The 576,716-nt window shown below is 39.0% G+C and overlaps 4 protein-coding genes across 22 annotated transcripts; 2 read left to right on the top strand and 2 right to left on the bottom strand.

Annotated features, from left to right (window-relative positions):
- Window positions 1-211,682: 211,682 nt before the first annotated feature.
- On the top strand, window positions 211,683-453,735 carry GRIA4 (glutamate ionotropic receptor AMPA type subunit 4). Of its 9 annotated transcripts, none has more exons than XM_074860161.1 (17): window positions 211,683-212,091; window positions 213,220-213,378; window positions 291,135-291,374; window positions 356,712-356,896; window positions 373,504-373,557; window positions 375,532-375,690; window positions 377,483-377,650; window positions 379,276-379,380; window positions 387,894-388,004; window positions 396,508-396,714; window positions 403,331-403,701; window positions 405,010-405,208; window positions 410,925-411,172; window positions 443,598-443,712; window positions 445,974-446,108; window positions 447,443-447,625; window positions 452,605-452,738. In XM_074860161.1, exons 1-16 carry the CDS (start codon window positions 212,004-212,006, stop codon window positions 447,575-447,577), a joined length of 2,679 nt encoding a protein of 892 aa, XP_074716262.1. In that variant the 5' UTR covers window positions 211,683-212,003; the 3' UTR covers window positions 447,578-447,625; window positions 452,605-452,738. The 9 variants fall into 9 exon arrangements, with proteins under 9 accessions (XP_074716262.1, XP_074716261.1, XP_074716260.1 ...); XM_074860160.1 differs by lacking the exon at window positions 443,598-443,712 and adding an exon at window positions 436,368-436,482; XM_074860159.1 differs by lacking the exon at window positions 447,443-447,625 and having other exon boundaries at window positions 452,605-453,735.
- Window positions 453,736-482,900: 29,165 nt separating this feature from the next.
- On the bottom strand, window positions 482,901-493,435 carry MSANTD4 (Myb/SANT DNA binding domain containing 4 with coiled-coils). Of its 3 annotated transcripts, none has more exons than XM_074860172.1 (3): window positions 493,299-493,435; window positions 486,840-487,469; window positions 482,901-484,797 (listed from the first exon to the last, which is right to left on the bottom strand). In XM_074860172.1, exons 2-3 carry the CDS (start codon window positions 487,299-487,301, stop codon window positions 484,222-484,224), a joined length of 1,038 nt encoding a protein of 345 aa, XP_074716273.1. In that variant the 5' UTR covers window positions 487,302-487,469; window positions 493,299-493,435; the 3' UTR covers window positions 482,901-484,221. The 3 variants fall into 3 exon arrangements, with proteins under 3 accessions (XP_074716273.1, XP_074716275.1, XP_074716274.1); XM_074860174.1 differs by lacking the exon at window positions 493,299-493,435 and adding an exon at window positions 489,850-489,931; XM_074860173.1 differs by lacking the exon at window positions 493,299-493,435 and having other exon boundaries at window positions 486,840-489,952.
- Window positions 493,436-496,040: 2,605 nt separating this feature from the next.
- KBTBD3 (kelch repeat and BTB domain containing 3) lies at window positions 496,041-513,330 on the bottom strand. 4 transcript variants are annotated; one of them, XM_074860171.1, is made up of 4 exons: window positions 513,109-513,330; window positions 504,997-506,230; window positions 504,484-504,724; window positions 496,041-501,654 (listed from the first exon to the last, which is right to left on the bottom strand). In XM_074860171.1, the coding sequence occupies exons 3-4, from the start codon at window positions 504,705-504,707 to the stop codon at window positions 500,034-500,036; spliced, it is 1,845 nt and encodes a 614-aa protein (XP_074716272.1). In that variant the 5' UTR covers window positions 504,708-504,724; window positions 504,997-506,230; window positions 513,109-513,330; the 3' UTR covers window positions 496,041-500,033. The 4 variants fall into 4 exon arrangements, with proteins under 4 accessions (XP_074716272.1, XP_074716271.1, XP_074716270.1 ...); XM_074860170.1 differs by lacking the exon at window positions 513,109-513,330 and adding an exon at window positions 512,245-512,794; XM_074860169.1 differs by lacking the exon at window positions 504,997-506,230.
- Window positions 513,331-513,478: 148 nt separating this feature from the next.
- On the top strand, window positions 513,479-557,370 carry AASDHPPT (aminoadipate-semialdehyde dehydrogenase-phosphopantetheinyl transferase). 6 transcript variants are annotated; one of them, XR_012627721.1, is made up of 7 exons: window positions 513,479-513,661; window positions 514,752-514,977; window positions 533,392-533,513; window positions 533,995-534,156; window positions 540,818-540,895; window positions 548,035-550,112; window positions 550,983-554,530. XR_012627721.1 is itself a non-coding variant. In XM_074860179.1 (7 exons), the coding sequence occupies exons 1-6, from the start codon at window positions 513,518-513,520 to the stop codon at window positions 555,742-555,744; spliced, it is 777 nt and encodes a 258-aa protein (XP_074716280.1). In that variant the 5' UTR covers window positions 513,479-513,517; the 3' UTR covers window positions 555,745-555,772; window positions 556,304-557,370. The 6 variants fall into 6 exon arrangements, 5 of the variants coding, with proteins under 5 accessions (XP_074716280.1, XP_074716279.1, XP_074716276.1 ...); XM_074860179.1 differs by lacking the exons at window positions 548,035-550,112; window positions 550,983-554,530 and adding exons at window positions 555,700-555,772; window positions 556,304-557,370; XM_074860178.1 differs by lacking the exons at window positions 548,035-550,112; window positions 550,983-554,530 and adding an exon at window positions 555,700-557,370.
- The last annotated feature ends 19,346 nt before the right edge of the window (window positions 557,371-576,716 follow it).

Genomic DNA, 576,716 nt, shown 5'->3' with positions numbered 1-576,716 from the left:
ATTTATGTCCGTTTCTACTGCCCTACTCATCCATTTTCCTCTTCCATTCAGAAGTTTAAAAAAAAGAGTAAAATCTAAGGCATGGATACTTCAGCAACTGGGCATGCATATCGACAGTTCAATAAGCCTGATCTAGAAACAGTTAATCATATCTCCCTTTAGTCCAAATAGAAATCTTACATAGAGAAATAGGTATGCTCTGAAAGTTTTGAAAGTTTAAAAATTCTGATTATCTACTCTAGAAACTTTTAGAAACAGGAATGTACTGACCCATTAAGTATGGTTTAAGGAAAGATATCTAGCTACTGACTGTAGCACTAGTCCAGGAAAGAAACCTGTCTAGTATTTCCAGTTGTAAAGTCAGTCAGTTGTACAGACAATATTTTTAAATCCAGATATGTGCAAAAAGGAGATACTTATATTTTGTATGAGAAAATGAGTGAAGGAGCAAAAATAAGCTGTGAGAAGCAAACAAGGGGAATAAAGGAAACATGGTAGGTGTAAGCAATATTAATATGTAAAATTCAGGTTTTATGCTTAATGCTGAGAAAATAAACTAAACCTCAGTAAAGAATGGGACAGATGTTCAGGGAACATATGGTAGTGCCTTTTCAGTATGAAATCCACAAATTTGACCCTATCAGCAATTATCAAAGGTACCAATCTGGAAGCTGCAAGATGCAGAAACATTTTTCCTTTCTAACACAAAAGGAAAATCTATTGAAGTGAGTCACTGTAGCCTGTTTCATCTGTGGGCAAATGTTGATTTTTTAATGGGAACCACTTCAGATGAAAAAAGAAGGGGCTTCTAGACTGTGTAATATATGACTAATATCCTGCAGAAGTAATCTAAAGTATTAAATATGTTTTCTCTATGTCATATGGTGTGTTTGTTTTACAGATTTTTTTGCCCACTTTAGTAACCTTTTCCAGTGTAAGTAATTACAATAGGTGCAGAGACGTTTGGTTAGCTCCACTGTTATTCAGTCTGTATGCTTTGAGCTTACTACATTTCAACTTTTTAGACGTAACTTGCTGAAAACATACTTAAAAACTATGGTTTATTGTCTCAGAGAAAGATTGCCAGTACTCACTTGAAACCATCTTTGAAAACATTATCAGGCATCACTTTTCTTGATACTCTGGGAAGTCTTTGTAGGTGTCAATTCTGGCCCTGCTTGCTGCCTGTTGATAAGCCAGATGCCATATATACCTTGTCACAATGCCAGTATTTGCCACAAGCAAACCGAAGCTCATCCTCTGGCTCTTATGGATTGTAATGTGAAGTGCAGAGCAGAGATAATAGTGGAAGGCGTTTTACAAAGTGTTAAGGTCATGGAGTCTGAATAAATATTAGCTCAGGCCCACTGGAATTAAATTTAATGTTTTTCTAATCTCTTTTCTTTCTTTTGGGATTTCAGATGTTCACACACATGTGAATTATGAAATGTCAACTGAAAATAGCTTACATTCTTACACATTGCAGATACAGAATGACAAATGAACTAGAAATATAAGTGAAGGATTAAAAGATATAAATTACCAGGTTCTATCAATTTATTTTGAGGCATCATACTTAATATTATAGCTCTGCTGATACTGAGAGATATCTTGAACAACTTTGCCTTCCTTCCCCAAGTCCTCTGGAGAACAGCCTTTTCAGCAGAAGGTCAAGAAGGAAAGTGTGGCCTTTAGCTTCCTGCTGGTTTTAAATGAAGTGGAAATGGCATCTGCCCTAAATCTGAAGTATGCTCCAAAAGATATTCTTAATAAAGTAAAGGGACAAGTCTAGCTTCTTTTTCCTTTAAGCTAAAAGAAGGATCTGGTGATTAAATAAAGTGTTGCAGACTGAAGCTGGCAGACAGAAATAAGAAATGAAAACTCAGAAGCAAATGAGGGTACAAGCATGACTTTGAAGTTGTGTTTTGTTCTCTGAGGTCTGATTTAAAGAGCTTTTTCCTGCACTTTATCCTACATTTCTCATCACAGAAAAGCCTGGAACAAGGTAGGAAAAGATAATAGATAATATTGTGCTTGGGCCTTTTAAGGCCAGGGTTGTGGCTGGACACATTCTCTCTCCCCACTAATCCATTCCCAGCCTAGGTGGTCATCCTACTTTTAAGTGTCTGACCCATGAGAAGAAAAGCCAGGAAGATATGGATACAGACAGCTACGGAGAATTGATGCCAGCATCAGTAGTGACACCATTTCCCCAAAGATCCCTTCTGTCTTTGTTTTACAGGCCCACTGATGAGAAGCAGCAGAGGTGATTCCAGGATATCATGTTTTTAACTTGGGCTCTCAAAAGTTCAGAGAGGTATACATATAAAATCATGAAACAAATAGATATTTATGGGAATGAAAGCTAGCCCAGTGAAAAGTTCAGTGGATAAATCAGAGCACTATAATGACATGCTAGTTTCAGGGATGTGAGTTACTATAAGACACTGAGATTTATAGCAAAAAGAATCAAGTAACAGCTATAATTCCTTAAAAATATAGTAGTGAAGCCTTAACAATATTACCTGTCCTGCAAACATAAAAATGTTTTTAAAAGAAAGAGAAAAAACTTTGGTTTTCTTCACCCAGCTAAAGGAAATACTCAACAAAATAAAAAAAGTGTTCAACTGGGAAGAAAGTCAGTGACCATATAATCTCATTTTCTCCTGCATGACTGCTCATTGGGAGAGTCCTTTGAGAGCCATAAGGAGCACATATAGTCAAGAGTAGTTTCAGCCTGACATTGCTTCTTTCTTACTGTTCTCTTAAAAAGTCCTGCTTAGGGATGGAAAGTGCTGTGGCTTTGGTCCTCATCCAAAATAAAATCCTCTTTCCAGGAAGAATAAAAATCCAAAGTAACAACCTGAACATAGTAAACCGCCCTCTACAGGACAAATTTCCACCCAGTGTACTGCAGTGTGGGGCAGGTAGTGAGTGGTTCCAGAAACCATTGTAACAGCTTTCCATGTGTTTTCAGGAGGAGACAGGGAGATCTTGTGTATCAGATAGGATCCATTATAAATATATATGCAACTGAAGGAAGGGTGGGAGTAGGGAAGGAGGCAAACCTGCTCCTGAGCACAAGACATTGAATTTTCTGTTTCTGCTGTACCTTTCAATTGCCAGTGCTGACATAGGTGATCCCTCCTTCCCTGGCTGATTTAAGATGATCTTTTCCTCCTTAGTCTCCAGGTTATTGTGGCAGGTGCACCCACCCAATGAAAATAGGGCTTCTTGGCTGTTGAAAAGTAGTGGCTATTGATTTCCCTTTTCTGTGCCCTTGTTTTCAGAGCTTTATGGTACTTGGGGCCTTTGGCCAATGGGAGCCACTATTGACCACAGATCAGGTTTGGCTTGGGTATAAATGGATTCCCTTGGGGGACCCTTTTTGAGCTTGTCCCACCCCTGGAGCTGTATGCTGTGGTTGAGGACTCTCCCTTTGGGTCAGGACGCTGCCCAAGGAAATTCCTTGAGGCTCCTATGGGTTGGGATGCTGCCCTGAGAAGTTCCTCGAGGTTGAGAGCCCTCACTTGTTAGGTGAGTGACAGAGTGTTTTGGGTTGTCATTAAACCCTAGGAAGAGGTGATAGTTTTGTTCTCCTCTCATGGGCATTTGAATCTGCCATTGAATGTTTGTGGAGTGCTAGTTAATTGTGCTGATAATAAATTTCTAATTTTTTGTGGTTTTTTGTTTTTTTGAGAGCCTCTACAACAGTTATTCAGACCTTTCCATCATATATATGTATCTGTCCATAGCGGAGGTAGAGGGAAGTCTTTATCATAGCTCACAAAGTATGAGCTTCAGAGCATCCTTTTTGGGGCTGCTTCATGTGTCAGGCTTTCCAGCTTCTCTAAATCTATGTTCTTGGCAACTGCAGAAACCCTTCTCTCCCCTACCCCACATCTCTTGCATACACATAACCCAGAAACTTTGCTAGTCTTTACTTGCTCTGAAAGGAGAGAGCTCTTAAATTTCCCCCAGCCAACCTTCCATCCATTTGACTGTGGATGCTTAGAGCATACCTGGCATGCACACTAGTGATGGGACCTGAAACACTCCTGCCCAGGAGAAGGAACTCTTATGCCCTACCAGAAATACATCACCTAAGGCAGAATCCAGTCCATAATGTTATAGATATATAGTGCATCCCCAATGTGAGAAGTTCCACTGGAATTAATAAGAGATAGTGTGGAAGCAAATGACAAAATCTGAACATTTTCAAAAGAAAGAATGAACATATAATTGAGAAGAAAAGATTACTCTTTAAAAATCCCCAGATATGGATCTTATTTAGTAGGAGTTTTATATTTACAGCTATGAAACTTGTTTCTAGAGGCTGGCAAAATAAAGCACTGTTTCACAGACTTCTTTGTGTCTCACATTAAGAGGACTGGAACCCAAAAAAACATTTGCTGTGACAGAGAGAGATATTTCTCTGTCTTTACCACAACTTTCTCTGTAGTTATAGTCTCCCAAGTATATGCAAACTGAGGCAAGAGGCCTGGTCCAGAGTCCAAAGGGGAAAATATTTAAGGGCGAGCTTTTGCATGCAATTTCACAAATAACTATTTCTAACAGGCAGTATTGTTAAAATGCAGATAGCACTGGCCAGAACATGGCAGTGCCTGTGTGCCAAAAGCACACAGGTTTTTTTGTGTTTTGCAAATACGTGAAATTTCAATTTTACACAGAAGAATATAGGTTATTTGGGGGAAAAGATTAAACTGGTAATAAGAAACTGTTCACTTTATTTGCAAATCCATAAATATGTGATCTCTTCTCCCTTCCAACCATAATCCAAATGGCAAGATGGAATAACGTTATACCCTTTGGAACCTTTCCTCACTCAAGTACATATAATCATTACTGTCAGCCCATCAAGCTCCAGGTGAAAATAGATTCTACATAAACTCTTTTAAGTCACATTTGATTAGACCTTTTTCTGTATGAGTTTGACATGGTTTATTATTGCTTATCACTGTTTCTGTGGTGGACTTCCCCAGAATAACTTCTGTACCATAACCAACAAATGAAATCTGACTGTACTACAGTGAACGTAATGCTGGAAGTATCCTGCCAAATATGGTAAAAGGACAGCATACACACTTCATTGAGCAAAAGCTCTATTTTGAGGAAAAACAAGCAAAACCATGTAACTTTTACCAGGCAGGAAAAGATAGGAAGAAACCTGTATCCTGGGTGTGGGTGCCAGAGAATCTATGTGAAGATAAAGGAATGTGACCGTGGAAAGGAACAGAACCACCAATAAATAAGAAGAAATGCTTGTAAATTTCACCAGCTGTATGGTGCAGACTGTAATTAAAAGAAATAATTAATTATTAAAAATAAAACTAACAATAAAACCACGGCTGAAACTTGTAAATATTTACTTTAAGTATGTCAATAATAACAAAGATTAAAAGACACAGCTGGAAGCTTTATGTGCCTTTCCTACAAGAGTGGCTTTTGGAAAATGAATACTATAACAGATTTTGCCTATTTCAGTGACTTTTTGCTATCTTTCCCTTTCCTCTCAAAATACATAAATACAGAGAGGTAAAAGTCCTCCTATAATGCATGACTGAGGCACTCTTTTTGAACCAGGACCGTCTTTATATGTTTATAGTAAAATGACAAAACAAGTGTATTTTTATTCTATTCATCTCCTTCACTGGGGAGTTCTGAATTAAAATAATCTGGATTTTTCTACCAATAAAAAAGTCAAAGTCAGACTCTGCTGGCATGTGATCAAACACTGCTTTTCCTCATTGCCACACAGAAAGAAATTGTTCATCAGGGATTTTAAAAGTTCTTCCTGTTCATATTCATTTTCCAAAATTTCAATAAAATGCTATTTAAAATCTATAAAGCAACTTCCAGTTGGTGTGGGGAATAATACAAGGAAAATGAAGAATTAGTGCCCTTCCCTGAGCCACATGCAGGAGACAGGAGATGAAGTTCAAGATCGGAATTACTCCAAAATCTCCCACAAGTTATGAACGTTTCTTGCCTTTGGAACTACTTCAAGCTCACCAGTATTTCTATGTGACAATGTAACAACCACAACTGCGTCTCATTACTCTGCACTGGTAAGCCTCTGCATTTGATAAGCTCCTTCAAAAATTCAGCATTCATACCACCACCTTTGTATATACTGACCTGGTCACACCACTGAGAGCTTACAAAGATGACTTTCAACTGGACCAAGGAGGAATTCTGTAGTACCCTCTTTCTCTGGAAGCATTGCACATGCAGGCATGAATCTATCCAGAAGATTTGAAAATAATATTTGCCAGGATGACTCAACAGAGTTGCAAATGTGCCTTGAAGCAATGTCCCATGCTTATTACTGTTAGGCACTCTTGTCTTGGAAAATTCAACTTTCAGAAACCCCTTTGAAGAGAGTTCATGGATGAGCCTGTAATCATACATGACATGTCTCCTCAGGTATGTTGAATAGCTCATCACCAACCAGAAAGCAATCAGTCTTTCAACAACACGGATCTGACTGATAAGACTGGAAGAACAGCAAGGAGGCTTTCTCAATAAGTCATTCCACTGTTCATAAACCAAACATTTCTGAGACAATTTATGGGACTGGGAAAAAAAAGGAAGATTGGGTACGAAGAACAGAGTGCCAAGGAGAAGTGAGGGCCAACTGTTCATGAAGGGACATGGAGCCGGGAGCCAAGTACAATACCATGTCCAACAGGGCAGGGTCTGGGGAGCAGCAATTGGGGTCAGCCTGGAGACTGGATCATCAGCCAAGCCCATAGTGGTCTTGCAGGTCTGAGGGCAAGCCATGAAGTCAGGCCAGAAGGTCAGGTTCAGGATCAGGTCTGGTGATAGTAACTAGGGTCAGACACAGCTCAGCAGTAACTAGGCAAATCCATGGTGACAAGGCAGGTCTGGGCTGCAGCTGGGTAGTCAGTCTGTGGATCGGGGTCAGGCCCTGCATCAGCAAGTGCATGGCCCAGAACAGTCATGGCTGTAAGACAACCCAAACTTTATTTCTGGCAGGGTCCAAAGGTTAGACTCTCAGCTTAAAAGCAGCTCCTGTGGGTAGGAGGATCAGCCCACACTACGGTTTCTAGCTTTCTTCACACAACAATTTCACATATAAAGCCACCTGCTGTGCTTTCACTAGTTGTCTTTGAGCTCTAGAAGCCAAATGCCAGGAGGGTGGATGCACCCAGGGCTCTGAAGGAGAAACTGACTGTCTCTGGAGCAGAAGCAACAAGTTGCAGGATACCTTTCTGTGCATGGGTCTACATATGAATGTGCTATCTGTTGCTGTCTCCACAGAGACACAGGATCCTGCTCTTGCTGCTCCCACCACTCTCCCTTAAAGACAAGGTAATGTGTCCAATGGCACTTATTTTAAGCAATAACTTCCCCACTCTTTTCTGGGCTCTCTAACACCCTCTCCAGAAGAAGTTTCACTTCCTCATCTTCTTTCCCACCTCAGCAAAAACATAGAGCTACTGAGAGCTGAGCTCAGATTCTACCCTTTCTCTCTGTGCATGGGAAGTGATCTGTCAGTAAAGCACTAGGTAGCAAGAGGGGAATTCACTGAGCATGCCTAGCCTCTCAGACAGCTTGGGCTGGTCTCAAGGCATATGGCAAGTTAGGCATGGTGGAAGCCTTATACTTGTATTGAGGATTTCACTACTGCAAACCAAGGTTTGGGAAAACTATCCTCCGTGTAATCTACTTAGTCCACAGCAGAATTTGGAACAGACTGTTGCGTGCATCCAGGTGTTTATTTATACCTGAAGAGTAGCACTCATGCAGCAGACATATCTATTAGTCCTTAAGGTTCAGAGGTAGACAAGAGTGATGTTTGAAAATGTTAAAAGACACATGGCCCTTCCAGAGCTTGGCACCTTTGGCTGTAACAGCTTCACTGACATTCTGACACCTGAAAGCTTAAAATATCCAGCACAGCATTTGATAACTTGATAGAAAACACATTGACCAGGGATCATAAGCAGGAAAAGCAAATTCATGACTACAATCTAGACCCATGCTTTCTTCATCCATAGTCTAAGGCCTCTTCTTTCTCATATCTGACTTTTAAAGAACATATTGTTTGTGTGCAGAAGTTATTGTTTCTAATCCCAGGACATGTTGGGGGCAGCATTTTTTGTACAGTCTTACTCCCCAGGGTACTCCTCTACTATCCACAGCTTCTATTTTGAGTATTATAAGAGAGTCTTCTAAAAGTTTCAAAGTTCACCACTGCCTAAGAGAAAAGTTTGCTGGACATCTAGCTATGACTATAGTTAACATGTACAGAGAACTCAAAGCTGTCAGAAATTAAGAACTTGATTTTGCCCTATTTTCTCCATAGAGTTCTCTCTGACTGATGGCACCCTGAAGTGTGAATTGATGTACATATCTTGGTATCTGAAGTAAAGGGGCAGGCATGAAAACCTGGGAGGTAGAAAACCTCTCAGCACTTGCAGAAAGGGCACAGGAACTGTGACAGGTGCCTGATGCACGGTCTTTACCTGAGGATGCCAAATTATGTCTTCATGTACTACCAGAAATGATACAAAAGTTAAAAGGAGATCTCAACACTGGAATCAACAGTGTAAGATTCTAACAGGAGAGTCACAGGAATGAGAGATGGCTTGACTCCTGAAGACATATGTAAATTACAGAACAGATATAGTCCACAATCCTGGTGGTTTTGGTTGCTCACCATGCACTCTTGGCCAGCTTTTCTCCCAGTGAAAATCATAGTGCAGGGAAATCGAATGTGAGAAAGTGATGGTGAAGCAACATTCAGGTCTCATTCCAGAAATCAGAATGTACTTCTCAAGCCAGTGGGCTGGAGTAAGTTCCTCATTTAACCTTCTCCTCTCCTGCCTGTTCTTCCAGATAATCATCATAAAGTCTAATCAGTAAGAGCAATAACAACAATGAGGGATTAAAGCAGGCATTGCATATCTTATACAGGACAGTGTGGAGGTTCATGTGATTGTGGTGAAGACACCTTCAGCGTAAAATTTTTGCTAGACACCCATTTAGATTCACAACAGGAGTTTATGGAATAGGCACCATTAGTGGGTGTCCCAGAGTGTGAGCAACCTTGACTCATCGATGCCATACAGATAGTGTGCAGCTGTTATGCAGATGAGGTCTGACCTTGAAACAGCCTTGTGACTTTTAATTCTATGAGTGGCTTTGTGGTTCAAAGTCAGTGGAACTTTGTCAATTGACTTCAGAAGAAAGAGGGTTTCATCTTCCATCCCAAGGTCTGAGTCTTTCCAATTGCATGTTGAGTATTTTTCACTTGAAAGTTCAGTCAACATTTCCAATAGGAAGTGTCCAGAGTTGGGGAGTAAATCCCCACCTATCACTGTCAGTAACTACCTTCTTGTCAGAGAAGTGTGTTTTAATCCTGTTTCAAGACTTAGATGCTGAACATCCACCTTTAGGCTTAGGCTTAAACTTTCTAACCTTTTCCGGGGGGTCATAAGGCTGAAAAACTCAGAAATATCATGCAGAAGTAACATTCCACCTTTGATAAATCAGGGATTCTCTGGATATTTCACAACTTACTTATGCCAATGTTAAATTGATGAGGTGATGCTAACCTATATACCTAAGAACATTGTCTACTGTCAATATTTCTTCACAGTAACGCACGTGTATATAGCACACAAGTTCAATGCTGTAAAACGTGTTCAGATGGGCATATTTTAGCTAACAGAGCAGTCTGTCTCATGATTATAAAAAGCTATCCTTGTACTGAACTATATAGCTACATAAGTTAGGTTTTCTATTTTATGGTTCTATACAATTATTTCCACTAAACATGCATTCAGACAGGAGTTAGAGATATTTTAGAGATATGACTATATGCTTTGCAGCTAATTGATCAATTTGTTTCTGTGTTAGATCAAGCTAATCTTTTATTCTTTACACCTACGAGTCAGTTTTCTATAAAATTTCATAGCAGTGCACACATTATACCAGTTGTCATATATTTAGAGCTTTGCATCTGTAGCCCTTAATAAAATGATTAGTCCCATTGGCTGATATTTTGAGTCAGGTATGACAAGGGGAAAGTCAGATAATAAAAATAAAAATAAAAACAAACAAATAAACAAGAAAATAAACCAGTTTGTTTTGTTTTGTTTTGTTTTTTAATAGTAGTGATAAAAAGAATGGGAGAACAGAAACATCATCTCTATAATTTTGTTCACATTTCAATGTTGTGAAGACTTTCTCAAAACTGGAGAAAGTCAGCAAAATTACTCAGTAAGTTAAGGGTTTAAATATTCTCTAATTACTCTGCAACTACTGTTAATGCAATGTTGTTTATAAAATTGCAAGAGAAGATTCCTGTCATATATTTCATATATTCATTATTCATCTGATTTCTGGGGCTAGGTATGGTCACTGTAATAATTTAGTCAAATTCGTGACTAAAACCCCTTTTGCCAGCAAAAGAACACCACAGAATTTTGCCTTTGAGCTGAATAATGTGCAGTTCAGATGAAACATATCTCTGACAAAAATGTGCAAGATCAAAAGGGATCACAGGGCTTTACAAATTTGGGGCGTTTATTGAACAGTCGCCACAGGCTAAGTTCCTGTGTCAGGGCTGGAATAAGAACTTGGGCCATTCCGCAGATTTATAAGAAATGGTGTTTTTACACAATGAATCCCTTTTCCCCCACATGGGTCAGGCAGACTCCTCCACCAGATTCAGTGAATATATGTTATTGGGGGATTTTTCACAGACATTATAGCCTGCTTGGATTTCCAAAAGGAAACAATCAGTCATCAAAGTCTTCTAAAGTACCTAAGCAGACATGGGATAAGGGGAAGGAACAGGCATGGAGAACTTTCTGCCAAAAGTACGGTGAACAAGTGGGGGTGCAGCACTTCTTGCATTGGGAGGTCACTGGAGAGTTTCACAGAAATGCTGGAATCCATGCTGTTCCTAAATTGCTTGGGAAAAGCAGTAAGCAATGGACAATATTTGCAGCTCATATGAAGTTGCAGATCTCATGAAGATAGAAAGAACAAAGGCTAAATACAGAGAACTACAAAAAGGATTTACATGACTGAGTGACTGAGTAATAACATGGCAGATTAATTTCAATGTAGGTAAATGCAAACTGACGCAGATAAGATAAAAGAAATGAGCTATAAGCCGACCATTGTCACTTAGGAGTGAGATCTTTGGGTTGTGACAGACACGTCTACAAAAATGTTAGCTCAGTGCTTACCATCTGTCCAGAAAGAAAAAGAACTGAGTCAAATGTTAGGAATTATTAAAAGAGAGTTTGAGAACAAGAGCAAAACCAATTATTTTATTGTATAAACCCACTGTTCACCCTCACATTGAAGCCTTTGCATGGCTTTGCTTTCTCGTCTTGAGCAGGGAATGACAGAACCTGAAGAGACTCACAGGGAGGCAGCAAGGATGACCAAAGGCTGCCTTTGTAAGAGAAATGACTGAGCAGGTTGTGGGAGCATCAGGAGGGGGCTGCTCCACAGTAATTGGTGAGTAAAAGCCAGAGAGGGACGGAATGGGACAGTGTTCTCTCCAACAGGGTGTAGTCCAAGAAGAGCTAAGCAGGTTTGGTGACTGGAACCAGGGGCAGTCACAGTCCAATGATCATCAGGCAAGCATGTAGTGATAAAGAAAGTCCAAGGTCAAACCAGGAAATCAAGCCAGCAAGGCAAAGTCAGGACCATCACAGTACATGGCTGGGCTCAGACACCCCTACTATGTAGCCTGTGACAGTTCTAAAGGCAAGGGTCTGACCTTATACTCAGCTTTCTAGCAAAGGAAGGAAGCCCTGATGAGTCCTCTCATGGCTCTTTCTCCCCTTGGTCTATACACAGCTGCCTGATCTCAGGTTATAGCTGTACCTGTGCTGGGTTTGTGTGGTAGGGGTTTGGTAGCAGGGGAGAGGGCTAGAGTGGTGGCCCCTGTGAGAAGCTTCTCAAAAGCTCCCATGTCTCCAAGTTGGACCCACCTCTGGCCAAGGCCAAGACAATTAGCAATGGTGGCCATGCCTCTTCAATAACATATTTAAGAAGGGAAGCCTGAGAGGGGGTTAGGGAGGACTTGTGAGGAGGCGTTATGAGGACACCTCTGTGAACACTGAGGTTGGTGGAAGGAAGAAGGAGGAAGGCAGGGGGAGGTGCACTGGAGCAGAGAGCCCCCTTGTATCCTGTGGTCAGACAGCATGGTCACCCCCCCTGCCACCCATGGAGGTCAGCAGAGGAGCAGAGATTCGTCTGCAGCCTATGGACAATCCCTGGGGACTCTGTGGGAAGAAGCAGCCCCCGCTGTTGTAGTTTGGCACTGGGAGGACTGCAGTGGAGGTGATCCATGCCAGAGCATCTTGAGAAGAATGCATCCCATGGGGAGGACTCATGATAAAGAAAGTTTGTGAAGGACTGTCTCCTGTGAGAAGGACATCATGTGGAGCAGGGGGAAGAATGCAGAAGAGTGTTTCCCTCCCCTTTGTAGGAAGAAGCACTGCACTGACCGCATCGCCCATCCCCCGTCCCTGCACCCCTGGTAGAGGAGGTAGAGATATTGGGAAAAAAACTGAGCTTGGGAAGAAAGGAGAAGTGGAGGGAGGTGTTTTTAAGATATGGTAATGCTTCTCACTGTCCCATTCTGTCTGTTAAGTGTTGTTGTCGTTAGTGTTTTTAATTAAAGTGATGTCCTTTTTCTTCCCCTAATGAGCCTGTCTTTTTGCCTGTGACCATAATGGGTGAGCTACCCAGCTCTGTTCTTATCTCCATTCCTGAGCCTTTAGATTCATTTTTCTCCTTCCCAGCACTGGGGTAGAAGGAGTGAGTGAATGGCTGTGTGGCACTCAGTTGCTCTCTGGGCTCAAACCAGAACAGTATTGACAGTATCATGTTGAAGTTGGCCAGCTGTGCAGGCAGGCAAGAGTCTGGGATAAGGGGAAGGAGGTTGCAGGTGTACACAAGGTCCAGAGAGCCAGAGATTCCTTCTTCATCCTGGAGAACAGAGGATATGATAGACAGTTACACAGTCCTGAAAGTATGGAGAGAAAGGATCAATTCTTTGTGGTCTCCTCCACCAAATGATACGATGGGCAGCCAAGTTAAAAAAAAACAAAAACAAAAACAAAGGAGGTGGTTCTTCATGCAGCAGGTTACAGACCTGCTGATTCCTCTTCAAAGGCATTGAGGATGCAGTAAGTTTCAGGTGTTCAATGGGCAACTGGATAAGCATTTCAAGGATAAATCTGTTATGAGTCACTAGAAAGATGAATCACTACAGGCTTAGGAAGTCCTCTGGGAGGGTAGAGTGGGGGGGAAATACAGTATATGCTTTTTCTATTTCCATTAACTTTTGGACGGCATTTGTCAATTCTTTTTATTGAGAGAGCATTAACACAGTGCCCCTTTGCCACAGATAATGCAGCTGAGTTTCCTACATTTGACAAAGTCAGAAGAGGCAGCACACCCAGAGCATAGGAGTTGAGCCTCACTCTGGAGAAATCACCTTCCTGGCAATGGTGTCTCACCCACCGAGAAAGCCAGAGAGAAAACACTGGCTTGGTGAACCTTTGACTTGAAGCTCTATGGTTGTTGCTATATTCCTCTGTTCTCAACTGAATTGTTTTACATATGTTATTTAAGATGAGGTAAATTCCTTTCTCCTTATCTAGAGAAGGCACTCAGGGTGACTAGTTTAGATGTACTTGTCTACTTTTCATCAAATTTGCGTTTGCTCAAATATCCTTTTCAAGAACTGATTATGATTTCCAGATGTGGCACTAAGAAACACCTTCCACTAGTTCGTATCCTCCACAAAGACTCCTGTCCCTTCCCCTCTTCGTCATAACAAAAATTAAGCTGGGAAGAGTACCCTCATTCATCTCCTACTCCACTGCCAATCAAAGGTCTAAACTGATTGTAATGCAGTTTTTGTATCTATACATTTTCTAAATATTTACTGTACATTTTTATCCATCTTAACCAAAACACCATATACAGCCAGTTTCACTGAAGCAGATATGAAGTGCATCTTTATCCTAAACTGATTTTCTAGGTTGTTCACCAGTACCTGAGTAATGGAATACTGAATCCCATGTACATAATAAATGTATTCTTAAATTATTTGCTTTGAAATATTTTTTTCCCTAGGAATTATTATTTTCATTATGATTAAAGAAAAAAATCATCATGACACAAAACAACTGGAAACACTCATGCACCTTCAGTGATGCAGTGATGCAGATGGTGTGAATTGGAATAATTAGCCCAAGGAGACTTGATGGCATGTGATAAGACAGTAAAGTCACGTTACATGACATCACTGGCCTGAGGTGAAGAAATGACAGACTATTACATTTCAGACCAACTGACTAGTGATGATTTAGTGCCAGATCATTATTCTAAACAAGATATATGATGCGTATAGAACATTGTAAAGGCTCAGCAGGAACATAATGCACTCAGATATCACCAGCCTCAAAAGGCATGAACTATGATTTTCAGTGCACAGGGAAGAGGAATGAGGGGTCGGAGCAATAACCTATATAAAATGAGTAATGCATTTTTACATCATTAGCAAAAGCAAAAAGAATATTCTATTTGTATAAGCCTACAAATAGTGAAAGAAATGGTGATCATGTCATATCTATCAGACTTAAACTGAGCTGAATCATTCTATCTGATCTGAGAACTGTCTGAACTGGATTTCCTGTTGCTAAAGCAACAGCTAAATTAGCAGTAAAACGAATGGACAAAATAATCCATAAGGGACTTTAAAATATTGTGTGCATTTTTGTCCTTACTGTATGCCATACACACAAACATATATTTGAGTATGCTTTGCCAAACTAACATCAAATTCTTATGCTATGAACGTATATGTATGGTGCTTGTGACTCTGAAATATGTTTTTGCAAAATATTTCTTAAGTAGTTCAATTTGTAGAATTAGAAGTTATTATGAAACAGCTGCGCTAACCAAAGATAATTTATATAGATGTGATCCTGAGGAATAATCAGGGCTTGAGTAATCCTATTTGGTATCTTTAGAATGTTTTCCAGTCTAGGCAAAATATGTATGTTTTATCCCCACAAAACAGTTCCAGCTTAGATAACAGACATATTGTGATAGATGTTTTACATCCCGAGCAGGACACAGTTCCTCCCCAAAGACCGTGTAGTCCAACTAGACAAGACAGGTGAGATTTGGGAGGAAGACTGGAAATGCCCATCCAGTAAAGTAACATATCAGTGAGAGAAACAGAAAAGAATACTGAATTAGTGGATGCCAGAAGTGTTTTTACTAGACTGAAACACTACAGACCCTTTCACAACCTAGAAGAACAGCTGTCACTGTGAATGAAAATGGCATTTAAGGTGCTGAGAATCAGCTCACCTTGTGGATTTAAATAGATTTCCAGCCCTAAAGAAGGACAGGGATTAGACACGGAAAGGGAGTGTGGCAGCAGAGTGAACAATCAGAGTTGGAAGCAAAACAGGTTGACCAAGTAGAGGGAACAAAGTTCTTAGGAGGGCTGAAAAGTGCTGCTTCTGTAGTCTAAAAAAAAGCAGTTTTCTGTTGCTCTTTTGGGATTCGCTGCTTGGTTGGAATTGCCTTGATCTTCTCTTGGACTGCAAATAAGTCGGAGAGATTCTGCATGACAGTGACGCTAGTACTCACTGTCCTAAATAACAGGAGGTAAGAGCAATCTAATGCTAGTTCTGCTGCCCTCATACGCTTCCTAGTGTCCCATGTTTTGTCAGTGAAATTTATTTTCATTCTAACTTTTCATTTACAGATAGTAAAGGCAGGAAAATTTTTGTCTTCCTACTGAAGAGTTAATAGTGCTATGTAACAATCTGGTTTATGATTTCCAGTTTTTTCAGATGATCATTTAATTCTATTATTAAATACTTACAAATTACTATCATTGATGAGCCAATGTCAGTGCAGATGCATATACAGCCAATTATAATTTACAAATTGCATACTATTCATATATTTATATACCATTTATAAACTGTGCAAAATAAAATACATACAGATATGTAAAATACAACACATACTGAAACAAGCAGATAGAAAGTGACTTGAGCTAATTAAAAATTGCCCATGTTACCTTCCTTTTGGTTCCTAATGTATACAGTCTGTTAGAATCTCTTTCACCTTTCAGGCCTGCTGAAGCAAAGGAAAGAAAATGAATTAGGATTATTTTATCCTTTTTAGTCTATGTATGTGGACTTTTTTCCTTTAAAAAAATAACGCTTAATAGAAATAAACTAGGACACTTCTCAGTTTCTTCATGAATTGTTATCCATGTTGCAATAGCAAATCTCTAGAATTTGCTGATGTTATTTAATTTACCAGACTATCGATGTTAGCCTGCAACAGCAGCCAGAATTTTATCAGTGAATGGCAAAAGGTTTTTTATATTCTTGAAATAGTTGGGAAATAATTTATGCAGTGTTCACACTATTTCAATTTTTTAACTTAAATTTGAATCAAATCAATTCATAACAGTGCCATTTTCTCTCCACAATCAGCAAAGACACCTTAGACTGACTAACATTGATTAATCCCTTCTTGCCTGCCTGTGTCCTTCCTATCCTCTCATCAGGAGGCTGGGATATGGAAATACTTCTTCCCAATGTGATACCACCAAAGAGAAGAACAGGAGGAAGCATTATGTGCAGAATGTGGCAGGAGCAAGTTTTTCAATTCTGCTGTTTCCTGCTTCAGCAATTCATAATGATGGTATCTGGCATGGTTTTATGCCATTCTCTTAGACTGCAAGTCTAGTCTTTTGGGATGTTCATTTTCATTGATATTTTGGCAGCCTACAAAATATTTCTAGAGAAACTTAGACAGGAAAAGGTAATTTTAAAAGTAATTTATAACTCAACCTGAAAAAAGAGGCAAAGAAAAGTTTTTCTTTACGCTGGCAGCTTTCTTTCTAAGGTCTCATCTATACTATAGAGACCAATGAATGGTATTTCTGTGAGACAGACATATACGTCCTTGCCAAATTTCTACTTAACATGACACTTGAGAAGGCAATTTGAGGACTGTTAGAAAAACATGAAAAAATTTTTTTTAATTATCACAAAGGTATTATCCTTTCTCTTTCTAATTTGAAGCATATTGCTTATTAAACAAACCAAACCAAACCAAACCAAACCAAACCAAACCAAACCAAACAAACACATAAAAACAGAAAAAAAAAGGTAAAGAAACCCATCAAAAATCCCCCAGCAATGACAAAACACTGCTGGGTTGAACACAAATGTGCCACAGTTCATCCTTAAAGGCAAAATCATGGTCTGTCAATAAAAAAGAAAGAAGGGTACAAATTAATTTAAGACTGAATATAGGTTGGTATTCTATATAAATAAGGTAGTTATTTATCATAAACATAATTTGTATGGAGTCATTGTGATTTGTGCTATCTTGCCTCTACAAAAAAAAAAAAAAAAAAAAAAGCAAACAAATAATCATATTTAAATTGAACATGTATTTAAGAAAATTAATGATCGCTAACACTAGTATTATAATAGAGCCCAGAGCCCAGAAGAAATCAAGATTGTACTATATTAAGCACTCAGTAATATTTTAGGGAAAAGTCAGTATCTGGAAGAGTTTCCAACCAGAGCTGAAAGCACAGACTCTCGTGCAGAAGTGAACAGATACGATATGCAACCAGAGTGTGGGAGACTCACAGGAATACGGAACAGCTGAGCTGGGAAGGCACGTCTGGAGATCATCCAGTCCAACCCCCTGCTCCAAGCAGGGTCACCGACATCAGGTACCCCAAGACCATGTCCAGTCAGACATTGAATATCTCCAAAGATATTCTCTACCTGCCTCTAGTGTTTGAGCAGCCTCACCGTAAAAAAGTTTTTTTCTTATATTCAAATGGAGTTTCTTACATTTTAACTTGAGCCTGAAGAACAGCCTACAGATCTGCTCTAGCAACTTCATTCCATTTTCTAACTTGGTGAGGGAAGAAAGTCGGCTTTTGTTGTCAGGCAGTTCACTAAATAGAAACAAAAATATCAAAAAGGGGATGGTAGTGTCATGAAGTTGTATTTAAAAGACCTCTGAAGATGAAGAAAATGGCAGTGAGCGACATTGTCCTTTATGACTTCAGTTAAAAGCTGGCAGGTGGCTGCTATACCTGTTGGCACTCAGATAGGTCTTCTTTCCTCTCTAGCCATTTCTCAGAGGAAAGTGAGATGGCAATGACTATGAAACCCTTAGAAGGGAGAAATCAGCTCTGCATAGTCTTGGTACTAGACAAGGAAGTAGAGCTAAAAGGACTCTTATTATTTCCTGAGAGGCCATTTACTTGTATTTTTTGAGGACTGGACTTGTGGAGAGATATACAGAAGGGGACATGCCTTCTTTGAGTTACAAGTGTATCTGCTTCAGCAGCTAACAGCAAAGTCTGTAGCAGGCTCTCCCACCTGATCATTTCTGTAATCATCTATCTATTATTTCATGATTTATATTTGCCACTATCTATTTTTGCAAAGAAAAAATGTCTCTCTTCTTTCAAAATGCAAATGAGAAACATAAAGTAGATGAGGGAGAAAACTCTGAACATCAGGAAACAATTTTTTAATGTGAGGGTGACCAAACACTGACACAGGTTGCCCAGAGAGGTGGTGGACACTTCGTCCTTGGAGATCTTCAAAAGCCATCTGGATATGGTGTGAGAGACTGAAATGTCAAATGACTGTCTCAAAGCTTGCTTGTGTCTGTGCAAACCTCAAAGACAAGCTGTGGCCTTTGGACTAGTCTAAGGAATTCCAGGAGCAAACCCAAGGAAGCAGGAGTGTATCAAAGGATGCACCCCCCACTCCCTTGCAGTTGCATTGTCAAACTCCTTAGATAAACCTCAAAGGGGGAGACATGGACTGAGCAAAACCAAATGTTTATCAGTGGCTCCATCGTGTAGCCATTTGTGGCTCTGTTGTGTAAGCCAGACACCATGCATGCATTGCTAATGAACTGATAAGAGGTGAGCATTTCTTCCCCAGAAGCCGGATGATTAAGAAGCATGAAGTCAGCAAAAACCTGTGGGAACAGAGGAAAAACTAAATGTGGGCAGCTATGCTAATCAGCTGATACGATGAACTTAAAAGGCAACAGAAAACTTTACTGTGTGTGCACCCACCATCGAAGCTAGATCTGTGTACACCCACCACCAAAGAACTGAAGACTGAGGACCAACGGGACACCGCTGGATCCATGGTGGTGACTATGCTTGCAACTCTATTCCAGATGCTTGTTTGATTTCTGTCTTTTCCTTCCATTCTGTCCTATTGTTACCACTCTTCACTTTTAATAATAAAAACTGTTTTGGGTGTACTGCATTTGGCTTCGTTTGTGTCTTAATCTTACCCTTGGGATCATATTGAAACCTCCCTTGACATTGGATCAGGACACATGGTCCTGAGCAGTCTGCTCTAGGTGGCCTTGCTTGAGCAGGGGGGGTGGACCAGATGACCTCTAGAGGTCCCTTCCAACCTCAACCATTCTGTGATTTTATTTTTTTATGAAAACATATCTCTAGAGGAGAATACCAAAGGCATTACATTCACCCTCTTTCAGGGGTTTCTCATCTTACTTAAGAATGTGTTTCAGGGAAGTCTGGAGTTTGCAGTCAACACTTTGAGGAGAAAAGGCTCAATCCATGCCTTGAAAGCTAACATTTTGTTGGAAGTCTGGAGGCTTTCTTTTGCTGTGTCCAATAGCCCATGGCTTGAATGAGACCACGCCCAAGGGGTACACCAGTCCCTGTGTTGTGCCGGTGTCATCAGCAGTCACCAGAACTTGTTTCTTCCCCTGGATGTCTGCAAACACATGCTGGCTGAGAGGGATTTTTTTTTGTTCTCTGCAGAGAGAATTGCAACCTTCTCCTCTTTAGATACTGTTATTTTAACTCACATTTTTCACTGCTCAATGCATTTACAGATCTGAGGGTTGCTCTGGAAAGTCAAGGCCCACACACTATACGTAAGCTGTAGCGGGGGAGAGAAGGAGGCAGTTAGTGATGTTTGCTGCTTTTAGAGACTGTACAGTAAAGCATCTTTAATTTCAAGGGCTCCAGTTCCCTGTCCCTGTACAACATTGAGTGGCTATGGTTACAGAGAAGTGCTTTGCAGGGGAAACACAATAAATAGGATAGCAAGTCAGACTGGGCTCAGATGACCATAATGGCATCAGAAAGTAGTAGAAGATATCAAAATAGTTCCAGGACTGGGGAAACATGAAGAAAAACTTTTAAGAAAAGCGTTGTATGGTCACAACCACCCACTTCCAAAGACAAATAGCATCCATTCCAGTTGGTGGAAATTCTACCATTCATTTGAATTGCCATCACCGAGTGGCAGAATCTGAGGGTGTCCCTTAGCAGGCTGGTCACTGGGCTGCATCTCACTAGGCTGCAGACAGCCCTGTGCACTTGAAGAAGAAACTGATAAAGTCTGAAGAATGATAGAACCTCTAAGATATTATGAGTAATTTAAGTAATTTAGCACAAAAATAGCACTAGTAATTTAAGATGGACCTTGTTCTCATCAATTTCTCAATGGTTTCCAATAAAGGAATTATTTAGATTGTTTCCCTATAATTATTAGTAAACATCTTATTTGCTATGTCTCTTATTAGAAGCACAGCATAAACACCTCAGTCTAATTATGAGTGACTCATTCACAAATGCCCGCTTCATTGTTCTAAATGAAAACACACTCTTAGGTAATAAAATTAGCATCAAAATCTATTCAGAAACAAATTGAACAGTGGATGTTCATAGCAGTGAACACAAGTCAGCTAGAGCATGTATGAGTATGAAAGAACTGTTACATACTGTTGCGTACATACTATTTAATTGTTGCTGTTGTATTTGACATAGGAAAAAGACTTTTCAATTTGATTGGATTTGAACTTGCAAAGCTTGTCCTCAGCTGGTTAAATTTCACAGATTCATAGACAGCAGAGAGTCAGATCAGTGCCAGATCAGGATCTCAAACCTAAGCTGTATTTCAGCTAAGTAGCACCAAGAAGAAACATAACATTAAGACACAATCACTATGCTTAGACACAAAGTCACTATCCATCATGCAGACAAACTCCATTTCTCATAGCAAAGCATTTAGTAGCAGTCTGTCTAAGAAGAGAATTGCACTGTACATTTCAAAACAGTTTTCCTAAAATGCATCAAATGAGTAATATCCAAAATAGGCTTTTAAAGGATAAAGACTCAAAATAGCATCAACATCACCAAAATTAAATACAATTCTTTTGAGTATTCATTTCCCTTCACTCTACTTATAGCCCATACTTTTAATGAATAAATATATTGCTAACCTATTAGCTGGCAAAATAATCCATAATGAATTTAACCAAGATAATATTGTCCTAGATTTATGACTTTGCACATAAGAAGCAATGTTTCATTGTATATGGAAGACCGACAGAGCTGAGTATGAAAAACCCAACAGGGCTGCTAAGACAGACAGATGCAAGTTCTGCTCTACCTATTCAGCACTCAATCGGGAGCCACTGTAGTGAACGGAGGATAGATTGTGCTTACTGTTGTACAGAGATGTGTAACTGTAGTCTCTCCTAACAGCAATTTCCTCCATTCTGATGGATTCATGCCACTACAGAGTTCATCGCTCCAGTTCTCTGTACGTTAACCAGGAATGCAAGTCCACAGTTCAAAGACAGAAAGGTCCATCAGTTTCAAGTCTCTTATCAGCTGGAAGACATGACTCAAAGAACACTGGGAAAAAAGTAATCTGAGGTAAAGCTAGTCTTGTCAAAATCTTGTGTGGAAACATCAAAAATATATTTATTTCATATAGACAAATGTCCATATGCAATATGGATACAACTTCTGATTAATGGTGTTATGGACTATAATGGACTTAGATTTTTTTTCCTTCACATCAAAACAATAATGATACTGCTATCATTAAGAGTTGTTTTTTGCTCAGTTCCTCGATTGGCTGAATTATTCCACTCTTCTGACATACTATCTGGATGTACTGACCTGACCAAAGAATAGGGATAGGATTTTTTTTCCCTTAGACAAGTAGATCATGGCAGCTGCTCGGCATTATACAAAAATACTTGTGTCAAACCCAGGGTTGATGCAAAACAATCACTCTTCAATGTGTGCAACCCCCAAATCACAGTTGAGGAACAGTCAGCATGATATCCTGCTTTGAATCCTCTATGGCATGCAATTCCATTACTCTCTAGCCATACTTGACATACATAGCATAATGCTGCTTACATTTTAAAATATTAACACTATGGTAACATATTTTTAATATGTACTAACAAAATATAAACACATTTGGAACATGCAAGAAACCTTTATGTTTTAAATGAGCTTTATAGTACAATTTGCATCTCAGATCACGATTATCTCAGACTTTATTGTGTACACTGAAGGTAATTTGAGTGTAGCTGATCTCTGCTGGAAGAGTGTATCCTTTAAAAATAAGGATAGGTTAATCTTAGAAAGATATTATTGATTTAATGTATTAAATACTTTTATGTATCCTGGTAGATCTCATCTCATTTTAACAAACAATTTAAAAGGTAGTGTGCTTTCTGTGTTGTAATGCACTAGCTTGTCTCCCCCTGGAACAGAGGATTTGTTACAGACTACTGACCTGAAACTTAATTCACAAAAGGAAGGAGAGCATGCTAAGTGAATCCTACATATCCTTAAGTATATGTTTTCACTCTTAGCTGCATCTTCATTTTCTGCCTTGGATTTTGAGGAAAAAAAATCACAATAATATTCCTTTCAAGTGACACATCTTTGATACTTCCAAGGCTTAATACCAGTAGTATAACGCATCCAGGTAATATTGTTTTTTATATGCCAGTACAATTAAGGCCCTAAGGCATGTCTTGGCCTTTTCCACTGTTGACTACACAATGACTTCAAGTTTTGATCTGCCAATTGCTAATCTTAGTTGACTAAAACCACAGCCAAATTCTGAGAAAGTTAGATTGCATTACTCAGTACATTACTCATAGGTTATGAAGCATTCACTCACTACACTGAACTGCAGTTAAACATTACACTGATTTTTTTTAAGGGAATTAAATGACACTAGTTGGCAGTCATGTAACTTCATCAGCTGTGGCACAGCTGCTACACACCTTTATGACCTCTTGGTACTTTATATCTTTTAATGTGTCCAGAGCTAGTGGATAAAAATCCAGTAATGACCTAATGCCATCTACAGGCTCTAAACTGTCCAGTTTCTTTCTGTGACCCTGTCTTCCATTTTCCGCTAAAGAACTAAAAGAAAGGGTCAGTAGAAAAACAAACCACAACAAACTCTTTCAACTGAAAGTCAAATCCTAAGTAATTCAAACAAAGCTCTACACTGTGACTCTCCATAATGAGTTTTCTCAACAGCTTTCTAGTAATATCTGCCAGAAACAATGTGAAGATAGCTTTTCATGTAGTATTTATCAGCTCAACAATGGTCTCAAGTTAAGAAGTAAGATAGTGTAAAAACAAGATTTAAATAAGTAATCCTGAATAATACATTAAAGTTGCATTATGTTCAGGTCTAAAAATATGTGGTAAGTTGTTGGACTACAGTGATTGGTACTCCTATAACACAGATGTGTCCAACCTTCCTGATCCCAACAGCCACTTCAAATGCCCAAGAGCCACAGGATAGACATTACATGTTCTGAGAGCTGACTGGAGAAAGGAGCTGAAACTGTGGTTCATAAAAGAAGACAATAAATCCCAAGGGGTCTCACTGCTCCTCTGACCTGAGGGTTGTCAGTCTCATCATATTCTGCTGATTTGCTTCCCCAAAGCCAGAGATTCAGATTACCCAGAAGTCCTCATGCTAGCTTACCTTCACTGTTAGTCACATGACACAATCTGACATATGACTTGAACTTCTGATGGTCCACACACAGTTTAAAGACCCATTTTTGTTATCCTGTTAGACTTGTCAATGAGCATGGCTCTGAGCAGCCTCAGACCTTGTTAAAGCTGGCTGATGTGCTTGCCACTTTTCTGTCAGGTTGCCAGGTTAAATGGGAAACAAACCAAAAAAACCCACCAAAACATCACACCCCCCCGCAGGAAAAAAAAAAAAAAAAAAAGGCTGAAAAACAGAAGCCACAGCCCAAGGGGCTGGGTCATCTAGCATGGGCTAACCAATAACACAAGGGGAAAATGCCTGTTCTTGCAAAGTGTTACTCTTTTCATGTTTCAGAGGCAGAGAGTCAGAAATAGAGAGGAAACTTCTCGCAATGTCTACATTTTAGCTACTCGTGTTTCCTTTCTTTTGGAATCTGTGAACAGCAAATCCAACAGCATTCCTAATGCAAAATACTAGAGGAAAACAAGACTAAAAAAGCAAACAAACAGCTCATTCACATACTGAGTCTAACATACTTTTCACTGCCTTGCTTCTTCTCTTACAAGAATAGTAAAAAAACCTGTTACACATTCTCCTGGCAAGCAGATATTCATCTCAGTCTATGGGTCCCTCCCACCGGCTTCCTTTTGTCTGCTCAGAATTACTTCAGTGTTCCTCCGAGAGGCCAAGAGTCAATGAAATTACTCACACAAGTGTTATATTTAGGGCATACGCACACGGGAGCTTTTGGAACAACATCTGAAAAAGCTTCCTTCCTAAGTGAGTCCCAACACAGAAGGTGAAATGGCTGGTTTAATATTTGTACAGAACCATCACACTGAAGAGAGATCTACATACAGATAATAATATTTTAAAGAAAGTACTCTAAGATTTGCATCAGCCATTAACTAACACAATCAGAATTGTTAACTCTCTTCTAATTCAATCCTATGAACTACAGGAAGAAAGAAGACCTACATCCATATGAAAAGGAAGTGTTTCAAGCTTTTAAAAGGCATAATATTTTTTCAGTTAATATTTTTAATTATAGGGCCTTCTGTGCTGTTTGAATAAAAACACTTTTATTTAAAATGCATATTTGAAATGCTTTCATATAAAAAAATAAATATCTCAGAAGAAGAGGCAGAGTAACAGCTCGACAATAGACATCACAGCAGATTGCATTTATGCATGTATTCTTACTGCAACCCTTCTCAGCCAAAGAAAAAAGATATATTATCTTAAGCTCTTGTACCTCACATTTGTTGTATGCAACTATTATTTTACTTGGCTTTGATGTTTCACACAACTTTCTGAAGCAAAGAATCTGCTATGACAACATGACATTTCCCATATGCTCCCTTAGCTGTATGAATGAGAAAACCTTGGCTAACCCTAATTAGCATTGGCACTGTTGTTTGTAATCCTTGCACTGTTTTATATACAACATTGATTTAGTAACTTATTAGAGTTTATGAAAGGTTCTCTTTATTGTGCAGAGGACCAAAAGCACCATGTTACTGAGGATACTTGACTTTAAATTGCTGGGGACAGGTAGCAGTCAGTTTCCCACACCTTGACTAACCTTCCACTTCGTAACTAGGTGGAGGTTATGGCAGGTTATGATCTGGGTCCAGGCAGACGGGGATTGCCTCCAGGTAAATTTCTCAACTCCACCTGCTTTCTTAAATGGGGTGAAGGAAGTCTTCAGGAAATCTGGTCGGTCAACAGATGGAGGAAAAAAGGCTTATATGAATCGGTTCACATTTTGCTTCCAGTCATAAGAAGCTGTTTTTCTCTTTTGGACAAAAAGCCATTGCCAGCAGACAAAATGGAACTTAATCTCCTACAGCTTCAATGCAGTTAGTCTTAGCTTTTTTAAATGTTACCTCTCCCAGTGAATGTGCAAACATCTGATTTCTGCATGTAATCATGCCAATGAGCTGACATGCTGGGTGGGAGCTAGCCAGAGATGAGTGCTGCACAGAGTACCGCTTGTCACCTCAGGTGCCTTCAGCTCCCTGAGGTTCAGGGTTCAGTATGATTTCAGAAAGCAGGCCTCTGTTTTAGTTACTGGGAGAAATGATACATCAGAGGGTCATGCTGCCACCCTAAGGGACCTTGACAGTCTGGAGAAATGGGCTGACAGGAACCTCATGAAGTTCAACAAGGGAAGTGCAAAGCCCTGCCCCTGGGGAGGAAGAATCCCAGGCATCAGAACATGCGGGGGGCAGGATACCACTTGCCTTCTTTGCAGCAATGGCACATTGCTGGATCATGCTTGACTTGTTGTGCACCAGGACTCCCAGGTCCTTCCCCGCAGAGCTCCTTTCCAGTCAGCTGCCCCCAGCCTGTCCTGGTGCCTGGGGTTATTCCTCCCCAGGGGCAGGACTTGTCATTTCCCTGTATTGAACTTCATGGGGTTCCTGCTGGCCCATTTATCCAGCTTCTTGAGGTCCCTTTGAATGGCATGACACCCATCTGGTGCATTAGCCAAACACATAACCCTCTTCTGATAATACTCTCTTTTACTTTCCAACTTCTTTTATTTCTGTTTTTTTTTTGGGGGGGAAAAAAAAAAAAACCAAACCCAGTCTTTCCTGATTTAACAATTTTCAAGTCAAATTAAAACTTCCATGTTCTGGCATACACTTTTTTTTTTTTTTTTTTTTTCATTTTAACCTGGGGATAAGATATGCACTGGTTCCAAAGATGTTAAGGTTTGAAATTCTCAGAGATCCTGGACAAGTACTGAATAACTAAGCCTATTATTTCATGTTGGGTTTAAGCCAAGTGTTTTATCATTAAAATTCAGAACTGCTTCAGTAATACAAAAACAAACCCACAAAATATATGGAGAGAAAGATAAAAGGAGAACAGCAATAGAAAGAGCTCTTCCTGGGATTTTTTTTCCCTCTCTTTTCCTTATTTTTCAAATTTAACTGTAAAGAAATAATAAGTGGCTGAATTGCTAAAATAAAAATCCAAGTATGAACAATAAAGGCCAAAAATTTGGGCAAAAACATTTCTTAACAGAATTGGCTACTGCTATCTTCTCAACTTCCAATCCTTTTTTTTCCTCTTATCCACTGTTTGACTACTTGTTCACACATCTCTCCTCATTTGAACATAGCTTTCTTCAACTTCTTTTGGATCATATATTACTTTTCTAAACATTGTGTTAGCAAGTTGAGAAATAGCTTTTCCTTGATCAAAAAAGAATTCAGGTAGAGCAAGGTCAGTGTTATAAATTTGTTCCTTCTTTCCCTGGGTGTAAAGAAGCTTCTGCAACAAAGAACTCTCTTTTCACTCCATATTTGTATCAAGCAGATATAACAGATTCGGAACATAGCATTCACTTCTAATCAGTGATACAATATTTTTATTAGAATGGGAGATTCGTAACTCCCTGTGAACATTGTTTTTTCTGTCAACCAGTGATTTGGTCATCTGTTCCTGTTCTTTTATATATTCTTGTTGTTTTCTTGTGTACAAGAAAATGTGCTTCTCTGTTTTGATACACCTGCATCATAATCACAGCAACCGTAGATAGGTTTCAAAGGACGTTTGGAAACCACCTAGCTCTGACAGTGAAAGTTTAGTACAAGTTAATATCTCTGATCAAAGTTGATAAATATCCTTTGGTTGATTACTCCTTATTCACTAAGGGTAATTCATCAAGGTATCTGTGCTACTAGGATCCATATAGGCATTTCAAGAGATCGTTCTCATCTCTGGATTTTTTTGACCAATTTGTGAATCACTTGTAATCAATTAGTCCCTTCCAATTATTCTTCTCTGAGATTAAAGAAGTCCTCCTCTGGACTCTCTTTCAAGTGAGTATTTAACGCTTCTATCTTCTCTTCTTTTTAAAAGTTATCTTTCACTTACGTTCAGCTAAGAAACTCTCCCTATTCTTTCATGTGTATATGCTACATAGGCAGAGTACGTGAGAGCTTTTCAAATCTGAAACACATCCTTCAACCAAATTGAACTTACTTGGTAAAGGCTTGAAATTGTATTCATGCCCTCTAACTTTAAGTATAAAAGTAAAGTTAGTCTCCTTCAGGCAGCAGTTCTTTATTTTCACCCATTTCTTATGTTCCTAAAAAAGGTTTGAATAGCATAGAGCACCTGTGTGCCGTTTAAAGGAAAGAGAAGCCAACATTTTTGCAATTAAAATTGTATCCTTCTGAAGAAGTGATCATTTTGGAATTCAATTTTTCCACCATTTTTGCTATTATACCTTGTGCAAACAATTCAAGATATGGTCCCATTCCACTATAAACAGAGTTTGACATTTATTTGGTTATATCGGGAAATAAATGAATCAGAAATTAAATATTCTGTTGAAAATAGAAAAAATCATAAGGAGTGATATTTTTAAAAGCCATATACTGCACAGCTTGTTTTAGGACCCTTACATATGCTGTATTCTGGTAAGAGTGTGTGCTACTATTTGTCTTCCTCCAAGTCTTCAACATACATTTGTTTTAGAACATTGTTCCCATCTTGCTACTTAGACTTCCAACTTTCATGTAAAAAATTGCATGATGAATCCTTACATTTCCTTCCATCCCTGTTTCTATATGGCACTCCATTTGTTCCATCTATTCACCATCTCCTTTTATCATTGCAGTCTTTATTTGTCTAATTTTTCTTTAGGAATGTAGAATTTTAGTGACTTTATCCGCAGTGGATGGGTACTAGACAACTATATGTTATTCTACACTTCTTGACTTTCCTGCACTTTAAAAGTTCACTCTTGACTTTGATTTACCAGCAGCTCAGTCCTCTTCCAGCAATGTCAAAGAGGCAGTGGTCTGGAGGAGATTATTAGAAACTGGATGCTCAGTCTCTCTTTGGGCACATGAGCTAAAATACATCAGACAGGATAAAAGAAAAAAAAAAAACAACGATAAAAAAAGATGTAACATGTAGATATGGTGAATGCCTTGTCACCATATATTACTGCTATTAAGACTTTACCTGATCTTAGGAAGAGTCCAGACAAATTATCGAAATATTAATCTGTTGAAGTTTATGATACGCACAGAAAATGTGTCCAGCTCAGGAAGCTTCTGAGTTACAAATATCTGGGGCTAGTATCATATATATGGTGCTGGTGATAACGTAATAGGAAGTAAACATTTTTATAAGCAGTTGGAGAACTTCTTCAGAAAATGAGAGACTGCTTTATATGCCACTCTTAGCCTAAAGGACAAATCTGAAGTCATCACTCTCAACATGTTATAGGTAACACCTAAAGTGGGGAAGCAAGGAATGTCACCTTCATACATCCACAAGAAAAAAGGGCAAAAGGAATGAAATTCTGTGGTTTAATTACAGGTGTGTGAACTGGAAAAAAGCACTCAAAGTTATGTACTCAATGATAACTCATCATTACTGGAGATCTTTTTCCACCAGTACACAGGGTGAGAGGATCCTCTTGACGTCTCTTCCTCTGTATTCATGATTTTTCAATTCCTTTGCACATTGGTGCATCTTACCTAGTGAGGATGCAGGAGACAACAATGTCTGTGGGCTAGTGGCTTTAACACCACACTGCAGAAAAAAAAAGGAGAAAGGCTGCTATCAAGGTTTATATAACCTCCGATACACGAAGTTGTTCATTCTGTCTCAGGACAGACCTCAGCTATATTTGATTCAAGACATTGCCCTCCAGGATGGTCCAGAGAAAAGCAATAAGTCTGACCACAGGGCTACAGAACATGACCTCAGTATAGCATGAAAGAACTGAATTTCTTCAGTCTAGGGGAGAAATAACTACCTTCAAATATGTAAAAAGCTGGCACAAAGAGGAACAAAATCTGTTCTCTATAATCACCACAGGACATGAAAAAGTGTATTTATACTGCCATGAAGCACTTTTGGTTAAGAAAATCCTTTTAAGTCTAAAGGCAGTTAAACACTTGAATCAATTACATAGGAGCGATGAGGAAGCTCCATCACTGAAACTTTTAAGACAAATCTGTCAGAAATAACATAGATATAGTGGATCCAGTCTTCATAATGAGGTAGTCTAAGTGACCTCTTAAGGCCTCTTCTAAACCTTTTTCTTTTTATTATTCTACTATATGCTGAAAATTGTGAGGTATTCAGATACAATAATACGAATCTTATGAGTTAAACAGATGAGTGGAGACCACTTTTGAGAATTTCACAACAATCTCACAACTGTATCACAATCGTTATACTGAAAGATTTATTGGAAACCTAAAGTACTGATTTACCTAGTGTTTTGAATGAACATCAAGACAATGGACTAATTAATCTTAGGTTATTCACATTCTGAATGCTTGAAAAAATCATAAATTACTCTCTCATCTTGAATAATGATAAATTACTGTCTCATCTTGAATTTCACAGAAATGTAGTCTGTTGATTTAAAAGCAGTTTGGATGATATAATACTGGCATTGTGTTTTGTAAGATGTCCACTCTGTGCACTTGAACTAAAACTTCATGATACCAATATTCCAACCCAAACAATGGCAGCTCAGTTCTTTCTCAATTTATACTAGAGCATAATAATCAATGATAATAATAATAATCAATGAGTTTCCTTTTCATATTGGAGCATACTCTGACAGAAATTATTACCAGGCCTAAAAATGGCTTTGTTATTTTAGTCTTGTTATTTCTCCAACATTTGTTTTTGCATTACTAAAATATGTTCCTTAGTTACTGCATCACCTTCCTACAGTATCTTTTGTGATAAAATTACTGTACAGTTTCTTCTTTGCAGGAGATATGACTAGATCTGAAACTCACTGCTTCCAGAAAGCAATACAATGCTCATCTCCTGTATTGATTTTTCACTGAATACAAAATTTGAAAATTTTAACTGCAAATGACTAGACAAGAATTTTTTTTCTTTCTCTGGGTCCCTTTTCTGAAAAGGTTCTTCCCATAGTTATAGCCATGTAAATTAGAAATTAATATTTAAAATATAAAATAGCTTAACCAGGAATAGTGTCATTAAAACTGAAATATACATGGTCTCTGTGTTTTGTTCTAGGAAAATGCTAATGCTTCTGACTTTAACTTACATGCCACTAGAGCTCTGTTTATTCACAAAGCAAGTAACTATGAATAAATAAACTTAAAATATTGCAGCTGTTCCAGGTAGCAACAATTTCATCAGAATCTCTTTAGAAAATATATATTTTGCATGTGGCTGAATAGTTTATATCTCTTCATTTGTTCTGTGTGTATAAGAAACAGAGACAGAGGAAAAAACAAGGATCTTCATTTTGCTTGAATTAAAGATGTTGAACAAACCCATGCAATCAGTAAACAATTATGACTATGTCAAGAAGTGGAAGAAAATTCTACTTTATCTTACACACCTTGTCCTTTCCTGGAACTAAAGCACTTGTCCTTTACAAAGGGGGAAGCTTCTTCAGCAGCTATTTAGTTCTCTTTCAATAATATTCATTCTTCTTTAAGAAAGACTGATCCTATATCAGTAGTATTAACAATACAGTATGGAAGAGGAAGTAAAACTTTCTTCAGTATCAGAGATGAAGGAAACATCTATGAAACCTAAAACCTTTCAGTAAATGTGATATATAAAATGTTTTTTAGCAATAGGAAGGAGTGAAGACATGAATTCTAGCATATCATGTCTTGTCAGACTCCACTGTGCGTCACACTGTCAGTGGAAGAATACATGCTGGGAGCTGATCGTTCTTCAACAGACTTAGGGAGTTGAGTTATTTTACTCTTTTAATTATCTAAATTTTATGGATAAAGGTAGCCTTTGGGTCTGTCCTTCACTGGAATATCTTGGGATATATTACTGTGTCTGAGCATGATTATGAAGGCTGAGTTTAGCTGATTGACATTAATGCCTTGCTCTGTGCCCTCCATTACTTGTGATCAACTTGTTGGATCAATGTGATTAGGGTTTAGTTTATTTCATGTCTAGCTGTCATGATGCCAAAACCAGTTGTATTCAGTCAGAGATACCTGAGCACACAGCATCTGCAGTCAGCTCTCTGAAATGAGTTAAAGCTGTAATTGACTTGGGTGTTATAGCAGATATATTCATGGGCTTTTAAAATCACTCTGACTCTGTGCAAACCAGCAGCGAAGCCATTGACATAAAGCCCTTATCACAAAAATCCACAGTGGCCATTTATTCCTCCTCAGGCATATCTGCTGGGGTAGAGATTTTCAGTTCTTCATCATTCTGAAGGTAGTCAATCGCTTAATTTTTCTTGGCTTTATCTTCCTGAAGTATGCCCTTGGCTCAGGAGGCAGGAGCACAAGGTGAGTCATGTGTCCTCATGCTTCTTCTATCGAGTGATGACACATTCATTGCTTGGTCCTGTTCCACCCCACCTTATGGTGGTGGGTCTGCACCATCATTCGGAGGCAGGCACAGGCTTACCTTTTCACTTCAAGCTGATAACAAGATGTGTTCATAATTAACATGGCAATAAGTTTGGTGTGAAGTACAGCAAAATAATTTCTGACCTTCTCAGAGTGTAAGCAGGTTGGGGACGTATTTGTAAACAAATTCTGAGAGGGGACAGCTATAGATCTATAGACTTGTATCTGTTAATACTTCTTTGAGAATTATACTTATTTGAGGACAGTACAACCACCCAGGTAATCACAGCAAGGTGTTTAGCTCCTCTTTTCTGTGTGCAGTACATTATTGTCTGTAACTTTATACTCTGAAGAAAGTGAAGTGAGTAAAAATACAACAGTTATCTGCTTTAATGCAAGAGGGATTGAAACCCAGGAGAGATTTTAACTGCATGACTATAGTTTCTGTTTGGCTGCCTCTCATTTCAAGTGCAGCACATCAGAAGGATTCTGGGTTTTTATTGATTATTGTCTTAATTAATCACTGTAATGGAATTAAGTGGGACCACATCTTGCTTGGACTTGTACATAGAGAAAATATAAGAAAAAAGCCAACCAAACAAACGCATGGTCAAAGGATGTTAGAGGATTTTTGCTTCTTTTGCATCCTTTGGGAGGGAGGGAGGGAGGGGAGCAAATGCAGAAATTACATTATTGCAATGATGAGTTGGTATCCTTGAACATATGGAAAAAGTGCATTGCTGTGGATGGCTTTAGTTATTACCTAGTATAAGTGTTTATGATTGCATTCTCAGGAGAGTGCGTCTATATGATAAAATGTTAAATGAAACTGTAGTATAATTTAAATGGCTGGATCAAAACCAACAGAAATAAGGTTAAACATTCAGTCTCATGAAAATGTGCACTGTAAGTCTTACACAGTTGTTAAAATCTTTCATCACTGTAAGTAACAGAGGATCTGTGATCATGTGAAAGCCATGTGCATTTCTAGTCAAGTACCTTGCCATTGACAGCCGGCATTTTTGAACATTTAGAGTGTGATCATTAAGAATATTCTTAATATGAACCTCAAAGCAAACTAAAGATTAATTAACTGGGATTGTCCTCTTATTTTTCATAATTAGCAGGGGGGAATTGTTAGGCAGTGTATGATTAAGGGGTTCCATCACATCTCCTGTTATTTCAATATAGGGAGGTGAAGAATGTAACTACAAATATTACCTTTAAAGATACCTAAAGATTTTTTTTGACAATTTGTATAAAATTTGTTTCCATTAAAAACATTAATAGTCTGACAGGTCCCATGGAAATTTCTGCCCTCTTTTTCTTTTGTTCTTTAGGTTACCTAGATGATACCTCTTTGTTTGCATCATAAAAGCACCTTTCAAGCACTTACACCTTAAAGAATGCTGAACTTCAATGACATTGATTAATGTGGGCAAATTTTGATTAAAAAAAGTAAGATTCTTTTTATCATGGGAATTTACCTGTCTTCTATTTTTCCTTTCCTTCTTTCTCAGGCACCAGGTACTATAAGCTTCAATAATGCATTTTATTCAAAAGGAATTCAAGGGAGAATGAACTGTTGACATAGCTCTTGTTTACTGGAAGGATGGGCTGATTGAATTTAAAGCTACAGTTTATCAACATAGAGAATAGCAGATACTCATATTCATTTTATTTCTGTAAAAGTAAATTAGCTGTAGAAAGTGTTTGTGGTTTTTTCCTTTCCTTTGCCATAAATCTAGCAAAGTATTCCACCTTTTCTTGCCAGGAGTAGTCATAAAAAAAAAATGGTTGATGTAAGGGATATACTCATTCAAACCCTGTGAAAATAACCCATACCTGCCTCAGAAGCTTGAAAGAGCAATAATGGCTTATCTACACAGTGGATGCCTTCCTACACTTCCAATCTTGGCAAATATTAAAAGCACGGATAGCATACATGGGATAGCATACATGTGTGGGAATGTGTGTGCATGAAGACATGCATGTCCATGTGTGCTGCTACAGCCCTCCATTTTTTAAGAAGCTGGCAAAAATAAGTGTCATAGTTCTACAAATGCCTCAGAGAAAGCCACTTTTATAAGATTTGCTGTGACTCACTGCCTCTGCCCCACATACAGAGGGGCAGCATTTGAGCAAAGGAGAAACATAAATAACATTGTTTTCCAGGTTTTATTTTTGTATGCTTAAATGTATTCAAATGATCCTTTTTTTTTTCTTTTTTTTTTTTCTAGCAGTTACCTAGGTACTCTGAAAGAGGACAGACAACAATGTCATTCAGAGAAAATGAGAGAATGGGAAAGCAACTGCAGAAATGCTAAAAAAGTAGCTGTTGTAAAAAATCAGTGGTGGGCCCAGAAAACAAGCAGTGTTCCACTAGTATCCTATGAAAGGAGATATTTGGGGGAAATTATGTTTTTTCCCACTCACCCACTACATATCACCATGTGTTTTGGAAAACAAGCAATAGTTTTGTGCCTTAGTCTTGGTGCTCTGTCTGGATACAGGCACACAACAACCAATTTTACAATCATTTCTGAACGTGTGATACTTAGTCACTCATTTCTAAGCCTGCTCATTAATTTTAATGATGCTGATTTCCTTTCTAAAGAAATGTGACATGTAGGGTTGAAAAAAGCACCATATAAGACTCAGATATCGTATTATTTTATTAAAGGCCATAATTTCTCTTTAAAACTCATTGGCATGAAGAAAACTAATGATTTAAGTCTGGCACTTCATCTGTAAGGTAGCTGAAATGGAGTGAATATTTCTATCTAATATTTGAAGGTTTTGCATTTAAGATATGTATTTATTTAATGCTAATGAATTAGGCAATTTTTCAGTATAATGGAGAATTTCAAGAGACATCTAAAAATTTCTAAAATAAAATAATTATGCACAGTTTGTTTAAATCTCATACTGTATTGTTCAACTCACATCATTGGCATCACATAGTAGTGCATGCTACTAGGTCCTGGATCTGGACCATCCAGCCTTAGGAAGTCAGAAAACTTAGGGAAAACTTTTTTTTTTTTTTACATAAGTTGTGTTTGTGCCAGTTGTAAAAACCACCCCCAAATATATTCTCTTCTTTACGGAGACATAAAGAGAACAAAGTTCCACTTATTTTGTTCCTCTGGATCCTTGGGTCATGACATTTCTATTTCATTAGTGTCTCTATTAAAGCTGCTTTATCTTGCTTCCTGAAGTGTTGTTAGCAGACCATGACATTATTATAAGGAATATAAACCCTCAGTCTTCCATGTGCCTCATTCCCCAGGAAAGCAATCTTTCTCTTCATGTTTCAGCTGTGTTTGTATAAGACTCTCTTGTTGTCAACCTTGGGTTTTGGTTGGCTTTAAAGGCATGTATGTGAAATACACACCAGGCTAAAGCAGCAGCTGAGGAATAACTGCAAAAGGAACAGGGATGTCTATTGAAGCATGAAGGAAGAGGCTGTGCCAAAAAGCTCGCTCTTCTTACCAGGTGTTCTCACCAAAGCAAGTAACTTCTTATTGTTGTGCATCTCAGACAGCAGCTGTTGGAAAGTTGATACTCCAGCTATAGAAATTGCTTGGAAGAAACCAAGAGCAGGCTGAGGAGCAGCACTGACATGAGCCAGGAGCTACGGCCAAATCAATACACAGGAAGAAAGAGACTGCTGAGATGAATCTGGAATGAGGGGAATATCCTTGCTGTACTACACCAGCTCTTGATGATGAATCTCCACAGTAGAAAGCTGAGAAGCATGTGACCACATATCCCTTTCTTCTTTTTTCCCACCTTGCCATGAAACATTTCTAAGATGGCCTGCTCCCCTCCAAGATGATCAGTCTCTGAAAGAAGATTGAAGAAATCTTGACCAGTTTTGGGGGATCAATTTTGACACCACCAAGAAGTCAGCACATCTCAGACAGTTTTACAGTCAGAAGGTGCCAAAAAATGGGTAAAATGAAAGAACTGGCAGCTTGCATGAAATTCTTCAGAAAACATAAATCAGCCCCGTCTGTTCACTGTGAGCAGTCAAATCCATTTCACTACAGCAAGAAAGATGAAGTGATTTTCTGGTGGGCAAATTAAAAAATCTGTTGCATAGACACATTGCCTCCACCTCCATTTATTCAGAAACTGCTTTTGCTGCTCTCCAGAATGGTCTCTTCTTCCATGAGCTAGCACCATATTCACCTACAGCTCTTGAAGTACCCCAAAGTCACATTACTTTCAAATCCCATCTGATTCTTGCTCCCACAGTTCAAGTCAGAGCTTTAGTTCCAGACCACCAGTGCAAGAACAAATTAAAGGCAGTCAGCTGAAGCCTGTTTGAAGGGGACCTGTCCCTGCTGCAAACATGCACATACAGACCACACCATGTGGCTGAAGTTTTCATCGCTCTGAGTCAGCCCATGTGCTTTCCTGACAACCATCAGAGTGGGGCCATCAGCAAATCTGAGTTTGAACTCAGCTGCTCATAGTGCGGATACAACAGTCCAGCAGGCAGACCTGAGGAGAACTGCTTTGCAATTTTTCTATCCAAGAAGTCGTCTATTTTGGTGCAGAACTAGTGCTGCTGGGCTAGTCCTAAGCTGTTATTCTTTCAGAGTCGTATGTTAAGTCAAATTTAGTTAGGCACAAAATCTATTTTCAAGCTTGTTTGTTAACCAGAAGGTGGTAAAGTGACCAAAGCAGAGCTAAGAACTTAGCCACAAATGTTCTTATTTGGGGGCAAAACCCCAGGTAAATATACTTGACAAAAATTAGATGGAAGGTTGTCAGAGCATCAGTACATTTATGAGGGTTTTCATGAAGGATGAAAATACAAAGTCATGTGACACTCTTTAAAGGTTTCATAGCATTTGTCTTTTCATGATTCAGGATCAGAATCCAGCTCTGTGGAATCAGAACTGTCTTGCAAAAGCTCTTCTTTCTTCAAAATTTTTGTGAGTTGTTATACAATGTCAACACAGGAATAAAAAAAAAAAAAAAAAAAGAGCCCAATTTTTAATAGATTAGTGCTTAATCCAGATTGTTACCTGAAGACATATCATCCAGGTGAAGCATTGCCAGCTGCAATGATGTGTCCATATGAAATAGCAGTCAGTGCCTTTTGTGAGTGAGTCAGATGCTCTGTTTGCTCAGGCACACTTTGGAAAAAAAAAAAAAAGCAGATCATTAAACCATTATTTTGAAAAATTCCTTAATTACATTTAGTGATGGAGAGAAGATGATTTTGTAAAACAGATAGTGAGACTGAATAACAACAAAAAGAAAAAAGGTGACTCTCTGTTCTGAGGCAGGAACTTCTGAATGCCCTACATTCACTGGGAAGTTAATATATAATGTAATAATCCATTCATTTTGCTCATCTGTATCATTTTATGGCATGCAAGATACAGGTCTATTTCCAGCATCTTTCTAAACAAATCCTGGAAGTGTAAGTCTGCAGATGAATATGCCAAATGAAGATTTCACAGGCACAAAACCAGCAGATGCTCAGTTCTTAATATTTTTTCCTTTAAATTTTAAAATTAATTCCTTTAGCAGGATCAGTATTTACAAGTAGATCATTTTATTTTTATGGAAGTTTGTTAAGCAGATGTAAATGCAATAGTTGTAAAAGTGGTGAAACACTGTAACGGGTTGTCCAGAGAGGTGGTAGATGCCCCATCCCTGGAAACATTCAAGGTCAGGTTGGACAGGGCTCTGAGCAACCTAGTGGAAGGTGTCCCTGCTCACTGCAGGGGGGTTGGACTAGATGACCTTTAAACGTCTCTTCCAACCCAAACTATTCTATGATTCTATGAAGTGCCTGAGGACTTTGCAGGTAGAATGAATGATAGGCAAGTTGATTTACACATTTTATATATTATCATGGCTATTTTTAGACAAGACTTTTAGTCTAACACCACTGGGAACAAAGATATATGCTGAGAACCATAAGGAAAAAACCTATAAAAAGTTTCAAACTTTGAAGCATGTAAACTTATTCAGGTAGGCAAATTCTTATTACCAAATTAACTTGTATGCAAGATAGCAATATGTTTCCTAGGACATGATTTTTATTTATGTAATTTTAAAGATTAATATATCCAAAACATTCTTGCTAATGCATCTGCTTATAAACTTCCAGAAAAAATGGTTGTCCAAAAATTCCTCCTGAAATAGAGGGCATGTTCCACATGAAGCATTATGTCAGGTAGCCTGAAATATCAGTGTTGAAATGAGGTCTATATAAACCAAGATGGAAGAACATTAAGTGTTTTATGTTTTCTGGGTGACAGTACCACAGTTTTTAACTGCAGTTTCCTGACAGAAAAGAGTCACAGGAGCTGCATGCGCCTGTGTGCCACTTCTGTTCTCACAGCGGGTGGTGATGGCTCTGCTGTATTACAGCATGGTGTCCAAAATGTATCTGAGCCTAATAAGAGCTGATAATTAAACATGATTAATCAGACACATAATTCTCCGCTGTGGCCTCTGTGAAGCTATAAACATACTGATGTTCTGTGTTATAACAGGGTCCTCATGAAAATTCAGGTCTCAGTGTTGTTCAGGTTTTGTTGGCGTGACAGGTCAAAAAATTTTTGTTAGGGTGACACTGTCAACAGGTCAGCATGTGGCATGTGCCTATCTGCTGTCTCTCCATGCTGCCCAGCTATCAAGGCACCCCAGGCAAACCCCAAAAGAGGAAACCTCACAGATTTCAAATAATTTAGACTTCAGCCACACAGAAACCTGCAGATGTACCAAATTTAATTACAATATACATAGCATAGCCTATCCTTGACAGGCAAAATATGATTTCATGTCCTGGCTTGAGTGAATGACAGGGGTTTTCTGGTAGCAGGGGAGGGGGCTACAACAGTGGCCACCTGTGAGAAGCTTCTCGAAGCTCCCCTGGCTCCAAGTCGGACCCACCTTTGTGCCAGGGCCAGGCCAATTAGCTGCATCTCTGAGATAACATATTTAAGAAGGGGAACCTGAACGGGAGAGTAGGAGTTGTGAGGAGAAGTTGCAAGGAGTTGTGTTGAACACTAAGGTCAGTGGAAGAAAGAAGAAGAAGGGGGGGAGGTGACTCAGAGCAGAGACTCCCCTGTACCCCGTGGTGAGATGGCAGGGCCACCCCTCTCCGCTGCCACCCATGGGGGTCACCGGTGAAGCAGATACAGATTTGTGGCCTGTGGGGGGCCCCATGCTGACCCAGATAACTGCACCTGAAGAAGGCTGGGACCCTGTGGGAAGAAGGCCCCGCTGTTGTAGTTCGGCGCTGGGAAGATTGCAACATATGGGGGTGACCCACACGCCTGTGGGAGTGACTCATGGTGGAGAGAGTTTGTGGAGGACTGTCTTCTGTGAGAGGGGAACCATGTTGGAACAGAGGAGGAATGCCAGAAGTTCCCTCCTCCCCGAGGTGGAAGAAGCAACAGGACTGACTGCACCCCCCATTCCCTGACCCCTGCGCTGCTGGGGTGGAGGAGGTAGAGATATTGGAGCAAAGCTGAGCCTGGGGGGAAGGAAGGGATGGAAGAAGGTGTTTTCAGGATGTGGTAATGTTTCTCATGATCCTACTCTGTCTGTTACATGTTGTTGTTAGTGTCTGTATTAAATTTTATGTTCTTAAACCCTAACGAGTCTTGTTTTTTCCTGAGTCTTAAAGGATGACATCATCCCTCTCTGTCCTTACCTCAAGTTCCTGGGTCTTTTACTTGCCTCCTTCTCAATGCTGGGGGGAAGAGGGGAGTGAACGGTGCCTTTGCTTATTTTGCCCTTCTCAGCAATGGGGGGAAGGAGGGAGTGAGCAGCTGTGTGGTGTTTGGCTGCTGTCTGAGTTCAAACCACGACATTTCACTTGACATGTAATAGGGTAATTGAGGTGCCTAGAACTTCAAAGTAGCCTGAACAGTGTTATTTATTTTGAGGTTAAACTGCTTCCAGTACTTTAACTACTGAGGTAGCACAGATCTCTATGAATATGTTAGGAGTATGTTGTATAGATATAACCTGAGTACTGGAAAGCAAAGCTGGGACTTGAATAGCCAAAGGAGGAAACACTGAGAACAGATAAATGGAGTTAGAGTCCACCGGGACTGGTCAAACCTCTGAGAGATTTCAGGAGAACGAAGCTGTGAATCTCTGACAAGAGAAAAATCTTGTCACAGTGACTCATAAAATGATTAGCACTGCCACAGTGTAGGAAAAAGACTTCATTAGAGCTAAGCCTCACAAAGAATGTTCCCTGCAGCTATATAGTATTGCTTTTATTAAAGTAAATCACTTGTTACAAGACTTTATTTTTTTCTGTGTGGAACACCATTATACTACACTACAAATATATATATAAAAAATATAAAGAAATATATTTTATTTCCTCAAGAGGACTGTTGTCTTGAAATCTGCTGCCTGAAGTCTTGTAAATCAGATACTCAAGCTTCATGGTGAACTGCAGGTGTCAATTCTAAAAATTCGTGTCATGGTCATCACTGTTTAACATCATGGAAGTCATTTCTGCATCATGTTTCTCTGTGGAGGATTGGGTTAAATATTCCAATAGTATTTGTCCTATATCTTTACTATTTTCAAGCTTACACTCCTCAACCCCACACACTCTTACCTGAAAAGGTCCCACCTCAGTATGTTGAGAGTGGGACCTGAAAGTACTCTTGCAATTAAATAATGTATGTATGTTTTGACAGCTCTGCTCAGAAGTTGACTTGGGGGCTACTCCTGCATCCCAGTTGCTACAGTTAATGAAATAAGACCTACTGAGCCACTGGCCTCTTATTTATCAAGATCTGAAAGGGCAGGAAACCTGACAGATCTGTCACAGCAAAGGAGGTAATAGTAAATAAAGGCAAAAAATGGAGAAAAAAGAATCCTGGTGTGCAGTCAAAAGGATTATGGAGGGAAATTTGGCACAGGAGTTATGGGTCAAATTCAGTTCTGCCACATATATTTGGTAATATTTATATTATATTAATATATGTGTGGCAGGTGCACCTGCCCAGTGAAAATAGGGTTTCTTCATTGCTGAAGTGTAGCAGCTATTGTCTGCCCCTGTTCTCAGGGCTTCACAGTAGTTGGGGTCTTTGGCCAATAGGAGGCGGTATTAACCACAGATCAGATTCGGCCTGGGTATAAATGGAGTCCCTTGGGGGAGCCATTCTGAGCTTTTCCCCTGGAGCAGTGCGCTATGGTTGAGGACTGTCCCCTTGGGTCAGGATGTCTCCCAAGGAAACTCCTTGAGGTGAATTGGGTCAGGATGGTGTCCTGAGAAGGTCTTCGAGGTTGAGAGCCCTCACTTGTTAGGTGAGTGATAGAGTGTTTTGGGTTGTTGTTAAACCCTAGAAAGTGATGCTTTGTTCTGTGTTTTGTGTTGTTGCTAAACCCTAGGAAGTTGGTTTGTTCTCCTCTCACAGACATTCGAACCTGTAATTGAATGGTTGCAGAGGGCTAGTTAATTGTGTTGATAATAAATTTTTAATCCTTCGTTGTTGCTTGTTTACTTGAGAGCCTTTGTAACAATAAGATATGTGTTAGATATTAAACCAGCAATCATTTCACAAGAAAATTTTGTCTTACTGTATTTGAATTAATTTTCCCTAAGAGATATACTGGGAGAGGAAGTGGGGGGATTTTGGTGGGTGGAGAGAAGGAAAGGAGAGCAATTTTTCTGTTGCATGAGGAAATTTTTCAGAAATTTTGCAGCTTATGTTATACTGCTATGCATAAGACTGTTGCAGACTAGGAGAAAGTTTTAACTTTTTATATGTATAAATACCTACATCTTTATCTATATGGATATAGCTTTGTATATATAAAAAGCTGTAAAGGTTAGAGAGATATTTATTAATACACAATTTTTATAGATATATAAATAACATAATCTACCTATAGATCTATATTGAGATACAGATATAGATGATATATATAGATATACAAATACATATACATATACATATACATATTTGTCTTGTTTAAAATTCCATACTCATAGTCTTTAAAATACATTGTAACATTAAGGCAGGTTGCCTTTACAAGGATAGCTACAGGACCAATGTATATACAAAAGCAACACTTTCATTCTGCCTGAAGCTTTTCAGAACTCACCTTCAAAACACCTTGCACTGATCACATTTAGAAGAAAAACTTAACATGTATCAAGAAAAAAATTAACTAAAACAGTTTATATTCAAGGGTCTTGTTTTCTAGAAACAGTGTGCCTTCAAGCCAAAAGACTTGCACTAGCATAAGCCAGAAGGTATTCTTTGATCCTCAGTCCGGGTTTTTCACAGTACTCAGGGCTCTGACATGGTACTCTGCGTTGTCAATGGAACTGTAGCTATATTTCTCTGAAGGGATTGATAATATTAATATAATCCAGAAGCTCTATTTACTTTCCTTAAAATGACAATGCTTTCAAGTGAAAACCTTTAGCATGTGTAGAACCAATTTATTTTGTTATTTTCTCTGAAAGCTATGCATGCTTATTTTCAGAAGGGAAAAATCCAACAGGAAACAACTGTTAATTAATTTGACTATGGATATGAGTTTTCCACTTTCAAAGTAGCCACAGATAATAACACCTAATCATGGGTTTGGGTATTTTTCAGCCCTCTTTTCCCCCTCTGCACATTTGTAAGACAGGTTTAAGTCTTCTCAAATTTCCCAAAAAGCACTAGGAAAACTTGAAATAGGAAAACACCAATAGGAAACACTCCACGTTTTGTGAATGTTGTTCTTTATATTAAAACGTTATGTACATATTCACTGGGTTTTTAACCAATCCTGAAGGACCCTTAAAGAAAGGCTTTGGTGTATAGTCCGATTGTTTAGCTGTTTCATCAGTTGTGTCACTACTGGTCAGCTTCTGGGTAGTATGATTTGAATGAGCTGACAAGTTAAACGTGTCAGCTTTTGATGTCATGGGTCTTCAGGTTTTATAAGACTCAGAATGGTGTCTGATGTTGCAGGCATAATTTAAGTAATTGCAGATGCTTCTGTGCTGCTTTTAAAGAGACAGGTAGAGATGTTCATTAAATAATTATGCATTATCTAAGAAAAGAATTGGCTGTTGCACCACATAAGGCTCAAGAAATTGCAGTCCATTAGCAACCAAGGAGGATGCTAGATGACATGTATTAGATGTATTTTGAAATCAGGTCATGGATAACTAATGTCAACAGATTCCTGAAAGTGTTGACTGAGGAGATTCCTGCTCTGGAATTAATTTTTTTTTTAACAATTTTGTAATCATGAGAGAAAGTAAAAAAGCCTGGATGTGTGCTAATAGTGTGTCAGAAAACAAAAAGGGAAAGGAAAGGTCATTGAGGAACCAATAAGTGAAGAATAAAAGAAAGAAGGAAAATGAATTCTCGACAGCATGGATTGCCACAGCTTGTAGGCAAAATCGGTCCTACCATCAGAAATTTGTATGCATTCTCAGGGGAGATCTTGTGGGTGAAGCTAATCATATTACACCTTGTGCCACAGCCACAACTGCTATATATTCAAGAGGCACCCACGTGAAAATAAAGACAGGAGGCTGGAAAGAAAACCAGCCATAAAAACAGGAAGCTGGAAAATTCCACAGCTGTTTATAAGTTCAAGCCCCCAGTCACCTGTCAGGGAAGGGCCTTCTCACCAGCAAGGAAGTCCATGAGCAGTAACACCGTCAAAGGTTTCATTCCTAAACTCACCCCATGCATGCAACCTGTGCACTTCTTATCTTTGCTCTCATTAAAGAACATAGAGGATGTTTCTTTCTTATCTAGTTGCCTATTCTGATAAAACTTGGAGAAACATGCTCAGGACTCTACCTTCCTCTTCAATTTGGTTGAAACTTGCTAGGGTTTCGAAAAGATTACACAATTATTGAGACAGAGTAATTGAATAAACTTTACTTTCTCAGGAAAAAAAGAGAGATAAAAGAAGAGAATCCCCACCAGCTGGTACCAGTGGATCACATACTAAAGGGTTAACAACTAATTGACAAATGTCTAAAGGAGCAGCTGCTGGGACATGGAGACTTGAAGGATGCACTTTTAGTGCACGCAGCATGCCATCAATGTAGTGTGCATAAATATAAAACAAGTGCTGTGCAAATCTGTGCACGGTGAAAGCATTGGCACAGCTGTAAACAAGGGAGGAACAATCACTGAGCACAGTCTGTATCATTTGACTCGTTGGACACATTCCTATAAAATGCTTTTTAATACAGTTGCAGCAAAGAATGGGGGTCCTATCAACCAAAAGGAGGACTGTCTTCTGGAAAATAATAACTCTAAAAAGGAGTTATTATGAGCAGCATAATGCAGTGGTAAAATGGGTAAATGTAATCCTCGGATTTATAAACTCAAACACATTATTCTATAGAACATGAGAACAAAGAATGACAGAAAACAATTGCTATAAATTGGAATACAACTAGATAAAGTCAAAGCAGAAATTAGGAGTATATTTTTAATACTGAGAATGATTAGCAGCTGGAATAAAATAGTTGAGTCTTAAGTTGGAAAAACTTCTATAGCTTCAGGGAGATCTTTGTCTTGGATTAATACAGAATTCAATTAAAATTAATTATTAGATGGGATTGGTAGTAAGTACATTTTGCAATGGCTGCATGTCTGTGTGAGCTGTAAAGATGATCCCACATTTGTTGCGGCTACTTTCAAGCTGTTTTCATGATCTGCTGAATAGGAATGCCATTCTTCTGCTTCCCTCAGCAAAGTAAATCACTGATGTGAAGAACAGAGTGACAGACCTCTGGTCTTATTAAATAAACACAGAAATCAGGAAAGGGGTTTGCCCTGGTTCAGCTAGGATAGGGTTCAGTTTCCCCAGCAGTGGGGGGAAGCTCTAGCCGGGTTATTCAATACCATGCTGACGTCACCTCCGGGCGATATAGCGTGGGAAGATTCGGTGAGCGTGGTTTTTTGAACAGCTGGTCCTCTCACTGCTGTATTGGTACATACCTTGCTCTGTTCATTGTTATTACTGTTATTGTTATTGTTATTGTTGTTGTTTGTTGTGTTGCTGTTGCACTGTTGTATTAAACCTCTCCTTATCTCAGTCCCGGGGCTTTGTATTTCATTCCCTTTGTGGGGGAGAGGCAGCGGCCACATGGTCCCAGACCCCAGCAGGGACTAAACCACCACAGTGTTTCTGAAATGATACCAAAGAAAAATGGAATTCTTAATGCACTCAGAAATGTTGAGAGCTGTCATAAAGGAGGGAATTATTGCTGAAAAAGTAGAAACAACAACAGATTACTGTGTGTGAAATAAACTGAACTCAGGGTATGAGCCAGAACTCTCCTGTTTCTGACATGTCAAGAGGGTGTCCTCAGGATTAAGAGGGATGACGTACAGCATCACTTCTGCACACAAAATGGGATCATTCACTGAATTCCAGAGAATGAAAAGAAAATGACATTGTGATTTTGAGAATGTCTGTGTATGGGTGTTGGTGCCGGAGTGTTGGTGCCAAGGTGTTGGGAGCGGGTGTCTGCAGGGACAGCGTCTGCACAGAGAGGTCAGAGCTGCAAACATTCCCCTATGTCTTTGCCTGTGGAAGAGCCCACGCTGGAGCAGGGGAAGGAGCAGCAGAGAGTAGCTGTTATGGACTAACCACATCCCCCATCCCCCTGCCCACTGGGATGGGAGGTAGAGGAGTTAGGAATGAAGGAGTGGTTGAGCCTCGGTGGGGGTGATGGTGAGGGAAAGGTGCTGCGGTTTTTTTTCCTTTGTTTCTCACTAACCAAATATAGTTTAATTGGTAATAAATTAAATTCCTTTTCCCCAAGTCTAGTCTGGTTTGTCATGATGATAATTGGTAAGTGATCTCCCTCTCTTTATCTTGACCCGTTTTCTCCCTGTCCTGTTGACAAGGAGTAAGTGGACAGCTGGCTTGGAATTTGACCCTTAGCCAAGGTTAACCATCACAGCTATTCTTTTTAAATAAAATAAGAATTCACATCTTTACAGTTCTGTCTGAAAGAGATCTCTCATGCTGAAGTAGGAGTTTAATGATTTCTACAAGTAAGCAAGCTTGGAATGTGAGCAGAAGCTGGAAAAGAAATACTTTTTTTCTTTTTTCCATTTTTTCTTAGAAGTGTACAGAATCTTTGTTGATTAAAATTCTCCATCTGAAATTCCCAAAATAAAGAGATATTTTGGATGATCAGAAATGTATGGAAAAGGGTTACAATACAAAATCTTAGAATTAGTTATACACATAAGAAATACCATATCACATTTGCATTGCATTACAAGTCCAATTAAGTTTTTCTTAGTTTCATTGACATAGTGAGGGTAAAAAAAAATAGTAGTAGAGAGTGACAGCAAACATTTTGCATTTTTAATATATCTAGAAATTCATAGGGTCTGATTGTTGCTACCACTGACACCAATGGCTGTCATAACTAACCTCACTGTTCTTCATGAACAAGCACAATTTGGCATTTAAAAGTACGGACATCACAGCAATATGTTCATTTTACCTGGGTCACAGGAGTGATGTTATTATGGGTGACCTCTTTCTTTTAATATAGATGAACTAACTAGATTTTGAAAACATGTTCATTGCAGCTATAATGCACTGGGGGTGGGTGTGATTTCAAAAACATGACAAGCCACTTCTATATTTTATTTTCTGTAACTACTAATTATTTTCAGTTTTCAAAAGTGTCTGGAGATTACACCTTTACCAACAATCAAACAATACAGGTTGCCAAAAAATTATAATAGCAAAACTGGGGAGAGGTGGAGGTTTCGCAGACTGCCTAAACACAAACTGTGCATGCATCATTAGAATTTGTCAAACGTGACAGTTTAAAAAAAAAAAAAAGTGTCTGTGTTGTATGCATTGAACTATATCTTACACTGTTCACCATCATCTAAGGAACAAATACGTTTGGTACTTGGCAGACAGGAGAGATGAAAAGCATGAAAATAGAGAAAATTATTATTGGTAATGTGCTAAGAATGTACTCTACTAAAGTGCATCAAAGTGCACTCAGAAAACCAAACCTAAGCAGTCCTTAAACTAAAGAGTTGTAATCCTACAGGTATCTTCTCATTGCATAGTCTACACTGATGTGTGTATACATGTGTGCTAACACTTAATCTCATTCTTTGAAATCTTTCTCATAAATGTTTTCCTTTTTATGAAATACAACATCTTTCTCTGCTTTAACAAAAAAATTCTTTTTTAGCATTCATCTTTTTTTTTTCAACTTGTGAAAACACTAAGTCCTCATAAAGACCAATATTTTAAGACATTCCCTTATGTATTTTTTCCTTTGACTTCTGTTTTCTTTCTTCTTGTTTTTTGAAGGAAGATGATGAAAACAACTTTTTTTTTTCATGTCTTTCCTGCCCCATTTTGGTAGAGCTAGAAAAGAACATCAAGCCATTAATAATCTAGTAATAACATTAAATATCTGTGAGGTTATAATTATTTAATCACCCATTTTATTTCATTAGCCCACATATAAAATGTAGATAGTACTCAGAAAAGTCTAACTTTTTCTTCTTGCTTATACCATCTTGTTTCACTAAATTAATTATTAGATGCTCACATTTCACATTTCTTTTTCAAGGACTACTTGTGGCTCTCCTCTCCTCCTCAGACTATTGCTGGACTCACTGTGCATTCCAGATTGAGACATGAGCTAAAGTAGTTTAAGAAACAAGATCAAATACCCACAGAAGGAATCTATGGGTACTAGTTCTACAACATTAAACAATATTTCTGTGAAAAAGCAGAAGGAAGCCAGTCAACTTCTGGTATTTCAATTAAGGTTTTAAGAAGATCCTAGGAAGATTTACTAAAATCCTTATCCACAACAAAAGGCATGAGAGAAAATGTATTTCAAGCTGGGTGTTGTTTTCTTTTCTCTTGGTTTTGTGTTTGGTTTTTAGGTTGTTTATTTTTTTTTCCAAATCACTAACACTGTTTCCTTATGTTAACTCACCATTTGATACCCTCCCCATTTTTCCACTGTACCTACCCACTAAAAGGATTCAAAAATTTCTCATGAAATTTACAACACATGAACTGGACAAAGAATAAAAGATTTTTAAAATTAAGGAAATGACAATAGATTATTATATTTTGAACCTAACAGAATCATATCTCAGAATATGAAGAGAGCCTGGGAAATAAGGGAGGTACCTGCAGTGTGTCACATCTCAGTACTTGATGCCAGACTTACCAAAACCTTTCATAGACTTGTTTAGCACTGTTGTCTTGCCCACTTCTGTGTGACAGAGACTGTTTGCTTTTGATGAACCAGTACAGATTCCTACCAGTACAGGAATTAGCAAATATACTGGTCCTATATAAGAAAGAGAGCTTTTACTTTTGCCCATATTTTCAGAAGGAAGGAAAGTTTTGTGAGTAATCAACTTTAGAGATTTTAAATGCATTGCATTTTTCAAAATGGACCTGATTAATGTTGTCTGAAAATTAATATTCTTGTATGTATGTGTGTTCAATAACCAAAAGTAAAGCTCTCCACTAACCTCTCTGAACAGGAGTGTTCATAACTGATGAACTATTTCAGAATCTCTGGTCTTTCACTATGCATCAACTACTTGATAAAGATACCACACAAATTAATAAATGCATCTGAGAAAAAAAGTAAGTTAAAATAATACAATAAAAACACTGCAAAACAATATAGAATAGAAAAGGGAGATATAATCATGAGTAACTGATGTCATCTACCTAGACTTGTGCAAAGCTTCTGACACTGTCTCACACGATATCCTTGTCTCTAAAATGGCAAGACATGGATTTGATGGATGGACACACAGTGGATAAGGAATGGGCTTGATGGTCTCACTCAAAGGGTTGCGGTCAATGGCTCAATGTCTAAGTGAAAAGCAGTGACAAGTGGCATTCCTCAGGGGTTGGTGTTGGGACCAGCGCTGTTTAACATCTTTGTTGAACACAAGGACAGTGGGATTGAGTGCACTCTCAGCAAGTTTGCTGACACCACCAAGCTGTGTGGTGCGGTCGACACACTGGAGGGAAGGGATGTGCCATCCAGAGGGACCTGGACAGGCTTGAGGGGTAGGCCCATGCGAACCTCATGAAGTTCAACAAGACCAAGTTCAAGGTCCTGCACATGGGTCAGGGCAATCCCAAGCACAAATACAGGCTGGGCCGTGAGTGGACTGAGAGTAGCCCTGCAGAGAAGGACTTGGTGGTATTACTGGATGGAAAAATGTCTATGAGCCAGCAATGTGCATTCGCAGTCCAGAAAGCAAATTGTATCCTGGGCTGCATCAAGAGAAGTGTGGACAGCACGTCAAGGGAGGTGATTCTGCCCCCCTCCTCCACTCTTGTGAGACCCCACCTGGAGTACTGTGTCCAGCTCTGGGGCCCCCAACATAAGAAGGATATGGACTGGAAAGGCCATGAAGATGATCAGGGGGCTGGAGCACCTCCCTTATGAGGACAGGCTGAGAGAGTTGGAGTTGTTCAGCCTGGAGAAGAGAAGGGTCTTGGCAGACCTTATAGCAGCCTTCCAGTACTTAAAGGGGGGTTACAGGAAAGCTGGGGAGGGACTCTTTATCAGGGAGTGTAGTGAGAGGATGAGGGGTAATGGTTTTAAACTGAAAGAGGGTAGATTTAGATTAGGCATAAGGAAGAAATTCTTTCCTGTGAGGGTGGTGAGACACTGGAACAGGTTGCCCAGAGAAGTTGTGGCTGCCCCCTCCCTGGCAGTGTTCAAGGCCAGGTTGGACGGGGCTTTGAGCAACCTGTTGTAGTGGAAGGTGTCCCTGCCCATGGCAGGGGGGTTGGAACCAGGTGGTCTTTAAGGTTCTTTCCAACCCAAACCATTCTGTGATTCTATTATTCTATGATGCTTGAGGATCTCAGTAATTTGTAAAATGGGCCTATCATTCATCTGCAAACATGATGAACATCTTATGACAGAGTGTCAGTTTCACTCCAAAATCTCAGGCAAATGAACACATAAATATGTAGGTTTTAAGATCCAAGAGATTCTTTGGCTTGAGTTTCTTTTTCAAAATCTGACTAATGCAATTTTTTTTTTCTCATGTGATTTCAAAATAGTCATTAGGACAGTAACTCTACATTGTAAGGGAAGAATTTCATCAGTCCAGACTCTCCATAACATCCTCTGTTAAGCTCATCTGTTTGGGCATTAAACCAGGGAAAGAGGATATTTGACTATGTCAATAGAAATGAGTTTAAATAGAGCTATCTTCCTCTACAATCCCTCGACTGTCCTTAGGTGAATTGCAATAAATGATGATAGGGCAATTATACTCTGCTGTTTTACCAGATGTCTCCATTTCTCTGAAATACTATTTTGCTCAGCTTTATAACTTCCGTCTCTATAAATACGAAAAAGAACCAGTGTGGTTAGTTACTTTTTCTTCATTATGGCAAGAACTATTCCCATGTCACACTTTATATTGGCTACTGTACTTCTTACAGGAAATTTTTTTCTGTTATGTAATAATGATAATTTTATTCAATTGTAAAAGATTTGATTCTAACTGTAAGAATATTATTTGGTTCTAGTGAATGAACCAGAAGCCACAATACATATAAAAGAGCCCTCTTTTCCCCTTTCTTGAAAGTAGATGATTTGCAGTAATTGGCCTGCTTCTTCTGATCCTATTTAGGGAGGCTCTAGCTGATGGAAGAGTACTGAATATCTTTGAACTGTAGGCAGTATCAGGGCTGCCACCATGACTTGGTCTATATCATCATTTTAGTAATTTTCCATAAATCCTTAAGAGATACAAGCAGAAGAAACACACTTCCCATTATGGATTAGAGAGTGGACCTATTTGTTGACAAGTCAGAATTGGTGTTAGCAGATGAAATAACACCAGTGTAAAGTCATCACACAGTAAAAAATATTCTGAACATTCTTAACATGATTTATCCTGACTTAAGCAAAAAAAGGTTTGAAGTAAACAAGAAAGAAGAGAGAAGAAAGGAAGAGAAGTGTTGTGTGATGCTTTCCTGTTCCTTTCCCCTGAATCAATGACAGTTTCATGTGCTGATGTTGAGACACTATGCCAAGAACATTTGTCCACATATAGTATTTCAGAGCACAGAGTAAGGGAGTAAGCACTGCGGAGCACCCTCCTTTGGATCCCTTTTCTTTCTTCTACTAAGTGAGCCATGGCACAGTACCCACAGCTGTGTGCTGACTTTTTCTTTGTTATTTTTGTTTGTTTTTTGACTTTTCCTTTTTCTTTTTCTTTTTTCCTTTTTTCTTTTTCTTTTTTTTAAATTTTATTTATTTTTTATTTATCTTTTCCTCTTTTCTTTCTCTTTTTGTTTTTCATTTCTCCTTCCCTTTTTCTTTCCATTTCCTTACTCCACTTTCAGGCCTGAAGATGGGAGCCTGGACAAGATGCTTTGGTGATTTGACCCTCAAAAGAGGTTTAAGAAACCCTTCAGTATGGCTCTCCATGGTAGCTTAATAGAGCTTTTGAAAGCAAGCAACAGCTAGGAATTAAGTGGCATCAGAGAAGCCTAAAAAATATGTTGTAGCAAATGAAAGCAACTGGGGGTAGGGGACAAATGCTATCAAACTCTTAAATATTATGAGCCTAAAAACATCATTTCCATGAAGGACTTACAACAGCGAGGAGCATCCAGTTCCTCTGAAACCAGGCATCAGCTCTTTCACAGAACTGTTGATGAAATAAATCTGATTTATTTTCTGTGCTTAGGAAATAGAAGTCACTTCCCTGCAGCTCTCTTCAGACAGCGTTTCTGGGTGGTGGTGTTTGTTCAAACATGTAGAAATCAAACTATGCATTTATAATCCTAGAAACATAAGAAAGAGCACAGCAGAAAGTATTTCTGTACTTACCTATATCTAACCTTTTGTTTTGAATACTGTTAGAAAAACAAACAGATTGTTCCCAATAATGCATGGAAATTACTGCTGTTGTTAATACATCCTGCATATGTGTCTTGGTATAAATCACCTACAACCAGCATGGAAATATACAGGAGTCTTATTTATGCAAAAAAACCCCCCAGCTTCCACAGTTCATTGCAGCCACAATATGTGGTGGACTCAGGTTGAAAATTAAATTGGCATTTTAGGCATAAGTCTGCTTTACTATGTAATACGGATATGAGTTTATTTGTTTTTAACACTGATACTGTATGTACATGAAACAATGCCAAGATAGCCTTGACCTCTAAAGGCTACATCTATAAAGATGTTTATATTATCTGTGAAGTGTCATTATCTGTGAAGATTAAATTAGTTGCCAGTAAACAGCTAGTTCTTTACTATGCATTCTAAATTCTGGACAATTTCATTGATTCTGACATCAGCAATTTATTTTTTTTTTCTCCAAAATGATTTACAATTAGTAGAAATTGTGCTTGTGTAATTGTTGTATAAAATGTCTGAATGAAACTTTTACATACAAACACGGAACTATGCAGGAAATTTTATGAGCGTCTTTATTTGAAATTTGAAGACCTAATCCCAAAAATCCCATTAATTTAATAGGATAAACAAATGTAAATGTCAGGAATCTTGTCATTCCATGCCTCAGACTGCAGTGACACAAACATTATGGCTTTAGAAATACTTTCAATACTACATAAATAAAAAAGCCATGCCTGCAGTTCAGCTGGAAGCAGCAGCTTAACTGCTCTGAAGAACTTCCATGATAATGAAAGAGTAAACAGACTTTCATTGCCTACGAAAATGAAGTGCCCAGAGTAAAACAGCATGACTTATGTGCAGCCAAAGTTTTCCAAACACACAGATCCTGGCCAGCAGAAAAAGCTATTACCAGTTCTTTTTTGATACTACTCACTTCTGCACCAGCTCCTCGATGTGCAAGAAGGAGTTCGCAGTAGCCTTGGAGTCTGTTTTATTAAATTCCATAAACAAAGTGGAAGGTAGTCTGGGGCAAAAGTGCTCCCTGATAGATATTTACGTGCACAATAGATAGTGTTAAATCATCCAAGTGAGGGGTGACTTATCTCTGCAGCTTTAAACCTTGACATTTAGCAGGACTGAAAAAACAGCACATGTACCTCAAGTACACAGGATTTATTGTTTTCATCTACTTAGGTGTCCACTTTATGTGAGTCCCTTATTAAAATATTACTGCAGACACCTAAAGCCTCAGTCCAAATTCTTGAGAGGTGATCTTGCGTTTTGAATATTTGCTATTTAAGTTCAGTGTTTGATGTATCAAATACATCCTATCTAGAGATGTCTTTTCTCTAGAGTTTTCGAATTATAACTTCTCTGTACTTTATTTAGTGACACACTTACTTTCTGTCTCCAGAAAGGGAATGGTGCATAGAAGTGTAAGCCATCACTTTTATTTCAAGGCAAGGCCCTGTATTGATAACACATTCAAACTCACCAGGAATACCTGAGGGGACTGCAAAATCCTGTTCATCGCTTCTGAAATACTGACTTGCAATATATTTTCCTAATAAAAAGGCTGAGTACCAAGTATATCATCATTTAAGAGCACAAAACCAGAAGGATGGCTTTTCCAGGTTAGGCCAAAGGTCTGTCTAGTCTCACCATCCAAGCGGGGTCTCGCTCTGTTTTCTTCAGAGAGAGCAGAGTGAACAATGTCCAGCAGGTCTTTGGTCCTGTGCTGAACTCTTTAGTTCTATTTTTATGAATTTTTTAGGAATATTAATCACATTTCCTTCGTGATTTTTAATTCATTTTGCCCATTTCCTGTGGTTCTCAGTCTTTTTTGTAAGGAATTTCAGTGCCTTTTCAGGATGGGCATAGGCTTGTCCTTTCCATGGCATTCAAGAAGGATGAAGGATGCTTGAGGAAGAACATAAGAGCTCAAACAAACAGCAGCACTTTTTCAGAATATTCTCCAGGAGTCTGCAACAGAGAAACTGCCTAGCACAGAGACAGTACCACTGCATTTAACTCAGGGCAAGCTCTTGTCTCCACAAAGCTGACTGCTCTCCTCTTGGGAGGTACTGCAGACTGTGCCTCCAGTCACTAGAACATGAGTGTATCTTGGATAGAATTACAATCTATAATGCCTGGGGAAAGGGTGTGAAAAAGCAAGGGAACAATTAGAGCTGGTCACCAAACTGAGACAGAGACTCAGATCTATTGCCAACCACTCCCAAAGCAATATTCATGACTCTCATTCAACTTACATTCTAATTACACTTTTTAGCTCTAAACCTGAACTTTCAGACTTTTGAAAGAGACAAGGTAATCAAAAGGTAATCACTGTTCCTTTTCAGTGTAACATACCAATACAATGGGACTAAATAGAAGCTCTCTGCTAAAATAATTTTCTTCATAATTCAGTGATATAAGGAGCAAATGCTGCTGGACTTATTTGAGGAAAAAAAATGTACACTATTTGGTAATTAAACTCTGAAACATGTAGCTTTTGCACAAGGGGCACTCACTTAAATTCAAGAAAATATATTACCATCATTTCCTGGACTTAAGCAGATATCTTGCTTTTTAGGTGTTAAAGGAGGTGCAAATATCATCAAGGCTTGTTATGACTCTGTATTACACCTTTAAAGGAAACTAAGTCCTTCTTGCTGCAGAGGTGGTTGCTGTTATTTCTTCCATTGCAGTACAGTGAAAAGATCAACAGAAAACATGTGAATTGCACAGACTCTGTGTTTTCACATGTCCTTCTCTTCCTGAGAAATAAGGACTTATTGAAGAATGTAAAGTAAAAATGGAGAAAATACTATTAGAAAATACTTGATTGCCATTGTACTGATGCCTATGGGAATGAGACACAGAGGACTTAGTACAGTACATAGGATCTACTTTATTAAACTACAAATATCTATACTGCTGTTGTCTACATATGGGCTCATCATCCTAAACTTCCTTTATTACTGTTAATAAGAAGTAGAAACATTTGACCTATTTCAGATACCTACATTAGACTGAGCTGTGTTAGGTTTCAGAGGGATTAGAAATCTCCAAACTGCTGCAATTAAATTTCTTAACAGTTAACAGGCCATCAGGGTTTCAGTAATGATCTTCCTATTCTTTGAAAGAATACAGGGAAGAGAAAAAACAAGAACAAAACAAAAAACAGGATGTGTGAGAATGGCTGGAGAAAATTTTGCCAGAATAAATCCTTTTATTTACAACACGAAGGTTTCTGCAGAAGAAAATTTTGTTTTTTCCATTATGAAATAATGGATGAGTTGAACAAAAAAACTATGTGTACATAAACACTTCCATGTACATACATTCATAACCCAGCGACACATCATTGATACACTGAAGAAAACAAGGACATGTTCCTGTGTGTTTTGGTGGTTTTGAAAAAAAGGATGCTAAAACCAGAACCATTTTCTTGCTCTATTAGATAAAAATATGCAACACCTACAATTTTAAGTTCTTTGGAACCATTTCAGTTCCTTCTTTTAGGGTTGTGCTGGCACAGAAACACATTCCTGGCTTACCAATTGACTCTTAGTCTTTTCTGCAGTGTGGATTAAATCCAGTGAGATAATTTCATTCTTGTGGAATAGGTTTGAAACATAGCTGTCTTTTTCATGTTCTTTTGATAGTTTGTCTCATTTGCAACTCATATTTCAAATCGAGTTATCTTGCCCAAAAGGATTTTTCTGGTATCTCTGATATGCAAGACAATAAGTGTCCTTGTGCGAGTTGCTTTTAAACACCTTCTTCTCAACATCACATTGCCAGTTTCCTTCTGGAGTCTTCCCGCAGTGGAAACTTTGTTACAGGACCCCCTGAAGGATCTTGGCTGGTTCTGTGGGAACGACATGGGAAAACTGCTCCTACAGCTTTGCTTTTTGTGCAGGAGAATCACCCCAAAGAAATTCAGAATGCAGAATAATTTCAGGAGTAACCACAGGAAGTAAATGGTGTTTCAAACCGTTGGGTGGAAGGGTTGGGCAACTAAATGTTTGAGGAATAGGTGCCTACCTGGCCTCAGGCCTCTGGAGACTTAATGTTGTTTGTAACTGCCATGTGCTTTAGTGAAACAATTCAATATCTGTCATTCTTTGAGTTTTGCCACTGTTTCTTGTAATTAAATGGGTTTTGCTTCCCTCTCCACCTGTTCTGTCTTTAGTGAAATCAGCAAGAACAGTGCCTGTATTCTAAACAATGAAACCGTAATTGTGTAAGTTTGACAAAAATAAAATTATTCAATGTTTTGGATCTTGTTCTACATTTAAATTGATGAAAAGGATCTCTCAAAACCACTGACTTCAAGTCTACTTGGTTGATGTCAGACCTGACACTACTAGCCTCTCAAACATACAGTGTAAGTTTAAACTCTACAGCTTTCAAATGCAGGTTTCCCATCACACTCTGAAATTAGTTTAATGTTTCAGGAGTTATCAGATCAACAGACTTGGAGAATAAACTCCTATCCAAAGCGCAGCAACAGTTCTCAACTAAGTGGTAAAAGATTGAGTTATTAAAGCTTACACTTCTGCAGCCGCACAATCTTCCTTTAATGTAGCTTAGACCTGAATTGGAGGGAGGTACTGGCCCTTCTGCCAGTTGCAATGACCATACTGATGGTTCAGTGATGTGAACACCTGTCCTTTTGCAAGCTGATCTGCAATATCCAGTTCATTTCATTTAATGAACTATGGGCACTACTAAACACAGCCCAATGCAGCCAGTGATCCAGAAATGAAAGGTTTGCTATCCTTTTACCAATAGCCTGATGTGCCTTTCCCTTATTAGTGACGTTTGTATAACTATAAGTTAAGGCTGTGTATTCAATACCTTGGTTCTTTCACATTATACCTCAGGCCACTTCACTGTGCAAAGCACAATGCAGAACTCAGTTTCTTTAATTCTTTTATAAAAGTTATAGTATTAAATCACCAAGAAGACATCATGCAATTTCCTAAGCAATAACACTATATATGTAAAAAAATAAAAACACCTGGAAGCAATGTTGAGAGTAATCTTGAACAATCTCTTATTTCTTTTTTCTTTGAGCATATTTTCCCACAGTGACTCAGCTTCAGGTGGTCTTTAGAATACAGTCATTTCCAAGCTTTGCAAACACCTGAAGTTTTAGCTTCTGCAGTACAAAATTAAAACTGTAAGTAGTCATCAGGATTCCACAAAGGCAGCGAAAGGGTAGGCCACTATTCCTTCCTAACGCTTCTTAAACTCTTGTTTAGTATGAGATAATTAAATAAAAGTTTTGTAAAAGCAACAGTTACTGTCCCAGAGACTATAAATGACCTTTTTCACATTCTTCTGTGAGCTAGGGAATCTCCAGGACAACTGAGCTTCAGTATGGTACTCTTGAGAAGATATATTTTTGCTATCATTTTTTTAAGGGCGAACATCCACAAATCCTCAGGTCTATTTGCTTCTGGTTTTTATATAATATTCATTGTTCTATAGTGAATAAAAATAAAAAGCAATAATTGTGATTTTTTTTTTTTTTTAAATCAATGAAATACACACCATTTCAAGGAATTGTTCAAATCTTAGTCTTATTCTAAGGTATGCACAAAACTTTTAGTGAAAAATGCACGCAATAGAAACCTATCCAGTAAATTATGTGAATGTAATGTCATAAGTTTCTGAGTTCCAAGACCTTGCCATCAGGCAGAAAATAGATCCCTTAAACCAAACAGGAGGTGGACACAGCTTAAGATGTATTCAGCTACAAATCTCTCTTATATTCTGCAGGAGCCATTTTGTTAATATTAGGAGGGGATCTGAAGCAGATTGAAACGGTAAGATTTCCATGTGGTTCTCTCCTATCTACTGATACCCTTCTTTGCTTTTCCACAGCGCTTTCCCTGCAACAATATTACACCATTTTTGAGAAGTGTGGGTCCATACCAGTCTTACTGTGTGGTCCAGTTAACTGCTGAGTAAGACTTTCCTCTGAAAACCAAGCAGATTTTGGTCGTCTTCTGCTTCATTTTCTAATAAGTCTAGGATTGTGTTGTTATTGCAATAAAATCTCTGAAAAAGATATACAAAGATAAAGTGTTACAGAACTTGCATACTGACTAGCAACTTACAGATAAAATCTATGGAAAACAGTATATGGTTTACAGGATTGTTTTTCCTTCTCAATTCCTGGATCACTTTGTAAATAGTGTACACAAACCAGAACAATTTTAATACTAAAGAATCTTGCCTCTGAAACTTCCTTGGTTACAATTGTAACTATGAAAATTATATCTCTCAGGTAGAGGGTGATACAGATCTTCCAGGAAAGCACAGAGCAGAGTGGGCAAAAGTCTCTTCCATTTCTGAAGGGGCAAAGGTTTCTTCATGCAGCACTTCAGGACTTCAGGAGGCCACTGCACAGCAGGGAATACTAGGTGCAGAAAAGTATTTTTTCAAGATTATATTCAGCATCTAACCACGAGGGCTTATTCCCATATTTCCTCCTTCATATTTCAGTATATATTCAGTAATAATTCAATATATTTTAATATAGCAAGTACAGAACTGGCTTAGGGGGACATACTGTAAGAATTCCTGAGGTCCATTCCAGGGCAGATGAATTTTTCATTGATTTTCTAGTTTAAGTATAGATAGAGCATTGTCACTCCATGGCATATCACTCATTACCCAGTGTACAGAAGAATCAAGAATCAGGATTCTGATTTCCTTTAAGCAGACAGGTGCCTCTTAAGTGAAGTATTGCCATCATATACCATTTAGAAACTGATTTCATCTGCACCTAGTCTTCTACATTTTACAAAGATCCATACATGGCGTCTGCAAAACAGAAATAACTGAATTTTCTAATCATAATGACTAGGTGAATCACAGACAAAAGCTAAGCTGAGCAGCAAAATAAACTAAAATTAGCAACAGCATGCCCCTGGCCTAGGGCAACATCCAGCTGATGAACAGAGACAGCTGGGACCTCATCCTCGCTCTACATTGTTACCAAAACAAATTAGTTATGTCACTCCTAAAATAGTAGGGACAACATCCACCTTCTGGAGCACCTGCACTGACATTTCTATGTGGTTTTGCTTCTTTGTGGTCCCAGTCCACCTGCCTGGATATATTCTTCAGGAGATCATACAAATATCGGGAGAAAGAGAGTAGGGCTGTTATTATATCTATCACTGATAATCCCTCTAAAGCCCTTGAATTTGTTCTTCACAGGATCTATAAAGGCATGTCAAAATATATATATAGCCATGTTTTTATTCACCTGTTCACCATCAGCTTTTCATGCTTTTCTTGCTTGCCACAGACTAACACTTTCCCTCTCTTGGCTGTAAATGCCACAACATAGCTTTTTATAAACTAATCAATATTTAATCATTGTAATACTTTGGAGGTTAAAAGAGGTTCAGACATGGAAATTATATTGCACTTTCCTGATACTGAAAAGACCTCCCTTTGACTCTGTGAGATTAATAAATCATATTATTCCCATTATAGCAAGGAATCCAAATTACACATAGGCTATGTGAATTACCCAAGGTTATAAAATGCATCAGTAGCACAGCAAAGAACCAAACTGACATGAACCTGTCCTGCAGGTTATTCTCAGTGAATTAGACCAGTCCTGTCTGTGTCTATGTTTAAAGTGATATAATCTCAGATATTAACTGTTATTGTGAGATGGCTATTCCTTTGCAGCCCACATTCATCCTCCTCTGCATTTTTCTCCATTTAATATGACCTAGTTCATCATATTAATTAAGATGGAGAATGGGAAGCACTTGTATGTTAAACCTGCTGTGCATGAATCAATCAAGTAATGGTGAGCAGCTCGCCAAATGACCAGAATTTGACTGACACTACTGTTGCTGAGTGCCTAATGCTAGAGAAGCATCATGGAGTCCCTTAGAAGTAAAATGAACATGTCAGTAGCAAAAAAACTCACCAGCCTGACAAATGGAAAATTTTGTCACTCCATAAAAATTATTGTCTTAGAGATGATATATACAGGTCATCCTCTTACCTTGGAATGATTGTTCTAAGCTAATGCCTTCCAAGTATGTTGGCCAAAAGACATTCATCCAGTTTTCACCTCTGCCTTGTCTTTTCCTTGAGGTTCCCTGAGGACCTCATTCTCAATGCAAAACTAGAGGCTTAAATAGAATTTTGGTATCTTTCTTTGTGCATCTCAGCCTTAGCCAATAACCAGAAAAGCTGTTTTACTGCTTTTACATACAACTTGGCTATGGTAGCATCAATTACCTCTCCACTTAGGTTTGCAGAGCAGGAAGAGCCATTTAGCTCCTCCGCCAACCCATATGTCATTACTAACCCACAAACTGTATATTAACAACCAGGATACTCCTTATGTATTGCAATTCATGGTTTTCAATACATGAAGCACAGTTTTAGCATGCACCTGCTATTCCTCTTCACAGCATCACAGAATCACAGAATCATCTAGGTTGGAAAAGACCTTGAAGATCATCTAGTCCAACCGTTAATCTAGCCCTGACAGTTCCCAATTACACCATATCCCTAAGTGCTATGTTGACCCGACTCTTAAACACCTCCAGGGATGGGGACTCCACTACTGCCCTGGGCAGCCCATTCCAACGCCTAACAACCCGTTCTGTAAATAAATGTTTCCTAATATCCAGTCTAAACCTTCCATGGCACAACTTGAGGCCATTCCCTCTTGTCCTATCGCTTATTACTTGGTTAAAGAGACTCATCCCCAGCTCTCTGCAACCTCCTTTCAGGTAGTTGTAGAGGACAATGAGGTCTCCCCTCAGCCTCCTCTTCTCCAGACTAAACAACCCCAGTTCCCTCAGCCGCTCCTCGTACGACATGTGCTCCAGACCCTTCACCAGCTTCATTGCCCTTCTCTGGACACGCTCAAGTAATTCAATGTCCTTTTTGTAGTGAGGGGCCCAAAACTGAACACAGTAATCGAGGTGCGGCCTCGCCAGTGCCAAGTACAGGGGTAAGATCCCTTCCCTGTCCTTGCTGGCCATGCTATTTCTGATGCAAGCCAGGATACCATTGGCTTTCTTGGCCACCTGGGCACACTGTTGGCTATTGTTCAGCCGGCTGTCAATCAACACCCCCAGGTCCCTCTCTGACTGGCAGCTCTCCAGCCACTCCTCCCCAAGCCTGCAGCGTTGCTGGGGGTTGTTGTGGCTGAAGTGCAGCACCCAGCATTTGGCCTTATTGAAACTCCTACAGTTGGCCTTAGCCCATCACTCCAGCCTGTCCAGATCCCTCTGTAGAGCCTCCCTACCCTCGAGCAGATCAACACTCCCACCCAACTAGGTGTCATCTGCAAACTTACTGAGGGTGCACTCGATCCCCTCGTCTAGATCATCAATAAAGATGTTAAACAGGAGTGGCCCCAAAACCAAGCCCCTGGGGACACCACCTGTGACCAGCCGCCAACTGGATTTAACTCCGTTCACCACAACTCTTTGGGCCCGGCCATCCAGCCAGTTTTTTACCCAGTGAAGCGTGTGCCCATCCAAGCCTTGGGCAGCCAGTTTCACCAGGAGAATGCTGTGGGAAATGGTGTCAAAGGCCTTACTAAAGTCAAGGTAGACAACATCCACAGCCTTTCCCTCATCCAATAAGCAGGTCGCCCTGTTGTAGAAGGAGATCAGGTTTGTCAAGCAGGACCTGCCTTTCATAAACCCATGCTGACTGGGCCTGATCATCTGGTTGTCCTGCATGTGTTGTGTGATGGTACTCAGGATGAGCTGCTCCATCAGCTTCCCGGGCACCGACGTCAAGCTGACAAGCCTAGAATTTCCTGGATCATCCTTCTGACCCTTGTTATATGTGGACGTTACATTGTCCAATTTCCAGTCTGTCGGAACCTCCCCAGTCAGCCAGGACTGCTGGTAAATGATGGAAAGCAGCTTGGCGAGCACCCCAGCCAGCTCCTTCAGCACCCGCAGGTGTATCCCATCTGGTCCCATAGACTTGTGTGTGTCTATGTGATGCAGTAAGTCACTGACTATCTCCTCCTGGATTGTGGGGGGGTTGTTCTCCCAGTCTCTGTCTTCTGGCTGAGGAGGAGGCTGGATTCCCTCAGTACAACTAGTCTTGTTATTAAAGACTGAGGCAAAGAAGGCATTAAGCACCTCAGCCTTTTCCTCGTCACTTGTTACCATGTTTCCTCCTGCATCTAGCAGGGGATGGAGACTCTCCCTGGTCTTTCTTTTGTTGTTGACGTACTTATAGAAACATTTCTTGTTGTCCTTGAGTGCTGAAGCCAGATTAATTTCCAGCTGGGCTTTGGACCTCCTGATTTCCGCCCTGCATAGCCTCACAGCATCTTTGTAATCACTGTGAGTGGCTAGCCCCTTCTTCCAAAGGCTGTAAACTCTCCTTTTCTCCCTGAGTTGCAGCCAAAGTTCCCTGTTCAGCCAGGGTGGTCTTCTCTGTCGCCGGCTTCTCTTATGGCACCTAGGGACCGCCTGCTCCTGAGCCATCTTCTTTTCAGTTGGTCTAAGATTAGTGTAACCCAGTGAGCACCTTACAAAAGAGATAACAACATTTATTTCTCCAGTCTTCTGGAGATATATATTTCTTTTTCAAAGCTTGACTGAAAACAAAAGTAAATAATTACCAGATAAATGTGCAAGTTTGTTTATATTTCCTCTTTTCATCTTGCCTTCAGTTCATGAATAAATGGAACGAATATTTTCTAGGAAATGCTTATAGAAACTGATTATTTAAATATATATACAAAAGCTCTATCTACAGTGGCAATAAGGCGGGGGTTACACAGCTGTGCAAGTTCATTCAGGAATAAAATCTTCATGAAAGCTTTCCTGAATAGCTATGAAAAATAAAGTGCATGTACAGGAGGAAAAAAGAAAACATTAAGACACAAATTCTCTTCAAGAATTTATTTCAGTAGATTTCTCTGCCTCCTCCTCATTAGGAAATGTTGGACTATCTCAAATCTGCGACTTCCCTCAAGCAACAGAATTTCAAAGTGATTCTGCTGCAGGATGAAAGTATTTAACATGCTGGTTGGAGCACTAGCTTCTTTGCATCGATTTGAAATGGTGTATTAATGCTACAAGAGATTACCTAGGGTTATTTAGGGTTAAGGTTACACTGTCTCCTAGGACAATAATTAACTAGTCAAAAAAACAGATTTTGTTCTCTTCTTACTAGTCTTATCTTCCTTATTATAACAAGACCCCTTTCCCTCTTTCAATTATCTGTGCACACATTTTGACATTGCTGTATTGCTTTTCTAGCACATCCAGCACTTTGCTCAGTGCATTTTCTCTCTAGCTTTTTTAACACTATAGAATTAGTTGAAGGGGTGAGGAGCCCTTTATGTACATTATTTGGACTTTTTCAAAGGTGCCATTAGCACCGTCTTTGATTTTTTCTTTCTCACAGTAATGTGTTTAATGGCTCTAAAGCAATTGGACTGTCCTACAAAATGGTATCTCCTTTAGTTTGCAAACAACTCAGAAAAGTTATTGCACTTTTATGATACCTACACATTGCAGTAACCTTTCTAGATCAGTTTCTTAAAATCTTTCCCAGGGATTTCCTTTGAGCATTTTGGAATAGTTTATTTTATATGAAAAGTTCATGGAATAAGATTTAGGAGGAACAGGAAATCCAGTGGGAGTGAAGATCATCAATGAAAATTAAATGAGGTGAACTATTGTTGGTTTCTATTTTGCTCATGCCTTTGCATCACAGTTGCAAGCACCCAACCATTTTACAGAATTATTGTGTCCAGGAAAATGTTGATTGTACTACATTTTGTGGATGCCCCATCACTGGAAGTCAATATCAGTGATGCCCCATCATTAGAATTGTTCAAAGTCAGGTTGGATGGGACTTTGAGCAACCTGATATAGTGAAAGATGTTCCTGTCCATGGCAGGGGAGTTGGACTAGTTGATCTTTAAAGGTTCCTTCCAATCCAAACCATTCTATGGTTCTATGATTCTATGATATTGCCATCCAAAACCCAAGCTGCAATATTCGTATAATAATACTGACCATTCCTTGTTATAATGTCTTCTCTCCCAAGCATGGACAGAAACAAGTTGAAGAGTGAAAAAACAACAGTCCAGCTACTAAAAAATAAAAATATCTGCTAAATGTCTTGAATATCATGAACTCTTCCTTCTCCCCTCTCCTCTGTGCCTTTTCTTTTCCCCAAGACAAGAGAACAACTGTTCCCTCTGGTAACAATGCTGATTTTTAAAAAATTTTCTAAGGATGGCCTTAAATCACAGATGCTGAAAATATTCTCTAAATCCTTCCCAGCTATAAAAAAAGCAGTATTGTTTCTGCAGAGCTAGAGTGTCTTACATGTAATGCATTGTTATCAACATTATTATAGTCCACCGCAGATAAAATGTTGTTTTGAAAGATATTGAATAATGTGGTTGCCTAGACAGCAGGGACTGGACTGACTGACCCGAGAGGTCTTATATTCAGTCTAACATCCTCTATTCCTATGAAAAGGAAACACTAGTAAATGAATGTCGAGGTTTCATTGTTTGAGATCCAGAAGTGCCATTGCATCTCAGTAAAGCAAGACAGCAAACATCTTACTGAAGCTTTCTGAATTATAAAATATACTGTGGTAGTTCATGTTGTTCCTTTAAACCTAAAACAGATGTTTATTGAGCTGAACTTGTTAGGGAAAAAAATGAAATGACCCTTAGGAAAACATGTGGCAAATTGAGCTAAACTGCTGACTTTCCCTTCCCAAATGTTTAGGAGGAGTTAATTAGTTTATGTTATATTAAGTGTAGTGAACACAAGAAGGGGGCTATACATGCAGAGTAATAACTCCATGAGATTTGTTAGGATATCAGTTTCAAGCAGATAGATGTTTTCCTCATAGAGAAGAATGGGTGATAAGGAAGGCAGGATAAACTGAGAACTCATCTATGCAAGGATCATACAAACAGACATACTAGCATTTTGTCTATTCAAAAAATGTAGGCAGAAGAGACAAGAAATATTTATAACATGTCTCAAACATGAATATTCCTTCCAAAGTAACATACTTTTTGGTTGTAATTGCAACTTCCTTTACTGCTAATTAGCTAAATCCTAGCTTTCCAGACTTTCATAGTATGAATACAAGTTTTCATCCTTCAGTTCCATTCAGAAGAACATTATAAAAATTAATACAGCCTAAACAAAGCCATACATTTTGGAATAAAGATTGTAGGCCATGTTTGCAGAGTAGAGTAACCTAGATAACAATTACTGTGAAAAAGATCATAGTTGATAATCAAAGTAATAGTGAGCTCTTTCAGTGATGCAGCAGCAAGAAAATCAACCAAGTAAATCCCTGGAAAAATTTAACAGGGTAGTGGTGAAGAGACACTGAACAATAATTTAATCTCTCCCCTTCTCAATACTGAAACCAGTCTAGAATGGTGTCTGCAGTTTTACTCTTTAGAAATGAAAAACTGGAAGGAATCTCTATGAAAATAATTTGAAGATTGGTAGAAATTAATTATACAATGAGATTTTGAACTCTGTTAGTTCATCGTTTCAATAACAAGCTAGCATTGTTGTGATTAGTCAATATGAGTAAATTTAGGGAAGATTCACATTAGTATGGAACATATTGTCTTCTTCTCATATGATCTCCATTGTTCATATGATGGTCCAGAACAATTCAGTTATATAGACAGCCTGGTTTATCAGTTCAACGTCCTCACTGAACATCAGCTTGAATTCCGTAATCACTGTTCAGTACAAGTGATAGATTCATAGCACAGGCCTTCCCTTTTGACATGCAATGGAATCAAAAGGAAGTATGGTATTCCACTGATTTATTTTGTATGATCTAACAAAGGGACAACCTGGGGTTCTGGTCTCTGCTCCAGGGACTGTTTATGTATTTTATATAATAGAGTGTCCTTGGATAAAACCAGAAATAATACTGAAAGCAGGATGAAAGGGCAAGAAAGTTTTCTCACAGCTAAGGGGCCTTCTTTAGACCTGCTAGTTCAGAGTCTTTCTCTCTGATCTTATAGCTCATGCATTCCCAAATTTAGAGTAGTCCAGCTTCAACAAGTATCGTAAAGTGCCTTCCTAACATCTTTAATGCAGGGTAGGAAAATGCTGGTCTATGAGAGTTGTGGGTATGAGAGCCCTGCAGGCTAGAAGAGTCTTCCACTTCCTTAGTGAGTACTCTTCTAATCACTAAGTCATCATGCATCCTTGAATGAGGATATTTCTCAGAAACTTTTATTGTCATTAATGATGTTAAACAGAGCTGTGACTTGACTCCAACACTCTTCAATATCTTATTTGCTCCACTGTTTCTTGTTGCATTTAAAGACATTGCTTGTGACACATACAAGAAGGCAGCAGTTGATAGACAGGTCTTGAATTCACATCAGTGGTATGCAAAAGCCAAAATAATAAAGGCAAACAGGTCAATGGTAGTTTGCATACAGCTATCCTCTGCTGAATTGTATCCTTAAGAACAATTTAGTTGCTTTAGAATTGTTTAGCTCAAATTATAAAGCATCTTGGTCTCACAGTAACAAAGACACAACATATGTTTGGACTAAGACTGGTTGGACTGAATCCATGCACAGATCCCCCATCTGTAAGATGTTCTTCAAGACTGCAAATTCTTAGCCTTGGTAGCATAAGCTTTCAAAATGCTCCAGTTGCTGAAGATACTGCAGAGTGTACCAGCATTGCTACTGGCAAAATACAGTGTCATCTATGAGGTTACTTCAGTCATATTCATCTGTAACGTCACTGATAGTAATCAAATATCAGAGGCCAAAAAGTTTCTATGGTAATATTTTTGGGGAGAGTTCAAATCAAGAACTCATCCTGGAAGAGGAAGATCAATATACAGAGACAATTCCCAGACTAGGCTAAATCACAGAACTAATCATAACATCTGGGTGATCCAGCCCAAAACAAGACTTTGATCACAACAACCATGCAGTTGTTTATGTCTGACAAAATTTTAGGATATATTATTGAAATTTTTTAAAAATATGTTCATCATTAAAAGAGAAAATAATCAATAACCTACTGCCACTTGTTCTTGCTCTGATATGCACAGGTTGTGTGTTCTGTCCAGAACGTCATTTTCACTATAGAATTATTAAGTGACACATACATGGAAAAGATACTACAGCTGTACAGAAAATTACAACAAAAATTTCCATCAAGCTATCCTGGAAAAGGTAACATAATGCATGCCCTTGTGGCTATGTTTTAGGAAAAAACAGTTGTCTTTTCTTTTTGTATCCTTGCATATCCAATGCATGATTTGATATGTGATAATAAGAGGAAATTTTCCCAAATCCAACGTTTACAAAGACGTTTCATGACTAGCATTAGATTATGATTTCTTTTAACAAAAATGAACACTTTTGTAAGGTTCATCTCTAACCAAACCAGTCTAAAATTATCATAAGAGTTTCAGATTCTGTGACAATAGAGTCTGAAACACCAGTTAAGAAAAAATTCAGATTTACTAAAGCAGTGCTCCCCACAGACTGCTCTGTGCTTCGCTTCCTTTCTCACAACCTTGCGTTGCCAAGGGAGTGACAGCATGGTAACTATAAATATTGCCTTGAGGAATGTTCCAGGCAACAAAATCTCAAACATTTATTGCTGTTACATCTTTTTCTTTTTTTTTTTTCAAAGCATTTCCTAATAATATCAGATAATGCAATGCAGATAGGTTTCATTTGACCAAATGTAAATACTTATAGCATGTACCTCTACATCCCAGCTAAACACTCGAGGGAGTGTACAGTGACTAGAAAGAACTATAAACTCTCAGTGGAAAGAGACTTTTGCAGCACAGTTCACACTATCCCAAAGTAGAAATTTAGAACAGGTCAGATGCATAACTAGGAGTAACTCCTTCCCTCTTTCGAAGAATCTAAGGGAGACCAACTTGGAGATAGATATACACATTTTAGAGCTCTAAAATCAAATGAGATGAATCCCACCCTCAGCACCTAATTTTTACAGGCTGTGCAAATCTATCCATTATATGTGTTATGTTCATGTTAGCAGTTGCTATGCAATTACTATCATTATACTATTATTAAAACTTCAGCATGGAGCTGGCTTAACAAAACGGCCTGTATTAAAACAATTCTTGGTTACCAACCTTCACATTTCAGCTAAACAAGAAATCATACCCTTGGTTACCTATGACTTTTCTGAGCAAGGATGTACTGATAAATTAGTCATTTTTGCCAAGCATCAAATCTCATAATTAATTAGGTTCTTTGGGAGTTTAATTTATGCTGTGTGAATTTCTGCAAAGTTAAAAATCTCTGTATGAGCCATAGACTGAGCTGCATGGTTGTATCTTAGTATACCCTGAGATAAATGCTGGAATTCGTCAAGAGAGACAGAATTTCAGGTGTGCTTCCACTTCTGTCACTCTTAATCTGACTGAATGAGTTATAACACAGTTTTGAAACCCTTTTTCAATTACCAAACCCTTCTCATTTGCTGTACAGAGAGAGATGTGTCCCTAAATTTTCCCTGGCTTAGTTTTTTGGGATTTTTTTTATCTGAAGAACATGTTTAAACTGTAGGTTATGCTGTTGTTTATTATGTGCTTTATTGTATTGTATTGTATTGTATTGTATTGTATTGTATTGTATTGTATTGTATTGTATTGTATTGTATTGTATTTATTTATCGCACTCTTTATTCTCTTGCCTCGGGGTCAGGATGAGTGCCACTTCCCATTTCCCAAGATATTGTGGTGTTAAACACAATGAAGATTGTAAAGTGTTAGGTCCAAACTGATACTTTAGAAAATAGAAAACTGACTAGCAATAGATGCAGCCATGACACTAATGTATACTGAGACTGCCTCACAGGATGTTACTCAGTGTGGAGAGGCTGAAAGCTAGCCAAGGGGGAACGATTTCTGTTGTGGTGTTTGGAATCAATAATAAGCAATCTTATTCTAATTGTATTGTTCAGAGTGCCAGTTTACCTTTGACGTTACATATTGTTTTATGCCTTGGTCATTCATTTGCCACCCTCGAGGCACAAGCAATAGGCCACAGCCTGTAACAGAGCAAGATATTTTTTCTCGTTGTTTGCAACAGCATCATTCTGTGAATAAAGGTGAGATTAAATTCATCTTGACAGTGCATTCCCAAACATGTCAAGTAATATTGCCACAATCTATAATCATGTTACATTTGTTCCTAAACACCCATTTCCTACATACAAACTTTTGTATTCATGAATATACCTATACTGATGTTTACTCGCTTGGCACAACAGGATCTCTTATATCAACACTAATAGCTGAGTTTATGTGTAATTTACTGCACTTTATGGTTCTGAAACACAAGATTTTAAAGTAAAAATTATAGATAATGCATCCCTCTTTTTCTCATGCTGTCTTCTTGAAACATGCTTTCTTCTCTGCCTTCTCAACTGTACACTTCATGTTGCACTACACTTCAGGAGAAGGGGGTGTTATTTCTTTATTAAACTTTCTGGAATGCTTAAGCATGAAAGATGTTATATCACATCAAGCATCATTTACAAGAATACTTCAAGAAATGCAGGGGAAGGACATTCCATCAATCAACCTAGGATTAAAAAAGAAAATCAGATTCCATTTTTTTGTTTGCTACATACTCCACTGTGAGTTTGGGACAATCAGTGAAAACTCAGGGTAAAAGGTTACCACAAATAAGTCAACAGCAATGGTCAGTTATTTGAGTTAAATTAGCGTATGGTAAAAGAAGGCAATATTTCATTTATTTTTATTCTTTCGAACTGTGTCACAGAACCTTTCAAGGAAAAGCCGTACATATCTGAGTTATCTTGCATTTGCCATGAACTTTGCATACGCCTATAGAGAATTGACACATTTATGATTAATTTTTTTTTCACAAGCCTGAGCTCACAATGTATTGGTGCTTAGTTATTTGCCTATAAAGTTGGTATAGTGACATTTCCTGAATCATCAGGGCATTACAGAGATAAAACCATATAATATTGTGATCCACAGTTAACAACATGGATATTAAGTGCCCAAAATGAAAAATGCAAGTGAAGGTACAGACATGGTAAAGGGGAAGGGAGATGGATACCTTCTTCTATCAGCAAATAAAGAAAAGTGTCTGAAGATGAGTGCTCTCTGTTACTGTCTGCTGGAGAGAGCAGAAAGAATTTTCCTTTCCTGGGTTTTTTCTGCCAACAGCAATCAAATTATACTCTGAGAGGTCTTTACAAGATAAATAAAGTATAAAACAGCAGTGTAGAGGGTGATAAGCAAAAAAAGAGGAAGGAAGGGAGAACTGTCAAGATCGTGGGAATAACTGCATGCTTAACAGAGAGGACCCTCCTCAATGACCCTCTCCACTGAGGACTTTGTAACCAACAATGCCAGAGCTGACCTTGTGGTATGATGCTCTTTACTGATATTGCAGAGAACAGGAGAAAGGTGAGTGACCCTGGGAAGGGAAGAGTCATCTCCAGTAGAGCTAGAGTTATTGTAGTTGAGTGAAATGATAGAAACTCATGGCCAGGACCATCAATGTTTCACCTTAGGGCCTGAGATGACCCTGTCTTTCTATCCCCATGCAAACACAGCAGTTGCCTGTTGGTACGTACCTGAGAGTAGAATGTGACAGGGAAGAAAACAGAAATGTTGTGTAATGTTTACTGGGCATAGTCAGAGGCTTCCAGGGAGAACTACCTTAAAGATTGGTACCAGCAAGTAGCATGATGTGAAAGGTTTTATTCATTACACATTTCTGTAAGCTCTAGCTGTGTTTTCCAGAGTTCCAGCAAAATTCTCTTGACTCACAGCATATTCCCTCCTTGTTTATAGTGCAACCTTATTACCAATAATCAGGGAAGTCTTCCATGTAATTTGTGTCTTCAGAATAGACTTAGTTTTCACATATGCCTGGATAGTGCCTCAGGCTGATGTTCTATGTTAATTTTAAGAGGAATCCCTGGATATTCAAACCCTCTCTGTTGCAAATACTAGCTGTCAGAAAGCTTGGAGACAGAATTTACTAGGGTCGGCAATAATTCATTTCATCTGTATGACATGTGGAAAATGCCCATGATTTGTATTGCGGTAACATACCATAATTGCCATTGTATTGCACTAACATATAAACTCAAACACAAAAAGGAAGCCTACAGAGGGTGGAAGCAAGGACACGTGTCCTGGGAGGAATACAGAGAAACTGTCCAAGCAGCCAGGGATCAGGTTAAGAAGGCCAAAGCCCTGATAGAACTAAACCTGGCCAGGGACATCAAGGGCAACAACAAAAGCTTCTATAGGTATGTTGGAAGACTAGGGAAAATGTGGGCCCTCTCTGGAAGGAAACAGGAGACATGGTTACCTGGAACATGGAGGAGGTTGAGGTACTCAGAGACTTTCTTGCCTCAGTCTTCACCGGCAAGTGCTCCAGCCACACCGCCCAACTTGCAAAAGGCAAGGGCAGGGACTGGGAGAATGAAGAACTGCCCACTGTAAGAGAAGTTCAGATTCAAGACCATCTAAGGAACATGAAGGAGCACAAGTCCATGGGATTTGATGAGATGCATCTGTGGGTCCTGAGGGAACTGACAGATGAAGTGACTAAGCCACTATCCAATATATTTGAGAAGTTGTGGCAGCCCACTGAAGTTCCTGCTGACTGGAAAAGGGGAAACATAACCTCCATTTTTAAAAAAGGAAAGCAGGAAGACCCAGAGAACTACAGACCAGTCAGTCTCACCATTGTGCCTGGCAAAATCATGGAGAAGATCCTGAAAATATGCAAGGGCACATGGAAAATAAGGAGGTGATTGGTGACAGCCAAAATGACATCACTAAGGGCAAATCATCCCTGAAAAATTTGGTGGCCTTCTACGACAGGGTTACAGTGTTGGTGGATAAGGAAAGAGTAACTGACGTCATCTACCTGGATTTGTGCAAAGCATTTGACACTGTCCTGCACAACATCCTTGTTTCTAAATTGGAAAGACAATGGATTTGATGGATGGACAACTCGGTGGAAAAGGCATTAGCTGGATGGTCGCACTCAAAGAATTGCGGTCAACAGCTCAATGTCTAAGTGGAGAGCAGGGACAAATGGCATTCCTCAGGGGTTGGTGTTGGGACCAGCGCTGTTTAACATCTTTGTTGAACACAAGGACAGTGGGATTGAGTGCACCCTCAGCAAGTTTCCGACACCACCAAACTTTTCGGTGCGGTCAACACGCTGGAGGGAAGGGATGTGCCATCCAGAGGGACCTGGACAGGCTTGAGGGGTGGGCCCATGCGAACCTCATAAAGTTCAACAAGACCAAGTTCAAGGTCCTGCACATGGGTCAGGGCAATCCCAAGCACAAATACAGGCTGGGCCGTGAGTGGATTGAGAGCAGCCCTGCGGAGAAGGACTAGGGGGTAGTAGTGGATGGAAAATGGACTATGAGTCAGCAATGTGCACTCGCAGCCCAGAAAGCCAACCATATCCTGGACTGCATCAAGAGAAGTGTGGACAGCAGGTTGATGGAGGAGATTGTCCCCCTCTACTCCACTCTCGTGACACCCCACCTGGAGCACTGTGTCCAGCTCTGGGGCCCCAGTATAAGAAGGACATGGACCTGCTTAAGCAGGTCCAGAGGAGGGCCATGAAGATGATCAGGGGACTGGAGCACCTCCCTTATGAGGACAGGCTGAGAGGGTTGGATTTGTTCAAGTGGAGAAGAGAAGGAGAGACCTTATAGCAGCCTTTCAGTACCTAAAGGGGGCCTGCTGGAAAGATGGGGAGGGACTCTATCAGGGAGTGTAGTGATAGAACAAGGGGTAACAGTTTTAAACTGAAAGAGGGTAGATTTAGATCAGATATAAGGAAGAAATTCTTTCCTGTGGGAGTGGTATGCCACTGGAACAGGTTGCCCAGAGAAGTTGTGGCTGCCCCCTCCCTGGCAGTGTTCAAGGCCAGGTTGGACGGGGCTTTGAGCAACCTGATCTAGTGGAAGGTGTCCCTGCCCATGGCAGGGAGGTTGGAACTAGATGATCTTTAAGGTCCCTTCCAACCCAAACCATTCTATGATTCTCACATACCAGTATTAAGATGGCCTGTACAGTACTTTTTGAGTCATATTAACTTGTCAGCTTTATGATGCATTTTGTTTGGTCCTTACTCTGTATTTCCTTCTATCCTTCCTCATTCCAGGTTTTTTCTATCCCTTATCATACATGATGCAATAAGCATCTAACACACTCACAGCATGTAGAGGGTCTATAGATGCTTTCTGGCTTTCACAGATGGTGTTTGTATGCTAACTTTATTGCTGCCACCTTTGTTTCCTGACAGATATTTCAAAGCATACAGTAATCTCACAGGAAAATATGGTAGAAACATCCGTATTCCTGTAATCCTCAAGCAGGTACTATGTTGCTTTTAATTGCCAAATACTCCTAATAAGGCAGTTCTCCTATGTGCATATCAGTTTCAACTCTATTTGACATTCCATTCCTACCCAGCATGCCCAACACACCAGTGCTGCAGTGATGCATCAGAAGGCAGTCAGTGTGGGAAGAATCATCCAAAAGCAGATTTTTAGTGTACAGTGTTAAAGACAAAAATTGACTCATCTGATTTTTTTGAGAATTCATGAAATTTGATATCTGAATGTTGTGTTATTAAAATAACTGGCTTCATCTTTGCAGATGACACCAAGTTGGGTGGGAGTGTTGATCTGCTCGAGGGTGGGGAGGCTCTGCAGAGAGATCTGGACAGGCTGGAGCGATGGGCTAAGGCCAACTGTAGGAGTTTCAATAAGGCCAAATGCCGCGTGCTGCACTTTGGCCACAACAACCCCCAGCAGCGCTACAGGCTTGGGGAGGAGTGGCTGGAGATCTGCCAGTCAGAGAGGGACCTGGGGGTGTTGATTGACAGCCGGCTGAACAGTAGCCAGCAGTGTGCCCAGGTGGCCAAGAAGGCAAATGGTATCCTGGCTTGCATCAGAAATAGCGTGGCCAGCAGGGACAGAGAAGTGATCTTACCCCTGTTCTCAGCACTGGTGAGGCCGCACCTCGATCACTGTGTTCAGTTTTGGGCCCCTCACTACAAAAAGGACATTGAATGACTCGAGTGTGTCCAGAGAAGGGCAACGAAGCTGGTGAAGGGTCTGGAGCACATGTCGTACGAGGAGTGGCTGAGGGAACTGGGGTTGTTTAGTCTGGAGAAGAGGAGGCTGAGGGGAGACCTCATTGCCCTCTACAACTACCTGAAAGGAGGTTGCAGAGAGCTGGGGATGAGTCTCTAACCAAGTAATGAGTGATAGGACAAGAGGTAATGGCCTCAAGTTGCGCCATGGAAGGTTTAGACTAGGTATTAGGAAGTATTTGTTTAGAGAACTTTACAGAGGCGTTGGAATGGGCTGCCCAGGGAGATGGTGGAGTCCCCATCCCTGGAGGTGTTTAAGAGTCGGGTTGACATAGCGCTGAGGGATATGGTGTAGTTAGAACGGTCAGTGTTAGCTTAATGGTTGGACTAGATGATCTTCAAGGTCTTTTCCAACCTAGATGATTCTGTGATTCTGTGATCTCCTTGTACTCAGAAATGAGATCTGCTTTGGAATGGCACAGGGTTTTGCTATGTCTGTGTCCCGTCCCACTCTGTGGGCTAGGCTAGGTTGTTTTTAATTCTCTGCATGGTACAAGAAGTGACAACAATTACCCAAAAGGTTTTGCCAAATAGCAAGTTCACCTGAAAACTGGCAGTGGCACAACGGCTAGTATAATGGCTAGGCAAAACTTGAATGACAACCAAAATCCAGGAATACAGTGAAAACAGTGGCTCAGGCAAAACTTACAACATATACCGACAAACTTCAAATGTACAGACAAACCATAGAACATGTAACATATACTAACAAACTTTATATCACATAACACACACCAGCAAGTTTTAATTCATACATGTCCCAACAAACTCTATAACATGTCCCAACTAGCCATTTATGTGGAAAATGGAGAATGGGAGAGAAGGGAAGGGGAAAAGAGAGCAAGAGAAAGGAAAGGAGAGAGAAAGAGAAAGATTTCACTGGTCCTGGTTCCAGCATTGGTCCAGCCAGCCTGCAGGTCCAGTTCCAGAGGGGTGCCCCACAGGGCTTAATTTGTGTCCTTTTATAATCCCTTGCCCCTCCTCTGGGCGGGTACTAGGAATCATTAGGGTAATTAGGTTCCATGCGCAGTTCATGCTTCCAGAACCTTCCCATCTCTGGTGCATGAGCAGTTTGTACCTTCAGAGCCCTCTAGAAATGGGTCGTGGGGCTGGGGGTCATTGGGAAGCTACTCCCCCCTCCCTATAGGTATGACCACCAACTGATCCCTCTTCTTAGCGTATGTGTTGTGAAAACGGCCTCCCTATTGGTTCTTCACAGAGTCACTCAAGGTAGGGAAGTCCAGTGTCAGAGAGGTTTGGTCCCACCTCCGCAGGACACACCCCCCCCCCTTGCCAAATCTTCCTGCCTTACCTGAAGGACTCCAGCATTTCTATAGAGACCCTCTCCTTTGTCAAAGTTCCCCCTGGATGTTTGAGGCATTAGCTATGACTTTGTGGGACCATCACAGTCTACTCACACACCAGGGTATCTTTGGGCCTGCAACACAACACAAACCACAATAAATAACCTTGTGCAGCACATCTGCATAGGCTGGCTCACATGAGACCTCAGCAGAACTTGACATGGCCTTGACAGCATGTCATATTCTAGGTTTTACTCAGCTGGATGGGAAGAGAGGTATCCACCTTCTACTGTAATGTGTGCTTTTTTTAAAATTTTGTATGTATGTCTTTTTATCTGATGAGAGAAAAGAAACTTGACTCTTCTTGGAGTTGCATGGAAAACTCAGCAACCAGCTCTTTTTTGCCTTATTGTTTCAGTTCTTACAATATGATAGTGTCACCATGAAGATGAAACAGAGGGTAATAAAGAAATTAAAGCTCACAGGTAAAGGACAGATAATTGCAGGTGCCCAGAAATCAAGCATTGGTCATAGACATGTGTGGCCATGTGAATCATAACCATAAGATTCAGATTGCACTATAAAAAAATGTTTTTACTTCAATGATTCTAAACACAACATTTGAAATCCTTTCCTAAGTAATAAATTAAGTCCAGGTGAGAAGTATGATTATTGTATTGGAGTTATTGACTCTTCCAATTTTATTTCAGATGTTAAATGTGCCCTTCAGATGCTGTGGATCAGCAATTTTCAGCCTTTGTTATTTTTTGACACATTACTATTTTATCCCCTAAACAAAAAACAATGCTTGTTTAGAGTTTATTAATGTATCAGTTCTGTACCCATAAATCTAATATTTGCTTGGATCTACAGTGCCCCTGTTTTTATACAAAAATCATTTTTTTGCTAAACATAAATTTAAGTGAAAATCAAACAAAGATAATGAAATTTTGAGATATAGTAGTATATAACTCCATCAATATTGAAAGACAATAGAACAACCACTCAGTTAATGTAGAAATTATTAGTGCCACCTATTGGCAGGCGATGCAAACATAGCAAGCTATAAAGTAGGAAAATAATACAAAAATAAAATGCTAATTGATTTCCAAAAGTGAAACTTCCTTTCAAAAAAAAAAAGAAAGTGTTGTTGTTTTTTTTTTTCCTGGCATTCTTTTATGTTTTATCTCCCTCCATGCAATTTGAAAATTATTTATAGGAGCAGTGAATTTTAAGTAGATAATGGAGATACCACTGAAAAATGAGTTTTGAAATTATGAATGCTACTAATCAAAGTGGGAAATCTTATTCTAAAGAATGTCACTTTATTCTAAAGATTTATGTTTGTTCAGTCAGGAAAGGAAATGTATATCTAGCCAGATAGTATGGGATAAAGAAGATTAAAAATAAACTATTCATGAAGTCTTTTAGGGAATGACACTGTTGATTACCAAAACCCACTGAAATTTCAATCTTTTCAATACTTTTCAAAGATGTTCAAATTATTACAGTTTATTCCAGTTTATTTTATTATTGTGTTATGGTAAATTGTATAGAGAAATTTTAACAGAAGTACAATTTATAATGAAAGATATGAAAGTACTGAGAAAAATTTCCAGAAAATACAATATGCTTTTGTGATCACTGTGCACTTAATACAGTCAATGTGTGAGTATAATTATTTCTATGCTTAATACATACATGGAAATACTGGTTTGAATGCCAGATACGCACGTGGCTAGAAGCACGAAGGGTCAAGTGTTACAGATCTAGCCAAGCCCAGCCAGTTTGCTGAATGCTATGGTTCTGCCTGCAGGTTTAGTAAGTACCATGTTGATTATTTCTTCCTGGTCATGAAGGAAAATAAAAGAGCCAGAATTGTAAACCACTTATTACAAATCATTCCAATTTGACAGTGAGCTATTAGTAAGTGCTTTATCAATAAAAAGATTCAAGACTTTTTGTGCCTACTTTCTATAATTTTGTTTGAAATAGACTTCCTGGGCTTAATTATGAGAATATCATGAGGCGGTGTTAAAAGCTATGTGTGACATCTGTTGCTTCTTTTCTGTCCACAGTTGCTCTCTCACAGAAGGAAATTAGATTATTCTGATATAATTTTGTCTTGACAAATCCATGTTGACAGTTACTAATTTCCTTGTTTTCTTTTGGGTTCTTACAAATAGTTTGATTATTTTTTCTAGTGTTTTTCCAGGAACTGAAGTTCATTTAATTTCCTAATATTCTTTCTGTTATGGCCTGGACTGGGAGCCCAGGGTGTCATAAAGGTTCTGTGATTCCCTCGGGTTAAATTAAGGTGAAATAACACGAAACAACTGGTTAAAATATTTTACTTGCAGTAGAAACAGCTTTAACTTGGAAAAAGATAATAAGCAATGTGGTCTCTTATAGATCTATAAGAAAAAATAAGAAAGGTGAGACAAGAAAAAGGAAGGAGGGAATGAGAGTCAAAGAAATCCATCATCGCCCCAGCTTCCAGTGTTGTCTCAGGTTCAGTAATTTTGGATGGTGGGTGCACACACAGCAAAGTTTTTTGTGGCCTTTTAAGTTCATCTTATCAGCTAATTAGCATACTAGACGAGGAGAGGCAGGTGTTCCACAAACTCATTTCCATAACAGATGAGAAAAAGGTGGAGCATGGGCTCTGCGCATCCATTGAGGGGGAATGGGGTGCACCAGCCCCCTTGTCCAATTGAGTCTGTGGTCAGGATTTTGCTCTGCTGCCTTTACTTCTCCCCTGGTTCCCACAGATTTCTGCTGACTTCATGCTTCTTGAACAATCATCTGGCTTCTAGAGAAGAAGTGCTCACCTCTTATCAGTCCTTGTCACTTCTTTGGCCTTACACAATGTAGCCAGTGGTTAGTGGTCCTTGTTCTTGCTGAAAAACATTTAGTTTCACTCAGTCCATGTTTCCCCTCTTTGAGGCTTATCTAAGGAGTTTGACAATACAACCACAAAGGAGTGGGGACCTGCATTCTTTGATACACTCCCGCTTCCTTGGGTGGCGTTCCTTAGACAAAGGTCATAGCTTGTCCTTGAGGCTTTCTGTGTTGATGAATGTTTGAGGCATTACTTCCTTCAGCTCCTTACACTTCCACATTCCTTTCAAAGATGACTACCATGTTTGCTCCTGATCATCACCCATTGTCCTTGACTTTTCAGAGGGACTTCTATCATCTCTGATATTTCATCAGCTAATTCTTCAAGTATCACAGCATCACAGCTAATTGAAAACATCTAACTTATTACTAAGTATTTAACCTCTTCCTTCCCAGTTAAAGCTTAAATTTTCTCCATTGTTACTTATTACTCTAATATTGAACCGCCTCTCACCTTTTTAAATAAGAGTGATGCAGAAAAAGTATTAAAAAACATATGTCAGCATCAGCTCTTGATTGCTTTTCCTCTTTTTTTGAACTGCTACTTAGTTGGTCTTTGTCCTATTTTTTCTGTGATGAAAGAATGATTTTTATTATTATCATGGCCTTTGGGATTGAAATCTATTGTGTGTCTTGTAATTTTTGATTCTGTAGCATCACATTTATGCTATAGTTCCCTACCCTTAGGAAGTGACCCAGCTTCACCTTTTCGGGTGTTGCCTGAAAAGATCAAAATTTAGTGCCATTGCTCATAATTTAGCAAATCTTACACTTTCTGTTCTGGGATAGTTTGTATTTATGCCCTTAATATTCCTCCCTTAAGAAACTCCTAGATTTCTTAAATTCCAATGGTCTTTTACAAGACAATTCTGAATTTACTGAAGCCTACTTTCCTGAAATCTGATGCTTTTATTTTGCTGTTCTTCTTTTCATATCACATGGTTCATGAACTCTGTTGTTGCATGGCTTTTCTCACTTACTACTGCCTTTCACCCAGATGTTCTTCACCAGTTCCTGCCTAGTCATAACAAACAAGGAAGGAGGTCTCTTATCTGAATTCTTCACCATCTGCATTCATAACAGTTACCAGTTCATTGCAAGGACTTTGTGGGCAGTTCACAGCTTTTCCCACCAGAAGTGCAGAAGCTTCCCAACAGAAGTTAAAATGCCTCACTGGCCTCAAATCCTGTCATCTGTATAATTTTGCCATTGTCTTACGAGAAATCTCATTTACTTGACCATTTATTCTGATAGGCTATTGTTCACCTCTCTACTTTGACAATGCTCGTATTTTTTTCTATTTTAAAAGAGACTTACATGTATAGTATTTATTATAGAAGGAAACAACCTATTAGTTAGAATTCATAACACAGACAACGTACCCAAGTAATCATAGTAGGCCCAGCCAGCACTAGGACAACTCAAGGAGCACTGAAGATAGAGATGTATCACTAAGGTCTAATTAAGAGCCAAAAACACTCTGCAAAACACTCTTCGTAAGCGCTGTTCATTGCAGCATTTTAGGATTTTTCAGTTTGCTGCAGCACAAGTTAAGTTACTTACCTGGTTATTTGTGAGAATATTATCTTTGTGTTCTTAAAATTACCTTTTCCAAAGTGCAATTAAAAAAAAAAATCATAGGTAGATATTGTCAGAAAGTAAAAAAGAACTCCAGAACTATTTGGTTCCTAATTTAATGTATATCAGTAAATATAGCCAATGAGGTAAAAATCAATAGAATCTCTTCTCTTGTTATGTTTGTGAGATAGATATAGATTTCCATTTAATCAAAATAAATTCCTTACCTTTTAGCCATTACTGCAGCTTAATAACTGTCTTGCAGAGGTTTGATTTTTTGCTGTCTGAAGTCAGAGGGAATTTTGCTGCTGATTTCAATGGAAAAAGATTTCACCTGAAGCAGTTCAGTCTAATGATTTCTTATTAAAATACTGGAGCCTGGTTTGAGCTTTATTACATCAGACAACTGCATTCACATTGCTGTATTCCAAGGATCTTCTATTTATAAAGTGGATACCACTGAAAGGCCCTGATTATCAAGGTGATGGAATCTATACTAGAGCAGATCCTTTCCTTTTAAAGTATTTTTGAATAGAGTCCACACAGTTGTGGTTTTCTGATGGGGAATTTTCAGCTGTACCTCTTTCACCGCTGCTGGCAGATATAATGTAGGGGACTGAAGTTCAGCAATCAGCTAATTGATTACAGCCTCTGGCTCAGTGCTTGCCACAATCTTACTTTATGCCTATCTGATTTTCACAATATCATTATCTTCTTTATCCTTTCCGTTCAGTACAGATATCTTCTGTTAGAACTACACAAACACTATGAACTACAGAATGCAAGTCCTTCTCTGCCTTCTCTTTCAGCATTTTAATACAGGAGACCCTTAGGTGCTGTTGGGTAGTAGCATTATTTTGCTAGGCAACTAACAGCAGCCCAGCAGGACTTTTCAGAAGTCACTGCTATGTTGTATAGCTCCACAGTGTCACTGGACCGCATCACTTACCTTGCACGCAGCCACCTGATGTTACTGAATCTGAGAAACTCCCCAACCCGTTGCAGTTATGGTGACCATTATGTTTCTCCTGAGATATTTCACTCTTGCTTGAGAACCTCCAGAGTGATAGCACACCAGCACTGCAGTACACTGGGATAATAATCTTGGCCACAGAGGTAGGTAGGTAGGATGAGGGTGGATAAAAATAATGCTCAACTGCTTTTCTGTGGCACAGCATTTAATTTGGGTTGATAGCAACACAACTCTCTGTGCTCATCTGATTAGTGCGAACAGCCTTGTCCTTTGATATGAAGAATGGCAAAATTACATAACCCCACCTGAAAAAAAAGTCCACTGGTAAGTGGAACACTGCTGTGTCTCAGGACAAAGCTTAACACCTCAAGATTCAACATCTCATATAAAAAAAGTATCCCCTTACTATCTTCATCACTGTTATGAGGTTGGCTGTTTTTAAGCAATAATCACAGAATCACAGAATCACAGAATCATCCAGGTTGGAAAGGACCTTGAAGATCATCTAGTCCAACCGTTAACGTAGCAAATGTAAAAGTAGTTTTCTTGGCATCAAAACTGTTTAAACTATTGAGTACTAGAAGCTGGAGAAAGTGTCACTGCACCTGCCCTGTTTATATAAAATTTCCTTTCACGTCCTGTGCAGGATGGTTTCACACAGGAGACTGGATTTGATCTGACCTGGTGTGGAAGATCATACATTTTTATGTTGCTGGCAAGTTATTGACCAAAATATTGGATTTTCTACTGCATGACATGTGCTATGAGGCAGACAGTGTGATTTTTTAAAAGATAACTCCATCATGGAAACTTTTTTGCTAAGAACCTCAAGCAGTTTGCTGAAAATATTGTAGATTAAAGTATTATCAGGATTTTCTCAGACTACTGCAGTGAAGTGTCATTTCATTTTTCAGGGTTGACACATTAATGAATTAATCAGAAAATATGTTGAAATAACAACCATAGCAAACCCAACTTTTCCACACTTTAGTACATACTGGTTTTTTGAAATGCTGAAATAATTTCTACTTACATCTATAGAAGAAATCTCTCAGACCACTCAAGAAAATGTTAGTTTTGCCTTAATGCCTTAGCATTAAGACTCAACCTGTGGAATTTTATTTTAGAATACACTTTGCAGATGGATACAAAAATGTTTGTTTTGTCATTGCAATGCACAAAAGCCCCCTGAGCATACAAAGCCATACATTTTTTCCTACTGCCTGAATTAGAAAAAAATCCCACATATTTATTTACTTGAATTTGATGACTGTGGTGGTGAAATAAGTACTATTTATGAGGAGAAGGGTTTACATGACAGTTTTGTTATGGTCCAACAGTGCTCACAGCAATAAAATACAAGTTTCATAGAAGGCCACTTGTGCTAGGACCTTTATTTTAGTAATAATAAAGCACTTTTCTGTGAATTTAAGAAAATAAAATATTTAAGGGAAACTAAGGATAAGATTGACTTCATGACATAGACAGATATGGTGGTATGAAGGCACCAGTACAAGTAACAGCCCATAAAGTCTCATAAAGGGTTGACTCAAGGGGTTTCTTTGAAGGTTTTTCACTATTTAACTGAAAACAAATGCTAAATCAGCTTCAGGCAGGAAGGTAAGCACTAGCATACAATACCCGACTAAGTGCAGGTTAAAAATAAATCAATCTGCTCCCTCAGTTCCAGGATTTCTCTCAAAAAATAAGGAGGTTATATTGCTTAAAGGAGCATTACATTGTTAATTCAACTCCACAGTGTGTTGAGAATTGTATAGTGCAGCTCTAGCATAGCATCTCCTCAAAGATTCCTCTAAACAGGGTTTTGTTTAGATTTGTTTGGATTTGTGTTTATTTTCTGAGAAAGAGCTAGATGGTGATTCCTGGAAAATTGTTCCTCGGTTTAACCCTGGGCCATAGAAGAGTCTGCTAGTGCAGACTCCTGTGTGATGGAGGTCCGAGGGGAGCTTTGAGAAAGCATTGGGTTAGCGATGGTTCAGATATGCAGCAGCTTGTGACCCATAGAGCTGGAGCTAAGCTGCTGCGGTGCTCAAGATCCCATAGGAACAGAGTTAAACAGCAGATTAGCTTCAGCCTTGCACAGTTACAGAGCACCACAGGACTGGTGCCTGAAGATAAGCTCAGCAGTTGTGAAGCTTCCCTCATAGCAAATCCAGGAGACGTAATGAATGGGATGAAGATAAAGGTGTAATATTCATGAATATCAACAAAAGCCTGATCTTTGTTTTCTTGCCAATTGTCTGACACAGGACAGAGTTGTGAAAAGCTAATCAGAGAACTAGTCAGGAAATCGGAATTTTACTCATGGACACTTTTGTGAGGAAACAGAAAAATCTTTCAATATTTCCCCGGTGGATAATTTACAGCATTAAATGCACAACAGACGACTTCCTCACATCCCTTGACTGCCTTCCAGCTTAACTGTGTTAAAGTAGTAGAGTGCTAAAATCACTCTTTGGAGATGAAGTAGCACGGTCATGCTTTGAAGCGAAATAGACATGTAAAAGAGAAAGTGCTGCTTACCAACGTGAAACAAATTATTTTTAAAAGGTAAGATGTTACTTTCTCCTTCCTTTTTTTAAAGTTCCTATTTCCCAAGGGCTAAAAAAAAAGGAAATAGAGAAGTTGGGTGTTTTTCCGTAATGTTCGCTTCAAACAACGCAAAATCCCTGAAAAGACATTCTGGTGAGATCTTCCTTTCAGCACCAAAAAATAATATTAGTTAGAAATTAGATTGTTTTCTACCTAAATATAGTTTTGAAAGAAAACCAAATTGTTACTTCCTGTGATTTGACAGGACGGCCACTATCTGTATTGATGAGCATTAGTACTATTGACTGACTAAAAATACCCCACCAAAACAGAGACAGCACAGAGGAGAAATCTTCTGAAGCCTTAGTCCAGGAGCGTATTTTACTTAAATTATAATAAGAAGAATAGAAAGGTAACTCTTAGATAGCTCTATGTGGAAAATCTAGCTTCAGTCTGCAAGCCACAAACTTACCTTCATCTACAGGCTTGTCTTGATTTGCAGAGGGACCAGAGTATACTGGCTTTGCTAGAGTAGTTCCTTAGTGCTCTTCTAGTCCTCTAAAGATTAAGGAGAAACCACCGGTGTATTTGAAGGATTCAATTTCATAGTCAATCATATCTCTGGACTCACACATCAATGACAAATCTTGGCAGAGATGCAGCATTGCAAGCTCCTGTTAAGATAAATTAGAAAATTATTTTCTAAAAAATAAAGAATAGAAGAATCTTTTGTCTGGTTACTGAAAACTTTTCATTGTAATTGTTAAATTAAAAAGCTGCTAAAAATGTGACAGAATTGGAAATGCTAATGTGGTATATATCTAAATCTTGATAGTTTTTCGCTTTTCATAACTTGTATTCTGAAGAATATTTTCCTGGCTTGTTTTCAGACTAATACATCCAAAAGCTCAGCTGAATGACAAATTTTAATTTCCATCTAATGACTAGTGTTTCACAAGAAATAAATCAAGAAAGAACAATGTCTGCAGAAGCCAAGGATCAAGTAGGGTGGATGGACAGTTCCCTGCATATACCTGTGAGACAGAGGTTGCAATAGAAGCACACTGATAAGACACACGTAGGAGCTCACACTGCTGCTGCACACGCTCAGTCTCCCTGCCTCACAAATGTGCAGATCATTTCTAAGCATAAAAACCATTACTTTCAGAAGCTCTGTGGGCGACATTTAGAAAAACAGGCAAATTTGTCAATTGTATAGCCCAGCTGACTCCCGAAAACAGGCTTCAGACAACGAAGTGGCCTTCTTTCCTTCTGAGCACTGGCATTTTATTTAGCAAATAATGACAGAAGAGCCCTGTCTGAGAGTGGACAGTAGTAGATAGTGGGTGCTTAAAGAAATAATATAAGAAGAAGCCAAGTTTATATGCTATAAGTATCTGATAATTAGTGGTTTAAGGATTTCTTAAATCAGGCATGACTTCAGATCTTTGTATTTAGCAAACCCTGAAGGATTTTTGTCTTTCTATAAATTTCTCTGATCCATTTCTACCTTTGTTCTTCATAATATCCTGTGGCAATGAGTTCCACATTTTAATTATGAGCATGTTCAAAAAGTATTTCACTTGTTTTAAACCTGCTACTTGAAAAACATAATTTGACAACTTCTTTACAAGTTCTTTGAGAACTAATGAATGAACATCACTCCTGATTTTTTATACTTGTACCATATCACAGTTTTGCCAAATTAAAAGACTTATTCTGTTTAATGTCCCTTAAAACCAAAGCTGTTCCATAGTGTTGTCCATCCTTGTCACATTCCTTCCTGCTCTTCTATTTCTGCCTAACCCTTTTCAGATGAGAATATTGGAATGCACTGTAATACTAAAAAATATGTGTCCTAGTGATTTATATGCTGCCTTAATGATGTTTTCTGTTTCATTCTACCTTCCTTCCCTAACAACTTCTAATATGACATTTTGCCTTTCTGGTCTTACCGGGCATTAAGCTCTCTTCATAGAACTATCACAGCTGTTTTGCAATTGCATTGCTAAATAGTCTTAACTAATTTAGCAATCATCTTTGTATATGCATAGATATGGTTCTTTTTCCCAACAAGCAGTACTTTGTTTCTAGTCAATAACTGAGTGACACTAGCAATCTCAAGATTCCTCTGCACCTCTTGACAGGCAGGCTCTGCATGTTTTTTTCAGGGCAGGGATGGTTATTGCTTAATACCCAGATCCTGTAGCTGCGTTACCAATTTTGTGTAAGGGCCAAACAGATTAAAACACACCCTAAGGTTGCTTACAAAACAGTGGCAGATCTAAGAATGGGCAAAGGGGCAACTAGCAATGGTAATAGACTACTCAAATGTTTTCACAATTTCTTCTCACTTTAGTTTCTCTACCTTCCCAGCAAATTCTGATGGGAAGAGAAGCACAGTTCCATTTACTTCCTTCAGCCTTAGAATGGAAAACCTCTCTTTTGTCTACAGTGACATAGAACTGGAACCGCTGATGTAAAATAAGTACATGTAGCTACTGTTTCACCATCAGTGGCTGGGTTTGAGCAGCCTCTGTTTTTCTGAAGTCATTCACAGTAAATTCTCTGACATGGAGGTGAATCCCAGAAGGATTCTAGAAAGACATTGCAGTCCTTAGCTTTTAAGAAAAGGAGAGAGCAGGCAACTCAATATTAGCCTGGTAGTTTACCATACCTCTAAATAATATTTTGTACTCCTTTCTCTCCATTCCTTGCAAAACGGGGGACAAAAATGTAAGAGGTGTACAAGGTCAGAACTATAGTCCTAATCTTAAACTACAGCAGGAGTGCAGTATGAATCCCTGTAGTTGGTGAAAGGAATTTCATCCCGAGTAGTAGTTAGGGAAGTACCCTGCACAACATGCAAGAGTGTCCTGAGGGGGAACAGCTCTGCATTGACGTACACAGCAGATGACCTCATTCCTTAGGTGTTTTCTATGCCAAATTTCTGTTGTCATGTAATTTACATTGATTGCCAGACTATCTCAGTGGCCTCTGAAAGTCTAATCTATTTGAACCAGGATCATGTGCTGATTAATGCAGAGACAAATTTCAAAATGTCTTTCTCCATACCTTTCTGTGGTGATCAAAATGCTAATATGCAAAATCCCATGAAAGCTTTGATTTTTCTCCCTGTATATATTTTTTACAACAAAAAAGAATCCTCTTTATCCTAACTCTGTGATCGTAATTATTTGAACAAATACTATCATCTGTGACTCCCACATTACTATGTGAATCCCTGGGTATTGAATGCAAAGTCGTTTTGACATATGGCTTCAAGCTCAGATGGCAGTTGGTTTACTCTTCCCTGTGGAATTTGAAGTCATAGAAGTTGTACTAAACAGTTCTGTAGGAGATCAAGCAGAAAACACTCATTTAAAATGAAAAGGCCAAAAAAAAAGTCTATAAATTGGAAAACAATGGAGGAGAAAATAAAGAATATGTGAAACAGTTTACAAAATAGAAAAATGATCAATAGATTTTATTTATGATTATCTATTACAAATTTACCTGGCTTCTAAACTTTTTCAACTAAATCATTTTTACAGTTGGAACAAAATGTTCCCTGGGGAAGATGCTATCTTTATTTGAAACCAACTTCCACCTCAATCACAATATATTTGCAATTAAGCAGATTTCTCTAAAGTATGGCTGCTTGTATTATACATTAGTGACACACATACACAAAAAAAAAGAAGTACCAATTCAATACTATGGAAAGATTAACAGTAATCCAGAAGTATTCCCACCCTGACCCAAATAGTGTCAATTCAGGACAGAATTGACCATAGTGACATAGTGAAATAGTGGTATAGTTGAAATAGCGTTCTTCGGTGATTAGGGGGGGTGGGGTGGGGTGTATATTTCTAATATATTACAGGAGATGAATCTTGTGAAATTTAATTATTATAGCACTTTTACAGTATTTCTAACAGAAGGTCAACATTTTACATCTAGCAGTGATAGCCTATTTGTAAGATATTTATCTATTTCATTTTTATTTATTTTTAATGCTATTTCATTCTGCTAAATGCTGTATTAATCCTCTGAAAAAGTCTGTTCATCTCCATTGACAATGTAGAAGGTGTAGAGCTATTAAGAGCCTAATTAGGGCTATTACTTTTGCCCTCTAGCCATAGCTAGTTTGAAAAAAAAAAGTTTTAGCAAATGAGCTTATTTTTCCCTATTATGACTTTGCATGAACTTTGTTGGATTATAATGACATAAAAAGCTGATCTGGGGTTAAAAGTGCTGAGGGATGGACTGCTTGATGGGGCTAGTAGATTGGCAAAGATGGTGAAAGACTCCAAAGGTGAATCAGCTACTGCAAGTTAGATTATAAGTTTTCTTTCCACATAGTAGATATACTTTGGCAGGGTCTCAGCCACTGCTGCTTACTACCATCTGGGCTAGAGATCCTTCCCACAGCCACTCGAAACCTGCATCACCCCTGCATGGCCATGGTCCACAAGCAGAAACCTCCGGCTGGAGGGCTGGGACACAGGGCTGCACTGAGGATGGAATGAAAGTGTATCAGGAAGGCTGAAGGAGCTCCTCAAAACAATAATAAAAATACAAAAATGCAGAGTATTTTGAGGTTTTACAGGAAGCAACCTGGAAATTCATCATTCAAAAATATTGCTAAGTGATGGAAATTAATTCAAAGAGGCTTTACTATGCAAAAAAAAAAAAAAAAAAAAAAGCAAGCACTCTGTGTGGATTCAGGCTCAATGCTTCACAAAATATATACAGTTTTGATAACTTTGCACTAGAAATGTTGCTCTTTAGCTTTAGCTAGCGTGAATCAACCGTCTTCAGCAGAGCTACACTGATTTACATGAGCTGCAGACATGACCCATTGTATTTAATTTTAGGCATCTTATTATAAGAAAGATATTCATATATTGGAGGAAGATCAGAAGAAAACTGCAAAAATGATTAGACTTCTGGAGTGATTGATGTATGAGGATTGATTGCAAGTGCTAAATATGCATAGTTTGTCTAAGAAATGACTAAAGGGGGACATGGTAACAATCTATAAATATTTGAAGAGTCTAAATGTCAAGGAGGGAAAGACATTTTCAGGATACAGAAGAGAAGCAGCAGGATGAAATTAGTAAAAGAAAAAAGAAAGTGAATTTTAAAAGAGTCCCTAAAGGAAGACCTTACAGTGTGGAAAAGTGTTGCCTTTCCAAAAGAAAAAAAGTAGATATAGATATAAATATAGATGCATTTACAAATGCATCTGTCATCCAAGATTGTTCTAAATGACCTTGAAAAGGAAATTTTAAGGCCAGTTTTCTGCAAGTAATCAGATCACATATACCAATAATCTCTATTCACATTGGAGTCTGGGCTTTTTTTTTTTTTTTAGGGTTTAAACAACTGTCACTCCATGAGGAACCACAAAATTGGGGAAAAATATGACTATGTCCATTGTAATTGCAACTGATTTAAATTTAGAACACCACTTTTAGCCAAGAAGCACCACTTCCACTTTGATGAAAATAAGGAGAGACAAAAGATTTTCCTTGCTTTTATAGTCTCTGGAGCCAGTGGTATGATTTAGAAAACAACAAAAGAAAAGGTTGCCTCTGGAGATGCCTTCCACATTTTTATGTTCAACCTAGAATATTTTTAGAAATGACCAGAGAGTTTAGAAAATGTCTGTGTATATAGCACTGACATGATCACTACAACTATAGATTTATGTCTTACTATGAATTTCATTAAGAATTGATTTCAGGATTACAAGTAGTGACAAGTATAGAACAAATTTCTGTAAGATGTTAACAAGAAGAAAGGAGATTCACAGAAGTGGGCCTAAAATTAATAGAATAAATTGATGTTCATCAAGAAAGAGTGATATGTCCCCAATTCCAAATGTGAGTGAGAAGGTGAGAAAACAGGTTTTGGGATATACATAGAGATGATGAAACAACTGGACATAAGGAATCACAGCTCCAAATTCAACATAAGAATCCCTGAGACAATGTTTTCCTAAAGATATAAATGATCTCCAGAATTGGAAACAAATATGGAATCTAAAAGTAAAATAAATGTGGTAATCTGATTGTATTTCATGATACCATATATTTTACAGATGTTGAAGCCAGAAGAAATCATAATGTCCCTCTTCTTTACCTCCAGCATAACACAGGTTAAAAAACATCACTCATCAATTTATGTGGCAAGTTGAACTAAAGAGTATCTTTTAGAAAGCTTTTCAGCCTAGATTTAAAGACTCTAAATGATGGAGAATTCATTTCATCCTTTTGTAATCCATTGTAGTGCTTGGCAATCTTCTGTACTAAAATAAATGTGTCTTATTTCAACTTTCCCCATTACTGACTTCAGTTTCTAGACACAGGTGCTCTCTCTGAATAATTCCTACCATGTTTACTCCTCAGAAATCCATTTATGACCTCAACACATGCTATTTTCTTCTGTGGTTGAAGTCTACCCACAATTTTGCCAGGACATCACATCTAGAGATTTGGTAAATTTATCATTAGATAAATAGCTTCCTTAAATGCATAATTTATTTTCCTAATATAGATTAGCAATTATTCACTGAAGATAATAAATATATCTAGATTGACCTGAGAGACCACAATGGCAGGCAAAGGATTTTGCAGAAGCTTAACATAGACTGAATTGTGCTGGCAGAAAAAAACCTCTACTCACCACCACTCATCATTGTAAATTACATCTAGGTAAACACCAACATCTGCTTCCCATGCAAACAGAGTCTGTCATCACAGGACCCATTATATTATTACGAGTATATCAGATGGTTTAGTATTCATTACAGATATAGAAGCAGCAAGAAACTGCTTCATGCACATGCTAATGGGCAGTAAATGTATGAAATGAATTGTACCAGCCTTCACAGGTAAGTACAATTTTGAAACTTTAACTGATTTAATATGAAAAATCGATACCATTAAAGAGAGATTCTGAGGTAATATGTATGCTTAGTGAATATCTGCTGTAAAAAATCAAAGAGACTAGCCCATGAGGAAAAACTAGCAAGTGCACTTTAGGGTGTCAACAATACCCAGTATACTACTTCTTTGCCCTGTTTTGTAATAATTTGTGTTACATTTTTTGGAAAAAATCACAATCCAGCTATAAAGACTAATACAGTGAGATGATTTATAAACAAAAATCCTATCTCATGCCATTCTTGTACACTTTTGTTGGATTTTAGACTTGGGATGTGGGAAAGAAAAGAGGTGTTACTGTATCTGGCAGCTCTATACTTTCCCTTCATGGATCCATCCAGGAAGAGGCAGAACAGAGAATAGGTAGGACCTTTATCACTTCTCATCCACAGTACTCTAGCTTGAAGAGGTAAGCCACCATGCAAAGTAACAAACAAAATCATAAAAATATAATAAAGTGATTCAGTGGAACATTTCTTGTCAGTCCACTTAGTGAGACTAGAAGACACAGATGTAAATAGCACATTTGACAATTTTGACAAAGACTTCACCAATCTAAGTGGTTTCTGTGACTCCTTAGGAGTTTAAAAAAAAAAAAAAAAAAAAGAGAAAGAAAGTAGGGTTGAAATAATTCTCCCTGAAAAAGACACTGAAAGGAGTAGAAATGTTTACCTTAAAGAGGTGCCAAGCTAAGTAGTTATAAAAGCATGTCCCCCTGCCTTCGCATCATGGGAATGGTTGTTCTTCCCTGCTCTAACTACAGTTAAGCGGGCAGTTAACGGGCAGTTACGTAATCGAAAACCAGCAACTTTGAAACTGCAATACGGAAGTCTGGAGGGCTATTTTTTTTTTTTTTTAATAACAATGTGAAATTGCCATGATCAAATAAGATCTTTGAATCTGGCAGGATTCACTAAAAGATTTGATACTATGTAAGCAAATATTAGAGTCTTTATTTTTTCTAGATTTTGGGACATCAGAAATTGGGAGAAAACTTTTACTGGTGATCCCACATCAGCCTGTTACATGGGACTGCAACTTCTGTGGGGCAACTCAGGCCAGTTATGGGCTAATGAAATAGTACTTACATGTACAGTAATTCCTGTAATTCTCACTTTGTGGTAGGGGGGAACTAGCATTCACTGAATTTTGCTGCTCGCCTTTAGATTTGGTCAAGTTCTTCCTATCTACAGGGATCTGATTGTGAACTGGAGATGGACCTGATTCTGAACTGGAGCCTTACCTTTCAGCAAGTGCTACCTTTCTGATGGAAGCAGTCTGTCACTGTCAAGAAGTTATCTGTTATCTATTCAAGTAATAATGTAAGGGTACTAATGTGGTTTAACAGCAGAAGTCTGCATTTAATTTGCTTGCTTTATACAGAAAGACCTATGTAGCTTTCACTGTGTAATCCATATAATGAACCTATAAAGAAGATACAGTTTGTAGTGTTGTGGTTCATATTCTTGTGAGTTTCTTAAATCAAAGTGCAGGATTAACAGTGAGGTCTGTAAAAAACATATGGCTGTAATGCATCAGTCTCTAGTCAAGAACAAACCTAAACTGAAATCTTGTACCATCACATAATAAGTTAACATAACTCTTATAAGAACATATGAATGGCCAAGCTGGGTCAAATCAGAGCTTCACCTAACCCAGGAACCTGAGTGATACTGGCTAATAATGAAAGCCTAGAGAAAGACCGTAATCATGGGGCAACCATAAGGGATACTTCCCCAATAACTTCCCAGTCTGTGATTTAGGGACCTCCAGACTCAGAGGGTCTGTTTTTAATAGGTCTTGATGGGATTTTCTTTTCTGAATTTCTTTTATTGCTTTTGAACTCATCAATGCCTCTGGCATCGCTAGCACCATGTGGCAGCAAGTTGGACAACTTAATTATGAGTACCACACAAAATTTACTTATTTAGTTTGCTTGAAGCCTGCTACCCCATAATTTAATTTCATGTCTGTTAGTTCCTTTGCTGTGAGAAAAAGTGAATAATTGTTTCCTATTCTCCTTTCCAGTGTCAGTCATGTTTCATCTGTGGGTTTTTGAAAGCTCTGAGCAAGTATGTGAAAGGTCTGTCTCAGGAAAGGACAACCACTGGTTGATTTTTTCTGAAACTGAAGCATGTGCAAATCATGAGTAACTGCTTTTATTTACACAGCATTTAAACAGCAATTAACTATGCCCCTTATTTATACCATGACCCCTTACTCCAGCCATAAACTCATAGAGCTGCTGAGGGCTAAAAGATACTGTGAAGGAGTAGTTTTCTTTATCTTGCAATCTACTTTTTTGGCCAAGCTCTGATAAGCTTAATATCTTTAGATCATCTCCAATAATTGTGACTGTATAAACAACAGCTGCATTTTCTTTAACATACAATTTCTTCTTTCTTTCTTTTTCTGCTCTGAATGGTATAAAATAAATTCTACGTTTCATTGTAGTGCTTAGCAATCAACCTTTAAGATACTAAAATAATATAGATTTCCTACCCCCTCACTCTTACCTGCCATTCCCCACTATTAAAACAATGCCACTTATTCATTATCAATATCGTCAACAGTGGCCAATTAAGTGACATTTCTAGGAGTTTGGTATCAACCTATATGAAAAAAAATACATTCATTTCACTTCTGACCTTCACTATATTTAGCAGCAATCTATTCTAGAGGTCTGAAGGCAAGTATAAAGCCTTATTTTATCATGAGTATTTCTCATTCATAACATGTTAGAAAATGACCTACTGTATTTCATCTTAGCAGAAGGAAAATATGTAATGTGAGGTTTTTGGAGATTCAGAAACCTCTGCAATTTCAGTTCTTATAGTAAATATAGCATACACCATTTACAGGGTTATTTCTGAGACACATGAGTTCTGTGAGCTATATTATGATGTCAACTTTGCAGAAAGGGATTGCAGTCATATCAGGTAACAATGAGAATATATGCTGAACCGAAATTACAGAAAGCTTTAGCATTTATTTGTCTTCTGTCTTTTCATTAGTTTAAAATGCTAGAAAGGCCCCCCAGTCATCCCATTATAATTTAATAATTCAGTAAAAACTTTATTCAGACCTAAAAAACAATAGCATGATACAAAGTTATGCGTTCCTAAACTCAAAGAAATTAAACCACCCCTTTATTCTCCAGCAACTGTGTGCACAAACACACACAAATACATACATACCAACTATTTGCAAATGCCTACAGGAAACACATATGTTTGGCTGCACACCTTGAAGATACTCAGATATTCCAGTCAAGTGTTGATATAGCAAATTCCAAAGTCAGAGAGTCTTCTTTGAGGAGACTCACTCAGTACTTCTTTTTACAATAGGCCAACTTTGGCTGAAGTTGGTGGTTTCCCCATTGATCTAAAGCAAGGTGATGCTTTAGAGTAAAAATGAGATATGTCTTCATCACTGAGAAAGCTCAAAACTCAAAAGATCAGTCCCTGGACTATAGCATGGACAGATTCCAATGCTCAGTGGTGCAAATCCTACAATGTGCATGCATTTCACACTGAAGTTGACACAAATTCAACACAGAACTCTGTGCAATAAATTTCCAGCTTGTATAGGAACCTTAGGGGAAAAAAAAAAAAAAAAAAAAGGTGTGAATTCTCTACATGTACAGAATTTAGTAACTCTGAAACCTTGTAAAATATTGATATTTTTAGCAATTTTTATTGGAGGGTAAAGGGGTTGTAAGATTGTAACCTCTATTTTTCCTGACTGAGAAATTCCATAAACACAGGATACAGATCATAGGAAGTACTTAGAAAGAAGAAAACTACATTCATGTGCAAACATTAACTATGAAGAGCTGTTACGGATGGTAGTTTCTCAAAACGGGACAAAATTGGAAGCTAATTTTCTGTAGAAGGAAGTAGCCAGAAGCTCTGTCCTTATCATAACAAATAATTATTTCATACTCCAAAATCAGGTTCTAGTTATCCAATCTAGGCTAATCTGTTAAAAATTAGCCATAGTTAGTTTGTTAGCGCGAAGTTGTGGAGAAAGAAGTCTGCTTGTTCTTTCCCATCCATTTAGCAGATCTAATTAATATTTAATAAAAACCCAAAGCATTCCAACTTTTATAATGTATAATTTGTTAAGCACATGTGCAAATTTCAGAATACACTGTTTGCAAACAATATTAAACTATCAACAAATTCAAGTGTCTCTTTTCCAGCTGGATATAAAAGTTAAATTTTTTTAATCAAAACCAATTTGGCAGCAGTTTGATCGCACATTTCTTTAACATACTTTAATGTCTATTTTTAAATGGATGATTAAAGAATATAAGGAAGCTAGAACATACAAGTACATTATATATTAGAAGGAAACAGATACATACTATACAATGCACTTACAGGCAAAACAATTACACACATGTCCTCTTAAGCACATTCATTACTATATGTTTAGTCCATTTGGCTACCATGAGACTACTTGATAGAATTGAAACCAGGCACATGTTTAAGTGCTTTGTTGAACCAAAGCCTAGAAAAATGAGCAGAGAGTTAAAGATTTAGAACAAATTTTAATTAAAGGACATATCCAATATTTTTAAAATTGTTTAGGCATGTCCTCCAAATCTGAGTAGCTAACAGAAGACAAACTTTAATAAAAAAACAACTCTTTTATAATTTGGTCTTAATTCTTCTAAACTCATACAGGCCAAACTTTTGAAATAGAAATGAGATATCTCTGTGAATATGAACAAGCTCAAGTGTCTTTCTATGTTTTTCTCTTCCAAGAACTGAACTGATTTGTGTTTATAGTATGTTGCACAAATGACTCACTCGGGGAGCATCTGTGCTAAGTACTGAGTGGGCCAACGTTTTATATCAAGTAATATGACACATTTTGCTCTTTTTTGTTTGCAAATTAAGAACAGATTTTATTTTTTAAGGGTTCTTCTCTCCCCTCAAGTTGGAAGTTGTCCTTGGGCTTTGGATCATCTTTGACTAAGCTCCCACTGGGGCAGAAGCTAATGTCTCTCTCTCAAGAACTGTGGAAGAAGACGACTAACAGTGGGAATTCTTATCAAGTCTAGTGTATGTTTGCATCAGCCTTACCACTAGTGAACACTTCTGCCAGAATGATTTGCCTGACTTTCTTCTCAGAAGAAGCTGCTTGACAAAACACAGCTGATGATAGAAGACCACAGAAAACTTTTGTAAACTGCATTCCCATGCATATCCATGGAAACAATCACAAACTTCTGCATTCTTCAGATCTGTCAGTGTTTTGTTGTGTAGTCAGACAGTACACACTGTCACACTGAAAATATTATTCTGTGTACTGTGCAATTCTTGTACTGAAGCTTCATGGTAAGGATATGCTCAGTTTGCTTTCACCAATGTTCAGCAACCTTTGTCAAAAATCTGTTTCTTCCAATAATTATTAATTAAGCAATTCAAATCAGTATTCACAGAAGCCCATCCTCCTAATGGCAATGAGCAGGTTCCATTTTAAAAGTCAGTTTTTCACACAGAAACAGTATTACTAGAACACTCAGACTAAATATATCTTCCTGCAAATAGAAGTGTTTAAAATGGCTTTGTTCATAAATATTTTTTCAGTGAGGTTTTTGCAGTAGGAATATGCAAAATTAAAATATGGACTTAGGTGAAACTCAGTGCAAGATTCAACAACAAAATCTGCTGTAAATGTTGTACACTGAATTGAAGTCATACAGAAACATTCCTTTTCCCAAGTTTTGCTGGCTAGACCTTTCTTAGTTTAGTTTAGTTTAGATTTAATCTGGCTAATTGCTGTGCTTGGCTGGTATCTCCTTATTCCAGTACACTTTTAAAGAATGTTGAAGTCCATCTCTTTTCTGTTGAGCAAGAAAAATTTGGAAACTCTTATTTCAAAATATTGTACATAGTACCATGGTAGGGCTTATCCTACTAAATCTAGGAAGGAGATGGGAAAAAATTACCTCACAATGTCCATTTTAACCAATCTTCTTATTAATTCAGCTCACTGAAGCAAACAAACAACTTAAAATTTTTTAAGTGTCAGGTATAAACATAGAATACCAAAAGCAAACAAATGTTTGGGAACACTGTAGAGTTCTCTGACAATTTTTCATCACACAGGTCGAAATGAGATAAATTAAGCCGTTACCATGACAAAACCCAGGAGGTTTGGAAAGTCTGTGCAAGACAACTAGACATGTGGAAGATTTATGAAGAAATAATTCTTCTAAATACAGGTATAACACATTGGAGACTGGCTATATGACCAGGGTTTTAATCATATAAAATTCTTGTTTGGGTCCTTCCAGCAATACACCAGCAGTACTTCCCTGCCTAATCATAACTCACATAAAAATCAATTTTGACAAATCCATAGTGCTTTTCTTTCTTCAAGTTCATAAAAAAATAATTTATAATATTAAACACTAACTGGTGGTTTATAAGCACAGAAACTGTGAAAAATGTTCAAATACGTGTTGTGTTTAGTATAATAGCTCTTACCAGTTGTCAGTGCTTGAGTTTTCTTTCTTCTTTTTGCTTTCTTAATGTGTCTAAATTATTTACTGAAGCTGTTTACATTGATTGATTTTATAACACTCAAATATGAATCAATAGGTCGCTTCATATCTTAAATTTGTAAACTGGATTTTAAAATGGCATAATATCTTATGTAAGCTAGTCAACAAGCAGCTGCATGCTATTTTAAGAGATTCATTTTAGGGTAACTTAGAGCTTCAATGATAAATTGACAGGTCATATAAAGCACTCTGAAAAGCAAATCCTGGTCTTGGGATCTGTACATTTTAGTGAATAAGACAGTGCTTTGTGTGCTTCATGGTCAGCACACTACTCTTGGGTATTACCAGTATAAAATTCAGTACCATATGAGTAGTGGCATGAAAAAATATGCAAATTGGATAACTAATTTCCAAGCAAGAAACATCTTCAGGTTGTAGATTGCTTTAAGAGCAAATCAAACTGCAGTATGCAGCAGAAAACAAAAACCCTTGTTTTTTTGTGTTGAGGAGAAGAGAAAGACTAAGGATTTGCTTTATCAATGTTATTAAGGCACTTGCTCCAGCTGCCTAGAAATGGTAGGAGAAGTCAGGGCACTATGAGGGCCTCCTGTGGGTATGGGTCAAGATCAGGCCCTGTGAGGAGAATAAGGGTCAGGCAGCCCCAGGATGGCCGTGGGGATGGGGACAGGCTGAGGCCAGGCTGGGACTCGGCCAGTGGGTCAGCAGGGCTAGACCTGGGCAGGTCTGCTCACAGAGGAGCCATTGCCCCAGATGCAGGGGCCTCCCTGGGCCAGGCTGGACCTGGCCATGGCTTCCCCACAGGCTGGACTTGGCCATGCCTTCCCCCCCAGAGCTCCTCTCTGGTCCCTGTGGGACATGGCTCGGAGACAGCCCTATCAGGAAAGCAGTGTGCTCAGAGCCTGGCAAAGCAGAGGAATGAGGAATCAGGGCTTGTCATATGTCTGTATTACCGGGTGAAAAAAGGACTTTTCCTCAGAACAAGAATGAAGTGCATATGGGGTACTTCCTAAGCCTCTTTTGGGAGCTGTTATAGCAAGTTGAAATAGTGAGTTGAAATCTGGTAATCAGCATTCAGTTACCATGTCTGTCATCTGAGCAAGGGCTGACCTCACAGCTCTGTGTGTGTAGGCTGGCAAATCTCACCTGCAACTGCACGGCTGGCACAATTATCTTGACCGGCACCTAACTGTAAATAAAATTCAGGGACTTAGAAACACAGTTTCCTTACATCTGAGACTGCTGCTGTCCACTTTGGACCTCATTACGCACAGCTTCACATATCCTAGGCAGGTCCATTCAGCTCCTATCACTTGACTTGTCCCTGCAACTCATGTTGTCATAAACCATCAGGACCTTGATGAAATTTCATGTAAAAATGCAACATCCAACAGCAGTATTTCAAAATATTATGTTAAGTTTTGGGTTATTATTGATTGACAGACAAATCTGGTAAAGAACTTTTTTTTTAAAGGGGAAAATGCAGTTTCTGCAAATGTTTTCCCAAGAAAACTGTTTTTCCCACGAGAAAAATCAAAATCTTAGTTTTTTAAGTTAGGTCAACCAGAATGAGAAAAGTTTGGGGGTTTTTGAAACCAATGGAATTATTTTATTTTGTAGTCTGCATTAACTTCTGTCTGTGCTTTGTAGCCACAGGAGGTTATAACTGAAGCACATCCCTTCCTCACTCTCTCAAACAGAAACAGCTCTGTGAATAGATTACATCACCCATGATATATCACTGCCTTTTTATGTTTGAAATTGTGACACATGATGAAAATCATATGATTATCTTTAAAAAACACATAATATGCAACAAAAGCTTAGCCAGTAAGAAGCATGTGTCATCAGAATGATACCATAGTGCCTGGGAGGCACCTGTTTTTCTTAGCTCAAGCTGCTCTGGTTTTAGAAATATCCAAATATTTTACTGTAATCACAAATGTCAAAATTTAACCCCTTTTCTGAATTTTCTGTTTTATGATAATGTAAAAAATGTAAAAAGCTTTTGTAAAAAACAATATTCAAATTTGCCATCCCTATCAGAAAGAAAATAAATGTGAAAGGATTAGCAATTTCCACAGGACAGATATTGCAATATTAACCATTCTACTCAGAGACAAAAACTAGCTATAACACCATCTCTAAAACTTAAACTCTCAGAATTTTTTTAGTTGTCTTTGAAATTACTATTTAGCTCAGGAGATCTGGGAAGTTCCTTATTAGAGATGGGGCAGCTACAGATTAGAAGGAGGTTAGATATTTTTCATTTTCATAGATACTAAATTTAAAAATATATTAAAACACGGACATTATGACTTTTATATTGTGTATATAGGTGTATATATACACAAATGCTTATACATCTAAACACTGTCACAGGAAATGATACTAGTAGCAAGTTTATTATGAGGTGAGATGCAAGTTTTCTTTTGGAATTTGGTAGCTAATTTGTGACTGTGATAGACCATTTGTAAAAATCATAGAAGATATCAAGTCTGATTACATATCTTAAACTGCCCTAATGCAGAATATTTCCATATGTTGATTGAGGAAATGTAAACTGATTTCATAACACTGGCAAAAGACATATTTCTTAAGCTATCTGGAAAATACTTGGCAGCATGATATGATCCATGTTTTCAAAGACAGATTTTAAACTACACTTTCAAAAGGCAGAGGCATAAATCAATAGCAAAATGTTCTTGTAAACTAGATAGAACAAGTTTTCTGTCTTCTTCTTCTCTTCTAATTTTATATGCTTTTCAAGCATCAAATGGAAATGTTGATTTGAATAGTTTTTTAAGGCATAACTTTCAAGGCAATAGAAAGAATAACAGTACACCTGGCTGATTTTCTATTAACATATTGATGAAACTATAAACCAGCAGAAATGTCTCCTCTCCTCTCCTCTCCTCTCCTCTCCTCTCCTCTCCTCTCCTCTCCTCTCCTCTCCTCTCCTCTCCTCTCCTCTCCTCTCCTCTCCTCTCCTCTCCTCTCCTCTCCTCTCCTCTCCTCTCCTCTCCTCTCCTCTCCTCTCCTCTCCTCTCCTCTCCTCTCCTCTCCTCTCCTCTCCTCTCCTCTCCTCTCCTCTCCTCTCCTCTCCTCTCCTCTCCTCTCCTCTCCTCTCCTCTCCTCTCCTCTCCTCTCCTCTCCTCTCCTCTCCTCTCCTCTCCCTCAGTATCATCCAGTATATGGCAAATTTTAGCCAGAGTATAGTATAGTCAGGTATACAACTATAGCTAATTCATATTCTATTTCCATTTCACTTCTGGAAAATCACCAGTGTCCCTTTTTGTTTAATTTATACTTTGTTTCTGAGCATCACAATGTTAGGGAACTGTTTCTGATATCCCAGCAGAAATTCAACTTGGCAGGTAACACTCTATTAAAAGATTACAGCAAAGTGGCAACCACTTGGCCAAAGTCATAGTGCTTTAAACTGATTTACAGTCTTGCAATTACAAATTGTCATCCAGCCCTGGGTTTGGATATAAATACATAAGATAGAGATGGACATTTAAGTATGGGCTACCCTTTCTGTTCCCACAATTTACAGATGCAAATTGTGAACACATTTTTACATCCACAATAATTGCGTATGCAATTTATCTCATTTGGATATGTAACTGCCTGATTACACCTAAAAGGTAAATATTATGATTCTTCCTCAACACCATGTTACACTGCCATAATACTAGAATAATTCACCAGTGAATCAATGAATCCATAACTCTACATAAATTGTCTCCACAATTATTTGTTCTTGCATTACTGAAGGTGTAAAAAGGAAGTCTAAATAAGGTCATTCTGGATAATGAATTTCTATTGTATATACAAATCTGTTTGACTTTGCCTTCACAAGTCTGTATCTTCCCATTTCTAAAGACCAAATTATTAGAATATATTCAAAAACTCTATTTTGTTGTTTGGTTGTTTGTGGGGTTTCTTTTTTTAATAAAAGAATTTCTGGTGTCATTCCAGTTTCTAGATGACATATGTAACCTTTACCCGGGCAAACATTTCAATATCAAACACCTAGCAAATTATTTTAACAATCAGGTCCACCGATTCAAGAGGTAATAGAATCAAACAAAAGATGTTTCACCTCTTGTAAATATGTATTTATCAGAATAATTTTCACCTGTGTCATCTTTACTTGTGCATATAGATGAGGAATTAAACCATTTCAAAATTTAGTTCATAGCAATTGTAAAAACATCAAAATTTTGACTATTGTGGCTTGCAGACTTTAATTGTGTCCACTGTGAGATATGAGAATGTTACATCTGTAATTTCAGAAAAAAAAATATAAAATAATCATAATCTATTAGTACTTCAGCTTCTTTCCTTGATAATTCTTGTCATATGATACAGTCATTTTACTCTTGATCAAAATTTTCTTTGTAAACAGTTGGCTCAGTTTTGAAACTCAATGTCTAGTATAAAAATTAGAAATAATTACATGATTTTGTCTTGGGAATGTGTGAAAAGTTTTAAATCGGGGGGGTCCTGATTCTTATGCCAGGCTTATCTCCAATGAAAATAGTGAAGAGGTACCAACAGAAAGCACTATAGTTTGATTCTAATTTCATTTGGATCTCTGCAGTTTTACATCAGGGTGAGTCCACTGTTGTCATAAAATAACTCCAGGATTACCTAATGTGAGAAATAAACCTAGCCCAGGGAATTCTGTTTTATTTTCCACATGAAGGAGTATGTGACCTGAAGTTCATCAAAGCCAAGACCTCATTTCTGACAGTGGTCAATACCAGATGCATCAGAGACAGGTATAAAAATCCCGTGGCAGTAGCATACATGATAATGTGGATACATGGGTTATCATGGATACACACTACTGAGTTGAAATAACTTTCTGTCTCCCCTCAGAGAAGAAATAACAGCATATACTACAGATATGTTGTGATTAAGATTTAATGCAACTGGCAATTAATTAGGAGTCATTATGTCTATTTATATTTTTAAAGCTTTATAAATTCTAGAATATTAATTTTTAATTTATTATAGTCTAATAATTATATATATACCATTAATCATCAGGAATGTGCATGTTACAAATCAAAACACAGCATAAGACACATCTTGCTCTATGTTGGAAAAGATAGGGCATCCTGGGAGGGCAGTAGAGGAAGTAGCATGTTGTGAGGGAGATTTAGCTTTGCATAAAAAAATGCAGATCTGAGGGGGTTTTTTGCAGCCATAATGAAAGTTATTCTGTTTTGCTCAAATAGCTTCATATCAGCTTCACATTCAATTAAAATACAAAAAAGATAGTCTATGAGATCACTACAAACAAATCATGACTGCTGTCAGCATTCCAGAGTGATGAAGATATTTTTTACTGTAAAAGACATTTTCATTCTTTGGAAAAGGCACCGAAAGCTTCAAAGTGGTAAAACAAAACCAGAAACTTAAAATTTCCCTGGGGATTTAATCAGAAAGGTTTTTCTTTCTCAAAGCTAAAGACCAGGTTCATTTTTAAGCAAAAATAACAGCTGTACTATCTGTAAATTATTTTATACATACAAATTAATACATGCAACACCTTTGTGATATGAGCAAATATTGCAGTCTTTATGGACCGATGGGCTCATTGAAATATGAAATGGTAACGATCAGCACAGAATTGTAGAGGTAAATCAGTATGAGACAGTCCTGGAGCATCTGACTTCAATTCTTGTACTTCAATGAATGTATTGCCTTTTCCCTCTCATTTCTTCATTTCTTAAATGGAGAGTACAGGGGAGTATATGGTTGCAGTACGGAGCAGATAACAATGCAATTGGACCTTGAAAACTTTATGAATGTCTGCTTATCCATATTTTGCCTGAATGTTGAGGTGTCACTGCCCTTTCCAGCTCCTTGTCCATTCTTTCAAACAAAGAGAGGTCTGAAATTCTTAACAGTTTCCACAATTGCTTCAGCATGTGCCACTGTTCAGTTTTCTCTTTTATTGTAGCCTAAAAGTTCCTGAGTATAATTTCCTCTGATAATACATCATGTTCAGATACCAACTCAGCCATCAGTGAAAAGATACCAGATTACATGTACAAGTTTGCTTGTGTTAGGTGATCAGCTCCTTGTTTACGTGTATAGTCTTACTTATCCACAGTGTTCATTCCCACCAATACCCACCACACTTGACTTTCATTCTAGTTGTTCATTATGTAGAAAACCATGGCATTTCAGTTGTAAAATAAAGAGGAACAATGCCCCAAAATGAAAGAGATGTGAAGAATACCTGTGTAGGAAGTATTGCCTGATACAACATTAGTTTTGCTGATACAAACATCAAATTCTACATCCTCATTTTTTCTGATCTGCAATTTCTGCATAAATAATTTATGGTATTATAAATGACAGAATACTATGTCTGACTTGGTGTTAATTTGTATCAAAAATGAGACATGATTAAAAAATGTGCTATGAGCCTAGATCTATTTCTGTAAAACAAACTCTTCAAATAAAAAAGGCAGACATGCTAAAAACAAGAAGAAGACTGTATGTTGCTAGCAGTGAGACCTTCAAAGCATTAAAAAGAAATAATCACCACTTTGTACTCACTTTTTTCTTTCTGTGCCTACATGACAGACACCCACGATTCTAAGGAGCTTCTCTATCTCTGGTAAAGACAGAGAGGGATGATTTTTAAATCCTTTTCAAAATCAGATTATGATCCTTTCCTCTAGATCCTAAAACTACCTCAGACAAAAAGATGAAATTAAACAGGACTATGAGGTATTCAAGCATCCATACAGCTATTGAATTGAAAAGCAGTGAAAGAAATCACTCATAATATTGAGACATTCCGCATAAGAAGCGACCTAAACCTTCTCTCATTTTGATCACTATAAATAAAAAACTGGGATCAGTGGATTTATACTAATGTAAAAATTATCAAGTGTAAGAGCAAGAAGAAACCCCACTGCTTTCTGCAGCAGCATAGCCTCTCATCATTCTGCAGCAATATGTATTAAATAACTTAGGCCTTTTTCACACAAACACAAAAGTACACATTTTATTGAGCATCCTTACCTGAGGCACTAGCAACACAGAGGCCTAAACTCAGGAGAAAAGAACATTTTTTAACTCTAGAAGTCCTATGTGCAAACTCCATAAATGACCATACATTCTTTGCATCATATACATGCCCAAACTACCCTGCAAAGGCATAAGCATGAGAAAAGTGTCTTTAAAATGTCATAACTTTAGAATTATTGAGCCCCCATGATTCCCTCACTTTGCACTGGAGAACAGTTAGGACTGCTGAGCCATGGGGTCATTCAACATCACTAGACCATGAATGCTCTGCAACAGGAAGACATTATTATCAGCAGATATCTATCAGATCACAGCTCAGGAACTGAATGAAAATGGTCCATGCAAATGTTTTATAGCTGCTCCTAAAAAGTCTGGTTTATCTAACCTGAAGCTATTCATAGGAGCATTGTGGTTTCAGAGAATTTTTCCAGGTCAAAGATTTTTGGCAAACACACTGTAACATTGTTGCTACATCCCTTTCTGTATTTTCAAATTACTTTCTTTCCTTAGAAACATATTCTTCTGTGTGACAGCCAAATCACAGTAAAAATAAGATTTAAAAAATCAAGGTCAAAGTATAGATTCAAATAGGTCCCCTCATGGAAATCTGTGGTGCATTATTTCTTCCAGCCAGACTGTGAGAAAAAAAAAAAAAAATTAAATCCCAAAAAATATTATGAGATGAGAAAAATACTAGGCTTTACCCGATGTCCTCAGCAGCTATTAATCATTTTTGCCTTGTTCTATATTGAAAACCGAGACATGCAAATCCTTAAACATAGGTGCCTGGTGACTTTGGACATGGGACATCCATGTGGTGTTGGCAAGTATGTCCCAAGACTACAGGAGTCCCATTAGTTTTTTGTGGTCACCTTGAGGCTGGACAATACCCTAGGGCATCTACAGTGGCACAAGACCCCTATGCTTATGTAGCTTAACCACTCACCAACTGCTGATAGAGGAAAATCTTGAAACTCTTAAGTGTGTTTCTTTTAAATTTGGATTATTTTTACAGTGAATGAAAAACATGGGAAAAAAATAAAACATGGAACGCCTGGCCTATATTTGGATAAGTGCAATAGTGTAACATGTTCAGAGAAACACCTTGGCCACTGTTCAAAGAAGTGTATGTCCTATGAGTCAAGTCAGGCTAGGAAAACAAGGTATACAGTACACTTATGTGTCTCAGATATTGATAGTGTATCCATATTAATTTATCTTTATTAATCTCAAGCAGGTAGACCCGAGACATCATAAATAAAATATGCTTCATTTCCCTATATGTGATGACATGTAATAGTCTGCTTTTTACTTGTCTGTAGGTTGTGTTCCTCCACAAAGTGTAAGGGTATGTGGAAGGTGAGACCATCTGTTTCATTAAAGTTATCTGATCAAGGACCTTTTCAATGCAAAGGGGATAATATATAAAGGAAGAAATGCTAAACAAGAACACACTGAGACACAAACCTGCTAGTCACGGGATAACAGAGGTGATGGCAAAGACCAGAAGTCCGCAATGACTAGTTGTTGAGCCGTTAAGAAACTCTAAGCACAGTGTTGGAAAGGGCCAACCTGGACTTTGCCATTCATAAGAAAGGGGAACAAAACAAACATTCAAGATACTTGAGAGGGGGTGGTGGAGGCATATGGACTGATAAAAGAATGCGTAACTGAAGGGAATCAGGGAGGAACAGAGAGGGGAAGAGACAGAAAGGTGTAAAACTAGGCTGGTCAGTACACTTGTCCAGCTGAGCTCTGCACCTGATCACACAGTTTATCCTGTCTTCTAAATATTTTCTTAACTATCTGTGTAGTTTCATCTGTGTTTCATGTGTGTGAGGGTTGCAAGGACTAAGTGCTAGCAACTGGTGGGACAAGTGTGAGTGGATTTGGGGTCAGCAACTGCAGCCAGGCTAGGGGTGTAGGCACCCTGGGCCCATGGTGTCACCTACTGGAGTGGAGGTCTCAGAGCCAGCTACTGGAGCAGGTGAGGGTCTCTGTTGCCAGCCACTGGGGCAGGAACAGTGGGTGTCCTGAAAACCAGGAAGAGAGGGGCTCAGTGCTGGTGGCTGAAGCAGGACTGCAGGTCACAGCCTGTGTGCCTGCTGCTCGCTCCAGTGTGGGGAGCAAGTGTTTATATCTTTAGCAAACCTGGCATCAATGAGAGTGTGCATGTCATTCACTAGCCAATTTCAAGCTGGAGTAGATGGTGAGTAGGAGGCCCTAGGTCCGAGTTGGGGTATCAGGTGGGTGGAGCGTCCATGCTGGTATGTGGGGGGATGTGTGGGGTGCCTGTGAGATAAGTGTCTTGACTGTGTATCTGTTTGATCATGAGCACCAAGCTGGACCAGCCAGTGAGTAGGAGACCCATGGAATGACTCAGAGGGCTTGGGATCTGGACAGTGGTATTAGATGGACAGAGGGGCCATGATGGTACTCAGAGAATCTGTGAATGTGTGTGTGTTGTGAATCTAGAGAATGCTGTGTGTGTGGTTTCATTAGTGAACTTCAATCCTTACCAGCTGAAGAAGAGGAAGGGGATTTGGTGTCTATAATTATGTTCTATATCTCAGTCCTATATGGAGATGCTGTTGAAAGCAGCACCTTGTCTGTGGCAGTCTGGGTAGCCGACCATATCCTTCATCTGTCTGTGCATGTGCATGCGTGTACATGTGTGTGTGTGTGTGTCTAGGATACCCACTCAGCCTCACTACTGGTTGAACCTGCTAATGAGAAAGAAGCAACCACATCCATCAGTCTGGGCTGGAGACTCCTGGGCCCTGGACTCCTGAGATGTCAGAGGGAGTAGCCACTCCCAAATGCCCTGAAAACTCTTTGTAAAACAAACAAGGATAATGTTTAATTAATGAGGTACTCAAGCTTTTACTAGAAAGCCAGACATAGCTATATGCTCCTTAAAACTTTTCAAGGACCTTCTTTTTTCTCCTCAAACTCTGAAAAGGACAGGGATACTTATTACCCCAATCTTTTACCCTTATGAATTGCTGCAGCTGCATTGCATTTTTATTGTGTTTCTGAAGTTTGAAAACAATATATATTTTGTAAATTTAAACACCAGTGGATAAGCATATTTTTTCAAACTGTTCAGCTTCAACAAGGCTTAGATTTATCTGTAAATTGATCACAGTGACTGTGTTTACCAGATCTTGGCACATATGGATGAAATAGAAGATTAGACTTTTGCAGACATAACTTGTCCTTTTGGAAACCCTAATACAGCTATAACCCTCTCACAGCCATCCATATTTCTGCATCTTTAATGTGTAGTCTCCAATAAGTAATTAGTTTAGTTACATGGAAGAGTAAGGGGTTTTTTGGGGGGGAGGCGGGGGGAAATCACACAGCAACGTTCTAATCACTTAGAAATTCAGTCTTATGAGTTAGGCAGAAGTAAAGCATGACATAGATATTAAAGTTCTTTGCCCCAATCTACAGCTGCTGGAGGCACATGGTGAGATCAGAATCTTTGCTCTCATGTTTCGCTTACATTCCTAGGCCTTTAGGGTAGAAGAAAAGCTTAAAAACATGAACTGGGCACACACAGCACCTAAAGTGCTCTCAAATATCCTGGAACAATGCCAGGAGATGTGAATTGTTCTTTTCAGTCTGAACTTTGAAACTCTCTTCAAATTTAAGGGCAGAAGACAGCTTGCTATTTGGCTTGTGCCACCTAGATATACTGTATTACATTTCTCAGTGCTACATCCTATGCAAATGTGTATTACAACAAATTCTACTGCAAGGTATTTATATCAGTCTATGCTGAGGATGCACAAATAAACAAAATCCTTCAGGGTAGACTCTTGATGGGTTGTTTCCAAGGTCAATGTCTATTGAGAACAAATTAAGGAAAATTCTTCATTTTTCCTAGATGAGTAAATGTTCGAATGTAAACAGTTTATTAAACTGTATTTTCATGTGAAAAAGCACCATATTACTTTACATTACAGTCATGGATAGCAGTTTTCACTTGAGCAAATTCAATAAATCTTTACTAACCTATTTGTATTTTATGGTAGTTCTCCTTCAGCCTTGAACAGTTTCCCTCTATGTGAAGAACTGACTGTAAATCCCATGCTTCTATCTGAAAAAGAGAAGTTTCATATTTGTACAAATTATGGCATTTAATATTAGTATATACAAATGGCCAATATGTTTCTACCTTCTTGTTATTGTCTTCATTTTACTAAACAGTTTGTATCTCAGATAAAGTCTATTCTTAGCTCATTATCTGACCAAAAATGGGTATATTATAAAGTACATCTTCTCCCTCTGTGTGTGGAATAAGTTCCCACAAATGTAACTTAGAAATTATTAATTTATTTATTTAGTTAACTAATTAATCTCTCGCTTTCTTTCCACACCATAGATATATAGAGAAAAAAAAAAAGTAGAGATTGAATGTATATGTATATTACCTACACAACTTTTGTTTAAAATCCATATTTATATAGTCCAATTCTGCAATATTATGAATGAACCCTGTCCTTCTGAAGTATTTATAAATATACAGTTTTCAAGAAAAGGCAAATATTTTGTAGTAACAATGAGGATATCTGTCACCTGCCCCAGAGAGTTTGTGACCTCTTTTCACAGGTATTATTAAAGGGAATCACTGTAACAGCATAAATGAAATACAGATATATAGAAATAAATGCAGCAAATAATTGAGCAGTATCTAGAAGACAATATTCCATAACTCAGCACTGAAAAAGCAGAGAGTCCCAACAAAGACACTATTCACCTGCTTACCAGGTGAAGATCTACAAAATAGTGGATAGGGTTGTATTTTAGGGTCTATTGGTTGCCTGTAGAGCAACTGGCACAACCAGGTGCAACAGGTTCTTTAAAATAAAGGGTGTTTAGTCCCCTGGAAAGATAAGCCACAGCTGAGAAGTACTGAGCATGAACAGAACTAAAGACCCTTGCATACACTCAATTATTTAATGACACATTTTACCTGCAACACAAAAATATTAGTTTGGACTCTGCTAGCCTTTGATGAATAAACACAAATTCCTACCACTGTTAAACTTACTCTTGCTTGATGTTGGTGGAGTTTTGCCAATTAGTATCAACAATCAGCCTGGTGTAAGAAGGCAAATTATTTTTTTCATAGAAAATTTAGAATCCCACAGAAAGTGCAAATGCCCTCATCTTGGATGAGTTTTCAACTTCATTGTTTTGCAGGGTGATACCCTTTTTGTAGTAGGTAAAAGTAACACTAACATATGCTGAAAGTTTTTATTCCAGTTGTTTAATTTTTCCTTTTGCACTTTTCAGGTATCTAGCTCCCTCCTCTTGAATGGGAGGTGTGAATTTGGACTATCAGCTCTTTTCTGAATCTTGTAAATTTTAAGCTGAATTGCACTATAGGAATTGAGTTCAGTGCCATACAGGGCAATGAAGTAGATTCAACACAACAGATTTCTGCTGTCTCATTTCTAACTCTGGGTTTTTAGGCTCCCCTACTACAGTGTTCCTAGATCATCATCTAGCTTTCTAGAAACTAATCTAAAATATTAAGGACCTGAAAAGAAAATAACCAATTCATAATCTATGCAAGTGGGTTTAATCACTAACATGTAGTATACTAGTCTGTGTGCTCAGTCATATATTCTAAAAAGACATAAAGAACTGTTTGAAATAAAGACAACCATCCCTTCTATCAAGAAACTCTAAGAGATTTACTAGTAGTTATAATTTTATGAATTATTTAGTGCTTTCCATAATCCAAATCACATTAGCTCACTGTTATGAAAACTCTCCTGAGGTAAATAAACATTTCAGTCAATGTTGCCACAAGATTATACAAATAAAACACACATAGTAAATTGTTTTAGACATTGTGGGTCCTGACACTACCCTCTGTCTTTCTGATGCAGTGAAGACTTCTCTGGTTCTGTGATTCCTTGCTTACTAACGCAGGAAGGCTAACTGACTACTAGCATCGTCATAATGGATAATGACAAGTATATACAGAAAGAAAAGTGAGTTGTCATTAAAAAAACACATTTAATATAATGAGTGCAAAAAAGCCCTATGTATTTCATTATTATCAGTATCCCAGCCAATAATTACGTGTAAATTATAATAATAATTTAAGTATTGCTTACTTTGCATTATTTATTCATTTTTAGTACTGATACAACTGTCAACAAATTAGATGATGAACCCGGTTTATTCATATTACAGTTGTATGTAGAAGTTCAAACTAGAATCGGAGCTGCCCACAGAGAGCAAAAGCAGTGCACAGCATTGCCTGTTCCACAGAAAATATTTCATCCTTAATCTGAAAGAGGGCGCATGCATGAGAAAGGGTGAAGGATAAAGAAGACTACACAGTCAGTTATGGCTCCTTTGATTCTTAACTTAGAAATCTCTCTACTCACACTCCTAACGTTTCGTATTGTTCTTTATAACCCCTACCAATTCTTAGGAATCCTTAGTTTTCTTTCAGTCCTTTTTAGGCTCTCAGTAAACTAGCTACAACAGCTTTGCTCACTTCATGTGGCTTCAAATCACTAAAAATGATATGAGGTTGATGTTTTGGTTTCTAACACAAGACATACTAAACTCTTTACCCCCCAAATACTAAGTTGCATATTTACAGCCTTTGAGACAGGCTGCATATTTACAGGGTGTAACTACTATTTTTTTCCCTGAATATCTTTGTATCTAAAGCTTACAAGTTTGTTACTTGCATGCTCACTTTACTTGCTATATTCATTCATATCTACCAGTAAAGTATGTTACAAGGCTGACTCGAAACATACTGAATAACATCTTAAAAAATCCTTTCTGTGGTGTTATCTATTAGATTAGAATGTCAACACTGAAAATGAAACATGCATATTTGAGAGAAAACCATCATCTCTCATTTTGATATAGTTGGTCTGCATTCATAGTAAGGTCCTGACTTAGCTAATTAGGAATATATCTATTCAAGTGCTGCTGAGGGAGGCACATCTGAATATCTCATTATGTAAAAGGTGGATAATTATGTTTATTTTCTTATAGTACATTCACCAGAACTGAAGAAATTATCTCAGCATTAGGCCATTTCCCTCATATTTTTACACTGAATAGAACGCATAACAACCTGACCAGTATGACTTTGCTAAGTATGTTACAAGGGCAGAAGGACAGCTGAACTTCTGTGACTTTCTTTTCAACCACAGAAGTCCTTTCCAAGTGTCACACATAAATGAGGGAAAACATTGGGTTTTTCAAGGAGTGTGGTTTGCAAGATGAAAGATGAAAACTGCTCTTACAGTCAGTTTCCCAAGCTAGCTCTGCTTTGCACCATCACACCTAACTGAAGTAAGGACTACTGACAGGCATGGTTTCCAGACACTATACTACCAAGGGCATTGCTAACTATTTAGAAAGATACTCTGAGGCACTGTTGGTCTCTAGAGCTATTGCCATCATACTAATAGAAAAACAGAGTAAGCATGACAACACAGCCAGTAATAAGGCACAGATTTCAGGTGTGGCTTGAACCTTCTGTGAATCCTGAGGGACATTTGAGTTGGAGTTCAGGACACATAGCATTTTACTTACATGGAGCAGACTGTGTTTCCTCCCAGGAAATAATGACAGGGGATTTCTAAGAGGTTATTCTCAAAGGATTTTTTTTCCATGTCCACTTTTGAAGCAGTAACACACATAAAAGACTCTAAAGAAAATCAAGAAGACAAATGTCTGTCCCAGGGGATAGAATTTCTGTGATTACTTTCCACCTTTATCCGAGGAAACAGAATTTCTGCATGTTTTGTAAAATTACAGTGACTCATAGGGTCATTACCACAGAGACTGCTGTACAAAGTGACATTTTTCATACATATAAAGAGAAAGGTAACTATTTGTATCTAACTGAATCCAGCACATCCTGAAGAAGACTTACTGAGTATCTCAGGTCTGAAAGGACAACTGAGGATAATTTAAAATTGTGACCAATAAATTTTTCATGATAATATAAGCTAAAATATCTCACAACTCAATTCCTGAAGAAGATAAGAATTCTCCTAGGTTTAATACTATGGTCTTCCTAAGATTTAAAAAAAAAAAAAACAACACACTAATATAATAGCAGTCCTATTGCATTTACCAAAACTTTACTTGAGAATTTCAATTGATCTGTTAATTCCAAAATTATAATCACAAAACCAGGGTTTAAATGGTGCTGGAAGCACATACCTGTAGTGTGGCTTGTGGAGACTGAGTCTGTTTTGCCCAACCAAATCGGACTAAATGTTTCTAGTTGAATTTCTGGGATCAAGCAAGAATTCTTTATCTCACATAGTGTTTCTACTCCTGCGGTTTCTGAGATCTACCACAGGACTGAGGTCATGCTACATGACAGCATGGAATGCAACACACATTGCTCCTGAGCTACATGCCAACCAAGCTAGCCCCAGGATGGGGGCAGGGTCATCACATCAGCATAGCATAATAATCACATATAACCCAGATAATTGTTTTAGACACAGCACCCTACTGGCATGGCCATGCTTCCTTCAGACTTGAGCTACCTGAATCATGCGGGTGTGTTCATTTACCAATAGCTTGAGGCAATAATGTGTTGACACAGCACTTTGGAAGCACACAGAGCTTCTATCTCCTGAACAAATCCTGTTGTATTAGTCCCCATCAGTGATAACTCTCCAGGCTTGAGTCCACTGGGGTGTCACAACTTCTGTTTCTAAAAGCAGAATGTCTCACCCTGAGAAGAAGGATGATGCACATAAGCTGCCTCTTAAGAATGACTCCTGGCCCATCCTAACCTTTGGGCTGAGCCAGGGAATTGTCTGGGAGACCACTAGTTGTTACAGGCCAAAACTGTACCAGTGGGTGTGCTAGTTGTTGTACAATATGGATGATTACACATCGGTTCCTCTGCTCTGGGCTTGCCCTGGCAATATTGCATTTCTAGTGGAGACACAGACATAGTAGACAAGGTTTTATATGAGCTGAACCTGGGCTAAATCATTCTGACTGTCATCAGGACTTATTCCAGTGTTAGAGCTTTATCACATGGCTTTCTGCTAGTTCAGAGCAAGCTAAACTGTGCTTGAAAATAACATACGAATATATTTGTATGCACAAATAGTATTCTCCTCCTTCCCTTCAGTTGTGGGGATGGATGAGGAAGATTACAGAAGTCAACAGATGAACTTGTGGCTCCGAGACTGGTGTTACTGTAAGGGCTTTGGATTTTTTGGTCATGGGTTAGTATACAGGATGCCAGACCTTTTGGCAACAGATAGGATACACCTGTCCCAGAGGGGGAAAAGGATCTTGGGGCAGGAGTTAGCTGGGATCATTGAAAAAGCTTTAAACTAGATTTGAAGGGGAAGGGGACAAAACTGGAACTCCCAGATATAAGCCCCAGGGAAGATTGCCAGAGTTTGTGGGTTGTTGTGCCAGCGACAACCCTCACCCTGCCATCTCAGTGGAGGCAAGGGATGGAGACATGCAGCACAACAAAGATGCAAGAGATATTGATGGATCAGTAACCATGGTAACACCTGTGAAAGGTCAGGCCGGACTTAGGACCTATAAATGTAAAAAGGCACTGGGGACATCAGCCCATCTGAAGTGCATCTATACCAGTGCACACAGCACGAGTAACAAACAAAAGGAGCTTGAAGCCATGATGCAACAGGAAAATTATGATGTAGTGGCTATCACAGAAACATGGTGGGATGTCTCCCATGACTGGAGTGAGCCAATTGATGGCAACAAACTCTTCAGGAGGGATAGACAAGGAAGGAGAGGCGGTGGGGTGGCGCTGTATATTATGCACTGTTATGATTGCTTCGAGTACAAATATAGTGAAGACAGCGTGGAGTGTCTTTACTTTAGAATCAGGGGGAAGGCCAACAGGGCACATGTCATAGTGGGAGTCTATTATAGGCCACCTAAACAGGACAGAGAGGTGGATGAAATATTCTATAGGTACTTATGAGAAATATCATGATTGTTTGACCTTGTTCTTGTGGGAGACTTTAACTTCCCAGACATCTGCTGGAAATAAAACACAGTAGAGTGGGACCAGTCTTGCAGATTCCTGAAATGTGTGGAAGATAACTTCCTGACACAGCTGGTGAGTGAACAGACCAGAGAAGGTGCCCTGCTGGGCCTCCTCTTTATGAACAGAGAAGGACTGGTGGATGATGTGGCGATTGGAGGCCAGCTAGGGCACAGTGATCGTGAAATAATAGAGTTCTCTATTCTTAGAGAGGCCAGGAGATGGGGCAGCAGAACTGACATCCTGGGCTTCCAAAGGGCTGACTTTGACTTGTTTAGGCACCTGCTTGACAGAATCCCTTGGGAGTGGGTCCTGAAGGGTATAAGGGTCCAGGAAGGCTGGGTACTCTTTAAGAAGGAAATCTCAATGGCTCAGGAGCAGGCGGTCCCCAGGTGCTGTAAAAGAAGCCGGCGACAGAGAAGACCACCCTGGCTGAACAGGGAGCTTTGGCTGCAACTCAGGAAGAAAAGGAGAGTTTACAGCTTTGGGAAGAAGGGGATAGCCACTCACAGTGATTACAAAGATGCTGTGAGGCTATGCAGGGCGGAAATCAGGAGGTCCAAAGCCCAGCTGGAAATTAATCTGGCTTCAGCAATCAAGGACAACAAGAAATGTTTCTATAAATATGTGAGCAGCAAAAGAAAGACCAGGGAGAGTCTCCATCCCCTGCTAGATGCAGGAGGAAACATGGTAACAAGTGACGAGGAAAAGGCTGAGGTGCTTAATGCCTTCTTTGACTCAGTCTTTAATAACAAGACTAGTTGTACTGAGGGAATCCAGCCTCCTCCTCAGCCAGAAGACAGAGACTGGGAGAACAACCCCCCCACAATCCAGGAGGAGATAGTCAGTGACTTACTGCATCACATAGACACACACAAGTCTATGGGACCAGATGGGATACACCTGCGGGTGCTGAAGGAGCTGGCTGGGGTGCTCATCAAGCCGCTTTCCATCATTTACCAGCAGTCCTGGCTGACTGGGGAGATTCCAACAGATTGGAAATTGGACAATGTGACATCCACATATAAGAAGGGTCAGAAGGATGATCTGGGAAATTATAGGCCTGTTAACTTTACTTTGGTGCCCAGGAAGCTGATGGAGCAGATCATACTGAGTACCATAATACAACACATATGGGACTTCCTTATTGGATGAGGGAAAAGATGTGGATGTTGTCTACCTTGACTTTAGTAAGGCCTTTGATATCGTTTCCCACAGCATTCTCCTGGCAAAACTGGCTGCTCACAGGTTGGATGGGCACTGGGTAAAAAACTGGTTGGAAAACTGGACCCAAAGAGTTGTGGTGAACGGAGTTAAATCCAGTTGGCGGCTGGTCACAGGTGGTGTCCCCAGGGGCTTGGTTTTGGGGCCACTCCTGTTTAACATCTTTATTGATGATCTAGACGAGGGGATCGAGTGCACCCTCAGTAAGTTTGCAGATGACACCAAGTTGGTGGGAGTGTTGATCTGCTTGAGGGTGGGGAGGCTCTGCAGAGAGATCTGGACAGGCTGGAGCGATGGGCTAAGGTCAACTGTAAGAGTTTCAATAAGGCCAAATGCCGGGTGCTGCACTTGGGCCACAACAACCCCCAGCAGCGCTACAGGCTTGGGGAGGAGTGGCTGGAGAGCTGCCAGTCAGAGAGGGACCTGGGGGTGTTGATTGACAGCCAGCTGAACATGAGCCAGCAGTGTGCCCAGGTGGCCAAGAAAGCCAATGGTATCCTGGCTTGTATCAGAAATAGCGTGGCCAGCAGGGACAGGGAAGTGATCTTACCCCTGTACTCGGCACTGGTGAGGCTGCACCTTGATTACTGTGTTCAGTTTTGGGCCCCTCACTACAAGAAAGACATTGAGGGGCTGGAGTGTGTCCAGAGAAGGGCAACGAAGCTGGTGAAGGGTCTGGAGCACATGTCGTATGAGGAGCGGCTGAGGGAACTGGGGTTGTTTAGTCTGGAGAAGAGGAGGCTGAGGGGAGACCTCATTGTCCTCTACAACTACCTGAAAGGAGGTTGCAGAGAGCTGGGGATGAGTCTCTTTAACCATGTAATAAGTGATAGGACAAGAGGGAACGGCCTCAAGTTGCGCCAGGGAAGGTTTAGACTGGATATTAGGAAGCATTTATTTATAGAATGGGTTGTTACACGTTGGAATGGGCTGCCCAGGGCAGTTGGTGGAGTCCCCATCCCTGGAGGTGTTTAAGAGTCGGGTTGACATAGCACTGAGGGATATGGTGTATTTGAGAATGGTAAGTGTTAGCTTAATGGTTGGACTAGATGATTTTCAAGGTCTTTTCCAACCTACATGATTCTGTGATTCTGTTATTCTGTGATATTAAAACCTAGGATATTATATAATGGGATCCTCATGCTATAAGACTTTACATGTTCCAGAAGTTCCTGGGAGTTTGTGCAGGAGTGGAAAAAATGAACAATTCTTTGTTTGTAAAACACAGAATTTTATATAACATGTAGTTAGGTATCTTGGCAAAGTGAACGAAGAGACTGCTGGTGATTGATATCTCTCTGATGTCTATAGCAGTGTTTCTCCAGGCTAAGATTGTCTGTGAAGGATATCCCAAAGTATTAGTAATTTGTTCCACTTTATCATGGTCATGTCTATGTGACTGCAGTGTTTGATTCGATGCTCTACTCAAATGGTTTTCTGTTAGAAGACTGTAACAGCATCTTGCCTTTCTTCTTCTTTGTACTGTTTCACACATTTATCTGTACTCCCTGCCATGGTCCCAAATACTTTCTCCCACTTCAGCTACTCACATCCTCATTTCACTGTAGTCTGTAGCTGAAAATGCTTCCCCCTGCCTGGCTTGTTGCATCCTGGAGGTCCAGGTCTTCCAAAACTGTAAGCCTGACAGCAAAGAACTACCACAGTATCTAGGAATAAGTCTTCCCAGGAACAGAGCAGGAGACATGGCAGCACTGAAGATGGGGGCAGGAGAAAACTTTGTCCCAAATGTGACCATAAGGCTAAATATGACCATCTGCCTGAGCCCTTTTCCAAGAACTGTTGGGTTCAATTCCTTTTCTGCCTTTGCCTTCCTTTGTCTTTCTGACTGTCATTGAATGTACTGAAAATATACACTGCTCTCTGTATTGTGTGTTCATGCCAAGGTGCTGGCAGCAGAGGGCTTCAGAGGTGACCTCTGTGAGAAGACTTCAAGGGCTGCCCTGTGCCAGACACAGCCAGTCCCAGATGGCTCAAACCGTCCAACCACAAGACACTACTTATCCCATCAGCCGAGCTGGTGGCACCTCTGGAAAATGTATCTAAGAAAAGGCAAAACACCACACAGTCAAGGGAGGAGGACAACAAAAGAATGAGAAAGAGTGGTGCAAACAACAAGGTCAGAGAAGAAGGAGTGGGAGGAGGTGATCCAGGCACATATTCCCCTGCGGCCCATGGAGGACGATACTGGAGCAGATATCCATGCTGCAGCTTATGAAGGACCCCACGTTGTGAGCAAGTGGATATACCCTGAAGCAATTATAGTCCATGGAGATCTCACAATAGAACATGTTTTTCCTGAAGGAATTACAACCTGGGAAGGACCGATGCAGAAACAAAGGAAAAGTGTGTGGAGGAAAGAGCAGCACAGAGAAGCTGTTATGGATGGACCACAACCTCCATTCCTCATCCCCCTGTATTGCTCAGGGTGAAGAGGAGGTAGAACCATCAGAGTGAAGCTGATCTTGGGAAAATGGGGAAGTGTTTTTAGTTTTGTCTCTGTTTCTCAGCATCCTATTCTATTGTTAACTGGCAATAAATTAAATTAATTTTCTCCAAGTTGAGTCCTTTTCCCCATGACAGTAACTAGTAAGTGTCTTTATCTGTCTTCATCTCAACCCATAAACTTTTTCATCCTATTTTCTCCCCCTGTCCTGTCAAGAAGGGGAGTGAGTGAGCAGCTGGGTTGGAGGTTGGCCCTTAGATAAGGTTAACCCTCCACAACTGTGAATATGGCTCCTTGTCTCTAAACCTTGTTCATGACTCTTGTGGTCAAACTATAGGCCCTACAATAATAGAAAAAATATTCTGCAGCAGCGTAAGATTTGTTATCTGCATCACTTTTTGAAGACTGTATGTGCAGGGCAATCATAGCAAATTCTGAGCATCCACTTCTTTTACTGGAGTTAAGTGCTTTGCAGTGGTCAGTGGCTTTCAGTAAGACCAGTTCTAGTTCAACATAAAACAAGCAAAGTGTTAGTCTGAACTATAACAGAAACACAGAATAACTAAAGATGGCATAAACATGTGTGACATAGGGTTCCTTATATCGCTCACAGTCTGCTAAGATGGGATTAATTTCACTGAACTTCACACTTCTGTGCTTATAGCCAAGTTATGCCTAAGACTCACTTCGTAGTCAGTAGAGAAAAAAAGCCCTTCCAAGATATGATTAATTTCCTCCTAAATCAATGTCTGAAGCAGGTCAAATGAATGATCCCTAAACCATCTGTTTCTCTCCACTGGCTAAATAGGAAGCCTATTTCAGAAGGTGAGAAATTTGCATTGTATATACCAAAAAGAGATGAGGTTCGTCTCACCTCTAACAACTGGTTGGTCCATTCTGTGCTGCTTTACCAATACTTCTGACAGATGCATAATGCAATACATTCAGGGTCTCTAGCACATCCCAAAAAATGAGCTTTTGTACTATGCTAGGTTATGAAAGATGTGGTCCACTGAAAAGTTTTGCAAAAAATAAAACAGAATTCAGATTTTATCATTTGACTCACAAAACACTCAATGGCCTGTGAAGAAGACCAGCACACCTATTGAGGCATTTAGTATAAGTAGGATAGCAAAATACGGAAATATTGATTGGCAGTAAGGGAAAATACATTCAGATGTCACACAGGGACTGAGAAACCCCAGGTTGGTACCACAGAAATACAAGACATCAGCTTTGCAGACCATACCAGATAATTGAAACTGAGTGATCAGGCGTTCCTAATGTGATTGAGTGACCTGATTTCATGGTTTTTAAAAAGTAATTCAGTTGAGTCAAAATATGATTTGAGTGGTTTGGATACCTTATGCATCACAGGTCAGTAACTCGTCACTCATGAGAGGTGCCTCAACCCTGAATTTTATGGGATTGAATCAGGTTTCAACTCTGAACAAGAACTTTTGTTTCAAAGTGAATTCAAAACTCTTTCTTTTGCATTCTTTTTGTCCTTGGGTGACAGACTGGGGGAAAAGCAGCTTTCCATTTAGCATAGACGAGTCTAATCCACTGAGGCCTACACTGCACCTGTCCTAGTGTTACTTCAACACCTCCAAGTGGTATGTGTTGCAACATGACTAATATTTACCATGACAGATCTTTTTATAATAACATTCCTATGTTAAACCAGTATCTTTTCTCAACACTTTGAGTAACATGAGGATGCCATACTTGGGTTTGTAAGACATTATTTTTATGCACTTCCTTTATATGCATTGACATTTCTGGGAGAGGTGTGGCTTGAAAAATCAGAGCAGAGGGCAAGGAAAGAACATCATAGATGTTAAATTGCCAAAGAATCTAAGGCTCCGAGTCTCATCTAGACAGTATTCTATTCCTGTACATTACTTGCATTGTACTATCTGATTAGAAATCTCATTGATTCAAATAATAATAAAAAGAATTATAGAAAGACAGCAAATGAGATTCCACTATGCAGGAATTAAAAGAGCGCCATGCCAGCTCTTGTGATGTGTCTACCCCAGAGACATCTGAATCATAAAGAATTGGCTTAGATACTTTGGTAAAACTTAAATTCTACCATGACTTGGAGAATTTATCTAGATATTCTTAAGATACCAGAATTGTCTTATTGTCATTGACTTAGATTTATGATTTTCTGAGAATATGAGGGGTTTTTTTTAAAAATCTTTATAATGAATGATTGGAAAAATCTATAAAAATTTTACTCTGGATTTGATGCAATATATGGTAATATTTCAATCAATAAAATCAGAGTAGCAGAAATATGCATCTTCGTGTGAATCTATAGGGAATTCCATGGCTAATGGATGTTTTCTAGGAGAAAACAGGTAAGACAGTGAAATGTTTCCCTTTGATGGCCTGAGGTGAAACTTCCCAGAGACAGATCACAGAACATCCCAGCTGTGCACTTGACAACAAATGACCTCGTGGTGAGGTCTGCATGGAGCCCATGTACCACAGGCTGACCTCTGCCTCCTGCCTCATCCCACTGACCCAAGGACATGGCTTTTGCCTCACACCCCACGTGCATTCACACTGCTCTGGGATTGGCTGTTTTCCATGTTTTGAAAGTGTCATACCCACATGATCTCAGAGCAGCCTCTGACTGGCACTTCACTTCCTTCTCATAAGGAAGATACAGGTACACTTTGCACATGACCGTATATAAACAAGTCTATATTATTATCTATAGACATATATAAAAATCTAGACATTTGGTGTAGTAAGGACAATAAGGAAAAGGCTGAGGAGATTTCCCCCAAAAGACCACACAAAGCAGAAGAACCAGCTAATGGTTCATGAAACAAAACATTTTATTTCAAGGTGAGTTTCAGACAGAGAGGGCGGGTGGCCCAGAGCTCCCCTTGTCCATGGCTGTGGGGAGCCTCCAGCTGCCTGTGGGACCATGGCGTGATGCAGCCTGGGGCTGTGTGTGCTTCCTTGTCCTTAGGTCAAGGTCTTTGTTGAAAGCTGAAGACATCTCTGGCTGAGTGGCTGTGGAGGGAGGGGACAGGAGTGCACCATGGTCTCGTCCTGTCCCTGTCTGGTCCTGTGGCTACAAAAGGCAGGTTAATATCAACAAACAAAGGAAACACCTGCCCTGGCTCACCATGGGCAACCCCTGCCCAGGGCTCTGCCAGCTTCAGGCCAAGGCTGTCAGTCCTACATCTCCCTGGCAGCCAGAAGACACCCATCCCATGGTGGCGTGGGCCACCACCAGTCAACTGCCCACTCTGACAGTGCCACTGCATCACTAGGTGTGTGCCAAGAGCTGGTGTCATTTTTGATTCCTTAACTTTTTTTGGTCTGCTTGTAGAAGGTAGCAAATATCTCCCGCTGTGTGGCTGAGGACTGGAGGGCACCAAGGTCTGGTCCTGTCCCTGTCTGAGCCTGCAGCTGCAAAAGGCAGGATAATATCAACCAACAAAGGGAGCAGCCACCCTGGCTCATAATGGGCAACCCCTGCCCAGGGCTCTGCCAGAGTCTTGATTCCTTAACTTTGTCTCAGCATCCTTGTAGAAGTTAGCAAATCTCTCTGGGTGTGTGGCTGAGGTCATGTTCTGGTCCTGTCCCTGTGCCAGATGCCACAGTCTGGTCCAGTCCTTGTGTGAGCCTCCAGCTCTAGAAGACAAAGGAGGAGCAGCCACCCTCCATCATGCCACAGGCAACCCCTGCCTCCCTGCCTGGGCCCAACAGCCCTGCCCTCCCCTCCCTGCCCTCTGACCTCAGCCCTTGCTCACCTGCCTGCTCACCTCCAGTCAAAGCTGGCTCACCGTGCAGCCCTTTCTCTACCCATCCTGGGTGGCTGTGTCACCAGTCCTGTGACAAGGCCACCATCAATGTTCTACCCCCATGACACTGCCACCACATCACCAGGGATTCCAGAACTGATGGAAGACACAGCCCTCAGCTGCCCAGGGAAAAAGGGCTGTTGCTCTTCAGCCTTGATAAATGCAGTGGGATGAACAAACCCCACAACTCAGGCCCATGGGGAAATTGACCAACACAGAGATCTCATGATCACTCCTGTCTGTGTGGGGACAGCCTCTTGACCTGGGGCTGTGGTCACCTCATGGCCCCTCACCATCCTGTCCCACCCCACATCCCCTGGGCCTCCTCCTTACTGTCAGCACCGGGGCAGAGTGAGGTTTAGCTCAGCATGAGGGTGCACACAAATAAATGTGATGCCTGAACACCGGGGAGCAGTTCAGATGTTTAACATACTGACCTAGTGCCACTTGGGCTGTCTGACAGCCTAATATCCTATGGATATACATGAAACTGGCAGACAGGACATGGGACCTGGGAAAAATGTATGCCTCTAGATCAGACAGGAAGGATGCACGAGAGCATCTCACATTGCACTAAATACTTATTTCAATCACAGTTGTCACACCTGGAAGTCCGCTGGCTCTGTGCATGGACAGTTAGCTCACACCCGGCTGCACAGAGCAGGGTTCAGGTGTCTGGAAACAGGCTCCGCAGTGTCACTTCAGGTGCTGCGAGGAGCCTCACCTGGCCTGTAGCCGCTGCACCGGGACAGGGCAGGGCTGGTGTAAATGTGACACCATGCTGGTCTGCTCTGCCTGGGTGTCTCGAAGACCTCCCAAATGGCACTGGGTATTTATCTGTTAGGAACTGAACACTCTCTGTACAGATTAATTCATGTGCTTTAAGTGAGGTCTGCAGTGCACTTCAGTTATCTTAAGGTGTCTGTCCTGATCCCAAGGGGCCACTTCAGAGGCCTCCCATAGATCCTGTGTCATATATGGCAGCTCTATGTCTTGGGGAGTCAGAAATATGGTTCTACCTAAGTGTTTAGGCTTTTTAAACACTTGTCTACACTTAAGACTTCTACATTTGGTTGTAAAAAATATGTTGCTGACAGATACCATGAGAGACTTGATTCTGTGCTCTGGTGGCTGTGATCGTCTGAACTGTTTCAGAACTGTGTCAGAATAGGATGAACCCACTCCTAGAAATGATGATTTTCTTTTGTACTTCAATTCTAGTGATGACCCCATATTTCGCTAAGTAGAGAATTTCATCTCATGAGTTCTAATTATATGAATGGATGTTGAATTGCTTATTACAGAATTCCTATATTTTAGTATATGTAATATGGTGAAGGGTCTGGAGGACATGTATTATGAGGAGCGGCTGAGGGAACCTGGGGTGTTTAGTCTGGAGAAGAGGAGGCTGAGGAGAGACCTCATCGCCCTCTACAACTACCTGAAAGGAGGTTGCAGAGAGCTGGGGATGAGTCTCTTTAACCAAGTAATAAGTGATAGGACAAGAGGGAATGGCCTCAAGTTGTGCCAGGGAAGGTTTAGACTGGATATTGGGAAGCATTTATTTACAGAATGGGTTGTTAGGCGTTGGAATGGGCTGCCCAGGGAGGTGGTGGAGTCCCCATCCCTGGAGGTGTTTAAGAGTCGGGTTGACATAGCACTGAGGGATATGGTGTATTTGAGAATGGTCAGTGTTAGCTTAATGGTTGGACTAGGTGATCTTCAAGGTCTTTTCCAACCTAAATGATTCTGTGATTCTGTAACTACCAAACTGGCCTGCAGGAAATAATGCTGCACATTGTAGCAAAAATGCAGCTCAATGCATTATCTCATAGGAAGGAAATACTAATTTATTTTAAAATATAACTGATTTCAGCCCCTAACACTCATGCTTTCATATATACAAGCACCAAGATGCATGTAAGTACTCTGGCAAATAGTCAGGCACTGACACTTGTATCCAGGGATGCTATACAGGAGTGCTTGTAATTATATGGAGGACAAGCAGCACCAGCTTTCAAATCTATCCCCACACTTACTGGGTTCTTTTTAGGAGGGTGTCAGTTGTGGATGAGTGTCATTGATGCATCAGGAGCCAACAGTGATTAATCTTTTGATCCTGTCCCACCTCGTTGAGTCATCAGGATTTATCCACTGTCTCTGTTTCTAGTTGTCATGAGGAACAGCAGGTAGATGTGTGCTAGGATCTTGATGACCTGCTATTGTAGGTGTCAACCATTTTTATAGTCCTTTTTCTGTTGGTATTTTGCACCCTTGTGTTCACATTTTATAAAAATTTTTATTGCAATTTTCCACATGCCTAGAAGATTCCTGGACTTTTTTTTTTTCTAATGGATTACAGGCACTTTTATAAGAGTTAGGAAAAAATAAGGAAGGGGAAAAAAAAGGAAAGAAAAAAAAGGCAAATATACACCAGCTACCTTTTATGATTCATGATGTTCTTCTCAATAGTCTCCAAAGCTTCTGGTGTTGCCCTTTATTATTTAAATGATATAATAATCATAAAATGTTCCATGTTCCTGGCCCAGAATTAAAAATGAAGACTACATTTCACTTTCTTTTATGCAGTCATTTAATCTATGAATTCTAATCTGATCCAATCTTCATGTTCTGTTTATTTTATTGGATAAGGATGAGCTGGTGTGCCTTTCCACTTCCTTATTCTCCATCATTCACTTTACATTATCCCTTTTCAACCAAAGGGATTCCTTTTCAACCAAACTGGAAAAAAGTTTGAGAGGAAGGGAGAGACTTGCCACTGATAGGACAGGCAGAAGGAAATCTGTCAAGTAGCTGAAAAAGTATTTATTTCACTTTCACATAATATTTTAAATGCTATTCCAGGGATTGTCATGCAGCATTTATACTTCAGAGTGGCAGCTGCATCTCTCCTGAGAGTAGCAGCATAGGGAGAGTTAGTAAATTCAGTTCCATGAATCCCCTTTATGAGAAAGTCAGATTGTTCAATAGAAAACTGATCTGTGTACAAATAAGGCAGGCATTTCTACAGAGTTCATATTAATAAGAATACACATCTTCTGCATTATTCTATCAGAGAGCATGTTTCATATCATGTTGAACACTGAAATGTACAAAAACCACACAAATTTTGTATCTTCAGTCTCATATAGTTACCAACAGCTGGAGAAAAAATATTGCATGACAGGAGGAAAAAATCCTATTTCAGCATCAGACCATTAAGATAATTTGGAAAGTTGTTTCAGAACCATTGGAATGATCATGAAAATCTGCCAATACGTGTAAGAATGTAAGCCTTCCAAGACAGATTAAATCACCAACAAGCAGCCTTTCAGGACTTTCTATTGGTTGGGACTATTGTCTTCCATAGCATTCCTAGCATGACATCCACTTCCAGATCCTACTGTTCACACAAAAAGTAAGCACATTATTGTGACAAGCGTTATTAATGATGCCACAGTAATGTGCCTGTCACAACAACTTGCAATTGCCCTAAACTGACACATCCCCACTTTGCTACAGCAGCGTGTACATTAATGATATCACATCAGAATCTGAAATAATGACTTGAAAGAATTTTAAAAAGTCATCTTATAGATCTTCAAAATGAACAACTCATATTTTTGTATAGGACAAATCTATGCAGCTGGCATCACCAGCAGGTATAAATCTTCAAAGAATTAAATTACTCCTCAGAGACCTCCTTCTTCCTCACATTCTCTTTGCAAGTGACCTATCGCCCAAATTGTTTATTCTGTTCCCATTCCCTGTTTCCTTCATTTGTAAGCAGTTTAATACCACTTTGCAGCTTCCATATCATAGCATCTTCTACAGTGGGATCTAAGCATACATTTGTTAAGTGATTTAGCTTTGCAAAAGTGAAAAATCCTTGCAAAGTGGAGAAACCTTAACATTTTTCAAAGGTGGAATCTGTGGTGCAAACAGGTTAACTATAGCCTTTTTATCGAAAATCTCCGTCTCTGAAATCAAGAACAATCAAAGCTCAGCAAATTTTACAGTCAGAGCAATGGAAGGAACTGAGAAGAGAGAAAGCCCTCGTTATAAGACTTGAAGAACTATTTATCCTTTTTTTTTTTTTTTCTTTTTTGCACAGCATTCAATTTCCATGTTACTCTAGAATAACTTTGTTTTAAAAGTAATCGGTTATGCAATATGTAATGAAGGATGTTCAGAGTGAAACATGAAATATGTGAATAAGAATGCTTTGATATTATGGAGTTAGATGTGTTTAGAAACAAAGAAAATACTACCCAGGTAATAATCTATATTTTACTATTTATACCACCAAGATGCTCATTACCAGAATAACTAAGTGCATGCTTAAGTTCTTTTCCTGTCTGAGTTAAGCCCCAACAAATGGGTGAAGTTTTGAGTGCTCTGGGTAGCATCATGCTGCCCCAAGTCTGATCTGGATTTTCTATAAAGACCATTAACTACATCATGGAGTGAGTATTGAGACCACCCAGGCCTTGATTAATTTAATGGAAGATACAATCTGAAATCCAGCTACTCTGGGAAAGTGATATCTAGCACATCATTTTGAAATAAGCTCTGCTGAAGTAACCTAAATTCAGTGTTGTTTGTTGCTCATGACAAACTGTTGAATTCTTTGCTGACAGAAAATAGAAGAAAGGAAAAGATTTATATCACATGACTTTCAATAGTCCCTACATGACCTATTTTCTTCATGCCTTAGCTGTTCTAAAGAGAGAAATTTAGTCTGGGTGAGTGAGTTGCAGAAGGCTAAATGTTTCAGAAGGATGACTTCACAAACAGAGTTACACCCTGTCCCATTGAGACTTGTGAATTTTTCAAGTGGCTTCCATAGCAAAACAGGATTTCACCCAAAGTGTTTTTGATTATATTTTACTGACAATGATAATTTACAAAGCAGCACTATGGCTACTCACCAAGAAGACAGAGTACAACTTCAGGACATACAGCGGATCATGGAAAGATGTATCTTTGCTCTTAAGGAAGTAACCAAAACAAACATACTAATAAGAGAACAAATACAGGTGAAGGACATAAAGAAAATCAGGAACAAGTAGTGTTTTGGCACAGAAGATATAATACATAATATTCTCATGTCAGAATGAGGAATAGTTAAGTACATTAAGGACTGCAATTTAAAAAATTATGGGAAAATAAACTGCTCCCATTTATATGAAGTGCATAGCTATGTTTTATCCAGAATAATTATGTTAATAATATCATGCTTATGCCTTCGTCTTGTAATGAAGTGTGGGTGATTGTGAAAATGGAGCTACTGTAATGATTGCCTATATTATTATCTGGAAATGAAGGATGAGATTCATCTCACTTAGCTTTACATGAGTTGGGTATCAAGTCTAAATTCATTATCTAGACTCCCTTTGGAGTCAACTGTCAGATAAACATTTTCCAATTTAAGATGTCTAAACCAGTCGAGATTAATAGCCTTTGGACTTGCCTGTCCATTACCATTGATTATAGAAAGAACTGGAAGACTAACTTACTAGATACACAACTTTCACATAGCCAAAGTTAGGTGATACTAATTCTACCTTAATAGCATTTTCTCACATTAAATCTTCTTGAGATTAAGTCTTTGAAGTCTAGAACTGCTATTACATTTACATATAAACACATGCTTAAATGTTTTGCAAGATCTCAAACAGACACTTGTCAGGAATAAAACTTGAGCAGATAGTTACAATTTCCTTACTTCCTTCAAGAATGATAATTTGTGAATAGTTCATTTAGTTCAAGTAGCAATTAGAAAAGCATTTTAAGCATCTAGAATTGTGAGAGTAAACCTCATTAAACTGCATAGATTTTGTCAACCTAGTGGACTTCCTCCTAGAGAAAAGCAATGGGTAGTGCTGGCATCTGTAACAAATGATGCATTCATGACTGCTGTACCACACTGCAAAACTTTTATAAAATAGCTGAATGTCATCTGCATAGGATTCTCATAAAATAGAAATTTAATCAACAGGTTTTCCTTTTCAATGGCACAAGTAGGTTCTGTCAGCCCTGGTGCTCCTTTAAGTCTAAGTCAGTCACCCAAAGCAGGGCCACATGGATTCACTGTTCACTTCTGTAAGTGATTATACCTGCATCAGTCCTGTGACAAGACTTTGCATTAACTGTGTAATACTAGTTGCTGCAGCACTCAGAGTGTGAACAGAGAAATCTGTGGAAATAGAGATGATAAACTGTGCTAAATAAACCATGACTGCTGCAGTCAAGGCTGCCTTTGGTCAAGATGCTGAAGAGCAAACAATACACTTAATCCATTTACAAAGCTTTGGAAATGAAAATAAATGCTAACAGTATCTATCTGCTGGACTTTCTGCATCCAGAGGGGAAAGGTTCATAATTTCATTCTAATTTGTATTTGTCCTCTAATCCAGCCTGGCTGTGCTATTCTTGTGTTTAGATAGTCATATGCTCATGCTCTTCATCACTCTCCTTCTTTTCTGACTTTTTAACCTCCACTCTATCACACTGGGAGAAGCAGTTTTGGTATTTATATCTTTGGTTGATGTGCAGAACTGAAATGGTCATGACTTTCAGAAGTTTCACATCCAGACTGTCAGAGTCTGGAAAGTAAGAGACACAGATTTGCAGCTTTGCCCCTGGTCAGCACCCACCTCAACCCGCCCCCCCGCCCCACCCCCCCCACCCCCCACCCCCCTGCCCCCACATCCTTGCCTTTTTTTTTCCCTGCTTTCTTTTTATGCTGGTGGAAAAGTGCAAGAAAAAGGACAACGCTGTTATGGAATAAGGTCACAATATTTCATCGTTTTAAGAGGTGAGGAGCAGAACCAATCTGCAATGTATCTCTGATTCTTAGAAACACGGATGCAAAGTTAGCATCACTTATTTATTTGGGTCTAAGTAAGCCATAAGGGCTAGCTGTAAGAGCTAGACTTTATATTTTGCCTTTACTCCTGTTAGGCATGTCACAGTCTGAGAGACCCCTATTCCAGTAGAGGAGTCAACAGCCAACACATTGATGTCAGGTATAGATGACAACTTTAGCTAATGAAGTTGTTTTGCTGTCCTGACATGTTTGTAAGGAATGTGGGCCTGTGAGAATGTTTTTGACTTGTTTGTACGGCAGCTAACACAAGGAAGAGACTATCTGCACAGGATTCCACTTACCCTGAGAAGGAAGTTTAGTAAAAATTATTTACAATTTTGTGTGGATAACATAACCTAAATGCTATGAAAAAAAGATTTTTTCCCTCATTTTTATCCAGATTAATTTTCTTCCCAGAACAGAGTAGCTGATCAGTTAAAAATGTGTGCTAGAAGGATCATTTGACCCTTTATCACCTTTATTGGCATGTTCTTGTACCCTTCTACTTTATTGGTCTTGCTCCTTTAGGGCACTCTGAGTGCTTTGCCACATAGATGATCAACACAGGAAAAACAGATGGTATAGGACTTAATGCCTTTTACTGCCTCTTTTGCCTCAGTACCCTCTATCAAGATAAATGGTTAGCACAGCAGCATCCAGTTCCTCTCCTAAGCTCAATGTACAAGGAAGCAATCACCCTAAGCAAGTACAAAGGATGGCAGCAACAACGTGTTCATGGGAAGTTCTGTTGTGTGGATTCTGTCTCTGTGTTGGTTTCTTTTTACGTAGTTGCTTAGGCTGGTCATTGCCGTGCACCGCTCAGGTGCTTTACTGGTCTCAGCATGTTCTGCTGTGCAATAACATCCTTCTTTCTTGATTTTCCTCATTTCTGAAATTCTGCATTTGCAATTTTGCTTGTTCTGCTGCTTTGCAGATTTATATGGCTTTTTCAAAATTTAATTCACAATGATTTTTAGCAGATGTTCATGTACCTTCCTATTACTTCAGGCCACCTCTAAGAATGTGATCCCATGAATCACAGAGAATTAAACTTTCTTGCTTCTTCAAGGAAATAAAGTTAACTTTTCTTCAAACTACTCAAGCAGTTTCCAGTATTCATGAGTGCAGATTTTTTATTTTAAAGTAAGTGCATGAAATATAAATACAAGATAAAAACTGTGGTCCAGGAAGCTTTTACATTAATCTGACATATGCAAAAACAAAGGGAGAAAGAAGGGACTATACAGCTCCCAAAAGCAAGATTAGTTGTTGACTCCAACTTTTATATTTTCTATTGTCTGCTCTTTCAAAAGATGTATAACACTGGAAAATTATTGTTATTGTTTTTCTTTTCTTCTGCTTATTTTCCTTTCTTGACTGATATGCACTTTACAGACAAAAAAAGTCCTGAGGAGGGATTTCACTGTTCTCAATACAGCATACTCTTTATTCAGTGGAGTTTTCAGAATTTAAAAAAATGTATATCCAGTGGTTCAATTATCTTTCTGCAGGGCCTAAAGTGGTCACATTCTCTCCACCCATATGTCCTCTCAAGTATTGTTTCTGGTTGCCTTCACTGACTGTCATTTGTAGTTGTGAAAAAATAATAAAAATATTGTGGACTATTCAAGCTCACTTCACTCTCTGTAAAAGCAGTCTGTCCTTGTACATTCTATATCCCTTGTATAGGCCCTATACAGGGCTCACTTCCATGGAGCAAGACGTTTCCCTCCGGGTTTTTTTATAACATAAAGCAACTGTTCACATTTAACCTTGACATAATGTATCCTATTCATAAAAGATTCCACACATGGGTCTGTATTTTTATTCGGCTGGAGAAAGATCAAGAGCGAAACCAAGTATCATGCGCAGAGGAAGGCAGAGGTCATCAGACTGCTCTGTGTCCTCTGAAAGACATGTCAGTAATGTGGAATGGGTTGATATCCAAGGGACACTTTACTGTTTTCAAGGATGGGATCACTGGTTTTACGAGCCTTAGTTGACAGATGAGCATCATCCTGCAAGCCTAGTACAGTACCTATCCAAAATTCAGATGGAAGCCATAACAAATGTTGGCTATTGTTCATGAGGAAGGAAGAAACATGATGAGTGCTCTACATGCTCTGATGTTTTGGCATGGAGCTCTAGGCATGGAGTTGGGGTTAAACTACCAGTTGTATGGAATAAGAAGTAAGAGGACCGACTTCTTTCCAAAAGTCTCTTAGCAAGAACTTGCTGCCTTTAGGGAACAAATATGAGGAATAACTGCTTTACCGTGCTTGGTCTTATCTGTCTGCTCTTCATCCATTAAAATGCCACGAAGAAGCCACAGAAGCAGAGCTGGACCCTAAGCAAACAAGCTATTTAAAGTAGAGAAAAATGCAAATTCTAGCAACATACATGTTGTTGCTCTAGATGTTTCACGATAGTTGTCAAAAAGTAGAAAAAATGTGAGTCTATTAAAGACATCAGACTATATTTGGGGTTACTATTTTATAAGCTGAGGAACACAAAGCCCATTTAATTTTATAGTTAGGTCAAACAATATGATTTTTTGGTTTTCCTGAGCTACACTTACTAATGGAATCTCCGCTAACAAAGAAGTCTAAGAGTGACTTAATTGCTTAATAATTTGCTATATTCACTTAATGTAGTAATAATTCTTGCCTACCAATTTGCTGCATAGTATTTTCCTGATTTTTTTCTTTATTAATAGCAAATCAATGCAGTAAATTATCAAGATAATTATCTCATAAATTTTTTCCTTAGAGAAGTATAAAAAGTTTAAAATTACTGTTTGAGAGAAGATTGAAGTTAGCAAATTTTTTTATTACATTTTTAACAGAAAAGAAACAAACAAAGAGGACAGAATAATACTCATATATGTGATACAATATGTATGTGGTACTGAAATAGTGATAGCCAGTATTAGAGAATAAAAATTCTCTTGTGTTTTTGAATAGCCATAAGCAAAATATACAGAAAAGCCATCAAACTACAGCTCATTGCTCTAAAATATTGGTGCAGGTTTTTATTAAACTTTGATTTTTTTAAATTAATTGAACTATGAGTAATCAAAATGACAGATATATTTCAACATGATATATTGTACTTATAACATTATGGAAAATGAATGGTATTATATTTTCTAATTATTTAGTCAAAGAGTTAACTCTAGTGGGTCTTAACTAATTTATATTTTTCAGACACCATTGATGTTTCATTCTATTGTTCTAGAAAATTTGCAATGAACATTTCTCAAGGGATCTAGTTCTGTAATTGGCTGCTTCATCTGTGTAAAAGCCAAGTGGGCTTCCAGGACTTTGCACGGGTGAATGCAAATCTGTTCAAAGGGCAAGGAGCTACATTTACAGATGCCCAGCAATTCTAATGCTGTTTCTGTGTTTGATTCCAGCCTGTTACTAAAGTGTAAGGTATAGATTTGTCAGCATTTCAGAACATCAGCAATCCAGTTGACAATGGCTGCACTCAGCACCACTAAAAACCAAACCCTTTAAAACACATGTTTTTAAAATCCCGAAGTTAATAAGAATGTGGAAACAATCGTGGCTGCATGGGAAGGAAATAAATAACAACAGGAGAAAAGAAAGTGCTTTTTTAAGAACTGTGTTAAAGAAACAAGAGACAGACTAAGTAGCCTTTATTAAATTAAAAGAAAACATGAGCAAAGAGTCTTAGTCCCATTTACATGGAGACCCTTTTACTTTGCTATAGCAGTCATAAGTAAACATTAATGTAATTATATAAAAGTCATTTGCGGTGTTATTAATCTCTTCTTTTAGTCAATAGTCTCAAATAGTGTTATTAAACCAAAATTATCATAGTTTTGTATAGTTTTGGGTTCTTAGTCCTGAAGCTTCAGTTTAAGGTAATATAGTCATCTGCATGTAGGCCTTCTTTAAATGCCATTTGACTAGGGTTCTTCAGGATACTTTTCAGGGATTAATATTTCTAGGGAAAATATGTATTTGATTTCCAGAACAGTTATATTTTTTTTTTTAAACATAACTCTTTAAACTATGGTAATATTTTTTTTCTTTTGCAATTAAAAAATTATTTAAAGAAAATCAAGTGGAAGAAATTATTTCAAAATGGAAATAAATGCATAGCATCATTAGGGTAAAGTTTTCATAAGCAAGCAATGAGTAAATCTATACATGAGCAAAGCTGTTCAGGAAATGTGAAGTTTTTGTCACAAAATGTAAATGCAGAAACATGTTTCTGACCATAAAGAGATTTCAGATTTCTAGTAAATGTTAAGGGATGACATACAGTAATTGCCTGTTTCTCTTCAGATACAGATGACTAGTCAAGGTGTAGATATTATCATATGACCAGATGAATTTTGGACTTAGATAAAAGATAAATTAGTAAGGTAAAACTTAAAGCTCTTTTAAGAATTAATACTATCACAAGGTTTCAGAAATTAAAGAGGGAATTGGATATATCAAAGTATGTCAGTGTAGATTAGGGCATTACATGTAGCCTTAAGAACTATCAACAATTACAAATTTTCCATCTGTATTTTTGAACCTAATTTTATAGTTTACATTTTCTGCTTGGAGATATGATTGAAATTCCCCCTCATTAAATAATCATATGATCATTAATAAAGTTAACAGTATCTGAAATAAGCATAGTCATGCATGTATGTGTATTTATATTTATTTGTGTGTACACATATTTTTCATTGTGCACTACTTGATTTACATAGACTCTCATTCTCCAATTCTTTTTATTCTTGAAAGGCAGCAGCTATATTCTACTGCTTCTAACTTTGCACAACTCTCAAACTTAGCACTGCTTCTGCTACAACACTTGACTTTTTTGATATCAAATCTCTGACATTCCCAGTGCACCCTAACAAATTACAGGGAACAAATATGCAACATTTTCCTCAGCTTTAAAACTTTTAAGTTGACTTTTTTACAGACACTTAGTTTTGTTAATGTTTCATAGAACATATTCTCTAAAAAAATAAAGTACATCTTTATATTATTATAAATCATACTTGATTTTCATTCTGACATGCTGTATTTATAACTCTGTGCTCAGGTTTTTTTCAAAGATTCTATGGTGTTCACTCAAGGAAAAGTTACCCCTCCTAAAACTCACTAATAAATAGGTATACCCATTAGTATCAGCTCACTCAGAGCTCATGTGTGAGGGATCCCATGGGAACCTTCCATGGAGGATAAAGGAATTAGCAAGTGCTGGGATTTTTTCAAGAACGCTCTCCTGGAAGCAGAAAAACAGTTCATCCCCTTTAAAGGTAAGGGAAGTAGGTGGAGCAAGAGAACCCCCCTGGCTTAACTGTGAGCTTCTGAGTCTGCTCAAAACCAAAAGAGAAGCATACCAGAAAGTAAATGAATACCTGTTGAGTTCTACAAGGGCATTTCCAGGACATGCACAGATGCAATTAGAAAAGCAAAAGCTCAGCTCGTATTGAAATTGGCCAGAGATGTCAAAACCTATGAATAGGGTTCTTCACATATGTAAACAACAAACAGAAACAGAAGGAAAATGTTGACCTGCTGTTAAACAAGAGAAGTGTATTAGTCACCAACGCAGAAAAGGCAGGGGTTCTCAACACTTTCTTCATCTCTGTCTTTACCAGCACTGTTGGGCCCCAGGTCTTGGGAACAAAAATCCAGGTTGATGCAAGTATAAACCCACCGTCAGTGAAGGAAGAGTTGGTATGTTAACTATTACAGGAGCTTGACACCTACAAATTGATGAGTCCTGATGTTACCCACTGAGGATGTTAAGAGAGCAGGCTAATGTTGTTGTGAGGCCACTCTCCATAATCTCAGAGAAGTCATGGAGATTGGGGGATGTCCCAGAAGACTGGAAGAAAGCTAATGTCACCCCATCTACAAGAAGGGCTTAAAGGAGGATCCAGGAAATTATAGGCCCATCAGTTTTACTTCAATCCCTGGGAAAGTTATGAAACAAATCCTTGGGGGCTATCCCAAGTCAAATGAAGCACGTGATAGGGCTTCATGCTTCATGCAAATCATGCTTGACAAATGGCAAACTAACCTTCTCAGTTGATGTGGGGCAAGCAGTGGACACTGTCTACCTGAATTTCTCCAAAATATTTGATAAGGTTCCCCTCAGCCTCCTCCTAAAGGAACTGATGAGTTATGGTCTTGATAAGCGGTCTGTGTGGTGGGTGGGGAACTGGCTGACAGGCCACACCCAGAGGGTGGTGGTAAATAGCTCTTTTCAAACAGGCAAGTTGTCACAGGTGGGGTCCCCCAGGAATCGATAGTGGGCCCAATGCTGTTTCATATCTTCATAAGTGATCTGGATGATGGGATCAAGTATACCCTGATGAAGTTTACTGATGACACCAAGCTGAGCAGGGACACGGACACTTGGGAAAGGAGAACCACCCTGCAGGAATATCTGGATAGGCTGGAAGAGTGGGCTAACAAAAACCTCATGAAGTTCAACAATGACAAGTGTAAGGTCTTGCACCTGGGAAAACATAATCCAGGAGTGCAGCACAGACTGAGATCTACCTGGCTGGGGAACAGCTCTGTGGAAAGGGACCTGGGGGTCCTGGTGAACAACAAGCTCAATATGAGTGAGCAGTGTGCTTCAGCAGCAAAGAATGATGCAGCTGCATCAACAAGGGCATCACCAGCAGAGAAAAAGAAGTCATTATCCCACTCTACTCAGCACTTGTCAGGCCAAACCAGTTTTGGTCCCCACTGTACAAAAAAGTTGTGGACAGTCTGGAGAGGGTCCAGAGAAGGGCCACAAAGATTATCAAGGGACCGGGAAGCCCATCATATGAGGAAAGGCTGAGAGAAGTGGGTTTGTTCAGCCTTGAGAAGAGAAGGCTCTGGGGAGACCTTACCACCATGTTCTGGTATTTAAAAGGTGGCTACAGAGAAGGAGACTCCCTTTTTACAAGGAGTCACATGGAAAACATCAGGGGTAATGGGTACAAGTTACTCCAGGGAGATTCTGATTGGACACAGGAGGAAAATTTTTCACATTGAGAACAGTCAGCCATTGGAATAATCTCCCCAGGGAACTGGTGGCTTCCCCAAACTTGGACACCTTTAAGATTCAGCTGGAAGACTGCTGGGCCATCTTGTCTAGACTGTGCGTTTTCCAAGATAGATTGGGCCAAATGATCCTTGAGGTCCCTTCCAACCTGGAATTCTCTGATTCTAAAGAATTATACGCAGTTTCACAGACCGAGCTTCTGAAAACTATACAAGAAAATAACTGTGCATCTACAGTGCTCAAAAGCCCTTTGCATGCAATGAAAGCAAAGAATTAGATTATAAATCCAATAACAGACTAGCACATGAAAGACTGTATCCAACTCCATTCTACAGCAAGATGAAGCTACTCTTGACAGTCTTTTTTTCAGCCTTCTTCCAAAAAGACAGGAAATCTAGTAAAGAATTTAACTTCTTAAATTAAAACAATCAAAGGTAGGAACTGCAAGGCAGCTCATACAGACACATTTGGTGAAATTCATCTGACCAATGTAGAAAGCTACAGTTTTGAAGACAGAACCCTTGGCAGCATCTACACTGGAGAAGGCACAGGCTGAAGGGCCAGACTCCTTTCATCCATACTGCTAACCATATTGCTCACTGCCGGGCTTGGTTTAGAGCATGCATAGTTCCTGTAAAAACACAATTTATTTATACTAAGACATTAATAATTATGCTTTTTCTTAATCAGCCATGTAATTAACCTACTAGACCTGTAAAATGAACAATAAGGTACAGAAGGAAATGTGCTTGTTTCTGAAATTAATTCCTATATGTTATATGCAATATCATACTCCTAATTCCCTGCAAAATTGGCAGCTATCATCAATTTATAGTTAGTTGGTTGGTTACATTTGCAGTGAAGCCCGAGACAATGGCTGCTTTCACAAACTCTGTACTTATATGCTAATGCATGTTTCAGTAGAGTTTAACACTGTTAAACATTGGGATTATGTTTCAAAAAATACAAAAGTGAGTTTCAGATGTTACTGAGTTTTGATATTCAGGAAGAAACAGTTATCTGTGCTCATCAAAACTTGGGTTTTTTTAATGAATAAGAATAAAATGATCTGATCAAAGCCAAAACACAGCAACAGCTGGGATACCTCATTAGAGGAAGTTTTGTTTAAATACTACCTGAAGCATTAACATATGATTATGATGCACAGAGTAGGAAGATAGTTTTAGAAATTTTTGCACTAGTTTCCCACATTCCTGATGAAAATTCACCTCTCTAGTAATCTCAAAACTCATGTTATACATATGCTAAAGGTCACATTCATTAAACACAAGAAGTATACTGAAGAAGGCCAATTCATCTGCAGTGTTCCACCTCTTACTGTGTGTAACCAATAGTTATAATGTTTAACAACTGCATTTTTTACAAATTGTCACAAAACTTTGGTTCCTATCATACATTAAATATGAACTGTGTTCAGGACAGGCTTCAATAAAACACTGTTTCCACTCTTAAGGTGTGATTAAGAAGGTACAAACCCTCTCAGTCTTATCAGAACAATGGAAGTTTGAATGAATTTTTTCCATACTTTTACAATAAAGTAACTGCATCCATTCATATGAAAGGGAGGTGTGCCTTTTTAGGTATATTAGCACCAAACATATTCCTCACCAAAATACTTTATCCTGAATGAAATTTCTGTTAACCAATTGATAAAAGAATTGTTTCTGAAGCTCCTTCACTCTGAAACAACACGACTTGCAGAGTCCATCCCACCAAGTGAATTTCTTCCACAGAGATTGTTTAAAATATACTAGTAACTAGTTGATACTTGTGGTATATGCATATTCAGCAGTGCTATACAATTCTGTTTTGACTCACTGATTGGATGACTAGAATTTTCATAAATAAAGGATGGGGAAATCAAAGAGCTCTGAAGATAGACACATAGAATGGCATTCATGAGATCACAAATATAGACATCAGCAGTACAGATATTTTCATGTTAGCTAGTTGTCAAGACTTTTTCACAGTGAGTGGAGTAAAATTGGCACTTTTAAAGCATGAGTCATCTCACCCTAAAATAGATGATTAAAATAGGTCAGATGAATCACTGGATATTGCTCTCAATTGACCTTGAAGAGAGCATTGTGTTACTAGCTAGTATGTACACATATAAACTGCAGGCATACAATGATGGGTGAGAGGGACACAACCCAGGATGTCTCCAGAAACTATTTTCACAACCAGATTTACAAATATGGATCAGAACAATAGACTAATATTACCTAAGCAGGGGAAAGAAAAAAAAAAAAAAAAAAAAAAAAAAAAAGCTGTTTGCATTTTAATGGTAAATAAGCTAAAAGACAGTACATGTGATTTAAAGGGATGTTCTATATCTGTATGTAAAGCATTTGGATATAAAGGTATTTTCCTGGCTCTAGAAGATGTACTTCTTTGAAATATTATCATAGTGTTTCAGAGCATCATATCCATATATGTTAGCATCAAATATCTTTATAACTTCAAGACCTAGACATAGCACAGTAAATGACTGGTTCATTTGAGAAAAAGCAAGTCCAAGACTTTAAATATTTTAAATTAAACTTGAAAGATTCTGCATAGATGATAAATGGCTTTGCAGTAAACTACAAATTCTCACAGTTGAATTAAAATGAAAACTGTATGTACTGAGATTTTGGCTGAGGAAAGTTATAACTTATCCTTTAAATTATAACTACTAAAAGCATACATAGAGTGCTTTAACATCTTCAAGCATCTTCTTTCATTAATTCATTTTCTTGTGCGGACTCTCACAAGGGCACTTTCTTGAAATCAAAATCCTAAAATTATTCATCCTGACATATCTGCCAGGTTTTATCCCCAAACTATCAGAATATTAACAGAAAGGGTAAAGGCAGCATTATGTGTCTGTGCTATGTGTTTTTTCATCTTATCTCTGTATGACCTTAAGGTGAACTTGAAGTCTGCATTCAATATAGATTGAGCTTTTCCTGGCTTTACTTCACCTTCCATTTATGCATCATGATGTACTACATTGTTAACAACATTTGCTGCTCTGCTAGAAATGAAGACCAAACTATCTCAAATCTGGTTGACTATAACAGATCTCCCCAATACAGATTTAAATGAGATTTACTAAATCTCGTGTTCCTAAACTCAACAATCTGCTGCCTGTTTTTAAAGTCAAAAGAAATTAAATGCACCCATTACTGTTGAAACTCATTCCTAACAGTCTAAAACAGATAGAGGCAAGCCATGTAATAAATTCTTCAGTGGGTCCTTACTTCTGTGAATTATGTAACTATGGCAAATTCTCCAAGTTTTGTGACTTTGTGTATATACTCTAGAGAGAAGTAGGGTAAAAATGCTCTTTCTAGGGTACAAATCTGTTTATAAATTTGGATAAAATTTGTCAAATAGCTGTGAGAGTAAAGGAAATATCTGACCTCCATGTTTTCCAAAAGGAAAAAAAAAAAAAGCAAATTATAATCCAAAAAGATATTTCAATTCTTAGAACTTTGGAAATAAGGTTTTTAAAAAGGAATTAAAAGGAAAATATTATCTATTTATCAAAACTGGTTTCATAGTAAGTGGTAGATTATCCCAGATCCAACCTAGTTAGCTATTTTATCAACACAGACCAAAAAATGTCAAGCATAATAGCTAGATATAGGAATCCAGACCCATATTTCAGCACATGAACAATAATATACATGTCTCTCCTCTTCATACTGGCAATCCTTTTGCTCGCTATATCTACAGCTTCTCTTGTACTGCAAAGTTTGCTTTGTGGACATTGCAAGGATCAAAGTCAGAACAATAAGAAAGTAACTCTTGTATTTGTCTTTAAAATGTACCTATAATACATATGGTTGGATTTACCCACATTGTCCTAAGCTGAATTTCAATGTTACAAGCTCACCAAATTTTCAGTGTATTCATACAAAGACCACTATGACTATTTGGTCAAAATGTAACATCAGTATGTTGTTATTCTTATAAGAAACATCAGCTTTTACTTCCAGTACTGATTTATAAATATTTCCCCTTTAGTCCCAGAACTTTCTCTTTCTTTGTTACATGGGTAAACATGAGTTTTATTAATTCTTCTCCTTAATCTACTGGTGTCAATACCATTTATTTATGTCTTAGTTCAGCAACATACCAAAGCAGGTAGTCCCAAAAGCACACGTCAAACATTAAACCCAAGGATGATAAAGTAAGGCAAAGGAAACTCAGTGAGAACTATCTGTGAGAACAGCTGAATGCATGTAGTGACACTTCTTTCCCATTACGAGAGTGCAACAAATAAGAAGGCTTTGTTGGCAAAAGTAAACTTCACAAATAAGATCTCAGTTTTTTTCCAGAAAATGGTAACTATTCGTAAAAAATGAAAATAAAACCTGAATTATGTTCTAAATGAAAAAAAAAAAAAAATAGTTGTTACAAATGCTGGCTTTCAATAAACATGACTCTCAACTGTTATTCTCCATCATATGTATTGTTATTCCTGGTTATTTGGAAAGGAGATTTTATTCAAATATTAGCCTTCTGTGGTTTCTTTTGTTTCCTTATAAAATTATTTAATAGAGTTTGAGACTTTTTTTTTCATCTGTTAAAGGAAAATAGAACTAGGAATACCATTTGGAATTTTTACGTTGCTCATCCTTACATTTTTTTAAAATAATAAAAATAAGTTAAAAAGTGGAGAATATAAGGGTAAGAACTATTTATTTACACCTTATGCTTAAAAAAGATTTTACTTAACCTTGTAATAGAAAGAAATTAAAAGTGAGGTGTTTCTCTTTTTTTCTCACTACTTTCACTCTTTTTTATTTTATTTTCCTGCTTTCCAGCTTTTTCCAATGTGAAAGTCAAAGCAACCAATTTTTTTGTCTCATTCCATTTAAGTTTTAAAACTTTCTTTTCCTGCTCTATCTTTGGAAATTAGAAAAAGAAAAGAGAAAGAAAAGAAAAGAAAAGAAAAGAAAAGAAAAGAAAAGAAAAGAAAAGAAAAGAAAAGAAAAGAAAAGAAAAGAAAAGAAAAGAAAAGAAAAGAAAAGAAAAGAAAAGAAAAGAAAAGAAAAGAAAAGAAAAGAAAAGAAAAGAAGAAAAGAAAAGAAAAGAAAAGAAAAGAAAAGAAAAGAAAAGAAAAGAAAAGAAAAGAAAAGAAAAGAAAAGAAAAGAAAAGAAAAGAAAAGAAAAGAAAAGAAAAGAAAAGAAAAGGGAAGGAGTTGTGCCACAGAAAGGATAAATATTGATAGGTAGTGTGAGTAGGCTACTATTTAGTTTTCTCACAAGGTGTATTTGTCTTTAAGGGATCTCATAGGATTTGGTAACCCTGATCTGGATACTGTGGAATATTATTTATATCTCTACACTATCAGTCAATAAATTAAGACAATTCATTCAGAAATTTTACTTCCCTTTAAAAATAATATTAATTGCCAGTTATAAAGAACTAGCTGTGACATTCTACTCACATAGTCTACATGTAGCAGAAGGCAAATTGTCTGGAGAAACTGAAAGTAAACACTTTCCTCACATCCCTAATGCAAATGCATATAGCATAAAAATAAAAAGGAGAATTTTCTCTTATTCATGTTCATATCCAAGTGAAACTGCAACAGAATATATGAATCTTTTCACCATACTTTCTAGTTCTAAAGTACCAACAGGTCTCAACAGCTTCAGTGCAAAAGTTGTTCTTTCATTCAGGCTGCCATTTTTAATGTATACAAATACCTCTGCTTCATCCTAGATCTCTTTCTAGATTAAAAGTATTTTGAAAACAACAAAACTGATTGCTTCTTGTGCTATGAAACAAGTTGTTGTTCTCAGGCTGCCATAACGTACTACTGGCACAATTAAAAATTTTGCCTGGATAGGGATCTTGTGCAGTATTTCCCAGATGAACTGTGCAATTGTCTTTGCAGAAAAGACTGTACAGGTCTTTCTTATCGTTGCCCTCAGGTAAATGGAGACTGTTGTAGGTTTATATGTGAATTCTTAAGAAGACCATGTGTCAACTTTTATTAAAGCAATTCTGCCAATTAAGCTGGGGCTTTAAAAATCCATTTTTAGGAAAGAAAGGGGGTAAAAAAAAAAAGCTAAGGATAATTTGAAGCTATGTCACATCAATTAGCCTATGATTCTGAACATGATAGCAAATTTTGGTATATTCACAGACACTATTTTCATGAGGATCCCTCTCCTAGGAAAAACTATTGTCCAGTGACCTGTCCTGCTACTTTTCTGCTGTTGTCTGTCTTTGCCTCTGGGCCTGACAGCTCCTTTTAATATTGACCTTTTTTACTGTATGTCCACTGCCATAGGTCTTACACTTTAAATTATTTCCATAGCTGTTTATCATACTGCCTAGTTTATGGGTTAATTACCTGCTTGCTGAACTATTTATCTTTACCTATTAGGTAACATCTACAATGTAATAAAAGGTGAGCTCAGCATGCTGGAATACCCTACATGTAACAAAGGGTGTACTGTAGTAATGAACTTCCAAAGTCTGGCAGGAAACCTGGACTAAGCTTACTGAGCTGTGCCTGATGCATGCTGACCCACCTTCATGGCTACTGCCATCCCTGCTGATTACATGAAGGGCCATGGGGATGAATGACTGTGATTCCACCAAACATCCCAAGCAGTTTTAGCTTGATAGATTTCACATAACTCACAATCCTTTGCAATGCGTGCATGAAATGCGCTATGCACCCACTTTGCTGTTTAACTGTCTAAAAGCACTTCTAACTGTTGATCTATTGTTTAACAGTGTGAAAATACCTCACGTATATGGTGTTCCATGGATTTACTAGCCTGTCATCTAAAATCTAACCTGCATTTACAGCATTTAGTTACCTCCAGAAGTGGACCATTTTCCATTTTATTCCATTTAGTATTCTCTTTCTAGGCTCTTATCCAGCTCCTCTTAAATACATTTGATTTTTTTTTTTAATTTATACCAGTTTGTCAATGATGATTTTGCTTAAATATTTCCTTTAAGACCCTTTTCTCATCCCACATAATTCTATGCCTTTCTTAATATTTTTGCACAACTTAGATCCAGACTACAATGCTAGATCCCTCTCCTTACAGCAGAGTCACCACAACCTCAGCCTATTACCATTATGACTATGTACTTTTCTCCTGTTTTCAGTTTCTTCTCTAGTATTGCCCATTATGTCTGTAAGTAGAGTTGGGTAGAAAAGAACATTATTATGGTTAATTTTAAAGGAGCCTGGAAGTAAAAATACTCTTTTAATGATGTTTACACTGTAAAAATTTAACTTGTCTTTGAAAACCAAGTACTAAACTTGGGCTTTTTCTTTGTAGACAAAAACTCAGTAATCTTTGAATATAAATCCAGGCATATTTCAGTTGCACTTGTATAGAAGTGTAGAAAAAATCCTTTCTGTTGGGAAAGAAACATTTGGTGGAAATTGTTTACCCATTCCTCATTTATCGTATGCTTGCTGATTTATGTAATCCCCCTGGCTCTTCCCCTAAAATCCTCTTAACAGGATTCTTTCAAAACTGTCTATACATCCCAAAATTCTTCCTACATAGCTAGAACAATAATGGACAGTAGAAAACTTTCAAATAAATAAACAAGTAGAACATGTGTTGATTTTAAATGCTCTATCCACTTGAATTTTTAATTGCCTTTCCAGTCCCTTCTCTCCTAATTATCTGTTCGGATGGTAAGTGGTGTTGAGGTGACACTTTTCTCAGATATTTATCCATGAAGAGATGAGTTCATTCATACATACTGCTGTATCAATTACTATTATTATTTGCAGGATTAAGACAATGAAGTGGGATTTTACACCATGTTTTGATCAGATGAGCTACCTGAGTCTCAGAAACCACACTCGTTGCTCAAGAAAGCAAGCCACAGCCTGAAAATCGACTCTCTGAAGACTGCTTAATTTGTGGCATTATGCTATATCATTATGAATTCCATATTTCATTTGCTCATTGCAGCTCAAGTTACTCCTGTTAAAAATTGCTGTAGTCATTGGTGCTTCAGCCTGCTTCACCCATGGAGTAAACTAAGTCCTTTAGGGGTCTTCTTTGCATTCTTCTTTAAGAAAGAGCTTTATGTTTCAAAAGAGCTGGTTATGCTCCCAGGTAAAAGTGGAAAGTTCAACCACTTTCTTTAGATTTTTACATCCCATAGTAAAACAGAAGTAAACCAGGCATGGTACCTCAGTGCTTGTTCAGACCCTGTGCTCCAGAGACCTTGTTCCCTCAAAAGGAGGGGCTTGTTCTTTTGCAAGCAGTACTTTTTTCCTTTCATTGTGAGGACTCCAAACCAAAATTACATTCACAGATTGGTGTATAGCAAATTTCATTTGTATATAAGAGAAAACTTTTTTACTCTGACAGTGGTTGAATACTCAGGTCAGGGTGCCCCAAGAGCTTGTGGCATCTCTGTCCTAGGTGATATTCAAAACACAACTGGACATGGCCCAGAGAAACCTGCTCTAGATGACCCTGCTTTGAGCAGGGACTAGACTAGATGATCTCCAGAGTTGCCTTCTTACTTCAGCTGTTCTATGATTGTGTGATATATGAGCCTGCTTTGCGTAACCTCATCTCTTATAAACTTATTTCTCACTTTATGATAAGAGGTAATGTTAATTGTTCATACTGTTAATTTCTTGTATTCCTAATACAAGGTGACTGAAAGACCTGGTTTGTTCCTCAGTACAAATTAATTTTTGAACAAAAATATCAACATATTATAATGTTATTGGGCACTGCTATCCTGAAAGATTGACTTTAAAATGATTGGTAATAACATCTTATTCAGCAGAACGGCAGAACCATCCATTTATCTTTACATCTCTTCTGTCTATGTATCATGACTTCTACCCTTACAACAATTATTAGAAACACTGACTCTGAAATAAGCTACCCAAACAAGTCAACCTCCACTTGTCAGTCTTTTTTTATAAACTCAAGATCTCTTTTTTTCTTTTTTTTTTTTTTTTAAATTATCAAGGACATATTATTAACCCCTTTTTCCACTGATCTGAAAGAAGATTTTAGTCTCACTGTGCTTCTATTCTGTCTCAGAATCAAATACGTGAATTCTTTATCCGTCAGTCATTTAAAATAATGGCCTTTAATATTCAATCTTTGAAAAAACACTGGGACATAATACTCTCTTTATCTAAACAATATTTCTTCTGAATCATTTGTTTTCCTCTTCCTAATTATCTTCAGTGGCTATCCCATATTTAGTTAATTCTACTTTTGGATATTTTAAGGACTATGATACTGAAGCACCTTTGTACATGAAAAATGTCAACCAGAGGCTGTCACCACACCAGGATAAGATATTGTGCAAAGCATATCACCAGTTTCATATAATTTTGCTTTCTCAGAAATTTTTGGGAACATCATTACTTGTAATGTGTAATTAAAAAGAACTATGCTAGGAACAGCTGCAGGCATCAGAAAAAAACACGTGAGAAGTTTCTTTTAAGGTGTACTCCATTTCCTCTCCTTGCTTCCAGCTTAGCCACATACACTCCTGGCTATGAAGGTAAGACATCATTTTAGAAAGTGGATTTGGATGTCTCAAACTGGGGAACTGAACATTAGCAGTCAAATTTGAAAGCCATACCTAAAACTGTGGCCATGTGTTTATATAAGAAAAAGATAATGAAAGAAAATGCTGCTCCATGAGTTGTTTTCATGTACAATTGTTATGCTTTTACAGGGATGAATTTGGGTTTTCATTGCTGTAAGTAAAAGTTGAAAGGTGAGGAGGACTTAGGGGTTTCTCTGTGTCTACACTCCCACAGGGAGCATAACTCCTACTGGCTTTAGAGAATGCAGGTGAAGATGATCTCAGCATTTTCCACCAGCATTCAGCTGGTCTACTCAGCTTCTTTCAAGCAACATAAATGGTACACATCCATTATTCTGTGTGCATGTATCACTGGAACTTGACTATATATCAGTAAACCTGACTACTGTAATCCTAACATATTATTATGTGTAAATTTATGTTTATACAGACATGTACATAGCATGTGTGTCTGTGCATAAGAGAGAGGAGAGAAATTGCATATAGTTTTTTTAATTATTAGGGTTTTACCAAAGGAGAAAACCCTTAAGTCATTTGAGGATCTGGTCCTTTATATAGAGTTGAAGTGTTGAAATCTTACATGGGTTAGTTGCTGACAAGCTACTTGGATAGGACATTGCTTCTTTCCCATTTTCAGTGCATTAAAATATTTATCAAAAAGAATTCTTCAGGGTAAGGTAATAACAGGGTAAAACTTTACCATATGTTCAGCATACCATCTCTCACATACATATCTTAAATGCAATTTAAGTAGTCTTGTTGGATGATAAAAATTTCTAGACAGTATCAAATATTAATTCCTTATGTTAAGCCATGTTGTTTGCTGATATTCTTGGAATAGATGGTTGGAAAGAAATGAAAAGTGTCAAAGCAAGAGAGTATTCTACTAAAAGGAAAATGAAGAATTTTGATATAAAAATTTTTTGACAGCCAAACTAAAATAATAAATATCTTTCTAATGCCTAACCATTTTTTTCCTGGAGTGATCCAAAGTCCACTGAAACCAAAGGCAGTTCTTTCACAAGCTCACTGAGTTTTTCGTTGAAATCTTACTGTGCCTTTCTATAGTATTGCGATAACAGAAGGGACCTGAGCAGTCTGGAAGAAAAATGAAAGAATGAAAATAAATTTTTATCTTAGGAAACAGCCAAGATATCTTTGACAGAAAAGTCCTGATATACCCTCAAAGATCTTGTCTGTGAGTGAAAAAGTAGATTTTTAATTAGAGACAAATATCGTCATTTTTTATGTCACAAAACTGCAAGAAATGTGTGAAATATACATAATTCTGTGAACTGCACCTGCCAATTAAAGATAACAACAACATATTCTATTTCAGCAACATTTCATAGTAAGTGAAAATCAAAGCTGAATAATTCCATGTAACTTTGCTAACTGCCAGGTTAATTGTACCAAATGATTTTTTAATAATCTTTTATTTTTTAACAGAGGAGCTAGTGTTTTGAAAGAAAGTCAAACAAATTAGAACTGACTCTAGAGGGTACACAGAATAATGTTTAAAGAACAGCTGCAGTTTAGTATCCACCTGAACTAAGCAGCAGTCATTGTAAATTAGGTTAAATGTCAATGTAAATTACAAAGTGGTATAAACTTCATCTTAGTTTCTGTGTTTAAAGTTTTAAACAGGAGTTCATTTGAAGTTTAATGACAGTATATCTATGCATATTTCATCCCAGAAGGAATGCAAAACATAGACCTTCTAAAAGCCTTAGTTTTGACCCTGTGCAAAGTTGTTCCAGTACTCCGTGGAAATGCTGGCAGTTCAATATGAACACCAAGAATTAGGTCAGTAATGGATCCCTACACCACCACAGGTTTTATTGTCAAAGAAATGAAAAGCAACTCTAAAGAGAAGAAATACTTGCATGTAGCTAACACTTTCAAAGGCTTCCCATTCCTGCAACTAACTACATGATTTGACTTGTCCACAGAGTCTATCATTGAAGCAAATATCACCCACTGACCTACAGGATGAATTTATTGATTCAAAGGTAATAGTAATATCCATGTAAATTTACCAGTATGTGAAGCCATGCTAGAGCGGTTGTGGTTTTGAGGGTTTTCAGTTCCTTCCACCAAAGCAATGAAGTCTGACATCAAAGCAATTTTTTTAAATGGTTCCTGTTAAATACACAGTATTAGCCAGAAGAGGTAGTATGGAGATTTAGCCACAGCACTTTTCTTTATGTATGAGTAGTTGTTTTTCTCTATATCAACAAAATCTATTCCAGAAAAATATATTTCTGTGCTGGAAAATAAATTCTCCCTCTCTTACCTTGTTACCTACTCTCATTAAATCACTCCTTCTCTCTGTAGCTCACCAGTTCCCTCATTTACCTCTCATTGTGCTGGAGTTGATTGAGAAAAACACTTAAAGCGCTGGCCTTCAATGCTAGTCCAGCTTCTACACCCACCAGTCAGTTCAGTAAATCACTCAGCCCTGCCCTCATTTTCCAGCACCAACTCAGTTCAACTCTGTACAAAATAGCTCCCCCCACTTTCCCCTGCGGTCTCATCAGAGAACCTACAGAAGTTCTTCTACGTAATAAATCCAGAGAATAAACAACCAAATCACTTCATGGCATCAAATAATTCTCACCCTTTCTACCTAGGTAAACAATTCACTCCCCAGAAGAATTTTTTCCTCTAATTCTTCTGTCTAACTACCTTTGGATCCACAATGCTTGACAAAGACAGTAGACAGAGCTTTTCCAGTTGGAGTACAAATTGGTTTTATAGGCAATACCTAGTGTGGTTTTTACTCTTTGGAACACACAAATGAATATCTACATGTAGATTTAAGATCTCCATAGTCATCTGTTCTAAGATAGACATGTCCTGGTTTTTATCAGTCAGCTGAATATGTGGGAGGGAGGGAATAAGGAAGTTATCAGTGTGCATTTCATGCTGTCTTAATACAATCTCAATCTTTTGAACTATTTGATCAGAACAATTCCTGTTATTATAACCCTTTTAATCCCAGTTCAATGGAAAATATGTATAAGAGAATTTCACTTTGTGGTTATTTAATCATCCATAACACTGCTTTTCCAAGGACCTTGATGCACTGTTGTTGAAATATATGATGATATTGATCCTGCTCCAGGCAGGAAAACTTTTCTCAGGAAAGGAAGGCTGAGAACCAGGTGTTGTGGATTCCCCTCACATCCACTGCCTGTCTTCTCACTCTCTATACAAATGCATTCATCCACGAGAGTGATAGAAAAGCCTTGCTAAAAAAGAAATGTAGCTTTTTTTTTTTTTAAAATATGTTTGTCTGGTGAGTAGAGTGTATAAATAAGGCAGGCTGCATGCGGCTTGAAATAGAGTAAAAGGTAGGAAGAAGCTGAGGTTAAGATGACTTTAGAGATCATCGTAACATGATAGACTGGATAATTATAATACAGCAAGAAAGTACTTTGTCTGAATGGTGTGTATTTCAGTTGTGCAGCTTGTGTGACCAGACAAAAGCTGGATCTTCCAAGGCAGGCTTATGCATATAGAATAAGCAATGGTCATTTGGTTATTTTATGTAGCCCAAGATCTTTAAAATGGAGGCTTCCTCCCACTCATGAACAATGAAGATGCTTTGCCATTTTTCACACAGTTCAGATGAGGAGAAAGTAGAAAAAGGTATCAGGAATCATGAAGAACAACTGTTTTGGAAACAGAGATAAATACAAACTCTTAGAAGTGATGCAGGAGCAGGTATTGATTGCTGCACATGCATTCAGTACCAAAAGTGGTTGCTGAGCACTATACAAAAGGTTTGTTTTAAGCCTCAGAAAGCTGGTTTCATTAAGCAGGTTCATGATTGGTCTCTTGTTTGTTTCTAATAGATGTTTCAGCTTCTTCTTTTCTATATATATAAAAAAATAATAATAATAATAAAAAAAAAAAGTAATGTGTAAATGTTTGCAGAACTAGGTCCTAAAAAACACTTTCCTAGATTTTCTGTCATACATACTGCATTGGAGAAACAGATACATCAGTTATATAAATAATTAAAATATTAGGTTCCAAACTTACACAGTCTGATCTGTATATTAGTCTTGTTGAAATTGCAGAAAATTCTATCAGTGACTTCAGTTTCAAAATAAGTCCATGCTGAAATTAACAAATACAAGCTCTGAAAATAGAGTGAAGAAAAATTAAAATAGTGAAAATTCATATTTTTAAAAAATCAATTGGCAGAGAGAAGTGGACAAAGCACCTGTGAAAACATATTGAAGAATGAAAAGAGAAGCTATTCATAATTTTAAATCAAAGCTCAGTTATTTTAGGTACTAAAGAAATGAAAATGCTGAATACTAAAGAAATTAATAAAATTACTTGTATTCTAATTTGTCTTTTGACACGTGCTGGTTTGCTAAGTTATTATTCAATTACTAAGGCTAATCTTATGTGTTTTCTTTCCAGTAAACTCCTTTTTCCTTAGACCAGAAAAGCTTTGCTCAAATAAATTTTTACCATATTGACATCTTTTAAGTGGATCTCCTATATGATCCATCACTAACTCAGTCCTTACAAGAGAAATAGTTTATTTTACACACATACGTAGCCCTTTAACGATTTTTGAGTGTATAACATCACGTGATTAAGATTTAGAAAATGTAAATGTTGCAAAGACTATCTGAAAGAAGATATACCTTTAATGTGAGTTTAAACCATACTATGCTAAGTAGGATCTTACATATATTTACAAATCAAATTTAATGCTGAAACTAAGATTTTTTATTATCACTACATTTTAAATATAAAAGGTTTAATTGATTTTTTTTTTTTTAATTTAATGAATTCCATTTGAAGGTCTAAGTGAAACTTAGGCATTATAGGGACTCTATTATTCCTTTTAAAAAAAGGAAAATTGCCTCTGAAAAATGGCAAAGGTACTAAAAGTATATTTGTACTACTTAGTGCCAATTGCTAGGTTGTCCTGAATCAAACCAGACCACATGAACCACCCCACTACTTCTCTGTCATTATCTTGTACTGAAGTCCCCTACAATCAAGAATCATTTTTAAAGAAGAGATGAGATTTGTCTCTCCTATTTTTACATCCCCACAATGTAGATGTTGAAGTGAGTCACTCCAAGATGAATAAAAAAGGAAAAGTGAAAAGGGGAAAAAATAGACACATTTTAAGGACAGGTTCATCTGACCTATTTTAGACCTCTAAATGTTTCTCCTTCCAGGCTGCTCACTGTTAGTAAGCATGCCAGAGAGGGGCAGAGGGCCTAGGGGCTTAGGGACTGCAGCTAGTATTATAAAATTGTGCCAATGCTGCTGGTAGATCTCTGGCCCCAAGGCTGGGGAAGTTTCAAATGCTTCCAAATCTGGGGGATGTTTCAAAGTGCAGGGAAAATTTCATCTCTGAAGTGAATGGAAGCAGCATCTTCATCACGAAAGTTCAGGTGAGCAACCAGAGCCAAAGTCTCTGAAGACACGGGAAGGATCTGAGTTGTTAGCTGGTTGGTCAGCAGAGGTGCAATGAGCTGTAACACGTATCTGTTCCCAATCTTCTCCAGGGATCCCTGGGGCAGGAGTTCATCTCACCTTGCTCTTTTTGCTGGTCTACCACCTTCTGGTGCCTTGAACACCGAATGTAGTTCATCAGCAGTTTGAAAACAACTAGTATAAATAATCTTACTTTTCAGCTTCCTAGAGTTATTTTTGGAACTTCTATACTCCTGACACAGTTATGGGTTATAACCCTAAGTAATTCCGTCTTTATTCCATAGGCAGATATATGCTGCATTGGATATCTCACTCAAGAAACTTGGAAGGCTGTTGGGGTGAGAGCCCATCACCTCAGTAAGATCTGGTGTCATTCACATAAAAGAAGGACACTTTAGGCTTAAAATTTTAAAATTAAATATATCTGACTTATATGTTAGAAAATGAAAGCTGTGAACTCAGTGTCTTCCATACTGTCTAAGGTAAGAATGATTTAATTTTCCCAGAATTATAGAAAGAAACTTGTATGACTTGGCTAGAACCTTAGTTGTACGGGTATGATTGCTTTATGTGTTTACTACAACCCTGGCCTTTGAAGTTGCTGGTTGCATACTTTGTAACATTAGTTAGTGTCGCACGCCTTGTGACGCTACTACTATATTTGTTAGTAAGTAGCAAAGGTCTTCATTACAGTTCTTCATGAAATGAAAGACTGGGAAAGCAAAACTTGTCATTTTCTGTTTTTCAGATTCCTCCCTGCAGCAAAGCAGAGCATTATCAAATATATTTGTTTTATTTTTTAATAAACTTTCCAGAGCAAAAATGTATATTTTATTACCTTTTTGTAAATTCTGTAAATTGCATAGTTTCAAAATGCAAGCCAACTGTTCTACTTTTTAAATGCTCGTTTAGAGTTACCTCATGGAGAGCATGGAAAGAAAGCAATGAAACAGAGAGGAAAAGAACTTGTGAAGTCACTGTAATCCAACAGGACTCTCAAACCAGCTGCTACTGCTGCTATGTCTACATTCAGGTGTAGAAGCCTTTCTTTCTGTAACTGTCATTGAAATACCAGCTATAAGTATTCTGTTATTCTTCTCAGTAAGGTCAAACATCAACTATGTGTTCAAATTTATTTGCAAAAATAAATCATCTATTCTGGGAAAGTCTATCCATATAATTATAAATTTCTACACTGCCACAATATTGTGTATTGACCATGACTGTTCATCTAGCAGAGTTTTCATTCTCTGAATTGCTTTTTTGGCCATCTCACAGCTCTGTGGGAGTATTTCTGAGTTGACACAGTTCTCAAACTGGTAAATCTCAGTAATATTCTTCTGAGTAAATATGTCCATCAGATTAGATCTAGTCATTAACAGTCACTATCTTTGGCAGCCTGCAAACTAGTTTCATAGGGGTAATCACCATTTCTAATTTGTGTTTGGTAGGGTTTCCAGACTGTAAATTAACTTATCAGATTTGGATCCTTCACTACCCTTTGTGACACTTTCTCTCACAGTCACTCAGAAATTGTTTTATGTATGTAGAATGTTTCCATGTCTGGTATCTCTAACTACACTTAGTTGCAGCAAGACCCTTTCCAAGCACAAAATATCCCTTATTCTTTTACTTGTTTCTTCCAACACTTAAATTACTGCTGTAGATTTTATTGAGCATGAGGATACTTTAGAAAAATGTTTTTACTTTTCCCATCTTATTTTTGGTAAACCACTCTGATGAGCCCAAGATCAAATTTTCAGCAATGGTGGCCTCCTGTGGGTTTCTTTGACTTCAAGTTCACCTTCACACAAATGAAATGCAGTCATGCTTCCCTCACCCTTCTTACTCCTTTCTGACCTTCTTTCCCCACTCCAGCCTGGCTAGAGATGATATGTATATCTACTAATACCTTTAAAAAAATAGGCACTCTACCTCTCTGAGTGCCAGAATTATGCCAGTTTGGGACCCCAAAATTTATGCTGCATTTTAAAATTTTGGCCCAAATATAACAAGCATAAAGAGCTAAAAGCAGCTGAATAACCAATCCACATTGTAAGTACTGCCAGAGTTGAAAATCTGCAAGAGTTATTTCTTGCTGTGCAGCATCACAATTGGACTGTGAAAAAGAAAGTCAGAGGCTCAGCCATAGATCACACAGAGCTCTTTGCCAGCATCACAGGAGCAAAGATGGATTGAGGTAAAGAAATCCTATTGAAAAGGTTTAACTTAGCTTTTTCACAGTGCAGAAATGTGTTTTACCATGTGGTGCTTGGTCTGATGCAGGGTGCAGTCAGACAAGACAGATTGAACCAGTCTAATAGCTTGCTGTCTCTGAAAGGCCACTCCTCTGAGCCAGCTCTGGTGCCCCTCAGTGAGCAGATTTCATCCTCTAATCCAGCAGAAAAGGGAGAAAAAGAGAGAGATTTCTGCTGGATTGGTGAGTTGCATTTTCTTACTGAGGAAAACATGAACAAGACTACCCAGATACTGCCAGGGAATGAGTACATAGATGGAGCAGGGATGGATGGCAGAGGGCAAGAAACCTTTCCCTTCTGTTATAAATACAGAATATAATATAATATAATATAATATAATATAATATAATATAATATAATATAATATAATATATATTACATATATAATATATATTACATATATAATATATATATTATATAATATAATATAAACTGTTATGTCAGTTTACCAGTCTCACCTAAGTGCCCTTTCAAAGGATGCTGACACACCATGTTTCTATTTTCTGTGCTGAGAGTATACATGAAACACCCAGGAACCATGGATGGAACACAACAGCAGCATAAATTCGATAAAACATAGTAATTATCTTAATCCCTAAATTAACTTTTTGAAAATCACAAAATATATGACCCCAGTTAAAATAACACAATGTATAAGATAGTGCAAAAACTAAAAAAAAATGTGATTTTATTTATTTATGACAAGTTTAATCTCAACGTTAATGATATTTTCTACCTCCTTGTCAAGTTTGCTTGCTTTTTATACAAAAGATGTAGGCCCAGAACTATCAAGAACAGAGAAATGTTCCCCAGTAAGTTGTTGTGAGGAGAATAAATTGCTTTTCCCTAGCCTGAAGAGTACCTGATGCATACAGCTGTCTCTGTACATGCAGCCTGCCCCCAGCACTGAAGAGACAACATGTGGTCACCAGCACTATCCCAGGGAAACATTTCTGGACACCTGGGAGTCATACAGGAGAACTCTATACAGACCAAGTACACTATATTCGAAACAGTGGTGACTAAGCCATTCTGTGAGTGCTTCTCATGATTTCCTGAATTCAGCCAGTGCTGTCCTAATCCACAGAATAAAAGCAGAATAAAAGAGGCAGAGACAGAAATTTAGTGTACTCTTATGAACTTTGGGCCAGAGACTCTGTAAGGTTAAGTTCAAGAGCACCATTTCTAAAGAACAGTGAACCAATTTAAGGTAAAAATGAATGAAAGATAAGTGCAGGTGCAATGACTTTGCTCTCTGGCTTATTTCATGTGCCTTCCACTGCTTATAATGTTTAAATCACCAGTGGTACCGAAACACCTCTAGCCTGTTTGTGTGGTGTCCCTTGTTTTTGCTTACATGCTGGGAATTAAACTGATTGTCAGATTTGGGGTTGAGAAGAAAAGTTCTCCTGGGTCACATAGGAAGGGATACTGGGGGCAAGAATGTAGCAAGTACTCTTTTTCTAACCTCTCTTTTTAGTATGGGGCATGGCCTCTTCTCTAAAATCTTCAGGGAATATTTACTTACTAAATGACTTGCTATAGGCAGAACAGTGGTGGTACCCTTTGATTCCCTTGCTTTCTACCCATGTCACATTATGATTTCTAATAAATCATGTGGCTTTTGGCCTAATTCTTGTGAGCAATGGGCACTGGGAAATGCTGTGTAGCTGGTGGTGGGTGGGTGACTGGTGTCTGTGCCTGTAATTGTACCACTGATACAGGGGAACCCTTCTCCTTTGTGTGCTCCTATGTACACCTCCCATTACTTTCTCCAGATTGCTTTCACTGGTGCCCAGAGGTTCTGCTGGCTGAGCATCATTTCAATAATCTCAATCAACTGGTAAGAGTAGAAGCAAGTACTGAGGTTATCACAGTGTGGTTTTGAAGTCTTAAAGGTTGCTGACAAGAGGTACCTGATTCTTTGCAAGTAAACATTCAGTGCTTTCCTCTCCCCCATTTCTTATTAATTATTCTAAAAAGTCATTTTCAGAAGAAACAGGCATGTACAATTACCTAAAGGAGATGCAGTGTTTTTAGGAAATAGTATGACTTGAAATGTATATTCTGATTCACCTTACGCAAAAGTAAACAACAAAATTAAGCCACGTGAACTGTACTTTAAGTACCTGTTTCTTTCCAGTACTATAAGGGAACAAAGGTTGCTTAGTTTAGGTGCATTTAAACATCTAAACATTTAATTGTAGAAATCTAGAAGTAGCTGAAATGAATCCCACCTTGGGCAGTAGTTAGTTTGATGAAAGCATTATTGTAAAATTTGAACATGTAGAAGTTTATTTGGTTTCCTCTACTCACAGAACTAAAGAAATGCTCAGGTTTGTTGCTCAAAGGAGAACACAGCTTCTTATTTCTCTACACAAAGTAGGTTTTCTAACAAATCCATGCCAAAAAGAGTCTTTCAGCAAGCAGTGTCCTATAACTTCTTCTGGCAGTTTTGTGACAAAGCCCAGGAACAGGCCTTGAACAAATACAGCAATGGGATCTCTGGCTCATAAACCCAGAAAAGAAAATAAAACCTCTTGAACCAACATGATGTTTCATGTGATTTTTTTTTGTTTTTCCAATGTTTTAGAACTTTCAGAGACATTAACAGTATATTAATTTTCCCATGTGGAATTCTACATTCAGGTTAATTTAAAACTGATGAATTTTTTTAAGGTAATGGGCCCCTAATGTATTGTACAAATGCATATTAACTACTCTTTGTAAGAATTAATTAAGAAAAAAACCCAGAAAATAAAGGAAAATATCTGTGATTAAATTAGTTAAGTAAGAACTTTTCCAGATTCAAAATTATTGTATTTTTTTCCCTATATTGTAACGGTTAGGACCCTGCAGAGAATAAATAAAAGCTTTTATGAAAAGAGACAAATATCTGATCTATAAATACATTGCTTCAGTGCAATCTCTTGAGTTATTTTCATACTGCATTCAGCTACTGCCATGACAATTTCCCCTGCTCTGCTCACGTCTTTGTATTTAAAACCAAAATAATGTTAAAAAAAACCTTGGATGAGAGAATACTGGATGAGAAAGAATTGGACATCTTGCTCTGAAGAATCTGAGGAGGCAAAGAGACATAAGGAGAGTTTAATTCCATGCACATTAGTTGACACAGACAGAAGTAGATCACCTAGACAGATATCCTGTATGACACAGGTCCTTACCTCTCCATGCAGAGATTCAAATTAAACTAATGTTGGAGAACAATCACAATCTCTCTGCCACTCATACCTGAAAGATTTCTTTGCTCATGAGGAAAAGAAAGCAGAGATAGACTTGCAATTTTAAAAATAAGCTACCTTATTTCAGTTTCAAAATCATCTGGCAAGTGGTACCTGCCACTCTGCACTTGGTCCCTACAGTACACCCCATAATAGTAGATCAGCTTTGTAGTTCAGCAGCAGTGAAATATTTAGTCAATTCAGTACTGAAAGGGAACTTCTTAGAAATTTCTCAATTGCCATCTCATTGAAGGTCACAGCTTTCCTAGTGTTAATATAAACTATTGGGACACTCATACAAGGAAATTACCACATTGGTTCAAATTCAAGTTGAAGCTTGAGGGTTATTTTCATTTTACACTCATGAGTTTTCTTAGGAAGAAAGGAACACAAGACCAACAATGTTGAACCCACACCCTGTTAGACATGTTAAAAGCAAACAAGACAAAGCCATACATCTAAACCTAAAATATTTTTTTTAGCATGCAATTCTTAATCAAACTTGCAAAATAAGACTTGGGTTATACTGATAGAATTCCATTCTGGACCCCCAATAAAATCACTGGGACAAAATGATGATGACAACATGAACCATGACCAGACTGGCACATGGTGAAAATCCTGGGTGAATATACTGAAGGGGCTGGCTGTTTCCCATCCCTTCTTCTCACTGACATCCATTTTCAAATCCAGTGAATAAAAAAGTTAAAACTAAAGCTTGGTTGGGGAACTCTTTGAGATGTTCATGTCTGGTTGTCAAAAAACATATACAGAAATTGTGTCTATTCATATCCAGGCAAGAAGTTTTTCAGCAAATGATCATAGGCCTGAATTTCACTTGGAAACAATAAAACACCATAGTCTGTCCTAACACTTTTTTCCTATGAACCATAATTGTAGCTTTTCCATCCATTACTGATAGCAATTTTGGCAGCCTGAGAGCAATCATAAACAATGTTGCAACAAAATACCCAGAAAAATAACACTATCTCAAAAAAACAGTAAATTTCAGCTGCCTTTTACAGAAACACGCACTTAAGTACTATACTATAAGTGGTAAAAGCTAATGATATTGAAAATTATTGGTGAAGTAAACTGTTCTTGTTAAGAATGTAATGTAAACTGAGGTATGATCATTTTGAAAGGACAAAGTAATATGTTTGACTATAGCAGAACAGTGAGGAAAAGAGACATGAATAAACAGCAGGAGACCAGAAGGTAATTCAAGGGCAGAGGAAGAAGAGCACAAACACTGGTCTGCATTTCTGCTGTGTCTCTGAGCAACAGCACTCAGAAAAAGCAGGTCAGCTCACCAGGTGGTAGGCTGTGCAACTGTTTGATGCTGAACCCTCCTGAGGATGCTCTTTCTATGTAACACACATGTCCAAGGAACAGTACAGTGTATTAGCAACTAAGGCATCGCAGAAAATTTTTATCTTAAAGGGGATGGCAAACTCAGCCAACTTTTCTGGAACATTTTCTCAGAAATCCAACCCCTGTGATGTTACAGAATGCCAAGAACCAACCCATCTCTGAACACTTATTCCTGTGAACTTCACTGTTTTTTTGCCGGAAACAAGAAAAACTTCTCTCAACATTTTACCCCCACCGCATTCCTTTCCAAACAACTTATACAAGACCAGATTCTCAGCCTCTGAAGGTTCTGCACATGTTTTTCCTCCATCAGTTAGTTTTCGGCCCTATCTACTAAGCTTTCCCCTTTGTCATTAAGGTCCCTATAACTCATACTCTTCCTATTTCAATGCCATACTCTGGATGTTCTTTTGAGAGTGCTCGATACCATCACACAATTCTTCCATCCATTTCTCCCCAAAACTGACCATGTACTCTCCCACACTATTTTCTATGTAGGTTGTATAATTTCTAGACTGGAATAGCAGACTCCCCTACCATCTTCCTACTTAAATCCATTTTCTCATAAAAAGTTTCTCCTATGGACAAAAATAATAATAATTTTAAAAAGTAGGTCAGAGACAGAGAGGTTTTTTCTTTCCTTCGTAGAACAAAAAACAAATTATGGAACTACAGAGGTGTATTTCTAACCTCACTTTTTGCCAGTTTTAATCTATTTTTATGAGCTTTAGCTAAGCCAACAAAATTGGTTTGAGCATGGGAACAGAATGCAATCAGCTCCACCTGCAACTTTATCTAAATATTATAGATATGATGCATAGACATGTTTTTTCTAAAGCACAATTTACCTCATTTCAGAGAGGTAGGTATATTTACTCATCAAAATCCTGGACTCTAACTATTGTGTAAATATGTAGAGTTGGTCTGCCTTTTGCATGTGTTTAAATAATCCCAAGTAAACTACAGTTTTACTGCAAATTAAATATTTATACATGCACGCATTTACACATTCACAGAAAATAAAAGACAAACAGTGAACTGGAACAGAATTCCTGTGACATCCTTATAGCAGGTAACCACATCATATAATATGCTATAATATAAGATAATATGATATAAACAATTTCCTAAAATTGTTTTCCTGAAAACCAGAGTATTTTACCCTCATTTCCTTTCCAGCCTAAATTTATTCCTGGACAGTTTGTTCCCACTTGTTCCTGAGCCAACACTATTCTTTAGCTTAAACAGTTCCTTCCTGTCTCTGGCTTTACCATCCCGATGTATTTAAAGACAGCAATCTTACCCCTCTCTGCTTTTGTTCTGCTAAAATTCTAAGCTCTTTCAGCATCCTTTCATGAAATAGACTCTTCCTTCCCTTGAGAATCATAAGAGCCTGTCTCTTGCACTTTTTCAAATTCATCTCTCCTGACTATGAATAAGGAATTGAACACAATATTCCAGATGAGGTCTCATCCACGCCTGCCACAGTGGCATTAATATCCTCCCTCCCTCCACTGGAAATGTCTCCCCTGACACATCCCAGTCTTTTACTAGCTTTTTTCACTGTCACATTACAATGGTAGCACACAAATTATCCTGTGATTGATGAATGCACTCAGATACACTTCCTTCCCTTCGGCACCCCATTGATAAACTCTAAGATTATTAAAAGGGCTTTGTTTGATTTAATTTATTAGTTACTCATAATTAAAGTCCTTTGTACTTTATAATTTTATATGCTATTCTATTTAAATTATATTCATCTTAATGCCAACTAACTCCCCAATTAAGATCCTTTTACTATTCCATATTAACAGTACCTACTATTTTCAAACAATCAACACATTTCATTAGAACATTTCTACTTTTGAGTGAAGTTTATTAATCACAGCATCAAATGACCTGCATCTTGAAAATGACTCTTTAATGCTTTCATTCCTAACACCTAGCTTAAGACTTCTTGGTTCAGCATTGTGCATTTCTTCCTGTTAGCTGTACTCACTTTAAATTTTTTATACTTATCTCAGGTTCTTCCTAGCAAATCTCCATGTCAAATTATTGTGTGTTTTATTAAAAGGTAAGTTATGTAATGATCCAGATCTATTAGATCTTCTAAGATCTCTCTGTTCCAAAAACCAATCATCTTATGAAAGAAAGATGTCATTTCACTCTAGCCTAATCTACTTTTTTGTAAACCTGTTCCTTATTAACCCAGTTCATGTTTTTTGTATTTTTTTCTTCAAAGCTTCAGGTTGTCCAAATCAGTCCAAGTTACCTATTTCACAATCCTAACAGACATTCACTTACTGCCAGTACAATATTTTTCTTCTGCCCCTTCCAACTCTGCCTCTATTTTTATCTTTCTAGTTGTACTGATCTCCCAAATACATACCACAAGATCTATGACTTAAAGTGTAATTTTTTCAGAACTATCCATCTCCAAGACAAGTTTATTTATCTTGTTGAATTCAGTGCAATCTCAGTTACAATGATTTCCATTTCTACTGTCTTATCTCATTTCCCATAGCGGGTAGGCAGTATCACCACTGCAATTAAAAATTGCGACCAGCCATTCACTTAATATTGAGACTTCTTAGATATACTGTATCTCTTCGCTGTCCTTATGACATCACAGCCATACTTTTACCTTCATTCTTTTCCTCTTTATTTGTTTTTTCTTCTGTAGAACATTTTAACAGCTTTTAGCATGTATATTCTGCTATAAAAAGATGAGGAACAACTGCAACAGCACATGGTGGAATAAACAGGGCTTCCTTAGGTTTTCAGCCAAAAGAAACTTGTCTATCTACATGAATTTTTCACTTCTTGCTGCTGACTCAGAGTGCCGGGGATAAACTGAACACTCGGATTTACATCAGAGGTATTGCCCATAAGTAAATCTCATGCCCTCTCTAAGATGTGGAGAATGCCAGTATCATATACTTCTGGAGTAATTGAAAAGTGTAACCCACATGGTATTTTCAAGGTGATTTTCAAGTATGAGTTGTTCAGGCCAAGTTGTGCCCCACTCCCTACCTAAAGTAGCAGGGGGATCAGCTCAGGAATGCATCCAAGAGTACTTTGAATCCCTAAAACGCTGAAGCACTAAAAATGCTTGTTGTTTTCCATCCTGTAATAGTATTCAGACAGTTGATTTCAATTCACTCAGTCTTGCTCAGTTTCTTCTATTTCTTAACTCTTTCCTTTCCTTCATAGACTTGGGGCGGGGGGGATGGGGGATGGGGGGAGGAGCGGGGAGGTATACTGCCTACATACACGCCAAAGAAGGTATACTGCCTAGATACAACTTTTTCATTTCAGAGATAACACCATCTCTGGGGATCATCCACAGTGTGATAGATGGTTGATGTTGGGTTTGCTTCTTGGTATCTTATGGAAGGTGTGAGCAGGTACTGAACTCTCCTAAGCACAACAAATTAATAGAAAATTCTCTTGCACTGTTCACATGAAGAATACTGTTCAAATATTGCAGTCCTCTGAGTCAAGCTGTATTTACAGAGGTCTGCATAACTGCTGAGAGTGTTACTGTTTAAAAATTTACACTATGCACCACTCACATCTCAGCAAACCTACATTTTAGAAATGAATGAAAAAAATAATAAAGGCTCAAGTTTTCCTACGTTAGCCTTGAGGGCCACATGTATAAATAGCTGCTACGACCTTTTTTGGGTTTTTTTGTGAGATGTTGAAGTATTCGGACATGCTGTAAAGCTATCTGGCACTGTGTGACCTAATAGAAAAGCAAACCTTAAGAATTTACTATTATACAACAGCAACCTGGGGAGATAAATACTCTGCAGAGAGGGAAGGAAGTGTAAGCCACAGAAAATTAATAATAGCCATTTCTCTATGAAAGAAGAGTAACCTACTCCTAGCTAAAATTTATTTCTTTCTTGTCTAACATTTCACAGTCTCCTTTATCTCCTTGTGGCATGAAGCTACACTTTACTGGTTTTGTTGCCTTGAATTCAAAAGCCTTTAGCCCTTTAAATGTGGCATACCCAAACAGACCAGAAAGGGTTCTTTTCAGAAAGGTGACATCTTCTTTCTCAGTCAGTAGGTTGAATGGTGCCTTTCTTTTTCTCCTGTTCTGTTACTCTACTGATCTTAAAGTTGATGTATATCCTGAGTGTATCTGTAGGTAGGACATGGTAAAAACAACCATGGGGTATATATATGTGTATTGGAAGAGCTATTGCATAGACATGTGGTATACCACAAAAGAAGGAGAGGAAAAGTGAAGAATAAGAAAATACTTCACTGCATTTAGTGCCTTTGCTGTACAAACAATTAGGTTTGGGACACCCCTTACAATTTTATGAGTCCTAGATATGTCAGGTCAAGGTGTAAACCAGTCTTTTATGTGCACCAGGATAACTGAAAGCAAGATATTTTCAGAAAGGTTACTGTGCCCGCTACCATTTTCAGTTAAAAAATAAGAAAAAGAAAAGCAAGCATTTCAGAGTGTCAATCCATCTTTCTTGTTTTCTCATTTCTCATGCTGATATTTTCCTTTCACTATCTCACCTCTCCATCTTGGATCCTTTGCAGTATCTCACTCATCCAAATGCTGTGCAAAGCCAGTGGCACAAGGGGAAGTGGCAGAGGTCCATCTTTTGGGTTTCTACTTTTGCCTTCTCAGAACAGCATCAGCCTGATACAGTCTGAAGTAAGGGGACCAGCAGTGCATTTAGAACCAGCTTAGTTTCTCCCTGCCTTTTATTAGTGTCTCACTAGCTGGGGACCAGTGTCTGAGGAAACACTGGAGATGGTTTTCCATCACTGAAAGCACAATGTCTTGAATGGAGTGTGATAAGATCAGCTTGGGATAATGTAGACACAGATACAAAAGAGATGTGAAACTGCCTTAAAATGTTTTTATTACAGTGTAACAGAGCTCTGGTGGTAGAGTTATCTTGTAAGGGAGCACATTTAGACAGCCTCTGGTACCAATAAGATTCAGTAGCGGTTCACCTGCAGCTTCAGTGACAGTCCTGCAATCATGATGATAAACACAGATTACTGAGAACTGAGTTCTTGCTCTGGCTTGGCAACAGGTTTTTTGATATTATCTTGGGCAACTTACTTAGATTTCTTATTCCTCTTTCTGTCAAAATGAGTGTAGTTCTTCAGTTTATCACTGTAGCATTGTGAAAATAATATCTTCACTTTGAAGATCTGAGGTGTTTGGGTACTACTATGATATCTATATATGAAGGATCTTAAGATATGACACTAGAAAAATAGATTTGGCAATTAAAATGCAAAAAAAAAGAAAAGTTTCTAAGTGTATCAGTAGAACTGCACACGAAAATGGGGCTTGTGTCCACATTCAGAAAGAACATTAAGCTACAGTGTGATGTAATGGCAGTCTATCCTCAACCACTCTTTCTGGAAGGCGTGGGAAAAGGATATATATATCTGCACATTTCACTAAAAAGATAGTTTTCAAAAATTTTAGAAAACCTTCTGTTGTCATTGTTTACAACATGGATACAAGGTGAAATCTCATCTTTACAGACAATAAGCAAAGCTTTAATCATGAACAAAACCTTCTGGGGTAAAATGGTGATGTTAATATGCATTATTTCCACAAAGACACACACTTCCATAATTCTGTACTTTCAGGGTCAAAGCTGACATTTGAAAAATATACATATAATAAAGTTATATATTTCAACTATGTCAGAAGTATTTCACTTCTAAGAAACATGTAGAATGTTTTGGAGGATCATGTGAAAGGTCAAAGATATCTCATGTTTTGTCACACTTATTATGGATAAACCAGAGAGTTAAAAACAATCATAATGCCCAGCTGCACTTTCCCTCTGGTGTTAATGGGGCCATTGATCCTGAAAATAATTGCACTGGGCCTCACAGAAATCAGAAATATTGTCATTTGGGTCAGTAGCAGTATTCTTACCTTTCACTCTAAATGTCACAGGGTTTATAAATCAGTATCTGTGAGCTCTTGCCTCACATGGAAATGAAGTAATGTAGTTATTTGGAAATGGATAAGAAACTGTGGAAAATCAGCCTCTTTATATGGGATAGTCCTAGTTTCATGTTAGCAGGCAGAGAGTTCTGGCATTTAAAAAGGATTAATTAGTACATCTGACATGCACTAGTGAGGATTTACTAATATCAGAGTTGACATACACCCCCAAAAATCTGGAAGCCATGACTGAAGCTAAGACCAATGGGAAATCAAAGTACACCTTTGTTCATTGAATGGCAGGTGTGTTCCCAATAAAAACGTGCTTATAAAGGTACCCCTGGAAAGAAAAGTTGCTTCAGACAGATGTTTTTACTGACATATAAAGCTAGCAGTACAGAAGAAAAACTGTGAATGGATCCTCACTGGGAGATTTTGTTTTGAATTAACACTGCTTTTCTCTCTGTATTCAGCCAGACACAGCAGGTGAGGAAGTTGATTTCCTTTGTTTAGTTCATAACAGAAAACCTAGAAATTTTTTTCCTGAGAAATTTTGCTGTAAAAAAGACTGCATTGGTTAACGATAAAACATCAAGAGGGAGGGTGGAATACCATTGTATAGGATCTATAAATGCATGCTGGGTTTATATATATATATGTCATAAATGCAATTAGACTAGGAAGTGCTGTGCTACTGTTATCTTCATGGAACAAGTGTTACTGAAAATTTCTCTGATGTATCCCCTATCAGATGTCACAGCACCTATTTTCCCGAAGTATGAAACTGGCTTTAACAGCTGTTACAATCATTTTACTTTTCTGGGGAAAGTCCTTAGGTGTAACTACAGCTTGCAGTGGCTCAAATCAAAAATAAAATTAGTCCTTTCAGGGAGGACAAATGAGTTGTTCTTGATGTGAAAAGATGTGAAAAACTCTGGTTTGAGCAACTTTATTTAATATAATCTATGTTGGATTTAACAGGCTACAAAAAGTATGTAGTTTCCAAAGTTCCTCACAGCTCCTCTGTGTCTGTACAGCTCTGGTTTCTGTTTTATTCTACAAGGAATCAGTTATTAATCGTTTGCTTTTGAAACTTAGCCATCGTGTTACATCATGTGATATGTTAGACACGAGCTCTTGATCTACTATGAGGCTGATCTGCAAGGATCCATCCTTATCACCTCTGTGTATGACTTGCCTTATCACAATGACAATAGTCTGAAAAGTAACATGACTCACTGCATTAAATAATCCCTAAGAGTACATCAGACATAATATACAAAAGCATTTTAAGTGCATACAGAATACACTGAACCCTCAGTGTTACAAAATAATTGAACTGAATTGAATTATTGTGAATGGGGAATAAAATCTTAATTTGCTAAACGTAAAATGGATGCACTGAGATCAAAGAGTTAGAGTAATGGATGGCAATAGTATGCAAATACGGCAGACTGCTGGAACAGTCTATGGAGTTGTTCATGCAAATACACATGGCACAGAGTGGCTTTATTTTATTCCAATACACAGAATCAAAAAGACAAGGAAAAATAAAGCAAAATCCAACATCCAGCAAAAAATAGGCAGCTAAAGAGAAGGGAAGAAGGGCAAAAATATTTCCCTTGCAAAGCAGCATTTCTGGTTTTGATTCACTGCATTTTCCCAAAGATTTAAACTGTAGGAAGCAGAAGATATTTATGCACTCTAATAAAATGTAATTCCTTGTGTAGATAATATTTTTTTCACTCCTAAATTCCATCTCTAAGGAATGTTACAGACTGTTACAGACTTCAGTGGATATTAGGCTTTTTTTTTTTTTGCTTGTTTCCTGCTCTTCTGTATATTCCCCAAAAAAACATGTATTTCTTAATCTGGGTAGGACTCTTAAACTGTTCTTAATCCTGATCCTTTTGAATTGAGTGGCAAAATTATCTCTGGTATTAGCAAAAACAGAATTAAGACAATATTATGTGGAAATTTGCTTTTTATTTTCCTTTGATTTGCATACTTTTTGTTTGTCTCAGATTCTACCATTTTTAGCTTATAAATTTGACTAATAATAAAACTTAGGGACATCTGGGTATAGACAAGCAAAAATAACACCCTCATTCCTGAAAATACAGAAAAATAAATCTTCCACATAATGAGGAGTTTCTCTTATTCAAGTTTGTTTTCTATGCATTGAAAAATCCATTTGTGAGACACATCATAAAGAAAATATTTCTGTGACTATATTTGTGCACTGCTTTCTGCTCTGTTGTGGTTTGAACTCAGCTGGTAGCCAATCACCACGTGGCCAGTTGTTTACTTCTCCCCCTTCCCCGGTGAAATAGGGGAGGGACAAAAGAAGAAATTAGAGGTTGAATTAAAAAAATTAGTAATAATAACAAAGACAACAGTAACAATAGTAAGTCCAAAACAGGTAAAATGCAGCAGTGGCTTACTGAGCATGGTGGCAGGTACGCAGCCCACTGTCCCGCAGCAGCGATCCAACCACACCAGAAAATCTCACCACGCCGACCCAGAAACCGAAATGGCCGTGAGAGAGCCCGCGTCCACCTATATACTGAGCGTGACGTCACAAGATATGGCATACTCCAATGATCGATCCGGACCCGGCCCTCTAGCTGTGCTCCCTCTCAGCCCAAGGAAAGTCAACTCTATTCTGGCCGAAACAGGACATGCTCCTATAAGAGGTCGAGCCATAGAATATGTATAGCTAAAATTCTTGTCTATAGTGGCTGTAATAGTCCTTTGCAGTATTGTTTTTCATGCTGGCTGAAAGACTTAACATTCACTTTCAGAGGGACAATATCAGTTACTTAAAGGCAATATTTGTTCTGGTTTTGCTTTAAAAATAATTTATGCAAACTTCATAGTTATTTAAATGTCCCTCTTTGGGGACAGGGTTAGCAGCAGGATTAGTCCAAAACGCAAATATGCAGTAACTGAACAAACCTCAGTTGCAGTGAACATTTGTGCAGCTTAAGGAGATCCTGAGAGCATCACTCCAAAGTGTCCAATAGTACCATGATGAAGGTTTTCAACCAACAAGGTAAAAGAATCACAGGATTTATTTTGATTTCTGACACTAAAGACAAATATACCCCCCAAATTTTTCTAGCATGTCTAGTCTATGTTGCTATTATTGCTATTCATAAGAGATATTGGGTTTGTCCCTCTGCTGCTCTGGGATATTTTGTGGGGGGGGGGTTGTTTGTTTGTTTGTTTGTTTGGGTTTTTTGTGGAGGAAAAGAAAAAGTATTTCCTGTCAGTTCTGTCCCAGAATATGTCCTTTTTATTTTTCAATTATTCTTTCATCTGCAGTGTCCTGAGACTTGATTCCATGTTAAAAGAGAGCTGAATTCTATCTATTCTGCTGGTGACATTCTGCTGTATGCTTCTGTTTATTTAGCCTGGAGCACTGAGATCAGTACCTTCACCTATGTGATGTTGTACATGGCAGACAACTACTTTTGTGATGAACTAAGTAAACAAGAAATTGTTGGGAAGACAACTGCAGGAACTGTCTAGGACTGTTTGGATCAATTCATAGTTACTTAGTTTCTTTGAGCTAAATTTTCCCATTACTGGGCTCATTTGACAAGTCCTTCTAAACAGAAGTTTAGCAACATGATATTATAGCATGATATTTTATCTGGGGTCTGAGAAGAAGCATATACCTTTCAGTGACCTTTCTATTATAAAATATACTCTGTTGGTACAGTGAGGTTTCATTTGACTGGGCCTGGCTTACCCTTAAGATTTGAACATTGCATTTTCTGCACGTGACTGCATATAAAATCTGACACTGCAGTGGTCAGCCTGGAAGACTACTGTATGAGGAGTTAGTGATCCATATAATGAGTAATCCAGATGTATGCTTCTGTATCATGGATACTACATGACTGCTATTTAATCAAGGTGTAGCTAATCAACAGTGTAATTGATCAGTGAATACACAGTCAATGCAAAATTATTCAATGTACATGTAGTCAATGTGTACTTAATCAAAAGTATGCATACAATATTGTCTTGGCCACTTGAAATATTAGATGCACCTCTTCAAGAACAGTAGCTTTATTAATGAGATAAGAATATTAGAGCATACCGTCCAAGGGACTCTAAAGCGAAGTCAGCATTCCAGGTTTGATTCCTTCCAATGACTGATGAAGCTGTACTGTGAGGAAGACTCTATAAGGACACTAATGAAATTAAGCATGGTGAACTTCACTATGGATGGGATCTGTGGAGCGTGCCATGCCCTGATCCATGGTTCATCCAATGATGTATCATTTCAGGGTTCCCAGCATCAGAAAGGGATGAGTTTTTATAATTTTCTGTTATATTTCCTAGGCTCTTGGTAAATAGTTATCTGTCTTGCAAGTGTATGAACCTTTGTTATTGCGATCCAGATAAACCATCACCACCTGGTGCAAGCAAGTAATTTTTACTGTGCAAGTTAGCTGCATGAAAAAAATAACATTCTGCTTCAGATGATAATGTCTGAGACACATATAATTAACAAATTAAAATTGTTTAGAATATGGAATAGGTATGTGTTCTGTGATCTTTCATATTGAGTAATCTAAAATATGACAGCTACCACTATCTGGACTAAATACAGGGACAATTTCCTGAGGAACAGACTTCTGAGTCCATTTTCTGATGACATACACTTTCCTTTAATATCTATCAAGCTCCACTAGCCAGAAATTCCTTTTCCTCTCATTCTTAAAAAAAAAATAAAATAAAATAAAATAAATCTATACTTTCTTCACTTAGTCAGTCATGGTCATGCCTATTCTGTATGCACAAGCGGTATCTTAAGGTAATCATAGCACTATCAGGGAAAATACTAAGATCAAAAAAGTATAAGCCCCAATCATTTTACATAACATTTCTTTTCAGCACTGAATGCTGGACACCTTGTCTTTACAGATTTTTGAGAGAGAGTGTTGGTTTAAGAGCTTGGAATGTAATTCTTGCCTGAGAATACTCTGCTGTCTAAGTGTCCTTTATGATTATTACTGAAGGATATAAGTGAAAGTAATATGTAAAGTTTGATAGGAGCAAACAAAAACCTTGCAGCAGAGCATAAACTAGTAGTATCAACATACCACTAATTTTATTACCAAAAAAAAATGTATTTTGGATCTTCCCACTTTAGGTGAACTTTCACGGAACGTTCCTTTCACCTCAAAATGTTTTAGTGGAGAAGAGAATGAACTGTTTGTGTAAGTGAGGCCCATGGAACAACAAATATAAACAGGTAGCAATAGAAAAGGATACTGAAGGAAAGATGTGAATTAATTCAAATGTCAAGCTCCCCAAACACTCCCCAAATCTTATCTGCTTAGCAATACGTATTTTAAAACACGGAATATTCTGTATACTGAACTCATCAACGTTTCAGCACCACGGCCAGCAACTCAGCCTACTCTGAGCACAGGTTTACCGCCAAGCTCGCTGGAACAGGTTAAAAAATCAACTTGCCATAGGCCAGCAGTGCTGTAGATGTGCAGACCTGGGTGAGGACTAGAGCAAGAGGAACTGCCCAAGCAATACTCGAACATTTAGTGGGGACTGAGTGAATTCAGCACTCTAAAATCAGCGGTAATGTAAGGAATCAAATACTTGAGGAAAAAGAAATTAAAAATGGTTACTTAAAAAATTTAGCATTTTAAAAATAAAGAACTCTGACATTATTGCTTGCCTAACAAGTAGCACTGATATGGGTTTCAAAGAACAACAAGAGTTTTAAAATTATATGCTACACTTTCACTGCATTTTCATATTATCTAGATTTTTTTATCTTACTGGCTCATATTCCTAAATAAAATACCCCAAACAACCCAGAAATATAGTACATTAAAACCCTTTATGGGACTTAAATGCATAGAGTACTGTCAAGGTCAATCAAGGTACAAAGACTTCATTTTCAGCTCAGCATAATAGTAACACACCTAGTAACAGGAAATTTTGTATGTCTTCTGTGTATCAAAAAAAAAGCAAAAATGTACCTGCTTAATGTTCTGGATCTAAAAACCCTTTCCAGCAACAATCCAAAACCCCAAATAGGCAGGAAATCTTAGGGTCATAAGAGGTGTCCTACAAAATTTAATGCAGAATATTTTTTTCTTGCAAGAATATTTACTATCCTGTCAAAGTCATAGTACTGAAAAAAACCTACGAATTGCAATTTTTTATATTCTGCATATGATTTATGGTTTCTATGATTCCTATTTTCTATCAAATTCTGCTTCTCAAACCCTTGCTTTGCTTACCCTTCTATTCTTTTTTGGATATTGAATATACATATAAATGGGACCATGCTAGTGTGGACATGAAAAAGCTATTAAAAACTCAGTGATGTTTCAGTTTCATCACCAAATGGCACAAATTTCCAACCTATTTGCTGTCATAGAATAATAAACTACTAATGCTTTTAGGGAGGTAATCAGCAGCTCATATATGTTTACCTGCTTCTTTCCATGTCTCTCATGTAGTTTTACTGCTACTACATGGTGGATGCACTCACACCTGCTGGGCATTCACCACTGCTCTAATGAACCCAAGTTTGCAGACCCACATTCCCTTGCTCACTGGGACTAACACAACTATGCAGTGTCACTCACTCTGGACATCCATGAAAATTTGCAGGTTTTACTCTATGGCTAATATTTTCTCCACCTTTGGGATGCCACAATAAAGTTTTATAGAGCCTAAAACAATTGTCAGCTTCCCCAGCCCTCCTTGAAAGTTGTTTCCCGGTGTGCTGTCAAAATCTAAAAGCTTCAAATTTATCACTTACCCTATCACAAAGGGAAATATGTTACAAGGAGAAAGTATAAGATAAATAATAATCTCTATAAAAGGAACTACTTGCAGGAAAATCCCACCCTTTGTTGGCCTCATTCTACCATGTCTTACTTTCTCCACCTGCTCAGCCTTGTGCCTCTAGCTTCAGGATGGGTGCTGGAAAGGCCTCTCTTTTTAAAGCTGCTGTTTCCTTTCTGAAGCAAGGTACTGTTTTTCAGTCACTTTGAGTTGCTCAAACAGAACAAAAGACTGCAAACTCACTTGTCCAATACTTGTATTGAGCAGGAGAGCCTCCAGGTCTGGGACTGTTACTATCAATGGATTCTTCATTCTCTGTCAGCACCTTTCTGTCCAAGCTGCAGGCAAAAGAAAATTGAAAGGCTGAAGATAACCTAGCAAGAAAAAGGTTGCTTGCAAAAGAAAACATAACCTTTAATTTTATAAGAATATATGCAACCATTTGTTAGGCCTTCTATCATCAAAAAAATATGATTATATATAGAAACAGACACTCCTTGTAATACACAGTTCAGAGGACAGGATAGACATATTTTCTGGTCCCCTGCACCTGCAAAAGCAAATGCATATTTCAACATCCATTAGTAATTTTCTACAGGCTTTCCATAGCCTTTAAGTGAAAAAAAAAAAACAAAAAAAAAAAACAAACCAAAACCAAAAACCATCAACACCAAAAAAACCCTGTGATAGAATCATATCCTATTTTTTTATGATAAACTTCACTAACCTCATTCAGAGGACTTAAATGCAAAGCATGGTAGGAAATAATGTTTTCAAAGACTAGTTTTTTCTCCTGCAGAGAGTATTTAGAAGAAGTTTGAGAGAGCTAATGATGACAGAATTTGCCATCAATGGAGAATTTTTCCCCTCAGACATCTCTGATCTTTATTCCTGACTGACTGACTGCTCTGCACTCTCAAATGTCATTTTCTGTGATCAACACTCAAAAGCTAGTAAATTCATATCAAATTTTAGGAATAAATGTATCTCTCACAATAACGTTAAAATACATTTTCCCTCCCTCTTGGAGTGATTTTTAACACTGTGCCTGCAATTTAGCAAACACAGACTGGGTGTGCACCTCTGCACCTTTAAGTACTGCTCCCTTGATCAGAAAGTTATAAAGTGTTCCATCTGAAAGCTTCTATCAGAAAAGAAGCATGAATGCATTAATCTTTAAAAACTCTATCTTTCTTCATTATTACTAATAATGCATTATTATGGTGGTCGTCTTAGAGAGATATTTTTTTCCAGCCTTCTTTTGCAACATTTCATTCATCATACTAGAGAGACTACTTCTTGATTCTGAGATGTTTTCCCTCATATGCTAATAACACCAGTCCATCCCTCCAGAGGTTATAGGAAATTTTTGACAGTTCTTTGTTCTATTCCTGTTTCTGCAAAGTTTGAAAATCCAGTATATCTGAATAAAATGTTAAAGTAGTCTTTGTGATGATGCATCCACATACCCTGGTATCCTTTCATAAATGTGACAGCCAAATTATTCCATTATTGTAAACATTTCTCACACTTGGTTCTAAATTTTCACCAAGGAGTTTTCATTCTCAGGCAATTGGGCAGAGCTACTCACTGGTCTCTGGCAAACAAGAGAAAAATAGTGGAATAATGTGGAAAGGCAATATGTCTTCGTCCTAATCTGCCTCTTCATTAAGCCATGGTTAGTTTCAATCATTTACTTAATAGTACTATATGTATTCATTTGGACATTGTCTGCTTTCCAGAGACAGAATATACATTCACTTTCTAAAGTTTTCCAGATCCACTATAGACTCACATTCCTGATTTAAATAGATATAATTACACAGCAGGTGTTTCAGCATTTCTGACATTTAAAGTGAAAATACTTTGTTTCTGTAACACATACCATATTTTTCCAAAGTTGTATTAGGCAAAATCATCCCCTTCTTCTTTCAGAGAAATGGCTCAAAGCTCTCATGGTGGGTTAACCTTGGTTGGCTGCCAGGTGCCCACCAACCCACTCCCTTGTTCTCCCTCCTCAACAGGACAATGGGGACAAAATAAGATGAAAAAAGCTCCCAGGCTGAGGTAAGGACAGGGAGATCACTCACCAATTACCATCACAGGCAAAACAGACTCAACCTGGGGAAGATTAATTTAATCTATTGCCAATTAAAAGTAGAGCATGATAGTGAGAAACAAAGAAATCAAAACTAAAAGCACATTCCCCCACCCTTTCTTCCCAGTCTCAACTTCACTCCTTTATTTCTGGCACTTCTACCTCCTCCCCACCCAAGCGGTGCAGGGGGATGGGGAACGGAGTTGTGGTCAGATCATAACACTTCATCTATGCCAATCCTTCCTCCTCACACTATTCCCCTGATCCAGCATAGGGTGTTTTCCGTGGTATAAAGTCCATGATCTGCTCCAGTGTGGGTCCTTTCCATGGGGTGCAGTCCTTCAGGAACAGACTGCTCAAGTGTGGGTCCCCCACAGGCCACAGTTCCTGCCAGAAAACCTGCTCCTGTGTGAGCTCTTCTCCATGGACCATGGTCTGCAGCTTCCTTCAGGCAGCTCCACCTCCTCCAGTGGGGGATCCTGCATGGGTTGCAGTGTTCATATCTGCTCTGGCAGGGTCCTCCATGGGCTGCAGGGGCAAACTGCTTCACCATAGTCTTCTCCATGGGCTGCAAGGGAATCTCTGCTCCAGCATCTGGAGCATCTCCTCTCCCTCCTTCTTCACTGAGGTTCATGTACACAGGGCTATTTCTTATGCATTTTTCTCACTCCTTTCTCTGACCACTGCTGCACAGCATTTTTTTGCCCTTTCGTAAGTATGTTATCACAGAGGCACCATCAGCATTGTTGATGGGCTCAGCTTTGGTCAGTGGTGAGTCTGTTGGAGCCAGCTGGTACTCACTGTGTCTGACACGGTGGCAGCTCCTGGTGTCTTCTCACAGAGACAACCCCTACAGCCCTTCATCACCAAAACCTTGCCAAATAAACCCAATACAGCTCTCTGAGCTGGACACAGATTTCTACTCAAAGTATTGTAAATCCAGAACTACTCAAATGGACTGTTTTCACCTCTTTTACATAGTAATTACCTATAATGAAGTTTCTGGTCCTCTTTTACCATAATTCATGCTTTCTTCTTCCCAAAGTTTGAACCTTTCAAAGCACTTATGTATCTACTTCCTTTAACTCTCTTAGAATTATATATATCTACAACATATCATTTCTTAATTGTTTCTTTTCAAATTAATACCAGGTTTTAATAGCTTCCCATAGCAGTACAGCCCATAAACTCTTTATTAGTCTACCTCACATCTTCTTTGTCACTTCTGATTCTTCATTGTTTCCTCCAATATGGTGACCAGAACTGTGTACAATATCCCTCCTCTGCTTTCATTTTGAAAATGCTCATATATTTCAGAAATGCTCACATGACTTTCATTAAAAGAGCACTAAGTTATTAACTTAGGCAACACCGGAGAATGAGAAAATACCAGGCATATGACCCAAAGATGTAGGGCTACCATTTGAAGGACTGGTAAGAGAATACCTGCTTTCCACTATAGCTCTTTCTATCCAATCTCAATTTCTATGTTCACTTTTGGAGAGATTGTTAGCTGTTTGTCTAAAGTCCTGAGCCTGGGGAAATTGCAGCGAAGCACTGACATACCTGCTGGATCTATCCTTTCCTAGTCAGGATTATGCGAACCCCTTCTGGAGGAGAGAGAAATGCATCATTTGGTCAATCCTTGTGCTCTTGGAGAAAGCTCACACCCTTTCCCTATATCCTGCCATCTTTCACTTTAGCTATTTTTTGTTATATGGCAGTGATGTATATGTGGTATGAGTTTGTTCTCACAATCTCCGTTAATTTAGATAGACTAAATAAATTCCACCAAATCAGAACAAGAAATAAATAAAAGATGCTTCTTAAATCCAAGGCAGGATTCTCCTGCCAAATAACAAAGGTCTGTGGCAAATAATGTGACTGAAATCTTAAAAAAATAAAAATAAAAATAAAAAATAAAAAAAATTACAATAAAAAAAAGCATTGTCCCTCAGAACTGTACAATCTACCTCTCCTCCTTCTCAGTCTGTGTTCACTTACTGCTATAAACTTGGTAGCTAAGTTAAATAATTATGAAAAATCTTGCCATTGGTAATGTATTTAGTAACCCCATATATGATCCTTTCACACAGCACAGTATGAAAGGACTTCTTGATGACCACAATAAATTCTATCTCTTCCCCAATTCTTGTCATCCCCTATTGTCATTTACTCCAAGGAGTTAATCAGGTTTATGAGCCAGCCCTACTTTTCAAAAATTCATGTCATGAATTCGTCTAGTTTCTGCCTCTTTTCGTGAAATGAATCCAGGACTAAAATATAGAAAAATAGAGAATATCCACATGAGAAAAACAACAACAATAACAACACACAGATCACAACAGAGAGATAGGAAGGTTAGAAGCATATTCAAACAGTGCAGATAACTCTGTACTGAAGGGGCTAGAGCCCCTTAACTGCAAGACTGGGCAGGCTTGCAAAATCATCTTCACCTGGTAAGAAGGCTACAGGAATGCTCTTGAGCACCATCCAACTTCAAACTTTTAGGCTGCAGCCATTGCCAGCATATCAATATGGATGTGTTTCTCTCAACATCTGTTGCCTAGTATCGTGAGAAATCTTACAGGAAATGTCTGTATATGATTTATATTCAGGCTGAATTTAAATCTTTTCTATTTTTCCACACTGTATTTTGGGGAGCAGATTCTCTCTCATTTGATTTTCATTAATATTTGCAATTCTGGCATTTGCTACCATATAAGCATTTAATTTCACAAATAATATTTTTCAAAAAAAAATCATGTGTGTATTTATACGTACTTTATAGTCTACAGAATGGAGTATGTAACTATATATACAACATATAAAGTCTTAATTCACCTCCTTCTGGTTACTTTTGCTACAGTCCTGAAAAAGATTTTTTTTCACGTGTTTTTCTCACAGTTCCTTCCTCATTAATATCTTCTCAATAGCTGCTTTGATCTTCCAATCCAATGTGTGTTCATATACCTGTTTTAACAAAGTACTTTTCAGAATTTGTATTACAAAAAATTATTTTCTTCCTGTTCCTTTCACCATGTAAGTATTTCAAAGGTGTTAACAAATTTAGCTTCACAGAATACCTGTGAGCTTAGATTGTAGAATCAACTTCATTTTATAGCTGGAGAGCAAAATTGCCAAAAGCGTATGCTGAAATGACTGTTTTCACACATTTTAAAATCTTTGTTTTTGAAATCAGATCTCGGGGATCGTCTTTTTCAGCTACTTGACCAAGTCACTAAGTTTAATAGAAAAACAAGTGTACCGTACTCATGGAATTCAGACCAAGATGTCTCTAAGCAGCTTCAAATGTGTAGTCTTTTCCTTCCTGAACTCCATCTGCTAGTGATACAAGCCTCCAAACTCAGCTCTGCAGACTATGGCTCAGTATATTTCAGTCAACATCCACTTTCCTAGACTCTGAGCTCTACAAGCACATCTTTGAAGCAGTGTTATCTGCAGAATGACAGTATTCCTTTCTATATATTCATCTGCTGTTTCCTTGCAGTGCTTTATCTTCAGTTCTCTGGTTTCATCCTCATCAATCTTGTCCTATGGTATTAGGCTATTCAGCACAACAAAGTCCTGGTGTATTTATGAAGGTTTGGACAGGAATGCTTATGAGTTTGGAAATAAAGAGGTTACAAGTAAAACTGAAACATGTAACTGCAATATATTCAAGGATATCTTATGCAAAATGTACTTCTTAGAGTACTGTTCAGCCAGAAAGCTTTTGACCACATATTCACATGGCATCTTCACCTCACTGACTGCATTGGTGCTGGAATTCTTCCTTTATTCTGCTTCCTCCCAACTGAGGTACAGATGGAGTTCCTGCTTTAATTCATTGTAAAGGCAACTTGGATGACTCTTCTGTGAGATTAATACCTCTGCTACTCAGAAACCTTTCCAAGTTTCACCTATCGTCTCTCTTCAGAAAGGAAATATTGCTATTTCAGTTTCAGTTTCCTCTTCTCTGTTATGATCAATACACAACCTTAAAATCTTTTAAGGTGTCATATATCATGAAAAGTATATGAAAAGGCTTGTACATCAGCTCATTTAAATCTGAAACCTCCAATACATCTTCTGTTTCTTATCAAAAACATTTTCAGACTTAGAAATAAAACTTTATACATACAAGCCACTGAAGACTTCCTCCTCTCTGTTCCTTTCCCCTCACTTCTTCAGACACATATTTTTGGACGCACCCCTCCTGATGATAAAACACCTTTACCAAAGAACTGAGAGAGTCGGTATGTTTTGTTTTACATTTCATGGCATAGTTGTGAATGACATGTGAAACAGGGTTATGTTGTCTTCCATGCTTCACTCTCCATGGCTCCAAGGGTTTTTCACTTCTGCAGAAATCCCTGCAGGTATACAATTCATAGTAGAAGGAAGAAATTTTTACTGAGTGTAAACTAGTGTTTAGGGAGCTCTTGCAACAGTTAGAGGAACCTTTATTCCAATCCATCTCTGAAGAAAATGCTGAGACAACTTCAGCTTTTTTTAGACTTAAATCTTTCTTATGCTGGTAAACTACAAGGAATAAACATAAACCAAATAGGGCCCCATGTAATGTAACACATTTCAAGCCTTAGTTCCAAAACTCCAACAATTCTTAAAAATAGTAGGTGTGACTTTTTAAACATAACAAAAAATACTGTTTCTTTTCTTCCACTTGTTTTTATTTAAATAAACTACCTAGTGGTGTTACCTGATATTTAAAGAAGATACAAATCTATATGACCTAAAGCTACAGTCATGGTGTAGAAAATTCCAGCCAAAATGATTAAAGTTTCAACACAAATGACAAAAGATAATGGGGAAGTGTCTGGTAAACTAGCTAAATATATGTCTAATTACAGACAGTGATGATGGGTTTTCCTGTAATGTACTTTCTTTTTTCACTAAGAGAGTGACATTTGTTTTGCTTCATTCCTTTTCAGCTATTGCTGTGCCTTAGTCCATCTGCTTTTTTGTATGCTCTTTCTTCCTTCAGTTTCATTATCCTCGTCTTTGATGACTTTCATGACTGATATTGAAGTGGTCATGAAATGAAGCTAAGATGATTGATCACTGTTAAGAAACATAGATCCTTGACTTTAACATTATATCCTTAACATTTTCCTTAATATATGAAATAATTTTAGTTTATAACTTAGTTGTTTAAAGCGTTATGCTTTCATCTTATTGCTGTCCATTTTGAAATCTTCTGAATCATATTTTATGGTGACTGATAGCCTACACTTGGCTCTGTATTAATCCCACTGAAGGAAGCAGCCAGCACCTGATCCTTTCACTGACAGCCAGCCTGTCCTGTGATTATTTACTGAGTTGACTGCTCAGAGTTGACCAGCTACTGTGCATAATAATTGTTACTTCAGATGCCGGTATTGTGGACTTGGGTTTTGACATTTCTTTCATTCTTTGGTGATATACCCGTTAAATGGTTACTCCTTCCATCCATTTTTTTATTCAAAAAGCCAAATAACATCATGTTAAAAACAGTCCTTTACAGAGTACTTGCTTGGACAAAGCTTCACATATGTGCAAGCTGTATCGAGGTCAGAATATACTATAATAAAGACAGTTAATAATATAGAAGAACTGTTGACAACTATTATGGAAAAATTCTTGTGGATTTTTTCAGCCAGATAATTTTCTGTCACTTCAGTAGCAACAATGTTCCAGTATCAATGTCATGAAGAACTGAAGACAGTTGTTTTTCAAAACAGTATCTCTGGCTGCATAGTTTAATATCTCTCTGGCCATTAATACTTACATAGGGAAGTGCTGAAATACAATGCAAATGCTATGAATCAGTTTTAACCTTCTTTGCTAGTTAAATTTTCCCTTAACACATTGCATAAATTGCATTAGCAAAGTGTACTCTTCATCCCTTTTGGAATCCTCAGAGTTTTTAAAGCTGTATTCAAAGACATCACACATTCAACTTTCTCATTGCTTTTCATCTTTTCAGTATGTTCATACTGTACAGGACTTTTCACAAAGCCTGCCTTGCGCAAAGGCTTGTGTCTGCTACATCTAAACATTTTGACCAGCTATGTTATCTAACTTCTGTTTCTGTCCAGTTCTTTTTTTGGCTGTCTGAGCTGAATTCTGTCAGATTCAGTTAATGTACACTGTGAAAAAATGGTTCTTTTCTGATATTAACATTAGTTTTGCATGTATCACTCATGACTTGAAAAGTTAAATATTTCTCCTCTTCTCAGAAATATTTTACCCATTCTTAATATTTTCAGTCAAAATCCTTACTACAAAAAGTTACATCAGTTAATAGTGTCTGTCAGCACATATGTTAGAGGCTTTCTTGGCAGCAGGTCATGTAATTGTCATTCTCTGAATTGTTGCTTGACAATGCATATTCAGAGATACCAGTATTCTGTAATTGACTTCAGGATTATATATTATGGTGGTCATCTTTTGAAGCCACTTGAGGTAGTTCACATGCTGAAATTATATGCAGAATACTAGCATTCAGGAATCTTAAAAACATTTTACTTGTAAAACAAGTTGTTAAGATGCTTATGAATTTGCTATCATAAATCAAAGACTTATCAGATTAATTTAGCAACATTGGAAAATGTTACACCTATTTTCTATAAATTATCTGAGGCACAATGATGAAGAAACAGCTTGCAGATAAATTTGCTGTAGTGCCAGAAAATGGAATACAACTCCTGCCATGAAATCTTTTTGTTCCTCTTCTAACAGGGCATGTAGAAATTGAGTGCGTATTTACCACGTAACTATATATGCAATATTATAGTTAGAATAAGTAAAGCCCCTGAGCTCATGCAAGGCCATATGTGTCCTGATGGTATTGTGTTTGAGGAGGAATTGAAGTTTCCTTCACATATGATGGTTTGATCATGTTGTTACTTCATCCCAAATCTGATTGACCTGATGGCCAACTCGATTCCCGTCTTTTTCAAAGTGCTAAGAAACTGAGATATACATTGTTTTACCAGAGAATTTGCAAAGATCAGAACAGGGGAAGAATCCCACTTCAGTGCTTACTGAGATATTTTCTGGTTTTTGTTCTTGCTAGTACAAATTCAAGAATACCTGTGTTGAACGAAATGCAATAATACCACAGGTGCAGAGCCCTGTGCTCCCAGTGTTCACTTACTCTGAGGTGGGTTCTGCTATCAAGTTCAAGAGCTACCACAGAGTACAGCGGAGCCTGGCATGAACCCAGGCAGACTCAAGTAGAAATTCCCTGAATTGGAATGATCTGCAGAAAATCTCTTTACATTTTGACAACTCAGAAAAAATCTGACCAAATATTTTTCCAATCAGAAGCTACTCTGGATATATAGCAGCCAAGGCCACTATTCCTCTAAATAACAGGATGCATTCAAGCAACATATTCCAGAGTAAGATTTTTTTGGTTTGTGCTTTGATAGTGTTTGTTCAGCTAATCTGTGGAATTACTTATTTGTGTATATTTCTCTTTCAATGTCAGTCTGACATGCAGTGGAATGTTATTTAATTACAGCTCTAAATTTCGTAGGTGGACACCTGAGTAGAACATCAAGATGATGACCGCAGATGATTGCAACAATGAATGTAACATTTATTCCAAAGTACTGTTTTCTATGTCTCTGTGTTGAATGTTGATCTTCTTTTTCAGTTAGTCAGTGATTAAATTGTTAATTTTTCTTCCTCTTTCCCCTCCAACAATTCCTCAAAGACATACCACATATTCTTCAAAGACATAGTGAAATGATGGTGACTCAAATGTTAAATTTAACATTAGATTTTCAGACTTATTTCTTTTCAAGTTAGATAAATGAAATCTTTGTATACAGCACATGTTAAGTAAACTAAGAAATACAGTATACATCCTACAAACATTATATGATACTGCTATGTGTGTATAAAATTAAATGTATGTAGCTATACATCTCAGTCTTACAATATCTTGAATTTAATGTCCTAAGACCACATTTTATATACAGTAAAAGTCTATTTTATTGTATCAGAAAGTCTAGTAAGATTTTGACCTGCTTGCCTCTCTCTTGCTGTTTTCCTCTTTGTATAATGCTGCAATCTATATAGTCTGTAACAATATATATACACATACACATTTTTCATTTTGAGTCACTGAGTAAATGAAATTACATTGGGTCTAATAAATATGTTGTCATCTAAATAACAGCTTCATTAGAGTTCATTATAAACATTACTTTTATTATTTAGAATTTACTGTAATGCTGACTACTGTTTATTTAGTTCCAGTAAAAAATCTGTACACTTTATTATGTGCAGACTGAACCTTACAATTATATTGCACCAAGATCTGAATATGCAACTGTAAGATTTGTAAACTCTTTTGCATTTTCTAAAGGGCAGTCACAACACAGAAGTACAACTGCTAAAATGAACACATGCAGACTCAGTATGAATGAGAAGCAAATGAACTGAAAATACAGGGAGAAATGAGGTAACTAAGAATAAAACATATCTCCAACATCCTCAAATAATGAGATATGCATTTCATCAATACTACTAATGAAACATATTATTAAACTTTACAATAGGGCCTAAGTTCCTAGCACCTACTGAACTGGACATAACACAAATGGAGGTAAAAAACAGATGTTACAATTTCTCTCACCCAAGAGATATAACATTAAATAAAAAAAAAAAAAAATGTACAGCAGTAGAGTGTATCAGAAAAAGTATTTACAGAGGCTCAGGAAATATTAATGTCATTGTATAATGTACTCATGAGATTTCATCTGGAAACTCCATAAAGCTCTAGCTGTCCTCACTCAGAAAAGAAGAGTTAAAATTGCAAAAGCAGCAGAGAAAGTTTCATAGCATGAACAGGGAAATGAGAAAGATTGTTTTTATAGACAGCACTGAAAGAGCATAACTTGCTCGTTTTACCAAAATGAAGGCTGGGATGTGGAGAGGAATTATGACTGATTTTTTTACATAATGAAGGGATGGTGTAGGAAGATGAGGTAGGATGGTGTCAGGAGAAAAGAGAATCAGCAGGGAGGTAGAAGAACCACATAAACTGCAAGATAGACTAACACAAGAAAAACCCAGGGGAAAAGGACCTGGGTATATTGGTCAATAGCTGGCTGAATATGAGCCAGCAGTGTGCCCAGGTGGCCAAGAAGGCCAATAGCACCCTGGCTTGTATCAGAAATGGTGTGGTCAGCAGGACTAGCAAAATTATGTCCCCTTTTACTTGGCATTGATGAGGCCGCACCTCAAGTGCTGTGTTCAGTTTTGGGCCCCTCATTACAAGAAAGACATTGAGGGGCTGGAGCATGTCCAGAGAAGGGCAACGAAGCTGGTGAAGGGTCCAGAGCACAAGTCTTATGAGGAGCGGCTGAGGGAGCTGGGGTTGTTTAGCCTGGAGAAAAAGAGTCAGGGGAGACCTCATCGCTCTCTACAACTACTTGAAAGGAGGTTATAGCAAGTTGGGTGTCAGTCTCTTATCCTAAGTAGCAAGTACCAGGATGAGAGGAAATGGCCTCAAGTTGTGTCAGGGGAGGTTTAAATTGGATATTAGGAAAAATTTCTTCATGGACAGGGTTGTTAAGCATTGGAAGAGGCTGCCCAGGGAAGTGGTTGAGTCACCATCCCTGGAGGTATTTAAAAGAGGTGTAGATGTGGTGCTTAGGGACATGGTTTAGTGGTGGACTTGGCAGTGTTAGGTTAATGGTTGAACTTAATGATCTTAAAGGTCTTTTCCAATCTAAACGATTCTATGATTCTAAGAAAAATTGTAAACCAGACAGAAATACATTCAAGTTGAAAATTAGAGGACGAATTCTGATATGATAGTAGTGAGTTTCTGGAACAAGCTTCTGGCTGACATGGTGGAGACAGAGGAATCTGTATCTAATTTTTAGATGTCTCTGATCAGGATGGTACCCTGATAGCAGGGAGCCTGAGTTAAAGCCCTGGGGTTTCTTGCAGCTGTCACACTTCATATTGGTTCAAGGAGCTCATTGAGTTTCATAGTAATGAACCCTGATGAAAGGACAGATCAAACACATGGAAAAAAGTTGTCCTTAATCCCCAGCACTTCATTATAAACCTTTCAGAAATTAGTATAGGCTTGTTGAAGTTTCTGTTCAGCTCTTGATCTCTGCATTCAAATTTCAGTGACATTCAAAACAGTGACATGGTAGAGTAAGTTCAGACACATGAAGAAAATCACAGTACTCATGTGCTGTAGTCTTTTTTCCAACTAATAAATTTTCATAAAATACATTGCAGAGCGTGTTTGCTCTTAATTCCTGAAATTTGACAGGGTATAGATTTTTATAGAGAAAATCACCATGGTATCCCACCACTTTCTATATTGGGACACTTCAACACTTGGCTTGATCAGAAACACTCTTATAATGGGTTTCCAGAAGAATGTCAATACTTCTATGCTGATTTTTACTGTGTAAAAATGGATACACAAATACTCAGCTAGAAAAAAAAATATTACAATAATATAGTTGCTAACATTCAAGTGACACATATCTTCCACGCTCTCTCTGTTGCTGGAATTAAAAGAATTGAGACAGACAAGACCCTCAACTGTATATTCCAGAACATTTACCAAAATGTTAAATACAAACTCAGAAGAAAATACAGTCAGCAGCTTCCACTTGCTTTTTAGTTCTTGCCATGGCTGAATGAAAACAGTCAAAGGTCAAAAATTGTTCCAAATACAAAGCAAAAGCTGTGGAAGATAAATCTAAACTGAAGAAAATAATCTCATTAACCATGTTAAATATGTTAGTTGTGCTCCTTAATCTTGAATAAAGGTCATCATCTAGATTTTGTTCTGTTAATAGCAGCAGGATGACTCAGAATAAACTGGAAAAAAGCTAAAGCAGCACGTGTAGTAAGTCTGAGAGCTATGTGCATAAATCTGTTCATAGGGAGAGACTTGCACTGCACTATACAAATATGTATGGTGCAACCACTTCTTGAGTGTTGCAACATCTAATGGCACTCCAGACACAAACAGACATCAGGTAACACTGGAGCAATATGGATGAAAGTAAGACCAGGGACCAGTAATCACTTGCACATGCACTGCCTTCTGTGCTAAGAGAAAATTGGTTGATCTTGTGAAATGATTAATTTCCTTCCCTTGGAGGTCTTGATGATGCCAAGGCTTTGCAGACAGTGAGGAATAGGCAGAAATAATTTGAAATATATACCATGACACCTCAAAAGGCTGTATCGTATTATTCAGATGCATAGACTTTCCTAAATGGAACAATATTTCTTTACAAGACATAGCCCAAGAGTTAATTTCCTGGAAGTTTCTAAGGAATCTCCATAAATTTAAGTCAGGAACAAAATTCAGAATTAAAATCTGCCAATCTCTTAATTATTTTTTACACATATCCCCAGGAAAGGGATTAATTCACATCTCTGCTGCAAACAGAGCTATTCATGCAATTCTTTGTTTCAGTAAATGTCTGGCCTAATTCAACAAATATTTTATTAAAGGTCAGCTACAGGAGTGTTATGAAAACCTCTATTTCACACAACATCATGCTTCTAGAAAAATATAAGCCATATTTTTAAATCACTTTCTTCCATCCTTACTCCAGTACAGTAGTACTTTATTCCATAAATAGCCTATGTCTGCATGCCATTTGCATTTTTTGTGAAGGCAAACTATGTTTTGTCTCCAAGACATACTTTTTTATTGAATACAGTAATCCAGAGACTACTGCATGGTTTGCATAGGAGTTGCAAAGTCTGGACTATGTGCTGGCTAAAACTGGAATTATTAACTATTACTTGTATTACTCAAGTACCAAGTTTTCTTCTTCCACCCCCAAAGTAATAGCAGCCTAAGATTACAGAAGTTAAGGAGTTCTGGATACCATACAAAAGCATACTTGAAACATTGGGAAGATGACTGATGCATTGATGGCTACCAAAAAGTTATACAAGTTTAAAATTAATAAAATCGTTGCAAAGGAAATTTAGGAGCTGAGAGGGAAACAAATCTTTAATTGTTGTAAGAACAGAAGAATCTGTTCAAAACTTCTACTTCAGCATTTTGCTGATATATACAGTAAATGTCTTTAGAGAAAAGGAAACAGTGCCATTGGCTATTTACAGATATATCAGAATTTTCAGAGATGCTATTTATAATGTAATCTTGTAATTTGTCATAAAATAAATCTCAGCAGTGTGCTACAGAACATCAGTGAGAGATGAAAAGAAGATACAAAATTAAGTGCATGAAATGAAAAGTCCCCCCAGCCCAACAGAATGGTGTATATTTCTTTATCCTTTTTCCAAGCTTCTCAGTATGCAAAGACAAGATGAGTGTAACCAGGGAAAGCAGCATACTAGTTACAGAAATGCTACAAGCAAAAGCAAGTGTGGGCATTTTGCTGATCTGATTGGAAGACATATTCTCCAAGAAATATTTTAAACAAAAGCATTTTAAGCTATCCTGTGGACAGCATGTTAAATATAGACAAAAGTGGATGAAGCATCTTTCTAATCTCATGCGTAAGTAACCTCCTGACCAAGTAAAGAGCAGGAAGGAAGACCAAATATGAGCAAAGATCTCCCTCTTATCATGCAAGCAACCTGCTCAGAGTGCTGAAAATTAATCTTGTATTTTCCCTCAAAGAACAGATAGGCTTCCTTTTCAACTATTCACATTGAGAAAGAGACTAGGTACTGGACAAAGAGGAGAAATTGTCTTTAAAACAACTGGAGGTCACCCTGATCAGACAGTATAATTAACCTTGGTTTCTGACTCACCCAGAGAAAAGGTCTGTCATGGCTTAACCCCTGTGGGCAGCTAAGTCCCACACAGTCACTCGCTCACTCGTCCACAGTGGGATAGGGAAAAGAAATGGAAGGGTAAAAGTGAGAAAACTTATGGGTTAAGATAAAGACAGTTTAATATGTAAAAAACAAAAAGCTGTGCATGCAAGCAAAGCAAAATAAGGAATTAATTCAGTACTTCCCATTGGCAGGCAGATGTTCAGCCATCTCCAGGAAAGCAGGGTTCCATCACGTGTAATGGTTACTTGGGAAGACAAAAAACCATAACTCTGAACATCCCTCTGCTTCTTCCTTCTTCCCCCAGCTTTTATTGCTGAGTGTGACAACATATGGCATGGGATACCCCTTTGGTCAGTTGGGGTCAGCTGTCCCAGCTGTGTCCCCTCTCATCTCCCTGTGCACCATCAGCCTACTCGCTGGTGGGGTGGGATGAGAAGCAGATAAGGTCCTGACTCTGTGTAAGCACCACTCAGCAATAACTAAAACATCCCTCTGTTATCAACACCGCTTACACCACAAATCCAAAGCATAGCCCCATACAAGCTATTATGAAGAAAATTAATTCTATCCCAGTCAAAACCAGTACAAAGACCCAGAGACATCTCCAGGAAAGGCACCAACTATTTTATTCAGTTTTAATTTTGGTCCCCAAAGTCAGTTTTCTAGGCTTCTTAGGAGTATCTTCTAGGCACTAAGTTACTGGGTTAGAGAGAAAATACCTTCTTGTTCTCCCTAATGCAGCTATTACTCAAAAAATGTGTCTATTTTATTATGGAACATTCTATTTGATCTGATTTTTTTAAAAAAAGTTTTTAAAAAGTAATTTAGATATCTTTATATTCTTCACTGAACACTCTGAAAATGTCAATTATTTGTAACCTCTTGCTACAGACCTACTTTTTTAAACTGGGGAACTCATTCAGTTGTCCCCCATGCTGAATGGTTAAAATGGCCAGAAATATGTAAATGGAAAAAGCTTTCAGTGCAGAAGGTAATTCTATCAAGGTTAATCCTTTATGAAAATATTTTTACAGGGGTTTTTTTGAGGGGGTTAATAATGAAGGGAAGAATATTTGACAGAACAAGAGCATGAATTAAACCTTCTTTATTCCTTCCTCGTTGTTTCAGTTAATTTGTCTGTAGACAAATGCAGTGGTCAGATTCAAATATAAGCCCTGTTTTCGTGCTATTTAAAGAAAACAGTCAGACTTTGTAATGGCCCCTTACAGCACTGACAAGTGAAGACCCATAGATTTGTGCAAAGAGACAAGATTACATGGGAATTTAAGGATCTGCCTGTGAAAAACGCTGTGAAAAACTCTTAGTCTTTTCTTTTCCAAGACAGGATCTTGTGGAGGTCTGTGGATATTTTTGTACCAGTGTAATTATTCTTGGCAAGGACACCACAAAACACTTCTTTTCCAAAACTTGTTCAGTCCTGTGACAGCTTGCTGACCTAGTGACAGTTACTGACAATGGCTTAAGCACAAAAGTGTCACTGCAAGGTAGGAATCATTTGAAAAGTCATCGTTTGTCGGCTATTTTTTTCCAGCTACAATAAATAATATTTTGTTGTTGTTATCTTCTGTTTAGCAGAACCCAGTGACCAAATGATAAAATGGCAGTTGAAATTCAATAGCAAAGTGAGAAGTAATGCAAACAGGAAAAAATATCATTATTGGTGGATGCTGAGGACTCCACGTCAACCATTATCACTAAGAAAAGAACTATGAGAATTATTGTGGATAGTCCTTTGAAAATGTCAAGGAAATGCTCAACCAGCAGTTCAGGTAGTAACTGGATGTTGAGGGTCATTCCAGAAAGAACTGAGAACAACCTACAAGCATTATCTCACTTTTTGAACCCACACAGTTTCCATGTTGGAATATCTCATAAAGGTCTGGTCAAACCATTGCAAATAAAAGTATACTAGAAGATGAACAGAATTATAGAATATTTTACACATAACAGGAAACTACATAGACTTCAGCTAGGAAAAGGAATATGATGTTTTTACGGGAAAAGATCTGTAAAATTACTATTGACATAGAAAAGGAAGAAAGAGAAGGATCATTCTTTATATGTCATAACAAGATAACTAGGGAACATACTAGGAAATTATCAGGCAGTAAGTGTAGATCAAACATGAAATGAAACTGAAATGAAATAAAATTGAATGTAACTGTGGAATTCATGACTGCAGGATGCCATGAAAGCTTAAAATACAGGGAGGGCTCCAGATCGTTTACACATACTAATGGGGTATATTTCTGTTGCTAGGTACTACATATGGCTGGTTATCAATGTAAGCCAGGGACCTTATGCTGTACAAAATATATTCAGCAGTTCTTCCAACAGACAGACATGCATTTCATCAGCATGAATCACATGGTCTTCCAATCCTAATCTTATATCCCAACTCAGAGAGCTAACTACAAGAGTAATGGCTAACCTCTAGTTAATAATAGTAGGCATTTAGGGTGAATTTAAACTTGGTGGATGAGGGGAGAGCTGTGGATGTTGTCCACCTTGACTTCAGTAAGGCTTTTGACACTGTCTCCCATCACATCCTCACAAAAAAGAAGCTGATGAAGCATGGGCTGGATGAGCAGTGAGGTGGATTGAAAACTGACTGAATGTCTGGGCCTAGGGGGTGCTGCTCAGTGGTACAAAGTCTAATTGGAGGCCAGTAACTAGCAATGCACCCCAGGGGTCAATACTGGGTCCAACCTTGCTTAACATCTTCATTAATAATCTGGATGGTGGATACAGCATGTACCCTCAGCAAGTTTTCTGGTGACACAAAGCTGGGAGAGTGGCTGATAGGCCAGAGGGTCTTGCTGCCATCCAGAGGGACCTGGACAGGCTGGAAAAATGGGCTGACAGGAACCTCATACAGTTCAGCCATGAGAAGTGCAAAGTCCTGCACATGCAGAGCAATAAACCAGGCCACCAAGACATACTGGAAGCCAACTACCTGGAAAGCAGCTTTGCAGAAAAGGACCTGGGGTTCCTGGTTGACAGGAGCCAGCAATGCATCCTTGCAGCAAAGAAATCCAACCAGGAGGTTAATTTCAAATGCACTGTTACAACTGCAATGCCCTGAACATGAAGGAAACACGTTCAGATGTGATTACATTCATCAGATCAACAGCAAGTCTATCACTGGACTGGCTTCCTCTCTTCTTCCAGCAGAATTTCTCAGTCTTCTTGATACTGCTTTGGAAGACACTTTAGGACTTTGGCCACAGTGTTGCTCTCTGTGTACTTTCTAACATATCAGAAATATATAGATAGGATATGCCCATAGGATATGTCATTTTTAAGCCATTATGGTACAGAGACCAAAATGTGCATCTCTGTAACTATATAAGCATAACTTGACACAAATATGTCAGTCTTGTTTCAGCTGGAGGCTACGCAACTGTGTGAGAGAAAAAGACTTGCTCAAATACTTCATTTTCCATAAAAAAAAATGATCTCTTAAAATTAGAAAGTATTCACAGAATTGCAGAATCACTGAGGATGAAAGGGAGTCAGCAGAATGAGTTCTTGTCAATGTTATTATCTCTGTAATGTAATCTTATGTCTACCTACTGTGAGAAACAGTACTGTTGTATGTTTTGGTTTTCTCTTTAATGGGTATTTTGTGAAATAAATTTTTGTGCATGTCTTCAGCTAAAGTTTATAGTATAAATTATGACACAGTTATTACTAGGTCATCAGATTGATTAGTTGCTTGCCCTCAGCTGAAAGGAATTCTCCCACTCTTACTGGCTACTCAGGAAACAGCAAAGTGAATAGCATTCCTAAGAATAGAAGAATTTAATCCTGAGACCAGTAGTAATTTCAGACTTCAGCAAACACTGCCAAATAACTTAGAACAGTAGCGTCTAATACACCAGGCCACAGAAAAAAAAAAAAAAAAAGAAAAAAGAAAAAAGAAAAAAAGTGGATTGTTCTTGTGCTTCCAATGCAGGGTTCTCCTAAAGATTTCAACTGTCTTTTTTACCTCAGAAATGTTAGTATCCTGCATTTTGACTTAAGAATTCCAGAGACATTAGAACTTTGCTGGGTATCTGATTAATTACGCAAAGAGAAATGAGAAGGATGTTAAGAAGATCTTGACAAATACGTGTAGCGAAGCAGCAACAACCCAGTCCTCTTTTAAAAGCCTGGAAATTAGGAAATGCTGCACACTCAGCAGTAACTTTATCTATTGCAGATGTAACAATAAGACTGTCTACTTCACAAAGGCAAAAGTTTTTAAGAGCAAGTGTTTATAACAGCACCCGCTTGAAAGAAAAATGCATGTTTACCATTCCTCAGAGTCCTGCTCCACCAACTTGTCCAATCTAGAAGAAAAATTAATTTGTTTAGGTATAGTATGTAAAAAAACCTCAAAACCAAAACAAAAATGTGTTTGCTAAAAGTGTCAATGTAGTAAAGAGAAAATATAAATAGCAAATGTAGAAGTAGTCTGTCCATTCATACAGCACTGCCTGAATATAAAATGTATTTGGGCAGTAGTAACAAATACAATTTGTTGTTTTAAGACTACCTGCAATGATAGTTTAATGTGCATGTGCTGAGATCAGAACAGTCTCATACAGCATGAAAATGGACTGTAATACTATTTCACAAGGAACAACGGGGCAAATCTGAGACACAGAGAGAACCTGTACCTGGCCATGTCTTAGTTTCACTAGTGTTGTACAGGAAGAAGCATGAATGTTTGTGTAGTCTTAATGTGCCTCTAAACAGGGCAACGACATCAAACTGGAACAGGCTGCTCAGATAGGTTGTGGAGTCACCATCCTTGGGGATATTCAAAAGTCATCTGGACATAGTCCTGTCCTGGGATCTAGGTGGCCCTGCCTGGGCACGGAGGTTGCACCAGATGATCTCCAGAGGTCCCTTCCAACCTTGGCTACTCAGTGTTACAATGGTTCTGTCAACACCTGCAAACTCCTAACCAGTAACACAAACATAAGCAGAAGCATTGAAGGAAAACAAAATGAGAATCAAATTGTTGAAAATGCTAGTTAATACATCAGGAAAGTCATAACCTGAATTGTCATTGACTGACATACAGAAAGAAAGAAGATATTCCTGAATTTAGAGGATAAGAAATAAGATCTAGAGTTTGAAATAGAATAAAAACAGGCAAAACACCTAGTCCAGTCCCAAGCTACTCTGAAATAGGACAGTGTCTGCAGTACCAGAGATAAAACTAACTGGAGATGTCTTTCAGAGGCTGGCTTGATACTACCGCTCATAAGTAATAAAACATGCACTGTATAGGGAATATGCTAGAGTGTAGCTGGCCTTCCATGGGGACTACAGAAGGTAACAAGGGCCATTTCCTCAGAACATGAAAATAAAAATTATGTGGCAAGTTCTCCTTCTCCCTTAGGTCTTCTCTTCTCTAGATGAATGTAAAGGGAATGGAGGAGTATGGAAATGTGGAGCACACAGGACAGTGTTCTGTTATAATTATGTCTGGGTTTTTTTGCTAATGGGCCCAAAAGAGCTCTTGATTAGCATGATTCCATCTTCCCGATTATTATTTGAAATGTCGTACTAGGAAATGACTCAACTGGATTCTTGTCCTTGAGTAGTAAATAATTATTTCTACAATGGAGCACTGCCATCAGGAGACATCAGTCTCCCACACCAAAGTACCCAGTATGTATTAGGGCATTCTTCTATGTTGTGAAAAATACAGAAATGAATCCCATCAGTTTGCAGAAGAGAATTCTTTCCATTGCCCACGCTGTGCAGGAAGGGGCAGGATTTTGTAATCATCAACACAGGCTTTAAGAACTTCAAGTACTCTGCTCTTTTCTTCCAAAAAGAAACTATTTAGTGAGTTCAAAAGTCTTCTGAAGCTTCAGGTTCTTCCCTCTGCCCCCAAATCTCTCCGTGATTTAGCAACATGTCTACTGCAGATTACCACGTGTCCATTAAAGGAAGACTAGGATAACCACAAATGCCTGGCTAGCAATACATTTTCTGTGCTACTATAAGCAGTAGGATTTGAAAACATGCAAAATTCATGTGCTTGCAGAGAATCTTATGCAGGAAGCTCTCTCAGACAGGTTTTCAAAATACTGCACAGAGTGAGAATTTCTTGGCTGCTTGTCATAAGCCACACATTGCTAATGCCTAGTGTAAAGGGTTTGAGCAATAGCAGTGTCTATTTGAAGTAGGCCAAGAGCAGCTGCATCCTCCCAGTCACAAGAAAGCTCTGCACAGGCTTTCAGTACAGAAACAGAGCTACTCCAAAAGCTGAGATTTGGTGGTACTCTGGAAACACCATACATTTATTTAACGGGATGAAGACAGCTTGTTGAGAGGGTGCAGTGAGAGCAGGGATACGCCCTGAGTGAGACAAGCCAGGGGTCACAGTCCCTGCTGGGCAGTGTCTACACCTACAGGGTGCAGTGCCACTGTCCCAGAGGCAGGCAAGCAGGACAGGGTGGTGACAGCACAGGGTCCTGTTGACAGCCCCATGATCATCAGGCAATGGCAAGGCAGCAAGTCAGCACTGAGTTCAAGCCAGGAAATCCAAGCAATAATCCAGGAACAAGAGTAGAGGCAGACACCCCTACAGCAGGTCTCAGACAGGGACTGGTAATCCAGGTCTAGGCTTAAATGGAGCCCTCAGGTGAGGCTGGTCAGGGCCATCAGGACTATTTGTGCCCTTAGGACCCCTACACCTGTATGTAAGGTGAACTCTTCTGCACCTAGCAATCATGTGCAAAAATATTTGTCATTCAAACCAAAGTACAGATCTCAGAAATGGAAAATGGAAAGTACTGGGCTGTAAAATAATAGCATGTTGCCCTTTGCAAGCTTAGCTCACTGTAAAAGAGTTGTTTTCACATTTCCCAATGAAACTCTCTGACATAGCTAAATTGATTTACTAAAGCTTTCAAAATAGAAATGTGTTGGATTTAAAAAAACCTGCTCATTTTCTAGTACTCTTACAAAACAGAGGTTGTATGCACCCTTATTAGGACAATAAGTAATTCATCAAAACAATGGTGCTTCTATAATGTGAGCTGTTGGTAGCACCGTGCAGAAAACATAGAGCAGGAGCAGGTGCCTGACCCTTAAAGAAAATTCAACAATAATGCTTCTATCCTGTTTTGCATTTCCAGAATACATTAATTTACCTCATTAACTACTGCTAGCTGCAGTGGTCGCACAGGTGAGATAGTGACACTGTCTCTGATCCATAATTCTCACCCATCCAGTCTGTACTGGGAACTTATATCAGCATCCACCCCTTTTCCTGCTTGTCTCACTGTTTTTGTCTGCTTACAGTAGCCAGTTATCTCATTTTCTCACTACTACAGTAGTGCTCAATAAATTAATTTTCCTAAAGAAGACTAAGAAGTCCTGCAATTCTACTGGCATTTGAAGGCATCATTGCAGTGTGACTTTTAAAACAGTGTTGTTGAGAGTGAATGCATGATCCAGGTCCAGGAGAAGACTGACACTTGCCACCAAGATCTGCCCAGGCTACTTCTAGCTTACCAAGTCTTGTGCTGGTTGTTTTCCTTGTGAACCAGGATATATATAAAACCAACATGTATGGAAAACTTTCCATTCCCCATCAGTCACTGAAAAGGTTTTTCTTTCTGTTTTCAAATGATTGGGGACCATCTTACAACAGTAAATTTTGGCCTCCTGGAATAATCAAAACCTCTTTAAAAAACAATAAGCTTGCTTGAAATTTTATCTGTTTAGTAATGGAATTTGCTGATAGCGATTGCCTGTTCATAGCTTTTATTACCTTCTTCCTATATCTTCTAATAAAATTTACATCTGCAATATATCAATAGGGACATGATCAAGTTTGTTTATAAAAAGAATATGTACTAGATGGAAAAAATCAATACACTAACTTTGTATCTTAACAGCTAATTTATAGTAGCATTTGATATTAACTTCATATAGTTGCTTCATCATTCCTGGGAAATGTTCACAAGAGGGAAAAAAAAAAAAGCTTCTCCATTGTTAAGGCAACAGGAACTATACAGAAATCTTCTGTACTGATATGTGTTGTTTAAAAAAAGTCTACTAACCTAAACTTGTACCCAGAATCACTGCTTGTATTCACTATGTTCTTGAATCAATGACACCTCTAAGTCTTATTACATATAAAGAAACAATCAATCAGACAACATTATTTTCAGGCCTAAAGACAGACTAACATAGGGGCAACAATTAACTTTTAAGAAATACCATTCAGCAGACATTTTCCAGTACCACCCTTGAAAACAGCTTATCTTTTCTCTCACGGTAAAGATAACTTTCCATTACTTAATTTCATACACCTCACTTAGAGATTTTCCAGATAACAGTAGCTCTGTGCCTCACAGTATTCTTCTGGTCCAACAACAAAATATGTGTTAATGACTAAAAAAACCTCTAACTGACAATATTTCTGAAATTTTAGTAACCCTACTAAGTATCACGGTTGCTGCCTAAAATTCTTTGACTTTTAAACTATTTATATGAGTAGATTAGTTTGCTCTTAGGCTAGAAAAAAAGTCCAGTAGCAGAGGATAAAAAAGAAAAGAGCAACGAAAATGACATGCCATGTTACATGGCACTGTCTTTTCAGCTGGACATCCAAATATTAGCCTCCTGCTCCAATTTCAATTTTGTTGTGTTATCAAGTGTAGCACCATTTCAGAGGAACAATACCATCAACGCTAAATCTACTACACGTGACAAGCCTACATTTATAAATTATCACAACATATCCATATTTTCCTGGGAATATCTACATGTCAATCACAAATCTGAATGTTAAATTTTGTATCTGTATCTCCTCTGTATGGCATCTTTTGCTTATACTTTTGATAAGCTTAATAGTAATTTTGACAAGACTTTTATAGGTAAAACACACATTTATAGCTGAAACACCTCAAACTACCCTTGGATATTTTACATAGAAGTACAAGAAGAAAAATAAGTGATTTTGCAAATATGTCTCTTTCTTAAAAAGTCTGTTCACTTTTTGAGGATCTTCCCTACTGTCAAAGAATCTGAATGCTGAAGCTTCTGAAAAACTGGTGACATGGCAGCAAATGTTCAGTGGAGAATTTCTTTTCATTTCAAACTCATTAACTTCCTGAAAAAAACCAGCTTTTGAGCAGGAAGCTGGTATTCTATTGCTATAAATGTAAGTTATGATCCAGAACCGAGTCAAGAGCCCAGTCCCCAAGGCAGAAGTTAGAGATGAGAGGCAGTGCTGGGCTCCATAAAATGGGGCCTTTAAATAATACACAATAAATACAAATGTAGTCTTCTTTTAAAGCCTAGTTCTACAGCTGTGCTGAAAAAGCATGAACCATGAACCACATGATGAATGTATTTAAATGTTCACTGAGACTAAGAGTGAAGGTCAAAGTACATAATATCAGTCTGTCAATCAGTCAAACAACGGTTTCCATTGATTTTCACAGATCTCTTTGGACTCACAGATGTAGGATTTAAACCATTTGTTGCTGTAAATTATTGAGCATCACAATGGTCCTTCCCCATACTTCAGCTTTGTACTTCACATGTCATCTTAGTATCTCATTCTTGAAACACAACGAAACATTCTTCATTATATTAACTTTGAGAAGTTCTTCAGAGATAGAATTATTTGTATGTGAAGTTATATATGTGAATAACTTTACAGGATCAAGACCTTATTGTGTAATTATTTGGGACACACACTGTGTATAAGGTATATTTAAATTGTATGGTTGAACTTGGCCCTATGTTTGAGAAGATAATACACAAACAGTCAAACTTTTAAAGTTTACATATTATCATTTCTTAAACTCCTATTAACACTAATTGATAGGTTGCTTTGATGTGCTGACACTTTGGGATTCATCTTGTGTCAAGAAGGAAATCCTAAAGCAACTGCAGTAAGCCTTAACCATTTGGAAAGCATTCAAGCATGTCTAAATCTATCTCAGCTATCACTGCTTTTACTATTACCTGTCACTCTTCTCAACCAGCTCTCATTTCTCTATTTGGCTGGGTTTTGTTTCCTATTATGAACTTCTTTTGGTGGACTGTCCGAAGCAGTAAACTTTTTTCCCTTCTTGTGTACAGTACCTGAAGGAATCTCAGACTTCTTTGACATTAATAACAAGAACAACTTCAAGTACCTTGGAATTCAGACCATTGAATTTCTACAAGCTTGCTTTCTTCCTCTGCCTGAGGAAACAGATCTAAACTCCTGAGAAACATTTTTTGCTAAAAAGTTCAACCAAATCTGTGTAAGTTTAAGAGCCAAAGAATAACTATGAAAACTAACACTGTTTAAGAGAAAAAGCCACCACCAATTTCCTTGAAATGTTTTCTGAATAGCAGTCTGGTTTTTAATTTGTTATATTTTTCAGTAGTTTTGCATGTATGAAGTTGGCCATACATTAACACTTCCTCCCTCTCTGTCATTAGTGAACATTTCTAGAGCTACCAAGGCAGCAATTTCAGTTTCATGTAAAGCAGCTAAAGATTGAAACTGATACACTTCCAGACCATTTTCTATTGTTTTTCTGGTAAGTTTGGCACATTGCAAGACTTTATATTTTGCAATTTGACCATGTCTTTAGGTTCAGAATTAGCTCAATAGATTTGTTCCCTCATTCTAGCCTCTATATATGTCAGTGTTTTCAAGTGCATGGGTCAAGGGCTCTCAAACTGCAAGGTTAGCTTCCCTGATGCAACTTAGATCTGTTCCACAGCAAGATATACCAAGCCCAGGGAAAACATGAAAACTAGCATTCATTTTCTATTTTTTTCTCCATTTGGGTTACAACAAACCCAGGATTTTGTAATTTATGATGAATAGGATAGGTGATTCTGGGTTTTGCTGATTTCCAAGCAGAAGCAAACTGGCAAAGCAAGAAATAACGGCAGGTATGTACATCCAGATGTTGTAAACTATCACAACAGTGTGCTATTTCCAGAGGACTATTAGAAAGAAGTTAATCCACAGATATTTCCATGTTTGTTTAGCTCAGCAGAGGAAACACACCAGGTTGTTTTTATTTTGCAAGGTTTTTTTATATTATTCTTTTTTCCAAAGTTAATGACACCTTTATCAATAAGCCATTAAGTCAACTTTCCAAAGGTATATGTTGGCTACCTGTTGAGGGGGGATAATTAGGGACAAAGTTCCTTGATGCAGGATTTCTGGAAGAGCTAGATTCTCTCCAACTTTGAAATCACACTTTTTAAACTGGACACTCAAGCCAGGTATGCAGGTATCCAGACATGGGGTGACAAGTCATATTAAGAACCGAAGCTTGAAAATCATATAATTAGAATTACTTCCTCATAGTGGTAGGTCAGACGATATGGATGAAATAAAAGATTAGGAAGAGAAAGGATTAAAATAATGTATCAGTCTGCCTGCTGAAATGAATTGTCCCCTATTATACAATATCTAGCATTCAATCTGATCTTGTTTTAAACTCTTTAAAATTAAGGACATATTTCTTCCCTCAGCTCAAGATCCCCAGCTCTCAATTCCCATGTCAATGACATCTTCAGTTAGTGCCAATGGCAGGTCTTGAATTATAGATAACAAATATTTTACTAAAAAAAGCTAAATATAGCTAATATTTACATATTTCCTAAACCTTAGCTGTATTTAATAAAGTGTTCTTAATAAAAATATTTTGCATTTAGTTGGATTATTATTGTTTAAAATCTGGATAAACTAACTAGGAATTACAAATTTTCAGGTGTTCTGATTATTCTCTCCTCTGCTCTATAGCAAATCCCTTCATTTCTTCCAGTAAGTGACAATTTCCTTATTCAGACTTCATCCTGAAAAATCTCATTCTTTAGTTTAGCCAGGGCTCAGCCTGTCCTATAAAAATGGAGTTTCTGAGCCTTTGCATAAGTTCCCATTAGTAGAGTAAATTTCATCTTCAGTAAAAAGATTCTAAAATTTTGTGTGAGAATCTGTTAATTCATGAGTGAGCCTTTACTAGACACTGAGTTTTCAAGCAACTTTCTGTAGAAAGCCACTTGTTCATGCCAAAAAAAGGAAGCATTTGTTATGTCAGCTTTCATTCTTAAAGATAAATACGCTTATAATTTAAGTTCAAATGTTTCCTGGCTCCTTTAGACCCCAAGAAATATTTTTTTCTTTTTTCTTTTTTTTTCTATCAGTAGATATAGATGTGTTCAGAAGGCACTGACCATTATGAGGAAAATTTAAGAAAAGACAAGTACAGTTTTCAATATGTTTTTAAAGTAAGCAATAATGAGGCTTGAGGAAAAATTTTTTCTCAGTTTGACTGTCAGTAGTTACCATGTTGGAGCAGGTTTTTTACTTCTTTCTAAGTGTTATGCTACACAAGAAGAAAAGCCCTAAAATATATGCAGCTAAAATAGTAAAATCAAGTGCTTAGAACAGTGAAAAACAAGGACTTAGAGGTGCATTTATGATTTTAAATTTCTTCCTTTTTAGACATACATTATTTATCATAAACTGTCATTACAAAATTACTTTGAACATTTTCCACGTAATTCTGACTCAGTGTGTAGTCATTACTCAAGTGAGTAAATATTTAGTGGCAAACTTCAACTTGTCTTTACCTACAAGAACCTTTGTGGAAATGGAGAGATCTGATGAATGTACTAAAATAATGCATTGGCCAATAACATTAGCAAACACTGATTTTTAAATGTTCTCCCACATTAAGTGACCTTGAATATATATAACATATATGTGACCAATCAAGCATCCTTTCTCTAGGGCTGCTGTTTCTTCTTCTGGGACTATATTGTAGCCTAATTCCCCAAATGTCAAAAAATGTTGAATGTGGAAATCCTCACTACTTGGTGTTGCTGGTGGCCCTCAAGTACTGCGAGGCAGTCTGGAACAGATGGAAACAGAGGAGACATTTCATCTTGTGCACACAGAATAGCAGTAATTGTACATAATAAATGCAAAGACATTTTCCTTTAGGATCAGTTTCCTTCAAAAACAATTTGTTTTATATAATCTAATAAGCTCTACAAAAGAATTTAAAAAAGGGTAGAAAGCCTACTGAATGTGATGATGAACATATGAAGGATTCAGACATTTTACTGGCTGGAGAGTTAGCACAACCTACATACATACACACAAACCCTTATTTTAAAAATGAAAGAATGAAGAACAGTTAGCAAAATTCCCCAAAAGCCTTTCTCATAAGTTAATAACATCATTCCTATATTGTTTCATAAAACTATTAAATATGTTCCTGTTAAAATTTGTGCAAAAGTGCATGTCCCTTCACAAGTTTTCTTATGGGTTTTCCTTTTAACATTCTCTGCATATCATTAAGCAATTAGCTGAAAACTAGTAAGCTGTCAGAGACAAACACACAAGCATACACAGACACACACAGAGGAATTACCAACACCTATTTTTGAGATTGTACCTGCCACTGTGTCTTGGCCCCACTGTACGGACTGGCTGTCAGTGCCCAAGCGTGGGGGGGCTGCAGGGGCTGCTGTGAGGGGAGGCCAGTTCCAGCAGGTTCCTCTCGGCTCCAGTGGCCCCACCACAGGGCACAGCTGAGCCCCTCAGCCACGATGGTGGAGCCTCTGGGAAAGCGTATTTAAAACAGGGCAAATGCTTCATGGTGGCATGAGGGGTGAGGAAAAGAAGGGAGAGACACAGCCCTGTGAAGATCAAGGTCAATGAAGAAGGAGGGGGAGGAGGTGCTCCAGGCACCAGAGCAAAGATTCTCCTGCAGCCCATGGAAGAGACCACAGTGGAGGAGATACCCACGCAGCAGCCATGGAGGAAGGACCCCATGCCACAGCAGGTGGATATTTCCTGAAGAAAGCTGCCACCACGGACAGCCCACAGGGTAGCAGGGGAAAAGTGTGAGGAGGAAGGAGCAGCAGAGATGAGCTGTTATGGACTGACCACAACCCCCATCGCTCCTTATTCTACAACAGTATCATTTTAAGAAGGCTCTCTTTATGAATTTTGTTTACTCTCAAGTTAACTAGACTAATATTTCTATTATATTTTATAAATAAAAATACATGAATATACTTCACATTGACCTTTCCAAGAACATTTCCTTTTTATCAGGCGCACCCAATAACAGTCTTAAGTCTAATTTTCCCTCTATGCAATCTGTTAGACATCTCAGGTAAAGAATTCTCACGTATACTTAATACATGTAACATTTGTCATGCATTATCAGAAGTCATGTATATTTTTTCAATTAATAAGTTTTAATTCAATCTTTCCAGAACCATCTGGTTACAGATCAAATCGCAATTTGTGAAAGTTAAAAGAAAGTTTCAAATTCTCAACTGCTGAGTAGCAGATAATTGCCAGTGAAACCTAAGAAAATAATGGATTTTTAAACTTTTTAGCTCTTTTCAGTGTTTCTTGAGTATCTCAAGACGCAATTACAAAGAAAACCACATATGCCTCAATTTGCTCTCTATACTGTTATCATAGAAACTTCTGATCTGGGCTGGGTGCTATAGCAAATGACTCTTGGCAGCTTTGGCTTAGTAAGTCCTGTTTTTCCTAACCCTTGGGATGGATTTTCAGAGCCCTCTTTGTGCTTCATGCTAGCCCAGGTATCCAGCTACTGACATTTCAAGTGTGTATTTTAAAACTAGCTTGGTATCTCTAACCTACAGCAGCATCACAGAAATAACTGCCACCTAGACCTACTCACAGATGATTTGGTTGCATATGACATGACAGCTGCTGTCGATTCTATCTTAATATCATTAACCTATGAAAATACATTCAACATAACCACAGCCTGCCGTGCTGAACTTCATAAAGTAGTTCAAATCATTTTTTGCTGCAGGTCATTAAGAAACTAGTAAACAGACTATTTAACAATGATGCTAATGTAAATTTTCCATGACAGCAGTCACTGGTATCCTGCTGACAAATGATAATGTCATTGCAACGTGTCCTTAGAGCTCAGTAATTACTTCTGTATTCATGAGTGTATTTGGCTGGAAGTTTACCTGATCTGAATGTAAAAACTCTCAGCAAAGTTTATACATGCTAAGTGCGTCAGGTGCACGTGCAAAATGAGTATGTTTGAAATCCCTCTAAAGAAATGATCTGTTCACCTGGGGCATTACACTGTCTTCTTCCCACCACTCAAGATTCTTCCTGAAACATGCATTATTGAACTATTGCTTTAGGTTCTTACCTTCCAAGATAATGCAATAAGAAAACATTTCAAAGATCAAAAAGCAAAATACTTCCAAAGAACTGCAATAAACTAGCTTTAAAAGTGTCCTGCCTACCTGTATGAAATAGTCTTTTGTTATTTCAGACACCACTAGCATAGGTTGAAGCATAGTTTTATGATGGTGATTCTTTCAAGGTGCTTTTAAACCTTCTAAACTATTTGAAGGACAACATCTGGATTTCAGCAGTTAAGAAACAATATCTAATATTTCTAAATGAGTTTTATATATTAAAGTGTCCACAACCTGATTAAATTTACCTTCAAGTACATAAAGAAATAAATAACACTGTATTTGAAGCATCAGTGATTACATGTGAGAAGTCATATTAGAAGGGGATAGTCTCAGAAAACAAGAAACAATGTCTCCTTAAAAGAGGGATAATGGGGAATCCAAAGAAAACAGAACACTTCACCTAATTATGGAACTACATTAAAATGAAATAGATGTGTAGATGGTGAACTTACATGCACCTGAAGAATAATAAAAACAGACAATATGGATTTTTCAAGAACAAAATATGTCATGCCAAGCTAATCTCCTTCTATGACAGGATAACTGGAATACTTGGGTAAGAAGAATAAATTCGATGTATCTTGAGTACAGTAAGACTTTAAATATTTTTCCATGTTAAATTCTCACAGGGAAATGTCGTCTAGATGAAAAAAAAACTTAAAGACAGTGTGTGACTTCTTGAAAAGCTCTTCTCAAAGAACAGCTATCTACCAAATAGGGATTTTCTTTCAAGCTGGCTCCCTCAGAGATTCCAGGCCCAACTCTGTTCAATATTTTCATTAAAAATATGCATTACAAAGTAAGTGGATAAAATTTGTAGATGAAACCAGGATGTGTTAGAGTTACAGAAGTCTGGAGAACAACTTCCTAATTCAAAACTGTCATAATAAAGAAAGCTCAGAGCACAATAACTAGTAAGAAGAAACAAACACTTAAAACACCAAATCAGGAAAAAGGACCTGCAAGACTAAGTGTATTAGAAGCAACCTGTGAGTCAACAGTGCACTATTACCACAAAGGAAGGAAAGGGAAAATCTTGTGTTGTCAAGAATTTTGCAGGTAAGATATGGGTGAGGATCATTTTCTTCTACTTGTTTCCAGGGAGAATGCAGCTAAAGCAGTGTGAGCGGTCTTCAATGCCATACTCCAAAACACGTGGTCACTCTGGAAAGAATACAGCAGAAAACAGCAAGAAAGAGAAGTGGACTCAGAATGCATTATCTGTGAGGGAAGACTGCAGAGAAAAAGGTTTCTTTTAGTCCAGGCAGGCAAAGAGTTTATAAATCTTCCAGGGTATGGAAAATTGTTAATAGGAAAGACAATGACAGATTATTACCAATTATTCATGAGAAAGAAAGACAAAAAGAACCCAGTTTAACTTGCAGTAAAGACTATATGGGTCATATATTAAGAAAAAAATTGAGAGAAAAAAAGCTTGAACAGGACACCCTCTGAAAGTCTTTTAGCAAAACTTCTAAAAAAGTACCAGATAAAAATCTCTGTGGGAAGCTCTAGCATATTTGATCCTTCCCCAGCACCAGGGGACTGGACTATGTAACCTTTGGAAATCTATTCCATCCCTGCATTTCTAATTCAACGACCACATGATGTGCTTTATCAAGGACCATTTGTGGATTTTTTAGGAGTGCTCTAAGTGACATAAGGTTAGATAATTTCACCCTTTTGCAAAGTAACATTTTCTTCCCCAAAAGGCACCCCTGCTTCCCTTGCACGTACTTACAGATTATAGTGCTATTCAACATAGCTAAAGACAGAGGAAGTTGACATAAAATGTATTTTGGATAATTTTTATAAATATGTCTACGCGAATGATTAGGACAAAATCTGACCTGTTTTAAAAGATGCTCCACAAATAAACTTTCTATGAATAATCCCTAGCTTCACAGAGTATGAATCACTGTGTATTAAATATTAAATAAATCAACAGCTTTAAAATCAATTGCTTTTAAGGGATTTTAGTGCTAGATGAGATCATTACAGCACTGATTTGCTTCATATAACTTCATCCTGTAATGTAACAGACATACCCACCTTGATGTTGGTTAGGATAACGCATCTTCATTATACATTTTTTAAAGAAGAAATAACTGGATAAAAACAGACATGTCCTGACTATCAGAATACTTGTAGGAACATACAATTTTAAATAAATACCAGGTATGCTTACAGCACTTAAGGCATCAAAGACTCTTCTGATTTTCTAGGAAAACAGATTCTACTTCTGTAAACACATAGCACGTGGTTATAGCTGAATGGCAGCAATTATCCAGTCTGCAGCTTTTGCAGTGTGGGGGACGAGTGTTGGAAGCCAGCTAGAGCTGAGGCAAACAGACAGATTTATTTGAGATAAAATTTAACCCTACTGTAGAGAGAATAATACAAGTTTGAATACAGAAAGGCCAAAACCGTGGGCTGAAAATGCATCCTCTACTGCAGACAATATTGTATGAGCCCTAATTAATGTGAAAATTAAGCAGAAAATAGAGTCTCTCTCTGTGTGTGTTAAGAATAGCATTAGATTGCTTGATCTTTTTTTTTTCCCCCAAAGCTGAGAAATAGCTTAATGTGAGTAACTAATGCTTTGATATAAAAGTATAGATAGTATGATGGCAGCATATTATCTCTCAAACATGCAGATACAGGTCTGTTAGGAACTAGGAAAGGTAAGACAAGATCACAGGACCTAGGTGAAAAGTATCATTGTTATTGGTAATAAACCTCACTAAAATTAATTTTTATGAGGAATTCAGTGTTACATGCAGTTGAAGCATGTAACATGAAGCATTGAAGGTTTTCTGGTTATCGTGCTTGAAATTTTCTTCACTTCATGAATTAAAAAGACAGGGCAGAGGTTTCTTAGCAATGTCATTGTTCCGTTTCTCTCCCTGGATCCCGAACTCAGACTCGCCCTTTTTGCTTACCCAGCATCATTGATACTGAGGCTTCTGCAGCTGGAGCTGGTGTGGTGATTCTGTGCTAGTGGCATGCACAAGCCACAGAGAAACTATCTCACCCTTCCACATGGGTGGCAGCATGATGGAGGTGAGCAAGAGAAATGACCTAAAAAACTACCACCTTCAAGCAAAGGTGAACTTTGGGGTGTTTTTTACAGGAAATGACAATTAGGTCAATACAGCAAGATGCTCTGGGTAGTGAACAGATGCCATTATACTGTTCTGACATCTTCCTCACTCTGGTGCTTAGATTATGTCACAGAGGTTAAGGCAAAACATTTTAATGAGAACTGGTAAGAAAATAAAAAATATTTTCCACCAACAGTTGGCAAAAAAGAAAAGGAAAAAAAAAGGTTTTGGGGAAAATCTTAAATTTTTAAAATGGAAATATTCTGATGTTTTGACATGTTTTGGGTTTTTTTCCTCAATAGAAACCAAATAAACTGTCTTTTTCATTTAGGGAAAAATATTGGTTTTATTAACAATAATTCACATTCCAAATATCTATAATTATTTAGGTCACGTTTTTGTCTCCTGATTATTTTCTTCCGGTTTCTTCCCATCTTATTCCACACTGAATTCAGTTTCACTGCAAAGTTTTCAGCTGGGAGGGGGGGGGCGGGGGTGTTACAGTAGCTGTTGTTTGCTTAGAAGATGTAGAATCAACATCTTATGCCCAGTTAAAAAAGGCGATTTTTAAGTACTGCAAGATTCAGAAGGGCCATATGCATGCCTCCAGTAAATAGTAGAGGGACATGTGGGTGAACAGCCTTTCTTAACCTGTACCCTCCCTTTCAGGGAATGACCAGGATGGCCAGACGTTGCAGTGTGTATGATTACCAGCCAGACACCACAAATATACCCAGGGGAACCCTTCCTTTGATACTTTAGAAAAGTACTCAAATGAGTAAGTATAAAAACGGGAATGAAATACACTTATTTTAAACACTATTTCATGTAAACTTACTGACAGTTGGTCTAACTCATACAGTATCTAGAAGACCAGCAATAACTCACTTCGAATTCAGGAATTATTATAAGTGATGGGCAGAAGCCAGCATTAGCAATAGTTGATCTTTTTTCACTGTATAAACAAGGCCAGATGGGCTCAGGTGGAACGCATTTAAGTTGGTGCATTTTCCCCACATGCACGCCTCTAATTGATGAGGAAATTGCCCCATCCTTCAGATTTGCCTGGCATTTACTACTGCAATAAGCTGTACTTAGGGAAGAAACATTGCTTCAAACTTTCACACTTTCTCAGGTACATCCCATGATGCAGCCCACGTTATAAATCTGGGCCAGAAGAAACCTATTACACCATTAAAAATGTAACGAAGGTGAGATCAAATTTAAAGGGCATAGATTCCGATTTTGCTCTTGTATCAAATTCTCAGGGACTTAAGCTGTCTGGGAAGTATTGCAGAAGAATCTCACAATACTAATTGATTGAGCAATAAAATGGCAGATGAAATTCTGTATCCAAAAAAATGGAAAGCGCTGCACATGGGAAAAATAACCTTAACTATACATACACAATGATAGGCTCTAAATTAGCTATTACCACTCAGGAAAGAGATCTTGAAGTCTTTGTGGATAGCTTCCTGAAAACATTGTCTGCATGCTCAGAGGGGAATGGCATTTTAGGAATGATTAGGAAAGGAAATGAGTAAAACAGAAACCAGTTTTACACCTGAAAAAAAATGTGTCATATTCTGTGTGTCCTATTTTTCAGAAAGCCATAAGAAGCAGCAGAGAGAATAGCAGCAAGGAGGACTGATATATAGTATAGACTGTAGGATATAGGAAGACGGAATAGATGGAGTAGGATTCTTCACATTTGAAGAAGTGACTGATGGGTGATATTATAAAGGTATACAAAACTATGGATGATATGGCATGGTAAACAATTTTCACCTCTTTTTTCTTAGAGGAGTGTCAGGGAATGATCAATATAAAATAAGGTTTAAAATAAACTAAATAAACTACTTTCTTAGAATGGGATTATAGAGCTCATTTGCATAGGATGTTGTGGACACTGGAAGTAAATATGTGGAAATAACAACTGTAGGCAACTCTTCAACACAAGGATCTCTGTGAAATCTTCAGTTTAGAAACCTTAAAGCCCTGGCTGTCAGGAGGTGAGAGCACTGAGCTAGAAAGAACCTCTTCAAAGTCCCTTCAAGTTTAAATGAAGGACTGCTCAGCTTCTCATACTCTTCCCTAATAAACCTCTACTGGTTAAGTTAGACATAGGATACTGTTCTAAATGGACATTAAGTCTAACTTAATATGGCAGTTCTTAATTATATCAGCATTACCACATTTTTCTCAAATGGAAATAATCCTGATTGATTGATATCAGAGTGATTTAAATATAATCAGGATTTTTCACTTTCTGCAGGATAACCACAATAACCTCTCCTTTCGTGGTCAAGGTCTCCTACCATATCACTTTAATTTCTTAAGGTTGGTAAGTTTGCAAAGAATGATGTTAGCATGCAGCATGGTGGAAAGGAGTGGGATTGTTGGATGAACACATTCAAAGCAAAATGCATTGTACTACAGTTTTTTCAGTATCAACATAACACTCTTAATGAGAAGCACTATTAAAAATAATTACCTGTTCTGTCTACCCCAGAATTTAGATGAATGGAAAATAAATCAGTAAGAACGAAAATGTGAATAACCACTGTAAAGCGATTTCCTGAAAGTGGGTTCTGCTACTGAAAGGAAACTGTATCTTGTTCTGGTGCATGGCTAATCTATTCAGTACTGCTGGTATCACTTCAAAAGGTGATGTGAGACCATGCCAAAGGGTGCAGTGTAAAAAATTCTACATAGATGATTTGTATTTTATTTACTTTTTACTGCCCAGAAGTGCTAAGCATTTCACAAAAGACATAGACTTGTCCCAGAGTTTACAGTCTAATGGATCTATTTGACAGCTATGTGAGCTACAGCATTTCATAAGGCAAGAAAGGACTAAGCAAGGACAGGGTGTTGAGTCAATTGTTTTCTCCATCATTTATTTATTGCTGAAGCATTTCCAGTGACCACACAGTGTAAGCTGCAATGAGAATTGCATTTGAAGCAAGACTAATCTAAATGACTGAATCCAGTTTTGAGATGGAACTCTGTGCCCAGACAGTTGTGCCATGGGGAGCCTTTGTAGTGCAGACATTTGCCTACTCTGAAGGAGCTCGTTTAGCAGCACTGGCACAGGGTCAGGGTGTTGTCTGTTTGCATGCTGTCAACTGCTCCAGTGCAGCTGGAACATGCTGGGGAGGGGTGGTGGTAGATCTTTATTTCTGTGTCTCTTGCTAGTAAAATTGCCCTTCTCTTCTCCTTTCCTCCTCGCTGTACTCCTAACTGTCTCAACTTATCCTTGATAACCAGCACAGCTTCACTCTCTCCCTTTCTCAGTCAAGTGCCCTTCTCCCTCACAGAGTTACATGTCTCCAGACACAAAACGACATGCCTTTTTTTATAGATTGTGTAGCTGGGATTTGCATTTTGGATGCAAGAACATATAAATATGAACCAAAGTTGCTACTTCAGCATGTGGGTGTTTATCACTACATATGCACCACGAACTCTGTCCATACTGCAAAGTGTCTGTCTCCTTCATATCCTGCTTTTCCTCTGGGATTTCCATAAGGTGAATGACTCTGGTATCTTTGCAGTTTTATTCCTCCTGGCTAACATACAGCCTTCATTTCTTCTCTAGCACAGATTTTCTCATCTTCTTCTGGTTCCTGCAGGGTCTTTTCACAAACGCATTTAGTCCAAGCACAAGACTATCTGATCAAGAAAATAGCCAAAGTTTTCCAAGTCTTGCCAGAGGGGAAAAAACATCATATTCATGCATTTTCTGCAGCAGGATTCACGCAGGTGCTGCAGCAGATAGTCAGCCTCTCAGCTGATGCTCCAAAGAGCGAGTCTTCTCTAGTGGTGGCCTCCAGGCAAGGCAGACAGGAGCTGTCATGTGGCCTAAGGCAAACCAAGCATTCGTCACCAACAACCAGCAGTCCCTCTCCAGACTCCCTCTAGTCTATCCCCTCCATATATTTTATGCATTCAATAAAATATTTTTCAGTAATTTCTTAATTTCTCTGGTATTTTGTTGTTAGGACATCTGTACCTTTTTCACTTAATCACTTACCACAACCTTCACAGCCTGGCTAAAGGGAACTAGGGGGAGCCAGGGACCCCAGTTCAGAAGTGGCTTCGTGCAGCATGCCTCCAGCAGCTACCAGGAAAACAGGCAAACTCTCCCTTCTGGTCTCCTCTTGCCTGGCAGTGTGCAGCTGTATTTGGTTTATGTGGCAAGGTTGGGGGTGTGGGGGTTAGCAAGCTCTGCAGGGGTGGCTTCTGTGAGAAGACACCAGAAGCTGCCACCATGTCAGAGCCAGTTTCATCTGGCTCCAAAACAGACCCATTGCTGCCCAAAGCTGAGCCCATCAGTGATGCTGGTGGTACCTCTGTGATAATGTATTTAAGAAAGGGTAAAAAAAACACTTCATAGCAGCTGCATGAGAGAGAAGTGAGAAAAATGGGAAAGAAACATCCCTGCAGACACTGAGGTTAGTGAAGAAGTGTGGGGAGGAGGTGGTCCAGGTGCTGGAGCAGAGATTCCCCTGCAGTCCATGGAGGGCCATGGTGGAACAGATATCAACACTGCTGCCTGTGGCCGACCCCATGCTGCAGCAGGCGGAGATGCCTGAAAGAAGCTGCAGCCTGTGGAGAGCCTGTGCTGGAGCAGGCTCCTGGAAGGAGCTGTGGCCTGTGAAGAGGAGCCCACGCAGGAGCAGGTTTTCTGTCAGGAACTGCGGCCCATGGAGAGCCTACACTGGAGCAGTCTGTTCCTGAAGGACTGTACCCTGTGGGAAGGACCCATACTAGAGCAGGGCAAAAGTATGAGCAGAAAGAAGCAGCAGAGAAGTGTTATGGATTGACCGGGACCCCCATTCCTTGTCCCCCCACACAGCTTGGGGTAAGAGGGAGAAGAGTTGTGAAAGAAGGAGTGAAGTTGAGCCTCGTAAAAGCTGTGTGTGGGAGGTGTTTTATAGTTTTGTCTTTGTTTCTTAGCATCCTACTCTATTCTTAATTGGCAATAAATTAAATTAATTTTCCCCAAGTTGAATCTGTTTTGTCTGTGATATTAATTGGTGAGTGATCTCCCTGTCTTTATCATGACCCATCATCTTTGTCATCTGTTTTTCTCCCCCTGTCCTGTTGGGAGTGAGAGAGCAGCCTGGTGGGCACTCACAAGACAGCCAAGGTTAACCCACCAGAGCAGTAGTGAGTCTAAAAACTTATCTCACCTTTCTTCCTTTCCACCCTTAATCTTGATTACATCCCTGTTACCTGTCCTATTCCAGTTTTTCTGTAAGATAAACATTGTGATCGAGTACTTGATCATCTGCCATTCACTCTCAAAACTTACTGAAATGAGATTTTCCCCTTGTATCTTTTAAACAAAATTGCTATGGGGGCCTCTTCACCTTTGTTTCCCCAGCTTTCTATAGCTGCAAAAATGACCCTGACATGTCTAAGCAGGGTAGTGTCAAGTAAAGGAGGGGATTATTTCCAGGAATAGCACTCAGTGATACCATTACAGGAATACTGGGGTCATCTCTGATAGTCAACGTTAGAAACCAAAGCTAGACAAATGCAGATTTTAACAAATGAGAGTAGGTAACAACTGGAACAACTTACCCAGGGAAGTGATGGATTTCCTGTCTCCTGAAATCTTTAAATCAAGATTGGATGTTTCACTAAAATATATGTTCCAACTCCAACAGAAATTACAGACTTGATGTAGGAACTGCTGGGTGAGACTCTTGGTCAGATCAGATTAGACCATTGTACAAAATGGTTCCTTACAGACTCTCAAATTAAATTTAAATTAACATGCTACCATTATATTTGAAAAACACCAAGGCATATTCCTCACCTCAGCTGGTAGGCAATAACTTGCTGTGCCACTATAATGGACTTATGTCTAAAATCCTATACTTTTAAACATATTTGGCATGAACTCACATGAGTACGTGTCACCAAATTAACTGTTTTACCTGTTTCCAGGTTCACTTGCTCCTAATGGCAAAGAACCAGCCAGTCATTATGGAATGGAAATATTATTCCATTTTCGTTACTTTTTACTTGGATTTTCAAAGTCATAAAGTTAAATGCTAAAGGATGGAAGAAAGGAGGAACCAAATTTTGGGGAGAATTTAGGGACATGAAGGAGGCAAGGCAAAGAAGAAGAAAGGCAAGCAAGAGCAAGAGCAGAGGTCACAAAAAGCCATGGGTAAATAATGTGAAACACAAGCCTGCAGATTCAGAGGAAGGATGGCAATACATGGAGGGAAAGTAAAGGGAAGGCTCACTGAAAAATAAAGGAATGAGTATTCTGAAATGCAGGTGACGTTTGCTTGCCACTGACCTGCAAAGAAATCTCTCAAAGAGTAATTTATTTACAGGAACTCCACACTTTCCCAACCACGCACACACAGACAGTCATGCACACAGTGGCACATGCCCATGCAGATAAGTTTATATATATATATCTACTTTCAATGCTCTTTGCTTGCTCTTCTGGGTACATGGTTGATGCTAAGGAGCTCACAGTCATGCTTCAGGAATCACTGCCACTGTCTGCAGCAATTAAAGGGGGTGTCTTCCAGCCCAAAACAGGAGAGCTTGAGGACATGGGATGTAGTAATAAACTAAGAAAGTAAACCTGAGTGAAAGCAGGCAACACTCTGGTTTGGAGCAATTGTGTGTGTTTGAACACAGAGCCGCAAAGTTCACCTCAAAAATCAATATCCTTTCATATTACCAATTAACATTTTAAAATTAAGTTATTGGAGCTCCAATCATTCCCTGTAGCTGACAGAAATCTCTCTGCAAAGCTACATGTAAAACCAGAAGCTCCCTTCTCTGACATACAGCTATTGTTGGATGATTTCATTACCTATAATTTATTATATATATATTTAATTATTAACTGCAATATCCCCAGACTTCTGGCAGCAGCTCTGGGGAACTTCCAAGGCTTGGAAAGAAAAATCCAAAGGCACCAAAAAGAAGGGTCTAGACACATTAAAAAGCTCCATTATTTTTCCCACCCAAAAAAAAAAAAAAAAAGCCCTAAAAAAAAAAAAGAAAAAAGGCGGCGGCATCGGAGCAGCGAAGTTTTCCTTTCATTTGCTCTCTCTCCTCTTGGCATGAGTGCCCACCAGCGCTGAGCGCTTCCCTGCTCTCGTCCTCCTGCTCCATCCGCTGCCGCAAACCCCGACAGCGGGGAGCGGGTCCCGCTCCGCGCGTGCGGAGCGGAGCTCGCAGGACGCGGAGCTCTCCGCCCGAGCGCCCCCCCGCGGGGGGGGGGGGGGGGAGGCCTGCCCGGCCGCGTCCCCCCGCTCCGCAGCTGCTCAGCACATGCAGATACGACCTGCCACCTTCATTAATAATAATTGGTATTTAATAATCTCAGCCGCAGCCACGTGAACGACGGGCTGCAGCGGCCGTGCCCCCCCGCCCCGCGCAAAGCCCGGGACAGTGACCTTGCCTGTCTCTCTCACCCTCCTCCCGCCGCACAAACTTCCGCGCCGCTGCGCGTCCGCGGATGTGCGAGCGGAAGAAATGGAAGGGGGGGGTGGGGGAAACCCCCCAAATCACCAAACAAAAAACCCTGTCGCTTTCGCGGTGGCTGTGACCGCCGGCGCTGCAGTGCGCGCTGGAAGCCGCGGGCGGCTCCGCGGGGCGGCGCGGAACGGGACGCGCGCGGCAGCTCCCCGTCCGCGGCGGCGCGGGCGGCGGGGGGGGGGGGGGGGCGCGCACGGCGCATGTCCGCCCGCGCCGCGCCGCGCCGCCACTAGACGCTCCCCCCCGCCGCCAAACTCACCACCATCTTCTGCATGTGCAACATTCGCAGCCGGACAGAAACCGCTCCCCGGCGATGGAGACTGCGGGAAAAATCCGTCGCGGCGGGATGGCTTTCTGAAACGGCAGCGGCAGCCCGGAGAGAGGCAGAGCGCGAGAGAATAGCAAACAAATACTAAAACAGAACAAACAAAAAAAAAAAAAAAGAAAAAAAAAAGAAAAAGAAAGGAGGAAACCTCTCTTTTTCTCCCCCTTCCTCTTTTTTTTTTTTTTTTTTTTTTAATTCTTGGTTTTGTTTGTAGCCACCTCGTCCTCAATGCCTCTCTGAGCAGCATCTAGCGAGCGAGCGGGAGAAGGCGAGACAGAGAGGCAAAAGAGAAGATGAGGATAATTTGCAGACAGCTTGTCTTGTTGTTTTCTGGCTTTTGGGGACTAGCAATGGGAGCTTTTCCTAGCAGTGTGCAAATAGGTAAGCGCTGCATTGGGCTGTGTGCGTGTGTCCAGGGGTTCAATCCTTTGGAAAGTGAGTTGGAAAGGAGGCTCTGAAGGCAGTTTGCAGATTTCTCTTCCACCGCTCATCCCATTTCCCTGCCTTCACGAAAATACCCTCGTGTATTTGTGTATGTATGCCCCCGTGAGTGTGTGTAGCCATACATACGGGTGTGCGTTCGCGTGCGGCCGGGAGGATGCTTGTCTTTCGCAGCACTCGTTCCCGCTGCGGGGCGTGTGGGCTCGGGAGGGGGAGAAGGGGTTCGGGGCTGATGCCCCTTGGCTGCCTCAGCCCCCTCCGGCACCCCCCTTCTGCCTGGCTCCCGGAGGGATGGCGAGTTCTGTGCACCGGAGGTTGCGGTAGCCGGCAGGGCTGGGGGGTAAAAGGCAACGCTGCCCTTCTTTCCCTTCGCGCGGTTGGAAAGTTGAGGATTTTGTAGGTCTCTCCCTGTAGTCCTGTGCCCCATCCTCACCCCTTTGCCGTCACCTCCTGCTTCCCTCCTTTCGGACGTGTTTCGGATGGGACGCAGCTATCTGAATTCCTTCCAGCTCAGCTCCATCACTGCATCATTTCTCGTGGACTTGTAAAGATGCTGCTAATAAGGCTGAGCTGCTCCCTGCCTGCACATGGCTGCAGAGGAGCAAAGTTCATTATATTCCTGTTCAGTGCAGATTATCCTACACTGAGTTGGTATGTTCTTTTTTTTTAATCTAGAAAGCATCGTTCGCTTTAATCAGCCCGCCACTTAATGTAAGAGGCTGTTGAGTAGCTGATTTACCAGTGTGTTCGGTATCAGGGAGATGGAGGCTAAACACTTTAAAAGGTCACTGTAATCATGACAAATCTGGGTATTTATGTATGAAAGGCTAGAAACTGAGAAGTCAGGAAAGAAGCATGAATGCATCGGGGAGGTTAAAATCGATTGAGGACAGTGATTTAAAGGCAGCAGTTGTGATTATGATTAGTTCCTTATCCATTAAAGTCTTAGGACTCGCCTTACTGTGCAGCTTTGGGAGAGACAGTCGCTTGGTGTTACAAGGTAGTAAGTAGCTTGCAAATAATTCACCTTGTTTCCTTTGCTTTTTGCTTTTTTCCTGTTTTTTGTAGGTGGTCTCTTCATCAGGAACACAGATCAGGAATATACTGCTTTTCGATTAGCAATTTTTCTTCATAACACCAGCCCCAATGCATCTGAAGCACCTTTTAATTTGGTTCCTCATGTAGACAACATTGAAACAGCTAACAGCTTCGCTGTAACAAATGCCTGTAAGTAAACATGTCATTGATCTGACCACCTTATGAGTAAATTGCAGTGGAAATAATAGGAAGCCACATTATTAACTTGCATTGGAAATATATCAGTAAGTCTGTCTTCAGTATAGATACCCTTTGCAGAAAAGCAAAAGGGGCAGCAATCCTTGTTAGTTTCTAACTGGAGCAAAATCCCTTCTCCTGTCTTCTGCTGGCTAACCTGATGTGACATTTACTTTAGTGTTATTACTATAGTTTCTTGCTTTCTGGTTTCTATGGAGATGAATTTTGTTGTAAAGAAAAATTATGAATGTCTTGGTCAGTCCGTAAACCCCACAATTACTCTTGTTCACTTTTGAGTACGGTATACCTTGTGTGTATTTCAAAAATAATATATATATATTTGTGCTCACAAATGCTTTTCTAATGGCTGGAAAGGAGGCAGGGAAGCAGTGGTGTGCAGGATAATATATCTGAGTTGGTTGACGCTGCAGTTGATCTGGTGATGTCACTTGAGGCAGCCCTGCTCTTATATTCTAGGTTGTAAATGTCTCTTACCATCTCGTAATGCATACATCCTGTGGATATGTCTCTATGCATCCATACATTGGTGCCAAATCAAGTTAGTATCTGATCTACTTGATTTCACAGACCACCTCAACTGGAACAAATACTCTCTTCGTACTATATATTTTGTACACACACACACCCGCATGCACACAGATGCACAAACACCATAAGAGGAAAACAGGGAAAGAAATGCCCTTACCGAATGAGGTAACATTTACTTTCTTCTTTTTTTTTTTTTTTCTTAAAGTATAATTAGCTGAACTTCCTACATTTAGATCACCTCAAGGGTCTTTAAGCTTCGTTAAAACACATGCTGGATACTACTTAATCTCCAAAAGAGGCAAAGCATTGTTTCTATTTATCTTCATGTATGTCAGGCTTATAAAAAGGAATTAATGTTATTATGTAAGACAGTGGGATATAGCGTGGCAAAGCTGAAGACTGTAGTAGCATTACTACTTTGATGTTTGTATTTCAGGACTCTGTAGGTTTTCCTCTGTGGCCTTTAAGTTTTCGAATCCCTCCTCTTCATTTAAGAGTGAATTGCCTCTGGAAGTACATGCTCTAAGCAACATTGCTGAGCGAGTTTAAAATAGAAACATACTGGAGAAAGTCTTACGCTTCATCGTGCCTTTAAAATAAATACTATTATTTCTCTCCACTTTCTCACAGCAATCTCTATGGCACTGTTTAATATGTGACATACAATGTACTGTGCAGTTCTCATGTATAATTTATTGAATGTTTGCTAAATTTATTTATACGAGTCTTTGGTACTCCAAGTTTCAGATGACCTTGCTACCTTATTTAACAGGAAAAGCTGCTGAGCTGCCAAAATGGCTCCATTCATTTTATGCAGGAAAGATTGATGTCCCATTAAGTGTGAATTCTATATTAAGCAATGTATTAGTTGTGTTTAGCGTGAAAATCAATATCAAATTCCATAAGGAGAAAACATTTCAAAAGGTGCTTTGAAACTGGAAGGAATCAGATCTATACAGGTGTAGTTCATTGAGAAAATATTACAATGCATGTCAGCTTTTGCAGGCACTGATTATATATTCCATGAAGACAAATGACATATCTTTTTTAAACTTTCATTTTTAGTGAAAGAGGAGGGGACTAAAGTTTTTGTATATTGAAATCAGTAATTTTAGGTGAAGTCAATTATTTGAGATTCTGCCTACGCATCCAGTTCTACCAAATAATTTCTGACGCTGTTGTTACTTTTTGGATTAAGGGTATTGCACAGTATTTTCCGTTCGAACATTAGTGAATTAATTCTGATTTGCATAAATTTAGAATAATCTAAAATTGAACTGCTCTGTGTAAGACTTAACACCATAGATTCAAATAGGGTTTGCCCAAAACTTTCCTCATTTAGACTATTCACAGCAGATTCTTCTCTCTTATTCCAAGCACCTTAGGTTGTTTACCTTGCATTGTTTTAACTGAGAAAAACCTGTCCCTTTATATTTGCTGTCATTTATAGAAATAGTGATTCATAACCTGATCCTTTTTTTTTTTTTTTAACTGAGCCCAGTTTCAGTTCCAACGAGTTTAATGACTCAGAGATGATGAATCTTTACAGTATGGGGGGAGTCAGAGAAAGAGGGGGAACGTAAATGTATATGTTTATGTGTGTGTATGCTCATAATTCTGTACATGTCTCTATTAAGTAGGCGTAATCCTAGAAGCCTTATTTAGGTCTGTACTTCCCACTTAAACCAACATGTATTTTTGCATTAGTCCAAGTTTGTATTTATTTCACATTTTGCAGTCTTGTGTCAATAATCTGACCGCTGCTTCTTTTTTTAAACATTTTAATACTGAAGAATATTTTTTAAACAACAAATCTTCTTCTAATGAAACGTAGGCAAACTGAATGAACATATCGCGTCTCCCTTAAGCTAAATATGAGCAGAGTCCTGCAAAAATCAATTGTCTGATAGCTGGAGGACACCGGCTTCCATGTGATTGAATTTAGTGGCTTGACAGAGGCTTCTAAAGCACAGATGTGTGAGATTTTCTAACCTAATTAAAGAACCCCCACCATCAGCTCTGAATTAAGTGATTTCATGGCCATGTGAAATGATAACTCTTTGCTGAACTGCTGTGAAACAGTGGCTTTGGATCTTGCTATTTGTGTAGAAATTACTGAGCTCACACGTCCCCGAATATACAGTACAAAAGCCTTAGAGCTGCTGGACTGAAATGAATATTCATGTGAGTTCAAGCATAACGCTCTGAGACATGACCAGTTACTTCTATTTCTGTTTCCACTTGCTGCAGAGCTTACTTGTGAAGATTCAGGGCCTGGCCACTTGTATGTGTTAGGGATAGTAAACAGACTGTTTCAGAGAATTAGGGATGGCATATTAGTAGGTAACTCACTGCAACACTGGAATAACTTGATTTTTTTTTTTCTTTTCACTAGATAAAACCATATAACCACATGTTCACCCAGGAGTACTTTTGGAACTGCAATAATTTTGTATATTCGGTTTAATATCTATCTTCTAATGGTTATCTTATGCATTTTTGTTTTCTTTTAAACAGTCCCAGAACATTAGTATTTTTGTTCTAAATTGTGAATACATATGAAACAGGTTTTTTAAGCACATAGACTCTGTTGTATGTTTGCAAAATTGATCTGATCTATATCAGTTTGAAAATAGACCTCTTTCTTACCCCCTCCCATTTGCGTGTTTTATTTAAACTCTGTTCATTTCTTTTGCACTACATACATTATTCAGAGAATCTCTCTTACTGACAGAGAGAGCTGAAATTATTGCTAAACATGAGTAGTACAAGATTCTTACTCATCAGAACACAGTACACCAGAGCTGAAACATTTGACTATTGGCATACATTGGTTTGCACATTATATGCAGGAAATTTTGCTTGTGATTGGAAATCTACCTTCAGCTTGATTTCAGATGTTGGAGCAATGCATTGATTTTTGGAGAGGATTATATATATTTATTCTTTAGCTGAATGCAAAATAATTTTCTCCACTCCATGAACCATCTGTATTACAGAGGTATATCTCAGCAACACAGTCAACATTGAACCTGCTTGCATACTTTTGAGAGGCAGCTCTGTAATTTTACAAAGAACTATTTGGTTTTCAGCTCTTCTCTTGTGGTTGAGAATTTTTCTGTTGAAGTTTCAAAAATCCTTAACGTATAACCAGTCTTGCAGTTCATGTACAGGATTAGGCTAAATGGGGAAGAAAAGAGATCGATTTGAGTCTTTCATCAGTGTTTCATACTAAAAGTAAAGCTTTTCCCTTTCAGTCTGTTTGACATGTGTATTCTGAGATGAATGTATTCCTAATAAGTGTAATTTGGGGTAAACCAGACCCTCCTGTTGTTTCATCTTGTCCATAATTCAGTTCTTACCAGACTTTAATCCCAGTAGATACAAAACCCCAGAAATACAATTTTGTTTATTACACGGCTCATGGATCAGAAGAAGAAAAGCCCACTGGGATTAAAAATTTCGTAACTTGGAATAACTTTCCTCTTTTTCCAAGAGTTAGTCTCTTTGATTTTTATGCCCTATGGACTCATGTGGGGTTGGTGACCTGAAATTGGAGGGCCTGGTTTTGCCTCACCAGCATGAGCACAGTTTCTGGGTGAGATCCACCGAGCTCGAGGTCAGCCCTGAGGATGGACAGGAACCTCACTCGTCACCCTGCCCTCACTGGGGGTCTGTCTCTGGGCTTGTGATTGCTAGTGAGGGGAGAGCAGTGTCATTTTGAAGTTAACTTTTCTGCTGAGACATCCCGAAAGCTGGGGAAATAGACTCCAATGTAGTATTGCCTTTATACTGTGACTTCATTTTACTTACAGCAGTTCAGCTTTGATTTGCTAAGCTTCATCATAATGGGATTTTCATTAAATTTGGTTATTAATTCTGCTTTATAATTACAACTCAATTTAGCAACAGGAGTGTAACCTTAGTTTAATAATCAGTGTCATTTAAAACCATGGTGTTCTTTGTTTAGAATGTGAGGTTTCGTACAGCTGAATGGTATTTTGCTGTCATCAAGAGCAGTACAGTATTCCCAAGGATGCAGTTTGGAGTGTATTGAGAGTTACCATAAAGGCATACCATACGGTCAGGTTAGAACTGCAAAAGCAAATAGTGTGCCAGTTGGCTAGAAAAATGGAACTGGATTAAATCGTGCTCTTCTAAAATAGGATCGATTACAAAAACCCATTTGAAGTGAGTGTTTTGCTTTAATACATGGGGTTTATCTCAAACTAGACCCCAATTATTGAAAACAATTTCTCTTAAAATTTCTATTATTAGCACATGCTGATGGAATCAAAGAATATATATGTACTTGGGTGTCATTTGCTGAAAGGATTCTGTTTATTTTTAATATATAAGAAGTCTATATGCAATGAGTTTCATAACTCTAAATGTGGTCCTTGTCAATAGCTGTACAGCATAGAGAAAATCAACCATCAATAGCTTCAATCCATCAGAGTCTGGATTTAATTTGCAAGGTTATTGTTGGGAAAAGAAATGATGGGCCTTTGCTGAAATATAGTCAGATTTCTTCAGTGAAAATTCAGAACATGCATTTCTCTGGCATGAAATAAGACTTTTGTCCTAGCATTTTACCGGACTGGCTAAAACTGTAAACTCAGAAGCTTTATTATAGGCTACAGAAATAATTTCATATTCGTTTTAGAGGATTAATAACAAAGATTGTGTTCATTCCTCCTGCAGAAGCCAATGCAGTGCCGTACTTCTTGTGCAGGACAAAGCACTTTAACAAGTAAATTAAATTGATTAACTTCAGCTTTATCATTATAATCTAAGTTTGTATGCTAGTCAAAATAGCTCATGCATTTCACTTTTAGGTCTTTATTGTTTTGAGACTTGCTTGTTCATGAGAGAGGAAGCCGTCTGCTTTGATTTCTTAACTGGTTTAGATCCTACTATGAATTGTGCGAATTCTCATTGTGAGCAGGTGAAGTTCTTTGGATTTAAACGTGTTGGACCAAATACTACTTTCTCATAGTTCTTATTCCTTAATAGATGACTGATTTAAAGGGGATGAAATTTGTGCTAGTGCAAAAGTGAAGAACTCTGTATGATTGCACCGGTGTAATTAAAAGGAAAAACTGGCCTAATCTCCCGTTTTCCATTCCTCTGGGTAGTTGGCTTGAGGCAAAGATTTTGGACTAGTACAGAACCAAGTCTGCTTCTGCAACTTAGGTGGGCATACCTATGCTGAAGTTATGTGTTCAGGCACAAAGTCAAACTAGATAATTTATTCCTGTGTAAATCAAGAATTGTTCTTCTGAATTTGGGAAAATAAATTTGCTCAAGAGTACCTAATCACGGCATCTTGTTTGGACATTTTGGTGTTGCTTTACTTTTAACCATTTTCTCAGAAGTTTTATTATCCTCCTCTATCTAGTTTGGGTTCTTACATAACTTTTTTTTTTTATTGTTTTATTTTAAAGATCTTACTGGCTGTTAACAATGCTGATATGGATTCAGTTGTTTGTCAGTGCAGTTATGCGTTGAGTGCTCTTAAAAATTCTGTATCAGTGATGTCTGTTTTCAGGCACCCAAGTTCAAATAGAGAGGGTGTCTTACATTTTGACACTCAGAGACGTTATAGTATGTTCCAGAGTTCTCAGCAGCACCTGCCTTCCCAAGGGGAACTGTTTACTACTGAGCACTTTGGAAAAATCTGTCCTTACCTATGTGATAATGCATGGCTCAACTGTCTTGTCTCAGTAGTGCTACTTCCTTGTGAGGACTTTGTTTCTTCCCTGTTCCTTTTCCCACAGTCCTGTTGAAGTGTCTGCCTGACTTCTTCAAATAGTTGCAGCTCTTCGTTGGGTTTCTGGTTCCTTATGGTAAGAAGATGGAACCAGAGTATCACATACCTATAACCTTTGTCTTGGCAATGCACGGTGAAGACCTAGCCCATCCTTCCTCTTCATGAGGTTCCTCAGAAGCTGATTATAGATAAGCTTTCTGTTGAACTCAAGGGGGAATACCTGGATACTTAATAACAAGCTACTGTTCTTGCTGGGTTTTGGCCAGCTATGCTAACATTAACAAATTCCAGTTCAAATGTTGGCCCTTGTCCTGCAGTTTCTTCCCCAGGCAGAGCTGTCTGATTTAAATAAGGGCTCTCTACCTGAGCAGACTGGTACCCATTATACTGAAGGAATAGTAGGAATCAGCTTTTTTGCAAGGTGAACAGATTCTTTTGTCTCATAGCTCAAATTTTTAAAAGTATCAAACTGCTTAACTCCTGTTATTTTTAAAAAAAATATATGTTTAAAAATTGGACCCCTGGTACATAATTGCCTATTTTAAAAGAATGTAATTTGGACTACTGTTTTCTTGTGTTCCACAGACTATTTCGGTGTTGTATTTATATGCAAACATTGTTCCTGAAAAATGCAGTCTTGTGCAGTACCTTTCTATATTCTAAAGCCATGGACAACATGAGCGTGACTGCGGGGTTTCTTCTGTAAATACAAATAGAGCACAAGAGAAACAAAAAGCACTTACACTTTTCACTGGCTTATTTATTAGATTCTTTGTGGAGAAGGACTTTAAACAGATTTTGAAGACTGATACTAAAACATGTCAGCTTTTAACTGTTCATAACTGTTCCTCTGCTTCTCAATTGCAGACCCTCTGTGGGGTAGATTCTGTGCCATTTCTGCATGCACACTCTTCCAGTTGTTTTTATGGTGTATTTGCATAGTACTCTCTTAAACCCATAAAATTTGAATTTAATTTTTATTTGCACATCACCTTTTCATAAAATTCAGGTATGCCCAATGAATATCCATCAAATAGGTGTTTTAGGAAAGTTCACAGGTAGTGAGAGTTAATTGCTGAAAGGAATTGAGACTTTTATGCTTTGTTTGCCTCAGTTTTCAAATCCATTTCTAAATGGTTATGGAATTTACATTTTCACATTGTGGTGCAAAAGGCATTGCACATGTTAGTATTAGAAATTGCTATACAAAATAATTCGGAATCGTGATACAAATATTCTGGTTTTGTTATTTCTTTCACAGTTATGTGTTGCAGTTCATTTCTTTTTGTTAAAGATTTCACTGATACCACGTGGCTGTTTTTTTCAGTGTCGGGATCAGATCTGTTTCCTCAGTGGGTAGAATGATTCTTGTAATACATACTCAAGGTAGAGACAGAGCAATGAGAGAAAATTCTTGTAGAGCAAAGAGAGTACAAAATGTAGCGTAATATTTGCCTGCAAAAGCTTCCTGTTCTGCTTTAATATTCCTGATGTACAGTAGCAGTATTTCACACTACTAGTTAATGTGAGATATTGGTCTGGATGGTGCTGTGTTCAGGTCTGGAAAACATTATTGAGTGTAAGTGGAAAACACTTCATCAAGCACAGATACATTCATGTAAAATTCAGAAGTAAAAAGCTATAATATTTTTTTAGAAGAGCATGCACATTAGTACACTTAGCCCTTTGTTTCCTCATCTAAGCTGATGGGGAAAAAAGGAACAAGACTTAACAGACCCACAGTCTCAGCAGAGCCACGTAGGACTCTGTATTGGTGATTTCCTCCAGGTTTTCTGTGTGGATCTGTGCTGGAGAGGCTTGCTAATAAAGGCCTTCAGCCTTGGTCATTTCCATCCATTTAATCCAAGAAGAGTGTTTAAGAATGGACTTTTCAAAAGCATTGCAGCTGGGAGGATAATTTCCTTTGAAAATCGATAGTCACGTGCCCTTGGCTGACTTAGGAGTTTTTCTCACTTCTCCTCCAAGTAGAAAGCACAGGCCAGGTAAGAAGCTGGCTCCTGGGGCTGTTTGCGCACCCTGTTAACACCGTCTCTGTATCTAGCTGTTTGCGTGCCCTCCAGTTGAGAGCTGGTCAGGTGCTTTTCTTTCTCAAGTCTTTTTTTTTTTTTAAATCAGTATCCTTGTTCAATGCTTCTCTTGGGTGGTAAAAGAAGTGGAGTAATACTGTAAGTGATGGATGATTATATAGATAAGAATTGGAGTTGCTGTCTGGAGGCACAAGCAAATGTCCAAGGAAAAGAGCATAAGAGGACACTGGTGTATTGGGAGGATGTACATTGGCATCTGTTGCAGGATTACAGATGCCCCATGAAAGTATGTTGCTGGCAGGTCAGAAGTAGTTCCATATTGAAGTGATCCAATTTACAAGCCCTTAACAGATGATACAGAAAAGAGTGAAAGCAGTCTGGGGGATGAAACGTTGTCTGATGGCTATGAGCATCAAGTGCTTCAAAGAACAAAAAGTAAAGGTCACCAAAATAAATGTGAGAGTAGATAGCATGTAATAGTGTTCACAGGTTATTGTGTTCTAAGGCTAGATGAGAGAATTTTGATCACTCAGGCTGACCAACGAGATGCTAGTCAGACAGCCCCAATTAATTTCTTTATCCAACCCACAATTTTTTCCAAATAAATCCAGTGTTGAATTAAAGACTGAAAGAATCACAGGTAAATTGTCATGTCATCAGCACATCATTTGGACATATCACCCACTGTCTTTATCTGTGTTGAATGTAGGAGTCATACAGAGTAGGCAACCAGAAAAAAAATTGCCTACTGGTTTTGTTGTTGGTCTCTAATTTAGAGAGATACCATAATCAGCATGATTTGCATCCTGTCACCACAGTTGTGCAGCTCCCAGAGCCCCCTGAGGTTTGTTCTGGCTGGTTGGTGCTGTCTTGCCTGCTCACAGGGGCGGTGTGGGACACCCTTAGTAGCAGGGCTTATGCCATGGCAAGACACGTAAAGGACTTACTGGGGCCTTCTCCAAGTTCCCTTGGAAAATACTTCCAGTGGACACAAATGGTGGGTTTTTTCTGTCTCTTAAGAGAGAACATCTAACCCCACAGCAGGGAATATGGCTTGAAGCAGTAGTAATAAAAGCTTGGTAAATATGTTCAAAGACCATTAAGTATGTTTTTGCTAACAAATGTATGTTAATCCCTGTTATTTGTACAGACTTGTCTACCTACAAATACAACTTAATGGTCAGGTATGTTACACATATTTCACTTTCTATGAGCCACAGAGGATGTGAATCTATTACTGCTTTCACCTGGAGGTTTGGGCTGTTAGCTTAAGATACTAAGAGTTATGAATTTAGCTTTGGAAGTCCCTGGTTTCATCTGCTTTGTGTGTCGGAGGAGATGGCAGCCTGAACACAAACATGGTGATGAGTGAGATTTAATGCACAAGAATATTTGCAGAAAGCAAAAGCCTGAATAAAGGAATACAAGAAGTGCTCCCATAGCTGTCCTTGGTGATCTGTTGTGCTATTCTGAATAGCAAACATATTTGGAAAGACAAAAAAAAAGGACAAACCTTTTATTTCCTTATGCCATAAGTCATTAAAACAGAGAGAAATACTAACACAAGACCTCAGCAATTAATTATAGTATACTAATAGCTATACTTGCAGTGTCCTGTTTACTACCACTCCATCCGTTAAATTGTTTGCTTAAATGATTTATTATACTGTTATTATTAAAATCAGCTGGAAAATGACAAGGTGTTTTTAGATAACTAAGTCGGAAAAAGAGCAGGCACAGTTAATGCAAATGTACGTGTGCAGCATATAATTGACGAGGTTCGGCTAGGCGCTGTGTGCAGTGATTTGCAGCCCAGGCAGGAGGTGGGTCTGCCCCGGTTCTTCGGGGACACTTGCAGACTCAGAAGTGACAGATTGCCTGGAGTAAGGAATTGAACGAGTTTGAGACCATGCGCCAGAAGTTGGTGTTTGCCCTCCATTCACCCTCAGTTGGGTGGAGTTTTTGGAGAAGAGGAGGCTGAGGGGAGACCTCATCGCCCTCTACAACTACCTGAAAGGAGGTTGCAGAGAGCTGGGGATGAGTCTCTTTAACCATGTAATAAGTGATAGGACAAGAGGGAACGGCCTCAAGTTGCGCCAGGGAAGGTTCAGACTGGATATTAGGAAGTATTTCTTTACAGAACGGGTTGTTAGGTGTTGGAATGGGCTGCCCTGGGAGGTGGTGGAGTCCCCATCCCTGGAGGTGTTTAAGAGTCGGGTCGACATAGCGCTGAGGGACATGGTGTAGTTGGAAACTGCCAATGCTAGGTTAACGGTTGGACTAGATGATCTTCAAGGTCCTTTCCAACCTAGATGATTCTGTAAGAAGGGGTTCAAGATTCAGCAGGAGCCATGTACTTATGAAACAGCATTGTTCAGTGTTGGGGAATGAGGTTTCTGAGACCAGAGGAAGGGCTGACATGCAGCGCTGCTCGCTGCATGGGCAATTTTCTGCTTCTGAAAGGTGTGGCTGGTGCTTGTGAATTAGGGATTATAACTGGTGTGAGCTGATGTGACTTTGGAAAACATTAAGGTGGACATGTGGTTTGTGCTAAGCTGAAAACGTGGTGTGGAGGAGGAAGTAACGACTAATCCCCATGTCCAGTGGAGTACAGTAGGAGTTAATAGACATGGAAGAGTGTAAGACCAAAAAATACTATTCAAAGAGACAGAGGGAGAGTGCTGTTCTCCTCCATCAGCCAGTCTCCTGCCCCTCCCTGCTTTTTGCTGGTATGTGCCCCAGCTTTTCATGGCAAAATAGGAAGAGTCTGCAAGAAGCACCAGCAGTGGAAGCAGTGGACACGGTGCTTCTTGAGCTCTGCACCTCTGGAGAAGTGCTGCTCCACAGGAGACAGCAGACGGAATCCCAGGGGCTGCGTCACCTGTCCCCTTCCTGCCCCACGCCTAGGGACAGGCTGCGATGGCTTCTGGGTTTAGCATGTGTTACTAGCGCCTGTAACGTATTGATTACAAATAGCCGTCAGCTTAGCTACTGCAGGGAGAGGAAGGATAGGAACAGAGCATAAACCATTTGTTTCTTGGTTATGAACAGAAAAAAAAATTACATCCTTATACAACCTTAGAAAAACTGCAAGTTTACATCTCTGTCTTACTCCCCATATCTTGCCTTAGACTCCATCATGGTCAATACTTTCATATTTTAAGGGAGTGAATGGAAGGAGGGAGTGGTGGTGTTGTACTACAGCAGACAGTTTATACAGATGAATTGGATTGCTTTCCTCCATTCTTCTCTGGGTCTCTGACAGATGTTGAAGGACTCCTGTATTTTTATTTCCTGATGAAAGCCCCAGAAAGCCCATCATTCTTTCAGTTACTGTTTATGATGGGAATCTTTTGCACTTCAGTACAGCTGGCAGGCACCAGAGCTTCACACCTTAATCACATTTTCTTTGTCAGCCTTTCACATACTATGCTAAATGGGAGACTAGCAGAAAATCCTTTGAGCAATTACAGTAATAGGATAATAATAATTATTGCAGTTCCTTGCACTTACATAGTGTCTGTGAGATTAAAATGAGATCCAGCATAATGTTACCCCTTTGAAAAGGTGTGGATATCCCCATCCCCTGCCAGCGGCATCACCTTAAGAAATAGCTCTCCATGGCCTCAGCTTCTTTCTCCCTTATCTTTGGTATGGTCAAGCAGGTCTGTACTGCCATCTTCCTATTCATGTCTGTGAGCAATTGACTGCACAAATAAAGTCATGAAAGAGAATGGGAATGAGGGGAATCAGCAGCCTGAAGAAGGTTTTGTTGATGTGTGTGGCTATAAAAGACAAGAGATTGTTAAAGGGTAAAGTCTCTCTAGTTCAGAGGGAGCATGTTTACATGAGGCATTTTCCTTTCTTGACTGCACATCATGTAGATCTTAGGAGCATTAGTGAGAGTTAAATGTGTGCAACCAAAAATATAACACACAGGTGTAACTTTAAGCCTGTTGGTTTCTTAAGATGTGAATTAAGATAATGCACTACCTTCCTATTTGGTCCTGTCTGTGAAAGTATTGTCTGCAAACTGTTGGATTATTGGTACAGTAAGTTAGCAGTTTCTATCTGGTGTAATAAAATCCTTCAGGGCCTTTTCCTGGCCCAAAAAAACTGTTCCACACTTAATTAAAATTATAAAGTTCAGTGTCAATCTTTCAAAACTTTGTACCTATTGTTAGTGCTCTAATGATGATAAGTTCCTTAAGGATGTGTGTGACCATAATAATCTGCTGCCATAGTTTTTTCACAGAGACAAAAATAGCAAAGTGATTTAAAATCCTAGATATTATTTTTTTGGTGGTGCAGCCTGTAACTTTCCACAATAAGAATACAGAACAACTCCAGCTTTTATTGGAAGCCTGCCCCTTTTTCTCACCTCTCCCAGTAGGTCCAAACAGAGATGGAAGCATCCAAAACCTGTCGGAAGACAGGAACGCAGCAGACTATCTCCTTGCATTTGTGGCATGGGTGACTGAAGAAGCTCTGTTAGTCACCTCAATTAATGTGGGTATCCTGATGCTTGACTTGAAGAGAACAAATAATGGCTCAGAATTCCTAAAATCCAGGATGTGCCACAATTCTGGCTCTCTGTACAGCCAGTTGTAGCCCACAGGAGACCTCCATGGAGAGCAGCCTGGATGTGGCCATTCCCAGTATCACACTGGGTGAAATGCCTTTAGCAGCAGCCAGCCATTACTCATGGTACGAGAAGGCAAAAACAGAGGTTATACTGTAATACTCACTCTCTTCTGTTGTCATCTTGGCCAAACAAAAGATGTTCTGGTCCATGATGTCTGTTTGGATCTAATCCCCTGGAAGTTGTAACACCTGACAGTAGTCCCAAAGGATTGCAGCAGAGGTTTGCTGGAGTATTTTACGTTTCTGCTGATCCAGTGTCTCCTCTGGTAATTCCATCTCCATTTGGCTGTGCCAAGGACATGAGGAGAGCAGAAGAGAAGACGGCTGTCCACCCTGGCCTTCCTGGGGCCTTTTTGTCCTGCACCTATGCCCCACCCGGGAAAGTCCCTGCCCAGGAAGGTCACTGATCTCTGCTCCTTTTTGCCAAGTGAGAAAAACTGCACAGGGAGCAAAACTAGGGTGGGACTTGCATTCTTCCCCTCCAGGGCCTCCTGTGCGTATTTATGACTTATATCTGCACTCTGGCTTTCTCACACATATCTGCAAGAGAGTTTGAGCAACAGTTTGATTTCTGGAGCTCAAACTGTTTGTTTTCTTAGGATTGTTACTTGCATCTCAAATTATGCACTTGGTTGACAGTGTTTGTCACCGAGAAAGGAGGTTTGGGATGATAGGGACAGGTCACTAGTGTCTTAGTTTGAGCTGCAGAGGCAGACACATGTAAAAACATCTTACTTGTTTTCTTCCATGTGTATGTAGAGGAAGCTTTACAAAACACTTAAATGCCTTTAAAACTCTCTATTTTGGCTTTATGTTGACAACTGTAAACATTTAAGAGATGCTTTCCAGGAAGAGACTTTAAGAGACTTGATGCACATCCTGACAGGGCAAATCTCAATACTTCATTGGAAGCCTGGACGGGAGTTAATTTACTTGGACCAAGTTGTTGTTAATTCCTGGTTGAAACTGTTGCCCAGAAGTCTGTGTAGGTGTGTATAGCTAACAGAGAGCTGTCCTTCTGTATGTGCATTTTTATACTTTTATCAGCTAATTCAATGATTGAAATACTAAATCTAGCACTCAGACAGATTTTGGATTTATGACAGTCCCTGAAGGACTTTGACTTACAATTATTCATGTAGGTAGTTTTTAAAATTTATGACAGAAATAATACCTCCGTGCTAATATTCGTCCTATTGCTTATTTAGAGCACTGAGAGTAAGACAAAAAAAAAAAAAGCAGCTGGAATTTCCTGGGGCAAAGCTCTGGCTCAGTGCTCTGCTGTCCCTCACAGGGCCTGGAAGCCAGAGACATTTCAGAGACTTTAGACAAGTTTCAGAATTTGCAGAGATGTAAAACCGAAGTTATATTTGGCCCAGAGCAGCAACTAGTATATTTAACTGTATTTTAGAAGCTCTACTTATCTCTTTCCAACTAATTATTGTTTTCCACTATTCAGGGATGTGCACATGCACTGTAGAAGAGTTTAGCGAGTCATCTCTGTCCCACTCCACATCCTCACAGGATGACGGTGATATTCAGCAGTTTGTCCTGCCCCTCTTGCTGCTCTGTCATGGTCCACGGTATTGCCCAGAGCACGTTCTGGATTTCAAGAGGTTACAGCACATCTCTTGTGACTAGGCAGCAATGAGGAAGGATGAGATCGGGCAGCTGGAGTCAAGTCTCAATGAACCACCCAGTGTGGTGTTACCCTGCCTTCTCCCTTCCCTCTCGGGCCATCATATCCACCAAGCTTTATGAAGGGAACCTGCCAACAGCACTGTTTAGTCAGAACTGAAAGCAGAGATGTTTGGGTTTTTGGGGTTTTTTTGGTCAAACCTGCCATCTGTGTTTTCCATGTTCCTATCAATATCTGTTGGAAGTGTGATGTCTTCCAGTACCCAGCAATGGGAAGAAGGACATGGAGCACAAGTGGACAAAGAGATACAGTATTTCCTAGGAAGGAGTTGGAAATGAAAACCAGATTTCTTCTGAACTTGTGCTTAGGGAGAGCCTTTCCTCAGGCTAAGGTCATGTTTTCACTGAAACAATGTGAAAGTTAAGTATTTTTGTCTTAAGGACTAAGAAACTACCTTTGGTGTAAACCTATGCCACCAAAGAGCTTTCTCATAAGGGGAAAGGATGCCGTAGTCAATGGCTTTTCTTTTAATATGTGACTAAGGCAGTCTTTACTCAGATAGACAAACTGTGGTCTGAAAGGAAGCCCTTCTCTAGTGGGGGCAGAAAATGTCTTTAAATGAGTGCCCTTTTAACATTTGTGTCTTTGTAAGAAGAGGGTTAGTGATGTGATCAGGTGTGAGCAAGATGAATGTCTTTCAGATATGCTTGGGATGATGGCTTTGCTTTGTTGCTGTTTTTTTTTTTGTTTGTTTTTGTTTGTTTTGTTTTATTTTATCTCACATTCAAAATGAAGAACCAATAATATCCTGTATAAATCTTACAAATCTTACAAAAAATTTGAAACTTCCAAGTGGGTGAACATGAGCAAAGCTGGTACTTTCCATTTCAGTGAGTCACACCAGGGCGGGTGTTGGATTAATGCTGTTTCACGGGTCATTAACGACCTGCAGAGGAGCTGCTGCCTCAGCGCCACCCCGAGATGTGGCAGCGCTCCCACGCAGGGCTTGTGGCACCCCTCGCTGTGGGGTGCCGGTGTCCCAGCCGCCACTGTCCCAGCGCTGCGTGACCTCGGAAGGTAACAGACAGGACTGGTTTTAGGATGAGGAGGGGGTTAAGCTCATAGGATTGTACTAAAGCCATGGGGGGCTGCAGCTATTCGAGAATATTGGAACAAACCTGCATTAAGCTCAAGCCCGTGCCGCTGCTGCCCACGCTGAGCAGTGCCCACCTTGGTGGCTGGGGTCTGGGCAAGGAGCTGCCTGGTGCCTGCCCACCTGCATCCTCGCAGGGGAGGGGGCCGGGCAGCGGGGCTGGAGAGGGCATCAGCTGTTCTTCCATAGAGGTAGGAGGCTATAAACACTGATTATCAGCCTCAGGCTTACTGCAGCGAGTGCTGTCATTAAAAGCTGAATTGCAACCACTAAGGTGAATATAAGTGACTCCAAAAACAGGTGATTTCAGAAGGAAACTTTCAGACCTTTTACTAAACAAAATAGCTAGTGCTTGTCTGTATGCCTTGAAATTATGTGGGTTTTTTTTCCTTGCTCTTTAGGGTTAATACAGTGTGCATGTAGTAAGAGCATGTCTGCTAAGTGTTTCTAGCAAGAGTTCTTGAAATGCTGCCAGAAGACCTGGAGAGCAGCATACCTTGCTTTTAACACAGAGCGACAGCTTTGCATCACACGTGCCACTGCATAGCCAGGATTGTAAATGCCCAATTTTAATTATCAAGTATATTTATAATTCATTAATAGGAGGTAGACAAATAGACCAGGCTGGCTTTACAGTGCAAGAGAGATAAATGGAAGATGCGTGTGTAGGTAATAGATGCTGGAGTGGAACGTGTGGAATTTTTCTTTCCTCCATTTTGTCTTGCTGCAGCTGTTTTGCTTAAACTCTGTAAGTTTTTCCAGGAAGAGGGGCCGGAAATAGGACACATGTACATTTATTGCAAATGTTCAGAATTCTGAAACTGAGCTTTAAGTACAGTGTGAACCGCTGAACACAAAACCTACAGGAGCAGAAGTAATGTTTTGGTATGTTCTGTGGCAAATATTTCTTTAGTTATTTAACAGCACCCATTTAAACTTCTAATGTATTGAATAACATATTTCTTAACCATGTCCCTCCTAGTTATTCTTGAATACGTAAGTTTAATTGACTTACTGATAAATATTCCAAGAACTGCTTATCAGTTTGGGTGATATGATAGATGATATGTCATTGATTTAATGACATAAAGCCATGTTTAGGTAATGAACTTTTGGCAGTCTTTCTCTTGTAAACATATAATCATCTACTTCAACATTTTTTTTTTCAGGCTAAATTAAAAGTAGAGTGAGAAATGTATATGCAATATATCACATTCTCAGCTGTAACTTGAGTCTAGATAGCAGAGTACACCATTGCCTAACCATCAGGCTCACTTTAGAGGCATAATCAGCTATAAGAAAATGATAAGTACCTAATTTTGTATCATTAGAGATAATTATTATAACTGGGAATGCTTTTAACGTGAAGGTGAATAAATGGCACCTGTGCAATATATATGTCCATAGTTTGAAATACATGTTTAAATGAAAGATGTAGTATGAGATAGAGAACGGAAATTCTGTTTGTTCATGTCATCCTTTTTTTTTGTGGAGGTGTCTTTGGACACTTATGATGAAAATGGCATTTAATACAACGTACTAGTTGTGTGTAGGCAGATACATGTTACGGTGCTCCTAAATGTGGTGGTTCTTTGACTGCCTGGACCAGGGCTTGGCCAGGAGGCTCCTTGGCCCCCACAAGCCCCCAAGCCTGGGTGTTGGGAGGGCCTAGGGGAGCACAAACATCTGTGGAGGAACTTAAAAAGCCCCCAGGCCCACTGACTTATTTTACTCACTATGTCATTCACTGTAGTTGAGAACATAATTCATGGGTGGGAAGGGGGCAATTTTGAATGAAAAAGGTTCTTGTCATTTTAAAAAGTCCAAAAGAGTCAACATCATAAGATACCTGGTTCACAGTGGAAGACAGACACCCCATTGCCTACTGTGAAAGCACCTGCTTATAAAATGATGTTTTGAAGTGTTCCTTAGTCTTTTCTTCACAGCTGGTATTTTTCCCGAAATGGAAAAAAACAAAAAAAAACTACTTCTGGCTGCCTTGGTGTCTTTCACATGGGGATTTCAGAGGTGTTTGTATTATCATTAACTACGTTTCTGAATGTTTCATGATTTATGAGGAATATGAAAATATTATTTCAGTTGCTGCTCAGATGCATTTGCTTTCTGTGTGCTGTAACGGGTCAGGAGAGCTGAGCAGAGCAGAGATCCCGAGCAAAGCTGTTGTCCTCCATCACAGGTGATCCGTGCAGGTGCGGTGAAAGGGAAAGTCTCTAATTCTTAACATCAGACAAAGCTGAGGACCTGGTGGCCATGAGGAGAGCTCCCCATTGCTGCTGCTGCTGCAGAGAACAGAAGCGATCTGGGCTATTTCCAACTGATCAGGCAATTGGGGCCTGATTTCCAGCAGTGGATTGCTGAGGACATCCTCTGCTCAAGCATCCAGAAAGCTAATAGGAGATGCTGTTGCTCAGTTTTCTAAAAAACAGGGCTCAATTTGTCTCCCGATTGAGTCACTGTATGTCAAAGGCAGTTTATTTTGTCTGGGGAAAAAAAGTTAGAAGGGTTTCTGCTGGAGCATATATGTGGGTTCACTGAATTACAGAATCCATGATTATGTGAAGTGACTTTAACCATCAACTTCTGTTTCAGTTTTAGTTTGTCAAATGAATAGAATCAGCCAAAACCCCCTTCTTTTATAGTTTCTAGGACAGCTGGAAATTTCAGAAAGATTCAATGCCCAGCTATATATGCTGTTATGTGCAGTAGCATCTCCTAGGTATGTACGTGTGGCAAAATTACTGTCTCTAGGTCCAGTTTCTGACAGTTTGATCATCTATGTGCCAAAGACAGAAACTTCATTTTATCTAGATGTTCTCATCAACAACAATCTGTTATTTTAAAAACTGAAAATACACAAAAAGTTGAAGGAAATCAATGGTATAAATTATTCAGTGCCAATAATTATTTCAGGGCATGTTCCTATTCCACATTTCCAAGAGTTTAAGGGGGGCACTTCTATACTTCAGAAATAAATTATCCTCTATCAATGAAAAGTAAATGCACTGGACAGCCAAGCTACAAGTGAAAATAATCATTGCTATATGATCCATCCAGTGTGCATTTAGTGATTCTGCTTTAAAGACAGGGTACAGATAGTGTTGTTCTTCAAGGCCCATCTCAGAGAAAATTTGGTTTTGTGCTTTTACCCAAAAACCTAATTAAGTCAAAGTCATTGCAATTGCATGTATGTGTAAAATTAAGCATACTTCCAAGTTCTTGTCTGAACAAGGCTTTCAAAGCATTTCAGTACTTTACAAATGGGGAAGGAAAAGTGAAATGTTTGCTTGAGGCCAAGGAACCAGTTACCAGCAGGATCAGAAAGAACTAAATTCCCTGACTAGCTTCTTGACAGACAGAGCACAATTTGAGAGCCATTTACATATTTAGATATAGGTATAAGAAACTTCATGATGGTTGTGTTTTATTGTTGTCTTTATTCTCTGGAAATGCTCTGTCTGAAAAATAGGATTTGTTTTAAAGAGCAAATAAACTATTACATGACAATCTACTACTAGTATAAAAATAAATAGAAATTTATGCATATTTTCTTGCTTTTGTCTTACAGTGTTGTCATGAACAAGTTTATAGCCTTAGCAATATGTTTCATTTTCCGTAGTACCATTAAAGCTGTGATTTAATTTTAGTGTGTGGTGTACAATTGCTTGTTGGTTTATCATCAGGTTTGAGGCGGTATATTGTTGGGGCATGGAGTACACTTTTCCCCAGCAAAATTAATTTCCTGATTGTAAAGGGCAAGAACAGTCGCTGGAGCTATTGTCTTACTATTCTGTTTTTAATTTTTGGTTTAATAATTTATTAAATATGTAGTGTAAGCTTCTCACACATTAACCTTTGCATACAAAAAAATTCTGCAAATAATTCCTCTGTTTGTTGTTGGGCTGTTGTTCAAGGAAAATTTATATACATGCCTACTTTTTAATAACAATTGAAGTATGGAAACAATTGTTTTCAGAGTGGGATGATCTTTCAGAGTTTTAGAAATAATGGTATAAGTTAAAGTAATTTATTTCATATATTTTTACTGCATTTCCCCAACAATATTTGTATGCAAAAGATTCAAAACAAACAAAACAGACGTGTTTTTTGTGTGACAAATGGTAGACCTATGGGACTCTTTTCTGAAGAAAACAAAAAGTTTGCATGGATTCAAGTACAGATAAGCTGTGCAAAGAGATGCATGACGCCAAACCACTCAGAAACACTGAGCTGTAAATAGTTGAGTGCTGGGAGAATAGTCAGGGGAAATACTCACTTCTGGCCACTAGTGGAGGTAGGTGGACCCTTTGTCTGAGGCAGAATTGCCATTCTTACTTTGGGGGATATTTCCAATCCCATTATGATTATAGACTCTTTATGTAATACCATGCTAACATAAGAACAGGCTAGACATGCTGGCAAACCATCTTCTTTGTGCTAGCGAGACTGACCCCAAGCGTGGTTTCCTGGAAGCGGGGAGCACCAGAGAGTGCTGCTTATGCTGTTGAGCATCAGCCTCGTGCAGCTGTAGGTGATGGTGCGAGATGCAAAGACGGGAGTGCCTCAGACCCAGTGAAGCAATTACATGTTCAATGCACATCCCAGCACTAACTAAAGCCTCACAGGTATTTCCAGAGGAGAATGTACCCTTTCTACTCATAAACATCAAAGGATCTGCAGGGTTACTGATTAGGAGCTGCAGCTTCTTTTACTTAAGGAAGGCATGGATAATTAATGATTTTGCGTTCTGATTAGAAAATTAACATTGCTAATGCTGTTACTAGATAACTGAATTTCGGTATTATAAAAGCCTTTTGAAATGCAATTTGACAGTGCATATATCAGATTAAATTGGATTGATTATGGGAGTTTTGAAGTTGTTGATTTCTTTGAGAGCTCTGTTAACGAAGCATTATATTGTAACAGAACCCATTAATAGCACTGTTCTACTTTGCTAACAGCCCATTACCCTCAATAGGTAATAAAGTACATACGCGAAACGCCATAGCAAGCAGGGTAGGACTCCACTGCGTCCACTATAGATCTTAGGATACAGTTATAATTTTGTGGTGCTGTGGGGTCTTGTTTTCACTGTCAACTTGAGCTGATAACACTGAGTCCCACAGACTGCTGTCATGAAACAAGACTGCGGTTTTGCGTTGTCTGTTAACATCAGTGGACTGCTGCGATAATTCCACATGTCAGGATGGTGCAGTGACAATACTCTGTCTATTTGAGGAGCTAGGGAAAAGAATTGACACACTCGGACATGCACTGTGACCCTCCCAAAATGGCAGTGAGATAATTACCTGCATGTAGTTTTCCTTAGTTTCTTTTGGGTGAAGGAGTTTTCTCCCTTGAGGCCAAAGCAACTGCATTGTACTCTGGAGTACCATGCAAGAAATGAAAAATATGCATTAAATATTAAAATGAGGAAGCCAGCCTCAAAACTAGTAGTAACTAGAGGCTTTGGCTGCATACCAGAAGCTTTCAATTCTTTTACAAACTTCCCTGCTTTGAATCTTGGCCAAAACCTCATCATCCTGTATTTTCAAAACTTTGGAGAGAAAAAGCCTTGGCATCTCATTTCTGAATGTTTTTTGCAGCATCTGTGGAGTTCTTTGCCACTTTCCTGTACGTTACTTTCATGGTCCCATTGAAGGCAATGGGCAATGCTGAGGTACAACTCAAGAATATCATCCGAAGTCCAATGATGCGTAGATATGACAAAGAGTTCTTTTTCATTTTCTGAGTTTTTGATGATAGTGGTGATGCAGGAAAAGATACTTGCACAGCTGGCAGCTGAAAACTGCACTTTTTGATGTCAGGAAGATAAGAGGTCAAAAAATAATAAACCCCCTGGTGCTACCTGTTGTTACTTTTTGAAGTAAAATTGCCCTTAATGCAGATGTTTCTAAATCCACAGTTACCTACCTTGGTTGTCTGGGAGCCCTGAAAAAGAAGCAGCCTGCAGAGAAAACAGCTAGTAGGGGAATACATGATACTACAGTTCTGTTGCCGTCCTGGCATGCATGGTCTGCTTGCTTATGCTTAGGAGATAACACAGAATTTTTGTTTTGTTCTGTGAGGAGATTTTTGGGCAGTAAGATTAGGGTTGTGCGAAATTATGTACCTTGTGGAGATTTTTTTTTTATTTACTTGCCCCAAGCATCCCTGTGTGATCTTGACTGTAAGGCAAAATCTGGACTCAGTAGAGGTTGATAGGTCTGAGAGCAATAACCCAAATAAACCTAAACGCACCTGTCAAAGACTGATAAGAGTTGCCCTTATTGAAAGAATCTGCATTTCTGTAGTTCCGGAATTGTGTCAGACCAATTTCCTCTCTATTTTATTACTTTTCAGTGGCACAAAATTCTTAGGAGTGTCTAGTGCCTTGTAACCCCAAAACATAATTCAGAGTATTTGCCACCGGAACTGCACTCAGAGTCCTGGAACATTAAAATTCTGCCTGCATTGCAGGGCAGTAGCTAATTTAATTATTTTTTTTAAAAAAAAACAGCAACAACAAAAAAAGCAAGACACAACACTGCTGGCCTTTGATGTCAGACTCCTCTTTCTTAGACTATTTTTTTTTTAAATGAAAATGGCTTTACACAAATGTAATTAGGCTGAGTTCATCAGCATTCATCTGAATTTACATTGGCTCTTGTCTCTCTTCCTTTAGCAAGTTTTCATTTTCAGTAGTTTGGGTTTCATTTTGAAAAGTGTTCTCCACACCCAAAGTTGGAGACTTGTGAAGCAGGACCTAGAATCAAGTACAATTTTAGTTTCATTTAGAGAAAAATATGTCAAAACCAAAATGAAATCAGGCTTCTCAATCAGGAAGCCATTTATTTTGAGGAGGGGCAAGAGAAACGGGGAGATGAAAAATGGTTAAAAGGAAAGGGCTGGCAGATGGGAGAGAGGTTGAAAAACCTGTTGTTAATGTAGTCTCTTTCAGTCAAGATAACAAAAGAGAACAAAAAGCATATGGAAAGGATTTACTGCCATGAGTGAAATAGGGAAGTCAGAAAAGCAATTCCACAGCACTGCAACATGAGAATAGTTGTGCAGTCTGGACCAAACTCCATGTAAGCGCCATCCTGCCTCTAACGATTGCTACTGGAGAATATTTATAGAAAAAAAAAAAGCCTCTACAGTGATCATTGCTCTGTGACCTGTGCGATTTCTGGCAGAGTGTATAGATTTCTGGAGCCAATATATATATATCCATGCCATGCTAACTTATTCCATCACTTTATCTGTCCTTCATGACTTTGCCTAATCCCTTTCTGAATTTGTGTATTCTCCTGAAATTCACAGCATCCTGGGGTGGGAAGGGGGCCAGGGGGAACATCATTTTCATGACCTGCAGTGTCTTTCCTTTGAGTTATGAAATGAATGAGGAGGAGACAACTTTTCACCACTGGCAGTTGCTTTTCCAGAATTTATGCAGAAAGCTGCATCAAGCTGACTGATTAAACTAGACAAAATATTTCCTCCAAAATACCATTTAGCCAAACATACAGATCTGTTGATATTGAGACATTTCATTAATCCATTTAGATTTTGTAAGTATGTTTGGCAGCTTGCTCTCTCCCTGTGTCTCTTTCCCCGTCTCCTTAGGAATCGTTATATTCAATTTACTTAGATATACTTAAATACCAATTTCCAGGTTTAGTATTTGATATTTTTGTTTTGAAATCTACTTTAAATTCAGTGTAAAACTCTGAAATTCCAAAATGACTCAAATCCAGAAGGGGATTTTTTAAACTTCAGATATGTTTCTGTTTCATTGTCCAAAAAAAAAAGGATTTTATCTCCATCCATAGCAGATGTTGGTTTTATTTTCAGAATTGGAAGTAAACTGAAAAATAAGTTATTCAGACAGTTTTCCTTCTGCATCTTCAGAAAAGTTTAATTTTATTTCAGAGTCTCAAGAGAACAACATTTATATTGTAGTACTCATTGGTATACTCCAGACTTGCAAATAATCAAAGTATGTATGCCATTGGCACATGGAATGGAATAATCCAAGCAGTAGCACTACAAGACCGGATAATACTAAATTCCCAAAATTATAGTTAACTGTTAATAATTAGACTGTTTGCCCAGCTATGAAGTTGCTACAGTACTCTCTGTCTCCTTATGATTTTTGTGATTCCTCAGTCAATCAAAATCCAGATGAACATCTAGCTCTTGAAGACACTCTAGATTTGTCAGAGTCCTTTGAAGAGGTGGAATGTGATTAAAAAGAAGATCAAATTTACATTGTAAAATCCTCTGTAATATCTGTGACTTCTTTTCCTGAAAACACTGAATTAAAATTTTGAAACATAGAAAGTGTTTAAAGATTTGCTTTTGAAAACTCTACTTTTATGATAAGTGAGCCCAGAACAATTTTAAAGGATATTACAATGTCTGTATGAACAATCAAAAAATGTAAATGATTTAATAAGTGGGCACAGTATTTTATGTTATATCAGTGAAGCAAGACAGCGCAGCAAGCAGGGACAGCACTGAGATGTAGAAATCTGACCCTGTAATATTACAGGTAGCTCAGTTATTAGGATTCTACTTTCCTTGAGAAAGAGTAGAAATCCCTTTGCTTGCTTTAATCTCAGCCTTATATGCCACTTAATAGAGAACAAGAAATAATCCTGATCACAATGTAATTAGATAATTTAGATTTTATTTTCCCTGTATGTTACTCCTCTCCGTATTTTATCACCATCTTCCTAATTAGGAAGCTACTCATGATAGGTGAGAAAATTGCTTGCATACTGGGGGCCTTTTGTTGGTTTATTTTGAAGCAGCAGGAAACAACTAGAATGACCACAAATGTTCATATACAATGCTAAATATCAACCTAATTAATGTTTAACAGTCATTTGTTTTGTAAAAGCCATTTTCAAAAAACCCCACTTTTTTATGCCATACCAAATAAGACAGGGAGAGAACTTCTGCGAATGTAAATCAGTACAAAGCCAGGGCTGTGCCTTAAGCTCTAGAAGTGGTACAAGTCATGTAAGAAAATCTACTAGGATGTGCAGTTTTTTCTCCTTTTTTCCCTCCTTTTTTCCTCTACCAAGCTAGCACATGTCCCTTGGTGAAATTTTAGTTTTCAGAATTACATGTGGTTATCTGGTTAAAGGTTATCTGGTTAAAGAGGAGGCTGAGGGGAGACCTCATCGCCCTCTACAACTACCTGAAAGGAGGTTGCAGAGAACTGCAGATGAGTCTCTTTAACCAAGTAACAAGCGATAGGACAAGAGGTAATGGCCTCAAGTTGCGCCAGGGAAGGTTTAGACTGGATATTGGGAAGTATTTCTTTACAGAACGGGTTGTTAGGTGTTGGAATGGGCTGCCCAGGGAGGTGGTGGAGTCCCCATCCCTGGAGGTGTTTAAGAGTAAGGTTGACTTAGCGCTGAGGGATATGGTGTAGTTGGGAACTGTCAGTGCTGGGTTAATGGTTGGACTGGATGATCTTCAAGGTCTTTTCCAACCTAGACAATTCTGTGATTCTGCGATCTGTGAAAAAAAGGTACTGGACAACTATTGCTGACTACAAATACATCATGATAGACCACTCGCATCCTTTCCTCATTACCACCTAGGATTTTTTGAAAGAAAAACAAGATTTTTTTTGCAGTCTGACAGGCTTCTGTTTTTGCAGACAGTGGATGAGACTGATTTTACATCAATATTCTCAGTAAAATTAGACAGATGTATTCGTAATCTTGCTCCGGTCTGTGTGCTGACAAGCAGTGCATGAGTAATGAAGAGGTCTTTCCAATGTGACCCTACTGCAGAGCGCTAATGAACAGGGATGTGCATTATTAGTTGATAGTACATACCAGAATTAGAACAAAGAAATGCAATTTAAGGTGCTGCTTACATATATGATGTTCTAGATACTTTAGAGAACAGTAAAAAGATCGGCCTTCTGTGCTGGACCTGTGTAGCTAATGTTTTCCTTGTTTTTTTAAGAATTAATGCTTTTTCAAGAAAAAATATAGAAAGCTTCAAGAAACTCTTGTTCCTAGCTTTACAGTCAAAAAAAGCAGGCTATGTGACCTCTAAAAATATTGCCATTTAAATTACAGTATGAACAGATAAATGCTTAAGAAATGAACATACGTGTTCGGTTAAAGGCAGTGAACATTTTACCTAGAAATACAAATACATGTTTGTTTTAGGTTTTGTCATCCACTGCTACCTCAGAATTAATAGTCAAACAAATAAACTGTTTTCTGTCTTCTTCTCTAATGTATCCTAGCAGACCTTATATTTTGCTTCCTTTTTTAGTGATTTGCTGATAATGGACAACAATGCTTATATGATGAAATCCATTTTTGCATTTAGACTGCAAATTAACCCTTCTTGTGTTTTGAAATTGCAATCAGTTCCATAGCAAGAGAGAATAAAAGGTATTATGGGAGAAAATTTCAGCTCAGGAGCACAGCGATCCATAGGTGGTCATTCCAGTAAGATGATAGTCACGGGAAGTTTCACAGGTCCATGGATTCAAATCATAATGGCACATCACTCCAGTTTGGCAGTACTGACATGGACGTTTAGGTCTGGATTGCTGACACCCACAACACCACCATGCACCAGGGCGAAGGCAGATACTCACCACCCAATGTAGACATGATCTTTCCCTGTGGTATAGTGGCCGGTGAGATGAATTTTCTGCTGCTGCAGACTTCCAGCTGTGTGTGCACAGGTTTTCACTGGATGGTCACTGTGATAGACAGTAAACTGTTTGTTCATCAAATTCCATTGAAGATACTGGGAGCTCGTGACATGTTATTCCATAAACTATGTAGGCCTAAGCTTAATCTTAACTATTACACTGTGTAACGACTAACTGACTGTAAGTGCTTATCTAAGTTGAAATGCTGAAGCAAGGACTCCTACTATGCAAAAGACTGAAAAGAGGGAGAAAGGGAAGAAGGACAAAGGGGAGAAAGACAAAGGGGAGAAGAAGAAGAAAAAAAAAGGGGGTAGTGTCTATATTCTGTAAGATATAAACAAAAGCTTTGTGAGCCACTCTCAGGAAAGCAGGAAATACGAGGAGCTGGTGACGTGAGGAAGACCCGGATGGAGCGACCCCCTAACTGCAAAGTGCGCAGACGCAGGATACACCTCTCAGAGAGACCCGATACCGGAAGGCGGAGGATATAAAAAAGATGGACCCTCGGGAAGTGAGTGCGTGCCGTTGGTGGAGCAGGGACTCCCCGGCCGCCCAGCGCTGTTTTGCTTATTGCCGCTTGCTAAAATAAATAATTGAAATTTAATTTGTCCTAACTTGCATCATTTTGGCAAGATAGTCTATAACAGTCACCAGGAGAATAGGTGAGAAAGGAGACATGTGATGAGCCACTTGTTGGAAGTAGTGTGCGGCAAGGGGAGGAATAGCTGATGCTGTGTTCGCTCGAGGAGTATTTGGCCCATGGAGCAAAGGTACTCAAAGACAGAGCTCCAAAGACATCTGAAGAGATTGCAAAATATTTCATAAACCATGCTACTGTGGACAAAAGTTGATCCCTCTCAACATTTAAAGACAGATGAGAGTGATAGTTTAAAGGATGGTGCTTAGTGCTCTTTTGAATTGTCATCTTTATTCTAAACCTTTCTTTGCCCCAGAACAACTGGAAGCTTTGGGGCAGTTCAATAAAGCTTTCTGGCATAAATTCCCAATGTTTATTGTTTCACTTCCCAAAGATTCTTTCTAAGTGCAAACACAAATTGTTTTCTGTAAATGCAGGCTTCATAATTCATTTAATCACCAACATAAGGCTTTCCATGTTCCTGTTTTATTGGTTTAGAGTTTTCCACATAAGTTACAATGTTTCACTAAGTCTCTTCAAACAAATAATATTAAAAATCACTTCATAAAATGAAACGCTTTTTCATTGTTACTGAATAATATATGTTTAGAATAAGGAATACCTAGTTATTAACAGAGCGTGAAATCATCAGTGAGTTTCAGTTAACCAGCTAATTCACAGAAACATCTGGTCTGTGGTCTGCATGTCCCTCAGATGACCAAAGAAGTCAAGGAAAATTGCTTGGAAGACAAGCAGTCTTCCAGGTCCAATACAGTCCAAAGTGATTTGGTTTGTTCCATTGAAAACAGTAGCAGCTTGCTTCGGAAGTGGTCTATCAGACTGCTTCAGAAGTGATTATGTTCAGGTTACGCAGGTATGTGAGGAAGCTCAAGGCTTAGTCGTATTTGGAAGCACAGCATATGCGATTCTAATCCTCCCATCAAAAGTACTCTATCAAAATGTTATTGCTTTCATTAAGGATAAAATTTAGCCCCTAATCTGTGTTCTGAATCCCGTAAAGTTGGGGAAATAATGGAGGAGGTAAGTTATTCTTTTTTTAGCTGTTCTGTTCAATATACATTGGTTTCAAAGAGAATTTGCTTGAGCATTTGCTATTATATTCCAGTGAGACTAGTGCTAAAGAAAGTATAACTTCTGGGTGTGTTGAGGTCTCTTCCAGTTTATGGAAGGGCTTATCTCATGTGGTTGCCTGTATTTTTACAGGGTTGGATTTGATGGTTTGAGAGATAACTTCCAGATACTTCAGTGTTTTCCTCAGATTTTTAGAGGAATTTATGATTTAGACCACAGCGGTGAAGAGAATGGACAATATCTGGAAATTCCATCTAGCCCAGACAAACTGGATACCTTTTTTCACCAGTTTGGCAATGACTCTCTGGGTAACATCCCTCTCCATATATTGGAGATCAGCTGAGTTAGTGTCTGGAGTGGTGCACCTTTATTTGCGAAAGTAATGCCATTTTAGTACTTCTATGTTAGAGGATTGTGCAAAGCGAATATGTAAATTATAGAGCAGGGAAATGCAGGAGACTTACTTTTGTTTCTTTTTCTGTTTTTACACTAGATATTTTAGAATATGAGTGTTTTGTCCATGTTTAGCTATTCTGCATGTTCCTCTAGAAAAAAATTTCCTTATCAATTAAAGCAACATGTGCTTATAACTATGTATGTGTACAGATGCAGGCATGCATGTGTGTATATGTTACTCTGAAGTTCCTCAGTTGTTGGTTCTTACGCAAGTTTGACGCTTTTAGTGAAGTCACTGTAAATACTTCGGGGAAAAAAAGGACTCTTAAAGTTAATAAAGGTTGTGTGAAAGATGTGCTCCTTTTGTTTATGGTTACAAATATCAACATGTTTATGGGAACGTTTACATAGACCAAACTAGCCAGACATGAATTTTCTCTGGCCTTAAACCATGTTACTGGATGCCAGGTAGATGTGCTAGGACTGGTGTGGAGAGCTGTGGGACTGTAGGTCCCTTTGCCCTGACCAGTTCTGGACACTGGAGGAAATAATCTGGACTGCAAAAAAAGAATAGAAGAAAGAGAGAAGTAGCCCCACTGGTGGATGGTGATTAAAGGATCATCCCTGATCTCCCCAACTTGTAGCGGAGCCACGGCTAAGGAGCCTGTGGGAAGTGCGAGCCCTTATCTGTTGTTTGTGATAAGAAATTTTCATGCTAGGAAGGGTCATGTTATCTTCGATGCTTAGCACTCCTGGGCTGGCTTTGAGATGTGCAACACTCGGGCTCTGCCTGTGGCATCACAGGATGAATCCATGCTGCCCTCGACCTTTAATCCTGAGCGTCATTCAAGAAACATCCCCCTCACAGCAAAACGGGCCAGAGTGGGGCAATCCTGCTGCCGGTTTCATACGTACATACATACTTTCCCTTACTTTCGATTCATTATGTTTAACACACATACATCTGACATACTCCAGGACACATCCCCTGGACACAGGTTTTCTGCTGCTTGGAAAGCCCCTGGCTTCTTAATGGTCTCGGCTTGGACCCCATAACGTAGCTAATAAGAGCAGTGGAAGTCCCACTCTGGAAAAGTTGGCTTTTGACCAAGGAGAACTGATGGGATAACCTTAAGGCTTTCCGGTGGGAAATTAGTGTACCTGTCACTGTGACCCTGCCCAAGTACCCACTCCCACCTGTAGCAGCTGAGCAAGTTGTCAGTCAGTCCTGCTGTCTTTAATTGAATTATTCATGAGGTTAAAGTAATTCAGGGTCATGAAATATGTATGTAAAACCTATGTTTTCACAGGACAAAAATAATGAAAATATATTTTGTTTTCTAAACAATTCCTTGTGTTCTAGTATAACAGGCAATTTGTATAGTTTTTGTTGTGTGATTGTGATATGTCATTTAACTATGTAAATATTTTGGCAATAATCTGAACAAGTGATGCCTTTAATTAGGAAGCATTGCTTTAAAAGAGCAATTAAAATATTAACGAAAACTGTAATATATTTTCATTTTACTGACTGAGAAACATCAACAAATTTTTTAGACCATTATGAACTGATGTTTGTGTTTGCTGACTGTCCACAAGCAGTTTCAATCATTAGAGTGCTCTACTATCCCACGTCCTGAGTTTCATGTAATTTACCATTACGCATCATGTTTTCTATAAAATGGGCATTAAAGCTTTGCCTTATGTTTTGTTAGAGTCCTAGTGGTTGTACACTGAGGATTTGTCATGCCTGACAAATCAAATAATAGGTTCTCATATATTGGGACCATTGCCTACCAGTACACTCCAAATTAAGCCATGAGGGCCATACTTAATCATATTGATTAGATGACTATAGTTAGTGATGTAGAGGAAGAAATTCAAGTTAAGCAAAACTCACAGGAACAAAACGAACTGAAGAAGGGCAGTGCTGAACTGCAAACATCATGCCTGGTAGATGCCTCTGCCAGGCTCTGATCCCTGTGCTCGCAGAAGGAGCAGAGGAAGGACACACGGCCCAGCTCCGTGCCGATGGACCCTGCAGGTGCGATGACTGTGTCTGCTGTGGGCTCCTGACGAGAGTCAGTGCTAAGCACTGCTAGAAATTAGGAGAGTTATTCTGTAACTCATGTGGGGCCTTTATAGAAGGCAGATGTCATACACTATTAAAGGTTGCATCTCTTCATGCTCTATTGAGTAAAAATTACAATTTAAACCTTTAAAATATACATCACGGTGTCTGTAGACTATAACATTAACAAGCTTGTACTATGCCAGGTTGACTGACAAGATAATATGTATTTAAATAAAAAATGACAGTGGGGCTCCACCAGATTTCCCTGGAATTCAAGCGGGAATTAAACATTAGTCAGTCTCTTCTTTGTACCACAAATTAATGAAGACAGAACAATCAGCAAGGAAGCTTACAGCCAGAAAATACCATTTACGTAAAGTGATCATTAATAGGGAGTCAATATTTACTGCACTGTAAATACGCAGTCTTTTGTTTTATAAAGAAGTCAAATACAGGGCCACGGCACATGTCATTTCTCTACAGTGATGACTACTGTAGCTGCAAACAACTATCAAATAAATATACTGCCAAATGCTATTAGTACTTGTGCTTGCCATAGAAATTAGAGAAGCTTACATACAGTTTTTAAATGAGGGCAGCATAAGTAGCTCTGGGCAATAATTCAGACTGTCCGATTGTGTCAGTTTTACAAGAGGACCATGACTAAAAATAGCTCTCTAGTACCAGGAATAGTGAGAGCAGCTTGGGACAGGATGCTGGATGTGGAAATTAAGGTTATGGGTTATCTCAGTGATGCTACCTCAGGTGGAAACATCTTTTTACAGTGTTAAAAGTACATTAAGGACCCTGTTGGAGGCAGCTAAGCCTAGGCAGCGTCAGGGAGGTCAGTAGTATTTAAGAATAAAGAGCTGAATATGCATACAAGCGTTTCTTGCATGTAGTGATATAATTGCAAGGACTCTGACCTTCTGGACTTTTGAAAGGAATCTGTTGCTTCAAGATGCTGGGTTATATTTGCAATATGAGGTAAAGATCATACATGGCAATGTTAAGTTGCGTAGGTGTCAGTAAGCATGGTATTGCCACTGAATAATGCCAGGAATTCACCGTTGAAGAAGAGTCATACCTCAAAATTAAAATTGATGATGGATTTAAAAAGCATAAAATTAACTGAAGTGAATAAAATAATAAGTGACAGTATTTAAGAAAAAAAAAAAAATCACGTGTTCCTATCAATATACTGGAACAGGGACAAAATCTCACTAACATAAAGTATAACAAAACTTTTTTATTCAGTTCCAAGGTGGAATTGCTTAACAGCTTGTTTCCTCAGTTCAGTAAAACACATGGTGGACTTGACAAAGGAAGATCAAAATAAATCACTGTCTAAACCTAAATTCATTATAGTATTGGAGTGATAACTCCGTACTTAAGGTTGCACTGCCAGATCCAGACTCATAATATATTGTTATAGCCAAGTAATAACGCTGAAATGCCAGTCATGTTTTTATTCAGGCAGCGTTCAAAGTAATTAACAGATTCATTAAAATTAATATTGTAATTAATATAAAATGTTTTATGATTTCAAATGTCCTAGCATTTGCCTTAATTGGAGGTGACTTCTTTTTGAAGCTAGGATAAACTCTCAACAACCTTGAGGTTTCCAAGTGTCTAAACGGTGGGGTTTTTTCACTTAGGATAATGGATGGAAACTTTCTTCTTACACATACAGCTAAGAGAGATCTTAATTTTCAGTCCTTATATTTAACATGCACAGTATACTCTTGAATGAAGAAATATGTGCTGTGTCTTGCTTGAGGATTATTTTAATTAATACAGGTACTGTTTAAACCAGATGGAAGTCAGAAAGGGATCTGTGAATTCAGGGTTATAGCGAGGGTTCTAGTGTTGTTGCTGAACTGGAGTAAGTAGTGTATGTGTGCTTCAAAATGAATAAATTTACATTTTATATAATTAGCTTTGAGATGGAGTTTTTAAAGTAGCATAATGCATATATGCTTCATATGTGCCAATCATAGTAAGTTTTTTTGTGCTAGGGGTTTCTAGAAAAGGGAGATATTTTTTCAGATACTTTATTTTTGACAGGAGAATTTTGGAACAACTGTGTATTTTTTTCAAAGAATTTTTGTGGATTGTTTTGAAAAATGAGCAAAATTTAAAAATTGATGGGTTTTACTTTGGATTAAGAAATTTTTGTGCTTATATTTTCATCCTTTGGAGCTGAAAAATTGAAATTCTTACTGCAGCCTGTTTTAAAATACTCTTTTAAAGAAAGAAGGGAAAGGAAATGGATGTTTCTCCACTGAACAAAGCAAAACTTTCTTCAAAAAAATTTTGCAAAAATACCCGCCATTCCTAACTGCTTTATGGTGTATGTTTCCTAGTAGGAGAAGCACACTAAGGTAGCACAGCCAGACTGACAACTTTCTCAGTATCAGTCTCATAAGGATGTATATTTTCTTGTGGCAAGGGAAGGTAATCGTATTTGCAATAAAAAAAAATCCATATTCAGTCTGGAGAAACAAATGCATTATCAGAGAAAATGCCTTTATGAGTTGGGTAAAATCAAGATACTATTAAAGTTACTTTGCCTTTTGAAATTTCTATTACATATGCTCTGTGGAGAGACGGTCTTGTGTACCTGAGCACAATATTCAACAATATGTCTAGGCTTTTCAGTATCTTTTGTCCTCTGTATTTTGAATAGATGTGATGTTGTTTTATTTGATGTTAGGAAACCATCATTATTTAGTTACAGAAACTCTAGTGATAATATTAAAAATGATACATTATCTCCTCGGACTAATATATTATAAAAGTAACGCTAGGCTGTAGTTTTGGAGGAATGATACAAACCAGATGACCTTTGTGTCCACTACTGATTTGATTTAATCTAATTAAAAGCCAAATGAAATGGTCTCTGATGAAATGCAAATGAGCAAGAACTCAGTATTTTGGCTTCACAGTTCTTTGTCAGCAATGGCTCGCTTAGCAGTTAGGAGCGTTAGGAAATCTTTTTAATACCTGACGGGCTCCCCTGGTCTCCTGGTAGGAGACACTGTGGTTGCAGGCTCCAGCCCTGAGCCTTGCCGTGGGTAAGTCAGAAATGTACTTTCTTGGCTGAAGTCCTAAAATACCCTGATGTGCCATCTTGGCATGTCACCTCAGATCCTCATCAGGCCATACTGCTTTTCATTGCCGTACACAGACATGAAGGACAAGCTTCTGCATGGGTTTGTACAAGGTGGGCATAAAGCACTGTCAGAGCCACATCAGTGGTATGCATCTCTTCCTAATAGTGTTTTGGGAGGTGGGGAGTTGGCCAAATGTGAGTGCCTGCAGGAAGTGTGAGGCAGGGGAGTGTCAGCTTGAGTTTCTGGTTTGGAGACTGTACAGTGGGAGCTCAGGTTCTTACTGTTTTGACAGGGAAAGCCTGAGCTGGTGCTGGTAGAGGTATCTCAGTAAGCTCATGTGGTTCAGATTGTTAGATAATAGTTTCTAGGATGATTAGTTATCTTTACTACGGTAGTAGCTACATGCCGTCAACACTTACTCTGCATGCAGCAGGCAAGATTGTGTTGTGGGTTTTTTTGGGGTGGGGGAACTGATGCTTTGATTTTTTTGCTAGATCCCAGTGGATTCTTGGGAGCTGCAGGATTAATCCTTAGAAATCAAACCTGTGTGGTATTGAGCTAGAAGGACTGTCCTTTTTATGCTGAGATTTCTGTTTTGTTTATACTGTATTTCTAAGTGTGTCAGACTATACCTGGTAGCTCTTGGTTTGTTTGTGCTTTGGAGTTTTGGTAGCATGGATACACTGTGTAAATCATTATCCTAAAAAAACCAGTAACATATGTGAGGAGATTTTACTTCTGCATAATCTGGCTGGCTTGTGTATTTTTCTCTTTGGACACTAAGGTACTGAAACCATCACATAGATTTATGAGTGACTTGGAGGACTTAGAGTAGCTCAACAAGTTGTTTTATATGCATGTTTGCCATCTATTTTAAGTGAACTTGGTAGATACTTTTTACACCTGAGTCAGTGTGTAAATCCCTGAATATTATTCATGCATAAATTCTGTTTTAGAAGTCTTAACATTTATGATGCATTTAACTTTTTAATCAAACAGAATGTAATTTAATATTAAGTGTGATTTTTTATAAAAGTATTGAATATTGAGTATATAAAATACTGAATTTAGAATAGGAAGTATACAGAAAAGTAGATAGCTGAGAGCTGCTTGGGAGTCATCAAAGATGTAGCATGCAAGGTGTCATACCATGAATGTGTCACTCTGATTTTCTAGTTCAGTTGTTCAGTACCAAAAAGTCAGTCTGATGGAAGCATTTTATTTCAACAAGTAACAGACTGTGGTCGCCATGTGTACTGTGTATTATTATTGGCTGTGTTTATAATTTGAAGGTGGTAACATCTAAGATACACTATGCAAGACACTATAGCAGCATAAGGAAGCCAGTCCCTGCCCAAAGAGAGTTGTAATCTGAGATATGAAATGATTGATGGTGAAATTAGGAGTCCAAAAAACAAAAAAATTAATCAGCAGTGCTCATAGGGGCAGGTATTGGTAAGTGTGTTGGGTTTGTGTGTGGTGGGGTTTTGGTAGCGGGGGAGGGGGCTACAGAGGTGGCTCCTGTGAGAAGCTTCTAGAAGCTTCCCCAGCTCCAAGTCAGACCCACCTCTGGCCAAGGCTGAGCCAATTAACGATGGTGGCTGCACCTCTGCAATAACATATTTAAGAAGGGAAACCTGGGAGGAGGAGGGGTTATGAGGGAAATAGCTATGCAAACACCTAGATCAGTTGAAGAAAGGAGGAGGAGGATGGGGAGGTGTGACAGGGCAGACTCCCCCACAGCCCATGGCTCCCCTGCAGCACATGGAGATCACCGGTGGAGCAGATGCCCACCTGCAGGCCCTGGAGGATCCCACACCAGAGCTGCAGCATGAAGAAGGCTGGGACTCTGAGGGAAACCCACACTGGAGCAGTCTGTTGCTGGGAGCACTGCAGCCTACAGAGGATTGCAGCCTGTTGCAGGAACCCACGTTGGAGCAGTTCTTGAAGAGCTGCAGCCCATGGGAAGGACTCCCATGGTGGAGAAGTTCATGGAGGACTGTTTCCCATAGGGGAGGGACCCCACGCTGGAGCAGGGGAAGAGTGTGAGGAGTCCTCCACCTGAGGAGGAAGGAGAAGCAGAAACAACAGGTGATGAACTGACAGCAACCCCCATTCCCTGCCCTGCTGTGCTGCTGTGGGAGGAGGAGGTAGAGAAATCGGGAGCAGAGCTGAGCCTGGGAAGAATGGAGGGATGGGGGGAATCTGTTTTTAAGATGTGGTTGTATTTCTCACTGTTCTGCTCTGTTTGATTGGTAAATGAAGTGGTGGTAGTGGTCAAATTAAATTGATGTTCTTTTTCTTCCCCAATCGAGTGTGTCTTTTGCCCATGACCATAATGGGTGAGTCATTCTTCCCTGTCCTTTTCTTGATCCCTGAGACTTTTATTTTATTTTCTCCTCCCCAACCCTGAGGGGGAAGGAGTGATCGAGGAGTGATTAAGCAGCTGTGTGGCTCTCAGATGCCCTCTGGGCTTAAACCATGACAGTAAGGTAGTAGTGGTACCAAATTGTACATTATTTATGAATGCGACAGACATACTGATATGAGAAAGGAAGAAAATAGCTATATTAGCCTAAATTTTCAACTGCAGGTGTCTGATATCAAGTATTTAATAGCTTGGGAGATGTGAGAATCTCTTACCATTCCCACTGGAATTAATTGGTGTAGAGTCCTGAGGGCAGCTCTCACAATCAGGTCTGACTTTGTGAATTCACATTTGGAGGTGTTGGCCTTCATATCCTACTCATATGTATGTGAGTTTCTTAGTAGTTTGCATCCAGCAGTTTTTGTAAAGTTTATTTATTTACTACATAATGATAGTTCTAGCCATTTCTCGTGTTTCTAAGAGTACAGTGGGAAGACAGAGCAGGATGAACGAAACCGTGGACGTGAGACCTGTAAGTATCCATAAATAGAAGGTAAACAGCTCAGATTTGCCAGGAGCATGAATATGTAAACCCTACACAAAGATCTGCAACATATTCTGTAATTCTCTTCCTATTTAAGGGCAAAACTGTGGCTTCTAGAAACTGAACTCAAGAGTGGCTTTCTGGTATTTCAGATTTAGTAGCGTTCAGGACTTGATGCTTACAAGAATGGAAACTTGGAGGCTGTCCATTCTTCTGAAAGATGTACTGGGAATTGCCCTTTAGCACCTGTAGAGAAGGAAAATCAAGAGAGATATAAGTATTCTTGCATATAAATTGCTTTCAATACTGTTAGCAAAGGTCCACCCTTCTCATTTTCTGTGTCCTTTTCTGCCTCTCCACACAGTGCATTCATTAAATATTAATTAGATAGTAATGTACTCTATATTAAATTACAGGAAACATTCCTGTGATTTTATGCTTTGAGCTTTGCAAAAGCAGTAAGGAAATACCTTAAAACACTAGTTCAGATGTAGTGTAGTTATACTCACTTCTGCCATATAAGTCTGTACTGAATTTGTCTCATTGTCATAAAACCTCTAGAAAATTGACATCTTTGCACAAATGCAATAATAAACAATAGAGTCACAACAAAATGGAAGCACTTGTTTCTGCTTTCTTACTTAGGTAAGTTACCTTTGGAGAGTGTAAAGTATCTCAGTAATTAAAAGATACATGCAAACAGAGTAAAATTATATAAATAATGTTCCAAGGTCAAGTATATGTTTGCAGATCAAATCTAGCCACCTCCTATGTGCCTGCAAGGTTTGAGAAGGGTGCTATATGGATGTGCTGAATTTGTGAAAGGCAAAAAGTAGCAGAGGGCTTCAATTTGCAGTAGTTGTTTTACCTTAGTTTTTGTGATCAGCCTCCTGAAAAGAAGGTTTTGGCAAGGTGTCTTCATTGGAACTTGCTGAAAACCAGCTAGAAACACCTCATTTACAAAGGAGCTTTACAGCTTACATGTGTTGATGCCAACTGGTTGGTAGCATTTTTTTAGAAGCTCCTTAGGTGTTTTTTTTATGCTGTGGCTGCAGTTTGTGCCAGCTCCAATGACTGTGTCTGGGTTGTTGGAATTGCAGTTGTTTCCTACTTCGAAGGTCTGTATATCCCACCTGTGCTTCAAATGCATACTCCAACACAAACCTGTTTGTGAAAATGTATGCTTACTTGTGTGTTCCTGAATTTATTTAATTTCTAATCATGATTGCAGACAGGATACAAGGCAGATAGTTAGATAAAACTCACTCTGGATAAATAGTGAGATACTGAATGGTGTAAACATGCTGAGAATTTTGCATTCCTTAGCAAATCCTTGCTAACAACAGCATATTGCAAGGTAAATCAGCTAGTTTATAACTCAATGGAACAAGACTTTGAAGACCTGGAAATCAGTAGAGAATAGGAACAGACTCTCTTCCAGCGTGCCTTCTGTGCACCATACTTTTTCCCATGCCAGTGCCCTGAAGTCATCTCAACTTTCTGCCTTGTTGTCTGGATTATGTGCTTCCTTGGGTCATTCTCCCCACAGGACAGTCCTTCCTTCTGTATTCCCTTGCTTGGCAGTTTGAAAATTTTGACTTGTTTGCACAGGTCCTTCATTTCATATCTCCACTATATCTTCATGTCCTCCTCTGAGCTCTCCTGTCCTCTTCATCTGCATCACTAGATCTTCACCTCCATAAGTAGCATTATACACCACTTGTGGCATAAAGAGATTCTGGCAAATCCTCAGCCTTGCAGGTTTGGCATCCTGTCACTTTTACTTCTGGAGAAGATATTTCCATGGAGGCAGCTGCAAGACTATGCTCCATACTCAGATAGTTCACAACTTATTTAGGAAAGTGCCCTCAGAGAATAAAAGAATCTACTGTTTACGTTTGTTGTGGCACTATTACTGTTTTATCCATTGTTAATTTAAAAGAGGCTTGTCATGAAACCTAGGCTAATTTGAAGCATAAGTGCATATTATTTGCTTGGACAGTTACAATATCCCTTCTGTCATATATACAGGTTACTAAAAATGTTAGTTCAGTTTTTCATTACTTGTTCTTTGTGCAGCTGCTAAAGCAAAAGCTTTGTCATAATTCTGCCTACACAAGTTTCTGACATACAAGAGAACTAGTAACAGGTATTGTTAGGATGCTAAAAAAACCCAGTGTCCCTTTTGGACTGCATTAATTATAAACTCTAAATCTTGACATGGACTCTACTTCATGAGCTCAATTCCAGAGCGTTCATGAAGGTATTTTCTTTTGTAGACAGCTTTTTTTACTTATTTTTAATGTTACTGCAATGTGTTTACAATCTAAAAGAAAAAATGACATCCAGCATTTATAAGCTGAACATGATACAGAATCAGGGAGCAATAGTTCTGCAACAGACAGAAATACTGTTGAGTTGCATTATATCCTACGTGGCATTAGCGAGCATATGAATTGATCTGATGTTACTTTTTCTCCCAGTTGTCACCAGATGGATCACCACATTTATATAGCATCAGTCACTGTCTTAGTTCTACTTCATATTATCCAGCGTGAAGTAAACAGCACTAGGTAAACAGCAGAATGGTTCAATACCCTGTGCTGGTTTCTGAACTTATGCAATACAGCAATGAAATCAGAAGCAATTACAGTGTAAAAGAAAACCAGGTCTTTTTTGTGTACACCAGGAAACCTGAAATTGTATTACCAGTTTGGAGTAAATGTGCAGTGAAGCACTTTCTCACAAGAGGATTTTAGTATCTAATTAACGGTGCCCTTTCTTGCTCTGACTTGGACTCCTAACCTGAATGAAATAGTAGGTGTGCTGCATGCTTGCTTGAGGGAACGAAGGCTGGTCTAGTCAGCAGTTCACCTGCATGACCTTTACATTTCTCTGACGGAGCGTACAGGGAGCGTACAGGGTCCGTTTCCTCTCTTGCCTTCTGTAAGGAGGGAGGTGTAGAGTGTCTCCTGCTTAGCATGCACGCACTTAACTCCTGTTAATCCTTTTGGGAGCTACACTGTGATATCAAAGTAAGTATATACTTTTAACCTCTAAAGCAGCCGTCTAAGAGGTAACTGGAGTTTATAGGTCTTATCAATTTGCAGCAGTGCAGGTGAATAAAGAGAGTCTTTAAAATAAAGCAACTGCTGACTCAGCCTAGTTAGAGGCTGGGGAGTAAAACTGAAAATTCAGCAGTGCTAGTCGCTCCTCATCTATCAGCTGATTGAAAGTATTATCCTTTTCCTGCTAATTCTCAAAGACTGGTGTAATGTTAAAGAATTGGAGATACAGGTGTTTAAATAACAGGAGATCGCTAGTGTTTGGAGCCCTGTTAAAGGGTAGCTCCTCGGGCTATCCTTCCGCAGTGAGCAAGGAGAAACTCAAAATATTAAGGTTTACTTTACATCTGAAAGCTAACAAAACTAAATTCAGTAGAGCTCACTAATATGGAGGTGGTTCAGCTAGTTTTTCTTTGCTATCAAAAAGTGGTAGGAGCATCTGCACTTGATTACTTTTATATTTTGATTACTTGAGACAAGTAAGGTTTGATAGTCATCCTAATTTGAATAACAGCTATCCAAATAGCTCACTGTCAATACATGTTGAATAACAGTATAATTGTGTAACATCAGATTCATGTAATATGCTCTTTTCAGATGATAATAGAAATGCAGGTTTGTTGTATGTTACTGGGATGAGCACATTTTGAATGCACGTTTGAGGACCAACCTTAATTAGATGAAAGATCACTTCAACCCACAAATAATTATGTTACCCTTCCAGTTGGCCGAATGGCTCAAATGTCTGCTTATGTTTGTAAATACGTTGAAAAATATATCCTAACATACAGTTTAGGAATAAACAGCAAAGTTGGAGATGCTGTTCCTGCTGATAATTTAAAATCAACATACTTTCAGACAGTTATGTTTATTTCCTTAGGTGCTGGTAACATGATGAGTAATAGGAAAAAGTACAGTGGAATATACAGGACTGATATATAGAAAATAAATATTATTTCATACAGTTAATAAAAAAGAGCAATGGTGTCTTGAAAAGCTGAAAACATTCAATGGGTGTTCTGATATTCTACTGTCAATTCATTTCTAATATCTGGTGCTTGATTATTTCTAGAAAATGATGGCCTTATAGTTGTGTCACTAATATTTTTTTCTTTCTAGTTGTCTAAAAGCATTCTGGGTATTACACATTACTCAGGATGCTTTAAGAACCAGAAGCTTGCTTTTACTTAGTTGTCAGGGAAGGTTTTTTTCAGGTACCATTCAGAAGTGTTTCTTCCTGGAAGAAACTAGCTACACGCAATTTTGTTTGACCATATTGGAGCCAGCCTCTTAGTTTTAAAATGAAAATAACATTGAATGTTATATTTTAAGGATGCAGAAATTCCAATATTTCTGGGTTTTATTTTCATAACCCATTACATACTGCTTTTGAATAAAATGCACACTTACCTACTTCACCATGTAGAATGCAAGAAACAAGTACTATGAACAGAATTCCATAAAGTAAATATTGCCTGTAGTTGTAGATATGGAGGCATTTTGAAATTGCAAATGCAATGAAAAAAAATGGAAATAGAAAAACTTCATGCTTGCAGATATTTGTGGAGAAATTTCCTGAATCGTTAAATGCCTCTTTTCATTCATAATATGGAAACGTAGCAAGATGCACCTGGTGTTTCTGATGAAAGAAATCACATTCAATTTTTTCAGCTTCCTGAATTTTAACATATCCATGATCTGAATAACAGCTTTTACAACAAAAAGCTTTATGGGTTTATTCTGAAGGCTGATAACATGAGACCAAATATCAGAACAATTAAGTGTATGCATAAATCCAGATAACAACAGGGGTAAAAAATAGTCTTTAAAAAGTCCTTATGAACCTGGGACATGTTTTGATTACTGTTCTGTAGAGAGAAAATACTTTCGTAAGAACTCATGATATCTGCAGTTAAATTACAAAGAAGATGACATTACACAAAATGAAGCAACATAAATCTGAAGTTTATGTTCATGACTTCAAAGTAGAGATCTGTATTTCATCTCAGAAGTGAAACAGCTGAACCCTAAATGAGCTGCTATTCACTATAATTTACATACATGTATGTAATTAGAAGTGAATGAAACAGTAGAAAAATATGATAATTTACTGTCTTTTCTTAAAGAATTGTCTGTAAACTTTTTGTGTATAAACTTACAGTTGATGTCCTTCAAGGACTAGAAATTGCAAAGCAGGTCCTGACATGGGTCAGGAGACTCCACTAGAACACTGATGATGTGTAGCATTGTGAAGTTTTGGCCTCAGATTGGTGTTAAGTGAATTCCCTGGTAATGGCAGCTGTCCTTTTCTGGAGCTACGTGATGATGTTTTTAATGCTGGTAACCCAACTCCATGTTACGGCCTAAGGCTGTTGTACAACTCAGCGCATGGGTGACTGCTGCCTTCCCTATTCCCCTGACCTTTTCTGTGTTTGAGTGTGGAGTCAACCATGTTAGATTGAAATGCCTTCACTGTTGATTTAAGATGAAAAAAAAAGATTTTGCATTGGGGCGTTGAGTTTAGGAAGCACTCATGGGCTCCATTTAGTTTGCTTTGCTGTTGTCATGGTGATCTCCAACATGGAGGTGGTAAAAAATGGCCTGAGGTAATAACATTTGCAGCTCTTCCAGCTGCCTGCACAGTAAATATGTGTCTGTGACCTTAGAGTCTAGGATGTAGTTTTTTAATAAATGGTGAATTTCAGTCCCTAAAATAAATGTAAATTTTAAAAATTAACCCTTTGAAATGTAAATTTATTTAAGTCTGTAGGACCATATTTTAATTCCAGTGTAGTTAGTAGTATGGGATATAACTGCATGTTTATGCTTTGAGAACATATATCTCAGTTCTTAGCTTTCCCCAGGCAGACTCTTAAGATCCTGTAATCCTCCCAGGTCCAGCAGTAGAGACAGTCTTGTAAACATGAGAGTTTTCTCCATAAAACTGTCCTTGAAAAATAAATCTATGCAATTAGCCTCCTATCACTCTGTTCAGCACTTACTCCTGCAAATACAATGTTTCACTATTCAATGGGTCTAATTTAGATTAAGTCTTTAGATCAGGGCTGTAATTTCTCTGTCCGTTTACATCTGTGATGCTATTTAAAGATGTCATATTATTGACCTAAATAATAACTTACCAGACGTTTTTTGTTGAACAAGGTTTTGTGAGGCTGTCTGATTACAAGGTGAATGGAATGGGGAGAAAAAAGTGGAGGGGCTTGAGAGCTTTTTTCAGTCGTTGCATTTTCTGCTATGTAAGGAAACTATGAAGGATAAAGGAATCACGTAGCATGTCCAAGGCCTCCACTTTATTTTGCAGTGTCCGTTTCACGGAGTGTGAAGAAAATGGACTGTATCCCAAGATCTCTTCTGTCTGAGAGCCATGCTCAAAGCCTCTGTGAAGAACATTCTGTTGGTACCTGGGTACCAAGATAATAGGGGACTCCTCCAGGAGGCCCCAGATTTCCTTTGTGCTCACTTATGCTGCTACTTAGGCACGTGAAATGACCTGAGAATGGGCGTAGCCAACAAGATAACTTGTGGCAGTGTCCATTGGGATCTGGGGACACATCTGTCACTGTACATGGCACTGCCTTATCTCTCTGTAGCTTAGAAAGGTCTCCTTTTGCAGCTCAGAATACTCCTTCCTTTAGACGATGTTTCCATCTTTATCTAGTCCTTCTTACATGACTTCACTCTTCTTAAACTGTGAAATATATTCCTTCAGCACTGGAAGAAGACCTGCAAATATATCTGTCACTGGCCTCAATTCAGACTGTGGGAATGCGGCAGGCTGGTTGCTGCAGAACTATCCCAGCAGTTAAATCTGTACCTGTCAAAGCTGATGTTTCATTTCTCTATACATTTCTCTATTAACATCTCCAGACTTGGAAGCTGAGTCTTAGAGTTATATGAGTCTGTGATCACAGTTTTTTAGTTTGGACCTGAAAGCTTAGGACAATTCTGGACTAGGCTCTTCATCTCGGACAAGCTGTATGCAAGTCTTAGCCTGCATGACTAGGTGCAGTTCCTGTCTATAACTTTCGCATGGCCAGCAAAGGTGAAACAAGTTCTACTTAGTGATTACTGAGAAGATTTATGTACAGAACTCAGTGTACAGTCAAGATTAAGTAGGTTTTAGCTATACTCATGTATATATGTAAGTGATCGGATATTTTATCACTTGATACATGAACTGAGCCAACTTAAATCAATGAAAGAAGTTACATGGGAGGATGCAACAGAGCTGCTGTCATTGGATTTGAATATAAGACGGAGACCCTCAGCATACGTAGTGTTTGCATGGGAAAGATGGAGGTTTAGCGAGTGCATTGTGTGGGATTTCGTGGCAGGACATGTTCCTGCAGTTCTCCTGGAAGTTTTCCCATAGTGCATGGGAGTGTGGAGCTGGCCAGATATCCTATGAGCCAGTGTTGGTATACATAGCTCAAAGAGGTAAAAAGTTAATGGAAGTGCATTAGGATAATGCAAAGGGAAATAGATTTAATTAAGACATATAGCTCTGGGTGCCTTACAAGCATTTAAATTTGTTCCTGAAAACAGCATGGAGCAGAGTTTTGGAATTTCTCTCATTTGATTGAGAAAGTCATGATGTCATCTGTGGACTTCTATGACTTGAACTCATAGAGTTCAAGGAGGACTAGAGAGCAGAGTCAGACAGTTGTTCAGTATGTATTTACAAGCTCAGTTTCAGTCTGATCTTAAAATAAAGCTAGGTGCACTTAACCATATGTCAGTGCCTCTATGGGTAATAAATGGGATGGCAGAGGTCTGGCATTTAACTTTTTTTTTTTTTTGCAGAGTCTTCCTAGACAAAGGGTTGTATTTGAACAATCTGCTGCCATTTTATTCTTCCTTTTCCCCAGTATGAAAATTGTGAAGGGGGAGGAGGGGGAAGCTACATTTTAATTGCCCCAAACAACATTGAAATTAACCACTCATTTCATAATTATAACTGCTGCAAACAGATAAGAAATTTGTTTTCCACTTTTTTTTAAGTGCTTTGTTTTCCACTATTTTTTGTAATTTGGTAATTATAAACAAGTATTATTGATGGTGGCTTTAAAACAGGAATGTATAGTAGTTTATTTAGCATCTCCTGCTTTTTCTTTAAGATGCCTTAAGCTACTGGAAAAATTATTTACTATGTCACAAAATTTCCTGCCTTATTACTTAAAGGAAAATATTTCCCTACAGTTATTTTCACATGTAATGCTATTTCCCATATTTCACAAGCTGTTTGCAGTTTAAACTTAATCATATTTGCTTCTCCATCACTGAGACTTTTTAGAATTACCTTAGAGATCTAGATCTTATTTGGATATTTACAGCATAATTAGATGTGACGTATCATACTTTGTTTATCTCAATTAATGCCTAAAGGCTTGATTCTGATCTGAGATCTGCAGAGGCATAGCACCAAATTTGGAATAAGCTCTATGGGAGATGCTAATAGCAGTCTCTGTGCAAAATAGTTACTCTGCTCTCCTTCTGCCTCCTAAAATGTGTTAGATTGGAAAGATGTATTGGTATTTTGTTTATTATGAGATAATGGCAAGAAGTGGAGCCAGTCTGCAGGATCTTAGTCTTTTGTCCTGGCATTCTCCATATATATTATTGTATAGCTAACATATGAATACAGTTTGTTTACTGGAATAAGCATGGTTTTGAGCCTTCAAATATACTCTGCCACAGAGAGACCTGATCACCTATACTTTTGCTTTGTATTTTTTCTATTTTTAATAATGCAGAGATACAGATATAAAATTCAGCATTCCTGGAAAGTCAGTCTGGTTTGGTGATGCCCCCAGAGAACTTTATTCTGATGAATCACTGAATTAATCATCACCCAGAATTTGTAGTTTACCCCCAGTCAATGAAAAATATTTCTGGTTATCTTTCTTCACATGCATTCTCCAGTGATAACTCTAGGCATGTGACTGCCATGAATTCACATCTTTCTTTGCTTTAAAAAGTCTGGTATGGTCATACCACACTATAGATACTCCCCATAGCACTACAGCTAGTGGTGTAGTACTAGAAAGAGTATCGCAATATGTATTGGCTGGCAATGCATCAATTCTTACTGCTGGGTTGTCTGTGTTTGGAGCACATGGAATTACAATATGGAACTTGTTATGTTTCTTTGTCCTGCATGTGTTGGCAAAACTCAGTCATCATCCTCTCCCCAGACACATCCCTTCATCAAGAGATTTGGTAATGTGCTGATATGTGTCACCAAGCTGGTTTACCATATCAGTCAAGACTGGTCATATTTGAAAGCAGGAGCACTTAGCTGGCTTACAGTGGTTTGCCCACATTGAGTAAAAGGCATGAAGAACCTTCCTGTGTTCAGCTCTGAGAACAGCGTATATGACAGGAAAACCCTGGTGTAAATATATTCACGTGTGTACTGCTTTTGGTTGAAATCCTGAAATATATTTGCCAGAAAATCAGGGCTGGTACTCCAGCTCAGAGCTGGGCCTCTTTGTAGTCTAGCCAGGCTTTGCTCATCCCTAATTTAGGTGTTGTGTAATGCAACTTACAGACTCCAGTTGTTAGAAAATCTGTTTCAGCTTCATAATCATCCATTTGTGGCATTTGAACCCTGATCAGAGTAAATTAATCTCAATGTCCATAGTCAGGCTTTGTGACTGCTATCACTTTTGTGAAAGGGGCCCTTTTAAAAATGTGTAAGACTCCCAAAATGTTTATATGTAGGCAGTGTCTTTGAAGACATGTAGTCCATTTGTGGATTTCCTGAATGAGATAAAGTAGGGGAGAGGTTTTACTGAATTATCTGTTTTAACAGTTTAAAAATTTGCAATTGTGTTTTGAAGGTTATTTATAATGTTTTTATGGAAAGACAGTATGCTAAATTAAAGTTTGCTGACATGCAATATAGGTTTGGGCTACACGTAACAATACACATAAAATATTCTGCAATTCTCATAAAAATACAGGCACACAGACTGATTTTTCTGGTCTGACCTTTAGATGCAGAATGCTACTTTAGTATTCATAAGGCAGAGGGTAATGTCTTGCTTTTTGAGATCAGGCGCACTGTAGAAAAAAATGAATAGTGCTGAAAATTACTGTTTCTGTAGAATTTAGTTTCTTGTTGGACTGTTTGTGTGGTTTTGGAGAAATATGGCTTTATTAAGAAAAGACAAATATCCTTTACTCATTATTCAGAGGTTCTGCATACACTAATTAGTACTATGTTATTTCTCAGATACTCAAATTATAGTGTACAAATAAATTTTAATTGCTAGTGATTTATACAAAAGTTATTAATTTCAATGCTACAGAATGTTGATACTGTGGAAAATTATTAACGTAGTAAGTATTTTAGACAAGAGTAGGGCAATAATTATTGTTACTAATAACATTCCAGTATTATCCAAAATTTACTGAGCCCTTTAGAAATGCAGAGGACAGCACTACCTGCCTCTTAAAAATGCATAAAGCAGCAAGAACAGATGTAATATGCAGAGAGTCAGATTTATGCTAGGCAAATGTCTCATTATTTACAGGTTTGCTCCTGTCTGAGTCTAAATTTAACACGTTTATGGTATTTAAGCCGTTGCTGTCTGCACTGATCCATCTAAGTCAGGAGTGACCAACTTGTGGCTCTTGAGTAGCCTATGTGCAGCCCCCTGCTAGGGTTTGTGTGCAGGACCATGAGGAGGCTGCCCATCACAGGCATCGCTGGATAAATAAACCCCACAGCTGTGGGAGCTAGTGAATGCTGCCGAGGCCAGCCAAGCACCCCAGGGCCATGCTTACACCCAACCCCAAGTGCTCTGAGGTGGGAAATGCTCCCATGTCGTCCTTTGGATATGAACTGCTTGAGAGCTTTGCACTTGTTTCCCTGCTCCACTGCCTCCTAACCCCATGTGGGGATGTGCTGTCTTCTACTTTCACCTTCATGAAGCTCAAGATACGTTGCATGTAGTGTCAGGATACTGGGCTGCTTCTAGCCTTTTTCTCCAACAGTTCTGCCTAGATGAATGTGGGCTTTGTACCTGTGCCCCTTACCATGCATATCTGAGAGATGCCATAGGGAAGAAGAGTGCCTTCAGGAGACACCTAGCAGGGAGCGGGGAGCTTTTCCCAGCATTTCAGAGTGGGTGATCCCATTGGACTTGAAGCATGGAGGGAAGTGAGGGCGTATCTGTGAGAAATGTAACAAATGAGGTGTGGATAATGCCTTCATGACTATTTGCTTTCAATCTGCTGCAGCTGGAGATCTCAAAAGTAAGGCTGGTGAGAGCTCAGAGGTGAGGTTGCGATGAGAAGAAAGAGAGACCCTGTCAGAGATGACTCTTATATGGACCAGAAGGGAATGAGCGTGATTTCTGTCAGGCTAGTGTGCAGGCATCTCTGTGAATTGAGTTGGTGAAGGCGCAATAGGAGGACAAAGAAAAGAAAACATCTCAGATGCAATGTGAGAAAAAAAGTAGTAAGTATCAGACATGACTTGTGTGGGTGAGGAAAAATGGTCAAAATTATGTTGGGCTATGTCAGAACTGCATAAAGAAGCATAAGTAATCCTGGAGGAAACAGAAGAGCTCTGTTTTGCCATGCTAAACTTGAGCAGATACTGTGAAGTTATGAGTTAGGGTGATTTATAGAATTGAATAAATCACTGAAGAGGCAGCTTTGCTTTAAGTCACCTATACAAGACTATTACTAACAGTGTTTGAACAAGCAAAGTTGCAAAAAAATGAGAAAAAAGGCAGCTTCAAGAGAAAGAATTTTAAAAAATGATGCGAGGCTGGGCTGTTGCAGAAGAGGGGTAATCAGTGAATATGAGTAGACAACTGCATTTGACTGAGCTGAAAAAATAGAATGACCATTCTCACTGTTTTCCAGTTTCTCAGCTGATGGTAAATTAACATATGTCAATTAGTTTGAATTTACAATAGCTGAAAACCAAGCCTTCAATACTGAAACAGTGTGTCATACATAAAATGGACAGAGAGACCCAGTAAATAACTTATTTGACCTTTATATATTATTTATAAAGGGCTATGCATGCAAAGTGCTAAGCACCTTCCATTTTCAATAACTAGCCTGCAGGAGCTACTCATAAAAGCAATGCTTCAGTCTAGCAAGGACGGAAGCCAGGTTAATTGGAGGATTTACCTCAGTCAGTAAGATATCATGTGTTCTGTTGCTTTATTGACATGAACCAGCTTTGTAGTGATACCCAAGAGAAGATTTTAAATAAATCAATGCAAAAAGTAACTGGTCCTATATGGGTCCGTTGGCAAAATAAAAAAAGAAAAAAAATTTAAGTCTTCTACTACAGGTTAATTTAAATGTGGTTTCTGTTTAAGACTTTATCTGTGAGATAAAAAAAAAACCCTACAACTGTAAGGCAGATGAACCTGAAGTTCTGGTTTGTGCAAGGGTGTTAACTGAGATTGGATCATCTAGGAAAATTATTGTAGGTCAAGCAATTATTTATATAAGGTACCACATTCACACCAAAGGGCAACAGCAAATGGAAGCTGTTGGCAGTTGTGTAATTCCTCATAGGAAAAGGGTTTACAGTCACAGTCAGGATTTGCAGGATTCTACACTGGGTCATTTATGCACAGCTTCCCCAAAGCCTATGGGCTGAGTGCTGCAGACTGTGCTTTGAATCTGTGGAAGTGTCTTACCAGAAGCTATGACTCTAGCATGTGTTATGAGTTTGGAAGTGAGGAAGACCTTCACAGTTTTATAGCCCATTCTTTCTCTGAAAGTACAACCCTTTTGTTGCAAATACACCCGCTTACCTTTCTCAGATTTGATTAGGCTGACCTTTTGTTACAATTGAAAGCCAACCAAACAGAAAAAGCCAAAAATTGTTATTAAAAAAAAAAATCTTTAAAAAGTTCAAAAAACTTTGAATAGATCATTTTAGATAGTGTCAATAAAATACTATAACCCAGATGATGGAGGTGCTTAGACAAGATCCTAGTGTGGTTTCTTCTGACCTAAAAGTCTGTCTGTCCAGAGCATCATTGTAGCTTGGTTGATAGCAACGGCTCTTTTACATATATGTGACATTGGCTGGGTTAACAGTAGCTCACCTCTTTGATGGGCTGATGCAAATTTGTACTGGCAGAAGAAGGCAGTACTCAGCTATAGACAGTATTTGGCCTTCTTGACATTGAGAGCGCATAAATTGCTCTTACTATAAGCTTTACTAATGCAGAAAGTTGTGTATATTGGGGATTAGCTGGATTTCCTTTCAGAATTGTGTTTCTTGTACAAGAAGGTAAAGGTGTGCCTTTCTTCTCTCAAACATTAAACATTTTTTTTTGTCTTCGTGAATTCTATATCTAAAATAACTCAGTTTAACTGCCCTACAAATCGAAGAGTTTTTTACGGTGCACAGATTGGATCTTCCAGTGTATTTTCATATCGGTGGTGTTTTTCCTCCATCTCACAGAATTTTCTGTGTGTCTGAGGCAGCGGTGCTTTTGCTTGATTACAGGGCAGTTCGTCTACATATTGCAGTGGCAAGATAGGCCCTTCGTATTAATCTTAAATTATGCCTTACTTTCATTTTATCCCACTTGACTGTACAATTTGTGCAAGCTTAAGTATCTTTTCTATCCTTCTATTATTTAAGTACATGCAGACTAAAAGCTATTACTTTTCCATACTTTATAAATGTTTTTCAGATTGCATGCTCTTTGAGGAAGCAAATCTAAAATTAATTTTTCTTTGATGTTTTCTTTCTCACCTCCTTTTCCTTCTCCCCTCTGGATATTTGTATTGGCTTTTTCTTAAAAATGCATTAAAAAGAATCTCGTAAAGAGTGTGGTGGGTTGACCTTGACTAAGGGCCAAACGCCCACCAGCCACTCTCTCGCTCTCACCTTCAACAGGACGGCAGGAGAAAACAGAATTTAAAAGTTTGGGGTTGGCATAAGGAGGGGGAGATCCCTTACCAATTACTGTCATGGGCAAAACAGACTTGACTTGGGGAAAATTAATTAAGCACCTTTTCCCAGGCACAAGTGCACTCCTTTCCCCCTGCCCTGAGCAGCACAGCCACCATCGTGGCTGAGGGGTGCAGCTCTGCCCTGCGGTGGGGCCCTTGGAGCTGACTGGAACCAGCTGTGACTGATATGGGGCAGCCCCGTTCTCTCCTCACAGCAGCCCCTGAAGCCCCTGCTGCCAGCACCTGGGCACCGACACCCCCTACAAAGAGACACAATTCAGTGAAAACATCTAGGGAGTGTTTTTCTTCCCAGCCCCAGGTACATTTTCTCCATTCTGTTTTCCAGCAGTTTGGGACTGAAGCTTTTTCCTGTGTGGATGGGGGGGGGGGGGGGGGGGGGGGTGTGTGTGTATGAAAGCTCACTCTATATAAATAAAGTTTATATTTTTCGAATTATGTACTTGATTCCTAAGCTGCTGCTGCTTCTTGCATAACTTTGTCTTCTCCCTCTTGGTGGTTCCCTCCATATTTTTTTTCCCCAACAATCAACTCTTACAGGGTTTACTACACTGTATTTATCAGAATTACTCTGCCTTTCGGTGGTCTGTTAGAGCTTCCACATAGCTGTTGTTAAGTATAAAATGGCTAGTCCATGTCACTAGGCACATTCACTTCTTCCTCTTCTCACGTGCTAATGAACCTGGTTGATGCCTGAGTCCTTGCGCAAAACCTGCTGGAGCCTCTTTTACTCTTTTGGACAGCATTACCAATTCCAACTTCCCTCTTGCTACGCTTGTCTGTTGCCTTCAGGAGTAAAACTTGCTTTTCTTCTTGGGTTTCTTCTTCTTTCCATGGACAATGTTGCTTTCTTCAGCCTCAGACATTTGCTTGTACACTGGAATAGCTATGCTACCTACTTGACATTTTGCACTTCTTTTAGATGAATATTTATATCGTATGGTTTTTGCCAAATATATATGTATAACATTTATTATATATATTTTGTATATTACTATATATAATATAGAAACATTTCCTCTCCTTATACTTTAACAACCATTATAAATCGTTTAACAGCATAAAATGTCTTTCCCAGACTCTGGCACTGTACTCTTCATTGAAAATTATAGATGTTTCTCCTTACTACATGAGCTATCCTATATTCTGATGATTTCAACCTTTTCATTTTTCACAGCCACAGATCATTTAATTATTAGAGTCTTCTGTCAATAGGACAACTGAGATTTAAAATAGGAATATTCAGACTCTGAAGCTGAATTTTTGGGGGGAGCTGGTTAGACTTTCCTGATCTGAGGAAAGCTTAACAATATCAATGATGCTACTGTACCTTTGTTGAGTCCATCTGTGGACAGCTTGTGAGCCGACTATACACTGAGCTGTGAATACCTGATTTCAGCTTAATGAAATATTATCTTCCAGAGTCTAAAAATATGATCACTTCAGGGCTCTATTTAACAAGTTGTTCAAAGCATGAGTCACTGAAGCTTAATTGCAGAACAACTGGTATTTTGTGAAATCCAAGTCAACTGTTCTTGTCCTAAAAAATTATAACTTCATATTATTGTCCTTTTAAAACTACTGTATATTTTGATGTGCTTATTTCAACTCTTGACGACGGTGAAGGTGTATGTATTATTTGTGATTACTGAACGTCAGGTGTATTTTTGGTTGCATAGCTCTAAAAGATACGACTGCTCAATTCATGTCAGTTTTCTTGAGTAGCACCAGTGTAAGTTATGGCCAAGCCACATGTTCTGCTTTGTTCATAGAGATTTTTTTATCATGGGAAATGTAGTCTGCCCAGAAAGCTCTGTCCCAAGTGGGAATGAAAAATTGACTGAAGAAGGAAGTGGCTAAGGATGGACAGTTCTGAAACAAAATTTTCTGAGTCAGTTTAAAAAAATGCAATACTTTGATTTTATTTCAAATGTAAAAATTTGTTTTGATTTAGTGATGAAAAGATGGAAGTTTTCTGGTAGTTGAAGCAGTTGGCAGAGACTTCTAATGTTACAGAAATTATGTTTTCCTGATAATATTCCTAGTTAGGAGATGTCAGAAAAAGAGAGAGCTTTTTTGATCACACTGTACGCTGTGACATTACCCTTGTGACTCTTTTATTGAAATTAGAACCATTAGATATTTTTATTGTTTTGACATTATTTAGTAGTCCTTGTTATTTGACATGTGGAAGCTCATGAGATGAACAAACCAAAATTACAGAAAATAAGGTCAGTAAGTAATCATCTGTGCAATCAAAAACACTTCATGTTGTTTACAAAATCTAATGTCTAAAAGATGTACATAATATAGTAGATGTAATTTAAAGACTGTAGTCTCAGAAAAAGAGAGAAGATAGGTTTTCATTGTTTATGTGATGCTGTACATACAATAGCACAAGGAGAAAAATTGGCAGCATTCTGGATAAGAGAGGGCCCTGGGTATCAGAGACCACTTAAGGCACATCTCACTAGCAGCTTGATTTCCTGATTGCTCAGCATTTGCAGAAGGCTGTAATTACACTAAAAGCAAACTTTCATGTTTTGTACAAATTATTCACTATTTCTTTGCTGCAGGGCTATTGCAGAAAACAACTTGCACTTTTATAGTTTTTCGCAGAGGAGCCTTTATAATCAAAGGCAGTGATAACCTTGCTTCACCCAACCAGGTAAGTATAAATCAAAACACTGTGCTCAGTGCTGGTGTTTTCCTCAGTAACAGTCAGTTCATTTCTTTATTTCTAAGGAAGAGCATTCTTGTTCATCACACACCTCATGGTGAAGCACTCTGTGCTGGTAGAGTCTTATCCTCCATGGAGATATCACAGTTGCCGAGGCGAGCAGCTCCAGTGCCGGCGCGCTCCGCAGCGGAGTGCTCTAGCGCGGTGCACAGCTGGGGTTTTCCAAATGGGGGAGCCTCAGGGGACCCAAGAGCGCTGCCAGGAGCCCATAGCTCGCGCAACAGTGGCTGACAAGACCTGTTCAGGGCCAGGAGCAGTGGTGGCCGAGGCCCCCACACGTGTAAAAGAAGCCCTTAGGGAGCTCTGCGAGCAGGGCGGGTCAAACAGGGCATGGCACGACAGCAAGGGCATGGTGCGGCAGTTTGTGTGGAAGGGTGTGCAGGAAGGGCATGCAGGAGGGGCGCTGAAGTTCTGCCGGCTTGACCAGTGAGTGATGGTATCCACCCAGCAGAAAGCCATGGCCTCTCTAAGCTCTGCACCCACCACGGCTGACACAGCTGCCCAGCCAGAGCTGCGGTGGGAACACGCTGCCACCCCGGTGCCAGGCTGCAGGGTGGGCCCTGCTCTGATGCCAGTCCGGGATGGCAGCAGTGAGCACAGCTGTGGGAGGTGCATCCCGGTGCAGGAACTCCTCCAGTTAGTGACAGAGCTCTGGGAGGAGGTCAGTAGGTTCAGTATCAGGGAGTGCAAGAGAGAGAGAGGGAGACTACTGGAATCACACCCTACCTTCCCTGGGACAGGCCCAACAGGCAGACAGGATGCATGGTACGGAGGATTCCCGATCCTCTCTCCGCCTGGCTGAGCAGGGTGACTTAAGGGATAGGGGGCAATGGGAACAAGTTCGTGCCCGGCACAGCAGGCACGTCTCCTCTGTGACTACCCCACCTTCCCAGGCGCCCTTGTGTAATAGGTATGAGGTTCTGCAAGTGGAAGCAGACAATAGCTAGGACAATGGTTCATCTAGCTTGGAGGCATTGCCAACGTTAAGTCAACCTGTGCCCTGCATCAAAACTGCTTCCATTAAGAAAATAAAACAGGTCATTGTCATAGGAGACTCCCTTCTGAAGGGAACAGAAGGCCCAATATGCCATTGGACCCACTTCTTAGGGAAGTCTGCTGCTTCCCTGGGGCCCGGCTTAAACATGTGAAAAGAAAGCTTCCTACCCTGGTACGGCCCTCAGATTATTATCTGTTACTCATTTTTTCAGGTAGGCAGCAATGAAGTTGCAACAAGAAGTCCGAGGGCAATCAAGAGAGACTTCAGGGCCTTGGGACGACTGGTCAAGGGATCAGGAGCACAAGTAGTGTTCTGCTTTATCCTTCCAGTTGCAGGGAATGATGAGGGAAGAAGCAGGAAGAGCCAGCAGCTCAATACCTGACTCTGAGCCTGGTGTCACTGGAAGAATTTTGGGGTTTTTAATCATGGGTCAGCTTACATGACACCAGGCCTGCTGGCAACAGATAAGGTACACCTGTCTCAAAGTGGGAAAAGGATCTTTGCGCAGGAGTTGGCAGGGCTCATTGAAAGAGATTTAAACTGGATTTGAAGTGGGGAAGGAATGAAACCAGACTTGCTACAGGTAAGCCTGGGGGCGGCACACAAGTGTTTGAGGCATGGTGTGCTAGAGAGGTCCTTAGGTCTGCCATCTCAGCAGAGGTAGGGGATGGAGATCCATGCAGCATCAAAGATGCAAGGGTTATTGATGTGTTAGAAATCATGGAAGTGTCTGAGAATGGCCACGTAGGAATTAGGGCTTCTCCCCGCAAAAAGGTGGCAGCCCAACTGAAGTGTATCTACACCAGTGCACGCACCATGGGCAACAAACAGGAGGAGCTGGAAGCCATTGTGCAGCAGAAAAACTATGACGTAGTTGCCATCAGGAAAACATGGTGGAATGATTTGCACAATGGCAGTGCTGCAATTGATGGTTATAAACTCTTCAGAAGGGATAGGCAAGGAAGGAGAGGTGGTGGAGTAGCCCTGTGTGTTAGGGAGTGTTTTGATTGTCTAGAGATTAATGATGGTGACGATAGAGTTGAGTGTTTATGGGTGAGAATCAGGGAAAAGGACAACAAGACAGATATCATGATGGGAGTGTGTTATAGACCACCCAACCAGGATGAAGAGGCAGATGAAATATTCTATAAGAAGCTGGAAGAAGTCTCACAATCGCTAGCCCTAGTTCTCATGGGGGATTTCAACTTACCGGATGTCTGCTGGAAATACAATCGAGCAGAGAGGAAACAGTCTGGAAGGTTCCTGGAATGTGTGGAAGATAATTTCCTGACACAACTGGTGAGTGAGACAACTAGGGACGGTGCCCCACTGGACCTGTTGTTTGTGAAGAAAGAAGGACTTGTGGGTGACATGATGGTTAGAGGTTGTCTTAGGCATAGCGATCACGAAATTACAGTTTTCAATACTTGGAGAAGTAAGGAGGGGCTTCAGCAAAACTGCCACTTTGGACTTCCGCAAGGCAGACTTTCACCTGTTTAGGAGCCTGGTTGACAGAGTCCCTTGGGAGGCCGTCCTGAAGGGCAAAGGAGTCCAGGAGGGCTGAACATTCTTCAGGAAGGAAATTGTAAAGGTACAGGAGCAGGCTGTCCCCATGTGCTGAAAGATGGGCCTGCGGGGAAGAAGGCTGGCCTGGCTGAACAGAGAGCTTTGGCTGGATCTTGGGGGGGGGAAAAGAGAGTGTATGATCTTTGGAAGATGGGTCAGGCAACTCAGGAGGACTACAGGGATGTCGTGAGGTTATGCAGGGAGAAAATTAGAAGGTCCAAAGCCCAGCCAGAACTTAATCTGGCTAGTGCCGTAAAAGACAATAAAAAATGTTTCCATAAATAAATTAGCAGCAAAGGGAGGGCTAAGAAAAATCTCCATCGTTTAATAGATGTGGAGGTAGACATGGTGGCAAAGGATGAGGAAAAGGCTGAGGTACTTAATGCCTTCTTTGCCTCATTATTTAATAGTAAGACCGTTTGTTCTTGGGGTACCCAGCCCCTTGAGCTGGAACACAGGGACAGGGAGTGGAATTAAGCCCCCCATAATCCAAGGGGAAATGATTAATGACCTGCTACACCACTTAGACACACACAGGTCTATGGGGCCAGATGGGATCCACCCAAGGGTGCTGAGGGAGTTTGCAGAAGTGCTCACCAGGCCACATCCCATCATTTATCAGCAGTCCCGGCTAACAGAGGAGGTTGCAGTTGACTGGAAGTTAGCAAATGTGATGCCCATCTACAAGAAGGGTGGAAGGAGGATCTGAAGAACTAGACCTGTCAGTCTGACCTTGGTGCAGGGGAAGGTAATGGAGCAGATCGTCTTCAGTGCCAACACATGGAATGTACAGGACAATTAAGTGACTAGGCCCAGTCAGCATGGATTTATGAAAGGCAGGTCCTGCTTGACTAATGTGATCTCCTACTATGACAAGGTGACCTGCTTAGTGGTTGAGGGAAAGGCTGTGGATGTTGTCTTCCTAAACTTCAGTAAAATCTTTGACACCATTTCCCACAGCATTCTCCTGGAGAAACTGGCTGCTCGTGGCTTGGATGGGTGTCCTCTTCACTGGGTAAAAAACTGGCTGGATGGCCGGGCCGAAAGAGTGGTGGTGAATGGAGTTAAATCCAATTGGCAGCTGGTCACAAGTGGTGTTCCCCAGGGACCAGTATTGGGGCCAGTTCGGTTTAGTATCTTTATCAGTGATCTGGACAAGGGGATCGAGTGCACCCTTAGTAAGTTTGCAGAAGACACCAACTTGGGTGGGAGTGTTGATCTGCTTGAGGGTAGGAAGGTTCTGCAGATGGATCTGGACAAGCTGGATTGATGGATCGAGGCCAGCTGTATGAGGTTCAACAAGGCAAAGTGCCGGGTCCTGCGCTTGGGTCACAACAACCCCACACAGTGCTACAGGCTTGGGGAAGAGTGGCTGGAAAGCTGCCCGGTGGAAAAGGACCTGGGGGTGTTGGTCAGCAGCTGGCTGAGTATGAGCTGGCAGTGTGCCCAGGTGGCCAAGAAGGCCAACAGCATCCTGGCTTGTATCAGAAATAGTGTGGCCAGCAGGGACAGGGAAGTGATTGTCCCTCTGTACTCGGCACTGGTGAGGCCGCACCTCAAATACTGTGTTGAGTTTTGGGCCCCTCACTACAAGAAAGACATTGAGGGGCTGGAGTGTGTCCAGAGAAGGGCAACGAAGCTGGTGAAGGATCTAGAGCACAAGTCTTTTGAGGAGCGGCTGAGGGAACTGGGGTTGTTTAGCCTGGAGAAAAAAGAGAGTCAGGGGAGACCTCATTGCTCTCTACAACTACCTGAAAGGAGGTTGCAGCAAGGTGAGTGTCAGTCTCTTATTCCAAGTAACAAGTGACAGGATGAGAGGAAATGGCCTCAAGTTGTGTCAGGGGAGGTTTAGATTGGGTATTAGGAACAATTTCTTCACTGAAAGAGTTATCAAGCATTGGAAGAGGCTGCCCAGGGAAGTGGTTAAGTCACCATCCCTGGAGGTATTTGAAAGACGTGTAGATGTGGTGCTTAGGGACATGGTTTAATGCTGGTCTTGTCATTGTTAGGTTAATGGTTGGACTTGATATTAAAGGTCTTTTCCAACCTTCTACAGATTCTATGATTCTGTATTAATTTCAGAGTTTAAAAAAAATCACCACTCCCATTTCTTCTGTTGGTGAATCTAAACGTCTCTTAAATCTGACATATATCTGGGTGATAGTCCTTAAATGCTAAATTGAAGTATATTTCAAAGACCTGCATCTATTTTTTCACAATCTTCCCGCCAACATCAGTGTATAGATTGCTTATAGAAGTAAGCCCTATGTCTACATAGCCTTCTGATTTTGTTAACGAAGTGATTTTGTTAATGTCTGCTATTCCTGCGCAGGAACTGATTTCCACAAGTGTTCTCTTACAGCTGTTTCACCATTTACTTTCTTGAGTTAATGTGAAGGTGTGGCAGTAAACAGATGATAGTATAGCTTCTAGAGCAAGCCCTCAGCCCTGTTCTGACATGCCTAGACTTACACCTTAGGCTTTGTACAGTGTCCAATAATCAAATTGTGTTGTTTAAAATTCTCATTGGTATATGTTGGTTTATTTTCTGATGCTCAGGGATGACTTCAGGCTGGATTTTGCCCTTGTGTGTGCACAAGCAATTCCCACTGACTTTGAAACAAGGTGACTTCACACAGGAGTGTAATATTGTCCCTCAGCCTTTATGGCAATACAGTTATTTAATCAATTGGAGTTGTGTTTTTGTGATACCTCATAGTGCACCCAATCAATAAGAAATTTCTGGTTTTAGTAAGTCATTGGGAATAAAACATGTTCCTTATTGTGTTAATAGCATTATGTCATAGGATCATCCATGCAGAAGCAAGTGTGACTGTCTTTTTGTTTCTAGTTGCCTTACTTCTAGTCCAAATTTGGCAGGATGTAGAAAAACATGGTTATCTAGTGCAAATATGTACTTTTAATGCCATGTTTTCAAAACTATATGTACATTTGTGATCATTTACATTGGTGTTGTTAGCCTAGGGGGTGGTTCTGTTTGTTTGTTTTGTTTTTTTTTCTAGTAGCTGTGCTGACTTTGTTTATAGTAGTTAATTACTGCTTGCAATGGGCAATGAAAATTGTGACGTCTTGCAGGTGATATCTAGAGGAGGGTTTATTAACCAGTATTTGATTATTTGCCAACAGTATCCTGAGGTGTATGAACAGGAGGGGAGCCAGTAGATCACGAGAAGTTACCACCCACCTTGAGCACTGGCCCTGTGAGGAGGGGCTTGGGGAGCTGGGCTGGTTCAGCCTGGAGCAGTCAGCTTCAGCGGGACCTCATGACAGCCCCTAGTGCCTGTAAGTTCATCTAGGAGATGGAACTAGCCTCACTGAAGTGGAGCAGGGTGAGAAGATGAGAGAGTGAAAATAAACTGAAACAAGCGGTTCATACTGGGTATTAAAAAAAAATTGCCCCCATGAGGACAGGCAGGCAGTGGCACAGAATGCCCAGATATGTTGTTATGCAGTCTCTGTCCTTGGAGATTTTCAACCTTGAAGCCTTGAGCAGCGTCATCTGGCCTCAGAGCTGACCCAGCTGTGAGCAGGAGGTTGGAGCAGAGACCTTCTGAGGTCCCCCCCCAGCCTGAATCATCCTGTGATCCTGTTCCTACCCTCCAGCCAGGTCACTTGAAATCTCTGTTTGCTTTTTCTGAATTTTGATCTCAGTTGAAGTCAGGGATAAAAAGTGGCATGGTAAGCAAATCCTGTGGGGTTGCGCTGAGTTTGTCCGCACTGAGATCAGAGCATTAAGACAAGGAACATGATGCTGGAGGAGATTCCCTTAAGCCTCCAGTGCAGTCCTCCTTATTCTCACAGACCACCAGCTGGCAGGCCATCCCTCTTTTCTTCAGTCTAGAGGAAATGCGACAAGAAAATTAAGCAGCTAGTTTGTTTAAACTATCTCTTGATTCTGTTGTACTCGTACATAGAGGAAGGATTATCCAGCAAAGCATGGATGTGAAGTAGATGATCCGGACATTGAAAATCAAGAAAATATAAGAAGTACATTACTAGGACTGGATTTTTTTTGTAGCTCCTCAGTGTGATTTCAGTGAGACACATGTTAAACCCAGTAAAACCTGGACAAAAGTAAAATGACCCTACGTAGATTATATTTGATCTCTGGCAAAGGAGTAGTTGGTGCATTTCTTTCTTTTCTGAGCTGTGTAGGTATAGAAGTGTAACTATTGTGGAAATGCCACAAAAATAGGCTAAGAAAGAGACTGTAGAGAAAGTCAGATTTTAAAAAGACAAGTATTCTGTGCTTCTGTGTATTATTTCTTTTTCACAGCAACTCTTCCATTTCAAATCAAGCTGTGAAAAATACTTGAATCTGTAGCTTTAGTAGCATCTGTGCTCCTTTGTGTACCCAGAAACAAAACAAATTCATCGGACTAAGGGTAGTCAGTTTGATTCTGCATAGCTGCGTAGGAGAGAAAAATGCTTTATTCTGTATATTGTTCCTGACTGATTGAGTTTAGGTATATGATGTCAACATTTCATTTAAACCTTTGATTGGTTGAAAAGGCATGATCAGCATAATCAGCATTTTCTAAATTTGAAGAATGATGATTTACAGATGTTGATTTTGGCCAGTAATTGCATATTTATATAATAAAATCGTTGTGGTACTTAATTACTAATGAGTTTTCTGTATGTTAGAAATTAAAAGATCATAAAACACTTTCAAGACAAATATAATGTGACTTTTAAAAAACACACTTGTTGTGGTAGCTTTGGGCTACCAGAAATGAATAGGTTTTAATGGCAGAGGTACTTTTAATAAATATGCTGGTATATATGCATTAAAGAAATGTGTTGCAATCCTCATTCAGGAAAAATGTCCATTTCCGTTAATGAAATCTTTCCTGAAACAGAACATAGAGTAAGCAAGATAGTCTCAGAGAGAAAGGAAGAACTTACTTTGTAACAGCTGGTTTGGGTAGGTCTTGCTGGAATCAACAAAACTGTGGAAGACTTTTTAAAATATTTTTTTAAATCTAATTTTATAAATAAAAAGATTGAACATAGTTTTCTTAAAAACTCTACCTACAGCAGTCTGTCTTTCTCCATTATGCCTATAAGCAATACCAATCCATTATCCTAAGACAGTCACTTTGATCCTGCAGAGCAGCACGGAGAAAAGCGACAGGTACAGAAGCATTTCTGCACTTCGGTGCTTCGCGTGATTGATTTGGTTTGGGTCCACATTACCACAGTCACATTTCATCCACCAACTCTTCAGCCACTGCTAATGATTTTTTTGTCATTTTTCTTTTTTGTATATAGCAACAGACTATCTGGGAATTATGAATGAATATATGCTAATTAAGACAATAAAACAGTTTAAAGATACACAAATGTTAATAGGATTTGAAATAAGAGGTAGCTTGAGGCTGCTGCTGTAACTAAAAGGCCATTTAAAAATTATTAGCATCAGGCCCAGTGGACCAGTAGTAAAGTACAGCTGCCTTTTTAGTACAATATCAGAGCTAGGGGCCCCTAGACCCTGAGCTTTATTCCAGTGATCACAGCTGTGAACTGTGCTGTACTAATTTTGCTTATTCCTGCAAATACCAGCATAGACGCTACTAGCCTTACATAATACCTGGGCTGATATATACGGTATTTTGTTACTTTGTCTTTACGGCAATTTTAAGTACATCAACAAAGACACATTCTTGCAATATTTACATCAAGCTGTTAAATGTTTTACTACTTCTCAGTGGTCTTTTGTGAAGACTAAGATTGATATATAATAGAAGATGGAGTATATAGCTTAGTTTGTTGATCTAAGAGTTCAGTGAGTTGAAGGACTCTGGTTAGCCTGAAAGTCCAAAAATAAAAAGAAAAAAACAAGGGTTTCATTTGAGAAGGCTACTATTTGAACAGCAAAAGAAGTTTACATAAGGTGACAGCTATTTTAAATCTTCTGTGATAACCGTGATAAAGCAAAGTATTTTGTAACGGCAAATTCTGTTTGACAATCTGCTGCCTTTTCCCCCAGATCCCACAGTACACTCGCCTTTGGTCCATTCACAGAGATAACAGGGTGCCAGCCAACCAATCTCAGCTCCCTTCTTATCTGTCGTCTTTTCTAAAACCATCACCAGCACATTTTCCAGCTCTGTAGAAATCCCAATTATAGATAGTCCATTTCAAAATGCCTTATGGATGAAGGCCCATTTCTGCCAAAGATATGAGAGAGCAAAATGAGAGGGCTTGTGCTCCTGTTTTAAATTAGTGAAGTTGTGGAAATACTTAAGACGGTGCCTGAAAACCTGGCATGGAGAAAACAGGATTAGGTGAAAACAGGTTTTTCAGTTATCTTTGTTTCTTCCTATTTCTGTTACTGCTTTCTTTTTGTTAGGCAGTTTCCAAGTACAGAAATCATCTCTGCCTTCAGAAGGTAAATTATTTTGAGAAATTAGGAAAACTCATTGCATGTAGAAAGATGTGAAGCAGTGCATAAAACTGAATATTAACAGCTTTTTTAGGCTTTGACCAGCAATGCCCTCTCACTTAAGTGGTTCTGAATACATTTTGTCATCTTTTTATTACGCTTTACAGATTATTGTTCTCATTTATAAGCTCACCATCTAACAGTGTTGTAGGAAGAGAGATGAAAACAGCGTTTTAGATTGTTGTGCCAAGAACAGGATACAAACACAAATATCTGCATCACAGTGGGCCTAAGGAGAACAATGGGCAGGTAGTTTTTGAGATGCAGTTTGATTTCTTTGGCTTTATGATTTTAAGCCAGTAGGTTGTACTTCCATCCTTTTGTGTATTGGGAAGTAGCGTGAAAGAGAACTGTGACTGCAAGATTACTGTAGTCAACAACATAATAATGCAATTTAGTGACATCAATTGATTTTAATGCAAATTAGCAATTTTGCTCTTAGAGGAGAATATGAAATATGTTAAGCAATTTCTGCCTTTTGGAAGGTTGTGTTGTGTTTCAGAACGGCTACTTGAGTTAAGACAAGCTAGGTCATGCCAAGCATTCAAAACTTTTACCTGCATTCTACAGGCTGCTTTTAGTCTGGTAGCCATTAGGAGCTCCAGTTTTGGATAAAGACACCATTTTGTTAGATGTTTTACAAATAGAGTTACAAAAGAGGTGTTCATTCATAAAAGAACTTAGAATGTAATTATTTCATGTGAAGCAATGTTTTGTGGGTGGTAACTATGCTTTATGAGACAATATAAACATTCCCCTCTCAACTGTTAGGCTCTCAGACAATAGGACGTTAATTTCCGTAAATATCTCCTGCCCCAGAATTGAAATGAAATAAACTCTCCTTGTTAAACTGAACATGGTGAAGTAAGAAAGACAAATAGGTTGCCACAGTTACAAAGTTACATACTTTAATTTGTCTTATCTGCCTATTTCTTTTAAAGACATCTAAGCTAACATCTATCCCGTTTTATAGTGGGGATATATATGCATTTAAAATAAACAGCTGTACAGTTTGCATTAAAATAAAAGAATTTGTGATCCACAGAAATAAAAAACATGAGTACTTATGATGTATACACAGATGTATTTATGCATGTATTAAATTTCTTAAGTCTTGTTTTCGCTGAAGAGAATTAAATACAGGGGCATGGCCAGAATCCATCTTGCACTCGGATCTGATGAGACTTGTCATCCATTTAGAAGGTGAATGGCTTTCACTTTAAATAACCTTGGTCAAAAGATCTGTTTGTGTTTTATTTTTTGAAATCTAATTCCTTTCTCTTATTATTTTAATTTTTATGTGAGACCTACAGCTATTTAGAAATGCCTTTTATACGTAAAAAAGGTAGAAGGATTAGTTTTTCAGAGAAAGAAGAAACAGCTTGGTGAAAAAAAAAGGGAGATAGTGGAAGATCATTTCCAGTATTCCATGCCAAGCATTTGATTTTAAAACCACCCAACTGAATTGTGGTTGATTCCCACTTACATAATCGTGGGAGGCTAAGAAGCAACTCTCTCTTAAAATGAATAGAGAAGAAACTGCAAGACATGCAGGGGAAAAATAAGGAGGAGAGGAAGAAGAGAGATAGCTCAGGGTTACTTAAGCCTTGGACTTTTGGCCCTCCACGGAGAGTAATTCCCTAATGTCATTTTGGCGTGACATGTCCATAGTAAGCAGAATCTACATCTGAAAATTCCCTTAGCTATGATCAATGCATTATCTGGGGAAAACAGGCAAGCTACAAGATGCTGAAAAAACTTCAGCGCAGTAAGGTGATCAAAACAGTAAGGCAACATAAAGGAACAAGTACAAGTAATGAAAACACAATCTGTTTGACATGGCAGTGTGAGATGTCTTAAGTAGCCATAATTTCCAGATATATATAGTTACCGAAACAGGCTAAGGCCAGAATTTCTGGGAGGAGCAGGAGAGAAAATTGCTTGGTATGGTTTTATTTTTGTGAAGTTAATAGTAATAATGCCTAGGACATTTGAGAGAGGGCTGAAATATGAAGTACAGAACGATGAAAGAAATCTCAGAGAATTCTTGGTGAAGAGGCCAGTGATGGATAATAAGGGTATCGACATTCATCTTGGTGATTCTTTGAAAAGATTTTATTCATTGCTTCAACTGTGTGAAGAACTAAAGTGTTAGAATCTTTGGTTTTCAGATTGGAAAACTCAGGAAACTTAAGTGACATGTCTACAGCTAGTGGAAACTAAAATGGGAGTTAGAGCGAAAATTTACCAACTCCTTGCTTTTCACTTAGACCGTGTCTATCTCTCCAGGTACCATTTGCCAGTTCATTAGATCAAGGCTAGGAAAAACAGTAAAAACAGTAGGATCACACAATTTATGGGGTAATTCTAGGCTGTCAGAAGCACTTAAGTGTTCTGGGAAAGCCATCATTACCAATGGTGATGTGTAAGAAGAAACAACCCAAGCAACCAAGAAGTACATTTTGGATGTACATCACAAAGTAAATTTCACTTTTTATTTACTTAGTCATCAGAACACACTTGCAGTAACATAGAAGAAAAATCATGGAAGCATGGAAATCTCTTTTCCATTATAAAACCAAGGATCTCAAATGTGAGAAGACTAATAGAACAATTGGCACTTCGTGTATCTTGATCCCTGAAATGCTATTTCAGAAGATACCCCTTGACTGGGCAATAGCTTCAGCAGAGCCTCATGCACTTTGTCAGCAACTGCTGTTCTGCTGCTGTACAGTCACAGACTGCAGAAGGCAGCGGCAGAATTTTGTTTCTAGATCTTGTGAAGAGCTTTTTTCTCTCTGACTAAGTTGTATATAATCTCATGATGTGATACCGTGTTCCATTTATCTGACAGTAATGCTAGTTTCAAATTCTGCTTCCTACCATCAAAGGGAAGGAGGTAAAGGAAAGGACAGAAAACAGATTTTATCAAAAGTTTTCAGAAGCTCTTATGGAAGTCCCATTTGTGAGCAAAAAGTGACTGATTTTTTTTTTTTTTTTCAAGTTAGGGTGTGTGTAATTAGATAATAGCTTTTATTAACCCATGGGAAATTGGGAAAAACAGATAAGATTTTCATCACATATATCCTCTTAGCATTGTTTTTAAAAATCAGAAACCATCTTTTCTGGCTCTTTAAAAGATCCTTCAATCTAAGAGTGGCCAAGGAAGCAATGTTTTATTTAATGTTACTTTGATCAACATCATGTGGTGAATGTCTGTTGATCTTACTAAGGCCAAAAGGAATCCATGGCTTCATTAGTTCTAAATGGTAAGCAGCAGAGTAGGAAGAATTATTTAAGATGATAGCCTCATGCAATAGCATGAATCAAAGTAAGCAATGATTTAAGTTGCTAGTGCGGGGAATCTTGATGGTGTGAAATCAGAGGGAAGAAAGTAGCAAAAATCCCAGCCTTGCCCATGCCAGTGTTCAAAAGCTTGGATTGGACAGACAGCATTGCACTTCAGTGGACAACCCACATTAGCTGGAAGATTAAGGTGGAAGAATAAGAAATTGGGAGACAGACTCACCAATGAAAGAAAAATAGAGTTCCAGCAATGGATCAAATGGCATCACTCCCTTCAAGATAGATTTTAATTCTAAAAATAATACTACAAACCAGACAAAAAAACCCCACATCTCCATTCAGGTTTGAATGACAGCAATGTGAGGACCTTCATCTTCATGCAGAACCAAGTTAGTCACATCTTTGATGATTTCCTGCCTTCCTTTCCTTCCTTTTCCCAGAACTGGGGAGACATTTCCTAAGTCAGAGGGAGCAGTAAGGTGGCTAGTGCCCTTTTAAGGTCACATTGAGTTTTAGTACCAAACTTCCCTGATACTTTAACAAATGCTTTACTTGAGCTTCCTCAGATTACAGCAGAGTTCATGTTTTGTTTCAGTTCAGTTAAATTAGAATATGAGGTTTGGCATGAAGAAGCACCATTGGTTCAGAGTGTGAGTTATAAATGATAATGCATCCATCAAAGCAGTTTAGGTCAGGAGCCATGCTGTATGGCTCCACCTCTCTTATCTCATATGAAATTCCATTAATTCCTGTCAATGACAGTTTTGCTGGCAGCAGTACTGCTAAATTAACATGTATTTCTCCAAAATCAAGAAAAAAATTATTGTTGCTATTTTTTTCTGAAAACTATAAATACTTATTTTGTATAAGAATCTGTGATTATGTATCTATATATAAAAATCTTTTTTTTTTTAATCAACTGCCCATTTTGTAAGGTACCCTCTCATTTAAAATGGTACTGGGTTTTTTTCAGTTTTTCTTCTTCTGGAAAGAAAAATGTCTGTTTAAATGTGCCTATTCTCTCTCTTTCTGAGATTAAAAAAAAAAAAAAAAAAAGCTAATATAGAGATTTGGACCATCAAAGGATTACTTCTTAAAACAAGGAAGTTCTGTTACATTAAAATGGTATATGGGGTCAGGTTTTATAAAATCTTACGTTTTGGGGGGGAAAACAAGCTGCAAAGAGACTTATTTTCTCTACAAAGGAATGTTTGGATGAAGTTCAAATTTGAACTGAAAGAAATAATATGTCTCATAAGGAAATGAATCAATCCAAGAACAGCCAAAAATGTTTAATCACAGAAGAAAAAAAACGTTTAATCGCATAAGCAGTCTAGATAAGTTAGAAAACATGATTTCTCTAGATATTCATCTAATGAGGGTGAGCTTTCCCTCAGCTGGCAAACTGAAGAGGTGATATGATTTTGCAAGAAGATCTCTAACCACCACATGAGTATCTGAGTTGAAATGTTAACCTCAATTAAGCAACTGGGATTTTTACCACTGATTCTATAAAACAGTTTTTTACTGTAGTCCAGTCTAATTTCCACACAATCTGTTATGCCTCTCTAAACTTCTATCCTTAAGGAGGGGGAAAAAAAAAAAAAGATAACTATAGACACTTTGTCCTTGAGAAAACCTGCCAGCTTCATGGGAACTTTCTACCAAAACCTTCTTGTTTAACCTCTCACGTGGTACTGATACTATTATCAGTTTTTAAAAACAACAAAAAATGAACTTCTGTATCAATGTGGATTCTCATTCATATGACTATGAAAGGTAAATGCTGCATGTGGATTCTGTATGGGAGAGCATTCAAAGAGAAAGTTTTGGCAGAGTTAGGGAAATGCACGTGTATGTGCATTGCCAGACAGCTATAAATACCAGATCCATGGAGTGCACAGGACTGGCAGACAAAGGCACAAAGACTGGATAATTTATTGCAGAGAGAGCTGTGAAATACTTTTAAAAATGAGAAAAGATTTGTTAGCATTCAGCAAATGTGAAATTCATGAGGGGAGTACTATCAAAGAGATTAGCTAAGGCACAGCGGAAAGAGAAATTTTATAAATAAACCCAGTGGAAAATGTTTTCTTGTTGTGTAAAAATGTTCCATTGGATTAAAATTATTTGGAATTATATATTAATGAAAGTAAAATACTTTAGTGGTGCCGAAGTCTTCAGATGGAAAGTACTCAAAGATTAAAGCAGTTTTCCTCATACAAATTTATGAAAGGCCAGGGTACTTTGTGTTCTCCATCAGGAAATGAGAGTTGTCAGCACTTTTCAGGAAAACAGAGATACATGGTCTGTATCTGAGAAAACTGCAACTCCTGGCTGGGTGGGATCTGTGCCTGTTGTATGAGAATGGCCTCAGAGAAGGGCAGCTCCAAACTGCATTGATTCCAGGGATGGACAGGGGAGAAGAACACAGAGATATATTTCCTAAAGGGAGACTTTTTAACAATTTTTAAATGCAGCTAGCTAAATGTAGTTGCCAAGTCTTTCATAGTTGCATAGTCTCCTCTTACAGCCAGAAGAGAGAGGTACGTCTAGTGGATGAACCAGTACACTTAGATTATCACCCATCTTAAACTGGGATGATCTGTCTTCTGAATACACCTTTTTCTGTTTTAGAGATAGGACCAAAAAAAAAAAATTTAAAAAGCTAACTTTCAGGTGCTAAGAATCAGGTGAGACAGTCCCTTCCACTCTCCCTGCATGCATATATACATACAAAAAATGCACACACTATTTTCACAAATTCTTTTGGGATTGGCTTGGAGGAAACTTTAATCAATGTATTCATTTGTGAAGAGCAAACTTATGCCGTGTGAAGCATGGAGAAGAGTTCAGCATGGCGCTCTCTTTGTTATTTTGGGCATCTCTCAGGGTAACCTAAAGTTAATGTTCTGTAACTTAGTAATATGGTATAAGACATAACACACAAAATACTATATTACAATTTCAAATCTATTTTAAAAGAAAAAAATACTGTACATGTTAATTAAGCTAATTCAATTCCATTTTCCATTCAATAGTCAAGAAATGCACTATCACTTTCTGCTGTTGTTTCAGGAGTTGACTTTGAACAGAAATAGTCTTTTAGAGACAATTTGCAGATACTGTTTCTGGAAACTTAATTATTAACTTAAAAATGTAACAAGTTTGTATCTTGCTTTGCAGTATGTTCTCACATCTGCAATTGCACAGACAAAACTGCATTTCCCAAATTACCGTTTGATGTAGCACATTCTACCAAGGTTTTCTTTGTCCTTATGAGAGTATTTGTAAGTGAGCTGGCAAGTCATTTACAAAGCACTAGAAGTAACCCATTGCTGTATGTTACATGTAAGAGACACTAGTGAATTTTTCACAATCCTCAAGTTGGATGGATCCATCTGTTGATCTCCACATAAATACTTCTGCACACTCTTTAGAACGTGCTTAATTTCATGCATGCAACTAAACACACTGACCTTTAGGACAAGTGCTTATGTGTTTCTAAGTTTCCAGAATTTACTATAGAATTGCAAGATAAAGGTCCATTAGGTGTAACATTTATGCACATTGGGGTGGCACACAGAAGCTGCAGCTGGGACAGTTGGACCATTGTACTAAACTTTTTACAGATTGCCCTTCCTGTTAAGTGCTTGTAGTCCAAAATAGAACAGACAGTTGAAACGTTGAGAACTGAGGCATGGGAATGTGAAGTGATTTGCTCCAGATTATGAATTTTGTCACGGAGATTCAGTGCCCAACATACAGTTACATTACAGAGGATAAACAGTTGAGAGGAATAAATATTTGAAAGGGTAATGTTTGTGATTCAAATTTTTTTTTAACCAGAAAGATCTTAATTTAGTCTCTTTTTGTTCACCTCCATCATTAATACTGTATTAATATATAGAGCAATAAACTGATTTTAGTTAAAGAAATGATGTGATATTATTTCTGGTTATAATGCTTTAGGTACGGTGCTACTCAAAGTGTGATGCATGGGTCCTGAAGACAGGAGAAGATAGTTCTTTTGCTTGAAGAAGTTTGTGATCAAAAGGCAAAGGTAGATGATGATTTAGAGGGTACAGGTACTGTTAATAGAAAACTAATAGGTTGTGATGAATGCTTGTTTCATTAGGCGCAAAAAGATCTAACCATATAATTTGTAAGAAATGCCTTGTTTCCCTTTTCCCCTTTTTTGGATAGCAGTATTGAGAAAAAACCCTTTCTATTTGAGACAATTCTTAAGATAGTAGCAAACTGGTCTAATACATCTATAATGTTTTTCATCTACCCACTTTATGTAACAGTTTTCTTTGTTATAATCCTATCTGTCATCTTATATCAGTGGTTTAATTCATGAAGGTACCTCATTAAGTTTGTCTCAGTGCTGGGAATTTTTCTTAATGCAACAGCATAATTTAGTATAAAATCAGCAGTCTCAAACAGAAGCCAGAGGAAGAGCATATTTGTATCAAATTTGTACTGAATTTGGGTGCAAGATAGTTGAAAACTACGTGGGGATGAATTTAGATCACTTGTCTTGTAATTCTAGAGACCTGACTGGCCTTGCGTCCTCTTCCAGGAGTTGGAGGTCAGAGGAGTGGTCAGGAGGAGGTGGATCAAGGACCACAGAAGAGAAAGAGAGTGTTGGGATGTTCTGTGCAAAATGAACAGAAATGTATTTTGACATTTTAACAGGAAATTCTAATCTCAAAGCTGGTTTAGAAATATTACCTAATCTTAAGTGTTGGAGCTGTCACGCATGTAAGTTGATAAATCATTTGACCTTGGGAGGCAGGTCCTTATTTAGATTAAATGATTCTCCCTTCTGTGCTTCATCTCACTTGCAGAGCTTGCATCTCCATATGGCTTGGCTTTTCCTCTTGAAAGGAGTTCTTCAGGTTGAGAAAATTCACCCAGTACTTTTACATCAGTGCTGGCAAATGCAGGTGCACAGCAGCTGAATAAAATAGAGCATATGACTGTGATCTGTGAGGACATGAATCACTGACAGCATTGCACACACACCTCAAATGAAAGCCTTCATATACTATTGTGGTGGCAACGGAATGTAAATCCCTATATATATTTTTGAAATTTATTGCTGTCTGGAGTTCACCAGGTGTATTGGCTTTCTGTGGACAGGTTTTGGTTGGTGGGGGCTACGGGTGGCCCCTGTGAGAAGATGCCAGGGGGAACCCCCATGTCCAACAAAGCCAGTTTTCAGATGGCTCCAAAATGGTCCCACCGCTGAGCCCAGCAGCGATGCTGTGGTGACTCTGTGATAACATATTTAAGGAAAGGTAAAAAACAGTGCATAGGAGCAGTGAGAGAGGAGTGAGAATATGTGAGAAAAACAACTCTGCAGACATGAAGGTTGGTGAAGAAGAGGGGGAAGGAGGTGCTGCAGGTGTTGGAGCAGAGATTCCCTTGTAGCCCACGAAGAAGACCATGGTGACACAGGTTGTTCCTCTGCAGCCCACAGAGGACCATGGTGGAGCACGCAGCAGGTAGATGTGCCCTTAAGGAAGCTTCAGCCTGTGGAGAGCCCACACCACAGCAGCCTTCTGCAGGAGCTGTGGCCCATGAAGAGGAGCCCACGCAGGAGCAGGTTTTCTGGCAGGAACTGTGGCCCGTGGGGGACCTATGCTGGAGCAGTCTTTTCCTGAAGGACTGTACCCCATTGAGAGTACCTACAGTGTAGCAGTTCTAGAAGAACTTCAGCCCATGGAAGGATCCATCTTGGAGCAGACCGTGAAGGACTCTTATCCCATGGTGGGACCCCACACTGGATTAGGGGAACAGTATGAGGAGGAAGGAGCAGCAGAGACAAGTTGTTATGGACTGACCGCAATCCCCTCTCCCCATTTAGATCTCCAAAGCATAGAAGGAACTGAAGAGACAGCAGTGGGAGTCTGTCCTCATATCTGGAAAACTTCCATAAGGCAAACTACTCTGAGTCTTTCAGTTTTGGTGCTTCCACAGTTTGTGAATTTATGGCAGATCAGTGGGCCTGTCAGTATATCTGTAACAGCCAGCTGTGCCCAGGCTTCCCACGTTGGAGCCTACATCCTAGGGAAAGCATTTTAAAATGCTTGTTCCAGAGCTTGTGTTCTGGAAGGCTCAGGGTCTGCAAGTCGTGGCTCTGAAGCAAGATGTACCATGTTTACTTCTGTATTAGACTGTGGGTCTTCCAGATTCTTGCCTATATAGGTAACATTTAGGCTGCTGAGGAAAACTAATGCTGTTGGCAGACCGGCTGTGCTCTGCTTATCAGACTTCTTTTTGTAAATATATTGTTAAGGTAGTGTTTTATTTATCTCTTGAAAAAATTATAAAACATCTGGGTGTGACCCAATAATAAAACAAGACCAATATCATGTAAAATGTGTGCAGGCGTGTGTATATATGTGTATTTGTAGATATATTTCTCACAGTCTTGACCTCTTCTGTGTCATTTTCATGGTTGTGATTACAGCTGTATTTGGACTCTTCCCCTGTGCCTGTTTAGAGGATTCAAACTATATAACTTCTGGAAATCAGTGAATAAGAAGAAATTGGGATTTTTTGCTTTCTGTTTTCAAGAAAATATTTGTGTTTAAAGTGTGGGACTTGTTTTTAGAACAATAACAGGGACTTTAGGAAGTCTTTCACAGAGAAAGACGACCACATGTGGCTTGTCTCTGTGTCTCAGTAAACCCTGCAGTGTACAATTTTTGGCATTATGATTTCTTTTTTTAACTGAAGGTCCCGTGAGTCACCTATTCTTTTAAAATGATAGTACGATCACATAGTTCAATCTGCTAGAATAGAACATATCTAATTCATATTACAGCTGCAGCAATAACATTATCTTGGCTATTTAAGGTGCATTGAAGTGTCTTCTTTGGAGTCTGACCTCCACATTCATTTTATCTTAGGTGAGACCAATGACACTGCAAAATTTTCAGGAGAAAATCATATGTGTAATACTGGTATTAAGTTGTCAGCTATGAAGAGATGTCTGGTTTAAAGAAAAGTTATTATTCAATATATTTTAAAGTATGCTCATGAAAGCGTATTTGTCACTGCTTTATATTTATGGGGGGAAAATCTTGAACAAAAATTTCTTAGAATGCTAATATAAGCATAATTTAGTCCATAAGTAAAATGCCTTTAGAAGTGTAAGAGAAATAGATAAAGAACTGGGAAATCCAGGTAGTCATGTTTGCCTGGAGGCATTTTCTGAGAACAGTAGTGAGTCAGAATGCAAATCCTCATGGCTTTGCTGATTTCTGTGGTTGCTGCTGATTACTGTAAAATTGATTCAGGAGCGTTGCAGCATCTCTGCATATGTTTAAGCCTAATCTCCATGGTGTCACAGGCATTTTTCCTCTCTGTGGGTATTGTACTAAGAAAAAACTCTCATAACTTTTATCTTAGCATTTTTTTCTTATCAAGGAGCAAAGAAGGACACTATTCAGTAACTTCCCAGTCTTAATCTCGAGTATAGTAGCACAGATTTTCTTGGATGGGTTATTTCAGGACTTTAATGATAGTCAGATAATGTTTTATTGCATTTGGATCTAGGCTATGGTAGGGATAGTTTGTTTTGAAAATGTGAAAAATTATTATTCAGTTATTTTTAGTTAAGAGTATTTTAGGGTCATATGTTATTTAATGAAATTTCAAGTTTTACTTTTTTATGTCTTTTTTTTCCTCTATCCTGAGAATGAATTTGATCTTTAATTCCACTAAGTGTACAGTTTCACAGCTTGACATTGATTTCTTGAATTTTTCGTCATGTAGAATCCTACTGTATGGACCGTATGTTATCAAAAGTATGCTTTACCCATGTAAAACTGCAAAGAAGTAAGGCAATGCAGGGCCTTAACAAGGGTTTTCTCTAAACAGAAAAGATATTAACTAGCCACCACTTATGTACACAAGGTTTACTTTCAACTATTTCACTTGGCAAAGTTAACTGGACTGTGTTTGAAAATAGAGGAGGACTGCCATTTCCTCACAGAAGCACTTGTAAAACAGTGAGAAATCCCTTTGCAGGGGAAAGTAACATGCAGGATGTGACTCCAGAACTGAATAAATGATTATACAAGAAAGATATGTAAGAAACCAGTGTTTTGAAAGGCTTATTAGTAAGAAATATTGTGTTGAAAAAATCAGGAGGTATAGAGGACATTTGCTGCAGAAATGAGGGCCTGAGTTAGGGCTGCCAGTGAAAACTGAAACTTGCAAAGAACTTCAAAACAGCAGTAGAAGGTCATTTACATCTTTAAATACAAAGACAGGAAATAAGAAAATAATTGAAGCCGTTATATATTGATGATGGGACAGAAAAACAGGAAAATCTGGTTAGAGACATAAAATTAATAGATACTTCACATTGATTTTCACTCAAGGAGGACACTGGCCTTAAAAGAGACGTGATGGCTAATAGAAATAGAGAATCCTGCTCCTTCTTCCATTGTTCTTAAAGAATTGTTTTACCAAAGGGCAGATGCAATAACAAGTGCTTCTTAGTAGAGCTGTTAAATGAGTTGTGATATGTATGGTCAGTGAATAGGAAATATAATACCTATTTTTAAAGGGGGACATAGAATCTGGCAGCCATGGACCTAGCAGTTTAACATCAATAGACTGTAAACTTCTAGAACAGATTTTAATGGAAAGAAAGCTTTAAAACATGGCTATAGACAGAAAATGGCATAAAATGCAACCAGAAGTTATTGAAGTAGCATGTATGGGATTAATCCATATCTTCCAGTTGCTGAATGAATTAAGTAAAATAGACACGCTCCTGAGAGAAGTGATTTATGAAAGTAGAGACAAACAGGAGAATTAAAAGGGAGGCATGAAACTAAGGGGAAGATGGCAATGAATTCTGGTAGAAGAGAAGGTATCAGGCTGGAGAAGCATAGCTACAGGAGGAGGATACTAAGAGACTGATTTCACAGTAAACACAGAGATAAATAATCAGAGTACCCTGATGGAATTTGCTGGTGTGGCATATACAGACATCAGTAGAAGTTCAGAGCAGGCTAAGAATGTAACTGTGGAAGTAAATAATTTTGAGGAGTACAGTGATAGCTGTGACATAATGGAAAAATAATAATAGTGACTAACAAAAATATTATGCAGAAACTCATCATTTGGAAATGGCCCAAAAGGAAGAAGAAGCAGAATTTTGATCCTGAGATGATTGTCAGCCATCATTGAGGTGGAGATTTAGAAAAACGCAATGTGATCTTTGGATATGTCAGCAAAAGTATCTTAAAGTAGAGATGGGAAAGTAGTGTAAAAAGAAGCAGAAAGCCTTCAGCTGAAATTCTGATGTGTTTGTCACCTGTGTTCAAGAAAGATAAGATGAAACTGGGAAAGCACAGAACACTATTTAGGATGATTAGTGGAATGTCAGGCCAGTCATTTGATGGGTCTAGGAGAATGTATGTTGTGTGGTCCAGCAAAGAAAACACTAAGAGGGTTTTTAAGAGCTGTGTATCAACATATTGAAGGGGATCTTAGAGGAAGGAGCTTTATTTATATATAATCTGGGTATGAAAATCCTTAGGTTGAGGGCTGTAACAGTATGACAGCACATAAAATCAGAGAACTGCCCTCAAGCCACTTACTCCAGTTCTGGCATCAGAACTGGATAAATCATCCAAGTCTAAGGAAAAAAATGCACAGTTTGTATTTTTTTTTGCTTTTTATGCCATAAATGTAATATGAAAGAATTAAAGCTGAACTGATTTGAATCAGCCCATTTGCCAAGTGTGTACACTGTACCCTGACTGTGCTGCTCTCACAGGATGACTGTGACCTCCAGGCTAGGAGGGAGGAGGCCATCATGTAGTTAGAAGGGTGTGTGTCCTGGGTTTGAGTGAGTGTCAGGGTTTTTGGTAGCGGGGAAGGGGGCTGCAGTGGTGGCCCTCTGTGAGAAGATTCTTGAAGCTCCCCCGGCTCCAAGTCAGACCCACCTTTGCACCAAGGCCAGGCCAGTTAGCTGAGCCTCTGCAGTAACATATTTAAGAAGGGGAACCTGGGAGGAGGAGTTGGAGTTGTGAGAAGGAGTTGCGAGGAGAACATCTGTGCAAACACTGAGGTCAGTGGAAGAAAGGAGGAGGAGAGGGGGAGTACACCAGAGCAGAGACACCCCTGAATCCCGTGGTGAGACAGCAGGGCCACCCCCCCCTGCCACCCATGGGGGTCACTGGTGGAACAGATGCCTACCTGCAGCCTGTGGAGGACCCCCCACCGGAGCAGGTGACTGTGCCTGAAGGAGGCCAGGACTCTGTGAGGAGAAGAAGTCCTCACTGTTGTAGTTCAGCACTGTGAGGACTGCAGCATGCAGGGGTGACCCACGCCAGAGCAGCACAGGAAACACTGCAGCCCTTGGGAGGGACTCATGTTGGAGAAAGTTCATGGACCACTGTCTCCTGTAAGAGGGGAACCACGCTGGAGCAGGGGAAGAATGCCAGAAGTTCCCCCTGTCCCCGAGGTGGAAGAAGCAGCAGGACTGACTGCATCCCCCATTCCCTGCCCCCTGCGCTGCTTCGAGAAAGGAGGTAGAGATATTGGGAGCCAAACTTTTCTCTTCCCCTAACGAGTCTGTCTTTTGCCCATGACCATAATGGATGGATTACCCCTGTCTTTCTTTATCTCAGTTCCCAAGCCCTTTCCTTTACTTTCTCCATCCCAGTGCTGGGGGGGAAGGGCAGAATGAGTGGCTGCGTGGTGCTCAGTTTCCCTCTGAGCTCAAACCGCAACAGTGTGACTTAGGTTTTCCCGTGTTTAGGCTACATGGAAGAATGGGTTGTGAGAAGGGAGGGTCTGGAACAGGAGAGCATAGGAAATAAATACTTAGGAGAAAATAGATACGATGATCCCCTAACTGACTGTTCCTTTCTCCGTTTTCTGTAATTCTGGAATAGGTAACACTAATAATGATCACACAGTTACTCATAAGTTGTTTAGTACTTTAAAAAAAGTGAGATGTTTTTCACTGCTGCCTTTATAAGTTGCTAGAAAGGCAGTATTTTCTCAAGAAAAATACTGGAGCTTATGCCTGCTTTTATGTACATAGATCAGTAAAGCCCTTATCCAGTCTGCTGAAATCAATAAAAGTCTTTCTCTATGTCTTAAATGAGTCCAAAAGCAGGTCAAAACTCAGAATATATATTCAGGTCATTTGTTTTCTGGTTTTGAGGTTAACACAGAGTAGAAATAAAAGGTTTGGGGCAAAAGTCTGGTCACATTGACTAACTACATTTTCCTTCAACTGCTCTCTTAAGGAGATTATTCAAGAAGTAGGTTTTTAGTCAATGTCTGTAGAAGAGTTTTAATGTAGCACAAGGGCTCCCTGCTTAAAAGGGAGTGAAGGTTCTACATTGTTACAATTCAAGATGTCCAAATTTCTCTTAGGAGGTCAGTAACATTTTTGTGATAATTTTCACATTTTAAAATGTGAATGCTTTCCTGTTTAAGGTAATGGAAATGATCAGTGCCTGATAATATGCAGAGCTATGGTTAAAACAGCATATGTTGCCTTTTTACTGGTGTTCAAAAATCCATGTTGTTTATTTTATACTTTATTTTAGAATAAAAACACTATAGACAATGTAATGTTCTATGAATAGGATCCAAATGTTGCATACTGTTATTTAGCTGTTTATTGGTTTTCAGAATGAAACATGTGAAAATTGAAGTTAACTATACAGACAGAAATGAAAATCTTCAAATTAAAAATTTGGGAATGTTGGAATGTGTAAGTACATGTTTTTAGATTTTGTCACTAGCTGAACCCTTGTTTTTTTTCTTTTCTTTCAGTTTGCTCCCAGTATTCTAGAGGAGTTTTTGCCATTTTTGGACTATATGATAAGAGATCAGTACATACCTTGACCTCATTCTGCAGCGCCTTGCACATCTCCCTCATCACGCCGAGTTTCCCCACAGAGGGTGAGAGTCAGTTTGTGCTGCAGCTGCGGCCATCTCTGCGGGGAGCCCTCCTGAGCTTGCTGGATCATTATGAATGGAACCGCTTTGTCTTCCTGTACGACACAGATCGAGGTGAGTTGTGACCCGGCTTTACCTTTTTAGTTCAAATGATTTTTGCAAGAATTGTGCATTTTTATATCATATTGAGAGCTTGGGGAGTCAAATTTTAAAGGGCATTTGAGGTGAAATACCTCTGACTGAGTAGCTGTGTGGCTGAAGGAAGAATTCCTTCATCTGCAAAAATTGGATATTTGATGCACATAGTATGTAATCGACCAGCTGAAGCCTGTGCTTTAAGTCTAGAATACTAAAACATTTTAACTGATGTTAGTGAAACAAAGACACAGTTCAATAAGCAGAATTTTACAGCTCTGTCACTCTTCAACTCACTTCATAAGTGACAGCAGTACAAAGAAGTAGAGAGGACCGGCCACTTCTGTGCACTTGCACTGGTGTAAGCTGAGATGTGAGCGAGCCCCTTGGGGCTTGGTGCTTTGGAAAGTCAAGGCAGAGAGAGGCCCTCAGGCTGCAACAGAGAAGTGGAGGTAAGAGACAGTACCTGCCAGGTGAGAGGTATCCATGGGGCAGCAGGGGGAGGGATTGCTGCAGTAGCCCATCTTCTACTCCTTTCATCTGGAGTTACCTCTGTGATGGACTACCCTTTTATAAAATATATAGCCTGTTTCACAAAAGGCTACACTTTCTATCCACATTATCCATTCCACATCCCAGAGCATCTCAGAACCTTTTAAGTGGTAAAAAACTGCAAGTGCATCACTGCACCTCACCCCTCAATGTTGAATTGAGAAGTAAAATCTCCTGTTCTCCACGACATGTGTTCGTTCTGCTGGCAAAGCCCTTTGCCTTTGTTTATGGAATAGGATTGAGCCAACATGGCTGAGCTGCTGTGAAAGAGGCAAGTTTTTTATGTTGATGGCTTGCTTTCAGGGGGGAAGTGAGCAGCATAGCTGTAGTCAAATAATTATTTTACTACAGCTGTTTCAGTATAGCTCCCCATGTGGACAGTCTATTCTGGAATTAAGGTGGCTTTATTCCAGTATAGTTACTCTGCAGTAGAAATAGGGAATTATACTAACCTAACTAAATCTGTTTAATTATTTTGTTATGTCTATAGAAGTCAGTTTTCTCATATATACAAGCACTAAATTTCAGTAAATATTTAGCTTGATATACTGCCTAATACATGAATTTAAATCAAAAAGAGTAATGGAACAAAAGAAAGGTTTAGTATTGTTTCATAATTGCTTGGGGGTTTGTTTAAATAAAGTTTTTTTAAATGTTTGTGGGACCTACAAAGTTCTGGGAAGGATTATAGACAGTATTAGGTAACTGGAAAGAGTAAAAATTAGCACATTTAAAAGTATTCCTACTCAAGACATAGTTGTGGGTAACAAGAAAACAAGTGTGTAATTACAGATGTGATCCTACAAGTTCAACAAATTGTTAAGAGAAGTGCACAACCTGCAGTCACCTTTCTCATCTAAATTCACACATTTAATTAGATTGAGACATCATTTTTAAGCATGCAATATCACACCAAGTGATCTAGTTTCAGAACATCATCTATAACAGTGTGGTTAATAAACAATTATTACGGTACTGAACTCAGCAACTCTGAACTCATCGGAACTCATCGGTGTGTCTTTTGATAAAGAGATGACATTTGCCAGCTTGGATGTGGGGGGTGCTGCATTGGATAGTCTCTCAAATTCTGAATAGTTCTTGTCACTCAGTTTAATGCAGGAGAAAATAAGATTCAATGTACCTTTAGGTTAAGATTACTGTAAAGATATATCATTGTTGAATCATTTTTACTAGCATTACACAACAGAAATTTTTTATGAGGAGCTGAAATATGATTTAAAAAAGTATCATCTCTTACTATCAGTGTAACTGGAAAAAGAAAAAGAAATCAGTCATGTTGAGTTACAAGGTCTCTGTCAGTGAGGCCAGAACTTAACCTTGTCCAGTTTTTTGCCAAAGATCTTTCCTTTATTTCCAAATGTTTCCTTGTCTCTCAGAGCAGTCCCATCCAACCAAACTGAAGGAAGGGGAATGGTCTTGGTCTTTTGGTTTTGATACTGGCTCTGTGAGTTGATCTTTGCAGTTTAACCGGGAAGCTATACATAAGCACTTATGAGGGAAGGTAAGCAATAAGCATAAATCCCAGCCAGACACAGTAGCTGTTAGTGAAGAAGGCAGCATTTAGCAGCTATCAGTATTCTAAAAGTCAGAAGTCCTTGGCAGAAGGCAGTATGACAGAATAAACTTTGGCAAACCTTCAGCAGCAGTGGTGACATGCTGTGGTGGGCAAATGCACATTGTTTTCAGACCTGCTTTCCTGGCCTTTCCATCCTGCTTGCTTCTTGGTTCTGTTGCATGCAGCTCAGTTGCTGCTCTCTTTTAGGGGGTGAACAATTAAATCCTATTATTAAGGTAGGTTTCTCTGCTGTATCACTCCATTCAACTCTGACAGCCCCTCAGCTCCCTGCAGAACCCCAGTCTCTTTGCTATTGAGAGCATCAATGTTAACATTTCAGTTCAGGTCAGAAATGCACTTCTGTCACATTTCTCCAAGTCATTCCCATGTACCACACTTGAGTTTACACTGTGGAGTAGTCTTGGAGCTCACAAACAATGATGAAGTGGTGGCTTCAGTTATTACATTAAATCTCCCTTTCTGATGTTCTGCCAAACTTGCAGCCTGGAAAATCACTGTCCTGTGACAGGATGAAGATACTAGGAAGAATGGCAAAGGTACAAAATGAACTGAATCTAGGAGGGGACATTACAGTAAAGGAGAACAGGTTTTGCAAAAGACATTACACCTAAGAGAAAGACAAAGGAAAGTTCAGCTCGTTATTTAACAGGGAAAGTGAGCAAATAAAGAGTGATACAGAAGGCTAAAGCCTCAAGGGTCCTTCTGTTTCAATACATTTTTCTTTCTCTTACCCTCCTTCCATAAAAAGGTTTAATTATGACCCAGTGCTTAATACAATTAATATTAACAGCAAAGTGCCAGGAACACAGACAGGACAGGGAAAACGCAGGCTAAAGAACACTTACCCAGGTTATGTGAAACACAGTGGGAAAGGCTAAAATGAAAACCATGCCTCCTTGAGATATCCAGAGGAAATGGAAGTCCAGCAGGGCTGAAGTGCTCAGTTAATATTTAATGACACCTCTAAAGGGACTTAAATGAAAGAATCAATGAGTAGACCAGAAGAACATTTAGCTCATATATGTTGTTTTATTGTGATTGAGAGGTTTCTTTCAAAAAGAGGCATACAATCAAGTGGAGCTGTGCATCTGCAAATCCATTGGATTCTTGACCTAGTGCAGGTATGCCTACAGTATGATTTTGCTAGTTGACGACAATATTTTCTAGCACCAGAAAGCAAAAGTTGGACCCTGAAACCACAGAAGAAGGATGGAGAAGTTTGTGTGAGGTATGAAGAGCTGTTTAAGAATAGAATCAGAATAATTTCGGTTGGAAAAGACCCTTAAAATCATCAAGTCCAACCGTTAACCCAACACTGTGAAGTCCACCACGAAACTATGTCCCTAAATGCCATGTCTACACATCTTTCAAATACCCCCAGAGACAGTGACTCAACCACTTCCCTCCACAGCCTGTTCCAATGCTTGACAACCCTCCCGGTGAAGAAATTTCTCCTAATATCCAATATAAAATCGAGAGTGCAACAATCGAGCATACAAGAGGTTGGTGTTAGTTTTCCACATTGTGTGCATGTCACGACCCTTCTTTGGAAGCCCAAAGAATTGCAACAGTTCTGTGATCCCCTCCAGTTAAATTAAGGTGAAACGACACCGAACGACTGGTTAAAATGTTTTACTTGTGGTAGAGAACAATTTAAACTTGGAAAAGGATAATAAGCAATGCGGTCTCTTATAAATCTATCAGAAAAGAAAGGAAAGGAAAGAAAAAGAAAGGAGAGAAAGAGAGTCAAAGAAATCCGGATCACCACCCCTGGATCCAGCGTTGTCTCAGGTCTGGTAATCGTGGGTGGTGGGTGCACACACAGCAAAGTTTCTGTTGCCCTTTTTAAGTTCATCTTATTAGCTGATTAGCATACTAGACGAGGAGGAGCAGGTATTCCACAAATTCATTTCCATGAGAGGCGAGGAAAAAGGTGGAGCATGGGTTGCAGTTGAGTTGGTGGTCTCTGCCCAGCTTTGGTTTTAACTCTGTTCCCAGAGATCTTATCAGTCATCCCAGAAGTGATCACCTCTTATCAGTTCTTGTTACCACTTCAATGACGAAGGGGCCATTAGTTATTAGCAAGTCACTAGGCAAGGCAAGCATGGTGTCTGGCTTGCACAATACAGTCACAAATGGCTACACGATGGAGCCACCGATAAACATTTGGTTTCAATCAGTCCATGTCTCCCCATTTGAGGCTTATCTAAGGATTTTGATAATGCAAATGCAAGGGAGTGGGGGGTGCACTCTTCAGTACACTCCCGCTTCCTTGGGTGACATTCCTTAGACTAATCCAAAGACCACAGCTTGTCCCTGAGGTTTTCTGTGTCAATGAATGTTTGAGGCATTTCTTCATTCAGTTCCTTACAGTGCAGCCTTACTGAGAGCTGGAATGGCTGAAGTTGCTAGTAAAACTTCAGGGATTACCCAGAGCTAAGAGATCCCAGGATGGTGAGTGGTAGAGGGGCTGCAGAACAGCATGGGATGCCAGGGAGGATGTCAGCCAGCAAGGTGGAAACTGCTTTCACAAAAGTTCAGCAGCCATTTGAATTCAACCATGTATCCCAGCAAGAGTTTTCAGTCCCTGACTGTGACTAAAGAGTGGTAGCAGGAGGGGTAGAGCTACCAGCTGGCCTAGCAGTTGGTTTACCAGAGGCAAGGATTGTAAAACAGTTATAGTTCTCTTGAAATTAGGCATTGTGTGTGAGCCTCTTTATGTACCTTGATGATGCTTTTTTTTTTTTTTTTTTCCTTTGCTCCTTGTAATTACATATTGTTCATTAAACCAACTCAGTCATGGTTGCAGGTGAGGAAAATCAACTTGCTGTGCACAAGGTAAATTTAATTTTCCCACATTTCTGGATAATCTTTTTCTAACAATCCCTTTAGTTTGAAGCCGTTCTGTTTTATGACAATCTAAACCGCGCAGAAGGATTACACAAATCCTGATGGCCTGTTGGAATTAATCCATACATAGATTAGCAATCTCCAAGCTTTTGTCTTTGAGGACCTGTGGAGCATAGACAAGTCCCAGATTTCTGGAGAAGGCAAAGAAAGGTACAGGAAATTTATAGGTCTGCCTCTTATTTTGAGAGAGATTATGGAGCTGGTTATTTACAATCAGTTTATCAGACCAAACTAATTCTCTTCTTTGGCAGAGTAGCTGGCCCAGCAGTAAGCAGTAGGTTTGGTGTATCCATGATTAGTACCTCCAGTGATACTGCCTCATGCCTGACATTCTCCCAGAAAAAATAGAAAATAGATTCAATTCATGGCATCTTGAAAATTAGAAATCATAGCCCCAAAATTGTTGTTAATGACACATTTTAAAAGTAAGGGGAGGACTCAGCTGAGGTTGAAGGGATTTGTCTTTGGTCTGGTCTAGTGAACATCCAGTATGAATTTGCATGATAGCACAGCGAACAGCTTTTGTGGGTACCCAGCCTGGCTGAGGTAAGAGTGATACAAGACAGGTTCAGAGTTCAAAGTGATCTTGCTAAATAGAGGAATAAAAAAGGTGAAATATGATAAAGGTGTTATAAAGGGTAAACTTAGTAGGGAAGAATCAAAGGTACAGACACAAAGTGCAGAGTAACTGGCTCAGCACTAGTATCATGGGAAATGTTTTGGGAGTTGTGGTGAGCTATAAGAATAGTATAAGTCCAGAAAGCCATACTGTTTCCAATAAAGTAAATGTTGTTGTTAAGTTTAGGTAAAAGATTGTTGCATTTGAGAAGTGAAATCTGAATATTGCTCTCTCCCAGCTGGCTATGCTTCTGTGTCACATCTTGGGATTTCTACTGCAACAGAAAATATCAAAAATTTCCAGTAAGCTGAGGAAGTGGAATGGCATTGAGTGGATAAGGCACATGGAGGATGTGATGGTGGCAGCACTGTGTCCCACCACTTTTTCCTTGCCCTTTGAAAGCACTGGGCGCTGTTCACAGCTATATCAAGGGCCTTCAGTATGAGCACGGCACAAGGATCGGGTATCTGTTGCTGGAATGGCACTGTGGTCACTGACCACCTTGTACAGATATCACATGTAGAAGTTTCAAGGGCCCAGAGGAGAGGAAGAATATTAACCAAAAAAAAAAATAAAATCATGGCCTGTGAGAAAAAGCTTCAGGAATTGAGATCTTTTATTCTAGATCTGTTAAGGAGCAAAGACCAATTCTTCTTCATACCCTCTGAGATCAAGGCAAGAATTAGAATTATTTTGCAGGAAGGCAGATTTAAGGTGTTACTAGGTAAAACTCTTCCATAAGGTTAGAATAGTCTGAGGAGATTGTGGGGATTCTTACCACTAGAGGTTTTAAAGAAGAGGTTAGAAAATATCTGCAGTGATGATCTGCTTTGCTACATCCCACCTCAGATGATCTCTTACATCCCTTCAGAATTTATATTTATGTAATTTTCATTATTTCTCTAGGAAACTGGGGATGGCTTCATCACAGTACTTGGGACACTGAAAAGATAATTTTCTACTATGGAGCAACTTTTAATAATATATTATTGCTATTCAATTATATATATAGCCTTTGTAAAACATTTAGTATGTTCTATTATTCAAAAACCAGATCAAAAACATTCTAACTGACTTAGATAAAAACACTGTAAAAACAGGTTGAAGGACTGTAATTATGTTACTCAGTAAGTTAAGTTATTGTTAGCTGGGCATTTACGAACTGTAAGAAATGGCCCTACATCACGCTTTACTTGTTATTTTTACTGCACTTCTGAACAAATTTGTCAATGTCTTAATAATGAAAAGAGTAATAATAGCAAGTTGGAAAGTTATTTCAGTAGTTAGCTCAATTGAAAGAGCTAGCCATACTAAAGACATACATTACATTCTAGTATTATAGAAATATAGCGTACCTGTCTATATGCATAAAAATACTGAGTCAAGGCTCTTATTTGTGAAATAAGTTAAAAAGATCAAGTTTTGCTAATAAACAGCAAATTGAAGATGAACTTACAGTACTGCCAAAAGAAAAAAGGTTTTGGCACCAAGTGCTGTTTAGCTGTTAATTATATTTTCTGCATAAGCCCAGACCTACATTGCTCTTACCTTAAACTGCTGGAAGGTCACAGGGTGTTTCAGGTAAGCCTGAGAAACAGCAGTTATGTGCTGGATTGTAGAGAAGATTATGCTGGGAATCTGACTTTGTTCTATTGCAGTGATCTACTTGGTCTTAGGCCCTTTTTCAGTTATGATCATCAGGAGGAATTTGGAAGGATTCCCACAATAAACATTTTTCATCCTACTGACCTTTGGCAAAATGTCCAAGAACAGAAGAGAAACGGAAGTTCATGACTGCGTCCACTAAAAATGAAAGGTTCTTACCTGCATCATGCAGTTATGTACCAAACTTCTGTGAAACAAAGATCAGTGGTGTCATGACATCACAGCAATACTGATATGATTTATTCCAGAAGACAGACACCATCCAACACCTGGTCTCATAGTGTTTATTAGACTACTCTAACATCTGGTTTATAGGTTTAAACTTTTCCATGTTTTGTAGCTTTGCAATTGCTGAGATCAAAATCATCAGCGTTTTCACCATGTCAGCTATTACCTATTTCAGAGTAGTTACATTAGGTCCAATGGTCAAAGTGGTTTGGAGTTTTGGTAGTCCAAGTACATCCCAGGAATAGGATGGCACTTATGCTGTAGGTGAACAGGAAGAAATCCTCACTAGATGTGATAAAAATCTGTTTCTCTTCAGCAAACACTCTACATGGGCAGTGAATCATGTCGTACATATTGGGATCTGACTACCACTGTGTTGTTTACTAAAGTTTTGTTGTAATTTTGTGCAGGCCAATCTGAACTGATACACAAAACATAGCAAAAAAAGTTGTTTCCTCAAAAATCAGTGAGTGTGGAAAACTGTAGTAAGTTTCTCAGCCTCCTTCATATGATCTGTTGCTGTCTATGCTCAGTAACAGTAAATTTCTTTAATGGAGTAGACCGATGTAGACCAATGTACTTTATCCATTGATAATTGGTTGGCAGCAAATTTTGTTTTGCCAGTGTTATCTCATAAGTAATTATACCAGCAACATGCCAGCTTCTTCTTATCTTCTCAGCAGGCAATAACAGCTTGAAAGTATAGGTAGTAAATGCACACTTGAAACTAAGATGCAGCTGGATCCTAACATCAGCATCAGTAATGATACTGTGACTTTCTGTCTTCCCCTTGTCTTACCACCAAAGAGAAGGAATAATGATAAACCAGTATGTTTATTGTATAATGAGCTCAGAATTTACTACATATTAAAATCTTCCAAGAGCTTCCAGACTGCTTCATTAAATAAAAGTACTCCTCTTGTTAATTGAAACTATTGAAATTAACAGAAAATACAGGTATGGAAATCAAAAGCTGATCATCAACTGTATAGATGAGTCCCCTGACTCTACTATTCTATGTAAGATATGGGTCAAACGAAGCTGCATCAGAACTTTTCTGGGTATTTCAGTCATCTAGTTAAACACTCAGAATATTCAGCACAACCTAATGTGCAAATACTATAGAAATGTATAAATCAGAAAATATTAAATAAACCGCTGCTCATTATATTCCTGATCTGAAGAATTTGCTTTCCTTTATTCTGGGTTAGTGGATGCCATGGAGAAGACAAGAGACTCGTTTCAAGTTGCCATGCCAGTGAATCAGCTTTGCCCTTTTTAATGATTTGTTTGTGACGATGTTGCAGAATCCTTAGAGCTAAGTTCTTTTCTCAGTAGCATTTATCTCAGGTTTGCACATGTGTAACTCAAGAGTATGCCTGCAGCTTCTGTATGCTTTTATATTCCAACATCCTAATGTAAATTACATTGCTACAGCCAATGGCTTGTTCTAATAATACCAGAGCAATTGCATTTACAGAACCTGGCACAATCAGTTAATTTGTTGTTACCTGCATATGTAACACATTCCTTCAAATGGAAACATGTTATTTTTAGCTGTTTGTTACACACATTCTGTATTTACTTGAGAGCAGGACAGTGCGGTCTGTAATTCTGAATATGTTTCCATTTCTTTAAGAGCTTTTCCACACAACGAAGTTACACTGCAGTTAAGAAATGAAGTGACTTTATAGTAGAGCAGTTTTTCTGAAAAAAACCTCTTGTATTGGCATTTTTACTCGACTGTCTTCATAGCAAAGTTATGTTCAGTTGCTCTTCGAGTTATGAGTAGCAACTCTGAGCACATTTCTGAGAATGTGCTGTACCTGAGTATTTGAGTACATATTGCTCTGAGTAGCAGTTTTAATCACTTACCCCATACTGATAAGCCATAGTAAAAGTTCTGCATACTGTATGTTAGGAACTGTATGCTGTAAAATTTTATTTTGTGATTATTTGATCCCAAATAAGAGCAGGTGATTTATATACATACTAATGGGACATATTCATCTTTTCCATGGACTAAATAAATTACTTCCAGAAAACAAAGTTTTAAGCAGAAATTCGTCTTGCGGTTTGCTGATATATAGCTTTCATATTAATCTTTAGGATAGACTCTGCCCTTCCTTATGTATATCTATATCAGTGGTATCATGATTGACGAAACCTGTAAAAAACTGTCTTCAGTGAAGGGACTGTGACAGCCTTACATCAGCATAACCAAGAGCATCTTTTCTAAGTATTAGGCTGTCCTATGTTACCACAACACATTGGTCAGTAATAACACTGCAGACAGTTGATAGATACAACATCCAGCAGTGTGGACCTCCAAAGAAGGCCTTGAAAAGACTCAGACAAGGAAGCCAGCCACACATCCAAATGCTTATGCTTTAGAAATTTCTTTCAGTATGGACATCCGAGTCCTGCAGCTGCTGTACATAGCCTTTTATATGGCCACAGGTGTTGGCTTCAGTGCTGGAGCACGGAGTGGTAGCAAACAAAGGGGAGTATAGTCGATGCTGCCAGAGACCAGACATAGTGCCAATTTAATACTGAATCTAAAACAAATACTTGTGCCAATTTGTTTCTAAATGCATTTTTAGTTAGAAAAATTAGCTTGTCTCTTTTGAGAGCATTATCTATGTGTGGATGAATGTTCCAAGTTTTAATACAGTATAAAGCAGGCTTTTTAAAAATCAAAATAAATAAACAAAATATAGACTTACAAATATCAAAACCTACTATTCTATTGTTTATGCTCTTATTGTTTAAAAAAGAATCAAACTGTATTAGACTAATTTAATTCATGATCACTCCTTGGCATATTTTGTGAAACATTTATGCCTTCTTTGGTACAAATTACTTCTCTGGAGCTGCAGCAGGAAGTAAAGGTAATTCAGCGTTAGACTATGTTGTGAAGTAAATCTGTGTTTGTGCTCAAGGGCATTTCTGGAGTTGCACATTCTTAATGCAGCTGATTGAACTCTCATTGTATCATCTATGCAATCTATAATTTTAGGACTGCATTTTCTGCTTCCGTGAAGAATGCGTATTCCTGTGTATTCAGATTTTCCCTATTTTGAAATGCATTTTGCCTGTTTATTTTAGGCATTTCCCTCGTTAATTACAGCTGACTCCTATTTGCATACATATTTCTACAAATAATTTGTCTTTGGTCGATTCCAAAAGGAGAGGTGGAAGTGTAGAGATCCTTTTAAAATGATTGACTACTTATCACAGTACTACAGATGCTATTTCTGCCTCTGTACAGGGAATTTCCTGCACTAGTGTTTACAGATAATAGCATTAACAGCTGCTTCTGTTACCAAAATTGCAGTGAATGTTTGAGGTATTTAGCATTTTGCAATTAGAAAGATACCAAAGGGTCTTTCAGTCCTAAGGACTCAAAATCCCTCTTTTGTACTACTACCTTGGTGGGTTTTAATATTAATGCACACCTGGATGCTGCAGGAAGTTTTCCTGTGGGCAAGGGACATACATTGCGTTCCAGTCTGACTTGGACTGCAAATGGCAAGCAGAACATTTAATGTAGTTTTTAAGATCTAGGCATAGTAAGTGATCAAAGTGTCACCAAAGAGAGGAGTTGTGAATGCAAAACTGTGGTTGCTGGTCTAGATCCCTGGAACAAATATGCATTTTATGTTAACCCATCACTTTGAAAAAAGAAGGACACTGTCCTGGGAGTAAGGACTTGTATCTTAGATCTTCCCTCTCCTAACAGAGAGCCCGAGTCAGCACAGGACTGTTCTTACTCTGGGAGGTCCTGTATAGACACTTCTATTTCATAAAAGCCATCAGAGCTAATTTTCCTCTGTAGAGAGTTCAGAGTAAGAAAGCTACATAAGAAATGGCAAGTATAGGTACACGTTACAAAAAATGGACAGTAGTAAACAAGTCTTGAACACATAAAGATAATAAGCAACATTTTTTAAGTGAGCCATTCAGTGAAGTTCCTCAGAAATGTGTTTGCAGATGCTTGTTATGAAACAGTTGGATTTGTATGAATGAAATTGAGTGGAAACGAAGCAGTTTGGTAGTAAACTTGGTAAAAGCAAGGCATTAAGGTATCTCTGTATTCAAATATATCCATCCTGTAAAAAACAAAGTACTGTCTTTTATTTAATGGGATAAGGGTAGTTTCAGATAGGTTTAAATTATTCAAAGTACTCTTAAGAAACTTTAACTATTGGTAGTGAAATAAGGCTGCTTTGCCAAACTTACACTGTAAACACAGTTTACATTTAGTAGTACAAAGCAGGTAATAAACCTGACCCTTAAATACAGGTGATTGTCCCAAGCAGAGACCTATCAATTATTTTTGGATGGGAGCTCATTTTGTTTGTGGTGGTGTGGATGGCTTTTTAGCATTTTGTGTATGTGTATACGTGTATGAGTGTATATATATGCCTAATAATAATCCTAGCTTTGTCTGGGTGCAGAACAGTTGAAATAATTTAAATATCAAAAATCTTCTTGCCTTAGAAGTTGAGAGCATACACTGAAAAATCTTCTAGCAATAATTTTAGATTATATTTTTTCTTTTGTCTGTTTAATTTGTATATTCATTCTCAGTAAGCATTATTTTAAAACCAAACTTCTTCTACATTGTTCAACTAGCATGTCTCAACATCTTCAATATTTTGTTTCAAAACTTTTCAAAACAGGACATTCATCTAAACTAGCCTTTTCCCATGAAAGGATATTGATGTTTATTTTTCAAAGAAATAGAGTTTAGGAAAAAATTTCCCAGCTAATTCTATCAAATAACTGTTTTACTGAGAAAAGAATATCTTTCCTCTGAAGTGTTTCTTTAAAATAAGTTTTAAAAGATCAGTACATCACTGTATGTATCTTTGAAGTTGTGCCTTGTGCTACATTGATTTCACATCCAATTTGTCCTTAAATAAGCAAAGCATTCTGCCAGTTATTTCCTAATACAAGTGCATGCTCTTGGTCTTAAAGCAGGATGAAAATCCCTGTCCAGGTTCGGTGAGAAGCCAAGGGTGATGTTCACAGTGTGCCTTTCTGCACAGGACTTCTATTATTCTGGGAAATGTCCCCAAAACAGCCCCGCTTGATGCACCCTTTTCATTTTAAAACTGTTCTTTTCCCCTTGTGAGAAGAGGAACTTTCTTCTTTGCATCAGAATATCAAGTTACAGGTTCCTAATCCCACGTCTGCATTGTGGGCTGTGTATAGAACTACAGCCACTTCTGTCGCTTCAGAAACTCTTGATAGGGCCTCCCAAAACTTGGCTTATATATTTTTTTTCTCACATTTCCACTGCTGCAGGGAGGTTTAATTATCTGCAACTGCATTATGTAATGAATCACCTCAGGATCTACTGCATTCCTGCTTTTACATATTTCCCCAGATTTATTTGTTTGATTCAGCATTTCTTTTCCTCTTTGATCACTTAGCATTGGCTTTTTTTCTACACCTTCTTCTATTCCTTTTCCCACATTTTCCTGTTCTACAGGACATTCCAGTAGGCCTGATTCATTTTCAGCCCTTGCACATTATTTGAGAACCTGGGAGCATCCCATTGCCTTCTATTTTTATCTCTGCCGTCCAGAGTTGTCACAGAGCAAGGTTTTTAGCTTGAAAAAATTCAAAAACATGTAAAATTACTCTGTATCCGTGGCTGCCATGGAGGGAAAAGTGCAGTTTTGTTTCTAGGGTGAACAAATAATTATCAATATATTTTAATGCATCAACACTGCAGTTTGAATGAAACTAAAGACATAAAAAAGAAAAAAAAAAATCTATTTTTATTCTAAATCAGTTTAGAAGGGGAAGGAATTCTATTTTTGATTTACTTACTTTTTTGCTGCTAAAAATCCATATGGATTTCACGTGCATGTATCACCAAACAGAAAAAAGAGAGGTTCGCCAAGTGCATTATCTTGTATCCTCAAATGCACTTCCAGGCTACCAGACAAGAGTGATAATAGGAAATGCATAGAGGTGCAGTATTTCGTCTGCACCAAGAGCTGAATTCACAAGTAGCCGAAATGCCAAATTACATAATTTCTCCTCCCGCAAGTCAGGCGTGTTGCGGTGGCCACCGCACAGCTGCTGGCCTGGGCAGCATCCAGGCAGACACAGTCACAATTGTCCCTTTTCATCTGGGTCATTCTGAATTCCCTCAACAGGAAATGGAACACAAGCAAAAAAGTTTTAAAAACATCCCAGACATGAATCAACAAAAGCCCCGAACATCTGCTCATCAAAGCTCATCAGAAAACAGTGTATTTTATTTACACTACTCTTCTGGATGTACTGAGAATGCCCAATGAGGTTAGAGATCACTGGAAAATATTGCTCCTATGAAGTGTTCATTTCACTTTCCAGATTACTGGCCTAATCTAACCAAAATCTGTGAAATACAATGTATCATATTCACAGCCTCTGCAATTTTGTTATTTATTTTAACATAAAGTGATGTAATTTTATTAAATCCACAGTTCATATCAAATCCAAGCTGGCTAAAAATAGGTACAATATTTTAATCAATATTTTAATTTCTTTTGAAGATAAAATAGTGCTAGCAAATGTGAAAACCAGGACAATGGAAAGTGCAGTTAATATAAGTGGATTCAACAGAGGAGTGAGGAACTTTTTCATGTATAAGGAAATGTGGGCTCAGATCCACAGGTAGAGCAGCTCAGCATAACCTGCTGACTGCATCCTGCACTGCCAGGGAATTGGGCCACTGTGTTTAAACATCTAACATTGTATAGTTTTTCTGATCCACCAGCTCTGTCCTCATTCAGGATTTATGAATCCACATGTCCTTGTGAAAAGTCTTATTACCAGGACAGGTCTAATATCAGCTTTGTCCAGGGTAAGAGCTTAGATACTGACAGATACTTTTTTTAGTGGTTGATATTTTTGTAGAGCTTCATTCAAGCTATTACACAGGGAAGTGCTTAGCTGAAAGGTGGATACTGAGTTACCTGAGCTATTTTGGTTGTTTTAGGGAGAGGTTCACTCAGCTACAGTGAGGAAACATTGGTTTACAGTGGCTGTGACCTTGTCCTTGCAGATGTCCTCACACTTATCTCTGCATTTCAGAAGGGAGACAAAATCTTCTGCAGGAGTAAAATTTGTTGGAGAGTGAAGGGAGTGTTTTAATTTTACTTGCCTTTTTCAGACTTTTAAAATGGTATCTTACCACCCTAGCATCAAAACACCACATAGAATTTCCTCTGAGACTTTTCTGTTTGTGTTCATAGGAAAGCATCTTCTTTAGCAATGAGTGCTTTTAAAGGAAGCCAGTGTAGCACCCTGGTCACTCTCTTGAAGAGTCAACTTGGAGATTATACAGTTTTCTCAGTACATTCCAGAAGACGCAATACTTTCATAGTGTTGGTTTGGAGAAAGAGGACAACAGCATTGATGAATGACTGGAGCAGCTGTAAGTCACATAAGGAGTAATTATTTTTTGCAAGTGTAGAAAGGAATTTTAGTCTGCATGTCTGCTGTGTAGCTACAAAATATTGCTGTCAATGCCAAAAAGGATAAACACCTGCTAAAAGAACTGTAGAGAGGATTATCTCTCTTTCTTACACATACACTTATGAAATATGTACTACACATTGGACCTTCTCCAGTTTTTTTCTCTTTCTCTCAGCATTTTTCTAGCCATTGAATCAATTGTTCACCCTCTCTGCCCAACCTGTGAAAAAGACATCTGCTATGTAGAGAGGCCAAATATCAACATATGACATGCTTCAGTTACCATGTGCCAACTTGCCAGGACAGAACGCTTGTTTGTTTTTTAACCGATCTGCTTTTGAGTTCTGTTGCATGGTATTGCCATTGGGATGTGGGACCGGTACTCTCTCCTACTCCTTATCCCTCCTCACCAGGCTGGAAAGATCTACTTGCTAATTTCTCTCCACCTGTGCAGCTGTAGCAATGCTCTGCCAGCAACGCTAATGTTCCCTTGCCAGTTTTTAAACATTCTGCCAAGTAGAGAGAATTAATAACAAGATCCGAATCATCTCTAAAGTAACCCCAATGCCCCAGTGTCCTATTCCTCCAGTATTATGCCATTTTTCAGCTCCTGTCCAGGATAATAAAAAGGATCTCTTATACCCCCACAGCTGAGAAGTGTGTCAGGGCGTGCCGTGCCATTTATTCAGGCCACCCTTTTGCCTTTGTGGCTCTAAACATTTAAAAACCTTTAGGCCAGATTTTACAGTCCATGTCATGATGCTCAGCTGGTGCAAAGTAGATGGACTCAAGCCAAAGCTGGCAAGTGGCCACAGCCTTCCCCTCGTGCCCGTGAAGGCAGCCGGGAAAGGGCAGCACGATTCACATCTTTGTGGCCCCTCTTTGGTGCCATGTCCAAGGCAGCCCAGCCCCAGGCCCCCACCACCCTTGGAGGGGAGCCCAGGGCTGAGCTAAAACCTGTATCTTCATGTGCCGGTCGGCGTGTGGGGACACAGCTGACATTGCCTCCTCTGAGGACATCCACATTTAGAGTGGAGCTTTTGATTTTTAGACTGGAAAACAGAAGAGTTAAAACGGTTGAAGGGTTTGGGTGGAGGTTAAACCAACAGGGAGAAACTACTAAACCTAAGTCACAGCTGATAATGTCTGCAATATACATGCCTACTATAACTTCAGCAGCAGCTTCCCACTGTGATGTGGGCTTAACTTATTTGATTCTCTTTCTTTCATTTCATCCTTTTTGCTCCATTTGAAAGCAGAATCAAAGATCTTAATGCATCAACATGAACTGTCAGAAGTCAATAGCGGAAGATGCTTTGGGATGGCCGTGCGCAGTTAGTACCCTACTTTCAAGAAGTGCTGACAAGCATTCCTTCTAGGATTAAAAAAAGAGTGTTTCACTTTTGTTTCAATAGGAAAACTTGGCCTTTAGTCTCCAGAGACCTATGCAAGCTGCATGATGGTGGGCAGAGCAGAGGCAAAGGAATAGATCCTGCTGCTGTCAGCTGTGGCGCCTGTTTCTGCTCCTAGCACCTTTCATTCCTGTTGCAGCTACTGGTGGCTTGCTTTGGCTGGGTGTCATGCTCTCCTTCCCCAGTGTTCTGGGGAACGTCTGCACAGCCACAGGTATAACCTGATACACTCTGAGCTTCTCCCCTCTCTTCTCTCCTGTCTCTCTTCTACTACATATGTGAATTATAAACTTCATATTCAGATGGCATCCTTACTTATCTCCAGGTCTCTGCGGTGCATTTGGTTTTCCCCTGGGCATGAAGCCTTTGAGGCAGCAGTTCTGCAGCTCTTCGTTTCTAATTCTGCAGCCTACCTGTCCTGTCTACCATTTGCAAAGAAGGACAACGCTTAACTGCCTGCAAGGGCATTCCTAAATACCAGTGTGGAGATTCTGAGACAGCTTGTCCTGTTAGTGTGGTAAAAGGCAAACCTCTTTATAGAAATGTAAACATGCTCTAATACTTTGCCATCCACCTGTCAGTGGCCATACATTGGCCTTGTCCTGCCCTGAGCATATGACTTGCATATATAAACCACATCATGTTTCATTTTACCACATCATGTACCCACTGCTTTTATTAATAAGGGGTTATTCCACAGTGGCTGTGATGATAACAGAGTGATCGGTGGTAATGAACTGACCTCAAGTGCTGCTTAAAGCTCTGATGGGAGGTGTGAGAGAAAGAAGGCATCTTTTTAGATGAAGTACCACATGCTTTCTTTGTCCTGGCCAAAAAGGGTCACCTGATTTAATGCACCGGTTGAAATAATCTTATTTTTTTCCAGGATTATCTTCCATCTATTTCACTGTTAATACCTTAATATGACAAATTAATATGTCTGAAAGAGCTACCTGGTACAAGCCACTAAATTGCTTTGGGTTCTCTGATCTGTTTGTAGTAAAGACGCAGTTTCTGAAGGCCTAAAAGTTATCTGGCTTGGAAAGAAAAATCCAATCTCTGTCAGAGACTGGAGTTATAAAATTTGACCTACTTAACAAAAATCCTATTAGATGGATTTACACATGGCTCCCTGAGATCAGACTGTCCAATATGAAGAACAGGACCTGAAGACTTTTAATGGGACCTGAAGCCATAAAGCTGTTTAATGCTGTCAGGTATTTTTTCCAGGTTTCTTTTCTTTGCTTCTTTCAGATTCTGGTGCTAAAACCAATGCAAAATATAGTCTGATCCATATAGAAGTTACAGTTTGGATTATCATCATGCCTAACCACTAAATCTGTTACATCACAATTTGATAAACAGCATTGCTGTAAACAAGAAAAAAAACCTTTAATTTTTTTTCGACACAACTAGTTACATGGCATGGCAGGATGAGCTTCCTCAGAGGCTATTCTGAGCTCTGAAGTAGTGATTTCTCCTTTTAGCTTGCTGTAGTCAAAACCATTTTTTCTGGACTTCATACTGCTTCATGTCACCCCATGCTGCAAAGCCACATGATTTTATTGCAAAGCTAACAGTACTGAGTGGTTTTTTTCTTGAGTCTCTTGCTTGAAGAGTCAGGTAGTTTTGTGAAGCTCTCAGCACTTCTTTCTGTCCAAAAAGAAAATACAAAAAAGAAAATTTCTGAGCCTTTTGGGTTGTAGAAAAGAGTTTGTGACCCCAAACACTGCCTTGGCTCAGAAACTAGGGGACAAAACAAAAATCCAAGTGTATATTGTTACCTTTAAATCCCTTTTTTTATTTTCCTTTTTTTAGTTTCAAGCAATGATTCTGAAAGTTTGTTTGCTTAGCCAAACTTTGGTTAACAAGGTCCTACGAAAAAAACCCCAACCAAACCAACCCCAAAAACCAAAACCTCACAAAAGATCCTATGAAATTCACAATTACTAACACTTTGATTCATTGGGATCATCCCCTGCTCCTTTGCTTTCTTTGACTTCTTATCTTTTAGATAATAATATTCCTGTAAATGGGAGATATGTTTGCCAGAATCCTGGTACCTCATTTGCATAACTGTCACAGTGTCCATCACCTGGTCAGAAGAAGCAAATGCCCATGCCAACCTGGCATAACTAGTGAATTTGCTTGCTACATTCCCAGCAAGAGGTACTCAGAGAGTCACCCTTGGCAAAACTTGGCAAGACGTTTTCTTCATAGAGTGTCAGGGATGGTATTTCTGGGCCCTGAGCAAACATCTTTTTTTCCATCATCCTACAATCTAAGCACAAGGAGAGGACATTACTGTCTTGGGCATATTGAGCTCTTGCTGGTTATGAGCAGTATTGGTACAGTGTGTATTGCAAAGCAGAATAGCTTACTTTCTAGGTAATAAAGTAAGGATTTCAATTCAACATTGTCATTTCCTATGTTCTTTATATGAGAGCTTATGGGGAGTCTTTGACAGAGAAGATATATATATTTTAAAAATCTATAGTAATAAATATGTACTGGCCATAGCAATAAACTTTCTCCTTCCTTTAGCTTTTAAAAATGGTTGTGAATAACTCTATAAGAAGACTAGATTCCCAGATGTCATCAAAAGCAACAAAAGAGGCATTTATGCATTTATCCTCTGAAGGCTGGTTCCCAAGGCTCCCTTCTGACATGACTGCTGTGCCAGGAGCTTGCAGATTTTGCTAACCTCAAGCTAGGGAATCCCCATTGAGGGAAGGCTAGTTTCACAGACGTAGGATATGGCCCAGGGACTCTTTCACTTATCATTAAAAAGGTATGTGTGCTCATGTGTGTGCATACATGTGTGTGCACAGGCGTGCATGTACTTTAGACTTTATTTTGCCCTGTATCTGCAAACAGAAATACTCCTTAGAATTTCACCTCAGTTTAGTTTGATTTGGCTGACTCAAGATGAGAACATACCTCCTGTTCATATGATACTTCCTGTGTTTTAATCGGCACAGACTTGAACAGTAATGATATCAATTAGAACGAGTGAAAATGGAAGGTGAAATATTACTGGCCTGAATTGAAACACTTTACACCAGTTTTGCATTTAATTGTCATAAATGATCATGAAAATACAAGGCCTTATATATTGATTCCTCATTCTTCAGTCCATTGAGGTTTACAGTACATTTGACAAGTGGGTATTGACCTTCATATGGTGTTGGGTCGATGTTATCTCTTAAAACACTAAAATCTTAGTGTTATCTAAACAGAAGTGATAATCTTCTTATTACCTCTCCTTTTTCCACATGGATTATGATATTATAAATGACAATATATTAATTTAGCTTGGCTTTACTTTGAATCATACATATACTTGAATTTTGAAATAGGGTATTTGAAGTGAAAATAATGTATTAAAGATCTCTGGTGAGACCTAATGGATTTATAAAAATAGAAAACTGCAAGTACAAACACATAAATATTTATGGTGAATTTTCTTATCCCTGTTTATATTATATGTAGCATAATCTTTCTGTCACTGGATTAAGTTTGGTCTGCCTCTGGTTTGTGTGACAAGAAGTTTAGAGAAGCTCATATCAATCAATACAAAGCACAATGCAATGAGTTAGTATCAGCACTACAAACGTGAAAGTTTTTTAATGCATGACTGATGTAAGTGCATGTCTTGTCCTTCTGAATTAAAAAGACCATTTGGGACTGAAAATTAAATCCTAGCTGAATTGTATTTCAATTAGTAAAATAAGGGGAACAAAGCTTTTAAAACACTTCGTGATTCATCGATACACTTCATAGAGCACACATGGCAGTGGCTGTTCCTTCAGCCTGATTCTACTTTCACTGACAGTGATGAAAATCAGGAGTATCTCCAGCAAAGTCAGTGGAGCTACCTGGGGTAAGATGAGAACAAAATGAGGAATTTATTGTCACAGCTGTGGAGCAAATACATAGCAGTGATGGATTATTTCTTTATGGACTATGACACAGCTTGAATGAAGAAAAAATAGTAATGGCCTATAAGGAATTGATTTTTTTTCCCAATGCTGAATGCAGGTAGAGCCATTGTTTGCCACTGCTCTTATGCAGAGAAACAACTGGAAAAGTACAAAGAAATTGTACTGGATGTGAAGATGTTTTACAAAGATACTTCCAGTTTAATCATTGGAACACAGTAGTTTGCCTTTCTGTAACGGAAAGTATATGTCTCTGAAACTGCTGACAAAGTCTGCCAGACAGAAAACAGATTGGAGAAATATATGCCAGAGGCTTCCTGAAATATTCTTTATTTGCAGCTAGTAATCTTTGAGTAAATTCAGACTCATTCAGATTATGATATTTTATTGTATGTCAACCTGAACTATTGCATCTTTCAATAACTAGTAACATATTTCATTTTTAGTTAATAAATGATGGATGGCTTTGGGTTAAACAGATCAATCTAGACTTTAATTTCTGATGTTTCTTTCAAACTGCTGTTAACTCCCCTCAGCTTTACATTCATACAGGTTAGTACAATGGTTATAGTTGATTAATAGTGAACATTGCAAGTTACTATCTGGTTCTAGTAACGTTTAATAATCCATTTAATTTGTCTTTTCCTTGCTGTTCCTTGTCCTCTGCAAATTATCTAACACTTGGTTTTGATTCTTAGCAAAAAAAAATGCCACTATATTTCTCTTCTAAAGGATCAGATAATACAAAGTACAAACTGACACTTAATTTGAACTGCTTAAAATGCAGAGGGCAGAAGTTTCACTCAGGGATAGAATTTTAATAGCCAACAGGACTTCAGTAAATCTAGTGGAAAGAAAGCAAAAGAAAGATGTCAAACTGCTGTTTTTGTTTGGGAAGAAGATTAAAAAAAGAGCTACTAATAAGATGAGGAATTTAAGAATCAAAAAATCCTAAAGAGAATTACTTAGAACACTATTTTAAAGCATCCAAAGAAAAATTTCAAGGAGCAGAGTCCTAGGCTCAGAAAATGCCTAGTGGGATGAATCCAGACATTGGCAAATGTAAAACGTTGTAACTATGTGACTATCAAGGTTTCACTAGAGGGAGAGGAAGCTACTAAGCAAATCCCCAGAGATAGACAGCTTTAGATTTTATTCAATGCTTTTGAAATGATTCAGAGGACATAAAGAAGCTATCTAAGAAAGAGAATAAAGCAAGCTATTGTTACAAGAGGCCAGGTGTTCTCCTTCTCCACATGAGTGCGTATGAACAAAGATATAGTAGACCTATAGATGTATAGGTATTATAGATTGAAATTGCCATGGAAAGGTGGACATTTCAAAGCTCATGAAGAATTTTGTATACAGTTTTGGAATTATACCATGAAAATGATACTTACAGGATACTGCTGAAGGCAAAAATACATCATACTTCAATTATCAGCTGGAGATTGCTGTGAGTAACAATATCTTGAGTTATACTAGTAAAGCCAAAGAAGAAATAACACAAGGAAGACAACAACTCATGTCAGATATTAAGACAGTATCTGAACATGATATGATAAAACTGACAGAGACTGTAACACATAGCAAAAAGCTTTTTGGCCTTTTTGTGAAGCAGCTGGTGTTGCATATGGTAAGAAGTAGGATCATGGAGAGACTGGACTTTGGTTCAGTGTCAAATATTATATGCTGTAAAGTAAAAATAATGGAAATGACTTTCAAATAAAATGATACAAAGGTGGTCTCAAAATTCTCTAACCAAAATTTCTCTTGGATAATTTGTCCAATCGTATTCAGTGTGGTAGGACTGTAGTAATTTATTCCAGGTGACAGTAGGCCTTAGAGCTTTAAGATAAGCTGTAAAAAAGAAGATATTTCAGCAAAACAAACACTGAGAAGTAATCAGTCTTTTAACTCCTGAATGAAAAACTACCATAAAGTTAATGAATTGGTTTTTAAATTAATGATAACATAAAGTGAAAATCTAGTTTTTGAAGGGAAGCAACATTTCATTCTGATTCTCAAGTTGAATCACATAAAGTTTCCTTGCAGGGAGCAGCTCCTGTGTTTCCTGCTGTTAGCTTGTAAAACTCACCTTCAGGTGATGCCATTGAGCTAGTACAGCTGGTTGTTTGTGTGGAAAATTGGAAAACTCAAATGCTTCAAGCTAAGTATTAAGCTACTTGTTGAACAGCTAAAATTAGTGGGTTTGGGAGCAATAAAATTATAAATATAGACGATGGAATGGTAGAAAGAAAGACATGGGCATTTCTGTATCATTTGTTATTATGTTGCCTAAGCAGTAATGGTGAAAGAGAATTGTATATCTGGTGCTGTGACAGTCTATAAGTTACTGCAAACTCTTTTACCATAGAGTGAAAAACTTACTCAAACATGAAGTAAAAAGAATAATTAGTACCCATATCATAAAAACATATTGGGGGTTTCTTTCATGGTCAGTCTTCAGATGGCCACCACCCATAATGAAATAGAATCTTACTTTCTGAACTATAGGAATAAAAGTTCTGTGAATACTGTAGCAAATAGTGAAAGTGTCTAATGAAAAAATCCAAAACAGGTAGACAAATTCCTCTGCTTTCTGGTAGCTCGAAAATGCTGTACTTGAAATGTAACAAGACATAGATATATATAAAGAGGGAAATGAGCCTAAAACTCTAAAATCACTTTTAGTGAAGTTTGAAAACAAGATTTTTCATAGATCTCTGATGTCTTTATCGGGTCTTACGTATCTGCATTGCTTAGCAAAGAGTATCTGTGCTAGATTCTTAGCACTTATTTGTCATAAACTGGCAATTAGCTAATTAACAAACTGCTTTGAGACAGATTGTCTCATTTGGAAAAAACCTACTTAAAAGTATTTGAATAAAAAAAATTATAAAGAGTTCCTAACTATTGCCACATGGTATATTCGCACATGGTAGACTGCACATTTTCTCATCTTCTACTAAGGTGAGAAGTAAATAATTTGCAATTCAGAAGTCTTCCAAACATCTATTAACCCTTTATCTGCTGTGTTCACACATATTCCCAGTGCATATCTGGTGGAATGTAAAGTTATCAGCCACAGTTTTGAAAATGTACTAGTGTTTTAGAATCCTTCTATTTTTAATGGAAATTTGACTACACATTTGTTACCTAGGGACCTTAATCTATATAGGGCTTAATGTAGCCTTTATACAAAGAAGAATCCAGTCATGTGTTTCAGACTGGGCATTGAAAACCATGTTATCCTTTACAATGTTTAGATAATCTAAACATGTCCTGATATGGGTGGGGTTTTTTTTGATAAGAAGCTATAAAACATGTAGTGTTCAAACCATATTGATTGTTTATAAAATATTTTAGGACAGTTGGGCAGATAAAAAGTAGTTCCCATGGTAAAAAATAATATTATTTTTCTGACTTGTCTATTGCCAGTAGGTTATTCACAATAATAATAAGTTGCTGATGATAGTTTTAGGAATAATGGTGTATACAATAAAGACATCATAGCAAGTGAACAAAAAGTCTTGTCTGTCAGAAAGAAATGACAACCTCAGGAAACAAAATGTTTCCTACAGATGTGGCGAGAGAAGTAAATTGCTGCAGGATGAACTAGTATGTGGATTTATAGCAGATTCATTATTCCATAGTTACCTGACTGTGAGGAAGGTTGTCTAAGTGCTCTGACACAGGCTGCAACCTCAGAGCCTGCACTGCTTTGCATGGTGGTGACCCATTAATTTATTCACTTAGTAAATATTTGTCAATGTTTAGTAACATAGTACATCATCAACTAGGCAGTTAAATTCAATAATCTTGATTGGCAAAAACATTTGGGAGTCCAAACCCAAGTATAAGATTGGAAATATATTTTTCAGACTTCAGTGGAGGCCTTAGTAAACTGAAATTAATAAAGCAGGCAAAATCTGATCTACTGTAGGTAGGAGTGTTTAAACTCAAAATCTTAGTGAATTTAACAAAGTTCAGTGATTACCTTCTTGATTTCATTTAATGTGACCAGCATGCAAAGCTTCCAAATTTGTCATGAGTGCTGTTAACTTTACAGAGCAAAATTGCTGTGCAGAAGTTTTTGACTTCTAATACTCTTGGTATATTCAAGCACAGATTTAATAAGAAAAGTGAAGGGGTTTTTTTCCTCCTTTTTATCTTGAGATACTGATTTGACTTATTCTGATATTTTAATACCATTTTTGTTAGGATTTCTTCATGGTATTGCTTTGTTCCACTTTCAGACTCCAGAAACGTTTGTAATATGGCCCTCTCTAATAGAGGACAGGGAAGGCTCTGCTGTAGATGTTGGACTTCAGGCTATTTCACAGAGAGATCTAGGATTGCACCAGTGTGTGTCCAAGCCCCAGCCTGAGGTACCTACATAACCAATACATGCAGAAATAGGAGATTCCCATGAGCAGGCATCCTGAGAGAGGAATCATCAAAGCCAGGTGCTAGGAAATACAAACGGGAACAATGTTTTGCACTCCCTGAACTTCACATAATTAGATGTTAGGGAGGCATCTGTTCAAAGTTCATAAATTTCCCTTTGGAATTAGTCATCGGAGTTTTTCCTTTTGACAACCCTGCCAAGGCAGGTGTCTTTTTTCCCTTAAAATGCGTCTGGAAGAGATGGTGCCATCTTGGATTTTGATACATAATTTTCATTAAGTAGTTACACTAAAAATCATGTAAGGGCAAAAAGTGAACATGGCTGATATGTGGAGACAAGACTTTAATGTTAGTCTAATCAAAATACAAGTTATGATTAGTCTTATTAGAGTCATACTAACCCTAGGACTTACAGTGCTACTCCTCCCTCCACGTAAAGTAGAGGCAAGGGGAGCTGGACCATCAGAGATGTGAAGGTTTTACTAAGATGAGTATCATGTTGGTGAGAGTTTCTTCCTCCATGGTCCTCTTGAGGGCTTTTTTATGTTCTCTAATTTAGCCTCATTACTTGGTCTTTCTTCATTGGTTCCCAATTCCACCTTATCTAGTTTTTCTGTTCTCTTTGTTATCCTTGAAAACCATTTCACCTGACTGAGTGACCAGCCACTGACCGCTGTGATTTGTGATTACAGTGTCAGGCCTCTGCTCTTCACCTCTACCTGTGCTTCTCTACATTACACTTTAACTCATGGGCTGTTCTCCCTATGCAGAACTATCTTACCATTGTCTATTAAATACAAACAGGTGCTGTACTATACAGCTGCACACAGCTTAGCTGAAGCTAACATGTATTTAGGCAATAGTCAGCTGACTGCTAAATGTTTGCTAAAACAGGCTAAAATAGTTCAGGCCAGGACTGTTAGGTCAATAAAAAGCCTTTGGTCTTTTCTTAGTAATGGGAAAACCATGTTTATTAGTGTATAAATTGGATATACCAAGTTATCTACACCTACTTTTCGATATGAGTATTTGTTTCATGGCTCAGGTCATTGCTTGCTGAAAAGTGTGTTGAGCCATTCTCAGTAGAAGGACACTTCTGCTGGGTTGATTTCTGAGTTTGTCCCTGTTTTGCTGAGAGCAGGTGGGCTGGCTTGCACAGAGCGGGAGACTGTGGGAACATTGAGTCCAACCGTAAACTTAAAACTGCAAAGTCAAGGACTAAACTATGTCCCTAAGCACCACATCTACACTTCTTTCAAATACCTCCAGGGATGATGACTCAACCACTTCTCCAGGCAGCCTGTTCCAATGTTTTACAACCCCTTCCATGAAAAAAATTTTCCTAATATCCATTCTAAACATCCCCTCTCAACTTAAGGCCATTTCCTCTCTTCCTATCACTTGTTACTTGGGAAAAGAGACTGACGCCCACCTTGCTGCAACCTCCTTTCAGGTAGTTGTAGAGAGTGATAAGGTCTCCCCTCAGCCTCCTTTTCTCCAGGCTAAACAACCCCAGCTCCCTCGGCTGTTCGTCATAAGACTTGTGCTCTAGACCCTTCACCAGCTTCACTGCCCTTCTCTGGACACGCTCCAGCCCCTCAATGTCTTTCTTGTAGTGAGGAGCCCAAAACTCAACACAGTATTCGAGGTGTGGCCTCACCAGTGCCGAGTACAGGGGGAGAATCGCTTCCTTAGTCCTGCTGGCCACACTATTTCTCATATAAACCAGGATGCTGTTGGCCTTCTGGGTCACCTGGGCACACTGCCAGCTCATATTCAGCTGGCTGTGGACCAACACCCCCAGGTCCTTTTCCACTGGGCAGCTTTCCAGCCACTCTTCCCCAAGCCTGTAGCATTGTGTCCGGTTGTTGTGACCCAAGCGCAGGACCCGGCACTTTGCCTTGTTGAACCTCATACAGCTGGCCTCGATCCATCAGTCCAGCTTGTCCAGATCCATCTGCAGAACCTTCCTACCCTCAAGCAGATCAACACTCCCACCCAAGTTGGTGTCTTCTGCAAACTTACTGAGGGTGCACTCGATCCCCTTGTCCAGACCACTGATAAAGATATTAAACCGAACTGGCCCCAATACTGGTCCCTGGGGAACACCACTTGTGACCAGCTGCCGATTGGATTTAACTCCATTCACCACCACTCTTTGGGCCTGGCCATCCAGCCAGTTTTTTACCCAGTGAAGAGGACACCCACCCAAGCCATGAGCAGCCAGTTTCTCCAGGAGAATGCTGTGGGAAATGGTGTCAAAGGCTTTACTGAAGTTTAGGAAGACAACATCCACAGCCTTTCCCTCATCCGCTAAGCAGGTCACCTTGTCATAGTAGGAGATCACATTAGTCAAGTAGGACCTGCCTTTCATAAACCCATGCTGACTAGTCACTTAATTGTCCTGTACATGCCATGTATTGGCACTGAAGATGATCTGCTCCATTACCTTCCCGGGCACCAAGGTCAGACTGACAGGTCTGTAGTTCTCCAGATCCTCCTTCCAGCCCTTCTTGAAGAATGTCCAGTCTTCGTTGACTCCTTTGCCCTTCAGGACAGCCTCCCAAGGGACTCTTGTCGACCAGGCTCCTAAACAAGCCAAAGTCTGCCCTCCAGGATTTTATTTTCACATAATATATATGTATTTCCAGACTTCCAATGTCACAACAGAGTGCTTTGTATCCACAGCCTAGTAATGAGTAATGCAATTATAAATAATTAGAACCACCAAAGCAGTAGTTCACATCAAGAACCTGCAAAAAATTGCTATTTATTGTTAATGAGTGGAAGAATAGTAAATAGAAGGCTGATACTAGGATATGTTCCTAGTCACTTTTTACCTCCTTGGCTAGAAACACATTCATTTGAGAACATGTTCATATACAAATTACATTGTGTGGGTTAATCTAAGAAGCTGTATCTAACTTAAAGGAAGTATAATTCTTGTTTTGGCTGATTCATAGCTTGAGAGGGGTCTGCCCCAGTTGTAGTTTTGAAATGAGAAACTGGGATATCCTCTTTAAAGGATAAATTTGTCTGCTAAACTAAAAAAAGAATAAACAAAAAGCCCTGTTTAGTTGCTAGTAGAGATAAATTCCTTTTATGCCTTCAGTTAGCATACAGGAGAAACTTCTCTCTTCATTGAGAAAATACCATAGCTCCTGTAGTTTTGATCAACACCCCTGCTGAATCTTGGATTGTTTCTTCATCTTGGATCACATTTCCATATTCTGTATTTATTTATATGAATTTCTTTATTTTGTCAGACTTGATGTAGTTTTAAAATCGGGACTGCAGATTAAAAGAGAGGGGGAGACTGTGTTATTAGACATGGACAGAATGTCTGATATGACATTCTCTCTCTCTAGTTCCTTCTTCCCTTTTCTTTAAATTAGCATTGTAAAGCAGCATGTTTCTGACTGATTCCACATAAATGCTGAGGTGGAGCACCTCCCACCAGTCCTGTCAGTCTGACTCAATATGAACTGAGGGGTTATAAGGCCAGATGGGTTGACTGTGTTCATCTACCTGGGCATTCTGCCATACATGGGGCATAGATTTTCTAATTTTTGCATGTAGCTGAGGGTACTTCTAGATAAGCATCTCTTGTCAGTCATGCATAATGAAGAAATGCATGGCTTACCAGGCACAAAACACAAATTTATATCAAAGAAATAAGTGCAGCAGAAATTTTGTCCAACAGATTTCTGTTTGATAGAAAACTTCCGCTAAAGCCAGATTTTAGTCCACATATAGAGGATATCATCTCAACAAATAAGTAAAGGTCTGTCCATGCTTAGATGGCTTTTGTGAAGATAGCTTACCAAAACCCCATAGGGAGGTTGTAGTCTGGAGTCACAGAGGCTTCGCTAGCGTGGTCTGAGGGATAATGCTGGGGTTTCAACCAAGGGCAGCACAAGACTGAAACACACATCTGAGTCAGTAGCAAACCTGACCAATACTTCTTCTAAAATCGTGGAATCAAAGAATAATTTGTGCTAGAAGGGACCTCTGGATGTCATCTGACCAAAGCCCCACCCAAATATATGGGCCAACTTCAGCCTTAGAGAAGGTTGCTCAAACCCTTGTCTAATCAGATTTTTAGTATCTCTAGGGATGGGGATCCCAGATCTTCTCTGGGAAATCTCTTCTTTTGACCACTTTCATTGTGAGAATTGGAAGTTCTGGGTTTGACACTTGCGTCTGTTGGGCCTCTCTTCCTTTTACTGTGCACCACCAGAAAAGGCTGGCTCCATCTCCTTTATACCCACCCATTATGTACTTGAAGAGAGCAGTAAGGTCCCCCTTAGCCTTCCCTTCTGTTGCTGCCTTCTGTCTTGTGTGAGGGCTGTGAAGGATGTAGTTTTCTCAATTTAAATTGAACTTAGTGAACCAAGAAAGGCTTTGGCCCAATATATGTAGCTTCAGGTTGGTGAAGCAATTATTCCTCAAAGAGTTAATATCCTTCTGATACTGCATTTTGAATAGTAATTTGAAAAGAGTAAGGAACCTTATTTGGAGTCATTTACACCACTAATAGCCTTTTTCAATCTTAGTTATGGTGTCAGCAGTATAATATTATAATAAGATTTCTTTTCTCTGCCTTAAGGTAAAACTAACTGCAGAGACAGAAAATGTGCATTGTAGGCTAGACTCTGCTGGTTATATGCCCTCTTAGCAGGAGGAAAGACAAGCTGTGACATTGTTCCATTATGTATTCTGTAGATTATTATCTCCCCTCCACCTCAGCCCATCCCTTTTTGGGACAGTTGATGCAAAAATAGTTCTTGAAAACCAATGAGTGTCAGGATTGAAATTGTTCTTGACTTCAGTGGGTAGCACACGAGGAATTGGTCACACAAGGAGTAGGGATAATCTAGTTGCATGGAAATATCCCCCTTCTTAGATATGCAAACACACAATGCCAAGGGCTGAATTTTTTGCTTCAGTGCCTCTGAAGATGGGGGCACAGCATAAGGCTGATTGTGTTGGCAGTCTGCTAGCCACAGTAAAAATGGAGCAGCTACCTTTCAGGCACTGTTTCCTCAGTCTGCTGCACCTGTGTGAGCTAATGGAGGAAGGCTAAAGAAGGCAGAAATAAGAGGCCACGGTGGCTCTGACCCACAACTCTCTCCTCACAGCAGCTGGGCTGTCAGGAGGGTGTAAGTACACCTGGTGTATGCTTGGCTCCGACTGCTCCCATTGTAAGCAGTAAGCAGGGGGCTGAAATGTGACTTTCTGGGTCACAGTGTACACCCGAATCTGCCCCCGAGCTATGCACTTACACATTTACCTTATTCAGGGTTTATGCTGACTATATGATCTAAATAAATTTCAAAGCTTCTATTCATGTAACTGTGATTAGATAAGGTGGCACAGTGGCTGTTTTTATACAACTGCAGTGCACTCTGTGTGTGCAGGGTCTAGTGAAATGCTGAAAAGAAAATTCTGAAATAATACTTTCTCTAACTGAAATTTGATTTTCAAGTTGTAAATGAGGGGTATTTTTGAAAGGGTTTTAACTGGATATTTTTCTCTCCTGGGAGATGTGTGCAAAGCTCTCTACCCCATAGGTAAGGCAATGACAAAGCTAAATTTGATGCATTAAATGTCATACTTCTATGGGTGGGCATACATTGTAATGGTGTTTACAACATGAATCAGCATAATTGTTTCTGATAGGTTGCTTGTATCATTTTATCTTTCCTCCAACAGAGACAGCTCTTAACTTCTTTTCAGAAAAGTTGAGTATCTCTTATACAGCATAAGGCTTCATAACTGGATTTAATGTTTTTATAAACTCCCAACAGAAATACCTTTTATTGTCTTTCTTCCTGATGGAATTATTATGCAGGATGAACAGTTTTGATCTTACTATAGCTTCTCTAAACCATAAATATATTAATGCTAAACATCTAACATCAGACAATTATAAATGTACAGATATGCGGAAGTTTTGAAGTTATTGTTCTCACACAGATTGTAATTTCTTTTTAGTGTGTATATGCAGTACTTAGTATTTCTCAGTAATGCTTTACTGTACTTAACTTTTATTTCATAGCCACCTTACACATGATTTGTGCTTACTGCAAGAGTTGTTAATTCAGATTTTCCAGGTTTTGTATGTTCACACTCTAAGCATTTCTAATGTGTTGTATATGGAAAGGTGTTGTGTGTCCTCATTTGGGGGGAAGGGAGAATCAGAGATAGCGGCATACATTCCTGAAAGATACTACATAATTGTGTCGGAAGTCTGTCCCTGAATTGATGCTTCTTTCAGGCCTTGTAATGTAACTGAGTCAACATCTGATTTGGATGTATTTGTCTTCTGACTTTGCAAAAATACACATTATGATGAGATAGTATAATGAGAAGCAGAAGCAATTGTAGCCACTGAAGTCTCCCATTGCCACTGCTTGTGTGCAGCTGTTGTATGTAAAAACTGGCGGTTCTGTGAACTCAAGATGCAAGCACTAGAGAGAAAGAGAAACAACTACATTTATTCAATAACACATTGTCGACAGCATCCAGGCTACAATTTTTAAATTGATACATTTGTTCTAGATATGATTTAGAGTCATTCTGCCAGGGCAAAGTTAAAAACTGAAAGTGAGATTGAGAACTAATAGTATCACCCTGACTCCTTTTTGGAAATAGACTAATAAAAGTGCATACTGAAGTATGTTAGTTTGGTCTATCACAGTGACTCCCAAATACTCTGGAAATGCAAACAATGGTGCTGCAAAATCCGAATGGGATAAAAATTATTACATTATTAAAAAGAACAAAATTAATAAAGATCTTAATGAAGAAAATGGAAAAGTATCAGAAAGCAAGAAGTTTTTCATGGGTTTAGAAAAAAGAATCAACAAAGTATGAACATAAAAAATAATTGTTATTAGTGTGGGTTTTACAGAACTTTGGTTCAGTATTTTTTAGCAGTTGTCAAATTATCACTAACCTGTAGAGAGAGATACATTTGTGAGCAGTCACTGGAAGCCTTCATAGTCTTCATGGAATCAAAGTAACATAATCTGTCCTGTAGGGCTCAATAATGACACAACAGTTTATTTATAATTCTATACTCATTAATTGTATTTATTAATAATTTTATACTGTTTTGAAAAACAATATGATGTTACATTCTACCTGTCCTTGAATCACTGAAACACATCATCTCTGGGTGCCTATCATGAATCAGGCCTTGTCATCTAGCTACATATTCAGAAGGTTTATGTTACATGAAGTGAATAAGGGCTGGCCAAGTTCTTTGTCTGTAAAACAGGGATAATACCTAGTCTCTGTTGCAAAACCAAGCAAAATAAAGTACATTTTTGAGATCCTGAGATACAGTAATACTAGAAGCTACTTGAATGCTATGAAAAAGGAAAATGAAGGTTGTAAAAGAAGTGATAATTAATAGAAAATACACTTTTTTTCCCCTCATTTCCCCTTTTTTGTGATTTGTCAAATCATGCAGCCAAGAGCTTTTAGTTTATGGATGGAATAAAATCAGTATGTCATCAATCACTTCTGTGAAGAAGGCAGTAGCCAGTGGAGCAGACAGCAGCCAGTTTATCTCATAAACTGAAACTACTTTTTTTGCTTTTTGAACTATTCATTATTCTATAAGAGTTCACATTTTTATTAAAAAAAATAATAAAATGATGGCAGCTACATGTAAGAGGTCAAAAACATCCAACTGCTGATGATTCCACTTTGATATCTGTCAAGTATAATTTTCCAAAGCATGGAAAAGGCAACTTACTCAGTAACTCTCTACCTCCTCTTTGGAAATATATTTCATAAATTACATGCAAAAATGTATAGAGAGGAGAATACAAGGGCATCCTACTGTGGTTTTCCTTGCAGTTGGTATTTGGCTTTCCGGCTTCTCTTGCACTTACAAAAAGTACAATTACTGATAATACTAAAATGTCATTGTTACATGGTAAACCCTTTCACTACCGCTGTGCGTTAACAAATGAACAACAATGGGTTTATTTCTCATTTCTTTTCTTTTCCAAACTTTCCTTCTGATTGTCACTGTACTCTAGCATGGAGCTTGATTTCTTTTAGCTTTGAATGACTGCAGAGATGTCCAAGGGAGTCATGGTGAAATTGTGAGAAGAAGGTGGCAACATAAAAGGCTCAGATATGAAATGGCTGAGGACCAGTGCACAGTGCTCTGATTTTTCTACTCTGTAAAAAAGCATTCAATCCCCAAAATGGAATTCACTTACAATTGGCAGAATTGCTGAAAGGAATTCATGTGGGAGTGTGACACAGTCATGACTATTTTTTGCCTCCAGTAGGATGGAAGAGCTACTAACAAAATATCCAGGTGATCATTTCAGCTAGTATTATTCAAAACCTTTGGTTTTAAGCTTCCAACTTTTCAGATACAGAATGACAAGTGATTCATTAAACATAATTAGAAATGAGTCAAGACAATGTGGGCTAGGCATACACTTCATGCTATGCTTTGATCAGGAGCCTTGCTTTTTGGGCTTATTGAAACGCTGTTTCCAGGACCAAATTACCATTTTCGGCATATTGCATGAGGGTTTCCTGACTGCTCAAGAAATCTTCCAAAAATGGGTCTTCCTGAACAACCATAATGGCTTAATAGCATGATGATTTTAGAACAGAATTAACAACAGAACTACCCAAGAGCAAACTCTACCACTGAAAGGGAAGTAGTATGTTCGTTTGAGTATTATTTGTTGGTATCATCATAGCACTTGATAACTGTAGTAAGAGATAATTATTTAACATAGAAGTACAAAAGAAAGAGACCATCATTACCTAAAGTGATTGCATCTACGTATTAAGCAGGACAGCAAAAAGAGAGCCAAAGATGGTAGAATTCAGTCATATAGGGAGACATGAAAAGTATTCTTAAAGTCGTGGCAGTCTAATCATTGTCAAGCCTTCTTGCAGGTGTTTCAGAAAAGCAGTATTTGAGGGTGGATAATGAAGTAACTAAGCAAATGCTCACAGGGAACCTCTGTTCAGCCTGCAGAACCACAAAGGAGAAAGCAGAGTTGAATGCTGCAAAATCTAGTAAGTGGGTATGAGATTAGCATCACTGATCATCAGCATCTCTAAAATAAATGATAATATGGTGGAGGTAGGTCAGAAAGAGCCTTGAAAGTGGGTAGAAGTATTTAAATTTGATGCAATGAGGAAAGAAGAGCAGGGTAAACGAATGCAAAGAGAGGGACATTATGACCAGAACAGTGGGCTGAGACATTCACTGAGTGACATTATGGATTGATATGAGTGAGGAAAAATTACATCTGTCAGAAATGAATAAAATAATGTTGAAATAGCTGAGAAAAAGGATGGAAGCTATGATGAGTTTGCACTGCAGGATGGATACAATATGCTAAATATGGAATTTAAACTGCAAAGATAAGATTGTACATTAGCATGTTTAATGTGATAACTTATTAGAGAGTTCTGATGTGTAGGTTAAGAGCCTGCCTTATAAATAAGATGTGGTGGTTATGTTATTATGTTATTATGGTGTTTAAGAAAGTAAACAGGCAGTTCAAGAAGGAAAATTATTCATGTTGATCCTGAGCTCATGAGGAAACAGTAGAAAGGCAGAGGACAAGTTTCAGTCTGTCAAAGAGACAGGCTGGAATAGCAAATGTATAGGTTATACATATCAATAAAAATGGCAAACTATCTAGAAAAGTAGAGACAGAATACAGTTTTAAAGGCTTGAGTAGAAGCTTTAGCTGATGCAGACAAGTAGGTGGGAAAGCAGACGAGATGATCTGAGAGGGACCTGGCAGAGAAGTATGATTAAAGGGATTATAAGCAATGGATTCAGGGAGCCTAGAGAGAAAGGAGAATTGAGTAGTGATTGTAAAGGCAAGTGGAACTAGAATTGGTACAAATTCAAGCTCTGATGGGGAGGAAGGGATGATAACTCATGTGTGTTAGCGTATATGCCTGCATATGCATATTTATAAGCTTGGAAAATAAAGGCTATACTCCAAAGGGAAGCACTATGACTATTTTTTATTTCACTGTAGCCGCATTGCCACTTTGTTTTTATAGGAAGAATGTGGGTTGTTACTAGAATTCAGCAATTCCTTGAAAGTAAAAAGGGCATAACACTGGCTTAATTTATGAAGGGTCTGTTTTAAAATATTCTATTAAGAGCTTTGTTCCACTAATTATATAGGTAAGTGCTAATATAACTGGTTTATATTACATTTAGGGTATAATATGCAAGAGGATGGATGTTGCTTTTCTAAACCTCCTTTGTTGCAGAAAAAGATAATGAGAGCTATATAAAGTCCTGAAATCATAGCCAATTTATCAGGCCCACTATGTGAGCTAATGCAAGACTAGAGACATACTGCATTGACTGCTGATCATTTTATACCACTTTTAATGCCTAGAAATGAAAAGAGAGAAATTAATGGAGAAATAAAGAGAGAAAATGGAATATAAATAATGTTTTTTTTGACATTTTGAATCTTACCCTATTATTAGTCTTTTTATATGGCAAAAAAATCCAATCAAATCAGACAAGTATTCAGATTTTCTGCTTTATCCCATATACATGGATTATAGAGGATACTTGAAGAAGTGTTGCAAAATAATATATTTTTCGTAAGGATCTAAAGTGAACAATGAATGGGAACTAACACAAATACGGTTTCCTTAGCTATGATGCTTCATAATACCATTATTATTTGTTGTTTAAATAGTTAATATTTTATCATCATTTCTTTCATAATACTATTTTTAGAAGTCTAAAATTTGTTTATGAGGCCTTGCTTTAGTCTAGGAATTCTAAAATGTAAGCTAAATCATCTCAGCTTATTTTATGGAAGGAGTAGAAAGATAATAAGGAGCAATGGCAGTCATTTCAGGCACATTTGTGTTCCAGTAACATAAAATGTAATTTGATTTCTAGTCTGAACTGTTGCATTTAGGCCTAAAAATCAAAATTGTCTGGATATCTGTTTATTTAGGATATCAGAAGACTTGACCCAGTGGGGAATGGGAGGCCATGAGGAAGCACCTGGGGAACAGAGTGGTGGGAGATGCTGTCATGCTCTCACCTGGTGAAAACGTTGTGCCTGTAGTCCCATACCAAGTGTCCATGTCTGAATGCAGGCAGCGTGGGGACAAACAAGCAGGATTAGCCACTGTACAGCCACTGAGCGGGGACCTTGTGTGAGGTTACAGAAAGGAGTGGGATGACCCTGAGTATGGCAGTGCTGCAGGGTATGGAGGAGATGTACACAGACTCTTAGGAAGGATGGACTGGGAAGATGAGCAGGAGCTGTCCTCTGTACAAAGGGACGGCTGCAGTGTGCAGGAAGATGCCTATGAGGCAAGCTGGACCAGAGCATGGGCATCAGGAGCAGAGGACAGATGAGCAGGGGTGGTGTGCTGGTACGTCTGCTGCACGCTGGCTAGTCAAGAAGTGGAAACAGAGGAAGCCTTTAGTCAGCTGGAGAAAGCCTCAAAACTGCAGGTTCTGGTGCTCATAGAGGACTTCAGCTGTGCTGATATCTGAGAAAATGCAATAGAGCAGAGTGCAAGCAATGCAGGAGATTTCTGGAGAACATGCAGATGATTCCTTGAAACAGATGATGGAGATAACTAGGGTAAACCTGTTGGACCTGCAGTTACAAGCAAGGAAGAGCAAGGCTGGAGATATGCATGGCAATGGCAGCCTTGTCAGCAGCAACTGTGTGATTCTGAAGTTAAAGACAGAGAAGTAAGCAAAACAAATAGCAGAGTCACAGCCCCAGTCTTAAGGAGGGCAGCTCATTTAGGGATCTTCTTGGCATGATTCAACAGCCTTCTACCCTGGAGAGGAAGGGGTCCAGGAAGCCAGCTGATCATCTGGAACAGTTTCCTCAGAGCACCAGTATGGTCTGTTCTATGTGCAGCAAGTCAAGCAAGTGTGGCAGAAAGTCAGCATGGATGAATGGGGAACTCCTGATTGAGCTCAAATGTAAAAAGGAGGTCCACTGAAGATGGAAACAGGGACAGGCTACCTGGAGGATTACAGAAACATGGCTCAAGCATGCAGCTATGGAGTGGAATGAAAACCAACAGGGTGTTGTTTTAAAGATTTCTAAAAGTGTATTGGCAGCAAAAGGAGGATAAAACCCTGTGAGTCCCCTGCTCAGTGGGAAACAGAAGTAGTGGCCAAGGACGCAAAAATCTCAATGCCTTTTTATCTTGATTTTTATTGGCAAGATCTACCCTCAGTCCTTCCAAATCACTGAGCTTAGTGACAGAATTGGAGTGAAGAAGGACTGTGTCAGAGACCTTTTAAGCCAATTGGATTTATACAGACCCATGGGACCAGATGGGATCTATCCAAGGGTGCTGAGGGAACCAGCTGACATCATTTAAGACTGTTCTCTAGGGTCTTTGAAAGATCTTGTTGTTCAAGAGGAGGTTCATCAGACTGGGAAAAGGAAAACTTCATGCCCATCTTCAAGCAGGGGAAGAAAGGATTTGGGGAAGATCAGGCTGGTCAGCTTTGGCTCAGTCTACAAGAAGATTGTGGAGCAAGTGCATTTCTATGTATATGAAAGACAAGGAGGTGATTTGGAATAGCCAGCATGGATTTACTAGGGTAAGACTCTGTGACCAATTTGATGGCTTTCTATGATCAAAATACTGGCTTCATGGACAAGTGGAAAAAACAGTAGAATTTGTTTAGTTTGACTTTAGCAAGGCTTTTGACATTACCTGCTGTGCTATTGATAGCTGAGATACAGTTTGGGTGAGTGAGTGATAAGGTGGGTGTAATATTGGCTGCATTGTCATGCTGAAAGGGTTGTGGTGAGCTGTACAAAACCCAATTTGCAGCCAAGTATTGGTGGTGTGCCTCAGAGGTCAATAAGGGAATTAATAATATCTATCAACTCTATTAATTACTTGAACAATGTGACAAAAGTGCATGCCCCAGGACATTTGCAGATGATACCAAACTGGGATAAATGACTGATATGCTGGACAGAAATAAAGTTCAACAAACACAAATGCAGGCATTGCACCTGGGACAGAAAAACCTCAACAGTAAGCCCTTGAGGCTATACAGAAAAGGACCTGAAGTCCTGATGAGTTGAACATGAGTCAGTAATACACAAGGTTTCTTCAGCCTTAAGAAGAGAAGGCTTCAGCAGGATCTTACTGCAGCCTTCAACTGCTTGATGGGAGGGTGTAGAAGGAGACAGACTCTTCCTTATGGTTCTCAGCAAAAGGAGAGGAGGCAGTGTTCAGAAGTTGCAACTATGGGGTTTATGGTTCAATATTAGGAAAAACTCTTCACAGTGGAAGTGATGAAGCAGTAAAATAGGTTTTCTAGAGAGTTTTTAGAATGTCCATCAAAATTCAGATGTTCGGAGTTCAAATGGACATGCCTTGAGCAACATGCTGTAATTTGCCCCGCTTTGAGCAGGAAATGAAATCAGGTGGCCTCCAGAGGTCTCTTCCAGCCAGAATTATTCTATGATTCTGTGACTATGACAACAACAAATACTCACAAAATTCCTCATAACAGTACCAGAGATGAGCTAAACGCCAAGGTCCCATGTGAACTCTATTCATAGGCAAATATCTAGCTTTAATTTCATCAGTACTTCTGAATGTTGATGAATGGAGGCATGGAGCACAGTCAAGGATCTGGGATGCCCTAGGAGATGAAGATATTTTCTATGTAATTCCCTCAAAGGGTCTTTCCATAAAAACATCTTCCCACTAGGAAAAACGTATAGGTGATTTTAGTCAGCACGAAAGACCTGCAAAAGCACTTAAATGAATAATTCCTGTTGTTTTCCACAGGATTTTCTGATATTTTGTGGTTCTAGTCTTTACATTCTAGGAGGTCCTATTGAGAAGTAAATCTTTTCTATTCCCTCGTGGGTCTTGTTGCGTGTAATTTAAACACATTTTCACAGAATCATGGAATCATAGCATGGTTTGAATTGGAAAGGACATTTAAAGATCATCTAATCCAGCCCCCCTGCCAGGGGCAGGGACATCTTTCACTAGACCAGATTGCTGAAAGCCCCGTCCAACCTGGCCTTGAACACTTCCAGTGATGGTGCATCTACAGCTTCTCTAGGCAACCTGTTCCAGTGTCTCACCACCCTCATCATAAAGAATTTCTTCCTTGTATCCCATCTAAATCCACCCTTTTTCAGTTTTAAACCACTGCCCTTTGTCCTGCCACTACAGGCCCTGGTAAAATGTTTCTCTCCATCTTTCTTATAAGCCCCTTTTATATATTGAAAGGCTGCAGTAAGGTGTCCCTGGAGTGTTCTCTTGTCAACACTTAACAACCCAAACTCTCTCAGCCTCTGACTGTTCCAGCCCTCTGACCATTTTCATGGCCCTCCTCTGGACCCACTCTAACAGGTCCATGTCTTTCTTGTACTGGGGACCCCAGAGCTGGACACATACTCCAGGTGAGGTCTCAGGAGAACAGAGAATAGAGGGGGAGAATCACCTCCCTCGACCTGCTGGCCACTTGTCTTTTGATGCAGCCCAGGATACAGTTGGCTTTCTGGGCTGCAGACACACCTTGTCAGCTCATGTCCAAGTTTTCCTCCACCAGTACTCCTAAGTCCTTCTCTGCAGGGCTACTCTCAATCCATACATCACCCAGCCTGTATTGATAATGGGATTGCCCTGACCCAGGTGCAGGAACTTGCACTTGGCCTTGTTAAGCTTTATGAGATTTACATGCGCTCACTTCTCAAGCTTGTCAAGATCCCTCTGGATGGCATCCTATCCATCTAGCAAATCAACTGCACCTCTCAGCTTGGTGTTATCTGCAGACTGAGTGCTGAAGATGCACTCAATCCCACTGGCTATGTCATTAGTGAAAATATTAAATAGTATTGGTCCCAGTATGGACCATTGAGGAACACCATTCATTACTGGTTTCCATTTGGACGTTGAGTTGTTGACTAAATCTTTGCAAAATCTTTACAAATCTTTGTAAATCTAACAGTTCATCCATGAAATCCGTATCTCTCCAGTTTAGAGATAAGAACACTGTGGGGGACTGTATCAAAGGCCTTAGAGAAGTCCATTTTTACCTTATTGAGCATTTAGAATTTGGGAGACAGAGGACACATTAACTACTGGTAATGAGATTGTGTATTATAAACATTACTGTTTTCATTCCTCTTCCCATAGAACTGTGTTAGAAAGACTGTAATAGTTTGTATTGTCCATTAAAATATTTTCCTGTGCTTTAATTAACCTCTTAATTTACAAATGTGCATATTTTCCTTTTTAAGGCTCTTCTAAGTAATTGGTTTTGCTTTTCACCCTTCTTTCCATGTCTTTTTTGGTTTTTTTCTCAAAATATGAATGGAAGAGTAAACTGTTTGACAATAGTACATGTATTTTGAGCCTGTGTGAACTCTTACCAGTTTCAGTCCCCAAATAAGATGGAGTTCTGTGGTGTGGACAAGGGGCAGAAATATTCAAGTCTGTATACATTAATAAGAGGGGGAAAAATGGGATTTCTTCATCTTTAATGTTTACAGTAGGTATTGTAATGGTTTCTTAAAAAGAGTATTGAGTACCTGGCAGGCGTGTAGAAGTATTTCTCATGCATGAGTCATGCCTTTCCCTACCCCCACCAAAAATGCTGTCTAAATGAATTTTTTTATCCACTTGTCATTATAACTAAACATTTTAAAGAGTGGCAGATTACTGTGCATAACTTATGGTGTTCATTGAGTCATTGGAAACTACTCTCTGAGCTCCATATTTCATCTTTCTTCTTCTTAAGTATCAGGTGTTTTTTACATATTAGAGATTTTTCAAATGACACAGAACACAAGTCTCAGGGGAATATAGTCCTCATGAGATAATCATACCTCTGGCAAACTGAATTTACTTGGCTACCACTCTTGATTCAGGTTGCTGTAGGATACAATTATCTTGTGAGATTTCACAATGCTTACGCATTTCCTAACGCTTTTCAATGGTTTTGTATTTCTTCCCCAACTTAAAACAAATAAATAGTTTGTGCTTTAAAAAGAAGATTGTTGGTGCTCATGTAAATAATGCTAATTATGATAAATAAAGCTTTCTTTATTTGGAGCATGGGTTATATGAAAAACTTAAAGCTACATAGGGGTGCACAGGACTTCTAACCATGGCAATTTTGTGGCTTCTCTTCAAGAAAGGATTCTGAGAATATGTGCTAGGATGATCATTGTGCACAGCCTCTGTTATGAGAGGAAAGTGAAAAGGCTGTTCTGTAAATGAAAAGTGATTGTTTTTCATAATATATTTGGAGAGTAAAAGTAATGGAGGAAGTGGAACTTTTTAAGCTAAAGGACAGTGTTGACTCAAATGCAAAGCAGTGTAGAAATGGAAGAAACAGTCAATTTATATTGGAAATCAGAAGATTATTAAGCAAAAGTGGAAGAAGGTTGTGGAACAGCCACCAAGTGAGCTTTATGGAGTGAAGTACTGTGAAGTACTTTTAAAAGGTAGATTGATTATTCTTGTCTTATGGTTAGATTTTGTGCAGGTGTTTTGTCAGGGAATGAATTTTAGTGTTTGAAAAAGGACATATGTGTTGTTCTAATATCATGTGCTTCCTGTATCAGCTTTTTAAAATGGCATATACATACCATTTTGGAGAATATATCATCACTAGCAGTGTATAGATAGGGGACAGAGATGTTTGGTAATTTGTAAATTAATAATGGTAATTTGGGGGGGATCAAACCCACTTTTTTAGCTTCAAACCTATAGTAATGATAAATACTATATAATGCTTTGAAAAGACTATTGAGTATAAATCAACCATTATCAATAACCAATCAATAAACTTCATAGTACTGATAGTACAAAATAGGAACTTCTGCTGTTTTACAATTACCAAACTTTTTTTTCCCCAGTCCTAGGCATTGTTTTGTCTTACTTTTGCAAATGTCAGTGCCATTAAGGAAAAATCAACATTATCTGAGTAGTCCAAGAAGAGTACAAGATAAATACAAAGTGATCCTGTTCAAATTCTCTATGAACATCGAGGATTTAATTTTGTAAACTGATGGTCAGTAATATTGTCTGTCTAGAAAGACCACTAAGGTAAAAGAAGGATCAGGCTGCTGAGAAGATAAAAACCAAGAACTGTCAGGATTTTATGTACTTGTCAAGAAAAAGTAAGTTTCTGAAAATGAGTCGCCTGACCCTTTCATACAGTTTGTCTCTCTGTTTCTTATTATATCTCACTGTCTGGAGGGGAGTTCTTCTGCCTGCTGGGGTCAAGTGACTCCGCTCCTTTATTAGATACACTAGTCTCTGACAGGGCTTTTAGGAAGTGAATTCATTTCCCTTTGGATTTCGTCCCATCCCTGATACCTAACCAATATTTTCAGGAAGACCTTTTCTTCTCTTGCTGTTCCTCTGGGGTGTTATGTTGTACTTGTCAGATTTAAAAAAAATGATGTTTTGACCAGCAAAATGTGTGAGCCTCTTGAATAAAAAAGTAAACTGTTAGTCGGCAAAAGCCTTTCTGAAGAGCATTTTCTACCTCGCTGACTGTGTATTTTACCTGGATTGCAATATAATTGACTAAATTCTTCCAGTAGATTACTGTAAGTACTTTGGGTTTCCTTGGTACTATGCATACCAGAAAAAAAAAATCTACTTTCAGGTTCACATTTTTTCATCCATAGTGTGCATAGGATCCACATATCCTAGTGAGACGTTGAGTGGGGTACAAAGGCCTGCTTGTGGGGAAATTATGGAGAGGATGCAGCAGGCATTCAGGAAGGATTGGGTCACAGGATCGGGCCCAGCTGCTTACTGATGCCAGAAACAAGACCTCTGTGTTTATCAGATTGCATGCGAAAGTACCAGATTAAATGCTCTGTTGAATTGTTACAGATGAGGTGGGACTAAATAGCATAAAAAGGTTTGATCCCCTTTTCATAATTCAGCATATTTGAATGTGGGCAAGAACAATAATAATAACTCTCTAGAGAATTGGAGGTTTTAACTCAAGGTAATATACCTCTGCCACATACTGAGTAACAGTCACAGTTTTTATATGATTATCATCAGTATCTTTGAACTTGGTTACTTCAGACTTTAGCAAATTCTTAATCTCAGCATTGGAGTGGTTAGACACTTGGAGTAGCTTGGCACTCTGTTTTCTGAAAAGTGAGGAAGAAATTACTGAGTGTGATTTTGAGTCTCTTTAACCCTATTTTACAGAAAAACAATGTAGGGTTATTTCCCCATCTATTGAGCACTTTCCACATATTTTTTAACTTTTGATGTAGATACATTACACTTGTGGCTTAAGTCTTTGTTTTTATTGAAAAGAATAATTTAAATTAACAAAAAAATCACCATAAACCAGATAATCAGATGTAATGGTAAGTCTATGGATCTGGATTCCTCTTAATTTCACTGAAGTGCCTATAACTCCCTGTAAATACAATGAAGTACTCTAATGCTGCATGGATCTGGTCTTCAGGAAGAGTCCAACATGAAGATAGTTTGCAAATCCGGGAAAGATAAAAGGAGCGATATCAGGAAAAAAAGATCCCATTATGCTTATTTATAGGATGTGCCCACTTCATTGCCTGCTCTTTCCAATGCCTTGTTTCCTGTGAAATTTTCTTTTCCATTTTGTTGGCAAATCCAGACATTTTGCAAACCCATAGAGTGCCAATCTAGTATAAAATTTAATTTTTAGGTGTATTCGGATATCCCAAATGACTGACAGTACCTTGTAAGTGCATTGTTTATAAGTCATACTTTACGAGTTTATGCTGTACATGTAGCTTGTACTGCAAGTTACATTGTTATGGAATTTGGCCTGTGACATTTATGGGAAGTAGCATTAGGACATGTCTGCTATTATTAGGGTTACCGTACAAAAGCAGATTCTCAGGACCCTTTCGAAGATGTAGATGGAAGTTCCCAAGGATGATGTAGGCATTGGCACAAGCCTTCTTAACATAGAAACATTAGGTATTTTACCACATTTTAAATGCATCAGGGCAGGATATCTGTATCTGACTTTGTAAAGCTTTAATTGTAATAAATCTGCAGGACAGAAAACCAGGAGTACCAAAGACACTGTAATGGAGAAGTGTGGCTTTTAGGTAAGAATGTGCAATAAGATATGAAGAGTTATTTAAAGAACAGTGTAGCTTTCTGATTTGAGTATTACTGTCTTGCATCATAAAGACCTTTTCTGGTACCGGTTTTTAGTGGCATGAGACTACAAGTTCAATTCCTTGTGGGTTTCAGTAGACATACAAGCCTGGAGCATGCCTGGAGCAAGTTACTGTACAAACAAAGAAAGTTGCTATTCAAACTGAATGTTGAAATGTCAGTTTGCTGCAAGTTATCCTTAATAAATTCTAACATCTTCTTGGTAAATGTTTTGTAGTGTTTGTCAGCATGGTAGGGTTTTTTAAAGTTTCTTTCCTACCCAGATATTGACTATCTTCGATATTAAGTGACCGAGATCATTCCAGGGTGGAAAAGGGCTTTTGCTATTGCAGTCCATTGAATAAGTCATACACTTCACCCGCATAGTTCTCCTCTGCCAGGAAATAGCTAATATTGACATACTGGCATGCTGACAATGAACTGTCAAAAATGTCATCAATTCTAAAGAGAAAAACCTATGCTTAATCTATGGTAGACATGTTTGGTCATGTTTTAAGTGCTCAGTTTGCAAATAAGGCATGTCATTTGAAAATCAAAATCTGTCACTTCATATCTTTTGGAAATGATCATGAAACATATGCAGTAGCTTTTTAAACCATACTTCTGATGTGCCAAAACTGTGCCACACATGTTGTGACCATCCTGGAGTTGCGAAGCTGAGTGTGTATGAAAGATACACAAGAGAAATTTGCGCAGAAGAGGTAAACATTCAATCTAAAAAGTGAAAAAAGTCTATTTCTGGAAGAAAGTATATCAAGACAAGATTTAACATAAGGACAGTTCATGTGGGAGGGCATGCAGGGGGGGTGCCTCTTCAAAGGAGGGACATTGCACTGGCTGAGTGGAGAGGCTTGAAGCCCACATAACCCAGCAGCTGGCCACCGTTCTGTGACCATCCGCACAGGCCAAGGGCACCGACCCTACCTGACCCCCGAGGCAGGATGGTGGGCACTCGTCTGAGAGCAAAGGGTGCAGCTCTGGCTGGGGGTCCGCACCATCCACCCCAGAGGTGGCCGATGCCTCCACCCAGACGGAGCGGCTGAAGGGAGGGGCTGCAGTGCAGACCTCAGAGTGCAGGACGTGCCCAGACCTTTCTCCTGGGGCAGGGACAGGCGGCAGACCTGCCTGCAAAAGGTGTGCCCAGGTGGAGGAGCTCCTGCAGCAGGTGACTGAGCTGCAGGAGGTGGTGAGAAGGCTGCGTCGCCTCAGGGAGGCTGAGAAGGAGTTAGATAGCTGGTTCCAAGTGCAGTCTGCAGTGGACCCACAGCCCACGGCCAAAGAGCCAAAACCCCCACAGGCACACATGGAAGGGAGGGGGGCCAATAATGCGGGAGAATGAAAGCTTGCCACAGCAAGGACATGCAGGAGGAGGAGACTTCCCCTGAAGCCTGATGTCCCCTTGCAGAACTGCTTCACCGCTCTGCAGACTGAAGAGGAAAGACCTGTGACGTCAGGAGAGTCACTGTAGCTGAGTAAGGCAGCCCGGTCTGCTCACTGTGTAACAACCAGTGCGACTAAGGAAAGGTGATGGGTGATAGTAGTAGGTGACTCTCTTCTGAGAGGTACGGAGGCAGCCATCTGCTGACCTGACACACTCTAGAGAGGTGTGCTGCTTACCCAAGGGGCTTGTGTCAGGGATGTCACCAAGAGATTGTCGAGCCTTGTAGAGTCCACTGACTATTATCTGCTACTGTTGTTTCATGTGGGCACCAGGGATTCAGCCGGGAGCAGTCTGAGGAGTATCAAGAATTACAGAGCTCTGGGAGTGGCAGTAAAGGACTCTGGAGCCCTAGTAGTTTTTTCATCAATCCTCCTGGTCAAAGAGAAGGGGTTTGAAAGGGCCAGTCAACTCTGGCAAATCAACAATTGGTTACGGGACTGGTGCCACAGGCAGGGGTTCAGCTACTTAGGCCATGAGACTCTCTTTGAGAAACCTGGTCTACTGGGGGCTGATGGGGTCCATCTGTCAGAGAAGGGGAAGAGCATCTTTGGTCATAAACTTGCCAAGCTTGTGAAGAGGGCTTTAAGCTAAAGTTGCCAGGGGAGGGGAACCTCAATCCTACTCACTCCTACCAGTTTGATGCCAGTGCCAGCCATAGATGCCCAAATCCCAGAGAGGGATCACAGGTCAGCAGGAGAGCCCCTGAAGAACAGCACAAAGGAATTCCAGGCACTTCAGGCACTAAGGCAGCTTCATGGGGGACCCAACTTAAATGCCTCTGTGCAAACACAGTAGCATGGGGAATAAACAAGAGGAGTTAGAGATGTGCACATGCCTGCAGGGCTGTGATCTTACTGGCATCATGGAGACATGGTGGGATAGCTCCTATGACTGGAGCGTTGGAATGAAAGGATACAGGCACTTTAGGAGGGACAGTCAGGGAAGACAAAGAGGGGGTGTTGCCCTCTAGGTCAGTGACCAGCTGGAGTGCATGGAGCTCTGCCTGGGGATGGATGAGAAGGTGACCGAGAGCTTATGGGTCAGGATTAAATGAAGGGCAGGGACAGGTGACATTATAGTGGGGGTCTGCTACAGACCACCTGACCAGGAACACTGAGCAAATGAGGCCTTCTATAGACAGGGGAATCCTCACGTCCACAAGGCCTGGTCCTCATGGCGGACTTCAACCACCCCAATATCTGTTGGAGGGACAACACAGCAGGGCATAAGCAATCCAGGAGGTTTCTGGAATGCGTTGGTGATAACTTCCTTCTCCAAATGATAGAGGAGCCAACAAGGAGAGGTGCTATGCTGGACCTTGTTCTCACCAACAAGGAGGGGCTGGTGGGGAACGTGAAGCTTAAGAACAGCCTTGGCTGCAGTGACCGTGAAATGGTGAAGTTCAAGATCCTTGGGGCAGTGAAGAGGGTGCACACCAAGCTCGCTACCCTGGACTTCAGGAGAGCAGACTTTGGCCTCTTCAGGGATCTGCTTGGTAGTGTACTGTGGGATATAGCCCTGGAGGGAAGAGGCACAAGACTGGATATTAGGAAGTATTTCTTTACAGAACCGGTTGTTAGGCATTGGAATGGACTGCCCAGGGCAGTGGTGCAGTCCCCATCCCTGGAGGTGTTTAAGAGTCGGGTTGACATAGCGCTGAGGGATATGGTGTAGTTGAGAATGGTCAGTGTTAGGTTAATGTTTGGACTAGATGATCTTCAAGGTCTTTTCCAACCTAGATGATTCTGTGATTCTATGAAGAAGGCTGGTTAATAATCAAGGATCACCTCCTCCAAGCTCAGGAGCAATACATGCCAACAAAGAGGAAGTCAGCAGAAGCACCAGGAGGCCTGCATGGGTGAACAAGGAGCTCCTGGACAAACTCAAACACAAAAAGGAGGCCTACAGAGGGTGGAAGCAAGGACAGGTAGCCTCAGAGGGATACAGAGAAACTGTCCAAGCAGCCAGGGATCAGGTTAGGAAAGCCAAAGCCCTGATAGAATTAAATCTGGCCAGGGACATCAAGGGCAACCACAAAAGCTTCTATAGGTATGTTGGTGATAAAAGGAAAACTAGGGAAAATGTGGGTCCTCTCTGGAAGGAAACGGGAGACCTGATTGCCCAGGATATGGAGAAGACTGAGGTACTCAGTGATTTTTTTTGCCTCAGTCTTCACCGGCAAGTGCTCCAGCCACACTGCCCTAGTCACAGAAGACAGCAGCAGGGACTGGGAGAATGAAGAACTGCCTACTTTAAGAGAAGATCAGGTTTGAGACCATTTAAGGAACCTGAAGGAGCACAAGTCCATGGGACCTGATGAGATGCATCCGTGGGTCCTGAGGGAACTGGCAGATAAAGTGGCTAAGTCACTTTCCATCATATTTGAGAACTCATGACAGTGTGGTGAGGTTCCCACCGAGTGGAAAAGGGAAAACATAGCCCCCATTTTTAAAGGGGAAAAAAGGAAGACCTGAGGAACCACAAGCCAGTCAGTCTCACCTCTGTGCCCAGCAAAATCATGGGGCAGATCCTCCTGGAAACTATGCTAGTGGACATGTAAAATAAGGAGGTGACTGGTGACAGGCAGCATGGCATCACTAAAGGCAAATTGTGCCTGACAGATGTGGTGGCCTTCTACGACAAGGACACAGCATTGGTGGATAAAGGAAGACCAACTGATGTTATCTACCTGGATTTGTGCAAAGCATTTGACACTGTCCTGCATGACATCCTTGTCTCTAAATCAGAGAGACATAGATTTGATGGATGGACCACTCGGTGGATAAGGAATTTGCTGGATGGTCACACTCAAAGAGTTGCGGTCAACGACTCAGTGTCCAAGTGTAGAGCAGTGATAAGTGGTGTTCCCCAGGGATCAGTATTGGGACTAGTGGTGTTTAACATCATTGTTGAAGACAGTGGGATTGAGTGCACCCTCAGCAAGTTTGCCAATGACATTAAGCTGTGTGGTGCAGTTGACGTGCTGGAGGGAAGGGATGTGCCATCCAGAGGGACCTTGACAGGCTTCAGAGGTGGGCCCGTGCAAACCTCATGAACTAACCTGCACATGGATCAAGGCAATCTCAAGCACAAATACAGGCTGGGCAATGAGTGGATTGAGAGCAGCCCTGCAGAGAAGGGCCTGGGGGTCGTAGTGGATGCAAAACTGACTATGAGCCAGCAATGTGCACTTGCAGCCCAGAAAGCCAATAGTGTCCTGGGCTGCATCAGGAGAAGTGTAGCCAGCAGGTCAAGGGAGGAGGTTCTCCCCCTCTACTTCGCTCTCGTGAGACCCCACCTGGAGTACTGTGTCCAGCTCTGGGACCCCCAACATAAGAATAACATGGACCTGCTCGAGCGGATCAAGAGAAAGGCCACAAGTATGATCAGAGTGTTGGAGCACCTCCCCTATGAGGACAGGCTGAGAGAGTTGGGGTTTTTCTGCTTAGAGGAGAGAAGGCTCTGGGGAGACCTTATAGAGGCCTTCCAGTACTTAAAGGGGACCTACAGGAAAGATGGGGAGGGACTCTTTATCAGGGAGAGGATGAGGGGTAATGGTTTTAAACTGGAAGAGAGTAGATTTAGATCAGATGTAAGGAAGAAATTGTTTCCTGTGAGTGTGGTGAGACACTGGAACAGGTTGCCCAGAGAAGTTGTGGCTGCCCCCTCCTTGGAAGTGTTCAAGGCCAGGTTGGACAGGGCTTTGAGCAACCTGGTCTAGTGGAAGGTGTCCCTGCCCATGGCAGGGGGGTTGGAACTAGATGATCTTTAAGGTCGCTTCCAACCCAAACCACTCTATGATTTTATGACAAAACATCAGTTCCGTCCCAGGCTGTGATTTGTGATGTTTATTACACAAATTCACGTATAACATTTAATATGCTTTGTGACAGGACTGCAGTTTTAGTGCATAGCACTAGTCCTGTGAAGAAGGGTCCCCTTCCTGCCTGCCTGCCTGCCTTTCAGCTGTAAAGTTTTTGCATGCATACTGGAGTCTCATTTTGCTATCTGGTTCTTTGTTAGCTTTACTTTAACTTCTTTTTATCAATTACATTTTCACCTGTCACAGAATTAGTTGTACACTTAAAACCCAGTGAATATATTAAATGGCTTTTTGGAATGAAATGCTCTCAAATTTTAATTACATCAGATTTCAAATATTGGACCAATTTCTTCTCCCATGAGTAGTTCCAGCTAAAGTCAATACAAATATTTTATGAGTTATGCAACAGCATTTGTCCTATCTTTTATAAGTAATCCTAAAAGAAACAGTATTTATAGTATTTCTCTAGTTCTTACTCTGTGAAAATGCAACATAGAATATGGACCGTGTAGTAACTCATCTGTAATGATGTGAAAGAATGACAGAAAGAAAAATGCCATGTAAATTAATCTAAATAATTTACTTCTAAGTGTATTTTACAACAAACATATTACTATAAATAAAAATGAGAATATATGCATATTCAAATATAAGTCAAATTTGTATTACATTATATTTTTTGATCATCATATTTTTAAATTAATTATTGAATATCCACATGAAAGCAAGTTGGTTTATTTTCAGACTGATAAGTATGAAAAATGCTTTTGAAATGTCCTGTTGACCTAATTAAAAATAGAAGTAGGAATAAACAACCAGCCTTACCTCTGAGCCTGTTTGGTTTTCAAAGTCGTCTTTTTTGAGACTGCTTCTGCATACATGCAGTACCTAGGACAGTGAGACCTTTGAGCACAATATTATTTATGTAAATAGAAACAATTATTCCTAGCAGGGTGCCTAAAATTTTATCCACATTCTCTATCATAGGGTGTATTGTACAGGCCTATCTCATATTTCATGATCATTGTCTCAGGATCAGAATAACCTTTTTAATAATGAAAATGAATTAACAGCAGACTGCTGAAAAAGGACTTGTTCATTTAGACTACCAAGGAGATGAAAGCTAAATAGTGAATATTAATGTTTTCAGACACAGATAAAACCTTAAAGAAATATCTATCAAGTAATTACAACTCTTTCTTGCACAAATACATTCCTAAATTAAGCCACTAAGGTTTTTTTTAAGTGTTCATTCAGTGATACACAAGTCAAGATGCCATCATCAATAGGATACTAAATGTAAGTAAAACTGGTATCTTTTAGAGTATTATTCTATGAATAGGTGTTTTATGTCTGCTTTGTTATATTAAGGAAAAATTTCTTTGTGTCTGTCATGAACAACTTTGGGAGACACTTACTAGATGGTGCTTCAGAATAGCTCCAGCCCACGGAGGCATCCTGGCCCTGGGACAAAGGTCTCTGTGGGGGGAAACACCACACATGAGCACTTTGCAAATTCACACCCTCCTTCCAACTGCAGCAACTTCAAGTACATACAACTTCTCAAAAGATTGTTTGGTGTAAATGTCCTGCAGTGTGTAAATATTGAGATTGTTGTCATCATATCATCTCCAGTGTTAACAGCTCAGCAGGGAAACTCCTGCTGCTGCTTGTATCTGTACAAATTGTCTCTCATGAAACCATCTCATAATAGACATAGGCAAATGTCCAGTTTCTGTAATGGTGATGTTTGTTTGTTTGTAATTAATTAGCCTGAGATCTGGTTCAATGATTTGGAACCTGATTTAACAGGTAACTTTCGTAAGAGGATAGAGGTCACCCTGTCTCTAGTACCTTGGGGAGATCGTACCACATACATCCCAGCCTGGAGTCACAGTCCAAAGCTGCCGTGTGAGCGTTCCTTCGGGGTGCCTGTAGGCATAACTTCAGTAATGCAAGCAAAATATGTACTTAAGGAATTATGTGCAGTTTTACAGCTGTACCCTGGTCTCCTGGAGACACTTAAGGATCCCCAGCAAAGGAGCTGGGTGTGGTGTCTTCTCCCTTCCACTGTGCTTCCAGAGAAAATGCCCTCAAGTATTAATTGTGGCCCACTGACCTTTTTGGAATAATGTTTCAGCCCTCAGGTTGAAAAGGCTGGACATTGCTGCGTTAAGCAGACTGGAAAATTCAAATCTATGTTGTATCTCTTGAGGAAAATAAGACAGTTGAGGTAATTTATAGTGTTTAAGATGCTCTATTATGAAATAATATCTTGTCAGTCACATTGAAAAGGGCAATGGAAGCAGAAGCCAAAACACACAAAAAAGTGTTCGTGAGCAGCAGTTTTTTCACAGTAGTTTTTGAGCAATAGGCATAGAGTTGTTCCAGGCATCAGTTTGTAAGAAAATCCAAGATAAATTAAATAATACTGTATACTTAGATTGATTATCATCTTCTGTAGCTTTTTAATTTCCAAGTACAGCAGTGGGAACCTCAAAAAATTTGGTGAAAGTGGGATTTTTCTAGTTTTACAGTAGTCCAATTGAAATCAGACCCTATTTACTATTTTATTTTCAACCTAAGTTACAAGCTAAAATGCCAAGCATATTCTAGGACATCTAAAGTACTTTATATCTATTGAGCAGTTACTGGGTTCTCACTTCTCATTCCTCTCAGATACTGAAAATCCCTCTGTTGTATTTTTATTTTTCACCTCCTTAAGTTTTTGCAGCCAATTCCCACATTCTCTGCATATTTTTTTTATATTCTTTTATAAACTACTTAGCCACTGAAGCAAAGATTGCAATAAAAGTTTCCGACCTCTCTGATAAATATTCTTTGTACCATGCTGCAGAGTGATTTTCTCTGTCGTTCTCTGCCTTGGTGAATATTTTAGCATTGTTTTTATGCTGTAGCACTGCTCCAGATGGAGGGATGAAGACTAAACCACCCAGGATATTCAGTCCTAATGATAATGACACAGTGGACTCAGGGGTATCCAGTGACACATGCAGAGTCCTGTACTTTCGGGGGGGGGGGGAAGTGGGTATCTTGCTACCACTGCTCTCCTGGGTAACAGTTATGCAGATACCAAAGTGTGCCTTTTGTTTCTATTCATGGAGAAGCCCCAAATGGAAATATTTAAGCAATGTCCATTTGTATTAAATGCTGTTTCAGGTTTTTTTAAACCTTTGTCATTTTTTCTTCTGGCCAATCCTATGCAGAAAAATTCAGTCATGTTCATTAAGACTTGGGATATCACCAGAGTACACTTTTCTGTGAATAAACAGCTGTTCAGGGGAAGGAAAATACCCAGCTCTAAAATGAACAAAGTTCTTAAGACTATTTGCTTTCAAAATGGTCAACGCAAGTGCCATTGTATAATGAAACGTCACAGGCACTTAACTTTTATGGAGCTGTTATTGACTGGTCACTGTGTTCATTTTCAGGCATTAATGCCAAGGTCAGTTAAAACTAAACAAAGTCCAGATCAACATATATTTAATACAAGAAACTTGCCAGGATTTTACCACAATTTTCTATCCTGGCCTGTTTTCAGACAGGCCAATCACACCTTTTAATGTCTGTAGTCTTTTACCTGTTATCTTTTCATTATACCTTGCCCATTTCCATGTTTCCCACTAAATGTCAGTTCCTACAGCTGAAATTTAATTTGAATTGTTAAATATATTCATTCTACCAGAGCCTTGAACATGAGTTTATGATTACTTCTTAGAATATAGCTTGCCTCAGTGGGCTGTAATAAATTAGTCTAATCATATGGTGAGTACTTACTTCATCCTGTGTTTGTTCCTGCTAGGAACTGAAATTGTCTCTGTAATTGTATGCAAATCCCTTCACCAGAATAATCAAAGGAAACCTATGTGTAGCTGCCCATCCTCCACAAGAGAAGCATAAAAGTAATCTAACTTTTAATTCTACTTAAATGAAAAGTTGTGTCTTCAAATGTAAAATGCAGATACAAAATAGAAGAAAACTTAAAAGGCATGTGAGTAGCAAACAGATGCTTTGCTAGTATTCCAGGCTGCTTTTAGTCCTGCTTTTTTACATATGCACAGTACTATGTTAATACTGTTCATGGCATTGAACCTGAAAAATAGTAATATTGGGATTTTTCATTATAAACATGGGAGAATTTCTTCTCCCCTGAAAATACATGAGATGATAAATGATAAGGGGTTTTATGAATTGCCTTCAGAGAGTGCCTTTTTCTCTCCACTGCCTGCAGAAGGAGACTGGAGTAAGTAGCTCAGACTTAGCCATCAAACTTTCAGTTGAGATAAATTCTCCTGTAAGTCTCTTACTCCAAGGCATGTTTTATATATTGGTCTCAAATCATTCTGATTTGTTCTTTTGAACTCTGTCAAATATTTTAGCATTAATTTTTTAACTGTGGACACCAAAAAGAGATTTAGTCATGTAGGAGTAGACCAGTGTCCTGTATGAAGATCATATCATTCTAGCCTTCCTCTTCACTATTTCTCTATTCAAGTATCTAGATTTTACATTAGCTGTTTACTCATAGCATCACTGCAAAAGATCAGTTCTGCATATCTATGACTCTGATAAAAATGTTTGTGAAGACACTCAAATAAGGCAAGGCTATTAAGTGCCTTTTGCCCCATCAGTTCTTTTCAGAGGAGGTATGAGAAAAGGGAGAGGAGGGTAGAAGGAGCTGAAACAATTTCTTTTTGTTCATTTGCCTCCTTTTAAAAAATCTGTCACTTCTTTGCATGCATTTTTGCACAGATTCATATAAAGTATTTACTTATATACATACATATGTATGTATTTACTTGTATGTATATATGTATGCTTGTAATATCTTGGAGCATTTAGAAGAACTTATTAAAATGTTTTCTCACTTTTTGTTTTCTTGTAGGATTTTGTTCTTTTTAAGAAACTCAGATTCTAAGCCATTTTCAGGATTTACTTGAGAATGATACTTGCAGTCCCTCAGATGAAGTGCCTGGGAGGTGCAAGATTATTTAATATCATAGAATCATTAAAGTTGGAAAAGACCTTTAAGATCATTGAGTCCAGCCATAAACCTAGCACTGCCAAGTCCAGCACTAAACAGAAGTGCTACATCTACACATCTTTTAAATACCTCTGGGGATGGTGACTCAACCACTTCCCTGGGCAGCCTCTTCCAATGCTTAACAACCCTGTCCATGAAGAAATTGTTCCTAATACCCAATCTAAACCTCCCCTGGCACAACTTGAGGCCATTTTCTCTCATCCTGTCACTTGTTACTTGGGAAAAGAGACTGACACCCACCTCACTACAACCTCCTTTCAGGTAGTTGTAGAGAGTGATAAGGTCTCCCCTGAGCCTTCTTTTTCTCCAGGCTAAACAACCCCAGTTCCCTCAGTTGCTCCTCATAAGACTTGTGCTCTGGACCCTTCACCAGCTTCGTTGCCCTTCTCTGGACACACTCCAGCCCCTCAATGTCTTTCTTGTTTGAGGTACAGCCTCGCCAGTGCCGAGTACAGGGGGACTATTATTGTCATTGCACCTCAGTAAAAGCCACTATATGAAATCTTTGGAAATTTCCCAAGTTGTTGCTCCAATCTAAAAAGAAAGAATGACATCTTAATTCTGGTCTACATCAGAAGAGCAATGAATTAGTTTTAGGAACAGGAAGAAAATCATACATCTTTAGGCTTATCTCCAAATCGTTAGTTGTTTCTGAGGGGGAGACAATCAACTTTTAATAAATCTGTGGTCGGTGTGTCAGTTTAAAAGAAATAGTAAGATTTATTTCAGACTTGTTTCAATCAAAAAATAACCATATTATAATCATAACATCCAAATTTTAAAGCCTTTCTTCTCAGGACATGTTGCATTTTTCTGAGGAAGTTAAATACTTGAGAATAGATTTCAGAAAGATCTTAACTGAAATTTAAAATCAGAAATAATGTGCCTGAGACCTACAAGTAGAACTTATAGAAGGAGTAAGGTCCTATAAATTATCTGCTGTGTAGCCACCACTAAATATGGACATGGCCATGTGCAAAGACATACAATTAAGGTTGCAACTCTCTTAAAATGAATGCTTCTTAGTGTGAATGCCTGTTGTTTCAGTCTGAATATTGTTCTTGCATTAATGCTGATGATAGGCAGAGATTGTCAGATGTTTTATAGTATAAAACTAATTTTCTAACAAATCCCTATAGAACGGAGGCAGAAGTTCCGACATCAAGATCCTCATTTAGTACCCACAGTCAGTTCTGTCCTAGGGCACAGGTATCTTATGCATGGACTGAGGCAGATGCCTGGCGGGGAAAAACAGTATGTGACAATATAATTAAAGACAGCACCGTAATACATTAATATGAATACATTAGGGTACTGCTAATTTTAATACATACCAGCTCTTGAGTGCTTTAGCTTGCAGTCTTAATATTCTTTGACATGGTTCTTTTGGATGTTCTTTACACAGAGGTCTATGTAATATTGTATAACATCACAGGGCAAACAAAATCCTATTAAACTGAGACTAGAAAGGTAAATTGTTGGGAAGCTAGCAATTTCTGGAAAAGAGCTTTGCATCAATGAGGATGTTGTGCAAGAAAGGTATTTTATTAGTATCAACATTACAGACTATAGGTTTCGGTGAAATGAATTTTGGCTTTGAGGCATCGTGCTAAAAAAGAAAAGTGTAAGCTATAAAGTATAAAAGCAAGGAAAGTTTACAACTAAGCTGGGTATTTGTCAAATAAATAGTAAGAAGAAAGAAAAAAGGTAATGTTAAAGTTTTGAACATAGTGTATTTTCTTCCCAAATAAGTTCACTTTTTCCTGTTTTCTCTTCTTAAAAAAAAAAAATGCTGATACACATTAGCCCTAATCATAGGCCCAAGATGACATATCAGATAACTGTTTATTTGGAGAGACTATGTAGACTCTATAGTTACTTTAAAAGGCTGGTCTGACAAAGAGTAACCTAGCAGCTGCTTTTTTTTTTTTTTTTTTTTCCCCCCTCTTTTTTTTCCACTCAGGTGGAAGGTATTAAGGTAATAGGTGGTGAGGGTCTGATAACACTGCAATTACATACAGTTTCTGATTTAGCATTCACAGTTCTGTAGTAAGAATTTGCTAACATTTGCTAAGAATTAGGTTTCCTTTCTGTGTGTAAACTTCAGAGGAGCCAAATACTTCTCACCTGAGCCAGTTCTAGCTGAACCCTTTGGCACAGCTAAACAATAGGCAAATAAAAGCAAAGAAAATATCAAATGCTAACAAGGTACATAAATGTACTTTTGGTGTATATCTGTAAATACGCGTGGATGTGTTCATCTCTGTGAAAGCTTGTCATAAGGTTACTGGACTTTGACGGTAGTTTGAAGGCATTTAGTGAAGAGGGAAGGGTAGTGGTATATGGGAACTGTGAAAGCATGAGCAAAACTATCAGACTGCCTTCAAAAACAGGGCTTTTCTTCAGTCCCTCTCAAGTTTCCACTCATCTTTATCACTTGGCATTTTGATGAGACACCTTTACAGTGTAATTCATGTGAGGGTTGCAGACTCTAAAATGCAAAGAAGGGGAAATATCTTGCTGCAGAGTGGATGTAACGTGAATGGGACCTGACATAGCCTGAATCTTTGATCATGAATTCCCATTGTGGAGTAAGCCAAACCTCTTCCCATATGCTCACTGAAAGCACATACATTACATGCCATTGTTCCACTTAAGACTTTTTTTTTTTTTAAAGAAAAGATCATGATTGCAATATATTGACAGCACTTTCTTGTAGCTTTATGTCCTCCTCAGGAAAAAAGGATTATTAAATACTGCAGATGAAGTTGCACAGGTACCAGTCTCTAGAGGATTAAGGGAGAGAAGGACAAAAGTCTGACCATAAATCACTGTTAGAGATTGTTTTGGAGGTTTTCACAACATCGAGAAAATATTCAAGGTCATAGATCTCAGGGAGGATCATAGAGGTAATTTTCTTTATCATGAAATATTCTGAAATCTTTGAAGCAAAATAGCGATACAGAAGATGGCTAAGCTGGATCTGTTATTTCCTCAGTTTTGTTTCAGAACCATCTGTAATAAAGTTATCCTGGTCATTGATAGTAGAGGTGACTTAATTCACAACTTAGAACATAACAGATGTATTTGAAAGTACATATAGTTTGGAAAGCTAAGTAAACCCAAACATGAATTTTTCAGGAACAAATCATGTAAGATAAAGCATATTTCCTTCTATTACAAAGTAACAGGTTTTGTAGACAATGGGAAAAAATAGGTGTCTCATTCTAGTACAATTTTTTACACAGTTTGCATGAAATTTTGCTAAGTGAGTGTATTGGGTTTGTGTGACAAGGTTTTGGTAGTGGGGGGCTACAGGAGTGGCTTCTGTGGGAAGCTGCTAGAAGCTTCCTGTGTGTCTGATAGAGCCAATGCCAGCCACCTCCAAGATGGACCCGCTGCTGGCCAAGGTCGAGCCCATCAGCGACGGTGGTAGAGCCTCTGGGATAACATATTTAAGAAAGGGGAAGAAAAACCTGTGCAACTGCAGGCGAAGAGAGGAGTGAGAATATGTGAGAGAAACAGCTCTGCAGCCACCAAGGTCAGTGAAGAAGGAGGGGGAGGAGGTGCTTCAGGCACCAGAGCAGAGATTCCCCTGCAGCCCGTGGTGCAGACCATGGTGAGGCAGGCTGTGCCCCTGCAGCCCATGGAGGTCCATGGTGGAGCAGAGACCCACCTGCAGCCCGGGGAGGACCCCATGCTGGAGCAGGTCCAAAGGAGGCTGTGACCCTGTGGGAAGCCCACCCTGGAGCAGGCTCCTGGCAGGATCTGTGAACCCATGGAGAGAGGAGCCCACGCTGGAGCAGGTTTGCTGGCAGGAATTGTGACCCTGTGGGGGACCCACGCTGGAGCAGCCGGTTCCTGAAGGACTGCACCCTGTGGAAGGGACCCACGCTGGAGCAGTCTATGAAGAACTGCAGCCTGTGGGAAGGACTCACATTAGAGAATTTTGTGGAGGACTGTCTGCTGTGGGAGGGACCCCATGCTGGAGCAGGAGAAGAGTGTGAGGAGTCCTTCCCCTTAGGAAGAAGGGGTGGCAGAGACAACAGATGATGAACTGACCACAACCCCCAGTCCCCATCTCCCTGCACTGCTGGGGGGTGAGAAGGTAGAGAAAATCGAGAGTGAAGTTGAGCCCAGAAAGAAGGGAGGGGTGGGGGGAAAGGTGTTTTTAAGATTTGGTTTTATTTCCCGTTATCCTACTCTGGTTTGATTGGTAATTAAATTAATTTCCCAGAATTGAGTCTGTTTTACTCTTGACAGTAATTGCTGAGTGATCTCTCCCTGTCCTTACCTCGACCCATGAGCCTTCTGTCATTTTTTCTGCCCCCCATCCAGTTGAGGAGGGGGAGTGATAGAGCAGCTTGGTGGGCACCTGGTGTCCAGCCAAGGTCAACCCACCACAGTGAGATAAAGAAATTTTGTCTTGATTAAATTTCTAACAGATATGTGAAACACTAGTCACACACTTGAACTCGTAAAGAAGTATATGAGGTTCACTGTCAAATAAGGAGGTACTAAGTAGTGATCCATTCTGGTTGCAGTTTTTCCCAGTGTCTTTGTTAATGACTTGGATGAAGAAATACAGAATGCTTCTGTCAAACTTGCAGGTGATAAAGAATTGAAAGGACTATGTGTACTTTGGAATACATTTTTGAAATACATCACATTTTCACCAATGCACTTCAGGAAAGACTTGGATAAATTGCAACATATCCAGAGGAAAGCAAGGAAAATTGTCAGAATCTAGACTAAAACATGTTCCACAAGGAAAACCTGAAAGAATCATGTTTCAGCAAGAGAAGTGCAGACAGAAAAGAAATGAAACAACAGTCTTCACTTATGTAAAGAATTGCTTTAAAGAAGAAGGGAACAACCTGTTCTCCAGGTCTACTAGAGGTAGGACAAGAATGAGTGGCTTTAAATTGTGCCAGGGGAGACTTAGCTTAGACTTTAGGAAACATCTCCTAATGATAAGGATAATTAAGCAATGAATATATTACCTAGGAAGTTACAGAATCCTCTTTAGAGATTTTTAAGGACAAAGAAAGATATCTGTCTAGAATGATTTAAATACAATTTATCTGTCTTGGGGGATGGAGGGATAGAGAGGAATAGATGGGATTATTTCTCGAGCTCCCTGTCTTATTTTCCAATCTATGTGTCATTTCTGTGAATTAGACACAAGAAGGACTCAGAACACACCTGTAGTTGTAGCTTTCACTCTGTCGTCTAAATTGAGCAGTTTGTATGTACTTTTTGTTGAATGTTCAGGCTCCAACTCCAAATGCAGAGAAAAGTGGGCATGCAAATCAGTTATCATGTTAAGGGTTATATGATAGAGCTTACAAATCTTACTGTGTGTGTTTGAGTTCTGGAAGCTGTACACTGACCAGAAGTTTAAAACAAAACCGAATGTTGATAAAAAGGTATTAATCATAATAAGGAAAATTAAAATAGACTTAAGTTTGAGTGTTTGTAATTATTGGTTGAACATACAATTATGCATCACTCATACTGTAAATTTCTTGTATGGTTTTCATCACTGTAGTGTGTGAATTCATCTTGCCAAGATTTGGCTAGATAAATGGTAGGTATTTTCACTAAGCCTCATGTCTAGACTCCTTCAGTATTCATTAGAGAAAGAGAAAAGCACCTTTGAGATAGCTATCTAAGACCAAAAAAATGCTTTTTTATGGGTTATGTGTCTCTCCTTTGAAAGCTTGGATGATTAACTTCAAGACAACTACTTTATAGACAGCAGAGGTAAGTGACATGAATCCAGTCCTGAATGTCAAATATATTGGCTTATCCATACCAGATGATTTGATCATTTATTCTTCACTTCTGCTGTGTGTTGGATTTATAACAAATTTATTTCTTCTACTGATCCTAATACAAATTTCAATAGATGGAAGTAGCTTTCCTAAAATAGCTCCACCATTTCAGTGTGTGTAGCTGTTTGGGTCATAGGTAATCTTGGGAATGGGATCAATTCCTATTTGAAAGTTAATTGGACCAGAAAGAGAAGAAAATGAATTTGCATTTTAGTAACATGCAGTATATGATGCTCATTTTTGGAAAGGACCCGTGTTTGTCAGAGATGTTTCTGTTCCTGGCGCTGTAACAAATATATTGCATATGCTGTTTCCAAGTATATTAACCTGTTAACTTGTGTCATTCAGTATTGTCTGTCTGTTAGCCGTAGTAAAATACAGTAATAATATATAAATATCGCATCCTCTTCATCATAAAAAATTATTAAGAAATTACTTCCTGCACAACAGTTCCAAAATAAGAGTTATTACTGGGGGTGTTGTTGTTTGGAGCAAGCAGGCACTTTGCTATCTGTCTCCTGGCAAGACTGTCAGGAATGATTGCCTGAGCTTAGAGGGGCGAGGAGAACAGTTTCCCAGAATGAAAAGGCTGCAGGAAGATTAAAGTTATTGAAATATAATTATAACACTGTAATTGATCACTGAAGTATTTTTGGTGAAAGCAAGAAAGAAGAAAAAGAAAAAAATAAAGGAAAGGAGGAAAAGGAAACAAGCCAACCATGTGCATTCCAGCAGAAGAATAAGTCAAGAAAATGCTCCTCTATCTCTTTAGCTTATTCTGAACACACTGTAGAGATTTAGATATCAGATTTTACTTTACATTTAAATGGAAATAAATGAAATTAAGTCATTGACTGCTGAAATGAAATCGGATAGAGGAAAGCCTAGCTGATACAGAAGACAAATAAAAAAACCTGAAAGGCCACTGAACTTTTAAAATCAAAAAGATTACTCATGATTTCAGCTACTTGGGTGGAGAGTGGTTGTATCTAGGCTACAATTACAGCAATGTTGCAGCGACTAGGAGGAATCCTGTACTCCCAAACTGCACTTACAATTTGTTCTTAAATACCAAAATTGCTCAAGTCTCTGTGAAGAAGTACTAATCTCTCTCTAAACAGATAGAAGACCGGGTGCACATCTGGCATTGGTTTTCTGTGGCTGATGCATTTTGCAATGGAAAAATGCCTATGGAGTGTGGAATGATGGAAGCAGGGTTACAAAAAACCTGAGATTCTGTTTGTAAAGTACTTAGCTGTAGTATCAACCCCAGTACGTAGATTTTCTGTGGTAGGCATCTCCAGCTCTGATTTTACAGGAAACGAATAGAGTAACTCTTCATTTTCATGTCTGTGGGGGTTTTTTCCCAACATGATGACTGTGTGGTCATCTTTTTGGAAAAAACCAGCAGTAATTTCGATCATCACAGTTCCACCTGACCAGAGAACAGAAAAGCAAGGAGAGAAGGGATGAAGAAAACAAAATCTTTGCAGACTTCCCCTGTCTCTGGTTTGGTTCCAGTATATTGAGGTGGAATTGTTATTAATGGTCCTTAAGCAGTTGTCAATAATATCTACATTTGAGCAATGACCTACAAAAAGCAGCTGGCAGACTTCTCATCCCAGATCATTTGAGGAAAATTCCTGAGAATCATAGTTCCATAAAGAGGAAAATTAAGCCATTTTTGCATATAGCATCCTTGTGTTTGGGAAGGACTTCATCTGTTTTTCCAGGCAGTTGTATTGGTGTTTTATCTTGTTCACAGATTTACTAATTTAACAAAAAAAACCCCCAACAAACTCCGTGAAGGACCAGGAGCTTGTGATACAGACTTCCAGGCTTCAACCAGTTATGTTTGGGCACAATAATTTATATTTTTTGATAAATCAGTTATATGCATTTTAAGGCTGAATTAGTTCATGAGGAAGGCTTGGGATATATATCTATATACACACACATTTGTGAGAACTTACCTTACTTTCATTTATTGGCATATTCCTAAACATTTTTTAAAATAATGTTGTTTTGTAAAACATTGATAGTGTAGCTCAGCTGATATGAGTTAGCTTGGGTTTTTTTAGTTTGCTTTTATGCAACAAATAGTATTCCACAATACATGGGATGGAATGTGTTCCAGAAAATGAATCATTCATCTGTCTGTATCATAACTGAGGATAAACAGCAGATAACCAGAAAATAAATACCTTTTAGATGACAGCTGTAAGATTCACGCCTGCTGTCTTTACTTGGGCAAACATCTTTCTGAAGTTTAAGAATTTTGTCTAAACAGAGATGCTACACTCAGTTTCTGAGAAGTACCCAAGGTTAGTCTCAGCTTTTTTGCCTTATGTTTGCAGCAGTACATACAACTAATTTTTTTCCCTGTCAGCTGTAGCCAATTATTTTGGACAAATAAGCATTCTCCTCAGCACGTCTAATTTTTATGCCAACTAAGCCTGCGAATCCTTTATTCACTCTGTGTAAACTCCACCCTTGTCGGTCTGTTATATTAAAAATTGTTCCCGCACACTGAATAGATGACTAATACCACCGATTACTTGCACAGGGATTCTGAACTCTTCTGATGGAGATGTTGCACCATATCCAGTTACTACCATTTAGCTGTATTATGCTATATGTGAAAGACATGCTAACATAAAAACCCACATCTGAGTGCCAGCTACTGACAAGAAGCTACAGAAGCTTCAAATGCCTAGATGATGGCAGTTGCTAATGAAATGTGGCAAGTCAAACCTTGATCCAGTGTAGAAGAAGAGCTTTTCTATGTGTTTGTCTGGTATTTGTCATGCTTTATGCTGGGATAAATTCCCAGTTTGATCAAAATGCATCTTAGTAAAGTTGTCCAAGCGAAATAAGAAAGGAATGAGGGGATGTCAACTGCTGTTTCAAACACCATTCATTCTGAATCAAAGAAAATGTTAATTTGTGTCAGGAAGCTGAATTCAGTAAATGTTGACTGCCTTTGTAGCAAAGATCAAGTCAAAGTTACAGTGTAAATGAAGCAGGAACCCCTGTAACACTGGAGTAGTTTTAATGTATGTCTATATATGGAAATGAATAGGAAATGAAGCAAGAAATACAATGTTTGGGAAAGAATCTCATCATGATTTGCAGAGATAATTACAGGCAGAAAGGAGATTGAATATAGCAACAGGAAAAGGGGAATAATTATGCAGCAATTAACAGGAAAGCTGTATGGTTCTTTGAAAAAAATAACAGTCATTGGGTTAAAAATATATGCTGAGTACAGAAATGTTTTATTATTCAATACATCAAGTATTTTAATTCATTTCCTAAGATAAAATACTGTTTCATAAAATAAATGTCTCATTTCTACGATAAAATATGTTATGCATTTTATGTATTCATTACAATTGTTTGTATTTTTATCTTAAATATGTCATCTGAATTGGAGACAAATACTGATGTTCATTTCAGAGTGTGGATGCAAAGCGCGTTAAGAAGATATGGATTTCAAGTTAATGTTTCAAGGACTGCCAGTATCATAGGAGCCAGTAGAAAAACAGCTACTCCTAAACTTGCAAGAGAATTAGTTTCTCATGTGTCCTAAAATCTTCATATTCTGATAAAACTGTTGTCTGCTTTTATTTTACTGGAGGCAAACTCAGATTTTGGTGGGTTTGCAGGTCTTCTGATAATTAGTTAGCACCAGCACACTCAAAAGTAGTCTTCCAGAAATGTGACTTACAAAGATTCCTTTTGCAATCTGTGGGAATGTCTGATAGTGCTTTTTCAGGGAATCTGTCACTCAGTGGCATCTTCAAGTGCATTAAAATGACAGGTGGGGGTCACTGCACTTAGTCATGGGACCCTCTTGTTGAAGAGAGAAAGGAGCCACCACTGTGCAGATGCATCACTAAGGATAGTTTTCAAGAGGTGAAATCTTTCGTTTAAAGCTAGTGGGGAAAAATCAGCCAGATAATGAGTAAAAAGCCACAATATTTTATGTTGTGATTCGAGACAGGGAGACCTTTTCTGAATTGTATAATTTGTATCAGTGTGTTATTGTCAAACATATCTGCCCTTTATGTCTTTCTTAAACGTTAACTGGGGATCTGAGGTGTGCAATCTTCATGGCTTTAAACAAATTCACCATTTACTCTGATAAAAGATGGAATAATACATGCTTCCTACTTCAGGATCTGGTTGGGCAAGTCAAGACTAGACTTACAAGCTGTCCTAAAATATGTCACAAGCTCTCCTGCTGCTGTACTTCACATCCCCAGTGAGAAAACAGGAGGAGAGGGAAGAAGGCGAAGGGCTGGTGAGCCAAGGCACGCTGAGCCTGCATGCAGGAAGCCTGCCCTGCAGGTTCAGGTGGAGACCTCTGAGAGGATGCTGCCTCCCTGTTCTGTGAATGGGCTCAAAGATGGCAAAGGGAGCATCAAATACTGATAATGATAAAGAGCAATAATCCTGCAAGTAGTAATAATTAATGCTTCTACTATGATGACCTTCATTCATTGACCTCTAATCACTTTGTATACATTGATTAAAGCTATATCGAATCTCTAAAATAGATTAATATAATTTCTATTGACACATCTATACTGGCATATATTTATATGTATAAATGAATGAAAAAATGAATTCTTACTAAGAAACATTAAAAAGTACTTGAATCAAATCTTGTCCAAAAAAAACCCAGCAAGAAGAAAAGCAAAGCATTTGAATGTCTAACATACTGCTTCTGTAGTATACAAATACTTCTGGTGAATGAGTAGGCTCAGATTTGTTCTTTGCTGTGTCGTGAAATGCCCAGATACAGAAACCTGTACAAAACCAGTCTGAGAAGCTGAATGCTTGACTGGAGGAGTTCATGTGTATAAATCATAGGAAGATTATCTATAATGCTGAGAATCATTCCAAGCATTCTGATCCCAGCAATTGTAATTTTTGTTAATTACATACTGTGCACGGATCATGGCTAGCAGCATAGGTAGGGATAAAAAGTCTCTTATTCCCTTCCCTGCAGTAGCAAATGCTAAGAGACATAATATTGATTAAGGACAATTCCTATTCAAAAAATGCAATGATTGTATTATTAGTGTATTGCATCCTTCTTTTTTAGGTTACTCAATACTTCAAGCTATTATGGAAAAAGCGGGACAAAATAGCTGGCAAGTCAGTGCCATCTGTGTGGAGAATTTTAACGATGCCAGCTACAGGCGGCTTTTAGAAGATCTGGACCGAAGGCAAGAGAAGAAATTTGTAATAGACTGTGAAATAGAGAGGCTTCAGAATCTCTTAGAACAGGTAATACCTGCTTTTAATGTCACTGTAAGCATATTACTGAAACTCCAGATGAGACACCATTGTTCATTGTGTTTTACTTATTTTCTCAATAGAAATGAGGTTGCTTGCTTTTTCATTTGGTTTTTCTACATGGGCCTATATTTGTACATCCACTTGCCTGCTCTATTTTCTTTTTCCGGTATAATTCTTGTCTTGGCAGCCACCACATCAGTGCAGTGAGCTCCTGCTTTCCCACTCAGCAGGTCTGTGGGAGAAGGGTGGCAGCAGTCAGGGCAGCTGCACATTTGGTCCCCCATCCCAGCACCTCCATGCCTGATGCATCTTGCACCAGGGTCTTGGGGCTGGCAGAACAACATGGTATTGCTGAATTGCCAAGATGCCCTCAGTCTGTACCTTCGTGGGGGTAAAGCTCAGTTTTATTTGAGGAAAGAAAAGTTTATTTGAATCCAGTATTACTTCCTATTTACCAAATAGCATAGGCCATGTATTTCTAGCCATAGAATGCTTTAAAATTATTACTACATTTATTTAAAGTGATAGTTTTATTACCTTAGCAGAGTATTTATGAACATGAAGAACAGTAGAATAAAGGTGCTATTGAACTGGGAAGGAAGGTCAGGTTCTTCCATCAGTTATTCATGGAAAGCTGCTATTAGATAAAGAAAATACTGGTCCAGACAGACTGGCTTACACTGGGTAGTACCTACACCAGTGTGTAAAGGGAATATGAAATCCTGCTGCTCTGATGTGGCAAATCTATCTCTATATAGTGCTTATGTATGAGTTCTTTCTTAAATGATGGAAAAATAAAACAATACTTTGAAAGGAGCGTTTTGTCAAATGACAGGAAAATAACTTAGGGTTAACTGTCTGCTGCTCGCATGATCCCGCATATTATGCTGATGTGATGCAAGGGCACCGTTCAGTACCTGCTGCTGTTAATGCTGCAGGAACTGCAGGGGATGAATGCCATCTGCTGGTGGTAGATCCTCCACCGCCACGCTGCTTCTCTGCTAGCGCATTAGAGAATTTTAAGATTTTGTTGCAAAAACGTACATGATGCATCTCCTGCTGAAGTCACAGAAATATGAAATGTCGTTTGTGATACAGAAATTCATAAAATAGTACTCATAGAAATATATACATCAATTTTGCTTTCACCGGCAGAAGATAAAGAGGGAAATTGAGAATTAATAGTATGGCTGATTTAACAAGGACTTTTTCTATGACTGTTGCCAAGAGAAGAATAGATGATGCCATATTGCTATAGATATTCATTTGGCCATTTTTTTGATTCTGAATGCCATTATGTTTTAACACATGCTTTCTATAGCTTATAATTAAATCCTCCCCCGGTTCAGCCTATGTTGTAGTAAAACAGAACACCCATTTGAATGTCTTTTAAAATACATTTAGAAAAATAATTTCTCTCTCAACTCTGTGTGTGTGTGTGCTTGTGTATGTACTTGATTTCTTTTACATGGCGTGCAAATGTGATTTAGAAAAAGTGTGCTATGTTACCATAAGTCCTGAAATATGCCCACCATCCTGCATAGGTGTATCTACTGAGTATGTACTCAGTTTCAAAGCAAAATGAAGTCATCCAGTATGCATTTGTATGCACCCAGTACAGGATCTCACTGATCTCACGTGTAAATTTTATTTGCTTCCAGGAGCTACTACTCATGTTTCTTTCCAGATTGGTACCTGCGTAGTCAGCTCCTTTTTAGGAACATAACCTGTGCTCTTTGTTTAGATCATGCAGAACTGAATTGGATATTGGTATCAGTGTGATTAGGTTTTTGACCTTCTCTGACTTTATGCAGGTCTGGATTTTGCATGCCTAAAATAGGTACTTAATGCAGGCATGGCAAGTCATAAAGATTAGTTGCCTGGCCTCAACAGACTGAATCAGACATGGTGAGTTTGGCTAACACCTCTACAGGGCAAGCCTGATAGCTAATTGAGTCCTCTTTCCATTAACTGCACAGGGAGGGTGGAGGGTAGGAGTTAATATCTAACTTGCAACATACCTGTATTCATACCTGTATGCAACATACATGTAGTCAGTCATACAAGCACTTTTAGGAAGTGATTCTTCTAGCTACTGTCTAATTTTGGGTGGGATGGATTATACCCAGGAAATGAGCTCTTCTGTACTTGTGCTAGTGTTTTTTCACACCTGAGTGTAAAGACTTTGCCCTTAAATCTATGCTAATGAAGTGAAATTGGTTTTGGGCATGTGGTTTTTTTCTTTTCTCAGTAGTTACTGCCCATATATAATAAATAAATAAATATACTTACCCTTGACCTAATTAAGTTTGAATTCATATATTTCAGAATATTTCTATAATTTTCCCCAATGTATTTCTGTAATTTTTCCCCAACATGTCTGGAGATGCTCTTCATCCTTCCAAAGGAAAGTCACTGTACAAACAGCAATGACATTATAGCCAGACTATACAAAGTATGCAGAAGAGCTGCAGCTTTACTTTCCATTGTGAAGGTCCTGGTCTTCCTAGACAGGCTGACCTACAAGGAGGCCTGGGGTGCTGGTTTGGGGCTCCAAAATGAAAGCACTTTGCCTTCAGAGATCAAGTGCTACTGAAGGATGGGCTGTCAGAAAGTCTCAGACAAGAAAACATTTAGTCTGCCGAAAATGGGATTGAAGCAGAAGGAGTCTAGCCCAATGTAGAAGATGGAAAATAACAGCCATTTTAAAATACCAGTTGTTGACTTTTTTCCTTTGCATGAAGGCTTTAATAACCTGTTGCAGACAGTTAAGATGGCTTCACAAATGGACTAAAAGTTGGTGTGCTCTTCCCTGCATACACAGAGGAATTGATTAAGCTTCAGTGACTCTAATTAACTCAACTTCTTTCCTGCCTAGTTCTCCTGTAATTGAGAGCCTCAGTTGTGACTATACTGTAATACTTTGCAATGTACAAGTAAATGTTCTGCAGAGCATTTAGGAAAAGTAATTAAATCTCAGTAACGAGAACGTAACTCAAAGTGCTTTGCCCTTAAATCTATGCTAATGAAGGGAGAGAAACTGGCTTGTGGGCTTGTGGGTTTCTTCTCAAGTGACTGCCCGTATGTATACACATTCACACTTCTAGTGACTGTGGACCTCAAGCAGTGAAGACTGGAATTAGAATTAGAATTTTCTATTTCTATTTTCTATTTTCTATTTTCTATTTTCTATTTTCTATTTTCTATTTTCTATTTTCTATTTTCTATTTCTTTTTGTCTCCTATATTTTTTCTTAGTTCATTTTTTTTTTCATTTATTTTCTCTTCTGCATGTTCGTTGGTGTGTGTAGAAGCTGCCTCCACACTCCATACCTGAAGCTTGTCTTCAGGGAAAATTTATTTTCTGGAAACCAATGACATATCTGAAATCCAGACTCCCCCTGTACACAACCCAGGATGTACATTTTTCATCTTATGGTCTTCCTTTCAGGTTTTTATGTTGCTGTGGTGAGATTGATGTTTTGGGCAAGGCTAAACTTGTAGCTTTTAAAGGTGAACTATAGAGAGATGGAGTTTCATTTTCAGATTTGTGTTCTAGAAAGGGAGAGTAGGGCCAGCATTAAATTCAGGAGATGCGTTCAGCCTGCACACAAGTGTTTACATCGGGTTTGCTTGGATTGCCCCCTACTGTCTTAGCCTCAGAAGAAGTTTCAGATCTTACTTCGCAAGGCTATGCCAAGACTTACAAGACTTTGATGGTTTTCTTAATAAAGCTATACTCCTCTTCTTTGGTCATGCTCACCCACACAAGACCATACAGTCTTCAGTAGAAACTGGAGATATTTGGGGATGAGTGGAAACGTTTTGATTGGTTTCTGTATTAGTGCCATTTGGCATGCCTCAGCTCAAAGTGTTGTTTAAACATAACACTGGAGCAAGACATCCACATCTGCGGGGTCACAGGTTGTTGCTTTGATTCATCACTAAGACAGACAGCACCTTCAACCTGAGTCAGTAGATCACCTACTCTTGAGAATCTGCTGTAACTTAAGCATACCAAGATAATTTTAGCTCGTTTTTAGACTTTATTCTCAGGACGGTGAAAGAACACCCTACCTCCTTAATATCTTACAACAGACATAACCAGGAAAGCCTTTTTGTTTTTACACTCCTCTGGCAGACCTTATCACCCTGCAATCCCAGGCTCTGAAAGAGCACAAGCATGAAGACTTTTGCCATACGTGTTTTCTTTACTTGCCCCTCTGGGGAGGGCAAGCAGGTCCTGACCCATTTTAATTTACCAGTGTAGACCTGGTGTATGGTTGGGGGTGGTGTGGCTCTGGGCATGGACTGCTCCCTCACTGTGGCCTCTCAGGGCAGCCGTGGCAGCGGTGGTGCTTTGGATAGCCCCACAGTCCTTGACACAAGGGGATGCAATGCTTGACATGACCACTGCTGCTCACCCCCAGAAATAACCCCAAAACAGTGTGTTTCAGTGCTGTGCAGGAGCAGCAAAAGCAGTAAAATGAAGATAGAAGGTATCCTTGCCCATGGCAAGGGGATTGTAACTAGATAATCTTTAAGGTCCCTCCAACTCAAACCATTCTATGATTATATATTATGAAGATCTATTTCATGTCAGCTTTCCCCAGAACTTCCAGAAAGTGTGTTTCCATTTCGAAGAAGTACATCTGCTCTTAACAGTTATGGAGGACTCTTTATGCTTAACAAAATGTTTTTTAGAACCTCATAAGTGATCTCACTAAATCTGATGAAGTGTCTCCCCAGTTTACTTACCTGGCTCTTTGTTTCATCTGTTCATACACAGCCATAATAAAAATACACTACATGTTTTTAATTTAAAAAATAAACTATGATAGCCCTTTATTTGTATTGCATTAGTGACTAGAAAGAGAGACAAAACCCCATTTTCCTACATACACGAAATTAGAGATTGTTTTTACCGTTACCTTTCCAGCTTGCCAGGACAAAATAGAAAAAGGGAGGTAAAACAAAGACACAGGAAGATAAAATTACATCTCCACAGTTTTATGTAACAGATATTGCTTATATAGCAGAATGCATTTCTAGTGATTCATATTCTTCTGTCAAGGATCATTATGTCCTTGTTTATCAACATCCCTTTTTTCACGACACTTTCAGCAGGTGGTCTTTTAAAAGCACAAAAATGTTCTGTTTGAATCAAAGGATGGAAGTTGATGAGAGAGAAGAAAAATTCTCTGCTTATGTGTCTCTTCTTTCCAAGTTGTGTTTCTAAAGCGGTCCCCTGAATTTAATACAAAGAACTTTCTGCTTAAGATGAAATGAGTATTTGAAACACATTATAGCATGATTTCCATTTCCTACCAACTAATCCACTAATACTGGCAGCAGGCAGTATAGCACCTGAACAGTCCAGGCCAAAGTAGACATTTACTTCATATGGCACAGCAAGAATCAGGTCCATGTGTTTCTCTGACTTTTCACTAGGAGTTTCTCTTCTTTTCTTACTCCTTCTTTTATTTTTCTTCATGCATTCTAAAATAGTATATCTATTTGCATTTCTGGCTTATTTACCGAAAATCAGAAGTCAAGTCAGCCTAAGGATAAAGGCTGTATCTACCAAAATTAGAAAATGCCTACAAATGAAACGTGTTTTTATTTATTACTGAGAAAGTTTGGGCTTTCTCAGTCATACCAGATACCTATTTCTCAGTAATACCGGATACCTATATAAGCTGAACTTATGAAACCCCAAGTCAGGCTTCCCAGTTTAACAAAACTATTATTTTTCATTTTTATTTTTCTTCTCATCTTATTCTCATTAATACTTATTCATTGCTTAATTTGTATCAGTTCAATCTGAAGCAATCCAGAAGCTGCATATAGCAGAATGAAGCAGTGTTTAGAATTACTAAAACAGTAAAAAGTGAGGACTGACACCCCCTTGGTTTTTGCAGGCTTTGTTTTTCTCTTAGACCACCTCTACCACCAGCACCATAAAAATCTTATTCCCACAAATGTGCAAGCAAGCAATAGCACTTACTATGGCTAATTAAGAAATATGTGCAAATTGACAGTATCCTTGTGCTGACTACTAGCTGTCAGACAGGAGGTGTAGTGTCTGGGTGCTTCTTATCCCTTTGGTGGCAGAAACATACAGATCTCTGTTCTCCACCCAGCATCCAGTATTAATAAGGACTGTACAGACTTAATGTATTAAATGTCTTAGATGTCCTAGATGTCTTGAACGATGTCTTAGAGGCATTGTCTTCCTTCCAAATACAGCTGATTTGCAAAATCTGTTAAAAAAGACTTTACTGGAAAACTGATGGACAGACCCACAGACAGCTCAGTAGCAGAAATATGATTTCCTTAGGAAAGAGGACTAAAAATATATAGAAAAACACACACATTTAAGAAAATGTCATATTACTCTCTTCTAAGTTTACTTGCATTTAGTTAGTTGGAATAATTTACCTTCAGTGAATACATGTCATAGATTTCTTCTGTTATTTCTTTGTTTGCTAACTTGCAAGCAAGAGTGAAGTGTAATAAAGCAATGAAATTGTGGTCAGTTTTGAAGAATAACACAGAAAATCATTTTGAAGATTTCAGTGAAAACATATGTTACTTGTTCAACCATTGTATTTGTTCTTTTTACTTTTTCAGACACTAATAACACTTACTACTAGAGAAGCAGACTGTCATTTGCTCAGCCATAGCTGATCTCACAGCTATTACTTATAGTTTGTTCAGTGCTCAGAAATGTGTTCAGGTATACAATGAAGTCAATGCTCCAAATAGATTTTACAATTAAGCTGAGAAGTGTAATATAAGAATCATTTAGATTGTGGTGGATAGTTTTGTAACTGTAAATACTTTAGCCCTTTTCTTTTGGCCTTTCATTGTTTTCTCTTTTTGCTGTTAATCTATATTGAAAGGATATTTAAAATTATGTAAGGAAGCTTTCAAGAGCACGAAATGCTGAAGTCAAAAGTTAACAGTTCTGGTCCCCCATTTCTTTTTCTGACATAATTCTCATTGTCAGCACATACTAAACACTGAAGTGCCAGTAAGGTACCAGAAAAATGCCTGGAGTTTTAGAGCTCTGAGATTTGTTTCTTAGGCAGATTTTGGACCTAATTTTGAAGTTCAGACTGTGAAGTACTGACATGAGCAGCTCTATTGTACAAACAGAATAACAGAATAATTGAGGTTGGAAGTGACCTCTGAAGGTCATCTGAACAGCTCAAGGGGGCAAGCTTAGTTCAGGTTACTCATCCAGTCAAATTCTGAACACTCCCAAGGATGGAGATCCCACAACCCCTTTATGCCCTGTTTCAGTACTTGACTACGTCATGTTAAAAAAAAAAATTCTTCATATCTATCTGGAATTTATTCTGGTACAACCTGTGTCCTTTGCCTTTTGTCCTGTTGTTGTGCACCTCCAGGAAGACTCAGGTACCCTCTTCCTTACACCTTCTTCTCCAGACTGAACAGTCCCAGCTCTTTCAGCTTCTCCTCATATGACAGATGCTTCAAGCCCTCAATCACATTCATAGCCATTCTCTGGACCTGCTCCAGTATGCCCATGACTCTTGTACTGGGGAGCCCATCACAGGACACAGCACTCCAGATGTGCTTCACCAGATCTGAGCAGAGGGGAAGGATCACATCTCTCCACCTGCTAGCAATGCAGCCCAAGAGGTTGTTGGCTTTCTTTGCCATGAGAGTACATGACTGGCTCATGGTAAACTTGTGTACCAGAACCCCCAGGAGCTTTCCTGCAAAACTTGGTCCTGTCCAGTATGTACTCAGCCTGTCCTGCTGTGTTTGTAGAGGCAGGCCACAAAATAAGACACAGATCTACACAGATGAGCTCATTTGTTTCTCATTACTCTGTTTGCATACCTATAGGCAGCTCTTGAGATAAAAATACGTTATGAGTGGGTGAACTGTGTATTGATTCTTCCAAAGCCATGATATGCTTGCATCAGAAACAGCTACAAGGAGTACCAGAGTGATCAGATCAACCTCTGTGCTACTTTAAGTCACCACATCTAAGAAAATCCTTCACTAAGCCAAGCAAAATGCTTCTCCAGTATTTTGGTTCCTCATTCTCTGCTATTAAATACTCTGCTACTTCTTCCTAATTTCGGTTAGTCCTTTTGGGCAGATTTTTACTAGGAATTGAGTTTAACTGTGTCTCCATACTGACTTTCATGCAAAGATCAGCAAAGCAAGCTGAAAAACACAAGCTAACTGTAATTGCATTTGCCTAGGACCTTTGCTTCTTTCTGAAAGAGCATATTGCTACTCTTAATTTCTGTTTCTCAGGGTTTTTCATAAGCAATAACATTTGAAGTGTTTGTTTCTGTATTTGTACACACAGATACATACATAAACACATGTACATGGATGTACACAGGACTTTATTCAGTAAAAAAATGTTTCTCCTTTCTGCAAGAATGGCAATGGATTTCCTTTCTTTTTCCAACTGTAGCCGCTCCATCCTCTTCCATCTGTCCCCATCCGACAAAGTTCAAACCTCAGCACTCTGTGTTACATATCTTCCAAGGTGTCCGCTGTGAGCAGCATTTTCTTCTGAATTTTGCAGAGTGAATCAGTTTTGCTGTCAGAGATCATCACTTGCTCCTTGTCTACCAGACAGGCTGATTCCAGTCTTTTTTTCTTTCTCCCTGCCCTCCCTTGCCTGTAAGAACTAAACAGGATGTTTCCCAGTAGACAAGCGCCACTTTTCTCATTTCTGTCAGTGCTCTGTATCAGCAAGATCAAGCCTCGCTGCTCATCCGGGGCTGTATTTGCCTTTAAACACAGAGGTGAAAACTGCTATGCAGCATCTGGCACATATGTAATGCTTCAGTGTACACAGCTGAATTAATATAATAATAAAAATAATGTACATTGTACTTTGTAATATCAAAAATTAAACATGGATGTAAAGTTGTCATGTACCAAAGTATCATTAATCTTATCTTGTAAAAATTACAAGCCAAAAAGCTTTAATTAATAATCACTAATAATATTTATTAACAACCATGATAGGGAAGTAGTTGCACAGTGTCTTAGATGCTGTTCATAGCTGTCTTAATTAATTCAGTTTCTCAATGTGTTGTTTGACATCACTGATCTTCAGCTTCCCCAGCTTTAAAGAACCTTGAGATATGTATCTGAAAAGTACCATCTATGTGTGAGCACTGAAAACCAAATGTCTCTGATGGCTAAAATGGAGCAGGCTGTTAGAGCAAGATTGATTATTATTATTACCATCAAAATGAAAGTAAATAAATGTGTGAGTGGAGAAGAATACAGAAGCTGACATATTCCACTCCTTCTTGGACTGCTCTTAGTGTTTTGCCACAGGAGTGCTAAACCTGAAGTGTAATGTTTGACTGCTGAATTACTCTAAATTGTTCAAGTTGTAAATTTTGCCATTTTTAAAAATGTGTTTTTTCTTATCTTAATTTCCAGTGTGTCTACTAACTGAAGCTATCAACTGTCATTTTTACAAATGACATTTAAATCACTGGCATAATTAATTTAAGATAATAATAAATTAAAACATAATGCTTTAATAAAATACAACATAATACTTACAGGAAGGCAGAAATCAACCAGACACATGAATTAAACAGAGTAGTAGCTCAATCATTCATACACCCACAATTTCTTCTGCTTTCCTGTTTTTCATGAATGCAGCAGTGCACTGGCACAAAGGATCACTGGCACAACACAGATAAGTGTTTATCAAGAGATCGCGTTGCTTTTACACGTAGTTTAGTTGTGTAATGAAGATTTCTTTATCCCTTGAGTCAGAAATGGCGTGGACTTGCCTTGTCTCTCACTGTCTCCAGTTTTCCTCTATATCTTTTTGATTTGCTTGAACAAAATGCAGGTTTAGTTCTTCTCACACAGAACCACAGCAGCAAATCATTAGCCAAAGAATTTGGTATGTGCATGGCACACAGTAATTTAGGCCAGTAGCAACATTCTTAGACTTACACTACTTCAGGGACATAGTAGCAGCTCTCTGTGTATCTCTTCTTAGTCCCAGGGGGGTTGGGAGATTCATAAAGTGCCTTTTCCTCATCATTCCTTTCTCTCCATGCTTTTTTCCCCTAGAGATCTATGGAGTTGCTTCTAACCAACACTGTAATGTCAATGCAAACTGATAGCTCTTCTCCTTGAGGGAGCCAGCTGCCAGCACCGCCACCAGTGTCTTCCTCACCCCACAGGGACAGGAGGAGCTGTCTGCATAGGCTCATCTTCTGTGAAGCAGCTGGGATTTTGCACAAAATAATAGTCCCACACTGCACAGTAATAAAAACACTTTTTGTCACTGCACCACACAACTGATGAGATTTGGACCTGAGAAATAGGTTATTTCAGTTACTGAAAGAACAAATAGGCAGTAGAAGACAGGATGAATACAAATGGCTCAGGGAATTCGTAAAGTGACCTTCTTCTTACACCCTTCCTCTCCTTCCTTGCCTACTTTTTCCCTACAAGTCTGCATATCCCATTTAGCTCTGAGTGAGCCTTTCAGAAGAGTAGGCTTTGAATACAAATGACTTTAGCAGCAGAAGAAAGCAACCAGCCATGCTCAGGGCACTTGGTTAATGGCCTTTGAGCCATCTCTCCAGGGTTTTCTTCCCCAGCAGCTGCCGGCGCTGCGCAGGGCTCTGCTCTGCCAGCTGGTCGTGGGCACGGAGGCTGTGTGGGAAGCATCCTTCCCCTCTGCTCGGCCGTGTGTGGGGCAGGTGTGTGCACCTCTGTGCCAACTCAGAACCTGCCTTAACAGGGAGAGAAACGCTGATTTGTAAGGATCCACTTCTGCTTTCTTTGTTGCCTTCTTTAACATCCTCTCTGGTGACTGTAGGAGGCTGTTAACAGTCCACCCTTTCCCCAACAACAGTGCCCTTTCACAAGCACTAGCTGTTAAAATTAAGCTTGTTTCTCAATTTCTTTTTTATGGTTTTGTAAAAGATTTATCCTTGCTTCAGATATTGCATAAAATCCCATTTCAGTTGTGGTTTATATCATCACCATTTCTGCCACACTGTTTCAGGTCAGGTCTCAATCTTCCATCTTTAACAAGTCTCCACACTTTTTATATTGTGTTAGACAGACTTCATTTTATTGCAGGTGTTCTTTTTCTTAAGGCAGTGGATTGTGACACAATAGCAGAGAGGAAAACCTTTGTTAAAGTCCCATTGGTAATGCACCACTATCACCCTTTGAAGAGATTTAACTGAAAATAAGTCCTTTTCACTCCAGCTGTACTGACCTCCATCTTCTGGAAATCATAACGAGGAGCATTTCATGCTATAGAAGTTAAGCATTCTTTTAAAATGAGTTATATGCAATATCCATTTCATAGTAGTAGAGAACAGAGGATGACTTGGGGCTTGATTCTCTGCTCAGATTCTGATGTAAGTCCAGAAATGTTTTTATCAGAGTCAGTGAACTTGCCACTCCTTAGGAAAGGAAAAAAAAAAAAAAATCAAAGCAGACACTGGTAGCTCTTCTTTTTGATAGTGGAATAGTTTCTGAATTTCCTAGGTGAGGCTATTGTTCAGCTAAATGGAAAGAACAGTATTGTATGATAAAATCAGAAAGTTCAGAGTTGTGTCTAAAGCCTACGTTGGATTCAGATCTCACTGGCCCTGCTTCTACCACACTTCAAAGTCAGTGGTATAATTCTAGTTACTTTTGATTATCACTGGAATCACTAAGATCAGAATAAGTCATTTTCTTAATTGCTGTATGGTAGATCAGCAACTAAAAATTATCACAATGTACTGTTCTTTTCAGCTTCTTATATATAAATGATTTAATAATGTGAATAGACCCTAAGGCTGATTTTTTTTTCATAGTTCACCTTTCTGCAGACATTCAGATACACAATGATATTTAGAAAGAAAAAAGTTGCATTCTATTCTGAAACAAAGGCCTTAATATTTAATTTTCTTTGATTCTATCCTGTTTCAATTACTGAAATAAAGAATTCACTAATAGTGTGACTACTGGATAATATATGGAATGCCTCTTGTCTTTTCTGTTAATGGTAATTTGAGAAGCAGTTTGTCTTTTCTTATTCATTCTTCTTCAGAACAGTGTTGATTATTTAATAATTTCTTCAGTTTTACAAATAAGAGTATGAAAGAGTTCTACTTCTAGGTGCTAGCCATGTTGGTCATGGAAATAAAACATACAAATCAATATACAAAAACCAGTGCAGCATCCTTCTTGACCCTGCTCTCATCCTTCCCCAAACAAGTCACAAATCAGTTCACCCTTCCCAACACTTTCTTCCCAGAATCTCCCTGAGCAAGCTGAGGTCACCTTAAACTCGTACTGTAACAAAAGCCAGGTGCAATATCTGTGTGGTGTTTAAGGAGAAGTCGGAGTGGGAGTGCAGAGCAAAAATAAATGCTTAAAAGGTGTAAATAAAGAAGTAGTATATGAGGGGGAGGAATGGATCTGATCCCACTCACTCAGGTTGCCAGGACTAGGACAGTTTTTAATCAAAGCATCCTGAAACCATGAAAAGGACAGTTACACATACCGAGGGTCCTTCCTGGTTTACCATATCAGCAGTTTCGTGGTGTATCACTGCTTTGAGTGACTGGCAAAGCTCATCTTTGATGCCTAGCCCCATCTCAGGTTTTGCAACTGGCCAGGATGAGAGCCAAGCTAGACTTCCTGCTCCCTGGGCAATGCCACCGTGGGTGTCTGTGGCATCATTGTCCTCACTTGAGGGCCTTTCTTTTGAAATGAAGGCAGTTCTCACTGCTCAGCCTTGTGCTATACATGGATCTGCACCCTGCCCTGTGGATGCTTAGGGCCTGTCTAAGAGAGCAGGTCCCACAGGCACATGGAGCATCTTGGTATCAGGAGCATGCTCTTTTGAAGTGAATCTCTTAATTGTGGCCATTTACTGTGCTGCGTTTCACATCAAAGGTGGACTCAAAATAGATGATTTGGTTTTCTTTTGGATGATGCCAAACAAGAAGATGTGCCCAGAAGCACCCCTGAAGTGCACTGTCACTAGTGTGAGTTCAGTCTAGTGACCAGGTTAGAGGTAGTCCAGAGTAAAGCCCTGAAATGTGCATGCTATGGATGCCAGCTCCTGAGCACGAGTGCTTTTGCTGGACGGATCCTGTCCTACAGACTTCACTACTTCCTAATGTAGATGTTACTGGATGCAACTCTGCCCTCTCCCCGGCCTGTGACTGAGCTTGGCCCTTCAGTCTGAATTTAGGGGTGCATGAGGAAGTACCTGGGTGTTTAAGGGGCCCCCAGACTTCATGAACTTCTGCAGCAAAGGCTTTCTGGAACACTCTCTCATCAGTCAAAGTCTCATTTATTTTTCCCCTTTCAGAATAGATTTTCTGGTTCTTTTACCTCCCCTCTGCATGCTGCCATAGAAGAAAAATATTAGTCCCTCACTCACCAGCACTCATCTGTTTAGTTTGTGGTTCAGGGAAATATCTACTATTACGTGTATGGAATGGTTGAGGTCTCATCTGTTAAAGCTCTAGTGGCTGCTAACCAGTTAAAGAATAGAGAAGAAAAGTGTGAGAGTTTGTATTCCAGACCGAGTAGCTGTCAGAAACTCCTTCTCTTGTTATGAAAGACTTAAGTTCATTGCCTCAATTTATCTCAGTGCAGAAGTACAGTATAGAGAAAGGTGGTCCTTCAGGTAGTGAGAATTCATATCCTATTTTATAGATTATAATCTGCAGCTTTGAGTATCCAGGAGAGGAAAGTGACTGTATGTATATTTTGGATATTTAAAAGTATGAGAAGCTCAGAGAAAACTGTTTAACTAAACAGGCACTTTTTTCCTAAATCATAAGCGATTCCTGGTTTGCAAACTATGTGTGATCCATAGCTGTGAACATTTACAAATTCAAAATCAGAATTGTATCCGATCTTGGTTGGAAATACAAGCCATATAGCATCATTTGTCTTTGTCTGCAGGATCAACATTCTTAGGGTGAAATTCATCTCAGTTAACATTAGGGATATAAAATGTAGGTGTCTACATCAGAGCTAATCATCATCAACTCTTTTGCTAGTCAGTGCAGAAAAACATGCACTTTCAGGGCACAAGCTGTCTAATTAATTTTAGACATGTGCTTTAGGATAAGATGAATCATTTCCTCAAAGTGCCTGCTCTTTCTTAAAGGAAGACAACTAAATGATACATAAATGCGTGCCTTTATCACTCACCCTAACAGACAAGTTAGAAGAGAATACACTGAAAAATTAATTATTTTTTTCAAAAATATTCTGTATTGTTCAAATTAAATCCAGGAATTCTGCAGTCATTTCTAGGCTCATTTGCTAGGGACAAGCACAGAAATAAATCTTGTTAATCATTTGCAGTATTTACTCATTTTGACTGTGACAACTATGAGCCTGCATCTGACATACCTCAATGGTTACAGGTTGATCACGTGCTTGTTTTATTTGACTGATTCGTTGCAATGATCATTACAATTTGTTCTACAAAACCAAACCAGGGAACAGATCACTAAGGGTGTTAGTTGCCACAGCTGTGTTAACTTCCAAGAGCTCGAAGGGAGTTGCAGTGATTTGCCCAAGCGGAGGATCTGGTGCACAGTTACTGTGTCACATACGTCTTAAATCATGTCAGTCTACTTAGATTCAAACTGTGATGCTATAGTTATTTAAAAGTGTGAGGTTTTAATCTATATCAGTTTCCCTATGATGGGAAAGCAAACACATTTTCATTACCGTATACTGCTGAAGGAGTACAGATGTAGAAGCACTATTGGTGTCAGGGATCACATCCCCGTTGAAGCAGTTGAACTCTCTCCTTGGGCCAGCAGGGATTTGCCTCTGTATTCAGGGCAAAAAAATGGCTTGACAGCACCCTCCTTGTGTTGGCAATAGGGAAAAATGTGATTTCTCCCTCTTGCTCTCTGCCGCCCGCCAGTAAAATGGTAGCAATGGTACTGATCTTAATGGAACTCTGATTGGGTCCAAAATAAGCAATTAATTTGTATGAAGGGCAAAAGTCTGGTCATGGCTGGGGGTGGGGGGTGGGGGGGGGAGGGGAGGAGGGGATGTTTTTTGTGTTTTTTTAGCTTATGTTTTGCTTTCTAAATACTATCAATTAGCTACAGACTATAAATACGAAATAGATGTTGGGAAGCAAGAAGAACAAAAAAATAACAGACAAATTGCTTATTTACTTTATTACTTTAAAATAATGAAATTGAAATAGTTCTGACAAGATGTTTATGCCACATCCCTTTGATTTTCCCTTCCACTTTGCTGTAGAAGCAAATTGAGTTACTGAAACAATAGAGCTGGGAAACAAGCATTTCCAAGTCTGAATCCAGATTTAGATCCTGAATCCTTGGGTGTCTTTGGCCAAATTATTTAGTCCTTCAGCAACTTGTCTCTCATCTCTAAAACGTGATACTAGTTATTTTTTACTGCACTGGGAAAAGAGGCTGCAAGTCTTAGTGAACGTTTGTTCTGTCTTTTGAACATGAGGTGTGATCCATAAAGTCAAGAAGTTGCCAATTCTTCAGGACAGGGCCTAGAGCTAAGATTTCAAAGAAGGAAAGAAGACCGATCTATAAGTTTCTCATTACTTATTGAGTAACCTGCACCACATGAAGAACTTTTGGCTGTATCTTTTTTATTCATTTGGAAGGAAGATAAAATGCTTTGTGTTTTTAAACTATCAAAATTTGTGTTTTTAAACTATCAAAAATAAGAGTTAAAAGGACTCTTTAGTAGTATTAAATGCAAGCTGCATGTTACAGATATTATTGTTAGTTTCTGTAGTAGAAACATCTTCAGTCTGCAATGAAACTATTAGCACCTTTTTCTACTGACAAAATATTGTCTCCTTTTTTTTGATTTTCAGCACATTAAATAAGAGGCATTCCATCATAGAAATGGCAGTAATATCAATACAAGGTGCAGGTTGACATAGTTTTTGTCTAAACCCTGGTGTTGATCTTGCCATATCAGGACTGTAGCGGCTGCACATCACAGTTGTTCCCTTCTTGCATCACTTGTTATATTATGGTTAAATGCTCAAGGGCAGCCTCACGGTCTGTTCTTGCTCTGTCCTCACTCATGCCCATTCCCAAAGTCTTTAGCATATTACTAAGAGCTGAATAGCACTCTAGTACTTCACTACCTCAAGGGCAAACAACTTTGATCCCAAGAGATGAAAACGGAGTTTGATTCATAAATTTCGCACTTACTTAAAATGAAAAGGTACATCATCGGGCAGACTTTCTAGCTTATGTGTGACCTCCTCCTGAATTTGTATCCCATAGATAATTGCTCTATTTGACAAAATTATATACTACAGTAACATTTTCAATCATACAGAAGACACTCAGATTACCAGTTCATTACTTAACTCACTTTCATTTTACTTTTTTCCCATGATTAAGCACCCGGAAAGTTATAGCTACCTTACCGGAGAAAGACTCTCAACGTTATATTACTGATGTTATGTATTTCAGAATTTATATCTATCTGGCTGTGAAAACACCTTTCTAGAGAAAATATGACTTTTTTTTTTTCTTTTTTCTTATTTCTTTCCCACAGATTGTGAGTGTGGGAAAGCATGTTAAAGGATACCATTATATTGTTGCTAACCTGGTAAGATACTTTTCTAGAATTATACCCCTGCTCGGTAAGTGAAACACTCAGTTTTACTTCAAAGTTATAGCACTTCACACAACATTTGCCATTTGTCACTAATATGTGGTTGTGCATAATACATTATTTATGGTGCGTTAAAGAACTTGGTTTTGTTGTTACAGCCATCTAGACAAGAAGGGCACAGTGTTACCCTTTTAAATTTTGTCAAAATCAATGTAGCAGAAAGGACTGCTGAGTGGCTGAATTAGAATTTACGGAACTACCCTATGATTTTTGACTCATCTTTTTAGTATTAGTAACATAACAATTCTTGAGGTAACTGTTCTACATTCTCTAGGGAACATTCATTTTGCTGAAAAGTCAGCTATTTCCAATCAAATTACTAGTTCAGTATTTCCACTCTAAACTGCACATTCACACATATAATGTTCAGAAGACAGCAAAGAAAGCGTAAATGCAATATTTTATTATTAAAATAACCTATTCTTTAAGCTGAAATACTTGCCTGGTGAAGCACGGTGAATGTAGGACAGAGTCTAATGTATGCTTTAAATTGTTTTCTTTTTAGCCTCCCTCAAGGAATTTTAGTTGACATGAAATATTTCAGTGTGCTTTCCTGTACTTGTACCTTAACTTAAGATCACATCAGTGTATTTTTAAGACCTCAGGCATTTTAAATGAGACATGTCTATTCTCTTAGGTCTTACAAATTAGATTTTCAGCATTGCAAATTTATAGTTTCCCAAGTAACTTTTCCCATGCAAAATAGTTGATGTAAACAAGGAACTGGATGTTGCAGTGAACTGCTAGTGTGATATACAGTGGAAACAGGCACATCTACTTATCTGCTTCAGCAGGGGCACACATTGCTATCTACTGGCTGTTCAATAATGTGGGTAGTATGACTTCCTGATGTGTCACCTTTTATATTTACTGTCAGTATCCTTTAGGACATGAATCAAATCTCTGTCCTTAACCCTTTCCCTGGGGTATTGAGACAGTACCCCACATTTTTTTGGTCCTAAATCTTTCTTTTTTAAGTTAAGTGTGATAATACACTTCTGTTTGCACTGATAAATGCCAATCAGAGGAATTTAAGAAAATAAAAATAAGATACGTCTGAGCTAGCATTAAACATAGCAGCTAGAAAAGTATCAGAAAGATTCATGCATGCTTCTTAGCTTGCTTTAGCAGTTTGCATTATGCAGTTTCTGGAAGTTCAGCTATGTCTCTAAAGGCAAATTTTACAAAATAATTTGTCTTTATATGTGCTGAACAGATTATCCTGAGAAACTGGTAAGTCAGGAAGTATATCTACTTTATTTTTTCTTTCAGTGTTGGGAGTCACTCTAGGCTTTAAATATGTAGCAGGTCTGAGAGCTATCACCATATTTCACAAAAGTGTAATTCTGATCTTATATTTTCCTTGCACTGACAGTGAGATCCTTATGCACTGTCTCTGCCTTCTAATGTCTGTTATATTATGTCATGATATCAGACACCTTCAGCCTAAACAATGAATCCTGCCATAAATGTATTTACACAAGTGTTGTTCATTTTGCAAACTTGCAAAGAAACAGGGATATATCAGTTAAAGCACTAGTACAGTGCTCATTCAAATCTGCCAACTTCGATTGAAATTGAATTAAGACTTTAATATTCTTCAGTACTTTTCGGTTTTTTCGCCAAAGGCATTTCTTCAAAAACTGTCTGCCACTCCCAGAAATGTGTTGCTTAGCTGTCAAGACCACCCTAGCAATAATGTGGGAAATTTGTTTCTTGGTTTTGTTTCATTCTGTGTTACACAAATGGAAATTATGAACAAAGGTTCAACATTATTCTCTGCTTTTAAGTCTTGGCTTCTAATGGAAACCTGCTGCTGTACATACTTTATTCTGCCTTTCTGACCTAGAACAGATTAGACCCACAGTGACGTATCAGGACAGACAAAATCTTAAATTGATTTTCTAGGGATTCAAAGATATTTCTCTGGAGAGATTTATGCATGGAGGAGCCAATGTGACTGGATTTCAGCTAGTAGATTTCAGTACCCCGATGGTAACTAAGCTGATGCAGCGCTGGAAGAAGCTGGACCAGAGAGAATACCCAGGATCCGAGACCCCACCAAAGGTACTGGCTGATCTGAAGCACTACCAAAGATATCACTCAAGTATTCTAATTTCTGATTAACATTGTTGAATACATTAATGAAGACCTTAATATTTAAGCAGAGGAGTAAGCTGTTTATCTTACTATCACTGGCAACTAATTATGCCTATCCTTATGATTGTGTGATAGAAACACAAACTGCAACACATTTCACTGATGAACTTCAATGTCCTTTGTCACTTATTCTCCAACTTCACCCCTTTACTGACAGGAATTAAAGGTCAAATGCTTAACTGACAACTTAATTTCAATCAATTTTACATGAAGTAGTCTAATTATCTAGATTCACTTAGAGTGCAGAGCTTTCCTGACAGCTGAATCCTTCTGTATATGAGATATAGCCAGAGTTGTAAATTAAATTTTCATTTGGAGTTTCCTCCGGAAATTCTATCCACCTGAAAACCTGGTGTAGTAATCACTTTCAGGCCCAATCTTACAGTGAAATTGCACCCCAGTGTTCCTCTATCCTAATCCCTCACAGATGGATAACAAAATATTTTTCTCACCTATAATTTTCTTGGCAGGCAAATCACAGCATAGCTATAAATGTGACTTCATCAAAATAGTTCTGTTATTATACATACTAATGCATATCAGACCTAGTTGAGACTGGGCTCCTTTGTGCTGGGCACTGTGCAAAGATAAGCAATCAGCCCCTTGACTGGGAGAATGGTAGGTTGGCGAAGTCTAGAGAAAGTGTCAACATGGATACTACAAAGCATAGCTACATAATTCAGTGAAAAATCAAGAAATTTATGTTCTGGAGGAAAAGAAATACAAGGCTGTTGTGGGCTATGGAGCGCAGATATCCCCAGGTACTGGTGACGGTAACAGTTTAGCCTGTAGGACTCCTTGCCACATGAACAGGATTGTGCTGCCTCCTTCTGAGAGGTCAGCGTGATTAATCTGAATCACCCGTAACTCACCTATGGACAACCAAAATTTGAGATTATAAAGGTAAACCATGTCCCAAAGATCTTATAATATGCAAGACAAAGAAGAGGAAGGAAATTAGACTTGAGTAAGTGGATTTAAGTTTTGGAAGTTACGGGGCATATCAGTAGCAGCCCTGGGCATGTGATCAACTTCTCCTGGGGCGGTATATTCATCAAAGGACCATACTGAGAAAATGCGCCTTTGTTTATGTGGCTCCAGGCTAACATCTGTTGAAGACTTTCTCCACACATTTCATTTGGCATGTTCTCAACCTAAAGCAGTTACTGTAGTTAGTGTGGAAACACAGACCATTCAGTACCCTATGTCATTCAGAGAGCCAACATACATTTTCCAATAGGAAAAACGTACCCTTGATCATTCTTAACAATTCCAGTAGCCTGGATGTCTGCTCAATAGCCATGCATTTTTTCAGTTATACTTTCTCAGTGAGTTACTGTTCTCTTTTTTTTTTGAGTAAGTTGCATGGGTGGGATTATTCCCTAACGTATAAGACAACTAGAAGAAAAAAAATTAAGACCTCAATATCTCCAGTTTAATTTGTTTCTTTTAATAATTCTTCAGAGCAAGATTTCTGTACCCTTAAGAAATACAGTTTTACAGCTGGAGTTACTAAAACGTACTCTTCTCAGTCCTCCATTTGTTCCTTAGACAAAATTGCTTTTGATTTTGAGGAGAATTTTTTCTAAATGGAGGTGTAGGAACTGCTGCCTAATGAATCACACTAGGAATATCTGAGACGGCTGATTTTTGTAAAGACGTGCCAACTCTAAAGCGGTGTGTTTGTCCATCTTTTTAGTATACATCTGCATTAACATATGATGGAGTACTTGTGATGGCTGAAACTTTCCGTAATCTTAGAAGACAGAAAATTGATATTTCAAGGAGAGGAAATGCCGGTGATTGTCTTGCTAACCCTGCAGCCCCATGGGGCCAAGGAATTGATATGGAGAGGACATTAAAACAGGTAAGGATAGGCTTTATTCTAGTGACCTTTGTGAATATGAGATACTAATTGTACTCTATATGATTTGGAAGCTATCATACACAACCGTAGTAATGGGAGAGGAGAAATTTATTTTTCAGTTGCCATTTGGAAACAGCTGGGGCTGTTCTGGTTGTTCTGGTTTATAACTTGGAACGAAGGCAGATGGGAACTGCTACTATGTGAAACTACTATTAGTTCTATTAAGATAGTTGGGACTTCCTCCACTAAACGGATGATATCTGTTGCTTTTGCATATAATCTGGGTATACAGGTATTGTCATTTAAGGAAAAAGGTGCAGCTACCTAATGCAACCTTTCAAATATGTTTCTGTCATCTTGAATATGAGTAGATTTCTCCCAGGGAAATCACATAGGTAGTATTTTTTGCTTTAAAAAGAAATAACCCAGAGCTATTGTTCTCTGATGTCAGGAGTTTGAATTCCTGATTAATATGGATGCCTAGAAAGTTCCAGATCTCTGTCAAGATGATTTAGCCTTTCCTTTGAATAGGACAGTAAGAAAATAGAAATCCTGCAGTAGAATTTAAATCATTGCAAATGAACAGGCTCCACTCAGGAGAAACTGCTGAGGAGAAGTGACTGCTGACAGAGCTGGCAGCTCTGTGCCTGGAAGCCAAGGTTTCAGTCCTGGAGAAAAATCGCCAGAGATAGAAATGGACAGAAGGCAGGAGTAAGTGGTTAAATCCACATCCTGACTCTTAGGGATAGAAATAAAGCATTTTGTGTGCTTCACATACTCTGTGCAGATGCACAGATCTCTAACAATTGTGAGAAGCATGAAGTCAGGCTTCTGTGTTAGGGTGGACAGTGTGAGCCTTCACATCTGGCCGAAGAGGTTTGCATAGCTGGATACAATACAATCAAAGACAGCAGCAGTACGTCCATGGCTTCTGTGGGATGAGGACCACAGTCTGCATATACTTCAGTGAGGCAGTAAAGTGCTGAAACTAAAAAAAAAGACTTCTGGTTTCAGCTAAGACACAGGTGGTGGAAAACTGCCACAGCCAATCTTACAGCTTTACATCTGTCCTCTGAGGCTTTGAAAACACTCTCTTCAGGCCCTATGCATGTCACCCATCTTCTGTGGTAGTAAATTGCTTTGTTGGGGCCAAGATTATTGTCAAGTTTACCTTGATGAGCAATATATACTAAACTTACACATTTAATCTACCAGAGTGTAAGCTAAAAAGATACATGAGCTCAGGTTGAACATCCTTTAGGTTTATTTCATGTGATCCAAAATACTCTGCAGCAGTGATGAGAGTGATAAAAAATGTACTTCTCTTTAGCACCTGCAGCTGGAAAGTCTTGAGCTGCACAGCATGAAAAAAGAGAAGGTCCATTATGTGTCTTTGCTAGGCCTTAGATACTGGCATACCTAAGCGTATTTTGAGCATGGTTTGACAGGAAAAAGGAATACAAAGGAAAAGTAGCCAATTTTTTGCTTTATAATGCCTGTCTATCCTAGTGTAGTGTTGTTATAGTAATTTAAGGACATAACCCTGATAACTTTCACTGCTCTGTGACATTTGGAATAAAGAATAGAAGACTGGATCCTCATGACACTTATTCTTCCATTTGTAGGTTCGAATACAAGGATTGACAGGAAATGTTCAGTTTGATCACTATGGTCGCAGAGTCAACTACACCATGGATGTCTTTGAGCTGAAGAACACAGGCCCTCGGAAGGTATGTGCTGACAATGTTTACTCTCCTGATATCACATAAATGAGTTATGTATGATGAAATGATTATGTAAACTTAAATTAAACTGGTCTCTGTGTAGTTTAAAAAAGATAATATCTTGAATACACGGATATTTCTGGTGGAAGCAGATTTGAATTGCATTTTCTACTAGATACTATTATTCAGTGCAACAAATTGGGAAACACAAAAACAAGTGTGCATCTTGGAGAGGTGAGATGTCAGTGAGTCAAGCATACTAATGAAAACCAGCTGGATGGCATGTTGCTAGGCTGCTGGGTGATGGAAAATGGTCAGAACTCTGAATAGTTGATATTTCTTGTATCTTATCCAAAGATTTCTATCTTGCAAATTACTGGCATTTTTAGGCAGGGTCATTTGTACATTCTGTGTAAACATGAATCATAAGCTGTAAATAACATAGGGTTTTTAAGGAGAAAAGGAGAGCGGGGAGGAGGAAGGGAGAATGCCATGCATGCTTGTATTTTCTGAAATTAATTGCAGTATCTAACGCTGTGTGCTTGATTGGTTGCTTGTAAGCAACTTAGGCAAATGCACATCAATATATGTCTAAGCAGATCCTCCATGTCTGAATGCATATAGCTTATCTCTCAGCTCAATCACTTTGAGAAGATAGCCTGGGTACTTTGTTAACCCTTTCTCTTCTGTGCTGAAATTTGCCCATTTTTCATAGTATAAACCAAATAAAGACCAGAAAACGTACTCAGGCTCAAGGATTTTATGTCCTTTGGAGGCACTGTGGCCCATTTTGTTTGTGAGGTCATCAGAACAAGAAAAAAGTGAGAAGCTGATGGTGAGTAGGAGAATCATGGCTGCTTGAGTAGGGCCAAGGCAATCAGAATTGAATTAAATAGTCCTCTGCTGTCAGGCCAGAGGTGACAAGCCCAGTAAATAGTACTCCAGGTGAACCATGTGTCCCCCAAGACAGTTACATGCCAGAGTGATGAGGAGGCAGTGTTAAACTACAGACCCAGAGCAGAATTACACACTGGGATGAACAAATTGTCAGTATATCACAGCATAGAGCTGTAGACCAAAGCAAAGTATGTGCCTGTGTATGAGGCGTATTGGTGCAGTTGCCGTTTGAAAGTATGACAGATGGCTGAAGAATAAATTGGGAAAGGTGAGTCTGTCTTCCTTCTCTCTTGGGAAGTCCAGTGTCTCCTGCCAGGCAATGTGTCTGACCTTGCTGCCACTCCTGCTCCCTTCCCGGCTCCCTGCTGCACTGTTGGCCATCAGGAGGATGTACGGGTGGCTGGGGTGCATCAAAGGCAAGTGGTGAAATATGACCTTTCCATCCCCAATTCTCAATTGTACGGGAGGGAAGGCAAGGTGGAAAAGATGTGGTTAATTAGGTCACAACTTCAGTAACTCGTTAGGGAATTTGCTTTGCAGCAAACTGTCAGAAGTGGCCTGTTGTTCCTGTTTCAACATTTGTCACCTGTTTTGGGAGAGGTGTCTGGATGACACCACTGCAGGGATGTCCCTGCCCTCTCTTGCCTGCAGTTTAAGGGGAGGGTGGCTGCAAATAGAGGAGCTATGTCTGTGCTGTCCTGGAGTCCCAAAGTGCTTTTCTTACCTTGTCAGGCATGTTTGTGCCACTTTTAAGCCATTACCTGTCTTTGATATAACAAGCCATAACAGCTTTGACATATCTGGCTACTCACAAGAATTTATTTCTCATGTATTACACAGTATTTTATATGTGATCATTGGACCAATTCTGTGCTCCAGCCTGACAAATCCTATATAATACGTGAGAAATGGCTATACTTAATTGAACTAAGAGGCCTTCGCTTTTAATATCTTCTTTTCATGTCCTACATAACATGACTTATGAGTCACCCAGCAATATCTTTTCAGGACTAGCCTTTCCAGTCAGAGTAATGTATGCCTCTAATCTTTAGAAAAGTGATTTTTGTTGCCCACACCTATAAGGATGTGAACAGAGCATTGCAAAATGGCACAGCTAGTCAGAGGCAGACTTCCATATAGTTTAGTAAAATGGGAAGCAACAGCCAGTGCTCATATTGGTTTCATTTATGCAGCCTTTCTTACACGGTTCTTGTTTGCAGAACAGTAACAAAACGGGATGGTGAGGGGAAAGGGTATGAGGAGAAGGATCACAGAGATGTAGTGGGTTGGCTTCTGTGACTGGAGTGTTGCTGTGGAGGGATACAGGATCTTTAGGAAGGACAGGCAGAGAAAATGAGAGGGGGAGTTGCCCTTTATGTAAGAGAGCAGCTGGAGTGCATGGAGCTCTGCCTGGGACTGGATAAGGAGCCAGCTGAGAGTTTATGGGTTAGGTTTAAAGACAGGACAGGTCAAGGTGACGTTACAGTGGGTGTCTGTTCTAGGCCAACTGACCAGGAAGAACAAGTGGATGAGGCCCTCTACTGGCAGGTAGGAGCAGCCTCATATTCACCAGTCCTGGTTGTCACAGGGGACTTTAAGCAACCCAATATCTGCTGGTGGGACAACACATCAGGACATAAGCAATCCAGGAGGTTCCTGGAGTCCATTGACAACAACTTATTCCTCCAAGGGATAGAGATGACAATGAGGAAGGGTAGTCTGATAGACCTCTTACTTACCAATAAGGAGGGGCTTATTGGGGATGTGAAGGTCAAAGGCAGCCTTGACTGCAGTGAGCATGAGATGGTGGCATTCAGGAGCCTAAGAGCAGAGAGGAGGGTGAAAAGCAAACTCACACTTGAGGAGAGCAGACTTTGGCCTCCTCAAAGATCTGCTTGGAAGATAAGGGGTAGGGAGGCCTAAGAGAGATGCTTAATTTTCAAGGATCACCTCCTCCAAGCTCAAGAGAGTTCCATCCTAACAAATAAGAAGTCAGGGAAAAATGTCAGGAGACCTGCATGGATGAACAAAGAGCTCCTAGCCAAACTCAAGCACAAAAAGGAAGCATATAGAGGGTCGAAGCAAGGATGAGTAACCTGAGACGAATACAGAAACATTGAGCATCCAGGGACAAAGTTAGGAAAATTAAAGCTCAAATGGAATTGAATCTGACCAGGGACATCGAAGACAACAAGAAGGGCTTTTATATGTACACAGGTGGCCAGAGGATGACTAGGCAAAATGTGGGCCCTTTGCGCAATGAGACAGGAAACCTGAGTATACAGAACATGGAAGAGGCTGAGGTACTGAATGCCGCCTTTGCCTCAGTCTTCACTAGCAAGACCAGCCTTCAGAAATCCCAGGTCCCAGAGGCAAGGGAGAAAGTCTGGTGTATGAAAGATGTACCCTTGGTGGAAGAGGATCAGGTCAGGGAATACTTAAGCAAACTGGACATACGTAAGTCCATGGCCCTTTGGGATGCACCAAGCCCATGAGATGCACCCACAAGTGCTGAGAGAGCTCACAGATGTCATTGCGAGGACACTCTCAATAATCTTTGATTGATCATGGTGGCTGGGAGAAGTGCCCGAAGACTGTAGGAAAGTAAATGTCACTTCTCTCTTCACAAAGGGCAAGAAGGGGAAACCAGGGAACTATACCTCGATCCCTGGAAAGGTGATGGAGCAGCTATTCTTGGAAACCATTTCCAGGCACATTAAGGACAAGAAAATCATCATGAGTAGCCAGCATGACTGACTTCTCCAAGGGGAAGTCATGCTTGATCAACTTGATAAACTTCTAGAATGAAGTGACTGGCCTAGTAGTATAGGGGAGAGAAGTGGATATTGTCTACCAGGACTTCACTAAGGCATTTGACACTTTGTCCTGTAAGATTCTTCTAGAAAAGCTATTGGTGTATGGGCTGGAAAAGCAAACAGATTGAAACCTGGCTGAAGGGCCAGGCCCAGGGGGTGCTGATCAGTGGTCTGAAGTCTAACTGGAGGCCAGTAAATAGTGGTGTACCCCAGGGGTCAAAACTGGGTCCAGTCCCATTCAGCATGTTCATTAATGATCTGGATCTGGGGCAGAGTGTGCCACCAGGAAGTTTGCTGATGACACCAAACTGGGAGGAGGGGCTGATATGCCAGGGGGTTGTGCTGACAGGCTGGAGAAATGGGCCAACAGGAACCTCATGCAGTGCAGCAAGGAGAGGTGCAAATTCCTGCCTCTGGGAAGGAACAGTCCCAGGATCCTATATATGCTGAGGGCCACCTAGCTGGAAGACAGCTTGGTAGAAAAGACACTGGGGGTCCTGGTGGACACCAGGTAGAACATGATCCAGTAATGTGCCCTTGCAACAAAGAAGGGTAATGGTATCCTGGGCTGCATTAGATGGAGTATTGGCAGCAAGTTGAGGGAGGTGATCCTTAGAGAGAGGTGATCCTTACCCTCTACTCAGCACTGGTGAGGCCACACCTGGAGTACTGTGTCCAGTTATGGGCTCCTCAGTACAAGAGAGACATGGACATGCTGGAGAGAATCCAGGGAAGGGCAACAAATATGATTAAGAGTCTGGAGCACCTCTTCTATGAGAAAAGGCTGAGAGAGCTGGGACTGTTCAGCCTGGAGAAGAGAAGGCTCAGGGGGATCTTATCAATGTCTATAAATACCTGAAGGGAGGATGAAAGAAGGTTGAGCCAGGTTCTTTTCGTTGGTGCCCAGGAACAGGAGCAGAGGCAGTGAGCACGAAGTGACACACAGGAGGTTCCCTCTGAAGATCAGGAGACACTTTTCTACTTTGAGGGTGACCAAGCGCTGGCACAGATTGCTTGAGAGGTGGTGGAATCTCCATCCTTGGAGATATTCAGAAGCCACGTGGACACGGCCCTGGGCACCTGACTCTAGGTTGAGCAGGGGGGTTGGGCCAAATGACCTCCAGAGGTTCCTTCCCGCCTCAATCATGGTGTGATTCTATTATTCACTATTCAACATGTCACCAGGATTTAAAAAAAAAAAAAAAAAAAAAAAGAGGCGAAAAAAGTAAATAAAGCATATACGTATACATGTACATGCATAAGACAGTCTAAGATTTGGCTCCTAAATTCTAACTTGGGCAGCTAACGTGAAAATTATCAAAAATTTTGCGTATTCAGTTGCCCTTACTGACTTGTGGGCTTCAGCAGGAGTACTTCAGCGGTTGCTACAGGGCACACACGCCTTCAGAAACGACACTATTCATTCAAAAGCCAAACTGTTGTGACAAACTTACTTTGAGGCAGATATTTTTGCAATGTTGTTTCCTAAGAGACAAATTCGGCCTTTGTATAAGTGGATGCAACTGCTACAAGTCCAATTGCAATCCAAAAAGAATCAGATGTAATTTAATAGCTGAATTCAATTCTATCCTTTGAGGAGTGTTTTTCCATTGGGGATTTGAGGCATTTATATGAAAGCATATTGTTATTTAGTGCTCTCACAGTGACTGTGAACTTATATACTTATACAAGTGTCATGATGTATCTTATATATTTATTCAGTAATCTAGTTCCAGACTTACTTTAGCACAGGTTTGAGATGCACACACACAAGCTCACACCCATGCACACAAGCTGAAATCCCTTTAAAAAATGCCTGCCATTCCTCAAAACCTCCCTCACCTCTGTCTGCGTTTTCATATGGTATTTACTTTTATAACGCAGTACATCATTCATCTTCTGGTTTCCTTCTGAACTTTCCAGCAGTGAGGAATTGCACAATGAAAAATAATTATTCACTATTATAATGAGCTTCCTAAATTGCCACGTTTTGGTGTACATGTTCTAACTTTAGCTGATCACAGTTTTTGACAAGAATTTGACATTTTCAGTTATCAATTGTATCTGTGACTCTATGGTTGTCTGGATGAAAAAGAATATTTGCTAGCAGAAAACCTCCCTCTCCAATGTATCAGCAATTCTGAAGCTTCCTGTTAACTGCAGACACCTAAATCAAGACTCCAGTGCTATAATAGCAATTACGAAGAGAAAAGGAAAAGTTCAACTAAATGCACCAGAAGTTGTGCATAGGAAGAGAAAAAAAAATCATTCATATTCAATCATGCTCACTCATCTAATTATTTCATGTATTTGTAATTCTCTATGTTGAGTGTGTCTGCACACTACTCTAGGGACTGCTAAAATGAATTGCCTCTCCATAATTTTTTTTCAAAAAGGAAATTAATGAAATAGTAAATGTAAAAATCAAGAGGAAGGTTGGCTGTTGTAAGAATATACAGGATTCTTTAATGCATATGAGACCAGGAACCAGAAGCACAACCCTGCACTTCTAGACTCACATCACATTACTGCATTGATCTGAACATGATGTTTGTCTGTGTCATGGAGGCTGAATCCTATATGATGGTGAACTGTAGTTTGGGTTCTACAATAATGTTAGAAATAATATTGGCCGCATAACTGATCTGATCATTTAGCTGTTTTTCATCATACTGAAGTCTTTTCATCCAAGGCACAGACTGTCCTTTGGCACTGGCAGTTACACTGAAGCTCTGTCTGGAGTCTGCTTTCCACTAAAATTCCCTTTCCTCTTCTGGTAAGACAGACAGGGCATTCCTCTCTCCCAGCTCTTGGTCTCATGAACTCCTAATTAATCAAGGAAGGAGGAAAGGGGGAGTAGCTGCTGACTGATCTCCAGGTGTTTCTAAAAAGTGAGCTGTGCCAGCTTGAATTGCATCTCTTTGATAGGAACTTTTTAAAATCACTGCTGCAGTCTGCACCTTCCCTGGGAAAAAAAGATCAGTCTCTTAATTCATTAGGTTCTCAGCAACCTGGAGAGCCCCTTTAGGTGGGATTATAGTACTGTTCTACTGAGATGTTTGTGGTCATGTTGTCTGTTTGACATAGAGCTGAGTACTGTCAGCACTGGGTCAGAGGAACAGGCACTGAGCCACCTTGTCATAGGGTCCGCAGACAACCGTGATCTAACTGCAGAAAAGAGAATGACACAAAGGGGAAAAGGGAGGGTGTTTGCTAGTGAGCCTGAGGTTAGATGTGAGAGAGCAGTTTCACCTAAGGTACCTGTGTCTGGCATGCTGAAACGATTGGTGAGAAGGTGGAATTGGAGATCTCTAAGTAGGAATGAGACAAGGGAGCACTGTCATGAACCGCTTGCAATTTCATAGACATCTGTCTTGTACTGGGGACATCATGCACACAGCATCCCCCGGAAGACCTTTCCTACCTAATGTCGCCCAGGGCAACATTAAATGATTGGGAGGAATTCTGCATCCAGAAGTGCCACTTGCTAATACAGATGCTAAACACAGTATCACCACATGAAGTGAGATGAGTGTACTGTAAGATTCTGACCGGCAGGATTTACAAAAGCAGTGAAGTATTTTAGGTCTCGTACCTACTTTTGGCTACCCAAAAACATAGTACATAGCCTGTGGGGAATTTTTTGGGGTATGTGGGGATTTTTAAGTGTTCATTGAGCAGCTCCCAAAAACATCAATAAAAGTTTGAGGGGGGATCTCCTTTTCTCAGGCTGCCTTCATCCCATCTGGTTTTACAGCAAGCACTGCACCCCTGGGCCCTCACAGGAAAGGATGTTGACTCATGTCTTGTGCCCAGCAGCACCACTGCCAATGCACAGGGCACAGCTGCAGGCTGTACTGAATACCAGAGGTGTGCCCTGCAAAGAGTGATGTCTGTATGTAAAGGAAGGCTTCAGATTGCAGGCATACCATTTTTAACTTTTTTTTTTCTCCATGGGAATGCAAGAACAAGTGATGATCCAGACCTGGCTCTAGAGTAAGTTCATCCATCACCAGTAATGAACAAAGACAGCTGTTTCACCTTAAAGCTGCTCTGGGAAGGGTTGTGGTAGCCTAAATGCAGCCAGGGAGAGGAAAACCTGATTTGTTCCACCTCCCTGTAGGCACTTGCCAGAGATACTTGCAGAGTCAAGTCATTCTCACCATTCTTTAGAGTCAGTGAGGAAAGCAAGCAGTTTTCTAAGGAGGGGTGCTTATTCTGCATGAGCTGAGTCTGGTGGTGCTTGTCTGTCCAGTGAGTGGAGCTTTAATAACAGGGCTTCTAATATAGGTTAGTGTCAGCAGTTAAGTGGAATGAGCCTGGTGTAAGTCCCTGGGTTGGGGTCTCCTAGGAGGCCCACAATGCATCAGGGAATTGAGATCAGCCATTGAATTGCCAGGCTGTCATCCAGGTATCTTTCACTGATCCATCTAAGACCAGAAGATCTGGAGGAGTAGTGAATGAAAATTTTCTTGTGGAGAGCAAAAATTCTTACATCTCGTTTATGCCCGAGGAAGGATTCAGGCCATTGAAAATGGCATTTAACTTGTGCCTCTGGTCAAAGTAAGTAGCTCAGATCATTCAGGAACAGCTGAGTGGCAGCTCTCACTCCATGCAGCAGTGGTGCAAGATGATATACCCAAAGTGTTAAGATACATACCACGGCACCTGTCTATGAGCATGACAGCACTTCCTTTGGTACAAAATTATCTTTGGATCGCTCTGTTGTTCTTATAATCATTTATATTTGTAATTATACAGAATGTAGACTTTTCTACTGTAAATTATATACATTCTGTTTTGCAGGTTGGGTACTGGAATGACATGGATAAATTAGTTTTGATTCAGCACGAACCTACACTTGGAAACGACACTTCAGCCATTGAGAATAGAACAGTAGTTGTCACTACAATTTTGGTAAGGTGTTTCTTTTTTTAATGCTTACACTGGTGTGTGACACCATCTCATTTCTAGTTATGGTCTAATTTAGTCTGCCAGTTCCTAGGTTAGTGGGAGGGTGAGAGCCATATATCTTAATTATCGTGACTGTCATGTCTGTAACAGAGTTTTTTTGGTACACATTTAATATAATCATTTACTTGAAATGAGGTTTTTAAATTTTAGTTGTAATTTTTTTTTCCTTTATTCAGTCATTTCCATTTTTGACTAAAGTAAGTCCTGGAAATATAAGTGAATTCTTTCAACCTCTAATTTATAACTCTTGACTCAAAAGAAACTGGAAGAAAAACTTGAAACCTCTGAATTGAACAGAGGGTATAAAATTAGATGTCTGTAATGACATTGTCCCTTTTTGTTGATACATTATAAATTCAAAGTTGACATTATCAAGATCTAAAATTCTAAGTAATAGAGTTCAGTCAGCCAATGAGACCTGGATTATCTACTTCCAGTTGTGAATGAACTTGAATTTAGTAGATGCATTTGAACATATTTCTTAATATGTTTATTCAGCATTTCAATAAAATTTCCATTTTAATAAAATCTAAATAGATTTGGGTTTTGATCTGCCAGTGTTACTGGTGTTTTTAAAGAGTGGTTGCAAAGAAGAATGCAGTTGCTTCATTCATTTACATTTTTAATACATAGTTTTTCAAAACCATAGATTCTTACAAATCTGTATTTTAAACAAAATATTTAACAATTTTCCATCTGAAGCCAGACATGCCCTTTTAAGCTGATGTTTGTCAAGCCAACTGGCAAAGGGTGACCTTTACCTGACCGCTTTTAAGATTTTACATCTCAGTTCACTGCCCTTTTCACCTACTTCATTTAGACAAGACATTTTAACCCTTTAGAATAAGCTGTGTCTCAAATGGGAAGGAATATTCTGTATGTGTTGTTAAGCAATAATTTTTCTAATTTAATACAGAGTTGAAAATAATGCAAAGGAAAGTAACAAGACCTTTTCTGACTCAAAAATGCAGTTAGTTACCACATTTCCAGCAGTGTGTATCCACATCTATACATTATGTATGTCTTAACAAATCTCCTGTTGAAGATTATCATTCCAGGATACAAACCAGCCAAACTACTATACAGGGAATTCAGAATGTAACTCCTAACCAAATTGTGTAACTTTTTATTTTATTTTATTTTTTTGCATGGGACATTTAAAATATATGTATCATTTTCCTAAAAAAAAAAAAAAAAAGACTTGGTGATGGAAAAAAAAATATACTTCAGTACAGTCCTCCTCTTTTCAGCCTCTGATGAAGAATCCTATTTTAAGAAATTGATCAAGGAAGAAAAGAGTCCCAAGATGCTGCGAACATTCCTAACTAAGGCTCAAGTATTAACCACCAGTCTAGTAGCATTGAGCTAATTTTTCCATATGGATTACTGTTCCTCTGACTGGATGACCAGGCACTGAACCACCAAGAAAAGTTCTGTGACTAATCTGAAATGTCTAGAACAGATGACGTTAACCTTCAACTTTGCCAAGCTGAGAAGAGAACGATGTGAATAACAAGCTTTCAGTCGAAATTTTCCTCTCAGACCAATCCTGATATCTTTGACTGAAGCTACTATACATGAATACTGTAATTTCTATAAATAGCTCCAAGTTTAGGAGAAACAAGTAAAAATAATAATGAAAAGTCATAGAAAAGGTTCCTGTTTGCCAGAAAGGAAAGAAAAAAAAAAAAAAGAAAGCTTTTAAAATGTGTTATCTTGCCTGTCCTGTTTGCATTGAAGCATTTTGATGTGCATAATAAATGTTATCTTCAAAAGAACTTTTCCAGTCCCTGTATTGAAAGGACTGGCGGGATCATTTTCAAAACCAAAAAGCTGAATTAATATTCCAAAACATGCCCTATGTTTATGCAGCATGTCATTTTGGGATAAATGCAATTATTTGAAAGGAGCACTGCTTCTTGGCCAAAAGTGTCCCCTTTCAGTGTTTCAAAATCACAGTGCAAGAGAAATATATCAGAATTTGGTTTGAATAAGAATGTATGGTGAATTCTGCCTTATCATGCCCATCTCCCATTGACTCCATTGGGAGCTGCACACATGATGCTGAAGGCAGGTTAGAACCATGATTCTTAATACTGGCCTGCCAGGGCAATGTATTTAGCATCCACAAGCATGTGATCACACACACAAAGAAAAGATATATTTAACTAGAATAACTTTCAGAATACTGTTATTTTGCTCTTCTCTGTATTATAGTCATGTTGCAAATGCCAGACAGACTTTTCCACCTCTTCTTTGCCCTCTTCATATTGAAGGGAAGTTGAACCATTGTAGATGACACGTATAATTTTGGTTGCATGCATATTTTCCCACATTGAACTGAAAAGCTTCTGCAATCAATGCTGTCAGTCTTTTCAGTCTTCAAAGACAGGTGTCGTGGCAGCGTAAGAAAAGTTTACAAGTTTTCAGCATGGCTCGCTTTAATTTTTGCTTGAAACCAAATAGCACAAGTTGATTTACCCGCTGTTTCTTCAACTTTTATACATCTATGCTTACTTTGCTGTAATGTGGCTGTATGGCTATTGCATAGAAGGTGCATTATAAAAAATTAGCTCTGCACTCAAAGAACTTAGTACAGTGTTTTCTTCTTGGCACAATGTTACGTTCATTTGTAGTGAGAGCACATAGAATTTATTTTACAGTTTTGATTTAGTGCATAGGCATCAACCTATCTCCAATTAGTCATGTGGTGAAGGAACACCCGGAGAGAGGTGGCAGCAGGGGCAGCTGATGCGTTTTATTCTACCAGTTGCCATGCAGCCCTGCTTTTCATGGTTCCTGGGAGAGACCTGTGTCCTGCACCTCATGTGATGCACAGCCTCCTACACATCTGGCCCCATGAAAAGGACAGATTTTCTACTTGTGTGCAGAAGCATTCGCTCCAGTGGGGGCTTGGGACCTCCAAGTGCACAGTAGGCTCATTGTATGACTGGAGAAGGGATGTCATGTGCAGCCCTCCTCTAACACTAAGGTAAGGTGAGTGACTTACCCAGCTAGAAAGAATGATCATCTCTAATTCAGTAAGTTGAGAAATACTGTGACAAGTTGTTGAGGTAGAATATAGGGTAGTAGGCTGGGAAGACTACACCAAACTCTCTAATTCATTTCCTGATATAGCCAACTCTGTACCTACTCCGAGATTGCAAAACTTAAAAATCACAAAAATCTTTTAGAACCAAAGCTTGATGTACGGTGCTGCATCTGCATTGTGGCTTCCAAGCTCAATAATTTAATGATAGTCTTGGTGTTGGCAGATTAAGCTTCAAGGGCAGGATCCAGTTCATGACTGAGTCACCTAAATGTAGATGACTTTACAAAGGGTACTGGTTCAGTTGCCCACTTAAAAGCACTCTGTGACATTTAAGATACTCTAGGGTATACTGCCTTCCCCCCATTTCTTACACTGACAGGATGGCACTTGCCTGTCTCATGCCATATAGGACCATCTAGATGTCTCAACTAGCGTATGTTGTTTCAGGCATGTAAGATAAGTTGTGCCCCAAGTTTGTAAATTTTCATCAAAGTCCACAAAGATTTAGAAATTGATTCAGTAACCCATAGGTGGACGCCTAACACCGCGGATATCAGACCAATCTGGAAAGGGAGAGCACAAGCACTTGGAAGTCAAGCAGTTTAGCTTAGGGTGTCTCAGATGTCAGATAACCTTCATTAGGTGACTGAGAACCACACTCATTGTTTTGACTGATGCACTCTTGATGGAGTCTTACCTCAAAAATTCTAACTATAACCTTCTTTCTTATAATAGAAAAATATATTTTGAATACAAATTTGGTAATTAAATTCTTTAGTAGACTGGAGAAAAAAAATGAAGTTTGTTGCATGACAATAATAAAGACTTCAAACCGAATCCTGGACACTTTATTCAGAAAAAAGACCCCAAAACCACTAAAACCAAAAAACCTTCCATTGACATCTACAGAAGTTTCTTTCAGAATAAAGTGTGATAATGTGTGCCACTCCTGTTCTAAAAATGAGACATTTCCTTGCACAAATATTTGTCACTTTTGCAAATTATTTTTACAATGTTTAAAGATTTTGAAATGAACTTTAGAATAGGAAAGCCAAACATAGATCTGTTTGGTATTTCGGTTAGTTACTTTCTCCAGCTTTCCTTATAGTATGAATCATCAGTTGTGAGCATTTTACTGTACACATGAATTTGTGGCAATGTGGTGGAATGATTTGTTTACATCTATAAAGGTAATTGTTGCAGACATCAACTTGTATTTACAAATGTTAAGTATTGTTATAAAATTGTGAATTATATAAGTAAAGCTTGCACCATTTCAAATACCTGTTCCGTGCTAGTCATTGATCATTTCAATATGGACTTTTCCTTGATTCACTACCCCATAGAATGCTATTAAGTAGCTGAAATCTTGCAAATATTGCAGTGCTAAACCTCATTCAGCAGTAAGTCAAACCTGTGTTTTACATCAGTAGGTTAAGAGTTTATAGTTCAAAATTGTAGTAAATACAAAGATGGTGGGGAGAAGTAATATTTTTATTAGACAAGATGTTATAACTGGAAACAGTGAAAAAGTATGCCTGCTGTTTTCAGGTACTTTAGCTGATCTAATAGTAGATATTACCTCTCCCTAGATGTCTCGCATCTCTTGTATCTTTAGACTAGCATGGTTACACTAACATTACTACTAATTTAGAAAAAGCTATTGTAATATATTACACCAAAAAAATAATCTTTTTCAGTGTCACAGATAGAAAAGAGCATCAAGATATGGCTGAGTGCATGCTATTGATCAATTCAGATATTTCATGACTTTGCAGTGTGACCTTGCAAGTTTGTCTGTATAAGTTGCTTGTTAGCAAACCAGTAAAACTTGCTGTTCAGTGCCCTGATGTTATTACAATAGCATCTGCACACCTCATTAATTTGAAACACCACCAAAGTCTTGAATGGACAGAATTTACAGCTAGTGCTACTGTTTGATTTTTTTTTTTGTAAACAGTCTTTATCAGAAAGCCACATTCAGTCCCACCCACATCCCCTCATCAAATTCTACTTGACAATACATCTCTTGTTATTTGGCAGGTAAAGTAGGCACAGCAATTAAAGAAACTGTTATTTATTCTGTGTAAAATAGGTAGGAGGGAAAGGACAACATAGTAAGCAAAAGGTAGTATGTCTTCCCATTATTTTTAATTTTATTGTTTCACACTGGCAGATCTTACTCAATTGCTGCTTCTTTTAAAGCAGTCACTGCAAGAGGTACTACCTTACTCTGTACAGAGAGTTGCATTATAAGAGATGTTCTGTATTTTGCTCTAAATCAGTAAGATCAGAGTGTGTAGAAAGAAAAATGGACAGGAAGAGAACTAATGTGGTTCCTCCAAGTCACCCAGCAGATCCCTGCCAGAACCCAGGTCCTCTGAGTCCTTCCTCACTTGGTGGTCCCTCCACTGGATGGGATTGCCACTGCTTGCACCTATCAAGGACGGTATTGGACCCCACTGCTCCCCTTCTCGGTGTTCTGGCACAGAACTCATGGGGAGGAGGGCTGAAGTTTATTTAGCCTTTAACAGGAAAAATGAGGCATCTGTCACTTTGCTTTGCTCTACAGAGACAGTTGAAATGCTTTTTTGTAGCAGCCCTGTCAGTGATGAGGTACAGGCAGAAACAGAGTGTCTGGGTTTTGGGAGAAGGAGCAGACTGACCTGGCCTCCTCTGTGCCTGTATGCTTTGTGTCCCTCTCCAGAATTATTATTTCCTGCTGTGACTAATTGTATGCCTTTGGCTTGGGATTTATAAGAAAGGCTAAATCAGAAGAGCTAGCTGTCACTAACTGGTCTTTGAAAAACAAAGTTGCTTTTGAGATGCAGCAAGCAAATGTAACTGAAGCTTGTAAGGAGAGTCCACAAATGCAGGATGCTGGACAAGTCTTGGCTGTATTTCTAGCTAGCAGTTGGCTAAATCACAGTCAGGAGACATAGAATTTTTGACCTCTGTTTATTTTTAACTATTTTTGTGCAATAACATATGTAGAAAGACACAGATTTTGGCTTTTTCTCTCATGGGAACAAAAAGCCCACGTGAGGGAGGAACAGCTGATTAATGTGCCAGAAATACTTCCCAAAATCAAGATCTGCTGCAAAGAGAGGGCAGGACCCTTTCTGCCTGCTCTTCTCCCTCCCTCCCTCTGGAAGACAGGTGTTTGAGATTAAGCTGATTTAACTGAGGATAGGAATACAAGAAATGGTGCAGGCTGCTGGTAGTACTCACCAGTTTTCCTCTGAAGACGCAAACTCTGTACAGACAAAGGCATTGCACAGCATCACTGCAGTGATTACGGTGCATAGTTAATGTTGTAGCTCAGTGGTCTTCACAGTGCCCAGGCCACACGTGTCAGGGTGATAACAGCTTGTTTTGTGATTGCTCCAGTTCTAGAAGTCCGTGGCAATCCATGGATGTGCGGTGGTCGTAACTGTGTGCTCAAGAAATGCAACAAACTGCTGTTGTCACCCTCGAATTTCTGTGGGCATTTATACTTACATATAGGTCAAGGAACCAGGTAGTCAGACAGAGTTTGACTTTGGAAGGGATCATTGTGGACACTTTTCTATGCTGCATGGTTCCTTAGCTGAAGTAATGGCCATAATGCATCAATGGCCTCCAACACTGAATTACTGCTAAAGGATTGTGGCCCAAAGAGGCATGTCCATAGCAGAGGTTAACATAAGAAGGAGATGATGGGAGGAGAGGTGTTCTAGGAATACACTGGAGAGTGGAACTTTCCTGCAATACTTAGGAACTTGACTCTGTCTCTGAGGAATCACTAGCACTTCCCTGTTCTCAAACTGTGTTGAATTTAATCTGGGACCTTTCTCTCACACTGAAGTAAACGAACTACACAACTTTCTCCACTCACATAACAGAAAGCTCCATTGTGTCATCCTTATACAGAGGTGGGTCCTGGGCAGAGTTACCACAGGGAGTAAACTTACCTAAGGGAGTAATGCCTCCCACATATAATCTCTCTCTTTTCTGTTTCTCTGCCTTTTGACCTTGCAATAGTAAATTACAGATACTGTTCAGGCTTGCCTGTCAAGTTCTTCTCTTGGGTGGATGCACAGCCTGCTAATAGGAGCTACATATTGGTATCCAAAAGGAAAAATTTACCTGACACACTGAAAAATTTTGGAATTGGTTCGTTCGGTCCTCCTGTTGCTCCTGTAATGCCACGTTTCCTCCATTGTTAAACACCTAATAGAGGTTACAAAATTGCTGTTGCTTACAGTTGATGTTGATGTAGTTTCAAGAAGCAGACATTCTCAGACTACATGTTTACTTTTATTTTTATTTTTGTACTAATTATGTATGTAGGAAAGATGTGAATAGGGCAGAGTACTACCAAGGTTAGTGTCAAAGAAACATTCACCAGGGCCAGCACAGAAAAAACTTAAGTTGCCAGAATTTTGTGATGTAAATTCAAAGTGTGACATTAGTGACAAGTATTTTATCAGGAACTGGCTATGAATATGAATTATGTGAAGTAATTTAAAATACCACCAGAAAGTATAGTTTCACATAATGATTGCTAAAGTCTGAATCCACACAGCAAAAAAAGAAAAATGTGACTGTGTTTTCCCAATGTGACCTTGATTTCCCAGTCACATAATGTTCACTATTGTGATAGTATGGTTTACGCAGGGAATGTAAGATCCACTTTTCAAGACAGGTTTTACTTGTTTTCAATGTCACTCACCATCCAAAAATACTTCGGTACTTCTTTTTCATGCAGCATGTAAAGTCAGTGTCAGCTTAATACCGTTATTGTCCATGCATATTGCTTAGATTCATCCTAAAAGACCTTGCAGAATCTGCACTGTTTATTCGAAGGGGAAGAGAGATGTTTCATCAGGAACGTGTTTCTATGTTCTCACTAAAATGTATGTAGCCTCTTAGTAACTATGCATTCTAAACCCCAAGAAAACAAATCATTCAGGCTATGCATCTGAAATTACATGGACAGTAACCACACTATAGAAGATATGCTTACTTACTGAAGTCAAAAGCATAAATTATACCTTGCATTATCCCACAGTCATTTGCATTGTATGGGTTCAGCTTCTGTTCACGCTTCAAATTTAGCATATACTGCACTGAGGTCATTTAAAATAAAGTAAAATTTATATGCATTCTTGAATAGTTTTTGTGTTCATAATTCGTAAGGTTCATAAATCTTGTGAAATGTATAAGCCAAATTACAGTGTAAATAGTATACCTTTCCAGAAGGATTTCTGTTCATATATTTTAATTTAAATGTGCTAATACTATCCATGAACTTTTGATAAAACATGTGTTGTTCAGTTGGTAGATGACATGTTACTTTTCAGAGTATATTCAGTATACTTCTCCTTTACAGTTCTACTTCTTTCATTATAGGAAGCCCCATATGTTATGTTCAAGAAAAACCATGATACGTTTGAAGGGAATGACAAGTTTGAAGGATACTGTGTAGATCTGGCGTCAGAAATTGCAAAACATATTGGTATCAAGTACAAAATTGCCATTGTTCCTGATGGAAAGTATGGAGCAAGGGATCCAGAGACAAAAATCTGGAATGGGATGGTGGGAGAACTTGTTTATGGGGTAAGCATACCAATTTTTGAAGCAGGATTTAATATATCATAGTATTAGTCATAAAATAGGAAGTATATGTGCATTTTATTTAACCTTGGGGTCACAGAAAAAAAAAAAAAAACAACAGAATTTTGTTTCAGATCTCTGTGCTTTCATTTATTTTCAAGAGAAGATCAAATAGTTTCATGCAAATTCTACAATTTATTCAACTAGTACTGTGTAACATTAGAACATCCATTAAAAATTCGTTAATGTTAGAACTAATGTTAGAGACCATCTATTCCTGATACACTGTAAAACTTAGTTGGGAAGAATATCACTCATTCATTTTCATGGAATGATGGACAGATCTTTTAAGAAAGACAGGACTCTTGGTCTAATCTGAGAAATGGAGAATCCACCATCATATATTAAACATATATAACAAACCACTACAGACAAGTACACAATTAGGCAATTCAGAATTAAGACAGACTTTTAAAATGAGTATCGGTAATAAAATTCAAGAGCAAACCCTCAGAATAGCATAATAGTTAACAATTCTGTTGACACATAAAGTTGTAATATTTAACGAAAATAGTTCCAAGAAACCCATAAAAATATTTGCAGTATCTGGTGTTACCAAAAGTAGCAAAACTCAGAGCTGTGCTTGCTGATGACTGCAGTTGCTAGTATCTGCACTGAGAACAGATCAGATTTCTTAGAGAAACTTTTCATTTCAGTGATGGAATAAAAACCCATAAATCCTAAAACTATTCAGGTGAGAAGATTTCTGCCAATTAACTCATAACATGACTCAACCTCCCTATAAATACTACTGCATACCATTTGGTCCATCCACAGTTGCAGTTTTTGCAATTCCAGTGATGGTTAGGGCCATGTGTGGCAAAAGCCTAGTAGCTTTTCTAGAAGCTCCATTTCTGTTCCCCTTTATCAGCTCAGTGTAGCTGATAAATTTTGTCAAAGTCTTCTCCACTAGCATCAGTTCAGGGACTCCTCAACATGAAATAGACTGTGTGCTGTAGGAGTGTGGGAAATGGTGCCCCAGATTGTTGTTAGTTTCCCCTCTGCATGGGAATGAGAAGGTTATACCAGCCTCACAAAACTCCCTATGTTCTTGGAAGTTCTTGGAGGAACCAGCCCCAGTTGTGCCTTTAAAGAGTGGAAAAGCTGAATGATCACCAAGCATATATATCCACTTTAGTGGCTTGGAAGCAGCTCAACTCTCAGGATATTAAAAGTCAAAGGTTTTTCAGACTTATTTTATCAAAATGGAGGTGACTCCTTGTCTGGCTTTTAAGTGCAATAGCAAGCACATGGATGTCAATAGCTATGTGCTGTTTTTCAATTCTCTTGCCCAGATGCATATTCTCTTGCCCAGATGCATAGTTTCAGTGGCCTAATATCTAGTTGAAAATTATAGAGGAAACTTGAAATTACACTTACATTTTCTGTTTGTGGGGTTTTTTTCTTTTTATCATGAAAAATTTGCCTCATCAAACCCAAACTGCCCTAGTACTAGACTGAAATAGAAAGTACTGTTAGGAGGCTCACACAGAAGTTCATGCCAGTAGTGGAAAGTGACCTGCAGCTGTTAACATAGCTGTGACAAAAATTCACAGGCATAAGGAACCTGTTGCAAATCACCTGCATGAAGAGGACATCCCAGAATACATGGTCAACACTTCATTTTTTTGTAATGGAAAAGAATGAGGTGAAGGCTCTTTGATGGCCAAATTTAAAAGCTCCTGCACAACTATCTGTTTAGGAAGGCTGCAGTCTGATTGTGATTCTGGGATTGAGCTCTGGGAATGAGCTGCAGTAAAGCTGTCGGAGCTGCTTTTTTTTTTTTTGAAAGTACTAACAGAAGTCCGCTGTTGTCCAGTATATTTGCTCTACTGTCCGAAGGCTCCTTGAGGCTATATCTATCCCAGTATATCAGTGGCACCAGGGAGTGTCTCTGGGCAGTGGAACTTGGCTGACTAATCTGCTAAATTGCAGCAATGGTCCCTGGTATATTTCTGGCCCATAATTACTGTCCAAAATAATTTCTGAGCCCAACTGGACACTAGGATAGGGGAGAGACCATTCCCTATAAGCAGCTTGAATGCCACCATGCTGGTTTACAGGTTAAATGACTTCCATAGTAGTGACACAGGCTCTCCTGTGCCAGCTGGCTTTAAGGCCAAGAGCTACTCCAAGCATGTTTAATGTACTTTTACAGGTGTAGCTTTAAAGGAAATTATTTCTGTTAACTTATAAAAGTTTGCTGCTTAAGATTTCCATAGGGAATCTGTGAAGAGCATCCACCCTGCAACTTCCTTGAGTCCTTGCCAGATGATTTACAGAGCATTGTGTCCCCTGGCCTATTTCACATAGAGAAAGCAGAAAAATCAGCCAGCCAGAGACTTTCCTGAAAAGCTCTGCTATAAGAGTGTGTTCACCTTCTCTGATAGATCCCCAAATCATAACCACCAGTACTCTGAGTAGTTGGCTATGCTTCAAGCAAGGCATTTATATGCAGCCAGGACTGGGACAGAATTTGCAAACTGAATTAGCAAGTTAACGAGACAATCTGTTTGGGAACGTTTTACAGCTTCTAATTCCCAATCACATTAAAGGATTAACAGACAGTTTTGTGCTGGCCAGTGAGATTGGACCTTTTCTGTGCCACACAAAAGGCTCTCCTCCTGTTCTGCTGTCTACACAGTACCCCAGTGCCTCAGTGTCACCGATGTCTCTTAGCCCTATCCGTGTTGCTGAGAGTGGACACGTGCCAATTGTATCCCATGTCCACTTGAGACCCATATGCACCGCTGGTCGTTCTGGTACCTGCATGCTCCAGATACTGCACAGGGCAGTTTGGCTGTTACCTAAACTCTGTAGTTGATTTTTCCATCATGTTCCAGTGTATAAAGTGCTATGGTGTACAGTTTTGCTATGACTGTACAGAAGGTTGTGTGCAGGGGTGTGTTTATTTTCCTGTTTTGTTTTTAGCAGCCTATTAAAAACTACTAGGAAGTCTTGGTCATTTGTCCCTGATGTATCCGAATGCCTGCAGTAGTCCCTGTGGGACTCTGTAGACCTTGATATCTAAGGAGAAATGCTGGCTGGGCATGAAATACCATTAAGCACATGTAACAGGTGTTTCCAAATGCACTAACAGCCAGCTCCAATTAAATATTCATTCTGCTGACACAGAATGCTATTCTTTCATTTCATAACACAAAAGGTCACAACTTGTTTCTGTTTAAAATTTGAGAGGCCATGAGCTTCTGAAGTTGAAATCAATTCCTGGGTGTTTTTTCTCAGCTTTACCACCTTCATACAGCTTGTACCAAGCATAGATTTTATTGACAAGTTTATAATAATATGTTCTGAAAAAGTGAAGTCTCTTACCATCAGACTTAATGTTATCCCATTGTATAATATCGGGAGGATCCAGAATCCATCTGTCCTTGTTAGTGGTGTAGCCTTGATTGAAATGCTGTTACAGATGCAGTTGATTCAAGTGTGAAGTATCATTAGTCTTTGTCAAAACAGATTTCACTGGCAACAGAATCATTGTTTGCACCATTGTTATATTGTTAATCATTTAAATCCATAATTATATGGTGTACATTAACTGGGCAAAGCACAAATGCTGATGATTATTATGCACAGCTATTGTCATTAATTAGCTTTCAACAACAAAGATTTTATGTAGGCCTTAATGTGGCACACAGTAGTCTTACAAAAATAACAAATAATATGATCAGATTGGGGAGGATGCACTTTTTCCAGTTATTTGGCATCTAATTGTGACCTAGCTATGTACTGTCCCTTTGCATTCATTGGCATGAAATGGGTTTACATACATTATGAATCATCTGACATTAGATCACTGTCGTAATGAAATGGGATAAGTTCCTGTTTTTCCTCTTTTAACTCCTTAAAGTAGTGTAGGCAGCTAGTTCTGATGTAGTTTGAGTTCTGCATGTACTCTTTGAGCATTTAAATTTGGTAAGATGAATCTTTTCCAGTCTTTCACGTACAATATGGAGTGTGCTAATTGGATTTTTAAAAACTCCACAATTCACACTAAAATGATGCTGTCACTTTTCCACCTCACATCATAAAAGCTAAGAGCCCTCAAGGATCATTGTTTTAATCCCAGTAGCAATCTGCAGACACAAAAAAATTGTTAGCCAACACATTTGAAGACCAATGACCAGGTCTATCATTTACACTGTGTTAATGAAGATACTGCTATGTGACAAATACAGAGAAGATTAGCAGTAATAGATCACAGTTTCCCCGAGTCTTTCAGTTAATCCATTTCAAGGATTCCACATTAGGCATTCACAGTAGCTGATATTTAGAAATATAAAAGACATTGGCTCTAAGGAAACCGTTCTTCTAGAAAAAAGGAAGTTATGAGTGAATGAAGTACAAAAATATGCAGCAATGCCAGTAGCGCAAACCATACTACAATCCCTAGACTACAGAAACCAAATTTACTTTACAAATTTCAGGATATTTAAAAACATATTTTAGACATGGTTTTTTTTTTCATATAATACCTATCTTCATAAAATATCTATTTCAGACATATGTAATCACAAGACTTCAAGAAGCCAGATTTTTAAAAATGTCTTATATTACAAAATTTAAATTAAAATTCAGAGAATTAGCAGTATTATCATAATGTTTACCCAAGACATTAGCACCAAAAATGTCTGATATGCTTGCAAAATTATGATTTAGTGCTGCTTAAGCTGTAATATCTTTACAAAAACTTCTGCACCACAAGTATTTCAGAATGACACATATAATCTGATGATTAATATATAGCAATTTTAATACAAATTTGCATTTTTTTGGCCATTGCACTGGAATGAGTCAGGTTTTTTTTGAATTATTCAAAATTATACAGCTACCAAAATAGGTTTACATTTTATCTACATGAAATTAGCTTTAAATTAAATTCCATAAAATACATATAGCTCAGTATAACTTAGTGTATAAAATAACAAAAACATATTCTTTTAAATGCCTTTATCTGTTTCAAAGTACTGAGATGACAAAAAAGCCTACATTTCCATTTCTTCTTTATCACACAAGTTATTTATGTAAACACTTGAATTGAACTATTTAAGCACATCCTTGATTTTCAGCATGTTTTAATCTCATTGAAATTGATGGGATTTAAATACATCCTTGTATATTTTATTAAGTATGAAAGTCCTTAAGAGCATCCTGAAAGACAAACATGCTTAAATGCTTTGCTAAACTATGGGCTAAGTACTATATCTGAAGATGCTACCCCATAAGATTGATTTGGCCCAACTTCGAAAAGAAAACTACAACAGTTCTATTGTGGAGACTTACGAATAACAGTTGTGCCTGTGAAGATGACTGGGCCTGGGGTGGGGTAAATACAGGCAGATTATCTCATATATTGAAGTCTGAAGCAGAGTAATGCCACTGCAAAAGGCAGGTTGCAAGTCCACCTTATTGGCAACCAAAACAAAGTGTTCTCAAAATATGCTCAGTTACTCTCCTTAGCCCATAAGCTGTATGGAAGTCCACGCTAGTCACAGAGCATGAGCTCTGCTCTGTGAATCCATCTAGATAGGCACCATGATGGTGAACAGGAGAAAGGTTTCAGCAGCTTCTGCATCTGTTCCCCTACCACCAATGCATCTTTTGTCCCAGTTTCTCTTACAATTCCCATCTTAACTACCGTTGTAATGACAGCTTTAGTGTCCAAGACAAGGCAAGGCAAGGAGCAAACCTTAATGTAATGTTGAGTCCCTAATGACAGAAATGACCTATTAGCACAGCTACAATATCTTTATAGTTCATGCAGACATCACTGTTAGCAGCCATAGTCACCATCATCAATAATACATAATTCAAGACTGGCATCTTCATTCTAAAAACAGAGAAATGTATTAAAAATTATTCCTGTCTCTAATAGGAATGGATTCAGTACACTTTTTATCCTTTTATTGCATGACTTCGCACAGCTATTTTCTGTATACTTGCCTTTTTGCACTATTTAAAATCTGATTCCTTCCTATTGAACTATCTTTCCCCCAAGAGAACTGTGTGCAGTTTTGTGGCATCATGGCAATAGTTAATCCCCTTTGCTGCTTCATGCTATTTGGAACTTCCCTAAGTCTATGAGCAGGTTTCCCTCGAAGAATGATTGTGTTTTGTGAAAATATGATAATAAATGACTGTTCCTGGGATCTCATAAAAAGATCTCTATACATTCAGTGACATTAGGGTCATTCTCATTTTTCATTCTTCCTCGAATTCCTTTACTTTAAATCAAAATTAATACCTAAAATGATCTACCTACACTGCTGTACACCTCTATATGATTTAAGAGTCTTCTCCTTAGCTGGAAAATTAAGTATTTCTATAATTCTGTAAAATAACCTGCAATAAGTATGTTTTACTAAAAGAATATTGAGTAAATATAGATTGTGATGGAAAGAAACAGAAAGATGTTGTAAAGAACATTTAAGCCACAGTGTCCTGATGTTAATGACATACCTTTGGAATTAGCTGCTTAGCTGAGTGTATAAGCCAACTCCAATTAATCTATACATCTGTATTTCTTTTTTCTTTATAGAAAGCAGAGATTGCTGTTGCGCCTCTGACCATCACTTTGGTACGAGAAGAGGTCATTGATTTTTCTAAGCCTTTTATGAGTTTGGGGATATCCATTATGATCAAAAAGCCCCAGAAATCTAAACCAGGAGTGTTTTCCTTCTTGGACCCTTTGGCGTATGAGATCTGGATGTGCATAGTCTTTGCCTACATTGGTGTCAGTGTGGTCCTGTTCCTAGTTAGCAGGTTTAGCCCATATGAGTGGCACACAGAAGAACCAGAGGATGGGAAAGAAGGACCCAGTGACCAGCCTCCCAATGAGTTTGGCATATTCAACAGCCTCTGGTTTTCCCTGGGTGCCTTTATGCAACAAGGATGTGATATTTCCCCAAGGTTTGTGTCAAATCTTTTTACATTTGCATTTTATCTTCAACACTGAAGCATAAAATCTTCCTTCATTTATTTTCCTGGCAGTGTTTTGAAGTTCATTCTTTAGGAAGCCTTTTCATTTTTTTTGTTTTCTAATAGCTGTGATAAGGGCAACAGAGAATCTGCTTTGAATTTCAGTCATTACTATTATTTTACGTATGTCAATTTGCATAAACCACAAACAGCTCTCAGAAACAGCAGGTACACACAGGAGTAATTCCACTGAGTTGACTTCAGAGGCTGTGTTGTTGCTAAATTAGTTCCATTGTATTACAATTATGAAATGCACAATATTGTGCTGAATATTTGCATTGCATGAATGAATGTCCCATTTCTGTTCCTATCAAGTTCTACAGCACTGCTTCCAGAATGTCGCTATCTATGAGAGAGAGAATATTTGACCATCTGTTTCTGAGAAGCCACACTGTATTCCTAATATAGACCCCAGTCCTGAATTTCAAAACCTTTTAAGATGTTCTGGAACTTTAGTGTGCAGTAACTACAGCTTCTTATTTAAACACTGTGACCCAATCTTTCAAATCTGAATGCTTCATTTTAGCCATTTACAGTGAGATTTAGAGAGTGTTCAGCATTGGCCTAACTCTGCTATTATTGGAAGTTAGCAATTAAACTCATACTGATTAAAACTGGATGTACGTTACTCCTCAACAGCCTTCTCATTGAATTACAGGTATTAAAATGGAAAATATAATTTTTTATATAACATAAATATCTCTGTTACCACAAAATACTTGCTTCTTAAATAAGAAAAATGTGAAGGTTCAAATGATTGCAGTAGCTTGTAGAATGTTTGATATGTTTGGGTGACAGGAACATTTTTATCCTAGAGCCAACATAATCCATGTGCAAAACCTTTTGTATCTTTTGGGTTTTTTTAAAGAGGAAACAGAGAAAGCTACTGATTTGCAGATACCATGCTTTACTTTTGTCTCTAAAAAGAGATTACCTATCCAGTATTTTTGACAGAATTTTTGCTATATTAGGCATTTCCTGAAATAATAACACTGGGATTACTTTTCAAGGGAATTCAGACATCTGTATGTGCATGATACATATTAATACAGTGGACTCTGTACTGTAGGCATTAAGATAGAGGAGAAAAAACATTTAATAGTATTTGAAATGCAAATGATCTCCCTCCTATTGGCTGTTAATGATACATGTTCAGGAATAATGGTGCCTTCTCTCTTTCTCTCTCTTTCTTCATGGCTTAAGAGACAGGAAAATGTGCATTATCTTATTCATGTTTAGATCCCTCTCAGGTCGCATTGTTGGAGGTGTCTGGTGGTTCTTCACGCTCATCATTATTTCATCCTACACTGCTAACCTTGCTGCTTTCTTGACTGTTGAGCGAATGGTCTCACCCATAGAAAGTGCAGAAGACCTTGCCAAACAAACCGAAATTGCTTATGGGACACTGGACTCAGGGTCAACCAAAGAGTTCTTCAGAGTAAGTTGGCATGTCCATGAGAGCAGCTCTCCCTAGCGAATGCTCTTATAAGATGCTTGAAAAAATGTTACCTTGCAATTATATGTGATATAGTTTGTAACTGCTGCAATACTTCAGCTACATTTTTACCCCCACAACACCACTTGTTGTTTTCAGTTATTTTAATTCATGGAAAGCTTATTGATCCTGTCATATTGGGCAAAAGAGGTGCCCTGAGGGATACTGCAGCCAGTGATAATTAAAGCAGCATTGCCCTATTGATTCATCTGAAGCTACAGTACTAAAATGTGCAGCATTGAATGCCTATGATGATGAACATGGAGTCTTGCAGGTTTTGTTATGCTTATGGATTTGGCTGTGTGCATTTTGCTTTAGGGTCTTGGGTGGTGGGCAGGAAATGCATTTTTTAATTTTCTGACTTTTCAGATGAATAATAAAGAGAAAATATATCTTGGGGGTATGTGGTTAGAGCATTAGGAAATAGCCTACATAGCCATTCATATGTCTGTGCTGTCCGTATTGATTACTTGATTTTCATTTGCTTTCCTGTGTTAGTGTGGTTGGTAATCCTCATCATTTGCCAGCTGGAAAACAGGGAGCCTGGACATCACAAGAAGTACATAATAAACAACCCCTCCTGCTTTATTTCGTGTTTCTAGCAGATGAAAGTTAAGCCTAGCAGACTGAACATGTGTGAGTTTAGTGTTTGAACATGGCTCTGAATAAATTCTGTGAGCCAGTAATCCTTCCCTGGAAATTACACAGCCTAGGAGCATTATTTATCTCAAAGGTGCAGTTTAAGGCATTTTTAGAAGAAAAGAAGATGGAGTGATACTTTCTTCTTATTGTCTAATTGAAAGGGAACTGTTCTGTGTTAGGTACTCCCACGCACCTTGACTGTTTTCAGTTTGGCCAAACTGAAGTCAGAAAATCATTAACAAAATTATGGACGGGATTTGTGAACTATAGACAGTATCATTTCAAAGGCAGCTGCTGAGTGACCCCCTAAAGATCTGTAGTGAAATAATCTTTTTATTCTGAGAGATATCCCCATAGAACTTGCAAATAGTTTCTGTTAGCTGTAAAAAGGTGATGCCTCTTAAGATATAAATGGCACTTAGCCAGCACACGGTGGTTAAGCCTTCACATAATGAAGCTGTCCAAGGAGTTTAGTCTAAGCTAGTTTTCTAGATTTCTTCTATAGACACTGGAGAAAGCAAGCACCCCTGTGTATCTTGTATAGAACAAGTGTGTTATGTTGAAATAAATCACCCTTTAAAGTATCTTCCTCTGCATGAACTCTAGAGGGATCCCACTGAAATGTCTAGGGTACTTGGTGCATCATTTTTTAATGAAGACAGTTCAGTGACAGGTTTCTACTTACTCGTGTCTTCTTCTAGAGCCAGGGTTTTGGTATACACCTAAATATGACACTACAGATGCTCTCTGGGAGCTTTATCTTTTACCTCAAGAGGTACAAACTCAGCTTGGGTCCCTAGAAGCCCTGATTTCACATCAAATATCTACAAAAATGGTGGCATTAAGATATAGGAGGCTTGTCTGAGAATCGAAATAGTTTGATCCTGAGATGGACAGATTTCCTATTTTCGTGAAAAGTATATCATCCCTCAGTACTCATTATTTATACTTATCTATGCTTAACCCATTAATTCTTCTTTAGGTCAATTTGTGGAAAGTTAGGTATTTAATTCTGGCAATCCCAGTTTCGGTCCATCACACGCTGAGATGGTAACCACAATATATGAATATAAATAGTTCTTTCAACTAGAACGAAGCTGTGATGATAGTTAAAAACATGATGCTGAGGACCAGGGAGATTTATTTAACTTTGGATTTATTAAATTGTTGCATTTTCAGGAGTATCCAGTGCTTCCGGTTTTTTTAGTGATGAGGCAAAAATTGATTCTCCTGGAAATAATAAAGAATGAAGGAATGGGGTTGTTTTCTTAAGAGTTTCAAAACACTCATACAAGCAATTGTTCTGAAGTAATGAGGTCAGGTCTTTTGACATAAAAACAGTCTTAGTCACAAAAATTTCATGATTCTTTTAAATTGTCCTGGAAACACAGATACTTTTTTGTTTGAATCAGTATTTTGTGAAGATCTCTTCTTGAAGAGAAGATTATTTGTCCTCTGTAATGACAGCCATTCTTTCACTTTAATCTTAAAGGGTTACAAGAAAAAAGAAGGAAAATGTTCTTTATATTTTTTCCTTTATTTCAAAATACAAAGGGAAACATTAAAAGTAACTACAAATACTAAATGTAGTTGCATATGCAAAATTTGAAGCTTTATCAAGATTTAAACTGTGTTGATCCCTTTTTAAAAATGGTGCAATTGAGGCCATGTTATCAAATGATTTCTAATCTCTGCAACAGTGTCATGATTGTTAAAGATATTGTATGTGCTATTTCTAAAAATATTTTTCACAAAACAAGGACAAAGATAAAATATCATTGACAGACAATATTTGCACAGGCACTCAGAATCACAGAATCATCTAGGTTGGAAAAGACCTTGAAGATGATCTAGTCCAATCATTAACCTAACACTGACAGTTCCCAACTACACCATATCCCTCAGCGCTATGTCAACCCGCTATGTCAACCCGACCTCCAGGGATGGGGACTCCATCACTGCCGTGGGCAGCCCATTCCAACGCCTAACAACCCGTTCTGTAAAGAAATGCTTCCTAATACCCAGTCTAAACCTTCCCTGATGCAACTTGAGGCCATTCCCTCTTGTCCTATCGCTTGTTACTTGGTTAAAGAGACTCGTCCCCAGCGCTCTGCAACCTCCTTTCAGGTAGTTGTAGAGGGCGATGAGGTCTCCCCTCAGCCTCCTCTTCTCCAAACTAAACAACCCCACTTCCCTCAGCTCCGCATAAGACCTGTCCTCCAGACCCTTCACCAGCTTCGTTGCCCTTCTCTGGACACGCTCGAGTAATTCAATGTCCTTTTTGTAGTGAGGGGCCCAAAACTGAACACAGGAATCGAGGTGCGGCCTCACCAGTGCCGAGTACAGGGGTAAGATCACTTCCCTGTCCCTGCTGGCCACGCTATTTCTGATACAGGCCAGGATGCCATTGGCCTTCATGGCCACCTGGGCACACTCTTTTCATAATACATAAATTAAGACCCACCCTGAAACAATAGTACAAGAAGACTTGTTTGCCAGGTCTAACATTTTGTGTGGTTGGAAGAAAACATCATCACTTTTGGGATTAGAGTCATGTGTAACTTTTCTGTCAGTGATTGATACCTGGCTGAAGATGAGTCTTCAGGACATTTTCTCATCATTTGATCCTTTCTGATCAAAATGTCAGAAACTCTAAACAGCTATTCAGTAGCTTTTGATTTGCTTTGATTCTGGATTGAAAACAGAAAAGGGAAGGGTCATTTTAAGAAAAAGAAGACTTTGAGTCTCTTAGCAAGAGCTGCATTTTCTGAGCAGCTTGCTCAAGAGGGAAAGAACTTAGTTTTAGCAGTCCTACTCAGAAAAGTCCTAAATGAAAATTATCCTAGCTTTGCTGACTGCAAGGGAAAGCTGCAATGTTTCCTCACACGATAATAAAGAATATCTGTTGGTTCACTCTTCAGTTTTCATTCTGACTTGACATGTAGAAATTGAATGTTAACAAATGAAAGTTTGGGAGAAGAAAATGTTCTTACAGAGCAGATGCCTTGTTAGACTTTGCATATTTTTTTGTCTCTTGATGGGCAAAAGAAACTAGATCATAAAAAAATAGCTTTAAATGCAACCTTTTTCAGCTGATTTAGGGCATTGTTTCCTCTTACTAATAGAGCTATTTTATGTGCTGCGCATTTTTAGTTTTGAAGGAAAGTGACCTAGTATATGTTTACTTTATAAAGAGTCTGATGATATGGATGTTAAGATGTAAGAAATGATTGGAAGTGAAAGCAGACAAAGGCAAATAAATATTCTTGAAATGATGCCTGATTCATTACTGCTCTCTTGCACTTCTTTCTGTGAATTTAAATCTATGAAATTACATCAGCGTAAAGCAAAAAGAATACATAGGTGGCTTAGCTTATTCTCTGCTCTCAGCCACTATTATATAAATGAAAAAGTAGCTATAACTACAGTGGAAAGAGAGTGTGACGAGGCAGAATGTGATTGTGGACATGCATAGCTGTTATTAATTTAAATTTTATTATATTTGACAGAAAGATAAAATGATGCATATAGACAAGCTAAAAAAGCAAGGATAATTTATTATGTTCTGCTATGTGATATTTTTATTGAATATTTCTGGTTAAATGCCACTTACTTTCAAGTGAAACCTCCTTCCCTAACAAATTATTTTCTAAGTAATAGTACAATCATTCAGTAATTGGTAAAAAGAAGAGCTTCAGGGAAATTACTCTTACCTATACAAAGGCTCAGTTGTAGGCTTTTTAAAGCCATTGTGTATTTAAATAATACCTAGTTTATAGAATGTGATATTTGTTTAAATGTTCTAAGGCCCTTTGTTTTGGGGATTTATAGTAAAGAATATTTTCCTGGAGTGCTCAGCACAGTGTAGGAGTGGGCTTGTAGACCAAATCTTGCTTAGCTGGAAACTCCTGTTGACTCAAATAAAAGCTGACTTGAGCATTGTGTTATAAAGTACTTTTTGCAGAATGCATAAGAGAAGACAAGTGTCATCTGTTATTAAATAAAAACACTATAGTGTTCAGCTGATGCACTGCTGGTTTGCATATACGTATCCCTCTTGCTGGAGGAAACAAAGGAGTTGTTGAGTGAAGCTAACGAGCATGGGAAGCTTCTCAGCCTGACAGCATTTCCTTTCTTCCTTTCAATGAAAATTTTTATGTGCTTTTATTTTTTATTGTTTTATTTTTGCTTAAGTTGTTACTTGTGGTTACACTACGCATTCCTAGACAGGAAAATTTCCAACTAATGCTCTCTAAGCCATGAATTCTTGCACATTCTTTGAGCAAGCACATTTCTTACTCAATTACCGGCAGGATCGGAGTCTTTAAAATAAATCCACTGATACTGTGGTTCTAAAAACATACCTAATACTTCTTTAAGACAAGTGCTTAGGGCATTTTGTTTCCTTTAATAGCATATTTGGTCCAATTTGCTGTTTCCATCTTTTATTGTGAACCGTGTCTTAAAATGTTGTGCAGCCTTTCTGAATGTAAATTAAATGCAATGGATTCTGGACTCTGAATTATGAAAGCGGAAATCTTACTTAAGCCACTGTGGTTTTGATGGTGTAAGAAGTGGGTGTTAGAGCTGCGAAATGCTTCAGGATTCAGCTCAGTATTTATGGGGAGATTATTTTGTTGTTTCTCTTTCCCATACACTTTTATTGTGGATATCTATTTCATATATAATTCATATATAATTCCTTAAAACACATTTCACAACACTTCATTGTGTGAACTGCCTTTACCTATCAGCAAATTCAGGCCTTAGCTTTGCAGTTATTTTATTGTGACTGCTAGAGGCTAACTGGACCTAAAAATATTATCTGATTTTATAGTATTGATATTTCTTGTTTCTTTTAAAATAATCATGGAATTCAAAGAAAAGCCTTATCCAAGTATGATTTTCCCAACCCCGGTTGTTTGAAAAATGAAGTATGATTGATTTTATTTTGAACAGTGCCATTCTGAAATGTTAAAATATTCTTTTGTTCTAACTTCTTTTTAATTTTCTCCAGAGATCAAAAATAGCAGTGTATGAAAAGATGTGGACCTACATGAAATCAGCTGAGCCATCAGTGTTCACTAGGACTACTGCAGAGGGAGTAGCTCGTGTCCGCAAATCCAAGGGCAAGTTTGCCTTCCTGCTGGAGTCCACCATGAATGAATACATTGAGCAACGAAAGCCATGTGACACCATGAAAGTGGGAGGAAATCTGGATTCGAAAGGCTATGGCGTAGCCACACCGAAGGGTTCTCCATTAAGGTGGGTGGAATAGTATAACAATATAAAATGTGTTGTTATAGTATTCCACCTTCCCTGATGTCCCTGATATAGCTCTTTTTGTTTTGTGTGTGAACATGGTATGTTATTTTTCTTTTCTTCCATTTCATATTTTTTTGATCAACAAAGGTAACCATTTCTAATTGCAATATGGATTTAGCAGTTATAGTTGGCATATCTTTCAAGGCCATATAAAAACCAAACTGGTTGAACACTAGCTACTTGAAGTCAGCCTCAATAGAATTAACATCAGCTATTCTATTTCATCAGCTTTTTTCACCAAATTCAACCGTTTATAGCACTATTATGCCTACATTATCTGCATTAGTATGTGCATCAATAATATGCCTACATTTTATCATTTGTTTATTGGTTTTGGCTGCTAATTTCTGACTAAGAAGCTGCCTGTAACATCTTTTTTCAAATGTCACCTGGAGGCAATTAGTCCTTCATCAAAGCAACTTCATTAAAGTACTTTTTGTTAAAGCACCTTCTTAGTTAGAAAAAAATGTTTGTGTTTCTAGCATTATGCATTTCAGTACTGCCTTCAAACTCACCAGTATTTACTTTATCATGGTATCAGACATATTCAGTCAAGTAGGAGAGTTTTTGATTCACAGACAGAACATCATTTGCTTTTCATTCAAATTGTCAGGGAAACAGAAATGAAGGTACTAGTTCTGTGTTAAAATTGGCAGTATTTACCGTTGTGTTGTCTTTAATATTTAAGACAAACAAAACTGGCCTTTTTCCTCTGGTAGACTTGCCAATTTTCTTCAAAAGAGCAACTAGCAGATTGAGGGAGTGTGGCCTGTGGAGTCTTACAGTGATAGGGCACATGTGTGTTAGGGGAGAAGGAATGGCCTGCGAAGCAACCAGCACCCCACTTCTCCAATTTGTGCTTGTGATAAGGGATTACAGCAGGCTCTGATGAAATATATTCACAGAGGAGACAAAGTGAGTTGAAGGGAGGAGTTGCAAGCATAGATGAGCCATAGTTCTGTGCAGGAAATAACTAAGGAGGTACCTGTCTACATCTGTGACCGCAGAGGAGACATCATTACCACTGTGCGGATAACTAGGCTCACTCTTAACTCGCTGGTTTAACCTGCAGATAATACCACAAACCTCAGTAGCCTTAACTGTTTTACATGGATGGGAATAGGAGTATCATCAGAATCACTTGCATTCACAACAAAAGATTTGTATGTGCAGGGGAAAATCAGGCCAGTCATTTCAGTGACTGAATATGAATTTTTGGTTGTTAACATTCAGTACCTCTCAGGTTTAAAACCTGCCACCTTCACTGCTGAATGAAGTAGTAAGAGAACATCAGGAGGTGAGAGAGGGAAAATAACAGCAATAAAAATATTAATTATAAAGAAAAACATGTCCAGAACTCATGGGGTTATTAAAGGTATAAGACAGCAGATACTAGGAGAGACTGATCTATTATCTGGGTATATTTTCAAAGCACTTATTTTTTATTTATATTTCTAATAGATTGCTGTCTGCTGCTCAGACAACCTAGAAGCTGTAGGCAGCACTGCAGTTTGGTGGAGCTTCTGTCCCATAGTAAGGAAATGCCCATTGCTGACACAGTCATGCTTTACTGTGCCAAAGCTAGGGCAGACTTTTTAGGAATCACTTTAGCTTCTGTCATATATATCATAGCAGTGGACTGTTTGCTCTTGAGCATGCTTTAGGGTGCTCTTCAGTCCCTCTCACTTTTTTCTGCAGAGTGTCCAACACCAACAAGCCTGTTATAATGAGCACTAGTAGCCAGTGGAATTTGGTTTGTGTCAAATTTAGGCTTATTTCAGGTTTTTTTCAGTTGGCTAGATAAAAATATCTGGGAGTAATGGGGACAAGACACAAAGCAGTTAGAAGGAAGAGAGCCTAGTAAGACAGTTTAATAAGAACAGAGAAGAGTACAACCATGATTGTAAGGATCAAGTGTGAAATCCTGGTTCCATCCCAACTAGAGACCAAGCTCTCATGTTTCATTGAGGCCACAGTTTGGTCTAATTGGGGGTTGGCAACTATCATAAGGGTGGTGTGATCAAAAGCATTTGATTTTTCACATCCTACCTTCAAACATGTTTCAAAAAGGGGAATAGGGGAAATCCTGAAAATTGGACCAAATCTTCTTTCAAGCTGTCTCAACTGGCTGTCCATGTCCATGCCTTTCCCGAGCCTTTCTTTCACATGTGTTAAGCTGCCTGTTCTCCGGCTGCACCCCATTTCTCCTCCAGCCCTAGTGACAAATCTCAGGCAGCACATCAGTGCTGCTTACCTATTAAAAACATTAAGCAACACGCTTAATGTTCTGGACAAAAATAAAGAACAAGCAATACCTCACATTCATACTACCTCTTCCATGTATGTCTAGACAGTAGTGCTTATTGAAGAGGGGAAAAGCTTCCTACCCCTGTGCTTTTGATCAGAAAAGACTCAGCTGTAAATTTTAACTGTATGCTTCAGTATTTTCTGAATTTTTTGAAATTGTAGAATATGCTGGTTTTGCTCTTTTGACTGCATCCCACATGGTAGTGTTTCTGTTACCAATCAGATGACTTATGTATCTGCTGCCTGCGCAGATAATTGCAAATATTGAACATGCAGTTTGAAATCCATGAAGGGCAGACTAGCTAAGCTCATTACATAAATTAGTCAAAAGACACACTTTGCTATGGGAGTTGTAAATCCTATATTTTATATAATAATCATAATTTCCTATTTGAGTTATGTGTAGGCCACAAATTGTTTGGTGTAGTTCACAACTAATTGCAAGTAGCATATAAATGTTAAACATTCACACTCTATTCTTCAGCTCTTCAGGACTAAAGAAAAATATCAGTTTTTTTAAATGAATTATTAATATCAAATTATTCACTAAACTCTTTGAACACCTATTTCACTAGAGATATTTTAGTCTTAATCCTCCTCCTACTTACAGTGATTATAAATCAGGAGTTTTTTCACTGAAAATGTAGTAACAGCTGCATAAATTGATGTGAGTGTATGGAAAACCAGACGATATATTTTCACACATCTGACACTGACAGAAAGTGGGGTAGTCTAAATCAGAGTTGTTCCTGTAGCATAGGACTAGCGATGGTTCCCTGCCATCACATCACTGGGCTCATGTTCATTACAGAGCACATACCCATCACTTTTCGCTCATGCAGATGAAATCCACCTGTCAGAGTGATCCAGAGACTGGTCTCTCTGTTGCTCATGACCCTACACATGAGCAGGGTAGTGGATTTTAATTTGAAACTCTTCCTTACTGGGTTCCATGCCACACTCCTGCAGTGTTCAACCAGTACCTATTGGCTAATTGGAATGATGTATTCTCAGTGCTGGTGCAGTAGTAGGATTCATGCATATCACTGGATGGAGGAGAATGGGAAATGCCTGATGTGTGTTTCTTTTATGCCCACCAGGCAGTACCACATTACACATCATGTGTGTCTCCTTCCTTCCTTCCTCTTCAGTGATATTCATTTCTATATAATGTTGTAAAAGACTGGCGTATTTGAGAAGGAATGTGGGATTGAGGGCAAAGGCTCTTATAGCAAAGATTGAGTTTCTCTCATGGTACTACCCAGCTGTCCTTACTGTTTCCTCCTCCTACCACGGTAGGTATCCTTCCCAAACTGCTGTGTAGTAATCAGTGTGAATTAATGAGGTTTTTTTCTTCAAAGGTGCTGTTTTCAAAGGTGGTTAAGAGTTCTGCTTGTCTGCTTAGCAAGACCTGCCTTTGTAAACGTGTTGTCATTTAAAAACGTTCTCATGGCCAGACTTCAGGCCATTGCAGATCACCCCTGGCTCATCTGTCTTGCCACTTGCAGTAGTCCGTGTTTCTAGAGGGCAACACCTGGAGATCTTGTACTACGCAAATCCTGTGCCTTGCATGCCTCTGCTTTTCTGTTTCAGATATGTAGGCATCATAAACAAGTTTGAATAGTGGTAAACATGAAAGAGTTTTCCATTCTAAGAGGTTATGAAAAAGGAAGTAGGGGCAATATTGTTTTAAAGGTACACTAAAAGCTTTTTCTACTTTTTGTACCTTGAAGCTGTTTGATGCAAAGGTGAATGACAGGTTGGGCTAAAAATTGAGTTGTTGCCATTGTATCTGTGACTGTTTTAACTAAGGACATCTGGCTGTCCTGTCCTGCAGCCAACGGTATGCAGCGTGGATGAGTGAAACCTGCTCAGGTCATGAATGTCTGGTGAGAAACTTTGGAGTCCGGACAGATGAGAGTGACAGGATTAGGTCTAGCTAAATAATAAAAAACTGTTGTGAATAGATGTGTTGATGTATTTTAGAGATTGGTGCTGGTTGTTCACCAACCTGATGAAATCCAGAGCTATATTAAATTCCCACTATTTCAATTACAGTTGTTTATAGATACAAATCTTGGATGCTATATATCATTATTCAAGTCTCTATTCTTTTTGCATAGTAAAGAAATAACTCCAGTTTGACTTTAGGAGGAATTCTTTATGTTGTGGAGAGGAAGGCAAAAAGGTCCACATGGTGATACCTGATGGTTCTTTGCAGTGTGACAGCTGGTGACATGAACTGACTCTTTACACTGACCAAGGTGCCAGTTCTTTATCCATTCATTACTGTGTTTGTATTAACATGAGGTGGGAAATGTGAGAAGTGAAGCAAGGGGTGCAGATGTAATCTTCTGATCATTCTAGCAACTTGTGTGAAGTGCGAAGTACAACGTGAGTGAAGGTATGGATTTTAGTTTCCATCCCTTGCAAAGGAGGAGTGCTGTGGAGAGTGCTTGGGGTTCAGAAGGCATCCCAGCGGTGCCCTGTCAGCGTTGTATGGGTTCTCCTGTTTTTGTAATTATCATAATTGTGTTATCGTAATTGTGCAATACCAGAAGAGATTCACCATAAAAATGAGGGATCTGTGGTGGAGGGGACTTTTTCTTGACAAAATGTGAGTTTATGTGAATAAGGTAAAGATGTGTTACGAAGGGAGACTTTGTGTGCATGGGCTTTATAAACTACCATCTTAATCTCAGTGACTTCATCTAGTCCTTGTTTTCCTGAGGTAAATCTCAAAAATTGCTGTTCGTTCATTGCTTCATTTCAATGTGGTACTACAGCTGACAATGTTACCTTTGCTTTTCAAGGATATATCTGATATGGTTCCTTAGTTAGAAATGTAGTGTTGAAGGAGAACTTATTTTGGTAATGCATGCTTGTTCCTAGAGATTTTTGGCAGACCTTACACAGGATGGGATACTCTCTAATCTTTTGCGGGGGGGGCATGTTTTTCATTGACCTGAAACCAGCTTGGGAAAATAAATCTGATTGATAATTTCTTCTAATGCTGCCATTAAACTTTTTATCAAGTTCTATCCTTGATGTTTTCGGAAACTAGAGTGTAAGGAGCTTATTGTGGAAGAAATTCCCAGATCATCATTCACTGTCAAAGCTGTTTATTGTGAACTTAATATATTATTCTGATATATACCCCAGTTCTCCTTTTACTGTGGTTTTGTAGATCAGTGAACTGATAATTCACACCAAGCACCAAGCTCTGTGGGAAAAGAATCAGGGACATTACACAGTAGTCACCTCTAAGGATAGATAAAAATGTTTCCACCAAAGCTTCTGGCATTCTCTGATTTCTTACAATTTCTGTAAAATTGGATTTGTGTGTACAAAAAATGGGTATGATATTCACGCGTTCCTTCTGAGTAAGAGGACAGCTAGGAAAAAGTTTGAGCTGACCACCCAAATTACTTAGAGTCAAAATTTATTTAGAACAGAGGACTTCTTTCACTAGCATTTTTCAAAATGTTTTGTACTGTGGAAATCCATGAATCTTCTCAAAAATGGACTTTTCCCATGAGTGAAGCTTCCTTGTTCAAGTTGTGTTGTATCATAAAGTAAGCATTTCCCTGGACCACGCTTCGGTGTACCCTATATTGTTCAGTTTTCAAAGGACTTCACAGATTTTTTTAGTTTTTAACTGATATCACAGTGTAGCTATTCTGGCTTGTGATGTTTCTGTGCATCTGGGCTGCATTGTTTACTGCATTGTGGCTGTATTTGTGTGTTCCTGTTATTAGAAAGGTAAAGAAATAAGCAAAGGTAATATATGCTTGGGTGACCATGGTGAGGTCTGTGCCCTGCATGCTTTTGAGCACTGTTCTGGTAATTTGGAGTATTTCCTCTGGGATTGGGTATTTCCTCTGCTGGCTAGCTGTCCTGCATCTGGCAACACTGGCATCCAGAGACCTCCCCACATCATTCTGAAGACAAGCGACCTTCACAATGAGGAGAGATGCAGAGGAAGCAGGTTCAGGGTTTTTTCACGTTTCTCTTCTGCCAGAATGGCTGGTCTTGCCCGTAATGTGTGTGTTATCCACAAAGGCAATCATTTCAGCAAAGCACTGTAGGAGCTAGAAACTGGTGTTATTTATGTTTGATGTAGAGAAGATCTAGAGGCAACTGGTGAATAATGGAGGTTTGAGGATAAAAATGAGTGATGTGAAATTACTGAGTTTGACTTCTATTTTCCTAAAGCAAGGGGCAGTGGAGAAAATGAAAATCCTTGAATAGTTATGGGGTGGTCTGTTGATATTTACAAGAACAGGATTTTAATCAGGAGTTTCATTTACTAAGATTTTACAAGGTCACTTCTTCCTGTGATACAAAATGATTTCAAAACTAGAATGTGATCTGTAACATTTTATGCATATTGTAAACATTATCCTGTTTGACTGATGGTGTAGATCATACTGTATGACTTTACATAATATTCTTCCCTTCACTGTAGACATAATAAGTCTTGAATTACCACCCCACTACCCATTCAGTGACAGATCTTATAACCTGAATATTTCTCAAGCAGGTCAGATCCTTCAGAGCTTGTTGGGTTTTCTGTCAAGTAAAAATAACATTTACTAGGTAAAAAGGCAGAGAGTGGGTCACTGCTTAGCAAGGAATGTAAAAGTCAGGGGACAAAAGAAGATCAGTGAAAAGAGAGTCTGGCAATGAATGTTAGCAAGTTGTTCTTTCAGCTGAGCCTGGGAGGCATACTTAGTTTTGGTTATGTGGATTATTTCTGTCTAAAAACAGAGTATCTGTTTTAAAATGAAAAGTAAAGCCTTGAGAACAGAGATCAGAATCCCAGCTTGCTCTGTTCCCCAGTGATGCCCATTGGATTAATTTCATAATTTTTAATCAAGATAAGGGTCTTCCCCATACAAAAAGAGTGCAATAAAGAGGAAAATTTGGTGATAGCTAATGAGCTCCATTGCAAGATGTACAAGCAAATGTATTCAAGCAAAATCTTCTACTTGGAGGAGTTTTGCCCTTTCTTGCAGTTTTTATATGGAGAGGCAGGAAAGTGTAATAGCTCTGACTTAAGACACCAAATTGTAGTGAAGAGCGTTGTTACTGAGAGAGTTTCTGACATTTGTATCTTTAGAAGAAAACAACTCATTAGTGCCCACAATGCTGCACTCACTGAGTTTTCTCTGTCCTGGCAAAAAAGCCCCCATCAGTGTATCTTTCAAGTATTTCAGAGAGCCATCTCTGATCTACCTTGCCCCACAGAGCATATTTCTTCATTGCCACTTGCAGGAAGTTTTTACCCTCAGACTTCAGGGGGGGATTCATAATTGAACAAAGCTCTTCGTGGCCTGGAGGAGAGAGCAAAAGTCACAGGAACTTGTTCTGTTGCCATTTCTATTTTCCTACACTACGAATGACATTAGAAGCAACTGATGAAAGGCAAATCTCTTCTAAGAAGCCCAGCTCCCATTTTGGTCATACAGTCACATTCTGGTACCTCTCTGCTAGTATCATCCTGCTCCTTACTCCAGGGAATGTCCCAGGATTTCAGTGAGAACAGTTGTGAAACATCTGAGCAGGAGTGAAAGGACAGAGCATGGAAACAGTAAAATATTGCCTAGAAAGCTAATTTTTTATCTAAACATTGCAATGACAATAGGTATTTTTAAATTAGCAATATAATCAGTATAAAAGGTGAAACTACCATTCTATCTCTTCAGCTTTAGCATTAGTTTAACAGCAAAATGAGGCTTTTTTTCCCTTTGTTTTCCTTTTTTACAAGATATTTATACAAGGCCTTTGTCTTCTCATATTTAGTGATGACTAAAGGTGAAATATCTGTGCTGTCATATAAAAGCATTGCTTGGACCGGTTCATGGTAGTCAGCACCAGGATGAGTTTTATAACAGGCTTCTTTTCTACAATCAGAAAGAAATGAAGTCATCAAAAAAATCACAGTTCTTTTTTTGTTAGTCTGTTTCAGAAATATTTGAATGCAAACAGTATAGGAGCTTTGTGATACCAAATCTGTCCAAATGAAATTTGTCAGGCTGTTCACTTCTCTGTCAGGTAAAAAGGGACATATATTTAAGTATAAACAATAAACTTCCCTAAAACTATTAGTGAAGACCAGAATGTCTCAAAAGTAACTGATACCATTGCTGTGCACACATCTTGCTGACTTTCTGGATGTTTGCCAAGGTTTGATAAGCGTTAATGCCCAGAGTGTGCCAGTGGGATACAAAAGGGTTGTTCCAATCTATAGATCCTCTGAGGAAAAAACTCTGCTTCTTGGCACTTCAGAAATAAATTTGTCCTGCCCTTTTCCCTGCCATTTCCCCAATCCCTCATAAAGCAGCTCAGCAGAGGGCAAGATGCAGACTATTATATTTTAACAATGCAGCTTGTTATTATTTCTCTCTTTTCTTTTCATGACAACTGTCTGGCTGTTTAGGTGTCAATCCCCAGGAAACTGCCAGGCCTCAGAATATGTGTTCATTAAGGGCACAAACCATCTACCCTTTGAAGTTGATGGTACAGTTCCCGCCAAGTAAAAGGCCGATCCCACTAAGATAATAATTGTCCAGGTAAATTGTAGGTAGACTGAAGCAAGGGAGAAGGCCACTGAAAGGCATCTCAGCAGCTCACCTCTCTGTGGAACTGACATTTGGGGAACAAATAGCACCTGAAAAACAGTTTGTGATTAATCTGTGTGGTAGTTGCAAAACTGCCCACTTCCAATTGACATTAAATACTAGATGGACTCCCAAGAGACACAAAATGGCCATTTAGTCTTTATGCAGCCGTGGCTTTTGTGAGAAATCCCAAACCAAAAGTAGGAGGAAAAATTTATTTTCTTTCTCGTGGTTTCTTTGAACTGAGAACAACATTGGTTTAACAGCACAATGAGGCATTATGGAGAGAGTGGACAACCCAGAAAGAAAGGTGAAAAGATGTTGCCAGTGAAAAAAGCACAAAAGAAGATTCAGGAGTTTTAATATATAATTTAAACTACTCTTTGTTTTGGCATGACATCTCCAAAATGTGGCTATTTGCAAAGAAGCAAGATGTTCCCAAGGTGTTCAGGTTCCAGATAACAATGGCCATATACGTATCTCAATGAACAATGCAAGTTTAAAAGATTGTATGATAAAGCAGTGACTTGTGGTTGATCAGTAATTATTTCTCTGAACTGCTCTACCTTTTGTGTGGTAGGAAGTAGAGTCAAAACTACTGCTCTTTCTTTTCAACTCTCTCTAGATATCATTTGCTCAAGTGTCTCTATAGCTAGAAGCCTTACTCCCATTTTCGGCCTTCCTTCCTCTGCTTCCCATTCCAGTTCAATCACTGAGTAAGAACTGAATTCAAACCTGAAAAAGGATTCATGTCCTATTTAACCATATCTTTTAGCAAATCACATGATGCTGAACAATGCTGTGTGCTCTTTTGTTGAGTGAGATTCTCTTTTAACAGCTTTTGGCAGGATTGGCAGTTTTCTGTAGTCAAAGTTTGACTACAATTTTCCCTATACTTTTTTAAAGCCAAAAGTCAACTGGATGAAAGTCATCCAAGCCTGACCTGATACAGAGACCTATTTTATTGTTACACTTCAGTTAATTCATTATACTCTGAAAGAACACATAAAAAAACTCTCTACCTCCAGGACCCAGCAAAGACAGCATTTTTTTTTTACAAACCCCCCCTTCCCCCCACCATGAGCAGGAATAGCATCTGTGCACAGGAAGATCCAGATCCCTTGCATCTTCCGTTACTTGCAGCAGGGATGAATGAGGCCTGCAGGTGGGAGCATCCCCAACATCTGGCAGCCCATCTGGTACCTCCAGAATAGGCTTTCTCTGTATGTAATTACACGTTAGGCTCATTCAGATCTGTGGCTTGTATGGTTCCATTTAGTGCAGCCAAAATTTGCAACTGTATGTTAAGAGAGGCTTTTACATTTAGAATGAGACCTTTGGCTTCCTTGGTATGGATGTAGGCACCTGATTTTGCACACAGCAGTGGGGAAATTCTTTTTGTAGCATTTTACGCTCTGTCATTTGTGTGGTTCAGATCTATTTGGATCTTAGAAGTCCAAGTCTACAGAAAAACTCATCAGACCTGTTTGGAAATCTGCGAGTTATTTGCTATAGAATATTTCAATTTTTTCTAGACAAATCACCCAAATTTCAGGTGCCTAAATGCAAAGCTTACTAGGCAGTTTTTCAGATTTTTACATTTTCAGCAATAACTTTGAATGTGAAGGTTTCTACAAAAGCTTTTTACTGGTTGCAACACAAAACAGTAAGAGTCAGGATGTAGGCTGATGCTCATTTCTTTACTGGTTTTAATTAAAAAGCTGATGTCCTTCTGTGTGCAAAGCTGTGGGACCAGCCCACATTCAGATGCTCTGCACTTTCTAAGATCCATCTTCTCAGGTTTTAATCAGTATATGATACTATTTTAATTGTATTCTATACCTGCTAATGATATTTCTTCTTTTAAATCCACATGAACACTTGACAATTACTTCTGCTTGTGCAGAGTTTAAATAATGCAAACTCAGGCTATGAAAGTAGTTGAAAGTGAACAGAAAGTCATCACAGTTTCTTGAGGATTTAGGAGTTTTTCCCATCACAGTTAAATAAGCAGGCTGCTACTTTTGGCATCTCTTTTAGATAGTGGGCAATTATCCAAGGCAGTTTCCAATTAGGGTTCTTTTAGTTCATCCAATTTGTAGGCCACAAGAGAAGATACTGTGGCATCAAATAAAATAATTGCAAACTTTCAGACCATATCTAGAATACTGCATCCTTTTTTTGGCCTCCTCATTCAAGAAAAACATCAATAAATTGAAGCAATTTCAGTGGAAGGTGATCAAGATGGAGCTGGATCTGGAGCACCTGCCCCGTGAGGAGAGGCTGGGGAAGCTGGGCTTGTTCAGCCTGGAGCAGAGGTGACTTTGAGGGGACCTAACAGCAGCTCCCAGTGCCTGTGGGGAGGTCTTTGAGGAGATGGAGCCAGGTTCTTCACAGGAGTGCAGGGCAGGAAGGTAAGAGACAATGGGCATAAACTGAAACAGGAGAAGTTCAGACTGGATGTAAGGAGGACTTTTTCCCCTGACTGCCTGAGGACAGTCTGACAGTGACACTGGTTGCCCAGAGAGATTGTGCAGTCTCCATCCTTGAAGGTTTTCAAACTGTGACTGGATGAACCCCTCAGCAGCCTGGTCTGACCTCAGAGCTGACCCTTGTGTGAACAGGAGATTGGACCAGACACCTCCTGAGGTGCCTTCCAGACTGCACTATTCTATGATCCTTTTTTGACAATTATGGATATGAAAATGACATCTTCAGCCATCACATTCAATCTCCTGGGACTACAGGAGTATTTGCAAAGTGGTAGGAGCTTATGGAGAGGGATGCTTAACTTCTGCATAGTAGAAGGTCTTCTCCCAAACTGTAGAAAAAATGTTCCTGACCACTAGGTTTTAGTTGTGATTTCTATGAATCAAAAGTCTATCAGATTGTTCTCATCTAAATCCCATTCTCACACTGGAAAAGCAAAAGAGAGTGAGAATATCTGAACTCATAGAAATAAGTGGCAGTGTTTAGTATCTCTGCTTTGCCAGGGCAAAGAGAGCTCTTCACTTCCCAAGCAGCCTTATGTAGATGCTGAGTGACTGACAGCATGGACCTTTGTGAAACCCCTAAGAGTGGGGTCTAAAGGTGGAAGAGTTTTTTGTTACAGGAGTCAGACCACTGAAGTTGAACGTCTCTCACTTTTGGCAGAGTATGCGGAAAAATTAGGAATATCTCATGGTTAAAGACTGAGTTGAGGGAATGTGCACAGAAGTTTTAAGTTTGGTCTGTCTCTAGGAAGTTATTTCCATTGAGAGGCCAGAAGGATAAATTCTGTATGAACACTTGCCTGAAAAGGCCCAAAGATTTCTGAGTAGCAATGAAGTGTGGGTGACTGAAGTCATGTCATACTGATGAGCTTAATTATGATCCTGTCCCAATTTCCTGGGAGTCTTGGAGGAGGTCAGTTCACCTTCTCCCTTCAGTTTCACCTTTGCAAATTGAGGGTAATGACAATTGCCTGTTAACCTCAGAGGGACAGTGAAAATTAATAGCACAGTGTTTATTGTGCTGTGAATATTTAAAGTCCATTCCTACTTCATATTTTGTATGATTATTTCAAATCCATGGAGGTGTGTGCCTCACAACAAGCCCCATGGTAGATTTCTCAGTGTCTTTGATAAAAGAAACTGTTTTGGAGACAAACAATAAGGAAAATGTAACTTCAGCTAACGGTTTCTTAAACAGTCTGTGGACTGTGACCACATGTTCTGTGTTTCCTTTAGAAAGCAATAGCAGGAATCTCCATCACCAGTGGACTCTACTCCCGCCAGTTTGTTTTATTAAAAGTGGCATGTGGGCATGTGTTCAGGACAAAAGCAATTACATTAGTTGGATCTCCATATCCACTGCAGAGATCTGTTAGTAATTTCCATACCATCTTTTCTCTGCAGTCTGGCTGCTTGTATTTGAAACATTACAAGCATGAGTATTACTGTATTGACGTGACTGTGCTTGGTCTGACTGGTATGACTGCTGGTGTGTTTGCATTTGCTGCTGTGTACATGGCCGTACCAATGGTGGCAACACTATATAGCTGATCGCCAGAGGGATTGGATTGCCCTTGTCTGATAATTTCACCTGATCTTGGACTGATGTTCAGCTGGCTTCAGGGCATTTTAATTATCAGCACACTGGCTATTGGACCAACCATCTTGTCTGGTTGCTGGCACTGTTCATGTTTGTCTCAGCCTATCAGATCTTCCTCATTAACTTCTGCGATAATATTCAGACAGAAAGTCCTAGGAACTCTTCCAGTTAATCCCCGTTTTGGCTGCTGACCAAATAAGGCTTTATATGACACAACTGTAATTGCTTCATTTGTAAGGTATTGATCTGCCATTAAGCAAAACACAAGCCAGCATTTTACTAAGGCTCAAGTTATGCAGTATTATTTATTGTTTGCGTTGCAGTTGCAGCTAGAGTTCCACCTGGGGAATGGACCCCCTGTTTTTTCTTTCAGTCTCTGCTGCTAATTAAAATAATGAACTTCAAAGTGCTTGCATTATAATTAGACCACAGCTTAAGAAGCCATCTCTTAGCGGGACTCTTTCCATTTATTGCCTTCCTTCTAATCCTTCTTTATGAAAAACATCAGTATGGAGTCTCAAAGAAGCATGTAGAGTTACAGAAATCTCTCATGCCTCTTCTCAGTCTAAGTTTAGATCTGATAACACTGTATCAGCTGTGCAGATCTTATGAATTACTAGTCTGTTTCTGGCAACAGTAAAAATCAGGTATCCATCCTGATTCCTCCATGTTGCTAATGGCTTTTGACATAGTGGCCATGTTATGTTAATAACTTGGTGGACATTGATGTCAGTGAATGAATTTCCTCAGAAGCAAACTGCAGTTTTGCCCTATAGCTTTCCCATGTGGAATTGCTTTCCTTACTAGGAAAAAATTAATGGGTGAATAGACTGCTTGTATTACAGCACTTCAGTACCATGCAGTATGCTGATGGTATTTGGCTTTGCAGTCATTTCATGCTTCATTCTCATTAAGGTGAGACCAGGACTTGGTGGCTGAAAAGTCTATCCAGACACCAGAAGGATTAGTGTGCACTGGAAACAGCACCTAAAATATTGAGTTTGTTTCTAAAGTAAAAATATAGACATTCGTAGAATCATAGGATAGTTTGTGTTGGAATGGACCTTTAAAGGTCATCTATCCCCTTCAGTGAGCAAGGACATCTTCAACTAGATCAGGTTGCTCAAAGCCCTGTCCAGCCTGACCTTGAATGTTTCCAGGGATGGGACATCTACCACCTCTGGTGGTAGAACATAAAAAAATAAAAAAATGTCTCCCTTATACCTAGTCTAAATCTACCCTCATTTAGTTGAAAACCGTTGTGTTGTCACAACAGGCCCTACTAAAAAGTTTGTCCCCATCTTTCTTATAAACCCCCTTTAAGTATTGAAAGGCTGCAAGAAGGTCTCCCTGGATTCTTCTCTTTTCCAGGCTGAACAGCCCCAACTCTCTCAGCCTTTCTTCATAGGAGAGGTGTTCTGCCCCTCCAGACCCACTCCAACAGATCCATGTCTTTTCTGTGCTGAGGACTCCAGAGCTGGATGCAATATTCCAGGTGGGGTCTCACCAGAGCAGAGTAAAGGGGCAGAATCACCTCCCTCAACCTGGTGGCCGTGCTTCTTTTTATGAATTCAGCTGAATCTGGCTACTCCATGAATTCCTAAGAACAGCAGTACCAGTTCATCTTTTTTTCCCGTTGCAGCTGCCGAGAAGATGACAGAAGGTTTTTTTCCCTTACTGTGGTTCTTGCCACAGATACCTATGTCTCTGTCACCCTGAGAGTGGTCAAATGCAACTCATTTTGTATGATTCTTCTCTGAGGACATCTCAGAAATGTTAGCTAGGATAGAGGACTTCTCTCACATTTATGGAGCATCTTAAGCTGACAGTGAGGTAGTTTATGAAAAAGGCATGCAGAGATGCTCAGTTGAGCGTCTTTACTTGTAGAAGCCACTCCATTGTGACTCCTGATGTTTTCTTACCATTTATTTATCTTAAACTGACAAATTAATCAGTTGCTGTTATGAGGTCTTGGTGTTTGCAAGCAGGAAAATATAGCAACATATCATAAGGAGTAAAATACCAGGAGAAGACCATGTCAAATATAGTTCTTTTTACCCATCTTATCATTATATGTTCATAAAGGGTGAGATTCAGCCTGGCATAAATGAAAAATTGGAGAAGTTGGATAATGAAATCTCTTCAAATATTTCCAAATTTGAACCAGTCTCAAAAAATGCCAGGTATATTCAATACTGCATTAAGAAACATCTTGTATTTATTATGTTAGCTGCCCTGCTACCCACTGAATAGAACATACATTTATATAGCATGTTGAGACATGGGGCTGGTTAGGAACCGGGAAACCTAATTTTTGCAGTGAGTCCAAAAGGATATTTTACTTTCCATGATTTGTGTCAAGAGTCAGCAGTGAGTCCTGACTGGTTTTGGAGGTCACGGTAATGTTTCTTCTGGGGGTAGGTGATTCAGCCTAGGCCTGGGTCTTCCTGTGGATGAAAGCTGTAGAGTGCTCAGTCGAAGGTACAGTATTTCTGCCACTCCTGGGACATGTTGAATGGAGTGAAAAATTGGAAGCTGCTGCAACAGCTGCCACCTGCTTTGTGCTGCAAGATGGTGATGTAGTAAAATCTTCCTCTGTGTAGGGTGGCCAGAGTCTGTGATCTAGGCTGCCTAGTAATCCATCAGTGATATCAAATGGATATAAAGAAGGAACAACTTTCTAAGTTATGAGGAACCACACCCTTTTTGTATTCAGTAAGCACTGAATTGCATCCAAAAGAGATACATTTTTCCTAGCCTCATTCTGGGTGAAAGTAGTCACTCTGTGGCATTCAGAAGCTAAAATTAAAATGCCTTACAAATACGGCTAAGATATTATGTGAAAGGAAATTTAAATCTACTGGCGAACATCAGTAATGATGAATAATGTTTTCAATCCTTTTAAAATCAAGTCATCCATTCGAAAAACAAATAGATCATTCCTGCAGACAGTAAACTGCGGCATTGGGCTTTTTCTTGTGGATGGAGCAACCTAAGGAGTCTCAATGACATGCACCCAAACAACATAACAGAATGTCGTTTAAAGAGACCTGCACTAATGCAGTCTAGGTAGGAGAGGAGACAAGACAGCATGAGGTGTGGTAGACCTTCACTGCTGTGGCCCCCACCACAAGCTAGTACTCCCTGTCTTTCATCAGTGCTAATGCAGTACTGATGGAAACTCTGCCTGGCACCAAACCACATCTTGTGCCCTGCCATGAAACCCCTACCTGTCTGTGCCAATACTACCATTTTCTCTCAGCTAGGGGCCCCTAAATTTAGGAGTTATTGGAGAGGCAGGTGAAACAGCATCCAAACACTCCGCTGCAACAAAACTGTGAGTTGAGATCTGCTTTGCCTAAGGTCTAAAAAGGCAGAAGGTTTTCTGCCAGCCATGCCAAAGGTGGATGTTACTCTTCTAAAAGCATTAAGTATTTTGGGAACATGTATTTAAAAATGCTCATTTGGCACATTTCAAATTCTAAAATATTGTTGTAAGTGCTTTCAGCAATATCAAATGTATAAAAACCATAAAGGGCTCAGGATTCCTAATGTTTCTGAGGTGAGACAGTTTTGAGGCAGTTGGCAATGGGCTAAGCTTATCCTCAGCAATTCCTGCAGTGTGGAGACAGTGTTACACTGATGCTCAGACACTTTTGAAAAATCCCACGCAAGCCTTTAAAACATGTATTTTGAGTTGCAGGTGTTGGACTGCAGCAGCCTATTCTCATAATCCTGCTTATGCTGCAATCAGCAAGAAAAACTGTACTTTGAAAAGTGATACTGCTCAGTGAGAACAGGATTAGGTAGTCATTAGCAAAAATTAAAATAGCTCAGAGTTGGGAGAAGCTAGTGTTTCTGCTGCTACTAAAGACTATATACTGAAACAATATGAACAGTTACTCTAGGGACAATTTTATGTGCTTTTTATTTACAGTAAAGCTTTGTATAAAGCAGAGAAACAAGCTGAGTTGCCTTCCCAGGTCAACTGCTGTTGTTTTTTCACAAGCAAAATATATATTTAATTGCTTGGGCGAAGAAGTGTTTGCACACTGTAATTGGAATATCTTACTGCAAAACAGCTTTCAATTTATATAAATATTTTAAACTACAGTCATCAGACCTCTAGCTGGTGTAAATTGTCAGAACTTCTTTGAATTCAAAGTAGCTATGGCAATTTTTAGCAGCAGTGGGTCTCACATTAATTGGAACTCCTGCTGATCCTCAAGGTGTCAGTTTGGCTTGTATTTGTTTACAAAGCTCAGTTCAAGTAACTAAGCTGCATACTTAGGATATACATGGAAGCTGTAAATACTCAGTGCTCCTGAAAATTAACCATCTTATTTGGATGGCTAAATGAAGAGCGTTACACTTATTTTAATTAGCCACAGTTGAAAAGTATTTGAGTGTGGCTTTAAATTTCACATCTCTAAACAAAGAATAACAATATATATACACTCTTGTAGGATACTTTATTCCTAGTGTTTGTAGAATATTTTGAGATACTGTTCTGGAAGAGGTGTTTTAAATGCAGTTGGACAGGGGATTTTTAAATAACATTTATAAATGTTATTAGCTTCCAGTGCAGCACATAACCTGCACTTTTGCAAGACTTTTGCCTTTCTACAGGCCAGTCAGTTCCTTAGGAGCATGTGGATTTTGCAAGATGGAATTCAAGAGGCATCCACTGTCCTGGTGGATCCTCAGCTGGGCCTTGTGTACTCAACTGAGATGCTTGGTCTTGTCCTTTCTCTGGTAAGCATGTATATAGAAATGGAAGAATTTAACAGGAAAGCCTCAGAGACCCACTGCAGAGAGCTAGTATTGTTGTGAAGACTCACACCTTGAATACTAGTAGTTCTTATTTAATATAAATGAGGGGCAAGCTATCAGAGCAAGTGCCAGGGACTCCATTTTGTTTGAACTATCAACTACATGTAAAAATGTCTTGATATGCGCTTCAGTATTTGAATGCAATTTTTTTATACAAACAGCATTACAGCATACAAGCCTTTATGAATCCCAGTACAAAAATATTCCTATACATTTTTGAATGTGTTTAAAAAAACATCATTTCAAAGTTGGCCCTTTTTCATTAAAATTTAGGTTGTTTTTCTTGTAAAAATGTTCTTGCATTAGCTCTCTTCTTTGTATTTGCATTATTGATCCTTCAAGCCTTCTGAGTATAGAATGATGTAAGCTTTGGCTGCATCTTCCTCGTTAACGGAGTGCTTGTTTCATTCCTAATTTATTAAATATATTCAGCCAGTGCCATGCAGCTTTACACTTAATTTCTCTTGATGAATTGTCAAACACCCTTAAACTGCACTGCATTTGTGTCATGTTATGATCTGCCATCAGTGCTTTTCAAAACATGGTTAAAATAAACAGCTCAGAAGATGGGCAGGTTTTAATTTTTTGCTTGGTAAGGTTGCATTTTCATTTTTCCCATCTAAAACAGATGACATGAACAAGCTGTAAAAGTGCACCCGCTTGTGTTTCACTAAGTGTGTCTGAGACAGATCCTCAGCTGCATCCAGGAATCACTATGTTGTGCAGTGAGGGGAGGCTTTTGGGCAGCTGTGGCCTCCTCTTCCCAAGCCACCTGGGCTGGATGCAGACTAGGTCACGAGAGAATAACTATGATTTGCATCACTGAAATAAGGTCACTGAACTTGGTTTCACCAGGCTCTCTCTTTGCCTTGTGCTGAGGAATAATCCCCCTCCAGCCTGTGCCAGGAGCTATGAGGGGTTTGTCTGGGAGACGGCTGGCATCATCAGGTAGCTGCAGGGAGAGATGTCCAAAGTGCAAGGAAGAAAATGGGCTTTGAGTCGCTTCAGACGTGTCATCAGTGGCTGCATGTCACTGGCTGTGACATTGTGGTCTTGGGAAAGCTTGTTCCTTTAGTGAACACCTACTGCAGATGCACCATCGCATCTGTGGCTTCAGTTCCCATTGTGCAGTAGTCTACTGATCCCCACTTTTTTCCAGGCACTGCTTATAGAGGAGTATATATGCAACAAACTTATATGACAATGTAGTCGTGGATTTTACTGGCATGAAAAGCGAATCCCCATATTTTGTCAGTTGGTCCATACCTTGTGTATGGCCCACCCATGGTGCTTTGATCATTTAACATTCAGGTACTCTTTGAAGTTTGCTGCACGTTCAGAGAACCTAAGGTTAAACAGAGGTGGCATCCCTTCGCACAATGTGACTTCTAAGTGACTGAGCGATTTCTGAGGCTTTCAAATCCTTGTGGGAAGGATTTGTGAAAAGCCTTTTAGAGGATCAGGGTCTCTGCTTCTGCCTCAGTAACTGCAGTGGCAGCACCAGCGGTTCTAGGACGATACGCTGTGCAATACGGCTCCAGTTTAAACAAAGCTGTCTCTGTGTATGTAGAGTCTCATTAGTGAATCATGTTATTTTTGCACATCCTGCTTGTTCATTATTTCAAGTGAATAACATCCCCAACGCTAAGAAGTGAAACAACAGTGCCACTGTCTGTAAAGATAACAACAGAATTTCACCAAGAATCTGTCCAGGATTCAGGGAAGTATTTTGCTATCTAACGTCCCAGTTACACAGAATTTATGAGACTGAGTTCAGGAAACGAATTCAGGAAAATGTCACAGCTGTTTAAATAGCTAAGACATTTAAGTTTTCCTGGCAAAACTCTACCAGTTGCCTAAAAGATTGTTATTAAATACTCCCAGCAGAGATCCTGCCTTTGTTGTAATGAGTACTTAGGGACCCACCTGTGCCTTTATGCCATTTAGTATTCAAAAACCGGTATTCTGAGACCTGACTTCATGGAGGAGGTCTCCTTCACTATGTGTGCTCAGGCCAAGGCTGAGTCCTCTGAATTACATTCACAGATGATGCTGAGTGGTGCTGATGGGTGGTGATTTCCACCTGCCCCGTGAACCACTGTGCCTCCAGATTTTGGGAGCTGAATGAATTAAACAAAAAGCAGCTGTATCTGAGACTGTGGATACTTATTCAAGTCTAATCAGGCTGGAGATAGCCTTTTCTACCTGTTGCATGTATTCAAGCTGTGGTAATTAGGCTGTTGAAAACAGTCTTGATCTTACTGTGCAGGATGCATTTCATGCTTTGGTTTCTGGTTTCTTAGAGATGCTGAGTTACTGTGGTGAAATAGGTGCTTGAAGTCTTGCATTAGGCAGAATCTGGTGCCCTCTCCTGTGCTGTTCCCCTATGGCTGTCTCAAATTTCCAGCACTGCTTGTGATATTGGCTGCTGTGGTCCCTAGCCTGAGACGCTGTCTCATTCCCTTGTGGTGTAGGGACCTTTGTGTGTCTCTGTCAGCCTTGGAAATGCTCCTCCATGTAATTGCTAGATACCACGGTGTTGTATGTCATAGCGTTCAGGTCGTTTGTTGAATGCCTGCCTCACTGCTTCATATGAACTGAAGTCCAATGGATGGGTCATCTGCTAACCATTGCTGTGACCCTAACTTATTGGAAGACGAAGCAGATCTCTCTGCCAGCTTGTCTTTGGGCAAGCACCCTACTGCAATTCTTTTGAATAGCAGGTGAGGTATCCCTGTCTGGAATCATAGATGTTATTTTGCAAGGGAGTGGGTAGTTGCACCATCATCTGTCTGTTTAGTTTTATCTTTTGCTAACTGTGAAAGGCATATCTGCAGTTGGCACAAGTAGGCTCTTTAAAAAAAGAAGTGACACTGATTAACGTTTTAAACTGCTTATTACTGTTTATTTATGGGGAGATGGAAAGTGATTTTAAATGAATAAGAATGATTTCATTCTCATCAAGTTTTTCATACTGTAATTCTATAGGCAGCTTAAAAAAATCTGTGATCATACATTGAAATCACTGTCCATGCACTCAAGTAATTGTGAAGTGAGGTATCACTGTAACTAAAGGGCTTCGGTTTTGGCTGAACTATCTTAACTATCACATACAAGGACACCGTTTTCTTCTGAGTAATGGAAAAGGCGGGATTGTGCAGTGACAGCAAGGATTAAGAGTCAAATATTAAAGCACTTGCCTGCTTTCTACTATTAAACCCTTCCTCTTGCAAAGATTTCAGTTCCTTTATTGAGGAACACATTATTCTTCAGTGGGAGTTTTGACTAAGTGTGGTATTGAGGATACAGTCCTATTTTTTTAATGATGAAGGAACAGTTTCTGCCACAGATACTCAAGTTTCAAAATGCCTTCCTCTGTGGCAGAATGAAGCGTTGTCTAGGATGAGTATGAGTGATCTAGCTTGGCTCTGAGGTCTTAGGTATATAATTTTCAATATAGTCACCATTGCATCTATCAGGATATCAGCTACAACATTTCTGTGGGAGATACAGCAGTGTTGAGTAAAGGTTCTCTGTGTTTTGTTGACCGGAAGGAAATTATTTATTTCCACATGTTGAGGTGGACCTAGATAACAAAGTAACAGAGAAAGCAGTGTGAAACTAATCTGGTTTTACATGGCCTACTAGACATGATGAGGACAAAAATGTCTTACATTTATAAACAATACAGTTTAATTTCAGAGCAATGATTGCAGCTTAAATCCACATTTACTTCTTCATCCTTTTTATTTCCATTTCTCTATTGTGCTGTGAAACTGTCTGTGGATATGGCTAATAACCCAGCTAAATAACCCTCTCATGAATGGTTTCATTTCTTTATTTATTACTCTAGGATTACTATCAACCAGCCAGTTTCTCTAAATGACTGTGGGAAAATTTTCCTTGATAATCTTTGAAAGATAAATTCTAACATTTGGCAAGTCAGCTAGCTCTTTCCCTTCAACATGGAAATTAAACATGAAAACTTATATTAGTTGTCCAAAAAAATCACCTAGTTGGTTTTTATTCACCTTAGAATATCCAGATAAAAGGTCTAGGTAGACATTAACTTGAAAAGCTTGAAGAAAAAGTTGCAAATTATCAGGTAACTTCTTCACCCAAGATAAGATAATTGTTGAAAACAAAACTTTCTGAGGATTTTAGCATAAGGACTTTGTCTAATTCAATGAGCTTTAGCATTCATACTTGAGAGACTACAGTTTAGAGGAAATAGTATGAAGATGCTTTTACAGATAGACTGATTGATAGGGCTTCCCATCTGCTTTAAAATAAGACTGTGCTTAAGTGGCTCATTGAATTGAGAGTTAGTGATATTCCTTGAGATATGTTTCATTTTTCATGGGAGTGATCACTCCTTCCTGCATCTGTAGCACTGTCAAAGGAGCTGTTTATGTTATTGATACCCAGTGTGACAATTAGACATAGCAGCATTAAATTAGACCTTGGTTTGGTTCCTGTTGAAGGGAGAAGGAGTTTTGACATTGACTTTGTAGACAGCAGGCTCAAGCTATATATCTAAGCCATTTTCAGAATAAGTAATGTTGCTCAGCATCAAAGAAATAGTGTTTCTAGGATCATCTTTCATCTATGGCTCAATCCCAATGTCCTTACAAAGATAAAATTGACATCTAGTGTACTGGAAATTTGTCTGTAAAGTGACAAGGCTGGCCACACAGTTACCTTTCTGAATGGGGCAAACAGGCCAAAAGCATAGGTTTTGTAACTAAAAGCTAAGTAGGAAAAATCTGTAGTAAATACGACTGGTTCAAAAGCAATTGGTTCCAAGAACAAAAGGGACGAATGAACAATTTCATTCCAATTTTGCAATTGCTCCTCCCTCTGGAGTGTGAACCATAAATGGAGCACTTATACAAAATCACATTTGTCAACCTGACTGCTAAATTCTCCTTAAAGCTTTACCCACAAAGAGCAGACTGTTACCACTCCCACTACAGCCTACAGTTCTCATTTTCACTTTCAGGGACAGACAAGCAATTCCTTTATCTGTATTGAAAATCTCCTATAAATGTAGCTACAGTGAAGCTAGGTAAAATCAGATCTACACACAAGCAGTTTCCAAACTTCATGACCAGCCAGCAAAGACCTGTCTCGATTCCAGCAGGAGCTATAGGAATAACTGTTACCAGAAGACAGTGAAGGTATGTCTTGAAGCTGACATTTGTCCCACAAACAGGCCAGTGTTGTAAGGAATGCTCCATAAGCTGTGAAATACTGTTGTCTGTACCTGTCTGCCAGGAAGATACCTCTCCTAATGAGTGAGAGAAAAAATTCCATTCTAAGACCAGAAGGGACCCCCAGGAACCAGAGATGCATCGTCTCATAATTGATGAGGGGAAGATGCCATTGACAGACATAGCTCTTGCCAAATCCCACTCAGCCCTTATAGACAGTTCTTGACAGCATTAAACAAATTCAGAGAGAGAAATTCCATCTTTCTCAATTGCATATTGTCCCTGAAGAGCAGTAGTTAAGCTACTGGCACCTCACAGATACTTCTCTCCCTTTGGAGATGAAAGGTGCTTCAAGGATATGATGCCACTGCTCCACATGCCTCTGCAGGTCCACAGGCAAGCCTGGACAGACACTCACCAGAAATGTACATGTCTGATAGGCATGGATGCACTAGGGACCTCTGAACATGGAAAGAGGAAAAGTTTATTATTATGAATAAATACTGGTGTAATTGTATACCATTAGGATAATTGACTCTTGAGGCTCTTTGTAATAAATATAGGAAGTCATACAGTTAAACAAGTGCAAAGGTTCCTCAGGAGGTGATGAAGGCTGCATAAATGCCTTGGCAGATTAGTTATCAACTGATTTTAAAATGTCATATAGTGACTGAAGTTCCTATCATAAATCTAGGTGCCTTACATTTGAGTTTGTATGGTAATCTATACTGTCTACCCTCTGCCATCCAGTCTTAACGCTCTCTGGACACTTAAAGGAAAATCTCTGGTCATGAACAGAAACAACCCCATCCTAGGACCAGCTGTGTCCCTTTCTTGCCTGAATTTCAGTGCACTCCCAGCAGCCTTGAGTTCATACAGAAACAGTGAATCTGTGCTTTAGCCTTCATGTTGGCAACACCTCCTCTCCCTACACAGATCCAAAGTGTCTCTCAGGTATTTCTCTCACCTGAAAAAAGAGCACTTAAACATGAGATAGAGAACACCAGGTTCACGGAGCCCCTTTCAGTCTGTTGTGCCTATGCTAATGCACTGCTAGCAATTAAGGATTTGTTCTTCATCCAGTGTAGCACAACATGTATATACCCTTCAGGGAAAAGTCCTTAGGATGTCCCGACTACCTGCTTGTATCTCAGCACCCAGTGAATGGGATGGGTTTGGTCCTTGAGCTTCTGCTTGGCTGTGCTGTCCCCAGGTTTCCCCAGAGAGGATGACTTCCCCTGACACCCTCCTCCCCCACACCGCAGGTGCCCTTCAAGACAGGGTGTTCTCCCAGGATAGCAGGGCAGTCCCTGGAGTCACGGTACTAAGCTAGACCCCAGGTCCTGCATTTCAGCTAAGCCTTTTCTGTACTAAAGAAGCAGGACTCTAGAGCCTGCATCCCAAATGTATGGATGTACCTACAGGAGGTGATGAAGCTTCAGATGGGCAGGACTCCCAGCACCTCTTTGTGCATTGTTTTCTATTCACTGACTCTAGACAGCATCATAGTCAGCGTGCAAGCTGTTAGCGCTGCTCTTCAGCTCTACCTCACATTACCTGTTTCTGCAGCCTTAACCCATAGCTTGTGCAGGATCACTCTGAAGTGCTATATGTCAAAACTGTTTATGGCACAGTGACTAGCAGTGTCCTATCATAGGCAGTCTGAATGTTGCCTCTTTAGTATATGGGAATACATTTCCCCATCTGCTTGAAAAATCAGTCTGGGCCCACGCTAAACATGTTCTAAATATAGATTCAAATAAATCTGTGTAAATCTTTTATAATTCCAGGCAGTGTTTTATAATAATTTTGCAGAAATAGTTTTGGTTGGTTGATAGAATTTTCTTCTTAAAATTCAAGCCATTCTGAAAACCATTTCTACACTGGAAACACATTTTTCACATTTGAAAGTAACCACAATTATTTGTGCTGCCAAGAGCTTTGAAATATGGAAATGAGAGGTTTATTTAGTGTGTGGATCAAGCTTATAAACAGCTTAAGTCCTCATTCCTTCTAACATCTTAACAGCTGTGCAGTTTCTTACAAAATATGTTTTATCGTTTCAAGAAATGCTGTTAACCTCGCAGTTTTAAAACTGAATGAACAAGGCCTGTTGGACAAATTGAAAAACAAATGGTGGTACGACAAAGGAGAATGTGGCAGCGGGGGAGGTGACTCCAAGGTTAGCCTCAATGTCACCAAAAGCGGGTAAACAGTATGTAAAGTAATTGGTGCATCTGCTGGGGTTTTACCTGCGAGAAAGAGCTTCACCAGTAGCACAGCACTGCTGGTACCTGCAGCTGAAATCTAGGTGTATGCAATTACTGTCAAAGCAAAAATATTTGCATTTGTTTAAGTGCCCCAAGGGAACTTGTAAACAGTCTCTGCTGTGAGATCTATCACCAGTTCTCAGAAACCTGCATCTTCTGACATTGTGAATAGCATTTTCCAAGCTTGCTTTTGTGAACAAGCAGTTTGAAACCTTCAGAAGCAAATACTGGTTCAGATTTTTTTCCTACTATATGGTACCACCCAAAATATTTTTCAGTGACAGTAGAGGAAAAGGGTGCAAATCAGTGTGACTGACTCCTAGCAGTAATCTAACGCATCATCCAGGTTCAGGGATCCACTATTGACACAAACAATACTGGTACAAATTACAATTTTCAAGAGTATCCAAAATAGGAGGACAAATTTCAGCTGAAATATCTTCACGCTGACATTTCCTGATATCTTACCAGCAAACAGAAAACCACGGTGGTTCCCTAGGCAGAATTTACCAGAGTTTATCAGACAGGAATTTTAGGCTGAGGTGATGACAGCTTCTTATTCTTCCTGCATTTCCATATCTTCCATATGGCCAGTGCCACTACTTCCTTGACTCCTCACAGCTTCCTTTTGGGAAACTGCCTTGTGCTGAAGAGAAGCGAAGATGTGGAAGTGGAAGATGGTGAAGTGGGGGAGGATGAAGATATTAAAAATACCCCTTCAGTGCCAGGCAGCATGTAATAATGTTTATTTATGTGGTTGTGTGCAAACAATATATAAGAGAATGCTGCAGAGGTAACTGTGCAGGTACAGAGCTAGTCAGATATAGATGATTAAATTTGACTGATTTGTCATACACAGTTTATGTAGCTTTCTTTACAGTTGCCTACGTATATTTTTTCTTACTATTTTCTCTCCTTCTTTAGTCCTTCTGCTCTTTCATGCTGTGTCCTGGCCTCAGGGACCATCCCTTGGGCTGTTCTGCACTCACCCGGAACTGGTCTCCTAATCCTCTTCACTTTGCCTTCGATCCTGCTGCTCTACCTATTTTTCCCCCACTGCTCTGCTCGCCAGCAGTCACAGTTTCAGAAATGGTCTCTATTTTCTCTTCCAAAGTGCTTAGGCGTATTAGACCTGATAGCACTTAGTTGCAAGTTGAGAAGACACCAACTTCTTGTAAGTTGACAAGTGAACCATAAGTCTCCCACGTTGCTACTATTATATGCTCCACCCAAGCCTGAACTTCTGTATTATTGGGGGAGTAGTGTTTATTTATTTTTTTTAAATGTCACAGGCAGAGAGTCACTTCATTAAAATACCTTCATTTTCTTAGAATCCTGCTGTTGTTGAAAAGTGAGATAAAAGCTAGGTAGCAAAGTAAGGATGCTTTTAACTTACTTTTCAGAAAGTAAGCTCCGAAATTTAGATTACCAGCCACTGGTGCTTTGAGTCATGAAGCAGGAAAAGGGGAGCAGCTCATGGTAGATGGACAGGCAGGGAAATGTCTGGAAGTGCTGAAGGAGCAAGTTTGTTGTAATGGCAAGTGACAGAAAAAGGAGTGGGTGAGAAAAGTAGAAAAGAAAGGCAAGGAGTTGGTCCATGGAGAAACAGGGAGGATCTGTGTATGCAGGAGGGAGGAAGGGACACATTGCCAGTGGAAATGAACAGTAGATGACACAGGCAGTTCAGCATGCAATAGATAATATGGTGGGCAAGGCAGCATTAGCGAAGGATGGAGAACATGATGGAGCTCAACCTGTGGCCCTAGGACTGTATACAGCCTGCCAGGAGCATACATCTGACCTTAGGTCTGTTTCTTGCCATGCTTTTTCCCAGGCACAGCTGAGTGAGTAGGCAGTATCAGTGCTCTTGGGAAGCCTTGGGTCTATCATGTGCCTGCACTGCCCACGTGCAGTAGAACCAAACATATCATGGAGACGAGCGGGTATTACCATGCTTCTCAAATTGTGCATTGCAGCAGCATCTGGTCTTGTTATTTAAACTACAGTTACTCTGACTCCCCAAAGTGTTAGTTAGCCATTTATCATCTACAAAATCCATTTCCTTGTTCAGGGAATTCTTGTAGGATCTGATCAATTAAAGTCAATAAGAACCTTTCTACTGGATTAATGGAGCTCTAAATATTTTAATTTTATATGCTAGCAAATGATCATTAGTGGAATAACCAGGACACCATGCACTGTTGTTGTAAACCTGACAGCTACCAACAAGTCCCCTTCTAAGCTCTTAAGCATCTCTAGCTAATACTTCTTTTCATTGTGTGAATTTAGAAAGAACAACCCTGAGCTTTTTTAGTAGCTCCAGTCCAAATTACAGGTCTTCCTACTGTCATGAACAAGAATAAAAACATCCTCTTCTCCTGAGAGAAATACAGTACCTGAGACTTGACTGATAACTGTGCTGTTACTCTTTGAGATTCGCTAGTCAGAATATGAGAGTCTAGACTCAGAATAACCCTTCATGATAGTACAGAGGACTACAGAAATCGGGGAGTTTCATGAGAACTCAGCAGTTCTGCAAAGTTTTGTGTTGTTCTGTAAAACAAGATTTCTCCTACCTCCATTCTGTGCTCTTAAAAGGTCATCTCTAGCCTTCCCATTTATTGTTCCCTTTAAGGAGCAATCTTCCAGAATTCAGAAAGACAGTTCAGAGAGCTGCCCTGTGTGAACCAACTGTGGTTTAGTGACCTCAGTAATTAAGTCATGTTTGAACATAAAACTGAGGTCCCCAAGTCCTGAGTGCTTTTGGAAGTATTATCTCAAATCTTAAATGCATGCCAGCATCTTTTCATGTGATGCATGGAAAGGTATTTAAACACAGTTTCTGCCACTCTGTTGTTTTTATAAAAGTATGAGTGGAAGGAAGTTGTGCTGATGGAGATGTCCTCCAGTCTCTGCTGGCAGCCCTCAGGAGAACACAGTGGCCCTTGTTTTTCATTCAGCAGATGAGACTGACCTTACACTTAGTTAATGGCCCAGCCATGAGCGGGTAATGAAAATGCTCCTAAAGCATACTTGTGACTGCATTTTCAAAATCCCTGTCTACCAGAATTCTGTATTGGTTTCAGAATCGCTCAGTATTGTAATTTAAATGCTATAATTCCCATTCCTTGTCCTGAACACAGCTAACTCAGAACTTCATTAATGCTATTTTAAAGCACTGTGATTTCACTGATGTTGCTGGCACAAGATCAGCCCAAGGGTCTTAAAAACCAGCCCTTCCAACAGCAAGGGATTGATGACAGGACAGGAGGAAATTATTAAGAAGCCGAGAGAGGAGGTAGAAGGGCTGAGAACATGATGAAAAGGTAGAAAACCAGTGTCCCTGAGCCAGGTTGGGCTGTGCCACCACTGACTTCAGCACATGGGTGAAGAACAGGGTCTTCTGTGCTGTCACACAACAGTTTTGCACTGTGGTTACATGGGACAAATTCTTCTCCATATATAAAGGATAATTTTAGTTACTATTTCTCATATATTATCTTTACATGAATTCAAGGCAGATGGATCCTGTTTATATATAACAACAGAGATTCTCGGTAGCTGTACATTGGAAAAACTACACTGATTTTTACAAACTCTGGCAGGTTACTCTAGTTGCAGATTTAGCCCAACATTAGTAATTCAGGAATCACTAAACAACTTGAAAAAAAACAAAATCTATAGTAATTTTCCTTTGTAATATATACAAGATTGAACTTGATGGGAAATTTAATTCTAAATGCTGGATTTATCCTCTGTATATGACTTAAGTACATTGCTCTTGCTCATGTATAGCAGACCATACTGATTTTTAGTTTAGCCCTTTAATATCAGTGTAACTATTCACCAACTTACTGTGTAAGCAATGTAGTAACAAGTTGTAGTCTCTGAGTTCATGACTGACATGATCAAAATGATGCTTATTTGAAGAGGATATTTTCAAAGGAAAGAAAGATGCCTGGAAGCCCTGAAAGCCAAGGTGATCTGGGCATTCATCTACCATGGGAGCTGTTGAAAATCTACTAAAATGAAAAAACAACCAAAACAAAGCCTAAAATACATGAAAATTCACTATACCTGTAATCACTTACTGTGATTGCAAACAGGTATACATATTGCTATTCTGAAAAGCATAAGCAAAAATCTTGCTTTTCTACTCTGCAGCCCCTCAATCTGGGCTTCTTGTATTGGACCATGTACATTTCCCATTTCAGCTGGGTGATTTAAAGTGGGACAAAAATCCTGGTCTGAAAGTGTAAAATATTTTAAAATTTAAATATATGGAAAATATTTTTAATTTTAAATTTAGCTCAGAGTGCATCTCCCTCATCACAGCTAGGACTGTCTGAGGGGAAGTGTAAAGGACACATCATGTCTCATTCATTCACATGGCCTTGCTAGGGCAGTCAAGAAAGTGAGGGGCAGAGGACAGGTTTCCGTGAGTTTGTGCAGCACCTTGATTCAGAAGGTGTTTCAGCAAAAATAATGGAGAGGAGAAACAAGGGTCTGGCCTTGGACACATCACTGGCTGTATTTCAGTGAAGAGTGGGAATTACCTCATCTCTGCTGGCCATTGCCATTGTTGTATACTGAGGATAGGGTGGCAGTTGTATACTGAGGATAGGGTGGCAACTTTAAGTGTGAAATTGATTGCTTTTCCCAAAGGAAAGCCTGAGAGCTTCCTTGCAGAGACAATGCATAAAGGATGACATTAAAGGAACTACAGCTGCAAAGAAAAAAAAAATCCATGCCTAACCTAGACTGCTAGTGCTCAAAAAAACAAGCAAAGGACTGGGAGAGATCTGTTTTCTGACTTGTCCCAGCTTGCTGCTGGTCTTGATAATTCATATCAAGTCCTAATTATTACTTTAATCAGTTTAATCTGCAAGAACTCCACAGGCTTCTGATTTTCCATGTAAGAACAGTACCTAGATGTCCCTTATCTTTGTCGTAACTAGCCCTGGTACACTGCTGGGATTTACCAGCACCAAAATGTGTCTCGGTGCCAATGCATGACATGTTACAGATGATGGCTATCCAAATAATATTAATTATTTCGCACTTGTACTAGAAGCAAACAGAGGACCATATTGACAGGCAACTTACCAGCATCCCAAACTGCTACCCACTCATTTCACAGCTGTGGGACGTTCATATTCCACTATCAACCTGACAACCTGCTGCCAGGAAGCCTGAAGACAAAATGTAAGTTTGAATACTGGAAAAGATCAAGCAATAGGTATTTTCTGTTCTAGAAGCAGAGTATTCCATATGAATTAAATGTATGGGATTTGGAAAGTGGATGAAGGATATCCTTTACTTAAAGAGATCACTTGAGAGTATACCTGGGAAGCCTCTCACTCAGCTGTAGCTGTCAAAAATTGTCATTTCTCTGAGGCACCAAGTCTTCCTCAGTAGTAAATGAACAGAGATGAGCATCTCAACAGTATGCTTCATCCTTTGTTAAAACTGATCTCTAAGCCCACCTTTTGGAAGTACCTATCTTTTTCCCTTAACTGCAGGGAGACCTAGACAGGCAGCCAAAGCTTGGGGCATAATTTATGGGTGTAAAAACTGAGGTGAAGTGAATTCCCCCCCTTTCTGTATATATACAAAGAGTAATCAGAATGTGTAAGACAAGATCCCTAAAGCTAAGAGTAGCATACAAGGTTCAGAAACTGTTATTTGTGTATTAAATATATATACATAAATATGCACAAATTCATTCATACATAAGTATTTGGGGATTTCCAGTTAAACCAGTTACAGTGTAACAAGCCCCTTTTCTCTTTCATAGTAACTATTTTAGTAGGTCAGTTACACTATATTAATCAATGCTTGCACTGGTTATTTATTTATTAAACCTTGAATTCGTGAGTTAACATCTTAGCAATGCATGGATTACGGTGTATTATGAGAAATTAATTTTCCCATGGGAATCTGCTGGCACACCCAGGATCAGGTCCTATGTCATGTAACATCACCAGAAGGCTGTTACATGCCATTTCTATTTATCGACCTCCTTCTCTGATATATATTGTATTTTCATGCACACCTGCACATAAATATATTCTGTATGCCTACCACTTTAAGAATTGGACAGTCAGTGATTCAAAGACTTATATATAAAATAAGTCTGTTAATCATTTCATAGGTTTTTAGAAAATAAACTGGTACAACTGCATGAAGTGGGGTGTTACCATAACACTCTGAGATTATTCAGTGAATTTAAGTAATTTCAGTGTAAAACCATAGCAGTTCATGAGTTTGAGATATCAGATTAGGTTTCATCTCAATATTAAACTCTGTTATGTCACCCATAGCAAATACCACTAGTAAGAGAAGATATTCCAAGTAATAATTTATTATCAGCCTGGAACCCTTAAAGGAATTATGTGAATCAGTGAGATTTAAGGAAAAACTTTGAATTTTAAAATAATGTTGAAACAGAAAATGGAAAGATGACAGTCATGTTCTTAGCTGAGGATAAGGGCATCACAGCCCTTCCCCTAAATTCTCTGCATGCAGACCTCCTGATTACAGGTCTGTGCCAAGTGGTTATGGGCAGCAAACTTCACGAAACATCTCCTTTCTCTTGCCAGAATAGTTTTGAGGACAGTAAATGAAATAGCTATGGCCAAGTCACATTATTAGTTTGTATGCATACAAACTAAAAATAGATTGAAAGCAAGGAACACAAATTAATATTTTTCTTAATTCGTGTATCCAGTTGTATTATACATGTCTCTGAAGGGTATGTTGTTAATATGTCTAAGCCAATAATTTTGGGTTCACAGTAATTGCATACTATTTATTTACAAATCTTCCCCAGCAGTATGTGCCTGTTACCTAAAGCGATGGAGCAGGTCCCGGTCGTATGTCTGTCTCTAAACCTGGGCCAACAGTACACGACATAGCACCCACTGTGGCCTCTGCTCTGTCACTTTGCAATGCGATTCTATGTAGTTTTACTTGAATAACATAAAATAACATATATAATGTTATTTATGTTATTTTCCACGTGAAGAACTCCTGTAAACCTTGCCGTTTTGAAACTCAGTGAGGCAGGCGTCTTAGACAAGCTGAAAAACAAATGGTGGTACGATAAAGGTGAATGTGGACCCAAGGACTCTGGAAGTAAGGTCAGTCGCTGCAGTTCGGGACCTACTATCGTGTTCACAAAGCAGTAAAGGAAGTAATAAGCAAAATGACTTAGAAATAAAATAAGCAGCTATAGACACAGAACGAATCAGCTTTGCCCCATCTTGATGGTGGTCACACTTTAATTTAAAGAAGCACTATTGCTTTTTAAAGTCTTGTGATATAAATCAGCAAACATTGTCCTACATATTCAGGGCATCTGCTGAAGAGTTACAAGGTAGTTTTTTGGTTTTGGAGGAGGCAGGTTGGGTTAGTTGTTTCTTTCCTGCCTAGGGGGGATGGACTTTCCCCATTGACTACTTAGGAAATGTCCCTTCACACCTTCTCCTTTTGAAGCTGGCCTCCCTCAGCTGTTTTCTGAAAGGTAAAAACGCTAGTGGGAAGGATTGCCTTTCATCACCACCAAGGGTGGCTGTGCCTGGCTGCCTTTGGGAAGGTCCCTGGCTCCTTGAGGAGCCAAGAAAGACTTAACTTGAGCTTTGAAGTGAAAGGCTTCAATAATTAATAGCTCTCTACAGCTCCCAGTGTTTACCCTAGTCCATTCCCTCCCAAACAGTAATCCTGACAGCTCCAGGGAGTGGAGTCTTCTCTATTTCTCTCTATCTGGGGACAAACACAGAAGCAGTTGTTTTGTGATGTCTGGGAAGCACCACAGCCAGTGCCAGCCCTGTATTCGGGGAGTCTGAAATCTCTTCAGAGCACCTGTCTCTGTGCCAGCTTGTGCTGTCCAGAGCTAAAAGGAAAGCATGATGGGCAGTGACTGCTTGCTGCCTTCATGCCCTGAGAGTTATCCTGATGAATAGCAGGTAAAATTAGCCTGGGAAACAAACTTCCAACATACTTTGCTTTTTCTGACAACTGCTTTGGAGAAAGGAGTGAAAACCAATTAAGAGAACGGCAGAGTACTTGTAGATGACAGCTGAGAAAGCCTCAACCCACCATGTACGTTAGGTCAGGTCCTTCTCAGTCCTGCCTCCTTGTTTGCAAGCACCATGTTAGCAATTGCTACCAGAGGAACACAGTCACCTCCAAGATATTCAGAGTCCTCTTAGACAGCTAAAAAGAGACAGACAAAACAGAACCCGGCTATAAGCCCCAAAGAAGTGTATACATCCATGGGAATTGTTACTGTGCTAATCTACTGATTGCACAATAGTGCCTCTTTAAATTAAATATCCGAATATTTTGCATTCTTTGTAAGTTAAAATTTCGTAGAGATTACAATCAGAAGTTAAGTACTCTCCTTACTTTAGGTAGAGCTTATACAGTCTGCCTAAGAATAAAGCTTTATAAGTATCTTAAGGCACATGATGTAGTATGTAGAAATCAATCCTAAGAGAGTTCCTTGAGAACTGTGCTAAAAATGCACACGGATTTCAAATCAAAAAATAGATTTATAACTAAGCAGTGAAATATAGAGGAATGTAAAATAGTTACTACAGTACGTCCAAGAAGGTGATCGTTTATAAAATGATGTATATTTAATACTTTGCTAAAGAAAGTTCTCACTGTTGTCTAAATTATGAATAATGTGTAAGATTTCATAAATTGCTATTTAAAATTATACTATTGCTGAGCCTTAGTAGTCCATGGGCATGTTCCAGAACTGTATCTATAATAAAATAGAAACAAAATACAGTAATTGGTAAGAGGCAAATATATCACGACATATATGGTACAGTGTACACTTTCAAAGGAAGTGTTTGTTCAAAGAAATAGCTTAAACCTCACATGTTATTTTCACCTGTCATTTAAGTATCAGAAACTCAGTCTGGATCTTTTAAATCAACAGCAGTGCCTACCACAAATACAATTACTGGTTTTGTAAAAATCAAGCAGAGTCTTGTCTGATACAAATGGATTACTGGATTCCAAGGCTTTTAAAGGGCTTTATGTAAAAGCAGTTTCATATCAGCACTAAAACGTCCCCTAAAGAGAGCTAGATATGTAATTGTTTAATTCTCCACTTAGTGGAAGTAATGCTTTGCAGTAAGCAAGCAATGACATCCTTATATGTTGACAATATACTGATAATATTTTTTTATGCTGACCAGGAAAACTAGGCGCTTAAAATATATTTTATAGATCCAGATAGGTCAAATTTTGTGAGAAGTATGTAAACAACTGTCACTTAATCTCAGCTAAACATTGTTATTTATTTGTACTTCCAATGTTTTAACATACAGCTTGTGCTCCTGGGGGTCTGTTTTCCAGGTTAACTGTGTCGCTTCTGTTTCCCCAGGACAAGACGAGTGCCTTGAGTCTCAGCAACGTTGCTGGAGTCTTCTACATTCTGGTTGGAGGCTTGGGCTTGGCAATGCTGGTGGCTTTGATAGAGTTCTGTTACAAGTCCAGGGCAGAGGCGAAACGAATGAAGGTGGCAAAGAGTGCACAGACTTTTAACCCAACTTCCTCGCAGAATACCCAGAATTTAGCAACTTATAGAGAAGGTTACAACGTATATGGAACCGAAAGTATTAAAATTTAGGGGTAGGACTTAGGGCCTACTACAGTGAGTGGGTGATGCATCTTGTAACGCAGTGTTGTGACATGTCTGTCTAGTGGTGCTTGCTTCTGAACAGAGCTTTATATTTTGGAAAACTTCAATGCAAAGTGGTTCAGTTTTTTTTGGCTGCAGATGTACAGTATACTATTCTATGTTGCTAATAGACATCTGCATTGCAAGAAATTTTTAACATTTAAAAAAACCATTTTTAACTCAATGTTGTCAAATCAGTTGGGAGATGACAACTATTTGAAATCATAAAATATATATTCAGAGGCCCAGTGTTTAATTACTTGATTGGCCAGTCTATTTTCCTGAAGGTTTGCACTCTACTAGTGACAAATTGCTGTAAGCCTTTATTATTCAATGTTGGCCCTAACTGGGACTTCATTATAATCAAGATTTAGGATAGGCAACGTCACTGAACCATAGTTAACCTAATGGAAGACAAGGCACTGTTACAAGAAGTCTAAATGTTGTTTTACCTTCTCTCCCTCCTCCCCACCCTGTTTCTTCACCCTCCCTTTGATACATGTTTTATGCTAATTGTGTGGCATTTTTTCACAATATCCTGCTTCAGGTCAACCTTTGCCCACTATAATAACCACAAAAACTCACTAACCAATGAATAGACCTTGGTTATCGTCCTCAGCTTTCAGTAATGTACCCCCTTACCTAGCTCAGGACTAGTGTATTTTAGATGTTCACACAGTAATTTCAGAGCCTGAACCTCTGATGTTGCCAAGCTGCATCCTGCGTAGTTCCCCTGAGTAGGCGTGCAGGGATGGTTTACTAATGTACTTGTTGTCATCCGTGCAGTGAGTATCTTGCCAACTAATCATTAGTCAAATCAACTCTCTGACCTTTGGAAATGGCACATAGCAGCAAATTGAGCTTCTAAATATAACTTTTACGTAGCACCCAAGCTACACTGGCTGCTTTATAAGTGAAGGTGCAGCTAGGAACCTGCCCTTTTGTGCTACCTAGAGCTCCCTTGCCCTGGCAAATAGCAAGCCACGTCTCCTCTGTTAACAAAAAGCTTGAGCTGCATTTTCCTGAAATCACTGAGCCATCCCTATAGTGGAAGTAAAAAACAAAACTTTAGGGAAAGGAGATGAAGAATATAATTTTAATGTTGCCTAGAAAAATTTTTGGAGGAAACAACTGGAGATGCAATTATTATTTTTTATTTATTATTTATATAGCGCTGGAGTACACGGCGCTGTACAATAGGTGAAGTGTGCCAAACACATAACAGGTCCCTGTCCCGAGGAGCTTACAGTCTAAAGGCACAGCCGGTACAATACCGAACCATACAGTACAGAGCAAACACAGAGTGAGCAGAGAATGGTGTTTGAGCATGATAGCTGGAGCGCTGCGAGGAATAGGTGGGTTCTCGGGGGGCAAGGGAGGGGGCTTGGCGTACGCTGGCTGGGAAACTATCCCAAACATACTGTCGCTGTTGTACAAGAAGTCATAACCCTGGGTATATTTTAATTGTAACATGCCCAATTTCCCCATGTGAAAGAAAAAGCTGTGTACTTTGTTCACTAGTGAAAATGTGAGGCATAGTAGGTGTCAGGGGGACTCCAAGAGTATAGGCCAGTGTTCATTACTGTGAACTGGGAATCGGGACTTCCAGGTGCTAATATTAATCTCCCAAATTCACTGCCTGCTGTCAATAATAAGGGTCTTAAAAAGACATAACCCTGTGAAAGTAATTGTGCAAAATGCAAATGAAGAGTTCTTTTTTCCTTTAAATTCTTTAGTGATATGCCCACAACTGAGAATGTACCCAGGCTGGTATAAGAGTCCCACAAAGCATATTCCTTACAAAGTGTACAGGGTGTAGTGCATCCAAAACATAGTTTTAAAGAAAGCAAACAAAAAACCAAAGCTTTCATTCAAATACTGACCTGACCCAAACTGGCTTAGCATGCTGAATGTGGCAGGACTCAACAATCCCCTGAGTTCTTACCTACCTCTGTGATTCCAGTGCAACAAACACTATGATTATACTTGTAGAATTTATTTTAGCCTTACTGTTTTCTTGAAATAAAAATTAGGGCTGAGTTTTATTTTTTAAGGAAAGATCATAAGTACCTTTCTCTAAAGTTTGGATTGTTGTGGGACCTGCAACACAGAGTTGAATTCTTATAGGAAAAAATATATAAAAATTGCCCATGTTGCATTTTATTTTATTGAAAATTCATGTTTGGGTCAGTCAAAACTTTTCATAATCTCTTAAAAATATTTTACAGTGCAGACATTTAAAAATTCACCAAAAAAATGGAAATAACTAGGATTTTGAGCAAATATTTATAGACTTCTGAAATTCTTCATTCTACTTATTTGCCATAATATTTACCTGAGAAATTTCAGCATGTGAACTTCTTACAAAAACGCTTATGCTTATATGTGAAAGACAGCCAAGGTCCCTAGCCACGCAGGCAGCGAGGGATTACCTGTGTGCTGTGCTCTGTACAGGGTGACTGTGCCATCTGTTCGTACATGTGCTGGTCACAAACCCCTGTTAGCTGGCAGTAGTACAGAGCCCGCAACACTGGTTACAAATATTTCTGCAGAAATGTGTCTGATGCATTTCGAAACCTTTGATATGTTTATTTATCCAAGGAGTAAAGGGATTGTATTGGGACTAAAACTTGCTAATACAGAAAAATGTTTGTCGGTTCTAATCTGCATGAGTAACCAACACACTGACTTACTAAAGGTAACAGCAAATAGTTTTAATAGTATATCTTATAACCTAATATAAAATAGCTTCAATAACCTGCTTGACCATTAATATTCATTACCATGTTTTTTCTTTTAGTTTAATCCAGTCAGAAGAGAGTTGGCTCAGGGAAATTCACCTGCCTGTGAGGCAGCAGAAAATGAAAATGTAGGACTAGTCTGTATGTGTGGGATAAAGACATTCAAAAGGGATGACAGGCTATTGCATCTGCTGAAGGCAGGGAAGGAAGTTTTCTTTAAGGATGGAACAATCCCTTCCTCTTCTCCTGTGCATCAGTTTCCCATTTTTGTGTATCAGTAGTAAGCCCTTAGTACACTAGTTGAGCTGATGCCCTGAGAACAGTGCAGAGCCTAACAGCCTTCTCTCTAGCTGCTCTAGGGAAAAGCCCCACTGAGTTCCTCACCCCAAACCCACAGGCTTTTGAAGGGATTGTCCCAGTATCCAGCCAGACACCACCACCGCCTCTCCATGGCCATCTCAGTGGGCCACAAAGCTCATGAACCTCCTTCCAGTTCAGTTGCCTTCTCTTGCTCTCCCATCCCATGCTGTTGTCTATAGTTAACAACATTAATTATAAAACTACAAAAAGCAATGAAAAAAATTAAATTAATTACAAAAAAGATGAAGTGCTACAGGATGGCTCAGTAAATGTGTAATGTACTTATTTTGGCTTATATACTTCCAATTTCATATTCAAGATTATAGAAAAATTCACTAAAAGTTCATCTTAAATATTTGTGCCAAAGACACCTCCATGTGACCTACTAGAGGAGCCTGAACAACAAAAGAACCCACATAGACTAGGATATTTGTATTATATAGACTGAGGATATCAGTTTCCTGAATTCCCATTTCCCAACAGGAACAGGGCAGTCAGTGTTTCCACGTGATTAATTCCACAACTAATTTAATCAAAACTAATTACAAATTTGAAAATACATTATCACTATTAACTGCATACACTTAGCACAGAGACTTTCACAATTTGGGTAGTATTCACAGTGAATACCAAGACTTTGCCCTCTCATCCCAGTCTCTCCTGAAACTGTTCCTGCAGCCAGGCCATAAATCTGAAATTGTAACAGCATAGTTAAGCAGAGTATTAGCCTGGCTTATTACCTATAGCGTAGTTTAAAATATAACACAGACACTTACTGATTACTTGCCTTATGGCACCTTCCCGAGCAGAAGTTTGACCTGCTCCTCCTGGCTTTGTTAACTGTCTGGGTTGTTTCTGTGGTGTGTTGCTGAGCTGTTGTTAATCTCTGCCGTGAGAAGAGAGGAGTTCTTTTATTGCAGCTTTTTCTGTTATTCTGTGGAAGGCTTCTGAGAAATAGTTTGTTATTCTCATTTGATTTTTTTTTTTTTTGGTGGATCCCTTTTTACTGTCTTTCTGTCCTGAGTGTGTTGTCAATGGCCAGAAAGCTATTACAGACTGAGCTACAAAACAACAGCTATGCATAACTTGTATATCCCATGTAAATCTGAGCTCTCAGATTTCCCAGTGGCGAGCCCTGAATGGCCATGAACAGATAGCTGATCAAAGTGATGGAGAGAAGCTGATACATACTGATGACTTTCTGGGAAATTTAGTACATCTGGAGTAAGCTGTCCCTTTTCCACCCAAGTTTGCATTCTGATCTGGTTTGGACTCTCATACCTTCCCAAAACGAAAACACCTTTGTTTTTTCTTGCCATTGACCAAAACATGTTCTGTGCATTTCTGCAGGGAGTTACCAGTCCTTGACATCCATTTGCAATGGGACTCTGGACATGCACAATGTGGAACTACACCACGTTGCATTGTGTCTGTGCTTTGCAAATGTATAGATTTTTATTTGCTGCTGGGGAGTAGTTGAGGTTTTTGGTACTGTATGGGCCCAGGTCCCCACCCCCTCATTTACCTCTGCCTCCCTTTTTATATCTAGCTGTTGGAATTATATATGGTATGTTTGGTAACAGTCCCTGTCACAAAGTACTGTGGCATCAGGGAAACTTTTCAAAGGGTGACTTTGGGCGTTGCAATCAATGATTATCAAAGCCAAGGTTTTTCAGCATAAGGAGAATGCCATAATGCCCTATGTAAGCTGAGGTCTTTTCATGAATTCGCCTGCTTGGGAGGGCTGAAGTTTTTAGGGTGATTGATTTGGAAAGTTGCTTTTATATCCAAGCTCTGGCTGTGCCACAACAGCAGCTGTACTTTTGAGAACTCTTTTTTGAAGGAGCTACTGATAGCAATACAATATTAGACTGGTGCATTTTCATTGGCGTGCACCCAGAAGCAGTGGAAACGTTGAGAGTATTAAGGAATCTCCCTCATCCCTATACATACACACTCATATATTAAATTACTTCAGCATATCAAACACCAGCTCAGGATTTCACTGCTACCTCAGAAGGAGAAACCGGGCTCAGAGGGACAAAGTTCTAATTGCAGAGATCAGTAGTAAGGCAAATAAAATGATTTTATGATGTTTGTCATCCCTTTGCTCCTATGTGAATGCACCCTCCTGTCTCTTTTTTCAAATGGTATTTCAGATTGCATCCCTGCACACCAGTTACATGAGTTAGTTGCACAGGCTGTAGATTCAGCTGACTAGAAATCAGATTTCCCCACTAATTAATATCTTAACATGGTCTCTTTGAAATCTGTTTCAACATAATATAGTTTGGGTGCCTGTTACAGGTGTCCTTGCTGCATTGGTTGACTTTAGACACCTCCCCTAATTTTAGTCATCTGGAAATCATTTATTCTAAACTAGTCATCTTGTCCTTTTCTATTATCACATGAGAGAGCTCTCTGAGATTAAGTTAACTGATTTTTGGATGACTAGTTAGGTGGCATAACTACAAATCTTTGGGTTTTTAACAAATCCAAATTTTTCGCTTGACTCAATTAGTCCCTAAACAAGATATTTTGTTCTGATTCATCTGAAGCTAAAGGTTCTGAGGTAACAAAAATTTAAACGTTCTTGTAGAAAATTTAGACCTAATGTAGAAAACTACAGAAAATTGTATTTTCTCTCAATAAACTACATTTCCTTTGAAAGTTCCCACCTTCTCTAATTGTAGGAAAATATATATATGAGAAGAGATTTGAGGACAGTTCTAAGATTTACGTATACTAAACATGTGCTGATATAGCTATTGCAATTTATAAACAATTTTCAATAGTTATATTTTGTCTTGACATTCCTAGTTGAAGGTCTAAGCCTATACACACCTGTGCATGACTTTATTCACAGATGCTAATGCTTTCAGATTCATAAAAGATCTTGGTTCTCATTTCACTGTATATAAATGTAGTTTGAAGCAGTTTAGGTGAAGGTATTGCCTCTTCTGTTAATTTCTTGATCAAATTCGGATTTTGTATTTAAATCAGTAATGATATATTGTAATGAAATTTACCCTCAGAATTGCTAGTCTTTTTTCCCCTACTAGACTTAAATGCTATGTTTTATATTTATGATGATGACTATTATTATATTTAATGTTAACATGAAAAAATGCAGATGTCTAAAATTTAATATTTTGGTGTTTGCTGTGTCCTGGTTTGTTGAAGCACAGAAACATTGTAACGCTTTCTCTTTTCTCCTTTTTTTCCACACCTAGCTTACCTTTTCTGAAGCCATAAGAAACAAAGCCAGATTATCCATCACAGGGAGTGTGGGAGAAAACGGACGCGTATTGACTCCTGACTGCCCAAAGGCCGTGCATACTGGAACTGCAATTAGACAAAGTTCAGGATTGGCTGTAATTGCATCGGACCTACCATAAAAACCAAAAAAATAATTGAGTGCCTTAATCAAACTGTGTTGGTGACTGATGGGAACACAGCACAGACTGTAACGACATGGGAGTGTCATTGATGAACTAGTAATTTGGCTGAGAAAGGGAAGTACGTCCAAATGCGCCAGACATCATCAGCAACAATGTGTGCATGAGCTCAGCTCGGAAACCCAAACTCAGATTTTATATCAGGAAAATTCATAATTTAGTTTTGTTGGGGGGAGGGGGCTGGGAAGGGTGTATTAACAGCAACAAATTTCACTTGAGTGGACTTAAAACTAATAAGACTTGCCAATTTAGCGCATTAAACTGTGAAGAACATGCTCAGAAAGGACAACATTTTGGTCTTTGTCTTGACAAAGAGAGAAAAATAGCTATAGAAGTCAATGAACATGCTAACCTGTGTCTCCAGAACATCAATATATACAATGGAAGAATACTCAGCTGTTCAGCTGTAGAAATGAATCACTAAACTGTGATAAGAAAATAATAAATATGTAAATCCTGTGAAAAAATAAAGAAATTATTTACATTTTCTTTGAAAAAGGAGGAATATTGAAACATGCTTGCTTTTTAACTGATGTAAATTCGGTAGAGGACAACACAATTCTTTTTTCTAACCATCTTAGGGAACAATTCATTGCAATAATTGATATAAAATGCCATCACTGTAATAAAATTCAGAGACTTTTTTTTTATAAAAGTTGTTGGTCATCCTCTTGTTTGCTGTTACCTTCATTCTGTTCCATCATTCCGTGTTCCACAGATTTGCATCTGTCTAATACAAGAAACAAAATGATAAAATGTTTAGAGTACGTCATCAGTCTGCAGTGTAGAATCAAAAGAGACTACGGGTCACTCATGTTACAGATATTATTTATAATCTTGTTCTGTGTAAGAAACTGTGGTTTTTGTACCCACCAAAAAGAATAAAACAACAAACGTTCTTATAATATCGACAGAGCTTGAGTTGTTTTCTGATCATTAGGGATGTCACCTGGAAAATAGAATAAGGTGGTTCGTTGCTTACCACAGGATGCAGGACCTTATCAGAGACAGTCTGAGTCCCTGCACATTTGTGAAGTGCTTTTAAGTCCTTAGAGAGGAGGGACTGGAAGCTGTCAAAGTACTGTCATGATTATCCACTAGGTATTTTAGTACTAGCCACTAAAACCCTTTCTGAGAGGTTAGGGAACCATTTAGTGATAGGGTTTATTGTCTGGGTAGGTCAGGGGATGAGATACCAGGGAGCCGGAAAGAACAAATGACAGTTTTTCAGACTGATGTAATAGACAGAGCGTGGTTGGTACCCAGTAACCTCGATTTCCATCAACCAGCCTTTCAGTGGCACACCAGGGAAATGCAAGCAGGCACCGTTTGAATGAAAGCCAAATGTCAACAGAAGCAGGCATGTCTGGAGGTGCAAAGTTGTAGCAAGTCTTTTCTGCTGTGATCATTCTCCTTGGCCACACTAGACACTGCAGTGGTCCTGTGGTCTCCAAATCCAGAGACTGCCACCAGTGTAACAGCTTCATGCCAGAGCCCAGATCGCAAATCAAACTTCCATGGCTGGTGCTTCCCTCAGCCCGCAGGACTCCAGGCCCTCACAGAGAGGACTGTGGGCACAGGGTGGAGCCTCACGCTGCCAAACAATGACCAACCCTCAACAACTGCGGCAAAGGAGAACCAAATAAAGCGCTGCTGAGGTGATACTCTTCCTATGTGATACAGACATCTGTGAAGTAGCAAAGTAGGTTTAGTTGAGGTATTGACAATATAGATATAAATTTTTTACCTCAAATACTCTAGACACCCTCTATAGTTACTGGAGGGAAATTACCAATGAGAGTGAATGACTTCAGCTTAAAGTAGACATTAAAACATCAAACTGCTGAATCACAGCAGCAAGAGCCTTTATCTTTCCACTGACTATAACACAGGCTGAGGGCGACCAGTCCTTACACAGAGCTTGACAGTGCAGGCAAAAGTGAAAATAAAATGATGCTTACCCCTAAGGCACAATGACTACAAAGTGTGCAGGGGTCTTAGAGAAAAAGACACATAACACTGCAGTGAATCACTGTGACTAAACTTACTTTATATCCTTGTTTTACTGGCATGTTTAGCTCATTCATGAGTTATTGTGAACTGTTTGTGTTTCTGTGGCCAAAATGGTGAGTTCTCTGTTTTTTCTCCTGTTTGAGTAAAGCTGGGAGCTCACTCTCAGACTTCTTTTTACAGCTGAATTTAAAAAGCAACTTCTGGGTTGTTGGGGGGGTTTTTTTGAAAAATAAAAAAAAAAAAATTCGTCTTGATTTTTGGTACAGTAACATATTAGAGGCTGAACAGATTGGGAGACTCAGTGTGAAGAATGCTGTCTATTTTGTTCTACTGTGTATGTCTGTTTTTTCCAGGAGCTCATCTTCATCTTTGTTCAGGATTGTGACTAGTGCCAGTGCTGTCCTGGCATATTTTACTGTGTGCCAATGTTACTCCTCTTACATGTTCCCCTGTGTCTTTAATGTATTACATTTATTTTTCACCTTCAGTAAACAGCACATCACTGCAGTTAGGAATGTCACTCCATGGAGCCCATTCTTATCTGTCTAAGTCAGGTTTCCACTTGGCAATGAAACCACCAAGTCCTCTGAGATGACTTGTCCAGTGTCCAGGATCCCCACCAAGATCCTCCAACCAAGCAGCCTGAGCAATGCAGCTACTGAGCAGCATGGCCATGGAGTCCCGTGACCCACCAAGGGTGTGCAGTCAGCAGCCGCAGGGTGGGGAATCACCGCATCCTTTCACCACTTCCAAGCCTTGTCCTTAGCAAGGGAATGCTTTGCTCAAAGAAAACTTGGTCAGATGAGGTGAAGAGGAGACTGTGACTTTGCCAATGCCTGTCATAAAATACCACAGATATAAAATAAATTTAAAAAAAAAAAAAACTAGATGGGACAATGCTACAACAGAGGGAGCTAACTAGAATTCAGGTGATTGAGAAAGCAATCTCAGGGTATCGGTCTGCTCTCTCCACGGTAGCTTCCTTTGTTGTCTTATTCCAAGGGGGTAACCATTGCATGACTGCTATGACCATCTCCACATGCCTATCTTAGCGGTCCCTCAGACATTTTTTCTTTTGCTTTTCTCCCTTCTCCCGAATCACTAGTCTGTATTGTCCCCACATCCTTTTGACAAACAGTACCAGAAGTCACCCTCCTCCCATATGACCCAAAGGAGGAGATCCCTTCCTCAGGTCAGGCTTAGGAATACCATGTCCTTCATTCCTATGGGTAAGAAGGTCTGAGGCTCTCAGAAGCAGTGGAGCAGCTCCTGGCAGCTGTTAGGCTGCATCCCGCCCTCCCAGCACAGCATTTGCAGCTCTTGGCCATCCTCCCCCATGGCTCTTTCTTTGGCCACCTCCGTCTAGGAGCTTCATGGCAATAACTGGTTCAAAGGAAGAAAAAATAAGCAAAGGAGGCTATTAATTAAAGGAATCTATTCATACTGATACATTTACTCATTTTTCCAAGATTGTGCCCTCAAAAAGAACACAGGCAACAGAACCTGACCCATTTTCCTTCAAACAGGATGCCCCAAGCCATGCTGCCTGGCATCAAGCTAACAGTCCAAAAAGTGTCCCATCAACCTCGAGTCATATCTGCCAGTCCCAAAGGTATCTTGATCACTTCAGAGAATCAGAGCAGAGAATAACCATATGTGGGCAAATGAATTGAGGGTGATCCAAAGAGTGATTCTGATCAACTAAAGACTCATTTCTTCTGCATAAACCTAGGCATTTGGGGGTCACTTGGGATGCTTCTGAGTATCCCACCTGGCCTCTACTACAAGTCCAGAAAAGCATGAGTCTCCTGTGGATCCTGGGTCAGACCTAAGAGCCCCGTGCAGATGTCTCAGATGGCCTAAGATACCTCAAATGCTGCCAGGTACCTGTGGGACAGAAACTAAATTGTGTCCTATAGTCTGTTCAGCTGATTTGTTTTCAAGTCTCCATTGACTAGATCTCCATGGAGTATGAAAGATCTTAGACACATCATTTTCCTATAGACATCTACATTTAACTATCTTAATGATGAACTGAATGATATATGTATTTATCTGCCTCTAAATTCATTTCAGTTTTGATGTAATCAATTGCAATTATTAACATGAATACTTACAACTTGTCTGCAAAGTAAGTGTCTTCTGAGCTGCTGTGAATCATACTGTAGGACAAGCCTGCTTTGACGTTCACTGTTACATTAGTTGGTTTTTGTTCTACACATTCAACCCTCCCACACTGGTGGTATATTCCATTAAACACCTATTAAATTCAAGATCAGTACAGACTTGCTGGGTTGTCTGAGGACCTCACATGCAAAATTAGACTCACACAACTGCTTGTTATTACTGAATTTCACTTAGAGACTATCCTGGGAGCTGAATGTACATGTTCTAAGTTGAATTTGCCTCAGTGCAGTTGAGAACAGAGCCTGGGGAAAGGAGTACAACTTTATACAACCGGTTGTAATCATTGTGTGTGGTGAAGCAGGAGAGTGGTACCTGTTCACCTCTGTTCCTTAGTAATTCTGTACTGGCTTCTGCCCTGATAGCATGTCAGATTGAAGAGCAAATATTCTTTGACTTGGTGTAGAAACTCCAGTGGTTTTCTGCCATCTCAAAGTGTAAGCAAATCTTGATCCATGACTAGACAATTACAGCAGAAGGGAGCTCCTAAAGCTCTCAACTGGCAGAATGCACCTACCACACCGATGCCAAAAGTAAGAAAAGAAGGACAGCCTGCAAGGAGCTCCAGAGATTTGTTGTAGACGTGGATTAATTAACACTGTTACAACAAAACGTGTAATTGGCATGCAACAGCCAGTTAAACTTCAGCTGGAATGTCTAAGAGTAAGAAGTCACCAGTGGAATTCTAAATAGATATTTAGAGTCACTTCCTTTTCTAAATGAGAGGAGTGTCACAGATTCCAAATAACTTACTGATTTCATAACAATTGCATTGAATGTAAGGTCAGGCAAGCTGAAACTAGTAAATAAGAATCATAGAATAATTTAGATTGGAAGGGACCTCTGGAGGTCATCTGCTTCAAACCTCCATTTAAAGCAGATTCAGCACTGAAGTTTGATCCAACTTCAAAATTTGAGAGGCTTCTCAGGGTTATTCCTATCAAAATTTTAGTATCATCTCCAGTGTTGAGATTGCATAACCTCTCTGGGCAACCTCTTCCACGTTCTGACCACCCTCAATATTTTCCTAAGTTCAAAATTTTCCTAAAAATGTTTTTTTTGCTCTGCACTGAGAGTGGATTCAAATGTAGCAACACATATTTCAAGCTGTTAATTAAATGCAAATGTGTATTATTATTTGTGTAACTGACCTCAGAATCTGGATGAATCTGTTAGGTGAGACTAAGGCACCCTTCAGAGGAGCGTGCACTGCTGTCAGGCTTTCCTTATTGCTAAAATGAGTATTCATGCTCCTAGCTCACCAGTCCACCATCTTCCATTAGCAACAAACTTTGGAAAGTTTTAAAGGCCATAACCTGAATGTCTTTTTAAAGTGATATATCTCTAATGGGTCTAAAGACCTTCAACAAGGCTAAATTTTGAAGTGGACTTTAAAGTGCTTTAAGATTAATTATATATTTTCCTGAGGCTTTGAAAAAAATTACATCACTTTTCAAGTTATTGTATATTTTAGCTATTCCCATAAGGATTCCAGTACTAAGGCCCTGATTCCACCCAGACCATGCCTGATACTAATTGTTTAAATCAATGTAAAATTGATGTAAAAATCCAACCAGAAGAGTGGATGGGAAGATCTGATCTGGTGAGATTTTTAAACCTATCTTGGTCTAATGGTGTAGAAGTTTCAAAGAATTTGGAAGGCACAAGACTAGCAGTGTAAATCCAGTAACTCCATTAAAAGAGTCTTTTTCACATTACAGTAGTCATCAAGTCCATAACAATGTAGCAGAGGTGGTGTCTTCCCTTCTTCTACCATGTCAAGGTATGTGAGAGTCTTTCCATGCTTTGGTGAACAGACTGCAAGACCGCAAAAAATAATTTTTTGCATGTGTTGTAAAAGGAACACTTATATTCTGGTTATCTGCAGTACTGTTAATTGCTAGAATTTCCCTAGCACTAGATTCTGAAACAACTATAAGGAAAAAAAAATAATGTTTTTTTGGCTAAAGGACAGAATCAATATTATTTAAAAAATGCATTTGTTAAAAGTTCCATCACAAAGATAAAGACATAACTGCTGGAAAGCCTATAGAAAATTCAATGGCATTCTGAGAACATCTGATGATATTTGGGGTGCCACTCAATGACTTTAAACCTCTCCAATGTAACTGTCTAGGAACTTGTAGGATGGAGTATATCTGACTGATTTTAGATTACTATTTGTGGGTGAGATAGTCATGCCCTACCAATCTCTTCTGGGTTTTATTGGTGAAGACAGACAAGGGTGACTAATTCAAATGTTGACATTTATACTACAGATGCCTACACTTGGCCAGATGACTCCTACTCGTGGTGACTTAAGTCCAGCCACCACAATGTGAAATAGAGTGAGACTACCTCTGATCACAACGTCAATGAGACAGGAAGACAAGGACAGAGTTGCTACCATCATCTCCAAACTGTATGTTTATGACCTTCAGCTTTACAGTATCTGATGCCTGCTGGTGGCTCTTTGCCACTCTATGTGTAAACACACTACTTTAGACTCCCTGGTGTTCTCTCATAGTTGCTATTTAGCTACCACCAGCTCCTAGAGATGCGTGCTTTCCCTCAGCTCCAAAAGACTATGTTTGGTACACATTTAATTAAAATTACCATTTAATTATATAAGACACTAGTAAGCTGGTTGGAAACCTTGTTACAGCAGCAGCTGGATGCCCTGAAAGTATTGGTGAGTGGAGGTGGGAACACATCTCTCTCTTGAGGCCTCATGAGAAATATATCTCCAGCACACCTCAGGCATGATGCTTTGGATCAAGAGGATTGAAGGCAGGTCAGTACATCCATCTTGAGGATCTCTGGAGCCACAAGGCAACTCTCTGTGCATTTAACCAGGTACATTTTCATTACAGCAGGAACTTGAATCACAGAATCATCTAGGTTGGAAAAGACCTTGAAGATCATCAAGTCAAACCATAAACCTAACACTGACCATTCTCAACTACACCATATCCCTCAGCGCTATGTCGACCCGACTCTTAAACACCTCCAGGGATGGGGACTCCACCGCTGCCCTGGGCAGCCCATTACAACACATAACAACCCATTCTGTAAAGAAATGCTTCCTAATATCCAGTCTAAACCTTCCCTGGTGCAACTTGAGGCCATTCCCTCTTGTCCTATCGCTTATTACTTGGTTAAAGAGGCTCATCCCCAGCTCTCTGCAACCTCCTTTCAGGTAGTTGTAGAGGGCGATGAGGTCTCCCCTCAGCCTCCTCTTCTCCAGACTAAACAACCCCAGTTCCCTCAGCTGCTCCTCATACGACATGTGCTCTAGACCCTGCACCAGCTTCGTTGCCCTTCTCTGGACACGCTCGAGACATTCAATGTCCTTTTTGTAGTGAGGGGCCCAAAACTGAACACAGTAATCAAGATGCGGCCTCACCAGTGCCGAGTACAGGGGTAAGATCACTTCCCTGTCCCTGCTGGCCACGCTATTTCTGATACAAGCCAGGATACCATTGGCCTTCTTGGCCACCTGGGCACACTGCTGGCTCATGTTCAGCCAGCTGTCAATCAACACCCCCAGGTCCCCTCTGACTGGCAGCTCTCCAGCCACTCCTCCCCAAGCCTGTAGCGCTGCTGGGGGTTGTTGTGGCCCAAGTGCAGCACCCGGCATTTGGCCTTATTGAAACTCCTACAGTTGGCCTTAGCCCATCGCTCCAGCCTGTCCAGGTGTCTCTGCAGAGCCTCCCTACCCTCGAGCAGATCAACACTCCCACCCAACTTGGTGTCATCTGCAAACTTACTGAGGGTGCACTCGATCCCCTCATCTAAATCATCAATAAAGATGTTAAACAGGAGTGGCCCCAAAACCGAGCCCTGGGGGACACCACTTATGACCGGCTGCCAACTGGATTTAACTCCGTTCACCCCAACTCTTTGGGCCCGGCCATCAGCCAGTTTTTTACCAAGTGAAACGTGTGCCCATCCAAGCAACGAGCAGCCCGTTTCACCAGGAGAATGCTGTGGGAAACGGTGTCAAAAGCCTTACTAAAGTCAAGGTAGACAACATCCACAGCCTTTCCCTCATCCAATAAGCAGGTCTCCCTGTTGTAGAAGGAGATCAGGATTGTCAAGCAGGACCTGCCTTTGATAAACCCATGCTGACGGGGCCTGATCATCTGGTTGTCCCGCATGTGTTGTATTATGGTACTCTGGATGAGCTGCTCCATCAGCTTCCCGGGCACCAAAGTCAAGCTGACAGGCCTGTAACTTCCCGGATCATCCTTCCGACCCTTCCTATATATGGGCGTCACATTGTCCAAGTTCCAATCTGTTGGGACCTCCCCGGTCAGCCAGGACTGCTGGTAAATGATGGAAAGTGGCTTGGCAAGCACCCCAGCCAGCTCCTTCAGCACCCTCGGGTGTATCCCATCTGGTCCCATAGACTTGTGTGTGTCTATGTGATGCAGTAGGTCACTGACTATCTCCTCCTGGATTGTGGGGGGGTTGTTCTCCCAGTCTCTGTCTTCTGGCTGAGGAGGCTGGATTCCCTCAGTACAACTAGTCTTGTTACTAAAGACTGAGTCAAAGAAGGCATTAAGCACCTCAGCCTTTTCCTCATCACTCGTTGCCATGTTTCCTCCTGCATCTAGCAGGGGATGGAGGCTCTCCCTGGTCTTTCTTTTGTTGTTGAAGTATTTACAGAAACATTTCTTGTTATCCTTGAGTGCTGAAGCCAGATTAATTTCTAGTTGGGCTTTAGATGTCCTGATTTCTGCCCTGCATAGACTCACAGCCTCTTTGTAATCATTGTGAGTCGCTAGCCCCTTCTTCCAAAGGCCGTAAACTCTCATTTTCTTCCTGAGTTGCAGCCAAAGCTCCCTGTTCAGCCAGAGTGGTCTTCTCTGTCGCCGGCTTCTTTTACAGCACCTGGGGACCGCCTGCTCCTGAGCCATTAAGACTTCCTTCTTAAAGAGTGTCCAGCCTTCCTGGACCCCTATACCCTTCAGGACCCTCTCCCAAGGGATTCTGTCAAGCAGTTGCCTAAACAAGTCAAAGTCAGCCCTTTGGAAGTCCAGGATGTCAGTTCTGCTGTCCCATCTCCTGGCGTCTCAGAATAGAGGACTCTATTATTTCATGATGATTGTGCCCTAGTCGGCCTCCAACCGCCACATCATCCACCAGTCCTTCTCTATTCACAAAGAGGAGGTCCAGCAGGGCACCTTCTCTGGTCTGTTCACTCACCAGCTGTGTTAGGAATTTATCTTCCACATATTCCAGGAATCTCCGGGACTGGTCCCACTCTGCTGTATCTCCTACAGTGCAAGTTAACTAACTATTGGCAATGAAGCAATTTCCATGTTCATGTCACTCTGTTAATAATTCTTCCCACCAAGTGGAATGTCTGCAGAAGAAACCCCAGCCAGGGGCAGGCCTGTTTTGATCTTCATCACTGGAACCATTCCATGGATCAGACCCAAGATAGTAATAAATTGAAAATACATGAAAATTAGATCAGTTATACGGAGACTAGGAATAAGAGCTCACTTCTTTTCTTAATATAGGGAATATTTAAAAATAACTCTAATAAAAAGCAACAAAACAAAGTCACTGTATGAAACATTGAATTGCATCATTCCCAAAGAAAATGTACAAAAAAGCTTCCTTTTAAAACAAGCAATTATCACTATGAATATTGTTAAGAAGGAATGCCTGCTGTTTCTCTAGAGACATTGCTGAGTACAAGGGAGCTGTAGCAACCCTAAGGAAGGAGGCTGTCAGACAGGTTGAGTTACACGGATAACCATGTCAGATTAAGTTAGGTTTAATATTTTCCAAGTGTGTGATCAGTTGCTGAAGGCTTTGAAGTGGCAAGCACAATGCAATTGAGTCTGAAATTCCCGCAGAGTTCCTGAACAGAAGGTGAGGTTTCTTTCTTAAACATATAGGCACAGCTTCTAGCCCATCTCCTCTTACTCCACATCAAACAGAATCAGGCTCAGGAGAGAGGGTGCAGTTAAGGTCACTGCTTTCAAACAGGTTTGTCCGTGCTCAGAAGACAGGAGCTGATGTGAAAATGCTGCTGCTTCCTTTTCCCATTTTATTTGGTCATGGGAGACATGCAAAGTCTGAAAGCCATTAGCATGTAGAGCTGATAGGATTTGGTCCATCATGCTCATCTACTTTCCCAAGCATTCAGACCTGATCACCTGATTATCACATCCCCTGTTAGGAGCTGAAAACCAGGAGTCACTGTGATATTAAATTAACCTAGAAAAAAAAAAATGACAAGCATTAACCTTTTCCTTCTACTTTTCGCAAATTGTGTGGCATGTTTCTACAGATAGATCATGGGAGTCCTGGCCCAAAGAAAAAATGGACTGATGCTTTCACTCAGCATTGTTGTTACCGTGTTGTTCTCTGAAGGCCACCGAAGCTCTTTGGGACTGTGTGTGGTAATAGAGCATTAGCAATTTGTGGTCAACCTGAAAAAAGATCTCAGGAGATTTAACATACCCACAGGGCAACAGAAGCTTTTAACTTTCCATCAGCACAGTGAAAATTAAGTCCATTCAAACCAGAATCATACTATCTCATCTTCTTCAGAGTCTCAGTAATGGTCACAATCCACACAGAAGTCACTTTGTGTGGTCTTCATCTGGCCATTTGTGGATCAGCAAACCAGAGGAGCAGAAAGCCCTTTTCTCGGGTGCTTTGCTCTGGCTTCTGCTTCTGACCCCATCCTTTCTCCTCCTCCCTCCCCGTTGAGCCCCCTTGGCCCTTTTCCCTGTCCATGAGATTCTAGACTAGAGTCCTGCCCTGTCAAGCATCAATGGGCTATAGTAGTGAGAAGGCAAGGGACTGATGAAAATGGAAATTTGAATGGGCAAGTTGTGGACCTGCTCTACTGGTCGCTCTCTGGCTGCCTTTCCTCCTCGCAGCGCTCCTGCTGTCCAACACACCTTCTCAACTCTTTTTCCTTATTTCAACAGCTGTGGACTATGGCATTTTCCTGCCAGAGCTACCTCCATCAAAGCCCAGATCACCCTTCGGTCATGAATTTCCTTACCTGCCTTGAGATTTTCTACCTTTGCTCACCTACACCAAGCCGCAGGGCTTTCTCCTACCCACTGGTGTTTCTTCCACTGTTGCAGCTCTTCTTTGTGCCAAGGTGCCTTGATTCATTCCTGATGAAGGTTGAGAACTTGTCACCACCCAGCCCGCTCTTTCAAGGCAATATAGTATCTCCAGTCCTCCATGACAGCTGACCTCAGACTAACTTCTAAACCTCAGACTGGTTACACTGTTGTCCCCAGGAGTCTTCCCAACTGACCCACATCCATCGTGAAGTCCCCTATCAAAAATGCCCCCAGCTCAGGCCTGATGAGCCGTCACAATTAAAGCACAAGGACTCCTTCATGTGCATTGCAAACAGTATTCCTAAATTTGATATTTATTTTATCTGCAGGAGTATGAGCATGTTGGTGCATTTTCCTCCTGATTTTTTGCAGTAAAGCTGCAGAGCCACTCATCCTTCATTCTGCATTTCTGTAGCAGATTTCTCCTACTTAGGTAGTTTTTCATTTGTCCATCTTAACTTGCATTCAATTTTTTCTATACTATTTACCCAATGTGTTAGCTTCATACAAAACTTTTCAACAGTTTATATTATATAGAAAAGAATAAGGGAAAAAGGAAGAAAAGAGCATGTTTTAATAGTGACAAATACTATTTCCTTATGATGAATTACAAGATGCAGTGTGATTAATATTTAATACAGCTAATTCATTTTCAAAAGTTTTCTTGTTAAAATGGTGGTTTCCTGTAAAATGTATTGCAGAAAGGCTGCATTTAAAGCCATCACTTCAGAGTTATTTTCAAAATTATAGTAATGCAATGTTTTTTGTGACATTAACAACAGACAATGTTAGGTTGTTATGGCGACAGAAGTGATGTGATGACTTCATGGAAGCAAGGGACATTACAGTGACAGTTTGGGAACAGTTGCTTCATTTATGAGCTTGGCTTTGAAGAAAAAAGACAAATGAAGATTTGTAAATCTAAAGCTTCTCTGTGTATAAAATGCCAAATATCCTAACTTCCCTCTGACTAAATCTACAGCTGAAAGAAGATAAATATTTCAACAGTACTTCCTCAGGCCCATTTACTTTAATATCCATTAGGAAAATGAGATTTATACCCATACATTAAGTGTGTAATATGGGATAAACACCCCAGTTCAGTAAAGGTGATATATCTGAAAAGTTTCCCAATAGGTGGAAAGCAGAAGAAGAAATTTCTAGGCAGGAGAACATGTTTTTCTTTTCTGGTTAGGTATGAAATCATCAATCAGAAAACTTTCTCTTCTGTTTTTGAATCAGCCCTCTTGGATAAATGTAAAAATTAACTTTAAAAAAAAAAAAAACAAACCAAAAAAACAAAACAATCCAGTAAAATGATGCTAAGACAAAAGATGTCCCTTTCTAGAACATCTTTTCTTATGCTCTTTGTCAGAAGAAAGAAGAGGAAAGAAAAGGATTTGAACATTTTCCAACTGTGGTATTGAAAATTTATACAGGGCATCAGCACATGAATAAATGCCGCTGAACAACTTTTCAGTCAATGTGAAGACTGGTGTCAGCCCACAATAAAAATAATGAAAAAATGCCAAACTCCACAGTTCCAGCTACCATTAATGCCAAACAGAAAGATGCACAAATGAAACAGAAACAAAGAAGGAACTACAGCAGTGTTCACAAAAGTGGACAGTACTTGGAGAAAGTCCTTGGAATGAGACATAGAAAGGCCAAATCTTTTGTACTGAGCTGTTACTAGTGGTCAAGCAGAAATCCAAACATCTTGTTAAAACGAATCCAATGGAAGACCGTTGCAAGGAAATAGCATCTCCAGAAACACTGAGTCAAGAGTTGCATACAAAGGCTTGAAGGGGACATACAGGCAGTGGACAAGGTGCAGTGGACAGAAGTTGCAACAGCAGAAATTCAAGTCAGACATTTGTAAACAAAATTTTCACAAAGAGGTTGATCAAACATGGAGACAGGCTACTCAGAGGGGTTGTGGAGCCTCAGTTCTCAGAGATACTTAAAAGTTGCTGGACACAGTCCTGAGCAACCTGATCTAACACTGAGCTGAAATGTCCCGGCTTTGAGTAGGGGTTGGTACAGAAACTTGCAATGGCCTTGAGCTTCTTGCAAGACAAACACTATTCTGAAAATGCTCATCAGTGGAGGACTGTTTCCTTCCTGACACTGGCTCTGCAGCATGAAACAGTACTGTTCTTAGGCTGCAAAACCTAGAGATAGAAACGGTTGGTGGCCAAGCATCTCCTATGTAGTGAACTAAAGAGAAAAAGGAAGCATGACTGTCCAATATAAGACTTTGGGGCCACTCTAAAAATACATTTAATTAGTGCAATTTTCTGATTTTCAAACCGTTTGTGGCCAATGTGGCAGCAAAGAGTCAGAAAGATGAGGGAAGCAACAAGTTTCCTGGGACAGAAGGAACAAGTTGCTGAGCAGGAGGTTCATGCTAAGCACGTGGTGCAGCAGTGTGTGGGGAGATGATGTGAAGGGTGTGATTTAAAGTGCTGATCATGCACAAAATGTAACAGTCACCTGCACACGCACAGATCCTGACTTGTCCATCCCAGTGGGGAACTGGCATCCTCATGAAGGATTGTTCATGTCTGGTAAACGAATAGTATTAAAAAGATGAGATCATATATTAAACCTTTGCTCCTTATAATGCCCTGCTTCCCCATAGCCTCCTTGCTCCCATCTGCTCCTTTCATGACTAGGTACCACATATTTCCCAAATCCCCTCCACTAGGAGACTCCCCATTTTGGAAAATCCTGAACTTCTACTGTCTGTAGGCACACAGCTCCCTATATACAGGAAAGAGGGGTATTTTCTTCTCTAAAAAAGGATTTTAGGAAAAAGATAAAGCCAAAAGAATGGCGAGAGCATCAATAGCAAAGTCCTGGCAGAGAAGGAGATGTTGATAGAGGCAGTGCTGGGGTGGTTATCCTTGCTGGTGGGAGTGAACATTTGTAGCAGAATAAATGCAAACTGTTGCAAATGAATCATAGAATCATAGAATCGTTTAGGTTGGAAAAGACCTTTAAGTCCATCCATAAGCCTAACACTGACAAATCCACCACTAAACTGTAAAGCCCAAAGGTTGCTGATTGCTGTTTTTTATTTTGGAAAAAGACAAAAAAAAAAAAAAAAAAAAAAAAAAAAGGCAGGATTACAAGGAGACAGGGAACATCAGCATATGATATCATTTATATCATATAAAGATGATAGAGAAAACACTGATGGTAATGGGTACACCCACACTGAGGTGTGGGCTGGTCATTTGGTTTCGCAAGCTAATCTCTGTGTGGTGCATGCTGATTCCCATCTCACGATACCCACCTACCACCTGGGGTGTTTATCTTCCTGAGGAACCCAGACTGTGATGATTTATTAGCACAGACAGTTTGGGCAATCCTTTGCTCTTTTCAGAGACTCAGAAGTCTACGGTCCAGAAGGGAAAATTACCAGCATCTCATTGGAGGGCACATATGCCATGGCCTGCAGCACTTCCCATGCTAGTGCTGGGCTTTCAAGCACCACTCAGAACTGACTTAAAGATGTTGATTTCACACAGCATCTAGATCCCTAGGGGTTTTGTTGCAAGCTCTCAGGGGTAAAAAGTGTCCTTTTTTAAGGTTAACCTATTTTCTGCATCCAGGAATTTGATTGTGTTGTTTTGCCTTTATCTGGTATAACACTCTACTCTTGGAAATCTCCCATGTAGATATTTCTAGGCCTTAATCAAGCTATGTTGCCACGACCTGTTCTCTCAGATAAATTAAATTGATTTATTATTTAAATATCTCATTGTGCAGCAGTTTTTTCCAACCTGGATTCACTCTTTCTCAGCCCTGTATCCTTGGGCTGTGGCAGAACAATGCCTTAGTCAGTCATATTTCATATTCCTGAAAGCTTTGTCAAGCTAAGACCACTTTGGCACAAAGGAGGGAAATCTCACCACAGTCCTGCAAGATCCATTCAGATGTGTGCAAGTGAAGACAGAAAACTCCTCTGCCTTGCCTTTATTCAGCCATAGATCTGCCTGTTTCTCTCTTCGGAAATGTGGCAGGTTTGCTGTCCCAGCTGTAACCCAAGCAAAGGGATGCTCCTATCTGCCGCTACCTTTCCTTCAGCAAGCAGTCAGCAAGGGCACTTCCCAGGCCCTGTCATGGCCACCAGTCTTGGGTGGACAGTCCAGGAAGAGAAGGATGAAGTCAGGTTCCCACCTGGGACCCTTGGGACAGGTTTTCTTCCCAGATCCTAGAGCAATACTGCCACCCAAATCCAGGACAGCCACAGACTGTTGGAGGGAGGACGTGGTGGGATGAGAGCCCGACCACATTCGGCAGTGAGTTATTATCACATGCTGCAGTGAACATGTGGTGACTTCTTCCCTGCCTACTCCTCGCAGGCCTACAACCTTATTCTGTTAATTTCAGTGGGAAATGTGATGAGTAGGTGAATATGTCCTCTGAATTGATATTTCAGGCAGAAAAGATTAATTTATGTATATTTGATAATTGGTGATGCATTTCTTAATTTGATTTCTTTTGGATGATTTCCTATATACCCACACATACACCAAAAAAAAGCGACAAAAAGTTTTTTGGCTGCTGTACTTTGTATATATCAGTGGCATGGTACATAGGGGTTGGTGTTGGGGTTTTTTTTGCGGAATACATGAGAGCTGTTAAAACTTACTAGACAGACTCCCTTTCAAACTGAAATTTCTTGTGTAACCCTGGGGAAAATATTGCACAGGCAATAGCAGTGTTGGCTACCCCCAGATCACACCAGTAAGTCTTGGCATCAGCCTTACAGAGAAAACCACATCTCAGATATCACTCTACTTCAGTCTTTACATCTTCTGTTGTGCTTCTGGAGATGAACTGCCTGGTATTTTTGTGATGAGGTTGTCTGTCCATTTGTAACCCTGTTGAGTCAGCTTGGCAACATTGTCAAACTTGGGTACAGATGTATAGGAAGCCACTGAAGGGAATTGTGCTGAGAATTGATTTGAGCTATTATTTCTGCTGCTGACATAAATATGCTTAGCTCCTGCAAACCTGTTTGTCCCTGTAGATTCCCACCAGCTATGAAACAGTATCTCACAGGGTTGCAGAGATTCACGGTAGTGCCATTGCAGGTCAGATTTTAATAAGTAAAAGCAAAAAATGCTAAATTTAAATATCCAGACTTTGGAGGTTTTAGTTCTTATAAATCCCTTGTTATTCTTTCCTTTAATATTTATTTAAAACAATTTCCTACCATTTATCCTCCTTTTGCTCAGTCCCTATTGTTTCCCTTCCTTTTCCAGTATAAAAAAAATCTCTATATTGGGCAGAAATTATGCAGGTAGCCATTGTACCTGAGGTTTGGGAAATCTGAAAAGGACACTTCAGTTTTAATCCCTGTCTCACTATGCTGATTTGAAAAAGAATTTAAAACTTCAGCTTGAACTCCAGGTTGACCGAATTTTTTGTAACAGTGACAAAGGAACAGAGATAAGGCTAGGACAAATATTTCCAACAATAATGCAGGATTAAAAAGATCAGCATGGAATTTACATTATGAAAAAACAAAGATGCTGTCAGAAAACAAGCTTGATGGGAAGGCATTCATTCAGCTGAAAATATAATCTCAAAGCTCCCCATTTGTATCTGTTGTACTGAAATTTTCTTTCTGGTGTCCATTTTTAGCTATCAAACTAAAAATAACTCTAAAAGATGATGTCAGAAGTTGTGCCACATAACCTGTATCTGCTACAGTTCTGGACCTGCTCACTTATCTCAGACACTCATCCGAGGCAGTCCCATATCCCAGGCCTTTGACAAGAAATATTCCAGCAGGGAAATGTGCTATGCCACAAACTTGAGCAGCTCCATCCTGCCCTTCCAGTTGTATGATTTTCTTTTCCTTGGGTGCACCCCTAATTTTCTGAGAGTGTCACCGTCAAAGTTCACCATTACTTTTGGAGGAACGATTTCAGCCCAAAATCTATTTAGTTCAGTCCCATCCAAACAGCTTGAATAACCAGTACAAACACTTCTTGCTTCTTCCTTTCTTTTTTCAGTCTCAAAGAGCCTTTTTTTTTTTTTTTTTTTATTTTCTTAGGAGACTTTGAATCAGTGCCCATGATGTCCTCTTGGTCACTAGATAGGGATAAGTGCTTTAAATTTCCTTAGGAGTTGTTAATATTGTTAATTTGGTCTCTTCTTGAGAGTATCTCTGAATTCTCCAGCTATCCTGGCTCTCCACCCTTTTCTTCTTCTCTAGCTCCTGTTACAGAAGCACAGCGATTGTGGGGAGGCTGTGCAGCAGATGGGAAACTCCCTGCTTCAGGACCCAGACTGCCTGTGCCACACTGGACAAGAATAATTAAGGAAAACACCTCCTTCCCTCCCGCTGATGAATATCACCTCACCAAAAATGTCATGTGTGTCAGATTTGTAGGATGCACCTGGATAAGAGTATGTCAGCATACTGGAGAAGTGTTCATCTGTGTCACGTGTGGGCTCAGGGGCAGCTCTTATGCTGGGGTCCATGGGGCCCATCTCCATTAGAACCTATATTCTCCTAAACCTCCTTTGTGCACACACACACACGCACGCACGCACGCACGCACGCATGCACACTTTCCTGTTGAGATCTCCATCAACTGAAGTGCAGTAGAGACACTGCTGGGTACTCTGTGCTTCCCTTGGTGCAGGCAATGGTGGGGACATTAGCACAGTGCTGGTCAGGAGAAGAACCAGTGCCCCTGCCACCATGTGTGTCATGTAGAGGGTCCCGCTGACCCCAAGGGACGGTGGCAGATCAAGTCTGTCTAGAGGTTGCTCTCTTCCCTTTGGCAGTGTCAGAGGGGGTTCGGGAGAAGGCTTCTCAAAGTCTGCTTCACTTGCACTGTTTTTGTGTTTCCCCTAACCTCCTTCTGAACTCTTGGATGAAAAGCTGTGAACTGAAGCTCACAAAGCTCGATTTCTGTCTTTCCCACAAAGACTTTTGTTCTACAGGAAATAACTCTTTTCTACAAAAAGAATAAATATATAAACTACTCAGACTTAACAATGATCATATATCAAAAGGGACAGTCTGAAGAGGGCACAAGGAACTTATTTTCTGAATGGGTTTGCTCATCCCGAAGAAAAGTTGGCATCCTCTAATAGACTGAATTTTCTTTTATAGCAAACAGTCTAGCTAAACTGACAAGCTTCTGAGTACAGCCTCCTAAATAAACAGCCTTGTATCCTTCTTGCAGAAACATTTCAATTATTATAAATACTGCAGATGGGAAAACAATTTGAAGGAAGGGAAGCTGGCAGGCTCTAGGAAGAAGGAAGAGCTGGCATGTGCACTTTGATTCACAAGAAGGGTCCTTTTGTGATAAAAACGAAGTAGGGAAAGTATTTGTGTTCACTTCTACCTCTAAAAGAACTTCTTCCAGAAAATATTTTGTTATCAAGATGATCTATGGCTAAAAATTTAGAATGCCTAGATCTTATATATAAGATCAAATACAAATCAATTCTTAGAAAAGTATGTGACAATGCATATTTTATTTGACTTGACAGAAATGCTGTTTTTTCAGTCTGAGACAGCTCAGAGGTTGGTGATACCCTTAGTTTGTCCATTAAGAGTAAAAGCTTTCCTGGATACCATTCTGGATTAGCCCACAACTTCTCCTCTATATTTTGGAGCCAAAAGATCTCTCCAGCCCCAACTTGTAAAAGAAATAGTGCTAGTTCTCTTAGCTATAGTCTGTGCCAGTGCTCTGGGAGATATCTGCACAAGTCTAAAAGCAACTGTACTCCTGCCCACTCCCGATGCAGGTTTCAAAAAGCAGCAGAAACACCCATACAATCAAACAACAAAAACAGAGATTTTTTTTTTTTAATGGTCTTATTAGATTGTTCCATTTTTGTCTCCTGCCCTTAGCTCTGAGATTTTTTTTTTCTCTGCTGAAACCAATATGAAAGAATAATACCTCTTATCTCTTTTTTGTTGTTTTGGGGTTTTTTTGGGGTTTTTTTGGTTTTTTTTTTCCCTTCTGTATTTTGTGTAATTCTTTAAAGATTTGGGCAGTTGGAAGTGGACAGTCACAGCTCAGGGGGAGGCTGATCCTCTCGCTCCTCCTCCTCTGACTGCTCAGACTCAGACACAGACTGGCCCCTGGAATCCCAGGGTTAAGAACCCTCATCCTTCCAGGTCTCTATGCTGCTGCCAGCCACCATCCTGCCTTCACCTCCTGGGCTCTCAGGTCCTCTCCAGAAATCCCGCAGCATATTCCCCAGGGAGGGATCACCAAACGGCCCTCAGCTCTGCAAGTGCTCAAGGTGCCAGTGGGCTAAAATGTTGTTCTCGTTTGGTGTATCTGAACTCAGGACTAGGAAAATTAACAATACATCTCTTCATCTTTGTATATTCAGTTTTCTGACTTTTTCTGATGTGTTTTTACTTTCTTAATTGCTATTTTGCTGCAATAGTGCAAAAAAGATACATACCAGAAATGGAATGAGTGATCAATTGATCTGTCTTCACAATATTTCTTCTGAATTGTCTTGGGTGGAGCAGTTTGCTGTGCTTGTAAACAACCTGGAGTCTTTCAACTAAAAGACCTCTGTGTTAATAATGTTTATAAAATAGTAGTGACGTGTCCATTAAAAGTCAATTGAATACCTCAATTGATAGAAAAGCATATCAGTCCTGGAGAGCCTAGAAGAGAAGTAAGATGCTATAAATTCTGTGGCTGCTGTCATTCTCACCCTTCACCTACATCCCTGGTATTCACTTGCTTACTCCACCTCTGTTCTCCAATTCCTAATCTGTTGCTTTTGTGGTGTTGTTCTTGTATTGTTACAGCTGGCCTTGCATGATAGTTTTGCTCATCCACCATGTAGGGAATTCTGGGAGCATCTGCTTTAGTGGAAAACCCAAAGCGATGCTGTATTGTTTCTTCTTGAGGAAGAGGAAGAGGTGGTGAGCCAGGCAGCCAGCATCTGTCCACCCAGGATGCTCTCACCTGTTGCCCCGTTTCCTCATTTCGATCTCTCTCTACTTGTTTAAGTATCATAGTTAACTGCTTTCAGTTTTTTTATATCCATTGTGACAGCAGACTGTGTACTACCTGCCTTACCAATCTAGTCCTCCTGTTGCCCTCTCTCCCTTGAACTTCTACCCAGCTCTATGGCTGAATGCTGAACCTCAGACCTTTTCCAATGTTTTGGATACAAAATGACCTTGACACATTCTGCAGACACAGCTGTCTCACCTTGCTTTGGTGAGATGACCAAACCCCCTTCAGCGTACCTGAGCTTGGGGTTTCTGAAGCATTTTTAACTCTGTTATTTCTGACTGGTGGGATCTCACTGCTAGTGCTGGGAGGAAGGATGATATACTAAAAGGATGTCAGATAGGAAGATGGAAAGGTCCAAGATGTAGCCTTCTGCAAAAGTCAAAGAGCAATGAAGTCAAGAGAATTTTATTATATAAATAGGAATATTTCACCTACAGGTTTTGCCCTCATATCATGCAATTCTATAAAGATATGTAAGAACATATACATTGCTTTATTGAACCAAAGCAATAGTCCATCTGGCCAGAAACTCTGTCCTGAAACTGGCTCTTCTCAGAACAGTGTAAACATGTAAACAGGATCAAACTTTCCTCTGCTGTAACATCAGGCCATTAGAATGTCATTTCTCCACAAAGGCCGTAGCCCTCTTCACTCTCACTCGCTTGGCATGGGTGTTCTGCTGTCCTTATGATCTGTGTTGCACTCCTGGACCCCATACTTGCAATTCTTCCCCTGTTAGGAAAAGGTACTTCCTGTATCCTATAACTGAAAGTTGGCTGCCACTTCAGAAAATCTTTTGATTCATGAACATTTGATTCATGACTGAGCAGAAAACCTTTGGAAATAATTTTTTTCAGGGGCCTAGTACTGAGCGGTAGTAGTAAGGAAGATCATCAGCTCATTTCACGTAATCGTTGGAATAGTTATGAGAAGCAGGTAATGGTTTTCTCTAGTACATTAAACAGGTGACTAAATGATTTGCACTCCATTAACAGTGTAATACACAATAGCTTTCCGTGGAAGAACGTCTAATTTATATCTTTCCTCTTTTGCAAACCAAAACTAGAAAATGCTTTTCAAACTTCAGTTCTCTCTTTTAAGGTCTCATTTCTGTAATCTCTTCCTACTTCAGTGAGATAAATATTGGTCTGAAAAGCAGTGTTCAAGTAGCTAAATAGACAGAGGAGCAAAATTAAAAATTTGCTTCTTCCTTTAACTCATAGACTCTGTGATGGGGCTATCCATCACGAGTGAGCTATCTCAGGATTGATCACAAGTCTGGCACAATGTAATTACTGAACCAGAAGCATCGTATTATATAGCATGAAATGAAATAGCAATTTTGCCTTCCACATTATGAACCAGTTGACTAATGATGGAGTGTTGCAATTAGAAAATATGGAAGTAACAAGGCAAGGTATTCCATGGTCTGCTAATGTGTAGAATAAAACTACTGATAGTTTGAAGTAAGGAAATTAAAAACAGTAAAACTGTAACAGAAAATAACAATGGTGTTCTTAATAAACTGTAAAAGGAGAGGATGGAATTGTCCTCTAAAGTAGGTCAAGTCTAAAAGGATTATGTGTAGTGCATGAAAAGGCTTCCTCTGGTCTTGTGTCAGTGGACTTATTTTTTTTTTCTAATGTGTTTTCTGGTGGCTGAGAACTGCTGCATTCATTTGCACAGTGACTTAGCAGCGGGAGATTTTGCTTTAAGAGTCCAGGAAGGAAAAACAATGAGTTGAGGGTGAGAGCTGCTGCAGTTGCATCACCCAGCACTCCCTCTCTGACTCCCATTTCATGCTGCGTGAGTGACAAATGGCTAGATCACAGTGTTGCTGCAAGGTTGCCCAGTGACACCAAGCCAAAAACACTGGTGGCATAACTAGTAGTTTGAAAAAAACCATCATTTTGATATAAATTAGCCAAAAAAAGAGAAAGAATGATAGGAAATGATCAAGTACTATAAATTGCCCCAAGTCACTACTGAAGGCATTCTTCCCTGTTCTTCTCCTCTTATTTGTCTGAAGCATGTCTTCAATTAAGTTGAATATCTGGAAACAAAAAAAGTTGGGAATTTATTTTAAAATGTAATCTTTTTTTTTTTTTTTAAATTTTTAAACCTGGATTAAAATCTTTCTGTAATCCTAATACCAGCTACAAACATTCTGAGTCACTGATGCAAAATAAACCTGCTAACATATGGAGGAATCTGGCCCACTTACATTTTATCTTAATGTTAGCTGCAAACTTCAACAGTGCCTGAGCGATGCAGGAATTTAGACTTCCAGTGAAAGAGGTTTGTCAGAGGCAGTAGCTGCTGCTCTCACTCTGCTAGCTTTTAAAATCAAGTTTATTTGCCTCATACATAGCTACCTGCCTCCTTAGCACTTTGGGCTACTCAAAAGCCACTGGTTTTTGCTCTGATTTCTGAATACCATGATTACTGGATAACAGAGATCATCACAAACTAGCAGCCTAATGCCAGATAAGAGATTCATGAGGACAAACACATATCTAAAGCAAGCAGCTCCAGCCTTTCCCATGTCAGAGCACAGTGCCCACCAAGCCCCTTCTGCCAACTGCTGCCAGCAAGAGCTCTGCGGGTGAGCGGTCACAGCTGAGGCAGCAGCTTGTTCAGTTCCCCATTCGGTGGGTGAGATAGCCATGGCGGTAGCACATGCTGGAAACCCTCCCTTGCTATAGTCACACCACCAGAGGGTCTGCTCATCCATCAGTTTTAGCCTCTGGGAAGGAATATTGCCGTAAAGACTCCAACATTTAGACCACAGACTAACACAAGTGATGGAAATGATGAGTGAAAAGTAGAGTGCTAGACCACAGCTTATAGCATGAGATGCTATTTGAACACCATAGGCAAAAATTCACAGCATGCTGTGTTATTGACAGCCAATCTCAGGACTGATCATCTTTTTGCCTGTTCTGGGCTGCGTGACTGCTCACGACCTTGGAGGTGCAGGTTTTCCTGTCTAGAAGTTCATGGGGTGGACAAACACAGGAGATGGTACAAATCTGGTAGAGAAACACTGAGCTGTGAAAGAGCTACTGGATGTTTTCAAAGGCAAGAAGCTCCCTGGGATGCAGCTGAACTGCCACTCTGGCAAGACATCCACACACATGATGCTGAGCAGGAGCAGGGCAAAAACACCCAAGTCCTGAGCCAAATGGCCACACTGTGTCCTCCACGGACTCCTGGGAACAGCCCTCCCCATCCACAGGGAGGCACTTGACTAACACACTAGAGCTGACTGAGCCTAGGAAATAAATGCAGGTCAGAAAAGGGGAGCCAGTTTACAACCTGATGGCACGGAGAAATAGGAAAGATAAGCAGGAAAAGAAGCAAATAATCTTGTTGCTTCATGGCATCATGGAAAGTATCAGTGGAGGACAGTATCCATATCACTCTTCATGTTTACCAAACATATTTTTTAAATTGCTGAATGATGGAGACCATACAGCTTCCCTGGGCATCTACATCTAGACCAGTCTTTTATGTCGTGACCAGCCTTTTTCCTCATGACTAGTCCAGGCAGTCACGGCTGCAATTTAGGCTTATTCTTCCACATCTCATTGGCAGCAGGCACAGAGCAGGTTGTTTCCTGCAGGCTTTCACATATTTGAAGGCTGTTATGTCTCCTCTTAGTCCCTCTTTTTGTGATGAGGTAACCACAGATCTTTCACCCATTCCTTGTGGGTGATGCTTTAATACCTGTCATTCTTCTTGCTCAAACTGGGTGGGAAAAGAGAGAGCCTTATCTTTACTTCTTCACAGAAGGAAAAAAGGGAGAATATATTACCACCAGGTCTCTCTAGAAAGTCAGTGAGGGTCAGACAGTGACCAGGGACTGTTGCTTTCTCATGCTTCATTTTAATAGAAAGCCAAGTCAGTGAATTGAACAGAGAGAAAATCAGCACCGTGTGGATGTATGGACATCAAAGTGACAAGCACCCCAGAAATTTCTGAGCTAGATGAAGGCAGAGGTGCAAGACATAAGGTGAAGCAGAGACTGGGAACATGCAAGGAAGCAGGGTGAGAGCCTGGAGGAGAGTGGAGCAAGGGGAAAACAGACATCTTCTGACCTCTGAGCAATGAGGTAAGGGGCCAAATTGTCTGGCCCAGCACTTCCATTCCTGAACGGGACACTAGGAGCTTGAGCTGAGCTGGATCATGTTTCAAAGTGCTTTGAGCATGAGACGAACAGGGTGTGTGCCTGGGGTTACTAATCCCTGTAAGAAGACAGGGGGGCATCATCCTACCTCAACAAGGGAGAGTGAGATGGGAACCTCCACAGGGCCTTAAGCAATCTTCTGTATTAAGTCTAGCTTTTGCCATTCATCAGATGGCAAGGTTAAGTAAAGAAAAAGAAGGGAAAAGGGAAAAGGGAGAGGGAAAGGGAAAGGGAAAGGGAAAGGGAAAGGGAAAGGGAAAGGGAAAGGGAAAGGGAAAGGGAAAGAAGAAAGAAAGAAACAAAAGCAAAAGAAGAAGAAAGAAAGAAAGAAAGAAAGAAAGAAAGAAAGAAAGAAAGAAAGAAAGAAAGAAAGAAAGAAAGAAAGAAAGAAAGAAAGAAAGAAAGAAAGAAAGAAAGAAAGAAAGAAAGAAAGAAAGAAAGAAAGAAAGAAAGAAAGAAAGAAAGAAGAAAGAAGAAAGAAAGAAGAAAGAAGGAAAAGAAGAAAAGGAAAAAGTAAAAATAGTGAACACAATTGCATTTGGTGGCATTTTCTAACAGTCTCTGGCTTAAATTCACTAATTGATCTCAGCAACAATAGAGAAAAATCCGTCTTTCCTTCTCCCTGTTCTCCCACCTATCACTTCTGTCAAGGCTCCTGATTGACATGGAGTAGGATTTTTGAGGGTATTTTTGTGTTTGTAAAATATCAGGCCTGGATCTGACTTCATCTCTTTGGAGCACTCTGTGCCTTTCTGAGGGGAGCTTCTGGGGGCGTGTGAGCCAGAGAGGCAGGTGGTGTCACTGATGCTCTTTTGTGGCAACTGCATCAGAAATTCTATGAAAAGGTGAAGAAATATGAGTTACCAGCTTCTGTTCCCACTCAACAGGGGGATTTTAGAAACTTCTTTTTTGGGGGGCAGGGAAACAAAATTTGAACATAATTCATCTATGTTTTGAGAATGCATCTAACAGATTATTGCCCATTTCAAGATGGTGCATATACAAAACAAGCAGTCCTGGATTATCCAAATACCTGACATAGTAGCAGTATTAGGGGCAACTCTTACCACAAGACAACTGGCGAATCACCTGATGTAACTGAGAGCCCCATGCTCTACTTGAGAAAGTTCACAGGAACCCAAGACTTACTTTTCTCTCCCTTTTGGGCCCTTCATGCCATTTCACTAGCAGCCAGTGACCAAGTTTTTTCCAGCATCTGAAACAGCTCAATAATAGATACTGGCTTTGCCTCTTTTTGCCAATCTTGCTGTTACCCTGGAGACAGCAACAGAAGCAACACCCAGGACAGCATCGCCCAGTCACACAGCTCCTAACTCCACAGGTGGGTGCTGGAGAACTGCTTCACTCACTGCAGGTTGGTCTGACTAGTACCACCACTATGTAAGACCTCCTGGACTCTTATCAGGGAGATTGGGTGGGTCTAATCAACTCTGCAGGTAAACACGTAGCCTCCCTACCACATCTCTAATCCAGGGCTCAGCACAGCCTGTCTGACTAACCTTGGCTCACGTTGATGGGAAAATTATGAAGTTGTGAGAAAAAGCTCAGAAAGTTTGTAGAGAATGGTCAGGCAAGATAAGTTAAAACTACAGATGGAAGTGGGATTGTTGAGGTAGGTGTCAGTAGCACTTCAGGGATTTAAGGGGAAAACATTGTGCCAATATGGAAATATTAAGAAATACCAAAGCAAAAAGAAAAAATCTCTCAGAAGACACTGGGGAGCCCTGGAGGATGATAAACCTTTCCTATCCTGGCTGTTGCCTGCCTGGCTAGTAACGACTCTTCGAGGTGATGAGGATACTAACACTTAGTCTGAGGGCTTATTAAATCCTAACCATATCTTGTTTGTTTTAATAAATAAGTATTTTATACCTTGTGTATAAATTTCTTGCAGCATGTCTTTATGCACAGTGAAAGTTGCTCAAAATGGCCCAGAAATAACAGAGGATCCCTTACTCAAGGAAATTAAGTTACGTTTGAATCCTACCGTGCTCTCTCAGGGGTGTCTTGTTGGCAGTGTGGCTGCTATTCATCCTGGGCTGTTCTTGTGGACCACATTTACAACTTTACCCTATGACCTTCTCTGGCTGTTGTTAGGACACTGTTAAACATTAGCCAGTCTGTCTCCAAACTGCATTGTGAAAGCACCTGAACGCACTCTGTTTCTCTTCATTAACGTCTTAGCCAGGCACAAATTGGTGGGACCCATCACTAATAACAGACAGCGAGAAACTCTCTGAAGTAGCCTTTATTTTAGCTTTATTTGGCCTTCTGGCCTTCAGATTACTGGCTAGAAAGCCCTTCCTGGACAGCATGCATGGTGTGCATGAGCCTGATGCCTTTCACAGCAGCTGCAAAGTTGCCTGCTGCACCTCGGGCTGTGCATTGCCCCTCGCCTTCCCCATTCATACACTCCCAGAGCCATGAGATCTGCTATCAGTGCATCAGATGTAACCTCGACACAGCAGTTCACAGTGACCACTGGGGATATGGGGATATTTCCAGTTCCCTGTTTTATCTACCACCAGCTTCACCTGCCTTCCCTCTTACTAAGTGTTTGATCTTCACCCCGCTCCTTTTTTTTTTCTCCAAATACTTGCCTCTTCTTCTGTATGTGTGTGGTTTCCCCCTTGTCTTAAAAATCTTCCCAGTCTGGGAATGTCACTCATTACTTACAATCACAGGCCCTTCTTTTAAGAAGGAGCCCAAAATCTCTCCCTCTCTAAGAGAGGAATTGAGTTCATGCCTATGTCCCGACTTCAGTGACATTTACATGGTTGAAATCTTGCCCTTAGGCTTTGCTGCAGGATCCCAGGTTGGTAAATCAAGCAATTAAAATTTAAGAGATTGCAGATTAGTATTTAAAGATATGACATTTAAATTCAAATTACCACAAAATTACTGCAATTTTGGTATGAAAAAAGCCAGCTATAAAATTGATGTATTAAACTCTGTAATTTTCTCTAAATTTTATGTTGAAATGTATTTTCAGTGATTTATGACGATACTTAATTTCATCATTCAGTATTTTCCAAAAGGTTTTGTATAACCAAAGGATGCATCATTTCCCTAGGAGGCTGAACAGTTGTTAGAAGAAGTTGCTTATATACCACTCTATTCACATTTGGAGAAGTGTTCAAATTTCTGAAACAATTCAGAATTCAGAAATGGTTCAGATTTACCTTTTTATTTTTCCCAAAAGCCTTTAATCTTCTTGGGCATAATTCCCGAGATGTCCAATGTAAAATACAAACCATTATCCTGATGGTTAAGGTCTTCAACTGAAGTAAAATATGAAGACAGAGGTGCTGGTATCAACCAGCAGCATAACTACCTGTCAAAACAGGAGCCAGACTCCACACCTGCTCTTCCCGGCCAAGCATTTCTTACAGACAAGAACATAGGAAGGGTCTCTGTCCTGGCTTGGACCTTCTGGTCACTACCTCTTGCACAGCTGGCTATGTTGCCCCTTCACCCTGTCTGGCAGTCAGAATAGTTATCTAGAAAGCTGGTCACTTCAGGATACAGTGATCATGAAATCCAAGTAATCCCACTATCTGGGTAAATGCTGTATGCACGAGGCAATCCTGATGAACTTCCTGAATTCTGCCTCTCTCATGTTTTGAAAGGGAAAGATAAGTAATTTCTCCAAATCACAGAAAGCTATTTTTAATATAAATTTGCTTGATACATATCAGAAAGCTGAAAATTTGTCACTTTATTTCAGTGTATTGGATTTGCATGGCAAAGTTTTGGTAGCAGGGGGCTACAGGGGTGGCTCCTGTGGGAAGCTGCTAGAACCTTCCCCTATATCTGATAGCGCCAATGCCAGACAGCTCCAAGACAGACTGTGTGAGCTGGCACAGGCAGGATGCAGCAACAACCACAAAACCATGGATGAAATGCAAAGAGTAAATTTATTCTTGTTACCTTGCGACCCGGGGGATCTCCACAGCAGCACCCGGGCAGAGGCATGCAAGAGGGGACACAGGCACCATGGAGCTTGGTCCTTGCTAGCCAGAAAAAAAAAGAAGAAAGAAAAGATCTCAAGCCTGCTGCTTTTGCCTGTACATATCAGGAAATTTTGCAGGCATACTTTTCCATTGTGCTTTGATCTTTCCCACAGCAGGGCAGGAATCTCAAGGATGTTCAGTAAGGTGCCTCTGAGTCTCTCAAAGGCCTGTGTTATCTAAATGCAGATATTCTACCCAAAAGGCACACAGAGCAAAACAACAATTAGTATATGTGTTTTTTGACACCCCAGCTGCAAGTCACTTGAGCGTGTTTACAATCCTCCTTGCCAATCTTCCACTGTATTCCCACACGGACCTGCCACTGGCCAAGGCTGAGCCCATCAGCAATAGTGGTAGTGCCTCTGGGATAATGTATTTAAGAAGGGGTAAAAAACCTGTGCAACTGCAGCTGGAGAAGAGGTGAGTGAGAATATGTGAGAGAAACAATTCTGCAGAGACCAAGGTCAGTGAAGGAGGGGGAGGAGGTGCTCCAGGTGCCAGAGCAGCCCGTGGTGAAGACCCTCGTGAGGCAGGCTGTGCCCCTGCAGCCCATGGAGGTTAATGGTGGAGCAAATACACTCACTGAAGCCTGTGGAGGACCCCATGTCAGAGCAGGTGGATGCCCAAAGGAGGCTGTGATCTCATGGAGAGCCCATGTGGGAACAGGCTCCTGGCAGGACCTGTGGACCCGTGGAGAGAGGAGCCCACGCTGGAGCAGGTTTGCTGGCAGGAATTGTGACCCTGTGGGGAACCCACAGTGGAACAGCCTGCTCCTGAAGGACTGCGCCCTGTGGAAGGGACCCAGGTTGGAGAAGTCTGTGGAGGACTGTCTCCTGTGGGAGGGACCCCACACTAGAGCAGGGCAAGAGTGTGAGGAGTCCTCCCCCTGAGGAGGAAGGAGCAACAGAGATGTGATGAACTGACTGCAACCCCCAATCCCCCCGCCCTGCTGAGGCAGGAGGAAGTAGAGAAATTGGGAGGGAAGTTGAGCCCGGAAGAAGGGAGAGGTGGGGGGAAGCTGTATTAAGATTTGGTTTTATTTCTCATTATCCTACTCTGATTTTGACTGGCAATAAATTAAATTAACTTTCCCAAGTCACATCTGTTTTGCCCATGACGGTAATTGGCAAGTGATCTCTCCCTGTTCTTATCTCAACCCACAAGCCTTTTGTCATATTTTTCTCCCCCTGCCCAGCTGAAGAGGGGAGTGATAGAGCAGCTTTGGTGGGCACCTGGCATCCAGCCAAGGTCAACCCACCACATTCCGGAAGAAGAATCTCAGATATACTTTCCCCTGGGGCTTTTCTATCCAGCTGGTTTGTGTTTCCTTCCTTTTTGCTTTCTCAAGTAAGTGCTGGTTGGTTAAGTCCTACTCTGAAGTGCCTCATCTCTGATTTACTACACACAGAATACAAGGCACCAGCAACTTTGAGGTGCTGCAGTGTTGAGTATCCAGGTTTCTCTTCACATGTAGCCATTTCTCTGTGAAGAAACACAGTTTCAAGAGCAATTCTGGATTGTAGTAGTCAAATTTATTTCCACTGTAGAAGCACACTTGTTTCAGTAATAAAAAAATAACGTTTTCTTTGCAGAATAAAAGTAATCCTGTAGTGGTATAAATATATTTACTTGCACAAGAATCCATGAAAGTCACCCAACGTATATTCAGATTTAGTATTCTCATAGTCCCACATTTCAAATGGAGTTAAGTCTGGCTCAGTTGTAATTTAAACATATATGAAATAACAGAAAGCTTCCTTGCTGTTTTTATTATTTTAAATGAATACATTGCTTATGAAAAATACTGACAGCCTTCAGCACTATTTCTGTTTGACTAATTAAAACATACTATATGCCATCAAAGCCTCTTCTGGCTGCCTCACGGACATGGCCTCAGTGCTGGCCCAGCAGAACTACCATCAGGAGTGTTAGTGTTCAAGCTCAGTGCTCCTCAGTCTGTGCTCAGCCCCTGTGTCTCCACCCTCGAGACTCCCAGCACCAGCTACTGTCTTTCAAGGAACAAAACAGGTCTAGCAATTTCCGTCAGGGGGTCATCAAAGACTTATCAGGCAGCATGCCTGATCAATCAGGAAGTCCCCTATGCTATACTAAAACAGGTGCAGTACTACATATAGCATTACTAATGACCTGGTGCAACCAACAGTCCAGCTTATAGTAGGTATGGTCAAAGTGTAACTTTATCCAGGATGAGTACTTCATGCAAAAGGAAGAATACTCTTTTCTACACTTCATTCAGTTCAAGCCATGGAACAGTAAACACAACTGCAGTGAATTTAACTTTAACTTTTAGATAATTCTTGAACTCTTTTTCCAATTGTGGGGGTGGAAAAAACCAAAGAGGGGAAATTAAGTTTAATGAATCAAACGCATCATGACTCTGTGTTATTGTGTTCTAACTTATGCTTATTTACTGTGTGGGCTATCGTCAGCACCATGCCCTCACAACATATGTTGATTTATTCTGATCCTTCCTTACTGTTAGTACAGTGAAAAAAGTACAAGGTTCAGCCTTGATTCTTCTCAATGTGTCTATGAGAGGAGGACACCAAACTAATACAACACAATACTGAAGACAAGAGAACATAACACTTAGTTCTGATACACTGAAAAGCAATTTCACACATAAGCTCATTTATGTAGGCACACTGACATATTGAGCACCAATTTTTTTTTTCTTTTTCAGTTTAACATCAACATTCAACTCTGAACAGAAGAACGTGAAGCCTCTAGGACAGTTTCAGTATTAAGAAAAGAACTACCTCTATTTTACAAACATCAAAACACTAATGTTGACACTTCAGTCAAGAAGTTCACTGCAAGTGACCCTCTCTCTGAATTCGAAGGCGCTCCTTCTCCACTTGCAAGCGTTCCTTCTCAATCTGAAGCTTCTCTGACTCAAACTTCAGGAATTGCAGCCTCTCCTTCTCTAACTGCAAACGTTCTTTTTCAAGTTTTAGCTTTTCAGTTTCTAGATCCAGAGGCTGCATGATGGGTTTTTCTGTTTGTGTGAGGTCATTTTCCAGGGCAGGTTTTTCAGCATGCAGAGTCTCTAGCCTGAGTTTCTCCCATTCAATCTGAAGTCGCTCCTTCTCAATCTGAAGTCTCTCTCGCTCCAAGTCAACATGCCGCAACCGTTCTTTTTCAATTTGCAGGCGCTCCTTCTCCACTTGCAACCTTTCGGCTTCAATGTCTAGTCGCTGCTTCTCCAGCTCCACTTTCTGCTTCTCCAGATTTATAAGCAAGTGGGAATCTTCATAGGCTAGCCTAGCTTGAGCAGAGCTTAGATTTCCAAACTCTTCAATGTGGGGGAAGTCTGGTAGGTCATTTTCCTTTTTTGAATCTGGCAAAACTGATGATAGAATTTCTTCTTCTTCCTCAATAGGAAACTGTAGAGGAATGCGATAGACAAGAATTACATTTCAGTCTTTATGCCAGAATAAATTTGTTACAACTTGACTGAAAAGAACATACTCGTTTTTTTCGTCTTAAAAGTTACTCAGAGCTGTTTAACTCACATGCTGTGAAATAACCATGTTAGATCAAAAGACTGTTTTCTACCATTACACAGGTAGAGAAACATTCTTTACCTGAAAGTTAATATCTGGTAATGAAAAATGGAAAATCAGCTTGTCAGTGGGCATGCAAGAACATACAGAAAATACTGCATGATAGATATTATAAAGCATTCAGAACCACTGATAGAAAACTGGACCTAAAAAAGCATATGTTGTTCTTACTTTTCATATAGCTGAGTGACATTTATGTAAGCCACTAGGAATTTCTGTGACTATTTACCAGAGCAGCTGGATCCACAGGCTATGTGGTATGTAAGCTAACCCAGCCTTCACTAACTTGAGGATTCCATTTCTAGAAAATATTTAACACTAACGTTTTTCACATGCTCCTAACCCTTCAAACTGTATTAAGTGAGTCAATAAACAGGACTTGTTTAACCAATTTTACATTATCACACTTTCTGTAATGCTATGACACAGATGACTAGGTGGTTAGGATCGTTGCTCTTGGCAGACTCCAACAACTCATGCAGAATTATAGCCCTTATGTGCTACGGATTCATAGCACACAAAGGATAATTGTCTCCCACTAAGTATGCTGCAAAAGAAAGGCAAACTGACAAAGATATGGGTTCAGAAAATCTTAAGACAATGAGAGCCACTGCCAGTCCTCTGGCATTAGGGGAGACACTGTTCTTCAGCAGCTATCAGACAGTAGTCTCCCTACCGTTTAACAGCTTGTGCTGATTTTTCCCCAGCACACATCTCAACTGAGCTAAGACAGGAGTTGCTTCCTCCTCACCCCTATGCCCAAAGAAACCCCAAACCAAACCTATTTGAGTACCCCTTTTTGAAATGAGAACTATATTATCTGTATAGGCACAACAAAACTATCCAAACATTCGACTTCAGCTGGCTTCCTACCCCAGGACTGTCATGGTACTACTAGAAGTAACAACTCATCTACAGGATCCACAGCTGCTTGTCAAATTCACTCTAAAATTCTGACAGAGAGGAATGGCTGACTTATTCAAGTAACATTTGCATCTCCTGGAGGTTCCTTTTAAGAAATGGAAACAGTATTCTATTTCACAGAATCACAGAATCATCTAGGTTGGAAAGGACCTTGAAGATCATCTAGTCCAACCATTAACCTACCACTGACAGATCCCAACTACACCATATGCCCAAGCGCTATGTCAACCCGCCTTTTAAACACCTCCAGGGATGGGGACTCCACCACCTCCCTGGGCAGCCCATTCCAACACCTAACAACCCGTTCTGTAAAGAAATGCTTCCTAATATCTAGTCTAAACCTTCCCTGGTGCAACTTGAGGCCATTCCCTCTTGTCCTGTAGCCTGTTACTTGGTTAAAGAGACTCAACTGCAGTTCTCTGCAACCTCTTTTCAGGTAGTTGTAGAGGGTGATGAGGTCTCCCCTCAGCCTCCTCTTCTCCAGACTAAACAACCCCAGTTCCCTCAGCTGTTACTTGTATGACATGTGCTCCAGACCCTTCACCAGCTTTGTTGCCCTTCTCTGGACACACTCGAGTAATTCAATGTCCTTTTTGTAGTGAGTGTAAAATAACCAGTTTCCTTCAACAGCGTATTTTCATCCTACTGACTGAATTAATTCTTACCTATGGCACATACAAATGGAAAATATATGTGCAAATACATATTCAAACTTGAGGGATATCAATTTAATAATCAACATCCATGACCTTACACACAATCACAAGCTGCTAGATTTGAATACTATCTCTCTGAAACATATTTGTTTCTACAGTTTCTTTAATTCACACATTCAGAAAAAACAGAAACAGATGCTATGGAGAAACACAGCAAAAAGCCTTATGCTGAAATGAAACAAAGGCCATATTGCATATAGCTAATATATGTCAGTCACTCACTTCAAAATTCTGCGGATCCTCCTCTTCCTCTTCTACTTTGATTTCTGTTAAAGATCCACCGGCTTCTCTGAAGTCAGTGATATTTTGCCATTCAAAACTAGATTCAATTGCAAATCCCATTTTCTCATCCATGTCTTCATTGAGAGAGTCATCTAAATTGGATGAAGGAAGGTGAAACCCAGCACCTACTACTTTGATGTTTGCATTCAGACGTTTTCTCTTCATGAGTGCTCTCCAGTCAAGGTATCGCCTTTTCACTTCTGTCCCTGTTCTCTGCTCTCCTTCACCTACAGCATTTACACACTCTGCTATTTCCTCCCAAGCTTTCCGTTTCATCTCATTAATTGTTGTATTAAGTTGCTTTGAAAAGAGTACTTCTCTCCTTTTTCTGATTTCCTTAAGGAGAGTCTGAGTTTCCTGAACGCTAAAATTGCTTTTTCTTTTTCTTTTTAATTGTTTCATTTTTTCCAGCTTTAACCTAATAATTTCACCACAGTAGACTATAGAGATGATCTGACACTAATCGGTTATTAATACAAAGAAAATTTAAAAGCCAATGAAAGCAGAGCTCAGTTCTTGTCAAGTGAATTTTCTCTTCACTTTGTAGTATTTTCCTATTTGTCAGGCTTCCTAAGAGAAAAAGAGCAAACAACATAAATCTCCAAGGTATACACTGTGTATTTTCATTTAACCAACTTGACTCCTAAGTCATAATTTAAGGAATGCGTATTTTGAACTGATCGTTCATTTGATAGAAGAAAACCATTTTGTTAAACTCTGAATATAAAGTAGCTATAGATACCTTCTCTAATCTCATATTAATTATAAATCCATTAATATATCCGCATCACGAACCGTTAAGGTTGAGTTGGTATTTCCATTACAAAAATACAGCTATTTTCCTTCAACTCTGAGTTTTGCCAGTTGGGATTTGCTAAAGGCTGAAATTTGACTTTCACATTTCAGTTTGAATGCTAAATTATTTCCAAAAGAAGCTAAAATTGTTATATCATTACTTCAAAAACATGAAATGTTTAGGTGACTGAAATTTCTGAGACATTTTAAATGAGACACCATTTTCAGCCAAAAAAATATAGATTACTATGAAAAGTTGAAGTTTTAGAGGCTCTTCTGACTTATCTTAATCACAAAAAAAGAACTGGAGCAATTCTGCTGAATGTCAGAAAATAAATACTAGTTCAAACAGATGTCATGCATTAGAGATGTTTTAACAGGAAACAGATTCAGGAATAAATCACTATATGCCCATAGTAAAGCCCTTCTCTATCCCCACACTGCAAAACAGCTCATGTCAAATGTGATAGCAGGTTAAAAGTTCACCCAGTCCTCTACCCTCAGCAATAGCTGGTCCTGTGACCAATGCTGAAGAGAAAGTTAAACCCCATAATACACCTGACAGATTGTGCACAAGTCTGTACAGAAAGCAGAAAGTTTGAGTGGGAGAAACAGGGGACTATTAATGCAGTGATGAATATATCATAGACCACATTAACAAAAAAATAAAGAAAAATTCCAAAACAGAAAGCAGAGACTGAGGGAAAAAAAAAATGGTTCTTGGTCACAGACTGCTTGGTAATGGTCCAATTTAGGACTTCTTTTGAACTTTCTACTGTACCATGTTACCTACTACTTTAGGTAAGTTTAAAAGACTTTAAACCAAGTAGGCCACCAATTCACTATACATTATTTACAGTTTCAAGCTGTTGTGTTTGTTCTATTAATCTAGTATAGGCTTTTTGTCCACCTGAAGCAAATGGCTTGCAGATTATATATTCGATTGGTACTAATGGACTTAATCCTTAAACAACTTCCCCCCAGCTATACAGGATTCTTAAATTCCTAAGTATTTTTTTGTCCTGTTATTCTCCTAAACTTGGTTAAAACATACACATCAGCACATTACACAAAATCTCTCAATTTGAGGGATAACGCACATAATAGTTTAGACATTGTTCTTCATCTCCTATGTGCTATTGACTGTCAGTAAGTGGTTCACTTGCAAAGTTTCTCATATCAAGCAACATTCTTTCACACCAAACATGTAACCATGCTGGCATCAAATATTTTTTAAAACGTTGTATTTAGGAAACTGGTTTACTGCTTTTCCTCGTTAAAATATTGTGCTCACTGAGAATCCACTTAGTTCCGATGGTTACTAGCTAGCAAATATGCAAAACCCAGTACCAAGAAGAAATCAACTACATAAAGCATGAGCTTGTATCAGCATGGACCACTTTACAGTGCTCCCATGCAGTTACCCAGCACTTTTGACTCCTCAGACTCAAGCTGGAAGCCGCATGTTGCTGTTTAAGATGCATGAAACTTCCCGCCTTTCTGAAAATAAAATACTAATTGGTTTTGAGAAAGGGAATTATTTTAAAAAAATAATATAACATACTGTTTTAGTGTAGACCCTTAACTTGACATGACCAGTACTAAAAAAAAAAAAAAAAAAATGCTGTAGTTTAAAAAGTCAGATTTACACCACAGCACAGCACTGTGTCTGCTAGAATTACAGAAAATTTTTCTGAGACCTTTTATCTGATCTTTAAGCGTCTCCCTTAACCTTCATTATTGTAAGTTTACCACGAAAAGATACTTGGGCTTTCAAGGAAGCAGCATCATATTTACTTGTCTGGCAGTAAATCAATTTATTTGGTACTTGCTGTGCTTTTCAAACGCAAATTACAGCGTTAGTGCTTTTCTATTATTATGGCAACTAAATTTCTTGACCTATGTATCAAATTCTAAGTTAATCTTGTGTAAGTTTGGGTTGTTTTTTTTAACTTAAAAGTCACCAAGCAAGTAAATTCTTCAGAAAAGTTACCTGCACACAGAACAAATTAAGAGCACTTTTAGAAGCTTCATTGTTAATAAGGCAATTATTCTGGACTGATATATTGATTAAGCTGTGATTCCTGGTTACTGGGGAATGACCAAGTACTCATATTTTCACGCTGGCTTTAGAAACACACACATTTGCACTTACCTGTTTTCAAGGTCGGGAGTGTGTGTGAAAGACAGAGATAACCATTCTGAGTTGGGTCTTCCAGGTAAAAAGAACTTCATAGACTTCTTGCATACAATGTAAGTTTCACAAGAATTATAGTATTTCTGACTTGTCAATACCAAGACACTGAAGCTCTGTTTATAAGATCACACTTATATTTACTGAAATCAGCAAAATTTCACATTTGATTTTAAGCATATACTTAAGTGAACATTCAAGCACTTTGCTAACTACGGAATAATGAGTCAGACTTTCCAAAGTACTTGCCAATTGGATACCTCAAACCCTTGAAAGTACCAGCAGATACTTAATTGTCTCTTAAGGTACCTAAATATCAGATTTATGCTGAACCACAGCTGGTTTTGTCCCAAGATATACATTGGCCAAATCCTTTACTTAGCCCCAACTGGGATGAACAAGGTTCTGGTCATTCCCCAGTAACAGGGAACCACAGGATTTTAGAGACTAATATGATATCTGTAGTTACCCTCCCTAAATTTCTCAGTGGGATAGAGTGGGCACAATTACAGGAAAACAAAAAAAGGGTTTTCAAAACAAATTTTCTTCATTATTTTCTAAATATAATTCTACATGCATGTGGAAGACACAGACAGCCAAGCTTTCACCTTAGCTCCAGAGAAGGTGGAGAGTTAAAACATGAACATCAGGCTATTCTGTGTGTCAGTCTCACTGCTCATTGCACAGGTGTTGTCCATCACCTGTCTGATCTCCACAGCCACTCTCTGTGAAGTGCCTAATCTTGGTTTTAGATTTCACACGGTAAGTCAAGCACATAACCTTTAAGAATTATAATACTAACTTGGAAACTCCTGGCATCCAATTCTTTTATTATGTAAAGTTTCCTTTTAGACTTTTTTTCTTTTGCAAGAACATGTCTGATACAAGTCCCTGAATTTCCCAGTAAAACAGCAGCAAACCCTACCTATTTTAAAACTCATGACTACTAAATTCCAATTGGTAAGGACATCTTACCTTTTCTAACTCTTTACTTTTGAAAGCATATTGCCTCATTAAAAACAATTCTATTCTTATCAATATAAATGGGTGTTAATGAATTGTCTTAACAGTGTATTGACTCCCAACTACTGTGGGACTGTTTACCTTTCTGATATATTAACTAAAAAGCATTATTATCTAACTAAACCTGAGGTTTGAGATATTCTGTTTTCTAACACTGCTAGATAGTCTCAAGGATATTCCTCTTTAATGCAGAAAAATGAACTGTTACATGCTTAAAGTATATAAGGGACATTAATGGTAATAAGCTAGGATTTGTACAACATTCTAGATAGTCGTAGAAGAAAAAACCCTATCACCATTTTGAAAAGCATGATTTGCAAAAACGTAACGTAGAGCATGTTTAAGTTTTGCTTTGATATGAAGTCTAAAACATGAAATGCATACATTGGGAAAAAAAAAAAAAAAAGTAGACAGACATTACAGTTTTTCCGAAATCAGAACTCTAACTGCTCTACATTTTAGTGTCTTTAGGAGAAGATTCCACAGCAAATATTATTTTCTGAGTGCAATAATTGGAAAGATGGGCAGTTCACTCAGAAAAAGTATGTGGCAATAAGAGCTGAGGTGAACAAAAAAATCTGGTCAGATCAAGCCACTTAAACCACTATGAAGGTAAGAGAAAACATGTCCAAGAAAAAATTTTGTTACCAACTATATGACCAGAAGTACTTCTGGTACATGACCACAGACATCAGTTACCTGACAAGAAATAGCTACAGTCTGGTCAAATGACAGACAAATCCCAGGAAATAACAGAGGATGCAAACAGCCCTTTATGTGATCAGCCATGCATCCATCATAAGACGCAGTGCTAGCTGCAAATGCAAAATGCGTATTTTTACAGTTCAGGTAGAAATGAAAAGTGCTGGCTAGAAAAGAAGAAACAATTCTGATCATATGATAACAAAAAGATTTCAAGGGTCTTCCAGGACAGAAGGCAACATGGAGCTGTAAGTCTGATGCAGCCCTGTCAGGCCAGAAGCAACCTATGGTCAAGGTCCTCATCAATAGACTAAAGAAAAACTATTTGTCAGGGTTGAAATGAAACAAGTATTGCAAAAGTAAACTGAACACTCCATAAACGCACATACGGTGAGTAACTTTGATATACTTAATGACAGAGGCATTCACATTCTGCCTCTGTGTCGTGTCTCATTTGCTCACACCTTATTGTATGATCACATGTTGGACCAACAGAAAAACGAAACAAACAAACAAACAAAAAAAAAAAAACACAAAACAAGCAAGCAAGGAAAAAAATTTCCATACATTCAGCAGGACTGATGGACTGTTGTCAGCATCAAACCTGAACTATTCTTTAGAAAAATCATGATTTTTTTTTTTTTAAAGTATGGTGTCTTGACGGTTTGCCTTTTTCTTTTTTTTTTTTTTTTTAAATAATTTCAGAGCTTATGATTGCAGAAAAAAAACCTTTCAACCAGGAGGACGTGCTACCTATATTTATTTTTTTTTAAATAACATCTGAGAGTCTGAGGATCTTTGCATGATACTAAAGCCTAGGGCTTTCTGGAAAACTTTGTATGTGATTCGTAACGGATGGCTACCTTGGCTTGGAACAACTTAGGCATTTGTACTAAGCGAGGCTTTAGTCCAGGAGGATCTGGGTGCTGCTAAACAGGCCACCAAAGGGACAGTCCTCCCTGCAAGAAGCTTGTGGCTTGAGCACATGAAAAGGCAAGCGCTGCAGGGAACCAACACCACCTACAAGGTCAATTTAGCGAAGCAGAGAGGAGGTACGGAGAACGGAAAGCAGCTGTGGATTCAGGCTGCGGAATCCACAGATTCGTCAGTTCCAAGTTCCCCTTCCCCTGAAGCAGCAGTGACCACCAAGGGGAGGAAGCCTCCCCTCCGAGCAGGGCGAGCGTTTCGGAGGGACGAAGGGAGGTACGGCCCCAGCCCCGAGGCGGCCCAGCAGTCCCCGAGCCAGCGGGGCCGGCGTTGCCCCGCCAGGAGGCGCGCACGGAGCGCTGCGGGGGACAAGGAAGGCAACAAAGAAAGGCGCGGGCACGGCCGGCTACCCCGGCCGACACGCCCCCGAGGCCCGCCGGGCCCGCTCCGCCGCCACGCTGAGCCCTGGGGAGCAGGCGGGCCCGCGGCCCCCGCCCGCGCCACGGGTCAGGGTCCCCCCGGCAAGGGACCCGCGGACGGGCCGGCGGAGGGCTACGCCTCTCCCGGGAGGATGAGGACGGCGGCCAACCGCCACACCGCTCTCAGGGGCCGAGGGCGGCGAAGGCCCAACGCTCTCCCTTCCCAAAGGGACGGCGGGCTGCCAGCGCCCTGCGTGGGGAGCGGCCGCCTCGGCCAGGCCCGCTCCCCGCCCTGCTCCGGTCCAGTCCGGTCCCCGGGGAGCCGCGCTAACTACTCACCTGCGCCCAACTCTCCCCTCTGGGTCGCCGGCCCTTTAACGGCCACCGCCCTCCCATTGGGCGAGCTATGTGCCTGTCAGTCCTTCCCGCACGTCTATTGGCGGCCCACGTCCGCCGCTCCTCTCCCGCCCCGCCCCCTCACGGCCCTCACCGCGCCAGGCGGGCCGGAATCCCCCACATACGCTTGGAGCGCAGCAACCTCTCCCAACGGGGCCGCCCCCGTTCGCAGCCCCCAGGCAGCATTGGCTAGGGTGGCTGCTTGTCTTCCCGATGCCTGCCGGTGATTGGCTAATGGCTGACAAGGCCCGCCTGTCCCCTCAATGAGCTTCCGGCGGCGGGGATCTCGCCGGGTCATGGCGGAGCCAGACAGGGCGGTCCTGGCGCCGCCGTCGCCCCTGCTTTGTCTGGGGGGCGGGGTGCTAGGGGGTGGTGGGAGAGGGCTGGCGCCTCTCTGCGGCCGCCTATAAAGGAGGGGGAAGCTCGGTTTAGCTCGAGGGTGCGCGACTGCGTGTGGGCTTTTCTGCGGCCGCGTAAGAGCAACCAGAGAACAGCAGCCGGAGCTAGCGTGGCCAGTAGGGTTATGGTGACAGGGTTAATGCACAGCCGTTTGCATTTCTTCCTGAGCTGTGTGGTTTGAGTGTATTGTAGATTTTGTGATTAAAATAGTGAAATTACATTTGTGGAGGTAATTATTTTTTTATTACAGTATCTTTGGGAAAGTGCTGCTTATGTAAGCCACCATGTCCTTAATGTAAGTGAATATACACACAAAGCACGTGGAGCTCCTGTTCCTGGGCTCTTCCTTTTTGCATCCTCGGCCACACACAGTGTCTGGCACTTGCTCTTTGTATTACATCCTATTGCCTTGGTAACTGTAACCTTTGTGCAGACTTAAGGCACTACTTGCAGGTAGATAATTAAAAATACTTGCTCTCTGAAGTTTGCAACCTCTATTCTGCCTAACCTGATGTATGCATGTCTTATTTTGCATATTTATTAACACTTGCACTATCCTTCCAAATCCAAGTTCTGGGCTGTATTCAGAATAATTCAAGATGTAATATTGAATATATATATTCAAGATATATGATTATACAGCTTCTAGTGATCATAATTGTGATGATGAAATCATGAATCTCCCTTAAAATGTTATTTTCCAGTTTCAGTCAACACTTCTGGCAGTGAACTTCCTGGAAATATAGAAACTAAAAGTGGAAGGGCTATGAATTTATCAGCTTGTTTACAGGTTATGATAGTTTTGCTGCCATACTTGCCCATTGCGTACTGAATATCATAAAAATTTAAATAGGAAAATAGTAAGGAGTAGGGTAGCAAGACTGCCACATTGCTGGCAATATATTATACAGGGATATTTCTTACTAAGGCTTATGTATGAACTAGGGTTCAATTTACATTATTACCAGTATTTTGACAGCGCTCAGAAAGAAGATGCAAGTGTACCCTAAAGGTCTTGCAAGCTAGTTCAATCTAGATTCAGGTGTAAGTAGGTAGAAAAATGATAAGAGTGAAAGTCATTAACAGTCAACCTGTCAGTCTGCAAAAATAATTAGTGCTAATTATAACTTATTATCATTTTATTGTGAAGCACAAAAACACTAAATATGATTAGTGTCCATTAGACTAATTTGAACTAGGAAGCATATGATTTCCTAGTGTGGCTGTGCATATAATTCTAAATAGCTCTATTTTTTCCCCTATTGTTATTCCACTATTACACAGGCTACTTACTGATCACAGGTGAAAAATCTTGGTATATACCAGCTTCTTCTAACAAAAATCCTTGGACCTCTTTCGTTCATGTAAACTGTCTTGAACTTATGTGTAATTTCTGTGTATTTTATTCATTAAATGCAGACTCTGCTTCCTTGCTTTTGATGACAATGAGAAAAGCCCCACCATCCTGTCTACTTCAGATACAAACTATGTAAGTCCACTGTGAATTTCCTTAATCTGTAGAACATCCATACGCAATTTTCTTCTGATTGTGCACAAGGTTACACAACTACAGCTCTCAAATTTGGTCTGTGAATCCCTTCATTGTTCAATATAAGCTTTTAACATTATGAATGCTGTTGGAATGCTTTGCACATGTATCCAAATGGCTTTTGCTAGCTGTGGGGCAAAGTTAATTTTTATTGCTGTAACTCCATTTTATCTATACGGAGGTTTGAATGTCACAGCATTTTAAGTTCTGAAAGAATACAAGACAACACAGGGCTCCCTCACCTTGTATTAATGCCATTTCTGCACCATTTGCATACGAATTTTAGGCTAAGTAGCTTATATCTCCTTTTATTGAAAGTCACTTCTAGGTAGTATTGAAGCCCATTTCAAGCAAAATAAATACCTCATCATTTGCAATACTTAAACTGTTAAAAACCCTATATATCAGTCTGAACTAGGTGGATCCAATAAAAAAAGATACCCATTTAAATGAGTACTTTACAATGGTAAACTTACAACTTTGCATCAGACTAAATCAAATTTAGGGAGCAGCAAATTAATATACAAAGGATATGCAAATACAAAGCCAAGGTTAATTAAAAAAACCCTCTCGCCGCAGTTTTCATGAACGCTAACTACATTCTTGGTTATCATGTAACATTCAAAATGTTCTCCAGTTGAAAAAAGAAGGGGAAAAAAAGTAGCTAACCTCATTAGAAACATTGTAGATTCTCTGCGTTTTGAAACTCACTCAAAAAAATCAGACCTGCAAAGGAGTCAGTTGCTCGGTGCTTTTATTTCACAAAAGAATGAACATCTTGGCAAACATGTAGTATCATACTTTCCACGTATCAGCAGAGCCCAGGCAGCAGCAAAATGTTACTGATCTCTATGCTTTATTGGATGTTGGAGGGGAAAAAGTAAATTGAGCATAATGTTCAGCTATAAATATTGTCAAATGTATCCCTGGTTTCAGTCTGGTTTAATTAAAACAGATCTTATGCTGCCTCCTGTTGGTCACCTACAAACAAACATCTAAAATTAGACTCCACATGACAAACTGCAGACAGCACATTCTATAGCCTGTACCTTACCTACTATGTACTACTAATCCGAGGAGGTATACAGCTTGCTTCATGGAGTAATACCAGAAATAAATCTGACCCAGTAAATCTACTCCATTTTGTGAATATAATGAATTTTTAACAGCAGTAAACTGACTTACTACAAATGTATTTAGAATATAGAAAATAAATTCATTAGTACATAAATAATATAGTAATCATCAGGTCTGTGCAAACATAATATAAACACCTGAATAATTGATATTTATTATAACAACTAAACCAGTTTGATAACATTACCAAAGTGCCATAATGTTTTGATAGCATTCTTTAAAAATTAAGATTATCCAATATAATCATTACTGGATATTAAAATCCCACATACAATATATATTATCTTCATGTATATTATACTGGTCATGCTTATAATGTGTTCTGTGACGTAATAGAATACTCTTAGAAATGTTTTGGTTACATCGTTTAAGTGCAAATAGTAGATTATAACTTTACATGCAATTTGTATGTTTTAAACTTCTTACTATATTTCAGTGAGAACATAGCTAATCATTAATCTAGTCATCGACTATTTTTAGAGGAAGGTACCTTTTCATAAAGTATCGTGAGCTTTGAAAAGTGAGAAAAGATGTAGAAAAGCTTGCTTTGCACCAATTTTGTTACTTTTTTTAAATTGCATAACAGCTGCGTAGACTGAAAAATCTAATTGATCCAAACCTACAGCAGTTACTCATGCAAGCAATCCATATTCTTCTGAGTAGTGTAGTTGACTTTGCTGAGATTTCTTACATCATTAGCAATTAATCACAGGATTTGCAACATCATAGTTTCTATCATAAACCCTTGTTTTTAACCATGACTTTCTAACACAGCTGCTGCTTCTGCACTCAATTCTGCTATCAGATTTAACTGTCTGTATGCAGAATTCTGGCAGATGACCTTTTTTCCTCTGTGAGAGTTGTAATACAGGCTTACCTACATAACTGAAGAAAATTAGTACTATTTTACAGTAACTTTTCTGTAAGCAATGGTATAAAGTAACTGACACTATGACATTATTTCCTGACCGCTGAGTAAGAGAGCTCAACTCCATTTGAAATCCATGAATGATTTGTCAAACTGGGAACTGACATTAGTTCCTGTGCAAATGTAGCATAGAATAGTAGAGACACATGTCCGTTTTCCAGTTAAGCTTCATTCAGTTTTTACTATATATACTGAGTAATTTACCACATACGTCATTGCGCTGTCTGATGTCATATGCCAAAGCCTTATACATACAGCAAATAGCTGGATGGAAGACTGCCAAAAAAAAATTGCTGTAAGGAAAAACTTAGAGGAAAGAGCATCACCTGAATTACTGACTGACTTGCTGTTTATGTGACCCAGCAATTTGGTCATGACAGTGGCAATTTAAAAAACCTCGCAGTTCTCTAGTCTCTTCCAATTTGCATAGCTATTTATACCCATGTACTATGGGCATAATATGTTACTGTTCTCATTGCATAAATTGCATACTTACATTACTCAGGTATAAAAACAAGACAAAAACACAAGCAAAGAATTGGGTCTTGTATTCCAATGAAGTGACAAGTTGCAATAATTAATGGTTAATGAAGTCTCTATGCTACCTCGAGTAATTTATTAATGCTAAAACTACTGTTCTCCTATATGTCTATTTTTTTCTCACTGTTTCAATAAGTGGGAATAGTATTTTCCATCTCTCCTAAACTACTCAATACATTTAGGTTGCACTAACAAAAAGTAGTTGTGTTCCAGTATAAAACTGCTTGTATTTCAGTATAGTGATTGTAAAGGTTACCGAGCTAAGTGTAGTTATAATATGATTTGGAGACTCACCTAGAAAAGAGCAAAATAAATGTGGAAGTTGCCTGAAATACTGTAACAAGCTATTTAATTCTACAGAACTGACACGCATCTTAATACAAATAAATTATTGAGTGGGACGGTTCCACTCCATTAGTATGTTCTCCAAATGTGTGTAATTTTCATTTACATCCTTATGAAAATATTTATGATGAATGTTATCTAAATGTATAAAGGTAACAAATTATAGAGTCAATCACAGAGTTGGAACATTCCATTGTTTACTGTTTAAAACAGAAGTATGTTGCTAGGCAATATTAAGCTTTAAGCATTACTACTGAGCTTGAGTTTTGCAAAAAGTACACGCAGTAGTGATGTGATAATGAACTTACTGCGGTTGTCTCAAGCCATAGGAAAGATGTTTTAGATGCCTCACTAAATTTTGTTCATTTTTAAACTGTTTGGAAAAGATGTGCTTAGATGTTTAGAACCATTCTGTCTGGCATAAGACAGCCTTACCACTTAAAAGATACTTATACGGAACATTAAGGGCTCTCAATATCTTATGCAAATAACTGGTAAGAAAGAAAATTCTCAGGCTGTGGAGGATTACAAATGATTTATGAAACCTAGCTAAATTCAGTGTCCTTCTGTCAGACACAGGTCCCACTTTCTATGCATGAGATCGAATGTAATTCACACTGTATGCCTAGACTAATATTAATACTAAAATTCCATTATGTTAACATTATAATAGATGACTACTGAAAGTTTATCAAGCAGTATATTGTGTAGTGTTTACTATGTAATATTTTAACAGCTAAAATTACCATGATGTACAAGATAAAGTGTTTTAATTAATTTAAACCACTATAGAAGTTAAAAAAAATTAATTCTTTCACCTCAGAAATAGTATTTACTTTTACTTTAAATATAGGGATTTATTTTTGTAACTTTGTACTTGATGTATGACAAGATACGAACTTTTCCCATAGTTAACCGAAGCAACAACTAAAATTTTACAGCTTGCTGCTCTAAGCAGACTAGTGGCTGCTTAGTAGGTAGCACTGGAGACTTCAGAGATGGAAGACTTCTGTTAGAAAACATCCTGAAGTGTTTTTTCTTTAGTTAACAGCATGATTGAAGCAAAGATACCACATGAATCATCCATCCTGTAGAAATCTTGCTCACTCTGCAATATGTTATCAAAGTTTATCTTACCACAGTTAATGGGATGAAAACAGAAAGTACAACTACTACTAAGGCACAAGGATGGAGAAAAACTGGTAAAACTGAAGAGCTGAAGTAAGATGATATGAATTATCAGTCTCTTCAAGTTAGTTACCTGGTTTTAATGCTGTGAAGGTCACTTTGGCTCTTGCCCTTGCTAAGGTCATTCTAATAAGATAAAGCTGTCAATGAATTCCTCTTACAGGTTTATGAATATAAAAAACCTAAATAACACTAATATAGATCTCTTTTAAACTTCAGTTACATAGGGAAAACAGTATCACAGTCAGTTTTCTCACTCATCAATTAGTCTACTGGGACAACTGTGAATATTACAGAAATAATGGCACATATTACACAATGAATTCCTCATGACTATGCTTTTTTGAAAAGTAATATCATTTTGCAAATTATTCAGATAATTACAGAGAAGGCTTGCATATAAAATTAAGTAATACTTTCTATATAATGACTAGAATGAATGACAATGGACTCTTCCAAAAGCAATTCTATAGCATACAATTTAAACTGAGGATTTAAACAAAACAGTACATATTTTTCCATCTGTAAATTAATACCTAAAAATCTCTTCTAAAACTTGTGCATTTAAATAGATTCTTTTGACTCAGGAGTTTCAAAATTCTCCAGAGCAAATTGTCAGTACAGATGACCAGGGGTCCCTATATTTATTAAACTGAATGACCTGACAGTAAAACTCAGTTAAGGCTCTTGGCATTGGTGAAACTTCTTCCCACTCAGACCTACTACTATGGTAGACTTGAACTTCATCTGTGATTTCTTCTGGAGCATAATCACCACCTAATATATAAATTTTGTCTTCTGTCCCAACTGCCCCTGCATTAAAGCCAGCGCATTCAAAAGATCCCTCCCCTTTCCAAACACAGGTTTCTGGGCAAAAGCTGTAGACCTTGTAGGTGGAGAGATCACATATGTACAATGTACAGTTCACTGGAACGGCTTTGATTAGAGTTGCATGGAAAAACTGCCCAAATTCTGCTACAAGCTCAGACCACTGATCAGTCATAGCATTATACTTAAAGAAACAGTCAAGAGATGGATTAAAGGCATCAGTAATCTCTACTTCTGAGCCAAGGACATAAATTATATTCTGACATGCACTTGCTTCTGGATAGTAGATACCTCTTGGTAATTGGCTTACAGATTTCCAATCTTTGGAAAGAGGATTATAAGATTCTACATCCAAAAGACTCCGGGTTTCTTGAGCTCCTCTGGTCTTTCCACCTATTACAAACAGCTGATTTAAGGTTACAACAGATGTGTGCATTGTCCTTGGTTTTTTCATAGCTGACACTATGGAGAATTCATTGCTGACTGGACAGTAGCACCAGGTTTGGTCAGTGGCATCATGAAATGGTTCAGCAATATGAAGCCTGACAGTCCTATAACAATTCCCTTTGCATCCTCCAGTTATAAATATTTTTTCTCCATAGCTAGATAAACTTGACCCTGGAAGATCAATCATGTGCGTATGTGGTAGTTCTTTCCATTTATCTGTTTTGATGTTGTAGCAGAATGTATGTCTGTTTTCTCCATCTTCATCAGTTTTATGAACAAATATGTATTTTTCTGTTGTTGAAGGACGTGCATCTGGAAACAGTCCACTAAAGTTTTGCACACTTTTAACTGCATCATTGATTATTACCGAGCAATTAGCACTCTTAAGTAAGTGTTCTTCAGAATGTAGAAAGTCCTGCAAAGTCTTTTCAGGTAACTGGTGTAGTCTCACTTTTTTAATCAAATTAGGCAGATATTTCTGTCGTGTTTCTAAGTTGTGTTTCGTCCACTGAAGAACAGCTTTCAACACCGATTCTTCCTCAGGGACATTTAGTTCGTCAGCCTCGAGACATTTTTGTAATATCTCAAAGTTAATCTCCAAAAAATCACTTGATCTGAGCAGCAAGGAAAAGTGGTGCTGTACAAAATCTAGTGCATGATCAAATAAGCGAACAGAACCATAACTTTCTGATAGAGAGAGCAACTGTAAGCAATTCACAAGATCAATACTTTTTATTAGAAAGTCACTGCAAGCTTTGGAAAGGAGTGAAACTTGAAGAAATGACGACAGCTGGAAGAGCATTTCCACATTATCATTTGTTATCTCTGTTTTTCCTGTGTAAGCATAATCAAGAAAAGCTTTCACTGCCTTGGGTGATAGATTACTAATAGTAACATTGCCATCATCTCGTTCTTTCATATTAACTTCAAACATGGCTCTGTGAATAAAATATAGAAGATATACACACAAATTAAAGATCTAGCAAACAGCAGGGAACACTGATGTGAGAGGAAGGAGACAAGCAGGGGTGTATATTGAGGTGGGCAGGCTGTATAGGTCTAAAATGTGGAGGTTCTCTTAAGGAAGAACAATACATTTGCTTGATATGGTTGAAGAAAAAAGGAGTGGTGATAAGAACATATTCAAAGTGATGGCTCATAAAAATTATAGCAGCCCATGTGTTTTGTACGGATTTTCACAGTGAGCAATGAAATCTGCAGCTCTCAATGTGAGAGAAAATGTGAAATTGTTGGGGGCAGCATCAGTTTCAACAGCCTGAGAAAGAAAGGCTGATTTAAAAAATATATAGTAAAAAAGCCCCATGATTTAGGTCATGCACTGTGGATGAATACAGAAAATTAAAGTGAAAAAAGGCCTTCCAAATTGCAGGCTGAGCAAACAGCAGGATGGATGATGGGTGCATTCCAAAGTAATAAAAGTAGGTGAGGGGTGACAGAGGAGAAAAAAACATGAGGAAGCTTAATTCTTGCTTTAGAGTTGATAGATAGATGTATGGGTTCAGGCAGACATCAGAAAAAATTTAGGTTTTGACACAGGATTGCATGACACAATGAAACTTGTGCAGAAAGTAGACTGTGACTGGATACAAAGACGAAAGCTGAAATCGTGGAACAAACTATTGATCAGTAGATTTGTGCAAATTTTATTACAATTTTAACTACTTTATTACTAAATATGTAATAACATTTAACTATTTCACATAGTCTAACATGGCAAGATAAAATAATTGAAGTTTTTCAAGCCAGTAAGCGTTGGCAACAGAATAGTGCTGCAATATCACTTGTCCTACCCTCCCAGAGCCTAAGCATCAGGCTGTGATAGCAACAGCTTCTGAATTTGACAAAAGATGACTGTGGAGATTTAGATAAATCATCAAATACTAAGTATATAACCTAGATTATTAATATATCATAGATAGTTCCTATTAAAGAAAAGAGTATTATATCATAGTTCAGTTATACAACTGGTATCTGTATAGTATGTGATTTTTAAAATCCCATACTTTTATGAAGCCAAAGAGAAAGAAAAAAAAAAAAAAATCACTGTGTATAGCATACTCCTTGAGAAGTGAACATCAGGTAAAGCAGGAACTTGTCTGATCTCCTGAACAAGAACATAAAGACACTTATCTCCCAAAGACCTTTTTAGATACTAAATGATGATCCTTAGAATCCTTTCCTCATTAACCCAAGAGCTATGATACAATTCTCTAATTACAGAGTAAAATAGCAACTAAACAATACTAGTAGAAGGAGAGTAATCTAGGGAAAGGCTTTGATTCTGAAAGCTAACAAGTAGTGAGCTGAATTTTTGCTGAATTTTGGGTTTACACAATGAAACCAAAACTAAGGGAAGTCCAAAGGCTAATGAATACAAAAGGTGTTTCATTTTAAAATTTATCTAGTGGATCTAGGTACTTTTTATTCCCTTGAAGGTAATAAACGGGCCTTGCATTCCAGGAAAACTTATGAATTTGATGGCTGCTGGTATCAATTGTTACACACAGAGAGAGGTCTCTCCTGGCCAGTTTTAACCTGAAGAGCCTGTAGGTAGTGAAAAGGACATGTATGCTACCATGTGCTTAAGTTTAGTTCTAAAAATTACCACTAGAAGCTATTTCATCCTAATATTCCTTTCCACCAGAGCATCTCTGTGCTGTCAAGCAGTAAACACTTGAAATGCAAGTAGTTCTGTGTGCCAGAGAAAAAACAAATCTGCTGCTAGAGTGGAGAAATAGTTTATTTCATCTGCATTTCTTCTTTTTCAGTAGTCCTAAGAACATATCTATCCTATAGCCTCTGTTGTATATGGCAGACTCCCACAGACCATGGGATGCTCCAGGACATTTGGAAATAACACTTGTCATCTATGTATGGGCTACTGAATCAAGGTCATTAACTCATTCCATTGTTAGAGCATCTTAGCTTTTATGTTTTAGTAAAGAGTGTATTTGGAAATAGACTGGAAACAGTGTGGAATTGCAGGTTTGAGCCTTACTAATAAAAAGGTTAGCAAGGTTCTTCATAAATACCCTGTATTTGAATGATCTGTCTGTCCCTTAGGAATGCATAGCTTTAAGCACCAGAAGGAAGATCATAGATCCATTTCATGCTAAAAGGCAGAAATCTGTAGTTTAGAAAAAAATGTAAGATACCTGTTTAAATACCTCTGAAGACAAACTCTACTGTACTGACCACTCATCTTGGACAAACAAAACCCAGCCCCATTCCAAAAGCACGTACAATTTATCCACAGTGCTCAATGCAAGATATATTTGTAATCAACCTGGGTTTTTTTCACAATATAATTGTGTCAGAGTACATAGACTGTAGCATACAAAGTCAAACAATACCCTTGCAGACCTTCAAGTACAGATACAAGCAACAAGTAAATCTTAAAGATACACAACTTGTGTCAAGTCTACCTAGCAGCAGAACCATGCACTTATGGCTTGACATTTGTATTTCAGAGTATAGACTGCTGTCTGAATCTCAAATTCAGAGTCCTCATGTAGCTTTGGAAATACAAACATGTATTTGGGGTATGGTTAGGCATCTAACACTGTAGTTTTGTTTGGGTTCTTTTTTTTTTTTGCTATCCTTAATATGATGTTTGAATGCTTTGCTCAAAACTCTGTAAGTTGTGATGATTTATTTTTTAATTTTTGTAATTATATTCCTTCTTCTCTCCCTCCCAGAGAACTTACAATCCATTTCCTGCAAACTCATGCCAAAATTAGGTTTACCTGAAAAAATCACTGCATGCTGCCAGTACACAACGATGACAAGGAATTATTTCATCTTTCACAAGAATTTTAAAGTCAAAAAATATATTTTGTTCTCTGAACTTTTGTAGTACTTTTAGAATTTGTTGTCCATGACCTTCAGCCACTAAGGAATTGATCTTATTTTCAGGAACAGAAATTCCGTTGCAAATAGGTCTGCTAATGTAATCCCGTTGATTGGCCATGGTTTCTTCAATCTATCCTGAAAGTGAAATGGAAAAATAAGGAATTGATTGTACAGTCTTACTCTTTAAAAAAATCATCAATATACCATAAACCAAACAAAAAAATCCCCAGCATTGAATTTGGTTTGTAAATCCTACGCACGGTTATAAATTTGTGTTATAAGTGACTTTTACACTGAATTTAATTTGATAATAGTATTTCTACTTTGCAAAATATATACACATGGCATACTGTGAAAAGTAAAATATCTGACATATATCAAAAAACAACTCTACAAATAGTACCCACCTGTAGGAATTCTTTCAATAAAGTCCACAGGAAGCACACCAAGGGAGTGTGTTAAAATTTTTAATGGTCATTTAAGAGAAAGACTATCCCTAGGCTTACCCTCCAAAAAACCCCCAAACTCTTATAATTTTATGTAAAATGGAGATGGAAAAGGAAAACTTTGTTACCTATTTTTAGATTCCAAAAGGCTCATCTGTATACTACAAACCCCCAAACTCAGCACAGACCAATGGTCTTTCTATAGGTTACAGTGGAAGGGAGATAGAGCTACTAGACTACTTTTTAAGTGGATTCCCATTAGGCACTCCAGACCAAAATATCACAATACAAACACCGACAGCCTGGCCTAGTCACAGGATTGCTAGGGCTTACCAAATAGGGTCATTTAGAGGCAGTTTGGTGACAGTGCAACTCTGAGTGTTTAGTCAATTGATACTAATTTTGTCTTGTACCTCTAGTCTTGATAGGAAGCTGTATGTTTGCTTACAGCTTATGCTGCACACCATGAGATTCATTTACTGTGGCATAAATTAACTGGCTTCAGAACCGATTTAAGTTTAAGACAGTGCAATCTCTCTTTCAGCAGCCAAGTTTTTCTGGTCAAAATCCCTATACTGAAGTGCATTGTTTGTATGGTAAGTTGGCCTTCACTATTTTATACAATAAAAATATTTTACCCCACTTTGCCAACATAAAGAAACTTTAAACATGAGTATATTTTATTTACACCTATTTAAAGAGCTATTTATACTGCTAAAGATGCATAAACTGCCCCTGCTGCAAATTTGAGTCAAGCTTGCCTATTTTAAAGCTTAAGGAAACACTGCAAAATTTTTCTGTTGCAGGATTTTGCTTCCACAATTCCAATTAAAATTAGCAACAGATAATGGCCCACCTGAATTGTCAAAGAAGGGGATAAAAAATTCCAAGCCAAACCCAGAAACCAGAAAAATATTGATTTTGGTTTTTAAACTTCATGAAAAGGCTTATCTTATAACATGACACATTCAGAGCAAACTAAGCCACCAGGCTGTCTTCTTCATGGGAGGTACTTTAATATCAGACTGATCTATACTTTATCTAGTCAGGTAGCTCCAACCACAAATAGACCTCCATGTCTCCTGGAATAGAAGAGATCCACTGATCTTGCTGCCAGCACTGGCACCCTTGGAGCAGGCATCTTCTACTTCCCATGGCCAGACAATCTCACGTATTCACTCTTTCCATTCTAAGCCTGAGGAACCAGGAAAATACAGAACAAGACCACCATTTATTCTGACAATGTATGGCCTCATAAACTTCCATAAATCATAAAGCTCTTCAGTATGTAAGAATTCCCTAGAATACCCTTTTCTTATGAACTTAGAAGCCTGTTCCTCAAAAGACTGAATCTTCAAAAGCAGAGTTGTTTCAGTAAAATTAGTTTCCCACATTTGAATGAAACTTAAAAAAAAAAAAGTAAGTAAATTTCAAGGTTTATCTGGCATCATGTAAAGTAATACTTCTAAAGGAAATGTAAACCTTTTCACAAAATTCTGGACTTGATAATAGATAGCAGACATCTTTCTCCTTTCACATGTAATTTCTATAGCAAGCTCCGACCCACAACTTGCTTTCTCTAGGTGAAATTACCAATTTCAGTAATATTCGTCTTTGTATAATGAACATGGAAACATCTAATGTCATCAAGTCCATCTCCGCTATTTTAGGCAAAGATATCGTATAATCACTTTCATAAAAGCAATCTATGTTTCAGAAAGTTTTCTTTTACCACCACTATTTCTACAGAAAGACTATCCCAATACATTGGTGCCAAGACTGCAAACCTTCTTTTAATTACACAATCAATTAATTAATGCTTACATATATTTGTTCTTCTGTCAAAATTGTCATTTGACTTAATTTTCCTTTATATATTCATTCACTCTTATAATTATCAAGAGTGTTGATATCTTCTCTCAACTTTTATTAGAATGAACAATTTGCAAATGTTCCAAGGTCCATTTATAAAACTGAATTTTTGTTTTCCTTATTATTTTTTGCAGTTTTCTCTTCATCCACTCCAGTCTGATCTCATATTTCTTTCACTGATATCAGATTTGTTGTACAACGTCATGGTTAAGAGCCCATCAGTGTCTCACTACTCCAATATGCAGTCACCCAGTGCATCCTAATCCTAATCTGTAACAGCAGTGTCTCCTTATTTTTTATTTTTGTCCATCATTAAGGAAAATACTAATGAATACCATGCTATGGCTTAGCCTAATTCACCCTCCTCTCTACTCCATTAAAAAAATAAATATTAAAAAACTCAATTCTTATCTCCCTTGTAGCCAATTCCTGCTTTATTTGATAATTTTGGTTACTAATTTACCGCTTTATTGGATTTGATGATTAGAGCCCTCCAAAATATCTTAACAATTCAGCTAAAACTTGTTATGTTAAACAAGGCCAACTAGCATTCATAATTATTTCATGCTTTCTTCCACAAAGCCATATGAATTAATCAACAGTTATAAATATTTGATCAAGTTCCTGACAAAAGGGTAGAAAACATAGGAGATGCAGACATACGTTACGTAGGTCTGGAGTTCAGGAAAGCTGGGCAACGAGCCTCCTTGTATTTGCTCCATTTACTCCCACAGGGTACAAATTACAAAGTCTGTCTTTATGTGGATTACCAAGAACCAAACTCCAGTAGATGGTTCATCAGAGTTGGGATCTCCTACTTTTGTTTCTTAACATATGGCTGTGTGCCATATGGGTTTTTATCATGGCAGACAAAGGCTATATACTTGAGCCCTCTTCCATCATCTGACCCACTGGGCATTTGTCACACAACCAGCCTTCCAGCAACTCCTGTAACATGACATATCAGACCCTGAGTACTGGGGTATGTGACTGGGTATTGCCTGCAGTGAGATCAAACGTGTTCTCTGATGTGATCAAATTCAAGTTACCCTACCACTTGACAAAACTCCTCTGCTCACGTACTGAATGTTTGCACATCTTACACTGACAAATGCCTGGTTAGCTATTAGCCTGTTTTTCTTAAAAAAAACCCTCCAAAACCAACCCCCCTTAAAGTTAATATATTTGCCCTGTTTTTCTGCTTGAAAGTCACATCAAACAAATGGCTCATTGGCCATTACAGTGAAATTTGATATAGACTTCAAAGTTATTAAGGTCAACCCCACATGATACATGTCTGGGGACATACATACCTCTGAAAGCTATCTGTACAGATCTCCAGTTGAGGGGCAAGGCATTCTGCACATCTGATAGTTAAGTGTCAAGAAATGGCCAGCCTATGTATGGCCACAAACCAGCTAGCAGTTGAACAGGAGCAGGTTGGGGATGGTAAGCTAATTTTGGTCATTAGAGTGATGAACTAAGGGACCACCAGCTCTGAGGGTAGGAGCATTCTTATGGTCTGTCACAAAGTCTACTAATAAGGACCCAGACCTCATTAGTTCTGCTGTTCACAATACCCTCTGTTTTAATACTGTCCTTTTCCCAAGATGATAAGGGATGGAACAGCATAATAAGCTTGTTGTCCCAGATGCCAGATAACCACACCAAGAAGTCTGATAAGCCCATAGTCAAAATATGAGATATACACACATTCCTACTAGTAGTATCTAATCTATTGGTAAAAATGCTACAAGAAAACATTTAACTGATTTTAATACTCGTATATCAAGCAAAGAGCTGCCAAAACACTCACTGAATTTCTAGAGGAATTCTTTTACCTCATCAATGCTAATGTTCCCTTGTCAAAGATAACTATCTTATACTTAACTAACTTATAAGACATATTTATAAAGATTTTCTTTTAGTTGGCATCATCAACGATCCTTCTTAGATATAATTCTGTATGCGGAAGAAGTTGAAATATGTAATTTATTTACTTATCCTTATCCTTCAGAAAGTCCAGCTGCCCTTTTGTGTATCAATTTCATAACCTGGGTATTTGTTGAATATTACACTAAGATATTGTAAATACAGCATACTCTTAAACTTATATAGGAGACCAAAAACATCCAGGATAGCCACTTTCAGAATATCTCAACAGGCATACACTAAAATCATAACCACTGCAATATGCCTCCTAGAAATGGCATTCACATACATTCCACCAGATTTGAAATAGCAAAGCAAACACAACTGCAGAGTGAACTCTGAGCAGAGATGAACTTTTGTTTCTGCAGGGTCTACTGTAGTTCTCACTAGAGTATCAATCCGAACATACTCATACAAAGTACATATATTCATAAACACCTTTGCTGAAAAGACTTTGCTAAACCAACAGTCAAAACAGCCTTAGATTCTGCGACTGACAGATAAAATGGTTACAGAAGTTTAAATGTGCTAACAAAGTTTAGAATGGTGTAAGATGTGCAATTAATTCTAAGTGAATAACAGAGGAAAATTTATTAAACAAGGGAGGGCAAGGGCCTGTGTAATAAGAATGGAGCATGAACACCCAGATGAGGACACAGGGTACAGAAGACTTATTTTGATCACTTTATAATAGTAAAATAAAAACATATATACAAATATATGTGACTTTGTACTAGCCTAGGGAATGTTGTTTTGTGAAAGTACTGAGCATACATAAGTATCGTGTATACATAAGTTAGCATTTTGTCAGAAAAAACACATTAGGCCATGCCTGTCTGACAATAAACATGACGGAACCTTTGTAACAGGACTGAAGGACTGAAGCCTGAGACCGTTCCCAGCATGATGGACACCAATCTTACATGAGGCATTGCACATTCAGACACTACAAATAACATTCTGCGTGTAGATGTTCTCTTCTCTACCAATGCAACTGGCAAAACCAATCTAAATTCTGCGTTTATTTGGTACTTTACAAACAAATGTAAAACAATCTGCTTTATCTCAAAGCACAATATAGCTGTGCTACAGCACTCTCTCACCAATTAAAAAAAAGAATATTCATTCTTAATACTTCTTAGCAGGTATCTTATGAGAAATAAATTGTTCTTCAAGAGAACATTACCTTTGCCACTTAGCCTTCTCCTAGCTTGGATAGTATATCTTACTAGATAGCAGGATTTTTAAAAAGAGAAATCGTAAATGCTGGTATTTTACAGCATACTTTATGTACCTAGGAAGAAAGAATTCCACTGAAGATGAAGAAATTATATACATTTCTCTAGAGAAGTGTTAGATTTTTTTTTTCATACAAAATTTAACTGTACAGTTAATGTAAGTTCTGAAAAGGTCAAGGTCAGCATTTTAAAATTAAATATTAAAAATAAGTGTTATATTACTAAGTCTAGTATATACTCAAGATGATTTGCTATTTTCACACCTTATCTATGCAAGAGGGGAGAAATTAGTAATTTGTTAACAATTTTTAAAGACCCCACTACATATCTAATTTAACAGCACCTAATATAATAATCAGTGAGTTGAATATGAGTGGAACCTGTATCTAAAGGATTTGGTGACACTTCTAATTGCTGACTAAAAATACAAGAGTGGATTGAAATGTAATTAAATTCTAAATACTAATTACAAAGTTCTGTACTTTTATATTGCATTATTGTTTTGATTGTCATTGACTGTCCAAGATTGAAAACAGACGGTAACAGAATTTCAGGTTCCTGTCTGGAAATTTCAATGCAACTGTGTCTCACAACTTTTTCATAAATAACCAACTTCAAAGAAAATTAATATTCAGTCAAACATTTTTAGACAATCAGAAAAAATGCATGTGACATTCTGAGACATTTAATCCACAAAAGTGGCATTTATCAATAATAAATGTTGAGACATGTATTCGAAGAAAAAAAGGTGACACAGAGACTTTAAAGGTTTGGGTTCTTTAGAAGTGATTGAAAAAAAACAGCATGGAAAAAACCCAGCATGGTACCACTAGGAAGCAGTGAAATTGCATTGATTCCTGGAGGCATTCCAGAAGTGGAAGATTCCCTCTCTTCAAGCAGTGATCTTTAATTGCATAGCCTCTCACAAACACATGAATCCACAAAGATAAAGAAAATAATCACGTAGAACTCAAACTGACTGGATTTTATCCTAAAGTTAAATTTCTTGAATCTCCTTTGAAAATTATTTTCTTAGCTAAAAAAGTTCAAGAACTGTAATTTTCATTTTCAGAAAAAAAATTGGAATTAACATGCCATGCTGTACTTGTAATTCTGGCAAAAATAATAACTGCAAATTCTGTAAGAGGGAATTACTGCTTTTATTGGGTTCTGTGGTCATCACTTCTGTATGTGATTGTGTTTCTTTCAAAACACACATGCAATATTGAGCATACTTATAGAATAATTTAGCATAGCTTATTATCATAGCATGTTTTACTTATAATAAAAATGTGGGCTTATATTGAATATATTCATAATTATATTAGATATTATACACTGCATCTTGAACCACAGTTTGCACTTATGCATGATACTTATTTTTTTTAAAAAAATAAATCTACTAGTGAAAAAACTGCTACATGTTTACATTGCTAAGTAGAAACATGGACAAGTCCAATCTATTAACCAAACCTGAGAGGTTTTTTTTGAACCAGGCAAGATCCACATTCCATTAGTACTTTCACATCTCAGTAACTAAATATAGATATGGCCACAATTTCCTCTTCAAAGTGTGCAGAATACAGTGTTTGAAATGTAAGTCTCAGCTACAATTTGATATTGGTGAATAGCATTTTCCTGGGGTTTTTCTTGACTGTGCAAAATCCTCTGCTGTCAGTCAATGTTGTCTCTGTCTTTGGATAATACATAAAGGAGTATATATGACATTCTTTGCTTGACTAAGTAATGAAGAAAAATGGTAATCTTATTTAAAAATAAGTAAGCTACACTACTGATTCCTAGCCAAAACATTTTTTTCCCCTAAATGTTACTTCTGTGTTTAAAATATTTTGTAAAGACCAACCTATACTCAGGTATAACTGGGACTTTACACAAAGCCAGCTGTTGTTCTGGCCTGTGTAGAAACAGCACTTTTTCACATTAACAGGAAGCTGGGAATGGTAACAACAACAAAGATTCTAAGAAATACCTGAAATAATGTAATTTTCAATATTTTTGCATCATTTGTGCATGGTCAATATAGAACAGTTAAACACATAAATATTTCTAAAGGTAAGCAACAGAAAGGAGGGTCATAAATTTTCAAAGACCCTAAATTTTTAGCCATGGCCCAACTTCAAAACCAAAGGGTAAACAAAATTATTACCTTTTGATGATTTACAGATGGCCTGTAATTGAGGGCACGCGGGAATCCAGTTCTGACAACCATTACGGTTCTTAGCAGAACAAAGGGCACAGGGTATGAAAGGCTTTTGTTTGGACATAGTCTTTACAAGCCGGAATCAAACCCGGGTGATGCAGTACTTTGCATCTGCTGTGTGAACAACTGTCTCCTCTTTTCTAGTCAATACAAAGCACCAAGCCCAGGGAAGGCACAGGGGAGAGGCCACCCCCGCTGCTACAGCTCCCGGCACGTGTCACCTCGACCAGGGGCCGGGACGGTTCTTCAGGCGCATATCCATGTGCTAATGGCAGCGATGGGGCCAAAGACACCGGGGGAACCATCTGCCGTTAACCGGTAACGGTGCCGCTATCCCCAGCGGCATAAACGCGGCCCTGTCTCGCACAAAGCCGGGGGCAGCCAGAAGTTACAAGGAAATTACGTTCATTTTGCCATGGCCGGAGTTACCCGCCACCCCCATCAGCCCGCTGCCGCGCCGGTCCCCGCCGGTGCCGGTCTCGGCCCGCCCCTGCAGCCCCCAGTGAGGGCCACTGCCCCCACCGCCCCTGCCCCTCGCCCCGCCCGCCGCAGGGAGGGCGGCGGCGTCAGCGCCGCTACTGAGCATGCCCAAGGCGCCGCGCATGCGCCCTGCAGCGGCTCCCTTCATTCTAAGGGAGGACTAATTCTGGCAGGACAGGCAGGATGGTGCAAAGGCGCTTCCCCTCCTCTCACAGCGCGACTGCGGGGCCCGGCCACGGGATGTGGCGGTCTCCAGCGCTGCCGCCTCTCCGCAGCCGGCGAAGAGTCAGTCCCCCGCCTTCACGCTCCCTCCGAACAGCGCGCACCCACCTGCAGCCAACACCAGCAGCTCAGCGACCCGTCTGGCCCACCCTCCGCAGCAGTAGCGCCAGCAGATTGGCTCCTTCCGGTGTCATTCTCCCGCTTCTTGCACTCGGAATGGTTCCCCCGGCCGTCAATCCAGATGAAAGCCCGCCCACCCCGCCCGGGCGGATTGTTCCCGGGGCTCGCTGACGACACTACGGGTGTAGCTCAACCGCAGGCACCGCCTTTCTCCTGATAAGTCGGTACCTGGCGCATTCCCCCGTCACTCACAGGGAACTCTGATACCGGATTGGCCGTCGTGCCTTGCCAGCAGGTCCCGCCCACCGATCGGCGCATGCGCGGTTGTGCCGGTCGGTGGGGGCGCGGAGGGGGCGGGCTGAGAGCCGCGCTGCCGGCAGCGGCGTGTGGCGGGGCCATGGGGAGCGTGCGCTGGGCCTTCCCCTGCGCTGCCTGGCGCCCCTGCCGCCAGGAGTGGCTGCTGGCGGCGCGGCTGGTGCAGCCCGAGGAGAAGGACCGCATCGGCCAGTTTACCTTTGCCCGCGATGCCAAAGCCGCCTTGGTACATGCTGGCGGGGGGGGCACGGCGGGGGGCGGCTTCCCCTCAGGGCTGGCGGCGGTAGTCCAGGGGCAGGACTCAAAAGACCCGCGCTGGCCGGAGTCCTCCGTCTTGTTCGTCCCCGCTGCTGCGGACGAGTGTGGGCGTCGCCGGCGGAGCCTTGCCCCTCCGCGGGGCCGTGGTGGAGGCTGCCGGGAGCCCCTCGGGGCGCGGGCGGAGGCCGCTCCGCTGAGGAGCCCCGCGAGCACAGCTCGTGGCCCCCGGACCGGCCCTTTCCCCTGGGGACGCGACTGTCACTCTGCAGATTCACTATTGCCCAAATTCCTGACTTGTAGGAAAATCTGCCCTGCAAGGGTATCTCAGGGAACTAAATGCATTACGAGGTATTAACTGCTATCTCTACTTACACCTTCAATTAGGAGCAAAAAATGGATGTTTGCCGTCTGCTATTTGTACTTACTCTGAAAGACTTGACAAATTTTATGTCATTTCGAGACAAAATCAGCGTTCTCTAGGAGACTATACATGAAAACAGTAATGTGTAAGAGAGTAAAGCTGCTTTACATAATTCAGGTTTTAAATCTCACATAACGATGAGGCAGTAATAACAGACTTCTGCTAATTAGTCTATAAGAAGTTACTCATCATTTTTAGCTGTTCAGTATTTCATTTAACGCCTAAGTAACAGAATGAATGTACTGAAAGGAAAGCTGTTGAGACAGTTTTACTGTTCAGTGTGGTATAAAAAATATTCATCCGTGGAATAAAGATCCTGAGTAAGTAAATAAGGTAGAGAGGGAATTACTTTATGTCATTCTTCCAGGCTGGGACTGGTTTTTATTGGGTCTCTACTGGGTTGTCTCTGTGATAATACTGATAACTGTTCTATACTCAGGTCTAGTGAACTCTTTTGGTTAAATTTACTTGACACAGGCTTTTATAAAAGGGAGAAATCTAGTGAATTAACTAAAATATTCCCTATATCGGCAATAATAAAGCCACATTTGTTTTGGCAGGTGGTTTTCTAGCAACCATAGATATTTTGCACATAGCATAATAGTTCTGTATGAATCACTTCCATTTTATTTCATAGGCTGGTCGCCTGCTGATACGGAAATTAATTGCAGAAAAGTTGTGCATACCTTGGAATGAAATACACTTGCAAAGAACATCAAAAGGAAAACCTTTCCTGGCAAATAACGTATTCAGTATCTATTCAAATTACAACTTCAACGTCTCTCATCAAGGAGATTATGCAGTTCTTGCAGCTGAGCCTGAGCTTCAAGTTGGCATTGATATTATGAAGACTAATTTACCAGGTAATGTGTAATGGTAACCAAAGCAGATTCTGTAGTGTTTAAGCACTGAACATTTAAACGTTTCTCAAAGAACCAATCTGTGTCCTAGAAATTCAGTGTAATTAGAGGAAAGTATATGAATGTCTTGCATATTTGCTTTTTTTGTTGTTAAATGCACTCCTCATTGTTTATTTTGGGTTTTCTGTTATGCCAGATAGGGATATATTTCCAGTTTAGAAAAGCAGAACCATGGAAAAATAAGATCATGAATCCTGCTGTGCTATTGGTAGGGCCAGCATCCGCAGGGGTTTGCTGTCTGTTAGGTAGAAGCAGGGACAACTTTCCAACTAAAGACAGTGGGATCCATCCCCTTGAGAACTTTATGGACTGTCAGTGTTACATAAGCATAGACAGTCTATGTGTCAGCACCAGGCCCAGTACTGTAGCAAACTGACATCAGAGATTCGCTGTGAGTGTGCAGCAGTCCTCAGTGAGCGGGGATTGTGGGGAGAGAACATTTGAGGTGCCTCTGGTAAAAGACTAAACATCTCAAACTTTAGATGTTGGTCTGTTTATTTGCATGAAACGTTGCAGTAACCTGACTACATTAGTGAACTTCAGGACCCAAATTGTAAATTAGAATTGTAGCAAAGTGTATGTTTAAATACAGTTTTATGGGGATCATGTAGTTCACAAATGTTCATTGATGCATGACTGGGTTAAAGGAGAAACATACTGGGATTTACGGTTTACTGGAATTTTAGGTTTTGAGAATCTTCCTCAAATGTTTAAACAGATATGACAGTAATAGCTCTGTTCTTAGAAAATCTCTCTTCACAATCTTCAATTTGTGCAGCATTTTATGCTACAAAATAATTTGTGTATTAAGGAAAAATTCAAATAAACCCTGACTGGATAACTTTCTGATCGCTTTACAGCTTTTTAATGTTTATTACAAGTGTACATTTTTGGATTGGCATGGTTAGCTAAGATGCACAGAAACTCTACTGCAATCCAAAGTGAAGTTCTTCTCCGTGACTCACTCCCATCTGCTCTAGACCCTCACTCTGAAGACGTTGGTCAGCATGTGAGGCCACACTTGTAGCCCATGGAGGACCTCACACCAGAGCAGTTGTATGTTTCGTGACACAAACTGTGGCCTGTGCGTAAGGCTGTGCTGGAACGGGTACACACCTGAAGGGACTGCAGTAACTCAGGGCCCAAATACCAGGTTAAGCTCGAGGCTGGTGCCTTTATCATCACTCTCCCAGGCAAAACAAAACAAAGTGTCCTGGCTGTGTCTCCTCCCAACATCTTGCACATCCTCAGCCTATTTGCTGGGGGTGCAGAGTGACAGAGAAGGCCTTGACGCTGTGCAAACCTGCTGGTATTGGTGTGGTATCAACACTGTTTTAGGCATAGATCTAAAACAGAGTGCTGTACAGACTGCTATGAAAAAAATTAACATTCAGAGCCAGTACCCTTGGAAACACTTTGGCTGGACTTGCCACAGGCCTTACCGCAAAACTCCCTAATTACTCATTTTAAAAAGCTTTCCTGTTTCAGTTGGTAAACAGTGAAAATCAAAATGTTCAAATGTTTGTATTTTAAGCTTTTCCTGGGAAATGAAAAATTGAAAGTCATTTATATGTGATATATATGGAGGTAGGGATATCTTGCATTCTCTGCTGTCATTTTATGCAGCTGGAAATGTAGCTGATATTTTAAAGACACATTGCTGATGTCCATCTGACAAGTCTTATCAAATGTGTTAAACTCCTGAAAGTAGGAAACAATTGTGAAGAGTAGAGGTTTAATTTTACATTTAGGTTTAGAAACCTGTATTTGTATTATTTCTTAATTTTGGGATACAATACGTTCAACTTTGTAAGGAGATATATTAGTTCTTTTCCAGTTAATAGAAAAAAATATCTTTTAACTTCAGTATTAGCTGGCTTTATTTAAAAAAGAATCTCATCTCTACTGCTTCCTTTCTCTTGTATTTTTTACTTATTAATTATTCCTTTCTCATTTCCCTCAATTTAAATCGCTGAAATAGTGGATAACTCAATGTCCAGTGGTCTATTGCTCATTCTGCAGGCAGCATCAAAACAAGTCAAGGTTCTTTTACCTTTTGTCTGTGTCTATTCTTCATTCAGTGTCCTTAGTCGCTGCTGTCATAGGAGGTGTAGAATCAGTTAGGCTGTCAGTACATATTGTTGCTTACTCTTATGTCAAATTTAGCAGGCTAAATTTAGGGAAAAATTATCTTGAGGTCATCCTATCAATGATGTTTTGGTTGCTATTCTGCTTCTGTCATTTAGCTTTTTGATTGCCTGCCCTGGGGTTTCCAAAAAACATGAACCTGAAGTTCAAAGGAGGATTTGGGCAAGAGTTTAATTTCAGCAGAAATGGAGGAAAAGCAGTGAAACTGAACTAAATTTTTAGTTAATTTAAATAAAAAAAGGGGTTTAGATACAGCATTCAGTTCTTAATCTTCTTGAGTAGCAAGAGAGGCTCCTGCCAACGTGTCCTAGAATTGATGATGGCAGCAGCCATGACCCCTTACCCTAAAGGAAATGTTGCCACATCCCCTTGGGCAGCTGCACTCACATTTAATTTGTGAATAGGAGCTGGTGAGACAAGTAACACTTTAAGAGCTGATACAAACAGGTCTCAGGTTTTTTACCCATAGAGAGAAAAACAGTGCTTATTCTGGAGATGCTCGTGATTCCAAAGACTAGATGATGGAATTGGTGCTTTTGTAATAAAGTGATCCTGAAAAACTATGTATCCAGATGACCAATTTGAAACAAGCTAGTGACAGATGCAGCCCTCTAGGATTTCTGAACATGGGTCCTTTATACACCTTTATCTGTGGCTACTTCATCCACCTCTCCCTCTTTCATCAGAGATCTAGGTATATATTAACAGAAGAGGAGACTATTAGGCCTAGTTACTGTATCCACAATCTGAATGCATGGTGGCAAGCTTCACAGTATATACAGACGAGTACAAAATGCATCATTACAAAATTTCTGGCTTTCTTTTCCAATATATGAAGTTCCACAGCTAGCACAGTCTGTCCTGAAGTAATTTAGCTGTCAACAGCTTGTATGCATCTTTTCTGTCTTTTCATAAGGAGAGAAAGGAACTTCTATTCTTGTCATGCATAAGAAATAACTGTCATAATATGACAGCACCTGGTCATGCAGTTGTTTTCCACATTATGTAACTTTGCATAAATATTTGTGAATTAAATAAAAAAATACCAGGTTCCAAATTTTAAAGAGGTTTTGTTTATTGTCATATGTCTTCCTTTTTGGAATTATAATTTGTATTTTTAGAAAAGAATATGATAGTAATGAAAACATAGTAATTTTATGTGGAAAAGTGAGCCAGCAAATAAGCGGTATTAAGGATAGAATTTTAAGTTATAGTCTCTGTAGTATGAACTAAGCTAGAATTATTTTCACCTAAAATTTTTCTGAGAAAGATTTTTGTCTTAGAATTACCTCGAACTCTTTTTACTGCTGTAGTATGAATGTATAACTTTACCAGTATTGTTTTATCTGATAATTCCACTGAGTGGTGCTCTTGCTCTGCAGTTGTTAAGTACATTATATTTCTGAAAGTGAATCCGCTATAAATCTCTTTTTCTGGAATAGCTACAAGGACAAAGAGTTCCCTGTGTACAAAGTACATTACAGTAGGTTTGTTTGTTGGTTTTTGGTTTTTGTTTTTTCAAAATGCTTGTTTAAATATGAAGTACCTCATCTTGTGATGTTATCCAACAGAATCTTGATTGAGGTCTCCAATATTCCAGTTCTTATAGTCCTTTGTTGTTCAAACAGTGAACAAAATATGCAGTGCAAATATACAAGAGAATATCATGCAGTTGAAAGTTTTGAGAAATAAATTGTGTGGTAGTATGTAACAAGGAGACCTGGTGCACATAAAAATTTTGTGTCACTTCTTAATGTGCTATTTCTGTTTTACTTATGAGCAATAAGAAGCCACCTCTTTCCGTATTACTTTTGCTGCATTATTAATATATGAAAAATGAAACTACTGCAAGACATAGCATTCTTCAAAGGTGAAGGCTGGCCACTCAAGAAGCTATTCTTAGCAGTGCAAATAGAGACAGTTCTCCAAAAGTTCCGCAGGTATGCAACAGTTTGTCACCTTTTTTCTCTATTCAGATATTGAACTAAATAATGTAGTAATGGTAGAAAAGGAAAACGTCCTCTTCAGGTATTGTGTGTTGTTACCTTTTATCTGGCAGGTTATTGTAGATTTAAATCAGGCTTTCAGTTTGTTGTTTTTGAAGAATTACTGAGAACAATGATTTTTTTTCTTCTCTTTAGATCAGTTTAAGATGAACTCTTGAATCATTTGGGAAAATGCACAGTGTACTGTAAATTTGTTAATGGAAGTAATTATGGACATTATTTGGCAAGAGAGGTAATACATCTGAAATTATTTTAACCCTTTCACAAAAGAAGTGAGAAGGATTCTCACAGTGCTACTAAATCCTGTAGAAAAACTCAGTTTGTGATAATGTATTTGATTTTTAACTTATGGACAAGAAATTTTGTGACATGTCAACTTGGTTTAAGTGGTGTGTGGGATGATGATTTACCAATCACTTAAACTCTGTAAAGTAGAATATTTTCAGAGACTTAGCAAATAATTATAGCTTAATAAAGATTGCTTTGAGCATTTGAAGAAAGTTTAGATCTTAGGTTAAAGAGCTTTCCTGCTGTTCAAGTGAATTTCTGTTCAGTAATGCAACTTTTTAGCTTAGATGGAATTACAAAGGTAAATAAATTAACAGTTCATTCCTGATCCTTCATAATCAGCCTGCAATCTTTCTTACCTATTGCATTACAGTTAACTTTGGTCCAGATGTCTCCAATCACAATGTAATTCCAGAATTAAATCTTTGACATGCAATAAAATTAGCTTTTCTCATTAATCTTTCAGTTAAATGCTAGGTTTGCTTATTAGAAGACACAAAAGGGTAAACTTTCTGCATGTGGATTTCACAGAAAATTAGTTTGATCTAAAAATTACTTCCTGAAATGTTTTTTTAAGAAAGTAGGCTATTATGTGCAAACACCTGATTGTTTGAAACTGCTTTTCTTTGAGGCAAAGAAATATAAACAGAACTTAACAAATTTTTCTCCTTTTATTCTCATTATTTCAGCAATGAGGTGAGATAATACAAGAGATGATAGCCGTCTTCAAAACAGAGATATGTCACATGTGAGTCAGAGTATCTAAGTCCCACCTGAAGAAGCTAAATACTGAAGTATACTTCAGTCTGGCTAGTGGAGGGAAGCTCTCTCTCTCTCCAGCCAGTTATAAACTTTGTGCTGTTTCTTGTGTTAGTCATAAACTAAATGGAGAGTTAGGCACACCTACATCGTAGTCACGGTGTTTGGCATGTCTTTTATCTTGCAGCCGTGTTCAAGTTTTTGAACTTGTAATACTTTCTTAATTGCTGCTTTTCAGCTTTTGCAATAAGAATTTCTTGACCTAGAAAGAAATGCCAAAACAGATTATTCTTTGGAGGGCTTTTGTCCTTATGGTGCCTTAACTTTACCTTAAGCAAAGTTCAAAGTTTTAACTGTTTTCGTTTTTATTGTATTTCAGTAAATATCATAGCAGCAGTCAGCATCTAATCTTTTACTACAAGAGAGAATTGCCAAATTGTTAGGTAAAGGTACAGCTATAGATATGTAAATGCACTGTTTGGGATGAAGAAATTAACAAAGGATTTAGATTATATGTTACTTCTAATTGATTAAGGAAGTCAGAATTTATAAATGTGAAAACACATCATTTTTAGATGTAAAGTAGTGTTAAAACATCTACCTAATATCTTTGTTGAACTAACAAATCATAGCGGTCATGTGACTTTACACTGGGTAAACAGGGAGGAATTTCTTTGTGCTTGTTCTATTTGAAAATGGGAAGAAACAGGCATCTTAAACAGCCATCTTACTCTTAAACAATATATAGCAGTTTCATTATTGTGCTTTATTTAGTCACATTTCTAACCCTGTTTTAACCTGGAATTACATCATGTTTGTCAAAACACTTGCACATTCTGGTAATTGATTAAGCACCAATGCTTGATAAACTGTGAAAGGAAAATTTGATATTGTGATTAAATCTCCTATTTGAGGGGAAATTGTTTCTTTCTAAAAAGCCTATCTTAATCCTTTATGACTGTTTTTTAACAGGAAAACATAAACCTATTTGGATTAAAATAGAAACTGATAGCAAAATGCAGAACAGTAAAAATGAACTTGTAGAGAATAGATATGCTTAAAATGAGGGATAGATTAACAATTAAGAAAGGAAAAAACTTAAACCAGGAGCTTTTAGTAAAAATAGGAGGTAGAACAAAGAGGAACTATGAGAATGTTTGTCTGGTTTTGGTTTTTGGTGTGTGTTTGGTTTTTTCTCTGAAATCCTTCTGCACACTGAATTTACAATAATCAAAATTTATTCCTTGACTGGTCTTTTGGGAAATTAAGTTTTACATTCAAAATGAGGGGCTAAAGAGAATTGGATTTTTACTTTTTTTAACAGAACTAAAAATACTTCTCAGCCCACCCTAATGACAGTTACCTTTGGCTTTCTAAATTAAGGAAGTCTGGTAGAAAGATGTGAAAGGAAGGCCAAGTTTAAGTAATTATTATGTAGGTATTAAGAATTTGCTTTTCAAAGAGTTTCTTACTAACACTGCCCATTTCCAATAGCTTCAGCTCACATATATTTGTTGCAAGAGTTGGAAAATAGAAGCTGTCTTTATTCATGTTGTCAGAAGCTTGTTTGGATGTTGCCTGTGCAAGAATTACAGTTCAGAGCTCTTATTAGTTTCAAGGTTGGGAGACAACGTTTTAGAGACAGATCTACAGATTTTTAAGCTGACTTATGAAATGGTAGAAAAGCATCTTAAATATTTAACATCTCCCCTCAGTAACTGTAAAAAAATATAGCCTCAGCTGGATGTCCCTGATGTATTTGCTTTCTAAGAGAAATTCTGAGTTTTGACAAGGCAAATATTTTTATATTTCCTCACTAAAGGTGACAGGTTGCTGCTGTCATGTCAGGTTTTCAGGAAAGTTTAGGACCAGGAGACTTCTGCTACTTCTGCAGGTAGCTGTTTTCTTGCCTTATATTGGATTGGTGCTGTAAGTTCTAGGCATTCATGCCTGTGTTACATGATGTGTTGCATTTTGATGGAAAGTTCAATCTTGTAGTGCATTAAAAAATTGTACTTGCTCGGTATAGTTTTTCTGTCCATCAAAATTGTTGAGGTTTGTACTAAATATGTAGATCTTTTTCCTAGCAAAAAACAATTTAATAAAAACATAGCAAACACTTGGAGATAGTATCTGCAAGAGTAGATATAACTGATAAAGGTGAATGGACCATTGAGGTTTTTTCAGTTGTGGGCTGTGCTCTGTTTTTGCCACGTTGCAAAACATTTATCTTCCTCTTGCATCTTTTCTTATATAGCCTGTTGACTGGATAAAAGACAGCTCCTGCGGTGCCTGGTCTGGAGCTATGCAGAAGTTGATTTTTGTGTTAATAGCAGGGAAGGATGCAGGGGGACAACATGCTGAATGACTAGCTGACTGTTATCTTTTCTCTGTGGGAAGACCAAGCAAAACATGCTGGGTTTTAGCTGCCAAGTGGGCCAAAGTCTTTCAGCTGCTGGCAAGCCAAGCAAATGGCTTTAAAAGGTTTTTTTTAAAGCACGTTCTTACGTAGTTATTTTCACTGTTACATAGGAGAGATTGATTCTCGAATTTAAAACACTAATACTACTTCTGTCATCTTGTGGGGTTTTTTGGACTTCATTTTGAAGGGGGAAAAGAGGGAAGGAAGGTGTATACAGAGGAATGGGGATGTTTTAAGGGTGAAAATGATAAGGGATGTTTTTACTGGATCTGGCTGTGAGATTCATGTTCTGGGGCAGGCTCTGTGCAGTGTCCTGACTTTTGCCATTGCAAAGGACTCTGATGTTCAGCGGCTTGATTACCTGCAGTAGGATGTCATGATGTGAAAGGACATAGTCCCAGAGTGCATGTGTCTCAATATTGAAGACCAGTTCCACACCAAACACTGAATTTAGAAGAGAGAGATCTCATCAGACTCTTTCAGAGAAAGCAGTTCAGTCTGAATCAGCTTGTGCTTTCTAAGGTCGCAGAGCTTCCGGGGCAGGGAGGGAAAACTGCATTAGTCAAATCAAGGAGGTGTTAGGAAGTGTGAATCATGTAGTCAAATTTATGTGGAAGGTGAAGATGACTTAGTACTGAGAATTGGCTTTTCCTCCCCCTCTTTTGTCCAACATAATATTTATATACCAAGTACCAAGCAGATCCCAATGCAGTCCCAGGTTCTGCAGTGGTACTAGTTTCTTAGAGATGGGAATACTCTCCCTATAATCACATTTTCCCTAAAGTACCTACCCTTTCCTGCTACTATTATCTCAATACTTTTATGGTTCAGTAGGAACCATTAGCAATACAATGTGGATAATGTTGTTTTGTAGTATATCTGATTCAATGCAAAAATGGAACTTGGTGTCATCCACCTTGCACTTGAATTTCCGTCTGTGTATCTCCAGCAGCACCATATATACGTGTGTATATATATATGCACATGCATACACGCATACCAGTGTGTTTGTGTATATACATACATAGATATACTTTTTTGTATACATATTTATGAATATGCATGTACATATATATGTACACACACATGTTGTATATTGTATAGTGTGAGAATTAATCTGATTTCTGTTCGCTGGAGGTACGAAGTGATCCAGTTTTGACATTGGGTGGTCATCCTCGTAGCAGTGGGTTTTTGTTTGTCTGTTTTCTGGGACAAATACCATCTGGGAGTAGATGGTATTAAGTGGTCAGTTTTCTTTAAAATATTTATTTTTAAGTGAAGGATTAGTTTTCAGATGTTTCAGTCAATATAATCTTTCTGTATGTGTAGAAAGGCCCTCTAGTGCATTATTTCACAAAATGTAATAAAATGTTTAAGACATCTGGTGGCTTGGTAGTATTACTGTAGTGTAAGGCTATAGATGGTCAGGCACATACCTGATATGTGGGTGCTTTTGCACTAGCAACATCTTGAGGCTTTTATTGTCTTTTTAAAGAGCAACAGAAGAAGATCTAGTTCCATTAAAATGTTATGTTCCTAAATGTCTTTTACCTTTAAAGAGATCTGAGCAAGTTTGACTTTTTTTTACATCTACAGTTGTGTTCTCACAACCATAATGGTTTTATAAAAGAAAGTCTATTTTTGTGTTTATTTAGATTTTGGGATTTTGTGTTTATTTTTAGTGTGATGCATCATAACCTCATGAGTGTTGAAAGGAAGTAGAGTTCCTGCTGTTCTGACAAAAATGATTGCTTTAACTGTTTGATATGTTCTATACTGGAAAACTGATTAAAATGACATTTTCATGGGGTAATTTACCTTTCTGCTGAAATACTGTGACTACCTACAGCTCTGCTAGCTGTGGTCATACAACCTCTTGGAAAGAGCTTAAGCAAGTAAAAGGTATAACCATTGACACGGACAAGTTAAGAAAGGGTTTCTTATTTCGTTACTGCTCATTATCTTTTTTGCTATTACTGTTTAGTTATAAGCAATTTCATTTCATTTAAAGAATTTGGGATTCCTGAATCATCTTAGTGATTAAGACCCCATGTATTTTAAATACTTTTATCAACTCAGAAGCAGGCTAAAACCATGCACTTGCATTCAGGTGTGGTTATGTCAGTAGGCTCTTCAATGGCAAGTATACATTACAGTTAAATGTTTGGCATGCAATGAACATGTAAAAGTATGGTGGAGTCTGAACAAAATATGAGGTGATCTGGCATTTTTTTGCATTTTCAGAACAAATGACAAAATGCAGCTATCTGTTGCAGACCATACACTACATGCCTATAAATTGATCAGATGGGAGGTATCCAGTTAATAGTTTGTGACTTTTCTTCTGGGTTGTTTGTTTTTTTGTTTTTTTTTTTTAATCTAAGCCATACCTGTGTCAAAATTGCTATTTCTCCAGTGCTGTTTTGGAGGTAGAGATCTAATTCATTATGATTCTTTACTTGCTTTTGGTTAACAATGACTATCAGGGCACCTTGCTTAAATATTCATCACTGCTGTTAGACCAAATCACAGTGATGCAATTGCAATATTAGAGAAACTGCTAAGGTTTCAAAGACTTAACAATCCTAACTGCAGAGAAAATGCCAAATGTCATCAAATTATGTCGGTCTCTTTATGGCTTTTCCATTTTTACAATCTGGGAAATGCTGAGTAATTCAAAGGGGGCAACCTCAAATTTTCTCACATCTTAAAGTTAGTGCTGCTTCTCTAAGGCCAAGATAAAGCATGTCATCAGTAGTTACAAGAATGGATGTTTAACATATATCACTGGGAGAATTTCGGGATACTGGCAGCAAGCGGAGAGGTGACAGAATGCAAATACAATTTACAATTCACAGTAAAGCTGTGTGAGCTAATAGATTTGAAAAACATGCTTTGTTAATTTTCTATCTGGTTCTTCTAAGTTAGTCATTTATCTAGCTAATTATTTGTCTTGGGTTGTCAGTTTCTAAACATCTGTACAAGGATTAGTTGGTATTAATAAACAATTAGGCCTTGGGCATCTGTTGCAGAAGAAATGTTTCCTCTGTATCAGTGTACTTTGGTTTTCTTTAGAGATATTAAAACATGTTCAAATATAGCTCGTGTCCTGCACCAAAAGGATTGTCAGCCCAAGAGTCCAGGACTCAAAATGTTATTCATCCTATACAGTTTGTTAGTTGCAGAATTTATAGATAGCCTGTGTTTCACATTAATAAGTAGATTGATCTGTTCATACTTGTGTCTCATTTTGCTAGGTAGTATGTTTCACATTGTCACTTTGCCCATTTACCATCTGAAAGGACATTATTATTGATTAGATATGAGTTCTTGATCACTGACCTGTTTCTTTTATACAGTTCAAGGCAGTCAGGAGTCTGTTAGCATTCTGGGGTTTGGTTGTTTTGTTTTGTTTTTTCAGGGGATTAGTTGATCAATGAGCTGGCAGTAGTAGCTTTTAGCTTTCCATTTCCATAGTTTTGGATATAGACTACAGTAAAAGCTAGTTAATTTGTATCTGACCAAAACAATTTGAAGACTGTAAAACTGGTAGAAAGTTATCTACTCTTCTCACTATTTTTGAGAAGGCATGTCATGGTTTTAATAACTCAGGTACAACTGGACAATTACTAGTGTGCATTGTATCACCAAAGATGATTTATCATTGACCTGATGTTTGCAACAATGTAAACAGCACACCAGTATGAAGATTTCTGTATTAGCTCTATGGATAGTAATCTTCACTATTAATTGCATCATAAATTACATGTGTCTTAATTCTGATTGTCTTTTATCTTCCTATGAATGCAGCTTGCTTGACTTTTTTTATCAGGTAGAAAGATGGTGAAGAATTACCCTGTATTTATCTACTATTTCTAAAGCATTTTCTCCAATAGGATTAGGGAATGTAGTATGTTTTCTTATTCTTCACTCCTACATCTTTAAAATCAGTCTTTTATATCTGGTCTGAGGTTTTGCTGTTTTACAGGGAAAATGCAAAGCAGATTTTTGGACTAGTCTTTACGAAAAAAATTAATAAAATACCCAGTTGTCATTGCAGTGGAAAAGATGGCATTATATATTTCAATGTAAATAGTTTGTGCAAAAAATCCAAAATGCACACACATATGCACACACATGAATGTGCACACTTACCTGTGTAGAGCATGTTTACAGGTATATTGGACTCTTTTCCAGTATCTCACTATTTGTTCTCACTCTTCCTGAAATTTTTGGGGTGTTGTATATTTTTAATTTAATGAATCTAAACTTTTGGTTTAGATTTTTTTTTTTAATGCATAGAAGACAATTTTTTGAAAGATTATTCAGATTATATTTTTAAGGATCTAAAGTGCTTTAAAGTTTATTAGCAGGGAAATAGCTGTATATATGTAAGAAATTGATTGCCTTCACAACTATGTTAATTTTACATTTAATTTTTTCTGTGAACTACTATAATTTCACATCTGCATTATGATGTGATAGGGATGTGAGGCTTAAGTGTTTGTCGATTAAGGAAAAATCAATGAAAATATATCTTGGTCTCAGGGATAAAACCTGTAGCTTCTCTTATGAATATCAAAGTATTTTAAACACCAACTGGAGGAACTGGTCAGAGATTTGCTAGATGCCTTTCCTGTGTTGGCTACCGTTCCCTAAGAAGCAAGTTTATGAATTTTATGGGAAGGAGTCAGAGCTCTATATATTCCAGGGAAAAAAGATTTTTAAAGTTAAGCCATTGAATAGCTAAATCTCCCAGTCAATTTTGTTCTAATGCAAATGAACATACTGGCAATCATACTGGGACAAATTGTTGTCAGTGAATTATTATGAAAAGAAGTTGTAGTATGTTTTGGTTAAATTTGTTAGAGTTTTCTAGTTGACTCTCTTGCTTTTCAGCAAGATGATCCAATGTAAAAACAAAAACTGCTTCCAGTATTTAGAGGATGTCATACTCTGTAACAGAATTTTTTTAAGTGAGGAGTTTACAGTAAACTAGAGAAATGCTTTCAGAATATTAGCTATTATGAACAAATCCAAAAAGAATGCACAACAGTTTGTGTAAAGAGGAGAAAAGGAGTGAACTATAAAAACATGTACAAATGAAAATGTATTTTCAAATGAGAGAGAAAGGGCAATATAATTCTGCTCAGTATTGAAAAGAATTAAAGTTTGTTTCCCAGTTTCTCTTGAAAAGAAGCTATGTAAATTTTGAACAATATGTTAACTGTAAATTAGGAAATTAAGTGGCATAGGCAAGTAAGAAGTATCTATAGAAAGCATTGGAAATAGTTTTGAAGTTTACATTGCCAGGATTGCCACATTCAAAATTTCTAGCTGTTAACTCAGACTTTCATAAGGTTTATAGTGAAATTATTTGGTTGATGACTGAACAGATATATGCATTTCTGAAAAGAAAAACTGCCTTTATTAATAACAATTTCATGATTAGGCTTCTATGCTAAATAAAAATCTTATTTTTAGGTATTAATAGGGGTAATTGTGAAAAGACATGTTGTTAGATTTTTGACAGAATACTTAATTTACAGTAATCAATACAATAAATTTCAAAGCAAGAAAACTCTCAGTCACAATGAAGCTTATTTTTATTAATCCCCTCAACTCAGGCAAGTTTGGTTTCATGCTTAATTCAAAAATCTCATCCCTATCCTCCCATTCCCTTGTGATGTTAATAACTTTTGTGCCACTAGCTCAGTTTTTCTGTCTGCTGAAATGCACTCTCTCAATTCCCTATAGAATCTAAATCAGCATTTTTCTCATTTATTTTTTTGAAACCTTTTATCCAGTATTTTCATAGATCTGCTCCCATCACAATTTTTCTTCTCTTAAAGCAAACCAACAAAAGGTGAGTGAGTGTTCTTTCAGAGTTTTAATAGTTAAAGGGGGTAGGTATCTTTTCCCATTGATCGTAAGCCATCTGTGGAACAAGCTTCCTGATTTTTGCTGCTTCCAACTCCATTTATTTTTGAAATCTCATATGAAAACATGTCTTATCTCTCTTATGTATTCCTAAAAATCACAAAATTGAATTTATTTCATTTCAGTGATCAACCTCCACCTAGTCAGATGTTTGACCAATCAGATAAATGTTGTGCAATATCCTGATGCTCACCAATTTAAATAAGTAATTTACACAAATATTTTTTCTGAAGTGCACACATTTTGTGTTACAGGAATCACTTTGCCACTGACGTGGACAAGATTACTGTAAGTATATGGGATTTATTGAAATCAGAATCTAAATTCCGATTCTTCAGAAGCTGTAAATATGGCTTACAAGAAGGAATATTTGAAATGCAGTTTGAGCATTTCAATTAAATTTTTCCACATAGTTGTATACCCACATAATGTTTTCGCTCAACGCTTAAGTGGTTTTCTGAATAACCCTGAGCACTGGGAAGAGAGTGCTGGATTGTATGAGCAAGGGCTCAGTACTGTGTGAACGCAGCTGTATGGCGTCTGCTCTGGGTCTTGTTTATGCATGGATGTTTAGAAGCACGGACAGATCATATGAACAGTTTTCTACAACCTGCATAGGCATATCTTAAAGGAATCTCTCTTCTTTACTGCTGTAAGTTAAATAAGAAACATGAGTACAATTACATAAGTTTCAGTGAGTGTCTGGCCTTATCATTGATCATTGAAAACGTAAAGATGAAGTATTTCTGGAAGTATTTGTATTATACATGTGCATGACAATAAAAGCATTTGTTCTTTCAGAGAATCTGTTTTTCAAGTTTTTACTGTCAGTTCATTTTTATTATGCTTCTCCAGTTCATAGATCTATTTAGAGAATTTTCTTAGAACCTGCTCTTAGAAAAATACTAAAGTTTGCATGCATTAAGGATTTTAGAGCATTTATGTACCAGAACTCCACACTGCAGCCAAATTTCTCTTAGAAAATTGGTATTGTCTTGTAGAGAAGAAGAAACCACTGCACAGTGAAGTGCAGATACTGAGTTCACATTTTTGGTTAACAAAAGTCTGAAGGTAAAGCCAAAACCTAACTATGTTTATGCAAATATTTATCATGTTATGTCATTTTTGCAGTGAATACTTTAAGTCTTGGGGAAGATCCTCTGAAACTTTTAAAAGTACTTTTAAGATTAATTTGTCTGGTTGATAACCCTTACAAATACTTCTTTGTCTTGCCTTTATTTCCTATCAGAGTTCCAACTTGCGTTCTAGTTTCTTTTGTATTCTGTTACATGGTCTTTGTATTTCCCTTGTAGAAAATACTGTGGCTTCATGAAGATCATTAAAACATTGAGGCACATTTTTTCTTTCTTCTCTTAAGTTTGAGTAGGCTTTGAGATTACCAAAAATGTTTAGCACTTTTCCTAAACTTCTCTGAGAGAAAAATACAGGCAATAAACACAGGAGGAAAAATACTCAGGAAGGTCTGAGAAAGTTATCATCAGAATAGGAAGCTCAGTTGTTCAGTGAAGGCCCTGGTACCCTGTCTCTCCCTGTGCCTCAGATGATCGTCTGTAGACTATACTGTGTGTAATCCAAAATTGTATCCAAAATAGCTGTTAGCTCTAAAGTATGCATAATGGAATAATTTGTCATGAAAGTTCTTTGGTATATTTTTAATGAAATGTAATTATTTTGTAATCTAGAACTTGGATTATTAATGAATTGAAATGGTCACAGAAGTAAATCCAAGTGTTTGTATAATTATTGATAAAAGAGTTTATTTCTGAAATAAGTTGGCAAATGAGAGGTAATTTAGAAATGCAAATTTAAAACCAACTGAATAAATGCTGTATGGGAGTTATTCCCATTCTTTCAAAGAAAGTTTTTGTAAATTGTGACAAGTACGCTTGAGGCTTTTGTTCCCAGAATAAAAGCAGAAAGGGTAGCATCTAAAAGAAAACTTTCTGCTGCTTCTAATTTTGTTCGCTTCTCATCCCCCAGGCCATGAGAGACATGGGAACATTGAAGAGGGATTAGTGAAAGGCCACCAAGGTGATTAGAGGGTTGGGGAACTCGACCTGTGTTGGTGGAGCTGGGTTTGTGGAACCTGAAGAGGAGAAAATTTCTGAGGAGGGGAATCTAATCCCAGTCTACCTGAAAGGTAGCTGTCGAGAAGACATAGGTAGCTGTCTTCATGAGGCTGCTCCGGAACAGAGCAAGAGGCAACAAACTCATGTTGCTTCAGGGGGAATTCTGTCTCAGTAGAACAATTCCTCACCATGAGAACAGTAAAACACTGGAATAAGTTGCCTGGAGAAGAGATGAAAGACTCTGTTGACAGTGCCCTGGGTAACCTAACATAGAGCTCTGTTTTCAACAGATGATTGGACCAGGTGGTCTCCAAAGGTCCTCTCCAACCTAAATTTTTCCATGATTCTGTGAATCTTCCTTTCTCTGATATTGAGGCAATTATGGGGAAATGGACTAGGCAGGCTATGGTACTGCTAGTAATTTGTGGAGAGTAGTCCTGGCTCCTCTAGTCTGATCCATTCCTCAGAGCAAAGCAACTGTACTGTATTAGGAAGGAAATGGGATGGGAGGGCAGTTCAGGAGAAAGCGGTGCCTGAGCTTTTCAGAGGAGGGACATGACAGATGACGAGTGGAGGGGAAAGTACTGTGTAAGTCTGAACATAAGCATCAAGAAGGATAGCTGAACAATTGAAGAAACCTAGGACAAAAAAGGGGTAAGGAGTGAAAAGGCAGTAGCATATGGGTTTGATATACCCTTGGTATGCTAAACAGTTTAATTATCGAGTGTACTCACCACATGCGATAAGGTTTGGATGGTGACAACACAGGAGGCATTATACACCTCTAGGTGCTGAAGGTACTGTATTGTGGATAGTCTTGGATAGCCTTCTCTGGTAGTGTGGATAGCCCTGGGTTTTTGAAAGTGAGAGAACTCTGAAGGTAATGGAAGAGAAAGGGTACACCAGGACATTCTTGAATGTTTTGTAATTTGAATCACCTGAACAGGCTGTTGCCTCATCACTGTTGTTTTAAATACTTGAGAGAAGAAGAGAAAGAAAAAATATGTGGATTATTTGAAGCAGGTGTTAACACAGTTATTTGATCATAAAATGGGCCATATAAACTCAGGGATGACAGGCTATAACCTTTCTTCAATTGGAACAATTTTTTTTTTGTTATTTTTCATTGTGTTAGGGAAGTTGGATTGTCTAAGTAGATGGATATTTCATTGCTTTGGTAATCCATCAGAACATACTTGAAATTGTGGTTGCTTTTATTTTTCAGTATCATCATTTTCTCCAGAGAGGAAAGTTAGTTCTGTCCTTAGATTGTTTTAGATCATTCCATTAGCTGACTACTGCAACTGTCAACAAAATTTCTGTCTTAAGATGTTCTCTTCACTTTAGTCTATAAATGAAATTGAGGGCATCTCTGAAGTGTCGCTGCCATGTCTTGTGTGATGTGTGTGTCAGATTACACTTGGCAATATGATTTGGAAATCGTCAGAAAACCTGAGTGTGTACTTTAAGTGTGACATTAGTTCGTTCAGATCAATTATTACTGCTGCCAATACCTGTTTTTATGTACTGTTTAGATATCTGTGGAAGACAACCACTTTACAGAGAAGGGTTAATATGCTTAACCCTGGCTTAAGATGGGGAACGTTAGTGTAGAGAAGGAAAGTTCCTTGCCCATAGTCACTCACAGAATCAGTGGCAGAGCTAGGCTTAGAATCTGCATCTTCGTTAAATAATTATTTAGTGATGGCTTCTTAAAGGTAGTGTGGTATTGGGAGAGGAGACTGTTTTGGATTAAATAAGTCTAATATTTTCTTTTTAATAAGAACATTGTGTAATTTATGGAAAATTTTGTCTCGATATGTGGAATTGTCTCTATTCAGATATTTATTGTCCATGCAAAAGAAAATAGATTGCTTTCTGCTACTGTCTGTTTAGCCAGCTGTAAGCCCTGTTGGACAGATTGCATGGTATGCTGATTAATGATATAGGCTGTGGGTGATTAGCCAAACATGTAATGAGGTCCATAGCTTCCAGTGTATTATAGAAATGCCATTGATCAATATAACCAAACAGTCTGTAGTGTCTTCTGCAAAATATATTTAGACTAGTGGGGAAAAGTGGTGTAGCCCCTGAAGAGCTGCTGCAGTGCTACACAGCTGTGCTTATTTTTAGAGGCTTACATTTAATCTAAGGATTTTGAAGGTTTGGTGTCTTGGTTTTTTTTCCTTGCTATCTTTCTTACTGTTATTACGGGCATCTCCCTACCTCATTTTTCTTGCAGAATAAATTCAAAAGGCTTAATATGCATGTGATAAATTTGGGAGGTTGTATTTCTACATGTTCTGAAAAAAGTGTTTTGTATCCCAGCATCCAAGGGCAGGAGGCAGAATAGCTTGATGAATTCTGACAAACAGTATGCTGCTTTATAAAATGTTACTAGATCAAGCTGTCAGATGTCAAACACTGTATATGCTAATTCTGTAGCTGAGCACTGGTTAAATATGTTCCTTTTTAGAGAATGCTGAAAATATACAATATGTTTATTTCACATTTTTAATGCAGTAATGCTGGTGTAGGAGTGGAGTTTTCTTCATACTGCATCCTGAACAAGACTATATAAATTCAGATTGTAGAGCAGAGTTGGTTCATATCTTTTTTTCTTAAGAGTTTTTTTCTAGAGCAATAACAACAGGTAATTAATGTTCTACTAAAATGTCTGTAAATATCTCTTTCTAATTTATAGGTAGTAGCTCAATTCCAAATTTCTTTCGCATTATGGAGCGACAGTTTACTGAAACAGAGTGGTGTGTAATCAAGTCTATGAGTAATGAATGGATGCAGCTGGATATGTTTCATCGACACTGGGTAATACTTTTTTTACTATTTAAAGACTGAAGTGCTATAACCTGCACATTCTCTTTTGATATATTTTGTTATTATTTTCATTATGGTAATGTTCATGTGGAGATAATACTTTAATGGGTTTTATATTTTAGTGATTTTTTTTTTTTTTAATGTCAGAATGACTTTGAGAACCATAGTACAGCTGACATTTCTAGAAGGATTTACGACTAGTTTTAAACATATACCCAGAACAAGGTAAAGGGTTCATATCTGTATGTGCCACTTAGTAACTCTGGTTGCACATTCATTATAATGCAGCATTAGGCTAGGTATTAACAACAGTGATAACTTTTTCTCTTGATATTTGCATCAGTCTACCTTCACATTTACAGTAGTGTAAGTCTTAAAGGTATTTGCTCTACAGTGTCTGCTCAGAAGTAATGTTTATAGAACAGTGTGAAAACAGCCAGTATGAATAAAATACATTTATTACATGTTTTAGGCCTTAAAGGAGAGCTTCTTAAAGGCTATTGGAGTTGGAATTGGCTTTAACTTGCAAAGAATTGAATTTAATGTGTCCCCATTGCAACTGGAAGTAGGGAAGGTGTATAAGGAGACAAAAATGCTTCTGGATGGAGATAAAGAAGAAGAGTGGACATTTGAGGTAAGAAATATTCAAATTTATTTTTTCAATAACAATAAACAGTCTCAACACCATAAGGTTGCATTGCACATTTGATTTTTTTAATTGCAGCTTCACACCTTTATTCTGTATAACTACACTGAACATATATCAATCAAAACTTAGGACATAAATCTGCAGCATTTTAAAGTATTTTTGATGATCACAAAACCACCTCAGAGATATATTCATTATAATGGCTTTTTATTTTTTCTGTTCCTGGAGTATGTTTCTTGCACTCCATGAAATTCATCCTAGGGCACGCAGGAAGTTAACTGTAGCATAGTCAGACCTGACTTCTGAACAGTGTCTGAGATTTTAAAGTTTCTTCATCAGTTGGTCTAGAATGGGACTAGTGATTAACTAACCCCATAGTTAGTGTTTATGTTAAATGTTTGAAATGGAGGAGGTGTCTTCAGCTCCTTTGGGTTTCTTACTTCTTGTCCATACAAGCTGGTAGAAACACATGCATTTGTGGGTTTGGAGTTACAGTGTGCTGATTGGCTGCTGCCTGTAGGAATGGAGAAGTGCAAAAAACTTGCTTTTGCTTAACTGGAACATTAGTTGGGGCTCAATCTTCTATCTGAGTGTTGGGTTTTGGGTTTTTGTTTTTTCTTCTTGAAAGTTATTGAGACTTATTAGTAAACATCTGTGCTGTTAGATTTGGTAGGCAATGATCGATAACATCTGCTGTAGTTTAAAGGGTATATAGAGAAAAAACTGATAGGGACGTGGTTTAGTGGTGGACTTGGTAGTGTTAGGTTAACAGTTGGACTTGATGATCTTAAGACTCTTTTTCAACCTAAATGATTCTAGGATTCTATACAATGGTCTCAAATTATTTAATTACCATAAGAAATCAAGCTTTAAAAAAAAATAAATCACAATACCATTTCTCTACACCCCAGAGGCACTTTCATTCAACCACTTAAAATTGTCTGTAAAGGGCACCTTGTTCCAGTCTGCCGTAAGTTTGTGCAGCTGGTATAGAGCTGACTAGCAACTCCAAGAATACATACTTCGCCATTTCACAAAAGTCAAGCGCACTTTTCAGTAAGAGTATTCAGTTTCCAATATGTGTTTACGTTTTGAAAATATCTACGTTGTTGGAGACGACTGTTCCAGTAGAGCATATCTAAATGACAAATTTCTGCTGTATGCTTGTTTTGTGTAGTATACAAGCTGCATGTATGGTACGCATGTATTAAAAAAGAATGAATGTACCAGTAATGTTTAACGTTGTAGTATAAGTTGACTTCTTCACAGTTCATTTCATTCAGTATTTCTGGCCACATTTGGTTTTGGTTTATTTTAAAAGTCTACCCAACTAAATCAGCCTTCTCCATACTCTCTAGGAATTGATTACATCATGAAATTCACTAGTTGGAATTATAGACTGGCAAAAGAAAATCTTAGGAAAGACTGTGACACATTTTGTAATAGAATGCTTTCTGTATTAATGGTAACAGTGTACCATTGTCAAGGAAGCATCTACCTCTTTGGAACTCCTTCTGACTTCTGGAACTCCTGGTTTTGGTCTTTGATGAGATGCATGTGGTTGATTGACTAAAGTAGCCTGAAGATGATGATGTAGATAGCTCCCTGCATTACTTAAATGCTTTATAATTATTTAATTTTTCCTTATTGCTTAGTAATTACTGCTAGAAGCTTAATTTAATTTTTGTCTGAGGAATGTCTCCTCTTCCATGCTCGCCCTCCTGCTTCTCAAGAGTGCAGCCTTATAATAAGGCAGATTGTAGTAATTCAAAGAAAGGATTTATTATCAAGTTACATTTAGATACAAACTCAATTGGTATATAATTTCATTTAAATATCAACATCTATTATGATAAAATTGGAAAAAAAGAAATAATTTTTCAGTTACCAATCCCCAGTCTAAAATTAAGTATCACTTTACTTTTTTTGTCTTCTCCCCAGTTTCTTTTAATTTTGTGCCCATTTTCTTACTTTGAAAAAGCCTTTTTTTGTTTCATTATTTGACCTTGAGCCAAATTCCTGAAACAACTTGTTAACTGAAAACACTGATTTTGAGAAATCTGGAAGAGTCACCCAAGAGAAGTCATTAAGAATCACCTGTAAGACTGCATATTACTGGTACAGTATTTTCCTTGTGTTCCCTCTTGTGCTGTTTGCTTGAGTGAACTTTTTTCTACCAAATAAAAAAATATAACGACCTCACTTCTACTTTTCAGATCTGCCTATATATGATAGGAGATGACTGAAGAGAGCAAGGCTGCTTAAAATCCAATTATGACATATTTTGGTTTGTTCTATTGCAATTTTAAAGATAATCTAATTTACCAAAAATAGAAGACAATGATAAAGGGAATTTTACCCATTTAAAATTACAGAAAATATTCTGAAATCTCCTTCAGAAAGTACTATGTAATGTGAAAAAAGCAACTTAAAAGCATAAAGACTAGAAGAGGATCTGTCGCCTTATACCTGTCATGACAAAAAGGTCAAGAGAAGTACTAGTGAATTAGAGCAAATCGAAGTTGACACTGTTCAGACACCCTGTAACTGTTCACAACAAGAGCAAAACCTGTTCATATCGGACATAGAATTTTTGTGTGAACATTAACAGAAAATCCTTTTCTGTTGTTTCAATGTAAATACCAAATGAACTACCTTGTTGTGTAGTTGACTATTTGCTGTCCCTTTACCAAGGGTTTAGTTTTGTTCAAAGTGTCTTTCCTCTCCTCTCCTTCTCATATATTTTTGAGCTTGGATAGAAGGCAGTAGCTCAGAAACAGCCTTTTGTGTTTGATCTTGATGGATGGGTTTAGCTTTAGGCACTTATTTTCATACAGTACTCTAGAGATTGCTACTCAGATTCCCTTCAACTATTTCGGAAGGAGTAGGAGAAAAAATACAGTAAAACCTCATTTAAAAACATACATTTAATTTTAAGATATGTTAAATGTGTTTTATTCACATAGGCAGTGCACACTTTGCTCATTTTAAAAAGGTGAATTTGTTTAGTGATAATTAAAACTTTACTAACCCAGTAAAGAGTGATACAGTATTTGTATCAGGATGTTAATTTAGGATGGAGTCATTATGATGATGATGATTACTATTGAGTAATTCTGTGTGCTCCATTTACTTCTTTTGAAGAAAATAAACTTACAGAATGAAGTACTAGCTAATTTTAAAAGTGAAAGAAGTTGATCAATAACAATTATGACAAGTTTTATAATTTAAAGAGATAAACATAAGTTTATAATATGTAAATCTATAGCAGATCTGATACGTGGAAAAAAAAAAAACCTAATTACTGATTTGCAAAATGTTAAGTGTATGCATGACTTCCCTTATTAGTCCCAGTTTCGTACAGTTAATCAGGAAAAATGACTGCATAGCACTTACTGGATTTAAGAAGAATCTTAAATGAGACATAACCCACTTCTGTTTTGTCCCTACCTAAATTTTGGATACAACCAGATTATAAATTTATACAACCAATTAGTCCTAAACCTTACCCAGGGATTAAGAATCACCTGGCATCCCTGCTGCTACACAAATAATTGTTTGTCTTTTTCCACAACAAATATTTGGTTGGTTTCTCTATATGCAAACACATTACTTCCAAAATATGAATTTTAAACTGACATTACATGGGTCAATTTGAAACATGTAGTAATCAGTGTTGGTGTGCAACTGTAACGGAGTCTTTCACTCTAGTAAGAGAAGTTAATCCTGTTGTATTGTCAGGAATAAATAGGAATGAAAACTATTACTTCTAAGACTAGCTAATCGACCTGAATTCACACAGCAGTCAGTTCTGCTGGCTGGGAAGGTACAGTTTTCTCATAAGCTGTCTGTTGTTGAGTGAATCCAGGATGATTTGAATCCCAGACACATCATTCTGCTGAGCCTTTGAAATAAGGCCATTATAGGTCTCAGTGTGCCTGTAGCTTGAACACCTCTAACACTTTGATTCTGTTTGGGATCTAATTTGGATCCATTCTGTAATGGATCTAATTTTGATCCATTATATGTTTTATGGTTTATAGAGAGGAATCTTAACAAAACAAAGGTAAAGGAATTCCTCCTTTACCTCATAGGAATTTCTGTATGGTTGTCCTCTTTTTGTTTAGTCATCTATTTCCATTTAAGAAGTTGGATTTAGTTTATAAGCTGATATAGCAACATCTCCAGATGAATAGGGAAGCAAGCTGATTTGCTCTTTTTTTTATGGTTTTCGTGTGTTTCATTAACTCCATACCTTAAGGTTTTTGCTGGCTGCTAGTAGGGGCCAGGGAAGAGCTCCTTCCCTTCTGTTTGTTTTGGATTTACATTTCTGTGAAGCAGCAAAGATAAGATGAAGGGAATGATTTGTAATGTTTTATTGTAAGATGCTGAAAAATCTTTTGTGATCACAGTGGATACATGAAGTGATCCTTTGTGGAGATACGTGGATATGTGAAGATATGTGAAGAGTTGGAAACTTCTGAATTCGTTGTCCATTGGGCAGGGTCTCTGCAGAGGAACAGTCCCTGTTATCTAAAGAGTCACAGCCTATTAAATGCAACTTTGAGCTGACAAAAAATTATTTTATTAACAATATGTAAAAGACTTTATAATATGTTTATAGTTGCACAAACAAGAAGTAACGCATGTTCACAAAAAAAAATTTCTGTGCATTTAGCTTAAAGCTGTAACGCAGTTGTTTGCAGACTTCTGACTACAGATGTAGGCCACTGCTGAATGTGCTGTGCTGTGTCCTCTGTTCTCATCAGACTTTAAGTCTTCAGACATGCAAAAAATGAAAGAAGGGGGAAAATGAAGTGATGAAAAACTGATGTAGTCATTTTTCCATCTAGACAAACACAAAACACTGCTACCTTAGAACTATATAAATTGTTTAGCAACACTTGATCAAACATCTAATTTTCATAATCTTTTTTATTTTTGAGGAAGTTGTAGAAATATGCATGATGTGTACAACTGGTTAGATATCATCAAACTTGAGATAGCATTCTTTATGCTTGACTTATTTTCAGTCTTGCACCCTAGTAAAGGAACAGAAAACCTAGTAAAATACTTCATAGTAAGTACACCTATAGCTCTTTCAGTCATGGGAAATACCACTTTCACTGCAGATTTGTTAGTGTTATGTGCATTAAATATTTCTTCTAATCTAGACAGAATTGAAATAGTAATTTTCTTACTAGTGCTCTTCAGAAAGGTAAAACAACGTGAGCTTGATATTTTGTTTTTAAGTAGGTGAGAGAGACGAAGTTCACTGCTGAATCTGTCAAATAGGCACAATTTTGGTGCTGATGAGATCAAAATGAAAATATAGTCCTACTCCCACACCAGCAGCTATCTGCCAAGACACACATCTTTGCCAGTAAAGTCCCCCAACCTTGTAGTTGTACTGCTGCTACACATGACTAGAGCAGCTGCTGTCTTGGCTGAGTTGGGTTGAGTAGATCTGTGCTGAGCATCTTGGCACTTTTTGTTTTATATACAGAGCTGTTTGGGAATCACAAGAAATGGTATCCTTGCAACTGAAATCTTTGAAAATTCTGTATAGTGGATGAACTGTGGGGAAGCATAATGCAGACTGACAGAATTGTTTTAAAAGACATTTTGCTTAGATTGAAAGGAAGAGAGAAAGGCAACCAACAACATGTCAGGAAATATGACATCATGATGTTTTCTTTATATTATAATATAGTGCAGTTAGAGCACTTCCCAAGGAAGTGGAAATTGGAGCTTCAGTCATACCTCCCAGGAGAATATCCAGACTACTAGTTGATTTTCAGATTAATGATGCTATCTGTTCATTTTTCTAGGTAAAATTCTTGTTATTCTTGATTTCCATTTTACAAAGTTTTTGCAGAAAGTATGTGACAATTTTTGGATAAAGAAACAAAGAAAACATTCCACCCCCTTTATATATACTAAAAAAAAAAAGCCAACAGGATTATGACCTAAATGTTATTCAGAAATAGTATCTAGAAGTGTTTTTTTCTGAAATTAATTGTTTAGGATGAATTCTTAGCCTTTCTAGAGGAAAACACTTTTAAGCAAAACTAATAAGTAGGTAAACAATATTACTAAATATATAGTTATATATCTAAAAATGTTTTTTGGGAAAAATTGATTCGTATTTACAGAGAGCAGTGCTCAGACTGCCATGTCAGAAATCTGAAGTTGTGATCTTACATGCTGTCTGAAGCCAAGAATGAGTGAGCAATTGGTTTAAGTTTACACTTACATTGTTGTTTTTCAGAATACCTCCCAGAAATTCATGGTTCATGTCACTGGGAAACAGATAGCTAAGATGGGTTATGTGTCTTGTGATTTAGAAGTGACTGGTAAAGGAATGTTAAGGTTACAGACTTAAATATAAATATCTACAAATGGGTGAGATGATGGTAACCTATAGTAACCAGTTCAGCCCAGCTAACTTTTTAATGTATCTGCATCCTTGAGCTCACCAACAAAACTGCTAAAAAGGACTATTGCTTTTTGAATGTCATTATTTTAAACTATTTTAAATTATGTTCTGCTATTCTTTTGAACCATATTCTAAACATTTATGTAGTTTTTGCTGGAAACAGAGTAAAGAAAATGCATTTACGTTGCCATTTTTTATCTTTACTAGGAAACCCTGTTAGATGACCATCATCATGTTGCAGTGGCTCTCGGCAAACAGGAGGGATTTGCACAGAAGCATTCTGATGTAAGAAATTATGAAATGTCTTCAGGTCTTGGTAACTAATCCCTTGAATATAAACTTAGTCTGATACTTTAGCGAAAGTGTGTTATCTCAGACATAGGGCCAAGGAGAAAGCTTATCTTAAGCACAGTATCAACCAGAGTGTTACTGAACTGTTACCACTAGTTATGTTGTGCCTATTTCAGGAAAGGTCTGGGAAGGAGAAATGGTTTCAGAGGACAGCAACAGATAATGTCAAATCTGGAATGTATGTGTTACAGCATTCACTGTTTTCATTCAAGAAAAGATTAAGTGATTTTTGTCATAGACTGCTAGTACTCATGTGGGAAGGATGATTTTCACAGAGGGAAATGGAGACAGTGAACCAATCTGGACTGCTAAACTAGTACAGCACCTCACCAAGTTGAATTTAATGGGGGACTGTCAGTGTATGTATCCCAGAGCAGATCCATCTCTCAAACACCATTATGACAAGATAACCTTTGAGACAAGCAACAACAACCAACAGATGGGAAGAACAGCAGTGTTAGTCTTCATTCCATGTGGCCTCTATTGAAAGAAACAACAAAACTACTTAAAAGCTCTTCAGGATTTTCTGTGTAATTTAACAAAGACCTGAGTCATGAAAATAGCAATAAAAGTCAAATCTGAGGTAGACTGGCAAGTTGTAGCCAAAATAGCCAGTCAGCAAAGGGAAGTGTGACAAATTGCCAGGTTGGTCTCTGGTGTTTTAGTTGCTCAAAAGAAAATGGGCTAATTGTTTTCTGTTATTTAAATACAAAGATTCTGATGGGAACTAGAAAAAAATAATTAGTATATGAATGGATAAAAGGATGAAAGTGGTCATGCACACATCTGTCGGGGTCATAAAGTTTGAGTCTGTGCTCATGAATAACACAAAGAGGCAGTACTTTTAACTAGTATTGGTTAGAGTGAAAAAAGTGGTATCAACTACCTTTGAAGATTTACTGTAGTAAATCAGTGTTCAAATATTTTTTAAGAAAATATGTGCATTCTGTTTGGCAGGACATACTTAAGTTCCCAGTGGGGCTGCATATCGTCCTTCCTGCTGAAATACTGATATCAGTGTGAGGTGAAAAGAAGGTGGCCATTATTTCTAAAGACAATTACCTAAGTATTCTACAAAAATCCAGGATTTTTATGTATTGATCTTCACCATCACTGTCACACACCTTAAAATTAATATAGAAAGAATAGACATGGCATCAAGAGTTATGATGAAAAGTCTTTGATTCAAGAAAAGTCTCAAAGGCATACTTGTCCACTGACTAAATTTGTCATGACCTAAATTTCATTAGCTCAATTCACTGAAAAAAGCTCATTTTAAATAGGACAAGTGAGCATTCTTTGATTCTCCAATATGGAAGTGAAAATTTCAGTACCTATTGCATTGTGCCTTTTTCAGGACTCCTTCTAAGAGGATTGTGGAGGAAATGAAAGTGTCCTTCTCCCTTTCTAATAGAACTGTAAAAAAGGATTCTATGTATTGCTAGATGTGTTGAGAAGAAAAGGTGTTCATCTTAGTTTAAAAAAATTGAGTGTGTAGACATTATGCAATTGCTTCAGGATGTCATTGCTTGTTTCTGTTCCCTCTCTGCTATTACAGGAGTAATTCATTATGTCCTGTTTGCAGAACATGTACTTTCAGTGAGCTTGCTTCCCAACCTGATAACAAGTACCTACAATTCACAGGAAATACCAGTTGTTCCTTTAATGTACTATAATTTAGATCGTCTAGTGTCAGGAATCTTAGAAAAAATTCTGCTAGTGACTGCCATATGCTTGAAGAGATAGAGCATTTACCTGCACTCTTAACCTAGATCTAGACAGTTATCTGAGGCAAGTCTCAATGAAAGATGGCTGAGTTTGTAATTCTTTATAATTCCTATGTAGGCTATAAAATATCTTTTTGTCTATCGCTTGCTAAACTTCACAGGAAGTGTGATGAATTCAGTCGGAACACACTTGCCTTCAGACAAGCATGTGCTGAAGTTCAAACTAGGTCTCTTAACAATCTATTTAGCTCTGAGGCTTAGTTCATATTTGGTATGTATCTGTGATGTCACTTTGCATGGCTCTAGGCATGGCTCCTGCAGCTTTACCTCATCTTCAAAATGCCAGATGAACAGGAATATCTCAACACCATGTCACTTGTGTGAGGATATAAAGTGACAGGCAGCTCAATTAACTTTTGCTTTCAGTCTGCATTGAACAACTTTGAGTTTTGCTGTGCTGTTACAACAAACACAAAGCATTTTGTTGTCTCTCCATTTGTTCCTAACAGTAGCTTACTGCTCAAACACTACAGTGGAAAATAGACATTTTTGCTCTTTTACCTATTTATTGACCTATCTTCATTGATGTGACAGGAAGGGATAACAAAATGGGCCTTAGATGAGGTCACCCCCAACACTTGCATGTCATAAAGAAAGTGCCTACAAGGTACCATTATGGACAAATCCCCCAAACCCTTTCCAGGAACTCAACGTGCTGGGGTGCCTCTCTAAAGTGCCTGTACTCAAGTGCACACAGTATGGGGAATAAACATGATGAATCAGAGATCTGTGTACAGTTGCAGGGCTGTGATCTTGTTGGAATCATGGAGACATGATGGGATGGCTCCTATGGCTGGAGTGTTATGATCAAGGGGTACAGGCCCTTTAGAAAGGACAGGCAGGGAAGACGAGGAGAGAGAGTTGCCCTTTATGTGAAAGAGCAGCTGGAGTGCATGGAGCTCTGCCTGGGGATGGATGAGGAGCCAGCTGAGAGTGATGGGTTAGGTTTAAGGAGAGGACAAGTCAAGGTGACGTTATAGTGGGTGTCTGCTATATGCCACTTGACCAGAAGGAACAAGTGGATCATGCCCACTACAGACAGGCAGAAGCAGTCTCCCATTCACAGGCCCTGCTCTTCATGGGGGACTCCAACCACCCCAATATCTGCTGGAGAGACACAGCAGGACATAAGCAATCTAGGAGGCTCCTGGAGTCCATTGACAACAACTTCCTCCTCCAAGTGATAGAGGAGCCAACTAGGAGAGGTGCTCTACTGAACCTCCTACTCACCAACAAGGAGGGGCTTGTCAGGGATGTGAAGGTCAAAGGCGGCCTTGGCTACAATGAACATGAGATGATAGAGTTCAGGATCCTGGAGGCAGGGAAGAGGGCTCACAACCGTGGGCTCAAGGAGAGCCAACTTTGACCTCCTTGAAGATCTGCTTGGAAGAGTCCTGTGGGATAAGGCCTCAGAGGGAAGTGGGGCCCAAGAAAGCTGCTTAATATTCAAGGATCACCTCCCTCAAGCTCAAGAGAATTCCATCCCAATGCATATGAAGTCAGGCAAAAAGGCCAAGAGGCCTGTGTGGATAAACATAGAGCTCCTAACCAAACTCAAACATAAAAAGGATGCATACAGAGAGTGGAAACAAAGGTGAATAACCTGGGAGGAATACAGAACTATTAAGCATCCAGGGACAAAGTTAAGAAAGCCAAAGCCCAGATGGAATCTAATCTGGCCAGGGATGTCCAAGGCAACAAGAAAGGCTTCTATAAGTGCATAGAAGTCAAAGGGAAGACTAGGGAAAATGTAGGCACTTTGCTTGATGAGACAGAGGCCCTGAGTACACAGGACATGGAAGAGGCTGAGGTACTGAATGCCGCCTTTGCCTCAGTCTTTATTAGCAAGACTGACCCTCAGGAATCCCAGGTCCCAGGGGTGAGAGGGGAAGGAGTGAGGAACATTACCCTTGGTGGAAGGGGATCAGATCAGGGAATACTTAAGCAAACTGGATGTACATAAGTTCATGAGCTCTTATGGGATGAAGCTGGCAGATGTCATTACAAGGCAACTCTCAGTAATTTTTGGTTGATCATGGCGACTGGGAGAAGTGCCCAAAGATTGGAAGAAAGCAAATGTCGCTATCTTCAAGAAGGACCCAGGGAATTACAGGCCCATCAGCCTCACCTTGATCTCTGGAAAGGTGGTGGAGCAGCTAGTCCTGGAAACAATTCCAGGCACATTAAAGACAAAAAAATCATCAGGACTAGTCAGCGTAGCTTCACCAAGAGAAAGTCATGGTTGACCAACTTGGTGAACTTCTATAAGGAAATGGCTTGCCTGGTAGATGAGGGGAGAGCAGTGAATATTGTCTACCTAGACTTCACTACCTTGTACCTCTGAACACTTCCTCTTCTAAGATCTTCCTAGAGAAAATGTTGATATATGTACTGCAAAAGCAGACAGTGAGGTGTACTGAAAACTGGCTGAACAGTTGGGCCCAGAGGGTAGTGATCAGTGGCACAAAGTCTGGTTGGAGACCAGTAACTAGCAGTGTTTCCCAGTGGTCAAAACTGGATCCAGTCCTGTTTAACATTTTCATTAATGATCTGAATGATGGGGCAGTGTACCCTCAGCAAGTTTGCTGGTGACACAAAACTGGGAGGAAGATCTGATATAACAAGGGGTCATGCTGCCATCCAGAGAGGCCTTGACAGGCTGGAGAACTGAGCCAGTGGGAACCTCATGAAGTTCAACAAAGAAAAGTGCGAAGTCCTGCACCTGGAGAGGAACAAACCCAGGCACCAGGACATGCTGGGGGCCAGCCAGCTGGAAAGCAGCTTGGCAGAAAAGGCACTGGAGGTTCTGGTGGAACTGAATGTGAACCAGCAACATGCCCTTGCAGCAAAGAAGGCTAATGGTATCCTGGTCTCTGTTAGACAAAGTATTGGCAGCAGGTCAAGGGAGGTGATCCTTCCCCTTTTGCTCAGCACTGGTGAGGCCACATCTGGGGTGATGTGTCCAGTTCTGGGCTTCTCACTATGAGATATGGTCGTACTGGAGAGAGTCCAGCAAATGGTCACAAATATGATTAAGGGACTGAAATGACTCTTTTATGAGGAAAAGCTGAGAGGGCTGGGACTGTTGAACCTAGATAAGAGAAAGCTCTCGCCAATGTATCTAAATACCTGAAGGGAGGGTGCAGATTGGACAGAGACAGGCTCTTTTCATTGGTACCCAGTTACAGTACCAGAGGCAGTGGGAACAAGATTGCCCAGGGAGGTTGTGAAGTCTCCATCTGTGGCGATATTCAAAAGCTGTCTGGACACAGTCCTGGGCAGCTGGCTCTAGGTGGCCCTGCTTGAGCAGCAGGTTGGACCAGATGACCTCCAGAGCTCCCTTCCAATCTCAGGCATTCTGTGATTACCAGTCATCAGTATTTGCTCCCCAAGAAGTTAGCAGTACCTTAGCCTGTATCAAAAATGTGTCAGTTTGTGTGATGTACAGAATAACCCCACTGCAGAGTAACTCTGATGAATTCTATCTTAATTAAGCATTAAGAATATGTTGCTCAAGCAAATGCTGAATTTAGAAGTATCAGCTGTATTCATGTTCAATTCAAGCAGTTGTACTATTTTCCCTGTTTTCTGGAAAGGATTACACTTGCAGATAGCATACAGCAGGCTGCATAGTAACGTGCTCAAGAAAACAAACCTTTTTTCTTTGAAATGTGATTTTTCTTGAAGTGATGGAACTAACACAGGGACTGTGACACTCTCATCTCTAATATCTCAGTCTACATTTAATCTGGATTTAACATGGGGAATTATGGGTTGATTGTGACCACTTTTATCCTTAAATAGCATGAGTTTGAGAGAAGCATGCACAACCCCAGTGACTGCTGGTATTAAAAACAGTATGAATAGACACACCTCTAGTGGAATCAATCCTTATGCTATCATCTCAAATAATCATGTCTGCTGGAGAATGAAGTAGTTTGTTTGTTGGTGTGGCTTTTCTTCCTTTTTTCTAGACTTAAACACTCATTCTATGGTATTTGCAGCATTCTCTATCTCTCATTCTTTCAGTTTTCTGAACAGAGCTTTAAAGAAAAGCTTGCTTTTTCTGTGTGGCCTTGTCCTGGTTTGAGTGAGTGGTGGGGGTTTTTTGGTAGCAGGGGAGGGGGCTACAGCAGTGGCCCCCTGTGAGAAGCTTCTTGAAGCTCCCCTGACTCCAAGTTGGACCCACCTTTGCACCAGGGCCAGGCCAATTAACTGCATCTCTGCGATAATGTATTTAAGAAGGGGAACCTGGGAGGAGGGGTAGGAATCATGAGGAGAAGTTGTGAGAACATCTGTGCAAACACCAAGGTCAGTGGAAGGAAGGAGGGGAGGAGCACCGCAGCAGAAACTCCTCTGTATCCTGTGGTGAGGTGGCAGGGCTCTCCCCAGCCACCCATGGAGGTCACTGGAGGAGCAGATACCAATTTGTGGCCTGTGGGGGGCCCCATGTCGACCCAGGTGACTCTGCCTGAAGAAGGCCGGGACCCTGTGGGAAGAAGGCCCTGCTGTTGTAGTTCAGCGCTGGGAGGATTGCAACATATGGGGGTGACCCACACGTCTGTAGGAGTGACTCATGGCAAAGAGAGTTTGTGGAGGACTGTCTTCTGTGAGAGAGGAACCTTGCTGGAACAGGGGAGGAATGCCAGAAGTTTCACCCTCCCTGAGGTGGAAGAAGCAACAGGACTGACTGCACCCCCCATTCCCTGACCCCTGTGCTGCTGGGGTGGAGGAGGTAGAGATATTGGAGAAAAGCTGAGCCCAGGGAGAAGGGAGGGATGGGAGAAGTTGTTTTCAGGATGTGGTAATGCTTCTCACAGTCCTACTTTGTTAAGAGTTGTTATTAGTGTCTGTATTAAATTTATGGTTTTTTCTTTCTTCCCCTACCAAGTCTGTCTTTTGCCTGTGCTTTAAAGCATGAGGTCATCCCTACTTGTCCTTATCTCAAGTTCCTGAGTCTTTTGCTTTTTTCCTTCTCAGTACTGGGGGAGGAAGAGGGGAGTGAGCGGCATCTTTGCTTATTTTCCCCTTCTCAGCACTGGGGCGAGGCAGGGAGTGGCAGTTGTGTGGTGCTCAGTTGCCCTCTGAGCTCAAACCATGGCAATCCTGCTACATGCTTCTATTAGTTACTGTATAGCCTAAAGTAGGGACAGTCACATTGGTCTTGACTGAAATATTTTCTTTCCTCTTTAGTAAGCAATCTGTAGTTTAAACTAGACAGGGAATATTGCAGGAAGAAAATTGAGATTTATTGATTAATGTAATACTAATATGTATTTTCCGTAGGTATGTTCCATGGAGCGTAACCAACCACAGTTTACATTATTGACTTTTGAAGATTTAGTTGCATCTGGTATTCCAATCACACCTGAGGATTCTGCGTGTTGGGATAATTTTTGTTCTAAGCAGGAGCATCCAGTGAAACAGAATTCCCCTTCAAGATAAGAATGTTTATATGAAAAAGAAAATTGTCACATTTTTTATGCTGTTACTCTGTGTAATTCAGAGTGTGGGAATAAGTGCACATGTGTAAATGAAACATGTTTTTCGTTATTTAAACTAACAGTCTGATTTTCACCTTTTTAAAACTGACATTCTTTATCAATATCTTAAGGAAGATGCATGTTTCCTCACTGAAGGAAGTATGAGTGAAAATTCTAATCTGGCCACTTGCTTTTTTGCTTCTCCGTGCTTGTGGTTCTTACACCTCAATAATTGCCCATGTTAGGAACAGGGAGCAGAGCTACAATAACGTTGTTGATTAGTCAAGTATTTAATACAGAAAAATGTGTTTCCATAGTTCATTTATGCTGAAGCTTAAATTATTACATTGCCCTTTCTCTTACAAAAATAATAGTTTTATTCTCAGATGAATGAATAAAGCCAGAACTGGTACAAATCTTTTTGCTGTTGCTATATGGTGCAAATGTTTGTGCAACAGTTTGTATTTGTGTAGTAGCAGGCTGAAGAAGTCTGAATCTTAGTAGTCTTGGAACTACACCTATGCAAAACTAGTTTGAGGCAGGGAATTAACTTATAAGTATTTCATATCCTTTTCACTTACAATCTTTGTTAATTAAAGCTTCCTGTATGTAATTTAGGATTTGATTTTTAACAGTTCTTTTTGTATTTTTTTCCTCAGCAATAGATATGAGCCAAACAGCAGTTCAATTTTCCTAGTCTTGCATTTACATCTGTACTGTCCTAGACACCAAGTCATGGGGGAGGAACCAAACCAAACAAACCCTATTTACTTTTTTCCAATTAGTCTCATAACATCTGAAGACAGAATATTTTATTGTCTTGCAGTGAATTAAAATTTCTGAAGATCTGTAGACCTTGAATGAACCTTTAGAATATTTTGTATTCTTTTTCAAAACAAATCCTGTTTTGTGCCATTACCTCCCACTAATTCTTTCTAGAAGTCATAGATACAATATGGTCCATCTAAATGTAAGGAAACATACCGAACAGAATGAGTCACACTGAATGGAATGATTTTCACAACTAAAGACAGTTCATTTCTGTTCTACACTTAAACATAGATCTTCAGTGAATTTGGGCTTGTGGACAATTTAGCTGCCCCTTGTATTCTGACTAAGGGAGAATCTACTTGAAGTGTAACCATTGAAGCCATGTCTTATTACAAAGATAAAGAAAAGGATTAGAGAGAGAAAAATATGAGTTTTACATTGTTATGCAAGCTTTTGGAGTTTTGCTGTAGATAATTCTGAATTCAAATATGTTGTTAAACTTCCCTACTTCTACCAGTTCTGATTAATATTTTTGTTTCCTTTTCAATGACTCTCTCATCTTGCATGCTAATCATTATTTTTGGTGTTTTTCTTTTTTCCTCCAAAACTGCAAATCAGTGACTCTTCTCTCCAGACTCCACGGGGGTTAAATGAGATGTTCAGTAACTTCAAATCTGGAGCTAACAGAAATATTGAATAATCTATATACAAATTGTAAGTCAAGTATTCCAGACTGGGTTTTTTAAATTAAATACAACTTGTGATAAATAATTGGCACTCTGTGGACGCCAGAAAAGGCTATTCAGTGGATGTGAAATGGTATCACTTACTGGGATAGGATATTTCTAATTGATTCAGTTGACTCAGTCTTATTCTGTTCAACCTGAAGTGTACTATAACCCCAGATGGGCAAGCACATGAAGGTGCTTAAGAGCTGAGATAACTAGAAGCATTACCAAGCTGAAAGAAAGGACTTGTTCTGCCACAGGTTTTGGAAGTCTGCAGAATAAGAAGGCCTATTCAGAGTACGAGGGGCTGAAGACTACTGAGCTCCATGGCTGGGTGGCTGTTAACTGGTCCAGTACATGCCAATCCTCACTAGTCAGTGAAGTGCTAAGGCTTGGACAATAAGCCCAAGCCAGAGTTGACCTATAGATGAATCCTGTACATTTTATAACTGATAACCATTGTGCTAATAGGTATTATACTAAGTTATAGCAAACCAACTATTCTGATGTAAAAGGTGGGAATACTGAAGCCTGAGCAACAGGCCCTGAACTGAAACTGCTAACTCTGTATGTAGTCATTAGTGAAATATGCATAGAAGATATAGCTTAAACATCATAAAACATGTCTATCTTGAATGTATCCTTATATTTCTTTATGTGTGAGCAAGATAACAAGGCCACAGAAACAGTTATCTGACCTTGTGACCTTGCTCATAAATTAATTAGACCAGCAGGGAAACTCCCTTAGCTTCTCCCTTAAGCCCTGGCCAGGCTCTGGGGGGGAACCTAATGTGAGATGAAAACCAGATGTTTTTGCTTAAAACAAAGGTGCCAGCTATTATGGCTTACTGATTTTTAGGTATATAAGGCTGGACCCGCTCACAGCGACTTTGGAAGCCTCACCTACGGGTGGACGCACCGCGTAGGATTTCCCACTTGCAGGGAAAGGTTCTCCAAATCCTCGCTGTAACCGGGGCTGCCCAGCGACTGCGGGTCTGGATGATGGTAAAGTATGCAAGTGGTGATGGATCTTTCTTAATCACTATTCTCTCTCTCTCTCAGGTAGTAATGATTTGATGCATTACCCTGTATTTTCCTATTTGTTTAAGTGCACTATTCTGTCTTTTCTTACTGTATGTTTTCTGTATTATTCTATTACATTATTTAGTTATTTCTAGTAAAATATGCCTGCTCTTTTCACTCTGGTGTCTGAGTTTAACTGATATCCCTGATCAGCAAAACAGTCAGTGAGGACCCCATCAATTGCAGCTGTACCAGCCAGTTTAAATTGCCAGCTTTTTTGCTGGGACAATGAAATGAACTGCAAATATGGGGTGAAATGAATAGAGAATTTTCAGATCTGGATTTCTGGGAATAAAGGAATTAATTTCATGTTAGACGTGAGTTATTTTTGCATGGTGTCGGTGTCTCAAAACAGTTTTTCCCTCATTGGAGAGTTTAAAATGAAATTAATGATATTTTTCTCTCATTGGAAAGAGTTTAAAAATGAAATTAATGAAATTATTTACAGTATAGTGCTTGCATGTAAGTAGAGGGCAAGCCAATTTTTTTTTAAATTAGAAAATTACACTTGGTTTGCTTGCTAGGAATATGATAATTTTCAGGACTATATCGTCTAATTAGAAAGGTTACAAAAACAAAGGAGTTTGTTTTGGTTAGCGTTCTAATGGTCCAGACAGAATAATCTAGAAGATTGCGGTTCCTCACATTATGATTTTTTCCATGTCTTTGATTTACACTGAGCTATTTGAAAAATTAGGTTAGTCTTTTTTTTTTTTTAATCTTAGGTAGCAATAAGGTTAGGTGATGATAATGCCTTATGAAGAGCCACTTGAGTCAGGTTGTTTAGTTTCAGTACAAATGGACAGAATTTTTACACATGCTTTTTTACCATTGTGAGAAAGAGCAGCTGTATAGTTATGAAATTATCAGCTAAAAGCATGGTGCTAAAAGGCCAGCAAGATACCTGGACTCTTTATGAATGTGAATGATCCTTCTGAAAGTCATCAGAATGTTTTTCTGGGAATCTCTGTATTGTGGAGGCACATATTGAAATAAATGTTTCTAGGATGTACAGATAAATTACTGTAATATCACAGTTCTAAGATTTTTATTTTTTTGTATTTCACCATCACACTTTCCCTGATATAAGAAATGGAGTCCTGTACCTACACATGGCCATAACGCTGGCTTCCTTACATTTCCTCAGAATGCAGTCTTCATGTCCATAGAGTGTCTCTGCCATTTTTAGAAGTACTGGTCCAGCACAGCTCCAGCTTCCCTCACTAATTCAAGTTCTTGGCCCAGTCCAGTGCAGATGAGCTGACCTTTGGCAATCTCCCATCACTTTTCTATCTGCAAGAAATTTCCCAGTTATGTCTAGAAGCCCTCTGACCTTCATGTTCCTCTCCAGAGGTCCATTTCTTTATCTGTTTTGTTTTCTATATACTGCCTTAGACGTGACCATACCACATACCTGGATCCTAGAGGGTAAGATGGTGCAAAACCAGAAGCTCTGCTCCACATGAGCCTTTCCCAGCAGGGGCTGTAGCTAGGTAGTCTTTTTCCCTATGGAACAGAATTGACCAGCCTCCCAGTTTCTCAAAGTACAGATTTAGATCTTAGATCACAATCTGATGCCTTAGACTGCAGATCAACCCAATGTTTCTGAGGAGTAACTATTAATAGCTTCTGACCTAAATATAAAAAAAAAAAAGTTTTAAAAAGTTTTGATCTTCAGTGAAAGGATTACCAAAAATGAATAAATGTGGTATAGTTTGGACATATTATCATGTTTAAACCTTTATGTATCTTGCATAAAAATTAAGTGGATTAGGAACTTCATGGGATAAAACTGTGTTCAAGACAATTTGCAGCTGTGTGACAAGAGACTGGTGCCATCTGATGTGAAAATCTGTAATTTTGAAAAGTGGATCATATGAATTCACTCTTAGCCTTTCACAAAGTCTGTAAACCTATGCAGGATGTATACTGTTACTATATTATGGGATCAAATGCACTGATGTTAATCAGATGTACTCATCTTAGACAAGAAATAGTAGATGTAGCAGCAGAAATAGTGGGAATATAGTTGTAATTTATATGTTCTTGGAAGCATTCAGGCAACAGCTCACCTTTAAACAGTCGTCTTTATTGCAATGTCTTAGGTAAAGCCATGATCTGCAAAGAAAATCAAGATAGGAAGGAAAAGATAGGTATTCAAGTGATCTTAGACTGTCTACTTGACAGAGCTTTACAATATTATAGTGCTACATTGAACTAAGTGTTCTTGGGTTGAATTGAGACAACCAAGTCTAAAACAGTGATTCAGACTTCCTTCCTTAACTGCTGACTAATTCTGAAACTAGCTGGACATGCTAATTTGCACTTCATGTTCCGGATAGTTTGGATTTCTCTACGCTGTATAGAAAATGTAAGCACAAAAATAAACTGCATTCTTCTCAAGAGAGCCAACATAATTTTGTTTTTTTTTTTTTTTCCTAAAAAGTCACTTATGATAATAGGTTATTTTCTTGTGCTGTACATACAGGTTTTTTATGGACAGATACTGTTTCTGCTAAGATTGAGTTTAATTTCTTTATTGAAATAAAAGGTAGGTTATTTTGTGTTTGTGTTCTGATTTTTGTATTGTCTATTTATGGTTCTACCTTTCTCAGTTAGTTTTGTATCTCATTTCTGTTTAGATCCAGACATAGGTGGGATTACTGAAACACTTGCCTAACACTCCTTTGTTATTTTTGAAACAAATTATGGGAACACAAAACTGTATACTCTTAGTGACATCCTTTGGATAAATTGTGAAACAACGGTCTGGACCCTTATAAGACTAGGTGTGTTCAAGTCCTTCTTCCAGGAAAAAGAGACTCCCTGGTTTCTTTCAGCAATTTAAATTTAATAACATGCAACCTAGTTTATTGACATAACTATGACATAAAGTTGGTATATTCTGTGTAAGAGTGAATGTCTCATCGTTTGGTCTAAATGGCCATAGTGTGAGGTTTAATGCTTCTAGGAAGATACGTATTTTCAAATGCAAGGCTAAACTGTTGCACAGTGTTACACATGTAAGGAAATTTCTGAAGAATTTGGTTTGGAACTATGTTGTAGAACACAAAGGTTCTTTATGTTGTAGGAGGGGCTTATTCATACAGAAAAAGCACTTCTGCTTGCACAAGCGTTTTCTTTAAAACACTTGAAAAATTGTTTTGGATTTATAAATTATGTAAACAGTAAGAAAATGGGTTTTTCACTTGAAATGCATCTTTGATCCTCCAACATCTGGAGGTTCCTAGACACCTTTATTTCTATTTTACAAAGCAGTGAAGAAGCACTGTCATATAGCAAAGTGTTAGAGAAGCTGCCCAGTAGCCACAAATAGAAAAGTATCTGCAATAGATGTGTATAATCCGTTAGGAAATAGTTTGCATCACTACTAACACCTGAATAATTTAATACATTTTAATAAATTTTAAAGCTGCCTTTTTATGTTTTTAGTGGCTATCAACCCAATAAGAGAAGAAATGGTTTGGGGCATGGTGGATACTAAAAATGAAAGTCTGAAATTAGCACTTTGTTGTTTCTTGGCTGCTAGGAATCTTACTGAGTAGTAAGCCTGTCTATGTCAGCCTATAACCTGCTGATCAAATTTGTTTCTGAAAAGTGGCTATATTTTCCTTATGCTGAGGAGAATTCTGAAGGAGTTTTTACCTTTTAATTAAAGTTGTAATCATCTGAATAAAGAATTTTAAGTCATTTGTTTGTAGATGTGTTCAATGGAAGTGCACTCTCTACTAATCTGCCACAAAAAACCAGTATAGGTCCTACTGAAGGCAAGGATTTTTTTTTTTTTTTTTTTTGAAGTTCCAAGCTTAGAAATGCTGTGTGTTAAGTGTACTTAAAAGGTTTGCCAGACTGCTTGTCAGATATGTCCTGGGGATTTAGGGGTGCCTATTGAACATCCTGAGCAGGCTTAGGGTGGGAGGCTAACACCAAGGTTCCCAGCGTAAGTAAGATGCAATGCCAGACCTAGATGCAATACCAAAACTTGGAAGGACTGATGGAGCTCTGGTAAATGGTAACATTCTTATGAATGGCAAAGCTCTAAAAGGGTTGGGTGGTGTTTTTTTCGGGTTCGTATTTTAGGTTTTGATAGCTATGTTGTAGATGTTTAAATGTCTCACTTTGGATTTGGTTATTACCCCATTAAGTTATTCAGGCATTTAAGTCTAGTCAATATTCCACAAAGGCACTGAGATTTTGATTGCGTTAGGATTTGAGGACTTAGCGTCGTGTCATTGCTGTTGGCAAACTTGCATTTTTGTAAAACCTGAATAAGCTGGTACATCCATTTCATCCTGTTTCTGTGTGTGTCGGTATGCCTTGTGCTGTGCCCTTGGTTCCACAGGACCTCTAACACATCTTCATGAGGTACCTTTTGCTGCAGCAGCTTTCAATAGGCTAATCCCAGCATGCTGAAAATTACTTCTGGCAGGTTGTTGTCCCTGAGCTTACAAGAAAATGTGTTGGTGTCATTACCAAAAAGTGGTGCAATGTTTCTATTGTAAATTAATGGAAAATAGGAGTAAAAGAATTATATGTTAATACCTTAATGTTTTACTGCAAATAATAAGGGGAAATAAATGTAAAAGACAAGTTGAAAGTATATTAATGCTAGCTTTTAACTCACAAAGAGAAGTTCCTAGTTCTGCTTTGCTCTAAGGTCTCAAAGCAGTGGCAATTATTTCAATCCTTATATTTGGGTTTCTTTTTTTTCCCCTCAAGGTTAAATAGTAGTATCCATATTACACACTTTAAAAGTTCCTGTTAAGATTTTCCAACTATCGAGTGAGTTTCTCTTGTCACAGTAGTTTAATGTCTCCAGCCTTGGTTCAGTTCTAAAAAATTGCTTTCCTTTAATCTTGAAATAGGCTGAAGTTCACTCAAGTAGCCAGTCACATCCATTTTATCCATAGGAATCTCTGATCAGAGGCAGAAAGTAAGGTAATGCTTCCGTCCCATGAATTTACTAACAGCTGTTATCACCAATGTTTGCAGCTTTTGCCGTATCAATGTACTGCTGGTTTTGGCTTTAAGGCATCCTAATAACCCATGAAGAAGGGAAGTGCAAAAAGACTATCAAAAATATAACTGATCTTTATAAATATGATTACAGATTTTATATATCACTGCATGATACATATTGCATGCTGTATATGTATTATATAATAATTTAATGTATTATATATTTATACATGTAGACCCATATATATACATACACTATTACAGTATCTTATCTTTCAATTAAGGATAGGCCTGTGTTTTCATCTGCATTATGTATAGGCATAAGTACCTATATGTAGTTAAAAAAATGCATGCGTTATTTTTCATCGTAGAGTGGTGTTTGATATATTTCAATGATTGCCTATTAAAATTACTTTTAAGTTTGCATTTGAAACAGCACACAGGCAAAAATCTGAAAACACTACCTTGAAAATATTTTCCTTTTAAAGTGGATGTTCTGTATTTTCTCAGCTTCAGCAGCATAGTTTTCTGCAATTTATCACTGCTGCCATCAGATGAGTGGATTCTCAGCCCGTGTATCAGCTGAGTGTACAATGAGCTCCTCATCCTCATTGAGAGCTTGGTACAGTGAACTGCTTATTCCGTGAGGTGACTGGTCTCTGTAAGAGAAATGGAATTTTCCTGCGTGTATTAAGTTCAAACAGTGTCTACTGAATAGAGTAATATTCTCAGCAAGCAGCGTTTACTACATACATAAAAGCATTTTGCTAATCTTGTGACAGTTACATGATCTACAATTAATTAGCTACCTGTACTACGTTAGGAAAATGGATCGGATTAATTTTGTATAGTCAAATTGTGTGTGGGTAAAGGTTGTACTTCAGTTGTGTACTTGCGTATTCCATAATTAAAATTCTCATGTGAGTGAAAATAGCATATTGCAAAGAAACTGATCTTTCTGATATCATTGTTTCTGCCTAATTGCTTGTTAGGATGTTTAGATGATTGGCCTTGTTAATTTGGAATGTTTTCCCTAAAGTGCAGAAGGATATTTATTTGCATTTAAACTGGGGCAGTCAGTCAGCTCCTACTTGCAGAAATCATTGTTATCTCTCAGTCACCTTTCAGGAGAGAGAATAGCAAACTGCTCATTACAGTGGAAGCACATTGGTTTCAGGTGGCTTGGGTAAAGTCAGATATGCTGGCCGTAGAGCTATGTAACATTGGTCATGTAAATGCCTTTAAGAAATCAGAAAATAAGTTTACCTTCTGAGATGAGTCTTCAGTTAAAAGAGGGAAGAAAGTAATGTCAGATGAAAGAAACAATTTGTCCCAGAGTAAAGGTCTGTTGAAGTAGTGAAGAAACTTTGTATGTGTCAGGAATTTTAAAACATATCTGATTTATTTATGAAAGTCAATTTGGGGACTTCTGAAACAATGTGATAGAATGATTATGTTTTTTAGTTTGTTTTTTTCTGGCATGACAGCAGTTTGAGTGCAGCATTGATTGAGTTGTTGAGTTTGTATAAACAGGCTTTTAAAAGGGAAATAAAAATGCAGTTGCATTAAAATTTAAATGTGTTAATGCAGATATATCTTTTTCAGCCATACAATGTGTTTTAACTCATTTGTTCTCAGACTACAGTTCATCACTGACGGACGTATCAGAGCGTCACTACAAATATGTAACATGTACACACACACACATATGTATACATTTTATAAATATGATCTACCTATAATCAGCTTTAAAAAAACTAGAAACCAGCCCCATCTTTATTAACTCAGTAACCAGGAAGTGTAAGAAAAGAGCTTCAAGAGCAAGTAATACAAATGGTACAAATATATTTGGCTGATGCAAGAGACTATTTAAACTCTGGCAGTGGGGAATTTGAAAACAGTGCCTTGAACACGTAGGAGAAGGAGCAGATTAAGACAAATTTTTTAATTTGTTGGAAGCTTTTATTAAAAGTAAATGAATTAAAAAATGTGAAATGGAGTGAATATAGTTAAATATCTATTTTTTTCCTGTGTCATTTAACAACTGGTACTTTGGTTAAGGGAAGTTAACACAGAAACCCAAGAAACAAGACTGCATTGAATTTATTTTGCTTTAGCCTATAGCTCTTAAGAGCCTTTCTAGTTCAAAATCCAGAGTGACAGAGGATAACCTGTGGTATCTTTACAGTATATGGTTGAAATATGTTTGAGATTCTAACAGATCTTCAAGAGTCCAGATGCAACTGTTTCAGGAAAAACATTTTTCTGAAAAAAGCTCTTGACATTGTGGGTTGGCACGTAGCAAAACACCTGTAAATTAGAAAATCTGGTGAGCATATCACAGCCAAATAACTACTGTGTCCTGCTTTGAAGAGGTGATTTCATGGTCTTAGTATAAGGCGTGCTATCAGAAATGCTGCTCCACCACTTAAATGGTGCTTCTCCACCACTTAGCAGTACAGGTCCTGTCGGACTTACACAAACTTGCTCTTGGTGTGTGTAAAAGAGCAGTATTTGTAAATGAATGATCAAGAGCATAAGTTTTTAAAAAAATCTGAATCTAAACTCCTGTGAACTCTTCCATCCTGAGATGCTGAGGATGGATGGCTGTTAGCTTTTATATGCCTGCTGAAGATGATTCCCTGGCTCTAAGGAATCTTTTCAACCGCAGGGCACCAAGTCAGATGGTTGTCCATTACAGTACACAGGGCTTCCCTCCTGGGCTTCAGGAAGGTCTCTGAGAGCTCCGATTAGCCAGGGAAAATTGGTAAGGGAAGTGAGGCAGGCCAAGGACTGTAAACCACTCTAGTATCTGAGCTGGCATCAAACAAGACTTTGGAAGAAGAAGCTTTACTTCTTAGGGTAAGTACAAGGGCAGCTAAAACCTGATTATCTGTAGAGCAGTTTATAGTGTGATTTTTGTGATGAAAACCATTGTTCTAAGATTCACAGAACCTCAGTTAGAAATGGTACAGGACAATGGCACAGCTGGGATGTAAGAATTAAGGAGTCTTCCAATTCTGGTCATAAAATATTTTCTTCCATTCCTCCAGTTTCCAAAGTGTAACATTTCTGTATCTCTAACATACATTTTCTTGTGATCTTATATATGGATTTTTGTTTATGTTTTAGGTCTAAAATGGCCTTGCTTCTATTTTAATCAAGAAAGGGCATGTGGTTAAGTTTTAACTGGATACCCACTAATATAAAAGTGTCATTTAGAATTAGTTTCTGCCTGTTGGCTGTATTCCTGTGCAACATAATAAAATCACTTCTGATGCCTGTGTTTCCCCTCTGTCTGCATATCGTCAGCTGAATCTGCAAGGCCCTTCCGAGAAGGAAACTGTCTCCCAGTACTTCATAAAATGGAGGCCTGGTCTCAGCTGGAGCCTCTTTGCATTACTCTTACACAAATAATACAGGAATAATTGAATCCCACCGATGACAAACCTAATAATCCAACAGCAGCTCCTTCAAACTCAGAAGATGCTGTTCTTGTATGTGGGGGATGATCATGAGTCATTGTGCTGATAGAAGACAGACTTGGCTGTTTGCTGATACACTAGAGATGGGCATAGATCTTGGGTGGGTCCTCTGAGTGCAGACACTGTTAGACTCTTCCACCTTGGCCTGTAGCATTTCTCTGTCTAACCTATAGGTGGTTTTCAGTTGAAATTTCTAGCTGATTTCATGTCTGCCTGCTCCTCCATTTGAGTTAATAAGTCTGTAATAGAGTTACAGAATATCTCTGCCAGTAATGTTTATACAGCAGGCAGTATGCCAAAGGCTTGACAGTATCATAAATAAATGTGAGTGTGTGTATGTATGAACTAAAAGATAATTCAGTTGTGCTTAGGGTATATGGCCTCTGTTTACCATGTTTTCCTGCTTAACCTACAACTTGGCCAGAATATTTTTATCTTCTGCAGGTCAAGGTCTTTTTTTGTGATGCTTATTAAATCCTAAGCCAGTTCACAAATACTGTATAGTCAAAGCACACTCCTCTAGCATTCTTCTTCTCCTGTTCATGTTCTTTTACACCTTCCAGCTTAATATTCCTCTAGGGGGAACTGAGTCTGAGTCCCTCTTGCAGTGGAGATTGTCCTTCCCTTTTCTGAAACACCACTCAGTGCAATGGACTCCCATTTTGCACAATCGTAATTGTATACCTGCAATGTGAATCTCTGGATATTTTTTTCCCCACTTTTATCATTCCCTTTTCTCCTTCTCAGTTCCTTTTTTTCTCCTGATACACTTTCATCTTCTCCAGTCTAAAGCCCCTTCTATGTTTCCTGATAGAATAAATCCACATTTTACTTCCCATGTTGCTCCCTCCTCCTCTTCTTTTCTGCTACATAGCCTTAGATCTCACACTGCCATGTGCTAGCTACAGAGGTGGGGAAGGCACATCCAGTTAGACTGGCTCGGGCTACCCTGTGACACTGTTTTCAGGAGTACACTCATCCAGTTTCCTGCAGAGATGATGCCCACTCTTTTTGAACAGCAGAGTCACAGTAGGGTTCTACTTTGTCATTACATTACATTACATTACATACATTAAAGATCTTTACCGTATCCTTGTGAGGCAGGACCTGACATAATGACACAAGAAAAGTGTCTGGTTTTGTGCTACATGGGTCTCACTGGCATTGTTTTCCCTTTTACATGGGACCTTCAGCAAGTCATCAATGTATGTTTTCTCACTTGTGAAATGGGGTGATACATTTCTATTATCTAGTGGGTTGCCTTTTTTAGTGCTTCAAAGCCCTTGGATTCAAGCTTTTACAGAGATGAAAAATACTGAAAAATTATTACTCCAGTTTGGTCTATGAGTTTTGGAAAGACATCAATGGATTTTGGAGGCTTTAGTGTTCAAGCAAAAGTCAGCATAATCCACTGTGAAGGTTCCTGAGTGCATCCACACATGCTTACTGCCAGCAGAACAGCTTTCAGCTACAGACTATGCCTGAATGGATTTAGATGCCAGCCTACAGCTTTCTTTACCTCTAGCAGCCCAGGTAGAACCAAGGAGTCAACTACACAGCTACTGTGAGCCCTCTGTGGTGCATTACAGCTCTGCCTCTTCTTTGGACCTTTCAGGCAGGTCTCCTTGTGTCCAGTTCTTACAATTAGCTGTGAACAAATAAGGCAGTTCCTGGGTTTGATAGACATTTATAACTGTAACTTCTGTCACCAGACAACGTTGAAGCCAGTCTTGCACTGAATCAATTAAAAATGTTCAAATTATCAGTTTGATGGAAATGGTGAAATCACACACAAGAGTTATGCCTCCTCATTGAGATGGTTGATACTAGCTGAAAGACTGCATAAAAATGTACCCCACCAAAACACTTCAAGAAATAGGTACCCCAACAGTGTGGTAACTCAAAAAAGCGACAAGTTTCCCAAGGTATGTGTGAACAGTCTGATTGCAACTGGAGCTTTTGATGAGATCATTTCACGTAAGGGGTGCATAAAGTGTAATTTTTATTCTTAAGAGGGTTTATTTGTATTCTTAAGGTATCTTGAAATTTGTCAGGACAGAATAATTTCTCAGAGGTATCAAAACGTAATAGATAGCTATGGGCCACACTACTAAGCTGTAGTACTCGGATAAATGTTCATCTAATGTGACAAATAGTTTTATGTTAGCTTAATGCTTTCAAAGATTGTTTTCTATTGTAATTGCTTATCAATGATTTCTGTTATACAACACAGGAACAAAAACAGTGGCTAGCTTAATTATGCATAAAAAAAGTAAAATACTTATGTTTTTATTATTTTCTACAGTAAAGAATGTTTTCTGTTACTTCCCCATGAGAGTATTCTCCCCAATAAATATAAACTGAGCCTTTGTTTCTCTTCCATCTTTGTCCAACAGAATTATTAGGTCCAAATCACTCATTATGTCATCTGTGATAGAGGATTTTGTATCTGGATATTGACCGTCTGGCAACTGACTTACATTGGACAATGAACAAAGCTGTAATCAAAGCAGAATTTAAAAGATTATTTCTAACTTCAAAAGCCACAGTCTCTTGACATATAACCAGCTTGCTACTTCTCTTCCACTGGATGTGTAAAATCTGCATGGACATCATAAGCAGTGAAAAAGGTTATGATTGTGGGAATGGGCATGAAGCAATCTAGAAGAATAACTTTGAGGTGTTTCATTATCAGCCATTTCAATGGGTCTTAAACATCTTGGAGCAGCTTCAGAAAGATCTCAGGAGCTATGCTCCTCAGAGCTGTCATGTCCAAAAGCTGGATGTATGAGCCTGTGAAGGGAATCTACAACCCAGAAGCAGCTGTCTGAATTACCTTTACATTGAGCAGTGTAGGTTATGTACTTTAAATTATGTTCTCAATAGCAGACATTTTTGGGCTGAGACGAACATAAACTGAAAAAGAAGCAGTATCTTCTCACCCCTGCAGGATGGACAACAGGGCAATGTATCAGCTGGAATTCCAGCATTGTGGGTGACAAAGCCCAACAGGCAGAGACCCTAGAGCTCTTTTGCCTGCAACCATTTGACAAATGGGAGCAGTAGAAGCAAGACAGAACATCCCAGGGCATGCTGGGCATGCACTGAATCTCATTAACTCTTTTAGTTAATTGGATAGTGGTTTCAAAATTCTGTATTATGTTAATTTTTTTAATTCTTAATGTTATGTTTGACTAGGGAAGGAAGATGTAATAAGGTCCGCCTTTACTGAGCTCTATCAAGTGCACCCTCAGTAAGTTTGCAGATGACACCAAGTTGGTGGGAGTGTTGATCTGCTCGAGGGTGGGGAAGCTCTGCAGAGAGATCTGGACAGGCTGGAGCGATGGGCTAAGGCCAACTGTAGGAGTTTCAATAAGGCCAAATGCCGGGTGCTGCACTTGGGCCACAATAACCCCCAGCAGCGCTACAGGCTTGGGGAGGAGTGGCTGGAGAGCTGCCAGTCAGAGAGGGACCTGGGGGTGTTGATTGACAGCCAGCTGAACATGAGCCAGCAGTGTGCCCAGGTGGCCAAGAAGGCCAATGGCATCCTGGCTTGTATCAGAAATAGCGTGGCCAGCAAGGACAGGGAAGGGATCTTACCCCTGTACTTGGCACTGGTGAGGCCGCACCTTGATTACTGTGTTCAGTTTTGGGCCCCTCACTACAAAAAGGACATTGAATTACTGGAGCGTGTCCAGAGAAGGGCAACGAAGCTGGTGAAGGGTCTGGAGCACATGTCGTACGAGGAGTGGCTGAGGGAACTGGGGTTGTTTAGTCTGGAGAAGAGGAGGCTGAGGGGAGACCTCATCGCCCTCTACAACTACCTGAAAGGAGGCTGCAGAGAGCTGGGGATGAGTCTCTTTAACCAAGTAATGAGTGATAGGACAAGAGGTAATGGCCTCAAGTTGCACCAGGGAAGGTTTAGACTAGATATTAGGAAGCATTTCTTTACAGAACGGGTTGTTAAGTGTTGGAATGGGCTGCCCAGGGAGGTGGTGGAGTCCCCATCCCTGGAGGTGTTTAAAAGGCGGGTTGACATAGCACTTAGGGATATGGTGTAGTTGGGAACTGTCAGTGCTAGGTTAACGGTTGGACTAGATGATCTTCAAGGTCCTTTCCAACCTAGATGATTCTGTTCTGTTCTGTTCTGTTCTGTTCTGTTCTGTTCCATTCTGGTAAAAGCTGGCCAGTGTGTTATACAGAGACCATGTTATGTGGTGGTAACAAGTGAGAAACAGACCTCAGACTCCTTGCAATGGGTCAAGGCCTCTCCAGTGATGGAGGCAAAATTGAGTTTTGCCACAAAGAAGATAAAAACAAAATAATTGGAATGCACCAGCTCTGCTAGAAAACACATCATTGCCATCTGGGGAAGGTGAGATGAAGGGAATATGATTACCATCTGCTTCCCTCCCTTTATTCTGCTATATGTCTGATATAGACAGTTCTCTGCCTTCAAACCTTCTCCCTCTATTTCAGTGATGGGACACAGGCAGTGACTGGGTGAGGGCTGAGCTGGATATGCAGCAGTGTGGCCCCCCCGGTACTCACTGGGGCTGGGGAGGTCATTCAGATGGAATCACACAAAAAGGGTGCCTACCCTTGCTTGTCTGTTAGCTCACCTACCTGTGCATAAAGGCAGCTGGGTTTTGGGTGATCACTGAGCAGTGCTACAGCCAGGCAGGCAGTAGCATCTAGAAAACTTGATATGCACATGGGATCAAGAGCTTGTGTTGGCAATTGATGCTGGACCATTTCTGCAAATACCTTACTGTCCTACGTTTAAAGGATCAGCGTCCATGTTAGCCTGTGGTTAGTTTTTTACTCCTACCTGAATACAGGCAAAGCGATGTGGAATAAGGAGTCTTTGTAAAGGTGTCATGATTGACATATGGGCTAGGAAAGAGTCAGACCCAAGTGTATGAGCTGCAGTGTTGTATGGGAGCATATGGGACTTTCTCATGTTTGACTCCAGGCACAGGAAATCTCCAGCAAAGAATCAGAAACCAGAGTTCACTCATAAGCTTCTTTTTTCTCCCTCTCTGACTTGTCTCAGCTGCAAAAAGGAGTAACAATTTTAAAAATGAACCTCGAATTCTGCTGTAATTTTTGTTTTGGACTCACACAAGCTTATTCTCTCCCTTTTGTCAGATATAATCATAAAAATGTTAGAGAAGTTCAAATAGTGTTTGAGAACGCTTTCTGGAAAAAGCCTTCCCCAATTTCAATTCTTTACTCCATATACTAGGTTTCTTATTTCTGTTTAATTTATTTTTTATCCATGATTTTTTTATCATAAAAATTATGTCTTTTAAGTTTGAACAGACCAATTATCTTCTCTAACCTTCAGTACTTTGATACCATATATTTTACTCTTGAATTTGAAAAAACCTACAGGATATGATAAAGGAACACGAAGAACTGTTCATATATCTCAGCCTGGTCTGGACAGCCTTTAAAATGATCCTAAACACTAATACAAATTTGCCCTTAATTTATCTCTATAATATAGTTATTATTTAAATTCTTGCAGGAGAACACATTTGTGATGCTGTTGCCAGAGGGCTTGTAAATTTTGGTGGATGTAAATGAGAACTGATTTACCCTGGATCGGCAAAGACAGATGTATGGGCAGACCTCTCTCTGCCACTAAGGTCTGTCAGGTTCAGAGGCTGCCAGTGAGAGTACTGGGAGCTGCCCTGTATTCTGGTTTCCAAACGATCTGGACCTAAGCCTAGGAAGAGCAGGGGCTGTATCGTCTCACTGTTGGGAGCTCTGGATAGGTCTGTTGTATGCTGTATTTAAGTCCTTGATTTGAATTTATGTTCAAGTCAGATCTTTTGTACAAGTATAATAGTGTCAAAATCTTCTAGCTTATTTCCATCAGTCCAGAGAGGAACGCTCATGAACTGAGCTGTTACCTTGAGCTTGCTCTAAACCGTTGAGTTGGTGGTTGTAGATTTCTGTGCTGTGGCTACAAGCTGACAAATTTCTGATACTACTCATTTCACTCCTTAAAAAAAAAATCTTGATATTTTTAATTAAATAATAACAGCTAAAAAACTGTCCAAGCATCAATTTCAAAGCTTTATATTTTCATTATCTCCTTGCTATCAAGTACCTTTTAATATTCGCAGTTTTGTGGTGCAGTTAGACATTCTGCTTTGTGCTTTAGGGCTGTTCCCCTGATCTGTGGGCTTCTTGTAAACCTGACTGGTTTTATTTTTCTTTTCCAAATAAATAAATGCTATGGGCCAGACCGTTAGCAGACTCAAACCAGTTTAATTCTACTAAAGTGAAAAGAACTTTGCAGACTAAAACCAGCTTACATTTTGGCCCAATATTCTTGAAATAATGATCCCATTCAAAATCCACAGCCTGTCTGATATTTTCAAGACTGGCCTTGATTTGAGTGTAGAAGTACAGGATCTCTATTGCTAATCTAATGGTGCATAAAAAATAACTATTTAAGCTAAGTGAAGCATTGGTTTTACTACTAGAAGACATTTAAGAATTCTGAGAACCGCTACTACTTAAGCTGTGTTTATAATGTTTGTCTAAATGCAAATGAGAACACTGCGGTTTTTATATATGTTTGCCATTTTGTTTCACATAGTTGGTCAGGGAAAGAGCTTTGATAAACTTTCTTATAAAATATTTACAACTTTCTAACATAAAACTTCCATCAGTGCAAGAAACAGATAAGGTGTTTTTTTAATGAAAAATGTTTGTTTAAAAAAGTTGCTGAAGTTTTCAGTAAATTTTGTCTGTATTAGCTGTTTAGAACAGGCCCAGTACTTTGATATATTGTGGAATAATAAATAAAGCTGAATCAGTTAATGTTTATCCAGTTTGCTTCTCTTTGCTTTAAAAGAAAGACCTTCTTCAGCATATTTATGATTCATACGCTTATGCTACTCTCCTCTTTTCAGAATGCAATTCAGCAAGCAAAAGGTTATATTTGTAATAAATCAAAAGAACAGAAGTACAATGATATGCTACACCTAAAAGATATTGTCATTGGTATTTTAAGAGGCAATATATCGGTTTTGCTTTGCACAATGCTGCATTGGTGACAGCTCAGAGAATTACTTCAAGAATGTGAATAATTCCATCTATGTCAACGACAATTGCTTCGGAAAGCGTCCACTGACTTCAGTGAGAATGCCAATTTACATCCAGCTAGGCAGGGATGCAGCTAGGCATGGTGTTAGTATAGGGAATGGGTGTTTATTTTGCAGTCCATCCCCAGAGCAGGCGCTGTGCGGGAGCAAGAATAGATCCTGCACTGCTGTTTTGAGGTGTCTGCAACTGAGGAGTCTTCCATCTTCTGCAGATAAATTATAGTATTTTTCTTCTTTATTTCTGTAACCTAAGAGTGTTTCAGAAGTCTATCTAGAACAGTAACTTGGTTTGTCTTAGACTAGCACTTGTGAGGAGCAGGGGGATAGGAAGACCAATAATTACTAACATTGCTTGGAAAATTGCTTGTCTAAATAGCTAAAATTGTTGTAAGTCACTGTAAAAGCCAATGACCAAGTGTTGCTATGGAGATACTATTTCATAAAAAATCTTACTTGGCTGCTTGACATTCACTTTTAAACCATCATATGTAATTACTTCCATTTCCCAGACCCAAGCTACAGAGAGAGCTTGGAAACTCATTGGTTTTCACAGTTCAATCCTTACAGAGCTAAACATATTGGATAAAAAACATCTATGAATGTACAAAGTAGAAAAGGGGTGATTATTTCTTTGTGATAAAACTGGAGGAATTTTTTAGTAAACCAATCTAATTCAGCATTTTTAGATGAAATTGCAGAGGTTAATAAGGGCTGTTTAGAGCTTGTAATAAAATTGTTTCTCGATGGTTATTTGGAAGCTGTTAGCTACAACCTGTGTCATCAAAAATCTAACAGTTGCTGTATGCAGTCTGAATTTTCCATTTCTTGAACATTATTGACAACTTCTAACAAGCAGTAAAAAAATAATTAACATTTGAGAGTGCCAGCAATAGAAGCCAAAAAGAAGGATCAAGACAGTCCAGAGATTTACATGTTCCTCAGAAATAATTGCTCTCCCTCTACTGAGCAAGCAAAGGTCACTTCAAAAAGTATGAGATATTACAATAAGGGAAATAAAAAAAAAATAAAATCAAGTGTGAAATCTTATGGAAAATAGTATCTAAGGTGGAAACCTACTAAATTTGCTGAGTTATAAACTTCTTCAACTTCCAGTATGACAAAATTAATGGCTGTGCCACTTGAATCAGAATGGAAATTCTGCAGCACTTTCTGCCAGATCTGAAATCAGGCAAGCTCCTAGGTAGCTCTGTGTACAATTTCAAAATTGTAGGAAAAAAATGCAATGACATACCCAAAATAAATCCCCAGTATGAAAAGCTGTGCACCTGGGTGTGAATTTTGGCATCTGGAGGGGAACAGTTGTCATCAGGGAGACGGTGCCTAAAAGACAAGCCAGAGGATGCAGTCTTGCTGTTGCTTGAGTTCAGTGACAACCTGAAAATGAACAAGTGACCCAAGTGCAGCAGCCAGGTTACAAAGTTTTTGCAACTTTTCATGAAAAAGCTGCTTATACTAATTAATATGAAGTGATTAAATGCCCTGCACATATAGAAGAAAAAGACCATCTCTCTGCAGAAACACAATCAGGCCAAAGACAGAAAGTGGAAAAAGGCAGCGGGAGGGAAATTATGGCTTTTTTCCAATGCAATAGCAGTGACTGAAAGGAACACCAGCACAGCAAACACATGGGCTCACTATGAAGTTTCCAAGGGGAAAAATGAGGAACGATGAACCTTTTGTGTGTTGATGGTTCTGTGGTGCTAGCTAGGGCCACTAGTCCCACTCTGAGGTACTGAGCAGCTCATCCTTTGTCTACTGAGAGGAGCGCCAGTCACTGCCTGGGAAAGGAGCTACAGAGGTGAAATGGTAAGTATAACAAGTTGAATAACTGTGAATCATTGTATGGGAAGACAGGGACAAGGAACTGGATTTTCCCTGTGGAGCTGCCTACTTAGACTGAATAGAGTTGCAGTCAAGCATCACTGATGTGCTTCTCTTTGTTGTTTAAACCAGAACCACAAGCAATTATTTTGATGACAACACCATGCTCACAGACCCAGACTATTAATTTTTTTTTCACTTCATTAAGCTCCCTTTCACTTTCTCTGCCAATTAATCCTGAGACAAATCTCATTTTCCCCCTTCCCCTCTCCAGAGTACCCCAGTGCAGTTACAGAGAGGTGAGAACGGGGAGAGAGTTTCTTTCTAACATTCACTGTTTTTAACAGGGACTTTTCCCTCCTTTTCATTTTTTTGGCTGTCCCTTTGCATGCTCTCTCAGGATGTTCACAGAGGAAAGACATCCAGGCAGCGAATGGTGTGAGCTATGCAGGTGGGTTGTGGCATCCTCTGTGGTGCTGCTAGTGCCACTGGCAGCCAGATTACATGTCTTTGTTGCCCTCGGGCTTCAGCTATCCCAATGTCCCATACTGTTAACACAATGTGAACGCACACAACCTTTTTCAGATGATGATAGCAAAACTCCCTCTTGCTTTCACAGGAGGTCAGATGCCTATGTTCCTCGGGATGTCAAAGAGCTGCTCTTGCAGCAGTCCTGTGAATTCCTGTTGACACTCAGTAGCAAACTGAATACTTTTCTTTTTGTGAAACATAAATGGATTTATGAAAAATAGAAGAAAATTAACCCCCAAAGGGCACCAGCCGGTCAGCTCTGCTGTTAAAATAAGTGAAGACAACATCATTCTATTAGTAGCATTTGCTACTAAGTAGTAGCATGGTACAGAACAAGATTATCTTTGGTATTAAGGAGACAAATTCTGTTTATCTGAGGGAAATAGTGGCGCTTTTTTTTTGGTTTTGGTTTTGGTTTTTTTGCTACGGGGTAATTACCTATAAAATGATATAACAGTTAAATACTCTTTTTGTCAGAGTTTGAAAAAATGCTCCAGTTCATAGGCATTACTGCCTGGACATGAATGAGTGTGTGTAAAACACAAGGGTTATTTGCGTATAAGTCAGATGTCTGTGAAATACAGACCTGCAGAAGCAGTCCTGAATCTATACTGCTCAGCTGTATAATCTAGCCACAAATGTGGATGCACAAGGTCCTGTCAGAAGTGGAAATGTTGCTTTCCACCAGTCTTCAGAAACCTTTCCCCATCACCACATCCCCTCTGAGACAATCAAGACTGGCCTGAATGACATTGATCAACTCCCTTAACATCCCATCAGGTCCCATGAACTTGTGTATGTCTAGTTTGTTTAAGCATTCCCTAACTGGATTCTCCTCTACCGAGGGCAAATTGTCCTTGCTCCAGACTTTCCCATGGCTCTCAGGGGTCTGGAGTTCCTGATGGCATATTGTACCAGTAAAGACTGAAGTGAAGAAGTCATTGAGTACCTCAGCCTTTTCCATATTCTCAGCAGGTGACCCACATTTCCTCTCATCTTCCTTTTACCAGTGATGCAACTTTAGAAGCCCTTCTTGCTTCCTTTCACATCCCTCATCCTCACCATATTCAACTGTCCCTCTGTTCATACAGCACAGGTTGCTGTTGGCCATCTTTGCAGCTAGGTCTCACTGTTGGCCCATGTCCTGCTCGCTGTCCAGTGGGACCCCCAGGGCCTTTGTGGCAGAGCGGCTCCCCAGTAGTCAATCCCCAGCCTGGGTTGTTGCAGGAGTCTTTCCTTCCTAGGGGTAGGACTTGGAACTTCTCCTTGTTGAATCTCATGACTCATTCCTCCAGCCTGACCCAGTCCCTCTGGATGGCAGCCCATTCTTTAAGGCTTCCCCCAGTTTGGCATCATCTGCAAGCACAATGAGAGTGCACTCAGTCACCTCCTCCAGCCCCTGATAAAGATGTTAAGCAGATGGTTCCCATCAGAGACCCCTGTGGTGCTCCCCTTGAACTAGCCTGCCAGCCTTTTAGCCACCTAGTTGTTTCCAAGCCAGATGTTGAATTAATACTGTGGGAGATATAGTGTCAAAAGCCTTGCTAAAGTTGAGGTACTTGATTTTACCACTCTGTACTGCTGTCCTCCTGAAAAATCTGATCAGTTTATTAAAGAAGAAAATCAGGCTGGTCAGGCAGGGTTTATCCTCAGTAAATCTGTGTCAACTCTTCCCAGTGAGTTCCTTCTTGTGCTCAGAAATGCTCTACAAAGGCCTCGCTTTACAATGTACCCAGGGAGGAAGTTTTCAAGTGAGGCTGAGTGATCTGTAGTTCCCCATGTTGTCCTTTTGGCCTCTTTTGAAGGTGGTTGCATCCTTTGCCTTTTTTGACTGATTTGCACTCTTGACTGAAGGGACAAGTGACAAGGGATGCATATCTGCAGGTGCTGATGTCTGCAACAGACTGAGCTTTCTGCATCTCTTTTATCTGGAAGAACATGGGCTCTTCTAGGGCACAATTCTTATCAGCTTATTAAAGGTGTTTAACATACTGAGATGAACTGCTGGTGAAAAATGCCCACTTGTCTCCACTAACAGTGAGAGTCTGGGGGACAAGCGCCAGTGTGGACATGTGAAACGAAGCTCAGCACTTCAGACAAGCTTTGCTTTCTTCTGTTACACCTGACTGTCTTGACACAGGCTGCCACTGAAGTGGTGAGTAACAGCACCATGACCCTGCCTTGTGAGAACTAGACAGATGGCACAGTGATGACATTTGCTCCAGGTAAGTCTTGTTTCTTTTGTCAGCTGTGAGTGGATGATGACTGGGATGTCAGGATGGTGCTAATGCAGAGGCAAGCATGGTCATCAGAGATGAGGTTTCTCAGCTCTTCTTTTCAGAGGATTCTATCATTTTAGAGTATCCCTCTTGATATCCAGCAATGAGAAAAAGTGATTGATTGTTTAAAAATTAGAGAATAAAATTATAATTTACCTGGAAGGTTTTTGTCACAGAGGGAACAAACTGAAACCTTTGTATCCTTTTTATTTTGATTCTCCTTTCTATCAGAAGAATATGTAATTTCTAGTCAGTGGCATCTGCAGGAAATCCCAAAAACTTTAAACCTGGACCAAGGGTTAGACTTTTGGTTTTGGGTTTGTTTGTTTTAGTTTGTTTTTTTTTTTTTTTTCTATATGCTACTGAAAAATATGGCCCTTTTTCAAATGCATTATGGCAGAGACATTCAGCTAGAGGATCTTTTCTGGCACTGCTGCCATTAGGAAATTATCTAAACCTTATTTTTCTCCCAAGGCACTGAGGAAACAGTTGAATACTTTAGAACAATGGTAAATATCCATAGATGATGTGGAGGTTACAGACCATAATCTGTGTATGTTATTGTGGGTATTTTTTGAGTTGCCTATAGTTCAGCTATATATATATATATATATATATTCACTTATGGGTTCCTCTCACAACTAGTATTTTCAAGGAAATCCATTTGGTTAAAGAATTAAACCTTTCCTGCTCTTCCATCACCTTTCTCTTAATTACTATTTCTTTTAAGATTAGGATCTGAGCAAATAGTCACTTTATGTATTAAAGGTTTTTAATTCTATTTTTTTATTATAAATTATTGTTTTATGATATTCTATTTTTATTATATTCTCCATTTACTCTCAAAGCTGCTGTGAGCATTAATTAAACAACATTTGAAGTGTCATTACAAAATATGATTATAGAAACAGCTGATTTTCATGCAAAATTAGCAGAAGGTTTAAAACCCTGAACTCTAAGCAATCCGCTTTAGTAAATCTACTTTAAACATCTCAAAATTTGCTTTAGGGAATCATAATGAACTATAGTTATGTTCTGTGTATATCTTAACATTTTTATTAAATCTTCCACAATATTTAGTTTTCAGTTTTCAGAACAGAAGAACTTGGGCAGATACTTCTGTGGATTTTCAAGACAACCAGGGAATGGATCTTTCTGATCCTTGAAAACAGTTGTCGCTTCCCTGTTGGTGCAGGTTCTCTCCCTGTACGGAATTGTAAACACCTCCGACACAAAAACAGATATTTGCAGTATGCAACATTTGCTCAGAGAATTAGAGCAAAATCAGCTGTTCAAACTTTGGGTTTGAAAATCTCTGAGTGAACTGGGAACTGACTGAAAACCATGCTTTGTAATATGGTCTGATCCCATGACCAGATTATACGCTGTTTAAATGGAGGGAGAATAAAAAATATCATTGCAACTGATTTGAGCTCTGCAGAAATGTGAATATTTATTCAAAGATGCTAGGCCAGTGAGGGATTTTCTAACTTACAGTTCCACCTGTAGTATTACATGAAAAGTGTTTTTATCAGCCTCAGGAGTAAAAACCTCTCAAACAGCTCATATACCTTTGCTGGTGGTGTTTCAGTTCTATGGCATGATGCAAAGCATTTTAGTTTTCTCTCACAAAGGCAGAATGCTCATTCAGTCCCTTCTCCTACCAACATTTTCTTTGAAACTCAAATTTTTGTTTTGAACTGGGATGGAGGCCATTGTGGTCTGCAGTAGAAGGAAAAGAATTGATGTGTTTGGTCTGAATTGTCATCTTCATTCTACCCTAGAAGAGGTGTTAACCCTCAGGTCTATCTCCAGTTGCACAGCCCCATAAGGGAGCCCTATGGCAACACTGCAAAAATTCCATACTTTCTTGTTTCAATAACAGCAGAATCCTGATGTCAGTCTTGAGGGGCTTAGAGGAATCCTCCTTCTACTTCTCTTCCTCTCCCAGCTACCCCACTTTTAAGGGCCAGCAGGCAGCGAGAGGATGCAGGCACACCTCCCTCCTCTTCTGTTAGCAACTTGGTGCTGTTTTCACATGAAGAGAGGGTGGAGGAGAAAGAAAATCCCAGTCCCCTCAGGACTTCTCTCAAGAAGTCCTCTCTCCCTTCCTGTGAACAGACATTTCTTTAAAACCTCTGAACATACCTCTCATAATGCAAATACAATCACAGGTCTTTTTGAGTGTAATAGATTAAAAATTAAAAGTGAAGTTTGGAATGGAACTGCCAACCAGAATTTGCTTTTGTCAGAGTGTTGCATAGCAGCCTGGGTGACAGATTTCTTTTAAGACCATTTTTCAGTTGAAGATTTGTTTTTCAAATTCTTCATAAATATCATGCTGTTTTGATTTCTTAGTAACTTTTTTTTTCTTGCTTACCAGTTTCTGTAGCAGTGCATCAGCACACCCTTTCTTGGTGAAGGAACACTGCAGCATGGAGTATTTATCTGTGGTAGGTTATCATAAATGTAGTTTGGTCAGAGCTTAAAGCAAGAAAAAGGAGAATAAATTCCAAGTCTTATGAGATACAATAAGTTCACTCACTTCAGCACTTTCGTTTTATATAAGAATGGCAGGAGGATAAGTTAAAACCGCACAGATAGTCCTGCTCTTCCTGATTCTTGAGTGCTCAACTCAGATGCTTTAGCCTCCTGAGATATAGTTCCTTCAACACAGCTTTTTTCTTCATAGCATATATAAGTGTTCATACACAGGTTGCTTCTTTACCTACACTATTTTGAAAGTTTCAGGTAATAGAAGGAGAAAAGACTTTTTAAAATCCTGATATAAAAGTGATGCAGTGCAGAAGAATGGTAAATAGAAAGGAAAAATAGCAATATAAGAATATTGACAGTCAAAGCCTGTAATGCATAACCTTTGGACCAGCAGCTTGGCATGCACAGCTAGTCTGGCATTAGCATTGCCTCAAGGGAGGCCTTGGTTTGTTTGACCTTGAGATTCTCACTCCTTGAATAAGCAGAAAATGGAATAACACTGAGGTAATACTTTCCCTCCTGAGTGAAGTGCCGTTTATTAGCAGTTTTTACATGTTGTTATTTTGTTTATCATGGAAAATAGCCTCAGAAAGAGCTGCTTGCCTCAGTTCCCTGAACACAATTATATGTTAAGGGATTGTGGGAGCAGCAAGTTAGGAGAAGCAGACCACAAAAATGAGAGAGAGAGAGAATGTTTCATTAAAAGCACAGCTGATACTAAGTTTAGCAGAGCCTCTGCAAACATGCTGCAGTGAGGAGTGAAAGTGGATTGCCTCCCTGATGTACCCCAGCCACGAGCATCCTGATGTCCTGCCCAGGCAGAGCCAGCATTGCTGGGTAGGTCGCTCCACCTCTGCCTCAAGGTCAGAGGCTGTCAAGGGTTTTCTAGTTAAACAGTTCCCTGTTCGAAAACGCCATTTCAGTAAGACTGAAATGTTTAGTCAATTCTGACATAATTCAGCTTTGAAAAAAATTTTGTTTTCATTTTGAAAAAACACTTTTTGTTCTGAAAGTTGCAAACAAAGCATTTCAGCAATGATGCATTTTTTTTACCACTGTTGAAAACATTTTTTTTTTCAAATAGTGCTTTCTGGCTTCCAATTTGTTGTCTCAAGAGTTGTATGTATAAACAAATCAGATAAGAAACACAATAAATGATATTTAAAAATAATATTTAACAGGGATTTTCACAAATTTGCCCTTAATTTTAAGAAGGAAAGTTGTAATAATCTAGACCCTAATTCCAACATGATGGGCTTCAGATTTTCTTCTGCACATTTCTGCTTTAACTCCAGTGCTTGAAATAGGAGCCCTCTCTTAGTAAAACACCTTTACACATCAGTACTGTCAGTGCTGAGTACTCTGGGAAACAGCTGCTTGGATGTGCAAAAGTATATTTTTCACTGAAAATGTCAGCTGCTCATGAGAGCAATGCAAGACCATTCTGCTCAGCTAATACAAACCGTCCTATTAGAATATTAACTAAAAATTCATCAGAACACTACCGACTCCAGAAGAACACATATGAAGATTAAAGGGGCAGCCTCTGTAATATAGTAAGCAGACATAAGGTTGGCAGATACTCTAAAACTACAGCAGTCCAGTCACTCAATGAATTTATGCAGAAATGAAAATTTAGATAATACAGTGCAGCTGACTAGGTTATACCAGCATTAAGTGATGTACTGAGTACAGTAATTTCCCATAAAGTTGCAAGCAATCTGTTTTCCTTACAGGAAAAAATGTAATATGACAACACCAGTAAGGCATATTTAGAAAGGGCTTTTAAAAGGAATCTGACAGATAACCATCCATTTTCTAATTAAAATGGGATTTGAGTGCCTGGTTTTCTTGGGTTTGTATCAAAATCCCAGCAAAAATGCACTTATTTTCATCATAGAACCAAGTAAAAGCATGTTTGGAGCATTTAAATTAAGGAAGGGGGTTATGAAGATTATCCAAAATGGAAATCTGAAGCAATTATCCTTGGAGAGCACAGAGTTAAAGTTGTAATCCTCCTTTGATGAGAAAGAGTGTACCAGTCCATACCCTATTCCAGTGTATGCAGAGGCTCTCACCAGGTTCAACGTTGCCTCAAATGGAAATCCTCCTAGCAGGGTGGTTTGTACCACTGTGAGTTTTAGAGTATGGATCAGTATGGAAGAGATAAACCAGGAGAAATGATGTTTTAAAATGAGTCTGAAATAAAGCTTGACATGAATATAGGTAAATTCTTGTGTGCTTCCAAACAGAAAGACACTGGTGAAAGAATTACTGAGCAGAAGTCATTGCTCTTGGGCAGAAGTAGCTGGACCACAGTGGCATAGCATTTACAAGTTTATATGATAATGTACACAATACATCTTTCTAATACTCTTTTGATTATCTGTATATATAAATTATCAAGTTTTAAACTAAAATTTATTCATGGTTTGGTCAAATCAGAATATGTGAATTGGAGAGTGCATCTCTCCAAGGGTCCAAACTGTGCTAAATTATCTTCAGCCCTTCAATCATGTAGAAAATACATTTCGCATATTTGAGAATTTCTCCATTCCTGCTCCAGCCTGCACTTTCCAGTTCAAGGGAAAATAATGCAGGAGAAAGAGCTCAAATATGTATTTTTAAAAGGATAAATCCTTTCTTCATTTAAACAGCATGTGCAGGACAATTGTGAAGGCAACGTTGTTCACTCATTCCATCACTGATCCATTGATCTCCACTACTACACAATTCAAATCATTATCTTGCAAGTTAATCAGCGAAAGTCCCTTGATGTGGCAAAATACAAGGCAATTTCCAACACAGACTTGAAGTGGATGAACTGTATTCTCCAGACCTATTCTACACTATTACAGTGCAGAATAAAACAAGAAAATTGTGTTTTAAGACAAGATGAACTGTCAGAGTAAGTAGTGGTATCAGTGGAAGGGCTTGTTGTCTCATTATTGCTCAATAAAAGAATACGCATGAGACTCAGTTATGTACACAGTGAAGTAAATGAAGATTGTAAGTACTTTGTCAATTGTAGTCACTCTTTAGATTTATGTACCAGTGAGGTACATAAATCTGAATGTAAATACTTTGTCAATTGTAGCCAGTCTTTAGATTTACGTACAATGAGGTAGATTTATATTTATGTACCAGCAAGGTACACACAACACTC

The sequence above is a fragment of the Strix uralensis genome, chromosome 2, assembly GCF_047716275.1.
Source record: "Strix uralensis isolate ZFMK-TIS-50842 chromosome 2, bStrUra1, whole genome shotgun sequence".
Lineage (NCBI taxonomy): Eukaryota > Metazoa > Chordata > Aves > Strigiformes > Strigidae > Strix > Strix uralensis.
The sequence above is the reverse complement of the archived record's forward strand: the minus strand, read 5'-3'. Positions and strand labels throughout refer to the sequence as shown.

Coding starts and splice junctions, on each gene's coding strand:
- GRIA4 (XM_074860159.1), top strand. CDS start 212,004: ATGAGGATAATTTGCAGACAGCTTGTCTTGTTGTTTTCTGGCTTTTGG. Junction 291,375..356,711: donor CCTGTACGACACAGATCGAG/GTGAGTTGTGAC, acceptor CTTCTTTTTTAG/GTTACTCAATACTTCAAGCT. Junction 446,109..452,604: donor CAGAGGCGAAACGAATGAAG/GTGGCAAAGAGT, acceptor TTCCACACCTAG/CTTACCTTTTCTGAAGCCAT.
- MSANTD4 (XM_074860172.1), bottom strand. CDS start 487,301: ATGAAACAATTAAAAAGAAAAAGAAAAAGCAATTTTAGCGTTCAGGAA. Junction 484,798..486,839: donor AGGATCCGCAGAATTTTGAA/GTGAGTGACTGA, acceptor ATTCCTCTACAG/TTTCCTATTGAGGAAGAAGA.
- KBTBD3 (XM_074860171.1), bottom strand. CDS start 504,707: ATGGCCAATCAACGGGATTACATTAGCAGACCTATTTGCAACGGAATT. Junction 501,655..504,483: donor GCATGCAGTGATTTTTTCAG/GTAAACCTAATT, acceptor TTTTATTCACAG/AGCCATGTTTGAAGTTAATA.
- AASDHPPT (XM_074860175.1), top strand. CDS start 513,518: ATGGGGAGCGTGCGCTGGGCCTTCCCCTGCGCTGCCTGGCGCCCCTGC. Junction 533,514..533,994: donor ATATGTTTCATCGACACTGG/GTAATACTTTTT, acceptor TACATGTTTTAG/GCCTTAAAGGAGAGCTTCTT. Junction 534,157..540,817: donor AAGAAGAGTGGACATTTGAG/GTAAGAAATATT, acceptor TATCTTTACTAG/GAAACCCTGTTAGATGACCA.